The sequence below is a fragment of the Sceloporus occidentalis genome, unplaced genomic scaffold (assembly GCF_023333645.1).
Source record: "Sceloporus occidentalis isolate IW3139 unplaced genomic scaffold, rSceOcc1.0.p SCAF_7, whole genome shotgun sequence".
In the NCBI taxonomy this organism is placed as follows: Eukaryota; Metazoa; Chordata; class Lepidosauria; order Squamata; family Phrynosomatidae; genus Sceloporus; species Sceloporus occidentalis.
In genome coordinates this window covers 96,302,669-96,797,822 of record NW_028316987.1, presented here as the reverse complement: position 1 = coordinate 96,797,822, position 495,154 = coordinate 96,302,669, and the positions used below count along the sequence as shown (strand labels likewise).

Sequence of the window (495,154 nt, the reverse complement as noted above, 5' to 3'; positions counted from 1 at the left end):
TTTAATATCCATTCTATTCAATGGTACTTGAGCTTCCATTGATTTTGGTATCTCCATGGGATCCTGGAACCAAACCCCAGCAGACCTCACTGCTGATGTTGTCACCATTTTCGTTGTGGTGCCTTTTGATCTCTTTTCACGTGGTGCATTTTCTTAGCCCCATCTGTTCCTGGTTGTCTCCTCAGCACATCCCACAGCCGCCATTTGCCATATTTCCCCCTTTATCCATCCAGCCTTTAGGGCAAGTAGTTATCCCTGCTGGGATTTTGCACGTTCTTTGGCATAATTTTCTTTGCTTCATCCTTTACATCCTTTGTTTCATGCCCCTAGTTTTACCCTCAATTTATCCATGGTTCATATCAAAATCCATAATTTTGGCTGCCAAACTGCCCTTGACTTATACATGAGGTCGATTTATTGCCAAGTCTATATCATACATTCCAACTCATCTGCTCAGTGTTTTATATATGTACCGTCTTGGATACTTCAACTCTCATGTACAGTTCACCCTAAACAGTGTGTACCTGTGTTTCTTGTTTTCCATAGTGGTAGAATTCAAAGACATAGTTGTGTTAGTACAAGTAATCTGTGTGCAAAGGGAACTTGTACCACCCTTGAAACTAACTGAAAGAAGTTGGCAGCATAAGCTTTCATAGGCATGGATTGCATCCACACTGCAGAGATAATCCAGTTTGACTCCACTTTAACTGCCCTGGCTCAATGCTATGGAATTATGTCTCCAAACAATTCCCAGGTTTCCCTAGCACTGAACCAGGGCATTAAAGCAGTCTCAAACTGGATAATTTCTGCAGTGTGTTTTGGACCTTAGCCTGAAAAATGGTACTAAAAAGATCCCTTTGCATGCTGTGTTTGTTGTGTATCTTTCCTAGAAAAGGCCTGGATAAAAACAGTTTTTTTCTTAAACCATTTATTTCCAGAAATGTATTATGGAATAGTTTCTTTGGGAAATGTATAGGAAAAGGTGTTTACAGCCCTAAAATCATTTGTACATAAGTATCAGATCATGACAATTCCTATTCAGGGCTTCCTTTCGGTTCATTGCATGCCAGTAAGTGCTTTCTATCTGCTTGACGCCGTGGAGAGCAAAATAATGGAGGCAAAATAGTCTCCTGTTTTACTAATGCTGATCTCTTCCACTGTTGGATTTAGGCAATTTTAATTTCGATTTTGTCTGCTGCCCAGACTGGCAAAACCAAGGAGGTTCCTTATAGCTCAGGGGTTTCTTACAGTTTAGGGCCTTGTAGCCCCATTTTGTTTTAAAAGAAAAACATTTTTAAGTTCACTTTGTAATTTTATTCTGAATAAAAGTATACTTTTAATATATCAGACATAATAGTTTTATGCCAAAGGGTTATCAGCTATTCCTCCTAATTTGGTGTCATCCGCAAATCTGATAAGCAGGCCTTCCATTCTTCTATTCATACGGGGAAATACGGTCCTTCAAATAGCCTGGATCCAAGCTGTATAGGGTTTTACAGGTCAAAACCAGCATTTTGAATTGTGTCTAGTAGCATATGGAGAGATGAGACTTTCATTAGTAATTGAAAAAAGATTTCTATCATAAATCATAGAATCCTAGAGTCAGAAGTGATCCCAAGGCATCCAGTCCAACCCCCTTCTTCTGCCATGCAGGAACTCTCAATCAATGCATCCCCAAAGACAGATGACCATCCAGCTTCCGTTTAAAGACCTCCAAAGAGGGAGACTCCATCACTCTCTATTGAGGGAGTGTCTTCCACTGTGGAACAGCCCTTACTGTCAAGAAGTTCCTCCTAATGTTGAGGTGGAATTTCTTTTCCTGTACCTTGCCTCCATTGCCCTGTCTTGTTCTCAGGAGCAGCAGAAAACAAGCTTGCTCCCTCCTCAATATGACATCCTTTCAAATGTTTAAACAGGTTTATCATATCACCCCTTAACTGTCTCTTCTCCAGGCTAAACATACCCAGCTCCCCGAGTCATTCCTCATAGAGCATGGGTTCCAGACCCTTCACCATTTCCCAGCAGAGAGGGTCCTGTCCTCCTGTAATCTGGGTTTAGCTCCTCCTATTTGCTCCTGTAGGCAGGGACAATAAACAAAAGGCTGGCCCCTATATATTGAGGAGCTAGCCCCCCTGAGCCCCAGTCTTGTTCCTGCCTAAGCTCCTAGCAGGATGTTCTCTTGGAGCCAGCGAAGTTTTTCCTTTCCTCGAAAGTGGTTTGAGATTTTCTTGGCCTTCCCTTCTTCTCCTCTCTCCTGCCTTCCCCCCCTTCCTTGGTGGTGGCTATGGCAGAGGACCCTGAGAGCATGGGTGAAGGGCCATCCTTAACCCAGGCTTCCCTAGCTCAGGGTCTGCCAGCTCAACAGAGGGAGCTGGCTTCAGAGGGAGACCCATTGGGAGGTGTTTGCTGTTGCTCTGCAGCTTCTTTACTACAGCCTTGGAAGCATGAAGAAGACTTAAAATGGCAAGGGCTCCCAGGATTGGAGAAAGGTCTTGGCTTTGCCAATGACTCTCCCTCTCCTCCAAAGAGATGGTGAGGGGTTTCCCCTCCATGTCTCTGTTTCTCCACATCACCTCTGCCCAGCCTGTTTAAGGCCAGGGATCAGTGAGGAAACTGGCCAGAAGTCATGGAAAGTTCCCTCCTCAGCATCTCTGCCCAGCCAGAGTTCAGAGGACAGGCCAGCCAAAAGCCATGGCAAAGGATTTCTCTGCATCACCTCTGCCCAGCCTGAAATGGCCAAGGTCAGAGAGGCAAGCCAGCCAGAAGACACAGGAGAAGGGTGAGTACCAGGAGCCCTCTCTCTCTAGCCACCAAAGAACCTTGGCCAGATCTAATGCCCTCGCTCAGAGCAAGCATTGCCATGAGGCTTCTGCCATGGCCATTGCAGGCACTATGCCTTGCATAAGGTTTGGGACTGTGCCAGGAGGGCAGATGGGGGCATTAACCCTTGGTCTCCCCCTTCCTTCCCATCTCTGGCCCCAATGGCACCCAAGACCCTAACAGGTGTGGGGAATCCTTTTGCAGACTGGGTAAGACATGGTGGTGTTGCCAGGGCTCCTTCACATTCCTTTTGAAGTCTTATAATGAGATGGTGTGTAAAGGAGGCAGAGGATTCCTCCTCTATATGTACAGCCGTATGGCTGTAAAGGAAGTAGACTTGGCCCAGCAGGAGCTGAAGCTTCCAACTCTAAAATGGTCTTTTTAGGCTACCACAGAGCATCCCACAAAAAAGCACAATATGGCTTCATGTCCACCCCAGAGAGAGCATGGCCTCTGCCACCCACTTCTAAACAGAGGCTGGAGGGCCATCTATCGGGAATGCTTTGATTGAGAATTCCTGCATGGCAGAATGGGGTTGGACTGGATGGCCCTTGGGATCTCTTCCAACCCAGGGATTCTTTGAGATAGCACATGGATACAAATCCTCCTGTGTTCCCTCCTCAAAAAGTACAACAACAAAAAAGGGGGAAACCAATTGTGGATATCATGGGTGGAGAGTTCCCTTCACCCCCAATTGTGTTTGGCTGCCCCAAACCATGGCACTCTTGAGAGAAAAGCTTGAGCGCTTGGCCTCTCCTTTCCATCTGAGATTATCCTTTCTCAGGACGCAGACTTACCTCAGGTAAATGTAGAGCCATGGCCCACAGCAGCCCCTCTGCCCTTCCCAGCTACCTATGCAAGTGGGAGGGAGTTGAGGACCAAGCCAGCTTCTATCATGCAGCCAGGTTACTATAGAGCAGGGGTAGGCAACATTTTTGAGCCGGGGGCCGGGTTGCTGTCCCTCAGACAACTGGGGGGCCGAAGCCAAAAAAAATAAATAATTAAATAATTTTTTTTAAAAAAATTAAATATATAAATAAACCAGGACAAATGTAGGACAAAATTTTCAAATGGAAGACACTTTTTTTTAAAAAATGGAGGACACGCGAAAAAATGTGCTGATTTTTTAAAAAATGTTAATATAAATGCATGTTTCTGAGGCTTCTATAGACAATTGCCCCCCTTGCCCCTGCGCGCGAGAGGCCAAAGGCCCGGCGGCAATCGGTGGCAGGACCGGGCTGGGGCCGGTCCCAAGGCCTTGCCGGGCCGCATCCGGCCCGCGGGCCGCAGGTTGCCTACCCCTGCTATAGAGCCTGCCTGAAATTAAAAGGGCTAAGCTGTAAACCCCAGCCTGAAGTTGGGGCTGTTTTAAACATAAATAAAACAAAATGCCCTGTGAGTATCAGGGCTACACTACAGGCCATAGGCAGCTATCTACCCATGATTAGCAATGGTCTTCAGTCACTGCTAACTTAAGAGCAGTTTCCTCAGTGCTTGGAATAAGCCACTGCCCAGGCAGCCTCCTTTGATGGGGCAAATAAAGGAGGGGAGAGCCCCCACATCAACAGGGCTGTGGGCTCAGATTTACAAGAGATACTGGTTAACCTTTCTGGTGTTCATTTTATTACTGTTAGCCCATGAGGTTTTAGCTGTGCTGTTTCTGCTTGCCCCCCTCTCCTTTTTCCAGGCCAGAGACGATGCCTAGAAACTAATTCTTCAAGGGAGGGGCTAGCCATAAAAGCCACATGATGACTTTTCTTGCCTCCTCATGGGCCTCCATCACTGTCTCCATTAGGTCCAGAGCCTTTTTTGCCTTAGGTGGAACAGCCAAAGACATAGGATGAGCACATGGTTCTACCTCCTTTGTGCAAACTGTTATCAGCCATAGCACTTCTCATTAAGAGCATAAGCTTTAACAATACAGATTCATTTAAATGCTAATAAACAGGGTGACTCAAGCAAGGAGAAGGTCTCTGGTCACTCAGCAGACCTCTAATGCTTACATGCATTGAGGATCTTTGGTAAAAACATCTCATATGAGGTGATAGATATATTGGATTAAGGTGACCAACCAAACTCCATTTTAGTGGCAAAAGGATTATGTTCCTGTTATAAAACACAGTGAACCTCAGTCAGCTAGCCTCAAAAGAGGTGGCTCCCCTTGCCTTCCCTTCTTTGTTGGAGAGATGTCTGTTAAAGGGAAGAAACTAAACAAACAAACAAACAACAACAACACAGTTTCTTCCATGAGATGGTTCTCACTAATACAGGGGGTTAAGAAAAATTCTTATCAAAAACAGACAGACTCCTCTCCATGGGGGGAGAAACTCCCCTTCCTCCATGAGTGTTTTAAAACAATATAATCAAGTTTCTCTACTAAGGGGTTGCTTCAAATCCCATTCAGACATCCTACAGAGCCCTGAGGGGTCTGCCACAAAAATCACAATTACCTCTTACCTTGTCTAGATTGTTAAATTTTAAGTAAGAATGCCTGCTGATGGGCTTGCCATTCAACTGCTGCCTGGCCTGGGAAGCCTATTGTAACAGGATCTATCATACATATGATGAATTGGGCTCAAGGCCATGAAGGTTCATGCTGCTAATCTCTTTTCTTTGGTGGTCTCAGGGTGCTACAAGATTCCTTTGCATATTGTTGGGCATACTTTGACTGTGATTTCCTGCATGGCAGGGGGTTGGACTTGATGGCCCTTGTGGTCTCATCCAACTCCATGATTCTATGATTTTATGGTTATAAGGTTAGCTGCTGTGTGGGTGAGTGTCTTATCCCTGATTGGGTTTTCATGGCATGGTCTGGTCCAAACAACACCATTGTTTACTACCTTTTGGGGCTGGAAAAACAGACTTCCTAGTGCCTATGCCTTGTTTTCTGCTAGCAAAAATGCTCAGATTTAATATACCATACAGCTCCACATAGAGACTTACACCAGCCACCTATATGCCCACAGCTTATATATATATATATATATATATATATATATATATATTCCAAAAAACAAACAAAACAAAAATACAACACAGCAAACTATGATTTTACTATTTTCTATAGGAGACTCCGTTTTACTATGCGATTATATTTTATGTGCCTTGAGCTTCCATGGATTTGGTATCCATGCAAAGTCCTAAATCCAACTAGAGGGCCCACTATACTATTTTAAATTTAGGTTTGTGTTCCTTTGAGAAAATTCTCTCCTCAAAATTAGATACCAGAGGGCTATCCTTGCCAAACCCCCTGTTCCCATTTCATGACTCCTTAATCAGCAGTTCATTTAGCCGCGAGACCCCTCAGCCTTCATACAGGTTGATGATAGTCTGCTACATGGAGTTGGGGTGATTTTTGAAGTCTCTAGACAAGTTCATCCTCAAAAGAAATCAGACTTAATTCTGACCACATGCCCTGTTAACACAGAGTGCATCTATGCTTCTGCATGGACTCACCAATGTCTGTGAGATAAAGGTTAATCCAGTGTCTTCTTTGCCTAACCATGGGATTAGTCTTATTTTACACAGGTTCACAGATGTTCCAGTAAAGAACTGCACATTGTTTTGAAATTTTAATTGGAGGTCAGACATTAACATTCCTCTTTCAGAGTGGTAAGTCTTAATTACTACAAATGAAATCACCTTAATATCACCTTCATTGCTATAACCAGTTGACAAGGTGATCAGTGATAGGCTGGAAGCTGCCATAGGTCCAGATTAGATCAGGTTCTATTCTGATTGATCACATAATCCACTGCTTAGGCAAGTTCTCATCAACTGCTTCAGGTTTTCAGTGGCTGACCTGCTATAGTCCATCCAAGATGACATTAAGAAGGGCTTGACCCAACATGGTTATAAGGCAGGTGTCTGCCATCACGTCGTTTCTGCTCCATACGAGAGCAGCTAGAATGGCAGCCATCCTCACATTAAGAGGCTGTTGAGGGAAGTTTTCCAACAGGGCCTGCCCACCAGACATCATTTTCCATCTTGGGATGTGAACACGGTCTTAAAGGCGCTGACGGTTGGGCCGATCCAGTCCCTTCGGGAGGCCTCCCTCAAACACCTCTCCCTCAAGGCCATCTTCCTCATGGCCATTACCTCCGCCAGATGGGTGTCAGAGCTGGGGCCCTGTCGGTACGTAAAGACTTGTGTATTTTTAGGCCTGTCTCAGTGTGCCTTCGTCCAGACCCTACCTTTGTGCCTAGGGTCAACTCAGCCTTTCAGGTGTCACAGGACATTCTCCTGCCTTCATTCTGCCCCGATCCTAAGAAGGACTTGGGAAAGACCTGGCACACATTGGATGTGTGCAGAGCCCTCAAAATCTCCATCAAGAGGACTTCAACCTTAAGGTCATCTGAGATGTTGTTAGTTTCCTTTCTTCCAGGCTCTTTGGAGTGCAAGGTACCAGTCTCGACTCTGACTAGGTGAATCAGGTCTTCTATTCAAAAGAGCTACTGAACTCTTGATCTCACTCCACCCGAGGGGGTGACGGTGCACTCAACCAGGAGTGCATCTACCTCTGCGGCCTTGACCACTAGCGCCTCCCTGTCAGATATTTGCAGGGTGGCCACAGGGAAGTCGCCTTCGACCTTCATAAGACATTACAAACTGGACGTGTCTCAGTCCGCAGAGGCGTCATTTGAAAGGAGGTTCCTCCAACAGATTGTGTCGGGGGCCACAGTCTCCTAGCAGCACCTCCCTCCCATTTCGAGAGGGCTTTTGTAAATCCCAGATTACAGGAGGACAGGACCCTCTCTGCTGGGAAAAGGAACTTTGGGTACTTACCGTGACACGTTCATTTCCTGCAAAGAAGGGTCCTGGCATCCTGCCCACCCGGGTGCTGCCTGCGGCCTCCGACCCTGCCTGCCTGTTGGTGGACCTGCCTTGTTCTTCTTCTTGATGCTGGATTGGTTTTTCTGAGTTCTTGTTTGTTCTTGGACTAGTTTTTTTTCTAAGGTGTTCTAGTTAACCCTTAGCTGATGTTACTAAAGTTCAGTTCCTTGAGTACCTTACTAGTTGCTTGGCTTGTTATTGACTGAGGCTCAGGGGGGCTAGCTCCTCCCTATATAGGGGCCGGCCTTTTGTTTATTGTCCCTGCCTACAGGAGCGAATAGGAGGAGCTAAACCCAGATTACAGGATGCCAGGACCCTTCTCTGCAGGAAATGAACGTGTCACGGTAAGTACCCAACGTTCCTTTTTGGTTGCACCCCTTTGGACACACTCCAGCTTTTCAACATCCTTTTTGAATTTTCGGTCCCAGAACTGGACACAGGATTATTCCAGGTGGAGCCTGACCAAAGCAGACTAGAGCGGCACTATTACTTCCCTTGATATATTTCTATAGATGCAGCCTAGAATCACTTTGGCCTTTTTAGCTGCTGCATCGCACCATTGACTCATGTTCAACTTGTGGTCTACTAGGACTCCTAGATCTCTTTCACATGTAGAAGTCTCTCATTCAGCCGGGTGTCCCTCATAATCCTATATCTGTGTATTTAATTTTTTTCTACCCAAGTATAGTACCTTACATTTCTCTGTATTAGCTACTCCCCCTAATTTGGTGTCACCTGCAAATTTGATAAGTATGTCTTCTATTTTATCCAAGTCATTGATAAAGATGTTGAATAGTACTGGCCCCAGGACAGAGCCCCACTGGACACCCCACCGGTCACTTCTCTCCAGGATGAAGAAGAGGAGCCACTGCTGAGCACCCTTTGGGTCAGCCAGTTACAAATCCATCTAACTGTCGCATTTTACAAGCTTGTTTGCAAGAATATTGTGGGGGACATTGTCAAAGGCCTTACTGAAATCATGACATGTTACATCCAGAGCATTCCCTTCATCTACCAAGCTGGTATTTTATCAAAAAAAGAGATAAGATTGGTCTGGTGTGACTTGTTTTTGAGAAACCCATGTTAACTTTTTGCAATTGGTTGTGTAGTCACACACTACAAAAGAAACTCAGGTTTGCTACAGCAGGTATCCACTCCAAAGGGGCCAAGAGACAATCCCAACGTCTGATTAAACTGTTTGATATCACCCCCCCCCCAAAAAAAAACCACTTTGTTTCTAGAAAACATAAATTTCATTTTTAGATCTTCAATTAAAAAGGGTGTGTGTGTCATAAGTTCACATCTAAAATACATCAAGAAAACCATCATGTGAGGGGAAGTTTTAATGGGTTGGATACTAAATCCTGTTAAAAGCTCTAACACCAAAGCATCTATTCCATAATGAATCATTTTTAAAAGCCTACTGTCCCCCTTTCCCCCCTTTTGTTTTTGTTTGTGTTGCACTTTTGTTACAAAAAGACGCCGGGAAAGAATTTTGTGTTTATTTTGTTAAAAAATTATTTTTTAAAAAAAAGCTGGATTGCATCTTCATGAAATAAAAGGGCTTTTCAAAAGGAGAGTAGTGTCACGGGAGGAGAACGAATAAATATATTTGCAAAAGGCAGGGGAGAAAAAGCAAGATTCGGGTGTGTTTGTTGGGAGCAGGGTTTGAGATCAGGAGAATCAGGGAAGGTGCTTGCGGCCGAAACGGTCTGGAGACCAGGAAAGGAAGGAGGCGCTGCGGGGAAAGAGGAGGACGCCAATGGCTCAAAAATGCCCCATGGAGTGTGTGGGAGCAACACAAATGGGATGCCCAGGGAAGGAGAGGAAGCATTCCTACTTGTACATGGTGCGAGAAAGACGCCATTATTAACCAGGGTCCATCCAAGGGTGGCCATTCCACAGTTAACAAAGTATATCCTGCCCAAACTTGAAATTCATTCCATCCAAAACGGCTGGAAACCATGATCGTTTCATATATACCTAAGGTGAGAAGGTGGAATTGGAGTAATATGGCTTGAGAGCCTTTAAAACATACGCTTTCCAACAATCCCCTCCGAGAGAGAGAGAGAAACATTCTTTTGTGAAATTGGAAAATTCACAGTGTCCATCCCAAGTCGCCGAAAAACCGATATAGTTTTTGGTCCAGTTTTGCCCGAGGCCACGATGTCTGAACTGACAGCAACCTGGTCCTACATATTTAGTACATGATGACCAGCCAACCGCCTTTGCATTCAAGTTATGACTTTCTCCCCGCCATCTGCATGCACACATTTCCAGACGTCTTTTTAGCGGCTGTCCACCATGTCAGAGGGAATTAGGGCGCTGGACCTGGAGGGGCACACAAGGGATCAGTTTTAATGGAGACGGAACCAACAGCAAAGGCTCCCCGCTTCTGCATCCCGTTGCGTACTACGAGACGGTGTCCCCACCCAAGGGTGGCAGGAGTCGCTGGGTGGGGGGCTCAGCGCTGTGAGTCCTGAGGTGGTCCTTGAGGGACTCCTTGTAGCGGAAGCTGCGCCCGCACTCGGCGCACTGGTAGGGCCGCTCACCCGTGTGGATCCTCTGGTGCTTCAGCAGGTTCTGCTTCCGGATGAAGCGCTTCCCGCAGACGGGACACTGGAAGGGCCTCTCGCCGGTGTGGAGCCGCTGGTGGTTCTGGAGGTGCTCCTTGCGGCTGTAGCACTTGCCGCACTCCTCGCACTTGTAGGGCCGCTCGCCCCGGTGGGTCATCTGGTGCCGCACGAGCCCCGAGTGGCAATTGAAGCTCTTCCGGCACTCGGCGCACTCGTACGGGCGCTCCTGGCCGTGGTGGCTCCGCTGGTGGACCTTCAGGCTCTTCTTCACCCCGAACATCTTCCCGCACTCATTGCAGCCGTGGGGCCGGTCAGCAGGGCCTTGCGGGGTGAAGATACTCTGGAGCTCACTCTCTAGCTCGAGGGGTTTGGCTGGTCTGCTCCGGGACGGGCTCAGGGGCTGCAGGACGGGGCCGCACTGGCCGGCGTAGGCGTCCATAGCTGCTCCGGCTGCCGGAGGGGGTTCCCCCGGGAACATCGACTCCCTGGGCCTCGCTGGTTCTTCCGGACACGGACGCGACTGCTCCGCTTTGACCACCATCGTGCCGCCAGCTGGAAGTACAAACCAAGTTCAGTTAGCCTTGGGAAAAAGAAGCTTGAGGAGAAATTGGGGAGGAAAGAAAAAAGGATGGAAGGAGAAGAGGGAAAAGAGGAAAGAAGGTTTAAGTATGTGTGCAAAGGTATAGAGAAAGTGAAAGAGGGTACAGAGGAAATGAATGAAGAGGAGAGGTGGGAAGAAGTAAGAGGGTTGTAAGAAGGTAAGAGAGAAACCAAAAGGAAGGAATGAATGGAAGTGAGGGAGAAAAGAAAGTGAAAGGCAGAGGATGAAAAGGAAAGGTAGAGAAGGAGAAACAGGACTAAGGTAGGGGAAAGAAAGGAATGATAGCGAGAGAAAAGAAGCGGGGGAAGAAAAGATATTAAAGGAAAGGGTTGAGAAAAGAGTAAAAATGGAAGGGAGGAGAGGAGAACAAGATAATTGTAAAATATATATTAAGCTTATAGTGAAAAAGGGTCTTTGGGGGACGACGACACATAATCAAATAGAGTTGATTTCTGAGGGTTGATTTAAATCAAATCTACTCTAATGTAAAACTGATTTAAATCAAATCCACCTTGTACCCGCACCAAACTTATCAACCCCAGGATTCCATAGCACTGAGCCATGGAAGTTAAAGCGGTGTCAGACTGCATTATTTCTGCAGTGCAGAGGTAGGCAAGGTTTACTTGACCTGCTTGTTTCATTTCAGGCGTGCGCATTGTTAGGTTTGGGATGAAAAGTTTGCAGGAGCATGTTGTGTTCCTCCTCTTTGTGGTGGGATAAGAACCGATCCCTACTCTTTCCATGGCATTCCTTTGCCTTTAGTGTGACATATTCCATGAAAGAAGATCTGTGGTCACTCACTGTTGCCGGGGGCCGTGAGGATGTCCCTCTCAGCCGGATCCCAATGCTCTCGGACGCAGGGCTCCTCTTCTTGCTTAATCCAGGACAGAAAGTCATGCGCAGACATCAGAGCTTCGGTACCTACACGAAGATAGAAAAAAGACATCCAACAACATTAGATGCAGAACCCAACATGGACCCTGAAAAGTACCTATTCCAATGGCCCCTCTCCATTCACTGGGTTAGGGACAAAGGAAATGTGGGAAAAACGTAAATTAAAAACCACTATTCTTTTTACCTAAGAGAACACCTTTATAGTCCCTATACAGTTCCTATACTACTACTACTACTGCTACTACTAATACACTCATCCCTCCACATTTGCAGCTTTGATTATTCACGGATCTGATTAATATCTCCTCTCTAGGAATATCTAAGTTCTTCAGTGCAACTTTATGGTCAACTTTAACTAAATGTTGCACTGAAAGACCTAGAGATTATTCTAGAGAGGACACTCCACTAGGCCTTTGTAGCTCCTCCAGCGCAACTCTATGGTCAATGTCTGGCAGAGGACCACAGAGTTCCACTGAATGACCTAAAGCTTGCTAGAGAGGTGTCCTCTCAAGTAAAACTGTTGTGAGCCGCCTTGGGCCCCAACTTGGGAGAAAGGCGGGGTTAAAAATAAAATTAATAAAATAATTAAAAATAAAATAAAAACATAGTGTTTTGTTATTTGTGTTTTTTCCACATTCATGGGGGTCCTATCCCCCTAACCTCAGCGAATGCGGAAGGAGGAGTGTATTATTATTATTATTATTATTATTATTATTATTATTGCACAGAATGCAGGAAGGATAGTCTTTTGTGTTTTTGGGGGCTCCGTGGCCATGTTCTGGAAGAGTTTTTCCTGACGTTTCGCCAGCATCTGTGGCTTCGGCATCTTCAGAGAAGGCTGGCATGGAAGAGAGTGGGGCACTGTATATATTCGACTATAAGTCGACCTCATATATAAGTCAAGGGCAGGTTTTGGGGCCATAATCATTTATTTTATTTATGGTATTTATACCCTGCCCTTCAGCCCTAAAGGCTATCAGAGAGGCTTAATTAATAATTATGGATTTTGATGTAACCCATGGATAAGTCGAGGGTAAAACTTAGGGGCAGGTAATGAAGGATGTAAAGGGTGAAGCCATGGAAAATAATACTTATAAGATTCCAGCAGTCCCATACTAAAAGCGGGATGGATGAGAGAACAGAAGGGGGTCAGTGCTTCCAGGGCAGATTCAACTCTTGCCTTTCACCAAATAGATATACAGTGGGCCCTTGTTATACACTGGTATTTGGCTCCAGGATCCCCATGGATAACAAAGTCCATGGATGCTCAAGTCCCATTAAATATAATGACATAGAAAAATGGTGTCCCTTGAAGTAAATGGAAAATCAAGGTTTGCTATTTGGAATTTATACTTTTTAAGAATATTTTCAAGCCGTGGATGCTTGAATCCATGGATAAGAAATCGGTGGATAAGGAAGACCAATTGTGTGTACATGTATGTATATATATCTATGTATCTATATATCTATATATGCATATGATGAAAGGCAAGAGTTTAATCTGCCTATATATAGTGAAAGGCAAGACTCTCTCTCTCTCTCTCTCTCTCTCTCTATGGCCCAGTTCAAAAAGGGGCTGAAGACCTTCTTATTTAAACAAGCATTCCCAGATGCAAGCCCCGATTAACCCCTCCCTCCCCTCTACGTCAGCAGTGGTACGCTGGCTGGAATGTTTTTATTGTATTTTATCGTGTTATGTATATGATAACTGAACTGTGTGTGTTTTATGAATGCTGTACACCGCCCTGGTTTTATAGAAGGGCGGTATATAAATAATATATATATATATATATATATATATATATATATATATTTGTATTATTACCTTGATTTTGCAATGGCCATTGGCCAAAAGCAATAAAGTATGTATGAATATATATGGAGAAAGGCAAGGGTTTAATCTACCTATATATAGTGAAAGGCAAAAGTGTATACACACACACACGGGTCCCACAGTATATATAAATATACCCCACTCTCCTCCATGCCAGCGTTCTCTGAAGATGCCAAAGCCACAGATGCTGGCGAAACATCAGGAACACACTCTTCCAGAGCACAAAAGACTAGAACATGAAAACCCCACAGAAAGCTATGGATGCCAGCTGTGAAAGCCTTTGCCGTCACAATGCAGTTCTAGACAGATGCTACAACAAAGTGCCTTTTGAGACCAGACTCAGGTGGAGGATATTGTTCACTGCTTGTTATTTTGTCCATTGTACAGTGACCCTAGAAAGAGATCTTTAACACCTTGCTGACAAACAAAAGTGGGAGCTCTACTGCTGATTCGGTCCCATTCCTTTTGAGTGACACTAATGGCTATGTAACGCACAGAGTGGCTCTTTTTGCCACGGCTGCAAAAGGGATTAGGAAGAGAGAGTTAAACAAAATTGCCATAAATTGCCAAGGAGACGCCAAGTATTAATTAGATTTCATGATTATATTGCACATGTTTACTAATATCCAGGAAAGGTGTCTCTTCTTCCTTTCGTCCTTTTTAACAGTTAACTATTTCAACTGCACACTAAAGGCTGGGACATTTTTTGTCCTTTGTATTCGGTGCCTTTTGTTTTAAATGTTTTATACTTTTGATAAAGCTCTTTTTGCCATGGCCTTTGGCTACTACAATAAACATTAACTTGACTTGCAAAACTGTTGGGTTACAGAACAGATCCCTCCCTGCAATCCAACCCGGTGATCACCTGCACAGGGATCTGGTGGGATCCCCCTTTCCTCTGGGAAATGTCCTCCACCCGGAAAGGGCTCCTCTTGCTTGATGCGGGTCAAGATGTCCGTTGTGGACATGATGGGTTCTGCGATGGGGAGAGAAGATGACAGTGAGGAATTATAGTGATCTGATATTGCTCATAGTCTTACATACAAGTCTTCCAGTTTTTGGAAATGATTTTGGGGCAGAGAATATGTTTTTGTTAATAAATGTGTTATTAAATAGTACGAATTATATGATCCATAATTCGTAATCTACTTCTTTCTTTTTTGCACCCTTTTTCCCTCCCACAAAATGACACACAAAGCGAATGCCTTCCATTTAAATTAGAAATGTAATATAAAATTAACAATTCTATTTAAACTAACAATTTAAATTAACTCAATTAAATTAAATGGAGATATTAAGAAACCAAATAGAGAATAAGAAGGAAGTTTTGTTTGTTTTTGAGGGAGGGAGGGAGGTGAGGGAATGGGGTTGTTGTTCTATGTTCTTACATATTCATATGCATGTTTGTGTCTATGTCAACATATGTCCATATCTATTTTGAATAAAAACCTATTAAAATAAACAGGCAAAGGACTCTTCTGTCCCTGCAACTGAACAAAGCGGTTCATATTCCAGTCCTTGTTTGGGGAAAACTCTGAGGATCTGTCGGCGAAAAGGGCACTTTACAGTCAGCCACAAGAGACTGGCGTTGCTTGGTTTTGGCATGGACCAGGTTTCCAAAGCCCACCTCCTCACCTGGGCAAGGAGCCATCCTTCTTAAAGCCTATCATCTCACCTGGACAGGGATCTGCGGTGATCTCTCGCTCTTTGGCGGTGGTCTGTTGTTGCTCCGGAACACAGGGATCCACTCCCCGTTCGACCCTGGAATGCGACTCTGGCTTGGAAACGCTGACATCTGCTCCTGAGAAAGGAAGGAAGGAAGGAAGGAAGGAAGGAAGGAAGGAAGGAAGGAAGGAAGGAAAAGAGAGAAAATGAAGACTCAGGGTGCATCCACACTGCAGACCCTTGGTATCCACTGGGGTTTGGTTCCAGGACCCACCATGGATACCAAAATCTATGGATGCTCAAGTCCCATTATATACAATTTACTACTACTGCTGCTGCTGCTGCTGCTGCTGCTGCTACTACTACAGTGAGTCCTTGGTATCTATGGGGTCTGGTTCCAGAACCCTATGGATACCAAAATTTGTGGATGTGCAAGTCCCATTATATACAATGGAGGAGGAGGAGGAGGAGGAGGAGGAGGACAGTAGGTCCTTGGTATCTATGGGGTCTGGTTCCAGACCCATATGGATACCAAATCTGTGGATGCTCAAGTCCCATTATATACAATGGATGATGCTGATGGTGATGATTATTATTATTATACAGTGGGTCCTTGGTATCTATGGGGTCTGGTTAAAAAAAACCCATGGATACCAAAATCTGTGGATGCCCAAGTCCCGCTGCTCTAGGCAGCGCTTGTTTCATCTACTAATCTTTGCAGTTCAATCTCACTTTTGTAATCTAATTAATCCAAATAATAAAACGAGAATAGCATGGTCCCAGGGCCACTACGTAAGACATGCCAACAATGACCTGCTATCTTCAGTTCCAACTCCATGCAGACACAGAGCTTAGATATAAAATTACTATCCGGAGCTCTTGCCCGATATAAATACTCCATTTTATTTGGCTATACAGGTTTATGCTCAGTAGAACAAAGAGCTGTGATTTCTAAGGCTGCATCTACACTGCAGAATTGATGCAGTTTGATGCCACTTTAACTGCCATGGCTCAATAATGCTGTGGAATCCTAGGATTTGTAGTTTCCTGAAATATTAAGCCTTTTCTCCCTCTGGTGCCACGATAAACTAAAAATCCCAGGATTCCATGGCAGTTAAAGTGGTGTGAATCTGTAATAATTCTGCAGTGTGGCGGCAGCCTAAGGCCCCAATTTAAATCCTGTTTCTGCCATAAACTCCCCAGCGATCCTCATTGCTAGTCCAGCTTCATTTAAAGAGGAGAATGAGTAATACTCGCCTACCTTATAGGCTTGCAGTAATGGTTGCAAATACTATACCCCTGAAAGCCTTCAAAAGCTTCCAAAAGCCTATAGCAAAACAAGCTGATGGCGGTGTTATTATACCTAGGCTTAGCAGGGACTCGTAGTTCTCCTTGACAAGGTTGTTATACAGGTCTTTCTGCCACTCGGCCAAGTTCTTCCATTCCTCGGCAGAGAAATACACAGCGATGTCGACAAATGTCACTGGCATCTGGAAACGGAAAAGCAATGAGACAGAATCAAAGGGAAAGTTGCGCCCTATGAAGCCCTCTGCAATTTGGGTCCAGGCTGACCAAGGGATCTGGTCCTCCAGGTGAGTCTGCCAGGGATTTGAGACCGTTATGAACGACAACAACAACAATCACAACAACAACAACCTTCGAAGGAGGCTGTTCTCCAAGCAGCAATCGTGAATACAGAACAATTACCTAGATTTAATCAACCATAACTACCATGAGCCCTTGTTATCTGCTGGGTCTGGTTCCAGGACCTTCCATGGATACCAAAATCTACAGATGCTCAAATCCTATTAGATACAATGGGGTATTATTATTATTATTATTATTATTATTATTATTACACTGGGCCTTTGGTATCTGCTGGTTCCAGGACCCTTCTATGGATACCAAAATCCATGGCTGCTCAAGACCCATTAAATACAATGTATCATCATCATCATCATCATCATCATCATCATCATCATCAGTTAATACACTGGGCCCTTGGCATCTGCTGGGGTTTGGTTCCAAGACCATTCTCTGGATACCAAAATCCATGGATTCTCAAGTCCCATTAGATACAATGGGATATTATCATCATTATCATTATCATTATTATTACTACTGTGGGTCAATGGTATCCACTGGGGTTTGGTTCCAGGACCCCGCATGGATGGCAAAATCCGTGAATGCTCAAGTCCCATTAAATACAACGGAGTAGTAAAATGGTGTCCCTTATATAAAATGGCAAAATCAAGGTCTGCTTTCTGGAATGTATATATGTTTAGAGTATTTTCCAGCCACGGAGGGTTCAATCTGTGGATAAAGAACCCTTGGACGCAGAGGGCCAGCTGCACTATTCTTGGCTTAAAATGTATTTGGCTTTTAACTCAGCTTTGTTGTTCCATACTTGGAGGAAGCTGGGATATGAATTAAGTAAATGTAAATGATTTAAAAAATGGAAACAGTAAAGAAAAACACTTAACAAATACCAAACAATAAATACGACTAGATATCATTCGTCTTGGAGCGTTGAGGTCTGGATTTTGCTGCATATTTCCAGGATGCTTCCCTTTCATTTTAAGGAGGGCGATTCAGTTTTTGGCAAACCCGCATTCACAGATGGCTTGTCCAGTGTTAAAATGTCCAACTGTAAGTCCAAGTGGGTTGTTGTTGGTTGTATCGGATGTGATGCTGGGTTAACAAAGTCGATAAATGGAACCCACTTATTTATGAACCCTTCCTGGCCCTTTTCTCCTGTGCAACAGTTTATTGTGTAAGAAAGCTTTTCTAGGAGCCCTAGGTCCCAAACTCTTTCCCACCAAAGGTCCAAATTAACCACACCAGTTTTCCAGCCTTTGGCCATTTCCAAACAGATGGCCGTTATAAGAAAGTCCTGAGTTGGTACCTAAATACATAGAAAGTAAGAGCACACCTGGGCAGAAGGTAATAGTTTGGTTCATGATTAAAGAAATTTGCTGTGGAACAGAATGCCTGAATGAATGAATGAATGAATGACCCTCAAGCCACAGATGCAGGAATGATCCCTTCGCATCACAGCCATGGCAGCATTTGGAGGAGACATTTCTCACCATTTTGGCTAGTTAACTCAGATCTGTTATTCCATATCGGGAAAAAGCTGGCATATGAATTAAATACGGTTGGCCCTTTGTATCCATGGATTTTTTCAATCCACAGATTCAAATGTGAACGGTTTGAAAATATTCCAAAAAATAATAATAGAAAATCCGGTAAGCCAACTTTGATTTTGCTATTTTATATAAGGGACACCATTATATGCATTACAGTCAGCCCTCCTTATCCACGGATCGTTTTTATCCACGGATTCAAGCATCTGCGGTTTGAAATTGTTTTAAATATATATCATTTTGACATTTTATATATTTTCTATGCCATTGTATTGAATGAGACTTGAGCATCTATGGATTTTTTTATCAAAAGGGGGTCCTGGAACCAAGCCCCAGCAGATAACAAGGGTCCACTGTAGTAATGATAGATAATAATACCCCATTGTATCTAATGGGGCATGAGCATCCATGGATTTTGGTATCCACTGTATATTTAATAGGACTTGAGCACCCATGGATTTTGGTATGCCTTGGGGGGGGGGTGTCCAGGGAGACCAAGGGACCCATGTAAATCCAATATCTGGAAGAGGACGGGTCCCCGTCATCCTGCGTCCTCCTCCTCCTCCTCCCCCAAACCCCAAATTACCTTAGGGATTTCTCCCTTGGTGCCGGGGGGCAGTCGCAGGACCCAGAAGTTCCGGTTCTTGAGCAGGTTCTCCATGTTCTCCAGCCTCCTCTGGAGCAGACCGTACTCCTGGATGAGGGTCCCCAGCACGGCCCACTTGCTCTCCAGCTGGTTCCCGAACTCCATGGCGGTCTTCTCGCAGTCCAGCAGCTTCTTCTCGGCGTTCCCGGAGCGCCCTTCCAGGCTGAGCAGCCGTGCGGCCAGCAGGTCGATCTTCCTCTCCACGGCTTGGACGGTGGCCACCACGCTCCAGAGGGAGGCCTCCGCCGAGTGCAGCTGGGCCTCCCTCATGTGGGTCAGTTCAGGGACCAGCGGGGGCTGGAGGGGCATCAGGTGCTGCGCTTCCACGTTCCATTCCTGGATCTGGAGGCGGAGGAAGAGAGCCGTCACGCAACCGGAGCCTTTTCCCAAGCGGCCAAAGCGCCACCATTTCAACTGCAAAATTCTGCAGAATTATAACAATCTGCAGAGCTGCAAAATTTTGCAGAACCATAACATTCTGCAAAGTCAGAAAAATCATTGTGGGCTCTCCGCTGCAAAAATGTAAAGCAATGTATACGAACTCTTTGAATTAAATTAGCATAGATCATAAAATGGTCAAACTTATCTCACGCATCTTCAGAATGGCAGGAAAGTGCTGTTATTGCATTTCATGGATATTTGCCACTTTGATCGCTTGGAGAAGTGAGATATTTATTATTATTATTATTATTATTATTATATGCAGCTTAATATGTGTATTTTATGTAAAGATTGTGCTTTAACTATGTGCAATCCTGCTGCCTCATACACATCTGCTTTTGTTGACACTGTTGTAGTTGTTGCTGTGTGCTTTCAAGTCATGTCCGACTGAAGAGGAGTCAGACTTAAGTCAACTTCTGCCTAAGGTGAACCTATCATGGGATTTGCTTGGAAAGATTTCTCCAGAGGGGGTTTGTCATGGCCTTCCTCTGAGGCTGAGAGAGTGTGACTTGCCCAAGGCCACCCAATGGGTTTGCATGGGGGAGCAGGGATTCAAACCCTGGTTTTCCAGCATCCTGGTCCAATGCTCCAACCGCTCTGCTACCTTGGTTCTCTTAATCTCTCCCCAAACTAGGAATCCCAGGCACCCCTAACATGGAGCCATGGCTGTTAAAGCGAGGTCAACCCGCATTCTTCCTGCAGTGCAGAAGCAGCCAGCCAAGGCCAGCCATCCCACTGAACTCCAGGGCAGCAGCCAGGGCCCTTAAAAGCAGTGTCCAGCCGCCTTCTTTCTCCCTGCGGGGCAGAGCCAGCCCCGATCCAAGGGCCTCCTCCGCCAGGACTAGCCTCTGGGGCAGAAGCAGAGCAGCGCTTCCCTGCTGGCCCCAGAACCCCCCCCCCCCTCTTTGGGCACAGCTCTGCAGGGGGCAAAAAGGGGCGAAATCGCAGAGTCTTCTTACCCAATTGCCTCTGCTTTTGCAAAAACAGCCCAAAGAGCCATTGGCATTTTGTGCCTCCTCCTCCTCCTCCATTGCCCCCCCGCCTCCCTTGAAAGGGCCTTTCCGACCGATGCCCCCCAAGGAAACCCAGGGGAGCCCCCCGTCCCCATCTGGGGCCCCAGAGAGGCCTTTGGATGTGGGGGGGGGAGGGCCTGCCAGGATCAGGGCCTAATCCTCCAAAACAACCCTCTCCTGGGGGGGGGGGAGAGGCAAGGCCAGAGATCTGTGGGCCCAGTGGAAGGGTTCCCTCCCTCCCCAGGGCCCCCCTCTCCATTGGGGGGGCCTTCCAAAACTCCCTCTCCTTTTTGGGGGGGTCTCAGAGAGAAGGACCCTTGGAGGGCATCTGGGGGGCTGGGAAAGTAGACCCTCCCAAAGGAGGAAACCACTGTCCCCCCCCATTCCCATCCTAACCCAAAAAAGGGGGCCACCCCCCCTTAAGAGGCAGAGAGAGAGCCCTTGCTTGGCCCCAAAGGGGTTTCAAGGGGGGGCACTCTCAGCCCCATTGCAGACCCCCCTCTTTTCCTTGGGGAGCCCCCCCAATCCCTGGCCCTCCTCACCTGAGCTGGGCCCCACTCCGCCATGGCCCCCCAAAACAGGCCAGAAGAGCCCCGAGGAAGGCGAGGAAGGCTAAGGCTAAGGCTGGCAGCAGCAGCAGCAGCAAGGGTTACATGGGAGGAAGCCCAGATGGCGACAGTGTAGCAGCGCCTGCGAGCCAGTTGGGTCCCAGCAGAAGGAAGGAGCCACACACGAAGAAGACGCTTAGCAACAGCGCCACCTGCTGCCACACAGCGGCACTACAGAGAAAGAACTCGCTTTAGCACCGGCCCTGGCTCAAGGCTATGGAATTCTGGGAGTTGGAGTTTGTTGTGGGCCCGGAGTCACTGCCCTCAGAAGGGTTGGGGTGCTCCAAAAGGGTTTTTTTTTTTGTGGTGCCTCCTCCTTGCTCATGGGGAGAGTTGACACGTGTTCTGGGACATGTGGAGAAGGGCCAGACACGGATGTCTAAGGGCTGTGTGGGGATGGTGGTGGGTTCCACCTTCCTTGGAGAAACCTTAGGGACAGGTTTATATTTTGGATGAGAGCCCCCCCCCCCCCCCATTCTTGCATTCTTTGCAAGTCCAAATAAAGGCACTTTTCCACCTCAGTCTTTGGGGGAGGACAATAACATCCAAAATCCACCAGACAGGGATGCCTTTATGGGGACAACTAAAATGCACAAAATACACCATGCAAGCATTCTGAAGCCCCACTGGTTTCCTCTTCGTCAGGCAAAGGCCTTGAAAACCATACAGGATGGGGGGAAATAACAATTTCTTTCTTCATTCTGCATAGTTTTTGATAGGTTTGCCAGATGACAAAGGGCCATGGATCTTCCAAAAGTGTCCCCCTTTTGTGGATTTTGGGTGTTATTGTATTTTGCTATTCACTGGAGCTTTTAAAGCTTGTGACATGTATTCTGTGCATTTTGGTAGCTCCAATCTAGGCGTCCCTATTTGGTGGGTTTGGGGGAATTGTCACACTTTGCTATAAGGCCAACACAGCTACCCCTGGATATGTTTTATGTATTGCATTTATACTCTATTTTTCCTCTCCTGGGATCCTTTCCATCCGCTGGAAGATCTTGACCGCCGACAGGAGACTGGACATCATGGCAAGGCCTGAGCTGGGTTTTATTTGGCTGACCCTCAGAGAAAATGAAATAATCCTCATTCTATCCCGCCTCTCCAATAGGATCGACAAGATTGCTTCTGGTCTCAAAAGCTTTTGCTTTTGCAGTTTGAAAAACCCTGGGTTTCCTTTCCTGGGGCGGTCGGTGCGCCAGAGAGACCTGAGGCCCCAAAGATGCTCCCATTTTACAGATGGAAACAGCAAGGCCAAGGACAGAGACCCAAAGCTGGGCCTGAAGTCCAGGGCAAGACTAGGCCTGCTGCATCTCCAAGGCAGAATTAAGGCAGGCTGCAGCCACACTGCAGAAATAAGCCAGTTTGGCACTGCTTTTCAGTATCCTGGCTCAAGGCTATGGAATTCTGGGAGTTGGAGTTTGTTGTGGGTCCAGAGCAAAGCTTAAGGAAGGAAGACCCCACAACAAACTCCAACTCCCAGAATTCCATAGCCTTGAGCCAGGAAACTGAAAAGCAGTGCCAAACCAGGTTAACCTTTAGCTGGCATGGCTCCATCCTATGGAATCCTGGGATTTGTTGTTTTCTGGGGTACTTTAGCCTCCGCTGTCAGGGAGGCCCTGGTGCCACTGCAAACTACAAATCCCAGACTCAGGTTGGGGAGGAGTAACTTAATTCCCACGTTCCTCTACTTCCTGCTTTCAAGGTTTCAGTTCATCCCAGGCAAGAAAGGGTTAAGCCCTGGCTTTGGTTCTGAAAATGAGGCTGATGAGGCGGAAGTGGGCGGGGAAAGGGCTCCTATTGGTCGCAGCCCACATCCGGCTGCTCTTTCCTGCAGAGACTGAGGATTGCGAGGCGGCGCCACCTGCCGGCCGGAGGGGCATTGCACCCAGCAGTTCCAATGGCCTCAAGGCCAGGATTGGCAGCATTTTGGGGGGCAGTTACTTTTTAAATTACAATCTACATTTTCCATCCTCATGGACCTCACTATTTGGCTGAGTCATAAAAATAAAATAACAATAAAAACACAACGACAGGGAGCTGTCTCAGTTTCTTTATGGGCTCCATTAACCAAGTATACAAATGGAAGTCATTAAAGATGAACGTACAAGGCCATTTATTGCCTTCTCTGCCAAAGATTGCTGGTGCCTCCTAAAAAACTAAAAATCCCACAGAATGTTTCAGAGCCACCTCTGAGTCTTCCTTGCCTAGGAAAAACCTCGTTAAATCATAACCAGGGCAGTTAATTTGGGGTCAAACTGGATTGGTCACAGGCGGTCAGACTTCTTCTCCTGTCCCCTTCTCTGTTGGAGTTCCCCAGGGCTCTGTTCTGGGTCCCCTTCTGTTTTCTCTCTACACACTGTCCTTAGGAAAACTCATTAGCTCTTTTGGTTTTTCCTACCATCTGTATGCCGATGACACCCAGCTGTATCTTTCCGCCCCTGACCTTTCTCCAAGGCTTGATAAGCAAGTTTCGTCTTGCCTCACAGCTGTCTTGCAGTGGATGCGCCATCGGCGTTTGAAGCTCAACATGTCCAAGACGGAGCTTCTTGTCTTTCCTCCTAAGTCCACCCTTCAACACTCCTTTTCTGTCTCTGTGGACAACATTTCTATTCAACCAGTCCAGCAAGCCCTTAGTCTTGGTTTTATCTTTGACTCTTCTCTGTCGTGTATCCCTCAGATCCAGACCACAGCCAAGGCTTGTCGATTGCCAAAATCCGACCATATCTCTCCGCCTCTTCTGCCAAGATCCTGGTCCATGCCCTAGTGATCTCACGACTGGATTCCTGTAACGTCCTCCTGGCTGGGCTTCCTCTCTCTCACCTCCGTCCTTTAATCTCTGTCCAGCATTCAGCTGCACGCATTATCACTTCCACCCACCGCTCTGACCATATCTCTCCTGTGTTGGCATCCCTTCACTGGCTCCCACTCCCTTTCCTGCTTTCAGTACAAGCTCCTGCTGTCGACGTTTAAAGCCCTCCATGGGCTGGCCCCTCCTTACTTATCAGACCTTATTTCTCCTCACCTTCCCACTTGGGCCCTCCGTTCTGGTAGTCAGGGTCGGCTGTCCCAGCCCAGGATTTCCTCTGCCCCATCTTGGATTCCCCCCTTTTCACTCACTGCCCCTCACTCCTGGAACCTTCTTCCCCCGCGAGACACAAGGGCCCTGATCACTTCTTTAACCAGCTTCAAAACGGAGTTGAAGACCATCCTGTTCAGAGAAGGCTTCCCAGGCATTGCATAATTGTCACTTGCTATTTGATGTTCTTTTGTTGCCTGTTTTATTGAATCATTTCCTATATTGCTATGTATTTTATATGTATTATCCTACTAGAGAGGCCCCTTCCCCACCGTCTTTCCCTTCTCCTTTTGTGTCGTGTCTTTTTAGATTGTAAGCCTGAGGCAGGGAACTGTCCAATTAAAAAGTTTGTATGTACAGCGCTGTGTAAATTTACAGCGCTTTATAAATAAAGGTTTAATAATAATAATAATAATAATAATAATAATAATAATAATAATAATAATAATAATAATAATAAATTCACATTCGAGACTCATATTTGCCTCGCGCGATTACAGCGGCAGATCGCCAGGGGGCGCGCGAGGCTCTTTTCCAGCCCAGCGTGGTCCCTCTTTGCGCATGCGCTGCTGCCGGTAGCTACCAGCCCAGCACCCTCCACTTTTGCGCATGCGCTGCTGGTGCTGGCAAACTGCGGGAATCCTCGCCGCTTCTGGGCTTCTATGTCCTGCAGCGCCATCTGCTGTCCGACGAGTCTCGCTGCAGTGCCTCCTAGTGTCTATGGGTTTTAAAGGGGTCTTCTTAGGCAAGGAAGACTTCAGAGGTGGTTTTGCCACTTCCTTCCTCTGAAATGTCTCGCCTGCAGCACTTAGCATTCCCTTGGCAGCCCTCTGAAGCATTCCGGGGCATTTGTAGTTTTTTTAGGAGGCACCTGCACTCTTTGGCAAAGAAGGCAATAATGGCCTTGTAGAACTACAAATCCCAGGATTCCATACCAAGGAGCCGTGGCAGTTAAAGCAGTATGAAAACTGTATTAAATCTGCAGTGTAGATGCAGCCTAGGCATCACAAGTCTCTTTCCAGGGGATGATGGGAGCTGTAGTCCTGCTTGAGAAGTGTTGCTTTTGCAATAATAATAATAATAATATTCATGTAAAAAACAGAGGAGGAATCAGAAAGCAAGAACTAATAAAGTCAGCAAGGCTTTGGGAAAGTTCTTTTTGGACTGTCGCTCCCAGAATCCCCTAGCCAACTAGTTAGGGGATTCTGGGAGTGACAGTCCAAAAAGGCACATTTTCCTCATGCTCTGGGAAAAGGATGATTAGTTCTTCTATGTCCTTTCAAGGCGCCTGGGAGTCCTATGGCGACCCAATGAATTTCACAGGGTTTGCTCATTTCTTTCTTTATTGCATTTATAGCCCACCTTTCTTCCAAACCTGTGTCTTCTTGAGCAAGGAATAGACTCAAGTTTGCCAGTTCCTCCTGAAATAGAGCCTGGTCTTTGTTGATGGTCTCCCATCCGAGGACTAACCAGGGCTGACCTCACTTAGCTTCCAAGGCCAGGCAGGCTCCAATAAGGCCTTTTGGGGTGTTTATGCAGGTTATGATAGGCAGTGTGTGTAATGGTTTGAGCGTTGGACTGTGACTCTGGAAAACCTTGCCCAACAATGCACCTTGAGTTGTGCATTGTCATTTGCTTGGTGCAAGGGTTGCGCAGGGCCATGGCTGCGTAGTCCAGCATCCACCATCAACCCTGACCTGGGAAGCCAGCCCTGGTGTGTTGAATTTGCTTCTTCATTGGTCACTTTGTCCAAGCGTTCTGCTCCTTTTCAGTCTTAAAATGGATGTAAATACATTCAGATTTTTATTTTTGTTTAGATCCTGGAGGCAATAAAAGAATTTAACAAACAACAAGCACACCTGGGGCCAGCATCCAGCGACACATGCAAGCACAGGCCCCTCCTTCTCTATACATCACACACATCTTGGCTGGGGCTAGGGTCACAGGACCCCCACAAACATGGAAAACACCACAAACAAAAAACTACTCTTTCTTAACCTAAGAGAACATCTATCTCTCTAAGAATCTCTAGGTCCTCCATCTTAACTCTATGGCCAACCTTTGGCAAAAGGTGGGTTTCTTGCATAACGTGTGAAAAAGCCTTTTAATTGATGTACAGTTCCAGCATGGCTTCCATCCGTCTATGGAAACGTGGTGCAATCAATTTTAGGCTGCATCAATAGAAGTATAGTCTCTAGATCAAGGGAAGTAATAGGGCCACTGTATTCTGCTTTGGTCAGGTCTCACTTGGAATAACCCTGTGTCCAGTTCTGGGCAAAACAATTCAAAAAGGACCAGGGACGTAGCCAAGGGGGGGGTTCTTGGGGTCCGGACCCCCCCTTCCATTAGAAAAATGAATGGTGCGTGCTGCTGCGCCGCCGCACCCAAGCCCCATTATAATGGTGGCACTTAGTCTGGATTCCCCCCCCCCTTCCTAAAATCCTGGCTACGTCCCTGAAAGGACATTGAGAAACTGGAGCCATGTGTCCAGAGGAGAGCAACTAAAATGGTGAAGGGTCTGGAAACCATGAAGCCCTATGAGGAGAGACTTAGGGAGATGGGGATGTTTAGCCTGGAGAAGAGAAGATTAAGAGGTGATATGAGAGCCCTGTTTAAATACTTGAAGGGATGCCATATTGAGGAGAGAACAAGCTTGTTTTCTGCTGCTCCAGAGAATAAGACACAATGGAGCAATGGATGCAAGCTCCAGGAAAAGAGATTCCAGCTCAACTTTAGGAGGAACTTCATGATAATGAGATGTTTAATAGTGGAAATCACTCCCTCGGAGAGTGGTGAGGTCTCCTTGTTTGGAGGCTGCTTTTAAGCAGAGGCTGGATGGCCATCTGTCAATGGGGATGCTTTGTTTGAGAGTTCCTGCATGGCAGAAGGAGGTTGGACTGCATGGTCTTTCTTGGGGTCTCTTCCAACTCTATGATTCTAGGTCTTCAGCCTCCTTTTCCTACTACCTGTTCCTGGTTATGCTCCCAGATGGGGATAAACAGCTTCAGAACAACCAGCCTCTGAACACTCAGCTGCAACTCAAGCATCTCTCCTCCTCCTGTAACCCAATGGGAGAGGCGGGGAAATACAAATAAAATTTATTATTATTATTATTATTATTATTATTTAAATTTCAGCCAACTGCCTCTCACATTAAAGTAGTTTCTCCTCCTCAGTGGTTCCTAGAAAACAAACCTGTGGTGGCAAACAAAGGGAACTGGATCAGGGCCTTTGACAAAGTTCTTGCAAACAAGCTTGTAAAATGTGGGCTAGACAAGGCAACTGTTGCATGGACAGCAATGGCTCCTTTTCCTCCTGGAGAGAAGTGACCAGTGGGGTGTCCAGTGGGGCTCTGTCCTGGGGCCAGTGTTATTCAATAACGTTATCAATGACTTGTAGGACAGAATTGGGAGCATACTTATCAAATTTGAGGAAGACACCAAACTAGGGGGAGTAGCTAATACCCCAGAGGACAGGATCAAGATTCAAAATGCCCTGAATAGACTAGAAAGCTGGGCCAAAGCTAACAAAATGAATTCCAACACAGAGATATGTAAGGTACTGCATTTCGGTAGAATAAATGAAATGCATAGATATAGGATTATGGGGACACCTGGCTGAATGAGAGACTTCTTCGTGTGAAAGGGATCTGGGAGTCCAAGTGGACCACAAGTTGAACATGAGTCAACAGTGTGATGCATCAGCTAACAAGGTCAATGCAATGTTAGGCTGCATCAATAGAAGTATAGTGTCTAGATCAAGGGAAGTAATAGTGCCACTCTATTCTGCTTTGGTCAGGCCCCACCTGGAATAATATTGTGTCCAGTTCTGGGCCCCACAATTCAAAAAGGAGGTTGAGAAACTGGAGCCATGTGTCCAAAGGAGGGCAACTAAAATGGTGAAGGGTCTGGAAACCATGAAGCCCTATGAGGAGAGACTTAGGGAGCTGGGGATGTTTAGCCTGGAGAAAAGAAGGTTAAGAGGCGATATGAAAGTCCTGTTTAAATATTTGAAGGGGTGTCATATTGAGGAGGGAACAAGCTTGTTTTCTGCTGCTCCAGAGAACAGGACCCAATGGAACAATGGATGCAAGCTCCAGGAAAAGATTCCACCTCAACATTAGGAGGAACTTCCTGAGAGTAAGGGCTGTTCAACAGTGGAACACACTCCTTCCTTGGAGTGTAGTGGAGTCTCCCTCCTTGGAGGTCTTCAAACGGAGGCTGGATGGCCATCTGTCGGGGATGCTTTGATTTGGATTTCCTGCATGGCAGAATGGGGTTGGACTGGATGGCCCTTGCGGTCCCTTCCAACTCTACAATTCTATGATCTTTTGAGAAGCTGTGATTTAAGAAATAACTTGGGTTGTTTGCACAAAGCATCCTCTACAGGAAGAAAACACTGCAATACTGAAGTGATTTTACAATCCATCCTATCTACATTTGAGTCTGTCTTGCTAGGAGTTACAACATTGATGGCTCAATCTGTTTTTCACTTGAATACGTAACATACACCAGCTTTTCCCGACTGTTCCCTTTAAGTGTGTTCTTATTGTCTGGAGTGATGGATGTTGTTCCATTTGGGCTGGGAAAGGCAACTAACTAGGCACCAACACAGCCCCCTTCCCCTCATGCAGCTCAGCCAAAGTGCAGAGAGAATAACCATTTTAAAAATAAAGAACATTCAAAGTGCAGAGACGATAAAATAACGAAACCAAGAACTGTGTGTCGGATGAAAAACGAGACTTTCTGAAGCCAAGTCTCTGGAGCTAGAGGAACGCTAGATGTTAGCTTTCCAACTGACAGCAATGAGGGCCAAAAGTCTCACCCCACACGCAAAAGCTGGACTATTGGTTTTTCCTGAAATGAGAAGAAAAACACACAGGACAGTGTTTTCTGCATTACTGCGGCCCCTCTGCATTCGCTGGGGTTAGGGGTGAAGGACCCTCATGAACTGTAAATAAAGAAAGCACTCTTCTTTTGGCCTAAGTGACTGGCTCTGTAGGAATCGCCAGGTCCTCTGGTGCAACTCTATGGTCAACATCTGCCAGAAGTTGACCACAGAATAACACTGGAGAACCTGCAATGCCTAGAGAAGTGTTTTCTCTAGGACCTTCCAGGTTCTCCATCAGCACAACTCTATGGTCGACTTCTGGCAGAACTGCGCTGAAGGACTAAGATTCTGTTCTAAATACACCAAAACCAACCCCCTTCAAGTCACTTCATAAGGACTGCAGCAAAGTGCCCCTTCTAACATGGCTATTTTTGCGTTGGCAGTGGGGCAAAGGGGTGGGCAGGGATGTGTCCAGCCATTTTTCCTGTATGTAGACGTAATAATACTGGAGCTCCTAGAGGTCTCTGAAGATGCCATTGGGGGTCCAGCTATGGAGAAACAGCTGGACGCATCCCCACTCACCTCTCTGGAAATAGTTTTTAAAACATCCCTGCTGTGCCCAAAGCTATCTGTGCCTCTCTGGTTTTACAAAGATGCATCCCGCTCCAAGGCCCTCCTTAGTCTTGGTGGGCATGCGCTCCATTCATGGGAGTGTTTGCCAAACCTGCAGCTGAACTCTCCATTGGCCTGGAATTCCAAACCCATTTTGGAATGGCCCTTGTGGTCTCTTCCAACTCTATGATTCTATGATTCTATCCTGTGGTTCTATGATTTTACTTTCTATGGTCTTTCCCGCCTGGTTCACCCTGGACTAAGAAAGCAAGAAGGCAAAGAAGGTGAAGTTTGAAGTAGTGGCGGAGAGGAGAGGAGAAGAGAAGAGAAGAAAGAGGAGGCAAAACCACCAAGGAACTCAGGCCAGGGCAGCCACCAAGGTTGAACATCTAGAAGCTTTATTTGAACCCTTTACAACAGGTAAGAAGAATCACAACATCAAATCCGGAAACGCTGCTAACGGAGACAGCCAAACTATTACAAGTCAAAGGGCGGGAGAAGGAGGTCACAAAGGCCGAAGCAAATGTGGGAAGGACCAGCCCTGCTGAACGATGGCGCCGCCGCCAGGGCCCTCGGCTCCCGCCTGGGCAGCTCCCCTCGCCCGCCCGCCTCGCCTGTCTCCCATGCATCCGTGCCCCCCAAAATAAAACCTCCCTCCCTCCCAACCCCACTGCTAAAACAAGACCACCACTGGCACTGGGCTAACGGGGGCTGTGTCCGCACTGCAGGAATAATCTGGTTTGATACCACTTTAACTGCTGTGGCTCAGTGAGAGAGACTGGTCTTCAGCAATAGCAAGTACATTTCTATACCACTTACTGGTGCACTTAAACGGTTTACAATGTGTTTAAGCCAATTGCCCCCAACAAGATGGGGACTAATTTTAGTGACTTCAGAAGGATGCAAGGCTGAGTTGACCCAGATCCCCTGGCTGGAATTGAACTGGCAACCTTGCGGTTTGTGAGTGAGCGGCTACACTACAGACATTTAACCTATGCAGCGTATTCAGCTGTCAAATAGCCTCTGGCAGGTCATTCTACAATCCGGGTGAAGATGAAGAAAACACCCTCTGGACGACTGTTGCTGACCACCATGTCTCAATGCTATGGAATTCTGGGAGTAGTGTGTAGTGAACGGCCACTCCCAGAATTCCATAGCGCTGAGCCCTGGCAGTCAAAATGGTGCCAAACTAGATTGTTTCTGCAGTGTAGATGCAGCCAGGGGAAACACCGGCAGAATTCAACACTGCTGGACGGCTGCGGCTGCCCCATGTGGCATTCCCTTCAGAGAGCCCCGTGGTACCATAGATGTCTATGGGAAACCCTACAGCCACAACCACCAATTTCACAGAAAAAAGAGCCCTTTTCGGCACCCGTCAGGCAAGGGACACACCTCACATGAACACCAGTTTAACAAACCCAGTGAAGAAACAACCCAGGCAAATGCTTGAAAGCATCAGGCCCATCTGCTCCAGGTTTCTTGCCCACAGCCAGCTTTCCTCCAGAGCTGTCGGACTACCATTCCCTGAATCCCCCAAGGTTCAGCCATCCTCTCAACCTACTGCACAACACTCCTTTTCATAGCAATCATGGAGAAGAGCCTTCAGATAAGTGCAAGGAAGCTTTTTGAGGGACCACTGTACTGCTTAGTCCCCGTTCCCCGACCTCTTATTAAGAGGCAAAATGGGTCACACTGTCACACGCTCCAAAATGCCTGTAGGGAATATGCCAACGGATAGCTTTCCTCTGGGAAGTCCACCCTCCATGAGGAGGAGGAAGAAAAGCCTTTGGGTAGGGGTTGCCTATTTTGTTCTTGGAGGGGATGACAAGCCATTTCAGGTCTTTTTCTTCCTGCTGCAAGAAAAATCCTCCAAAACAGATTATTCAGAGTTTGGGATTTATTCTGTGCAAAATTGGCACTTTTTTTTGCACAAGAAACAGCACTTTCTCTGCATAAAATAATCATCTTCAAGGATGCGTGACTATCCTGTTTCAAGGAAGTATATTATTTTCTGTGCTGGAAATGCTGCAGTTGGGGACTTATTTTGCACAAAACTGCAAGTGCTTTTGGTGTGAATTTTGTGCAGAGTAAGTTCTGAACTGAAAAGATCCTCCTCATCCCAGGATTCTCTTCATCAGAGTGTCTTGACACTCAAGAAATATTTTCTAGCTGTTCTTTGACTATTTTGGAATATTCCTTCCATCCTCATCGTGGGGCCTCTCCCTTCCCAATGCCAGCTGAGCATGTAAACTACCGTGCCTGGTCCTGCCGCCGTCCCAAATAAAACAGGGGAAATGCTACCCAGTGAGGAGACAAAAGAGCAATGGGAGGCACGGTTCGGGACACAAAGTCCCAGCACAGCATTGCAGTCTAACAGCCCAGCACTCAAAACCTTTCACATCACAACAAGGGAACATTCAAGTGCAAGCCTGGCCAAGTTCCTCCTTGGGGTCTCTTGGAAGTTGCTGGCGCACCAAGAGGGTTGTTTGGGTGGTTTAACCCATCAAGCCAGCCCCAAAGGAAGAAAAGAAGGCATGGCTTCCCCAATCCTTTCTGCCTGGCACACTGCCATGCCCAAATGACAACATCTGGGAACTGTCCACTTTATCCAGACAAATCCAAGGTGCTATTTGAGAGGGACTTAGTAACGCCATGACACAACCTGAAGTCAAGCTAAGAAAACCATACTCAAAATCTTAAGTATGAAGGAGATAATTTGATAGCAGCGGCCACAATGCTTTGCGGATGAGCAGTTTCTCCCTTCTTCTGGAGAAGAGTTGAGAAAAAAGTCAGTTTGGTGAGACTTTTTAAAATGAATTCTGTTTAAGGGATGAAGCGGTGGCCCCTGAGGGTTATAGATGGCCGAGCGCCACAACAGCACTGACAGTGTCCATCCGTCCACCTCAAAAGGTTTCTCAGCTTGGACAAAAAAATGCTTGGAGGTTTAATTTATTTCTTGCAGGGTCACGCAAAGGGTGGAAATGAATGTGCCCATGCTGCCTTTAGAATGAAAATAAAAAGAGGCTGGTTTGAGAAATGGGGAAGGGGTAAGACACAGCTGGTCAAGCTACCTAACAAAACTTGCAGAGCTGAGCCCACCCTGCAAGTGAAAAGTATGCTGCAATTAAAGAAAAAAAGCCATACATCTCTCTTTTGCTTGCATCCATCCATCAGGAAAACCAAGGATTTTTATCCTGGGGAGGAGAGTCCAGAAGGTAGCCCAGGCTCCTTGGCAAGTGTGAGCATAACAACCAGAGGTCCACATAGCTTCTGACCCAAGGGACCTTTTATCTGCTTCTCTGCAGGAGATAAGCCCTTCTTATTGTGCGTACCACTGATATGTGATGCCTGGGCATCCAAGCCCCTTGGCCTCCATCCCCATGTTTGCTCCCAAGAGTACAGCCAGCAAACATGCCACACAAGATAGCTGACCCCTGAAGTGCCATCTAAAAGACAACCATCCCTTGCATACGACCGTACCATCGGGCCTTTCCTCACTCAGCAAATCTCAAACTTACGAGGTCTTATGATGAAGACATCAGAAAAGGCGTTCCCCGGGTGCACAGATGTTTCTCCCCACAGCTAACCATTTCCAATGTCCTCTGGGCTCCTGGGAATGGAGGGGAACTCAACTTGCTGCCCAAGCAAAACGGCTGCCTTGGAGGATCTGGAACATGATCAACATAGAATCATAGAGCTGGAAGAGACCACAAGGGCCATGATCTGGGGCATGCTGGGAAATGTGGGTTTTGTTTTGTTTTTGGAAAGCCAGCATCCTGCTATCACTTTGTTGCTGAGGAATCCCTGGGGGGTTTCCAGTGAGCAGACTAAGTCATAGCTAAAAGGATCCTACAAGGCAACCATCACCCCTCTCTCTGCTGGAGTCTCACCCCAATCCTCCTCCATTCTCAGACCTACCACCATCAATCTTTCCATGGTCCATGAACACCACCACCATTGAAGCTGGGTTGCCTGATTTCAATGCCCAGCACCAAAGACCTTTTCTCCTATCCATGTTCTAGAGAACACTGATCCACAGACAGAACACCAGTCTACACTTTACGTAAAGCAAGTCATCTCCAGATCCCTTCACTTGTGATGGAAACACTATGGCTGCCTCTGCCAGGCCCAGTTATGCCTATATTTGCCATAGTGGAACACATCAGTTCTCCATCTTGTGCACAGCACAGCTAACCTGTAAGTTGGACAACACAAGACCCACAAGGAAGGCTTGTTAGGCCACGCTGAATTGCTGTTTGTGATTCTCCTCAAGAATGGTATTCCAGGGGACCCTTCTTGGGGGGAAAATCCATCTCTCTATGTACAATATGTACATAATTATTTATGGGAAGGAGCAGAATCCTACCAGGACCTTTCCTTAAACGAATGGGCAAATGTTTTAGTCAGTTTCTATGCTCCCGCACAACTGCATATGGTCATAGAGATACTTGCTGGAGAACTTTGCAGTAGACCATGGCCACAGAATTAAGACCTGTCTCCCGATCCCAAACTTGCCACCCAAAATTATCATATTTACAAGCCTCTATGGCATTAAGCTCTACAGGTCTAGAGTTAAGGTCCAAACCAGGTTTTCAAACACTGCCTTGGGACCCTTTGTGGCTATTTTTGGGGCGTGGGGCGTGGGATGTTCTACTGTACCTAAAAAAATAGCAGCAAAACACAGACACACAAGCCCTCTTTGCCACCTCTGCCGTCATCCTTCCTCACAAAGGAGGAGGAGGAGGCAAGCCCTGGGCTCTGAACCCTTTCCCAGAATTGCAGTACTTACAAGTCACTTTGAAATCTAAAATTGCACTGTTAAAAAATCCTCATCAGAAACCATGAAGGTGGGGGGCTACAAACCCCCTTTCACCAACAAGTTACTCAGGAGCTCTACAGCTAAAACACAGGCACGACACGCATCGGTGAGTGCATGGCACAGAAGGGAGTGCGCACGCACAGCAGATCCTCCAGTCCAAACTGGGTGCAAAGAGAAGGAAAAACACCAGCGCCATTTCCAGAAATGGATGGCTCGTCAGCGGGAGCAGCAGAAAACAGCCCCACGATAATTTGGTTGAGGAGCAAAGGAGAAGGAATCAACAACTCTTTCCCCAAGACGCTTCAACCTTTTTGTTGGTTTGCTATCACAGAAGATAAAGTGCAAACATTATTTGACTTTCCACTGAGAGACTCTAACAAAGCCATCAGTCTGCAGCCCGCAATGGCGAGAACAGAAACTTTCAGCAAAGGAGAGTCCAATTCTCTCCAGGTTCTCTTTCCCAACTTAGGGACAGAGGGAAACAAGGGCATCAGAAGTATGCCCAGAGAGTGGGGCTTTGTGCCAATTATCTGAGCTCCAAGCTCTCCCTGCTTCCAATTCACCTTCCTGGTAAAAGAAGCCAAGGGTCTCCAACCTCTTTTGACTCAGCTGGAATCCAGGTTTTGTTCATGCCCTAAATTTTCAAGAGGCCTTTGGCCTTCTTGCATTATTGCTTTCAGGGAGGGACATGTCTCCCCTCCCCCCCGCACCCCATTTAAAAGGGGACACCTGAACAAAGATTTCTCCCCCACCCCATCCTTGGTCTCAGCGGGTGAAGTCAGCGGAGCAGAAGATCTAAGCTGGTGTTTTAAAATTTGGCAAGAGTCTAGGAAGGATCCTGTCACGGGGCAATGATAAGACATCAAAGAGGTGGGACCATGCAAGAGGAGGGGTGCAGATGGGAGGTCTGGCCTTAGGAGACGGAGTTTCCCTTCGTAGGAGGCTGGGCTTCATCAGTGCTGGCTAACATGGACCTTTCCAAGCTGAAGATGGCAGTGTTGTTGCTCACAGGTTTCTCTCCAGGCCACAAGCACAGGAGGACACTGACCCCGGTGCCATCTAACAACAGCCATAAGCCAATAGGGAGATTCCCTGGAATCTGCACGCAAAAGCGTAAGTGCTGGTGCGTAACTTCGGTGCATCCCTGCAAGGATCACGCAGAAGAATGCCTTGCTGGCCAAACATTTGTCTTAACCCACGATGGTGCACCCTCTGTCCCCAAATCCATCCATCACAAGTTGGGACATGCCACCAAATGGCCTCCTGAGAATAAGAAAAAGTGTCATGACAGGAGGAAGAGGAGAAACAGGACATGATGGTTGCTGGAGACACCAAAAGCTGCATGGCACATGGTGGAACAAGATGGAACTGAGGTTCGGAGGACGGAAGAGTCAAGGGAAGAGACAGAGGGAGATTGGGCAGCCTCTGTAGCTCTCAAGCCAGGCTGATGGTCAGTGTTCACAACACCAAGATGTGGGAGCAGGCTCAAATGGAGATGCAGGGAAAGCGGGCGAGGGGAACATATAGATATCTATCTATATATCGCTTTCCCTTTGCAGGTGCCAAATCCGCAATGGTCTCCTTACAGCTTTATACTGTTCTAAGGTGGCAAAGGTGGCGAAGATGTGCTCATGAGATTCAGAAGACCATTTTGATGCAAAAAAACTTCTTACAGTTTAAAAAGCCATTTTATTAGAAATCATGCAACCTTTAATATATATATTTATAATATATAAAATAAAATAAAATAAAAAAACCAACCACAAGTGCAATATGTCTTTGTGTGTGAATGGAGACCCCTGGATTTTGCTCGGCTGCGGGGCTCTCGCTCTGCCCTGCCCTCTGCGCCCTGCAGTTTGGGTTCCCAGGTTTTAAATGAGAATTCCTCACAACTCTCACAATGCATGATTTTAAAAGTTTTATTTACATTTCCATCTTAGTGTCATTTTTTTAATCTTTATTTTTGCAATGTGAAACAAAGGAGCTCAAACTCTCCCAGCCCCCTCCCTTAAGAAGGAAAAGAAGCGAAGGGCAAGGGGTGTCTGTGTGTTTCACCCTCCAAGGAAAAGCACTCCCCCTCCTTGAGACATTTAGGCCAGCTAACCAACTCCATCCAGACGCTGCCTCTTCACACCTTCACACACTTTCCAATGACCCTCCTGGTCTCTCTGGGTTTGGGGGACGCAGCTGCTAAGTTGCAACCTTATGCTCCCCGCTCCCACAAACTAGATTGCTTCTCTGCCATGAATAAGCTTACTTCTTAAAACACCACATCCCAGTTCTACTTCTCTTACAAAATTCACATGCTCGAGCCAAACCCACAGATACATGGATTAAAATAAATGCCTCCATGCCTCCTCAGCCACCCCACAGCTGACTCTACAGGAGCAAATGACAAGAGCCTGGGGTGGGTTTGGGGGGGAAGAGGAATGAGCGCTCCATGGGAAATCCTATAGGATGCCTGCAACAGAGCCTTCTTTCCAAAAACCACAAACCTCAGAGCTCCTTTGGCAACCAAAAGACTCTGCCTGGCTGCAGCTAGAGGTGACCCTTCCCAAAAAACCATTCCCTCCCCAATACACAACCGTAGATATTCTTAAAATTGACATGGCTTAATGTACCTTTGCTCCATCATTTCAAAAGAAATTTTTTAACACACGCACAAAAATAACCACCACACACAAAAAAGGAGGAAGAATAAAATTAAAAAGAACACAGTTAAAATGGCTGGATATGTTGATAAGATGCCAGCAGCAGTGGTTAATGGTTCTTTTAATTCTCCTATGGCAAAGGGGGGAAACGGGGGGCAGCAAGGGGCGTGGGAGGGAAGCGTGAGCCTGCGATGTAGCGACAGCAATCAGCAATACATTGTTTTTTAAAATCACGATGAAAGGAGAAGGGAAATAAAAATGGAGAGGAGGTTAAAGGAGTTAAAAGAGTTCCAAAAGAGCATGAAGTTATGTGTCAGAATAATACAGACCAGCATTAAAGAGGAGGCAGCAGGAAATGCTGCAGCAGAAATTCAACAGGATTGAGGGGGTGAGCAGGGAAGAAGATGCCAAAGCTGACCCCCCGCTACTGCCACCAGGCTCCACCATGGGCACAGCAAAACAGACCTCCTCATACAGCTAGACAAGAAAAAACCTTCTCTGTGGCCAGGGGTGGGTGGTGGGTGGGCTGGAACATTCAAATTTCATACTTCAATCTCACGCTGCCCACCAATATAAAGAAAAAGCGAGGAGAAATGTGGGCTGTGGAGGCCATTTGTGTGCCCAACCAGAGAGGAGATGCCCATGTCAGCTGGTCTGCTCTCCATCAGCACCGTCTCAGAGCTCCAGCTGCAGGCTGTGAAGACCGAGGGAGGGCTGGGGGGGGGGCAGGAGGAAGGTCACTCGGCCCCCTTTTTAGGGGCCAAAGCTGGGCTCCAGTCTACGGGAGACAAGCTTTGCGTGTAGGGCAGGAGATGAGTGGGGAGCAAAGGGACAGTCACAAGCCTTGCTGAGACAGAGTGGTGGAGGTCTCATCTTCCGAGAGGGGAGCCTGCCACGGTGGCAGTAGCAGTGGCGGCGGCGGAGGTGGCAAAGACGAGGAGGCGACAGAACCCAGGCTCTCGCTGACAGAGGTGCTACGCCGAGGGGAGGTGCCACCGGAAAAGACGGGGGGGTTGTTGTTGGAGACTACGGTGCTGTCCACTCCGTGGTCCGTGCGGGCCTTGGCCTTCTCACGGAACTTCAGCTTGTGGGACTCAATCTGCAGCGACACACAGGGGGGGAAGGGGAAGATGGGGAGCAGGGGGCAAGGGGAGAGAACAAAGGGACGGAAGGCGATACCAGAATGTCATCGTTAGATGCCTGGAAAATAAAAGGCAATTGGCTTCATTAACAAAATTAGCAGGACATAACCAAAACAAACAAAGAAACATCTAGAATTATCAAATAAAAAAAAGAGGGAGAGGAGAAATGTGACTCTCTAGCAGCTCATCTAACAAGTTCCTAACACGGACACTGCCCCCCTCCCACCTTAAGGTGACCCTCTAGAGAGACACCAGTGTGCCCCCTGCCCATGCTTCCCCCAACTGCCTCTGTCATTGGGAACATTCCTTTGCATAAGCTAGCAGAGTGGAGACAGTCTTGGGCTCCCTTCCCTCCCCCTAAAACCACACACACTCCCTGGTGGGAGAGCAAAGGTGCCCGGTGGGAGAGCAAAGGTGCCAGCACTTACTTGTTTCTTGTATGTGAGTGTCGAAGCACTGAATTTCCCTTTGGTCACCACTGCCCTGAACGGGCGCGGCTGGCCCTACGCCATTCTCCTGCATGGCCCCGCTGCCAGGCGGGGGGGCGGTCACAGCTCCGTTCTGTGGGGCTGCCTCCTCACCCCCCTCAGTCTATAATGAAACAATGGGGTGGGGGAGGACAATGAGGCGTCAATACAAGGATGGGAATGGGATGGAATGGGATGGAGACAGGCTAGCAAAGAGACTTGGCGACTCCTAAGCGCATGCCCTCAGAGCCATCCAGACACACGGACACAGTGACAGGGAGGAGGCTGTTTCCTGAGATAAGCTGGTTTATCTGCACCCCAAAGCCGCCTCCCCACACCAAGCCCTTCCTTGCTAGCCTTCTGCATCACTGCTGGTGCTGCCACTTCCTCACTCCAATGAATGGAGGATGCCTTTGCTCAAGCCTGTCTCCTGTCAAGACCCTGGCCTTTGTTTTCAACCCTCCTCTCCTCACCCAGCCTACCTTGTGCCCAGACCAAACCACCTCCAAGGCAGTCAAGCCCATCTTCTCCTGCGTCTTGATCCTCCCCAGCCTTTTTCTCACATCCCACACTGCCTGCCCAAGGCTGCCTGACTAAACTGCACAAGTGCTCCCTGCATGACCACATGGGGAAACACAAGTGTATTGAAGAATGTTAAAGAAGGGGTGCACTGTGTGTGCCAAGATCCCTTTGCAAATGACACCATCCATATCCAGCATCCTCCACAACACACAGCAAAGAGCTCTCCTCTCCAGTCACACATTATGCGGGAGCCTGCCAGGGGCCCAGCTTTTAGGCAGCACCAGGATCTATGCTGTGGGAGCTGGAGTTGAGACTACTTTCCTCCTTCCCTTTGTGTTCCCACCTTATTCAAGATCCACATTCTTCAACTACATGCCTTCCTGCAGGGCAGAGGGTCGGACTGGATGACCCTTGTGGTATCTTCCAACTCTATGAATCTAATGCACACCTGCCCAGGAACATGCCTGTGGCTTTGTTCCCTGTGTTCTCCCACCACAGGGCCCCTCAGCCATTTCTTTCTACCAGCCCCAAAAGCCACTGTCTCTTGCACAGCAGGATAAGGAGGGACAAAGAGGGGCGTTCTTCCTCCATCTCAGCTGCCTCAGCTCTAGTCCCTGCCCCTTATGGCTGCTCATGATGCCAGGTGTGCAATGCTGGGATTGGTTGGGGAAGATGGGCAAGGAGAGGAATACACTGCAGGCAGTTCTCAAGATATTATCCCAGTCTCTCAAACTTGTTTTTTTGTGTGTTTTCACACGTTTAACATTTCAAATGTTTTTCTCTGTTATACCTCATCTTGGGGACCCTGGTGGGCTGAGATGCAACTGATGCTCCAAAGAAACAGACAAATGGTTCCACTGATGGAACAGGAATAGGTCTCCAAACTGCTGCTGTCTTCCGTCTCCAGGGGACTCTAATTCCCCAAGGGCTGTATTTATACAGCCCTTAAATTGGGTTGAGAAGGCTGCACCACTCCCCTTCCTTCTTCCCAGCCTGGAGAGTCCCTGAGACCCCGTTCAGAATCCTCCTTCACGTGGCGCCGTGGAAATGAATGTGGAGGTGCCAATGGGTGATGACAGGACTGACAAGTGGCCACACACAGTAAGGTCAGGGGGATCAGGGAGGAGATCCATGCCTGGGCGCTGCCTGACACATACCTTCACTGTGCCCCCGGCTGGGACGTGGCCCACGTTGTCCAGGGAGCCCACCTTTGCCTGGGCCTTCTCCTTAAAGTTCAACTTCTGGTTTTCAATCTTTACATCTCCACCCCCTGGAGCAAAGAAGGAAAATTATTCTTCCAAGGGAGAGGACTCTGTGTTGGTGGGGAATTTGAGACAGATAAAAAGAAGAAAGCTAGTGTTGCATAGTGGTGTGAGCACTAGACAGTAACTGTGGACACCAGGGTTGAATTCCTGTTCAGCCATGGAAATCTACTGGGTGACCTTGGGCTAGTCTCACTCTCTCAGCCTCAGAGGAAAGCAGTAGCAAATCTTCTCTGAATCACAAATCTTGCCAAGAAGAGCCCATGATAGGGTCACTTTAGGGTTGCTGTAAGTTGGAAATGACTTGAAGACATACAAAAGCAACAACAAGGTGGATTTCATCACACTGTACATGATTCAAATGCATATTGTACCGGTGGCTGCACATCATGGAGAACACAGGTATCAATGGCTAAGACTCCAGATGGTTATAAATGGTTATAGGCTTTGGGATGAGAGTGAGTATGCCCCTGAACACCAGTTACTGGGATCAAGAGTGGAGGATGCTACTGTGTTCACATTCTACTTGTGGGCTGCCAACTACAGTGGGCCCTTGCTATCTGCTGAGATTTGGCTCCAGGACCCTCCATGGTTACCAAAACCCATGATGCTCAGGTACCATTAGATACAATGGCACAGTAAAATGGTGTCCCTTATATAAAATGGCAAAATCAAGGTTTGCTTTTTGGAATTAATATATACTATATTTTTAGTATTTTCATGACATGGATGTTGGAATCCATGGATAAAAATATTAGCAGGAACAGACTGCCTGACAAAAGAGCCCTAAGTTTCAAACCAGGGTGGAGAAAGCCGGGGCTACATGCATAAGATTTGGGGGGGTGAGCATGGCAATTTTGCCATGTTTTAGAAGATCTGGGCTGTTTTAGGTCCAGGAAAGGTCATTTACACAACAAGAAGCGATCACAAGCCTCTCCCAGGCCTAAAAGAGCCCAGAAATGGTTTTAAAAAAGGGAGGAGGGGGATTGAAAATGTTCAACTATGGTGTGTTGTGATTAAAAAAAGAAACTGGGGTGTGTGGTGAGGATGGCCCTCCAAGGTTCCTTGAATGAATATGGCTGCCTAGCTCTGACAACTGCCTACCCTTTCTTTCATGAGCAAGGTCTCAACAGCCTCCAGTAAAGCCAGAAGGGACAGGTTGCTCCATGGGAAGGAGTAGCAACTCACCTGAGCTCTCTGTGAACCCCAATCCCTCAGACCTCCATAGTTACTTACTCTCTCCATGACTTACCTGGCTTATGCTTGATATTTGCCTTTGAGCCACACTTTGAGGACACTTTAGAAAGATCAATTTTCTTGCTTAGGATCTGTACCTACAGAACAAAAGGAAGGAGGGGGGAAATTCAGGATCAAGTAATGCCAACACTGCACCAGAAACTCTGTACAACTGTAGAAGTTTTAAAATGCCAGGTTGTTCGTGCCTCCACCATTCCAGCACCCTCTTCCCTCCAGGTTGTTGGTTGACCAAGGTGCTGCCATTCCAGGGGCTGGGGAAAAACAGGGCGGCAGGGTGGATGCTCAAGCAGCCATCGGTCTGGGCTTCTCAAAGTCCCATCCGCATTAAAAAGTTAGGATACTGCATAAAAACAGAGGCAGGAGCGCAGCCAAAGGAGACAGGCAAGTGTCTTAGTGGTGGCATCAGACATTATGCGGAGCACCAGTAAGTGCACAATACATCAATAATAATGGTATCAGTAGTAGTAGTAATAGTACTATCAGCATCATATACTGGTAATTGGTATACTAAACCCATAGGGGCTCTACTTCCAGTCCAGTGAGACAGCTGCCAGTTTTAAATGCTAGAAAATGCTAGGTGGCAGATGCAAGGACATGTGCATGATGGAACCCAAGCCTCTGGCCAGCATACAAAGAAATCTTGGGCTTAAGAGTCCAGAATATATGTGCCCAGAATGTATTACGCACAGTCAAGAAACTCTGCATAATATAGTCCAAAGAAGAGGGGCGAAGGGCAGGGAGGAGGCAAGGACCAGGGTGGACAGAAGGGAAAGAAGGGATGAGGTGGAAGGTGACCCTTTGGGGTTAGGTGGAAATGAAGGGCAGTGGGGTAGATGGGATGGGGGGAAGCTGCATGTCGGAGGCTTGTCCCAGAACCATTTGGGAACCAGCCTTCCCCCAGCATTCCCCATCTGTTCAAGTTTAACCCAGATCCCATGATGACTAGCAGAATAGGCACTGGCCTCTTGAAAGAACCGTGGTTAGGGTTAGGCAATTCTGGCCCTGATTAACACTTTCTAGGAGCCTGGGAGTAAATCATTAATGGCATTACTTGTAGCAATTTCTTGTTTTGAGTAACAAGAGCCAATGGTGTTCTTGCTGGAACATTCTGAGAAGAATGATGTAAGAATTACAAACTTCTCCATAATGAGTAATAGTTACTTGTTGCTGCAAAAATGTCACTTGTAAGGTGCTTTGAAGGTTTAGTTTGGTTTTTAAAATCTGGGATTAATGCCTGAAGATGGGGCTATGTTGCCACCTACTTAACAGCGACTCTTACTCATTTAAAAAACCAAATTAAGGCTAAACAAATATCATATGGCTTCTTTGTGTAACATTTCCAAGCTGTATTTTCTATTCGTAGCAAAGCAATCTTGTTAAATCAGTGCACTGGGGCTTGTAATTATGGAATACAGTAAAACCAGCAAAAAGAGGTCAGGCTCACTACAACCACTGGCAGGGAAAGGCCTCCCTTTACCTCCTCGGTGAGTGCAACCTGCTCTCAGAAGTGGTTGAAGGGATTTAAGGCTTACAACCTACTTTGTGTGTCAACAGTCCCTGCTTCCCCCTAGATCTTCTGGGCATTGAGTCAGAACAGTATTCTGGGGCAGCAAAGGTGGCCATTTCAGATACTAATCCACTGCTGAGCAGAAGCCGACCTTCTCTTGCCTTCAAAACAGCAAACAGAGATGTATGTGGAGTAGTGTAGAGGGATTCTACAAGTAGCTAAGCTCCTGCCACATAGCAGACAAAGGTGCTCTGGTGATAGACATCTTGAAAGCTACAGGACTACCAGAATAAATGTCCTCCGCAGAAAGCGGAATGATTCAGGAGGGCCTACTGCAATGGGCACGCTCCAAACAGGGCCAGGGCCACCCTGGGAGCAAACTACTGTCACCCTAGAAGATAACATGAAATCTTTAAAAAACAAATAAGGTGAAAACTCAAAGGCCAGGCTGGCCGCTGTGGTGGTTTTTACTCACATTGGTACTGCCCTGGCTGGGCTTGGGGGCGGTGGACGGCTGGGAGTGGCTGCCCGTGGCTGGCTTGGGGGCATTTGGAACCTGAAAATGATAAGCACTTTACTCTCGGGAGTACATGGCTGGAGAGCTCGGAACGGAGGACCAAGGAGATGAAAGGAAAGAAGTGACAGTCTGGGAAGGGGAAGGCCGGAGACCGTTCCAAGAGACAGAGAGAGAGAGAGAGAGAGAGAGAGAGAGAGAGAGAGAGAGAGAAGAAAGAGAAAAAGAGAGAGAGAGAGAGAGAGAGAGAGAGAGAGAGAGAGAGAGACCAGAGAGGGCACCATCCCAGTTCTCTGAAGCGCCAGATGGCAGTGGAGAGAACAGGACAGCAAAGTTGGAAAGCAAAGGGACAGTTTTAGCACATAATGCTGGAGCATCACCAAGAATTTATCTCTGCGAGTGGTTGGTTTTGCAATGAGTCTTGCTGCAGTTGCTGAGAGGGTGAAAGGAAGAGAGTCTACAGAGAAACAAGAGAAGTGATTCTATCTACAAGTGTAGAAAGAAGCAGGTAGAAGAAAAGAAGCATTTTATATATTAGAGCCACTCTGACCCCACCCGCAAAGAACCCAAAGGTTTCCGTTATAATTGCCCAATCCTGGAGAAGATCCTCAACCCACCTACATCCTCCAAAGGCACCAGATCATGTCTTGTTTTGGAAGTTAAGCAGGGCCTGCCCTGGCTAGTACTTGGATGAGAGGCTGCCAACAAATGCCAGGTGCTGTAGGCTGTATTTCAGAGCAAGGCGATGGCAAAACCATCTCTGAATAATCTTTGCCTAAGAAAACCCTATGAAATTCATGAGGTCCCCATAAGTTAATAGGCAACTTGAAGGCACATACACACCCACACAAGGTTGTATGGAAGCTCAAGGTTTACAGCTCCCAAAAGCAAGCAAATGATAACAAGCAGGTACCAGAGTGAGATGTAGTTTTGCTTAGAAAGGCACTGGCTACTGGCGAATGTGCCCAACCCATGGATCCCTCCCTCCCTCCCTCCAATCCCACTCCTTCTTCCAAGACAGAAAGAGAATCAACTACAAGTGTCCCAGGGCTGTGCAGCAGCAACCGGAAAAGGCGGACTAAAGCTGCCAGCTCTGAGCAGCCTTCTTCTCCAGGCCCTCCATTCATCATGGCCACTGCTGCCCTTGTCACCTTGCCATCAGTTGCACCAGTGTAGGGCATGAAAAGGATTCTGGCTTTTAACTCCAAAGGAGAGGCTGAGTAGCTCATGGAAGGAGAGAAAATTGCCAGAGGGAATCTGAGCTAACATTCCTTTATTTTTTCAGGGGGAAAAATGCTGCTCCTCAGCTCCTTGTACATCTGAGGAAGTGGACCAAGTCTATGAAAGCTTATGCTACAACTTCTTTTGCTCATTTAGTCTCAAAGGGGTTAAAAGATTTCTCTTCATATCTCAGCCCCCGCACACACACCCCGTGATCTAAGGTGCAACCCACAACTTTATAGTAAAGGGGGCCTAAATCATGCAGGGAGCACATTGCCTGCAGCTGGCCCCATATGAAAAGTCCCCAAACAATCACATTAGGGAAGCTTTTGTTTTGGAAGCAGCTTGAAACTAGCTGGAATATGATTCCTCTCCCAGACAGCCAGGTGGTGTTTCGGCACAGGAACTGCCTTGCTAACACTGATAGAGCCAAGGGCTGAGTGGCTCTGTGTGAAATCCAAAATCATGTACCCCCATGGCAGCCACAAGAGCCATGGCTACAGCTGTCAAGTGAGGCCACATGCTTCCTTTGTGATTGCCAGGTAGAGCAACACTCATTTCCCCAAGGGGCAGATGTGGCCTGGACTCACTATGTCCCCACTGAAGAGATCAGACTGCTGCTGGATTCTTCCTCTGGATCCTGTCCCCTGACCTCTGCTTTCCCTGTTGCTGGTAAGACATCTGGTTTGATAATTGTTTTGCCTTCTGGCTCTGCTTCTGGATTCCCCTTGCCTGGTTTGTCTGCTTGCAGTATGAAGCTGGGACGGTTAAGTACTTGCCACTGAGTTTGCCTACGTGCAAAGAGTAGAGTAACAAATTCTCTCTACCTTTGTTCCCTTGCCTTATAATAAGAAAAAGCAATCTTGCCAAACAGACAAACGTGCCTTTAAAGTTTGTGGTTAAAACATTGGTTGAGTCACTGCACCAATGAATAAACCACACAGCTTTTGGCCTCCGCTCTGTGGTCTCCTCCGAGAAGCGTCACACAGAATATTCAAAGTTATGGGGGATCTCGGCATGTGTGTATGTGGGGCTGCCAAGAACACAGCTACAGGGGAATGGCCTCTTCAAGAACAAGCCACTCTTAGAAAGCAACTAGGAGTCAAAGGCTTCATCCTGTCTTAACCCTTATAAGGAGCATTCTGAGTTTTTTTGGAAATGTATGGGATGGGGGTGGGAGGTACATGCACACACTCCACTACAGTGATTTCTCTGAGACACCCACCCCCCACTCTGGTACCCTCTCTTTGTCATTGTCATCATATCTAGAATGGAGATTTTAGCTGGTATTCCACTGTGAGAAGCGCATACTTGTAGCAATGAGGTGCTAAGCGCACAATTCAGCAGCACACTGCACAGTGGCCTAGCATTCATCTGCTTCCCATGGTGTTAACTTTCTTCCACCACGTTCACCAGGATGCCTCCAGCTTCACTCCCACAAGATCACTTCCACTACTTAGTCTGATTTCAGACTGAAGCAAATCTGATTCAATATGACTTAAAACCACATTCTCTTTTGCTGGGGAAAAGGTCTTCCGGAGGGGATGGAAAGCAGCTAAACTTGTCTCCAATTGCACTGGCATCCAGCCGTTATTGCCGTTATTACTAATTAATTTCATGAAATCACTAAGGAAAATGGTCTGCTACAGATGGCTGGATGTCACTGAGAAGAGATTCAGCCTGGGTCTCAGCTACACCAAGGCAGGCTGCAGCGGGGAACAGAGTTCACATTAATAGATATTGCTTCATATTTCTAAAAAAAAGGTCCCTTACTAAGGAGAGAAGTATGGGTGGAAGCCTTTTTTCCTAGATATACTCTTATTCTATGGGGATTGAATTTTTAATAGAGGAGGAACACTAAGTCACATGCAGCCATGGGCTGAAGTGGCAAGTTCCAAACACAGGTTGCGCCCTTGCTGAACTGTTGTCCAAGGAGCAGCTAAAGACAGCTGTGGTTCTGTTAGGCCAAATGTAATGCCCATTTGTAGCCATCCAATTGTAGATTTGGGCTTTCATCCATCACCAGATGGATGCTCCTCATCATGCAGCCAAGCACAAGGTGAATGGGTTGGATGAACGTCACTGCCAGCAAAAGAAATCTAGACCCTGAAGCCTGACAGAATCCATGGGACTGTAATATATCACAATCCACTGGACCAAATAACCTATATAAAAGTATCACTAAATACTAGCTACTTTAGCCACCTGAAACTCAATGTTGGCTACGAAAAGGAAATCCCAATAAAAGAATTGTGGTGGACTATCCAAAAGAGGCCTAAAGCCAAGAAGGAAAGGGAAGCATTCTGCAAGTAGAGTTTGGAAGAGTTAGTTTTTCTTTTTAAAGCTGTTGACTACTCTGACTGTTTCCAGGAGTGTAGTCCTCCAATAAGTAAGTTTCCCAAGCTCTGGTCTCAACCATGGGGTAGCTGGCAAGGAGGACTCTCTTGGTATACCAATGTTTATCCATTGACAAAAAGCACAAGTAGCTGATTTAGGCATTATAGTTCAGGGGGGCACTGCAGAGTGAACCCACCCCAACAGGTAGGAACCTATCTCAGCCACAAAACCACAAGAAATGCCGCAACTCCCAAATGAGGCAGGGTGAGGTTGTCAGGACAAGGACATGTTCCAGAACCCTTCTTTTCCCTAGCTCAGGTATTCTTCTAGAAGACGATGCTCATGTCTCTCAAATTACAGGTCTCTTTGGAACACCTTGTTCCTGAGAAAGCATCCCTGTTTGCCACAAAGTGCTGCTGAGGCCAACATCATGTTCCATAATCTTCCCCTTTGGCCATTATTGTTTAAAGGTGCCCCAAGTCCAACCGCTCTAACTCTAGTCAAATTCTCCCACTCCTTCTTCTAATTTGGAGGCTGGAGGTCTCTTATGAAATGCTTTAATAATGTATTGGGGGCGGGGGGAGGGGGGCACAGAAACACACGCATCACATATACGCACCCCAGTCAAAACCAGAACAAGAAAAAGGAGTGAGTTAGTAGAAAGACAGCTGTCCAGAGCCCCTCATACTTACATTCCCACCTCCAGGGACATGCTTAATATTGTCCTTAGACCCACACTTGGATTGGACGTGGCTGTAGTTGGCTTTTTTGGAGACTATCTGGACCTGGAGCGTCACAGAGATGGAGAAAACAACACAAGGGAAAAGGGCTGGTTAGAACTCTCTCAAGGGAGCAACACGCATGACACGGCGGATGAACAGACAGGGAGACAAGAGAGCTGGTGTTAGAATTTGAACCCTGCCTCCAGGGAATTACGTGTGAACAAACGCAGACAGGGAAGGGACAGAGAAAGAGAGAGAATGGAGAAAGAGGAAAGCAAATGAACCAACATGGCAGCTAAGCAAACGGTGCTAAGTGGCGAGAGCACTGAGGGAAGCCCCCCAAGTACATTCGACTGTCTAATCTTTATCAATACACCCCTTGCCCTGCCCTTAGTGGAAGATGTGTCTTTTACTGGCTTAAAAGGCAGTAAAGCACAAACTCCCAATGGATTCTGCTGGGATGGATGTTCAGTCTTATTTGGTCAAATGTATTGCTAGAATTGGAGTGACCAACTATTTGCAATTTGCAAAGGAAAACTGCCTGTCTGAAGTGTTTTTAGCAATTTGGGTATCACAGATCTACACCACACGGTCCAGAGCAGATAGTCTTTCTTACAGTTCTCTGTTGAAGTGCCTTATTGGATCAGGTCAAGACCCAGCCTTGTCCAAACTTCCTTTCAGGTACAAGGGGAAAAACAACTAGAAAGGGTTTCAGCCCACTTTTTCTTGCATTATGTACTACCTCCAAAGACACAACAGTGGAGAGGAAATGTTTGACTGCCTCACTTCCACAAGCTTCTTGACTGAGGAGGCTTCTCACATCTTGACAAAGGAGTCTCATTCATTTTATGCTTAGCTTTCTGGGAGAGGTAAGACCCTAAGACCCTGGGCTTACCTCCCACAGCAAGCAAGACCCAAGTAAGGAAGCTCAAATAGAACAAAAAAGGCACATGCTAAAGAAAGGCCTTTACTCCAAGCCCAACATGTTAAGCCTAGCTTTCCTCACTCCCAGGTCTTTCTCTTTTTCCTCTCTGTAGTACTGTCCTGTTTGAGGTTTGGAGGCATTAGTCCTCTAAGCAAGGCCTGATGAGCTGTAACTCCATGTGTTATCTATTTTATTGCTATGCCACCTTTCTCCCAGAGTGGGACCCAAGGCAGCTCACAAAGAAACATTTGTTAAGTTGTCAAGACTCCACAGTGTAGTTGCTTTTACACACATCCATCTAGAACAGTGGTTCCCAACCTGTGGGTTGGGACCCCTTTGGGGGTCGAATGACCCTTTCATGGGGGTCGCCTAAGACCATTGGAAACATCTATTTAATTACAGTTATGAAGTAGCAATGACTGTCATGGGTTTGGGTCACCACAACATGAGGAACTGTATTAAAGGGTCATGGCATTAGGAAGGTTGGGAACCACTGATCTAAAAGTTATACCTCGATGCAAGAGGATAGGTTTGGGGACTGTCCCTCCATGAAATGTTCCTTGTCCTGAGATTTAAAACATTATAGAAACTGAAAATGATTCAAACCAGAACTTCTTTATTTGCTGTGTCTGCATTCCATGCCTTCCCCTTTTCTCTTAATGCTCTAAATGATGTTCCTAAATGCAGAACTGACATTTTAAATCACTGCATTGCTAGAATCTGGGGGACCGAAGGAAAAATCATGGGGGAGCATAATTCTTATTTGGAGGGGCAATGTCTTCATTTTGCACTGCCTCCACCAAGATACACCCCTGGAATGGGGGTCTCCACTGAATGCACAGAGGAGAAGCAGTGTCAGGCATGGTCCTTCTCACCCATCCATGCCTCCAGTGGGTCTGTGAGAACCAGACTCCAGTGCCCAGAGTTGTGAACACATCCAAAATGAAAGGGAAGGGAAGCTCACTGAGGGACTCCCATTTCAGTGGGACAGTGAATCCAACCTGGGTCACAATCCAGGTTTTAAAGGAGCAGCCCATGCTGAACCTGATTTGGGGAGAGCTTCTTTAAAGGCCTGGAATGGATTCATTTGCTCTACTGACATGGAAGCCAGCAGGGAATCATGTCCCTGCTGCCGTGTGCACCTGAAATGGCTTGGAAGGAGATGGAAACTGGGGAATGGGCGGCTGCCCACTTTCTAATCTCACAACCCATTTCATGTGCACATGGCCACAGGAACATGATTCCCTGCTGGCTTTCATGACAGTGGGGCAATGGATCCAGTGCCCCCTGTCTGATGATAAAGTGGGTAGGATTTCACAGTAGTTGGCTCTTTCTCCCTCCATTCATACCAGGGGCAAGGAAAAGATGTACATGCTTGGGAGAAACTAGCATGAGCTAATCAACAAGGCTGCACACAGAAGCCCTCCTGGCCTCTTCTACTAGGACACCCGTCCTCATCCCACTACCCTCTTCTAGCAAATATGTTCCTGAGGTAGCTAGCCACTTGCCCTTTTGAAGCTGGCTGTGCCAAGCCCACATGAAGCAGAGCTGCCAAGCCTTTGGACTGGCAGAGACCAGTTTGTGGAGGAAGGTGGAGGGGGGGGGGGTAGGTCCCATCCTGAGAAGCCACCAAAGTTCAACTTAATTGGGGTCAGCTCTGAGGCCAGGCAGACCGAGGCATTGTCTGTGTTCTGGGCAAACTCAGTCAAGCCCCAGAGCACATTAAGGCTCACAAAAACAGCAGTGTTCAAAGGTCCGGCTTGAACTGACAAAAAGCCAAGACTGCTGATGACCAAGAGGAACGCTCAGCTCCTGGTAGCGCCAATGCAGAGTCACTAACTCCGGCCTGCAATGCCTTCAAGTGTATCTGGACAGTATGAACTCTTCCATGGGCAGGAACTTTGGGGGTTCACATGTGGGAAAATTGCAAGTAAACTGTCAGGTATGGAGAGCTATTTGGACACCACAGAAACAGCAAAAGCAGGAAAATGGGGACCCTCCTGCTAAATGACCAGGAGACCCCACTCCAACAAGCACTTGGCTTTTACAAACTGGAGAGGGTCTAAAGTACAGGAAAGCTCTTCAGTAGAAAATCTTGCTTTCCTGGGTCTAAGAGAAATCAGTCTTTATCAAGGGGTCAGTCTTTGTCTCAGCCCCCCAGAGTTTAGAATAGTTCTTCGGTTGGATTTTATCTCCTCAAATCCCTCAGCTAGTATAGCCAAGGAGCATGCCTGCTTGGGAATTCTTGGAGTTATTGTCCAAAAAAGGACATTTTTCAAGCTCTGCTGGAGAGTGTCCTCAGAGCCAAACATACCAGTGAGGGGGAACCTGTGGTCCTCTTGATGCTGCTAGGCTCCGATTCCCATCAGCATTAGCCAACCTTGCCAGTGGTAAGAGGTGATGGGAATAGCAGTTTGTTGCTTCATGAAGGGTCACAGCTTCCCTGCTCTATACAAAGACCATCATTGCTGGCACACTGAATGCTAGGATCTCAGGGGGAAAGCTTCAAGTCTTTGCCTTTTGTACAGAGGTGTATATAGTCGCAAACCATAACCAACCAAAGAAAAAAAAATCTGCCTGGTCAAAGAGAACACATCCTAGGCATCCATCTTCGAAGGCATATGTCTGTATGCAGACAATAAACAGCCTGGCCATCCTTTCCCTCCATCAGAGTCCAGTTCGCAAAGATTCCATGAACCAGCTTGACCAGACATGGAAGACAAGCAAAAATCTCCCAGGAAAGTTTGGCAGAGCATAAAGAAGTAAACTGTGTTTTGGAGGCCAGGTGAACTGACCCACCTCCCCATTCTGGGTGGGAAACCAGAGACAAGTAACCCTGTGCCCCCCCCCCCGCATCCTCTCTTGTCATTCCGAAACAAAGGAGAATGGGGCAGGGAGAGACCCCACCTCAAGTTGTGTTTAGAGAAAGACATTTTCACCGGCAGCAAAGTGGGACACACAATGGAGAAAAGTGCGTGCAAAAAGGAGGGAGAGGAGGGACTGTGCCAACGTGGACAGAGTTAAAAGAGAAGGGAGGGTGAGGCAGGATGGAATGGAATGGAAAAAGGGAAAGAGAGCAGAGCAGAAGAGTCGGTCCTTTCCTCTCCCAAGTGATAGAAGTCTGAAACGGAAACTCACTTTCCCATTGGGCTGCTTTTGGGCACCCTCTTTTGAAACAGCTGTTTTAGTGGTAGCCGTTTTAGATACTGCATTGAGTTCAGGCTTTCGGGCAGCCCCGGCTGAATCTGCCTTTTTCTCTACTTTGGCCTAAATGGAGACAAATGGAGGGTGACTTTCACATCATGAGAGGTTTAAAAAGGAGAAAAGGGGGTGGGGGTGGGGAAACAAAAAAGAAAAGCAGCAGCAATGATGGGGAGAGGCGACTGAAGGTCAAAACCACAACCAGGTTGTTCACATGGGCTCCACACAGAAGGGGACCTTGGGGAGATGAGGAGGGTCAGTTGGAGGAGCTCTAGGCAACGTTCAGCCCACTCCCTCTACGCAAAGTGGGGAGACCTCAGCTCAAGCAAAACAGACGGAAAGGCTTCCTGGGTTAGTGTTCATCCTTCCCACACTAAAATCTATGTTGGGTCAGACCAATAGCCCGTCTAGCCTAGCATTATGTTCCCACACTGGACAAAGGGAAGCCCTCAAGTAGAACACAGGAGCAGCCGTACCCTCCCAGTCCAATTCCCTTGGAAACTGGTACAGTCAACCCTCCACAGCTGCAGCTTTGACTTTTGCTGCTTTGATTATTGGCAGACTTGATTAGCATGTTCTCTCTCTGTAAGTTTTCCACCATAATTCTTCTGGAAGTTAACCATAGAATTATGCTGGAGGACTTAGAGATTCCTAGAGGAAACACTTCTCTAGGCATCTGTAGGCCCTCCAGAGTGATTCTATGGACAACTTCCAGCAGATGTTGACCACAGAGTTGTGCCAGAAGACCTAGAGATTCCTAGAGAGGTGTGTTCTCAGGTTAAAAAACAAAACAAAACAGTGCTTTATTTACTTATTTTATTACTTTCATGTGGGTCTCCTGCACTCCTAACTCCAGAAAATGTGAAGGGCCCGCTGTATTTAGAGAAAAGCTGTCTCTGGTACTAGAGGGAGGAAGCAGCCACCAGGACTAGCAGCCATCAATAGTCTTGTTCTCTCCAAAAAGGGAGGTCCAAAATTGTCTTTCAGAGCAACCAACGCATTTGAGTAATGCATGAGGTCCCTGTGGACCAAAACCCATGAGAGCTTATCCTGAAATGTATTAGTTACTATCAAAGGTGCTACAGGATTTCCTTTCCAAAATTAAAAATAGACTAACAAGGGGCTACCGCTTTGAAACCATTTGAAGCCAGGAAATCGTTTACTCTCCTTTCAAAGTTGCCTAAAATGGTGGCCATCAATACTTCCTGTGGTAGCTAGTTCCAGTTTAATTCTACTCTGTGTGAAGAAGTACGACAACATCCAAAATCAGCAAAACAGTGATACCTTTATTGGCCCAACCCTTACCTATTGAGCATTTTGGTTGGCCCAATAAAGGCATCACTTATTTATGGATTTTGGATATTACTATATTTTGCTATATGGCCAACACAGCTACCCCTGAATGTTTACTCTGTGAAGAAGTCCTTCCTTTCGCTGTTATCCCAGCACCTTGCTCTAGGGTTTCCTTAGCAAGGTTCCTTCAGAGGTTTGTCACTATTGCTTTTCTCTAAGGAGTTTATCAGACAAGGGGAATTGGAAGTATAATCCGATGGCAATCTGAAAGTTATTGCATGATAACCCACTACACACAAATTCGGGCAATGGGAAGTCAGTCTGAATGCAACCATGTGGTTTCACATTATTGTGTGATAGACTGCCACACGCAAATTCAAGCAATGGCATGCTATTTTTGGGCAATGGGGAGCCAGTTTGAATGCAATGCGTATTCATGTAATTGCGAGAAACTAGCGACTTTAAGTGAATGCGTTCTGGCCCCACTTTCTTTTCATTCGAATTTAAGAGAAATTCCTCCCATTTGATAAACTTCATAGACTGAAAAAGTAGGACTTGCTCAATGTTGCCCAGAGGGTTTCCATGGCTAAGTAGGATTGGAATCTTTCTCTTCCCTAGTTGCACATTCAAACCACTACACAACAGTGGTTCTCGCCTTCTTTTTCTCTGCCCTGAACCCTCACTGTTCTGCTTCTGCAGACAACTCCAAGGGGCTCTAGTGCAGGGAGAAGGGGCTTACTTTCTCTATTCTGCTGCCTAATTTCATAATAATAATAATAATAATAATAATAATAATCTGTTTTATTTATATACCGCTATTCCAAAGATCATAGCGGTGAACAGCAAGTAAGCTAATTAGCAAGTAAGCTAATTTGCCCCCAACAGTCTGGGTACTCATTTTAGCGACCTCAGAAGGATGCAAGCCTGAGTCGAGCTTGGGCCCTTTTGCTGGTCTTGAACTCGCAACCTCATGCCCTCTCGCCACACCTCCCCTTGCACCTCTTCAAGCTAAAGAGCCCCAAGAACTCTAACCTTTGGAGATGCTCCATTCTCTTGTTCATTCTGGTGGCACTCTGTCCAACTCTACAGTAGCTCAACTTTTTCTAGATGTGGCCAACCAAAATGTCCACAATAAAATATCATAAGCTATGATCAACACTGTAGATTTATATACTGTAAATGCTTTATGCGACTGACAATCCCCCCCCCCCCCCCGGGTCATTATTCCCAGCCAGTGGTTTGGTGTTTTCACAGCACAATGAGACAACCTTTTCAATGAAGTAGCCACCACAAACCTTCCATGTTGCTCCTTTTTCTTCATGATGGCTCCAGGCACTGTTTAATGCTGTCTGGATAAAGTCTCATGATACAGCATACATTAAATGCTGGCCTTGGAGAAGTTGCTTTTATGGTGTAGTAGTAGTAGTAGTAATAATAATAATAATAATAATAATAATAATAATAATAATAATAATAATAATGTATATCCCGCTCTTCAGCCAAAGCTATCAGAGTGGCTTACAGTTTGTTAATTAGACATTTCCTTGCCCTCAGGCTTACAATACAATTCCATTAATGCCTCCCACTGGCCACTCTAGGTTAGAGTGTTTCAAAAAAGTAACTTTTCCAAACTCTGCTTCAGTGTTATGGTGGGAAGTCATTGGGGAACCTGGAAGGGATCTACAAGCACCACTTGGAAATACTGTGGGTTCTTCTCAACTACCTTCTACCCCTCAATTCTAGTTTGGGCCAAATTTGGTAGTTGCTCCCCAGAAATTTCTAAGGTCCAACATCTAAACTGAGGAAGTTCTTTAGATCTCCTACAATGTCAGTCATTCAAGCCGAACTGCAAGTGTCACACTGTCTTCATAATCCCCAACAGCTAATCCATTCTTTCCATAGAATCCTAGACTTGGAAGTGGCCTCATGGGCTACTGAGTCCAAACTTCTGTTCAGTGCAGGATATCCAGCTAAAACATCCCCAGAAGAGAGCTGTCCAGATTTTTTTGGGGGGAATGTCCACAGAAGGAGTCCCCACCACCTCTCTACATAATTGGTTCCCCTGATTAATTTTCTAGCTCATTAAGGTCCTTTTGAATTCTGTTCCTATCTTCCAATGCGCCAGCTACCCCTTCAAGTTTTGCATCATCTGCAAACTTGATACGATCATCTCATTCATTGATAAAAAGATTGAAGATTAATGGCCCTAAGACAGAACCCTAATGCATTCCATAGGAGACAACCTTCCAGTTTGATGCACAGCCATTGATGATGATTCTTTGAACATGCTTTCTAACTAATTATGGATCCATCTGATGGTGTTCCCATCTATTTCATATTTAGACAGTTTGCTAATCAAAATATTATGGGTGACTTTATCAAATGCTTTGCTGAAATCTAGATCGAAGGCATCCACAGAATTCCTAGATTTCTTGCCAAGGTCTCTGCTGATGAATGGAAGCATACAGTCCTATCTTGAGGGGGGAAATGAAGCAAAATAGGCATTGAGCAGTTCTTCCTTTTCATTGTGATCTGTGAGCATTTTACCATCCTTAGCCAACAGTGAGAGGTGATGGGAGTGACTGTATGTCAACAGGTGGAGGATCCCAGCTTCCCCACTCTATACAAAGACCATCATCGTCTGCACACAGAAAGTTAGCATCTCATGGGAAAAGCTGCAACAACATCTGTGGAAGCTGCATGATTTGCACCTCTGATGTAGATGGGGACACAACGAGAGCACTATGTTGGTCCATCCTTCCTTCCATTGCTTTATTTATACAGTGCCTTTTTCCCAAACTAGGACTCCAGTCAGCTCATTTCTGCCCCTAAAACTCAACCACAGTCTTCCTCAACTTGTTGTCTTGGAATACAACTCCCATCATTCCCTATCGACATGGTCAATGGGAGTCATAGCTCAATGTTTCTGGAGAGCACTAGGTCAAGACAAGGCTATCCTACTAGGGGTCCCATGTGAAATGGCTCACATCTGTTACTTAAAAAGGAAACACTCGGATTAAACCAAGCAAGCTGTACAGGTCTTGTGAGCAGGGGCCATTCACATGAAAGAATGATAGTGCTATGATTCCACTTTAACTGCCATGGCTTGGGCCTATGGAATCCTGGGAATTGTAATTTGGTGAGCCATTGGAGATTCCCTACTGAGAATTTGAAATATATCTCCCAAGGAACTGGCAAAACCGCCTCTGCCTCTTCCTTGCCTGAGAAAATCCTACAAAATTCATGAGGTATCTATAAGTCGATGGGCAACCTGAAGGCACACACACACAAACTGCCAATCCCAGGATTCCACAGGACAGAATTATGGCAATTACAGTGGAATCGCAGTGCACTAATTCTGCAGTGTGAAAGGGCCCCAAAAGGGTGTTTTCCAACCCCAAGCAAATGGTTATCTTGAAAGAGAGACATACCCTTCCTCCACCAGGTTGGTGCTTGATGTTATCTGTGGACCCAATCTTTGAACGCACGTTCTTCAGGTCAGGGGCAGAGACGCTGGTGGTTGGCCGTGGGGATTTGGGAGCAGAGCTGGTTTTGGGTGCGGTTTTGAGTGTGGAGGCCTTCTTGGCATCAGTGGTCGCATTTGCCATCCCAGAGGCCTTGGGCACAGCTGGCTTGGCCTTGGGCCGGCCAGTAGCAGCAGCGGTGGCTGTAGCGGCTCCACCAGGAGCAGGGGAAGGAGAGGTGGAGGCCGGGGCGCTTTTCGGGCGGCTTAGGTCAGCTGCAAAAGAGAGGAGGAGGAGGAAGAAGAAGAAGGCAGTGAGAAGGCCCACAGTGGACAATGCAAACAGCACTAAAACTTAAGAGATCCCAAAAGACATCTGAGAAGCGTAGCAAGAAGGGCACTACCTGACGGTGATTTTGTGGTGGTTTTCTTGGCATCGGTAGGCTTTGTATCTGTCTTGATGGCTGCAAAATAGACACAGAGAGAACCAGATGAGTTTTTGCACTGCCTCTCCCATCATCCATTTATTTTGTGCTCACAGTCACTAGGGGATGCAGGCCACCCCAGGTGATACCACTGCTCCCCAAACACCTGCCTTTGAGCAGAAACAAGCAGTGGCATTTTCCGGTATCCCTTTAAAATGCTAGAACTCAGCGGAAGGGATGGCGTAAGTGGGGCAAAGCTCAGTGGAAAGAGAAAAGAAAGGCCCCAAGTTTTTTATAAATAAAATTTAAATTAATTTTAAAATTATTTTTAATATTTCTTTAAAAGCATCACATCTTACCAAAGTTTCACTTTAACCACATGTATAAGCTGTATATATGCAATTGTAATTTTAAAGGTACAATTTTAATTTTGCTAGTTGTTTATGTCACAACTCGTTCAGTGATACATGGGAATTAAAATTTATGAGTAACATTAGTACAAAAATCATTACTAAGGATTTTGCATGGTGTGGTGTGGGAGGAAGGCAATGGCGGGGGAGAGGGCTGGCACAATGAGTTACCACACCGGGTGACCAACCTTAGCAACGCCACTGCTCTTAGTCTTTCCCTTAGGATGTCAAATTCAAGAAATATACCTAAGCAGAGCCTCAGACACCATGAGGTTTCTCCCCATTATTTTAGTGTACTGTTTTTCCCACTCTGGTATTATTTTTATTGTGCCTTCCAGGTTCTTTTAAAGCAGAGGTAGGAATCATGCAGCCCTCCAGATCTTGTTGGACTGCAACTTCCAGCATTCTTCTCTGTTGACTGTGCTGACTAAGTGAGTTATTGTCCAACAATATCTGGAGGGCTACATGATTCCCAACCCTATTTAAAAGACTTGATTGGTTAAAAACTTACCAGTTTTAAAAACAGTTAACATAATTGCATTGAAACCGTACAAAATGACATTAAAATAATACAAAAGTTAAAAACATAAATAAATACAGCACTCAGCCCAATAAGAAGCTTCCTTAGGACTAATTACATATTAAAAGTCTGCTTTTTAAAAGCCAATCAAAGGCTTAAACAGAATATAATTATCAACTTTATTCATACCCTGCTTTTCTCCCTCAGATTAGGACCAGAGATGGAAGATCCGTATCTGAGACGTGGCAAAAGAAGAGCTTTGAAAAGTTATCTTTTTTTGACTACAATTCCAAGAATCCCACACTGGATGGGAGTTGGTTCAGGCAGCTATAGTCCAAAAGAGTAACTTCTCTGAGTTCTGAGACAAAGTATTACAACAGAATTGTCGGTGTTGCCACTGGTTGCCACTAAATCCACAGGAGCAAGGAATAAGAGGGCAGAGACCAAATGCCCTTAAGTGAAATGCCCCCCCCGCCCTTAAACTTCATATTCCTTGCTCCTATGGACTTCAAGCAAGAATACATGTCATTTGCCCAAACAGAAATATGCAGCAATTGAGAGCCAGGGTAAACAAAGCTTTTGCACTGAGAGCTGTTGAAAACAGCTTTTCTGGATGGAATAAAGCAACTTGCTCAGCATCTCTGCACTGGCCAGCCACTGAGACATATTGCGCAGAGTGTAGCTGAATTTGGGGCCCAATAAAAACATGCTATGTTAAAAAAAAACAACCCCTGGTGTGGGTGTGTTTTCTCCTCCATCATTTGTTATGCTCTGGCTTCCCACTGGAATGGACAAGAAGCCCTGGCATAAACACTGCTGATGTTTTAAAAACACTTGTAAAAGCAAGCATATGCTTTCTATGCCTTGTGAGGATCAGAAGGCACTACTGCTTGATTATAATGGCCCTAATTTGTTAGGTCTGGTTTTAGGAATTTGGGAGGTTACGCTTTCAGCATGGCACAGAAGTTGTCCCACCAAAACACAAGACTCTGCCCAGAGATTGGAAAAGTTAACATTTTGGAATGGAGTTCCCAGAATCCCCCATATGTATGGCCAATGGCTGTTATTCTGGAGTTGTACTTCAACAAAAGGAAGGTTTTGAAGCTCTCCTTCTCACTCACTACCTTCAAGGCTCCGTTCAAAAGCATAAAAGAAACAAACCAATTAGAACCCTCAAAGGCACAATGAGCAATAAAACCAATATCCTTCTACCAGTGTAGCTGCGGTCTGGGAATAAAGTGTCCCCTAGGTATCTGTTGGGGTTTGGTTCCAGGACCCCCACCCCATGGACACCAAAATCTGTGGGTGCCCAAGTCCTATGATATACAATGGAGTAGTAAAATGGTGTCCCTCGTAAGCTACTTTGCGTCCCGACCTGGGAGAAAGGTGGAATATAAATGAAGTAAATACATAAATTATATAAAATGGCAAAATCAAGATTTTTTTTTTTGGAATTTTATATATAGTTTTAAAATATTTTCAAGCCATGCATGGTTGAATCCGTGGATCCAGCACCTGTGCCTATGGAAGGCCGGCTGTACTCACTGGAGGGTCTCTTGGGTGGGGAAGTGGCCGTGCTCCGGGGGCTCGACGCACTCTGACTTGACAGCGCTGTTGATGGCCTGGGGCCGGCTGGGCTGCTCTTAGCGTTCGGTCGAGGGGTCGTAGCAGACGGTGGCTTTGAAGGAGAGGTTCTCTTCTCTGGGCTTTTGACCTCTGTCCCCTAATAAAGAGAACGAAAGAAAGATGGACCCATGTCAAAGAGAGAGCCTCACCCTTCCACTTTTAAAAACAACCCTGGGTTGTTCTTGAAGTGTCGCAGAAGGCACTTTCTCCTGCTTAGCATTGTGGGTGGTTTTAGTAGACCAAGTCTGCAAGGAGTCAACACCACAAAGTTTCCAATATTTTCCAAGAAACCAGAACAGTGCAACTTAAAAGCTGTGGCTTTGATATCCCAAATCAAGGAAACCTGGAAAATGTCACTGTAGGGGGTTTGGAATTTCCAAAAGAATTTATCCAGGAGTGAAAAGCTCACTCTCACATTCACCCTAGACACATGCATTTTATAGGCTTAAGGAATGTCTAACATAGTAACTGAACATTTACTAGTTAATCAAGGAGACCTCTAACAAATAATATTAATAATGTACTTTCCTGTGTTGCAATTCCTTTAGCTTTCCATGAAAGGTCACCTCATGAGTCAGAGAAGCAGTTTTCTGTTCCTGAAGGCCTGGGACAGGGTTCCTTTGATCGAACTGGGCAGCGGGGGGACCCCAGTGAATGGCAGCTGTGTTGAAGGTCCACTCTGATCAACTGAAGGGAAGTGAGCTAACCCTTCTTTTGACTTAGGTTTTATTGCTGCATCCATCTTAACATTTCCATGCAATCAACAAAACATAATTTCAGGGCACCTGTGACCTTTTTTCATTTGACAGACCGCCAAGTCTTATTAGCTGGTCTTGGAATGGAATGGATCAGGGCCCTCAAATCATAGAGTACAGGCAGCATGAGAGATAAGACCCTGTCTTTAAGTCTTTTCCAACATATGGCAACCTGAAAGCTTGGGGCTTTCTTGGCAAGATTTGTTTAGAGGGAGCTTGTCTCTGCCTTCCTCTGAGGTTGAGAGAATGTGACTTACCCAAGTCAGCTTTTATCAGCCTAAATGCACCAAATGTGCCCATTCTGGCCACCCAACAGATTCAACCCATCTGGAGAAGAGCAGGGTGGGAAAGGCTGCATTTATGGCACTACAATATCTATATGACAGCCACTTTAAGGTGTTTGAGTGTTGGACTGGGACTCTGGGAGACCAGGGTTCAAATCCTCACCCAGCCATGCCCAGGGAGTAAGCCTGGACAAGTCACACATTCTCTCAGCCTTAGAGGAAAAGAATGATGGCAAGCCTCCTTTGAATAAAGCTTGTCAGGAAAACTCCAGGAGTGGCTTGCCATAAGTCAGAGTTGATATGAAGGGAGAGTCAGATGTTGCTGTGGTCTGAGTATTGAACTAGGACTCTGGGAGACTTGGGTTTCAATCAGCACTCAGCCACAGAAATCCACTCCATGACTCTGGGCAAATCACATTCTCTCACCCCCTGAGGAAGGCCAAGGCAACTGCTCAGGAACAAATCTTGCCAAGAAAACCCTGCAATTGGTCCATTGTAAGGTCAGAAATTACTTGAAAGCATGCTGCTGCAACAACAACAACAAAAACAACCATGCCATGTTGTGTCACCACCAGCCAGATTATGCCTATGTTCATGTTCAGCTTATGCAAGAAATTCTCCTGCTTCAGCCATGAAGCTGTTCCCACTTTGGAACGCAACTACCAGAGAACCATAGCTTTGAGAAAACAGATATTCACTGTTAAGGCACGTGGGCCTAAGGGCCAAAAGGTGTTATTCCCTGCACAAAATATCCTATTTTTAGTTGTTATTATGATGATTTTGGTCCGTTGTTCCTTTAGGCCTGGGAGCGCTCTGTTCCCTCCACTCCCCGCTGCCATCTTCTGCCAAGAGGAAGCTCTTTAATTACAGGCCGAAAGAGAAAATTGTTCGGCAGGCTTCAATGGTATTACTCCGAGACCATCTAGAACAGGAGCAGCGGCTGATCAATCTAGGAACAGCTGACACAGCAGGCCAAGGAGAGAAAGATCCCTTTTCAGGAAGGCTTGGGACTGGGGGCTTCGTTTCAGGAATATTTTAGACTGAGGACAGGGAAGGGCTGATGATTGGACAGGCTTTCTTCCCATCTCTAATGGCTGAAACCCACCACCGATCACTAAGCAGCTCCGTTTAGGAGCGTTGACATATCTAGAGATTCAAAAGCCCTTCTTGGAGCAGACTCAAGAGTGCTTTTGCATTTGCTGCCCGCTTGGTTTACACACGTCCAAAGTCAGTTAGAAAAGGGTTAGAATTTTAATACATGAAGCCCAGTATATGGGACCTGGGAGCCCAGTTGAGGATTCTTATCCCAAAGGTAGTATTTTAAGCACACTAAAAGAAGACGTGGTTTCTGCTTAGGGATGCTCACCATCTCTCGCCTACATTTTTGGCCTTAACATGAAGTAGCACAATCCCTCCTGCCTCATGCAATGGACAGAAGGGAGGCAGAGACCTTTGCTAACTCACAGCCACACTGTCCATTTCAAGTCCAAGAGCCAATATAATTTTCCCACAAAGCAATACAGCCCTCCATATTCCCAGTGCCTCTCAAAATGGCTGGCTCTCCTCCTAGCCAGGTACGGCTGAGTTTTCTTCCCTAGAGATTAGCTGAAGCCTTCCAATCTCTCTCCACTCTTATTTCCCAAGTATATTCTAGCTTGCAACCACTTCTCCTTCAGTTCTAGCTTCTTCAGAAACACCTCTGCCTTTGCTGCCTATGATGCTTGCCACTGCCTGCCAGGTGAGTTATTTGGCACTAATGCTCTCTCCTGTGCCAAGCCCTCCTCAAAGCCTGCCTTTGTTGCAACAGCTATGACCAGATGCTTTAGACATCAGGCCCTCCCGAAACAAAGCTAGCACCTGTAACTGAACATAAGAATTTGGAACTCTTTGTTTTCAGCTACAACTCCCAGAACCCTACAGCCAACATGGCCAGTGGTCAAGCTGGCTGGGAAACTTTAGAAGTTGTAGTCCAAAACAAGAACAACCCTGAGATCTGCTGTATGCATATACTTCCCCTGTCATTCTGGGCTCCATCTTTCTGCATAGTTACCTACAAATGGCTCTAATAAAATCTTACAAACTGGGTAAATGTGACTCTTATCTTCTCTTCAGCTCCTCTTGAGGTTTACAAGTTCTGAACAGGCAGGTCTGGTGATAGAGACCCCTTATTCAGATTCTTGAATGAAATACAAGTGGAGGGAATCACCACCTAGTTCACCAACACCTCCGGCAAAGAAAATTCAAGGAAGCTGAGCTAGAACATTTCTTCTCTGGCAAATGAATTTTCTGAATCAGTGGATATTAATTTTTACTATAAAAAATCAAGACAGGCTTTCATATTTCCAACCCCACACCTACATTCTGAAGTTGTTCTTGTTATTGTTGCTGCCTTCAAGTTGTTTCTGACTTATGGCAACCGTAAAGGGAATGTACTATGCAGCGTTTTTTGGGCAGAAATTGTTTAGAGTGGTTTTGCTTTTGCCTTCCTCTGAGACTAAGAGCAGGTGACTTGCTCAAGGTGGGTTTCCATGGCTGAGCAAGGATTCAAATCCTTGGTCTCCAGGACTGTAGTCTAACACTCAAACCACTATACTCTACTGGCTCTGAGGTGGCCTATTCCTCAAAAAAGGTTGCCTTCCTTGAATGCTTTCCTTGAATGCTCAAAGTACTTCCAGGGGAAGTGATTTGCAGAAACAGCCACAGGGGAAAAAAAAAACTATGGCAATTTTAGCTAGGGAAGTGGGAGATGGCAATGGGCTAAGTATGGTCAAATGAAGAATGGAAAGATGAAATTATTCAAATGACATTATATATATATATATATATATATATATATATATATATATACACACACACACACACACACACACACACACACACATATATTTCCTAGGAGTTGTAAAGCTCTGACATGGAGATTACTGGAGGAATGAGAACCTTTGCAGGACTTTTTTCAGCATGAAAAATTCCACATGGGCTCTAACATGCCCAAAACAGCACTTTTTGTACAGAAAGCATGTTTCCTGTGCAGAAAACATGTTTTTCTGCACAGAACAGAACATTTCTGAACAGAAAACACCTACGTGTGGGTTTTTTAGAACAAAAATTAAGCCTGAGCTATGAATAATTCTCAAAGATGGTACAGTTTTCATGGAGTTTCTCACAGCAGGGAGAAACATGGCAAAATGATTACTTACAAGATCAAAATGCATAGAGACCTAAATCAGTAGCAAAACCCATTTCCAAGGCTGCGCCATCCTTCCCACTGTATGGAGTTGCACAGTCTCATAAAGGAGGCCTTGGAACCTCCCAGCGAAGTCCAACCATCCTCCTTACCTTTGGTTTAGCGTCTTTAGGAGTTAAAGTGGAAGGCCGTGCCGAGCCGGTCGTCGGGCGTTTAGGGGTGGTGGTAGTGGCCGCAGCCGGACCAGCGGTGGGACTGGTGGCTTTTTTGCTTTGGCCTGGTGTGGCAGAAGCCGGCCGCTTGGTGGCGGTGGGGGCAGTGCCAGCAGTGGTGCTCACAGGCTTGGCTTTTGCTGCAGCAGGCTTTACTGCTGGAGTGGAGGCTGGAGTCTTTATGTCACAACGGACACACACCACACATGCAAGCAAAAGAAAAGGACACACACAGACATGTAACAAAAAGAAAAGAAGCGCATTGTAAACAAAATATTTAGCAGCAAAAAAATGAGTGCAAAATAACAAGTCAATTCCAAATGAAAATAAAGATGCTAGAGTTCAGTTCTCTGAGTGTAACAAAAGAAATGGCTATGGTTGCAGGATGAAGGGAGGCCAAATCAGAAGTGAAGTCAAAAGCTTTCATGGCCAGCATCCATAGTTTTTAGTGTGTTATTTTGGGCTATGTGACCGTGTTTAGATGGTTTAGGGCCCAATCTGCTCTGAATGTTGCCTAGAAATTGTCAGCCTTCCTTACAAACGTTGTCTAGTCAGCCTCTGTGCAACAATCTGGATAGTTGTTGTTGGCTTGAGCCAATGATTAAACCTTCATTGGTCAGGCACTCCCTTGTTTTTTCTCCTGTTATCTCCACATTCCTCTCTTAGCAATTTGTGAAACATTTGAAGACTTCTATGGCAACTGGGCATGGGGGAGGGAAGAGAGAAGAACTTTTATCCATTTTGTCCCAAAGAAAGGGGCAGAGCACCATCCGTTGAATTTCTCTAATTCCTCTAATTTCTTGCCCTGTATCCACTAAATTATTTAAGCTTGGAGGTAGTTTGGGCAAGATAACTGAGGGAAAACAGAGTACACTTAGTTGTGCACCAGGGTCATAGAATCACAGTGTTGGAAGGAATTCCAAGGGCTATCCAGTCCAACCCCCCTTCCATGCAGAAATACGCAACTGCTACTACAGTAAACCATCATTCAGAGATGGCCATCCAACCCTGTTGAAAGATCTCCAAAGGAGAGTGCACCACCTTCTAAGACAATCTGTTTCACCGTCTAAGAGCTCCTACAGTCAAGAGGTTCCTCCTATTGTTTAGGTGGAATTTTCCTTTCTGGTAATTTGAACGTATGCTTTCAGGTCCTACCCTCTGGAGCAGCAGAAAACAAGCTCCCTCTCCCTTCTAGATGACATGCCTTCAGTTATTTAAAGATGACTATCATGCTATCTCTCCATGTTCTCTTCACCAATCCAAACATATGCAGCTCCTAAGCCATTCCAGATAGGACATGGCAGTTTCCAGACCATTGGCCACCTTGGTTGCCCTTCTGGGACACTTTCCAGCTTGTCAACATCCTTTTTGAGTCCTAGATAAGCAGCCAAGCGCAGGCCTAGCATGCAGAAGGGCCTGGGTTTGAGGGAATCTCTGTGAGAAGCATCAGGTAGCCAGGGATGGGAAAGGCCTCTCTTTGCTGAAGAGGTTTCCCCAGTCAGAGTAGACAAATACCAGGCGACATGCTCTTGGCATGAGAATAAGTGCCAGGAAAGAGAATGCTGCTTTATAGCCAGCCCCTTGCTCCACCTGGCCTGGCATGGTCTGCTTTGACTGGCAGACATGGCTCTCTAAGGCCCCAAGCAGGAGCAGACTCACCATCCTCACAGTCATATTTGAGGAAGACACAGGAGAGGGCCTTCTTGGTGGAATTCTCTTCCACAAGAAACTGGGCTGAGTCCTCTCTGCTCTCTGTTCCTGGCAGGCAAAGACTTTGCCATTAAGACAGGCCTTTGGTTGTTAACTGCTTGTTGCAAAAGTATCTTTCTATGCTGTATTTTTATCTTCACTACTATGCTTCAAATGCTTTTTGGAACCATTTTAAATCTGTGTTCTTAACAGGGATGCTTATTTGTCTTTTACTTTTATACTATAAATTCTTTCAAGTGTATTTTGTTTTAATCTAAGCTGTAACTTGCCTTGGATCCCCCATGGGGAGAAAGACAGGATATAGGCTGCATCCACACTGCAGACATTAGCAATACACGTTTAATTGCCCTGGTTCAATGCTATGGAATTCTGGGAATTCTAGTTTGTTGTGGCAAAGAAGGCTAAATATCTCACCAAACTATCCCAGCATTCCATAGCACTGAGACATGGCAGTTAAAGCGATGTCTATTTCTGCAGTGCAGATGCAGCTGTGAGTTAAATACAATACAATAAAATAAACAAGGTGTCAGTCTATAGAGGAGACAATTCTGAGGATTCCTCCAGCCGAATGAACCAGTATTACAAACAGATGCAGAACAATACTGTATATGTCAAGAAACTCCCACATATTGTCATCGTTCTCTCACAGGCCAGCATGAAACAGGGTTTAGTGTGAAGCAGTGGCCGTGAGCTCTCTGGAACTAAGCCTGGTACTTGAGGTGTTCCTCTTTGTGTCCATCAGCTCAGAGAACAGAACGTATAGTTGGCTTATGAGGAGAAGGAAGCAGTCAGGCGCAGGCAATGAGACCCAAAACCTGTCCACAGCTGGAAGGGCAGAGGGGGGACCCTCACCTTGGCTTTCTTGTCTGGGCTTGGCGGAAGCTCCTTGCTGGGCGGAGCAGCAATGTCGTTTGCTGTGGCAACCTCGGTGGCCGGCTTCACCTCTTCTGGTTTTGCTGCCCAAAGCAAAAATGAAGGAAAGAGTCTTAGATTTCAAACATCACAACAAGTCTTTTGCAGAGGACGCATGGCAACAAGAGGAGGACAGACAGAAGGCAGGTGGAGCTCAAAGAGCATGATGACAGCAACAGGGAGCAGAGCCCATTTCACCAAGGCAAAGTCTTCCCATCACAGCGGGAGAAAACTTCTACCTGTTAGTTGCAAACACACTTCTGCTCATTTCAAGTGGTGCACCCAGAATGTACACCGCCATCCCTGTCTCCCCCACTTTCAGCCCCTGATGTGCAAATATCAGCCTGTCTTGGTCCCAAGCGAGAAGTTCTGTTCCTACTTTCCATATAAGTAGCAGAGCAAGGGAGAGCTTGGGTGGTGTAGTGGTTGGACTAGGACTCCAGGAGACGAGGGTTAGAATTCTCACTTGGCCATGGAAAATCACTGGGTAACCTTCGGTAACGCTCTCTCAGCCGCAGACAAAGGCAAAGGTAAGCTGTTCTGAACAAATCTTTTGGGGAACCTGCATAATGTGCTAGCTTGACTTTGGAACTAGAACTCTGACTGACCATCTTGCCATGTGAACCCACTGGGGGACCTTGGGCATGTCCCACTCCTCTGAAGAAATCTTGCCAAGAAAACCCTAGGAGAGGGTCACCATAAGTTTGTGTTGACTTCAAGGTGCTTAATGTGGGCGCCAGCATGGTGTGGTGGCTTGAATGCCACACTAAGATCCTGGGAGACAGGATTCAAGTCCCTACTCAGTGGCTGACCCTGGGCAAGCCCTACTCTCTCAGTGTCACAGGAAGGGAATGATAAATGTCCTCTGAATAAATTTTGCCAAGAAAACACTAGGAGAGAGGGAAGGCAGACAAGAATGAGCAGAACATGAAAAGTGTTAAGTGACAACACAATGTGCAATAAGTTGCGTGTAGATCTGCCACGAAGCCATAGCCATGGCAAGGCGAGTAGCCATTTCTGGCAACTGGTATTTCAAAGTCGACTGGACTCAGGAGACTCCATTCTCTGCAAGTCCCGCTGAACAGGCAATAAGTCAGAAAGTATTGCCAAATGCCAAACACATTAAGGGCCCTTTGGGAGCTGTGCACTAATTTTGAACACACTGAAACCCTTAAAGCCTTATTCATTTCTGAGTACTGATTTCAGAATATACTGGAAACATATCTCAAGATGCTCATTAAATGGTTGTTTTATCAAAAAACAAAAACAAACAGTAAAAATGCCCAGTCCTTTCCATAGAAAAGGGAGGCTCTTTTTTAACTAATCAAACAGCCATTCTCTGAGCATCTTGAGATGTCTCTCGACTTTCCTCTGCAGATTCTGCTTCTTTTAAGTTCTAACCTCATAGAATCTTAGGGCTTGTACAGACAGGCCAAAATAAAGCTGCTTCGGGTCACTTTGGAGGTATGCTATTTAAATGATGCACGCGTCCTAAGAGGCCGGAAGCCGCCACTGACCTTGTCCGCAGCCAAAGCATGCTGCTAAGTGGAACCCATATTGGGAAAAGGGCAGGACAAATTAAATCCATAAAAAATAAAATAACTATTCTGGCTCACTTGGAAAGCACCTGTCTGCTTCTTCATGTACAGCAGAAATTTAAGAAATGCAAGAGCCATGCTGTCCAACCCCATTCTGGCATGCAAGAACCCTCAGCTAAAGCCTCTTGAGTGATGCCAATCCAACGTCTACTGAAAAACCTCCAACCTCCAGTCAGTCCATTCCACAACCTCTTAGTCAAGAAGGTCTTCCTCATGTTTAGGTAGAATCTCTTTTCCTGTCATTTGAATCCATTGGTTCATGTCCTAGTCTCTGGAGCAACATAAAACAAGCCGGCTCCATCCTCTACAACATGACAGGTGTCAGGGACTTATGGGAAACTGGGCGAAAGGGTCTCCCCTTCAGCAGTACACAATCTTGGGTATGCAAAGGGCTCATTAAGTCAGAAGAAAGAAATGCAACAGTAAGCAAGTGGGTCTTCATCTAGTGTAAGTATCTCCAAGGCTGCCATGGAAACCTCAGGAACAGCACCAGGATGGCTCCTTTTGAAGGAAGGGGCCCTTTCATGGCCTCCTCCTAACACTGTGGTGTAGCCTGGACTCAGGTAAGTCCAGGCTGGTTGCGGTGCAGAGGAAGGGCTATGGAAGAGCTTGAGAAAAGTTATCTTTTCGGACTAACACTTCCAGACACCCCAAGTCAGCAAAAAGGATGTTGACAAGAGTGTGTCCAGAGGAGGGTGACCAAAATGGTGAAAGGTCTGGAAACCACCAAGCTCTATGATGAGCATCTTAAGGAGCTGAAGATGTTTAGCCTGGGGAAGAGAAGGTTAATAAGTTAAGAGCCATGTTTAATATTTGAAAGGATGTGATATTGAGGATGGAGCAAGCTTGTTTTCTGCTGCTCCAGAGAATAGGAAACAGAGCAATGGATTCAAACTACAGGAAAAGAGATTCCAGCTCAACATTAGGAAGAACTTCCTGACAATTAAGAGCTGTTTGACAGTGGAATGGATTGCCTTCAGAAGTGGTGGAGTCTCCTTTAGATGTTTTTAAACAAAGGCTAGTTGGCCATCTTTTTTTTTTTGGGGGGGGGGGAGGTGATCTGATGGTGTCTTCCTGCACGTCAGAATGGGGTTGAACCAGAGAGCCCTTGGGGTCTCTTCCAACTCTAGGACTCTATGATGCTATGAAAAAGGAGGCACACCATCAGCAGACGAAAAGTAGGGAGGAATAAAGCAATGGTGCATTTGGGAGGGGGAGCAGAACAGCCTCAGCACAGCCCTCAAAATCAAAATGAGTTATTCATGTTTCAGAACTCTCTTTGGCCTCTGGCAGAAGGACGACACAGTTTGGTCTGTCACAAGGGTGGATTTCACACCCCGGAAAAAGAAACTACTCCGAGGCCTAGCTGCCCTAGGCCCCTGGCCAGATTAAATTAACAGCCAGTTCAGCCAGGCTTCGAGGGCTGTCTCTTCCCTCCCTGCCGCCAGCAATGGTCTGTCTCCTATTCAAGTTCAAGGGCGGATGGAGGGACGTGCCGACACAAACTCTCTTCCAGCACACAGAGACCACCTTTGCTGCAGTATCAATCGATGGACATTTCAGCCAGCTCAGCAGCTTCAATGGCACAGCCTGGCAATTGCATGTGAGGCCCAGCATTTATTCTAGTACAGACAAGAGTCTCCTTTGACTGCTATGCAGAATGCAGTGGGGTTATAGCTACAGGGAGGGGGAGAAGAGTGTTCCTCTCCAAACAATTATTTTGCCCCCTCAAATGAAGCATTTTTTCTTCAGTCCCCAATTAGTACCATTACAATAACATAAAATTTTAGTTGAATATACAGAGATACAGTACGTAAAGGGATCTTGCAGCCCTTTTGGTACCGTGTGAAAGAAGTTGTAGCATAATTTTCCTAGGCTTAGGTCTATTTCCTCCAATGTGTGGAGCCAAGTGTCTATTCTGATAGCCCACCCTGTCCAACATCCACTGCCGAGGTGTGACGGATTCTGCGGTGCAGATGCTCCAATCTGTGAATGCACAGATGCCTGAAGTGACCGGGACGTTGCTATGGCAGATGACAGAGCAGCAGCCCAGTCCCCACCCCAACAAGAGCCATTGTGTCATTTAAGGAGGCCACATTATTCCAGTGCAAACTCAGCATGAACCACACTGGGAGGCTGAGCCAGTTCCAGATTAATTATCGATTATCGTTCCTACCAATCCTATTCTCATTTAGGATGGGGTGGGGGAAAGTTCTTCCAAAGGGGGGGAGCCCCCAACAGAGGAAGCCTGTGGGGCCGTCTCCCCTCAGTGCCGCTGGCTGGTACCCCCAGGGGGCAAAGGGAGAGAGTCCAGATGCCACTCCATTCAATTAGCCCCACTTTGCCCACCAGCACACATGGCTCTCCTTCTCCAGCATTTCATTACAAGGCCCTCCTCTTGCAGAGCATTCATCCATGAACATTTGCCTTCCCCGCTTTCAGGGAATACGGGGTGCAAGGGGAGGAAGGAGTGTGCTGCCAAACCTTCCCTGGATTTCTTCATTAATTACTTCTTAAAGACTGACAGAGGAGGCTTTTGCAGGCTGCAGTCCCGCTCTCCAATAGGTGCTTCAAGGACATCTTTTAAAAAATGGGCATCACGCACACACACATGCCAATGTCCCCCTCCTTCCCTGCTCAATCCTGCGATTATCTCAACTGATCTGTTCAGCTGACCCAGGAGAGCCGGGGCTAGATAAACCTGAGACCAGTTAGATTCATAATTCTATTAATGTTCCTGATCTGCCTCCCTGTCCAAGAGAACCAACGCTTGCCAGAGAGGCAGCTGCCTCTGATACTTGTGAAATGCTGTGAGAGGGATTTGTTGTGAGTACAGGGATGGGGAACTGCCTTACTTTTCACAATCGTGCACATCCCTTCCCTGAAGAAGAAGAGCCCTCCCTCCAGTCCATCTGCCTTGGTCCAGGCCTCAGAGGGAGAAAAGAATGCTGGACCTGATCCCCTTCTTCCCCCTCACCGTTCCCTTCTCCTTTTGTGTCTTTTTAGATTGTAAGCCTGAGTGAGGGCAGGGAACCGTCTATTATCCCCTCTGTTGTAAGCTGCCTGGATTTCCAGTCATTGGGCGGAATATAAATAAATCCTATTATTATTATTTTAGTCTATGTGAAACCTAACACAAAACATCCAGAAAGACAGACCATGCTGGGATCAAACTGGGAGAGCCTCCAGAGAGTTCATACAGTCGGCCCACCATATCTACAGGTCCTTTATCCACAAATTCAACCATCCACAGCTTGAAAATATTCAAAACATATAAAAATTCCAATAAGCAAACCTTGATTTTTGCCATTTTATACAAGGAACACCTTTTTACTATACTACTGTATTTAATGGGACTTGAATATCCACATATTTTGGTATCCACAGGAGTCCTGGAACCAAACCCCAGCAGATACCAAGGGCCCACTGCACTAACTTTATCCTTATCCTGGCCTTATCCTAGGGTTTTCTTAACAAGATGAATTCAGAGATTTGCCATTGCTTTCCTCTTAGGCTGAGAGAGTATGTCTTGCCCAAGGTCCCTTGGGTGATTTCCACGGCTAAGCAGGATTTGAACCTTTCCCTCTCAGAGTCCTAGGGTGCATTTCGACACTGGAGAAATGGTGAAGCTTGACACCATTTTAAGTGCTATAGCGCTATCCTACAGAATCCTGGGATTTGTGGTTTTACAAGGTCTTTAGCCAAACACTGTTGGTGCCTCACCAAACTACAAATCCCAGGATTCTGTAGGATGGAGCCATGTCAGTTACACTGGTGTCAAACTACATTATTTCTACAGTGTGGATGCACCCCTAGTCTAGCACTCATCCCACCACACCATGCTGGCTCTCATTTCAAGGAAAAACCCCACTGCAAGTGATAACAACAGGCACAGTGTCAGTAAAAATTTCCACTTTTCTCTGGCACCAGCCTGATCAGTTTAAATGCTTTTTGCCGACATCAGCAATGTAGAGTCTGGGAGCCAGTTTTTTGCCCAGGGTCCCTCTGTGGACCACACCATCTGCCAAAATTGTCGAAAAGTAAACATGGAAAGCCAGAAATGTCCAGAAATCCACTTCTGCTGTATAAGAAATCACATTCATTGCATCCCAGTAATAGCAACTGGACCAGGGAGGCTCAACAAAAAGAAAACAGTCCCTTCTAGGGTCCAAGCCTTCTGACCACATAACCTGAGTGGTCCAGATATACTCTGATCCAATCTGACTACCCTCAGCATTTTTCACCTTTACCTCACGCAATGCTGGTAAGATGAGACCGTGACTGAACTAGTACTTCTCTGACGAACAAAAGGAGATTCCACCTCAACAAGACTTGAGAGGGGGAGTTTGCCATTCCTTCTACCTCAGTTGTCTTGCTGCCTGACGTCTGAGGAAGGTTTCAGACATGATCTCAGCAAGGCAATGAGTTTTTAATTCAATGTCTATAAGCAGTACACAAGCCATTGGTTTCCCCACGCAAATGGCTGCCTTCCTTGCCACTCAAGATGTTTCTGCTATGAAGACCTACAACAGGAGAGGAATTCTGTGCAGTCTGAGCCCTCACCCTTTCAGCACTTTGGAATACTAGTGAGTTATGCACCCAACAGTTTGTTTTATGCTACTCTAGACTCTAGGACCCAGAGCAACGGATGCAAATTACAGGAAAAGAGATTCCACCCAAACCTTAGGGAGACCTTCCAGACAGGAAGAGCTGTTTGACGGTGGAAGACTCTGCCTCGGAGTGCGGTGAAGTCTCCTTCCTTGAAGATTTTTAACTTCCAGCAGTGACCCATCTGCAAAGAGCCCTGCAAAGGAGCAGCTTAGCTGGGCTTAAACCAGTCCCTCCTACTCACTCCATCCACCCTCCAGCTGCCCACAAGAAGAAACACAGGACTCTCTGCCCATTCTCCTAGCGAAACCTTTTGCCTCACCCCTTTGTGCCCCTCTCAAAACTGATACAAAGCTACTCTCCCAAAGGACTCATTCTCAAGCGCGGATCCTCCACCTGCTGCAAAATATGCTGCTCCAGTTCCCTAAGCTGAACCACACCATCCTTCATTGAAATAGCTCCATAATTCTCATAATGGATTTTCTGCCGATGACGTTAATCCTTCAGAGCAAGGGATTAAGCTGGGCAGGAATGGCCATCTTTACTCTCTTTCAAACAGATTCAGGATAGTCAAAAAAGGAGGGGGAGGGTGGCTATTCAGAGAGGAAAGGGAAAGAGGCATCGGGAAAAGTGGTTTGCTTGACCCAAAAGAGTGAACTGCGGCTATGGCTGGGTTGGGGGCTAAAGGCACCACAACTGAGATGCCACTTAAACACAAACATCCTTCAGGGGCACAGTGCCACACAGTTTACACCTAAAGCTGTAATCTTGGCTCTGAATACACAGTGACACACACAAAAACTGTGCCCCTTTTTTGTCTGTCTTGATCTAAATACAGAAAATCTAAGAACCTGATCAAGTAGGAATGTCAGATTAAGCATGATGTGTATGGATGTGAGAGTGTGACAGTGAAAAAAGCAGATAAGAAGAAAATAAACTTATCTGAGAGGTGGTGCTGGAGAAGAACACTGAGGTGGATGGCCAAAAAACCCCAAACAAATGGGTCCTTGAACAGATCCAGCCTGAACTCCAAGATGACAAAACTGAGGCTGTTGAACTTTGGCCACATCGTGAGGAGGTATGACCCCCTAAAAAGGCAATAATGCTAGGAAAGGTGTAGGGAAGTAGAAATAGAGGAAGGCTGCAGACTACATGGATTGACCCTATTAAGGAGGCCATGGGTTATAATTTGCAGAACCTGAGCAGAGCAGTGGAGGTCGGGGGCTTGGAGATGTCTCATCCACAGGGTCACCATGAGCTGAGGTTGACTCAAGGGCAGTTATCAACACACAACAGTCTATAAATCTATAAATCTTGCTTGAGAAACCCACTGGGTGACCCGGGCAAGCCCCACTCTCTCAGCCTCAAAGCAGAGGAATGGCAAACCTCCTCCGAGTAAATCTTGCAAAAAAAAAAAAAAAAAACCCGTAGGATATAGTCACCATAAGTTGAAGCCACGCAACAGCAGCAACATCACACCAAGGATTTGTGTCCTCCTACAGTGTGGGTATTTCAGCTGCCTCTTGCTTTGATTGGAATTTAAAAACCAACGTCAAGGTTGAGAAGACATCCGGATTGTTGTTCTTGGAGTTCACAAAAGCTTGTTCCAAATAAAAACGGTTAGTTCTTTCAGAGCCACACATGTTCTTGTTCCACGAACTGGAGCCTGGTACCAACAACACAGATGTAACGACACACACCTAATTTATGATGGTCTTTGGAACTCAGGGATTTGTGTTAAGTGCCAGAAATGAACAAGGTTCACAGTCTCACCACATTAAAAAATAATAATCCACTTGTAGTTACCACTTTGACACTTTACTTATCTTCAGTAATATTAATTTAGAGTAGTGGTCCCCAAACTGTGCTCTTTAAGGGATTTTGGACTTCAGCTCCCAGAATCCCAGACTACTGACCAACATGACTGAGGCTTCTGGGAGCTGAAGTCCAAAATCTCTTCAAGCGCACCTTGGAGACCACTGATTTAGAGGAAGCCGTCACTTTTTCCTGCTCCCCTTGGGTGGTTTTGTTTGTCCCTGCTGGGAAATGACACAAAAACAATATTTAAGAGGGGCATAAATACCAGGCACTGGATTTCTTGCCCATCTGAGCTTGGAAGTGAAGCAGGGTCAGCCCTGGTTAGTCCTTGGATGGGAGACCACTGTAGGCTGAATTTCAGAGGAAGGCAAAACCACCACTGAGGATTCCTTGCCTAAGAAAACCCTATCAAATTAATGAGGTTGCCATAAGAGAGGCAACTTGAAGGCATGTACACATCCCTTAAAAGGTGCATGTCAGATTAGAGATTTGACTAAGCACCTCTTCCTTTCCCTTCCCTTTTACCTGCTTCTCTCTCGTCAAAGGGCCTTCTGAGAATAAGCTTTCTGCAAACCAAGAAAGCTCAGTCAAGCAACCTCAAGAATTAGCCAACTACTTTCCCATGAGGGCTTTGTTGGATCCAGCCAACCAGAGCAGCACAAAAGAGCCATCTTGTGACTGCAGCACAAAGTGGAGAATCTTGCATTTCAGGGGTGGGAATTCAGCACTGTGAATACCATAATGGCTTAATTTTCCAATGCTGCTCTTGAATAACAAGGGCTGTGTGAATAGTGCTAGAGAGTTCAGAGAGGTTTGCAAACATGATCTCTGATGGAAAGGGTTCAAAAACAATTCCTAACAACTTATCTTTTGTTGAGCTGTCCCTGAATTTACGCCTTGTAATATTACATGTAGCTGAGTTTGGCAGTTATACTTTTAGACTACAGACCCTAGAATTCACCACTGAGCATGGCCAGTAACATTTGCCGACTGCCATACTAGCTTAGTTGTTTTAAATAGGGATCATATAAATTTTCAGAGGTGAGCAGATCAACTGCAAGTTGACCTAACAGCTATACAGAACCTGTTCATCTGGGGCAGCATCTCTCCATACGACTGCTGATGGGGATGAATAAAAGAGACTTTATCTTTCTCACACCTTGGGGTGTGACAGGCCTTACACAATTCTTACACAAAATCATTGTTTTCAAGTTTTTTGTGGGTTTTTCGGGCTATGTGGCCATGTTCTAGCAGAGTTTCTTTCTGATATTTCGCCAGCATCTGTCAGAAAGAAACTCTGCTAGAACATGGCCACATTGCCCAAAAAACCCCACAAAAAAACTCTGGATGCTGGCCATGAAAGCCTCCGACTTTACATTGTTTTCAAGTTTTAAAAAGCATGGTTTGAGAGAAAAACAACATCAACGGCTAAGGACAGGGGCATTTTGTCATACCTATTGTCACATCACACTGCTAGGACTGTGCAAAGTATACCTGTGGAGAGCCAGTGCAGTGGAGGGCGTGCGTGAATACTGGATGAGGACTTTGGGAGAGGAGGGTTCGAATCCCTGCTCAGCCCTGGAAACCTACTGGGTGATCTTGGGCACATCACACACTTTCTTTCTTAGAAAAAACAGGGGCAAAACACTTTGGAATAATAAATCTTGGCAAGATAACTTTAGGAGAAGATTGTCATAAGTCACAGTCGAAGACACATAGGAAAACAAATTATTTGCTGGAGACAGCATGGTATAGTGGTTTGAGTGTTGGACTAGGATACCTGAGTTTGAATCTTCACTCAGCCATGAAAACTGACCGGGTGACCTTAAGGAAGCTATATTCTCCAAGCTTAAGAGGAAGGCAATGGCAAACCACTGAATAACAAAACCTGCCAAGAAAGTCAGAGTCAAATTCAAGGAACATACCAAGTGGAACCTGCAGCAAAATGTTGCCTCTTAAATGGTGTACGCACCTCCTGTCCAAGGTTTCCAGCAGCAATTGCCTCCAATTTCCAGCTCCCCCAAACACTTCCAGTTTACACTCAGTCCTTCTCAAAATGGTATCTGGTGATGCAAGATCACTTGTGGCCACCATCTTGAGAAGAACTTTGGAAACACTGTTGGAGAAGTACAGCTCACTTTGCCTTTTGGAAGGGGGGGAACATTGTCCCTGGGTCCCTGTGCAGTTGCCCACCCCTAGTTTAGACCAACACCTTGTTTCTAACAGTGGTGTGCCAGGCACTGGGGGGAAGCCTGTTCAGAAGTCTTGAAGTAGATGGCCCCTGAACCTGGAGGCTCAGTTCATCTCCAAGAGCTAAAGTCTGTTACCTGCTTTGACTTCTATGGGGGTGTCTCTAATGCAACCTTTCCGCTCCAGATAACAGAAGGGTGAAGGAGCTTCAAACTCAACCTAGCTGAAGGGCACCAAGTTGCAGATGGATGTTCTTATCTCCTCAAGTAGATTTCCTAGACAGTACTTTGAGCTGAAAAGTAATACTACGATCATTACCACCCAAAACAAGAACGAAATAAGAAAGCCTTTCAGTATGTAAAAACCCACTACGCTTCTCCCATGACTTATATTGGGTTGTAAAAAATATAACTGACTCTTTTCCTTTCATCACACCATACATATCCACGCCTCCATCCCACCAACCTCTCCCACCCCACACACTTTGGATTGCATACTACAGTGATTCCCCACCAGCAAACAGCACATTAAAAAGGTTTTCTTGGATGGGAGGAAAGAGGAAAAGAGGAAATCACGACTCAGTTCTTGCTTTTAGGTTAAGACCTGCCTACAGAAACCAAATGTGTACAGCTCCTAATCTGCTCAAAAGCTTAACATTTTCTACGCACAAAGAGGTAATAGAAGGTTATGAACTGCAGCCTGTTTTGGACACCTACACAAAGACATACATGCACACACAAACACACACATAAACACAGCAGGGAGTATAACCCATAGGGAATCTCCCACACCTGAATAAGAAAGTGGATGAAAGAAATTTAGAACACCTTTGAATGGGGCCCATTTGTTACAGAGGTGTGGCAAAATAAAGACTTTTAAACAACCCACCCATTCTGCACAGCAAGTACAAAAAAGGCATTATGCACTCAGAACAGGTCGGCTCTTTGCTCAGGCTCTTTGTTGGGGGAAAGTGATCCTGGGAGGATGGGGACAACTCGTCTGGAAGGACAAGTTGCAAATGGTCAGGAGACGGAGTTCAGAGGAGGACAATCACAGTTCTTGGTGAGAAGATCCATCACTAGCTGGGCTGTACCACTTGGAACACAGGTGAGGGCTCACCCACATACTAGACAGTCCTCCATACAAAACCTCATGGAGATGTAGGGCAGAAGGAGCCCAGCTCCCAGGGACATCCCCTGTTCCTGCATGGAAGGTGCTCCTGCCTGCACTACAAAGTGGTACATCTCAGACAGAAGTGGATCCTTTAGGACACAGGTGGGAATTCTACAGTCTTCCAGAGGTTGTTGCAATGCAACTCCCAGGTGCCCTAACCAGCACAGGCAATGGGGAAGGATGCTGGGTGTCACAGTCCAACAACATCTACAGGACCATACTACAGGACCATACTGCTAAAGAGACAAATGGGGAAAAAAAAACCAGAGCTGAAAAGAGGAGTGTTCATGCTACAGTCAGTCCCCCGTAATCATGGATTCAAGCATCTACAGGTTGAAAATATTAAAAAAATATACAGATTCCCAAAAACAAACCTTGATTCTGCCATTTTATACAAGGGAGACCATTTTACTATGCTACTGTATTTAATGGGACTTGAGCATCCACAGATTTTGGTATCCATGGTGGGGAGGTTCCTTCAACCGAACCCCGGAAGATACCAAGAGCCCCTGTATTACTTTTTGTACCATCCTTTCCCCGGGTGCAGCTGCAGTATGTGTGTATGTGAGAGGTCATTTCTTCCCCAATAAGAATCCTGCCTCCTCTCAGCTAAGTTTCCCCCAAATTTCTAGCATTGCAGTAACTTAAAACTCCAGTTGATCATTTAGAAATGTAATTTAGCCACCCAAATAAAAAATTCAGGCTAAATGACCCAGGGAATGCAAAGAGGCAACAAACAGAAGAGTTCCAGGTGGTAGAAATTTCTAGGTACTAGCAGTTTAGGGACTGGAGGAATAATTCATTTGGGGGCAAATTCATTGGGGGGAGGGGCAAGAAAAATGCCCTCATTTTGCACCCCCAAAGCTACACCCCTGCGCTTCCCACTTTTCATATTGTTTCCTAGGCAACAACTCTGTTGATGCAAAACTTACAACAAATGTATTTTAAGAACACTGATTATCTGGGAAAGGCCATCCTGGACATACCCAGATTTGTCTGACTGAGTGTGTCAGGCCTGGTTAGTCCTTGGATGGAAGACCCCCAGGGAATCCAGGCAGAGCTGGATAAGACTGTTGCCCCCAAACTTGGGCAGGTGGTGCCAGGCAAGTGTTGACAACCCAGGGCTAGGTGGATGCGTAGTACGGCTCAGTAGAAGGCAATATCCTACACTCCTCTGAAAGGAACGTGCTACAGGCCTCCCTGCCTGCTTTTGCGTAAGAATGGCTCCCAGCCTCTGCTTCAGAAAGTCAACCAAATGTAAACCAAATAGATGTAAAGGGAAAAGATACAATTAAATATCTAGGAATAAAAATTACAAAAAATTTACAAAAATTAGAGGATCAGAACTATAAAAAAGAACTAAGAATAGAAATTAAAAGGAAATTAGAAGAATATAAAAATATCAAACTATCATGGTTCAGTAGAATTGCATTAATAAAAATGAAAATTCTGCCTGAGATCAACTTTTTGTTCAGGATGTTGCCAATACAATATCAGATGTTGAAATTAAAAACTGGCAAGTATTCGTGAATAATTATTGTAACGGGAATAAAAAAGTAAGGATTAATAAAAGATATTGGTATAAACCCCAAAAAGAAGGAGGTTTGGGTCTCCCAAATTTAAAACTGTACTATAATGCAAACCAAATAAGATAGATATATTATAGATGGAATCATAGAGAAAGGGGAATTAGATCGGTTAGAGATGGAAACAACAGGAATAGAGGGAAAATTGGAAAATATATTTTTTAAAGAATTTACTATGAAAGAAATGAAGGAAATAGAAAACCCCCTTTTTAAAGAATATACTAGAAATTGGGGGGGGGAAATAAAGAAAAATTAATGCCAGCCATCTCACCATTAACACCAGTTATAATGCTAAAAAAAAATTCCAATAAACTTAAAGGAAGAATTAGGGAAACTGGTAAAAGGTCAAGAAATATATAGGATAAAAGAATGGATGAAGATAATGAGGGAGAAAGGGAAAATAAAGGAGAAATTGCAAGGATCAAAATTAACTTGGTATAATTGAATTCAATTGGTACAATGGACAAAGAATTATGAGAAAAATATTGGAGAGCTTAGAGAATATACAAAATTTGAACATTTGATCAGGCAAAGAGAAAGTATAGAAAGGGGTCACAAGTGAAAGATATAAATTATTATTAAAATATAATGAGAAAGAAGATTATCTTAGGACAACATGGGAGGAGGACTTAGCACAAAAAATAAATGTCCATGAATGGGGGGAAATCTGGAATCAATGCCATTTAAAATTTTATTCTATATGAATAGAGGAGAATTATTATAAAATAATTTGGAAATGGTATTTAACGCCTGTAAGGTTAAGTTATATAAATAAGAATTATTCAAGGTTATGTTGGAGAGGGTGTCAAGAGATAGGCACCTATATGCATATCTGGTGGGGTTATTATTATTATTATTAAACTTTATTTCTAAAGCGCTGTAATTATACACAGCGCTGTACAAAGTCGGTTGTAGAACCGTAAGGAAATTTTGGCAAATCGTATATGAAGAGATAAAAGAAATAACAAAAATTGATTTAGAATTTTGTCCAAAGATAGCTGTATTATCTTTATATGATAAAACTAACTGCGCCCAAGTTATAAAGGATTTAATCACAAATTTATTAACAGCGGCAAAATTAATGATAGCAAAAAAGTGGAAAGACCAGGGAGATTTACAAATACAAGATTGGTATAGAGAGATATGGCAAATAGCAATTAATGATAAGTTAACTAGTGGAATTAAGTTTAGAAGAGGAATAATCAAGACAAATGATTTTGAATCAATATGGAAAACATTTGTACAAAAGGTTTTAGTAAAAGAAGGAGGTGTCTTACCATCAGAGGAAGAGCTACAATTCTGGAGGTAGAGTAATAGGAAGATATGAGGCTCTGGTGATGGGGAAGAGCACTTGGGGGAAGGAAGGGGGAAACGGGGGGAGCGGGGGAACTATGAAAAGTATATGACGAAAAGAAATATGAACTAGATTTAGATAAAGTAGTAAAGAATGGAATATAAAGGGATTTATTATATGTATGAGGGATATTATGTAAAAGTTTTTATATATTATTGTAAGGCGAATTAACCAATATTTTGTTTTATCAATTTATTATAATAACATTTATTAATTTCATTCTACCAATAAATAAATAAATAAAACTTTTTCAATTAAAAGAAAGAAAGAAAGAAAGGAAGGAAGTCAACCAAATGTTTGGAACAGAGGACAGGTGGGCAGAGGAGCTGAAAAGCAGGGAGCCTCCAGGTGACCTTTGGGCAAGGCATTTCTCTCTTTCTCTCTCTATGGGTTGCTCCTCACCTGTTACTAGTTTTCTGCACAGTGAGCCTGAGCCTGACTAGTGCTGCGCAAGCTTCTCCGAGGGTGGCAGCTGTGCAAGACTAGCGGGGACAACCCACCGACAGAAGTGAGATACGTGTCTCTAGCAGCAGGACGTGTGAGACGAGCCATCTTCCAGTTATGAAACAAACAGCCATGGAGTTAGCAAACACTGGAGGCTGCTTCAGACCCCGCCTGTCTTCTGCTTTTGCAGAGGATTCCTCCACCAAGCAGCTCTTCTTTACCTCTAATCTTCTCTGTTCATCTTTACCTCTGGACCTCAGCGGGTGGGGGGGTGTCTTCTCGTCTTCTTGGGAGAGAGTTTTCACCTCTGGTTTGCTCAGACAGTCTCTGCCTCTGGTCTTCAGGGGGCTTAATCTTTACCTCTGGTTTTTGCAGCTAGTCTTTACCTCTGGGCTTCTCAGAAAGTTTTTACCTCTGGTCTTCTGGGGTGATGGTGGCTTGTCTACCTCTGGTCTTCATAAGGAGAGGAAGTTTTTACCTGTGGTCTTCTGTCAGCAGTAGTCCCCATTCCTCCTGTGGAAGTACCAATGGGACCATCTTGCCAACAAGGGATTTCCATTCCAAATCTCTATTGGGTCTTCAGCACTTCTCAATACACACACATAAGGAACGTAAGTAGCAGGGCTACAATCCTTCTAACCTCTGAATCCTTGGATACCCCATGCAACTACAGCCACCTTCTCCAACAGCCATGTTAACTGCAGATGATGGGTGTTGTAATCCAACACAGTTCTCCCCCGAGAGCAATAGGAACAACTGGAGAACATCATGCTGGGGTTAAGAGGGGCCAATGAGAAAATTCATTCCAAACCAGGTTCTTGTTATGTGTCTTCAAGATGATTCTGATTTATGGCGAGCTTCTCCTAGGAGTTTCTTGTGCAGATTTCTTCAGAAAAGGCTTGCCATGGCCTTCCTCTGGGACCGAGAGAGTGTGACTTGCCCAAGGTCATCCAGTGGGTTTCTGTGGTTAAGCAGGCATTTGAACCCTGGTGTCTTGTGTGTGAACCAGAGTAAGGAGGAGTGAACACTGGAGGAACAAACATTAACAATATAAAATATGCAGATGACACCATACTACTAGCAGAAAATAGCAAAGGCTTGGAATAAGACTTTTTTCAGTTTACTGAAGTAAACTGAAGAAAGTCAAGGAAGAAAGTGCAAAGATAGGTTAACAGTTGAACATTTGGAAAAGAACAATAATGACTACTGATGATTTATGTAACTTTAAAGTAGATGATAAAGACACTGAAATTGTTCAAGATATACCTTGGCTCAGTCATTAATCAGAAGGAAGACTTGCAGTCAAGAAATCAGAAGAAGACCTGAAGCTGGAAGGGCAGCTATGAAGGAACTGAATAAAATCCTGAAATATCAAGACATATCATTGAATACCAAAGTTAGGATTGTCCGCATGATTGTATTTTCCATTTCCGTGTATAGTTGTGAAAGCTAGACAGCAAAGAAAGCTGATAGGAAGAAAATCAAGACATTGAAAGGTGGTGTTAGAGAAGAATTCTGCAGATACCATGGATTGCTAAAAAGTTGAACCAATGGGTCCTAGAGTAAATCAAGCCTAAACTCTCCCTAGAAGCCAAGATGACTGAACTGAGACTGTTGTACTTTGGCCATATCATGAGAAGAAAGGACTCCCTAGAAAAGACAACAATGCTAGGAAAGGCAGAAGGCAGTAGGAACAGAGGGAGGCTGCATTCCAGGTGGATGAACTCCGTCAAAGAAGCCATGGCTGACCTAAGTCTGCAAGACATGGCCAGGACTGTTGATGGCAGCAGGGTGGCTTGGAGGGCTCTCATCCATGGGGCTGCAAGATGCTGAAGTGGACTTGATGGTGGCTAACAATACTCAAACCACTACACAATGCTGGTCTTCTTGTCTTTATGCCACACCTTTCTTTTGATTAAGGTAAATATTTCTTGTCTTGTGTTTCCATGCTTTCATGTGACACAAATACAAGAGGAGTGGGCAGCTGCAACACCAGTATGCCTAACACAAATGGGTGTGACACCGCATGCCCCCCTGTGTTATTTCCAGCTGACTTGGGGGCAACGTTTGTGGGAGGCTAGGCGTTGAGGCTTTATGTGGGAGGCTGAGGAACAAAACCACTATGTTTTGTAGTGGTTTTCACTCACCTGGGGAACCCAAATTTGGTGGGGTCTGAGGGGTTTGGGGCCAGAAATCCAAGCCCCTTGGGCCTCAGGAGAATCTCCATCTGAAGCCCCCCTCCCCCCCTCAGACTTCCATTGCCTTCCTTGCCTTTTCCTTTTCTGCCAGTCCCCAACCCCTTTGGCTCACACAATCTTCATGCACAATCCCATTTTCTCTTTTGGACTGTAAGCCTGTAGGAAAGATTGGTCTTGTGAAAATTAAAAAGAAGTGCAAAAGTACAACAGCTCTGAAGCCAGACAGCTGCCACTGTCCACTTAAGCAGACTAAAGGGACCATTCCCCAATGCTCAAAAGGGCCTCCATTTAACATTTTATCTGATTCCTCTGAAATGGGAACACTCTGAACTGAGACGGCTGGGTAAGGAGGTTTTGCTGGGCAAATAGGGATTGTTATTATTTTTTGGGTCCCACGATCTGACAGGGGAGTTGATAGCCATTTGGATGAGAATGAATATATCTCCATGTCTGCCATTCACACACACCCCCTTCATTTATTCATTAAAATATTTCAGAACAAACTATTAGTCTTGCCAACAATAAAGAGCCGATAAATGAGCAGATGTCCGGAGCAGCGTTATGCCTATTTTCATAGGAAGGCCTGAGGGGAGGGGATGGAAAATCTGGGAGGGGTAATGGGTTTTTTCTGTTTATTATTCCAAAGTATCTTCTTTCCTGGAAAAAACTGGAAAATGGAGAACAGAGTATTTTATTTCAGAATGATGAATGATAAATTGTTTAAGAGGATGTGCTCACATACTTACTACCCCAAAATAATTAGTAAAGATGATGTTAGGAAGGAGACTTTATGGGGGGGGGGGGCAGTCTGCAACTCAGACTGACAAAATCAGAGATTCCTTACAGTTAAGTTGATCAGAAAAGACTTCCTGGTAGACTATGGCCCGTTACAGACGGGCCATATAGTACGCACAGAGCGCGTACTAGGGTTAGGAAGGGGGGGTGGTAACCCTAGTGCGTGCTCTGCGCGTACAAAATGGCGGCGACCGTTCCACACAGCTGCCGCCATGATGATGTCACGACTGCGCCGCTTCTATACAGGGTGGCGCGGACGTGACATCGTCGCTCCGCACCAGGGCGCTTAGTGCGCCCTTAGAGCGGAGCAGGAAGGAGCTCCGTTTCGGAGCTCCTTCCTGGTTTGCGCCGCTGGGTGCAGCCTTCACACAGCTGCGCCCAGCGGCGCAAAGGAGAAAGGGGCTACTCCTCCCCGCCACCGTGGGGTGTCCTTGGGGCTTGAAGCCCCAAGGACACCCCTTTCCAGGCTGCGGGGAAGCGGCTTTTTGTCGCTTCCCCGCAGCCCGGAAAGCGGCGGATCGGGGCCTCAGCAGCTGCCGGTCTAGCCGCTGAGGCCCCGATACACCAGGGAAAGGGGCGGGTGCAGACCGCCCCAAACAGGCGGTCTGTAACCCGCCTATGTACACCATCAGATAACGGGGAAATTCCTGATCTTGGTTTCCTTTACCAAGTTCTTTTTAGGGGAATAAATGGCTTATGTTTGCTTGACACTATGCAGAGCCGGTGGAGACTTTACAACACTTTTTTAAAAAGCAAGTTTACTTTGTAATTACATTCTGAATAATGTATCAGAATCAAGCAGGATAATTTTATGTCAAACCCATTTATATATAATGTAGAGAGATCTTGTAGCATCTTTGAGATGAACGAAAGAAAGAAGTTGGCAGCATGAGCTTTCGTAGACAGCTCTTAATGCCCGTCATTACATCTGGGCTTGCCACTTCATTTCCACACAAAGGATTTTGAATTCAAATTGACATTCTCACACACCAAGGGCACATATAGGTCTGTCCCTGGCTTACCACTCCACTGAATGCATCTGAGGAAATAGACTGAAGACTAGGAAAGCTCATGCTGCCAACTTCTTTCTTTCAGTTAGTCTCCAAGTGCTACAAGTTCTCTCTACAGACTGATTCTACAGACTAACACAGCTATATCTTTGAAATCTACCAATTTATATATATTGTGTCATGTACCTAAAGTAAAAAAGCTATTTTGATCTGTGTTGTTGTTGTGTCCTGTTTTTTTAAATAAAGGGATCCTATTATGGCGGTTTCTTGGCAGGTTTTGTTCAGAGAGGGATTTGACTTTGCCTTCCCCTGAGGCTGAGAGAGTGTGACTTACCTAAGGTCAACTAGTGGGTTTCATGGACAAGGTGGGAATCGAACCCTGGCCTCCAGAGTTGTAGTCACACACTCAAGCCACTATGCTACATTGGCTATCTACTTTTGATCCATAACTGGTACTAAATATTGCACTTTTCTTTTAAAATGTCTAAAAATATATATTTTTTAAATTATCCTGTTTTTCCCCCATGGCTTCAAAGTTTCAGGTAATGTTACATTTGTAGTGGGACAATAACACACAGCCATGGCAAAAGGGGTCTGCATCCACCACCGCTGGCACTCCTATTAACTCCGCATCCCCATGACTGCCAACAGCATCCCAGTCTGACTGGCATATTTTAAGACAGTTTGCAAGTGGGAGTCGGGAGTCAGTCACCACTCCATGCCACAGACTGAAATACGTGGAACAGTGGCCCTCGAAACAGAATAGCTCTTGGCCAGCCATGGAGAAAGAACAGCCCTGACTGTCCTCAAGGTTATTGGCAAAGGAAGGGAAACAAAACCATTCACGTAGTGAACTAGAACGCTGGAGCACTAGACAATGTGTTTATTATCCATCCATCGTCCCAAGTGACCAAGGTGGCAAATGCCAGCGCTTGGATCAATTACTTTTGGAGGCTACAACTCCCAGAGGCCCCTCAGTGTGCAGGACCATGGTCATGCTTGTCCAGAGATCTGGGGATATTCTGGGATTCAAAAGAGGAACTTTTTCCCAGCTCAGGAAACTGCAATTCTTGTTGTGGTGCTAAGCCCAAGAAAGAATGACCAAAGCGAGCCCAAGCCTGCGTAAAAGGTAAAAATAAAGGCAATTCCTTGACATGAATGTCTCGTTGTAACTGATGGTAGGGGTCAGTGCTCATCTCTGTTGCTAAGCCAAAGAGCCAGAGTTGTCCAAGGACTATTCTGGAAGTCATGTGGCCAGCATAATTTCACAGGACGCTATTATCTTCCCACCAAAGTGGTACCTATTTATCTACTTACATTTGCATGCTTCTGAACTGCTAGGTTGGCAGAGGTTGGGACTAGTGACAGGAGCTCACCCCATCATGTGGCACATGGGCCTCGAACTGCCAATCTGCCGATCCTCAAAACTGGCATCTTAAACCACTAAGCCATCGCATCCTTGTTCCAAGCCTGCGTATCTCACCACAATGCTAAGAATGTCCTAGTGCTTTAAGAGAGGCTAAGGGACAAGGAATGGAAAGGGTCCACTTGTACAGTGGGTCCTTGTTATCTGCTGGGGTTTGGTTCCAGGACCCCCTGTGGAAACCAAAACCCATGGATGCTCAACTCTCATTAAATAAAATGGCATAGCAAAATTGTGTCCCTTATACAAAATGGAAAATCAAGGTTTGCTATTTGGAATTTATAATTTTTTCTCCAATCCATGGATGCTTGAATCCATGGGGGAAAAATCCGTGGATAAGGAGGGTTGACTGTATTCTCCATTAACTCTAGTCCACCCACAGTGATCCCATAAAATCCCATAAGAGGCTGCCTGTGTGTCTCACTTCCAACTGATGTTCTTCCAAGTTAGGAAGGTGGCCCCTGGAGGCTCTTCCTAAACCCCTAAGATGAGCAGGAGAACAAAGCTCATGACCAGATGTCAACTCGATGGTTCCCTAAAGACCCTCTCATCTCTAGATGCTGCTCCCCCAATCCAAGGCTGTTCCCCCAACTACATCCATAGAGAAAAGGGTTAGAGAGAATTGGAGTGGGGAAGAAGCCAAGGGGGGGAAAGTGAGAAGGAAATCAGTGCAGCATCAATAGGACTTTTTTTAACATCACCCCCTAAAGAGGGTGGCCCTTGCCAATAGCTGGAGATGACATGTAGAATAACTTCAGTGTTAGAGAGAAATATTCACTGGGTGTCACCAGAACAACAAAACCAGGAAGGTCAAATCGATAGTTTGGCAGCCAAAATGTTCCTCCCCGCTGGGCCCTCCCCAACATTGCTTAGGGGAGTCTAGCACATTGAAGGTTATGGGGAGGTTAGCGCAACTGAGCCAGCCCTACTCATGCTCCTTTGTTCTCAGCACAATCCAGGCAGAGCAGATGGCTTCACTTGGAGAAAGCAAGGAGCCTCCGGACAAGGCTTCCCCTCTCTTTGGATAGGCAGGACCAGAGACCTTCCTCCCAAAAGTGCAACTGCTGGGAAGGATCTCTTGACCCCAGAAGGACCACTTTGGGGTTTAAAAAAAAATCTGTAAAAAATTCTGCAATAAGCCAAAACAAAACCTTTTGTTGCGGCTTTCAGCAACTGCTAACTTCCAAAAAGTTTAAAATAATATAGAGACAAAAACACATGTAAAAACATCACTATTGCCCACAATGTTTTTATGTGTAGCTGCTTTACCTTTTGCAAGTGGCCTTAAGTCCCAGATCTAGGGGGGAAATGTGACATAAATAAAACAAAATAAAAATAACCTTATGTGGCTTCGATTTGTGGCACTTTTTGCGTACTATTTAGCTTAGCGAACAGTTACTTCCCTACACTACTGTGGGGGGTGGGTGGGTGGGTGTGTTAACAGCAGCGGCTGTACAGAAATGCATGAGAAATGTCTGCACGGAGTCAGGAGTAGAAATGCAGTTACAAAGATTTTGCCAGGTGAGCACTACTTGCCTTACCAGGGCAAAGGATTTTTTTCATACAGCTCAAGCAAGTGCCTGTACCTGGTACCTTGGACTGTGAAATGTCCATGAAAAACCATGCTGTGTTACGCAATGCTACAGCCCAGTCATTCAAACAAAGTTGGGTCCGATCTAAAATATTTGGGGAAGGCAGAACTGCTACCAATCAAACTTAAAAGCATCAGCCTTTCATTTTGCAGATTTACAGATTTAACTATCCTGATGCAGAGCAAATGCCCGTTGATGGGAGATCCTACCTGCAATTCTTTTTAGTGTGATTCCCTCCTACTTTCTCAACCACGCTGCTGTTTCAAAGGGACACCAATTCCCTCCAAGGAAGAAGGAGGAATAAAACTAAGCAGCTCTGCCGAAGCCAGCTTGGGAGGAAAACAAGATCCACTCCTCTTTTCACACCACAAAAGATTAACTGTGTTCGTCCATTTGCTTTCCCCCCCACCATCCCATCCCATCTCATCTCAGCAGACTGACCTCAAAAGCACTGTGCAAGAGGACCAAACATGGCACTAAGAAATAAAACAAGCTGCTATTGAGAGAAACCGGTTGGCGCGGTGGGGGAGAGGAGAGAAAGCGGGGAGCAACACAACAGCTGACAAGCTGAATGGCTTTTTGCTTCGCCATTGTGAAAGGGAAGGTGCTTTGCGACACCATCCAAAAGGAAAAGGCCGACTCTTTCAGCCTCACCACCAAAGGCCACCAAGCCTCACTAGTCTCTCACAAAGCAGAAAAGGCCAATAAACCGACCCAGTGAAACAGATTTGTAGCAGCAACGTCCAAACTAGTCCAACCCCCCATTGTTTAACACCTTTGTCTGCCACTCTGTGAACCTCTGGAGGTCCTGGCTGCCTTTAATGCTACAACTCGGCAGCTACTTCTACAATCAGTATTTAAAAAAACAGGACACAAGACAAATCTGGCTTGGGTTTTTGGCAAGGCTTGTGTGTCCACTCTCCTGCAAGCCCTCCAGGATGTCCAAGCCTTGCCTTCCTTCCCCGACCCCACCACCGGCACCCCATTGTTCTGTCTATATTCTCTAGCAAGCTGTGTCAGTCCGAAGAGAGACGGGAGGAGCCGCTCGCTGCCCACCCTCCTGCCCATGATCTGTCAAGTTGGTTCCTTCGCTCCCGTCTGCCTGCTGCTCCCCGGGGGAAGGAAATTTAGCAACATACCGTCACGTGGCCTGTCTCCTTGCTGGGAAGATGGAGCGCTCGGTGCATCGCTGACCTCAATTTCTTTTTTCTCCAGCGCAGCAGGAGCCGCTCTGCCCGGTTCCATCTCACAGGCACCAGGGAAACCAGGCTCGTGAATGGCATTGCTCTTCTCGCTCTTCGCCACTGCTGCTGCTGCCAGCTCTTCCTCCCCCCTGCCTGCTTTTCTGTGGCCCCCAATCTCAGGGATCTGCTCCAGCTTGCTGTGGTACTGCCCGGGGCTGGCCAGCTCCCTCTTGGCCGTGCTGCTGCCACCGTTGCCGTCCCACTCTTCTCTCTTCCTGGCAGATGGCTCCTCCATGGGGAGGGACGGGTGCTCCTTCACTGGGAGGCTGGGCAGCTCGGCATTGTTCTGCGCGGCGGCGCCCGGGCTATGGGCAGATGTTTGCTCTTCTGAGACAGTGGCCGACCTTTTCATTGGTGCGCTGGGCTTTCGGGTCATGGGGCTTGCTGAGCTCTGGGGGAGGCTGCCACTAGGCGACACCAGGCTGGCGAGGAGGTCTTCCCGCGCCGTGGGCTCCGGGTATTTGTCTGCCAGATTCAGGGCTTGTGGGACAGACAAATGGGAGCACTCCGACATGGCACGCCTCATTGCCTTCCTTTGGTGCGCCCCTCGGTTAAGGAAGTTGCCCTCCGCCTCCACCGAGCCCAGCTTCTCCTCCGCCTCGACCAAATACCTCTCCTCTTCCGTCTCATGGCCATGGTTGAAAAAGTCGCTTCTGAAGTCATCTTGGGCCAGCTCAACAGTGGTTGTTGGGGGTCCCAGCTTGGGCATGGCAGGGGAGAAGGCAAACCCACACTGGATGTAGCTGTCATTGACAACTCCTATCACGCTATAGGCGGCTGGCCCATCTTTCTTCCCCGGTACCTCCGGGCAACCCAAGCCACTCGGCAAGACGGGGCTGAAATTGGGGTTCCAAATGCTGATCTCGGGGTCTTTTGTGTATTTGTTGGGTTCACTCTCAAGCAAAGACAAACTGGGCTGCTCCTGCCGACATTTTGCCATGTCTGCCGCCTCCCCCCCAACCTTCTTACCTGCTGCCTTCTCCTGATCAGTGATGGCTTCATTTTGTCCCAAGCCGGCAAGTAGTCGTGTGGACTCTGCTGGTCCTGCCTGGAAGCCGGCAAGGTTGAGGTCCCTCAGGCTCCCTTCGGTAGGAGAGAAGGTCTCTGAAAGCAGAGACCAGTTCTCAAGGTGACCCGGGGCTCCCTGGTATTTTTTGCCTTGAGCCTCAATTTCCCTGTTGTCCTTGGGGGTCGCTTTCAGCTCTTTGTCCAGCTTCCCTTCGAAGAAGCAGAGCTTGTCCTCATCTGTGAAGCCGGCGCTTTTCCCCAGACCATCCTTAAGCTGGCTCCCTGAGTTCACATTCAGCCCAATCTCATTGAGCTTGCCCTCTGTCCTCTGCCATTCAAATTCGGTTTTGCCAAACTCCTTTTGTGTCTCCATGCAGTGAAAGGCTTCTGAAAAACTGTCTGTGTTCTTGGCTTTGCACAGCTGGCTGTATTCGGAGAGGGGTGCGGATGGCTGGTTAGAGAGAGACATATCTGCTTGCTTCTTGCTTTCCTCTCCTCCAAGCTGTAACACCACCCAGCAAACAAGCCAGGCTCATAGGCAAATGGATGCAGTGACGACACATCATGCCCCCTCTGCTCATTTTCTTTCTTTCTTTTTTTTTTAAATCCCCCCTGCATCCTCAAAGCTGTAGAGCTCACCCAAATATAGAATATCATTTTAGCTAGACCCTTCAAAAAATTACAGGCACTCAAGACTTCAGTCCTTTCCTGGACATGAAATGGAAATTTCATTTGCAAATGCACTTTGAGGCACCCAGTAAGATGCTCCGTTCGTATCCTTTCACGCAGTGCAATGAAAAAGCCACAGGACGTGATATGAAAAAGGCCATTCAATGGTTCCATTCTCCAAAACAGCAAACAGGTCAGTCCTCAAAGAATATTGCCATTTTCCCTTTATTTAGCAGCAGACAAAAGGAACATTCCAGAAAACTGCTCCAGCACAATACAAAACACCTTGGCAGAAAAGGAAGGCAGACATATTTGATGTTTTGTAATAAAACAATCCATAGGAATGATCTCAATTGTGACAGAGGTTCTACTTACTGGACCACATGGAAGTTGTGCCAGACAGGAGACGTCAAATTCAAATGCACCCGTGGAGAGTTTCTTAAAGCAACCACTCTTCCCCCACCTGCAATCTGTGTCTTAAGCACAGTATAGTACATCACTATTCAAACAGCACAATGTCCCCTTTCCCCAGAGAGGGCAGGGAGTATAGGTCAAACCTGGGATGGAGTCCCTTACATTTCCAGTTAGCAGGCTCAGGCATCAGGGAGATGCATAGGCCCCTCAACTAAAAATCCGGAGGGCCTCTGCTCAGCAGAGGGGGCAACAGTGAAGGTCTAGATCAGTGGTTCCCAACCTTTGGTCTCCAGATGTTTTGGACTTCAGCTCCCATAATTCCTGACTGTTGATCAAGTTGGCTGGGGCTTCTGGGATCTGGAAGGACCAAAAGTTGGGAACCGCTGACCAAGATGGACAAATAGTATGACACTTGTATAGGCATGGACAACTGTGGCACCATCAGTTGTTTCTGGCTTCCAGCTCTTATAATCCTTCATCTCTGACTATGATAGGTAGGTCTGAAGGGCTGTGTAGGCCCCAAAAATTTGGAAGGCCACAATAACCTACTCTTGAGCTGGGACAAGGCAGGATGCTGGTGTCTCCAGCAACACCTCCACGCTTACAACAGGTCCAGCAGCTCTCTACAGTTCAACACTTGCTTCAGCTTGGTAGCTCCAGCAGGTTGTTTTGACGGACTCTGCCCAAAGCATCCTGTCCACATGAAGGGTAAGATACAACACAATCTCATTCAGTGAGGAACTTTTGATTCTTCATACACTGTGGGACTGCAGCTTGAGCAAAAAAACCCTCTGGGTGACCTTGGGTAAGTCACACGCTCTCAGCCTCAGAGGATGGCAATGGCAAACCTCCTCTGAAGAAACTTGCCAGGAAAACCCCATGATAGGCTCACTTTAGGATTGCCATGAGTTGGAAACAACTTAAAGGCACACAATAACAAATAATGTTATGTGTGGGTATCCCAACCACCCCTGACCTTGGAATTAGTGTTGGGCGAAGTAAAACACAAGAGTCAGAGGATTGTGCTGAATGTCAGCATGTTCTAGGTGACATGTGTGGCACAACCATTCACTCTTGCCAAAAGAGATGGGGAAAGGGGAGGGGCATCTCTGTGAAGTGCAACAAAACTGGACTAAGTGGAACCCAACTTTTGGGTGAGGCTAACTCTCCAACAAGGAGAGTTGTTCCAAGTTGGAACTAGGTGAAATTCCAAGCCTTTCAAGATGTCATTTGGCATCAAAACCTGACATACACATCACTGTGAAGTCGAAGGCTTTCGTGGCCGGCATCCATAGTTTTTTGTGGGTTTTTCGGGCTATATGGCCATGTTCTAGCAGAGTTTCTTCCTGACTTTTCACCAGCATCTGTGGCTGGCATCTTCAGAGAATGTCTGCCTGGAAAGGACTTGGCTATATATACTGTATGATCTGGAAAGGCAGGAGTGATTTGCATGTGTATCGTTGGTTGCTGATGGCAGTCCTCAGGGGGTGAGGGTCTGCGCAAGAGGACTAATGTTTGCTTGATTAGTGCTCATTGTCTGCTGGGAAACCCCTGTCCCTGGGAGATTTCTCATTTGCATTTGTCTTTATCTTGCTATCTTTCAGGACTGGTAGCCAAACCTTGTTTACTTTAAGGGATTCCTCTTTCCTGTTGAAATTGTCCAGGTGTTTGTGGATTTCAATGGCTTCCCTGTGCATCCTGACATGGTAGTGGTTGGCATGGTCCAGAATTTCAGTGTCTTCAAACAGTATTTTATGCCCAGGATGGTTTGTGGTATGTTCTGCTATTGCTGATTTTTCTTGCTGGCCCAGTCTGCAGTGTGTCTCATGTTCCTTGATCCTTGTTTGCACACTGCGTTTGGTGATCCCTATGTAGACTTGTCCGCAGCTGCATGGTATGCGGTAAGCTCCTGCGGCTGTGAGAGGGTTTCTCTGGTCCTTGGCTGAGCGAAGCATTTGCTGGATTTTCTTCGTCAGTTTGTAAACCATTTGCAGGTTGTGCTTCCTCACCACTTTGCCTATTCTGTCTGTGACTCCTTTGATGTATGGTAAAAATACCTTCCCTTTGGGTGGCTGCTTGTCTTCACTTCTCTGGGTTTTTCTGGGCTTGACAGTCCTTCTGATGTCTGAGCTGAAATAACCATTAGCCTGTAGAGCCCGGTCCAAGCGCTTCAGTTCATCTTCCATGAAGTAGGGTTTGCAGATGCGTTTTGCTCGGTCTACCAGTGTTTTGATTGTGCCTCTTTTTTGTCCTGGGTGATGGTTGGAGTTCTTGTGCAGGTATCGGTCTGTGTGTGTAGGTTTTCTGTATACTGTGTGACCCAAACGTTGGTTCGGTTTGCGGATGACTAGAACATCCAAGAATGGCAGTGTTCCTTCCTTTTCTTCTTCCATAGTGAATTGGATGTTGGGGTGGGTGTTGTTCAGATGGTTCAGGAATACAGCCAGGTCTTCTTCTCCATGGCTCCAGATGGTGAAAGTGTCATCCACGTATCGGAACCAAGTTGTGGGCTTTTTCGGTGCTGTTTTCAGGGCTTGCTTTTCAAAGTGTTCCATGTAAAAGCTTGCTATCACCGGGCTTAGAGAGCTCCCCATTGCTACTACATGTCTCTGTTCGTAGAATCCATTGTCCCACTGGAAATAGCTTGTGGTGAGGCAATGTTCAAACAGGGCTGTGATGTCTTCTGCAAAAATCTGTCGGATGAGTATCATGGTGTCCATTATGGGGACTTTGGTGAACAGGCAGACCACATCAAAGCTGATTAATATGCCTCCAGGTTTTAGTTCAAGGTTCTTGATTTTTCCTATGAAGTGAGCTGAGTCCTTGATGTAGTGGGGGGTCTGCCCTATATGGGTTTGTAATTGTGTGGCCAGAAACTTGGCCAAGTCATATGTGGGGGATCCAATGGCACTCACTATGGGTCGGAGTGGAATGGAATCCTTGTGGATCTTGGGAAGTCCATAGAGTCTTGGTGGGAGAACCTCAGATTTGCACAAACTTTGTCTAGTGGTTGGCTGAATTGAGCAGTTTTTGATCAGGGTGTTCGTTTTTCTGGTGATTTTGCTGGTTGGGTCTTGTTTCAGCTTTTTGTATGTTGTAGGATCCAGAAGTTCCTTGATTTTTTGTTTGTATTGTTCTGTATCCATGATTACTGTGGCATTGCCTTTGTCTGCTGGGAGGATGATGATTTCTGGATCCGAATTGAGGTCCTTGATGGCTTTTCTTTCTTTTTTGGTTATGTTGCTGGGAGGTGGTTTTGCCTTGGGCAGAATCCTTGCTGTTTCCTCTCTTATTTCTTCTGCTTCCTCCTCTGGGAGATGGTGGAGGGTGGACCAGGGTCAGGGGTTTCCCAGCAGACAATGAGCACTAATCAAGCAGACAATAGTCCTCTTGTGCAGAGACCCTCACACCCTGAGGACTGCCATCAGCAACCAACAATACACATGCAAATCACTCCTGCCTTTCCAGATCTCACAATATATACAGCCAAGTCCTTTCCAGGCAAACATTCTCTGAAGATGCCAGCCACAAATGCTGGCAAAACCTCAGGGACACATCACAGTCCCTCAGTTGATGGGTTCCAACAGTCCCTTGCAGAAGTGGTAGACCTGGGTCCCTAAGCATCTAATTTAACTCAGACTGTCTTGGGGCAACACTTTATAGCAATCTTCATGTGTGGCTAATGGGCCCCCTGGGCTGGGATGCATCCCCCAGCAGAAAGCCACGAAAAGATGAGTCCTCAAGATTATATAGGGCAGACTCAACAGAAACATAACTGTAGAGGCACAGTCTTCCCATTATATCTGCATAGGAAACTGTGCAAGCAAGTTGCTAAAAGGAAAGTCCTCTCCACATTCTGCTCCCAGGTGCCAGTCAACTCTTACATTTCTTATGCAGTAGACCTATCTATTTGTTAACATTTGGTCTTGCTGACCAGGACTCTAAAACCCACCTGCCATGTAAGAGGGGCCATACTCACAACGGGATGCTCAGCAACATAGGCACTGCTGCTTCCTCCAAGAGGGAAGGGATGCTGCCTTTTCGCGACAGTCCAGCAGTGACAAACCTGGCTCCTTAATTTGCCAGGAGTATTTTTAGACTCCTGAACAGCAGCACACCCCCTCAATTTATCCTACTGCATGTAAAAATATACAGCAACCCACCCTTCCCCTATTCAGACATTTGACTCCTTACATTTAAGTACAGGGTGGAAATCATGTCAGAACTGTGAATCAAGCAGCATAAAGTTGTATACTCCTTTACTTCATGACACTCCCCAATTACCGCCCACCCAGATCGGCTGAACACAAAAGAAGTGAGAGCTCTTGCATGTGGTCTTCAATTACATACAGAGACAAGGCTAAAAACTGGTTATCACCCTTGGATGTCAGCCTTGCCCAGCCCCTAGGGACGGCACGGAAGGCAGCAACTATTCTAACTTCTGAAGGGGATATGAAGGATCCAGGCAATGGAAGAGGTGCTGGTTTTGGGGGAGGGATGGGTGGCGGGTGGAGGTAAGGCCGTCCTAGGGTCATGTCCTGCTATCAGAGAAGCAGGGGCACATGAACAACAAACTCAACAAAAGCAGCAGGGCTGAAATAATGGGAGAGTTCATAGGCTAGGAGCTGAAGAGAAACCCAGCAGGAAGCGAGCTAAGAAAGCGCTGGAAAGGATGCCACAAAGGCTTGACAGAAAAGGAGGTGGGAAGGAGAGATGGGCTGGAGGAACCAGAGCCTCCACACCAATTCACACCAATCCTACTGATAGGAAGGGCTCCAGGCTGTGGTGCACAAAAGGGAGCCAAGGAGACCATAGAGGTACTTTTCAGAGGGATGGAGTGGGGATGTATGGAGATTTTCACTCCCAATCTGAACTATGCAGCCAAATATTTGACCTCTAAGTCTAATACAGGCTGAATCTCCCTTATCTGAAATGCTTGAGACTAGAAGTGTTTGGGATTTTGGATTTTTATTTTTTTTATTTTTGGATTGTGGAATATTTGGATATACAAAATGAGATATCTTGGAGATGGGACCCATGTCTAAGCAGGAAATTAATTTGTGTTTCATATACACCTTATACATATAGCCTGAAAGTAAATGTATACAATTTTAAAAATAATTTTGTGCATGAAACAAAGTCTGTGTACACTGAACCATCAGAAAGCAAAGGTGTCACTATCTCAACTGCCCGTGAAAGTTTGGGGTTTTGGACTACAGTCAGCCCTCCACGTTTGTGGCTTTGGCTTTTACAAATTTGATTATTTATGGATTTGAGGATGGAGCAAGCTTGTTTTCCACTTCTTTAGAGATTAGGACACAGAACAATGGATTCAAGCTACAACAAAAGAGTTCCTACATAAACATTAGGAAGAACTTCCTGAGGGTAAGAGTTGTTCAACAGTGGAAGATGCTGCTGCCTTGGAGAATGGAGGAGTCTCCTTCTTTGGAGGTTTTTAAACATTGGATGGATAGCCATCTGTCCCAGGGAGGGCTTGGATTGGGTCTTCTTGCATGTCAGAATGAGGTTTCACTGGATGGCCCTTGGTGTCTCTCATTCTAGGTTGACTAGCATCTTCTCTCCCCCTCACTACCCACAACAAGATACACAGCTGCAGAGCATCTGAATGAACGGAAGAGCACTTCTGTGCACATGCGGAATGCCCTTCTCTCCTCTCTGATGGAGCATCTCAGGACCTTCTGTTTCCCAGTACCTGTCAGCTAACAATTAAAAGGTGGGATGGCCTATCAGCCCTAAATGTTTCAACTGACTCGAGGCTGGGTGGGTGTGATTCTCATTTGATTTAGATTTGAGGAGGGATTTGATTCTTAGCCTGAAAGGCCATAAAACACACACACACACAAAATGGAGGAATTAAAATCAAAATGTTAAAAAATGTTACCACTAATCAAATGCTAAATGCAGCTGCTTCAGTCTAGAAAGCCTACTCTCGCTCTAGGCATCAAATACCAGTCCAGTAATAATTGAGATGTAACCCAATTAAAATTTCTTTTGGGAAAGGAATGATTCCTGGTTCCCTTTCCCAACCATCTTCATTCTCCCCTCCACTTCACATTTTATCTTAGAAAGTGGTGGCAGGCTAGTATGGAAGAGGCACGCAGCTGAGAAGGGCAGCGTTATTTTTCCCCACTCCCTCGGAAAGAGATCAGCAGTAGTACCAAAGCCCAGTTTTGAGTGGACTGGGAAGAAGAAGCGCAAGGCCATAGGAACTCACACAGGCAAGCAAATGCAAGAGAACCTCGCCCTTGGAAACTTTATGTTAGCCTAGGGTAACTTCAGAATTAATGGCAGCACATGCAGAGGTGGAATTATCCCACAAGTAAGGCCCTTCCCACTAATTCGATTCATTGAAAGGTGGAGTAAGCTCTAGATGTTTATTATTCCCTGCTGTGTGCACTTCAAATATGGTGACCCTCTCCTACGGTTTTCTTGGGAGTTATGATTCACAGGAGATTAGCCCTTGCTTTCCTCTGAGGCTGAGAAAGTATGACTTGCCCAAGGTCACTCCAGGGCAGATGACCAAGCTGGGATTCAACCCCAGGTCTCTCAGAGTGCTAGTCCAACACTTAAACCAAAATACCGCAACGGCTCTGATGGTTTTCTTGACAAGATTTATTCTGAGGTGGTTTGCCACTGTTTTTGTCTGAGGCTAAAAGAGTGTGACTTGCCTAAGATCAACCAATGGGTTTCCATGGCCAAGCGGGGATCTGTCTCCTGGAGTCCTAGTCCAAAACTTACACCAGCCCTCCCCTCCCCTCCTCCATTTTGTCTTCAGCCCCATCCACCACTGTGATGTAGCCCCCTCCTCGAGAACTTCTCTTGCCTTACTTTCCTTTGTAAAGCCAAGAAGTCATCTGGTTAAAAAAAGAAAATCTTATGTTAACCAGTTGAAAGGATGATTGCTATAGACCAGTAATGCAGAAGTCAAGTCCTATTCAGTGGGCCTTCCCTATACATAGTGTTTAGGATTACTGCTAAAACAACTGCCTCTCCTGGGCCTAAAATAGCTAGGGAGTGGATATATAGAAAAAATGCTTGCCTCCGAAGAGCTTTAAACAACAACAACAACAACGGGGACGGGGCAGTGGAAGTTGGCCCTCTGAGGTCCCCACCATCCTGAATAAATGCACTTGGGCTTCTAATCTTATCCACATTGTTGAGCAGCCTCCTTGTTAATGAAATGATCAGTTTCCTCCTCCATATATATCTAGGGAGCTTCTCACATGAGGAAAGGAAGCAGAAGTTCAGCTGGATAGTAGTTCCTTTCTACGCGCCTTACCACATGATGGCATAGTACAGTGAGCCCTTCCCTTATGTGGGGGATCTGTTCCACATATGGTTATACTCGTGCCCCATTGGAAACAATGGGGCACGTGCTTGCAGCACACCATGCAGCATTTTCCGAATTGCCACGCAGCTTCAGTGTAAGCTTGAACCCATGTACGGTGCACCCGTGTATAGCATGGGCGCACTGTACTTCAGTTCTCTTTCCACGGGAGACTGTTGTAAAAATGAGTCTTTTTTTTTCTATCTAGCTGAAAAAATCTGTTTGACAAAAGACTCACTTTTACGACCATCTCCTGAGGGAAGAGAACTGAAGCACTACAGTGTCATGCAGTAAGGCACATAGAAAGGCACTACTATTTGGCTGCGCTTCCATACGATAAGCTCCTACATCGTTGTATGGGAGCCAGCATGGTGTAGTGTGCGTGTGTGTGTGTGTGTGAGAGAGAGAGTGCTGGACTAGGTCTCCAGGAGACATTCCCCATTCAGACCCTAGCAGAAGGCCACTATCAGTTGGAACCAACTGGAAAAGCAACAAAGGAATTCCAAGGCAGACTCTACTGGATTCTGCTTGGGTCCAGGGTGCTTGGCACTCAGAAGGTCTGGACCTTCGCCAGAGCAAAATGCTACCTCGGCACACCAGGATCCCAAGCCGCCAGCTCCCACCCACACTAGCCTCGTGTTTCGGGGTGGGGGTTGCTTTACTTCTCAAGCAAGTACTTTTCTTCTGTTCCAAGGCTTTGAAAAGGCTTTCAAAACCAACAGTTTTCTAAGAAAGAGCCCTCCCTTTGCACTTGTTTCTAAGGCAACAGCACCTTCCCAGATGACAAAGTGCTCCCTGACGAACCCAAGAGGCACGTGCAACTGCTAATGAAGTCTCCCCATCGCCAGCCGGAGCCAGAAAGGCCGATCCGGACCACAGGAGACATCTGAGGGCAAGAGCAGAGGAACTCCTACAGGAGATTTCATACTCAAGACCTCTGCCTCATCAACAGACACAGGTGACTGTTTCTAGAAACACGGAACCAATAATTAGGGATTAGAGGGTGGCAATCAAGGTTAGATTTTGGTAGAGATGGGAGAAAGCACAGAAGGCAGTTCACTGGGAAATCTTCGTAGAGCCATAAGCACAGCACATGTTACTAGGCAGCCAGTGTGTTACAGTGATTTGAGTGCTGGACTAGGACTCCAGGAGATTCACTTGGACAAGTCACACTTTCTCAGCCCCAAAGGAAGGCAATAGCAAGTCACCTTGGAAGAAACCATTCTGAGAAAACCCCATGATAGGGTTGCCATAAAGTTAAAGGCACATAGTAACTATGGTCCAAAACTCAGTGCAGAAATAATCTAGTCTGAGATTGCTTGAATTGCCCAGGCTCAGTGCTAGGGAATTCTGGGGACTGTAATTGTGTGAGACATTTAGCTCTCTCTATCAGAGAGCAATGGGGCCACAATAAACTACAATACCTAGGATTCCCTAGCACTGAGCAAAGGCAGTTAAAGTGGTCTCAATCTGGATTATTTCTGCAGTGTGTTTTGGACTTATGTCACTCAAACTCAAAACGGGTTTAGGATTTATTCTGGGGTTTGAAGACATATTCAATGTGATATTTTAATGCTCCATTTATTTATGTTTTTGTATTATACTGCACTTTTTTTGATGACCTATGGTCATGTACAATAAATGATCTATCTATCTATCTATCTATCTATCTATCTATCTATCTATCTATCTATCTGTCTATCTGTCTATCTGTCTATCTGTCTATCTGTCTACCTGTCTATCTATCATCTATCTATCTATCTATCTATCTATCTATCTATCTCAACACAATGAAAAAATCATCAACTTATATGCACTCAGACAGACATATATACACATACACTGCTCTTACATGACCACAAACCAGTCTCTCGTACAAAGACTACTTAGTCTTCTTAGCTTTCACCATGGATGAGACTCAAGATGCTCCCACACCATTCACCACCCCCTGAAAATAATGTTCTGGAAACACTCCCCATGGCTAGAGCACTGCTCTTGAGGCAGGAGAGCTTACAGGAAAGCGAAACATCCTTCTTTCACCCCAAGGATTCTGCATTAAGATTGCCAGAGATGGGGAGGAGGGAGAACCATCTCAGCCGATGGAGGCTCAGGAGGAGGAGGAGGAAGAGGAGGAGGAGGAGACAGACTTCTTATCCTTGACAAGTAGGTTATTCTTGTCTAATGGCCAGAACCCCTATCTCATCTGTTTTTAAAGCACAACCCCCTCCACAGCAACAACAAAAGCAACCGAGAACCACAAATATCAGCCTGCTTGGACCAACGCTGCTTACTGCCCTGCTTGTCCATAGAATCCTCGAGTTGGAAGAGACCACAAAAACTATCCAGTCCAATCCTCTTCTACCATGCAGGAACTCACAATCAAAACAACCCATGTGACAGATGGCCTCCAAAGAAGGAGACTCCACCATCTTCCAAAGGAGTGTGCACCTCTGTCAAACAGCTCTTACCATCAGGAAGTTTCTCCTGAGATTTAGGTGGAATCTCTTTTCCTGCAGTTTGCATCCATCATTCTGTGTCTTAGTTTCTGGAGCAGCAGAAAACAAGCTTGCTCCATCCTCAATGTGACATCCCTTCAACTATTTAAACAGGGCTACATATCATCTCTTAACCATCTCTTCTCCAGGCTAAACATACCCAGCTTCTCCCTAAGACGTTCCTCATAAGGCATGGTTTCTAAACCTTCCACCATTTTAGTTGCCCCCCCCCTTTGAACACACTCTCAATAATAATAATAATAATAATAATAATAATAATAATAATATAGATTATTTATACCTCCCGCCTCTCCCACAGATTGCGCCGGGATTACAACCTTAAAAGACACTTAGTACAATTTACAATAAATACAACAATAAAATACTAACACTGAATTTACCAACAATTTTTTGAATTGTTTTGCCCAGAACTGGACACAATATTCCAGGTGGGGCCTGACCAAAGCAGAATAGAGGGGCACTATTACTTCCCTTGGTCTGGATACTATACTTCTATTGATGCAACCAAGAATTATGTTAGCTTTCTTGGTTGCCACGTCACACTGCTGACTCCTGTTCAGTTTGTGATCTACTTGTTCTTCTCATGCTCACGTTAAACACCCTCCTAACACTTGTGACCATCCTGAACCCCCCGCTCCCAGCCACTGCATCCTTAGGTCCATACAATCTGAAAGACCCTATCTGTCCCCATACAAGCTAGCCCAAGTTTTAGCACCATCTTCACAAGCACATTTGTTGAAGAGATGGGAGACAAGGCCTTCTTGGTGGCTGCTCCCAGGCTATAGGACTCCTTGCCAAAGGAGACTAGGATGTCCCCCTTCCTGCTCCCCTTCTGCCAGCAGGTAAAGACCTTACTATTTGGACAAGTATTTCATGACTAAGTGGGTACATGGAAAGGTCTTCAACCAGCTTCATGTGCAGCTTTATTAATATGATAGCTCATTTAATTACTTTTTGATGTTTTAACAGAGGAGCTAATTTAGATATTTGTAACTTTTTAATTAGTATTTTCAAAAATTTGTGTATCTTCTTTGAATTCATGTGAGCCTTCTTGGGCCCTGAAAAGACAGGACATCCATTAAACAAATAAAATAATAAACATGTAAATAAACAGATTCTTAATGTAACCCTTCACTTTCCCAAAGAATGGAGAGGCTGTTCCTCATCTGGGGCATATTCTTCAGGGGAAGGCACAGTTTTGCTACAGATAGTAAAACAAATTCCAAGCATTAAATGTAGAACTCAGGCAACTGGGCTTCTGCAAAGGACTCCTTTGCAGGTGGGAACCTGTGAAACAAGTGGGCCTCTTGGTGTACAATACACTGTTTGCAACCCAACTACCTGTGCTAGTTGCTCATTTTTAAAATCTTATTTATTTAAAAACTCTAAGTACAAGCAAGAAGAGCAGGCCGAAAAGCCCCAGAGTAACAAAAAACAGGATAAAATCAGTATCACTGTATAAAGACTATACTGCAGTATTAAAATATCATCAGGAATGATCATTTATTTTATCAGAGTGCACTGTTCCAAATGTTTCCATGAGTTGAGGGAGCTTGTTTCTATGTGTTGCTGTGATTATTACTATAGCTAATTAAAAGAAGCCAAATTTCTATAAAGCTGTCTATGTCTCTATTCAGTTGTTTATGCAGTTGAGCCTCTCTTATCTGAAATTCTCGGGACCAGAAGTGTTCTTGATTTTGCAAAACCTGTATTTGCATATAGGTAAAGAATGAGCTATCTTGGAGATAGGACCCAAGCCTAAAAACAAAATTCATTTATGTTTCTTATACACCTTAGACACGTAGCCTGAAGGTAATTTTATACACAGTATTTCTAATAATTTTGTGCAGGAAACAAAGCTTGTGTACACTGAACCATGAGAAAACAAAGGTGTCACTAGGTCAGCTACCGTTAAAGAAGTTTTGGGTCTTGGAGTATTTTGGATTTTAGCATTCTGGATAAAGGGGACTCAACCTGTATGCTAGCTTTTCCAATACAACAAGATCTCAAACCTTAGCAAAGCAATTTCTTCATTAAAGCCTGCCTTTTCTCTTTTGCAGCAGCCTTCAAGGTACACTCACACCCCTTTTTAATACAGAAGATTCCAAGGAGGAAGAAACAGTGTGAAAAAGAAAAGCCCCAGTTCAATGAAATGTACTGTAATTTGCACCCTCATGCAGCAAACACACACACCCTACCTCTCAGGAGGCACATCGGCATGCAGCAGAGAACAGCACTCCCACCAAAATAGAACCACTTTACGGGTTACGCAACCCTCATGAATGATACACAACATCTCACAATCCAAAGCAACAAAACATCCAAGCTAGCATGACTCAAACTTTTAAAATGCAAGAGTCTTCCATGAAAGTTGATGCTACAAACTCTCCAATGAATGGCACCAACTCATCAGATAACCTGTGGGGTGCTGCAGAAATCTTCTGGATGGGGCACGAAAGTCCATGTTAAACAACCAACTGGCAATGTTCTCCATTAAGTAACGTCTCCTGTAACATAGTCTACAGTTGGCCCTCCACATTTGAAGCTTTGACTTTTGTGGATTTGATTATTTGCAGATTTGATTAATAAGTTCTCTCTAGGAAGTCCTCCAGTTCAATTCTGCTGGAAACTGACCATAGAGTTGTGCCAGAGGACTTAGAGGTTACTACTGAAAACACTTTTCTAGGCATCTGTAGGCCCTCCAGCTGATTCTATGGTCAATCTTTGGCAGATACCGACCATAGAGTTGCACCAGAGGACCTGGAGATTACTAGAGAGGTGGTCTCTCAGGTTAAAAAATAGTTGCTTTTTTAATTTGTGGGTTTCCCACTTTCATGAGGGTCCTGTGCCCCCCACCCCAGTGAATGTGGAGGGCCAACTGTACAACTTGGGGGGGGGGGTAATCAAGTCATATATTATAGAGAAAAACATTATCTCCAATATAGCTGAAAAATGGACACAGCAGCCTGATGCATGACAACACAGTTATTTAGGAGATACATATATATATATATGGGATTAAATGTGGCTTAAACCACATTTGTGTTGGTGCCTTTTTATTTGAATACAAGCTGGAACAGACACTTCTGAAGTTATGCAGAATGCACATCCCTTGACTGTGTATCTCATCTAGGGAAGATTGTCTCCTCCCTGCAAGGTTCATCACTTTATTTTCAGAGGGATACTTGGATGTGATTTCTAAAGAACTCCCTCTTCCACACATATCCCACAAGGGCCTCTAAAATACTTCTATATAGCTGCATTCCATGTGGTTGCACCCCACTCTCCATGTGGCTCAACAAGCCTATATGGCCAAAAGGGAAGTCTGATGAGTTCAGGCTTTGGTCTATGATCTTGGGGTTGTGTCTTATTAGCAGAAGACCTGAATGCACCAAGACCTCAGTCTCAGGTAGAGGGAAGACTTCATGAAATGAGGTCTCAAAAAGCTCCCAGTCTGTAACGCCAGTGAGTAGGTGTACCAAATACATAAACAAGGAGAAGCACACAAATAGCAGCGACGGAGTTTGGCTTACAATGTCAGTTCTTCAAAATCTGGCCATTAGCATCGTGAAAACAGGCAAGCAGAATCAAACAGGCTCTTTGGGGGGGAAACAGCCAAGACACAGTCATGCCAGCTACCGTTTGTGCGCCGGTCGCAGGATTAACAGTTAGATGCTCATGCCAACCCAACAACAAGGAGCAAATTCCCACACACAAGCTGTAGTATGCATTATTGCTGGCAGGCCACAGTTGCAAACACACACCTTTCTCTTGCCTTTGCAGGGAGGGACTGTCTGGTTTGGTCGGCCTTCTCCTGCCCGGCTCTTGCGCAGTGACTCTCAGCAAAGGAGGAGGAAGCCCCCGTGACTTGGTGGGTCTCATGTAGCCTTTCATTTGCGGAGGGGCTTTGGCTTTTGCCTCTTTCTTGCCCCCTTTCGCTACTTGGTCACCCTGAAGCAAGGTTGCACTCTCCCCAGCCTCAGGCTTAGAACTTTGTGCCTCCTGCAGCTCAAGCGCCTCCTTCGGGTGACTGGCTTCCTCCTTGCTGGTTGCCTGGGCTGGTGCGGTGATCTTTGGCTTGTTCGCATCGTCAGGCTGCAGATGCTCAGAAAGGTCTCTGGGTTTATCAGCAGAAGCTGCTTCCTCCATGGGGACATCCTCCAGTGTCTTATCTGCCCGTGGCTTACTTCCTAAACCATCCAGACATCCAGAGGCCCTCTCTTCAGCTGCTCCTTTGTTGCTTTCTGCTAAAGTCACCACCTCAGCACTACCACCTACCAGTGCAGCCGTCAGGGCCTCAAGGGTGGCAGCTTCTTTCTTGTTCTCCCAAAGGGATGGCAACTCCACAGAGGGGATGTTGGTTCCTCCTCCAACAAAGCTGCCTCCTTCTGTTCCAGCATCCATCTTTGGTACCCTTTCCACTGGCGGTTTCGTCAAACTAAATCCGGACTCTTGTGTTGCACCCAGGAGTTTCATTCCTCCACCTTCTGCGGAAACAGAGCAGATAGCTGGATCTTTTCCTGATCCGACATCTGGTGTGAGAAGTTGATCAGATGGAGGTCGCTTACTTCTCTTCCTCTTCTCCCTGGTTTCATCACCCGCTTTTATCAAAAGGGAAGCCTCTACCATAGCCTCTGTACCTTCAAGATTTGTCAAATTTACTTGCAGCTCCTGCTGATCCTTCTGGTCACCTTTGTTGGCATCCTTAGGTATTTCAGGAGGAAACGGTTGCCCCTTGCTTAGCTCACCAACCAACCTGCCTTCTAGGAAGGGGCACCCCAATCCTTGAACTGCTTCCTCAGGACTGCCAGATGGAGCAAAGGGTTCAAAAAAGCGTGCTGCATCTTCCTCCCAATGCACCTGATGCCCTGGGGGAAGGCTCTTGATATTTCTGTTTTCATCCACAAACTCTGTTTCTCCCACAGGATATGCCAGTCCAGGCCCTTTGCTTGGTTCTGCCTTTGCTTGAAGAGCAATGGACTGCATGGGGCTGCTTACAGCCTTTTTGTTTTTCCGGTCACTGCCCCGTTTCGTGGGTCTTGAGGTGGGATCCTGCTTATTTGCAACTTCTGAACCACCTGATCTTCCTTCCTTTTTGCTTCTAGGTGAAGAGCATTCTTTCAATTTGGCCTCCCTCTCAGCTTCCAAAACTATACCTGCTTCCTCCTTGGCTCCTAAAACAAAATATTTTTCCAAACAAGGCTCATCTTTTCTGCTTTCCTCCTTTTTTGCCACTACAGGCAGTTCGCCAAAAGACACAACAGGGGCTGGACCAGCAGTGTTTGCCTCCTTTAAGCGATGATCTAATCCTTTGGTCTTGCCTTCCTCAGTTGTAGCCATCTCATGATACACAGTAGCCGGCCTAACCAGCTCTGGCTTTGCCTCCAAAATGCTATGAAATTGGGGGCCTTGCCCTTCACTGTTCAGCTTCTTTGGCACTTCTGCCACCAACTCAGGGTGCAATGTCAGGGGGTCTATTAAGTTCTCCACATCATACTTTTGCTTGCCTTCCTGCCCTTTATCAGTGAAAGGTGCCGCTTTGGTTTTAGACATCAGCTCTGACTCCGAATTGAGCCTTTCCCGATTGGAGGCGGGCAGCTGCTCAGAAGGACTGCTGTCTGTAGCTACGCTCAAGTCCTCAGTCTTCTTTCCTCCATCTTTTTCTGTCTGTTTTGCAGCAGGAAGCTGTGCATGACTGCTTCCTAACTGTTCCAGAAATGGGGCACCCCCAGATATTTGGTCTTTAGCAGCAGAACTGATGTCTTTAGTTATCTCAGAACTCTTGGTGGGCTTGCTCATACCAGACGTTTCCAGGAGGAATGGCTGTTCTGGGGGGCTTTTCTCAGACTTCTTGCTTTTCCCATCACTGCTCCTCTTTTTGGGTTTGCTTTCTGGCAACAGTGATGTAGGGTCTGGGATGATGGGACTCTCTAAAGCATGAAGCCCCTTGCCTGTGTCCAATGAAACAGTTCCCTTTGCCTGGGCAACCGCCTCAAGAAGTGCAGGATGGTCAGCTTCTTTGCCTGGTGCTTCCAAAATAAAGGGGTATGCTGAGAGAGGGAAGTCAACCCTGTCAATAGATCTAGTGGGAGCCTTCGACACCTTTTCCATCCCAGTCGCTGTTGCAATGTTTTGCAGCTTTGCCATATCTCCAGAAGTTTCCAAAGACTGGCTGGCAGTGAAGGGGTCAGTCCCTGCTCTCTTGTGGTCTGTTCTCTCTCTAGCATGTTCAGGACTGCCACCTTCAGTTTGAAGGTGCCCTGAGCTATTCCCCGCTTCCAGGAAAAATTGGGCTCTCCTGCTTTTCCCTTCACTACTTCTTTTCTTAGATTTCTCTACCAGCCCTCCAGAGCCAAGAACTGTTTTATTCTCCACCACATTGGAGAAGCCTGCCTCTATGCTTCTGGCTGCCCATTCAGATTCTTCAGCACTTGGTGCCTTTCTGGAATCGGCCTTGCCCTCCAAAAGGAGCGGTTGATGATTTTTAGTTCTCTTGCTTTTCCCGTCATTGCCCCTCTTTTTGGGCTGGTCATTCCCTAGCTTGGGCAAGGGCCCAGCTGGCTGGTCCAAAGGACAGGAGCAGGCTCCCTTGTTCATATCAGTGAAAGGTGCTTTTGGGCTGTCAATGGGCTGTGCAGGAAGAAGGGGTTTTGCTGGGCTGGACTGAGTTTCCAAGGAAGGGAGAGTTTCTGCTGGACCTAACTCAAGCTTTTCACTTTGGGCTGGACTGCTCTCCTTTGCATTTGCTGACAAAAGCACCTCAGTGGGGCCTGACTCTGGCAGAGGCTCTGAAGCAACAAGGCGTCTGTCCTTGCCTTTATCAGAGGAACCTCCTCCTTTGGTTGACTCAATGGTCTGGGCTTCAGCAAGGGATTTGGCAACTTCTTTGCCAATCCCTTCATTCTTTTCCTCTTTCTTTGGCTTCATGGCCAAGCCTTCCCCACAAGGAGCTGGGGCCACCTTCTGACTTGTAACCTGAGGCATTGCAGACCTGACCTCAACTTCTCTGCTTACCATGGCTCTGGGTTTCAAATCAGAGCAGAGGTCCTTGAGAGGCGGTCTCCCTGACTCCATGCTTTTCACTTCCACAGAGCTGGCCTGCACTGGTGGAGAGGTAGGGCTTCTTTGCTTATTCTGCTGTGCTTGGTGTTTCCGCTCCTCTTCAGAAGATTCCCCCCATTTGCTTTTCAACAGCAACATTAAGCTGTCATCACTCATCACTTCCACTCCGCCGAAGTCTCCTGCTTTTGCATCCAGCCCTAGTTGAGAGGGGCCTTCCATCTGCAGGGTAGGTTTTCCTTTTGCAGGAACAGAGGTGAGGCTCTGAACATCTCCTCTGAGCACTGAAGACGCCTCCTTCCCAAGAATTTCTGTGGAAGCGCTGAAGAATCCCTTCATGCTCTCATGGGGCTCAGGCAGAGGGAGCTCAGCTTTGTGGGGTTCAGGTGCACATGGAGCTTGCAGCCTTTCAGAGTTGCTGTCCATGATCTCTGCCACCCTCACCTGCTGGCTCCTCTTTTGTTTTGGCTTCTTTTTCTTCTTCTTCAATGCTGCCGAAGCTTCCAAGTCCCAGCCCTCCCTCAAAACGGGGACCTCTCCAAACTCAAATGGCTGGCTAGCTGCCTTCCTTGGAGAAGCTTTGCTGCGAGGGGATGTCCCAGCAATATAGCCATACTCTGCCATGGAAAAGGGATCTTCTCCTCCTCGGTCTTGACTCTTCTGAGATGGGAAACCTACAAGAAGTTCTTCCGGGGCATCTGATGCAGTCACTCGGGCAGGTTTTGTTCTGCTGAACCTGTGGTGGTCACTGGATTTGTTAGCTTGTCTTATTTGGGCAGGAGGGAGACCTGGAATACAGGAAGTTTGCTCAAGTACCAGAGCAATTCCTCACCAAGAGTAACTGCATTAAGAGCCCCATGGTCCACAGCAGCATGGACAATTCCATTTATGCCCCCCCACAAGCTACAGCCCTCCCCCCAGAGCACTCTGAAAGACTCCTATTCATTCAAAATGGTGACCATAAGCAACGTTATGGCACTTCCTGTAGCCATTTTGAGAACTAGTCCAATAAAAACAGAGACACTTGTAGGTGCTAAGATGCTTTATGGGGCTGGGCATGTTTTTACATGCTTTGTAGGCTCTCTGTGCAAGTCTGGGGCAAAACCCAACAAAAATAACACCAAAATCTTTCTTTTAAAACAGGGAGTTGGGGGTTTCAAAGGCCACAGAAGGGAGCCACAGGCAGCCTTTTATTCCCTCCTGGCAAAGGCAACCTGAAGAAGCATTAACTCCCACCTTAACTTATCATTTGGGCAGATGGGAAAGGTATTAACCCATTGTATTTTACACTACATCTCTCTCTGCTAGTACCAATATATCACACAATATGGCCAAAAAGTCTGAAGAGTTTTTCTACAAAATATATTCAAGGAACTGCTTTACTGCTCAAAGACAGGAGCCCTTAAAGCTTTTCTAAAATTACTTTCGGGGTCCATTTTGTTTTTTCCCTTAGGAACAATAGGCCAAGTACACAGGGAAGAACTCAAGAAATAGACAACTTTTCTTACAGGAAGTGAAGATGCCAGTGAATAAAGACAGGGCAGAAGGTGGGCACAAGTGGATAGAAAAACCTGATAGGCAGGGACATAATGATAAAAGGGACAACATCTATAGCCGTGGTAATAGGAATCAATGGCTGTGGTTGGACTCAAAATGTTTATTTTTCAATGTACAGACCCCAAAGCCTTCTCTGTCTGCAATTCATCCTCCAGTTCAGCAGCGATAGCAATGTGTGTTTATCAGGGAAGATGGAGGACATACCAGAACTGTTCTCCCACTCAAATGCAAAGCAGTATTCTTAAAGGATCTTCTAAAAAACGATTGCTTTAATGGTCAATAACAAAAATTATACCAATGGCTCTCAGACATAGGAAGGAAAAATAGGATTACATAGCAAAAAGAGAAAGGATTTTAGGGAAGCTTGCCAGTGCCCTCGCTACCAAGGAAATGCTAGCCATCAAATAAGGGATGCCCACTTTGTAACTGGAAAAGGGGAAACAAATAGAAAGAAGGGTGTGGAATGTGGCGACGCAGTTCCTTAAACGAACCACAGAAGATGGAGATTTGCCCCTTCGACAGAGGACGGAGAATCACTTTGCAGCAAGATGGAGTTGGAAAACACACGCTTTGAGATGGAGCTCCTCTCTCCCTTCTCTATCACCCCTTACCTGCAGGTTCCAGGGTTCCTTTTTCTTGAATCAACTCCGCAGGCTGCACTGGGCAAGGCTCAGGCGTTTCCTTGGGCTTGGCTGCTTCAGCGAGAACAGAGGCTGGCTTTTCAGCCAGAGTTTCTTTAGCATCCGCTGGGGACACTCCTGGGGACACAGTTTCTTTTGATGGTACTAGAAACAAAAGGACAAAGAAGTCACAAGGAATTTCTCTGCAGCTTGTCCCAATGGTCAAAATCACAAAGCTAAGACGAGCAAGAGTCTGTTTCTCAGCTGCACCCTGACTCCTGGCTCATAGAAGATCCTAGAAAGACTGCTGACATGGGCCCAGTAAGCAAAGGGACTGTGGTGTCTTTTTCTAGAACCCTGTGTCTTAAATTAAGACTCTAAATATGTCTGTGACAGGGGCAGATAGAAGGTCTCCATAACTTTACCACTAACCTCCCCCCCTCCCATATAAACTGCTAGGGCTTTGCCTTGCCTCTACCATCCCATGAGAGAGGCTGGCTCCAACTGAAAAGGTGGGGACTTTCCTAGCTGCTAGAAGAGGAGAGAAAGAGGCTCCCTGCAGTAACTGAACATCTTCCCCATGGCCTTCCTTACCTGCAGGCTCTAGGAGATGTTCCACAGGTTTAGCTGGCAGTGGCTGCTTCTCCTCCTCTGGCTTCTCAGCAGATGCACTGGGAGCCTTCTTATTTGTCTTGTCAGGTTTATCCAGCCTAGGAAACTGTTCTACAGATTGGCTGAGGGAGGTAGGTGTCTTAACCTCTTCTCTAGGAGATGCCTTGCTCTCTTCTGGTTTCTCTGGATGTTTGGGGTTAGAAGGTGATTTGCTCTCCTCTGGTTTCTCTGGATGTTTGGAGGCAGAAGGTGATTTGCTCTCCTCTGGTTTCTCTGGATGTTTGGAGGCAGAAGGAGACTTGCTCTCCTCCGGTTTCTCTGGATGTTTGGGGGCAGAAGGAGACTTGCTCTCTTCTGATTTCTCTGGATGTTTGGGGTTAGAAGGTGATTTGCTTTCCTCTGGTTTCTCTGGGTATTTGGAGGCAGAAGGAGACTTGCTCTCTTCTGGTTTCTCTGGATGTTTGGGAACAGGAGATTTGGTCTCTTCTGGTTTCTCTGGATGTTTGGGAACAGGAGATTTGGTCTCTTCTGGTTTCTCTGGATGTTTGGGGGCAGAAGGAGACTTGCTGTCTTCTGGTTTCTCTGGATGTTTGGGGGCAGACGGAGCCTTGTTCTCTTCCACTTTCTCTGCCTGTTTGGGAGGAAAAACCTTCACTTCTTCAGTTTTATGGGTAGAAGGTTTATCTGCCACCTCCTGCACCAACTGGGTGGGAGAGACCTCGGTCTCACTGGCATTTTCTATGTGCTGAGCAGCAGCAGGTTTTGGTTCTTCTGCTGAGGGGCTAGGCAGTTTGCTTTCCTTTTTCTCTGCAGACAAGGTGAGAGAGGGCTTACCATCTTCTGCTTTTGGGCCGAGAGGCTGGGTTGCAGCTGCCTTTTCCTCTGCTTGCAGACTGAGGGGAGACTTAACCTCTTCCACCTTTTGACTGGAGGAAGTTTTGCTTGCTTCTTCTTTGTTGGGAGACTGGCTGCTTTCTTCCTTTTCCTTGTGCTGGCCAGGCAAAGGCTTGCTCTCCCCTGGGTTTCCCAATGCAGAAGAACTGCCTGCACCTGGGGATGTTGTGTCCATGGTCTTTACTTTGGGTTCCTTAGTTGCAGCAGCTTCTGGAGAACCTGTTCCAAAAAAGAAGAAAGAGCTGCTTTTTCCCATCTGCAGTATGTTCAGACACTGTCTGACCATTTACAGTTCCCTCTTGCCAAATCAGGTAACACCTAGAATCAGGGATATGTGGCCCACTCAATCCTTGTTGGGCTGCTCCTCAACCACCATCTTTCTGAAAGGAATCAGAATGCCAATGAACAGGCTGGCTAAAGGGAGTTATAGTCCCCAGACTATAACTATTCCTAAGCAGCTTCTGATTGGCAGCTCGACCTCATCCACCCAGATCCCTGGCATGTTGGAATGCTGCACCTGCAAGGACCCCTAGCGCCATCAGCCTACAAGCCTTGGAGCAACAAGGGAAGAGAAGTCTGCAGGATGGAAAGGGATAGAAGAACCGGGGGAGGAGGGACGATGAGAATAAAGGAGGTAAGAAGGAGCATGGGGCAAAGATGAACAAAATATCATCCCAGCACCTCTTACTGACAATGCTGTGTCTTGTGGGTTCCCTCTAGCAGTGTTATTTGGCAACCAAACCACCACTTTACAGCAAGATCTAGAGGCCAAACCCTGAGAGAAATGCTTGAGGGAGATGGGTATGTTGCCCTGAAGGAGGAAAAACTGAGAAGCGTGTTAACTGCCTTCAAATATCTAAAGGCCTCTCATGAGTGAAGAAGTAGCAAGCTTTTTCCAGCTGCTCCAGAGGACACAACCTAAACTAACAGAGTCAAACTGCAGGACAAGATTCTGAGAAACAAGAGGAAAACTGTAAAAACTGTCAGTGATAGAATAAACTACTTCTGGAGATGATGGACTCTAACTCATTGGCGATTTTTAACAGAGGTTGGACGTACATCTGTCAGTGACACTTTAGCTACACATTCTTAACTGGCAGGGGCTTGAACTACATCACCACCAATAACTTCCCAACTCTATAGTTTTCTGACTCTATGGTCTTTAGGAGAACTTGGCTGAGGAAATCTCCAACTCAGATCATGAAGTATGTCTCAGAGCAAGTGGAGGCCCACCTGTTGGAGACTGTTTAGGCAGAAGAGATTTACAGTCAAACGAGGATTCAAAGCCCATCAACTCTTCCACGGCAGGGACAGGACCAGCACCAACTGGAGAAGGAAATGCTGCAGAGATCAATACAAGGAGAAAATTCAGGAGGCCTTGTTCTTCCTACCATTGTTTTAAAAATATTTGGAAATAACATTCTAAGGCAGATGGCCAAAGGACTGCTCTTCGCTCCTGAAGAAGAAGCTGACTGAGGCCTCACTGTCAGTATGACAGCATGCTTATCACACATGCAAACTGCTGCTCAATTACAAACTCATACAAATCATTCCAAGTACCAGGCATGGGGCTTCTATATAAGAAAAAAGAGTCAGGCCTGGATCTCCTGGTCAGTAATTACACAGGTGGGTGAGCACCATACCTCTTGTCCGCCTTCCCCCCAACCTGAGGCTTAGTATGCAGGGACCATGCTGCCAGAAATGCTCAGAAGACAAACCACTTTGGGGCAGGATGTACCCCTTTCTGCTTCACACAGCTATCCTGTTCAGCCATCCAATGAGCATGCCTGTGATAGTGAGGGAGAATGAGTGGAGGCCTATATATCAAAGCCAACTAGGTTTTTTGCTCTCACCTGCCGGCGGAGATGGCTTCACCTCAGGTAGTTTTGGCTGCCCTGTGAAGTCCACTAGTCCTGTGGAGGGGCTTCCCAACATATGCATCTCTGCCACTTCAGGGATCTTGCTGGGAACTAAGAAAGAGGTAAACCATTGACACAGTAGACAAGTTGGGGCCAGCAGCCTGTCCGGGCTTTTGTTTTGCTTTACCTGAAATCTAAACATTATGACTTCCACACAGGATGGTATCAAGAGAAAGAAAAAATGGAATGTAGGAAACAATGATCATTTAAAGTTCTGAGCCTAAGAGGTGTGTGGGTGCACATAGATCCCACCGACCTCTCACTGTCAGTGCTCTCCTACCTGATGTCCTTTTAGGGGAAGGGAAGAGGGACTTTAGCACTTTCACCTATGGATGGGAGCAAGAAGGTACAGGGAGATGGAAGGTGCCTGACTGGATTGGGCAGTCAAACTGTCACTCCACCTCTCTCTCACCTCCAGCTTAAGTTAGGCTGGAGGACAAGGATAGTCCATCCTCTTAGGTGTAAAGCCAGAGATTCTGGAAAGTGTTGGCTGATACTGCTTTCTCCTGCCTCCACCTCTCCCCCCCCCCCCCCAACTATGAGCTTCCACACTTTTAGACCATAGTCTTGTATTGCAGAGCACAGTGTAAAATCCAAGGTCACTTCATACCTGGCAGAAGGGGTTGGGGACAGAGGAGTGTCTGGCTCAGCCCCCATAGCCAGACACAAATGGATGGCGTCTCTCCCTGAGATCCACTGGGGTCTCCTGAGGTCTCCGTGGATGATGCCATCATTCTGCATCTGACTATAAGGACATAACCCAACACTTCTCTGGCTGGGAGGGGGCTGCAGAGTGAATCCTGAGAGGGCTTTGGTCATTCTGGACAGAGCAAGAAAATGCCAATTCCGCAATTACCCAAAAAAGACACATACAGGTGAAATGTTCAATTAAAATGACAGTTTATATCTAATACATCCAATTCAGCTGATTTAAAACTTGGGAACTAGAACCAGGACTATTGTCAGGGAACAGAGTTCAAAGTCTCACTGAGAATTTTTTTTTTTAATTGTCATTTAACTTTGGGCATCCCAGACTCTTTCATGCAGTAGTCTTGGTGAAAAAGGACAGGTTGCTTACCTGTAACTGTAGTTCTTCAAGTGGTCATTTGCGAATCCACACAAATGGGTTATTCTCGCCTGCGCAGCATTTCCGGATCCTACTGGAATCGCTAGGGAAGACTTTTTGGCGGTAGCTCCGCCCACCCTCTATATAGGCAGGAGGTCTTCCCACCCCTTCTCAGTTCCAAAAAGGTTCGCCATAAGAGCAGACAAGAGAGAAGGACACGACAGAGAGGAGGATGGGTGGGGTTTGTGTAGATTCGCAGATGACGACTCGAAGAAGGACAGGTTGCTTACCTGTAACGGTATGTCTTCGAGTGGTCATCTGCGAATACATACAAATGGGTTGTACTGTGCCTGCGCAGTGCTGCTCAGAAACTTCTGGAATCACTGGACAAAGTTAACTTTGCAACTTTTAGTAACTTTTTGGCAGTAGCTCTGTCCATCCCTTATAAAGCCCCTGGTTTCCCGCTCTTTCCCCAGTTCTGCAATTAACACTGTGTGAGCGACATGAGAATGAACCAATGAAGAGCAGGACACTGAGGGGAGGGCGGATGGGATTTGTATGTATTCGCAGATGACCACTCGAAGAAATACCGTTACAGGTAAGCAACCTGTCCTTCTTCTTCGTGGTCTCTGCGAATCATACAAATGGGTTGAGACTGACAAGCTTAGGTCAGTGGCAGAGCGAGTGTCATGAAACCTAAGTATGGTTCAAACAAAACGTGTTTATTATTCACAATAAACCTGTTGAACCCAAAAAAACTGTGTCAGTCATTCTTGGTACCTCAATAAATAACACTCAAACTGTGCAAAACATAAGGCACATAAACAACACAGTAGGTCATGCAAGACCGTGCAAACCATATGAATGTTGTAAATGAACCAATTTTGGCAGAAATATTCATTACAGCCCATGTAAACCAGAACATGTAAACCAATGGAAATGTATCATCAAAACATACATTTCAAGCAAAACAGAAGGAAAAACAGTGCAATCAATGTAAACCTGAAACCAAAACTGCCCTTCCAAAGGCTGCATCTCGTTTGGCCTGGTGTCCAGCCGATAATGTTTACTGAAAGTCAATGGCTGGGACCAAACAGTAGCTTTGCACACATCCTCCAATGGGACCCCAGTCAAGAATGAGGAGGATGTAGCTACCGCTCTAGTCGCATGGGACTGAACCTTAGCCGGGAGAGGTCTGCCCAATAGTTCATAGCAGAGATGGATGGTAACAGCCACCCATTTGAAGAACCTCTGCGCAGACACAGGCAGTCCCTTCTTTGGTTCCGAGTAGCATTGGAAAAGCCTCTCGGAATGGCTTGAACCCGCAGTTCTGTCTAAATAGAAGGCCAAAGCCCTCCAAACGTCCAAGGTGTGGAAACTGCATTTGATCTCAGTGGTCGAGTTCGAGGCTAGGGTTGGTAAGGCAATGTCTTGACACATATGAAAGGCAGACACCACCTTAGGCAGGAAGATAATGTCAGTACGGAGGACAACCTTATCCTTATGGAACCTGAGAAAAGGCTTGTCCCTCCGTAAGGTACAAAGCTCGTCCACACGGCGGGCAGAGGTGATGGCCACAAGGAAAGTAGTCTTCCAAGTCACTAGTCTCAAGTCCGCTGTGGCCATGGGTTCGAAGGGCTTGGATTGCAGAGCAGACAGCACCGCGTCCAAACTCCAAGCCGGTGCCGGTACCGAAACCGGAGGGTGGAGGTTACAGCAACCTCTCAGGAAACTCTTCACAAGAGGGTCCCTGAAAAAGGAAGGCTTGCCATCAAATTCGAAATGAGAGCAGATGGCAGAAAGGTAGCACTTAATGGATATGAGGCACAGCCCTGCATCCAAAAGTGCCATCAGAAACTCCAGCCCCACTGGAGTCATCACTTGAGCTGGAGAAAGGCCTCTCTCAGAGAGAAACGAAAGAAACCTCTTCCATTTAGAAGCATATGACTTCTGGGTAGCCGGTTTGTGGGCAGCCAAGATCACCGTCCGTACCGAGGCAGGTAGCAAGGCTTAAGGATGGAGCCTCCAAGCCACCATCAGCAAGCTGTCGATGTCCGGATAAGGAAAAACTGGGAGGTGATACCCTAAACTGAAACACGCAAGTGAGTGGACAAAAAGCTTAGGGGGGATAAAAATGGTAAGTACACAGCAATTTTATTAAAACAATATGTTGCAATAGAATGCTAAAAAGATGATGAAAAAATTACAAAGCTATCCTGAGCACAAAAAGGCTTGTTCTGGCCTGTGAGCCACACCCTAACAGACACAAGGCTAATATTGCTAATCAGTACTAGGCTTGGGAACTGCAAATCCCATAAAAAGGTCAAGCAAACAAAGTACCAGTGCACTGGCAGATAAATTCCTCTGTGCCTCTCAATATGAAATAAAAAGAGACAGCCCAGTATGCCCATATAGTTGGGAAGTACACAGCAGAGACAAATTAAAAGGAATAACACAGTGCGCCTGTTACGGTTGGGAAATACAAAATAGAGACCAAACGCGTTTCGACTGAACGTCTTCGTCAATGGTCATAAAGAACTAATATAGCAGCCTTGTAAGGTATATCATGTAATATGAAGGGATATCCAGTCGCTGTAGGCAAGTTGTTGGTTCTCTTGGACCTAGTATAATGCCTCGGACTTGGATGCCCCACATGTAATTGCAGGGCCCCAAACCCGACCACCAACACCGAGCGTAGACTCCACTCCCTCGATGTCAGACAGGCGCTAGCTTTCTACCTCGACAGGACTGCGTCCTCTCGTCGTTCCACCAGACTTTTCATCTGCTACTCCAACCCCAACATGGGACTTCCAGTCACACCTCAACATTTCTCCAAATGGGAGACTTCCACAATCCTTGACTCCGCCTGCTCAAATTCGATCCCTTTCTATCAGGGCGGTAGCTGGAGGAGGGGGGCGAGCCACGGCTGCCTCGGCCACCAGGGAGTGATCAGGATTGTGTCCGATCTGTCCATGCGTAGCTTTGCTACCACTCTGGTGATGAGAGGGAACGGAGGGAAGGTGGAGAACTTTTTGTCGGACCACTGGAAGAGGAAGTCGTTCCCTCAGGACCAAGGTGATGGGAGCCTGGAACAGAAGTGGTTGCACTGAGTGTTGAGATGAGAGGCAAAAAGGTCAACGTCCGGTGTTCCCCACAGAGAGAAGAGGTAGCAGGCAACCTGAGGGTTCAGTTGCCACTCGTGACAGAGTCCTGCTCAGTTTGTCTGCAAGCTCATTGTCTTCTCCAGGGAGATGTATGGCTTGCAGAGTGATCTGTTTCCAGATGTAACAGTTCCAGATTTGAAGAGTGAGGTCCAGGAGGGTGGCCGATCTGGTACTGCCCTGCTTGTTGATGTAATACATCACAGTGGTATTGTCTGTGAGGAGGAGGATGACCTGGGGGAATAAAGGGGATGCCCACCAAAACAGTGTGAGCGTTGAGCCACCAGCAGAGAGAGCGGGCGACAAAGGCCGGGTTGAAGACTGAGAGGAGCCATGACTGGAAGGGACGCATGTGGAGGCGGGCCCACGGCGTGATGGATGTCGTGGATGCCATAGGGCCCAGGGCGACCTGAGCTGTTCAGGCAGTGATGTGCCGGGGAAAAAAGGCAGCAAAGAATTGCAGACCTGAGGTTGAGAAACCTGTCGTGAGGTAGGTAGGCTCTGCAGGTCGTGGAGTCCAAGATGGTTCCTATGAAGCGCACCCTTTGAGCGGGATAGAGGGAGGACTTTTCCATGTTGATCCTGAGTCCCAAGAGATAAAGGAGGGAAAGTGCCGTCTGAAGATGGGAGATAAGCATCTGCTTGGACGGGGCCACAAACAACCAATCGTCGGGGTAAGGGAAAACAATGATGTTCTGTTGGCGGAGATATGCGGCCACGACCGCCATGCAGTTTGTGAAAACTCTTGGAGTGGTGGACAGTCCAAAGGGCAGTACATGGTACCAAAAAAAGTCGGGGCCGACTGAAAAGGCAAGAAGGTCCCGGTGGTCTTTCCGAATGCCGATGTGGAAGAAAGCATCCCGGAGATCCAATGTCGCGAACCAGTCTGACTCCTGCAGGAGAGGCAAAATGGAGGTCCGGGACAGGGGGACAGGCTCAATGGCCCCTTTTTGAAGCAAGGAGCGCACTTCGTTGAGAAGGGTTTCTGAGGGGGTGGTGGTGAGAATGATCCCCCTTGGAGGTGAGCATTGAAGCTCCAAGGCATAACCCCAACAGACGATGGAAAGCACCCAGGAGTCGGATGTTATAGAGGCCCAAGCTTGGTGGAAGTGGGCCAAACGATCCCCAAAGGGAGTTAACGGGATGGAGTGTGCTAAGCAATCTCAGAAGCGGCGCTTGCCTTGATCTGAGTCCTTCTTTTGGAGGGGTTGTTTGTACTTTTGTTTTTGTTGGCATTTTCCCTGCTGTTGTTGAGGGAGGGGGGAAACGTTGTCGTTGGTAGTCTGTGGACTGGTTTGATCTACCTTGGTTGGTGGGGTAGGGAGGCCTTTGCCATCCCGAACAGCATTGAGAAAAAGAAGGGCAAGAGGTGGAGGAAGAAGACATACCATATTTGTGGGCTGTGTTCTTCATCTTATTCTTGAAGTCAAGCTTCTCATCAGTATCTTTGTGAAAGAGTCCCGTTGCGTCGAAGGGGAGCTCTTCAATGGCCTGTTTGAGGCGTGAGGTCTGAGGACCTTAGCCAGGCATGGCGTCAGAGGACCAGTGAGCCCGAAAGTTGCTGGGAGGCATAATCAGCGGAGTGTAGGGGTTCCAAAATTTGATGGAAGGCAAGTGCATGGGAAGAGCCTTTTCCTAGAGTTGCTGTTGATAAGCAGCCATGCAGGCTGAATAGTTCTGGATCTTAAGGTCTAGAACTGCAGAGGCATAAGATTTCCGTGCCATAGTGTCCAGTTTGCGACCCTCTTTGTCATTAGGGGTCAAGGTTGTTTTTGGGGCCAAGCAGATCTGAGAGACCTCAACGATTGCTGAATTCGGGCGAGGGTGCTCAAAGAGCCAAATCTCTTCCAAGGGTGTGATGCGGTAGAGATTGTCCAGTTTTTTCGTTGAAGGCTTGGCCATTGACAAGGAGGGCCAAGAACTTTTGGCAATCCTAGACATTGAAGGTAGGAATGCAATGGAGGTCGGGGTTGGGAGTTTGTCCCAAACCCTCTCATCAATGGGATCCAGAACTTGAGAGTCTGAATGTAGGACCTCAATATTCAGGGCCTTGCCCATCCTGACCATCTGCTCCGAGAAGGAAAAGATGTCATCTGAAGGAGAGGGCACGTCGAGGGAGGAGAGCGCCTGAGAAGGCTGGAGAGGAATATATTCCAAGACGGAGTGGTCCGCGGATCCAGCGATGCAGTTCTGGTATGGACAGAAAGGGCCTGTGTGGTTACTGGCACTGGTAACGCAGGACGTACTTGAAGGGAGATGGCCAAGGTCGTCTGAATGGGTCGGACTGGTTCCACTCGGGAGGCAAGGAAGGTCGGGACCGGAGTGGGTGGGTGACGTGGCAGACCTTGGAGGAGGTAGGAGAAGGTTCAATCGGTTGGAAGGTTGGAACAAAGTGGCCCCCATGGACTTCAGAAGGATCCAAAGGCAGGAAATAGGATCCTATAGCTTCATCAAAGAAAGCATCCTGTCTAGAGGGTTTGGCAAAGACAGATGAGCCATCATCATCCTGTTCATCATCGAAGCAGACGACCTCCGATGTTTGTGAAAGCCAGTCCAGAATCACCACTTGGGTGAAAGGAGAAGCCTCTCCTTCACCTTCTGAGTTGGTAGGGTTCGGCCAACTGGAGGAAGGAGCTCGGTTGGGCCCGAGAGTAGGGAAGAGGAGACCGTTGAGGTTCAGGCTCTGGTTGGGTGCATGGTACCAAGCCCAGTTTGGTATCAGCGGGATGGGCGGGCGTGTCGGTACTGGATGGAATCAGAGTCCGGTCCAGGCTTTTTTGTCGGAGTGATGGGATGAGTCCTTGGACTTGTCCCGAGACTTATGTTTCCTCTTCTCTGGTCTGGAGTCCGAGGACTTCATCGCCTTAGGCGGGGATGGGTGGCCAGCTACATCCTGGTTTGAGGACCTCCGCTTGCCCGGTGAACGGAGAGCTTCTAGGGAGGGTTTGCCCTCAGCAGCAGTAGCCTTGGCAGGGACCCTCGGAGGAGACAAAGGGGTTGTGCCCTCGGCTGCAATAGCCTTGATAGGGACCCCTGGAGCCACAGATGGGAGCTTGCCCTTAGCAGCCGAAGCCTGGCAGAGGCTCTGGAGGTGGAAGGAGGCTTCAGGATTTGTGCGTAGCACATGGACCTGAGCCACATCTCCCTGTTCTTCCTGGCCTGTGTCTGTCTTGGGCCAGTATGGTAGTCCCACATTCAGTGCACTTTTTAAAAGAGTGCGTGGACATGCTTGAAAAATGGTCACTGGTCAAAAGAATTGTCAGGAGTCCAAGTTGTTACCATTAATCAGAGTCCAAACCAAGTCCAAGTCACAATCCAAAGAATATTCAGAGACAAGCAAAGTCAGCAACGCAGTAAATGAAAGCGAAAGCTAAGGAGCGATTCCTGAGCAAGGTTCCTATGCTGCTCACACGGTGGACAAAAGGAACTGAGAAAGGGCGGTAAGCCCTCCTGCCTATATAGAGGGTGGGTGGAGCTACCACCAAAAAGTCTTCCCTAGCGATTCCAGTAGGATCCGGAAAGGCTGTGCAAGCACAGAATAACCCATTTGTGTACTTCGCAGAGACCGCGAAGAAGAACTAAGGAAACTATAGATGGCCCTGTGAGATAGCACAAGTGCCAACCATCTCTGATTCTGAAGGACCCCACAGGGGTTCACAGGCATTGCTTCACCCACAACCACCATAGGAACGGGTTAATAGCATGGAGGGTCATATACAAGATGCATGCTCAGCTACAGGCTTCCCACAGGGTATCATGCTACAGCATTTCTGCTTAAATGCTACAGCATTTCTGCTTAAATCATAGGAAATGGAGACCTGTCTCCCACTTCTGCATTTTTACCTGGTGGCTCAAAGAAAGGTGCTCCTTGTCCTGCCATTAAGTGTTGAGATCCCAACCAGAAATCTTCAGGAGACCCCATTCCTTGTCCAGGTGCTACGAGAGACAGTAAGCAGACACACAAGAGATCCTGAGGTGACCATCTCAAAAGGCAGCTCCACAAAATAAGAGCTTGGTTGCTAGATTAAGCCACCCCAGGTGACCAGTTCACCTGAGCTTCCTACGAGGCAACACTTGCCCATTTTTAGAAACTGCTGCTGATCCTCGGGTGGCTCCACTTCACATGCCAATCCCTGGCTCACCTGGACTATGAGCACACAGAGGCCAGCTAGAGGATGGGCAGCATACCAGAGGCATTTTTGAGGAAAGATCCTGCCGGAGAGCCGAGCGCCATCTTGTACCCCATCTCCCACCTCCATTTCTCTTGCCCTGCTGCCTTTCTAACCCTTGGGTGTTGTTGCTTCTGCCAACTGCTTTACTTTGCTTTTTAAAAGCATCTTGCCAATTCCACCCACATCCTGCCCCCACAATGCCCACTCACACCCCATTTTCTAAGGTTCAGCTCCCCCCCCCCCCCTCTGGCCCTGCTCAGGTTCCTGGCAGCAGCAGATCAGCGTGGGGCTCACCTGCTTGGCTCTGGTTCAGCAGCATCTCTGCCCCCGAAGCTCCACCCAGGAAGGCCAGTGGGTCAAAAATGTTTGCAGGAGAATGTGGGGCTCCCAGAGAGTGGGGCTGCTCAGGGACTCCTGCAGCTCCGAAAGGTGCTGGAAGAAACAAGGCAGGTTTGGCACCGTCGGAGGCTACACTTGCCCCATGGTTTCTTCCTACCGTGGGGAATCCAAGCTGTTTGACAGAGGAATGGACTACAGGGCAAGGAACTCTCCTCAGTTGTAAACAGAGGCCAGGTGCCCAACTCTCAGGGATACTTTAGCTGTGGGTTCCTTTTCTGGCTGCAAGGAGCTGGACTAGGTGGCTTTATGAGTTCCTTGCAACTCTGTGATTCTATGCCACAAGTCATTTCAAGATTATGGTGACCCTAAGGCAACCCTATTCTTGGGTTTTCTTGGCAGAATTTGTCCTTGCCTTCTTCTGAGGCTGAGAGAGTGGGACTTGCTGAAGGTCAGCCAGTTAGTTTCCACCGCTGAGTGGAAATTTGGACCCTGGTTTCCCAGTGTCCTAGTCTAATGCTCAAACTACTACACCACATTGACTCTCACCCTTATTGACCTAGAAGACACCCATTTAAAAAAAAAAAAACGTCCAGGGCCTTGAGTCTCTGCTTGGGCTGTATCTTACTGTTGTGATGCCTATGCAAAAGGACATTTCTTTCTCTTGCAGGCTGTTGGCCCCGGTGTGTTCCACTATGGGAAGAAGATGTCAGAAGGGGGAAGGAGCAGGCTAAAGCATCTCCAAAATCCCAATTCAACAGGCTAAATCTGAGGTGGGGAACTGCGGCAAGTCCAGGGGCTCTTTATATGGGACCCTACAGTGGCTGTATACACTACCAAATTTTTTAAAACACTCCTTGAAGTGGCCGGAAGTCCATAAATGGGTATTTATTGATGTTAAATAGCAAAGGCAGAGCTTGCAGCCCATTTAAAAGGTAAGCTGGTGCACCGGAAATCTCCATGAGCAGTGAGGCACCCACTATTTTTGGCCACAAAAAGATTGGTTTAGGGTTTCTAGAGGCATCAAGAGCCACAGAAACATAATATCGGGTGAGAGAGGCACGCAGGACTGAGGCTGTACTTTGACCAATCCTGGACTGAATCATTTTCCAATCCCAAACCCACAGAGAACAAGTGGCTGATGTTAAAGCCTCAAATGTATCTGTGATCCATTTTATTTATTTATTTTCTGGCTGCAGAGAGGAAGGAAGGCAGGCAGGCAGGCTGAGGATATTGAAACTAGTGTGCTAAAGGTTCAAAAGGATGAAGACACAAAGGTGTTTAACTTCCCACCCTACAATATGGAATTGCTTTGCTCAGAAATTAGAACTTTTAGTCAATGTAATGTTTGCTGCCTGAAACAATCCTGCAACACAAGAGAGTTAACAATTTCAAAAATTGGAAGGATGCACAAAACCATGGAACAAGCCCAGCTCTGTGGGGCAACGGAAAGCATGCAGATTCTCAAGATCCACAGAAGTTTAGGGGGAGGAAAAAATGTCTACTGAGAAAGCAGATTATGGTCCCTCAACACTTTCCATAATTAATGTTTCAAAGCAATTGAAGAGGAAGAAAGATGTCAGCCATGCAGAAGATTTCCTTAGTGGCACTTGAAAGCAGGACGAGTTATGCAACGGACAAGCACAACGGAAAACGGTACCAGGGCCTTCTTCGGAAGCTCCAAAGTACTCCCCGAAAGGTGGCACGCTCATCATTTCCTGAGGAAGCAGCAGCAGGTCGGACAGGACATCTTCACGGTTCATCTTGAAAGGCTCTGAAGGACAATCGGCAGGGGTCAAAGGCCTTTCACTCCAAGGGAGGGAATGGGCCAGTGGTCCATCTGTGGCCTCCCAGGCCAGATTGATCCTCCTCCAACACTTTGCACTCCTTGCTCTCTCCAATGCCTTGCAGGACTAACTGGGAGCCAGCCACCACCCTGAGCAGAAGAGGCATAGTGCAGGGAGCAATGGCAAGCGGTTGTGGGAGGAGGCTAAGGTTTGGTGAGCCTGAACTGGGCCACTAGGCCAAGGATAAAGTGGGGTCTAAAAGAAGGTGCATCTCTCCCAATTTTGAGAGGCATTTTAATCTAAGGCGAGGTGGGCAACTGTCGCTGGTTATGGGGCTACACTGGGGCCTGCAGGGACCTTGGAGAGCCTTACTTCTGGCCACACCCACCAAAAAGTTTGAATTTTCTTCTCCCTCCAATGCCCCCCATGGCTAACCTTGTCATGTTTGGGGGCATCCTGGAGTAATCTGAATCCCAGGAGAGGCCTTTGCCCAAAAGGGTGCAATTCCCAGACAATTTCTAATTATTTCCTGGTGGACAAAAGGGCCCAAAAACAAAGTATAGTAGCCCCTCCCAATTCACGGGAGATCCATTCCGGATCCCCTCCCATGAAAATGGCAACTCACAAATATCCAAGTCCCACTGAAAATAATGGGATGCGCCCCATGGCACATGCGCCACATTTTATCCCCCTCCGTTTGCCACCCATGAACAGGTGAGGGAGGCGGACTCCAAGTCTGTGAAAACAGAGGAGTGAGTGTAAAATTGTCCCCCCTGCCCCCTAGCTGGTACTCTGGGATATTCAAGTGAAAAATAGGGGGGGGGGGAGATAGTTGGTCCCTGGGAGCCACAAATATGGCTGCATTTCTCCACCCCTGAAGTAAAGTCCTATTTCAAAATTAACTACCCAGCAGCCAACAGAAGGGCCAAGCCAGACCCTTCAGCTTTATATTGTGCATGCTTCTGTTGCTAACCTTCCCCTGAGAAGGCACAACATTTTTCACAACAAAACATGGCCAGACAGGCAGGGTACTCTATGGTGTTTACAGGAGGAATTTGAAACACAGGCGACAGATTCTCAGCTGAGGCTGAACAGGGGGAATGGCTTCACTTATGTCAAGATCTTGTTCTATGTCTAGAATCCACTAAAGCAGAGGTGGAGAGCTTGTGGCCTTTGAGAAGTCATTTCACTGGAACTCCCATCGTCTCTTACCACCGACTATTCTGGCTAGTGCTGATGGAAGATGTGAGCCAAAAATATCTGGGATGGAGGAAGCCGCCCACCCCTTGCAGAGTCCTCTTCCTTTTCTCACCACAACTTGTGGGCTACAGAATGATTGGGCTGATATTAAAAGGGCAAAGAAGAAGGCTGGACCGTTTCCTCTGTACATTATTTTCCCAACAGAAGGCAGAACATCCAACCATCTCGCATGTCAGTCCTTACAATTCCTAGTCAGACCCAACAGGTGAAACCAATCATTTGGAGGCTTAATAGCCCTTTGTTTTTGCTGCCTACCACCTGGGAACTATGAGGTTTCCAGCAGATCTACTTATGGCAACTCTCTGAACAAAACCAGGCACATTCTTTTTGCAAAGGGAAGCAACTTCCCTCAGGCAGAAGAATTTAGGGCACAATTCAAGGACAACAAGCAGCCAATCATATGCAATGCACTATGTTTTGATGTTGTCACTAAGAGGGGAAAAGGATGGAGGAGTTTGGGATTTTCTGCTTCAAATTCCAAAAAGTATTGGATCAGCTCTAAAATTTAGAAGAGCAGATGCTTAGACTGGGTTGGCTATGCTCCCATCATGCTCCACTGCACTGTGGCACCCCAGTTATACAACACCCGCCCCTTGAAGGCCCAACCGGTGTCAATGTTGCTGTTATTCGTTGTTCAGTAAAGCCTTCAGGGTTTAATTGGTTTCACACAAGCCCTCACATATACACGGTTCAAAACCACTTAAAACCTTTCAACAAGTTTTAATGCATCATTTTAAACCTCCTAAATCGTAGAATAAATATTATTTACTATATCTCTTATTTAAAATGGTTTCTTGTTTGCACTGCTCTAAATTGGTCAGATTATTTTTTTACTGTATACTGCCGTGAGATCTTTAGATACAAGAAATATTGTAATAAAATAGTATTTTTAAAAAACAGCTACTGTCACTGTGGGTAGGGGAAAGGAACAATGACTTCTTCTGTGCAGGTCAATAATGGATCGCTGGGCTTGCTAACATGTAAGAACCGTTGATCCGTATAAAAATGGCTCAGGGAAATTCACTCACTCTTTCTGACGCAGCCCAATTTGACAAGACTTTTGATAGGAAGCAAGAAAATGCTAAACTAATAAATGGCTAATTTCTAGATAAGCTATGTTTTTAAAAAATGTCTCTGCCCAAGAGACAGGTGTATATTTGCAAGCTGGTAATGACGCTCTGCCACTTCTTCACAGTTTACAAACTGGTACCTGTCTACACATCCATCTTTCTAGCTTGTGCCAGGATTCCCATTACATCCTTGACTGGGCAGAGGCAGCTGAGCAACGCGGTGACCTCCTTTGCAGACAAGATGGCTTTTCCAAAATGAGCCTCGGCCCTCCAGCTGGGCAGTATCCAACAGACTGAAGCAACATTTCTAAGCAAAGCCGGGCCAAGATGCCTTCCACATTTAACATCCTTGGTTATAAATGAAGCCATCCAATTACATAGAGAAGGAGCGAAGGTTGTGGAACTGGAGTATAATGGAGACTGTGTGTGTGCGCCATTAGATAACCACACCGGAAGAGGAATTGTGGCAAAGGAAGCCCTTGACAGTTCTCCCTGTTGCCTGGAGAGCCATGCCTACATGCAAAACCAACCTTCCAACTGTCTTCCTCTTCAAGGTCAGCTTTTAAATTGATGGCTGTAACACTGAAAGACGTTTTTTACTTCAGGGCTCTTTTTTACATTATTGAAAAAGTTATTCTGAGATAACAGCCCCTATGTAAGCACACAAGGAGTTTTAACCCCAATTATGTAAGGTAGCCTTCCTGACTCCTGGGTCATTCAAAGCCTTTACGGAAGCAAGGGAAGAATAGTTTCTCTTCTGCTCTTCTATATGCTTAGGAACTGAATGAAAGGAAAGTCAAGAGCATCACTAATCTTGGCAGGTTTTATGGACTCCTGAAACCCTGCCACACCGTAGCTGATGTGCAGGAATAGCCTTCAGTTAGCCTCCCCCCTGCATGGGTACCAGCAAGCCAGAAGGTGTTGCAAGGGATATCCAAGATAATTTCCTCGGTCAATATACAGAAAGGTGCCACAGAAAACAAGCAAACTCTGATTCAAAGCACCTATAAGCTCCAAAGGCCAGTGGTACCCATGCAGGGGAGGGCTAACTGAAGGCTATTCCTGCACATCAGCTACTAACTCCTACCCAAAAAGCCGGGGCAGGGCTTCTGTGCCCTCCAAAAGTTGGTGTGTGCCACCTCCCAGCATCCTTCATCATTGGCTACTCTAACTAGGGCTGCTGGGAGTTACAGTCCAGCAGTGTCTAAGAGGTTTGGGATTCCCACCCGTATGTTAGTGGCCATTAACGCCAACCATTTCCAGCAAATCAACCTATTTCCCTTGTTCTTCAAGAGAAACAAAAGGCTTAAGCCATCTTAAAAAAAAGTCAACACAGACAGAGAATAAATCAGTTCAGCGATGCCCTCATACGCCTGACACTAATCTTTTTGTACTAGTCCTGCAGACTAGCATCCACAAGCTATTGTGAGCCAACTGTGGTGTGAAATTGAATTGTAAAGGGTTGGCAAGTCCAGTCCCTCCTTGCACAGGCAGCCACACAGATAAGATGTAACATGCTTCAGCTCCTTATGGTTGGGGGGGGGGGGGAGGAAGAGAATGACACCCATACCAACTATTTATGCTCTATAACACACCATTATCACTAAGGTGTGGCACACCTCACCTCATCATGCAAATGCTCCTGCATCAATATTGTCCATGACAACTATATGGGCCTGGTTACTTATTAATGGAATCAACCCACTGAGCATGGGTAACTCACAGTGGACCTAAGGAATGGGAGGAAATCACATGCCTCAGCTGAGGAAGATAGCACAATTCAAGAGATATTCCTCTCCTCTTGTGTCTCTTCTGGATCTGATCTGACAAAACCCTCACTTCCTAAACACTCTAAATGCTCACTCGCTAAATCCCCTGAGGTCCCGGCCTAAAACCTACCTTTGGATGGAGGAGGCCCAAGTCTTGAATCATACATTTGGGGATCCTGACATTCCTATAACCAGGCTTAATAGTATGACTTAATAGAAACTCTGGTGAGCTTTCTTGCATGAGAGCTTTTAGAATAAGTATCAAGGAATCAAAGAAAAGCAGTTTTGATGAACTATCCAACATGGTAAACGGATGCAGACTGGAAAGGTAGATGGAATCTTAGTAGTATAAAGTATGCATGGACCTTTAAGTCCCCTGTTCACTGATGGAGACCTCAAGAATTTCCTAAAGTTTCTTAGGCAGGGAATACTCAATAGGTAGGTTGCTACTGTATTTGCCTTCCTCTGAAATAGAGCCAACAGTGCCTGGTATTCCTTGATGGTCATCTTCTAAGTACTAACCACGCCTGACCTTGCTAAGCTTCCAAGATCAGACTGGATCTGGTGCCTTTGTGGCATTTAGGCAATGTAGAAGCTTAACTCCACCTATTATGAGGATTGACAGGGGTGGTAGTTCTAAACTGGTTCCCCACCTATGGAAATGGGGCTTCCGAGGGACAATCAAAAGTGCACCGCACATGTCAGTTCAAGCATGCTGCAGCAATACAAAAAAAAGCAAATGAACTGTCAAGAAGCACTTTGCATGTTTGGAGGATCCTCTGCGGGATTCCTGGCTGGAGCATCTTATTTCTTCTCATGCAACAGATAATTAACCCTTTACCACCTAGTGGACATCAAGGGCAACCGCCATCCACAGCAGAGAAAGATGCTTCATGCAATGGGGATGAAAAGGAAGACACCAAATAACTTAGGGGTCCACATAAGGAGCCTGCCTAAATACCTCAAAGGCACAAGATCCTGTCTGATATTGGAAGCTAAGCAGGTCTACAATAGATCAACCCTGGTTAGTACTTAGATTGGAGACCGCAAATGAGTATCAGGTGCTGTTGGCTCTGTTGCAGAGGAAGGAAATGATCTCTGAGTATTCCTTGCCTAAGAAAACCCTAAGAAATTCATGGTGTCGCCCTAAGTCCACAGGCATATTGATGTCACATACACATATACACCATATAAGGAGGCATATTAACCAGCAAACTAGAGGTAGGTGGGTATGGCTAGGGTTTCCATAATTGTCCACTAAAACCAGGGACAAAATGTAGGACAAATTCTAGACCAAACTGTAGGACAACTGCAGGACAAAACTCAGCCCAAAATGTAGGACATTTAACGTCCTCCATTTTTCTTAAATGTCTTACATTTTGGGCTGAGTTTTGTCCTGCAGTTGTCCTACAGTTTGGTCTAGAATTTGTTCCACACTTTGTCCCTGGTTTTAGTGGACAATTGTGGCAACCCTACGTATGGCAGATATATTCCACACCTTCAATTTCCAAAGGGAAACCCACTACCTGACAAAATGGATACAGACACTGTGTCTGAAAGTGCTTTCACATTTGGAAGGTTCTGTTTCAACAGACTCCTACAACACACTTCCATTCCTAAGAACCTTCCATGTTCGGTCTCTACTCTGTTATCATTTCATGCATTGTCCTATTCTTCAATAAGGTACACGACACGGCAATGATGTCAATTAAAAATTACAGCAACCAAGAGTTCTAGGTTCACTTTTCCATCATAGAATCATAGAATTGGAAGAGACCGCAAGGGCCATCTAGTCCAACCCCCTGCGAAATCCAAATCAAATCATCCCCGACAGATGGCCATCTAGCCTCTGTTTAAAGACCTCCAAGGAAGGAGATTCCACTACACTCCGAGGAAGGAGTGTGTTCCACTGTCGGACAGCCCTTTCTCTCAGAAAGATCTTCCTAATGTTGAGGTGGAATCTCTTTTCTTGTAGCTTGCATCCATTGTTCCAGGTCCTAGTCTCTGGAGCAAGTGAAAACAAGTCAGCTCCCTCTTCCGTATGGCATCCTTTCAAGTATTAAAACAGGGCTATCATATCACCTCTTAGCCTTCTCTTCTCCAGGCTAAACATCCCCAGCTCCTTAAGTCGTTCCTCATAGGACATGGTTTCCAGACCCTTCACCATTTTAGTCGCCCTCTTTTGGACACGTTCCAGTTTTTCAACATCCTTTTTGAATTGTGGCGCCCAGAACTGGACACAAAATTCCAGGTGGGGCCTGACCAAAGCAGAATAGAGTGGAACTATTACTTCTCTTGATCTAGATACGATACTTTTACTGATGCAGCCTAAAATTGCATTGGCCTTTTTAGCTGCCGCATCACATTGTTCACTCATGTTCAGCTTGTGGTCTACTTGGACTCCCAGATCTCTTTCACACGTAGTCTCGTTCAGCCATGTGTCTCCCATCCTATATCTGTGCATTTTATTTTTCCGCCCTAAGTGCAGTACCATGCATTTCTCCCTGTTGAAGTTCATTTTGTTAACTGTGGCCCAACTTTCTAGTTTATTCAGGTCATTTTGAATCTTGATCATGTCCTCTGGAGTGTTAGCTACTCCTCCTAATTTGGTGTCATCTGCAAATTTGATAAACACTAAAGTTGTTTCTCAGCGCAGCTTCTTACCTGTAATATCCATGGGCTTAAAGACTGGCTGTGACTCAAAGTGGTGTCTGTCATCCATCGTCCATGAACTGTTGCGGTCCAGGAACTCCTTGTAGGACATTTGTTCATCCATGATCTTTCCGGTGGACACTGGAAGGTGAAAGGAAAGCAACAGTGCTGTTATTAATAATCAGGCTGGGCTTGTTGTTGTTGTCATATGCTTTCAGGTTGAGTCTGATTCATGGCAACTGTATCCTATCCTAGGGTTTTTGTGACAGGATTTCTACAGAGGAGGATTGCCACCAGTGCTTTCCTCTGAAATTGAGAAAGTGTGACTTGCTCAGGGTGAGCTGGCAGGTTTCCAGGGCTGAGCAGGGATTTGAACCTGGACTCCCAGTAGTCCTAGTCCAGGACTCCAACCACTAGACCACAGGCAGGGATACCACAGTCAAATTAAGCCCTTGGGTGTGATAGTGAAAAGCTTTTGCCTAGATATGCAAGGGAGAAGTGAATCAGTAGTATTCCTAATTCATACTCTTCTGAAATTATTTCATCTTTTTCCCTAGCTCCCTCCTCAAATCTTGAATTCTATCAAATACCCCTAAGATTTTTCAGGCACTCCTTTTACAACATCATGCTTTTCTCCCAGTTTTTTAAGTCTAGCTACTGATCTGTCTTCGAAACCATCCAATTTCTTTTTTGGACATTTTCCTCCACCATTACAAGGTACATCAATATATCGGACTTGGGTCCGAGTTACTTGTGGGAATGCCTCTCCCTACACAATCTGCCCCGCACTCTCAGGATACCATAAGACAGTGGTTCCCAACCTTTGGGTTGGGACCCCTTTGGGGGTTGAATGACCCTTTCATGGGGGTCGCTAAGACCATTGGAAAACACCTATTTAATTACAGTTATGAAGTAGCAACGAAAATAATTTCATGGTTTTGGGTCACCACAACATGAGGAACTATATTAAAGGGTCGCAGCATTAGGAAGGTTGGGAACCAATGCCATAAGACCAGGTTAATGACAACTTCCCACAGAGCGTTCACAGCTACGGCCCTTAAACTGTGGAACACCCTGCCGGAGGAGATCCGTCTCATTACCACCTTCAATGCCTTTAAGAAGGCACTTAAGATGGATCTCTTCTGGTGGGCCTACCCACCGGACCTTATATAGGAGAGCATTAAAATAACTGCCCCACTTCGGACTATGACTGATGAATTATTGGATGATTAGACGATGGTTTAGCTATTTTATTGCATGAATGTTGGTATTTATTATATTTTTATATTGTATTGTATTATTTTTATTGATGTAATCCCACCTCAATCTGCAGGGAAAGGTGAGAAATATAAATAAAAAATATTTCTCCAAGGCTTGAACAGCAAGTCTCGTCTTGCCTTACAGCTGTCTCGCAGTGGATGCGCCATCGGCGGTTGAAGCTCAACATGTCCAAGACGGAGCTTCTTGTCTTTCCTCCTAACCCCAACCTTCAACACTCCTTTTCTGTCTCTGTGGACAACATCTCCATTCAACCAGTCCAGCAAGCCCGCAGTCTTGGCTTTATCTTTGACTCTTCTCTGTCGTGTATCCCTCAGATCCAGACCACAGCCAAGGCTTGTAGATTCTTTTTGTACAATATTGCCAAAATCCGACCATATCTCTCCGCCTCTACTGCCAAGATCCTGGTCCATGCCCTAGTGGTCTCACGACTTGATTACTGTAATGTCCTCCTGGCTGGTCTTCCTTTTTCTCACCTCCGTCCCTTAATCTCTGTCCAGCATTCAGCTGCACGCATTATCACTTCCACCCACCGCTCTGACCACATCTCTCCTGTGTTGGCATCCCTTCACTGGCTCCCTCTCCCTTTCCGCATTCAGTATAAGCTCCTGCTGTCGACATTCAAAGCCCTCCATGGACTGGCCCCTCCTTACTTATCAGACCTCCTTTCTCCTCACCTTCCCACCAGGGCCCTCCGTTCTGGTAGTCAAGGGTTCCTGTCTCAGCCCAGGATTTCCTCTGCCCCATCTCGGATTCGCCCCTTTTCACTTGCTGCCCCTCACTCCTGGAACCTTCTTCCTCCACAAGCAAGAGCCATCACTTCTTTAACCAGCTTCAAAATGGAGCTGAAAACCATCCTGTTCAGAGAAGCCTTCCCAGGCATCGCATAATTGTCGCTTACTATCTGATGTTCTGTTGTTGGCTGTTTATCGATCCATTTCCTGTATTGCTATGTACTGTATATGTATTATCCTACTTGTGAGTATGTATTTTCCCTGGATAATGATTAACCTTCCATTTTGGAGCCAAGCCCTCCCTCCAGTCCATCTGCCTTGGTCCAGGCCTCGGAGGTAGAGAGGAACTGCTGGACCTCTTACCCTTTCCCGTCACCACTCCCTTCTCCTTCTGTGTCATGTCTTTTTAGATTGTAAGCCTGAGGGCAGGGAACCATCTAACTAAAAAGATTGCATGTACAGCGCTGTGTAAATTTACAGCGCTTCATAAATAAAGGTTAATAATAATAATAATAATAAATATTATTAGTAGTAGTAGTAGTAGTAGTAGTAGTATTTTTCTAAATTTAACATCTGAATTTTCTGTCCCAGCATCAAAGATCCCTGTTCTCTCAGAATCTCTGTTGGTTCTTAATGACAAAATAAATACAGTATTCTGAGTTGAAGACTGTGCTTTTCTGCAAAAAAATTAGAAATCCAAGGCAGGCCAAAAATTTGCCAGCAGTTTTAATTACTTTACTCCTCCTCCCTCCATCACCAGAGGCTTCTCTTTAATCCATGCATTTTATTTTATTTTGGTTTTTGACCACAGGCAAGAAGTATTTATTGCCATCGCTCACTTTTAGCCCCTTAAACAGACCCCTACCAACTTGGTCAGACATCCTTTAGTTCTACTAGCCAACAGAAATGTATGGAGTGTCTCTGAGCATATGCAGAATGTGTCTTTCTACTGAGGAATTGAAGCCTGGTGGATGTTGTCACCAAATTCTGAAATTGGGCTTACGGGCCAGAAAAGATGCCCTCCAACATTCTATTTTTAGAAATTAAACATTGCCAGCATCTTGTTCACAATCAGAGCGCATCTCCCTCCTGCCAAATCTAGTATCCTTCAACAATACATTTACACACACGTGCGTGCGTGCACGCACGCACGCATGTACACACAGGGATTTCTAGCAGCCTCCTTCCTGTAGCTGGCTTAGTTGTTCACAGACTTTACACATCAGCCCAGAGGCTGGAGAGGCGGCAGACACTTCAGGGAAGTCAAGGCAGCAGAACAGAGAGAGGGAGGGCAGAGTATTCTTTCCTGAAGGAGAATGGCAGTGAAGACAGGCAGAGGTTGGGCAGGAGGGAGAAAGGGATAAAGCTTTTTAGGGGACGTAGAATAGAGAGCAGAACTGCAATGAACCAACAAGTTAAGAGGAAGTGGTGCCCATTGCAAAGAGACTTGGCTCCTGGCATTGCTATGCTGCTTAGAGACCTGGCTGTCTTACCTCGGTAAACAATTTGGAACTGCAGATGGCCTCAAAACTGTGATGTGTCCTAGGATAAGCTGCTCCTTCAGCTGTAATGCACAACCTCAAGTCACTATGTCACTGATACACCCTAGCCCTGTAACTGGATTTCCCTGCCCCTTGAGAGGGCTCTGTGCTGAAGCTGTTAGCGCTGGCACCTCCACATACGTGACAGGTAGCCCATGGCCACGGAAATAGGTCTCTGTACTCTCCAGCGATAGCTCCGACCAATGACAGAAGGCGGCATGAGCCCTGCTCATCATGTAAATGGGCTTGAGAGAAGCAAACAAAGAGGATTGTGTTTGAGGCCTCCAAGTGGGAAACTGGTATGTAAAACACTCCATGGCTGGCAACAGTTTGCACTGGGCTCTTGCTTCTGCAGCTGCTTGTCTGCCTCAGTAGCAGGAAGTGACCAAAGGCCAAGCACACGATGATGACAACAACAAGCCCAGCCTTTGGGCCAGAATCAGCTGCCTTGTTTTTCCCTGGGCTGCTGCTGGACCTGCATGGGGGGCTGTCTTCCATGGAGGGATTGGCAGAAAGGAAAGACTCCACCACATCTTTAAGGGCCAGAAGATCCCATACATACATACATTCTCATGGTCACTCTGAAAGCAAAATTAGTTTATTAGATGTCTTTACGAGACTGTTGGGGAGGGGAACCCCTGAAACTACCCACTTCCACAAATTCATCAGGACCACATGGCAAATGCAGCAACTTTCTTTACAAACTCTGCCCATGTCCCACTTCTTAGGCGAAGTAAGCATTACTGAGGAAAGCCCTTCTGGACTCCTTAAAAACCCTACTGGGGTTTGGGGCAGGGGTGCTCTTAGTAGTGGTTCCCTTACAGTGCCTGAGTCTTCACCCTCAGAGAGGACCTACCCTTGCTTGCTTACTTCTCAAGAGGCACCTCAAGCAAGTGGTCCCCAAACCACCCTCTTCCCCTTCCTGTAATTGCTCACTGTCACTATGTACCTGGAGGTATCTGAGGAATCTGACAGAGTGGAATCAAACCATGGAAGAGCCCAAAGCTCAAGAAGAAGTCTCCTCTCCAGAGCCTGGGCAACCAAGAGTATACACAGGCAATGCAAAGGAGCCATCGCTTCAGGCACCTAACCCAGGCAAGTAAGTAGCCACTTGGCTGTCAGGGGCAGGCAGCTATAAATCTCCCCGCAGCCAAGGAGAGTCCTCATTGCAGGCAACTGACCTACACCCTGGTGGACTCCATTTTTCTTGAATCCCTGACCCCTTGGACTGGCTTGAAAGTATATGACTTCTCTTTCTACTCCCTTGGCTTAGTTCTTCCTGAGTTCTTGTTTCCCATGAGTAAACTCTGAAAACGTTTGAGCCCTCTACACCAGTACTCCTCTGGTAGGACTACTCAGTCCTACCAGAGCCTGGCCTCCCTTGTACTTGCTCCACAGGACAAGCACACCTTGCTGGGGGGGGGGGAGTTATCCTCAGAGGCTGAGAGGTCACTTCTATGAGCCATCTGGAAGTTTCATCCAAGTGTTAATGCTACTGCATTTGTTCTGCTTCCTGGAGTGTCCATGGCACTGGTCATGGGGTTTCTGGAGAGACCTTTCCTCAAAGTATGGCACTTCCTGCTCCACATCCCGTCCCCTGGCTCTTAGTCCACCCTAGGTTAAGGACCCCTCTGTGCACGCGCACACACACGCACAGAGAGAGAGAGAGAGAGAGAGAGAGAGAGAGAGAGTGCTAGCGCTGCTGTGATTCAAATGCCTTGGCCCGGTCCATGAACTGTGTCCCGTTCTGGTGTAGTTCATAGAATCATAGAATCGTAGAGCTGGAAGAGACCACAAGGGCCATCCAGTCCAACCCCCTGCCATGCAGGAAATCCCAATCAAAGCATGCCCAACAGATGGCCATCCAGCCTGTTGGCAGCTGCCTTGGCACCAAGAAGACCCTTACAGCTTCTCCTTCATCCTTCACGGGCCCAGCACAGAGTCTTTGGAAAGACTCTCCCCTGCCATGGCCATGAAGGGGAACGAAGTAGGCTGCATGAGAGCCAGTGCATTACTGTCCAAAAAACCCAAAAGAAGGAGGCCAGCCAGTCTTGCTCAGTCGCATCATGGCCAAGTAGAGTTCCTGCCCCAAGAGTCCAGGGGATCAAAGTCTGGTTGACTCTGGCTCCAATCTCAATGCTATGCCACCAGGAAACACCTCCACACACACACAGACGCAGGCAGACAGCCCCTTGCACAGAATACTCCATTTGGAAAACTCAATTATCACAGAACACGAACCCTTCATTAGAGGTGTTCTTCATTCTGTGAGGAAGTTTCAATCAGTGTCAGGGAGCGATTAAAACCAGAAGGGCCAATTAACATTTGCTCTAATGCGCTAACAGCTGTGGGCCCAAGAGAGGCCTTGCCTGCCAGCCACTGCGAGGATCTTGTCACTTGCTCCTTTTACCAAATTCAGCATTTTAAGAGGGGAAAGGAGACCTGAGAAGGAAAGGGCTCCCCAGTTTAAGTGCATATCAGAGAATATTTACATTTCTCAAAGAAACAACTGTTTAGCTCTGGTAACTGACAAGTTAAAGATTTACGTGGAAATTGAGAAGTTCTCACTCCCCATGCCCATGACAGGTAAAGTGGGGCCCGTAGACTGCATGAGGTCCCCATTTTTTTGACATCTAAAATACCCCCTACCAATCCCTCACAGCCCCACAGCCCTCCCCCATTTGTTTTAATCACTTTTGGAATATTTGTTGGACATTATGACCTGGAAACAGCACAGAAAGCCCCCCCCCAACAGACAAAAACACCCCTAGCTCCACACACACAGTCCCCACTAGCTGCCCCAAACACCTGTTTTTGTTAGTATCCTTCTGAAGATGATGACTCAAAGTGACATAACCTCACTTCTTGTCGCCAGTTTGGGATGGATTCCAATGAAGACAGGCATTTGGGAACATTGAGGAGAGGGTTGGAGAGGGGGAATCAGCTCCCCTACATAGTGGCTCATCCCTCCAACTTTAAAAATGAGGTTGACAACAGTAATGCCTTAGCCCTTGAAATGTAAGAATCTGCTGCGAGGCAACCAATCACAACGTTCAAACACCTCTTCCCATTAGCACAAACTGTTTGGATGTTTAAAATGTGGTGCTGCTCTCTTCCAGGCTGGATTCAAAGCCAGCACACTATTTGCTTTTCAGCAAGAAAGGCTTTCCTGCTGAACAGAAACCATCCCTCAGTAAGAATCACAGCACCCACTACGATCCAATGACCGCAGGTTCTTATCCTTCACCTTCAGAAAGGCACAGGATGACTTGCAACGTGTAGCTTTCACAGAACAATCACTAAAGAATTAACTGTAATACGTGCATGTGTGTGTAGTTCATGAAAGCCCATCTCGTGGCACTTGTCGAAACACAGCCCACAATTCAGCAAGAGATAGGAGGCATCTACACTGTAGAAATACATAATGCAGTCTGACACCACTTCAACTGCCACAGCTCCATCCTAAGGAATAATGGGCTCTGTAGCTTTGTGAAGAACTAGTATTCTTTGGCAGAGAAGGCTAAAAGACTTTCTAAAACTACAAATCCCAGGCTTCCATAGGATGGAGCTATAGCACTTAAAGTGGTGTCAAACTTTATTATTTCTAACGTAGAAGCAGCCACAGTTAAGTTTCCTTCCAACAGGCTTCCTACCTACTGTTCAGTTTGAGAGCCATGTTCAATACGCTTGTCTTTAGGCAAGCATTAGCCAGTGTCAGGATTTAAGGCTTTCTTGTTCACTGGCTGGGAAAATAAATCATGTGCAGAAAGGAAGATATGATAACCACATGCTAGTGAGATGGACAGGTTGCTTACCTGTAACAGTATTTCTTCGAGTGGTCATCTGCGAATACATACAAATGGGTTTCACTGCGCCTGCACAGTGCTGTTCGTAAACTTCTGGAATCACTGGGCAAAGTTTACTTTGCAACATATAGAAACTTTTTGGCGGTAACTCCGCCCACCCGTTATAAGGCCCCTGCCTTCCCACTCTTTCCCCAGTTCCGCATTTTTCCGCCAAGCAGGCGATGGAAAGAGCCAATAAGAGCAGGACACTGAGGGGATGGACGGGTGGGATTTGTATGTATTCGCAGATGACCACTCGAAGAAATACTGTTACAGGTAAGCAACCTGTCCTTCTTCTTCGTGATCTCTGCGAATCATACAAATGGGTTTAGACTGACAAGCTTAGGTAAGCGGCGGAGGGAGTGTCCTGAGACCAAAGCTATGGTAAACCAAAGACATATTTATTGTAACAATAAACACCTTGAACCATAAAAAGAGTCAGTCTTTTTGTTCATGCACAAACTCAACATAGCAATAACATTGCAAAACCTGAGAAGGGAATAAAAGGTCATGCAAGACCAGTCCCATTGAAATTGTGCAAATCAACATTCAACAGAATGTAAAACAGTGGCATTAAGTACATAAATGCTGAACACAAACCATCAGTAGTGCAATCAATGCAACCCTGAAACTAACACAGCCCTCCCGAAAACTGCTTCTCGGATGGCTCTGGTGTCCAGCCTATAGTGCTTTATAAAAGTCAATGGCTGGGACCAGACAGCAGCCTTGCAGACATCCTCCAAGGGAATACCCGACAGGAATGCAGAGGCTGCTGACACTGCTCTCGTTGAGTGGGACCGAACCCTGCCAGGGAGAGGTTTGCCCAGCAGTTCATAGCAGAGGTGGATGGTACCAGCCACCCATTTGAAGAACCTCTGCACAGACACGGGCAACCCCTTCTTCGGTTCTGAGTAGCATTGGAAAAGTCTCTTGGACCGACTGGAGGCAGCAGTTCTGTCCAGGTAAAACGCCAGCGCTCTCCTGACATCAAGAGAGTGCAGGCTTCGCTCCGCATCCGAAGTCGGATTGGAAGCGAGGGTAGGCAACACAATGTCCTGGCACATGTGGAAAGCAGACACAACCTTAGGCAAAAAAGTAATGTCTGTCCGAAGGACCACCTTGTCCTTGTGAAACCTCAGGAAGGGCTGGTCCCTCCGCAAGGCACAGAGTTCGCCCGCACGGCGGGCAGAGGTGATGGCCACAAGAAAAGCAGTTTTCCAAGTCAGTAGTCTCAAGTCCGCTGTGGCCATCGGTTCAAAGGGCTTGGATTGGAGCGCGGCCAGCACCGCCTCCAAGCTCCAAGCCGGGGCCGGTACCGACACAGGAGGGTGCAGGTTGGCACATCCCTTCAGGAACCCCTTCACCAAGGGGTCCCTAAAGAAGGAAGCCCTACCCTCAAACTGGTACCTGGAACAAATGGCAGAGAGGTAGCACTTGATGGATGTGAGGCACAACCCCTCATCCAACAGCGCCATCAAGAACTCCAGCACCACTGGAGTGGAAACTTGAGCAGGAGACAAGCCCTTTCGATCAAGGAAGAGGCTAAACCTCCTCCACTTCAGGGCATAGGACCGCTGGGTGGATGGCTTCTGCGCAGCCAGGATCACCGTCCTCATCGCGTCCGGCAGTGAGGCTAGGGCTGGATTCTCCAGGCCACCAGCGGCAGGCTCTCGATGTCCGGGTGCAGAATCCGGCCGTCCTGGATTGACAGCAGGTCCGGACAGAAGTCGAGGCGGAGGAAGCATCTCTTGGAGAGGTGGAGAAGGGATGCGAACCAGGACTGTCTCGGCCACCACGGCGTGATCAGGATCACATCCAAACAGTCCGTTGTCATCTTGGACACCACCCTGATGACGAGAGGGAAGGGAGGGAAGGCGTAGAGCAGCTCTCCCGACCAAGGGAAGGCGAACGCGTCTCCGAAGGATCCGTCCGTTCGCCTCCTGGAGCAGAACTGGGGACAGTGGCTGTTCCATTCGGTCGCGAAGAGGTCGACGTGGGGGGTTCCCCACCGATCGAACAGGTCCCTGACCGTCTTCGGATGGAGCCTCCACTCGTGGCACACCGAAGGGGATCTGCTTAGGCGGTCCGCCAACTCGTTGTCCTCTCCTGGAAGGTGAATCGCCTGGAGGAGCACCTGTCTCTGGATGCACCAGTCCCAAATGGGAAGAGTAATCTCGAGCAGAGTCTTGGATCTGGTGCCTCCCTGTTTGTTGATGTAATACATCACGGTGGTGTTGTCCGTCCTCAGGAGGACCACCTTGCCTACGACAGCGAATTCGAATGCCCTCAAAGCCTTCTCGACTGTGAGCATCTCCAAAGCATTGATGTGGAGATGCTTGTCCTGGGCCGACCACTTGTCCTTGACAACCAGGTCGAGCAAGTGGGCGCCCCAGCCCTCCAGGGAAGTATCGGTTGTCAAAGTCAATTGAGGCTGAGGTTGATGGAAGGGCATTCCGATGCAGACGTTGCGGCCGTCCAGCCACCATTTCAGTGAAGCGGCCACCGGTCTCAGTCCCGTGAGCCACTTGGACGGAGGGTCCTCCATCGGAGAGAAGACTGAGAGGAACCCGGACTGCAGTGGTCGGAGGCAAAGCCTTGCCCACGGTGTCACGAACGTCGTTGATGCCATGTGGCCCAGAGCCACTTGGACGTCTCTGGCCCTCACCCTTCTGTGAGAGATGCAAGGCCTCAGCGATGCCACCAACGCCTGGAAACGGTCCGGAGGGAGAAAGGCGGAGCATCTTTCAGAGTCGAGGATGGCTCCGATGAACTTGGCCTGTCTGGTCGGAGTGAAGTGGGACTTCTCTTCGTTGACGACCAGTCCGAGGGAGTCCAAAAGGTGCAAGGCGAATGAGACTGCCTCTCGGAGCTCCTGCTGTAAGTCGGCGGCAAACAGCCAGTCGTCCAGGTACGGGAAGACTCTGTAGCCCTTCTGATGAAGGTATGCCACCACCGGTGCCATGCACTTCGTGAAGACCCTCGGAGCCGTGGCAAGGCCAAAGGGGAGCACGTTGTAGTGGTACACGGTGGAGCCGACGGCGAAGGCGATGAATCTCCCGTGGGACTCCCGAATTCCGATGTAGAAGTAGGCATCCTTCAAGTCGACCGTCACGAACCACAGGCCCTGGTGGAGAAGCGGCAGAATAGAAGCCAAGGTGACCATCCGGAACCGGCGCTATTCAAGGAAAAAGTTCAGCTCCCTCAAGTCCAAGATGGGTCTGATGCCCCCATCCGCCTTCGGTACCGTGAAATACCTGGAGAAAAAGGCCCTGGAGCATTGCTCGGGTGGTAAAGGGGAGATTGCTCCCTTGTCCAGCAAAGTGTGCACTTCGTCGAGAAGGATGTCCAAGGGGTGAGTGGACATGAAGGCTCCGGTTGGGGGGAGCTCTTGGAACTCAAGGGCATAACCCCTACGGACGATGTTGAGGACCCACGAGTCCGTAGTAATGGAGGCCCAGGTGGTGACAAAGGGCCTTAAAATGTCCAAAAAGAAAAAAGAAGGAGAGACGAAGCGCGCTGCAACCCTTCAGGCTCTCTTCTTCCCCTGGTCGGTGTCCTGCCGGCGGGACTTTCGGTACCAGGAAGGAAAGTTGCGACGGCCAGAGGAGGAGGAGGACTGAGAGGGGTACCAGCGTCTCTGGGAGCCCTGCTGCTGAGGTTGCCGGTCTTGTTGGAAGGTCCCCTGTGACTGACCTTGCGGCTGCCACGGGCGCTGCCTCTTTCTGAAGGGCCAGATGGGAGCCGATGACATCCCGTGCTTCTTCGCTGCCGCCTTCATTCTGAACTTGCGATTCAGGCGCTCGTCGGTCTCGGCGTGGAAGAGGCCGCTACCATCCAGGGGCATGTCCTCTATAGCTGACTTGACGTTGGTATTGAGGTCCGAACCCCTCAGCCATGCATGCTGGCGCAGAGCCAACGAAGCCGACATCGCCCGTCCCGCACAGTCAGCCACGTTTCTGGAGGCGGTGATGAGCCAGCTGCCAATCGAATGGGCCTCATCACGGATCTCTACCAGGCGTCGCTGGGTTTCGTCTGGGACGTCCGGGACGAGTGGCGAGATCCCCTCCATGAGGGTCTGAATATACGCCCCTATGCAGGCGTTATAGTTGATGGCCTTGACTGCGAGGGCCGCCGCCGAGTAGGCCGTCTTGGCCAGACCATCAACCTTCTTCGCTTCCCGGTCGACTGGGGAAGTAGCCTGTTTGGGGACGAAGCCCTGCTGAGCCCCCTCTACGATCGCCGAGTTCTGCTTGGTGTGTTCGGCCAACCAAGAGCAACTCAACAGGGAGATCCGGTAGAGGGACTCGATCTTCCTGGACGATCCGACGAGGGAAGCTGGCGCATCCCACGACCTCCGGACAATGGACTCAAGGGAGGGCAGCAGCGGGATGGAGGGAGGCGTGGGCACCCGGCCATGCACCCTACGTTCTACAGGATCCCGAGCCTCCTCCTCGGGGTAGGAGAGCTCAATGTCCAGGGCCCTTGCCATCTTAATGATGTGCTCGTTAAAGGAGCGCACATCATCCGTCGGCGAGGAAGGCTCCGGGTGGTGCATCCGCTGCGGAGACGCCTGGACGGAGGTGTCGTCATCGTCCAAGGGCTCCCCCGACGGCAGCAAGGGCTCCTCCTCGGAGTCGGTGTCCGAGGTAAGCGGGATGTCCGGGACCCTGACTCGAGTTGCTGAACGCGCCGGGATCTGCAGGGCCGGTGGCTCCGTCGGGGAGCGGCGTGGTGCAGAGGCTGAGGCCGTCGCATGGGAAGGAGCAGGCTCGTCATCTTGGGGGGCCACTGGGCGCAGGTTGAGCCGGGTGAACTCCCTGAAGGCAGTCTCCCTCGGCACGACATGTAGTATCTCCCGGATTTGGGGTCAAAAAACATGTCAGTGTCCCTCTCTATCGGTTTGTCGACCTCCGAATGGATGGAAGGCGGAGGTGACAGTCTCCGAGGGAGCTCAGCTGCTTCCGCATCGGTGTGGGCAAAGTCGACCGTCGACGGCAGCGGTGTGTCCAGGAGAGCGGCCGCATGCGAGGCGGAGGAGCCATCAGGGTGCAAAAAGGCTGGTGTTGGAGCCTTCTTCGTCGGGGAGCGTTGCTTGTGGGAAGTTCGAAGTTACCAGGGGCGGGAGACAAAGAATGGTCAAGAGACGGTCCGAGGTCAAAAGTGAAAGTGATTCCGATTGCAAGCTAAAGCGAGCGAAGTTCCCTGAAGCATCTAGCACGTCGGAAAAAAGGAACTGGGGAAAAGAGCGGGAAGGCAGGGGCTTTATAATGGGTGGGCGGAGTTACCGCCAAAAAGTTTCGATATGTTGCAAATTAAACTTTGCCCAGTGATTCCAGAAGTTTCCGAACAGCACTGCGCAGGCGCAGTGAAACCCATTTGTATGATTCGCAGAGACCACAAAGAAGAAGCCCAGATTCCCAGTGATTGGGCGGCATATAAAATAAATCCTATTATTATTATTATTATTATTATTATTATTATTATTGATTTTTAAAATTACTGCTGCCCTAACCATTCTGGCTTTCCCTTTGTGTTGTTGATGATGTTGTTGTGTGCCTTCAATAATTTCCAACTTATGGTGATCCAATCACAGGGTTTTTTGGCCTGATTTGTTCAGAGAGGGTTTCTCTTTGCCCTCCTCTTAGGCTGAGATAATGTGACTTGCCTATGGTCATCCAGTGGGTTTCCATGGCCAAGCTGGGATCCAAACTCTGGTCTTCCAGAGTCATAGTATTATGCTCAAACAGCTACACTTTGCTGGTTCTCTCCAGACATTGCTGGACTCCAACTCCCAGCTGCCTGAAGCAGCATTACCAATAGCGAGAAATACAGAGAGTTGCAGACAAAAGATATATGTAGGGCAGCACGATTCCTACCTCTTACAGCTGGAGTGGGCAGCTGTGGAAGGCTTGTTGGCCACAAAAGATACTCACGAGGCTGCTGTGAGAGCCTTGGTAGCTGAAGGGCAGAGTATGTTGTTGTTGTGTGCAAAAGCTGCAGGGCTAAAATAAGATAAATATCAACTCCAGAGAATAAGACCCGGAGCAATGGAATCAAACTACAGGAAAAGAGTTTCCACCTTCACATTAGGTAGAACTTTCCAACTTGACATTAGGTGGAAAATGCTCCCTCAATGGAGAGTGGTGGAGTCTCCTTCTTTGGAGGCCTTTAAGCAGAGGCTGGATGGCCATCTTTTGGGAGTGCTTTGATTGTGTCTTCCTGCACGGCAAAATTGGGTTGGACTGGATGGTCCTTGGGATCTCTTCCAACTCTAGGATTCTATGAAACAGATAAATTGGAGGCTCGACCCGCTGTGCAAAAAAATTAAGCTTTTTTTTTAAGAACACCTACACAATTTCTTGAAAATCAAGTTGTAATGGAGTTCAACCATACTTACTCCCAGGCAAGGCAAGCAAATAGGACAGCAGCCTTACGATGCCCTAATGCTGTTTATCCGTTGTTTGGTGCTCTCTTCACAGACTAGATCTGTCCAGGGATCAGCAAAGGTTCTGCAATGTCTACGGTTCTGGATTACATTAAGTCCTCTCCCTTTGTCCTGACCCCTTCGCTGCATCTTTCCCAGGGTCCATAGAGTGGACTAGAGCCCTCAGAGGTGGATGGCAAAACCCCTCTGAGCTCAGCTGGAAGCCAGTTTCTTCTCTTGCATGCAAAGGCATCTGCAAGACTCAAGCTGATTACAGAAAACAGCAGGAGGGGGAAATTCCCTGAAGCAGGAGGCATTCTGGGAAGCAGGAGAGGGGGAAACCGTGCAAGTGCAGCAAGGAGAGAAGTGGAAGAGCAACCCTGCTTAAGAGCTGCTAAATATAAAACAGCTTTCTTCAGACGCTGCACAGGCCTCTGGATTGGAAGGTGAATTTATAAACTGTTTGCTGCACTAGAGGAAAAACAGACGGCAGAGATGCCAAACCCTTCCTAGAGCTTCAGCTGCAAACCTAAGCAGAGCTAATGAAGCACGGTCTGTCTTCATCTGAGAAACCCTGGATCAAAGCACTGGAATTGGGGTCATTTTGCCAAAAGTATTGGTCTTCTGAACAAACCTGCTTCTTTTGCAAGCAAGCCCAGGAAAGACTCCCAAATCATGAACCACCACAAGATCAAAAAACCAGATTTTCCAAAAACACCTGGCACTGTGTTGGCTATGAAAAAAACCTCACAAAACAGGGGTATCTTTATCAGGCCAACCAAAAGCCACAAAACACACCATGAAAGCTTTCAAAGCTTCACTCATTTCTTCATCAGACAGAAATGTTGAAAATCAGACAGAAGAAAGGTGATGATGTTAGAGTCACAGGCCTACATTCTGTTTCAGATTGTTACTTCTGTGGTCAGTTAAAACAACATCCCTTCAGACCATTTTAAGTGATGGCTCAAAATATTTTTTTTACCATGATGCTAGAGTTAAGTCAACAAAACAAACTCCCTTCCCCTTTTGTTTTGTTTTCTTAACTGTTCTGTCACAATAATATTTTGCAACTTTATAGTGTGGAGTAGTGTGTGTACATCAAGTGGTTAACAATGCAAGGTAAATCCACGTCATTTCCAGGTGGTCATGCAAAAACATAGAAAAATCAAGGTCATTATCTATATATATATACAAATACAGGTATTTCAAAATAAGTAAAAAAATTACAAAGCTGCAGTACAGAGCGCCCAAAAAGGACAGTCTCCCAGCGCCTAGTTTTGCCCTGCAGGGAAGCCGCAGCCGCCCAACCATGCGGCTTCCCTGTGGAGCAAAAAGAACCCACGAAAAGCAGGTTCTTTTTGCGCCGCGCTTGTGACACCCGAGTGCGGCAATACATGGGGCGTCGCCATTGTTATGGCGTAGTGGCGTAGTAGGGTTAGGGATCGTGCAGTTGCTGCATGGTCCCTTAACCCTACTACGCCGCCAGCACGGCACAAAAGGTGTGTCTGTACCACGCCAAAAATAAAAACATCCAAAATCCAGCACTTCTGGTCCCAGGCGTTTTGGATAAGGCAGACTCAACCTGTATTTTAATTTAATTTTAAATGTTAATCTCTTACATGTTTTTAACTGAACTGTAATCATTTGTAAGCTGCCTTGGGTCCCAATCTTGGAGAAAAGGTGGTGTATAGAGCTTCTTCTTCCTCCTCTTCCTCCCATTGTCCAAAAACACTGCCAGCAAAGGGTCCAACCTTTATACACTGATAACCCAGCTAAGCAAATTCACGATGAGTGGTGGTTGGAAGACACTGCCTCCCAACATTCCCCAAAAATCCACAGATCAACTTCTGAAATTTTTCATTTGTTTCCCTAATCTTGCAGCAACAGAGCATAAAAACTGCTTCCAAACAGAGGGAGACCAAGAATGACAGTATCAACGGGAACAGAAAACATAGTAATGTGGTCGATTTATGATGCCACAGTAAGCACAACAGAAGTCTCCAGATGTTGGGGAAATGGCACAGGCGATGCAATTTTCAGGACTCAACTCCCCCCCCACACACACACACACTGAGGCTAGCTAAAAGTGGGTTTTATTCCCTTGCTTTATCATCTGCTCTGCAGGGTTGAGCATGGCCAAATAAGCCAATTGAGAAAGAAAACAGATAATCCACTGAACAAGAAAGCCATGCTTCTGCAAATCCACATCGCAAGTGCTTTACCAAGCCCTCTGGTGCTGAAGATGAGCTGCATATCATCATCATTTATTTTTCCACAAAGAGCCTGGGGTACCAATGGCGCTATGCCAGACAGCAGGCTTCCACCAAGAACAGTTCATGCACAAGGAATTATGAAATGTGCAGCTTTCTCACAGAGGGGCAACATAATAGCCTCTCCAAATCAGAGATAAATATCCTCTGTATTAATGGTCCTGCCAGAGTGAGCTCCACCTGCCTGCATTCATCAAGAAACCGGGTGGATGAGGCAAGGCTTAGGAAGACTCCATCCCTTGGACAAGTCAAGCCTTGAAAGTGGGATTTGGAAGGTCTCTCAGAACATCAGAAGTTTCCACATTGATGCTCGTCCAAGGCTTGACCCAGATGTCAGGTCAAAGAAAGACTACAAGGAAGAACAGGGTATTTTTCAGAAGTCGAGACCATCAGTCATGTAGAATCTTAGGATCTGTAGTCTGTTGTGGCACCAGACAGAGAAGGCTAAATATCCCACCAAACTACAAATCCCTGAATTCTGTAGCATTGAGTCATGGCAGTTAAATGTGGTGTCATGAGAGCCAGCATGGTTTAGTGATTTGAGTGTTGTGACTCTAGAGCCCAGGGTTCGGATCCCAGCTCAAAAACCCAGGGGGTGACACTGGGTAAGTCACAATCTCTCAGCCCCAGAGGATGGCAATGGCAAACCCTTTCTGAAGAAACTGGCCAAGAAAAACCCATGCGACTTTATGGTTGCCATTAGTCAGAAACAACAACCAGCATTAATTCTACAGGATAGATGCAGCCAAAGCCATGAAGAAGTTAGGTTCCAGGGCTAACCACCAAAACCCCATACGCTATAGAATTCTGACGACCTTCTATTTGGTTTTTATGAATTTAAACAACCCTTTATTTTATTTTATTTGCCTTTTACCCAGGATTGACCCACAGCTGGTTAACACAATTCACAAGTGACTCTGGCCCCTGATGGCTGCTTATTCAGTTAATTATTACAATATTTAATCCCACCCTCCGTCTAAAGATCTCAGGGTGGAGTATGAGAACATCATCTTGATCCATTTGAAGCAAAGTAAACTGACAGGATTTTAAAAGGCTAAAAACATCTTCAAAAATAGAACAAATTAAAAAAAAACCCAAACAGACTAAAACCAGTTAACATAGGCAGGCCTATCCAGATGCTAGTTTAAACCATGAATTTTAAATTGTGAATTTATTGTTTTGATGTATGCTGGTCTTATTTGTTCTTTTAAATTGGTGTTGTATATTTTAATTGGTTTATGTGTTTTAACTGATGTTATGTTTTTGACCAATGTTATGTTATGTGTTCATCTGCTATTGTTCCCTGCCTCAATAGACGGGGAGAACTGGATAATAAAATAATGCTGTTGTTGTTGTTATTTCAAACCATTCATATGTGTGGATTTGTATAAAACCACCTGGGCTCCAGTGCTTAGGTTACCATTTAGAAGACCTGGTGGTAAGAAAAATGGGAAAGTGGCAGGCTATGCTTACTAGAAATACTCAAGAAATCTAGACTCAAGAAATGTTTGACTCAAGAAGTATTTGAAACACAGCAATTTTACAGTTCTCCCAAATGTTTTGATGGAATCTCTTTTCTTGTACTCTCAATCCATCAGTTCCTGTTCTGCTCTCTGGAGCAGCAGAAAACAAGCTCACTTCATCTACGTGTGATCCTTTCAGAGATTTAAAGATGAAGCTCCTAGTCCACATACCCAGCTCCCTAAGCCACTCCTCACTGGGCTTCAGAGCTCTTCTCCGGACACATTCCAGCTTCTTGTTATCCCTCTTGGACTGTGTTCAGAACTGGAAACAGGGTTCCAGGTGAGCAGTCTGAGTCTGGCCAAAGCCAAATACAGTGGCACTAATATCTCCCTTGATTATTATTATTATTATTATTATTATTATTATTATTATTATTATTACTACAGTTTATTTATATAGCGCCATAAGTTTACACAGCGCTTTACATAGTCATGATATGGACACTATGTCCCTGTTATTCAACATCTTTATCAGTGACCTGGATGACAGAATTGGGAGCATACTTATCAAATTTGCAGATGACACCAAATTAGGAGGAATAGCTAATACTCCAGAGGACAGGACCAACATTCAAAATGATCTGAATAGACTAGAAAGCTGGGCCAAAGCTAACAAAATGAAATTCAACACGGAGAAATGTAAGGTATTGCACTTAGGGCTGAAGAATGAAATGCACAGATATAGGATTATGGGATACACCTGGCTGAATGAAAGTACATGTGAAAGGGATCTGGGAGTCCAAGTAGACCACAAATTGAACATGAGTCAACAGTGTGATGCGGCAGCTAAAAAGGCCAATGCAATTTTAGGCTGCATCAATAAAAGTATAGTGTCTAGATCAAGAGAAGTAATAGTGCCACTGTATTCTGCTCTGGTCAGGCCCCACCTGGAATATTGTGTCCAGTTCTGGGCGCCACAATTCAAAAAGGACATTGAGAAACTGGAGCCATGTGTCCAAAGGAGGGTGACTAAAATGGTGAAAGGTCTGGAAACCTTGCCCTATGAGGAACGCCTCAGGGAGCTGGGGATATTTAGCCTGGAGAAAAGAAGGTTAAGCGGTGATATGATAGCCCTGTTTAAATATTTGAAAGGATGTCATATTGAGGAGGGAGCAAGCTTGTTTTCTGCTGCTCCAGAGAACAGGACCCGGAACAATGGATGCAAGCTACAGGAAAAGAGATTCCGCCTCAACATTAGGAAGAACTTCCTGAGAGTAAGGGCTGTTCGACAGTGGAACAAACTCCCTCGGAGTGTAGTGGAGTGTTCCTCCTTGGAGGTCTTTAAGCAGAGGCTAGATGGCCATCTGTTGGGGATGCTTTGATTTGGATTTCCTGCATGGCAGAATGGGGTTGGACTGGATGGCCTGTGCGGTCTCTTCCAACTCTATGATTCTATGATTCTGTGTTGATGCAGCCAAGAATTGCACTGGCTGCTGCATCATACTGTTAATTCATGTTTAGCTTGTGGTCTAGATCATTACTAAGCCAGGTCTCAGCCATCTTATATTTGTGCATTTCATATTTTCTACATGAATCCCTGCTGAAAATCATTTTGTTAGATTTAGCCCAACTCTCCAGTCTGTCAAGGTCATTTTGAATCCTGATCTGATCTCTTAGGTCAGGGATCGGCAACCTCCGGCCCACGGGCCGGATGCCGGCCCCTGCCTCCTGTTGCTGCCGCCGCCGCGGCAGCCGCCCGTCGCGGCTTTTCGCCGCTCTGGGCGCCGCCATTTTGGTCGGCAAAATGGCGGTGAGGTCGCGTGAGACTTCGCCGCCATTTTGGGTGAAAAAATGGCGGCGCCCAGAGCGGCCTCTGGGGCTATGGGCGCCGCCATTTTGCCGCCCAAAATGGCGGCACCCAGAGCGGCAAAAAGCCGCGATGGGCGGCTGCGGCGGCAGTGGCGGCGGGCCTTTAAGAGGCCCGCTGCCGTCTCTGGGGCCCTCCAGCAGGGCTCCGGGGGCGGCAGGGGGCCTCTGGGGGGCCCGCTGCCGTGCCTGGGGCCCTCCAGGAGGGCTCCGGGGGCGGCAGGGGGCCTCTGGGGGACCCTATGCCGTCCCTGGGGCCCTCCAGGAGGGCTCCGAGGGCGGCAGGGGGCCTCTGGGGGGCCCGCTGCCATCCCTGGGGCCCTCCAGGAGGGCTCCGAGGGCGGCAGGGGGCCTCTGGGGGGCCCGCTGCCGTCCCTGGGGCCCTCCAGGAGGGCTCCGAGGGCGGCAGGGGGCCTCTAGGGGACCCTATGCCGTCCCTGGGGCCCTCCAGGAGGGCTCCGAGGGTGGCAGGGGGTCTCTGGGGGGCCCGCTGCCGTCCCTGGGGCCCCCCAGGAGGGCTCCGAGGGCGGCAGGGGGCCTCTGGGAGGCCCGCTGCCATCCGGGGGCCCCCCAGGAGGGCTCCGAGGGCGGCAGGGGGCCTCTGGGAGGCCCGCTGCCGTCCCTGGGGCCCCCCAGGAGGGCTCCAGGGGCGGCAGGGGGCCTCTGGGGGGCCCGCTGCCGTCCCTGGGGCCCCCCAGGAGGGCTCCGGGGGCGGCAGGGGGCCTCTGGGGGGCCCGCTGCCGTCCCTGGGGCCCTCCAGGAGGGCTCCGGGGGCAGCTGGGTGCCTCTGGGGGGCCCGCTGCCATCCCTGGGGCCCTCCAGGAGGGATCCGAGGGCAGCAGGGGGCCTTTGGGGGACCCTTTGCAGTCCCTGGGGCCCTCCAGGAGGGCTCCGATGACGGCAGGGGGCCTCTGGGGGGCCCTTTGCCGTCCCTGGGGCCCTCCAGGAGGGCTCCGACGGCAGCAGGGGGCCTCTGGGGGGCCCTTTGCCGTCCCTGGGGCCCTCCAGGAGGGCTCCGAGGGTGGCAGGGGGTCTCTGGGGGGCCTGCTGCCATCCCTGGGGCCCTCCAGGAGGGCTCCAAGGGCGGCAGTGGGTCTCTGGGGGGCCTGCTGCCATCCCTGGGGCCCTCCAGGAGGGCTCCGAGGGCGGCAGGGGGTCTCTGGGGGACCCTTTGCAGTCCCTGGCGCCCTCCAGGAGGGCTCCGAGGGCGGCAGGGGGCCTCTGGGGGACCCTTTGGAGTCCCTGGGGCCCTCCAGGAGGGCTCCGAGGGTGGCAGGGGGCCTCTGGGGGGCCCTTTGCCATCGCTGGGGCCCTCCAGGAGGGCTCCGACGGCGGCAGGGGGCCTCTGGGAGGCCCGGTGCCATCGCTGGGGCCCTCCAGGGGGCCCTCCAGCGCTGGTGGCCCCCACCAGCTTTTTTGCCGTCTCTGACGGGGCCTGGGGCCCAGTCAGGGGCCAGCAAAGATGGGGAGGCGTGGCCCCTGGAGGGTGGAAGCTCCGCCCCCGGCACGCAGTCCCGCCCTGGAGGGTGGAAGCTCCACCCCCGGCACACGGCCCCGCCCCGGAGGGTGGAAGCTCCACCCCCGGCACACGGCCCCACCCCAGTGTTGAAGCTCCACCCCCGGCTTCGGCCCCCCAGTCGCCTGAGGGACACCAACCCGGCCCCCGGCTCAAAAAGGTTGCCTACCCCTGTCTTAGGTATTAGCTATCTACCCAAAGTTCGTGTCCTCTGTTCCATCATCAAAGTCACTGATAAAGATGTTGAACAACACCAGGCACAGGACAAAACCAGGAGGCACCCCACTAGTCACTGCTCTCCAGAATGAGGAGGAACTACTGGTACACAACTCTTTGGCTTGGCAGCCTCAGAAAGACATGATGACAAAGACAGCTCTGCGTATACGCATGTGTCTTCTTACCCTACAATGCAGTGGTGGGGGTCCTGAAGGTATCAAGGCAAAATAAGCGCAGGCACTAAGTAGGCAGACCTATGACTGTTTTCCTGAGATTTCAGCATTATTTTAGAGTCTCAGGATTGTTCAGTGTTATTATTCCCAAGCAAACGTCAACCATGCACAAGAATTCTCTTGCCAAAATTTCCTCAGGTCACTCAAAAGGCAGCTGTTTTAACTCAGTGCCAAATTGCGAAATCCTGGGGCAAGAACGCTAACAAGGCCAGCAGGAGAGAGTGGCTATTTATCCTGCAGTAAAAGTGGCACGAGACAGAAGGCACACATCCTGCCAGATGCTCTCAACTTGCTTCTTCTATCTCCCAGCTCATTCCTCAAATGTGAAAACTTCCTCAGAAAATGCCATTCCAGGATCAGACAATCCTGCAAACAAGTACACAGCCCTTCTGCTGTATTCCTATGTAGAATATTTGAGCGAACGTCCTGAAGATAAACACAGTGCATGCTGGGCTGGAAAAGATTGGGTGGTCTTGATACAAGCATCCAAACACAGCCAGACTGATTGTCAACCTAGAAGTAAAGCTACCTTTCACAACTGTGGGGAGGAACAACCAAAGGCTGAATCCTCACTGCAGAAACAATCTGGTTTGACACCACTTTAACTGCCATGGTTCAATGCTATGGAATTCTGGTTGTGGCACCAGAGCTCTGCTTTGAGACTGAGTGAAAGTAGTTGTAGCATACGCTTTCATGGACTTGCCCTACTTCCTCAGATGCATGGAGACACAATTCTGTCCTCCATGGTTTTCTGTGGTCTAAGATGTTTCAAATGTGGTTTTGCACAGGTGCAAGGTCTAGATGTGTGTCCCAGAGCAGGGACGTAGCCAAGGGGGGGATCTTGGGGTCCGGACCCCCCCCCTTCCATTACAAAAATTAATGGTGCTGCCGCACCCAAGCCCCATTATAATGGTGGCACTTAGTTTGGACACCCCTTCCTAAAATCCTGGCTACGTCCCTGCCCAGAGATTAAGAAGAGGAAGTAGTAGTAGTAGTAGTAGTAGTAGAAGTCCTTGTGGGACAAGCAAAGGGTCAGATGGGAGAGATCAAAGAATCATAGAGTTGGAAGAGGCCACAAGGGCCATCAGGTCCAAACCCCTTCTGCTATGCAGGAAGACACCATCTAAGCCCTCCCTGAGACAGATGGCCATCCTGCCTCTGTTTAAAGACCCCGAAAGAAGGAGACCCACCACTCTCTGAGGGAGTGTGTTCCACTGTCTAACAGCTCTTACTGTCAAGAAGATCCTCCTAATGTTGTTTCCCGCAGCTTGCATCCATTGCTCCATTGTCTCCTATTCTCTGGAGCAGCAGAAAACAAGCTTGCACCATTTTCAATATGACATCCCTTCAAATACTTAGATAGGGCTATCATATCACCTCTTTTCTTCTCCAGGCTAAATATACCCAGTTCCCTAAGTAGCTCCTCGTGGGGCTTGGGGGTTCCAGACCCTTCGCCATTTTGGTCGCCTTCCTTTGGAGACACTCCAGCTTCTCAACATCCTTCTTGGATTGTGGTTCCCTTGGACACAAGATTATTCCAGGTGGGGCCTGACCAAAGCAGAATACAGTGGCACTATTACATCCCTTGGTCTAGACACTATAGTTCTATTGATGCAGCCTAGAAACTCATTGGCTTTTTCAGCTGCCACATCACACTGTTGACTCATGTCTGACTTGTGGTCTCCTGGGACTCCTAGATCAATTTCATATGTACTGTTGTCAAGCCAGGTGTCCCTAATTCTATATCTGTGTATTTAATTTTTTTATATATATATATATTTTCCCATGTTGAAATTCATTTTGTTGGAAGGATTTGATGAGCAGGAAAAGAACCCACAACAGGGGAAGGAGGGCCATCTGTACTATGCAACAAACTAGTCTTCAGCTGAGGCCATTGTTCTTGTTTCAAAAAGCTTAAGACTGCAGTTGGAAATGTGATGGATTCTCCTCCTTTGGAGATCTTTAAACGGAGGTTGGATGGCCATCCCTCAGGGGTACTTTTAGCTGTGGATTACTGACTGGCATAAAGGTAGACAAGATGATGCCTGCAGTCCCTTCCAGCTCTATAATATGACACTGGAGAGGAACCCTTTGTTCCTCAGCAATGCTGGCCTCAAGATGGTCTTATGCAAAGTGCTGCTGTAGTATTTTGTAGACATCCAGCTCACTCTTTGCTCTTGTGGCCTGTCCCAACAAAATATGACCAGCTGCCCTTAGTGGGAGAGAGGAGAAAATAAAGGGACATTCCTTTTTACTTGTCATCTGCAGAAGAAAAAAAGATAAGTGCCACCCTTTAGTCATCTTTAAGCTGACAAACTCAGATTCTACGTTTGGCTGTATGTCAAAAGACGAAAGAGGGTACAGTGGGGCAGTCAGCAGCATTAGAAAACACCCAGTTCAGCTCTCATCCCAAGGAGGCTTGGGTAGGTAAACTCTTTTGGCTCCGTTCTTCCCATCCACATTATGAGAGGAGGATCTAAATTGTCTTATTGGGTAGCTGCAAGGGCTACCAAGTAAGTGAAATGCTTTCAGTACTTCCAAGAAGGTGATTTTGACAAAATGACTTTGCTGCAAGGTAGGGGATCTCTTCCAACTCTATCCATCTCTGAATGCTCTGTAGGCAAGGAAGGGGATCACATGGTCCTCCAATAGTGTGGGACAAAACCATTCAGAGAAAGACACAAACCCGAGCCTCTGTCTGGTCCATGACAAACAAACTGCTACCATCAGCCCAAATCCTTAAGTCCTTCTCAGGCTTCTTTCCCAGACGCTTCTGCTGGCCCCCCTCTGCAAGCACCTGCGCACTTCTGGCCACAGAAGGACAGAATTGTGTCTACTAAACTGGTGCCATTCAGAAGCAATCGACAGAAAAGAGTTGGCGATTTGAGCACAAAAGCTTTGGCATGCTCTTCACAAATATATGTTTGCTCTGCGCTGAGCGGTGGCAATCATGGAGATGAGTGCTTAAAATAGCAAAACCCCTGCAGCATTACAGTCGGGTTTGTTTAATGCTGAGATTATATCCCATTTCTCAGCCTGCGCGCTCGCTCTCGCACACACACATGCCGCTGACCTAGTTTCATCTTCCCCAGTCCCACCGGCAAAGAGCTGCGAATTCACATGCTGCACAGGAAGCGGTGGCAAGAAATAGATCTCCCCCACAGGTCATGGGTTTGGGCAAGGCCATTAATTCCAGAGTGTGGGCCCAAAGAGATGGAATGAGGGACATCAAAGCAAAAGGGCTTATTTGCATAATATGAGACGGCACTTTGGGATTTAATACTCGTTGTATCAGGAAGCTTCCATTTAAAAGGGACTTGGAATGAGCAACTTGCTGTTTTCCCAGTTGTTAATGCAGACTGGGGAATGGGGATGGAGACGGGGAGAAAAGATGGAACAAGAGGAGAATATTAATCTTCTGCTGGAGGAATGTGTAAAGTCTGCCAGACCACAGACAATAATGTGTAGGTACACAAGGGTGTAACTGCAAAGGGTTTGCTGGCATTCTTCACCTAAAAACACAGTGATACCATTGACTTAAGGTTGGTAGGGTGTCACACTATGAAGGAAGCAGGAGAAATACAATCCTAACATTATCACAGATTATGGAGGTGTGGCATGTTTTATTCCGTGCAACTACCAAAACATCATGTAATATGATGATGAATATTTATTAATATAGGGACGTAAGGTTTACACAGCACTTTACAAAGTGAATGAATGTTCTGTGTGTGCACTGTATGTGTTAAACAAAAGATAGATGATTTTAACAAAGGCATCAAGATTGACCTAACCAGCCAACAATGGTTCAATGAAGCCTCTTTCTGGCTTGAAATAAACACAACCAGGGAGGATGCATAACCAAACCTTCTCAATCACCTGAGGCCCACAACTGCAAAGGCCCTGGCTTGCCTCCCTAAACTTGACAGGACCCAAGAGTCATGAAAGCAAGGCCTATGGACAGTGGGCCCTTGGCTTCCTCAGGGATTTGGTTCCAGGAGACACCCGCTCACCCCATGGATACCAAATTCCATGGATATTCAAGTCCCACTGAATACAGTTGGCCCTCCTTATCCACAGATTTTTATACACGGATTCAAGCATCCACGGCTTGAAAATATTCAAAAAAGGTATATATTTCAAGTATCAAACCTTGATTTTTCGATTTTTTATAAGGGACACTATTTTGCTATGCCAATGTGACTTTAATGGGACTTGAACATACACAGATTTTGTTATTCCTGGAACCAAACCCCAGCAGATAACAAGGGTCCACTGTACAATGGCACAGTGAAATATTGTCCCTTATATAAAATAGCAAAATCAAGGTTTGCTCTTTGGAATTTATATCATTTTGGAATATTTTCAAGACATGGGCGGTTGAATTTGTGGATAAAGAAAAGGTGGATAAGGAGGGCCAACTGTAGCTGCTGCCCAAACAGAGGGCTACAGGAAATCCATAAGCAAGAAGAAACTATTTAAACCTATCAGGAAGGTTGGCTTAGCCATTTCTTCTCCTCAAAGTCCATCATGTTTACTGAAAGCTCTTCGAAATGGCCAGCCATTGCCCCTTTCTACATCCAACATCAAACTCCAGTACATCACCTGAATTGCACAGCAACCTAACCTTTCAAATCACTCCCCATACAGTGATGAAACAGTTAAGGATTTACTTCCCTGTAATTTAGACCCCAAAACAGCTAAGTGTGAATGGATGCTGCAGCCTTTGCTCATCTCCACCATGTCCGGCTCCCATCTCTGGCTCATCCCTCTCTTCCCTTTCTGATCTGTCAAGATTTGGCAGGCAAACTCCGTCAGACAGGGATCTGCTTTTTTCATTACTTTCATCTTCAAAAGCACCACACACCAGGATCGCACTGTATGGTAAAATATGCAATATCTTGTCTCTCACAGGCCCTCCAGAAGAGGTTGGACAGCCTCTCCAAGCCAGGCTTTTCACACTCTGCCACATATATTTTTAGAACACAAAAACAGAAAGCATGGACACTCTCCTTGCAGGCGTCTGCCCCCCCCCCCCGCCTCTTGCCACTTTCCTTCATTGATGTTAACTGGGCATGACATTTCCGAAGTTGTCAGAAGGCATTCGTGGATGGGGCAACCTACATGAAAAGCAGCAGCAGCAGTTGTCTGGAGGGTGTTTTCCAAACCAGGGGATGAGTCTTCAGTTTTGGTGTGTGTGGGTGTGTGTGTGTGTTGTAAGGATGGGGAGAATACAGAGGTGGGCATTTGACCTTGGAACGACAGACCAAAGCTGTGGTTCCTTAAAGAGAAGTGAAGTGGCCAAGGCTCTCTTTGGGTACAGAAAAGCATCCAGGCTGAAATACTATTGCAGACAGACAGGACTCTCACTTGCCCCATCAGCCCTTGCTCTCTGCAGCTGGCAACTCACCAGAGAGCCTGCCTCTGTGCTCAGCTCTTGCTTCTTACTAGGTGAGCCTAGTGCGGGTATCACTCCCCAGTTAACAACCCACACTCTTCCCAAACTGTCAGATTGCTTCCCCCCAGCAGCTGATTGTAGAACTATCCTGTGCAAACCCAGAACGAAGGGATGGAAAAGCTACACAAATTATAATTGTCTCAGTAACCAAGGAGGAGAAACACACAGGGAAAGGGGGGTGCAAATGCCAACGTACTGCCAAGAACCACATTTCTTACAGCTGAGGAAAGCAAGAGGGAAAGGGTACAGCAGCAGCGACAGAGAGGAGGGAACAAAGCCGCAGGCCCATCAAGGGGCTGCCCTCAATAGATCACTCATTTCCCTGGTGCATTATTGATGCAAGGCACGGTGGCTTCACTGGGAACTCGCAACTTCGTGCTTCTCTCCTTTGAAAAAGCGCTTCACCTGCCAACACCTGCCTGCCGGCTTGTTGTTAATAATCACGTTGCTACCCAAGGAGCCAAAGCTAAAGTCAGCCTCTCCCTAGATTTCACCATGGGACTTATGAGCCACCAGCATAACACGGTGCACTCTTTCCCTACCACATTCCCTCACCAAACACTGCATTTTTGAACATTATTTTACAGAAGCTAACACTTTTACTATAGTAATTAAGCAACATCACAAAGAAAGTGCACACACCCTTCTTCCTACAATGCATTCCCCTCCTCTGGGTTAAACTGTACCTTACAAAAGCTGAGCTATTCTGCCACAGCAAGAATTCAGAATGCTATAGTTTTCTGTGGGTTTTTCAGGCTATGTGGCTGTGTTCTGGAAGAGTTTATTCCTGATGTTTCGCCAGCATCTGTTCCAACACATGTTCACACAGCCTGAAAACCTCACAAAAAACGATGGATGCCAGCAATGAAAGCCTTTGACTTCACATTCAGAACTCTTACAGTTGAACACAAGAGAAAAACTAGTCAGCATTAGGAACTGAGTTAATTTATTGAATCTTCCAAGCAGAACAGCCTCAGTACTCCCAGCCATGATTTTAAGAGTGGTACAAAATGCTACGGTTTAGTTAATGTATCTTTATGACAAAAGCGAGGATTGGGCTTCACCAAGTAGGTGCTATTTTAATACATATCATTAAGTACCAATCCCATTCTGGATTTTCAGCAGCATCCATGGATTTGCCTTCCATTTGCGACACAAAAAAAAATTGATGAAATTTTTTTAGCCCAAGACTCAATATAACAAGAGAGACCCCCACACTTCATTGTGCATGGTGTATTTCTGGACTACTGAGTCCCTATCCTGGGAGAAAGGTGGAATGTAAGTAATAATAATAATAATAATAATGCCAAGGGAAGTACCCAGTGGATTGGGCACTGTGCTAGGATGCTGGTAGTACATCCAATTGTCTGGGGCTGAGCCATGCAACTTGCCCAGCTGGTCCATCCAGAGTTTCTCTGGACAACCTAAAACAAAGTGATCATTATTTCCAGGGTTGTACAATTTCAATGAAGTCCTAATGGTTCTGCAATGAAGAGTGATTGCCAGCAAAACAAAAGCCTGTCCTCTTAGTCAATTCAGCTGACATCAAGATAATGTGGTCAAAACCCAGCAGGTAAAAGATCAAAACCCAGCTGTTTTGGGGGATCTCTTCCACCCGAGTGGGAAACCTCTGACAAAGTTTTCTTCCATGGAAGTCCCTGGTCCAGACCAGCAACTGACTGGCAGCAGCGTCTAAGCTCTCAAGGAGGCATACCTCTTTTCCAGACCCGCAAACTGAAATCCTTTAATACGGATATGCCAGGGATGGATTCTGGGATCTTCCACAGCAAAGCACATGCTTTCTCACTAAACCATGCATTTTGTGCCTCTTCGCCTAAATCAAAGAGGCCCTGGGGCAGCCATGAGTTAACTGTTAGAAATGCAATGATCAACCATTCCACCAGGTGACACCTGGATCATCCAACAGCAGGAACCCAAGCGATAGCAACTACAGCACTGATTCCCAAACTTTGGTCCTTCAGGGGTTTTTGGACTTCAACTTCCAGAAGCCCCAGCCAGCTTAACCAAGAGTCAGGAATTTTGAGAGCCAAAGTCCAAAACATCTACAGAACTAAAGTTTAGGAACTACTGAACTACGGCGAGAAGGCCAGCCCTTTGCAGTCCCCAAAACCTAACTACTCTTTGCCAAAAAATGTTACCAATTTAATATCAAAATCTGAAATTACCATAAATAATTCCAAGTCAGTTTACCACAAAATGATCTCCCTAGTGCAACAGACACCAATGCTTAACACTCAAGGTGTTTTATTGTATATAGTATTACTTGTGATATAATACCTGGCCATCAAGGCATCTTCTACCAGCAAAGTGGCATCCTTTCAATGCTGACAGTAATTCCCCCTTTTATCACCAGAGGCCTCCTGCTTTATCAGCAGGTAAGACAGGTGCTTGATCCATCTCTTGCTCAAAGCTTCTTAGAGGCGGAAGATACGGATCAGAGCAGAAGCCGCTGCTGTCCTCCTGGTCAGAAACAGAGGAGTAAGAGCTCCTGACTATCTCCGTCCTCCTTGATTCAGGACCAGGGAAGACAGAACTGGCGTAAGTCTCACTTCTCAGCATGGGGGCAAGACAGCTGCACCAACCACACAGAAGCACTAAAATCTACACAAATGCAAAACCCCTTTGCTGACGATACAAAAGGTGAGTGTGAACTACTGCAAGGTTCAAAGGAATCAGAGGAAAATCTCTTTCAACTGGTGGGGTGGGAACTTTCTGTCCAGAGATTGCCAGCTCCACATTAGCATATCTAACTTTTAGCCCAGAGAGGGTGCTTGATAAAATGAAAGGGTATGACGGGCTGCAAGAAAGAAAGCAAGAATCCTGTTTCACCTTTGGGACTAAGATGCAGCAAAGACATTTCTAGCATAAGCTTTCTTGGACTCCAGTCTGCTTTTTCAGACAGCCTGCAAGATCAGACCTACATTACTCATTCCCCGCTCATGATTTGGAGTATCAGTGAACAACTCTGGGCTTGCCCTCTGAGAAATTTTAAGAATGGAAGAGCATTACAGGACACTGCAAAATTGCAAACTTACCTTCCTCCGTGGATAAATGAAGAGATACCCATTTGAGTAGCCAAAGCAAAATGTATAGTCCTCAGATGTCAAGAGAAGTATATATAAAAACTGGCACCAGACAAGGCGGCTGTATCAACTGGGACAGAAATGTCCCCAAGTCTTAACTGCAAATGAAATATGTATTCTCTATCCAGACACAGCCTAGAACTCTCTCACTCCTTTGACAAAAAGTAACCCTCCAGCAGCCCAATTTAAACCAACCAGAGAGAGAGGAGGGGGTGATGAAGAGGGCTCTTGAAGACAGGATCTTGTGTACCAATTAAAGAATACTTGCCTTTGTATCAAGCACACAAGAACTAGGCCACAAAGCACCTTTGCCCACCCTCTTTCTTCCCATCCCAATGCTTATTAAGGCAGGGCAGGCTTTGGGCAACCATTCCAGACCAATGAACCAAGGCCAAAGGGTTCCTATTTGCTGGCAGGAGGGTGATGCCTGGAGGGAGGCAAAAACCTCCATCTGAGAAAACTGGCAAGTGAGTAACTCCTAAACTTCAAGTGTAAACCAAACTGGAACTGGAGTACCTGGCACAGATGTGTCTCAGGAAAGCAACCAGGGCTACTAAAGGACAAGAGTGCCTCAACAAATGGACCCAATGGGGCTCCCACCAGGATCCAAGGCAGCTAAATCACAGATTTTTAAATAGTTTGTAGGCACATTGTTGAAAGCATTTTTAAATAAAAGCACTTTCTCCTTCAGTTTATAAAGGCTCTGATCAGGTGAGATGGAGCTCAGGACTGGCTCTATTGTTAAGCAAAAGGAGGCCACCTGGAGTCTCTCTTTTGGGGGAAAAAGCCAAATATACAGTTACCCTCCACATTTGCAGCTTGGACTTTTGCAGCTTTGATTATTCACGGATTTGAGTAACATGTTGTCTTTAGAGATCTCTAGGTTTTCCAGCACAACTGCTGCAAGTTGACCATAGGATCACCTTGGAGGACATAAGAGATTCCTAGAGAGAACACTTCTCTAGGCATTTGTAGGTCCTCCAGCACGATTCTATGGTCAGCTTCTAGTGGATGGGACCACAGAGTTGCGCTGGAGGAACTAGAGATTCCTAAAAAGGTAGGTTAGAAAAATAAAGTTTTTATATTTGCAGTTTTTCCATAGGTCCTGTGCTCCTAGCCACAGCCAATGTGGAGGGCTCACTTTACATACAGTAAGTGACAGACAAACAAATCCTCGGTTAGTACCGAGGATGTGGACAGGATCCTCGGAAGCGTTCGGAAGACAACCTGCTCTCTCGATCCCTGTCCTTCGTGGTTAGCAGCCCAGGGGGGACCGGTTGTAACCTCATTGTTACACCGGATAATTAATACATCTTTGAGGGAAGGGCAATTTCCATCTGTTCTTAAATTGGCCGCGGTAAAACCTTTGTTAAAAAAGCCCTCCCTCGACCCCCTGGTGTATAATAATTATCGGCCTGTTTCACTGCTGCCATTCTTAGGGAAGGTGATCGAGAGGGCGGTTGCAATCCAGCTTCAGGGGGTCTTGGATGAAACGGATTATCTGGACCCATTTCAAACTGGCTTTCGGGCAGGTTATGGGGTTGAGACGGCCATGGTCGCCTTGGTCGATGATCTCCGTCTGGGCATCGACAGGGGAAGCGTGTCCCTGTTGGTGCTCTTGGACATCTCAGCGGCTTTCGATACCATAGACCATGGTATCCTTCTGGGACGCCTGGCAGAGGTGGGGATCGGGGGCACTGCGCTCCAGTGGTTCCGGTCCTACCTCTCCGGGAGGTCCCAGATGGTGCAGCTGGGAGACGTGTGCTCCGATGAGAGACCCCTTAAAACTGGGGTCCCTCAAGGGGCCATTCTGTCTCCCATGCTATTTAACATTTACATGAAACCGCTGGGAGAGATCATCCGGAGACATGGGGCGCGGGGTTATCAGTACGCTGATGACACCCAGATCATTTTCTCTATGTCTCCGACTGATGCAGTGACCGAGGATGGCGTCTCTCCTCTCGTGGCCTGTTTGGAGTCAGTAATGGGCTGGATGAGGGAAAACCGACTAAAGCTAAATCCAGAGAAAACGGAGGTACTCGTGATAGGTTCCCCTGGTCCAGGAATGGCGGTGGTTCCACCTGTCCTGAACGGGGTCACGCTCCCTGTGAAGGACTCCGTGCGCAGTCTGGGGGTGCTTCTTGACTCGTCCCTTCACCTGACTGCTCAGGTGAATGCGACGGTCAAGAGCACCTGTTATCAGCTTCGGCTTCTTCGCCAGCTGCGCCCATACCTGACCCAGAGGGACCTTGAAACTGTGGTACATGCCCTGGTAACCTCGAGATTGGATTTCTGCAATGGGCTCTACATGGGACAGCCCTTGTACCTAACCCGGAAGCTTCAACTGGTGCAGAACATGGCTGCAAGGCTGGTCACTGGCACATCCAGGGCCAGCCATATAACACCGGTTTTAAAAAACCTCCATTGGCTGCCCATTTGCTTCCGGGCGCAATACAAGGTGCTGGTAATGACCTATAAAGTCCTAAATGGCTTGGGCCCAGGTTACCTGAAGGACCGCCTCTCCCCATACATTCCGCCTCGCACCCTCAGAACATCTGGGCAGCAACTCCTTAGGGTTCCCGGGGCGAGGTTATCCTCCACTTCCAGGAGGTCTTTCTCCATCGCCGCCCCGGCCCTTTGGAACACGCTGCCCATAGAGCTCCGCTCAGTCACCTCCCTGGCCCAATTCAAGCGGGAGCTGAAGACCCACCTGTTTGGCATCGCATTCCCCGATTAGTCCTTATAAGCCCCCCCCGCCATATGACCGCACAGGCAATGGGTATCTAACCGGGGGCATTTATTGTTGTTTTTATGTAGTTTGTATCTTAATCTTGTATATTGAAACTTTTATGTAATTTTTTTATTGTTGTGAACCGCCCTGATCCTTGGAAGGGCGGTATATAAATAAACCATTTATTTATTATTATTATTATTAAATGTGGATGACTACAGGAGCACAATCTGGGCATCCCAAAAGGGCATCCTGATCTTGCTCCATATTAAGCTTGCTTTGGTATTTTTCCCCTTCCAGAGGTAGCCTCACATAGCCACAATTACTCAGCTGACTTTAGGTACCATGAGGGCTCATTGGCAGATCAGCCTTGGGTACCACATTGCTCTGGACCAGCCCTGGCTAAGCCACACACCACTGAAGGCGGCACACCATCCAACCCAGTCCTATGGAAATATTTATCAGCTCTCGACAGCCATCCTACCGGATGCCAAAAAATTCCTTAACAGGAGAAGCCTTCTCACAAGTAAGGAGAAGTGAAAACTTTAGGACCCAATACTACTACAACTGACATGGCTGCCTCCTATACAACCCTGGGTTTGGTAGTTTGGTAAAGGGCTGTGATATGAAGAAAATCAACTCCTTAGAGATGTGGTGCTGGAGAAGAGTGCTGAGGGTGCTGTGGATGGCCTAAATTAAGACAAACAAATAGGTCCTTGAACATATTTCAAAATTCCTGGAAAACAGGAGAAATCCCAGCAGATTGGAGGAGGGCAAACGTTGTCCCCATCTTCAAAAAGGGGAAAAAAGAGGATCCCAACAATTATCGTCCAGTTAGTCTGACATCGATCCCAGGAAAGATTCTAGAGCAGATCATTAAACAGAGAGTCCTTGAACATCTAGATGGCAAGGCCATAATCACAAAAAGTCAACACGGGTTTCAGAGAAAGAAGTCATGCCAGACAAATCTAATCTCTTTCTTTGATAAAATTACCAGCTTGGTAGTTGAAGGGAATGCTGTGGATATAGTATATCTTGATTTCAGTAAGGCCTTTGACCAAGTTCCCCATGACATTCTTGCAAACAAGCTTGTAAAATGTGGCCTAGAAAAAGTAACTGTTACATGGATTTGTCAGTGGTTGACTGGCCGAACCCAAAGGGTGCTCAACAATGGCTCCTTTTCATCCTGGAGAGAAGTGACCAGTGGGGTCCCAAAGGGCTCTGTCCTGGGCCCAGTGTTATTCAACATCTTTAACATCTTTAACAATGACTTGGAGGACAAAATTGGGGGCATACCTATCAAATTTGCAGATGACACCAAATTAGGAGGAATAGCTAATACTCCAGAGGACAGGATCAAAATTCAAGATGACCTGACTAGACTAGAAAGCTGGGCCAAAGCTAACAAAATGAAATTCAACACGGAGAAATGCAAGGTACTGCACTTAAGGCAGAAAAATGAAATACACAGATATAGGATGGAGGACACCTGGCTGAATGAAACTACATGTGAAAGGGATCTAGGAGTCCAAGTAGACCATAAGTTGAATATGAGTCAACAGTGTGATGCGGCAGCTAACAAGGCCAATGCGATTTTAGGCTGCATCAGTAGAAGTATAGTGTCTAGATCAAGGGAAGTAATAGTGCCATTGTATTCTGCTTTGGTCAGACTGCACCTGGAATATTGTGTCCAGTTCTGGGCACCACAATTTAAAAAGGATGTTGAGAAACTGGAGCGTGTCCAAAGGAGGGCAACTAAAATGGTGAAAGGTCTGGAAACCATGAAGCCCTATGAGGAACGCCTTAGGGAGCTGGGGATGTTTAGCCTGGAGAAAATAAGGTTAAGAGGTGATATGATAGCCCTGTTTAAATATTTGAAGGGATGTCATATTGAGGAGGGAGCAAGCTTGTTTTCTGCTGCTCCAGAGACTAGGACCCGGAGCAATGGATGCAAGCTCCAGGAAAAGAGATTCCACCTCAACATCAGGAGGAATTTCCTGACAGTAAGGGCTGTCCGACAGTGGAACACACTCCTTCCTCGAAGTGTAGTGGAGTCTCCTTCCTTAGAGGTCTTCAAACAGAGGCTGGACGGCCATCTGTCGGGGATACTTTTGATTGTGATTTCCTGCAAGGCAGGGGTTGGACTGGATGGCCCTTGTGGTCTCTTCCAACTCTACAATTCTATGAATCTATATGATTCTATGATTCTAGGTCATGTCTGAACGCTCAGAAGCAGAAAGAGAGGGCGGCTGCATGCTAGTTGGAAGGACTGTATTAAGGTCACAGGTATGCATTTGCAAGACCTGAGCAGTGCAATGGAGGATTGGGGGGGAGGGAACTGGAGATGTCTCCTTCAGAAGGTTGCCATGAGTCAGGGTTGACTCCAAGGCAGTTAAAAGCAACTACAAAAGACTAGAGCTCTCTGGCAGCAGTGCCTAAGTCCCTCTCCCAAACTACTACTCCCAGGGTTCTATAAAATGCAGTGGTGCCCATTTAAGTAATATCAAGCTGTTATAATTGTGTAGCATGCAGGAGATGTGATGCGAGGCTCTAACTTTTCTTCAGAACGCCTCTTTGCAATTCTAGGCAAAGCCTCCCTGGTCACCTTTAAGTGTAACTTTCCAGGCAGCTTGCAAGAAAAGCTATTTTTCAGGCAACAAATTCCAGATGAGATTCTTTTCACCTCCCTGTCCCTCTAAACAGCTGGCTGGTATTCTACCATGCTACAGAGAAAGACATCTCTCCACTATGCTCAGGATAAAAATTCAGCACTGTCAAAGCAAAAACTTTTTAACTGCCAAGGAACCCTCAAAATGCACAAGGGAGCAGTCGGGTGGGTACGATGCGCAACTGAAATGCAGGCAAGCAGAGATGTATGTTTTTTTGGAAATGTGAAGATTAAAGAGTTTTGTTAGGCAAAGGAGAAAAGAAAGTGTGGTGGTGAGCTTTGAAACTTGGACTAGGGTGCTGGAAGGACAGGATCCGAATTCTACTCAGAATTGGAAACCCAATGGGTCACTTTGAATAAGTCACATTCTCTCAGCATTGGAGGAAAGCAGTGGCAAATCTCCTCTGAATCACAAAGGACAGAATAGCTTCTCAATCTGTGTGCTAGACTAGAACTCCGTGAGATTAGGGTTCAAAGCCCCACTCAGCCACAGAAAGCCTCTAGATAACCTTGGGTAAGCCACCCTCTCTCAGCCTCAAGGATGGCAAAACTCCTCTCAAAAAATCTTCCAAGGAACAAGCTTGAGTGCTGGACTAGGACCCCGAGAGCTGTGTGTTTTCATGTCATTTCTGACTTATGTCAACCCTAAGGGGTTTTCTCAGTGGGTTTCCATGGCTGATCAGGGGATTTGAACCCTAGTCTTCAGAAGTCATGCTCAAACCATTATGCCATGGGAGACTAGGGTTCAAATCCCTGCTTCATAATGGAAACCCCCTTGGGTGACCTTGGGCAAATCACACACAACCTCAGTCTTGGAGGAGGCAAATGGCAAAGCGCCTGTGAATCAGTCTTGCGAAGAAAGCCATAGGAGACAGTCGCCAAAAATCCGAGTTGACATAACGGCACACAATGCACAAGCAGACAAACAAGACCTGGGACGTTTCCTGGCAAGAGAGGACAAGAGGAGAACCCTTCCAGACAGTTTCTATTTTCATGAGACGTATGAAGTATTCTGCTCCCAAGGATTTCTCCTGTCACTTCTCCCTAACTCCAGCTGCCTTCCAGCATCAACTGTCCACAGAAGAGGCGGCTGCCCCTCCAGAGCTGTGCTTGGGCACCTGGGGGGCAAGAGGGTCAATTCTGCAGAGGTTCATAGTCCAAGGGCTGGATGCAAAGAGCCTCAGCTTCTGTCTCCCGCAGCCCACCGCCATAACCAACTCTCTCCAAGGAGACATTTCAAAGCATTGCTGCTGAAAGGAACAGACAGAGGCAGTGAAGCAGACCAAGGTTAAAACACCAAGCCCTTCCTGAAACTATGACTCTGCATTCCTCACTAAAACAAAAATAGAAAGGCCTTAACACGGAAGCAGCAGCAACACCAGAAAGCTGATCTCCAGCATCCTGCAGAGAGGACGAGCCTACCATTAATCCAGCTTCTGGGGGAACTGGAAGGAGAAGAGATCCCTTCCTGGAGAGGCCTTCCAGGGAAGCTGAGTGTCAAGGCCACAGAATGGGCAAAACCGCCCAGCTCCCTGTCTAGACCTTTAATTCCTTTTTAGTTATTATTAATGAAAATACTCTTATCCCGCTTTTTTATCTTGAGATCTCAGAGCAGCAATCAGGGGGGGAAAACAGAATCAAATTAATCCATTCCAAATTAAAATCAATAAATAGAATTGTTGGGTGTCAGTTTTATTTCTACTGAATTACCAACACTGCCCCCCTAAAAATCCCAGACATATAGAGGTATCATCATCAGCCTCTATATGACATGCCTCTCAGTACACTGTAAATTGTTATTATTGTTGGGTGCCTTCAAGTTGTTTCCAACTTATGGTGACCTATAATGGGGTTTCTGGGCAAGATTTGTTTAGAGGACTTTTGTCAGTGCTTTCCCATGGGGCTGAGAGCAAATGATGTGACCAAGGTCACTCAGCGGGTTTCATGGCTGAGCTGGGAACTGAACCCTGGTCCCCAGAGTCATAGTCTAACACTCAAACCATGATGCCAAGCTGGCTGTGGACCATTATGAGCGCTCATATGATGTATGGACGGTTTAAGGCCAACAGTTCTTAGATGACCACCAGGCCACCCAGAAGTCTGGCTGCCCAGTCTCATTTTGATCTGCATCAAAAATCCAACACTGCTGGGACCTAGAAACCCCTTATTCTAGCAGGCAGTGCATATGGCCATTGTGGTCAACAGACAAGAGAGTACTGTGCCATGGGGCCTCTGAAGGACTGGTGTGGTTGTGCTGTCTTTCAGACCTGACTGTACAAGCCATGGCACCCAACCAATGGACACCGTGTGATTCAACATTATATAAGCTTACCCCATAGAGAGCTCAGATCTCCAACTGTGAGATGGTGTCACGCTCTTGTGCCCATGTATTCATCCCACACGGCAAGCAACATTTCAACCAGGCTTATGAAAGCACCACCATGGCATTCCTACCCTTACGGCCAGGGCACAGATGTAGAACCTTGCTAACTGGCAGGTATTTGTAATAGGAGGAAGGCTCAGGGCATGGAAGAAACACATGTACCCTACAATTCCTTCTTGGACAGGGAGAAGGAAGAGCCATAGCTGAGAAGTGACAGACAGCTGTAGGGAGCTCACACCAAATAGGCCCTAGATGGCCCCACAATTGTGCAACACAAGCCACACAGGGCACTTGTTACCACCAAGTTTATCTATTCAGAATGATTAAGCTGTTCACTTCAGGAAATCTTGACCTCAAGCTACACCAGCGTGAATGTCTGCATTTAACCCTTTATCCAAAAGACAGGGATGTTCACTTGGAAGTTAGCTGCCTGCCAAACTCCAAAGAAAGGCTGGCCAAAGGCAGGAGCAATAAAAGGAACCTCCCAGACCTGGATGCACCTGTGCATTGTGTGAATGTGTACTATACAGAGCAAGTGTAGGGTTCTGCCTTCCAGTTGGAGGCTGGACTTTTCCTTGACCCAGATGATTGTGGGGGAAACATGTCCTGCCAACATGGAAAGGAGAGAGCCTTCTTGGTGGCTGCTCCCAAGCAGGAGAATGCTCTGCCACAGGAGACTAGGCTAGAAGTCCCCCTCTCTGCTCTCCTTCCAGGAGCAGAGAAAAATCTTTATATTAAAACAAGCATTGGGTGACTCAGTGGCTATGTAGAAAGGCCTTTAATGTGTGTGCATCATTTTTATTGTTCTTGTCATGGTTTTAAATGATTTTATATTGTGCTGATGTTTGAATATTCATTCATGTATCTTGTTTTAATTCATGTTGTATCATACTTAACTGTCATATTTCTGGACTTCTGACACTTTAGACCTGGATGTAAGGGACTTAAGAATAAATAACACAATACAGCAATCTGAACCACATCAGTGTATATGCCAAAAGACACAATGTAGTCTAGAGGGGAGCAGTAAATGGCTAACCTCTCAACAAACTATGACACTAGATGGAGTTGCACACCATGTTTGTGTACGTTCCTTTCATGCCAAGGAAGGATTTGGGGGTGAGGGTATAAGAAACAGAGCAAATCTACGTGAAATTTAGATTGAACAATCAAGGTCAATCTAGCCATCAAGAAAATTTCTGGAAGGAGCTATCAAAAACCAAAACTCCACTCGTGAAGTTGGAACCCACTGGAAGATATGAGAGGATGCAACTAATGCAAACCAAAGATGCTAATTTAGGACGCCACAGAGGCATCCCCTCCAATGGAACCAGGAATCGGCTTCCTATTAAATCCCAGCTGCACAGAGGCTCCCTGCAGCTCACTTGGGGGAGATCAAAGCGTGGGGCTGCTGGTGCCTTTCCTCTCTTCACACCGACAGATGGGCCTCCCCTGGGCTCTTAGCAGAACAAAGCACAAGCTTTAGGTTTATGCCAAAGATGCTCTGGCGGCATGACTTGTGACAACTTTCTCTCTGCTTGCTGTGGATGCCATCTAGCTAGCCAAAATCCAATGGGCCTCCAGATGTTGCTGGACTCCTAATTCCCAACAACCTTCAGCACTAGTTAGGGTTTTTGGGAGCTGTAGTCCAACACCCCATGGAGGCTACATGACTTAATATCCATCCCTGGTGCTCCAAAGAACGGCCAGTGGTCACCTTCCAAGAAGTCAGTACAAATATTTCTCTTGGAGGTGAAGGAGACCTTCTTTTCCATGCGACTCTAGGAGAAATTAGAACATTTAAACCAATTCATTCAATCTGTCATCCCAGGAGCTTGTGGGAGTATATCCTGGTTTCCGCTTATTATTATTTTGTTTTTAATCCTCATGAGCAGCCTGTGAGGCTCCAAAACCAGGGAGATTCAAAGCAGGACATGGATCTGAATTCAGATCCCATCTGCTACACTGGCTGTTGACATGTTAGAGCAGGCCTAACAAAAACCCAGTTGGCTTAAGAGCAGAGGTCTCAGCTCACTGTCGGGTTTAAGATTGTATTTAGAGGCCTCTTTCATTTTGGTGGCTTCTACTGGGCTAGGGCACAGAGCCAAAACTAGCATCAAGGTAAGGTTTATTACCATCAAGCTTTCCTATAAAGTGGAGAGTGGATAATTCTGACAGGTTTGGGGTTCAAATTGGCCCCACCTGTGTAGAACCTGCCACATGCCAAAATCCACTGCCAAATGGTACTGTGGGACTTCTGCACAAAACCAACCCATGTTCTCAGGAATCACAGGGTTTGTTCCTAATGGTTTTTTGCAATTTCACACCAAAATTCAATGGCAAACTGTGAAAACCCAGTTCAAACAAGCCTACCTTAGACATGTTTTAAAGGGTTTTTGCCGGTTTCCCAGTATTTGGCACAATCTTCTTCATGCCAACACACAAATGCTAGCAAGATGATATCCTACACAGACAGAAGCATCTCCCACTTTTCCTGGTGGTAAAGGGCTGCTGGTGGTGGAGGTAAGAAGGGATTCTGGATTTTGTAGTCCAAACCTTTCCAAGCTCTGTTGCTCTTTAGTCCTCCCTCTCTTTGACAGGTGAACAACAATCAGAGTAACTGCACAACTGCCCTGTGTTTGATGCAACTTTTCATGGCTACAACATCCAAGCAATGCATCTGGGGAAGCATGTTCTTTCCTTGGGAGAGGAAAGGAAACCAGACAAGGGGAAGCAAAAGGACATCACGGAGCAAGGAGCACAAACAGCCTCCCTTGCCTTCGGAAGGCTCCAAAATCTCATCTACCCTCCTGCCCATCATCCTCCACATATTGGTAAGCTATTTTGTCACAAGATTGTGCCCAGACAGCTTTTCAGGCTCAGCTAAAAGGCCGCCAGGCCAAAGAACGGAAACAACAGGTATGCTTGTCCTCCTTAACAGTGCTGTGAACAAAGTGATCTAGTTAGGAAGTTCAAAAGAAGGAAGAAGCCAGCCAATTCTTTCAGGTTCCCTGTTTGCAAAAGAAAGGAGGAGCCTAACATGAATTTCAAGCTCCTGGTACCAGGTTTTCCATCTCATGTAAGCATTCAGAAGATGTGAAAATTAAACAGAATGTCAGGATCCCTATTTCTGAACGCCTTCCTCAAGTTTGGCAACTCACAGAGGACAGTACAATCGTGCGTCTTCTTGCAACAGCTGTTCCATGACAAAACAAGTTAGGCTCAAAGACAAGCGAGGTCATTCCTGTCTGGGACAGAGATGCAAATTTATGGTGTCAAAAGACAAGGCTGGATATACAAGTCCTCCATGTTTGCTGGCTATGGAAATGCTGTTCAAGGACCGTCCTAGTCTCAGCATTTGTTAGGAAACAGCCCAACTGCCAGTTCCCTCCCTATGGAGGATTTCAGCACCTCCAGCCTGGCATCCTCAGCCTGACCTCCACCTACTAGTTACGGCTCTGCCTGGACTTCCTAATTTCCACTTTATATGGATACTGCCAATTTCTGATAAGACAGCTGCCCGCCTCACTTATGAAGCAGCCAGAAGAAGCCACCACAGATTACTATCTTTCCAAACAGTGACAAAAGGTGTGGGCTCCTCATTTATCAATCTTCTTAGAAGCACAGGAAGATGATCAGACCTTTGGTTCCTCTAGTCTGGTGATTCTCAACTTTTGGTCCTAGATTAGTCATGACTTGTTTTTGAGAAACCTATGTTGGCTTTTATTGATCATGGCATTCTTTTTTTAGTGTTCACAGTTTGTTTTATGATCTGCTATGGAATCTTTCCTGGTATTGATGTCAGGAGGACTGGGCAATATTTAATTGGGTCCTCTCTTTCCCCGTTTTTTGAAGATTGGGACATTTGCCTTCCTCCATTCTGCTGGGACGTTTCCTGTTCTCCAGGAATTCTCAGTGGTTCTGAGATTACTTCTGCTAGTCTTTTAATACTCTTGGATCATCTGGCCCTGGAGGTTTGAATTAATTTATACTGGTCAGGTACTCCTGCTCCACCTCTTTACCTATTCTGTGCGGTATTTTCCCTACTGCATCATCTGCTCCATGTTCCTCAGGTTGAGCATCCTTTTTCCTTTTGGCAGAAGACTAAGGCAAAGAGAGTGTTGAGTAGTTCTACCTTTCCTCTGTTCCCTGTTAGTGTTTTCAGGAGCACTGATCACTTGCCATCTAGCCTTTATCACCAACTAATGAGGAATTGGCACAAGTATCACAACCAAAAAATTCTGGTGGCATTTATATCTTTATTAATGGTTTAATATGGTTTTTTGCAGTCATGCCAAAATGTTTCCGCCAAGAGAGGGAGACAGCTGAGTGGTTAGCACATAAGTTTATTGGTGATTTATTCAGCAAAGTGGTACAGGATCAGTATACAGGATTGCATACAAAGGAGACAGGAGTTGACTTGTGAAATCTTCCAAAAGCATCTTATAATTATTGCAAGCAGCTATGCAATGAAGCATCTTGGCCCATGTTAAAAATAAGAAACAGGCCTGATGTTTTGAGAAGTGCACTTGAACATATGCAGAAAAGGGCAGATTAGAGAGCTAAGACTGAAGCACTCAAATTTTCTCCATCCAACAAATGTTTTTGAAGTCAACATAACATTTCATTCATAAAAGGAAACCATCCACCCCCCCCCCCCACCCATGATAAAGTGCATGCTACAATCTGCAGTAAGACATCAGTATTGCACAAGCATATTCTGTAAACTCAAAGAAATGGGGAGAAATTAATATATGAAGAAGAAGAAGAACAAACAGAATATTAAACAGAAAGAAAGATTGGGATATGGAATTATGGAGAAAGAAGGAAACTGGAAAGCTTGTCTCTGGCCCAATGAAGAAATGGAATGGCTCATTATTTGGCGGGATAGCCAACCTGGACACCCCAAGAAAGCTGCCCTCTGAAGCCTCAACCTTTACTTCTTTGTGAGCAACACAGCCACTGCAGCTACTTAGTCTGGTCAAACATAGTCTAGCTAAACAAATGGAGCTCCAGCTTTGCAAAGCACTTGGACAAAGTGTCTTTCTTTGACAAAGTCACTGCTGATTCAGAGACCGAGTAGCACAGTATCTCTACCCAAGACGTATTTAATCTGGAAGATTCCTGCTAAGAGAAACAGCTTGGATTTTTTTGGGAAGCTGAATTTGCAGAGATGGCTCAACAGGAGTTCAAACATCTCTCTCCTGTATGAAGGAAAGGAGAAAATGTGCAAGGTCTTCATCTTGGAAGCCCTCTTAGTTGCCTCCTCCAGCCAACAGCCCCCACAAAGAAGCCTAGAGAGTAATGCAAATGTTGTTCAACTTAGAAGCACAAGACCAAAGAATCCGTATAAGAGGGAAGGAGGCTGCTTGTAACCCATAAATGTCTATTTTCATCTCAAGCTTCATTTGCTCCAATTCTAGCACACTTCACTCAAAATGCTACTTTTTGCCAAATGATATCTGAAGGCCGCAGAATCCAAGAGTTGTAACGGTGTAGGCAAGATCTGACTAAGAAGGCCTACCTGTCAGCAACAATGCCAACTTTTTCACTCCTGGGACCTAAATCTTCATGTGATTCCTTAGTATTGTGTGCATCTGTGCCTTCAAGTCACCTGTAAACAGTGTGATTCCATGAATTTCTAGGCAAGAAATACTCAGAAGTGGTTTTGCCAGTTTCTTCTCCAGAAATAAAGCCTACAGCCCCTGAAATCCAATGGCTGTCTCCCATCCAAGTGCTAACCTGGGCTGGTCTGCTTAGCTTCTAAGACCAGACAGGATCTTGTACCTTCAGGGTATTTAAAGACTGAAACTACCAAAGATGCAGAAGCCACACTAGGGCAGCCATCGCTGCTGCCTCTTGCAAGAGAACCCAAAATCCTCCTACCAGCTCCCTCACACATGACAAAAAAAGACTGGTGACCACTTGGTGCTCACACTGAGAAGGCATACTGACCCCTGCCCTCAAATACTACCCCTGAAGCCTCTGTGTTGCGCAGTTCAAGAAACAAAACAGGTACTGTACATTCATTTATCTAAGTCTGGTACAAAAGTGTCCATAAGTGGCTGACTAGACAGATATCAGAAAGCACTCCCCTTCCAAGCAGAAAGATGCCAAAAATGTTTCAGTTATCTAGAATGCTTTTAATATACTGTATCAGGAGACAGGAGGACAGTCAAGATCAGACTTCATTTAACTGATACACACAATGCACTTTGAACTTCGATACCCCTACAGCCCCAAACAGCAAGGCCAGTAGTAAGAAATTTGGGGAGCTGTAGTCCAAAACATTTGCCCGAATACCCTGAAGGCACTAGATCCCACCTGATCTTGGAAGCTAAGTCTGGTTAGTATTTGGATGGGGGGCCAACAAGGAATGTCAGGTGCTGTAGGCTCCATTTCAGATGAAGGAAATAGCAAATCACTTCTGAGTATTCCCTGTCTAAGAACCCCCTGTGAAATCCATGGAGTCCCCTAAAATCAAGAGATGATTAATGACACACAAACAACACATCTGGAGGCAACTGGGCTGGGAAGAGCTGAACTGATTCTGTTAGGTCCAATTCCTATGGTCAGAAGGAGGGGTTAACAGGACGGATCCTACTGCGAGGGGCCTCAGTACATGGACACTTCCTAGGACATAGATAACAACGAGCAGCAACTATTCAGGACACTCAAAAGAAGCTGGCAAAACACCCAGCCTGACACTAATGAGGCTCTGAGTGTCAGGTCAAAGCACCACACTCCCATTTACTTAAACAAACTAATTAAAAGGATGAAAGGCCTCTTCGTTCCAATATGTGTCCCCTTTGTGGGCTGTTTGTTGGAGTAATTCAAAAGCAATGCTATTTGGGAGGCATGCCATTTTACGCAGGGATCATTCCGGGTCTTAAGCTAAACCACATGAGGTTAGACATCTTCTGCAGATTTCAGTTAGCAGTGCAAAAACATTAAACTGGAGAACTGAGGATTACAAATCTCATGACATGCTCAGGCAGCTGCCTCCTCTTCTCAGAAGTCAGTTCCATCATGCTTTGTGCAACAAGGAAGAGATATGCCATGCTTAACCAGCCATTACTGTCAGCAACACATCCAACCTTCCTCAGTATAAAACTATACCCAGCCAGATAATTCTATGGTACTTTGGAGGACCTGATCAATCTTGTCTTAGAGACAATGGAGGAATCTCCTTGCACATGAGGATAGCAAACAGGAAATTGATAGTTTTTTGTGGGGTTTTCGGGCTATTGATAGTTTGCATCCACTGCTTTACGCAACAATCCCCAGAGCAAGCACCTGAGAGCCATTAGAGAGTATAGCTAATTTCTGCTCAGAGAAGTCTAATCTAGTGTCTTCCAGATGTGTGGAATTCTAACTTCCATGCTGGTCAAGCATGAGGATTGAAGGATATGGTCCTACACACCTGGAATGACGAAGGATGCAGATCAGCACATCCGGAGGGCACAAGGTTGGGGGCATGCTTGGGCTACTCAATGCAAACCTGAGGCCTCTATGCATGCTGGATTTCTGTCCAAGACATCCATTGAGCAGACTGGAAAATGCAGTGCAACTGAGGCAAGGGAAGGGCTGAGAACCTTCCCCTGGGAAGTATAATGGGCTCAAGGGCAACAGTGGCAGTCCAATCCAATGAAAAGCTCCCAAATGGGGAATCTCATATGGATTGCGTCCTGGCATGAAATCCTTCCTCGGCCACACTGAGAGACCTTGGATGACATTACTCAATCTTCCATTATGGCAAATGGATCAAGTCAAGAGTCTGAGGTTCAAAGAGATGTAATGGAAATACCTCAGCATTTGAAATGAAAGTATCAACTGCCGGTATTCTTTGAGATTCACCTGCCAACAGTATTCCCTACCTTGCAAAGGAACTGCAGAGAGGAACAGCCCTCTGTATAACAATTCATTATGCACTGGAACTTAAGAGCCTTGCCTTAAAGCAGACCTCTCTCCCTACCAGTTGTTCTGGGTTGTCAACATCCAGATTCGCACAGTCGTTTCACAGCTGGCTCTACTGCTCTCAGGAACCTACATGTCCATTTTTAAGTAGCAGATAAGGCAGCCAGAATATAAATCAGTTATGCTTGCGGGGGAAAGGCATAATCTGCCTGCTAGCCTTACAGTGCAAGAAGTCCAAATTTAGGTTTCGGTACAAATTTGTTACAGCTCCTTCTGTGAACAAGGGCTGATTTATATCGGAAAGGGGACAGCCTCTGAAATTGCAAGTGACAAGCTAAACCTACATATAGATCAGAAGGAGTTCAAAGAGAGCCAGCTCCTTCCCACTCCGGCTGCAGCCTTGTCAGATAATTATTTCATTAGTGATTTTGACATGTCTGATGTCTGGCTCAGCCCTCGCTCCAGCACTCCCTCCTCCTTCCCTGTCAGTCTCTTCATACCTTTTTTTAAAAGGGAAAAAAAATTCTGTTTGATGACAACCAACAAGGAATTTGCATCTGAACGGCATTCTGCTACCACAAAGGTAGACTTCAACACGCATTAAACTTTCATGAAGGCAGAACCTGTCTTCCGGCTCCAGGTTTGATGTGAACAGCACAACATGATCAAGGTTATTGTGCTTGGCTAAGAACAGAAGGGTGACAGCCTCCCTCTGGAAGAATTCCTTGACAACGTTTGCTTGCTTTCGGGCCCAAGACAATGCAAATTTGGAAGTAATTTCTGTTCAAAGGAAGAAACACCTGTTCTGAATCGCGGTGGAGGGTGTGGAGTTAAGAACTAAATTGAGTTCCTTATACGGGAAACACAGCAGGGGTATAAAAAGGGAACGGGTGGGAAAAACCAAGCAGAAAGAAAGGCTGCAGGCAATCTGGGTGAAAACTCTATCTCCATGAAAGTGCGGACGGGATACAGAAGGCAACCAAATGCTGAGTATAAAAGGAGAACAGAAAATTGAGAGATGGGTTTTCTGTTGTGATGGTTTCTTAAAGCAAAAGGATGAATGCCTTAAAATAAAAAGTGAAATCAATAAGGGTGGTTTTGAAAAAGGAAAGAAAAACCCTTCAAACATTTCCAAAGTGTTGTTTCAATCCTGCATACAAAGGAAGGTCTCCACAAGCCCTGCAGAGCAGAGCAGACGGAGGGAGGGAGGAAGAAGAGGAGGAGGAGGAGGAAGCAGAGGAGGGTTGTGGCGGCGGTGGTGGCGGCAGCTGACCGGCCAACAGCAGATCTACCCCTGTTGTGTCTTCAGCCCCACAATCTCCAGGTAGGTTAAGGAAGAGCTCTTTAAAATGCAGAGGGTTTTGCTTTGAGTTTGTTTTGTTTTTAAGTGTAAGGACGGGAAGGGAAGCACACTGGTCTCCTGTCGACAGCAGCCCCAGGGCCTAGATTTCTAGGAAGGAAAAAAAAGATAGAAAAGGGGGAAGATGACGAGAGAGAGGGAAAGGGGCATAAAAGCATTAAGTCATTAGTAAACATGAACATTAATGCAGCAAAGTGCATATCAAGCAACAGACCACCAAGGGCAGCCAGCAGAACAGAGACAAGGGGGAAGCTTGCTTTGACAAGAGAGAGTCAGGCTGGATATTCGGAAAGGAAGCAGTCAGCTGGACAGGCAGAAATGGCCTGCAAATCTGTCTCGGTTCACGTCAGAGTAATGTCAGAGCAAGCAGCCCTCCAAAAATACTGCAGAAGATTGATGCATTTGGATAAGGCTGGGTTCTTTTATTTACGGCTGCAGACCCCTGAGAAGTTTAGCATGCAGGCCTTGAATGCTAAGGTTTGGAGAGGGCCTGAGCATACCATGTTCTCACTGCCATAAACCATACAATGATCTGCAGGGACCTCTTCAGGATAGCTAGAGACACCAGGGGCTTCTGCTACGCAACCAGGATTGAATATGAGAACACATAGTCCCCATTTGCTGATTTCAATGGAAAACATCCCTGTTGGGCCATGCCTCAATTCCACCACCCCAATTTATGTATAAGCAAGCAAGCTGAAAATACAATAACAGCGTGTCTAGAGACCCAGTCGAGAAGCGAAGTCAATGACCTGCGCTTTCCCCAACTCTCAAGGCTTGCACTTACCTCACACACCTAGAGAACTCTCAGTATCCTGTACATTTATAGTTAGCAAACTCACCCACTTACTACAGAAGTTGTATGGGCAGGTGAAAAAAAAGGGCAGGGCTCCTGTACTTCAATGGCTGGACAGTATTTCAGCAGGTGTTGCTTGTTACTTGATGGTGTGACAAGCAATACCTGCCAAAATTCCCTCTTCTGTACAGCCATTACAAGGTACTTGTGCTTCATTTCACCTGGCAACCCTCCATAGAAGAGAACGTGCCAGGAGCTATTTCCTCAATGATCTACAAAACAGCCATAGTCGTGGCAGGAATGGCCCAAATCAGCATAGTTTGAAAACATAGACGCATAGACACACACGAACTACAAGGCACTGGGAAAAGATGCTTCTCCCAACCCAACAAAATGGCAGCCCTTCAGATCTGGAAAATGATACCTCTAAAACCCAGTTGTTGACATCTGAAGGGCTGAAGCCTGGCATGCTCTTTCTAAGTCTCTGAGTGATGGCTACCAGTGCCTCCCGCCTGTTCCTTCAGCAAAGCTGTCTGTCACTAAGACAGCTGAAAGATGCTTCCTCATCTAGGTTCTGAGAGTCTCCAGCTGGGCCCAAACCACACAGTGGTGATGCCACTGTGTGGTTTGGGCCCAGCTGGAGACTCTCAGAACCTAGATGAGGAAGCATCTTTCGGCTGTTATGAAGACCATCTTCTGTGTCTCTTCTACTGTGTCTCTTCTACTGTAGCAGCTACCCAAAGGGACCTCTGGTTGTTTGCTCTGATTTTAACTGTTACTTCAACTTACTAGTAACACCTGACCGCTGAATCACAGCAGGGGACTTGTGAGCCAGACATCTTTCCTTACTCTTTTCACCTACAATCCACCCTTTTTTGGGGCACAAGACCAAAAAAAGGCTGTGTTATTACATAAGCTATGCAGCTGAATGACCCCTTTTCCATCATGGTGGTCTCCAGAAGCCATACTCTTCCTAAGAACAACTGCACAGACCTGTCCTCCCCTTTAGTGGCAACAAAGGAACTGTCACTTCAGACATGACAAACACAACTGCAGAAACAAGTATGAGGTCCATGCTCTTCTCTGAACTGCCTTTGTCCAAAAGTGTCCACCCTCAATGTACCTTGAAGATCCACCAGCAACTCTTTGTCTCAAGAAAAGGTTTTCTCTTCTCATTCACCCCCAGCTTTACTGGTTGTCTTCCTCCATAATCACTCCACCCAGATTTTCAGGACATCATTCACAATAACTCATGCCAAGAAAATGTAGCTCTGTGAGGAAAACCCTTCCGGCTGCTCATATTGGAGCACGGCAACAGCTCTTTTTCTTGGTTACATTTCAGAAGAGACATTTTAAGGAATCTTCTGAACAGTTTCTTTGGGGGGTTTAAAAACTAATTACTTAAAACTTTTATCAACTAGGTCTCATGCTCCATTGCTTTACACAAGCCTCTCCCCCCCCCCCCCCGCCCCAATTTCTCTATCAGTCCATCCTTCTCTTGAAGGACTTGCAAACTCCACAACCTCCATGCCTAAAATCTCTCTTTGGCTGAACATTTCAGCACACAACTCTTAGGTGTGGAATGCAGCACGAAAGAAGAATCCAGGCTCTGCTTGGGAAACACCAACATGGCAAGTCACAGGGTAGTCCCTTTTGTGGTTTTAAAAAGAAATAACCCCATAGCATCTCTCACCAATACAGAGACTCAGGAGCCAGGAATGAGAGCCAGGTAGCCCTGTGAGACCTTCCAGGAGCCATGTGTGTGCTGCCAGAGGCAAAAACAGGGAATTAAGAGCATTTGACTGATTTGTTATAACAGAAAATCTGGCTACTACTGGTCTGGTTTTCAGGCCGTATTCTCCCATATGAGCATCCCTGGGGTTTCAGACCTTCAGGGTCTTGCTCAATGTCTTTCTATTCTCACAGATAAATCTGGTGGAAATATAGGAGACTGCCTTCTTTGCAGCTGCTCCCAGGCTCTCGAATCCCCTTCTTAGAGAGCTACAGATCCCTCCAGAATCAAGATCCATTTGGAGCAAGAGTGCCAACTTCAGCAGGTTCAGGGGCTACTTTTATGCCCCTGTACTCCCTGTAACCTTCATGGACTACTGAAAAACAAACAAAACTCCAAACTGTCTCAAAAATGGAATTTTTAAAATGGTGAAGAGTACTGGGAGGCCTCACAACCTACTAAAAGCGGAAACTTATTACTCTGGGAGCAGCAGTTCATGCTCTTTCTACAGCTAGAAAAGGGCTGCCTGGGGATTTGGGAAGTGCATGTGGCCCTTGAGGGCCTATTCACCCACCCCAGACTTAAAGAGTGTCTAATGCATAAAGCTGTATTCCAACTCTCTTGTTTGTTAGTCTGAAAAACCTTGATCACTCTGTGGTGTCTGTGCGTGTTTGTACAAAGCTATAATATTTCACTTTCTGGGGCTACTACAACACTTAAGGTTTATGTGTGTGTCTTTTTTTAAGAGCTTAAAATCATGAGAACTTTACACTCATGGGTCTATGGAGTCTTGAGTTCCTAAGGAAACACAGCAGCCCAAAGTGGTACCTCAGTATCTACCATAAGCAGCAAGTGCAGAGAATGTCATAAGCAACCACAGACACACATACATACACAGTGAGGACAATGATTCATAGCCTTGCCTCCCCTCACCACTCCCCCAACGCACAAATGAACAATGAAGACAAGCACATCTTGGCAGCAAATGGAAAGAGTATACATGCAGGGCCAGTGTGGGCGGTGCTGCCCACACAGGGGAAAGGGGACAGGCTCTGTGGATAGGCAACATGACATTCAAAAAGTCTTTGGGCAAAAGCAGCAAGACCTCCACCCTTGCATTCACACCCAACTCAGGTTAGTAGTACTTCCAGCCGAAGAAGGGTTGTGTGTGATTCAAACCCCTCCCTTTCTTATTCACACAGAAAAAGTTTTGGGGCATTCAGAGCAAACCTGAAAGTTGGGCCACAGCTAACAAAATGAACTTCAACAGGGAGAAATGTAAGGTATTGCACTTAGGGCGGAAAAATATAATGCACAGATATAAGATGGGAACACATGGCTGAACGAGACTACGTGTGAAAGGGATCTGGGAGTCCAAGTAGACCACAAGTTGAACATGAGTCAACAGTGTGATGCGGCAGCTAAAAAGGCCAATGCAATTTTAGGCTGCATCGATAAAAGTACAGTGTCTAGATCAAGGGAAGTAATAGTGCCACTCTATTTTGCTTTGGTCAGGTCCCACCTGAAATATTGTGTCCAGTTCTGGGCACCACAATTCAAAAAGTACATTGAGAAACTGGAGCGTGTCCAAAGGAGGGCGACTAAAATGGTGAAGGGCCTGGAAACCATGTCCTATGAGGAACGACTTAGGGAGCTGGGGATGTTTAGCCTGGAGAAAAGAAGGTTAAGAGGTGATAAGATAGCCCTGTTTAAGGGATGTCATACTGAGGAGGGAGCTGACTTGTTTTCAGCTGTTCCAGAGACTAGGACCCAGAGCAATGGATGCAAGCTACAGGAAAAGAGATTCCACCTCAACATTAGGAAGAACTTCCTGACAGTAAGGACTGTTCGACAGTGGAACACACTCCCTCAGGGTGTAGTGGAGTCTCCTTCCTTGGAGGTCTTTAAGCAGAGGCTGGATGGCCAGCTGTTGGGGATGCTTTGATTGAGAGTTCCTGCATGGCAGGGGGTTGGACTGGATGGCCCTTGTGGTCTCTTCCAACTCTATGATTCCATGATATAGATCCTCCACCATGCCATGAACAGACTGCAGCAGGCTCCAGTACACTCCTGATTTTGTATCACTATGTTTGTGTGGTCTGCCTGATGCTTAAGCCTGATCGACGGCTCACAGGGAGCCACAATTTGGTGCACTGTCCAGGAGGAGGTTTGAACTGGATGTTTGTTCACTTGATGAAGAATAAAGCAAGCCAGTCCTCTAATGGTGAGAGAAAGACATTGTGCTGCTATCATCTGGTTCACTGCACTAAACTCCAGGCTGTAATGGACTGACACAAGCAGCTTCATATCAGCCGTGAAGCCAACCCTTTCCTAGAAATGGTCCCACTGGATACTTTGACCCCAACCACTGATGGCAGATGCCCAATACCCCTGTTCACAGGTGAGAAGGAGAACAATTTCTGTAAAATCAAGGGGTACATGAAAGACTGGGGAAACCTGGACAGGTTAGAAGGAATAAGAGCTAGCTGCTATAACTTTTCAAATGATGTGAGATCAAGACCTATCAAATTTTCTAGCTGTCAACTTTGGGCATCTAATGGTGAAATGTCAATCAACCAAGATCCTGAGTATGGGAAGGGCACAAAGGTAGAGCTTGTTGCCTCTACTGAACCATTACAACCATCTTTGACAAACCATCTACTGCAGCCTCATTCAACCTGTGTTGGACTACAGCTCCTACCATTTCGTGTCAGAAAGGCCCCTGTCCAACCAAAGGACACCAGATTGAGGGATGTATATACAGCATTTGCCAGGACTGAAGGCAATGAAACCCTGCTCTGAATCAGCAAGAAATTAAGAATATCTGACTCTTAAAAGAACCTTGGTGGACATGCTGGCTCTGAACAGGGGACAAGCAGACCAAGAGAGAAGGAAGTTGGCCCATGTCTGTTCTAAATGCAGGCAGAGAAAGGGCTGACTTAGTTACAGGAATGGAGGAAGCTGCCTTCTACTGAGTCAGACCACCGATACATCCAGCCAGCTCTATCAATACTGACTGTCAGTAGTTCTATGTACTGGTCACCTCCCTGCCTGGAGATGCCAGGGATTGGAGCTAAGACCCTCTGCATCCCAAACAGGTGCCCCATCCTGAAGGTACAATTCTTCCCTCTCCCAGGCTTAGACAAAAGTGAGTCACACTAAGATGTCTTCTGACACAGTCTCTCACCTGCATATCATAGAGGGGATGTGATTAAGGAGTAGACTTGACATAAACCTTTGGAATGGAACATTAGGAGGCAGTTTTCATCCACTTTTAGCCCAATATTTCCAAAACTTCTCAGCTTTAGAGATCCCATGCAAGCAGGCCATTAAGTTCTTCTAACAACTGGTTTCATGTTTACTTTTCTAAGCTGTTCTTTTCTAAGCTTAAATAGAGGGATGGTTGGTTTGTGAAGGACTCCCAACAGGGTGAGGTAGAGGAAGGGAAGCTTCCTTGTTTATGGAACTCAGGTAACCAGAAGTCTTTTACAAAACACCAGAGGCTGGCAACAGGGCAAGGCAAGAGAAAATTCTGTAGTATAAGCGGACCAATCTATGAGGATGGGGGTGTGGTGTGGTATATATCCAAGACAGTTGCTCCTGGACTATCATAATCCAATGTTAAAAACTGTATTTGTTGGTCAATGTCTAGGAAAAAGGACTCAACGGTAATTCCAATGTTTTTCCTCTTATATTTATTGATACATATGCATACACGCATGTAGACACAGTGCAATGGTATGGGAAACCACTATGGAAGAAGCCCCTTCTGTGCCAGGAAGGGACATAGGTGAAAGTAGATATTAAAACCTTACCTTTTCTGGGGCCTTCTACTCCATGGTCACCATTCTCCACCACAGCTGCTGGTCCAGTAGCTGACTTGCCTGGAAGATAGATAAACATAGTTCTTATCAACTAGTGTGAAGGTGTTGTGGGGATTCTGTGTTTTCAGCAACAGGCTGCAGAACCAGTCCTCCTTCATCAGGCATCTCTGCAGTGGGGGGACTGTCCACAAGTTTGGACTGGTAGCTGTCCATCATTACCAGTAGCCAGCAAGGCTTTCTTGACTCCAGCTTTGTAGAGGAAGAGTGCAATGATATATACCCATTAGTCATAAAACATACATATGGGGAAAGGAAGAACAAGAAGCAGAGCACTGTGTACTTGTCACCATTAAAACAGCTTCCACAAAGGCATCCTCTAGCCGGGGTGGGCAACCGCATTACAGTCAATTTACCCCCAGACCCTTCCCAAGGGTTGCACTCCACCCACACACAGAGTAAATCCAAATATTTGTTTTTCTCTACTGTCCCAAACAAAATGGCAACCAGAATCGACTTTGCATCACTTTTTGCCACCATTTTAAGAGGGGCTGAAACAAAAACCAGATCTTGTAGAAGAGGTTATGGGGTGAAAGTGTTTCCACATAATGTCATCTTTTTGAGGCTCTTTCTGTGTGTTTTTCAGGTGAAAATCAAAACAAATGGCATTTTTTAAAAAACTGGCGGGGTTGGGGGTTTGGTATGAAGGCTTTAGAGTCTGCAAAAGTGGGATCCAGGGGCCACATGGGTCCTGCGGGAAGCACTTTCTCCATCTCTGCTCCAGATATTCTGGATCAGAACAACATTTTAAACAACTTGAGGCCGGAGTAAACCCCCAATGGCTGGCATTCTGTGAGGTACTTATGTCATTACGAACTGACTTACAAGCACATAAAAGTAAATTGCAACGATGTGCAACATCTGTATTCTTAGGAGACAAGCAGAGGCATAGCTACTTTTTGGGACAACCGTGTGAGCAGAGCCAGCAGTGTGTTTGTTGCACATTGTATCCCACTGCGCAATGGGGAGCATGGTGCCATGGATCCGACTGCACAATGATTCACTGTGTAAGACATCCTGAGATGTGTTGTGTATCTTGTCAGAGATGAAGCTAAATCCTTGTAAAGTTATGTGTCATAGCCTCTCACACGGCATCGCAGTCATCATTTTTTAAGATTATTTCTAAAAATGAGCTTCAAGACAATATAGAGCTGTGTTCATTTGGAAGATAAAGGTAAAGGGCTCCCCTTTAAGAAGACTGTCTAGCAGTGTCTGACTGTAGGGGTCGGTGCTCATCTTCATGACTGAGCTGAGGGAGCCAGCATTCTCCAAAGATGATTCCATGGTCATGTGGCCACCATGAGAGTTGGTCTCTTCCAACTCTACGATTCTATGATTCTATAACTAAACAATGAGGTGCGCAGAGCACTGTTCCCACCAAAGCGGTACCTATTTATTTACTTGCACTTTTACATGCTTTCGAACTGCTAGGTTGGCAGAAGCTGGGACTAGTGACAAGAGCTCACTCCGTCACACGGTGCTTGGGTCTCCAACTGCTGTCTGAGTTGTCTTAACCGCTGAGCCACTGCATCCCTTTGGAAGAGAAAATGCGTCATTTGGAAAACCTGCCATGAAATCCCATTCAAGCTGATATCCAGGCAAACCCCAGGACAAAAACAAGAGACCAGTTCTGGTCAACCCCTTGAATGATACCAACAGCTGACTGTGTGAAATGTGTGCCTTCCTCATAGAAGCACCTTCTGAGGGAAGGCCTTGCCCAGCTGCTTCAGAGGGTCATTGCAAGAACCAGCTGAGCAAGTGCATCTCTTGAAAGGCACTTAGCTAAGGAAGACACATGCTTCAGGCCATGGGTTGCTGATGGTGCTGGTAATGAAATGCTTTATGATTCAGTTCCAGGGGTTGGCTACTCACAGCATCAACTTGTTGTTTTTTTAAGATAAGCCCACCTATAGGATTTTGGCAAAATGTGAAGGGCACATTCCCACACACCGGTTGCTCTTTAACACAATCTGCAAGCCACTATCCCTGAAGGCATCAAGACACTGGATGTATGAGACAGCAAAATGCGCTCAACACTGGCTCCACTTCAAAGTGCAACACTACCACTTAGTTAGTTCAAAATAGCTAGATCCATAGATTAGACTCATCTCCACACACATAGGTCAGCATAGGCTCTGTAAAGATTCAGTCTACTGTTTCCAAGAGCTGAAGAGGTTTCTTTTCTCCTGCCCATCAGCATCTGGGAATAAGGCTGTATAAATCAAAACAGCTTATCTGCAAACAGAACTAAGGAAGCATCATCAAAAGGCTGCAGGCTCTTCAAAAGGCAGCTCCTGCTGCCCAGACAAGGACGAAATACAAAACAGACTTAAGAAATGCTTCTCAGTGCCATTCCCCCAGATCGGCACACTTTCCCTTCCCTCTGTGAGATTTCCCCTCAAGCAAGTGATGAGTAGTGAGGCTTCCCACACCAAAAGGTTCAGCTCTAGAAACAGATGCTTGGATAAATGGAAATCAGCAAGGACATCACCAGACTCTGTGCCAGATGTGCCCCATCACAGCTGCCCGCTCTCTTCCCTCTTAAAATGGCTACAAAGAGCTGTAGTTTCTATTTCCAAAATCTGCAATGTTGGGGCATATGAGCTCCCTTATCCATACCTCCCCACCTAGCTTCTTTCATTTCTAAACATGTCTTTCTAAACTATTCAAATAACCTCCCCTTTAAAAAAAAAACCCAACTATTTAAGAATCCCAAACAAAGCAAGATGCCGAAAGTCAGTAATCCTGGTCCAGATGATTAGATCCTACTTACATCTGGCTAACGGATCAAAGGATTGTTTTTATATAAACATCCCCCTAAAGCACCATGCCCTAAAACAGATAATCCTAAATGAGGAGGATGGGGCCAATATAGTAAGCCTAATCGCACGCCTCCCATAAAAAAAAACAAGGCGTGTCCTGAATATACTCAGCCACATGATTTCATGTATGAGAACAGGGCCATAAGGCCAGCTTGAGGGGGGTCTGACAGATGGTCCAGAGTCAGCCCAGAGTCCCCTCCACCAGACCACGAGCAAAACTACCCAAGGAAGCAAAAGAACTGAGAGAAAGCACATGCTGAGAAGGACTTGCCTCACCCAGGCCTTGTAGAAAACACCAGTCCTTCTTGTAGCATCTTTGAGACTAACTGAAAGAAAGAAAATGGTAGCTTGAGCTTGCGAAGGCTTGATTTTACTTCCTCAGGTGCATGAAGTGGAGGGTCCAGGTCTCTTTCAGTTAGTCTCAGTGGTGCTACAAGAAGCAGCAGAGCTTTCTTCAAGACCTGGGTGAAACAAGCCCTTCTCAGCACTCTCTTTCTCTCAGTTCCTTTGCTTCCTTGAGTAGCTTTGCTCATGGCCATGTTGGAGGGGACTCTGGACCCTTCACTTCATGCATCTAGGGAAGTAGACTCAAGTCTCAGTCTCTTCCAGAAACCTTATCCAGACTATTTTTAAATTGTACATTTTAAATGTGGATTATTTTAATGTGTGTATATATAATGAATCCTGGTCATTCTACTGAGGCAAAAAGCTGTCTTGCTGGCAACTAGGAGTATTTAGAAGAAGGGTGTTGCTGTTGCCAAAGCTCCAGAAAGGCTATTACAAGCATGTGTGCCAATGACTTTGCAGCCAGAGTAGACACAGGCTTGTTCTTCTTGTTATGCATATTCAACTCAACTCCAACTTGAGGCGACCCTATCAGAGAGTCTTCCCAGCAAGTTTTATTCAGAGAGTGTTTGCCACTGCCTTCTTCTAAGGCTGAAAGTAAGCGACAGGCCCAAAGTCAACAAGTGGCTTCCGTGGCCAATCAGGATTCGAACCCTGGTCTCCTCAACCCCACTTAACCACTGCATCAAATTAGGTCCCCAAAAGATTTCTTCAGAGGAGGTTTGTCATTCTCTCTCTCTGAGGTTGAGGGAGCATGACTTGCCCAAAGGCACTCAATGGGCTTCCAGGGCTGAACATGGATCTGAACCTGCAACTCCTGGAGTCCTAGCCCAGCACTCAAACTAGTATACCATACTACTTTTTGTAGACATGGACAAAGTCTCAATATTCCGTACATTCAGCCTGACACAGCATTTGAATGCTTAAGTTATTCCACTTTTCAATTTTCTTTTTAAACCTGTCCAACTTCCATGGTTGTAGAAGAGGGGTGGAAAATGTGTGGTGCTCCAGACATTGTTGGATTGCCCCTCTCATCAGCCCCAGTTTGTGGGTGACACTGGGGACCAGAGAGGATGCCCAGCCTCTGACAGTACCTGCCGCTTGTCTATCTGGCTTCTGGCCCATCCCAGAGTCAGCAGGACTCACAGAATCATAATATCCTAAAGTTTGAAGAGACTTCAAGAAGGGCCATCCAGTTCAATCCCATTCTGCCATGCAGGAACTCTCAATCAAAGAATCCCCATCCAACCTCTGTTTAAAGACCTCCAAAGAAGGAGACCCCACCAACTGCTCAGAGACTGTTCCAAGCAGAATTAAGCAACTAGGTGTGTGCTGGATATCCAACACGGAATGATCTGCCAGAGGAGATTCAACAGCTGCAGTCTGAATTTAAAAGAGCACTGAAAGCCAGTCTCTTCTGGCAGGCTTATCCATATGGTATTTAAATTGTGAATTTTAAGTGCGGATTGTTTCAAAATGTTTACATCTTATTTGTTCTCTTAAATTGATGTGTGTTTTAACTGATGTCTTTTTAAATGATATTGTTTGTTAATTGTTGTTGTTCTCCGCCTCAATCCATGGAAGCAGATAAGAAATCATCATCATCATCATCATCACCACCACCCAAAAGGCAGCCACAACTATGGTTCTAAAAGGAGAAACAGAAGAGGAGGAAATTGCACTGGGAAGGGAGGGCCCTAAGGTAATGCCAATGAATAAGCAAAGCTTGGAAAAGTTACTTTTTGCCTGTAACTCACAGGGCCCCTCAGCACCTTGCTCATTCTGTCTTTTGAAAATAGTACATACTAGATATGTCCCTGGGAGTTGCTAGTGAGAAGGCCCTATTGTGCATCCCTACCAGTCAAGCCTGTGAAGGGGTTGGGAGTCAGGGAAGGGCCCCAGGCTCATATGGGGAGATGCAGTCTGTCAAAGAGTCTGGACCCAAGCTGCATAATGAGATTAATCTAGTCTGTATTCTTTGCAAAGGGCAGAATGAGCAAAATGTAACAAAAAAATTGCAAGGCACCTGTAGGCAAAGACAAAAGTGTACTAAGGCAACTGACTAGGATTGCAAAATTAGTCTCAAAGGAAGAGGTCTGTTTTTAAAACAGGAAAGACAGGTGCACCATTTACCACCAACTGGTTTTCACAATATGACCTGTGATCGCTATATGCAGCAGCTGAGCCTCTAAAGAAAAAAGCAACAGCCATGACAAATGTTCTCATGGCAAACTGAACAGATTCAAAGGAGCACGTTATAAACTGGGATTATGGAATGACATCCCTCAGAGTCCCTGTGGCCTCCCATTAAGGGACATGATCTATGTGCCCCCACCCCACCCCATATCATACAGAGGTCCAAATGAATTCATGTGCAAGTGTACATGTAACCTAAGCACCACACTCTTTTCCAAATCCTTCTTGGAAAATGCTGTGAAAATGGAACGTGCTTTGCTGAACGCACACATCAGTCTTCATCTCTGCCACAATGATGCTTCTCTTTACCAAACTGTCGCCTTCCACAGCTGGCATGAAATCCAAATGTCAGTCTTAAAAGAAAATAACAAACCACATCGCCACATTTTGGGGGAAGGGGCAGGGAGACATTTTAAGCGTTTATTCTGCCGAGGGGGTGTGGACATGTCTTGCGTTGATAAGCTGCCATTTTACATTCGCCAGGAGAGAAGTGCCAGCACCCTCTGCTGGGCACCAGAATGCTCTAATTACTCAATTAGCCAACTTTGCAAGAGTTTATATAAAACCAGACTATCTGGTAAAGTGACTTTGAAGAAAAGAGAACCTTCCTCTTTGACAGCTGAAGCCACCAAACCCATTTTGTTGTTGATTTCAGGGTAGGGAGGATATTAAGCCTTGACATTTCTTACCCACAGCTTTCCTCTCTCTTCAGGCATGGCTCCCTGTTTTATGAAAAAAGCTGACTCCTCTCAGCATTAAGTGACAAATGCCTTACTGTATCGGGTCAGTCTAGAGTTCAAACCAACCTCTTCGGTTGCCAGACGGACAATTCCCTGGTTGCCCTTACAAAGTTTGAGGTGGCACAAACCTGGGTGCTTCACTCAGGGATCAATCCAAACATTTTGAGATTTTAAAAACGAAAGAGTGAAAGATACAGAAAGCACACAGCAGTTGCTTGAAGGATATAAGGAGACGCAAGGCTTCCTCCACTCCCAAAGCAATCCCTCTGGCATTACATAAAGATGGAATAAGAGGATTAGCAGGAACTTGTCAAATTATGATGTTCAGCCACTTGGTAAAAACCCAACTTGCCAGTTATTATTATCCTCCTGGGGAAAAATGCAATCCAAATTTGGGGGGGGGGGGGGGGGAGTGCTCAAATTGTTCTTGTTTAAGACCAATTTCTGACTGACTCCTGTTTTATTCGAAAGCCTTCCTCCGTCCGGCCTGAGACAGTTCACACAGGTCCACGCAGAACTAGTTGTTAAGCCTGCCTAATCTGGCCAAGAGATTTTAGTCAGCCATTACCCTCCTTTCTCCCAGAGTGTCAGTGATGGAAGAAGCCAGATTCTAAAGAGACATTCCCTGGATTGTCTGCAGGAAAGCCAAAGGCCTCAGGGAGCAAGTATTTTCCCCACAGGGCCATTTCTGCTTCAGCCGCGTGCCAGTCCTCAGCTGCCAGCCCAGAAGGGCCATCCTGGTTTGGGCCTTCAGACCAGGCCCAAAGGTTTGTGAGGAAAGGCAGACCAAATACAGTGCAGCACTTTATAGTGCTCAGTTAGGGAGGGCTGTGAAGATACAGGGCACACCTGGATACCTGCAGCTGCTTTGGATGAGTCAGAGCCTTGGTCCACTAACCCAGCTCCTCAAAGTGGAAGCATGGCGGTACTGAGATGTCAGAAAACATGAGATCTAAGCCCTCAAACAAACTACAGGAAAAGAGATTCCACCTCAACATTAGGAGGAACTTCCTGACAGTAAGGGCTGTTAGACAGTGGAAGATGCTGCTTTGGAGATTTTGGTGGGGTCTCCTTCCTTGCAGGTCTTTAAACAGAGGCTGGATGGCCATCTGTCAATGGGGATGCTTTAACTGAGAGTACCTGCATGGCAGAAGGAGGTTGGACTGGATGGCCCTTGGGTCTCTTCTGACTCTATGAAAACAGGGGCTCTGCTGTCACATTCTTCTGAACTACTCTGTTACTTCCCATACAAAAGCAGAGGTGAAAACATAATCTCCAGGATTGGGCCATTGCAGTATGAAAGCCAATCTGATCCAGTGAACAGAGCACTGGATTGTGACAGTGTAAGGCTGGGCTCCACTGGGACACAAAATGTGCCCTAGCACAACCTTTGGAGCATTGAGCCCTATGTTGTCTATACTGGCTGGCCTGGCCTGCTCTCCAGGGTTTGGGGCATAATTTTTTTTTTTTTTACTAGACATATGTTGAAGTGTCCGAGATCAAACCTGGGAGCTTCCGCATGCAAAGCACATGCTTCCGCACTGGGCTCAGCCCCCTTCCAGAGACACATTGTGTGGCCATCAGTAAAAATTGGCTGGCCACTGGGAGATTATCTCAAGGGCAGAGAAAGGCCACAATCCTGGTGTCGGTTCTGATCAGAGTACACCCTTTGGATCAATAAGATTTACCAACAATAATTTGACTCACCATCCAATCATTCACTGCATGGGTCTACTCTAACTGGGACCAACCAAAAGGACACCATTCAATGACTGCAATTCAAAATGGATCCTGAAAGACAGCCATGTGCCACTCTATTGTTGGTAAAAGGAGATCAGTGGCTGCCCACTTCAGAAGGAAACTTTTTGTACCCTTAAAAACTGTGAAACCTAACTGTATTCCAACCACACCCAAGTCCACAAAGGAGGGATTTTCACATAGATCCACCCAGTCCTAAACTGGTGATTTATGAAGGCATGGACCAGAGGCTACAAAATCCAGCCAAATGGTTACATCCCTGGAAGTAGTTTTCTTATTTAGTAGCTGACCTCATCTTGCCTCAAGTAAGAAAGAGAAGCAGACTCAAGAATATTCATAAAATTTTAGAACCAAAGAGGCTTTGAAGAAATGAGTCCCACCCTTTGCTCATGTGAGGCCGGCCCACACTGGATGTCTTTTACACCCCTTCTCTTTTATTGGAGAGTATCACTTACTGAAATCCATAAAAATGAGAAGAAAAATAATCCAGAGGAGTGTAGTAAACATGCCAAGCCAAAGGCAAGGCAAATGTCTTCCCAGTGTCACCAGATGAACTCATTCTGGGTGAAGATTCCTTCCAAGGTCCAAAACATGGTAATCCTGTGAACCAAATCCTTCATCTGGTAGTCATAAATGACTAAACTGAGGCTGTTATGCTTCAGACATATCATGAGATGATGTGACTTGTTTGAAAAGACCATCATTCTTGGTAAAGCAGAAGGCAGGAAGGAAAAGGCAGGATGGATTCAGTCCAGGAAGTGGGTCTGTCCTGAGTTTGCAAGGTCTGAGCAGGGCTGGGGATGATGGGGGCCCTTGGAGGTCTCACATACATACGTTTGCTGCCTTGACAACAAAAAAATAACAGCAGCAACAACAACAATAGTGCCCATGCTATTCAAAGTGATTCCCCCAGGTAAGAGTATCTCTGAGTTTGCATTGAAAAAGAGGGGAGAAGGTGTCCAGGATCTGACCAGGCAAGCTCCTTGGGAATACAAATGAACCTCTGGCTTCACAATCCTGAAATGAGCTTTTGTGAGTTGTGCTCCAATGCTAGAGAGCACTTGCACCACAACTCAAGCACAACAGAAACCCCAAGAAGGTCAGATGTCATCTCCTAAATGGAACCAATTCAAAACAGCCCAGTTTAATCCCTGTCAGGTCTTAATAAAGCGAAGTGTGATGCAGCAGCTAAAAAGGCCAATGCAATTTTAGGCTGCATCAATAAAAGTATAGTGTCTAGATCAAGAGAAGTAATAGTGCCACTGTATTCTGCTCTGGTCAGGCCCCACCTGGAATATTGTGTCCAATTCTGGGCGCCACAATTCAAAAAGGACATTGAGAAACTGGAGCCAATGTGTCCAAAGGAGGGCGACTAAAATGGTGAAAGGTCTGGAAACCTTGCCCTATGAGGAATGACTCAGGGAGCTGGGGATGTTTAGCCTGGAGAAGAGAAGGTTAAGAGGTGATGTGATAGCCCTGTTTAAATATTTGAAAGGATGTCATATTGAGGAGGGAGCAAGCTTGTTTTCTGCTGCTCCAGAGACTAGGACCCGGAGCAATGGATGCAAGCTAGAGGAAAAGAGATTCCACCTCAACATTAGGAAGAACTTCCTGAGAGTAAGGGCTGTTCGACAGTGGAACAAACTCCCTCGGAGTGTAGTGGAGTCTCCTTCCTTAGAGGTCTTTAAGCAGAGGCTGGATGGCCATCTGTCAGGAATGCTTTGATTTGGATTTCCTGCATGGTAGAATGGGGTTGGACTGGATGGCCCATGCGGTCTCTTCCAACTCTATGATTCCATGAAACCCTAGAAATCTTTTGCATGTCCTGACTGGGCTCAACAGTTCAGTGAATTAATATGTTTATCAGCTCAATGCATCCTTTTTCAAATTCCACATTGGAAGTTTCCTTTTGGACTGCAATACACAGTATCCCCCAGTCAGCATGGTCAATGGCTGGGAGATACTGTGCATTGTAGTGGTATTGTAGTGATGGAAGTGATAGTCCAAAAAGGCTAGCAAAGGGGGGTGGCTTACACCCTGGAGATCCTTGAGAGGGATCAAAGGAAGTGCTTTGTTAAGAAGCCTGCACATTTTCTCTGCCTTGCAGTTCCCATCATCCCCCCCCCCCCCCAATTCTTCAGAGGTTCACTTGTCTGTTTTAATTTTGGGAGCAAGCATGAGGCATTTCTCCCATGGGCCAGACAACGTGTGAGTTTTCAGGTGAGATAAAGTTAGGCCCACTAGAAAGAGACAAGTTACACATCCTGACACATGATGTTAAGTTTACTTTGAAATAAAGGTTATATAAATAAGGATTCTCCCAAACGGAGCCTGGAGAAACCTCGTTGCATAAGAAAGAAAAGGGGAAGCTGCTCCAGACGTCGCAGACGGAAGGCAGGGAGGGGAGCCGGCAGTTACATTACGAATGGGGAAAGAAAAGGAGCAAGTCAAGGAGGTATGACCTGGGGGTTGGTATACTGAATATTTGATAGAATTCAACAGATGTTCAAAAATGCGTATCTGGCATGTCAGGAAATCCCAACAAAGAGAATACTGGACTGATGAGAATCGCACTAATTTGAGACTTATTCCATGCAAAATTAACACATAGAAATTTTGCACAGAAAAGAGCATATTCTGTGCAGTAAGCAGTATTGTCAACACAGAACAATGCTGTTTCTTGTGCAGAAAAATGCTGTTTTCTGAATTTAAAACAACTCATCTGCTAATTTTGCATAGAGTAAGTCCCAAACTGTGACTTTCTTGCAGCAGGAAGAAAATCACTCAAATTACTTGTAGCTTCTCTGAAAAAAAATTAACGAAGAATTAGATCCCTGGTATGAGTTTTGTTTGTTTACGTTAATCAGCTTGTACAGAGTAGAGCAAAGCAACCCACGGTAGCAAGTGCTAAGGTTAATCTTCTTGCAAAGAAACTGGAGGGAAAGGAGCCTCCCTCTCCACTAGCCACAGCTGCATCCACCTTGGGTCCCATTTCTCTGCCCCAAACTGAGTTTTCCCAGGGGTCAACAGACCTTGACAGGACAAATTCTTTCTAGCCCCCACCTCATCTCCATAAAGTTTGGAAGGGAGCAAATGAGAACAAAAAGAAGAGAAGGAGGCATGTGCTGAGCTACTGGAGGGTAGAAAGAGTTCAGCAAAAACACCCAGAATGGAGCAGAGCCGGAAACTAGACTAGCAGGAGTGACAGTCTAGACAAGAGGCAGTGAGAGGAAGATGCCCCAATTGTTTCAGCAGCAGGCAGAAAGACAGAAGTCATGGCAGCAACCAACTGGGTTGCAGGAAGAAGAGAAACAGGAGGAGAAAGCAGAGAAAGAGAGGCACCATCAGCCCTAAAAGTCAACCGAGGGCAGAGAGGACAGAAAGAAAAAGGCTGGTACTTTTACTCCTTCCAAAGGACAGAGCTGTGATTTGAGAAGACAATGTTACATTCAAGCTTGGGGAAGTCACCTTTTTTGCAGTATAGAATACCACAGAGAATGTGTCCATGCTGGTTGGGAGATTCTTTGGGAATTGTAGTCCAAAATAGCAACTTTATCATGCCCCAGTTATAATGGAAGGATCCAGCATGCTCTGACATCCTAAATGCCCTAAAGGTATGACTTGCCCAATCCTTCCATGAAACCAGGATTTGCCAAGTAATTATGCAAAGCCACTAAGCTGGCAACAGACATCACTGTCTACAGTTTGCCTGTGTTACTGCCATCCTGAGATGTGCTAAAACCAAATAGGCTCCCACCCAACTCAAAGACTCCCGGCTTGCACATATAAACTGATGATTTGACAAATCCCAAGAAGGCCGGTTCCCTCCTTGCCTCCCACTGCTCCCACTGTGTAGCATTCACAGTTGTCCACTGGGTGCTGCTGCACATCCATCTCCAAAGCCATCTGCAGAAAAATAGTCCCTGCCCTTCACCTGCACCATCCTCTGCTCCTGGTTTCCTGAGCAGCAGAAGGTACAAGCAAGGGAATGCAAGCAAAGAAGGAGTTTTCCCCCTGGATGCCTGAGAGCGTCCTTCTTTGCTGTCCTAGGGAATAGCAGCATTAATGGCACAATCTGACTCTTGTATGCAGGATGCCCTTCTTTGTTGCCACCTGCTCCTTGGTCACTGAGACATCCATTGAGACACTTACGCTCCACCTGAACGTTGTCAGCGTGGGGTTTGGTTTTCGCTTCCTGGTTCCCAGCCTTGGGGTCGTCGTCATCTAAAAGAGGGACATAGTCCGTTTTGTCAACTTTTTCTCCAATCACATCATCAAACTTCTCCGCCTCCAGGGTGGCGATAAAATCCCGTTTCACTTCCTCCTCAATCTGTGGTGGTGGCTCAGTCAGGGCATCTGCGAGGCTGAGGTTGTGGTCCAAGTCAGCCATGGCTCAGCACCTCTCTGGGCTTAAAAGCTGAGGAAGAAAAAGGAGAACTCTTTAGACAGACAAAGGCAGCGCAGGCAAAGGCAATGCTGGGTAAGTTCTGTTTGCAGGAGTGGGGGGGGGGGGGGAACTGTGGGAGACTCCTCAGGGCTGCATGCCCCACTGCATACAAAAAATGCTCCCAAGCAACCTCTAGGGCTGGGGGGGGCACATTTTCACCCTATTTTTAAGCCCCTGGGCCATTTTAGGGCCAAGGGAGCTCTTTTTAAACAACAGGAAATGAATAGAATTCATTCCCTGTTAACTTCCTGTTTAAAAAAAGACCTCTCCTTGGCCTAAATTGGCCCAGGGCAAGCCAAAAACAATGCCAAAATGCCCTTAACAGGCATCTGGGGACAAGAATTAATCCCTGGGTTTTCTGGGGGGTCACAAGCATCCTGCAGGCTGCAACTTAGCCACCTCTGCAAGCCAAAGGAATATAAAAATCACAGTGATTTCAAACACAAAGCAATGCAGTTATTTCCTAAACAAAGTAAAGTAAATAAAGAACAAGTGCACCCTATTGGCTTCTACAGTCTCCAACACGTTAGGATCAAGCCTTTATCATAACTGCATGAGCAACCCAAAAATAACTTCTTCTGCAGGCAATAGCCCGTTGCAATCCACTACTGGGGCAACAGTGAAATACATGGATTCCTATTTGTCTCTCTGCACACATTAACTAGGACTCTTCACAGGCCAGGATAAGAACTTCCTTTTCCAGCAATAGTCCTCAAATGTTATTTTTGCTTTTACTATTTAAGCTTTATTGCTCTAGTTTAACATTTTGACACAGATTTGGCACATATATGTGACTTGGTGTCAATTTTTAGTGTTTTTATATGTGTTAATTCTTAAATTTAACAAACTGACCAGACTGCAGAGAAATGCTTATGGTAATTATTCAGAACTTTCACAAGTAAGTTTTCACAAAAAAGCATCTTGACAATAAATGGTGAAGACAAACTACACTTTTAGAGGAATGTTGTGCAGGAATACAGCATGGGCACAAGGAGCTAAAATGGCACAGAAAACTTGCCAAGATTGTTTACAGGTATGTGACCCTGCTCTGCGTATGTGTGTGTATTTATTTATTTAATCCAGTTTATTATGGGAATGAATCAACAGACATCATACAGAGCTGGTGCTCTCCTAAAGTGGCAGAAAGCCACTTAAAACATTGAAGATAAGGTGGAGGAGAACTATTCAAACATATTTCCCTCCCAGCTTGAGCAAAACATTCCTCAGGTGGTTTCATCAATTCAGTCTCTTTCAGCAACAAAAACGAAGCCGGGGGGGGGGGGGGGGAGATGAGGCACTACCCATCTGCTGTGGCTTCCCTTATAGAGATTATTCTTTACATAACCAGCGATGTATATCCTTCAATCGCTGTGAGGCTCCTTTATCCTTTCCATAGAGGAGAGCCTGCAGCACGTTTCTGACCTCAGATGACTTCGCTCATGTCAACAACATCTTGCTTTGGGGGGGGGGGAGCCATTGTTGTGTTTACATTGAGAGGAAAACTCACCCCCCCATAGTAACTCAGTGGACCCCCTCTCCTCTCTGTAAGAGTCACTTAAGGCCAGACGATAGCCTTATGATATTTCCCTGCCTCCTCAGGTAGGTGAAAACTCATGTTGTAAAGCACTTTGTCAGACTCGCTCCTTGTTTCCTATTTGCCCCTTTTTGGCACCATTTTGTGCCATGGGATGGGTAAGCTTTCAAGAGATGATCCTAGTCTTGGGTAGGGAAAGCCAAGTGTCCCACATCGGAGTTACCTTGGATATCCCCTGCGCAGGTGGAAGAAGTTAAGCACCACAGAGTCACCGTGGGGCAGGAAAACAGGTCAAAAGTCTCTTCATGTGCACAGCTATTAAAAGGCTGGGATGAAGGAAGGGGCCCTCATGGACACTAATCCCCAACACAACAGACTTGGGCTCTTGAGGCTTTGGGTGCATCTCCAAAGGAACATTCCTGGGATGAGGCTGAAAACAGCCCAGAACACAACCACAAAGTCCCCCAGGATGACTTCTCTAACAAAAAATTTGGCACCAGAGGCAGAAATAATGTGGAAAGAATAGAAATAGGATCCTACACCAGCAAAGAAAGTTAGTTGTTCAACAGGTTCCAACAAACCTTTTATCCAGAAATAAGAATATGCCCATATAAAATTTAAAAACAAGGTACTGCATAAGTAAACAAAACCATTCTGAGCCTTCCAGAGACCACTAGAAAGTTGAAAGCTTCTTCCAAAATGCAGCCGGGGATGACATTTTTCATGAGACTGTTCTTCTGATTTCCATTCTGGCAGCCAAACTTCTGTCTAGAGCAATGATTCCCAAACTTTGGTCCTCCAGACGTTTTGGATTCAGCTCCCAGAATTCCTGACAATTGACCAAGCTAGCTGGGGCTACTGGGAATTGAAGTCCAAAACACCTGGAGGACCAAAATTTGGGAATCGCAGGCCTAGAGCTGTGGTTTTTAATATGCTGTGGCTAGCTGCTAAGGCCGGTTGCTTTCCCTTTTTCTTTCTGTTTTCACACATGGCCAGTCAGGAATTTCGGTGGCACCCGCTGTTCCTCTTGTAATATTATTTTGGAAATAATAATAATATGTGGGCACATGTAGCTACAGCAGGATCAAGCAGAACAGAATCCTAAAGTTTCCCAATTAAAGCTTTATTTCACCAAATACAACTGAGGAAGCGGACTTACATCTAGGCAAGTTCATGCTGCCAACTTCTTTCTTTCAGTTAGTCTCAAAGGGGCTACAAGATCTCTCTACATACTTTATTTTACTATTTACTGCAAAAATGCTGCTACAACCCAATGCTGAAATTTACACATTGTAAATTACTTAGGGAGTGCTTCAGTGCACTGATAAACAGTATGGACATGTACTTGCTATTGCTATTGCTAACCCTGCTAAAAAAAACCTTCCAGCTAGACAGAGGAGGAGGAAAGGGGAGCTCAGCAGATGTAAAAAGACTTTGTAAAAAGATGCTTCGTTTTCAGAGAGTTTGGCCCGTTACAGACGGGCCTTTGCTCTGCCCCCAGTATGTACTAGGGGTTGGCCGAGGACGCAGCGTCCAATTAGGCCTCACCCCTAGTACGTACTGGGGACATCAAAATGGTGGTGCCCTATACACATGGGCGCCACCATTTTGACATGACAGACGCTTAGCGTCCGCACATCGTGGCACAGTTGTGACGCTGCAAGTGCACCATTGTAGCCTTGCGGCGTCACAACTGCGCCACAAGAAGAACCCACTTTTTGCGGGTTCTTTTTGCTGCGCGGGGAAGCCACGCGGTTTGTCCGCTGCGGCTCCCTCGCGCAGCAGTGCCTTTGTTAACTGAGGTATGCTTGCACAGGATGTCTAAAGAATGACTAATAGAAAGGATAAGGATGGGAGAAACCAGACACATTTCTGTTTAGCTGAACAGAGAACGAAGAATTGGAGCTGGGCAATGTGACAAAAAGAGAACACAAAAGGGAGGCATAGCAAATTCTTAAATGTCTTAAAACAGACCTGCACAGCTTGGCAGTAGGTAGGGGCCAAAATTAAAATAGGCTAAATGTCTTTGGGCCACAGATAGGCTTTAATTGAAAATTAATTAATTAATTAATTAATTAATTAATTAATATTAATTCCATCCTCCTCCTCCTCTTGCCAGCCTTCCCCTCAGGAAAAGACAGCAGAGGCACCTTGCCTGTCCTTCTCCTCCTCTGCCCCAACTTCTCCTCAGAAGAGGGCTGAGCTGCAGAGAAGCCTTGAGGGGTGAGTGTTTGCCCTCTTCCTCCTCTGCTGCCCAGCCTTCTCAGGAGAAAGCCAGGCAAAGGAGGAACCTTGCAGAGCAAGCGTTTGCCTGTCCTCTTTTTCCTCTACCACTCATCTTTCTCCTTGGGAGAAGGTCAAGTAATGGAGGAGCCTTGCAGGGCTCACATGTTCTCCTCTTCTACCACCTGGCCCTCTCCTCATGAGAAAGCCAGGCAGCGAGTGGAGCAGCCTTGAGGGGCAAGCGTTTGCCCCTCTTCCTCCTCCCCCCAGCCTTCTGCTTGGGAGGAAGCCAAGAAGTGAAGCCTTGCAGGATGTGTGTTCAGCCGTCCTCCTTCTCCTTAGGAGAAAGCCAGGTGGTGCAGGAACCTTTCAGGGTGAGCATTCACCCTTCGTCCTCCTCCTCTACATGGCACTCTCCTCAAGAGAAGGCCGAGTGGTAGAGGAGCCTTGGAATCGTTCCACATCCTTGTGGGCCACCTGAAATCCTTTGGCGGGCTGCATGCATATGTTGTGCAGGCCTGTCTTAAAGGAAAAATGAGTGCTCTCTCTCTCTCTCTCTCTCCCTCACACACACACACATGAAAGCAGGTCCATGAATTTCCATGGCAAGAATCTGTGTGTGTGTGTGTGTGTTTTAAGGAGTAAATCAGATTGGTCTCAAAGAAGGTTTTAAAGGCAAAAATTGCATATGGTTTGAAGCTGTATCTCTTTAAAACCCTAAGAGGCACCTGCAGGGGGTCTCAAGCAGATTTTAGACCAGACCACACAGGAATGAGAGCTTTAACTCATTCCCTCCTCCTGGGCTGGGCTCCAAAGGAATAATCTTCCTCCCACTGCAGTGCTATTTAATACACAAAGGATGCACCCACTCTGCCCTCCTTTTTCCCAGGGCTAAGAGTGCATTTGCAGGACAGTACTTGCTAGCATGTAGTGCTAGAGAAAAGAGTCAGACCTTGACAATCATCCCATGAACAAAGTAACACTGAGACTTGCACTTTAAAAAATACCCCAAGTCTGAACAGAAAAAGAAGAAAAGTAAAGAAAGGAGGGTGTGAAAAAAAAGGTACAGATGGGCCTTAGGACAGAAGGGTAAAAGCAAATGATAGAAGAATATAGAATGAAGGAAAGAGTGAAGAAAGATGTTTGTAGAAGGTCAAACAAAAGATGATGAATCTGTTATGTTATATGGTATGGCAGGTGTTAAATGAAGATAATGTATTAAAACAGTGGTTCCCAAACTCTGGTCCTGTTTTGGACTTCAGCCCCCTTGGCCAATGGTCTGGAATCGCTGTATTAGAGTGTGATTTTAGAGGATTATGTTTTGTTTGTTGTGTTATGTTTTTATATGTCTAATAAAAAATTATTAAAAATAAACGTCTATTAGAATCCTGCAGCCATGAAGTTCAAATAGCCTTACTGACTGATTTGCTCTGATTTGATTTATATCTCTTCTTCCTCCTGACCAGGAACCCAAGTTAAAACAGGGCAGCTACAACAATATGAGGTGCAAACATTAAAAAGGCACTAATCAATCCAATTAATATATCAATTTTAAACAATTGAACAGTCTATTTGTGGGTTTCTCAGGCTATGTGACCATCTTCTGGAAGAGTTTATTCCTGCTCAGTGGTTGCATGAATAAACTCTTCCAGAACATGGCCACATTGCCTGAAAAACCCACAAAAAACTATAGATGCCGGCTGTGAAAGCCTTTGACTTTTAAGAGTCCTTCCAGCACCAAGGATAAGCCAGACTTTGAAGCTTTCATTGCCAAGGTAGCACAGAACCAGAATCAAATGCAACCATTCCTTGGAAGAGATCGAGCCAAGGACCGTTTGGGGGGGGGGGGGGGATCTAGAGGCACAGTCCTCTCTGGGTCAGCCAGAACAGGCCTGGGGCCCATATGGATTGTAGCCCCTTTTGCATGGAGGCCCCATAACCCCCTTCAGCAAGGGAGAGGGGAAGAGTTGTGCAACCCTTCAGAAGCAGATGGACTGTAACTCCCCATCAACCCTAGCCACCATCACCAACATTGAGGGATACTGAGAATTGCAGTTCGGCAACATCCACACAATTCAACCACCCATTGACCACCCATTGACCCATGAGCCTCCAAACCATACAGCAGGTATCACGCTAAGCCCAACCATACAGGCTTGTCTTCTTCTCTTTTTAGGAGGCAAAGGAGCAAATTGAGGAAGGCCTTTCAAAGAGCAAGGGAGCAATGCACACTTCAGCATGTGTTACACATAAAAACCCTGCTTCTTGGACTTGTCTTCAACTGAGAAGCTCCAGTGTGCTTTACCAGCCAAACATGATGAACCAAGTTAAAATAAATCAAGTAAAATTGGGATTTTTATATATATATATATATATATATATATATATATATATATATATATATGGGAGAATCAGGAACTCCCTTCACAATGCAGTTATTATTAGCCCTGGTATGGAAACACTGGAAGCCTTCCCCAAAGAGGATGTTTCACTCCGTAAGGGTGCATTAATTGCTTTCTGCAGCATCAGCATTGCTAACTGAAGGTGGAAAAGCATGGGCTCATCAATTTTATATTATGCTGCACCTTTTAAGAGACATTTGTGATGGCAAAGGAAAGCAGGCAAGCTGTGCAGCACAAACTGTACCCTGGCAAAAGGCAAAGCTCAAACTGTTTAGGAATGACAAACCTTAGGTACCTGCTGCAAACAAAGCCATTACCTTGACTTCCTTTGTTTGCTATTGTTATCTGCCTTCAAGATGACTTGTGGTGATCCTCTCCTAGGATTTTCTTGGTAAGATTTGCAGTGGGGCCTTGGTATCCACTGGGGTTTGCTTCCAAGATCCTCAGGGATGCCAAAATCTGTTGACACTCAATTAAATACAGTCCCATTAAATATAATGGCATATATAAAATGGCAACTTCAAGGTTTACTTTTTGAAACTTTGCCAGTTGCTTTCTCTGAAATACATCCTACAACAATGATTCACAAACTTTAGTCTTCCAAATGTTGTGGACATCAGCTCCCAGAATCCCAGACTATTGGCCAAGATAGCTGAGGCTTCTGGGAGATGAAGTCCAAAGCACCTGAAGGACCAGGGTTTGGGAATCACTGCCCTACAGCATGTGGTCTTCATTTATGGTCCCCCATTAATGAATTAAAATATTTTCAAACTGTGGGTGGCGGAATCCGTGGATAAAGAAATAATGGATATGGAGGGCTGACTTTATTTGGAAGTTTGTCCCCACTGCCTTCCTCTGGGGCTGAAAGACTGTGACTTGCCCAAGGTCTCCCAGTGGGTTTCCATGACTAAGCAGAGATTTGAACCTTGGTCTCCCAGGGTTCAGGCCTGACATTCTAGCCATTATACCACACTGGCTCTAGCCAGGAAATTATTGCAACAGACTTCAGAAGGATGTGTCTAATTTCAATTCAAAATTTCAAAAAGGGGGAATTTAGAACCCAATCTGACAAACTGGTTTCTACCAACTTCCCAACCTCACCAAGAGAAGCATCCTTATCCGCTTCAGTTTGCCTTTCAAGTAGCCCAATTAATCATCCAGCCCTTTCCCAGAGCATTGGCACCAACTGACTGGCGACAAGGGAGCTGCATGAGATTCGGGGTTGTTGAAGGGTGAACCAGAACATTCAGCCAAAGGGAAGCTAAAGGTGAGAAGTTTACGACTGATAAAATTATCTGAGCATCCTGGAAAATATGGCTGTTCCTCCCACTAGCTTTGTGTAGTCGCTAACATGACTAGGAGATAGATAGCATGGTTGAATGAAGTCTGTGGAGAGGCAGAGCAAGAGGAGCGTTCAAGGCCTCACCTCTGATCAAGACTGGAAGATTCCCAGGCGACCAATTACCGGTAACTATTCTTTACAGATTAATTTGTAACAGGCTTTGTCTGCCAGAAAGAAAGAAAAATCTATCTGTGTTTTTTTAAACTCCTCCTGCTTTAACAGAATATTAAATTTGAAAAATGAATTTCTTTTCTTTTTGATTCTCCCAAGAATTCTCTTATTTTGATTCTACTTAACTGTTTGTCCACCCCTGTTCCATCATACAAAGGAAACTGGCACTTCTTGGGTGATGTTTGTTCTGCTGATCATCTACTGTATTGTTATCAAATTTAAGAAAAGATCTGTGCATGTTTAAGTTCATAGTTTCCTTTCAAAATAACACACACACACACACACACAAAATGAGCTTCTGGTGACATGGGATTTAAAAAGTAAATGTACCAGGCCTAAATACCCTGAAGGCACCACATTCTGTCTGATCCTGGAAGCTCAGCAGGGCCAGGCCTGGTTAGCACCTGGATGGGGGACCATTAATGAATACCACATGCTGTAGGCCAGTGATTCCCAAAAGTGGTCCTCCGGGTGCTTTGGACTTCATCTTGCAGAAGCCTCAGCCATCTGGGATTCTGGGAGCTGAAGTTCACAATATCTGGAAGACCAAAGTTTGGGAATCACTGCTGTAGGCTGTATTTCAGAGAAAGCAACTAGCAAATCTATCTCTGAATATTCCACATAGCATAAAGGACTCCTCCCCATCACCTGAGTTTTTAAAAAGTCTACCTTAATTAATGTCCACCAACTGGTGAAATTGCTAAATAAGTGTGAAATACGTTCATTTCTCTTTTCACACATTCCATGCTGGGGAAGCCTTTGATCAAGTTCTGGTTTAACCTGTTGGTGTCAAACTGGATTCCATTCTGTCTTGATGCAAAAACATCCCTAAACAACATCTCTTGATGCCATGGACATTACGCAAGGGACTGCCACGCCAAACCTCTCCCTCGCCTGCACATCTTCTGTAACTGGCAAAAACATAATGCCTTCTCACCTCTTTGCAATTTAGCTCTTCACACTGTGGCCAAAAAAAAGCCGGGAAGATACAGAGCCTAAGGAATAGCATACAGCGTTGACATGGAGCTTTTTAGGGGGTGTTAAGTATGGCAGCATCCACACTGGAGAAATAACCCGGTTTGGCACCGCTTTAACTCTTTTTTGGCTCAAGGCTATGGAATTCTGGGAGTTGGAGTTTGTTGTGGAGCCTTCGTTCCTTAAGCTCTGCTCCGCTCTGGGCCCACAACAAACTCCAACTTCCAGAATTCCATAGCCTTGAGCCAGAAAGAGTTAAAGCACTGCCAGACCAGGTTATGTCTCCAGTTTGGCTGCATCCTTTGAAAGAAGGAAAAAAGAGGAAAGGGACGTACAATGGAGATGGGTTAGGTAGGTGTTGTTACGCCTTGATATAATCTGACCACACAAACCATTAAACAGTAAGAACTTCTGACTATTGATGGGGAAGACAGTACAGTCAGCCCTCTGTGTCCACAGATTTTTTATCCATGGCTTCAAGAATCCACGGTTTGAAAATATTTTAAAAATATATAAATTCCAAAAAGCAAGCCTCGATTTGGCTATTTTATACAAAGGACACTATTCTATTGTGCCACTGTATGTAATGGGACATGAGTATCCATGGATTTTGGTATCCACGGGGGGGCCTAGAACCAAACCAGACCAAGGGCCCACTGTATTTATCTTTCTATCCTTGGCATATAAATCTTTCAGCAACAGCAAGAATAGGCAGGGTGATACTGAAACATTTCTGAAGAGTTTTAGCAGTATAATGCAAAGGTGCCCTTTCACTGACACATTAACATGACAACTGTAAAAAGAAGAGAGGGAAGGAGAAAGGGGGAAATGAAAGGGTACATTTTATATGACTTGGAATTAAAAGGAAACTCACTCAAGGGTGGGGTAAAAAGTTGCAGCTGGTGCCAGGAATTGCCAGAAGATAGTTCAGGACAACAGATATCTTTGGGCCCAAACAGACAGGCCAAAATAAAACTGCTTCAGGTCACTTTGGAGGTATGCTCTTGAGATAATACATGTGTCCTAAGAGGCTGGAAGTGATGCCAAAGGACTGGAGGGTAGCTTTGATGCAAATTCTGGTCTCTTAAGATGCATGTGTCACTTAAATAGCATACCACCAAAGTGACCCGAGGCAGCTTTATTTTGGCCTGTCTGTCTGGGCCCTTTGACAACTTTTTAAAAAAACAACAGAGTGCTACAGCAATAAATTCCCACAAACGTCCAATAAACTTCAGGCACATTTGCCCTGTCTGAAGGAGCCCTCTTTTTCAACATGGAGGTGCTTAGCAATTGCAGGTGATGAATCCCCGCTGACAGCCCGATCCTTTGGGCAGTAAAAATGAAAAGGTGCAGGTAGCAGGCTCTGCGGTGAATCCTTTTATGGCTATCAAAAGGAAGGAGACCCTGCCTCTCCTGACCCCACTGTGCCTGGAGACAGAATTAGAGACTTGCTGACAGGCCCGCTGGCCAAATAAAGGACAACCCACCCATAGTACAAAGGCCACCATTTGCAACCAGCTCCAACCCAAGTGGCGGCACTCAGCTCTCAAGGAGAGAGCGGCCGGCCAACCTGCAACAGCTAATCCACCTTGACAGGCTTTGGCTGCTAAAAGGCTCCTGCTCCACAACACAGGTACTAGTCCACCCACCAAAGAGGGTCCCTGAGGTTAAGAGCGCTCAGCGAAAAAGAGGCCTGCTTAGTGCCCTTGTTTACAACCGGCTTATGTGCAAACAGAATCCCTTTGTCTAAGGAAGCAAGTCCTCCAGCTGTGGTATTAGGCATGTTTGGCCTTTGGGAGTGAATCCCCAAGAGGAGGGCAGGCTGCTCATTCAGCAGAAAGAATGGGACGGCAGAACAGAAGGGTGCCACACGCTCAGTAACCATGGTTCCGAAAAGCTGCATGGACTCAAAGAGTCATAGTTTTGGAAGGGAACCCAAGGGCCAGCTGGTCCAACCCCCCCCCCTCTGCCATGCAAGAACTCACAATCAAAGCATCCCCCACAGATAGCCAGCCAGCCTCTCTCTAAAGACCTCCAAAGAAAGAGACTCCCCCAAACTCTGAGGGAACATGTTCCACTGTCAACAGCCCTTACTGTCAGGAAGTTCTAATGTTGAGGTGGAATCTCTTTTCCTGTAGTTTGAATCCATTGCTCCATTCTGTCCTATTCTCTAGAGCAGCAGAAAACAAGCTAGCTCCATCCTCAATATGACATCCCTTCAAATATTGAAACAGAGCTATCATATCACCTCTTAACCGTCTCTTCCAGAGGCTAAACATAACTAGCTCACTAAGTCTCTCCTCATAAGGTATGGTTTCCAGATCTTTCACCATTTTGTTGGCCCGCCTCTGGACACAGTGCCAGCTTCTCAACATCCTTTTTGAACTGTGGAGCCCAGAACTGGACACAGAGTTATTCCAAGTGGGGCCTAACCAAAGCAGAATACAGTGGCACTATATTACTATTGATGCAGCCAAGAATCGCATTGGCCTTTTTAGCTGCCACATCACACAGTTCACTCATGTTCAACTTGTGGTCTACTAGGACTCCTAGATCATTTTCACATGGAGTTTTGTCAAGTCAAGTGTCCCCATTTTTTCTGCTTAAGTGCAGTCCAAATCTTCTCCTGATTTCTTGATTGCAATTTCCATTCTGATCAATGACTATTCTAAGATTTGGGAAGCCCTCTTTAAGACTGAAAGTAAAAGTTTGTGGGGAACACTTGCAGAAGTCTCACTGTTAGGGGAATGAATCAGAGTTCCAGGGTTCAAGGGTAGGACTTCCATCCCCTGTATAATTCGTTATAATAGCCTACAAAGCCAGAACTGTGCAAGGGGAAATATGCAACACATTTTGCTCTGTTCAAGATGCGTGTGTCAGAAATCAATTACTCTTAATGGGAAAATTAAGAGTTCTAATTCTGAGAACCTACCATTGATAACTTTTTGCAGCTTTTAAATGTTTTAACGAATGTGTGAACCTCTCCAAAACCTGGCATGTAGCCATCCTTAAGACAGACCAGCAATTCCATGCAAAACAACCCAACCCCCTCATCCCTGTGGCTCATTGTTTTAGAAATATGTTTTTCATTGACTGCAGCTGTAATGTAGTCCATTGGGATAAACTTTCAACATAGTTACAACTGGAAACACTATTGTTCCCTCCAGCCCCCATGGCTCAGAATGGTTTCCTCTGCTTCAGAGGCCTGGGAAGTTACCACTTCCACTTCCTACCATTAGTTTGATTAATGATCTTGACATATCTTGATTCAGAGATTTTAAAGAAATCCACACACACACCCAGCAAACGGTGTTGGTAGTACAGTGTGAATTGTTCACATAAAGCAACACATCTCCCCTCCCAGATTTCAGATGGTGCACTTTGCTGCCAGAACGCAAGGAGTAGACCGGCCAAAAAGGTCTTAAAGTGCAGGCTGTCCCAAACAGATTTTAACATCAATTTGGGAAGTTGTTATAAGTACTGTGAACTATTACAGTGTTAATGAAAGTACCTTTCCCTGCTCCAGCACTGGCTCCTTAAGCTACATTACACTGGAGATGAACTTCCTAATCAACATAGGACCAAAAAAAATGCAAATCTGTCAAGCCATGAGCTCAACTACATTTTTCCTGTTGGAGTCTGAAACACCATCTGCATGAGATCTTCATGACACAAAGCAGATGCAAGAAACAGAGCTTGAGAATTTACTGCAGCCTGACATCTTTTTCCAAAGTCTTGTCTTCCAGTGGGTGATGGGTGGGGGAGGCTTCTAGCATCTAGAAATGTCATGTCAGCAATTCAAAACTACAATTTTAATCCTCTCAATGCAAGGCTGGGGTTAAAAAGGAACACATGACGTTGGTACAAAAGAACCTGGGGAGAAAACCAAGGTTCTTGCTACATAGGGTCAAGTCAGATAGGTAATACAAGTTGAAAGGAGATGGACTTTTGACTTGCTTCAGCAGAAAGCAGGGAAGCATTACATTGCACTGGAGGAGTGTGGATGAGCTGTTCTCATCCACACTCCTTCAACTCTCTTCCAGATGCCTACTAGCCAGCCATGGCAGAAAAAGCCCCAAAACTGTGAATCATAGAAACATAAAATCTTAGAGTTGGAAGAGACCCCAAGCAGGGCCATCCAGTCCAACCCACGTCTGCCCTGCGGGAATACAGACTCTCTGGAAGTATAATCCAATGGCAATCCAAACGCAATCATGGGATTTAACCTTATTGTGTGATAGACTACCACACGCAATTCTGGGCATTGGGAAGTCAGTCCGAACGCAATCATGGGGTTTCATGTTATTGCATGAGAGGTGATCACATGCAATTTGGCGCAATGGCAAGCTATTTTGGGGCAATGGGAAGTCAGTTCGAACGCAATTCCAATTCACATAAATTCGCTGAGCTAGCGAATTCACATGCATGCGTTCAGGCCCCACTTTCTTTTCATTCAAAATTGAGAGAAATTCCTCCCATGTGATAAACTCCTCTGTCATAGATGGCCATCCAGCCTCTGTTTAAAAACCTCCAAAGGAGAAGATTTCACCACCCTCCAAGGAAGTGTATTCCATTCACAAACAGCTCTTACTGTCAGGAAGTTCTTCCTAATGTTGAGGCGGAATTTCTTTTCCTGTAGCTTGAATCCATTGCTCTCGGACCTGATCTCTGGAGCAGCAAAAAACAAGATTGCTCCATCCTCACTATGACATCCCTTCAAGTATAAGGGGTGCGATGATAACCATGTTTAAATCTTTTAAAAGATGTCATAGTGAGGATGGAGCAAGCTTGTCGGCTGCTCCAGAGATGAAGACACGGAACAATGGATGAGACTGCATTCTTTTCCACCTCTGTGTTTCTATAAGTCTTGGTCCAATCTCCCCAACTGGGGCTCGAATGAGGAGGATTCAGGAAGGGTGTTGTTTGGAGAACGTAGTCCCCTAAATCTTAGGTTTCTGCCCCCCCGCCGCTGCCCGCTACAATTTTCTCATGAAATATAAACAGTCAAAGCTCTATAAATCCCCATAGTTTGGTGAAGGTTTCACTGGCTGAAGGAACCAGCAGCTTTAAGTTTGTTTGCGTCCTGCACAGAAATTTGAATCACAACAAAACCTGCATTCAAAGAAACTCAAGTTCGCTGCTCCCTTTTCAATCCCAGTGAGGAGGCCTTCTCCAAGAAACTGAGGAAATGAAGAGTATCAAAGCGAGATTTTCCCTCTTGTTTAAAAAAAGAAAGAAAAGAACACCCTTGTAGTTAATAAAGCACTTTCATTCTGTTCTCTAGCTAGGCTGTTAATTCAGTGACCAAAAAGGAACGGCCAGCAGCTGTTCTTGTCAGCTGCTTTCCTTTAATAGTACCCGCATCGAAAAGGAAAGCTGCTTCCATTGAACTAAAAGCAAAGCCAGGGAATAGCGTATTAGCCAAAAGCCAGGCCCGTAATGGGACTAGAGTTTTTATCATCCTTCAGGGGACCCAGATTAAACTCCTGCCTCCCTCATCCCCCATCCCCTGATGGAGCAGAAAACCAGAATGTATGCTTCACACTTGCAAGCATTTATGTGGAGGACTCTGCATTCTCCTGAGGGTAAACCAGACAAAATTTAGGGGACCTCTAACACCTACCAACTGTCTGTTTGTCTGTCTGTCTATCTCACACACATACAGAGAGGGGAGGGGGGGCAGAGTGCTTTCTTGCAAATGACCATGGTCAACTTGGACAACCTTGCAAAGCAGAGCAAGAAGAGTCCCATCTCTCTCTCTCTCTCACACACACACACACACACACTTTAAAGAGGATTACTTGCAAGGAGAGCAACCTGGAATCTGCTCCTGTGTGTACATAACAAGGGCAACCACAAGGCAAGGTGTCCTCACTTGCTCACCACACCTACTCTTCCTTTTGTGCGTTCTTCAGAATGCCAAGTGCCTAAACTGGGACCAAGAAGTATTTCTTCACAGAAGATGCAGTTTCCAGAATTTGTTGCCATAAGATACAGGGACTTGCAGCTGCTGGTTTAGATCACTTTAAAGGAAGACTGAGTAATTTCACAGGAAAGGAATCTTGTGTGTCACGCCCCAGAGAGAGTTAACAAACTTTGGATGAATTTAAGGACGCAACTAGAAGGCTGCTGCCTCCTTTTCTAACTGTGGGCTTGGCACAGAGCACAAGCCAGTGGATTCAAATTATGAAAAAAGAGATTCCACCTAAATGTTAGGAAGAACTTCTTTACAGTAAGAAAATGGAAAAGACTGATTCTTCCACTTCCAACATATGGTTGGCCAAGGCAGGGTTGCCAGGACAGAATGCGGTGAGGGGCTGTACTTCAGTGGTAGAGCATGTAACTGGTATTCAAAAGAAAGCAGGTATGCATCTCCTCCTGGAGAACCCATGCTGTCCATCAATATGGACAATACTAAGCTAAATGGACTGATACACACAGAGGCAGTTTCCTGCAATCATAGAATTGTAGAGTTGAAAGGGACCCCAAGGGCCACCCAGTCCAACCCCCCCTTCTGCCATGCAGGAAATCACAACCAAAACACCCCCAACAGACAGCCATCCAGCCTCTCCTTAAAGACCTCCAAAGAAGGAGCCTCCTAATGTTGAGCTGGAATCTCTTTTCCTGGAGCTTGCATCCATTGTTCTGGTTCAATGAGAGACCCTTCATGCCGACCCAGTGTGTTTCTGCTTCAAGTTCTCGGACTCAAGTGAGCCGTAACTTCAAAATGCAAGACACAAAAAGGTTGACTAGGCAAGGCCTCAGTTCCTGCCACAACCTGTCTGACTCTCTGGCCCTACTATGGAATCCAAAAGGAATCCAGAAAAGAGCATGAGGAAAGGAGTATGCCAGCCATGACCCTTGCCTTCATCTTCTAGGAAGTGACAGCGCTGGTGAAAGCCTCTTGTGTGCATGGAGGATCTCCATGAGAGCCAAAAGCTGGATCATCCAGGATACTGACTCACATAGAAACCTTCCACACATAGAAGTTCTCCTCACAAGACCTATCGCTCTGTCACAATAAGCACCCATCCTTCCTTGCATGTTGTGTTTGACTTCTTTTTAAATGTCTTAATAGGGCTTTTCCAGTGCTAAAGAACCCAGAGTCCTAGCTGGGAGAAGAGAAGACTGAGAGGTGACATGACAGCCATTGTTAAATATCTAAAGGGATGTCATACAGAAGATGGTGCAAGCTTGTTTTCTGATGCTCCACAAATCAGAGCACAAGCCAGTGGATTCAAATTACCAGAAAAGAGATTCCACCTAAACATTAGGAAGAACGTCTTTACTGTAAGAATTGTTGAACACTAGAAAAGACTGACTCTTCTACTTCCAAAAACAAACAGCTGATGTTCTTCAGAGGTAAAAAGCGTCTCTGATCTAGGATAGAAAAACAAAACAGTAAAGCTGCCTTTCCTTAAAAAAAACCCATTTTATTATATTTTACCATTTTTTTAAAGCTACCTTTTTCTTTCGGTTACTTGCCCTAAGCCTGAGGCCCCATACAGACAGGCCCAAATAAAACTGCTTCGGGTCACTTTGGAGATGGGCTGTTTAAATGATGCATGTGTCCTAAGAGTCCGGAAGCCACACCAAAGCCACGCAGGGTTGCCATCAGTGTTGCCAACAAGCCTCGAAGATAATTCCCGAAAATGTTTGTCCAAAACCCGCTGAATCCCCCCAGATCACACGGAATATTCAGTCACAATTCCCGGAAAATTCCCATAATGTTAAAATGGCAGATAATTGAATAAAAATAATTGTAACTTATTTCAACTCTCAAAATCACCATTGAACCAAACAAAGAATCTTTCAGTCCTTTTAAGATATTTATTTTGACATGAAGGGGCTTCAGGAAGCTTTGTGCCAAATAGAAATGTGTTCGGATGCAACCGCACTGCAGAAATAAATCCAGTTTGACACCCTTTTAATTGCCATGGCTCAGTGCTAGGGAATCCTGGGAATTCTAGTTTTCAGAGACATTTAACCTTCTCTCTCAGCAAACTCTGGTGTGACAACAAATTACAATTCCCAGGATTTCATAGCACTGGGCCATGGCAGTAAAAACGGTATGAAACTGGATTGTCTCTGGAGTCTGGAGTGAAGATGCAGCCTGAGTTGGGTCCAAGACACACTGCAGAAATAATCCAGTTTGAGACTGCTTTAACTGCCCTGGCTCAGTGCTAGGGAACCCTGGGAAGTGTAGTTTTGTGAGACATTGAGCCTTCTTTATCAAAAAGAGCTCTGGTGCCACAACAAACTACAATTCCCAGGATTCCCTAGCACTGAGCCAGAAGAGTTAAAGCGGTCACAAACTGGATTATTTCTGCAGTGTTTTGGACCTTCGTTATTAAAAATGCTCAAGGTCCAATCCATACTGCAGAAATAATCCAGTTTGAGACCACTTTAACTGCCCTGGCTCAGTGCTAGGGAACCCTGGGAATTGTAGTTTTGTGAGAAAGAGCTCTGGTGCCACAATGAACTACAGTTCCCATGCATCTGAGGAAATATGCTTAAGTCTAGGAAAGCTCATGCTGCCAACTTTTTTTTCAGTGAGACTCAAAGGTGCTACAAGATCTCTCTATCATCATCACCATTATTATTATCATTATTAAATCCAAATGCAGCTGAAGAAGTGGACTTAAACTGGCAACACTGATATGCTGTAGACTCATTCTCTGGGGCTGGGATCTGGAAGCGTGGAGGCAATTCCCTTGTCAAACCAGGGAATCCTGGGAATTGTAGTTTGTTGTGACATGTTGAGACACTGCTTTTACCGGCAGCCAGGGCTCCATGCATGAAATTCTGGGCTTAGTATTTGTTGTGCCCAGAATCCCATCATCGCAGGGAGCCTTGCAGTTAGAAGCAGTGCCAAACTGGATTATTTCTGCAGTATGGATGGCAATGGAAAAGAGAACGAAAAAGAGATCCACAAAACAAAATTCTTGGAAGACAGGGCAGCAGGGGTGCCAACTGACCAGGTGCTCTGCCCATGCTCAGAGGCATATTTAATCACTAACACACACACACACACACACTCTCAGGGACATCACATTCACATGATCACACAGCAGCCATTTTGCTTTCCCCTGGAGCCTGAATGCCTGGGGGGGGGGGGGCAATCACTGTCCTCTCTCTGATTGGCTGAAAACTGTTAGTGTGATTCCTCCAAACAGTTGGTTGGTTGGTTGGTTTGCTCTTGCTCCATCCTCGCTCTCTCAGAGGGAGTCATTGAGAGAGAGAGAGAGAGAGAGAGAGAGAGAGAGAGAGAGTTTTCTCCAGCCCTCTCTCTGATTGGCTGAAAACTGTTACACTCCAAAGGGTTGGTTGCTCTGCAGCAGTCTCAGACTGGAGCTGAAATGGGCCAAAGTCGCGGAAAAGGCACTGAAATAGAGCCAGGCACGAAAATCACACGAAAAGCTCTGAAAAGGCCCCGTTTTCGCGTGAAAGTCGCGAAATTGGCAACACTGGTTGCCATATCCTGTCTGGGGGCAGGACTTTCCCAGTTTGGGGTGGGTCCGCATGGTCCCGCCCCGGTTTGCCCTTTGTCCCGGGTCCCTCGCCCCCCCCCTCCCGGCGACGGAGCCCAGGCAGGGAAAGGAGCCTTGCCTCAGCGAGGCCCCTTTCCCCTTCCTGGGCTCCTCTGCCGGGGACGGAGGTGGCCAGGTGGGGGCAGGGAGCCTCACCTCAGCGAGGTCCCGTTCCCCTGCCTGGGCTCCTCCGCCGGAGGCGGCCAGGTGGGGGCAAGGAGCCTTTCCTCTTCTTTCTCCTCCTCCTCTTCTTCTGCCTCCTCTCCTCCTCCTCCTCCTCCTCCCCTTCTTCTTCATCTTCTTCCTCCTCCTCTTCTCCACTTCTTCTCCTCCTCCTCCTCCTCTTCTTCCCCTCTTCCTCCCCTTCTTCTTCCTCTCTACTTCCTCTTCTTCCTCCTCCTCCTTTTCCCCTCTTCCTCCTCCTCCTCTTCTTCTTCTCCTCTACCTCCTCCTCTGCTTCTTCCACCTCTTCTTCTGGTGTTTGGCCAGAAAGGGAAGTATATTTCTGCCATCTGTCTAGGAATAATGCCAAATGTCCTCCATTTTGATCATGCCTAAGAAACATGCATTTATATTAACGTTTTTTTAAAAATCATCATTTTTGTTTGCTTGTCCTCCATTTTTAAAAAAAAAATGTGTCCTACATTTGAAAATTCTGTCCTACATTTGTCCCGGTTTGGAGGTCCTGACTTATGGCAACCCTAAAGCCATGATTCAGTCCTAAGGACTGGAGCACAGCTTTGATGCTGCTTCCGCACCCTTAGGAGGCATGCATCAATTAAACAGCATACCTCCAAAGTGACCCGAAGCAGCTTTATTTTGGCAGTCTGTATGGGGCCTGAGTTAACCATGGAAGCATTTCTTGATTGTTAGGGCAGAATTCTTTTCTGACACAATATCCATCCTCATGAGACACTGGATTCCTCAGCCAAAAGTACAGAAACACTCTCAAGGCTAACACCACAGGGCTGGAGGGAGAGAGCGGGAATGCCATGGTACATTTACCCAGACTAGAGTTTCTTAGGTGAAACTGCGCGTGCATACTGTCTCTGGTGCCTAATGTGCATTTATTTACCCTTTAAAAAATAAACATGTACAGCATTTGAAGTAAGACTCAAAGGTTTTAATAAATACCCACAATTGTACATGCCACCTAAGTAAAAGCAGAATTGGCACCAATTGGGCCTCGAAGGAAGAGGAAGGCATTCCATAACTGGGGTTCCACAGCTGAGAAGGTCCTGCTCACACGTTCTCACACAGTGCATCGCCCTCATTTAAAGAAAGTCCTTTGCCCAAGGACACCTAGAGCTCATACAGCCCAATGCAGACAATAGCCAAATTTCTACTTAGTCTATACCACAAAGGAGATTCCCCCCTTCTTTCCCACATTTTTTTCTAACACCCCCAACTGGATAACACATTCAATAACACAGAGGCAGAATTTCAAAATTTACGGTGCTGGGGCTGGGCTCACAAAAGCTGAGCACTTCCAAGGGATAACAAAGTCTGAGCTCGCCCTCCCCTGCTGTCCAAGGAGAGACAGGAGCCCAAGGCAATGGCATCCTCTAGCCCTGGCCAAAATATCTCACTCCAAGTACCAGAGGCAAACGGTACGGTCCAGGGAAGGCAAAGAGCCAAGCTCCCAAGACAGAAAGCCAACACTCCAACCCTCAGGATCAAGGAGAAGAGCCCCTGGGAGCAAAGGGCAGGTCTCGAGCAAGGACTTTATAGGGTCTAGTAAAGTGCCACTGGCTGTCCAGGTTGCCTGACCTAATGCCAAGTAGGAGGATGAAGGGGGCTTGTGATGTTCTTTAGGCGCGTCTCTGGCCATCCCACAGCAGCCCTGAAATGCCTTTTGGCCAGCGGCCACCTCTTCAGTATTGAGACAGTCCCACTGGAAGCCCCAAATGAAGATCGGCAAATGTCACAGGAACACCTAGGCAAAAAACTAGGACAGGGCGGGAGGCCCACTTGCAGAAAAGATTATCTGACAGGTCTCCCCCCGCCCCCCCAGCCTCTTTTCTACACAAGCCAGTAGTGCTAATGAGACACCTCTTTTCTGCCTGAGTTTCATTTTTAATTCCTTCTTTAGAGAAGGACAGGCAAGGAAGAGGCCAAGAAGAGGCTCTGAACAGTCACATGATCTTGATTCTTAAAAGAGGATTCAAGAAGGATGAGCTAAATCCAAGCCTGTGGGTGGCCAAATGCCCTAAGACAGGGGGATGACCACAAAACCCTCCCTGCTCCCAAAGGGCATCAGCTGCATTAAGGGCAGGAGAGGCATCGGCCATGGCAAACAAAACAAAACAGGCAGAGCAACAAAGAGACAGCTGCCAGGTAGCAAAGCTGAAGTGCCAGGATAGTGGGTCAGGGCTGTGTACAAAGACGTCCACTCCAAAGCAAAAGGGTACACATTGGTCACACATCTGGTTACCTTGGATTCAGGTATGCCTCACTCAACCACATCAATGTGTTCCTGGTTTCTTTAACAGAAAATATGGTACCAGAGGCAGAAGTAACATGGAAAGAACAGGGGATGGTTCCTGCCACATATAAAAGAGGAACACTATATGTTTCTGCATGCTTTGTGTTCAAAACTAGCAATATACACATGTCAAATGAAACACCCTGGTCAGGTAAGTCTTGCAGAAGTCAACAAAAACAAGCTGAAACTTCTAGAGACCATGTGAAGGTTACCTCTAAAATACATCCAGAGATTATATTTTCTTTCACCAACCTCCATATTTCCATTTGGGTGGCCAAACTGACAGATCTCTGCTTTTTTAGCATGCCAGGAGTAAGCATGCTGTTTACTGATATTCCCATCCTCAGCTGTCCTAGCTTTGCTTTCAGCCTTTTGCATAGAGAAATGTTAATACACCACACAGTGGCATCTGGTATCTAACAGCTACTCTCTTCCTCCTCTCTGCCACCTTCCTGACCATGTTTTTGAAAGCGGGAAACTAAAGGAGACTTGGAAAGAATCTAAAATTACAGAATAAAATACGACTGTTAGGTGGAGATGCTGCAGTTCCCATTGGGGTGAAGGATCTCCCAGCACAGATTATTCTTTTACTTTTCTTGTACAGTGACCACTTCCTCAAGAAAGAGCAACGAACTACTGATCAGATTTTTAAAAGTTACTTTTCCGCACTACAACCACAAGCCATCATAGCCAGTGGCTACTTCCCAATTAGTTCAAGTTTGTCCAGTGTCCGTGCTGAGCAACTTCCATTGAAATATCCTTGTGTTTGACTGGTTGAAAGAAGGGGACACAGACTAAGTGAGCACTGAACATTCCCACTGATTCTTTTTTTAAAAAGACTCATTCAGCTGCTAGCAGCAGAGCTCCGCAATACAGGTCAACTCACACTTCATAAAGACTAGATATGTCTTGGAAATCAGAGGCTGGAATATCAGTATGCAAAGGGATCTTGCAGCACCTTTGAGACTAACTGTGTAGAAGAAGTTGTAGCATAAGCTTTTGTAGACTTGATGTTGCATCGGAGGAAGTAGTAAACCAAGTCTTATGCCACAACTTTTTCTACACAGTCTCAAAGGTTCTGCAAGATGCCTTTGCACATAGATATGTCTTGGGTTTTGCACACAAGCCAGCTTTAGGCACAAGATTACCTTGAAAACTGTTGGTTTCACTTTTTAAATTAAGTTTCTAGTTGCTAAGGCTCAAGGTGCTTTCACCAACATGCTGTAGGGATGGCTGAGTAAGACTTCCAACAAGGACAAAGGTACCAATGTCCTGCTTGGTGTCTTGCTTTTCCTTTAAGGAGTAAAGAAAAATAAATTCTACTTAATGAAGAAAACACCACAAAACACAAAATTCCATTTTCACTTGCTGCAGAATTCTACACAACACTTTTTACAAGTAGTGAATTTGACTATACAGCATCTCTTGAAGAAATTCTTAAAGAAAATGAAGTTTTATAGAGTAATAACATACATGACACTTTACAGAGTAACAGAAAAAATGAGAGAAACAATGAGAGATTTAGTGTCCATCTTTTTTGATTGACACATTATGTTTAATTTCTCTGTGATGTGCAAGAAAAGCAAGGCAATCCAGTCCTTCAACCAGGAGATCTATTCTTCTGAGATTCCCATGGACTATGACAGTTTTATGATTGAGTATTCCTGCATGGCAGGGGGTTGAACTAGATGGCCTTTGTGGTCTCTTCTGGCTCTACGATTCTATGATTCCAGCAAGGAATATTTTCTAGAGGCACCACAGGAGATTTGTCGTTCCTGCTGGGGCAACTAGGCTGCTATTCTTTGCTCTGAACACATGCATTCAAATGTCCCTACAGTCTCTCTATCACTGTCACCGATCTGACAAATTTCTGATACTTTGCAAGTCTAGTACTGAAACACTAAATTAAGAAAAAAGCAAGTGAGCTACTTAACACAGGATGTAGATTATAGGGGCTTTAAACTGAACAGATCTGAAATGGCAGACATTCTGAAGGCAATTCAGGGTGCGCAGAAACACACACAAGTAGAAGGGAAAGGAAGTAGCTTATTCCATTGGAAAAGCTTCCCCCAGAAGACTTCTATCTGGGACAAGTCAGCACTTCAAAGGTTGTACACAACAACTGCATCTTTTCCCACTGCTATGATGACCCTAGTTGTCCCACAATGCTCCTGACAAAGTCTCAGGCACAATCTCCAGCGCCCTCCATTTTTCCTGCCCCAGTTGGAATGGTTCCACACCAAGTGGTCCAGGAAACTTACGTAGCATCTAGTGGATAAGGAAAATGTTACTTACAAGCAAGCAAGCAAGCAAGCAAGCAAGCAAACAAGCAAACAAGCAAGGAAGGAAGGAAGGAAGCTTTACAACCGCTGAGTCTTTTTAGGCCATATATAATTATTGAGGGAGAGCAAGGTGGGCTTGTAATTTGTGGGCCGATTCCCAGGGGTGGGAACAGCCTGTACATACTGAAATGTGCAGCAGGGTACCCAGAGTGAAAAGCAGTTCTTACCTTAAGCAGATAATCCCTTAGTATGTCCTGGATCTCTGAAACAGCTTATCTGCAGAATAAAAATAAATAAATAAAAGTATTTGTTGATCAGTAACTTGCTCTTATTTTACAGCATGCACACACAATAATTTGTTCCTCAGAGCAGCCAAGAAACCCACACCCCTTTATCTTGTGTATTACTCCACGGTCTTGCAATTCCGTGCCCATGTGGCCTCCTTCCCCTGCCTCCCCACCCCTGCAACCAGGAGTCAAGAGAGTCATTAGGATCCTAATCCAGATCTAGAGGCTTCTTACGCACTACTCAGTATAAACTTCAATTAAGGTAATAGCCTACATAGCATCCCATTAAGGAAGGCCAAGGCAATGAGAGGCACCACACTTGGAAACTGCAAGGAATTCTTCATCACGTACAATCAGCACAAGGCTGTTTTCTGGCATTAATGCTGGAGTATGCCAGTGTTAATCACTTGCACAGTTATTCTTAATCAAGTAAACAATGATGTAACCAGAGAATGTCCACACTTCAAGATACCTCAGCATAATACAGGGCAACCAGCTGTCTGTGTAGCAGATAAACAGAAAGAACAGGTATAACCACCATTAATATAGCAGCAGACAAAAAGGAAGCTGGGACTTAACACCTCCTCTTGCTGCTGGGTCAACAGTTAGTTTATATCTGTATTTGTGAACTTCCAGTAAAAAGTGTCACACTTTTAGTGGATCCCATCTTGGCTAATCATTCCAACAGTCCTGCCTATCCTATGGAAACGGCTGAAGGTTACAAACAGAGACATCTGAAAGCCACACTGATTTTGATATGAGAAAGCCCTAACAAACAGTAAAGGTGGAGGAAACCACCTCAGACAAGAAGACAACAGGCAAGGCACCGTTTTCTGATCTCTCTTCTCCCACCCAGAAATGTCTTGGAAACCAGGTGTCAGCATTTGTCAAATCCTGCTTTTAAAACGGAAGGGGAACTCAAAGATGAGCAGTACTGTCAAAAAGAACAGAGCCGAGTAGTGAGGATTTTATCACCTCCGCCGGGTATTTTGCCAACTTTGCTGTCTGGAACAACACAAGAACATCCATGAATGATGCCGCCAGAGACAGCCGCACCCAACCCACAGGTGTGAAGTCCCCTGTCAGAATTATGTAACTCATGTGGAACACCAAGTTCCAGCCAGGTAACTATCACCTGACAAGGCAGAGGGGGATTTATAGTCAGCACAGAACATTAACACCAGGAAAGTGGACCAAAGAAGCAGGGAGTGTTGGTCAAGCAGGCAGGAGGATGGGACTTAAGCCACAGAAGGCAAGTGTATACATTACGTAACATATGACTGCAAACACTACTGCTGCGTGGATACCAGCATGTCCTACAACAGTGTGGACACAATCCATATTTTGAGTGATACCCACCTACAAAGACTGGCAAACCCTAGCCAACACGGTCCCTAGACAAGTGTCATAGAAGCACAGAATTGGAAGAGAGCCAGCCAGTCCAACCCCTGGCATGCAGAAATACACAAGTATGGGTGCCTGCTGGCCACAGTGTTGTGAGACACATCAATACATGGACAAACAGTTGTGTTTACTGCTGAACAGCTACAGTCGTCCTAAATTAAGGCTCAAGGATCTTATATTCCATGGCAAACAGGGGTCAGAAAAATACAGATGAAGTCCAATGAACTAAGGACTCTGGGAATTGCCCAGTGCGCACTGGAGCTGAGTTTTGCGTTCTCATTAACTCAGGATTTCAGCAGACCAAAAGGTCAGCTGGGGATATCCCTGGTGACATGACAATACGAGGCAAACAAATGTCTGGGACCAAAGAGGAGAGGGTCATCCCACTGCTCTTAAGAGATACTGGCTAGAAAGACGGAAATCGATGAATATTGGCATTTTCGGATAACGTAGTAACTACAGATGGGAAGTGTTATCTTAGGATCTCCTTTCCTTGGATCAAAATCAGCCATCAACATAATTTGCAGTGAACTAGGTGTTACTTTACTGGACAGGACTCCAGACAGTCCCCTAAAATCTTGTGAGATGAGAATTTCGTAGCAACACCACTTCCACCACCTCAGCTACTCCCTGGGACCAAGGGCCAAAAAAGGCAGCTGATTTTAAGCTATTACTCCAGGGCTGGACTCACTCAGTTAATGTTACAATTCACAAGAAGCTAACTGCTACCTTATGCGCTACACACAGATGTTGGTATTACAGACCTCAATGTGCAGCAGACACAGTCAGAACCTAAGCTACATACATGCCAGGGATGAACAACTGAGAGCCTCTGAACCAAACCCTGCATTATGTGGCACATTCTCACCCCACCATCCTGACCACCTTAGATAAGCAAAATTCCACAACTCACTGAAGCAGGATGGGTTGAGAGCCTGAAGCTGCCACTCCAGAAGAACTGTGCAAATGTATGCAACTTAAAACACACTACTGTAATGGCATATTTAGAAATGTCAAGTAATTTCAGACTAGACTGAGGAAGCTTGTCATTTTGCTTTCTAGGAAATTCAACTTTTTAGCAGGGCATTATCAAACTGTATCTGAATTGCACTAGTTTGGTACTACAGACATCCATGCAAAACACTTCTCTCCATCCAGAAAACAAGCACACTGAGAGAAGGCTTATGCAGAACTCTTCTCCTTGACATGTTCATCTTTTGAAGGAACAATTTTGCGATGGAGATACATTGGACAGCAAAAGACCCCCCCCCTTCTGCCTTCATCTATGCAGCCCAGTGGTGGTTTAGCCTTTTGAAAAATCTAGGCCGGGTCTGCAGACCACAGCATGGGTGGCACTCTCTGGCTCTGAAACAGATGACCCTTTTCTTCTTGCCCTCACTGACTCCTTTCCACACTGATGGGCACACACACCATTCGGAGCATCTGTGGGCACACTCTCAGCCCACACGGGACCCCATGCTGCGTCTCTCCCCATTTCCCACACCTCTGTGTTGGCTTTCAGACACGCATTTTGTCTGGCCCTACCGATTTTCTTATCGATAAACCCCAGGGAGCCTAGGAATGCAGTTTGGAGACCAATGACTTAGAAAACAGAGCAGAAATGTCCAGGGCTTTGGGAAGGCATCGTTCAGCTATGGCCTCATGCTCTCCCAGCCCCTCATTGCACTCACAACTATAATCAATACATGCCAGCAGAAAATGCTAGATTTGTGCAGACTCACTTACTATGCCCCTTTTAACTCAGCCTAAAACCACACTGCCCGGGGGCAAGATGCAGGGTTCTGTTGACAGAAGGTGATCCCAATTTTACAGGGTAATTTTAGCATTCCCTGCCTCCTAACCTCCCTTTCCCCTCATCCTCTCTTCCTCCCCCACCCAGTAAAGCTTTCACGACTGGAAATTTCCTATCAAGCTTGTTCTACTTTCAAGAGGGAAAAGGTTGCACTATTATTATCAGCACTGGGCTTATTAAATTTGACAGCCAACTGGAAGCAAACTTTTTTCAAAAAGCGGGGAGCAAATGACAGAACAGGGAGAACACGCTGCAAATGCGAGCAGGAGCCATTTCCAATGTTGACTTCAGAGCCCAATTCTGCTTCCGTCAGCAAAGCTAAAAGGACACAGACACAGACCGCATACCCCAACTGGATCTGGAACTGCTCCATCTCAGCCAAATAATGCACAGTATTAGAGGGCAGGCTACAGGAAAGACACAAGGGGATGCAGGAAAACCACTGTGCCTGCCACCTTGCAGAATGTCAGAAATTAAGTGGAGTGGGGCCTAGTTAGCTCCTGGATGGAGGACTGGCCAGGAGGAAATATGAGGGATCTCCATAGAGATGGATCTGGCTTGAAACCTTAGAAAACCATGGCTGCCAGTCAGGGTTTAAAATCCAGATACTGGACTAAGATGGACCTGTGATCTAATTCTAAGGCACCTTCCCATAGTCTTAATATCCACCTTCATGGAAAGAAATCTCTGCTTCTTTCTACTAAACCCCAGCCAGGTCACAGAGGTTACAATCTTCAAACCAGGGTGGGCAAAGGCTGGCCATAGACTCATGTGGCCCGGGGGTGTGGAGTGCCATATGTGGCCCCAAGGCAGTTTTTGTGGATCCTCCCCCCCCCCCCCACGCACTCTCCAGGAGTCAATTTTAAAAAACCACATTTGCCCTAAAATGCCCCTTAGCGTCTTGCGGGGCATTTTACCGTATGGCCATTTTAATCAAAGGAGATTCCTTTTTTAAAAACAGAAAGTGACTGTCCAAGTCATCAACTACTGGGGGAAAAGGCCTCTCCTGGACCTAAAGTTTCCAAAGGTGGGAACAAAACATGATGGAAATCCCCCAGGCCACCAGAGTGCATTTCGGGACAAACATTTATTATTATTGTTTAATAGAGAGTGTGGCCCTCCAAGATATGAAGGGACAAACTAAGCTTGGTATTTACATGCTTTCCATTGTTGACTGTTAATATGGAATGGTGGTCAACACTGATTTGGCCAAGGACACATCCAACATCAGGAAGATTTGGATCCGGCTCACCAACTTCCCAGCCAGAATGCAACTGGACTTCCATTTTGGCAGTCAGAGTTTGTCTCTGGCTACTACGCTAACATCTGCATTCAACAGCCATTTGGGGAGTGGGTTGGTAAATGAGGTTGAAAGCAAAGATACACTACAGTCCCCCACACTGTGCCTTTACTCTCTGGGAGTTTGCTAGGTAGCCTTCTTATCTTTAGAAGAGACTTTGCTGTCTTGTTTTAGATCCAAGGAACACGTCTACTTCCCTAGTAGTAATCCTACCTTGTCAAAAGATGGAAGCCAATACAGTTCACCTCTTGGTTAAAAACTATCCTCTCCCTGGGCTCTCTGCCAGAATCCTGACTTGCCACAGTCTTAAATCAAGCATTGAAGCTGGAGACAGGGCAGGCTCACTTTCTACAGAGACATGGCAGCCAAGTTTTAGACACATCCCTGATTCTGCTCAAGTTACTGCCCCAAAGGGCAAGATAAATCTTTTTTAAAAAATCACCAGGGTTTTGTTTTAAAAGATACAATTATAGCAATGGTCCTTTGGTTTAAAAAAACAAACCCAAACCTCTGAGTTTAGTACAAAAACTTTAAAGCTTACACACAATATATTAAAAGTAGATCACTAGGAAGAAAGATCCATCAGTGATACCTTTATTGGCCAACCGAAATGCACATGAAAGAAAGATGTATAGGTCCTGATACTCATTTAAAGATATAGAGAGGAAAAATAAGGTCACCTTGAAAAATACAAAAAGCTGGCCCACTGAATAACAATGCTGAGCAAGACAGAAAGAAAGAAAGAGTAGAATCATAGAATCATAGAGTTAGAAGAGACCCCAAGGGTCCTGCAGGCCCCTTCCCCACCGCCATTCCCTTCTCCTTTTGTGTCGTGTCTTTTTAACCGTCTAATTACAAATAGCCACTCTGACAGCCTTTAGGGCTGAAGGATGGGGTAGAAGAACTCGAATAAAAATAATTTTAAAAACAAAACCATTCTGCCATGCAGGAACACAGAATCAAAGCCCTCCAGCCTCAGTTTGAAAACAGCCTCCAAAGAAGGAGACTCCACCGCCCCCACAAGTAACCTGGAAGTGACATCCTGATCACCTCCTGTTTTGTCAGACGTCTCTCTTGGGCTTAAAATGAACTCAGGGACCTTAGAAATATGGCAAAAATCCCTCTTGCACAAGCTCCGGTGGGCATTTTGGAGGGGAAAGGGTCTTGTTTTGTTTTTATACAGAGGAGAGTGCATCTCTCCCAGGTCTCTTGGGGACTAATGCAACCCTCTCCCCTCGGACAGTTGACCACTTAGGAGGATTTGAAGGTTGTACTAAACATAGAATACACATAATAAAAGACAACTTGTCATGCATAAATCTACCTATAAATATACAAACAGCTATTCTTATTCTACCTCATCACATTTTATTTTAAAGACCTAACTAAGATCAACACAATATCTTAAAAATCACCATTAAGTCTTTATAAATTCTCGAATCCAGCCTACTTTCTTATCTAATCTATCCCATTGTGTTTTCCTCCTTGAGCCTTTCCTTCCTTCTCTTTCTTCCATTCCCTCTACTCCCTCTCCCATTCCTTTCTCCTCTCCGCCATTCTTGCCCATTCTTCTAGAAAAAGAGATTTCTTCCAAAGGCCCAAATGAAACTTTGGAAGCCAAAATCTATAAAGACTTTGGCTGCAGCTGTTTTATTCTTTTTTAAAAAGTAAGACTTGGCTGTTTCCCTCCCGGCACAAACGCCTGCAAGTACTCACCCCTCATACAGTTTAACAGCCAATGTTCATCCCTCCAGTCCAGGAAAGGAGAGACCCATCCAACTTGGCTTGGCATCCTGAATGAACCCTTATCCGCTGCCCTCTGGGGCACATCTTCTGCCTTATCCGCATCAAGTTCCCCACAGACCCAGGGAGGGAGAGCAGGATCCCATGTCACATTGTTTACCAACACAGGAGGGTGGCGTGCTTTTGGAGGGGAGGGTTGTTTGTGGCTCCTTCAACCTTTTGCTGAACCGGGAACGCTTATCCAACAAAAATCAGGCTCTGACACAGGCCAGCTACAAACTGCAGAATACACAGCCTGAGAGACGGCCAAGGGAGGCATTTATATCCCTTCCCCCTCCCCGCCAAAGCCCCTGTCAGCAGAAAGGGAGTCGGAGCGCATGGTCCAAGGGCCAGGCACCAAGACTGCACCATTATCATCACCGACTCCAGTCCCTCTTGACACACACTCCAAGAATCTCCCTTTTGCTGCTAATTTGGTAAAATTAAACAACCGTGTGTGTTGCTAGAAACAAGGCTGAAGAGGTAAATCATGGCCTCAGTTTATAAGGGCTTCTGCTGCCAGGTTGGGTGTGCAATGGCCAGGAATGACTTCAGGAAATATTTGAGAAGAGGCTGGAAAAGAGACGCTCATTGCTTACATCTGAGGTTCTCAGGAAGTCAGGTTTTTGACTTAAAAAAACCTCATGAAGTCATGCTTTTATAAACACACACACACACACACACACACACACACACACACTGAATAGAGGTTAATTCCTTACTCCCAGTCCCCTATCTGTACAAAAGACAGCAGCCTGATCCTTCTGCTGGACAAGGACATGAGGCTCATATGAGCGCCAAATCCCGCTTTTGAAGACCCCCCCTTTGTATAGTGAGAGCGGAGGGCTTGTTCATCACCCATCACTGTCACCTGGGGGTCCTCCTGCAGTTATGTCCATTTTCCAAAGATACATTCTCCATAAATGTCATCCTGCATTTATTGCGCATTTTCCAAAAATGGGGAAAAGAAATGCATAGACTGGAAAGAGTTGGAAGGAGGGAGTTCTCAAATAATGGTAATGTGCAACAAGGGACCTCTAAAAGCTGGATTCAGGGTTGAAGAACATGTAAGTTCTTTTTATTTAAAGAGTTATTTGGCAATAAACCAATTGTGCTTCTTTCAATTGGAGGGGATACTTTTATTATTTATGTGATTTTAAATGCTCTTATGGTGTTTAAAGTTAGTCTTGCTTTATTAAGATAGGTTTACTAACTTTCCCCCCCATCCTCGTTCTTCAGCTGCACTTTGCTTTGATCTAAGTTATGAGCAGCCTTGGTTCCCATGTTGGGACAAAGGCAGGAGAAGACCTGGGGATGAGGAAGTAAGTTCAGCCTCCAAGGGAAAACCAGAGGAGTAAAGAACAGTGTGAGAGACAGTGTGATGTAATGGTTTGAACATAGGTCTATGATTCGAGACCACAGGTCAAGTGCCCGCTCAGTCATGGAAACCCACTGGATGACCTCGGGCAAGTCACACTTTCTCAGCCTCAGAGGATGACAAAAGCAAACGCTCCCTGAACATATCTTGCCAAGAAAACTTCATGATAGGCCAGGGTCACCTTGTGTCACCATAAAGTCAGAAACATCTTGAAGGTACACAACAACAGTAAAGAACCAAGTACTGTACAGAAATCAGTTCTTGAATTTATTTTATTTACTTATTTATTTTATTTTTATCTTGCTTTTCTCCCAAAGTGGGACCCAAGGTGGCTAACAACAGATATAAAACATATGGCTCTCATAACAAGAACACGGTTTTGCACAGCTTCTCTAGCTGTGGGAAACACATGTTTTTAAGGTGGTAGAGAGGTCCCAGATCTACTGGTCTCTTCTCCAATGTCTCTGGCCATTACAGGAAGGCAGTCTTTGAACACATTGAGACAAAATCTGGAGGAATCTGGGGCATGGATAGGGCATCCTGACTCTCTGTTTGGCTCAATACAACCACAAGCATTGGCTTGAAGGCACACAACAAGAGCAATTGCATAAAGCTACAACCACCAGAATTCTTCTTTGCATGGGACAGCTTGAAAAATCAACTCTTTCAGAGATGGACAGTCTTTCCATCCCTTTAGGTCTACACTGCAAAGTTCAATTCCACACATTTTAAGCTTCCTGACCACCAGCTTGCAAGGCTAAGATGACAGCTGCACAGCTGAGGGGCCAGAGAAAATCCCTGGGACACCCCGATAGGATTGGCAAAAGACTTTTGTCCAAAAGCATGGAGAACCATTGCCAGTCAATATAGACAATGCTGAGCCTGATGGGCCAAGCGTCTAATTCATTGCAAAGCAACCTTTGACATCGTATGCACAGGGCTAAGGAGCTTTGCTCACAATAAGGGTCATGAATCACGTTCAAAGTGAGACATTTCCCTTGTTTGTAAAGCCAAGGACACGAACTCTGCAGCACAATGTAAGAAACATTCTTGGACATACTTGCAGCAGAAAAGGGATTTCCTAGGCTCCAACTGAGCTCTCTGGGCAGGTGCAGCTTCCGCCACTCATTCCTTGGTGTCAGCAAAGTAAATTACTGTAGCAAAATGCAATCCTGAGCAGGCATAGTGCTCCCAATTTCAACTTGGTTTAATTCTCAAACAATCATGGTTGAGATTAGAGTGAAAGTCACAAATGTTCACAGACCATTTTTCAAGCATCATCTACTATAGATAACATTGGACAAACAACCCACAGGGAAAGGATATACTTCAGACACATCATGAGAAGGCACGTCTCATTGGAAAAACCAATAATGCTAGAAAAGGTGGAGGGATGTAGAAAGAGAGGAATGCTAGATGGATGGACTCTATTAAGGAGATCATGAGTATGAGTTTACAGGAGCTAAGCAAATAGGGAAGGACAGGGAGTCTTGGAGATGTCTCATCCACAGGGTTGCCATTGTTCAAGAGGGCCTTCAGGGTGGTTAACAACAAAAACTCCCACTAGAAGATGACCAAACTGAGGCTGTCGTACTCTGGGCATATCATGAGACTAATCGACTGCTCAGAAAGATGCTAATGCCTGGTAAAGAAGATAGCAGTACAAAAAAGAAGGAAAATACACTATAGTTGGATTGACTCCATTAAAGAAGCCACAAGTTGGTTAAGTTTGCCAGATCTGGGCAGGGCAGCTGATGACCAGGATCTTGTATCTAAGGCATAGGATTGCTGGAAGTCAATGAGGACAAACAACAACTACAACCACAACCACAACAACAACAACAAAACACTGCTGCTACTTCTTCTTCTTCTTCTTCTTCTTCTTCTTCTTCTTCTTAAGCCACAATATGGAATGTGAATCAGTTGATTCCCACCTTGTGTCCCAGAGGAGCTCTCCTCCTGCTTCCTAGTTTGCACACAGACATCACTGCCTCCACTGTGTCCCTTTTATCACTCAGTCTCTCCTCCAAAGAGGTGTCCTCAGGCCATAATGGCCTCATATCTCTTAGGTGCCTTCTGGACCCTTCTCTGCATCTCACTAGTCTCTTTCATCAGAGCCTTTTCTTCCTTCCCTCAACCTGACCATCATTCTGACCAAAAGGATCCGGGAAGCTGGAGCAGTGTTTCAAAGATTCTCTCCCGGCTCCATTTTGCGTGTGATGCGTTGCTCTTTAGTAGTCAAGAATTAGGGGAAGCCATCTTCCTAAGTCCCTCAATCTGAGGCTCAGCTGTCCCTGCTGATCTCTTCTTTATCACTCAGATCAGAAGCTTGAGATAAAGGAGAAGAACTAGCCTCTCCGGCACAAACCTGCTTGAGAACTCATCTCTGTACCAGAGGCCTGGCAACAAGCAGCCCAGCCCTCAGAGGCTTGGGTTAAATAAAGCAAGCGGCTGCTTTGATATGAGCCATTTATTTACAGAAAGCTCTCTCCAAAAAGACCCACCTGACACCTTTGACACTGCTCAGTTCTTTCTGGCAGGCTGAAACTTTATTCCTTCAAGCATTGCAGTTTGTTTCATACAGGCACATGGCTTTATCTCTAAGCAGTTTACAAATAGGTAACAAAACCACTAAAGCAAAATACAGAACTACTTGAGAAACTAGTGTCTCTCTTTCGTTATCAGAGCCCTTTGTAAAGTTTTGACCATAAGTTTGAAGTGAAACAATTGGTTGTTTTCATAACCATTTGTTAAGACAGGCATTCAAAACAGAATGCTTTCAAAGAAAGGCCTGGGGTTCTAGATTGTTTTAATTGTATTTTAAGCATTTTTATCTTTTTAAAGTATTTTATATTTTAGCATTGAATTTCTATTAATTATTGTAGTAATCTAATCCTATTTTAATGTACTATGTTTGTATGTTTTTAACTGTATGGTGTGTTTTTTAATGTTGTAAGCCACCCTGAGTCCCAGTCCTGGGAGAAGGGCAGGAAATAATAATAATAATAATGAAGGAGATGTCTTCATTAACAGAAAATTTGGTACGAGAGGCAGGAATAATATGGGGGGAAATCCTACAGCTCAAAAGAGAAAGTTGAATATCTTTCAGCAAACTTTTTCTCCAAAACTAACAATACGCACATGTGAAATGAAACATTAAGACAGGCTTCTATGCCCTTCTCTTTTCTCTCTGTTTTCCTGTTCACACAGAAATCTCAGTAAGGGACTCTTGTAGGCAGGATCAGCTGGAGCAGAATCCCATTGTTTCTCAGCTCAAGCGTTGTTTATGGCATGATTTACTGGTTTTGTTTTCCTTTTCTCAGATCTTGTTATGGAAATGAGTGCATCATTTCTGCTTGAGAGTATGGAGAAATAGTGGAGATAAAATAATTTTGCTATCTTTGTCTAATGTTGATGGTATCTTGGGAAATAATTTATTAGGATCTGTTTGGCCTGCTCCTCACATTGGCTAAACCAACAAGCTTCCTTATAGTTCAGGGTCTTGTAGCTCCATTTGTGACAAAAAATAACATTTTAAAAACTAAGTTGTGTCTTCCTGCATGGCAACATGGGGTTGAATTGGGTGGCCCTTGCGGTCTCTTCCAAACCCATGACTCTATGAAGTTCAGTCTGTAATTCTGAATAAAATGTACTTTGAATATATCAAGCCTAATTTGACAAAAAATATACAGTGGGTCCTTCTTATCCGCTGGGGTTTGGTTCCAGGTTCCTCCATGGATAACAAAATTACAGTGTGCCTGCGCCATACGTGGATGCACCATAAGTGGCTTTAACCTTACGCAGAAGTTTAGCCGCCGTAAGGAGAACAGCGTGCGCACCGGTGGCGCCCACACCATACCAGATGCGGGAACGCTCCCCCATTGAAACTAATGGGGTTTGAACTTACGTGTTTTTCCCCATATGTGGAGGGGAGGCAGAACCGATCCTCGCGTATGGGGAGGGCCCACTGTAATGGATGCTCAAATCCCATTAAATATAATGGCATAGCAAAATGGTGTCCCTCATATAAAATGGAAAATCAAGGTTTGCTATTTGGAATTTATATTTTTTTTAATATTTTCAACCTATGGATGCTTGAATCCATGGATAAAAGATCTTTGGATAAGGAGGCCCAACTGTATATTGTATATGGTACTATATCAAACACTATTTTATGTCAGGCTAAGTAATGTAAAATGCATTTTATGTTCCTAAAAGTAGCAAAGTGACTTTCAATCTGTAAAGGGTGTTAATATTGTATTTTTGAGGACCAGGCATGACCCTGTACCATGGAAACACTGACAGCAACTGTCAGAAATAAAGAAATCAAAGCCAAAAGCCATACACACACACACCTTTAGGTCAGAGGAGGAGAAAGTGTACCTCAGGTCTCTGGAGCAGAAATAAAATACAGTACTAGGCACTTAATGATTTTCTGGTGCTAGTCACTATGTTCTCTTCTGTTTCTAATCAGCAACAATGGAAATCCAGTGGGCCCTCCACATTTACTGGGGCTAGGAGCGCAAGACCCTTGTGAAAGTGGAAACACTGCAAATAAAAAACCACTCTGGTTTTAACTTTTGTGTTCTCTTGAGGAACCTCTAGGTCCTCCAGTGTGAGATCTGGCAGATGTTGACCATACAGTCATGCTAGAATAATAATAATAAATAAAATAAAAAATTTATTTATATACCGCCCTTCTTAGAATCAGGACGGTGTACAACAAATATATAACAATACAACAATGCAACTATACAAAATTAGTTAAAACAATTCAATAAAGATAATAAAATTCAAATTCATGCCGGCAAAACAGTGCTGACCAAAGGGGGGGGGGGGGAGGAAAGTATTCTGGGGCAGAGATCAGGGGTAAGCCTGCTCGAATAAGTAGGTTTTTAGCCCCTTCTTAAATTGGGCTAGGGAGGTGGCTGAGCGGAGCTCGAAGGGCAGCGAGTTCCAGAGGTTGGGGGCCGAGATGGAGAAGGCCCTCCTAGAAGTGGAAATATATTTCCCCTCTGGAACTCTTAACAATTGCTGCCCTGATGATCTGAGTGTGCGGGACGGATTGTACGGAGAGAGGCAGTCCTCCAGATACCCTGGGCCCAAGCCATTTAGGGCTTTATAGGTAATAACCAACACCTTGTATTGCACCCGGAAGCGAATAGGCAGCCAATGTAGGTCATTAAGGACAGGTGTTATATGACTGGCCTTGGCAGTGCCAGTGACCAGTCGGGCTGCCATATTCTGCACAAGTTGCAGCTTCCGGGTATGGTACAAGGGTTGCCCCATGTAGAGCGCATTGCAGAAATCCAAACGAGAGTTTACCAGGGCATGTACAACAGTTTCAAGGTTCCTCCGGTCAAGGTAGGGTCGCAGCTGGCGTATCAGCCGAAGCTGATAACAGGTGCTCCTGACTGTCGCGTCCACCTGAGATGTAAGGTGGAGTGACAAGTCCAGGAGCATCCCCAGAAGACCTAGACATTCTTAGAGAAAACATATTAATCAAATCCTTGAATAGTCAAATCTGCAAAAATCAAAGCCACAAATGTGGAGGGATCAGTACTGTGTCTTACTCCAACAGCCAGTATGGTACAACTGTACTAGACATGAAAGACCAAAGCTGCATCCACACTGTAGAAATAATCCAGTTTGACACCACTTTAACTGTCATGGCTCAATGCCATGGAATTCTGGGAACCATAGTACTGTGAGCTTAAAAGTTTAATCTCCTTGTCAGAGAGCTCTGTGCCACAACCAGCTACAGTCCTGCAGGCAACTCAATGCTCTCAGAAGGCCAGTCCGCTCAGCCTCATCCACCTCAAAGGTTTGTTTCAAAAATAAGGGTACTGAAGAGAGATCTATTCAAGCTGCCTGGAATTCATCTGGGGGTGGCCGTGACACAAATCACAGTAAATAAAAGCTGAATGGGTGTTTTTTTTAACAGTGCTGTTAAGAATCTGAGACTGGATAAGAAACAGAAATAAGAGTTTGGTACATCGAAACAGGGAGCCTTTGACAAAACCAACGTGAGCAAATCCCCACAAACAGGCTTCATTTTCAGAAGGCAGTGAAGTTTCAGGGTTATGTCAGTTGCTTCAGATATTCTAATTTATTAAGATATGTGCAAATATAATTCTACACAGAGTATATTTAAAATGTTGCTGTCCTTGAGCAAGCAGGGATCACCAGCATTGAGGCCATGCTTTTGAGGATGCAGCTGCGCTAGGAAGAACACGTTTCTAGGATGAAGGACCATCGCCTCCCAAAAATAGTATTCTACAGTGAACTCGCTACGGGTCAAGAGCGTAAGAGGGGCACCCCAAAGAAGAGATACAAAGACTATGAGGAACGACTGAGGGAGCTGGGGATGTTTAGCCTGGAGAAGAGAAGATTAAGAGGTGATATGATAGCCCTGTTTACATACTTGAAGGGATGTCATACTGAGGAGAGAGCAGGCTTGTTTTCTGCTGCTCCAGAGAACAAGACCCGGAACAATGGATGCAAGCTCCAGGAAAAGAGATTCCACCTGAACATTAGGAGGAACTTCCTGACAGTAAGGGCTGTTCGACAGTGGAATGCACTTCCTCGGAAGGTGATAGAGTCTCCTTCCTTGGAGGTCTTTAAACAGAGGCTGGATGGCCATCTGTCGGGGATGCTTTGATTTGGATTTCCTGCATGGCAGAATGGGGTTGGACTGGATGGTCCTTGTGGTCCCTTCCAACTCTGTGATTCTATGATTCTATGAATGGTGCGCCCTGGCCTTGCATCGGGAGGCATGGAGACGCACTATCCACGATGCTGCAGACTTTTTTGAAAGCTCACGCCGAACGAGTCTCGAAGAGAAACGACAACACAGAAAGAACCACAACCCGGAAACATCACGCAAGGAGACTTTCTGCTGTGCTTTCAGCAACTGGACTTGTTTATCTCCAATCGGCCTTTTTAGTCATCAACGCACTTGTAGAAAGCGCGGGATCATGAGTCCTTCCTGAATCTTCATTCGCAAAGAAAAGCCAGAGAGAGATATTTAAAATGTACAACTGAAGACAGACACAAACACACACACAGGCAAACAGCTGAAGCAGGGCAGGAGATGGGTAAATTCAGTTAAATTGAGCAATTTAATGCCAGATGGACGCTAGGAGGTAAAAAGTTCAAATGAAGAAGAAAGAACAAGTTACGAAGACTTCTCTGCTGGCTAATGGTGAAGTGAACTGAAAAGTAAAAAAGGAAACTGAGAACAATACAGTAAAATAATGTAGACAATGAAGACATTGAAATAGTTCAAGATTTTCTACACCTCGGCTCAGTCATTAATCAGAAAAGAGACTGTAGCCAAGAAATCAGAAGAAGACTAGGAAGGGCAGCTATGAAGGAACTAAACAAGATTCTGAAGAGAAAAGAGATATAATTGAATATTAAAGTCAGGATTGTCTGTGCCATCATACCTCCAATTGCCATGTATAGTTGTGGAAGCTGGACAGTGAAGAAAGCTGATAAGAAAACAATCAGCTCATCTCAAATGTGATGCTGGAGAAGAGTTTTACAGACACTGTGGACTCATAAAAAGACAAGTCAATGGGTCTAGAGCAAACCAAGCCTGAACTATCCCTCTAATCCAAGCTGACTCAATTGAGACTGTTGTATTTTGGTCATATCATAAGAAGACAGGACTCACTAGAAAAAAACAATAAAAGGCGGAAGGAAAAGAGGAAGACCACATTGCAGATGGATGGACTCAGTCAAGGAAGCCACGGTTGCTCTGAAGCTGCAAGACCTGAGCAGGGTGGTTCATGGCAGGATGACTTGGTGGTCTCATATTCATATGGTTGCCATAAGTAGAGGTTAACTTGATGGCAATTAACAACAAACTTGAAGTATCTGAGAAATTCAGACCCCTGAAGTTGCCAGTGCTTTAAAGAAAAATCAGACATAATACATCACATGCCAGGACCCTGAGCTACTCTCTTCTGCAGGATGATCTAAAGGCCAGGGATGCCAGAACAGTTTGTAACAACTCAACACTGGCAGGCAGGTTGTTATTTTGCCTATTTGCAGGAAGAGAGTAAATTAGTTTCCCCATCCATTATCATTGAAACATCCTTAAATAAGACTCTCACAAGCATAATGTGCACTTAGACATCCCCTCCATATATTCAGTGGAGCTTATTCCCAAGTAAGTGCATACAGGATAGATTGCAGGCAGCCTTTCTTATTCCTGGGAGGGCTCAATGCTTATTGCTGTCTTCATATTGCTCAAGGCTTGATCATTTAGTACACTCCTGACAGGTAATTCTGAGGAGGCTCAACTACAGAGGAGCCTTGTGGTCCAATCCTGCTAGATCATAGAATCAGAGTTGGAAAAGGCCACAAGGGCCATCCAGTCCAACCCCTTTCTGCCATGCAGGAAATCTCAATCAAAGCATCTCCGACAGATGGCCATCCAGCCTCTGTTTAAAAACCCCAAAGGAGAGTCCATCATTCTCCGAAGCAGCGTCTTCCGCTGTCAAACAGCTCTTAGTTTCAGGAAGTTCCTCCTAATGTTGAGCTGGAATCTTTTTTCCTGCAGTTTGCATCCATTACTCCATGTCCTGTTCTCTAGAGCAGCAGAAAACAAGCTTGCTCCCTCCTCAATGACATCCCTTCAAGTATTTAAATAGGGCTACATATCATCTCTTAACCTTCTCTTCTCCCGGCTAAACAGCCCCAGCTCCCTAAGTCGTTCCTCATAGGGCATGGTTTCCAGACCCTTAACCATTTTATTCGCCCTCCTTTGGACACACTCCAGTGTCCCAACATCCTTTTTGAATTGTGGTGGCCAGAACCGACACAGTATTAATCGTTTCAGGAAGGGGGGGATCAGGCTTGGGTGGTCTTAATCTCCCCCCCCCCACCCCCCATGAGCCTCCTGTTCTTGAGTTCAATGCTAAAAGCCACCCCTCCACCTCCAGAAGAAATCTAAAACTCGACTCAGGCTTGCATCCTTCCGAGGTCGCTAAAATGAGTACCCAGACTGTTGGGGGCAAATTAGCTTACTTGCTAATTAGCTTACTTGCTGTTCACCGCTATGATCTTTGGAATAGCGGTATATAAATAAAACAAATTATATAAATATATAAATAAAACAAATTATTAAAGAAGCTTGAAAGCAGCAATTCCTGAACCAAAGAAGGAAGATGCTCCCTGTTACCTTTGCCTGCTTGAATTTCAATCTTCACATTTTGCTGGTCCTTCAGTTTCTCAACCAAAGTAACTAGACTCTGGAAATCGTCGAGATTGGCTCTTGAAGTGCCAAAGGAAACAAAGAGCTGTCACTCCCAGAACAGGAGGTTACAGCCTAATCTTGTAACCTAATGCTCTCCGTTTGTTAGAGGTCACTAAAGACCTGGAGAAGAACGGGCTCATTAGATTACTGCCCAAGGCAAAGAAGAGGAAGAACTTCCATCTTAAATAACCAGCTGTTCTACCCAGAACAAAACTTATTGTTTAACTCAGTGGTTCTCAGAATGTGGGGCAGGACCCAGGTTGGGGGGAACAATAGTTGTTCACAGGGGCATGAGAACTGGAGACTCTGATTTCAGCCCTCCTCCTCCTCCCAAGATTTTTCTGTCCAGAAGGAGAAAAGAAAGGCAAGGAGGATGTATGGAGCCTCTGCCTAAAGCGAGAGGAGGAAAGCGATTTCCTTATAAAAAGTTAAAATATGAATATACATGGATGTGTGAATGAAAATACACACACTAAACAAATAAAACATTTTTATTCATACACTACACTGAGCGGGGGGCATGACATCCACATGTAGAAGTAAAGAGGGCCACAAGGGTAAAAAGTTTGAGACCTTAACCTGGGATCCCAAGAACTACTTGAATGCTATGCAAAAGGACAATTTGACATCTGGGACAAGAAAGGCCACTGCCTGGGGAGAAGACCTGCTTGGTCCAGTCAGGAATCACCCTCCAGCATCTGAAGAGGAAGAGACTGAAAAGCTCCAAATCAGGGGTATGCTAACTGTTGCTGTGTTACTCACCATCAAATCAGCTTCAACTCATGGAAACCCTCCTAATGAGAGACCTCCAAGAGTCACAGACATGAACAAACTCCTTGAGTCAATCCACCTGTTATTGGGCTGCCTTCCACTATGCCAAGTATTTGCCAAGCATTCTGACATGTCATGAAGAGAGGCAATGTTAAGCCAAGGACTTACAAGGTCCCTACCCCACATTTATGATCCAGAACCTCAAAGGAATGCTCTAGTCTAGCACCAGAAGTCCCATGGGGGTTAATATCTTTTTCTCCATTGAATTACCATGCAGAAGGTGATTTCCAGAGCAATCTGCAGCTGAGGTGTGTATCTGTGTACATGCGCATCTTCAAACCCCTCAATTTATGGCTACGCCATGGATTTCACAGATTTTCTTAGGCAAGGAATAGCCAGAGGTGTTTTGCCAGTTCCTGAGAAGAATTAATCCTTCATTCCACATAGGATGCGGCCCTCCTATATCACCTCCCCAACACAGCAATTAGGCTCAAAAGAGGAAAACGTCCATCATATCAAGGACAGGGGGCAGGTTCTGAGTTTAATTTGCCATGCAGTCGTATTTGAGCTTAATTTATAGAAGCAAGGAAGACTGGGAAATGGGGATAATTAACGGAAGGCCAATTGGTTAACTTTGGGACTGGAAATCTCAGAGAGAATCAGAAAATTAATTGAAGGTGACCCACTGATTTGGCCTTGGCTGGGTTGTGGGTCAGCGCTCTGTCAAATTTTATCAAAGGGCCTGAAGAGACAGGCCAAAATAAAGCTGCTTCGGGTCACTTTGGAGGTATGCTGTTTAAATGCTGTATGCATCCTAAGAGGCTGGAAGCCACGCCAAAGCCCTGCTCCAGTCCTAAGGACTGGAGCACAGCTTTGGTGCAGCTTCTGGCCTCTTAAGGTGTCTGTCATTTAAACAGCATACCTACAAAGTGACCTGAAGCAGTTTTCTTTTGGCTGTCTGTTTGGGCCCAAAATCCCAAGATGAGAGAAAGGTGGGATACAAGTAACTAAATGAATGAGTCTAGTTTGGTGCAAACTGTGCCCTTTGAGCTTAGGGAAAATACTATCCTACCACCTTATTATTATTATTATTATTATTATTATTATTATTATTATCATTAACCTTTATTTAGGTTACTGCCCCCTCCGCCTCCTCGCCGGACACCACTGCCAGAGCCGCGCTTCTGCCGGGCGGCCTCCTCCCGGGGTGTCGGAGGTGCGCATCTGCGCACCGCCCCGAAGGGCCGCCCACGGACTGGAAGGGCACCGCTGTGGGACTCCGCAGCGCTACCACCGCGCAGCTGCGCAACTGCGCAGCTCTTACTGGGCTTAGGGAGGTTGTGGGTTAGCCTTAGAGCAGAGGATGCCTGAGGTGGCTAACCTCTGCTCTCTGAATTGCTGGAGAAAGGTGGGGGGAAGTTATGGATGTGGAGGATGCATGGGCTGGGGAGGAAGGGGATAACATTGCTACGAGCGGAGCTCCTATTGAGGTTGTGTGGGGCAGGGGGAGGTATGGCGGTGGGAGAAGGGACTTGCGTTCCAGGGGAAGGCGAGATCGATGCGTCATATCCATCTCTCCTTCCGGTCCCCCTCCCAACCTAAGGGACCTGAGGGTCACTCCAACCGTGCCACAAACCCTGTCGCTGCTCCTGTGCAACGCCAGATCGATCAACAACAAGTCCCACATCCTCCACGATCTGCTGGAGGACCAAAGTTGCGATCTGGCTTGCATTACCGAGACCTGGCTTGGGCCTGAAGAGGACGCTGTGTGGGCTCAGGCCCTGCCTGCTGGGTTCTTGGTGAAGGACCAGCCCAGGTTAGGTGGGCGGGGGGGGGTGTGGCCTTGATACATAGGAACACTGTGTCCCTCACCAGGAACCACATCCGTCAGACGTCCTACATCGAGTGTATTTACCTGACCCTAAAAGCGAAGGACAGTCTAGGGATTCTGTTGGTGTATCGGCCACCCCGTGCACTAACGGACTCCCTTAACGAGCTGACACAGCTGGTCGCTGAACTGATGTTGGAGACGCACAGGCTACTTGTCCTGGGCGACTTCAACATCTCCCTCACGGCCAGCTATGTTCCACCCGGTGCAGCTCGCGAATTCATGGATACCATGGCGGCCATGGGCCTGTCCCAGCTGATTTTGGGTCCTACGCATTGTGCGGGTAATACTCTTGATCTGTTCGGATGCGGAAAATCCGTGGGCGGAAATAACTAATATTTCCCCCCTGCCATGGACGGATCACTTCCTGGTTGAGGCAAAAATCAAGGTCTCTACCCAGATCCCTCCCGGGGGTGGTGGACCTATTAGGATGGTCCACCCTCGAAGGCTGATGGAACCCAAAAGGTTCCAGGAAGCCCTAGAGGGATACATGGTTGGAAGTGACGGCGACTCTGTTGATGCCCTGACTGGTATCTGGAATACCGGTCTCTCGAGGGCTATACACAGCATCGCTCCCAAGCGCCCTCTCAGACCCGCTTCCAAACGTAAGCCCTGGTATACGGAAGATCTCCGGGCAAGGAAGCGGGAACTGCGACGACTAGAGTACCATTGGCGGAAACACCTTCGCTTAGACGACAAGACTCTCCTAGACCAACTGTTAGTGGACTACGGAGAGGCGATACGAGCAGCTAAGAATTCGTTCTATGGTGCTCGTGTCGCGTCCGCGGAGTCGCGTCCAGCAGAGTTGTTCAGGGTAGTCAGGGAGCTAACTCAGCTCCCTCCTGCCCCGAACCAGATCCTTGAACCTTCTAAGGCCTGCTGTGACCAATTTAATAACTTCTTCGCGGATAAAACTTCTCGGATAAGCGAAGGTCTTAACGCTGACATTCAAGCAGAACCTAGGGTAGAGGCATCCAGAGCCTCCGTGGACTTTGTTAAACTGGATCGGTTTGAGTTGGTAAGTACCGATGATGTGGACAAGATCCTCGGAAGTGTTCGGAAAACGACCTGCTCTCTCGATCCCTGTCCCTCGTGGCTAGCGGCCCGGGGGGACCAGCTGTGACTTTATTGTTACGCCGGATTATTAATACATCCTTGAGGGAAGGGCAATTTCCATCTGATCTTAAATTGGCCATTGTAAAACCTTTATTAAAAAAGCCCTCCCTCGACCCCCTGGTACATAATAATTATCGGCCAGTTTCACTGCTGACATTTTTGGGGAAGGTGATCGAGAGGGCGGTTGCAATCCAGCTTCAGGCAGTCTTGGATGAAACGGATTATCTGGACCCATTTCAAACTGGCTTTCGGGCGGGTTACGGGGTTGAGACGGCCATGGTCGCCTTGGTCGATGACCTCCGTCTGGGCATCGACAGGGGAAGCGTGTCCCTGTTGGTGCTCTTGGACATCTCAGCGGCTTTCGATACCATAGACCATGGTATCCTTCTGGGGCGCCTGGCAGAGGTGGGAATCGGGGGCACTGCGCTCCAGTGGTTCCGGTCCTACCTCTCTGGGAGGTCCCAGATGGTGCAGCTGGGAGACGTGTGCTCCGATGAGAGGGCCCTTAAAACTGGGGTCCCTCAAGGAGCCATTTTGTCTCCCATGCTATTTAACATTTACATGAAACCGCTGGGAGAGATCATCCGGAGACATGGGGCGCGGGGTTATCAGTACGCTGATGACACCCAAATAATCTTCTCTATGTCTCCGACTGATGCAGTGACTGAGGATGGCGTCTCTCCTCTCGTGGCCTGTCTGGAGTCAGTAATGGGCTGGATGAGGGAAAACCGACTCAAGCTGAATCCAGAGAAAACGGAGGTACTTGTGATAGGTTCCCCTGGTCCAGGAATGGCGGTGGTTCCACCTGTCCTGAACGGGGTCACGCTCCCTGTGAAGGACTCCGTGCGCAGTCTGGGGGTGCTTCTTGACTCGTCCCTTCACCTGACTGCTCAGGTGAATGCGACGGTCAAGAACACCTGTCATCAGCTTCGGCTTATTCGCCAGCTGCGTCCATACCTGGCCCAGAGGGACCTTGAAACTGTGGTACATGCTCTGGTAACCTCGAGACTGGATTTCTGCAACGCACTCTACATGGGGCAACCCTTATACCAAACACGGAAGCTACAAATGGTACAAAACATGGCAGCCAGGCTGGTCACTGGTACCTCCAGGGCCAGCCACATTACACCAGTGTTAAAAGATCTGCATTGGCTGCCGATTCGCTTCCGGGCGCAATATAAGGTGTTGGTGATGACCTATAAAGCCCTAAATGGCTTGGGCCCAGGATACCTGAAGGACCGCCTGTCCCCATACATTCCGTCCCGCACCCTCAGAACATCTGGGCAGCAACTACTTAGGGCCCCCGGGGCTAGGCTTGTCTCCACCACTAGGAAGACATTTTCCATCGCCGCCCCGGCCCTCTGGAATACGCTGCCCATAGAGCTCCGCTCGGCCACCTCCCTGGCCCAATTCAGGAGGAAGTTAAAGACCTTCCTTTTTAGAGCTGCATTCCCCGATTAAAGTCCAATGGGCCTCCCTCCTCTTCACTGGCAAGGGGATTGGCTAACTCGGGGCTTTTCTGTTTTTATTGAATTTGTATTGTACTGATGCTTTTATTGTATTGTTTTAATGTGTTGTTAACCGCCCTGATCTGTTGGAAGGGCGGTATATAAATAAAAATTTTATTTATTATTTATTATTATTTATAAAGCGCTGTAAATTTACACAGCGCTGTACATACAATCTTTCTTGTATTCGTTCACAGACATTGCAAATTAACTGTAAACAAAGAGGAATCACTAATTTAGGATGCTCTAGTGCCAGAATGCAAGTTAAAATATGTATTCCATTATGGGAACCTGGGGATCAGAAATTAATTGTCTTGCTTTGCTTCTCTGAAATTTAAATAAATCCCAGTAGCTTCTGAATGCATAAGTGTAGAGATATCAGCCAGCTGATTAAAATGTTGTGCAGCTTGCGTCCGATAGGCCTATGGAAAGGTCTCAATTTGGCCCATTCCAAAGATCCAAGTCGGTTCTACTGACCTCTTATGCCCATAATTAAGTGTAGCTGTATTTGCTCATTGAACTCAATAAAAAAAGTCCATAAAGCTGATACCCCCCAAGCATTCAAGGAACCAGAGCAGGCTCTGGATTTTCACTGAGGAAGCAGAGAAGAAGGAAATATCTTCTCCCCAGATGGTGTGGGAACCAAGATTAAGTTGGAGATATTCAACTTCATCTTGCTTCCCACACCATCTGGGGAGAAGGTATTTCCTTCCTCCTCCTTTCCTGCTTCCTCAGTGCTGAGTTCAGCCTGCACTCAGGATCCCAGCTCTAAGACAGGCCTTAATCCTGCCTGCTGTGTTCTCTGTGGTTAGTCAGCTCAGCAGAGTTTTGTTTTAACAAAGAGCTGGAGCTCTGCACATCTCTCAGATTGGTCACTGAGATGAGATCACCCTTAACGGCCAACGGCATCAAAAAGCTTTTTGTCAGAGGAGTTGTTCCAGCCACAGCAGCAATGCCCCCCCCCCTTTCTCTTGGGAAGCAGACTCCATTTTCTAACCTTAGAAGGCACCAAGAAGGGAGGGAGGGAGGGTGAAGAACCAGCCCTGCCCCAAAAAAGATGATGCTCTCAAGGAGTTCATCCCTCACTCACCCTAGGCAGTATTGCTAAAAACAACAGCAAAGTATATTCAATAAAGGCCTCAGAAAGTTACTTTTCAGAAGTCATTCATTCTGTTGCTTGTTACAGTGGGCCCTTGGCATCTGCTGGAATTTGGTTCCAGGACCCTATGGATACCAAAATCCATGGGTGCTCAAGTCCCATTATATTCAATGATGTACATAAAATGGCAAAATCAAGGTTCGCTTTTTGGATTTTTTTTAAAAAAGTGTTTTCAAGCCATGGATGGTTGAATCCACAGAAGCAGAATGTGTGGCTACAAAGGGATAAGTGTACAGTGTTTAAGGGATAAAGGTTGCATATAACATAAATTAAAAAGTGTCTATTGCTTTATACTTTTTTTAAAGAAAAAGGTTGGATTGATGGGAGAAGGGCATAAAACGGAAAACTTTAAGTTAAAAACCTCTTTAAATTATTTTAAAAGTAGCTCTGAAAGTAACTAGAAACTGTTATTCATTACGCCATTAAAGCAATTTCATTCTTAGTTGTTTCACTGCTTTTAAAATGTAATTTTGTTACACTCTTGTTAGACAAAAAAGTAGTTGTAGCTAGCAATGTTACTTGTAACTCCTAACCTCCCAACTCTGACTTGATAGCTCACTTGACAAAAGGTTGTCCTGTTCAATGCAGACTTTATCAAGGCAGTCCATTGTTGTTGTTGTGGTGCGCCTTCATGTCAAGATGGCCCTACAGCAAACCTGTCATGGAGATTTCTTGACAAGATCTGTCCAGACAGGGTTCGCCATTGCCTTCCTCTGAGGCTGAGAGAGTGGGTCTTGTACAAGGTCACCCATTGGGTTCCCATGGCTAAGCAAGGCTCCAAGCCACAGACCCCTAGAGTCCCAGTCCAGTGCTCAAACCACCATTCTGGCTCTCTACCAAGTTAGAGAGCTTAGATTCACTTAAATTCAAATCATGGCCCTTGTGGTCTCTTCCAGCTCTATGATTCTATGATAAATCTGACAGTGGCTGTTTAGGGCTCCTTGCAAGCAGCTTTTCACAGCCCAGAATGCAGATGCAGGTACTCTGATCATTCTGCTATGGCTATTCCCCCCAAAAGCTGAGGAGAAAGAAAGGTTCAGCCCCTGTGAGGTGCTCCTGGAAAGCTCAGGTAAACTAAGAAAGAACGCAATTCCCCAAACTAGTAACTGGGCTGGTAAAACATGGTGGTTAATAATTTAAGTGTACCTTGGCCAGTGTCAAACTAGAAACTAACAGAATGAAATGAAACTTAACAGAGACACATGCAAGATTCTACATTTAGGCCACAAAAATCAAATGCATAGTTTTAGGATGGGCTGTGTGTGTGTTTGGCTTAGCAGCAGTACATGGGATTACTATGGATCGTAAACTGAACATAACTCAGTAGTATGATGCTACAGTAAAGAAGGCAAATAATATTTTAACCTGAATTAACAGAACTGTAGTTTCCAAGTCAAAGGAAGTAATAGTCCAACTATTTGCTGTGCTGGTCAGACTTCATCTATAGCACTGTGTTCAGTTCTGGGTGCTTCATTTTGAGGAGGATATAGACACGTTGCAGCAGGTTCAGAAGGGCAATAAGGATGATATGAAGTATGGAGAAGAGAACATATAAGGAGAGGTTGAGGGAACTGGACACCGTTCAGCCAGGTGAAGAGAGAACTGAGGGATGACATGACTGCACTCTTTAACGATCTAAATGGATGACAGAAGAGGAGAGTGCTCTGCTGCCCCAGAGGGTAGGATCAGGCTTAATGGCTTTAAGTTACAGGAGGGTAAATATCGATTGAGCATTAGAAGCAACCTCTTGACAATGAGAGGAGTTGGTAATAGAACTGATTCCCTAGCGAGACAGTGGAGTCTCCTTCTCTGGACATTTTCAAAAAGAGACTGGGCAGCTACTTGGTGGAGATGCTCTACCTCAAGGATCCCCAAACTCTGGCCCTCCAGGTTTTGGGACTTCAGCTCCCAGAAGCCTCAGCAATCTTGGCCAATGGTCAGGGATTCTGGGAGCTGAAGTCCAAAACACCTGGAAGACTAGAGTTTGGGAATTTCTGTTCTAATTGGATTGCCTTACCCTGATCGGGGGAGGAGGGATTGGACTTGAAGTCCTAGTATTCTACGGGTTCTGCGTGCACAACAGAGCTCCCCGGCCTTCCTTTCACAGTGAAGCCCCCTTTTGAATATCAGTAACTCTACAGACCAAGAAGAACTATTGCAAAAAGCTAGGGGAAGACTGTCAAGCCTTTCCTTCCCCACAGGCAAATAAAATGAAATATGTGAAAGCGTTGCCTATCTGCACACAGTGCTCAAGGGGCTAGGGCACTGATGGTGAACCTTTTACAGGCTGAGTGCCCAAACTGCAACCCAGACCCCACTTATTTATTGCAAAGTGCCACATCCCTCTGGCTTTCTAGTAAGAAACTCTGGCAAACTCTGTGCTAGGGCACCATCATGTATGCCCACAGAGAGGGCTCTGAGTGCCACCTCTGGCATGCATGCCATAGTTTCGCCATCACTGGGCTAGTGCCATGTCGCTGGCTGCTCCCTTCTGCGGAAGGCTGGCCTGGCCCCCTCCCTGCTTTCCTTACACCGGAAGGCAAAAACATTCTTACCAAAGGTAGCTTTGAATGCTTAAGCAGGGAAGGTTTTTAATATAGATGAATGTTTTCTCTCTTTTTAACTTTTGTATGATTTTAATCAGTTTTATAGTATTTTAGCGTGGTGGTTTTAAATTGGTTTTAATCTTTTTGTAATCACTGTTAATGTGTTGTTATGAAAGCCACCTTGGGTCCCAGCCTGGGAGAAAGGCAGCATACAAATAAAGTAGGTAAGTAAGTAAGTAAGTAAATGTCCAATGAACAAGAAAATACTACACAATGTCACAACCAGATTGTTATTCTAGAATCACAGAATCATAGAATAATAGAGTTGGAAGAGACCGCAAGGGCCATCCAGTCCAACCCCCTGCCATGCAGGAAATCCAGATCAAAGCATTCCCGACAGATGGCCATCCAGCCTCCATTTGAAGACCTCCAAGGAGGGAGACTCCACTACACTCCTAGGAAGTGTGTTCCACTGTCAGACAGCCCTTACTGTCAGGAAGTTCCTCCTGATGTTGAGGTGGAATCTCTTTTCCTGGAGCTTGCATCCATTTCTCCGGGTCCTAGTCTCTGGAGCAGCAGAAAACAAGCTTGCTCCCTCCTCAATATGACATCCCTTCAAATATTTAAACAGAGGTATCATATCACTTCTTAACCTTCTTTTCTCCAGGCTAAACATACCCAGCTCCCTAAGGCGTTCCTCATAGGGCATGGTTTCAAAGGCCTTACTGAAATCAAGATATACGATATCCACAGCATTCCCTTCATCTACCAAGCTGGTCAGTTTATCAAAGAAAGAGATCAGATTTGTCTGGCATGACTTCTTTCTCTGAAACCCGTGTTGACTTTTTGTGATTATGGCATTGCCTTCTAGATATTCACAGACTCTCTGTTTAATGATCTGCTCTAGAATCTTTCCTGGGATCGATGTCAGACTAACTGGACAATAATTGTTGGGATCGTCTTTTTTTCCCTTTTTGAAGATGGGGACAACGTTTGCCCTCCTCCAGTCTGCTGAGATTTCTCCTGTTTTCCAGGAGTTTTCAAATATGATTGCCAATGGCTCCGATATTACATTTGCCAGTTCTTTTAGTACCCTTGGATGCAGTTCATCTGGTCCTGGAGACTTAGGCCTGTTACAGACTGCCAAAATAAAGCTGCTTCGGGTCTCTTTGGAGGTATGCTGTTTAAATGATGCATGCATCCTAAGAATCCGGAAGCTGCACCAAAAGCTGCACTCCAGTGCTTGGGAATGGAGTGTGGCTTTGGCGTGACCACCGGACTCTTAAGACCCATGCATCATTTAAATAGCATACTTCCAAAGAGACCCGAAGCAGCTTTATTTTGGCAGTCTGTAACAGACCACAAATTCATTTAGATTAGCAAGGTATTCCTCTACTATCTCTTTACTTATTCTGTGCTGAAATGCCCCTGTTCTGTCCTCTGCTCCATTATCCTCAGGTTGAGCACCCTTTGCCTTTTCTGAGAAGACTGAGGCAAAGAAGGTGTTGAGTAATTCTGCCTTTTCTCTGTCTTCTGTTAGCATTTTGCCATCTTCTCCACACAGTGGCCCTACCGTTTCCTTCTTCTTCCTCTTGCTGCGGACATATCAAAAAAAGCCCTTTTTGTTGTCTTTAACCTCTCTAGCAATCCTGAGTTCATTCTGTGCTTTAGCTTTTCTGACTTTACCCTACAAATGCCTGCTATTTCTTTGAATTCCTTTTTCGTGATTTCCCCCTTTTTCCATTTCTTATACATGTTCCGTTTCAAACTTAGCTCAGTTGAAAGTTCCTTAGTCATCCATCCTGGTTTCTTGAGACTCCTCCCGTTTTTCTTTCTCACTGGAATTGTTTGAAAATGTGTCTTCAGTATCTCTCTTTTGAGAAACTCCCATCCGTCCTGAACTCCCTTCCCTTTTAGTATTTCTGACCAGCGATCACCCTCAATACTTCTCTAAGTTTACTGAAATCCGCTCTCCTAAAATCTAGAATGCGTGTTTGACTATGCCTGGTTTCTCCCTCCTATAACAAACTCCAGGAGAACATGGTCACTTCCACCTAAGGATCCCACCCCTTGCACTACAACCCCCAGATGTTCCAGTGGAGCAAGAGGACCTCTGACTTACGAACATCTACCCATTCCTTACATAGAAATTTTTCCACGAAGGATTTTTTAAAACCAGTAGGTTGCATGTGTTTAACTACAACTTCACACTCAGAAGCTTTTCCATAAAGTGATTATCTCCAGAGCACTTACAAATGTAAGACAATACCAATCTAAGATTCTTATTACATGATGCTTAGATTCTGTTATCACTAACTGTCAGCAGCCCTGTCAGGCAGAAAGGAAATATTATATTTATCTATAAATTATAAATATTTTAACCAAGTGAGAAATAATATCTTGTGTTGCATGCCTGGGCATGCAGTCCACAGGCAGGGCTGATATATTTTCCTGCAAGAAAACATCTCTGTTGAGTTAGCTGGACACACAAGAGTGGCCATTAGTGCAACAGAACATCTAAGAAACACAAATACAGTTGTCCTTTTCTATCCATAGATTCTTTATTCGCAAATTCAACAATCCACAGCTTGAAAATATTGTGTGTATGTAAGTTTATGTGTGTGTGTGTATTCATTCCAAAAAGCAAGCTTTGCTTTTGTCATTTTATATAAGAGACAGCATTTTACTATGTCATTGTATTTAATAGGAGCTTGATCACCCATGGATTTTATTTGTTTATTTGTTTGTTTGTTTATGTCCCGCTCTTTTCCCAGGACTGGGACTCAGAGCGGCTTCACAGCATTAAAAAACAGTACAATTAAAAACATTTTTAAAAATAAAATAAATAACGTACATTAAAAAGAATTATTGGATTTAAAGGATTTTGTTATACAGAGGGGTCCTGGAACCTAACCCCAGTGCAGGGGGTCGGCAACCCCCGGCCCGCGGGCCACATCCGGTCCGCAGAGGTGGCAGGACCGGCCCCAGGCCGGTCCTGCCGCCGCCTCCTGAGCCTCTGCGGGCTCCTCCCAGGGCCCGTGCGGCCCCAGGCCTCTCCTTCTGAGGCCCCCTCAGAGCCAGGAGCCACCCGTGCGGGTGTCCCCCACCTCCTTCCCGGCCTCTGAGGGCCGTGAGGCCCTTCAGAAGCCGGGAAGGAGCCAGCGAGGATGCCCGTGCGGTTGTCCCCCGCCTCCTTCCCGTCCTCTGAGGCCCCTCAGAAGCCGGGAAGGAGCCGGCGAGGACGCCTGCGCGGGTGTCCCCCGCCTCCTTCCCGGCCTCTGAGGGCCGCGAGGCCCCTCAGAAGCCAGGAAGGAGCCCTTGGTGTTCTCTGTGCAAAATCCCCTCTCAGCACCTTGTGCCTTTCTGGGTTGAGACAGTGTGCATGCTTTCCGCCTTTTATTTTGAATTGCATTTTAGTAGTTTCCGTGCTTGGAACTATTATTATTGTTGTTGTTGTTGTTGTTGTTATTATTATTATTATTTACTTGCCCTTGGTGTTCTCTGTGCAAAATCCCCTCTCAGCACCTTGTGCCTTTCTTGGTTAAGACAGTGTGCATGCTTTCTTCCTTTTTTAAAAAATTGCTTTGTAGTAGTTTTCATGCTTGGAACTATTATTATTATTATCATCATCATCATCACCACTCCGGGGGCGGAGCATGCGGCCCCGCCCCTGGAGGGTGGAAGCTCCATCCCCAGCACAGAGCCCCGCCCCTGGAGGGTGGAAGCTCCACCCCCCAGCTTCAGCCCCCCCAGTTGTCTGAGGGACAGCAACCCGGCCCCCCCGGCTCAAAAAGGTTGCCTACCCCTGCCCCAGTGGATCCCAAGGCCCACTGTCCTGTATTGCTTCTACTTCAAATATGAGGGATTACAATAGGAAATCCAGATCCCTAGCCATACATCTTTTTAGAACTACAGTCATCCCTCCATAACTGCAGCTTTGATATTTGCGGATTTGATTATTCACGGATTTCATTAATATGTTCTCTCTAGGACTGTCTAGATCCTCCAGTACAACTCTGTGGTCAACTTTAACTAAAAGTTGCACTGAAAGACCATTTGCAGCTACTCCAGTGCCATTCTATGGTCAGTGTACGTTGACCACAGAGTTGCACTGGAGGACCTAGAGATTCCTAGAGAGGTGTCCTCTCAGGTAAAAACAGTGTTTTTGTTATTTGCCGTTTTTCCATAGTCATGGGGGTCCTGTTCCCCTAACCCTAGCGAAACTGTATTCAGAAATTCCAGAAGCATGTACCAAGGAGAAATTCCACAAGCATGGGGAGCACAGCTTTCTCTGCCAAAGGTCTCAGGTTCAGCCCATGGGAGCAGCCCAGGATTAGACAAGAGACGGATCCTCTGCTTGAGACCTGCGGTGGTAATGGCTAGTTGGAGTAGACCAAACTGCATGAGAGAGACCAGCATTGCAACACAGCCTCAGGCAGCTTCACACACTGCACTCTTTCCAGTGATGGAAAGCCACTTCTCCCAAGATAGTCTGCAGAATTTCCCCTTGAGAATGACCAGCCACCGGCAGATGTGCTGCTTTATCACATGCACACTCAAGATGCAGAATTATGATAGCTATGTAACTAAATCAGGGCTATTTGGAAGCAAGCGTAAGCATAAAAAGGGAAATCCCAAGTTTGCAGAAGTAGAAAATAAAATCCTCAGGAATGAAAAACCTATCTTTCCCACACAGAAAAATTTCCCCAGAAGCCCAGTGAGAATAACAAGGGCCCACAGAATGGTTCCAAGCATTTCGAGAAAATCTTGTTTTTTAAGCTCTGTGCAAAACACATACTATTTCCCACATACACAGACATATACCGTACTTCACAGAGAGAACAGAAATGCTAGATCCATAGGCCTGTACTTATTTTACGTGGCAAATCCAATCCCACCCTGCAGATAAAATATATTGAGACTGAATAATTACATGAGGCTGATCAGATGAAGTTGGGACTACAAATCCCATCAGCTCCCAGATTAAAACACATGAACTTTAAAAAGTAGAACTTGCTTGCTGCCTTGACAAGTGCCCTTTATCTCAAAGAAATAACCCCAAGAAGGCAACTTCTGTCGCTGTACAGAATTTAGTGACCCTCCTGTTCTCTACTGATTCAGCTGATCTTTGTTGTGTTGCAGACTAAATCTCAGCCACTCTATTAGTACCAAGCTGCCTTTCAAGGGAGCCAGTAGGGCTTACAGGAAAACTGTAAATGCTGAGAAGGCCCTAGTAGTGCAAGAACAAATCCCTGGCAAAAGCGTAGCTCCTTGTGGCCTCCACACTGGGGGAAAATGCAGAGTGTAAGACTGAGCTCATCTTGTTATTACTGAAACTTCACCATTAGTTTTTCAGTATAAAACCAGGAGAATAGAAGCTGTAGACAAAAAAAGCTCTTTGATTGGCAGAACTAATTGGACAGAGCAGCTGCCACATTCGTCACACCTGTGATATTTGACACAACCAGCCAAAAATACCAGTCTCTAAGGTATAAAACGGAAGGATATTGTTGTGAAGCCATCTGTTCTCCCTACTGACACACTACAGAGATTAACAATGGGAAGTTGCTTTCACATGTATTTAGGAGTTTCTCGTCTTCAAGAGCTGGTTCACCATCCTTACCAAAGGAATATGATTTCAGAGTTCAGAAGTTGCTAATTTGGCAGAAAGTTCTTCTCATCTTGGAATGCTTATTTTCTCATCCCTCCAGTATTCTCCTCATCAGAGTTTCTTGACACATGGGACACCAATTTTTTGTCTCTCATCTAGATATTTTTGAAGATTCTTTGCATCCTACTTACTGTAACCTAATAGTTCAAGGGGAGGGGAATGTGCAGCCCTCCAGATCTCATTGGTCCTCCATCACTGACTACATAGCTGTGCCCCATTCCTGGAATAAGACCTTCCCAGTCTGGTGTCCTTAACTCCCATCAGCTGCAGCAGCCATAACCAATGGCAAGGAATCCCAGAAGCCCAGAGTGGGAAGTGGCCACAGAAGCCATAGAGTCCAAGCCCCTGCTCAATGCGTGAGCTCTAGTTAGAGCATTCCCAGCAGGTAGTTGTCCAGCCTCTTTCTGAAGAAATCCACAGAAGACCCCATCACCTTCCTAGGAATTTGTTCCATTGCCAAGCCACTCTTACCATCAAGAAGTTCCTTCTAATGTTCTATCTATCAAAATCTACCCTCTTGTAACTTCAAACTATTAGCCCTGGTCCTTCTTTCTAGGGCAGCAGAGAACAGGCCTGACCCTCCTCTCTGTGGCAGCCCTTGAGATATTTAAAGAGGGCGATCACATCACCCCTCAGTCTTCTCTTCAGTTCTCTTCACAATCCTGTGACCAGCTCAGGAAAAGCTGACCTCATAGAAATTTTATTCTCTCTCTGACTGTAGACAAATAATAAGCAAACAGTATTCCCACATCCTGACTTAAAGTCCTCAACCATTCCTCTTATATGATCACTTATGCTGGAGAAAGAGGCAAAATCACCCACCCACTCTTCTGTTGCAAGGTTTTTCACAATGTTATCAGTTACCTGAATGTTCCAGTCGCCTTTTGAACATACTCCCAAGCTACAGAGACAAATGTTGTGGAGTTCTCAGTGAAAATAAGATTCTTTTTTAACCCCAGTGAGGGACAGGACATGGCTATGCTTCTACATACTTGGAAACTTTTAGGATTGCATCTAAGTAAGGGGTGGCAATTGCACTGGGAATGGTGGCCATTTTACCCCGCAGCACCCATCCCGCAGGCCACACCAGCAAATTTCAGCACTCCCCAAATGATGTGATTTCCAGCTGCCATTTGGGCTGATTTTCAGCCTATTTTCTTGGTGTTTTGGGGAGGCTTGGGGGGCTTTGCAGGGGTGGGAGTGGGGAACTGATGTCTTTTTAGACAGTTCTGGCCTGTCTGGGGACAAAAAAGTGCCCAAAAATCAGGCCCCGCCATTTAATTTTTTTTCTTTTTAAATGTAATGTTTTCCTTTTCTTTTGGCAGAGAGGTCTTCTAGAGAGGGTTCCGCATGCGGCCTGTGTGCCACTTTGCCCACCCCCTGATTTACTAGTAAAAACAGTGAATACATCTAACGTAACATGTTTCATCCTTGACATTTTAAATAAATATTCTATTTGCAGACAATCTGGGGCTCTTCTGGGCCATGCCTTCTTGCCCAGTCAGGAAAAAAAGAATCTCATTTTCAATGAGTCCTGAAATTAAGGAAAGGACTGGGTCTCATTTCATCAAGTGCCAGTCATTTGCTTCTTCTTCCAAGTGGGTCTAATGAAAACAAGTCAGTCTCCTCCTCCTCCTCCTCCAAAATTCAAGGAGGCCTTGGGGAAGGCAAGGGAGCACTATCTTCCAGCAAACAAATCCTCAGAGCCCCTTCTCATTCACCACTTCCAAGTTGCTGGCAGAGGCACAGCCATGTTGTGCACAGTAACCTGCTTCTCACCTCTGGGATTTCCTGTAGACTGTTCACGTGACTTAATATAACCATATCCAGAGGAATGAGTGAGAAGAAATGTCTGAGAACAAGTGACACTAGGAAAGTCAACACACAGCAGTTTGTCATTCAAAACCAGACCTTTTTTTTAACCTAAGTCAGCTGCCTCTTCCCCAGCAAGAGCCAATATCAAATGCAGAGGGTGATGTAAGAATTCCAGCAATGGACAACTGTTGGACAGTGTGCCCACATACAGCAAGTTCGAGCATAATCCCCTTGTCGACAGAGACAGACTGTGGGCATCTAGTGTGTCAAATAGGAATGCCCAATTTCCTGCCAGGGAAGGGCTACCAGGATGGCATCCAGTCAGTGCTTGCAGTTCCTCTTCTGGCAGCCTCCAGCGTAAGATTTGTGGTGCCAATTCATTAAGCCTTTGTGAAGTAAGGCAGACGTTTAGGAGAAAACTGCTCCTCCCCTCTGTGTCCTCTGCAGCTTCCCCAAGACTAAGCCCAAGGATCTCCTATCTGCTTCATTTTAAAATACTCTGTACTGCCTCAACAACTAACAAACACGAGATGGCAGCCTATCTATATCACATTTTTGAAAGCAAGCACAAAGAAGAGAAAAATTACTCACATCCCAGCAACGCAATCTGCAGCCACACCACGAAAAGCCTGTTGGAAGAAAACAGGTGTGTGAGTTGTGCAGGGTGAAGAAACACATTGCACCAATGTGCTCCAGTATCCTCTCTCAAGACTAATAGAGAAATGTGTGCTTGAGTACTTCGGCAAGGTCCCTAGCGGACCCAAAGGAGGCGCTCACCCAGAATTGTGGTTGCTGAATTCAAAGCCTACTTGCAGGCCAGGCTTCTTTAAAAATTACCAGATCCAAAGAGCAGCACAAGGGAAGGTCTTACCGTCCTGTATAGCTATGGTCTCTAATGCAAATCCTCCTGCAATCCCTTCCCAAGGGACTATACTTTTGGGGTAGGGCCGTCTGAGTAAAACTCACAGACCACCCCCATGTTCAGTCTGTAGAATTGCCAGTTTAAGAGCACTCAGGCCAGCAAATCTGGACAAAGACACATCTGTCTAAGGCGTCCACCACCACTGCAAACAAATGGGGCAGATGGACCAATGACTCACTGGACACAACAGAAGGCGGCCTCACATGTTTACACATCTGCATGTAGGATCTTTCTCCAGCACTTCTGTAAACACATGCTTGGTTAGCATTTTATTTTACATTTAGGCTGATATGGGAGGGGGTAATTAATCTGCTAGCGGGTGTGGCTCTAAGTAGATTTTAATGAGCATTTAATACATCTGTGAGCTTTTTACTCATATATCAATCAACAATCCTTCCACAGAGCCACCAAAATTAGGTCAGTATTTTAAATCTGGTTAGGTTCATTATGAATGCAGGGCTTCAGAACAAAAGGGAACAGGTAAGAACCAAAGAAGTCACAAAAAATGATTTCTGTGGTTCTTTTTCACTGTAGGAGGAGGTGCTTGACAAAGGATAGAACAGTGTTTCCCAAACCTTGACCTTATAGATCACTGGTCCCCAAACTGTGCCTTTTAAGAGATTTTGGATTTCATTTCCCAGAAGCCTTGGCCACGTTGGCCAATAGTCTGGGATTCTGGGAGCTGAAGTCCACAATCTCTTAAAGAGCACAGTTTGGGGACTTCTGTTCTAGATGTTTTGGACTTCAGCCCCTAGAATTCTTAACTTCAGGCCAAGCTGGCTCAGGCTTCTGGGAGCTGAAGTCCAAAACACTGGAGGAACAAAGTTTGGGAACCACTGGATAGAAATCCTCCGAATAACCCTGTAAATCAGGCCTGATGGAGATGTGGCAGCTTGCACCCCAACACAGAGCAGCAGCAGCAGCAGCAGCTCAAGCAAGATGGATGGGCAGGAAGGTGAGCTTGGACTTTCCAAGCTGAAAACCAGCAAGCTTATCCATCCCTCCATAGGGTTAAACTGGGCTTCCGTTCTCTTATCATCTCAGAGGAACTCCCTCTTTGCTTCAGGATTTAGGCTTCAGCTGTGCACAAGCTGTCATTGTAAAAGCTTACAAAAGAAGGTTAACCAACGACATTCCACATTGCTGGCGCAAAAAAACAACAACAACCCTACACATTCTTTCTAAATAGAGGAAGACTGGAAATCTGTGGAGCAATGACATAATGCCAGACCGTGGGTCAGTTTTAATTGAGACACCAATGCCAAGCGTTCTGTTGACATGGCACAATTCAACAGGGCAATGCACACGTGAATGGGCTCATTTGTTGGCGTTTTACTTTCAAAGCCACCCAGAGACTTCATTGGGCGCATATGCCAGCCCCACAGCCCCTATCTATGAGAAGAGGAATCCACACAAATGGTGGAGAAGAGCTTACTAAGTGAACCTTTGCTTGGAGGTCACAGTAAAGCTATTGTAGGTTCATCTTCAAGCAGCAAATTCCCGAGTTTTAAATTAAGTTGGAGGGGAAAGCAAGTAAGCCAGCATTTACGAATGCTCTTAGGGCAGATATCAAATCTGGCAAATCCTGTCATTCATCAATTACACCAATGGAAGCTATTAAGAGGGTCACCCTGGGACACGGCATGTAATCCCCCAGGCCTGACACATGACCCTGCTGCTGCGCCTGCTTCCAAAGAGCAACAAACCTGCCCCCTTTACACAAGGGGATGAGTGGAAATCCAGCCATTTGTCCCTGACAAGCTGGAACTAAAAGCCATTCAGAGAGGCAATCTGCTGTACAAACTGGGCTTTCTCAAAAAACAAAAAAGAAGTGAGCCTTTAAACAAGCCAACTCATCACTCCAGATCTCTTTAAGCTTGCTTCTCTGTTCAGCTTTTCTTAGTACAGTAGTGTAAAACCAGCCCTGCTAGGTGAGACCAAACTCTACCTAGTCCTGCATGCTGTTTCCAACAAGGGAGAGCTAGATTTTGGGGGGAGGCGGGGGTTTACAAAAGGCAACACCCTGTTTCTCTGTCACCATCATCTGCTGCTCAAGAGGTACACTGTCTCCACACACTGACCTTCCTGTCTTTAAACAGAGGCTGGATGGCCATCTGCCAATGGGGATGCTTTGATTGTGAGTTCCTGCATGGCAGAAGGGGGTTGGACTGTATGGCCCCTGGGGTCTCTTCCAACTCTAGGTGCCTATGATCCTTTTCCTTTAGCAATTTACCTCTCTTAATCATAGAACTCAGAACTGGGGCAGGGGAGCTTGAGCCCCCCCCCCCCAAGACCAGGTTATGGAGGGCTGTACCACCTCCTGCAATATGATCAGGACCACCAAGACTTCTGTGTGGTTGATCCCCTCAAAAACAATCAAAGGTGTCCAAGTTTATAGCCATCTTTGCATCCACTTAATAGGGTCTTGTATATTTGCCCCGTATTAATTTTATGTCTTAAACAATTTTACAATATTTTATTCATTATTTTGTATTGTTTCATGGCAGTTTACTGCTCTACTAGCCCCTTCCAACTCTAAGATTATTCACTGTATTTTGTGTTTTGTAAAAATATACATACGCGTGTGTGCGTGCGTGTGTGTGTGTTGTGTGCCTTCAAGTCATTTCTGACTTATGGCAACCCTGAGGCAAACCTATTATGGAGTTTTCTTGGCAAGACTTACTCAGAATTGATCATGGCCTGCCAGCCCTGAGCCACCAGCCTTACCTTAAAAACAGATCCAGAATCTCTCCTCCCTTGACAAAACCCTTCTGCAGCTGGACATGAAAATAGACAATGTGTGACAAAAGCATCTCCATGAAAAGCTTGGATGTCTTGGCAAAAACAGTAATTAGGATCCCTTACTTATCCTTCTGAAAATATGTTGTTGCTTGCCTTCAAGTCATTTCCGACTTACAGCGACCCTGAGGTGAACTTATCATGGAGTTTTCTTGGCAAGATTTGTTCAGAGGAGGTTTGCTTTGCTTTCTCCTGAGGCTGAGAGTGTGTGACTTGCCCAAGGTTACCCAGTGGGATTCATGGCCAAGCTGGGATTTGAATCCTGATCTCCAGAGTCATAGTCCAACACCCCACTATGCCACACTGGCTTTTGAAACCTCTCCATTTGTAAGATGTTTTAATATGAAAGAGTTGTTGCAAGAAACAGAACTGTTTAAGGCGGTTTGTGAATCAGTCTTGCACACGAATCCCAGAAGTTCAGCATCCAACACAAGGACACTCCTCCGCCTGTCTTCCAACACATCCCTGTCTGTCATTTATAGGCAAGAAGGAAAAACAAGATGCAGAGCACATTGCAAAACATTTTGTCATAAGCAACAAGGAAACGCAATGAAAAATAAGCAACTTCAAAAGCTATATGGGCAATAAAACATCACTCTCTCTCTCTCTCTCTCTCTCTCTCTCTCTCTCTCTCTCCTGGCATTGCATTTTTGGACACAAAGTTCAAGAAATTACATCTCAACATGAAAAGGATAGCCTTTCCTCCTATATATTATCCCTTAGATTTTTTTAAAAACTTCTCTATCCTATATAGCTGGAGCAAGCAACACAAAATCTTAAGTACAAGAATATCAATGCAAAGATTATTCTACATAATAAAGCTATCATTCAAACAATAAAGAACTCCTTTAAAAATCTTTAAATTAATCCAATGGTCAGTCCTCCATCTTGGAGCAGCTTCAAGCACAGAAACAACCTAAATTTAGCTAGAAGAGTTTTGTTGCAGCATGAGGCACAGCCAATCCATTCCGCCGCACAAACAGTGGTTTATCTCTCCTAGACAATACAAAAACTGTCTTGGAAACATGACCTAATCGTACACAGAAAACCAAGTCTGCTCTTCCACCCACTAAGGTCCCATTCTAGTCAAAGAACGCATCGTATTAGAACAACCGCTCCTCAGAAAGGGAAAAGTGGGCCAAGAATACCATTAAAACACTCTTCCAAAAAGAATTCCTCGCAAAGATCAAAATCAGGCAGCTGCAGAGAACTCAATCTGAAACGGGAAAGCTCCAGAGATGGGAACAACCCCTCTGGCGAGAAACGCCCAACTCAGCAGGATCCAGCTACAGCATTCCCCACATGAAGGCAGCAGTTGCCATCTTGGCCACGTGAGTCAGCCCCAGCTGACTGCTTAGCCAGGCCTGTGCATTCAAGCAGCATAGTACCACTTTGTTCACACGTGTAGTAAACAAAGACAATCCGAAAGCCACTGCTAAGCCTTGGAAAGCCAGCAGTAGCTATGTCCTAAAAGAGGGCAAAACTCACATCAATTGCTCCATGTCCTATTCTCTGGAGCAGCAGAAAACAAGCAGAGAGTATCATTGTGTTGGAAGAAACCCCAAGGGCCATCCAGTCCAACCCCCTTCTGCCATGCAGGAACACACCATCAAAACCCTTCCTGTGGTAGATGGACACCCAGCCTCTGTTTAAAAACAACCTCCAAAGAAGGAGCTTGCATCCAATGTTCTGGGTCCTGTTCTCTGAAGCAGCAGAAAACAAGCTTGCTCCCTCCTCAATATGACATCCCTTCAAATATTTAAACAGGGCTATCATATCACCTCTTAATCTTCTCTTCTCCAGGCTAAACATACCCTGCTCCCTCAGTCACTCCTCATTGGGCTTCATGGTTTCTAGGTCCTTCAACATTTTGATCACCGTCCTTTGGACAGGCTCCAGCTTCTCAGCATCCTTCTTGAATTGTGTTGCCCAGAACGGGACACAGTATTATTATAGGTGAGGCCTGACCAAAGCAGAATAGAGTAGCACTATTGCTTTCTTTGATCTAGACATTATACTTCTATTGATACAGCCTAGAATCACATTGGCTTTTTTAGCTGCTTCATCACACTGCTGACATAATTTTATTTTATTTCCAAAACAGGAGTCCAAGAATTATATTAGATCCATGTTCAAGATGACCATAAGCAAGCTTCACAAACAATCCTCCATGATGAGTTCACAGGCAAACAACCCTCCTATATCAGGAGGAAGGCAGGATGTAAGTAAGTAAGTAAATAATAATAATAATAATAATAATAATAATAATCTGTTTGCAAATTAAGAGTAAATTGAGGGAGAACAACCCTCCATGAAAGGGCAACTCATGAGAAAATCACGAGAAAGTCATCCAGCCTTTTAAGAATTTGATGCTGACGCTTAAAAATCTGAACTTAGCATTTCAATCCTGGACTGGCCAGTACCTGAAGTATTTATCTAGTCCAGAGGTCAGCCAAGTGTCGACCATGAGCTGCATGTGGCCAGCAGAGTCATTTTGTGGCTCCCTGGGAATAACAACAACAACAACAACAACGATGATGATGGTATTATATTTAGGAATAAAACAAATTGAATAAATTGTTAAAGATAAATGCAGCCTGGGGCCACGGAAGGCCTTTTCCCCAAATTTCTGGGGGAAGATCATTTTAGGTGGAGGGCAACCCTTCTTCTAAAATGCAAAGAGAAAGTGGATTCCAGTCAATTCCTATTACTAAAAGAGGCCCTCATGGACCTAAAATGATCCCCAAAACATGACAGAAATGTCCCCTAGAGGGTGCTTGGTGCCAAAAATGTTTGTTTTCTTGTCAGGGGATATGATTGGGGGGTGCAGACCTCAAAGTTTTCCTCAGGGGCTAATGCAGCACTATAGCTTCCCACAGTTGCCCACCTCTGACTTAACTAGGAATAGGAAGGGCAGCCATGAAAGAACTAGAGAAGACCCTAAAAAGTAAAGATATGCAACTGAGTATTAAAGTTAGAATCATGCAGTCCATTGTGTTCCCCATCACTATGTATGGACGTGAGAGCTGTACAGTGAAGAAAGCAGGTAAAAAGAAAATCTATTCATTTGAGATGTGGGGCTGGAGATACCATGGATAGCCAAAGCATCAAACAAATGGGTCCTTGAGGAGATCAAGCTGGAAATCTCTCTGGAAGCCAAGATGATGAAACTGAGGCTGTTGTACTTTGGGCACATCATGAGAAGGAATGAATCACTAGAAAAGACAATAATGTTAGGAAAGGCAGAAGGCAGTAGAAAGAGAGGAAGGCCACACGCCAGATGGACAGACTCAGTTAGGGAGTTCATGGGCCCAAATCTACAAGACCTAAGCAGAGCAGTATTGGGTGCTAAGATCATTGGGAGCAGGCCTGTTTTACTTGCATGCCCTAACCAACCTCCCTGCCAAATGACTTTGACCAGCAAAGCCAGAGTCTCCTGCTCCTTGCCCTTTGCTCAGAAAGGAGCCCCTTTGCTCATCTCAAGCTGTTTGAACAAAGACCAGCACCAGGACCATGCCAGTGGTGCTTCTAACTTCATAGGCTTAAGCAGGAGCTCAGTAATTCCTATGTAGATGGCCCATATAGATTTATGAGGAAGAGCAGGGCAAAAGTGGAAATCAATAATTATTGCCTCCTTACAAAAAAGGGAAATTTCAATTAAATGTTAGGACGAGCTTCTTAGTGGTAAGAGCTGTTTAATATTTGAACAAACTACTGCAGAAGGTAAAATCATATAATTGTAGAGCTGGAAGAGACCACAAGGGCCAACCAGTCCAGCCATATATTGAACTCTCCTTTGTCAGAGATTTTAAAAATAGGCTGGTGGGACAGCACTAAATGATGCTTCAGCTGTGGATTCCTCCCCTGGCTTGGGGCTGGCTTAGAGGACTACAAAGGTCCCTTCCAATCCCCCTGTTCTGTGATCCTAATAATAATGCCCTTCCCAAACCTATTAACCTGGCACCCATTTTATAGTCTTTCAGGCCCAGGTTTTGCTTCAGAAGCAAAAACCTGGAGAGGAAGTAGTAGAGGCTTCAATATTCAGAAGCACCAGATCCCATCTGACCTTGGAAATCCCACAATGTCAGGTGAGGCTGGTACTTTGATGGGAGACTGCCAAGAAATACCAGGTGCTGCAGACTGTGTTTCAGAGGAACACAATGGCAAACTATCTCTCAGCTTTCTTTGGATAAAAAAACCAAAAACAAACTGAAATTCATGGGCTTGCCATAAGTCACCAGGTGACTTGAAGGCAGACACATGCATATCAAATAAACATTCTATTTTACCAGTCCGCTAGGCATTGTGCCCTTTCGCTTGCTTCGCTAAATTTAGTCACTTTCCTTTTGTTTTTATATGCTGCTTTAATATTTGGTTGTCATACACCTTGAAGACCAACCAGTCTCTGAAGTCAAAGTACCATTTTCAAAAAGACAGTGCATCACTGCATTAAGATCACGCAGATGACTGCACCTGAGCCGCCCCTTTCTTGCCACCTACTCCATGTGGACTTCAACACCAGTCTGTAATTAAATTAAAAGAATTCATAAGATTTCAGGGTTGCAACGCCCAGCAGAATGCAGCACCCAACACCCAAATGCATTTGGATCCAGGGCGTCGCTCCATTACCACCATCACCAGCATTATGCAAAATGCACTCAAGCGGGGGGGGGGACCTGAACAAGGTTTTTGTTTTTTTAAGGTATTTGCATTGCTGCCAAGGGCCAAGAATGAAGATCTCCCACTCAGGCAGAATTTGCTATTCATTTTGCTGACCTTTTCTGCCCACAGACATATTCTATTCCAGTAGCAAAACTCATGGAATCCTAAAAGCAATTCTCCATGATGGAGAAAATGCTTGCCTCTATGAGCTCTTAAAGTCACACAGGCTGAAGTCTCCACATCTCCGTTCATTCATTCACAGATGTTTCTGTACTTATCCATCAACATCCTTGTGGGAACAAAATGCACCCAAACAATCATCAGCATCAGCATCAGGATTATTATATTTATTTCCCCCAAAAATTTGGACTCAGAGCAGCTTACAATTTAAAGTAGTACAATTAAAAAGATACAAAAGTGAGCATTAAACTAAATTAAAATATCATGAAGAACGGGACTCAGCAGTGAGCCATGAGTCTCCCTGATTCAAATGTCACTCAGGCATGAACTTAACTCAGCGTGAGGCCTGAGCAGAGCTGAAGATCAGTGGGAATCAACCTCTCTGACTCCATTTATTATCCATAAAGCAGGGGTGGGCCAGTCCCCAAAGTTGTTTTACAGCCCCTAAACCACACACCCCTCCCTTTGCCCATGACCTCCCTGGATCAGCCTTCTCCCTCTCCAAAATAAGAATTTCCTAGCAAAAAATGGTGAACTGCTGCTCCAGGAAACCTTACTTAAGGAGTGACTAATCCACTTTTGAATACGCTGCACCCTATTTCACATTTTAAAAACTCATGCATTTTTCAAAACTTAAAACTGAACTTCTAGCTTGTTGCTATAGTTGCATTTTTGACACTCTGCAGAGAACTGAGAGGGTCCAAAGGGCAGAAAATTGGCCATACCCGCTTCTGGATTCTGGGAGCTGCAGTCCAAAATGGTAAGCCTGGCTTTTGTTGCTGTTGTATGCCTTCAAGTCCTTTCCAACTTATGGTGACCCTATGACGAACCTATCATAGGGTTTTCTTGGCAGGATTTGTTCAGAGGAGGTTTGCCATTGCCTTCACCTGAGGCTGAGAGAGTGTGACTTGCCCAAGGTCACCCAGTGGGTTACATGGCCAAGCAGGGATTCAAACTCAAAGCTATAGACCATAAGTCCAGCACCAGAGAATAAAAATGTGCAGCCTCCAAAGTATTCCTGGACTGCAACTCCCAATATTTTGTATGCTGCTGCCTATGGCTGATGGAATCGCAGTCCAACAATGTCTGGAGATGCATTGTGTTCCTCATCTTTGACAGAAGCCCTCAGTTGCATTTTAAGAGGTTCAGGCCGCAACCAAGAGTCACCTCTCCATCTGCTGTTTGTGAGAAACAGACCAAAGCATGAAGGAAAGGAGTGTTATTATTTTCTCTCTGATACACTGCATCATAAACAAAGGATAAATTTTACTGGAGAGGTTAATATGCTCAATAATGACCTTTTCCTTGGCACTAAAGGGTCTGTTTCCATTCCAGAATCTTGTTAGCTGAGTAAGTAACACTCGTTATTTTAGATTCAATACTCAAGGAAACTGGATTTTAATAGTTTTTACTGTTTAGTAATTTTCCTGTGGATTTTTATTATTTGGGATATTTGTCCCAAACCACAAAATAGTTTTAAATAGCTATAATATTGATTTTTACAGCTTCCTACAACTTGCTGGGTATTGCAGTCCAACATAGTTAGAAGCCACCAGTTTAAGGAAGATTGCCTTTGGGCTGACAATAAACTAAACTGAATAAATGCTTCATTTATGTAACTTCACTCATGCAGCCCGAAATTTGAGCCAGCTTTCTGAGGGAAACCTATGCCAAATGTGTTGGGTATGCAAATCTCAAGGGCAAGATGTTAGGTAAAATTTGTCTAGGTGAATGGAGCAGGAGAGCAATGAAGTAAATTGGCAACTGAAAAGATGAGCCTTCTGATAAATTAAGGGACAAAACAATCCAGTTGGCTATTCAGAGAATGAAGCAAAAATACAAGATTCTGAACAATTAAAAAGCAAGTACAGTAGAGTGACAATTAACACCAAAAAGAAATGACTAGAATTGCTGGTATGAATGTTCCTCGACACTGAAATGAAAAGAGTGTTCATACTTGTTGTTGCTGTAGTTGGGTGCCTTCAAGTTGGTTCTGACTTATGGCAACCCTAAGGTGAACCTATCATGGGGTCTTCTTGGCAAGTTTCTTCAGAAGGGGGATTGCCTTTGTATTCTCTGAGGTTGAGAGAGTGTGATCTGGAAAAGGTGACCCAGTGGGTTTAAACAGCCAAGCCAGGATTTGAACTCTGGTCTCCAGAGTTGTGGTCCAACGTTCAAACCATTACACCATGCTGGCTCTTCACATTCATACTTGTTGTGTCATGCTATTCAGCCAGTGTGCTCTAGTGATTTGAGTGCAGGAGTAAGACTTTTGGAGACCTATTGAAGCCTACTGAGGCCTGTTACAGACTGCCAAAATAAAGCTGCTTCGGGTCTCTTTGGAGGTATGCTGTTTAAATGATGCATGCATCCGAAGAATCCGGAAGCTGCACCAAAGCTGCACTCCGGTGCTTAGGAATGGAGTGTGGCTTTGGCGCGACCTCCGGACTCTTAGGACCCATGCATCATTTAAATAGCATACTTCCAAAGAGACCCGAAGCAGCTTTATTTTGGCAGTCTGTAACAGGCCTGAGTGACTCTTTGGGAAAGCCATACTCTTTCGCCTCTGGGAAAGGCAATGACAAATCTCTTCTGAGTAAATCTTAAAAGCCAATCTAGCTAGTGGTTTGAATGCTGGACTTGGACTCTGGGAATACTGGACTAGGACAAATATCCTCTGAAAAATCCTGCCAAAAACATCCTAAGATCCAGTCCCCTTAGGTCTGAGCCATCTTGAAGGCGCATAGCTGCAAAAAAAGACTTTCTGTTCACCCTTTTTTCCAAACTGTGCCCAACCTTGACAGCCCCGAGAATCAAGAAATCCTGATGAGCTCCCCTCCTTGCTAGGGAAATACTCCTCCACTTTATCTTCTGCTTTATGAGGGGCATCTCCTGGCCTTTGGCAAAGCATTGCCTCCCCTCCTCCTCCTCCGTGGCAGCCAGGAATGCTTTGAGTAGCAAGAACAGATGCAGGGCGCCCTTCGGAGTGAGAGACCTTTAAGTAGCGTAATCCACATAACCTACGGCCAAACTGTTCCATTAAAAGCAAACCAAAAAGTCCCCAAGCATTTTTATAGACTCCACTGCTCCATACATAATCCCTGTACCTCTACGAATCCTCCCAGTGGCCACCCCTGCATCAAATCCCAGGCTTACCTCCTAAAAGCCTGCAAGTCACCCCACTCACCCATAAACCTCACAAATGCACTACGGGATCTTCTTCGCCTCCACAGCCCAGGCTGGCAATCAAAGCGAGGAGCCACAACAGAGAGAAAAGGCTTCTCTTGCCAATGAATATGACTGAGCACAACCTCACCCTCCGCTGCAGGACACCAGTGGCCTTGCAGAGGGCCAGGGCTGTCCCAAGTCATTCACCACGGTCTCTTTGCAAGCCATGACCTACAGGCCCCAAGGCTTGTAGAATTATTTTGGGCTCCTGTGGCAGGAAAACTCATAAGCACTTTCCCACAAGAGTAATGGGGAAGTAAATATCAATGAGTTGTCCCACCACGATGCCCCAAAATCAGCTGCACCAGGCAGCTTCCTCAGTCTGTCTAATGAGAGGGCCAGCTCTCAGAGAGCTACAAAATTAATGGAAGGAGCCCAAAATCATTTTTTAATTTATTTAAATACTGGTACCACACTGCTGAACTGTAATGGTTTCCAATGTAGCTAACCAAGTTCACCTACAAAATAAAGACTAGCATCAAATAAAATTTCAATTCACAATTCAGTGTCCAAGCTCTTAAAAGGAGCATCATAACAAGTTCAACTCTTACCATTAAAGTAGCATCCTCCCTTCGTTTCTGAAAGCCAGCACACAGGCCCTGCGCTGCAATTGCCAATGCTGGACTTGAGCCTGGGAGACTGAAATCCTAATCCCTAGTATTCACCCACAAAGCTTCCTGGGTAACATTGGGCTGGTCACTGTCCCTCTCAGGGTTGTGAGAAGGGTGGGAGAGAGACAGCCATACACTCTCCTGGGCTCCCGGTGGGAAAGAAGGCAAGTACATTTTTAAAAGAAGATGGCAGCCTTGGAGAGTGTACCCAAGAAATTCCTTTCGTTCCTTCTCAGCTTGCAAAGTCAAGGCCTGTGCTCAACGACGAACACAGGAGTAATGCAAGAAAAAGGCTATCTCAATACCTTCCTTGGCAGTGATTTTACCCTTTAATCTGTGATTCTCCATTAAAAGACATGGGAATGGAGAATACAGTCAGACCTAAACCCACAGATTTTGCATCCACTGATTTTCTCCACAGATTCAACTATCCACAGCCTGAAAATATTCTTTAAAAAATTGCAAAAAGCAAAGTTTGGTTTCACCATTTTATATAGAGGATATCATTTTACTATACCATTGTACTGTATGTAATAGGATTTGAGCACCCAAGGATTTGGGCATCCAGATTTGAGTATCCACAAGGGTCCTGGAACCAAACCCCAGCGGACATCAAGGGTCAGCTGTATTAACTCTAGGGCCTGCCCACAAACTTGCCACTATCTTCCCTGTCCCCAACCATGCTGAGAAGCAAGCCCCCCTTCCTTTATTTTGCAGTATCATAGTACTTCCACACTTTCCATTCACTAGCCCTCCCTACTCTTCATTTAGGAGCCAGCATTATAGCCTGTTGTTGTGTGCTTTCAAGTCATTTCCAACTTATGGCAACTTTATCATGGGGTTTTCTTGGCAAGATTTGTTCAGAGGCGGCTTGTCATTGCCTTCCTATGAGGCTGAGAGTCCAAGGTCTCCCAGGGTTTCATGGCTGAACTGTGAATCAAACCCTCCAGAGATATAGTCCAACACTGCAAAGGATGACTACCAAATAGAAATTCCAACAGTCAACCAAGGCAAGAGCATCTGTCTATCTGCCCACATTGTTGCTGCTGTTATGTGCCTTCAAGTCAACTCCAACTTATAATGACCCTCTCATAGGATTTTTGGCAAGATTTATTCAGAGGTGGTTTATTATTGCCTTCCTCTGAGGCTGGGAGAGTGTGACTTACCCAAGGTCACCCAGTGGGTTTCTACGGCTGAGCCGTGATTCAAACTCTGGTCTCTTGGGAATCTTGGTCCAGCTCCCAAGCCACTACACCAGACTGGTTCTTCTCTTACTGGAGATCCACATTTGAGATTCAGAGGCTGGCCAACAGGAGTGTGTAAGAGCAAACCATGATGGATGCTAGTAAGGAGTGAGACAAACATTTCAGTGTTCACCAGTACAGCTGCAAACAGACAACCTCTCCGAGATTCAAGGATGTCATTTTTCTTTCTTGAACTCCTTACAAGACAATGCTACACTGGAGAAATAAAGAAGTTTGACACCACTTTAACTGCCATGACTCAATGCTAGGGAATCCTGGGATTTGTAGTTTGGTGAGGTAGTTAGTCTGGTTTGTCTGAAGTTCTGGCGGCCCACCAAACTACAGATTCCACAGCATTTGGCCACATGGCAGCTAATACAGTGTCAAACTGCTTTATTTCTATAGTGTGCCAGCAGTTCTAATCATAATAATGGAGTGTTTTAGGATATATGGTAAAAAGCAAAAATTACACTTTTCTTTCCCCATTCACCTGCTGAAATCTGTACAAAAATAACCTGGAGCATCCCTTTTCCACCACCTTCCCAGGTACAGATGGTGGGAACGCAGGAGAAGAGCTTCTCAGCAGGTGCTCCCACGCTTTGGAACTCCCTCCCTATGGAAGCCAGGATGACTCCTTCTCAGTTGTCTTTTAAGCAGCAAGACCTTTCTTTTCCAGCAAACCTTCGGGAACTGGTTTTTAATAAGAGAAGGGCTTACTACTATGCTGTTTTTAATCGTGGTTTTAAAATAAAAAAATTAAACGGTTTTAATTGTGCTGTGGTTTAATACTGTTTCAATCTCAATTTTCTATGTTTTCACTGTATGTGTTGTTGTTATTATTATTCTGCTTTATTTATAAAGGGCTGTAAATTTATTGTCATGTTTTGTCTTCTATGAGCCACCCTGAGACCCAGTCTGGGAGAAAGGCAGGATATAAAGTGACAGACGGACTGATCATAAGCAAAGGCAACAACTCAGTAGTGAACATGAAGGTTATTTCAGAAACCGAGTAATGCTAAAAACTTACCCTAGTAACTACCCTATGACAGCACACTTACACATCAAGATATCCAGACAATGACTGGCCAAAGGAGCATGTAGAGAAAGACCAGCCTCAGCCTCCTTACAAATCCAAGTTCAGAATTCCTTCTCAGCCTCCCAAGTTTGAAATCATGCTATGAATTATTGAGTGCTGGCTTTTGATGAAGTCTATAAAAGTCAAACTCGATGCATCAACCTACTCTAAGCAGCTGTTAGATCTGCTTTAATGCAAAAAAGAACTGATCCAACTGAGCCTGATTAAATGTGCCTTGACAGAGCCACTCACTGCCCAATTGCTGGATTCACTTAAATCCAAAGAGCTGACATATTCCTATCAGGGTTTTAAGATTTTACTGGATGTGAAGGGTAACTCTGAGCTGGGTTTTTCCATTATTACCAACCCTTTGACACTTGGAACGCAGCTCAAAAGCAGAACACATGCACTTATTTCACAGTGGCTTCTCTCATTCGGTTGGATGGTGCCAAACTGGGGGGCTTGGGTTTCCAGAGAGATCTGGGCCCAAGGCCATCTGCCTTCCTGAAGGAAAAAAGGTAACCACCAAAATAACCACAGTATTTGAGACCTAAACATTAACTGTAGTTCTGGTCTGTGAAATTAAAACGGTCAGCATTCACCCCAGTGCCAAAACCATTATCAAACCCATCTGCTTGAACCAGAGATTGGAGAATGGTGGCAACAGCTAGTGAGGTACATATGGATGACTGAGACTTTGATTCAAGATCCAGCAAAACCACCAGCTGCTGGGTTTGCCTTGGCTGAAGACCCACAACCTTCAGTTGTGATTTCCTGAATCGAGGAGAAGGGCTGCGCCCAGAGGCTGCATTTTGCCTATACTTGGTATATAACTGCATCACTGCATTGTGTGCTTTTTCTACAAATTTATATATCAATGAACATAAAAAGAACAAGCAGTGTACAAAAATAAACACGAGGCACTCTAAAACAATTTCAAAATTGGTAAAACCAATAAAAACAGCTGGATTTTGTCAGTTACTCGTTTTCTTACAATAACAACTCTAAGGTTCTGAATAGATATGTCAACTTTATTTGTTGTTTCATACTTTAGTTTTCACTGTTTTACATTCTGTGGCTGCTCATAAGGACGTTTTATTGCATTAAACCGGGGTGCATTGATGTCATTGTATTTTATTTTGTGTTATGCCTAAAAACTTTGGTTATAGGATGACTCATATACTGAGTGTATGACACAGCTGAGTTAGTCTGGAAAATCAGTCTACAAAGTGATCTTATAGCACCTTTGAGACTAACAAAGAAAGAAGCTGGTAGCATGAATTTCACAGACTTGACTCTACCTCCTCAGAATATCTGAGATATTAACAGCCATAGAAAGCTAAAACAATTAATTCAAAACTCCAGTCCAGTCGCCATCATCACCCTAAATCTTACTTTTAGTGGATTCAGTAGTGTCCAGATTTAGGCTAGGCAGATTCAAACAAGGGCAGAATGTGGAAAGTAAGACTTTTTGCACTAGAGGTCCCAAAACCACTCAGCAGCAAAGCCAGTAACTCCCTGGCAGCAGGACACTGGGAACTGCAAAGAAAAAGTCTCCTTTCCCAAATGAGAAACAAGAGTTGCTTCTTCAATACGCAGCGCTGGGCATCTCAGAGGCAATCCAGTTCTACCCTGTTTCCCACAGGACTTTTGTCAGGGCATTTCATACATCCTTCATAGAAATGACTAGCATGCCCAAGGGGCAATGAATAGAAACACCTCATGCCACACCAGAGAGCCAAACTGGGGCTGAATTTGCGCTGCAGAAATAACACAGTTTGGCACAGCTTTAACTGTCATGCCTATGGAATCCTGGGTTTTGTAGTGGCGCCTGAGCTTTCAGACAGAGAAGGCTAAATATCTCACAAAACTACAAAACCAGAATCCCATAGCACTGAGCCATAACATTTAATATGGTGACAAACTGCATTATTTCTACATTGCAGATGCAGCCTGGGTCACAGATGACTCTGTTAAAGTAACTCATTTTAAGTTAATCTTAGAATAGGCAATCCAGGATGTGTCCTTTAGACTTCTGCACTTGGGATTCTTAAAAGTTATGAACTTAAATTATTTTCATCTACAAGCTTTAAAAACCCAAAGGATGGCAATTCTGGAATATGTGCACTCTCTGCTTCTAATTCTGGTACCAATTCTGATCTGAGCTCCAAAATATTTAGCCTCTGGCTGTGCTTTCCAAGGGATTTTACAAAGATTTTCCTCTTGCAGAGCTTTCCACTTGCTTTCTTTGTCCCAACTGGACTTAAGAGCTGTTTTTATAATCAGGCTTTGTCCCCAACTGCCAATATTCAAGTACAAAATAATATACAGAAAGGGTGGGTCTGCAGACTGGACCAAGATGCTTTCTCATTTCAAGTCACACTACAAATGAAATCACTGACTTGGTTTGCAGAACAATATTCAGTTTTACAAATGCAGAGATGAATGTGTGCAACTTGCTATTCTCCAGTTGAAGAAGTGGGCTGAAATCCACATAAACTCACACCAAAATCAGATTAATCTTAAAACTGCTTAAAATTGCTTCTCAACTTTTCCTTTTTCAAGAAGTGGTCAGGCTCGCTCCATCACAATATTATGCCACCTGACTTTTGGCTCTTAAAATTAGGGGTGCTTGCTTTGGCTGTTTTTCACTATTTTTAATGTTGTGTGGGTTTTGGACTATTTTCAAAGAAAAGTTTGTTCTCGACTGTTTGCTGCAAGGAGCTGGAAGGGACCCTGAGAACTATCTACTGTAGTCCAAACTCTGTCCATACAACTCAGCTAAAGCAATCCTGAGATGGCCATCCAACCTGTCTTGAAAAACCTCCAAAGGAGCTGGATCCACCAGCCTCCAAGGAAGCCTGTCCCACTGTCCATCAGTAAAGAAGTTTCTCCTAATGATTAGGGGGAATCTCCTTTCTGGTGATTTCAATGTATAGTTTCTGGTTCTGCCCTCTGGAGCAGCAGAAAACAAGTTTGCTCCAGCTTCTACAAGACATCTGGCAGGGGCTTGGCCCTTGTGGTCTCTTCCAACTCATCATTTTATGATTCTATGATCCTTTCAGAAAACTAAAGGCCACTTTCATATCACTTCTCCATCTTCTATCCAGCCTTGGTTTCTAGACTTGTTTACCATCTTGGTCGTCCTCCTCCGGACACGTTCCAACTTTTCCAGATAACATGTGAATGTTCATACTCCCTGTACCTCACCTTGGCAGGCCTGGCAAATTGGTGCAATAAACAAACACCTTTTAAAAAATCCTTTCCCCAAAAAGTGGCATAGGAGTCAATCTAATCTTATGCAGGGGCAATCTGCTGAAATAAATAGGATTTATTCCCAAATCCACTGTTTTCAATTAGTCTACTTTAAATGGGAATAAAGAGAAATCTAGCCCTAAATCAGCCAAATCAAGACAAACCCAGAATGGACAAGAGAAGCCCATCAGCTTTCTCCCGAATTGCCTGAACACTCAATGTACCATTCAAAAGGAAGCACAGATTTTAAGTAACAGGTTCTGTCATGGCTCCAGAGCATCTTTGATGCTCTTGAGACATATATTTAGTTGAGATTATATAGGCTTTTCTGTGTATCAGTTTGGGAGGGGAAATAAAGATCTACAGCTTTAAGAAAGACCAGGATTGTGGGAAATCCCAGGGTCTTATGCTGTCTCTCTCTGGTTAGTCTCAGTGTGTAGTAAGATTTCAGCCAAGTCAGACCTGGAGAGAGTATTTTCCTTTGACAAAAAGATAAGTCCACAAAAGAAGAAAGATAGTCCTCAGAAGAAGTAAGATAGAATCCACCAAGAAGAGAGCAAGGTATTTAGGAAGGACTACTGAAAAAGAAGAAATCAGTTTTGTGTTATTTGTGTTTATAACCAGTAAAGCTTTTGAAACTTTAGAAATTTGTGGACAAGTCTTTTGTTCTGGCTGTGTTCCCGAGAGCCAGAGGCCTTACTACACCCAAAGTCCATAGCATTGCTCTTGGGACAAAACAGGTTCTACACAACTTTTTTTAATGATATAGTACAATTATCAAGGTGTTAATTAGTTTTAGAACACAACTGTCAGAAGTGTCATTTTCTTGGTTTTAGTAGAGAAAATGCCCACCTGACATTCAGGGGCACCAGCCAGGTAAAATGAATAGTAGGAATTGATCTGTTTAGAGAGAGTAATCGGACCCCCACCTGAGAGAAAGAATTGGGTCCTGCTCCGCTGCCAAGGGAGACAGCACCGGAGCAAGGGCAGCACTGCCCAGTCTGACCCAAACTTAATTATGGTTGTTTCCATCTGAAGGCACCTATCTGCTCCAAGCGCAGCAGACCACAAGGATCCATCAAAGGCTCAAATGCACATTAGACCTTACGCAGCTAATTAACCACAAAGATCAGGAAGCTGTTGCCAATACCCTCCTTTACTGCGTTGGGCTGCTGGCTGCTGCCATTTCTACATCCAAAGTTCAGACTAGACACTGGGGCAATGCAAAAACACAAGTCAGAAGAGGAGGCAGCATCCATATATCACTAGTTGAATTGCACTAGATCCAGTATGTCAAATAAACAACAATGGGTAATAAAAAGGAGGACGGAAGCCCAAGAGGGTAGCATGCCAAGATATAACCAAAAGGAAAAAGGCAACAAATGGGCATTAACAAGCCATAATGGCCAAGGCAGGTATTTATCACTTTTTATAGAATCTTTCCAGCTGCCAGTGCAAGGTTTACAAGTGGGGTAAGGCAAAGGAATTATATGAAGGTAAATCAGAATACCGTCAGGGAGATAGAGCAGCAGCACATTTCTTGGAGGAATACTATGGCCTTATATACAGTTGATGTGTGCCTTCAGGTTGTTTCTGACTTATGGCAACCTAAGCCAAACCATAAACTGGAAATGACTTGAAGGCACACAACAACAAGGCAAACTTATCATGGCATATTCTAGGCCAGATTTGTTCAGAGGGGTTTGCCCTTGCCTTTCTTTGAGGCTGAGAGAGTATGACATGAACAAGGTCACCCAGTGGGTCCCCATGGCTGAGCAGAGGGGAATTCAAAGCCTGGTTTCAAGAGTCACACTCCCATGCTCAACCCACTCCACAACATTAGCTATCAGGGCCTCATATACACAATGGTTTTTGACAATAACAGGGGCTTCTATACCTGCCAAGGATGTAAAAGAATGAAACTGTGTTTTTGAAAACCCACTCTCTCACTCAGGCCATCTTCTTTGAGACAATAACTAACAGCAACATGTGGAGGTAGACGGAGGTATTGCACTTAGGGCGAAAAAATGAAATGCACAGATATAGGATTAAGGGGGACACCTGGCTTAAGGAGACAACATGTGAAAGGGATCTAGGAGTCCAAGTAGACCACAAGTTGAACATGAGCCAACAATGCGATGCAGCCGCTGACAAGGCCAATGTGATTTTAGGCTGCATCAATAGAAGTATAGTGTCTAGATCAAGGGAAGTAATAGTGCCACTATATTCTGCTCTGGTCAGGCCCCACCTGAAATATTGTGTCCAGTTCTGGGCACCACAATTTAAAAAGGATGTGGAGAAACTGGAGCCATGTGTCCAAAGGAGGGCAACTAAAATGGTGAAAGGTCTGGAAACCTTGCCCTATGAGGAACGACTCAGGGAGCTGGGGATGTTTAGCCTGGAGAAGAGAAGGTTGAGAGGTGATATGAGAGCCCTGTTTAAATACTTGAAGGGATATAATATTGAGGAGGGAGCAAGCTTGTTTTCTGCTGCTCCAGCGACTAGGATCCGGAGCAATGGATGCAAGCTGCAGGAAAAGAGATTCCACCTCAAAATTAGGAGGAACTTCCTGAGAGTAAGGGCTGTTCAACAGTGGAACACACTCCTTCCTTGGAGTGTAGTGGAGTCTCCCTCCTTGGAGGTCTTCAAACGGAGGCTGGATGGCCATCTGTCAGGGATGCTTTGATTTGGATTTCCTGCATGGCAGAATGGGGTTGGACTGGATGGCCCTTGTGGTCTCTTCCAACTCTGTGATTCTATGATTCTTGCTCTCTTTATGTCAGCAGGTGAACACTCTCCTATCCCCCCTCCCAGTTTTTTATGGAGTGACTGTGAGAGGCTTTTTAATGGTGTGCTGTTTGATTGCCTTTTTATTTTCTGACTTTCAATGAATTTTAAACGATGCTAACTCAATGGATTGCTGAAATTATGTTTAAAATAACTCATAGATACAGAGATAGAGATACACACATACACACAGTATCTACTGTTTATAATAATTTGTAAGCTGTCTTGAGTTCCACTATTGGGGAAAACACTGGATATAAAGGAATAAAATAACAACAATGATCCTACATCTACTGATAAACCTACATCGATGCTGGGCATTCCCCAGTAACTGATATACAGACACATACTGCCCCTCAGGGATGTGGAGCTGGGAGTCAAAAGCAATTCTGAGTGGAGTTGGTAGAAACGTTCCAAGTCCAGCTTCAAATTAAAAACTGATAATATTATGACAATATATGGTAAATGACAGTCAGCATGGTATAGTTTTTTGAGCAATGGACTGCAACTCTGGAGATCAGGATTCAAACCCCCCACGCGAGCATAAAACCCCTGGGGGGCCTTGGGCAAGTCACACTCTCTCAGCCTCAAAGGATGGCAATGGCAAACCCCCTCTAAGAAATCTGCCAAGAAAACCTTGTAATAGGTACATGTTAGGGTTCCCAAAAGTCAAAAGTGTCTTGGAGACACACAACAAGAACAATATGGTAAATACATTCTCTTAGATTTACTATATGTAGTATTTATGGTAAAGCATTTTAATGTAATTATAAAAAGTTTATAAATAGATCAGCTTACGCATTATGTTCTGTTAGGCTTAATTTTATATATTCTTTAGTTTTATGGTATACCCAACCTTCCTGTTTTCCTTGCTCTTTTACTTCTTTTTAATTGCTTTAAATTGCTTATGTTATTATTAATAATAATAATAATAATAATGATAATAATAATAATAAAATTTATTTATATACCGCTATTCCAAATTCCAAATGTGATCACAGCAGTGTACAGCTAAAAGTGATACAAGATAGCAACAACAGGTATCAGCAACAACATATTAAAAACATCTCAATACAGCAATAAAACTTATAAACATACAAACAGTTAAAAACACATGAAACAAAACTAGCTGGGTAACAATTGCATGTCGGGGGGAGAACAGCATAACATCAGAACACATGGAGGAAGGCTTGTCGGAAGAGAAAGGCCTTTAGTTTCTTCCTGAAAAGATCAAGGGAGGTGAGGGAGCGGAGCTCCTCGGGAAGGGAGTTCCAGATCTGCGGGGCTGAGATGGAAAATGCCCTTTGTGAAGACGAGGGATATTTTGTCTTGGGAACCCTCAACAATTGCTTCCCGACCAATCTCAGAGCGCAGGGCAGATTATATGGGGAGAGGCGGCCCTCCAAGTACCCCGGGCCCAAGCCATTTAGGGCTTTATAGGTAATAACCAACACCTTGTATTGCACCCAGAAGCGAATAGGCACCCAATGTAGATCTTGCAATATAGGTGTTATATGGCTAGTCCTGAAACAACCAGTGACCAACCTTGCTGCCATATTCTGTACTAATTGAAGCTTCCGAGTATGGTACAAGGGTTGCCCCATGTAGAGCGCATTACAGAAATCCAACCGAGAGGTTACCAGAGCATGTACCACCGTTTCGAGGTCCCCCCGGCCCAAGTAGGGTCACAGCTGGCGTATCAGCCAAAGCTGGTAACAGGTGCTCTTGACCGTCACATCCACCTGAGATGTAAGGTGGAGCGACGAGTCCAGAAGCACCCCCAGACTCTGAACAGAGTCCTTCAAGGGAAGCGTGACCCCGTTCAGGACAGGAGGACAAACCTCCTTTCCCGGGCCAGGAGAACCTATCACAAGTACTTCCGTTTTCTCTGGATTCAGACTGAGTCTGTTTTCCCTCCTCCAGCCCATTACCAACTCCAAGCAGGCATTTAGAGGAGAGATGCCCTCCCTAGTCACTGCATCAGTCGGAGACACAGAGAAGCATATCATTATATCATTCTTTGAAGGTTGCTTGCATTCACTATACTTCTCCCACTGATCTTCAGATGCAGAGAAGGAAATAAATGTTTAATTAATCAATCAATAAGCTGATAAACAAAGTAGATTACTGCCTCTTCCTAGGTGGTAATTTATGTGGCCCTATCTGTTTCAAGGCACACTTGAGGTATCAATATTTTGTTACTAGATCACTAGCTACCTGAAAAGGCCATTACTTGCATTAAACAAACTGCATTTTAAAATGTTGTCACATACTGTAAGTCCTTGGAATGAGTTGCTGTTGCGGTGTACCTTCAAGTCATTTATGACTTATGGTGACCCCAAGGCAATCATATCAAAGGGTTTCTTTGGCAAGATTTTTTCAGAAGGGGTTTGCCACTGCCTTCCAGAGGCTGAGAGTGTGTGCCTTGCCCAAAGTCACCCAGTGGGTTTCATGGCTGAGTGAGGATTTGAACCCTGGTCTCCCAAAGTTCTAGTCCAACCATCAGACCATACATAGGCTTGAGAAGGGGGAGGCCACATAGATCTTAGCCAAGATTATTCAAAGGAAAGTAAAGCCTTCCATCATTCCAAACCAGCAGGAACTGTCTTAAGAATAAGACATAAAGGAATCTAGCAGAACCTTCAGGATGAAAAAGGGAGAAGAAATTTCTAGCATAAGTTTTTGTATCCTAATAAGAGACAAATACTTTGCAAGAACTAATTTGTTGTTATTTGCCCTAAGTCTCTATACTGGGAGAAAGGCAGGATATAAATAAATATAATACAGTCAGCCCTCTGTATTCATGGATTCTTTATCCCCAGATTCAAGCATCCATGGCTTGAAAATATGTTCAAAATATGTAAATTTCAAAAAGCCAACTCTGATTTTGTCATTTTATAAATGGGACACTATTTTAATATGCCACTGTATTTAATGGGATTTAAGCATCCATGAACTTTGGTATGTATCCACTGGGAGTCCTGGAACCAAACCCCTGCAGACACCAAGGGCCCACTGTAGTCATCATCATCATCATCATCATCATCATCATCATCAGCTGAGCAGCGCAAGTCAATTTTTCTAACAAACAACTTTCCACAGTCCCTAAAAAAAGCCACCCCTCATTATGTCATGTGGGGAGGGAATGGAGAGGAGGAAGAGAAAGGAATGGACTTGAAAACAAGGCAAGTGAGGAGACAACTGGAGGGGAGCTTTAGACCGCATGCAGGAGAAGGCAAGTTTCAAGGGACAGGACCACAAATGTTAAGCCTGGGTGGTGTCTGAGAATCCAAAAGGCCAGCCAGCCTGTTCCCAGGCCTGAGTCACCAGCCCCTGAACTACCAAGTCACTTGGGCCTACCGCTGTTCCAGGGAGAGGAACGCAGCTACTCTTCTGGAGCTTGAAGAAACTCTCTCATGAAAAGTGAGTGTGGCAATGACAAAGAAGAGAGGCAGGCCTGGTATGCACTTGAGGCACGAAGAAGGGGTGGGCGGTTGCTCAGCAGAGGCCCCTTCCTTACCCAGGAACAGCAGGGCCCTCTGTCTAAACTTACCCGAGGCAGCGTCGCATTCATACCACACTCATTTAATACTTAAAATATGACAACTGTTCCTTCTAAATCGGGGCACCCGGCTTGGAAGTGAGGCCTAATTTATATAAATAGCTTGCCTTTCAGATCTCTTGTGCCGATGACTGAGCAGAGTTACCGTCCAGGCCAGCCGCAGCACTCTCTGCTTGCTGCTGCATCCACGCAGCTCGCCACACCCATCCCCTCAAGCCGCGGTTCTGCGATCGCTTATCCTGGCTCCTGCTGCTGCTGCATTACTGAATTACAGCACAAAATATCCCCTGATGCAATGCTGGAACCATCCCTGTAAAAGCTGGAAAGGTGACCAGCCAGTCACAGCTGCAGAAAAAGCAATGTAACCAGGAATGTCGGGTTGGAGGGGGCGAGACCCAATATTGATCAGAAGTCACCGTTTGTACAAGAATAAGTGCAAGAGGGCATTACAGAGATCTGTCAGGAGAACTGGAATCACCTGGAAGGAAAAAGAAACCCCAGAACCTTTATAGCAGTACAATATATTCAACTTCCTTGAGAAGAGCTGCCCCTCTTTCCCAAAAGTTCCCACTTCCGCATCAATGAGACAGCAGAGAGCTTCCTAAAATGCTGCCATCCTAATTTAGACAAGATGTTCCTCTATCCGCCCCTTTCTGCCTAATTTCCTGTCACTGCCATCATCAGCACCCCATTATTACCGCTCACTCCATCTTTCTGCTCTCTGAAGGCTGATAATTAACAAGCCAAATACAGCCACACACTCCTCCCTGACAGTCTTGCTTCCTGTAGTTTTGCAAAATGACACCACAATATTGAGCATATGCATATACACACAGACGCAGTCCAGAAAGTCACAAGAGACATGCCAGATGAACCCTGACATTCGGAGGTATAGGGAGAAAAAGGAAGGAAGCAGAGGTCAGGATTGTATGGGAAGGGCCAGGATGGAGTTCTGAAAACATGCTACAGAAAGTGAGTTAGCATGCTTTGGATGAGGAAGACACACAGAGAGAAAAGCCTGGAAGAGTCAAATGCTCTATTTCTAGAGATGGTAGAATAATACTAAGCACCTATTTAACGAAGTCACCCGATACACACACTATACACACCTCACAGATTTGCATTCAGAAAAATGATGACTGGAGAGATTTATTACCCAATATGTGTGCCATTGTAAGGTAATGCTTTGAGCACTGGACTACGATTTTGGAGTTTGAATTGGAATTTAGGCTTGAATCCCTGCTCCGCCATGGAAACACACTCTCTCAGCCTCAGCAGATGGCAAAGGTAACCCCCCCATGACAGGTTTGCCTTCCGGTCACAATAATGACTTGAAGGCACAGCACAACAGCAGCAATGGAGTCTCAAAAGTAGCAGAGAAGCAGCATTGCAGATCCTGGCCTCCAGGACTGATGCCTGGAATAAGGAAAGTGGACAAGCAAAGGCTCTACTAGGGGCTTCCAAAGTGCTTCTTGGAGAAAGCTGCAAGGAAGCACCCTCCCTTCCTTCCTTCCTTCCTTGCTTTCCCTGCTCTTTTGCTTCTTCCGGATGAGGAAAAGAGAGGCATGAGGCACAGGCTGCCCCCCTTCCCGCCCCAGTCCAAGGCAGAGCCCCCCCTCCCTCAGAGAGCCCTTCCGTCCAGCAAAGCCCCTGTCCCTCCACCCGCCCTGGTGCCCTCCCTTGCCCACTGGGCCGACATGGCAGTGGCTGGCTAAAACAAGAGAGCAGTGGTCCCCAATTGGACTCCAGTTCCAAGATGGCTGAGGCTTCTGGGAGCTGAGTTTGGGGACCCCTGGAATAGAGAGTGCCCCCAGGAGGGCAGCCCCTTTCCTGGCCTGCTGTTTCAAGCCCACTCCCAAATGTCTCTCTCTCTCTCTCTGTCATACCCACTCCAGCTTGGAAAAGCCAGAGGCTTGGCTCCTCTTCCCCAGAACAGCCTGGAGTCCCTAGACTGGGAGGAAGGGCAGCTCGACATCAGCCAATAGAATACTGCCCCCATCCATGGCAGAAAGGCCCCCCAATGCCTCACTAAGGGGCAGGCAAGGCGCTGGCACATCCGCCCCTCCAGACCCCCCTCCTTCCCACCCAGGGCCCCCCAAAAGAAGCGGGGTGCCCCACTTCCAGGCCCCAAAGCTGCTCCTTTTCCTCCTGGGCCTGGATTTAGGATGCCCTTCCCAGACCCCTGCTGCAAATCCTGCCTCTGTGAGGGGAGCCCAACCTGGCCTCCTCCTGCTCCTCGGTCCCCCCAAAAGGAGGAGCCCGACGAAGGCCTTCCTGCCCCAGAGAGAGGCCCCAAACCCAGGCCTTTCTCACGGCCATCTCTGACTCTGGGGGACTCTTCTGCAGGGTCTTCTTCACTGGGGCTGAGAGGGCAAGAAAGCTGGTCTCCTCCAGACGGGGAGCCCCCAAAGCCCTCTCCTGGCGGTTGCTGCTGTGCGCCTCCAAGTCATTTCCTCTGAGGCTGAGAGAGTGTGACTGGACCAAGGCTGCCAAGGTACCCCTTTTGACCCTCAAGAGGACCCCAAGGGACCCCTCAAACAGACACCCAGAAACCCTTCCCTGGCCCCCAATTAGCCCTCATTGCCTCCTAAAAAGACACCCCAAGGGCCCCTTGAACCCTCCCTCCCCAGCCCCGCCTAAAGGAAGCCCCCCTTACTCCTTCCTTTCTGGGGGCCACTAAGGAGCCCCCCCAAAACTGACATCGATTTCCTATGGTCCTCATCATCATCATCATCATCATCTTACTTACTTATAGCATAAATAGGGGCCCAGGCGGCGAACAGGCGAAAGGTAAGAAAATGAAGTTAAGAAGAATAACAACAACAACAACGACAATAATAATAGAAACCGCACCATTTTAAAAGCAAGACATTGTTAAATCTCAATGAAGCCGAAGCGCTGAGGAAGAAGCAGCTCCTACTTAGTTCGCAAAGGCAAGGCTTTCCAAAAGAGAGGCAAAGCCTGGAACCCTTTGAAGAGTTCTGCTCACAACCGAAAGCTCTGGGCCTGGAAGGAAGCGCCGAGGGGGAAAGGGGCCCCTCGAAGGACTCAGCCCTTTCCCTCGGGAGCCTCCCAAAGAGGCCCCTCCTCAAGCGGTGAACAACATCCCTTCTCCTCAGGGCAGGAGAAGCAGCGCCCCGAAAAAGGGGCTCCCCGAAGGGGCCTTCGCTCACCGGGTCCGAGGGGAGCCGGGGAGCCTCCGCCCGGCGACACTCTCTTCTGCCGCCTTCCTCTGCGCTTCACTCGGCCGCGAAGGAGCGCAGCAGCAGCAGCAGCAGGAGGAGGAGGAGGAGCCGCCGCCTCTCAGGCCGCGCCCGAGCCAACCGAACCCACTCGTTGACGGAGCTCCGAAAACAACCAATCGCCGCCGGAGCCTGCCTCGCCTTAGCCAATGGCGAAGGCGGGAGGAAAGAGGCGGAGTCTGGGAGGGCAAGGCGGCAAGGCGGTAGCAAGTTCGGTTGGCGCTCGGGAGCTGAGGGGGCGGGACCTCGGGAGGGGGCGGGACGTGCCTCGTGAGAGCGCGCGAGGGGCGGTGCCACATCCACATGAGGGCGTGGCTAAGGGCGTGGCTTCCTTGCGGGCGGGGTTTTCTTGGCAGCTTTTTGTGTGGCGATGGGCGGGGCCTTGTCAACCTCCCCTCCTCCCTCTGAGGCTGAGAGAGTGTGACGCTGCCCAAGGTCACCCATTGGCATGCTTCCTTTCTTCATTGTTCAGCAACTATTCTTAATATTGTCAACATTTTAATTCCATTTTTAATGGAACAGCGCTTTGTAAATTGGCCGCTTTGAGTCCGGATCTTGGGAGGAAGAAATGAAATTATGAATACTAATACTAATAGTAATACTAATAGACTGGAAGCTGCTTTGAGTCCCTGCTTCGGGGGAAAGGCAGGATATGAACAAACATCATGATTCAATGTATTATTATTATTATTGAATATATTAAATACAGTAATACAGTATTATTATTATTATTATATTAATAATATATATTATTAATTGATATATGATTTAATATATTAAATCATATATTAAAATATTATTATATTAATAATATATATTATACTATTAAGAAATAATATGCAGTTTAATGTATTAAATTATTTATTGTGTTATTTAATATAATAATAATAATAATAATAATAATAATAATAATTGGAAGGCTGTTCTCCAGAGTCTGACTCAGGCCACTAAACCACGCTGTCTCCCCAAAACACTTCCTCAGAAGCGGACTGCTATTGCTTTCCTCTGGGGCTGAGAGAGTGTGACTTCCCAAGGCCAACAATGAAGCTTCCCCCCCCCCCCCCCACTTGTTCACTATGAGCCAGAAATAATCCACTTTGAGGCTGTTGAACTGCCTAGGCTCAATGCCAAGGAATTCTGGGAAACGTAGTTTTGTGAAACACTGAGCCTTCCCTGTCAGAGAGCTCTGGGGCCACAATAAACTACAATTCCCAGGATTCCCTGGCACTGAGCAAAGGCAGTTAGAGCGGTCTCAAACTGGGTTGTTATTTCTGCTGTGTTCTTTGGACCTGTGTCATATTGTTAATACAGTGGGTCCTTGTTATACGCGGGGGATCCATTCCGGACCCCCCGCGTATAACAAAATCCGCGTATGCTCAAGTCTCATTTGTCCCAATGGCAGCGCGCGTGCACACGCGCCGCCATTGGCACAAAAGTTCCTTCTCCCTCCCCTCCCTCGCTTCCCTCCTCCCTTCCCTCCCTGCCTCCCTCCCTTCCCTTCCCCTTACTTACCTTTTTCTCTCGTCGCAGCGGCTTGGCCTCCGCTGCCGCTGCTGCAGGGGAAGCCGGGTGGCGGCGGCGGCGGCGGCCAAGCCTCGGCTTCCTTGCCGCCGCCGTGAAAGGGCGCGATGGCGGTGCTGGAGGCCTCTTGGCCCCCAACAGCACCGCCACCAGGCCTTTCCTGCGGTGGCGGCGAGGAAGTAGGGCTGCCGTGCCGGAGGCCTTCAAGGCCTCCCGCGCCGGCATCCGGCCTCCTCCAGGCCTCTGCCGCTGTGGAAGGGCCGGATACCGGTGCTGGAGGCCAAGAGGCCCCAGCACCGACACCCGCCCCTTCCCTGGCCGCGGAGGCCTGGAGGAGTCCGGGTGCTGGCACTGGAGGCCTTGAAGGCCTCCCGCGCTGCTGCCCTCCGCACCTACTCTTCTCCACCTCCGCACCTTTTTTTTTGGAAGAGGAGGCACGGAGGGCAGCAGCCAATAATGCGAATCAATTTGGATCATAGAATCCTAGAGTTGGAAGAGACCCCAAAAGGGCCCTGATCCAGTCCAACCCAATTCTTCTGCCATGCAGGAACTCTCAATCAAAGCATTCCCACTGACAGATGGCCATCCAACCCCACTTTAAAAACCTCCAAGGAAGGAGGCTCCATCATATTGGCAGACTCCATACACCATATTGGCAAAATGTCAGGAATATAGTCTTCCAGGACAGGGCCACTTAGCCCAAAAAACCCACAAAGAACTATGGATTCCAGCCGTCAAAGCCTTCAACTTCAAATTAGTTTACAGATTGGAAACTGCTTCGGGAGTGCTGAGTTCAGTGATAAGCAGTATAGAAACGCACATGCTATGGCTTATTGCAACCCCGCAGGTCATCATTGGGTCCCGAACCTCTTTTTGGCGGACGGAAGCCCCCTTGGAGTCTATGCATGAGGCGCAGAGAGCGCCTGGGCTGGAATCGGAGGCTGGCAGTGGACTCCGGGCGCATAGCCTTGAGTCACCCTTTATAAATACAGCAACAGCTGATTAAATAAGGAGCAGATCGAGGGTGCGTGGCCCGGCCTATGGGATATTCTCTGTCCTTTAGCTGTTCTGCTGTTCAGCTGATTCCTATCTGGAGATTAAAGGATTTGCCTCTCCATTAAAACTATTCTTCTTCTCCTCCTCCATGCACCAAGCTGCGGAGACAAAGAGGCGCATGTGTGCAAGGGTTTGGTTTGCATACGCTCCAATTGCTTGTTTCACTTGTGCCCAGAAACCAATAGGCACACTGGAGTTGCCTCCTTCTCACAATACAGATCTACCAAGAATTGAGGGCATGCTTATTAAATACCCCAGAGGACAGGATCAAAATTCAAAGATTAGAAAGCTGGGCCAAAACTAACAAAATTAACTTTAACAGGGAGAAATGTAATGTCCTACATTTAGGGCGGAAAAATGAAATGCACAGATATAGGATGGGGGACACCTGGCTGAATGAGAGACTTCTACGCATGAAAGGGATCTGGGAGTCCAGGTAGACCATAAGTTGAACATGAGTCAACAGTGCGATACGGCAGCTAACAAGGCCAATGTGATTCTAGGCTGCATCAATAGAAGTATAGTGTCTAGATCAAGGGAAGTAACAGTGCCTCTGCCTGTCCAATTAATTGTCATTAATACTCTTTTCTTCCTCGTTTTAAGCTCTGAAACTGGCCATTCAGCCCTCAGCAATTTGCATGATGGTTTTCTAAAGGGATATATAGAATCATAGAGCTGAAAGAGATGCCACGCGGGAAGATGCCATCAAAGCCCTCACGACAGAAGGACATCCAGCCTCTGCTTAAAGACCTCCAAAGAAGGAGACTCAGCCATTCTCCAAGGGAACATCTTCCCCCGTCTAACAGCAATCATCCTCAGGAAATCCATCCTAATGTTGAGGAGCAATCTCTTTTCCTGTAATTTGAATCCACTGCTCTGTGTCCTAGTCTCTCAAGCAATAAAAAACCCAAGTTGGCTCCACGGCCAATATGATGTCCCTTCAAGGATGATAAAAGACATATTGCGGCCCACAAGGCAATTTCCTTGCTTTGCAATTAAGGGATTTTATAGGCACAAACGCAGGTTAGCAACAGAACCAGGTGAACACAAATGCAGAAAGTCAGCTGTGAGCAGATCTAAATCCAAATCCCCATCGCTGCCCCCAAACTCCCACAAACCTTCCTCTTTTGACTTCAGCCCCTTCTCATCAATATGGGATTAATACTAGCCTACTTTGCAGGGGTATTGTAGGGACAGCTTGAGCAGCATGTTCCATCTCAGTGCTAAGCGTTGCTTTGTACCTCCCTGTCACACTATTTTCTTTGCACAAACACAGTGATTCACAAGGCATGGCAAGAGGATGGACTTGAGCCCCGTGTCCTTCTTCTGGGGAAACGTGAAACTCCCAATGACCTTGTTGCAGATGGTCAGTGTGGCAAAGCGGAGGGAAAATGGAGACCACCAAAACCATCAGGGGATCAACATTAGCAGACGGGTTATTAATTTCGCCTACTTGCAAGAGGAAGGGCAAGTTATTTTCCCCATCCATTATGATTCAAATATCCTTAAATACAAAGAAGCTTACAAGCACAATGCATACATAGGCAGGTCAAAGAAGTAAAATGCAAAGGCAGGCTTGTTACTGAATGTCAACAAAAATAGTGACCACAGAAGACCTACATACATTCAATCTAGGCAATGAAGAGATTTAAACTGTAAGAATGTTCCCATACCTTAGATCAAACATTGATCCTAATGGAGACAGCAGTCAGGAAATCAGAAAACTGGGAATGGGAAGGGCAGCTACGATGGACCTAGGCAAGTTCCTAAAGAGTAAAGATATACAACTGAGTGCAAAAGTTAGAATTGTACAAGCCATTTTATTTCCCCATCGCCATGGATGGATGCGAGAGCTGGACAGTGAGGAAAGTGGATAGGAAGAAAATGAACTCATTTGGGATGTGGGGCTGAGGATCTCATGGATGGCCAAAAGGACAAACCAATGGGTCCTAGAGCAGATCAATCCTGAAACCTCCCTGGAAGCCAGGATGACTAAACTGAAGCCACATATTGAGAAGGAAGGACTCAATGGAAAAGACCATAATGCTAGGAAAGGTGGATGGAAGCAGAAAGAGAAGAAGACCCCATGCAGGATGGACAGATGGATGCTGTCCAAGCTCCCTGTCAGGCAGAGGCAAGCCAGCATCATCCCTGGGGACAGAAGTGGTTGGAGAGGAGATGAATGAGGTTAACCGATCGGAAAGCAGAGACCGTTTCCAGGAATATTGTTGGCATCTGCTGCAATGGAGCAAAAATAGATGCAACAGACCGACAGAGCATATTTATTGCTGAAGGAAAAGGAAAGAGAGCAAAGGCAGGGGCAGCCCAAGGCAGTGGAAGTGTGTTGCAGAAAAAGATAGTGGAGCTGACGGCCTCCTCCTTGCTTTTTCCCTTCTTGTCTACAAACTTTGTTGGGATTTATAGTAAAACTGATAGTTTATATATTAAGCACAGCAGCAGCATGTGATCCAATAGTATATATAGCTGAGCTTCTGGTAATTAAACAGGAAACATTGGTAAAGTAAAAACGAGACTTAAGTTTATTGTTACAGAGAATTCATCTAGGTCCAGTCTAGAAAAGTAAGTAATCTGTAGGGGGAAAAACTATACTTAATAGAAAAGAAAAATGCAAGTATGCCTGCAAATATGAAGAAAACATCCCCTGAAGGATAGCTTTGTGGCTGTGTCCATCTTGGACCAAGGCAGCAAGAAGAGAGACAGAGAGTCATAAAACTCCTAGCCTTTAGTAGGGAATGGGAAAAGATAGGAAGTGACACACAGTCACACTGAGCCAGGAGCCTAGAGATAAGCACTGATGCAAGATCTCAGCTCCAATTCCCTTTCACACCACAAATTAAAGCACTTTGATTCCACTTTAACTGTCATGGTTTGATCCTCCTATGGAATCCCAGAGAGCTCTAGTTGTCATTCTCTGCCCCATGAAACTATGAATTCCATAGGATAATGCCAGGGCAGTTCAACATGGGACCAAATATGATAATTTTGCTGTGTGCATGAGACCCATTGTGACAGGGTCCATATCCTGAGTTAAGAAGCAGTCCACTTGGGCAGCTGGCTCCTTCCACATCCTTCCTCAGATGGATCTCTCCAAAGTGTCCAGCAGAAGGTCAGCTTTCACAGTCCTTCTGCTCCAAAATCCGTCTATCTGGAAATCCTAGGACTCAACATTGGCAGCGGGAGGCAGCTTTTGGATGCAAAGCATGGGATCTGAATCAAAGCCCATCCTGCCCTGGGGTCTAAATATGGGACCCCCATTTGTCCAGGGCTGGTTCTCCCCCCTGCAGTGCTTCTCCGGCATCTCAGGGCAGAAAAAGAGTCTTTTCCACCTTGGCAGACACCTTTTCCATACAACCAGAGAAAAGACTATACACATGGGCATCACCAGATGGCCAACACAAAAACCAAATAGATTGTATAATAGGAAGCAAAAGATGCAGAAGTTCCATTCAGTTGCCGACTGTGATACAGACCAGAAACTACCTAAAAATAAGAGTGAAGCTGAAAAAGAAACCAGAACCAGTCATCATACCAAAATATGATCTGAACAATATTGCAGCAGTATTAACTGACAACGTAAGAAATAAGATTTGGGCTATTAAGCATAATCGACCAAGAATCAGAAAAACTAGTCAGAAGCCAAGGACAAAACCAAGGAAGAATGCAGACAGACACTTTCATGGTGATGGGGAAATAAAATGGCTTGTATGATTTTAAATTTAGTGCTTGGTTGTATATCTTTCCTGTTTAGGATCATTTCTAGCACTTTCATTCCTGCCTTTCCCGTTTTTAATCTTCTGTTATTACAGTCCCTGTCCCAATCAATGTTTGATCCCAGGTGTGAGAACTCTTATTATTTCTATGTCCTCATTGTCTAGACTGAATTTGTATAGACCCTCCATAGGTCATTATTTTTGTTTTCTTAACGTTCAACAGTACGTCTGCAGCAAATAGTGCTTTGGAAAGTTGCTTTCCAAAGTCCAAAATAACATCTTCTAAGTTCTGATTGCATACACACAGAGTTCCAATTTGATTCATGTCCATTCAGAAACACACACACTTAAAGAGATCAGGATATGCTTTCAAAGTGAGAGTAAAAAAAGTGCACATTTTGTGTCGTACATTTGGCGCAGAAACGATCCAGATGTGATGAAACCCCTCAGCTTTGCCCTGTAGGGCTGGGAAGAGCACCGGTAAATCTGGGTTGGAGGCAAAGAGCAGCCAAGGTATTGGTGGGCATCTTCCTCCTCCTCTTCCATGCTGGAGTCTACTTTTGGTGTGGCTGCATCCTGGCCAATGCCCCAGCCTTAATCTAGACGCACGTGTCACGTTTCCAGGAGAGCTTTACTAAAAAGAGTAATCTCGCTTGAGCCAGATTTCAGTCTGGAGATCTGGAACAGCAGCCACACATCTTGCATGATCAGCTGAGCAGGACCAAGAAATGCGGGGGGCTTCCGTAGATCCACGCAGGCTCACACACAAGGGCTGCCGTGCCACCTTTACTAGTTTAAAGCACCTACAGACCATCAAAGACACCATGCAACATACCATGGAGGATGTTTCTCTAGATAGTTCAAGATATTTGCAAGGCTTACCTGACCTGGTTGTTGCCATTCATGCGTGCAACGTGTCGAGATGCTCTTTTTGGTGGTGCTGGGGCCCATTGCTAATCTTTCCACTCTATTTCTGCCTCTCATACCAACATTTTTCTGTTCAAAAGATAACGTCCAGAACACATCAACTTAGCTAACTCAGATATAGCTGTATTAAGAAAACCATGTTATCTTCCACAAGCTGTGGATAGGGCTGAGTCTATCCCTAGCAGCACTTTTCTCCATGACACAAACTCTCAGTCTAGTGGAAGTTATTTTTTTTCTGAATCACAAAAAATGCATCCCAGGGGCAGCCCACCTGTGGCAGGGAAGGAGGCTGACATTTTAAATGCTTTCAACTGAGGACCACCTATCAGAATGAATTATTCTGTATTTCCAGTATGGAAAGCCGCCCAGATCAGGCGTAGCTAATTTAACGGAAGCTTGTGCGGCCCTCGTCCGATACAGAGGCCAGCACCTAAAGGTGGAGGGGCAGATGGTTAGCTGCAGATGGCACCAGACAGATGGTCAAAGCCATCCTGGGGCGCCTAGGAGGTTTTGAGTCTGGAGGGGAGCAACTGCCACATTGCAAAGCAGTTGGGTCCTTGGGTCTCTAGCAGAAACCATGCTTGCATTCAAAGTCACCTTGAGGACTCACTATGGCCAACTCAGTCATCAAATTCAGCAGGCCTCTTCTTGCTGTTATTTTTGCACAAATGACACTAAATGTGGCAGTACCTTTACTGCTTTTTCAGCAATTCACACCCATAGCCATCTTGATCCCTCGGGACTGGCAGATTCCCACCAGATTTGCAATGCTTTGACTGCATATATATTAAGAACAGGAGTTTCCCCCCTTCCAAAAGGGCTGCACAATTGAGATAGGATTCATGCAGGCCTGCAGGTATTGTTGGACTGCAACTCCCATCAGGCCTGCTCAGCAATTAATCAGGAGGCCTTGCGTAACACACAAAGCAGCCCAGGCCTGATGGGAGACAGAAACTATAGAAGAGGTATCCAGAGCTTCCATGGACTCTATTAAACTGGATCACTTTGAGTTTGTACATACCGATGAAGTGGACAGGCTTCTTGGAAGTGTTAGGAAGATGACATGCTCTCTCGATCCCTGTCCTTCTTGGCTGACCGTCCAGGGTGGTGATGCTGTAACATTACTGTTACATTACTGTTACAACGTATAATCAATGCATCATTCAGGGAGGGAAAATTTCCATCAAGTCTAAAACTAGCAACAGTTAAACCGTTGCTTAAAAAACCCTCCTTGGACCCCCTGGTAAGGAATAACTACAGACCGGTCTCATTGTTGCCATTTCTAGGTAAGGTGATCAAGAGAGTGGTCGCCGTCCAACTCCAAGCAGTCTTGGATGAAACCGATTATCTTGACCCATTTCAAACTGGCTTCAGAGCGGGATTTGGAGTTGAGACTGCCATGGTCGCCTTAGTCGATGATCTCCGTCTGGGCATCGACAGGGGAAGTGTGACCCTGTTGGTGCTTTTGGACATCTCAGCGGCTTTCGATACCATTGACCATGGTATCCTTCTGGAACGCCTGAGAGAGCTGGGCATCGGGGGCACTGCGCTCCAGTGATTCTGTTCCTACCTCTTGGGAAGATTCCAGATGGTGCAGTTGGGGGACACTTGCTCCTCTAAGAGGGAACTGACATCTGGTGTCCCTCAGGGAGCTATTTTGTCCCCCACTTTGTTTAACATTTACATGAAACCGCTGGGAGAGATCATCCGGAGACACGGGGCACGGTGTTATCAGTATGCTGATGACACCCAAATATGCTTCTCTGTGTCCCCGACTGATGCAGTGACTAAGGATGGCGTCTCTCCTCTGAATGCATCAAGATCAGCCCTTATCCGAGAGATTTTATCTGCAAAGAAGTTGTTAAAATCGTCACAGCTGGCCTTAGTTGGTTCTAAAATAGGGTTCAGAGTGGGAGGAAGCTGGGTCAGCTCCCTAACCATCCTGAACAACTCTGCTGGACGTGACTCTGCAGACGCAATACGCGCAGCATAGAAGGAGTTCTTTGCTGCACTTATTGCCACTCCATAAGACTTCAAAAGAGCCTCATGGAGTATATATATATATATATATATATATATATATATATATAATGAATGTTACGTTTAGACTAGGGTCCCATCTCCAAGGTATCTTTGCATTACATCTATGCAAATATTCCAACCCCCCCCCCCCCCCCAAAATCAGAGACACTTTGGGTCTCAGCCATTTTGGACAAGGGATACTTAGTCTTTACTTGGCAGATAAATCTCTTTTTAGAGAATAACTAAAGCATACCACTGATTTAAAATGTGGTCTACAAACCCTCCTGAATGCATGTGAAGATTATTCTATGGGAGATTTTGAAACATGGCCACAGCTGGCCAGTGTCTGTGTGCATGTACAAAAATGTTTTATCGGGTCTGACTAAATAATTCAGATTTTACGCAAACAGAACAATGGCTTGGTATTCTCCACCATGTGCTTTCATGTAGCCACTCTGAACCCCAGTGGACTGGTATTGATCCATTACCCTTCACTGCAGAAACCAGAGGGCTCCTTTTACTTGATATCACTTCCCTTCCTGAAGCCAACTCTGCGCTAACTCTTGTGGGGCAATGAGACAGACAAGGGCTACCATCGAGACATTTTGTCATGAGTCTGACCCTGTTGTCTATGTCACACTCCTTGACATAGAAGCAGAGATACCTTTTCACAGTTACCACGTTACTTCCACCAACCTTTGTGTATTCCTGCATGACAGAATGGGGTTGACTGGATAGCTCTGGTGGTCTCTTCCAACCCTGTGATTCTAAATACACTGGGGATTAAAAATTAATGGCACACTTTAATGTGGTGTATATTCTGCCTAGGCACAACGTGCAAGGTTTTCAAGATATATGGTTTCCTTACCTGAGGGTCTTCATTTTGCTAGAACCAGCCTAGAAGCCACTGCTCAAATGTAAAAGAAAAAAATGACAGGGAGATTGGGAATGAGGCTATTTATTCCCCCAAGACAACAAGATGGTGTCAGAGGCCCCTTTGTCTTAATCTCAATTCAAACAATGCCTTCCCTCACCCTGAAAATATTTACCATATACTAAAAGCACATCCCCCCCCCCCCCCCGGTCTCAAATGAAATGGACATTTGCACAAATTAAAAGGACAAACAGCAACTTGAATGAACAATGCATATTTCATAATACCAAGAAATGCATGGAAGGGAGATGGTATTATAAGGATTCCAAAGATCCCTCCCTTTGAGATCTTCTCAGGAAGAAGCCTGCCCTTGAGTCACCAAGTCATCTAGTGCTCTGCTGAATCCTGTAAGAGTGAAAGCCAGGACCCTCCCAATGGGGATTTACTGCGGAATCATCTTCTGCGGATGGCACACCTTCCTCAGACTGCATGAGGAGGGACTGTTTGCAAGTAAATACTGATCACTGGCACAAAAGGCTATAATAAATAACAAGGGTGACACTTCCTATCTGGTACAGACACTTGATGCAGATGTCAAAAACAGATGGAACATTTAGTCCAAGATACAAACATTTGTGCAAATATCCAATCCACCTCATTAAGAGGCAGCTGCTGATTCCCTATTATGGTATTTTGTGGGGGACTCAGCTGTGTTACTGACACACAAATCTTAAGGATGATTAAAACTTACAAGGCTACGGAGCTAAAAACTTTCCCTCTCTGCATCAGCAAATGCTTACATGTAAACCACTTTTAATACTGACACACACACAAACACTAAACCATGGTTTATCACTGGGTTCATTGTCCCCCCCCCACATTGTTTCCTATGGGCCTGGAGAACAAAAGTTTGTGGGCATTTAGTTTCACTTTCCCCCAATCTCAGCTTGTTACTGTGTACAAACCAAGGATCCCAGTTTCTTAAATGTGTTGGCCAGCTTTGGAAAAAGCCAAGTTCAGTCCAAGGATGACACAGCTTAATTTATGGGTCTGTGATCAACCACACACAAGAAGCCTAGTTTAGGTGAAAGTGAAACTAAACATTACCAAAGAGGCCAAGGGTAGAGAGACGGTCTGACCCCAGGTATTTCTACAGACGTATCCCAGCTTGCACAACTTCGTGCTCAATTAGGGCTGAGAAACCATACCACTCTTCTGATGTAGAACTATACCTCCCAGCAGCCCTAGTCAATGCAGCCAAAGTGAACAACACTGGAAGTTATAGTCCCATAACTCCGGAGGGTCACACTATTCCCACCACTGTGTTACCCTATGCCTGTGTTTCACACAAGAAAACAGCCACATGCTTAAGAGCTGCAGCTTCTATAGCAAAGTCCCTGGCTGGGTTCTGAACTACTGCAGCCATTATGAGGCAAAATAGACTGATACCAAATAGCTGTTCTAAGTAACTAACATTAGCCCTACATTTTAATTCCTCCTCCTAAATGTCCTTGGCATCTACAGCTCAAGTGGAAACAAAGGCAGTGTAATGAGCCCCGCCAAGAGGAACCATCTTCTTCACATCCTTCATCTACAACAGTTCAAAATTGAGGTCTCTCTTTAAATATGTTAGTAAACCTAAGACTGTGAGTGATGGGGGCAGGTGTGATGGGGGGGGGGAGGCAAGCCATGATTGTGCCAAGTCTGGTTTAACTTCTCAGGCATGCTGCAATCTTACTTTCCAAATGGACACACAGGGGCTGTGTGCACACATCTGTGTGATTTTCATCAGAATGCCTGCAAGCTACTCTTGGCACTAGGTTGCTCCACGCAGGACCAGCCATGCGGCTTCATCTGAAGAAAACTACTCCTACCTATTGAGGAACCCCCACGTTCCTCTTTTACAAACCAAATCAGGTGAATATGTCACCAAGATTAGATTCAATACTGCAAACCCAAAGACTTAAGTTACAGAACATGATGACACAGCTTCCTGTTTGATAGCTGATAACAAGCTTTTTGTGACCAAGCATTTAAGCTGAGAGAAAAACTTCTTTCACCCCCCCCCCCACACACACACACACTTACTCAGCTGTGAATTTCTCACTCATAAAATCAAGGGGAGAAGGGGAGCAGCTCAGAGGACAGGCTCCAAAGGCCCACATCCTGACTCACTCGTTGCCCTTCAAACTGAACTGGACCATGACACCAGCCAGGTAATTCAGCCATAGATAACAGCTTCACTTGACTTCACTGTACTAACATTTCTTTAAAAAGGCATCATTTAAAAATCCACAATAAAATCTAACTAATGCTCCATTCTCCTGTTCACATATAGATCTCATTCACACAGATTGTCTTAAGAGGCACAAGGTAAGATCCCGGATTCACAACAGCAGGCAGATTCTTAGGGTCCAAGACTGCAATGAGGCCATACAAGTGTCCCACTTTGTCTTTTGGGATGTGATTCGGCCAACAGTTATTTAGTCCTGCGAGAAAAGCAGCTAAAGGAATGGAGCAGCTCTGACATCCCACCAGGCAGGCAAGTAAGTGGAATCTGGCTGCCCTGGTTGGTGGAGCTTTCATAGCTTCTTCAGGCGACTGTAGTGTTCCCTTTTGCTCTTCTCACCTGCCCAGGTTCTGCTCTTGATGCGGAATTTGCGCAAGTCTTCCTTGAAGTCTTCATGGTGCATGGGCCGGTAGCCCTGAGGCTCACAGTAGCTCTGTAACAGAAGATTGTTTTTGTAATTGACGATATCCACAAAAACTCATGAACCCCTGGTGATACACTGACTGCCTTTATGCAAACAAACTTCCCACAAATCAGAGCTGCTATCTACGTTAGCCTCCGTTTCTGTAAAACTTACACTTTCGATATAGATTTGGCACCTCTTCTAGGAAATGAGACCTTTAATGCACATGTGCATCTCTGTTTCAAACTTGTGAGCCACCTTGAACTAGAGTTTTGTGAGAGCTGGGACAGTTCCTGGTTCCCTGACCAAGTATAGAGATTGTGGATTAAGCATTCAGTTATCAAACTCTCACTGAACATGGTGGCTTTGGACCAGTTACTCTCCTCCCATCACAGCCTGTTCTGAGGATAGAATTAGGAGTCAGAAAGCCCCCAGGTGATACTTTGAGCTCTAAAGGGAAGGCAGAACATGTAGGCAAGAAAGCGGCATAAACAGCAGGAATGCAAAATCAATAGATGTGACAATTACCTTGCATTTTAGAAAGAAGTCCTTATAGCCCCCTTTCAGAACATAGAGTTCAGGGTAGTGCAAACTAGGGTACTCATTACCCAGTCGGTCCCTCTCCCTAACAAACCGACACCTGCAGTGAAAGAGGAGAGAGTTAAAAATGTAACTCTCAGCAAGTTATCGGTAGACGGATTTATTATTATTACTTCTAACAGGAAAAGAAGCACACACTGTATCACACTGCCCAGAATATCTACACATGCAGAAAATGCAGTTTCCTGATCTATGAAAAAGTGTGAAGTGAACCATAGAAGAACTCACATGCGAGGGGCCCGCTCTGATGAGAACTCGCAGTGGAAAACTATGATAATTCGCTTGTTGCCTGAGGACACCATGGGCTTCTTCAACAGAAAGTTCTCCACATCTTCTTCCATGTGAAGGTTTACAGCACCCTGGGAAGGAAGATTCAGCAGCAGAGGGGTCGATCATAGGATTACAGAATTGGGAGGGGCCACAAGGGCCATCTGGTCAGGGGTTCCAGTACTTGCAAGGACAAACTCATAAGGTGGTGCTGGGGGACTCCTGTTCAACAGCTTGGCCTCTGGACTGTTTTCTTCCCCATGAGGCTCAACATAAACTCAAAACTGCTAGGAGAGGCTAGCCTGAGTGGCAGAATTCAATGCCATTAATATGCTGATGACACCCAACTACATCTCACTTCCATCTAGGTCCAATGAAACTGTTTCAAAACAAAACCAGTCTTTTGACAGTAATGCAATAGATGCCAATAACAGATAAACTTAATCCAGGCAAGGCAGAGGTGCTTCTGGTCAGTCAAAGGGCAGATCAGAGAACAAGGATTCAACCTGTGCTTGATGGGCCTACATTCTCTCTGAAATCTCAGACTCATAGCTTGGGTGTAGTCCTGAGCCTGGCTGCTCATTTTGATGGTGGGTGTTAGTGCACTTGCACAGTTAAAACTAGCAGCCAACTTAGGTGACCTTTCTTTGATAAAACTTCAAAAAATCCTAACTTCACAGTAGTGCTAAAGGACAAAAGCAACATGAATTGCAAGCAACACCTCCAAGCATTAAGCCAAATGCCTTGCTTTTAGATTCACCCTTGCAATTGAGAAATCATTTCTGGTACTTCCCAATTTATCTAGGATGCGAAGAACTAGTGCTGGCCCTTTGGCTTACCTTAATATGACCTCCTTCATACTCATAGGGATATCTGCAGTCAATGATCACACATTCCTTGATGACCCCTGAAAACTTTCCATTCAGCACTGCCACAATCTGGAGAGAAGAAGTCAAACATTACACCTTACGCACACACTGCCCAGTTACACAAACTTCTTTTGTTTCAATGGGAAAACAAGCTGAGCAGCTAGTGAGGATGGGCTGATAAATCCTCATCAGACCATAAGTGATCTTTTCCTACCCAAAAAACCATGAGCCCAGGGGAGAGAAAACCATTTTGCCATCCATGTGACGCCAATGAATACTGGAACATACAATTGCTTACCATTTCTGGGTCAATGTACTTCAGGTCTTGATGTTTCCCACTGACCGTGTGGAAAAGATAACCCTAAACAGTGGAAAGAGACCCCTTGTTCAAAGTGAGGGAAACTGAAGCATCACAGAATGCAGAAGAGGGCAGGGTAGGAGTCCTTCACCAAGATCCTCTATGACCACTGGCAGAGTGTGAATCTCCGCCAGCAATCGAAATGGGAAGACTATGGACAATATCCAGCCGCAATTTTGTGGTTGAGGGTGGAAGAGCCACTGTCCTCCTGGAACTCAAGAGGGCATCACCTCTTCCTGGTTGCAGAAGAGTAGCCATCCCATCCTGCCAGCCTGTCTAGCTATGGGAACGTGCCCAGGAACCATCAAGTAGTGTTGCACAATTACTATACCTTATACCCTCTGCATCAGCCTAAAAACTACATATGCTGGCTGGCATTATGGGAAGGTACACCAGAGTTTGTCGCAATATGGTTACAGTTCTTGTCCCCATTGAAATGTACAGTTGGCCCTCGCTTTACGCGGGGGATCCGTTCCAGACCCCCCCGTAAAGCAAAAAGCGCATAGGCTCAAGCCCCATTGGATAAAATGGGGTTTGGGCTCACTGGGCAGCTGTGTGTGTGCGCTGCCACCACACCATTATTTCTATTGCCAGGCAGCTTCAGCATAAGGTGAAAGCCACCTATAATGAGCCTGTGTATGGCGTGGGCTCACGGTATAATCCAACAGAAAGGTAAGAGGGAATAAAATCAATATTACCTTGGAAAAGTCTCCAATTAGATCCCTTGGGTCACTATCCAAAAGACTCTCTATCTCTCCTGAAGATGACGATGATGACAACTGTGTTCCACCCAGGACCAGACTCTGTACAAAGTGGAAAATAGAGGTGAGAGGTTAAAATTCATTTCATGATGTATTAACACGTGCACACAAGCATTTACTGCAAGTTCCAATCTGCAAGGGTGATGCTGACCACCCAGAAGGACTGAGAGGTCTTCAAATATTAAGGGGAACCAGAAATCAACACAGAGCATTCCTCTAAAGCTAGCTGCTTTAAAAGGAAAGGAACTGTGAAGCTCTCAGATTGCATTTGGTCCTTAGGTACCAACCTTCAGGTCAACAGAAGGTGCGCCGCAGACATTTCTCCTCCTCTTACTGAAACCTGGCGAAGTGTCTTCTTGGGACCTCTCCATCCTTTTCAGGGCCATCTTGGTCATGTTGTATGGTTTACTCTCCATGCCCACCGACCAGCATCGTTTGTTCTGGACAAAAGCCAAAACAGCATTATATTAGAGCCTGGCAGACAAAGGCACCAAACTAAACTCTTGACTTGCAAGCTGTCATTTTTACAGCAAATTTGAAAATATTGCAAGAACAGTCACTGCCACTGTAGGGGAGCAAGAATACTGCATTGAGTCCTTGGGAAAGATCAAGTCCCAAGTTAAAAAAAAAAACAAGGCATGGAGAGAGTTGCACAAATAATTTGGGTTATGAAGTCACACCACAGCAATAGAAAAGTCACTCAACTTGCACCTTGCAAAGACACTCTAGTCAAGAAATCCAGGCTCTTAGGATGCAGGTGAGCAACAGTCAAACAGGCCTCAGCAATTTATGTGTTGCACACCAATTCTCTACACCTGAACAGTCAGGTGAATATGAGCAACAAGCCATTTCTTCTCCTAAATACCACGACAACTGACACTAGAAGTGGACTCTAAACTTCTGGTGAAAGGTTTTGTTTTGAATGTAATCTCCAAGTTCCAGAATATTAAGACTGTCAACTTACATGGGCATCCTCCACATTTTTCATAACTAAAGGGGCTGTCCAAAGGCTTGCCACATCAGAGGTCCTCTCTTCATTGTTCTACAGGAAAGAATTCTCAAGATCAGTTATGGCATAGGAAACCCCCCACTGTCAGCAACTTACATTATTCTGAACTGATTACGCATTTTCTTTAAAAGGCACAGTAACTGACTGAGGTGTGGTAGCCACTCAAGAAGTCTTGGAACCCTGGATTAAGAGTTAGTGCTTAACTCTTGTGCTGCTGACAGACATGAGGAGGAAGTAATGTTTTCATCACTCTCTAGCAGAAGTGGCAAAGTTGCTTCTCTGCCACCATCTCATCTGCGCAGCTGTCTCAAGGAATGAAGAACAACTCTGTATGGGCTCAGGCTGAAACTACATTAAATAATGCCATTCTCAGTAGAGAACACCTTCCAAGACTTGCTGCTGCTGCAGTTTGCACAATTTTTTTTTACAGCCTGACAATCAAGGCAGAGCTCCTGGAAACATGTAGTAGATTACATCTAACTAGATCCAGGTGGTCACAATAGCAACAGCCCCAAGCACCCTGAAAATGGTGCTCAAGATCCCAATGGCTCTCCTGAATACTTGCAGATCTCCCTGATTTTGGCAAAGGAGGTGGTGAAAGACAAGCATCTGGCACTTCACATCAACACTGATTATTTGGTTTTTATTCAAAAGGTGGCTTGAAAAGGGTCAAAGATTTTTTTTTATTTTTCTGTGTGATTTAATCAGCTTATCAATACAAAAAAAAGTGCTTTATGACAATTATTATTTCTAAGGCCACTGGTTAAGGTAATTTGTGCTTTCTGTATGTCTACTTCTGCTGCAAGAAATTAATACAATTACCTTGCTAGAAATATGCTTTCTTCCTTCTTACTTAGTAATGATTACTTACACTGACATCCTGACCATCCATTATCTCTAAGAATCCATCATCATTCTCTTCCTCCTCCGTTTCGGAGATCTTTCGAGAACGCCGTCTGAGAAAAGCTGGGTTGCAGATTCCAACATCATTTCCAGTAGCTTCATCACTAGGAAACTAAAGAAAGGATATTTTAATGGTCACATTCAGCCCACCATTTCCCCCAGCCCCGAACAACTGCTTCACTTCCAACACAAACAATTCTCCTATAATCAGAACGTGATACTTAATAGAACGGGTGATCAAATTACTGCACAATGGATTTTCTATAACTGCCAGATGCTCATTGTTAGCAAACTGGCTGATTAATGAATGAAGATACATTTCTGTCTTTTCTTTTGATTTCTAAGTTTCTAGCACAGTGTTCCTTTGCTGTCTGGAAACAACTCTGAGCACACAAGCAGTGCTAAAAGGAAAATGGACCAATTTGAGTTTTTATCTTTTCAGTTAGTCTCATTAAAAGCAAGGGAGAAAGTAGAGAGGCCTGGCCTGGAAAGACAAAGAGCCCTCCTTCCGACCACCATCTTGAGGGGGAGAGAGGCCTGGCCTGGAAAGACAAAGAGCCCTCCTTCCAACCACCATCTTGAGGGGGAGAGAGGCCTGGCCTGGAAAGACAAAGAGCCCTCCTTCCAACCACCATCTTGAGGGGGAGAGAGGCAGGCCAGCAACAACAGGCCTCGCCTGGAAGACAACATTCTTTTTAAATTAATATCATTTATTTATTTTTAAAATATTTTAATTGTACTTTGTATTTGTCATTGCAATTTTTTACTTGTACACCGCTATGATCAAAGCGGAATAGCGGTCTATAAATAAAACTTCTTCTTCTTCTATATCTTAACTCCTACTGAAACCAATGGAAGCCACTTTGCACAGTCTACCCAGAGCAGAGCCTTGACTCTTCTGGGCACAAAATGTCCTCTCTGCCTTTACCAATGAAGCATTGTTGCTAAACCCACAGTCTGTCACTACTTCAGATCTCTGAGATTTTTACCTACAATTTTTGTAACCAAAGTGACTCTCCTACAAAACATGATGACTACAGGGCCCCCAACTCTGTGCAAAGTGATTAACCCAGAAATCCTCCCTCTGTGTGCAATAGTGCCACAACCAGACCATCACTACAAAGCATTTTGACCTGCTATAACACGGGCCTCTATCCCTTGAATACATACCACAAATGCTGAGTCAGATTTCCGCCTCAGCTCTGAAGCATCTTTTTCATCTTCAATGGAAGAGGCACGCAGACAGCTACGAGAAACGGGTTGTGTTGGCTTCTTGAATTCAAAGGGTTCCTCAAGAAAAAGGAACAAGACAGGCTGTTACTACATTCTTAAGAATCCAAAGGGATGAAGGTGAAAATACTTTTAAGCCAACAATCTTCAGTCTAGAGTGCAAATTCAAAGAAAATCTGTTCCTGACTGGCTCATTTGTTACACTACTCCCTAATCTTCTGTTAAGTTACAACCCTGTTCATCACCAACCTTTCTAATCAAGCTTCCCATAACAAAGCAAGTTCAACCCTGCACAACTACAGCACAAATGTGTTGTAGGGAAGGTGGAGGTAATCGCCACTGACAAGCATCTCCAGTGGAAAATGTAAACAGAGCTTGGGATTTGTATCTGTTAATCAGGAGCACCACCAATTATTTATCCCCCACTTGGACAAACTCCATTAAATTTCAACTCAGAAGCTAAAGAAAGAAGTAGCAAAATGGTTGAGACAGACCAGTGTGATTCAACACTGAAGCTGAAATTACTCCTCTGACACCGAACAACAGTAATTAACTGGAGAACCAATTCCTAATAATGTTTTAGGCATTCAGTTAGTATTGCATGACAGGAGACAGACACTTAGGCTGTGACATACTACTTACAGAAGCCGCTAAAGAATTTTATTACAGTCCTAACTAACCCTATCACACATCAAGAATTCACTTCTCTCTACATATAGTGAGGGTTCTTTTACATTTTAGATTATACAGCTGTTCCTGTGCTTTTCCTTTTCATTGTACTGCATTTTTATTTTTCTAGTTTTTCATAATCTGCCCAGAGAACTATTGTTATTGGGCAGAGTAGAAATAGAAGAAGAATAACGCTATTTCACCAAGCCATGACTAGTACTTAGGGTGTGATCACAGCCACCTCCCTGCTCAGGTATCCAAAAATGAACTCACGTTCTCCTTGTTCTCTTCAGGGCCACATGCCTGGAAGATGTCACAGTTCAGGAAATCTAGGTGGGTCCTCTTCAGAGCAGGGCTACATCCCAGGAGGCTGTGCTGCAAAGTGAGGAAAAGCAAAGCCACAGTCAGGTTTCTGTTTCTTTGTTTTCTCTCAATGAGACACTGGAAACAGCATAAAAATTATAGCTACTAGTTACACAAATATTCATAAATCAGCCTTGTGAACTGCAAACTGAACTGATATTCAAAACAAAGTAGAAGACAGTAGCGTCCGACACATTCCAACACATTAAAAGGAAAAACAACATTTCTCACTACATTTCACTCCTCCTAATAGCAAACCAAGGAGATGACTTTTTAAAGAAAGTGAACCCCACAGTATTTAGGTTGATAAGAACTGAATACATACAGCAGCCAGTGCATAAAGTGGCTGTGGGACCTGAGCAGCCATCCAGATATTACTGGACTTCAGCTCCTAGCATTTCTCATCGCTGGCTGTGCTCACTAGAATTGCATGGCACTATAGTGCAGCAATACTGGGAAGGCCACACCATTTCTACCGCAATGTAAAATGTCAGCTGGAAAATGTCACGGAAAAGAGATGGGAAGTGAGTAGTCTGGAGGAGGCATGACTTGCTGGAGCAGGGATACACTGCAATATTTTGCTGCAGGCCCAAATATTTGTCCACCCTAGTTAGTCACACATTTAATGTCCTATGGCCGTGGTTTACATTCCTGCAGAGGGCTCTGTAAAACGTTCAGATCCATTGGTGCCAATATCAACAATTTCCAGTGCCTAAGCTGTAATATACAAACTTTTTGAAGACTTATACATTACTGTGTAACAGAAACCCAGAAAGAATCATTTAGCATTGTGAACAAAGGGTCTCTTTCCCAAGGTTTACTTACCGGGAGAGAATGCATTCTTCGCATGGGCATCCGAAAACTAGGAGAACACAGGTACGCATTAAACTAAATTCAGACTGAATTTCAATATTCAAAATAAAATTATATTGACAGGCAACACAAAGCAAACTCAGGGCAGTGATGTCTGTTGATGGAGTCAACTTCACCCAATGCCCCTCCCCTCATTAAAAAAATTAGCACATGAAAATCACAGGATAGATCACAAAATGTGCAACAACACCCCCAGCTTCAAAACATGAGTTTCCAAGCACACCAATTACTATTTTCATTGAAACGCTTCTTCAAATAGCAACAGGAAGCGATGTGACATCATTTCTCACCACCATTTTTGGAAGCATTCAGATGAAGGTAGAGCAGCTTGTCGTTCCTGTTAGGGGCAGGGAAACTGAGCCCTGTGCAGTTGCCCACCCCAGACTAGATAATACCTGGGACCCTTCAGATTGTACAGCTGTATGATTTTATGAATATTGATATCAGGCACAACTTGGAGGAGTACATGTGTCCTTCTGCCAGATAGCTTGGTATGTACTCCCAGAACTGGTTCTGGAAGTCTGGTAGTGGGGAGGACTGTGGGAGAAAAGGGGAGCCATGCAGTTCTGGAAGGTCCAATAGCATAGTCTTGGGTTTGGCTCTCAGGCTTTTCACAAAATCTCAGATTGCCCAGATGGTTAAGATCGAAATCAGCTCCAATATCCATCCAGTTAAGTTGAGATAAAGTTAATTCATATGTAGAGCCAGCCAGGTTACACAGCATGTCTTTGAATGTTGACTTCTAGGCATCAGCTGCCTGCACCACAGAGCTACTGTATTACAGTCTTTTATAATCGACGCTTTCTCTCCCAAGGAGACACACAGAAGAATGATAGCAAAATTATTCTACCAAACAGGAACATTTCCAAAGCCCATCTAAAGGTTGAGAGAGGGGGCAGGACGTTACCTAGCAGTGGGCAAAGTGTAGCATTTGGGCCCCAAGTGTGGCCCCCAAACCTCCTCCCAAAGCTTTCAGGCCCCCTAAAAATAAAACTGTGTATTTTTAAGGGTGATTTTTAACTTGAAACTCTACTCCCCAAAGACTCAAAATCACTGAAAACACCAGAGTTTTGTTCCCCAATGTAACATAAAAACCTGTCAAAACTGGAAAAAAACAAAACCAAAAGTGACATGACTCACTTCTTGTTTCAATTTTGGCTGTTTTTAATCCAGTTTTGAAGGGTGCTTAAAGGTATTTAAGATACACGAGGGGTTTGAAGGAACAAAATTGCTAAAGCTTGACAAAGGCCCCATACAGACTGTCAAAATAAAGCTGCTTCGGGACACTTTGGAGGTATGCTCTTTAAATGTTGCATGTGTCCGAAGAGTCTGGAAGCTGCACCAAAGCTGTGCTCCAGTCCTTAGGACTAGATCGTGGTTTTGGTGTGACTTCTGGATTCTTAGGACGCATGCAACATTCAAACAGCATACCTCCAAAGTGTCCCGAAGCAGCTTTATTTTAGCCTGTCTGTATGGGGCCAAGGAATCACCTGGAAGTGCTGAGATTTTAGAGCAGTGATTCAGCCCACTGAAAGCTTTTAACCGAGCCATTCAATTAGCTAGAAGTGTCCAGAGTGCAAGTATCCACTGGTCAACAAATACAAACACTCAAGGTTTCATAAGCATGAGTCTTTCATTTCTTCAAAGACAAAAGTTTCAGCACATAAGAAGGTAATCTTCTTACCCCACTATAGAGTTGATGCCAAAACCATTCTTCCCATTTTTAAAGTTAGCATCCTATGTTAGCAAATATCGTTTGATTTTACTAGTGTATGCACACTATCATCAGTATATCACATTCCTACAACAATGGACAAAAGTTGATTTCAAGAACTCATTATCTAGGCCTAAAAAGGGAAGGCAACAGCCTGGCAATGGTATGAGAGAGCTCTTAAAATTGCCTTTGCAATTGTTCTTGCTCTTGAAGCCCAGAATGGTAGATGATAACTGATTATAACCTTCCAAAAAGGATGCATCCGCATAATCCTGATGTCAGGGAAGCACAGGCTATTGCGTGACTGTAAGCACCTCCTAGAGGAACCTGCAGCCTCCACAAACAAGTCACAAGAGTACCTTTAGGAATACTTTCATGAATTCAATGTACTGTGACCCTGAAATACACTGATAGCATGAACAGTCTCACCACCAGACCTCCCAAAGTCATTTTTGGTCTGATGTGAAATGAGCTTCTCAACCTGGTCCCACTAGGACACCTCATACAACACAAAGGTAGCTCATGTTCTACCTACGTTTCATCTTCAAGGTCTTTCATGCCAAGCAGGATGGGAGAATCCATACAGCATCCTGCAAATGAGAAACTATATTACAGATACAGCAGGTGACAAATTAACAGCACGCAAGCATATTAGTTCACAACTATCTCCATAAGGTAGCTGAGGAACTAAGTTGGCCCATGAAAACACAATGACTATTCCTATTAACAGCCAACCTATGAACAGCCAGGTTGGTCACCGGATCCTCGCGATTTGACCACATCACACCTATTCTGAAAGCTCTACACTGGCTTCCAATTAGCTTCTGGGCGCAATACAAGGTGTTGGTTATTACCTTTAAAGCCCTACATGGCTTGGACCTGAGTTACTTACGGGAACGCATCTCCCTATACAATCCACGCCACTCTCTTAGAACAAATGGGAAGAAATTGTTAGAGGTACCAGCATCTAAATATGTTTCTACTTCCCCAAAAGCATTTAGTATAGCTGCCCCCAGACTATGGAACGGACTCCCAAAGGAGATCCGCCTTGCTAGATCCCTGGAAACCTTCAGGAAGGCGGTTAAGAGAGAGGTTTTTTGACCTGCATACCCACCTGACCTGCTATGAATTACAGACTGTTCTGTATGGAACGAGAGCATCTGACCCCATGATTGTTGATTTTATGTTTTTAACTGTGGTTTTAACTTGTGTGGTAATAATATTGTAATGTTTTAATTGTATTTTTTAAACTCTGTTGTGATTCCACCTCGATCCTATTGGGAGAGGCGGGAAGATATAAATAAACTCTATTGTTGTTGTTGTTGTTATTTAATTGCAGCTAATGTATAGTTTGACAGGTTTCTGTGCTCTGCCCCAATTTAATCAATCCATACTTTGCCTCAACTGGACAAACCTTGAAGCTGGCTTTCCAACCATAGTTTAAAAAATTACACTTTGATCAAACTAGAAGGTATTGAAGTGCAAGTTTACACTCCTCCATACTTTGTATGTTACACTGAAGCAATCCATTGAGCCCCTGACTAAGTTGACATTTGGACTAAGGAGTTTTCAGTTTAAATCTACAGTGTACTCATGATTAACATAGGTCCAAAACACACTGCAGAAATAACCCAGTTTGAAACCGTTTCGACTGCTCTGGCTCAATGCTAGGGAAACTGTAGCTCTGTGAGACATTGAGCCTTCTCTGCCTGAGAGCTTTGGTGCCATAATAAACTACAACTCCCAGAATTCCCTAGCACTGAACCTGAGCAGTTAAAGCAGTCTCAAACTGGATTATTTCTGCAGTGTGTTTTGGACTAGAGACAAAAAGCAAAAACAAATCCCTTTACATAGAATCATAGACTTGGAAGAGATCCCAAGGGCCATCTAGCCCAACCCCAATCTGCCATGCAGGAACTCTCAATCAAAGCATCCCCCGACAGACCTGTAACCCAAAATTTGTGTAAGGATACAAACCTGAATCTGTAGACTCAGAAGAGGAGGTCCTTTGAAGGTTGACATTCTTTGCTTCCGACATTTGCATGCAATTTTCGGTTGAGCTGTAAAGATTCAGGACCGTTACTGTCATTTCACAGAGAACAGCAAAGGGTTTCTGTTGCAGCCAAATCCAGCATGGCACAGGTTAAATGATCTGGACACGCAGTTACATGACCACCAACCCTTTACCTGCCCCCAGTCCTTACCTGGCAGCTGGAGCATTTTGGGAGAGGAGACACACACACAAACACACCCCTGTAATAACTTCTGAACTTTGGAGAAGGAAGAGGTGAGGAAAGTGAAGGAGTCAGGAGTGACAGAATCACAAAGGTTGCCTTTAAGGGTTTAAAGCAGAGGGAGCTTTGTATGTTTACATGAATGGTCATAGAAATGGGGAAGAAGAGGGGAAACACAGAGTGAACAGAAAATCTATAAAGAAGACAAGATAAGCATAGTCTCTTGGCCATGAGGAAATAGAAACGGAACTAGAATGAATGAAGTACAGTTAGAAAACGACAACGATACGAAACAAGATGGAGCGGTTTGAGTGTGAACTTGGCATTAGGATTTAAGCCTAAGAGTAACAAAATGGATCTCAATATTACAAAGAATTTGGGGTTATGGATAGTCTAGATTTAAAGAATATGGAAGAACTGAAAAGATTCAAAATAAAGGGGAAGAAGTGGTTTTAGGTTTAATGTTTTAATGTCATCGTATGTATTGTGTTTGTTTATGAATGAGTGAATGTTCATTTATGTTTGTTTTAATGATAAACATTTCTTAATTAAAAAAAGCCGAGGGAGATTTTCGGATGAGAAACGGAGCGAGAAGCTCCCAGAGAAAACCCCTCTCCAGCCGTCTGTGGGTCCTCCAGCGTGGCTTGACCTATGGCCAGCGTCTGGGGATGTTGGCCATAGAGTTGCGCCGGAGGACTCACAGATGCCTAGAGAGGAGGCTCCTGGAGAGGCTCTCCTTCCGGTAGAAGAACACTCTCTTTGTATTTGTGGCTTTTCCACATTCGCAGGGGCCCTTCTTCGCCCCTAAACCCAGCGAATGGGGAGGGGACACGAGACAGAAAAAGTGCAGTTCTCTATACAGTTATATGTCTGTGTGTGTGGATCTCAGCTTCGTTTCTATACCGCTCCATACTGCCCACACAGTCCCTGTGAGCTAATTGCATATTAGAGACAGATCATCATTTTACATGCATTGCTTCCATGTCCCTTCAAAATCCTCTATCTAGCATACATTCAATATATCATGATTATGTACAAAATGTATGCATAAAACCAATATGTACAAAAATGTAATATGAAACTGTGTGTGTATCTATCTGTCTATCTGTGTACACACCAACAACACACACACACTCTCACACACACAACTGTTTTATGTATCGCTTTAGTGCACCTTCAAGCCATTCCTCATATAGGCCTGTTACAGACTGCCAAAATAAAGCTGCTTCGGGTCTCTTTGGAGGTATGCTGTTTAAATGATGCATGCATCCGAAGAATCCGGAAGCTGCACCAAAGCTGCACTCCGGTGCTTAGGAATGGAGTGTGGCTTTGGCGCGACCTCCGGACTCTTAGGACTCATGCATCATTTAAATAGCATACTTCCAAAGAGACCCGAAGCAGCTTTATTTTGGCAGAATGTAACAGGCCATAGACAGATAGACAGACAGCGATGTACTCATTCTCTAGAAGCGTCTCCGTGAAGCCCATACATCTACAGCAACGCAGCCTACAACTGTGTGTCTCTCCATATCTCTCTGCACACTCGCCACACACACGGATATGACGCATGGAGTTGTTTCGTTGCGCACTGCAGCCATTCTGAGGCCGAGAGACTGTGACTTCCCAGAATTCCAGAGCCGCGGGGACAGCCCTTCTTTGGCGCCTCACCGGAGTCCGCGTGCCTCGGGGCTCCTCCTCCGGGGAGGCGGCTGTTCGCTGAGGAGAAGGAGGCGCCGCCGGTGGGGCTGAGAGGAGGCCCGCCGAGGCTGGGGCCCGGCCGGATCCATCGCTCCCCTCAGAGGAGGAAGAAGAAGAAGAAGAAGAAGGGCCCTCCTCGGCCGCCGTCGTCGCCCCACAAACAGCCAGCTCTCCCTTCGGAGGCAAACGGAACAAGGAACCGCGCGCGCGCGCGCAGACGGACACACGCGGCGGCCACCAATCAGCGCCCTTTTCTGCCCCCGAGACCCGCCCCCTCGCGGGAGAGGCCCTCGTCCTCCCGCCAAAAGCGGCGCCCGCCAATAGGAGGAAGCCATCCCAACCCGGTCCCGCCTCATCCTCTCAGACATTATAGGCGTCCAGCTTAACCAATGGGGAATAAGGGATTTTTCCAAGCGACCAATCAAACGCCCGCAGTCGTCATTTTTCCCGCCCCGTTCTGTGAGGAACGCCTAAACTTCAAGCGCAGCACTTGCTGGAGGAGGAGGAGGAGGAGGAGAAAGGGAGGGCGAATCAGAACGCGGCTTGTGAGGCTTTAGGGCGGGTTTAGAATGGAGCAGAGGAAGATAGAGTTAAGAAAGAGTAGAGTGGGTGGGTTCTCACCCGCTTGCGAATCGCGGGTTCGCTTTCGGGCTCAATAATAATAATAATAATAATAATAATAATAATAATAAATTTAGATTAATTAATTAATTAATTAAATGAATTACCTGCCTTGAATCCTTCTGTGGGATATAAATCCTCGTTTTAAATATATAAATACATAAATATATACATTTATTTAAATAAATACATAGACATCTAAATCTACAGCGCTATATCAATAACAACAATAACAATGTATACACATAAATAAATACGTATTAATAAGTTAAGTCATGAATAATTGTTGCTGATTTGCTTACTGAGTTACTTCTGTCATTTACTAACATTCGTCAAGGCTTCTCCTGGTTTGTGATTTGTCCGTATCAATAAAGGCTAATATTGCATTAACATGGAGAGAGCGAGAGCCAGGGTTCCTGGAGCCAAGCTCCAGCAGAGACCCATGATAATAATAATCTCCCATTGTATGTATTTAATGGGACCTGAGCATCCATGGGCTTGGTATCAACCAGGGCCCTGGAGCTATTCCCATTTGGGGAACCAATGGCGACTCCTGACGAACGAACGGCTTCCAAAACAGACACAGCAAAGCGGATTTCTTCTGCAAAGCGCCAGAAACATCCATTAAGGTCTGGCTTATTATTGCATTATAAGAAAGCTGTGAAGGGAGCCTAAGACCTTTCGGAGACGGTTTGCGTTTTCTGCCTTCATGGCCAAGAACGCAGCTGAATCTGTGCTCTCTTTCTCCTTTTGTCCTTGTAAATTGATGCCTGTCTTAACCTAAGGCCTTCCCTCAATAGCGAAACCCTGTTCAGAAACAGGATTTAATCTAGATTTAAAACCCCACAAATACAGGAAGTTTCTCACACGACGTTAATGGCAAAAATGAAGGTAAAATGGAGAGAAAGGGAAGTTCCAAAAGTAAAACGCTGCCGTTTGCGTCCCTTTTGCCTTCGGTTTATTTTGGCGTTATTTCACGTCGTGTGGAAACACCCCGCATTTGCCTGGTTTTTCTAATTTCTAATTTAAATCCCTCTAGCCTGAGAAGGTCCCTAATGTCTTTTAACTGATGATGTTGTTAATTGTTGTCCCCCCCAAATCCATGGGGAGAGACTGATCAGAAATGCAGATATACTCGACTATAAGTCAAGAAATTTATGCCCCCAAACCGACCCTAAAACCTTGTCTAGACTTATATAAGGGTCCATACACCAGAAGTAGGCAGAAAGGTCCTAAAGCAAGCCAGCCTGATGCCCCAGTCTCCATTGGACCCCCATTCCTTCCCCTCCAGTCCGTTTTACAAGACCTGGCTTCTTATTGGAAAATCTCCCCATTTAGATCCACTTGCTTCCTTTCTCAATCCGATGATGTTCAAACCTCTCCTCCAGGACCTGGGAATCGGTTTGGAAAGGTCCAGAGAAGGAGGAGGAGGGACGGAAGGGGTCTTTCCCCCTTTGCATCCTTCCTTCTAGCCCCCTACATTTTGCCCTCGACTTATCCATGGCTCACATCAAAACCCAGGACTTCGACCCTGAACCCTTCCCTTGACAGTAGATACAATATACATAATATAGTTTTGAAACGCTTGTGTTGTTGTGTGCCTTCAGGTTGTTTCTGACTTCTGCCAAGTGTAAGGTGAACCTATTCTGGGGTTTTCTTGTCAAGATTTGTTCAGAGGTTTTGCCATCACCTTCCCTTGAGGCTGAGAGAGTGTGACTTGTCGAAGGTCACCCAGTGGGTTTCATGGCCAAGTTGGGAATCGAACCCTGGCCTCCAGAGTCATAATCCACGCTCAAACCGCTCTGCAATGCTGGCTCCTTTGTATCACTACAACGCTAGACGTTTTGGACCAAAAGCAGAATTTAATGGGGAGCCCGGCCGACTTCTCCCACCCCACTTTGAGACAGGGATGTGTGTCTGTTGTGTGCTGTGTTCCCTTAGCTGTTGCACAGGTCTTTTCGACAGCAGCTTCGTTTTATCTCAAGGTCCGGCTTGGCATACTCGACGTTCGGTTTGCAATCCCTGCTTCCTTTGGAGGAGCAGTTCCTTATCTCCACGTGAAAATGACCCTCTGCGGGAAAAGAGACAAGAATGCGGAAACATAACTGATTAGCAATTGACAAATCCTTGCCTTGAGGCGCCCAGATAATTTGAACAAGGGCTGTAATGGGAACAGCCATCCCCTTCCAGGGGCAAACAAGTTGGGCATTGCCTCCAAAAATGTGAATTGTATCCCCACTCATTAAGGCTGATGCCACACTGCAGAATAAATGCAGTTTCACACTGCTTTAACTGCCATGGCTCCATCCGATGGAATCCTGGGATTTGTACTTTGTTGCGGCCCCGACCCCGACCCCTCTGACAGAGAAGGCCAAATACCTAATCAATGCCTTAATTTTGCCCCCCGCCACCTTTAAGCTACATACAGCCAGCCCTCCATATCCATGGATTTTTTTTATCCACGGATTCAGGCATCAATTGTTTAAAACATTTTTAAAATATATAAATTCCAAAAAGCAAAGCTTGATTTGGCCATTTTATATAAAGGACACCATTTTAGTTGAGCATCCATGGATTTGAGCATCCGTGGGGGTCCTAGAAGCAAACCCCAGCAGATACTAAGAGCCCAGTGCAATAATAATAATAACAATAATCATACCCCATTATATATCATGGGATTTGAGCTTCCAAGGATTTTCGTATCCATGAGGCGTCCTGGAAGCAAACCCCAGCAGATGCCAAGGGCCTAGTGTAACGATAATAATAATAATAATTCCCCATTGTATATAATGGAGTTGAGCATCCAGGATTTTGGTATCCACAGCAGGTCCTAGAACAGGATCCCCTGTAATAATACTAATACTACTGATAATAATACCACATTGTATAGAATGGGGCTTGAGCATCCATGGAATTTGATATCAATAAGGGGTCCTGGAACCAAACCCCCACAGATACCAAGGGCCCCTTATATGCTTGTTGCTGCTGTATGCCTTCAAGGAGTTTCCAGTTTATGGCAACCCTATAACAGGGTTTTCTGGGGCTGAGAGAGTGTGTCTTGCCGAAGGCCAGCCAGTGGGCTTCCATGGCCGAGTGGCTATTTGAAGCCTGGTCTCCAGAGTCCTCCGCTCAGACCGCTTCTCTGCCAGCAGAAAAACTACCAGTATGGGAGAGCCATCCAATTTTTCCAATATTAGGAAAATGTCTAATTAACAAACTCTAAGCCGCTCTGATAGCCTTGACTGAAGAACGGTGTATAAATAAATAAGTATTAATAATAATAATAATAATAATAATAATAATAATAATAATATTATGCCTGGTTTTGTGGAGAGGTCAACCTAAAACGTCTTCTACTGTCCATTCCAACTGGGGAGTTTATCCCATCAATATCCTGGAAAAATCACGTGATTACGTGAAACAATTTCATATGACGAAACCCACCATTAAAGTGGTCACAAAGAAGCATTAATGCACATCTTTTTACTTTCAGGATTTCAGCCATTACGCATTTCCGATATCACTTTATTTGCACAATTGTGTGTGATAATCATTAGCGCAATTACAAAGCCGTTTTCGCTTTTTTTTGCGGGATGCTTTAAATGCGCTTTAATCTCTCTTTAATGCCAAAATTAGCCCCAGTGCGATAAACTCCTGGCTCAAGGTTGGCATCCTTCAGAGAGAATAAGCCTGGAGAAGAGAAGGTTAAGAGGTGATATGATAGCCCTGTTTAATTTGAAGGGATGTCATATTGAGGAGGGAGCAAGCTTGTTTTCTGCTGCTCCAGAGAATAAGCCTGAAACAATGGATGCAAGCTCCAGGAAAAGAGATTCCAGCTCCACATTAGGAGGAACTTCCTGATGTTAAGACAGTGGAGGACGCTGCCTTGGAGTGTAATGGAATCTCCTTCTTTGGAGGTCTTTAAACAGAGGCTGGATGGCCATCAGTCAGGGATGCTTTGATTGTGAGTTCCTGCACGGCAGAAGAATGGGGTTGGACTGGATGGCCCTTGGGTCTCTTGCAACTCTTATGATTCTATGATTCTAAAAGGGCAGACTTACTAAACTTAAGATGGACTGTTACGCAGGACTGCCCAGGCTTTGCCACGCAGGTGCCAGGACTTGTACATGGCATGTACCGAAGAAAACGGAAACACACTTTGCACCGGAGGCATTCAGCTGCATAAAACAGAAAAGAAACACTTCAGCACAGACCCCAGTGGTGCCTCTTCCATTAAATGTGCTGGTTATTATTAGGAGCTTCACCAGTTATGGGTTCATATCCACCTTAAAGTGTTGTTCATGACCTATAAAGCCCTATACATCTTAGGCCCAGACTATCTGAAAGCCCTTATCTCCTCATTTGAGACTGCTCAAGTCTCCAGGGGCAAGGAAGGAAGGAAGGAAGGAAGGAAGGAAGGAAGGAAGGAAGGATCTGAGTTACCATTTATCTTTATTGGTTTGGAAAACACTGGCCTTACAGATGTTTTTGGCTGCTATTCCCAGCAACCCCATCTAACATACTTGATGGGAATGGCACAAACAGGAAAGATGTATACTTTTTAGCTCCTGCAATTTTCTGGCGTTTTTACAATTGTCAGCTGCTGTATTCGGTCTCTAAACAACTTTATTTCTAAGACAGGAGCAACTATATCCCTCTGGAAGTTGTTGGATTGCTAATCCCAGCAGCCCTAGATGGCATAATCAAACATGGCAAACGCTGGGAATTGAAGTCCAATATCAGGAAAGTCACACTTAGCTGTCTTTGAGAAATATAGAAATATATGTTTTGTTGTGTGTTTTCAGTTAGTTTTCCAATTTATGGCGAGCGTATATTGACTCTATGGCGACCTGGCTTTCTTGCGAAGATTTATTTATAGGGCATTTTGCCTTTGCCTTCCTCTGAAGCTGAGACAGTGTGAATTGCTCAAGGTCACCCAATGGGTTTCCATGGCCAAGGCCGGATTCGAACCCTGTTCTCCAGAGTCGTAGTGCAGCGCTCAAGCCGTCACACCACGCAGGCTCAGCTTAGTTGGCCCAAGAAAAATATTATGCTATACAGTACTAGTATTTTTGGTTTTATCTTTTCTTTATAGTCAGCAGTTGCCTTTGAGAAAATAATGATCTAAGAACGAGAAAAAGCAAACAAAAAATAAAACCAAGTAAAAGAGTACCAAACGTGTGCTAGTTTCCCAGTACTCCAGACGTTCTCTCAAGCAAGATGCAGCATATAACTGTTGGGAAAGGGTAAAGAAATGGGAAATCAATGGACTATTTATGCCCGCCTCTCCTTAGACTGTAAGCTCCTGGGGTAAAGACCTTGCTTTTTGTCAGTTTACTCTGTGAACCACCATAAAATCCATTGACTGTGTGCATGTCTTGCTGCTGCTATGTGCCTCTGAATTAACTCTGACTTATGGTGACACTATTCTAGGGTTCTCTGGCAAGTTTTGTTCAGAGTGAGTTTGCTGTGACCTTCCTCTAAGGCTGAGAGAATTCCCAAAGCCATCCTAAATTTTCATGGCTTTGGGGGATTTGAACCCTGGTCTCCCAAAGTCCTAGTCCAACACCATGCCGGCTCTCAGAAAGTCTTATTCTGCAGCGGTTTGCCATTGCTGGAAACCTTCCTCTGAGGCTGAGAGCGGGGTCATTCAAAGGGTTTCCATACCTGAGGATTTGATCCCTGGTCTCCCAGAGTCTTAGTCCAACGATTAACCCATTACACCAGATGGGCTCTTGCACATACCTTGATAAAATAAAATTCCCAGGACTTACCAGCCAAACCGCAGAACAGAAGGAACAGCCCAGTGCAAAGGATTTTACTCATGGCAATGTTTTCTTCTCATTAGGAAGAAAGGAAGGTGTGGAGCTGTCCTTACAATGGCTTCTCCCAAGCTCCTTTCTGAACGGCTTAGGGGTGTTTATGGACGTCCAGCAAGCAGGATATGAAGGAGGAACCATCCGGCCACTTTTACTAAAAGAAGCAAAACAAAAAAGCAACTGAACTGTTCCTACTCCCTTTACTAGAACAGCGGGTTCCCCTAACAGCCTCCTCCATGCCCCAGACCTAAAAGAAAACAAGGTGGTGGGTGGAAGGCTACAATGTTCTCATTCTTCAAAAGGAATAGTAATCCATCCTGTCCTAAGCTAAGGCCAAGTCAGATTCTTTAATACAGAGGACTCGGGGGTTGATGACCCCCCAGGACCTGCCAAGAGTCGCACCAGCTTTCCAAGAAGGAAGAAATACCCACCAGCCCTCCACACAAACCAGGTTTTCTGCAGAAACACAGGCTGTATTGTAGAGCATGCCTCTCCACAGAATGGCCATTCTCCTGTTTTGGAAAGATTCTTCTGCAGAGTGTAATGCGTTGGTGGCGCAATGGTTAAATGTTTCCTCAGAGGGGAAAGAGCAAAAAGACCGGGTGGCCAAACTTGATTATAACCAACACTGTTTTCCTGTAGCATGAAAGAAGAGCCGGGCCTACAGAGGAGAATTTATAACAAAATCTTGTAATTTCATATTCTCTCTTCTGTTTTCTGCTTTTAAGTTTGCCTGGCTTTAAGAACTTGCAGCAGATATTGGCCCAAAGAAAACTGAGGAACATGGAGGCCAAATCGCACCTCACTTGATCCACTCATTTGTACCTCCTCCATTTGGGAAATCCTGCACCTTTGCAACAAGCTGAGTGTTTTAAAGCATGCAGTGCCTTGGGCTCAAGTGCCAGCACCGTCAAGCTTTCAAGAGTCACTCACTCCCCTCTTGGCTATTTTGGGACCATTAGCAGATTTAAGCTCACCCTCTGCCCTGCTGCACAAAATGGCATGCTAATTTGCAGCCGTTTTTGTACACAGATAACTCTGTATCGCCTAGGCACAGACTCTCTGGCAGAAACCAAGAGAAACTGCAAGCATGATGTCTCTGGAAGGACATGCAGTTTGTCTTGTTTGATCCAAGACACTCACTTTTAAATTTGGGGATTATTTTGGCTGAGCACAAATACTTTTTGCAAATATTCATCAGTGGAATCAAAACTTGGGCAACTGTTTCCCTCAAGTATTTTCTATCTATCTAGAAACAGGATTAATTGCAAATAGACTGAAAGGAGCTCATCTTCCCATGTCCCACTCCCTCGTGACAAGGAGCAAGGACAGAACGAGTGTGCAAAGCATATGGCCAGCAATTACTCTTCTGAGATGGTCTCCAAGTCTGGTAAAATGCATTGCCTGCTTCCAGGCTCAAGTGAGTATTTTCAGTTCTAACACAATGGCTGTTCTTCAGCTTAAAAGACAAGTGAAAACCACCATCTTTGGACTGCTGGAACTTCACAACCTTCATGCAGAGCACTTGTACAGCAGACTTTCAAATGTCCAAAGAGCTTCACATACACACCATCCCTACTTTGTAAGAAATCTGTAAGGAAAGTCAGGGTATTGTGCTCTCCTATTGTGAGTGGTATGCCTGAAGCCACAAGCTTAAGTCTGAGGAAGAGGCAAGGCTTAAGCCAAGGACATCCTGATTCATAGCCACTCCATCACAATTGCACTGTAATCCAGTACAGTGGTTCCTCCACATTTGCTGGGGTTCGGGATGAAGGACCCCCATGAATGTGGAAAAACCCCAAATTAAAAAAACACTGTTTTTTTTTCCTAAGAGAACACCTCTCTAGTGCACCTCTGTGGTCAACATCTGCCAGATGTTGATCATAGAATCATGCTGGAAGACCTACAAATGCCTAGAGAAGTGTTTTCTCTAGGAAGTTGTAGGTTCTCCAGCACAACTCTGTGGTCAACCTCTGGCAGAGTTGTGCTGGAGGACCTAGCGATTCCTAGAGAGAACATAATGATCAAATCTGCAAATTATAAAATCCGCCAATGTGGAGGGCCAACTGTATACCCTTATCATGCCTTGGCCCAGGCTCTCCTTCCACCCCAAAGGTGCCTGTCCTGGCCTTGGATGGAGCAGAAAAGGCAGGCGTAGCTCCACCATGCCTAGGCCTCAGCCACTGGCGAGAGGCTTTCCCTCCATTGCCATTGTCCTGGCCTCCAAAGGAGAGAAGAGCATCCGGCGTCTGCTGGGCTTAATCCCCTGCCCCACTGCCATTCCCTTTTCCTGATGTTTCATGTCCTATTTAAATTGTAAGCCTGAGGAGAGCAAACTGTCAAAAGATTTGTAAGCCGTCCAGGGAGGCTCTTTGGCTGAAGCGCAGTGTATAAGTATTCTAAAGAAATAATAAACAAAGCTCTTCCGTTGCCTTGTGAGCCACATTTCCTTTTATGTTCATTGTTTTGCATATCTCAGTTTCTGAAATGCAGTATTATGGAGATGGAGACTCCCCAAAATGACCCACACACTAGTAGAAGGTGAAACATAGCCTATTCTCATGTGCTCAGCAAAGAAATATTAAGTTGGAACATCAGCATCATCAGCAAGAGTAATCATCCACTGTAAAGCATTTAATTTTCAAACAGTCTTGTGTCAAAAGTGTAGCTACTCCTGGAACTGAACTGCAGATCAATACTTTGAAGAGAGTCCATGTGATTTTAACACATCTGTGGAATAAATTGGTTGTGAAAGAAAAGTAGCGTTCCAATAATATCCAGCTTTGGCGACACTTCTGAGCAACACAGGTCTCCTGGCACTTGTTTTAAAAATAACCGCTTAAGCAATATTGCTCAGCACACAAAGAGGTCTTAAGACTTCATGAGGAGTCGGCATCACTCAAAAGAGTGAGACTTACTTCTGAGTAGACATGTCTAGGCCTGCACCTACCTTTTTTACTAATTATCTTTTTTGTTTTTCAAGTGATCAAAATAAGTTAACACACTACCAAAACAACCAAGGGAAAAAAATAACCTCTGCAGTGAAACAAAAAGTAAGTAATTGTTAAGAGTGGCACATACACTGGCCTATTTTTCTGTTCATTCACCTCGCATTCTGCAAAGACAGTAGTTTCAGTAGGGAAGACTGAGCCTGCGTGAAAACAGATCATCTGGCGGATCAAGCTCCAGAGCTTTTGCCTGCTGTCTCCCCCATAAATTAGCTGAAGGGGAGGAATCCCAGATCAAGGCTGGATTAATCACTTCCACAAAAGTTGGGGCCCTCAGGTTCCATTCTTACGCAGTCCAGCACACTAATACAAGCCTTTCATAACCTTGCCTCAGAGAACAAATACAGCTTTTTTTGTCACAGATAAATTTAAAGGAGGAAAGCTGCTGGTGGCACTGAGGTCCCTTGAGAGACTTTTCGGGTCTGTATTGCAAGACTCAGATGTTAAATAAGTTACCGGATAAAACAGACTGGGGCACAACTTCTAATAAAACGCCTGGAATGCAATGTTTAGGACAGCTGGCAAGACACTTGAGAGTCCTGTAAAGGAGTTCACACGATGCACGGTTTTCATTTTATGCTGGCTAGAGGTTGTAATAAAAACCCTGCAATTCTCTTCTCAAGTGGCTTAATGAATGAAACGGGACAAATGACTAATGGAGAAGCTCATCACCAAACGTTAAGTATTTAAGAAAACGTAGCTGCTTGTGATGGCCCCAGTTAACTGCTGAAACTGGACAGGGGAACACACTTTCTTTTAAAATATTACATGGAAAGAATGTTGTAACAAAGAACATTATTGTAAAACCACACAGAAATTAACACTCTCGTCCACAATAAGCTGGTTTGAATTTTCAGGTAAATGTTAAAAGTAGATCCAAGTGTTTCCTTTATCGTTTCAAGTTGTACCCAAGATGAATAGGAGTCACAAAAAGATACCTCTGCCTCCTTAGGCTTTGTATCCATGGATTTCAAGTGACCCAAAACAATGTTTTTCCCTTTTGGCAGACAATATAAAGAATACTATATCAGGATGTGAAAGTTTACTGGAACCAACATTTGCACTATGTTAGTTATTATTAGCTCAGGCTTGGATTCCTCTAGTTGTGTTATGGACACAAAACACAGCCTCAAAAATCCAAAGCTTGATTCTGAGGCCTGAGAACCTCATGTGACCGGATAATCCAGCTTCTGAACACTGCCACAGTCCATAGGTGAGCCTCCAAAATGCTGCCATGAGTAGTCCTCCAAATGCACATTTGCTGGAGAGCACCCAATTCCAAAGGCCAGTTCCACATGTCCTACCTTGAACGGATCATTTTCGGGCTCCAGAAAGGGCCACATTCACGTTTCAGAGCTTAATTCTGTGATGCCTTGTCTAGAATGGGCAGTTTTTCAATGAGTGCCTTGTGATTCATGTTGATGCTGGCAATGAGCCCACCCTCATTGCCAACTGCACCCGTGTAACTGATTTCTTCTCCTGCCAGGGTTGTCATTTGGCCACCTAGTGCTTTCAGCACTGCATTGCCAGCACAGATGTCCCACTTCTTTATGTAAGTGACGTGAATGTAGATGTCAGCTTGTTCCTGATCCGCCTCTGGCACATTGAGGAGAGAAAGGACTTTGTATCCTAAAGGGGAAATCATCCAGAGCTTAATGTTTGTTGTACATCCACAAATATATTTTAGACTGCTGCTGAATGCAACATATTAAAAAGCATGCTTACATGCATGCAAAGATCTCTAAACTCACTTAACATTTGGATTTCGGGACATAATTCAGAACCTTAATGGAAATTTAAACAGCATGCTCTCATTTACAGCTTTGCTTATGTAACTGTGCAAACCCAACTATGGTTGCCCTCTTCAATGGATAGAGATTGCAATGCCTCACTTCACATGGCAACTGCGTAAGTGCAGAAATGCACAGCTAACTTTATCTGAGACTCTCTGCCTACAAAAGCAAGTACAAACAAAACTTGTTGATTCAGGATATTTGCTCAGAAAAGTTGCTTCCTTAGCACAAGATCTTTCTGTTTGGAAGTGAAATGTTATCCTGAACTACTCCAGGAACTGAGGTGTGGTCTGTGGGGGACATAGTTGTGTTGTAATAAACGTAGTGGTGTTTTGGACTCTTCCAGTCCTATGATCCTTTGATCACCCATTTAAAAAAGCCTCTGCTATCAACCATGTCAAAAATAGGAAGATTAAAATCTATTCCAACATGTAGATGTTTCATACTGGATATGTTGGTTTTTATGGTTTCACTGGTAACACTGTTGACGGTCCTTACTTTTTAGGCTGCTGTGTACCTCTTATGTCAACAATACAGTTCATCAACAGTATGTAAAGAGAAATAAGAATTAAAAAATCCTTATTGGGTTTATTTATGAGGCACACCTGAGAAAGTACCATTTTACGCACTTTTAGCTCTGCCAACCACAAGTAGTATCTTGTGGATATTCTTTGTATTTGTAACCCAACAATTTGCTAGCCACTAAGAATTTTCTCCCACTAAGCATTTAAAACCTTAGTTGGGTTCAGCTTAAATTTACAGCTGCTTCTGGATTTCTTTGCCATGCAACACTTTGAGGTATTCTGTCCAAAATTATTAATCTTTACAAATTCTACTGATCAATGGAAGTCTAAAGCTTCCCAAGCCAAACAAGGTTGCAATCCTAAACATGCTTGCCTGGGAGTAAGACCCACAGAACTGAATGAAGCTTACCTCTGAGTATGCAAAGGGTTGCATGCTCAGCCCTTCCTTTTTCTCTATCCCTTAAATCTAAACAGATCATACCCTCCTTGTCCTCTCATAAATCAGGGCACTTATGAAGCCAGCCCATACTCTGCACAACATTCAACAAAAAATGCCTTTTGCTAAGTATAAACAAGCCCACTTCCACTTCAGTAACTCTTCTGTGCTTGTTTTATATCTATTTTATCTATCGATGTATGCATTTTAGTGGACTGTATTCCCACCTCTATCCATCTGGGAGAGGCAGGAAAATATAAATAAACTATTATTATATTATTATTAATAATCATTCATCCCCCTCCTCTGCTACATCTAGGCTGAAAAAGTCAAGATAACAAACCTGACCCGCCAGCTTTAATGATCACACTCTTATTTCCAAACGTTTGCCAAGCAACTTGCTTCACTTTCCCTTCATGGGACCGGGATACAATGATGGTGGGAGTCTGATCATTGTAGGAAGACCGGGGTTTCACATTGGATCCTCCGCGCACCATTGCCCAGGCTGCAAAACAGAGGTGGCTTGTTAATGGCTACAGCTTCCCAAGAAGCTCGGCACTGGCAACAGATTCAGAATCTATGGGGCTATCCAATCTTATTAGGCAAGGCCTTATCACTTCAGGAATTCTGCAGATTCTTCCAAGAGTTATGCCTGGCCAAGGGCTCACCTGCACCTCTTTCATCTTGCCTGTTCCACCTCCTCCTCTGTCACTGCCTGCAAGTGGACTGGAGAGGTCCTGCGTCAACTCAAGGACACATCTGTTTGTTACTGGAGTAACTCTATTAAACACAAATAGCCCATACAAACTGAATCCTTTTGTTATGTTACAGATCCTGCAATGGAATAAAGAGTGAATCAGCCTCACTACCCTAAACTGGCTTTGGACCATCTCCTTGTTTTATTTCAGCTGATCCTGCCTATAACAGGCAAGAGAAGTATCAGCTGCCTCCAGAAGCCCTTACTGAGCATGTGTAAATAGCAAAACAGAGAAGAGGATACAGTAGATAGACCTGCCTCACCGACTACTCAAAAAATCATAGATCTGTAAGTCTGGCCATCAAGAGGGAAACTATATGAGGAGCAGAGGCTGGTTTTGCAAGTGTTACCTGACCTGTGTTTTTCATTTCACATGTTCCTGTTATTAGATTTGGATTTTAAAAAAAACCACTCCTTTCCTTGTTGCTTCTCCCTGTTACCAAATTTTCTGTTATGGAAACCATGTCCATGAACACAGCTGTTTTGTTAACAGAGGTATCCCTGTACTTACTTCTAAGTCCGGTGGAAGTTAATAGGACTGATTTCTGAGGAGAGACGTACAGGGCAGCAGTGTCATTGCTGCGTTTGCTTTGCCTACTCTGTGTTGACTCAGGCAGGACTGTGGTTGCAGATTTGGAAGAGATTACCCTTCCACAATAACCTATGCAGACATCACTTCCAGTTCTGCCATGAACAAACCCCAGGATTCAAAATCATGATGCTTTTCTTTCTCCAGAGACAAAATGTTACAAAATCAGAGCAACTATTCAAGGCATTACAAACTGAAATAAAATATGTCCCATACCTGTATATCCAGAAAATGGCTTGTGTATTACACCTATGACTGGCTCACCATTCACAGCTGCACACACCATTGTAGTGACATATTGACGGAGATCCTCTGAAGGGTAAGTAAGAAAGAACTTTAGATCCAGGTAAGATGAACCACATCACTCACACAAACTTAAATCTCTCAAGAGTCTACCACCTGGAAATTAATCTTATAGATCTTCAAGATGGCCCCATTTCACAATACTATACAAAAAATAAGATTTACTAATATCTCCACAAAAATATACTCAATTCAGCCTTCAAATTTTTATTCACAATATTTGCACAAAAGACAACCTCTGACCCAGTTAGTCTGAATTTATTATTTTAACCCCTTCCTGGAAGTAACTTTCAGATTTGAAATTAAAATTATTTCCCCTTTACGCTATATTGTTTGAAAAACCACACTAATAAAATATTCAATGGACTCCTGCATTTCATTGTTCAGAAAGTTGGCCTCACATGTAATGTCACTCAACAGTTTACTGGGATGTAAAAAACTCCCTCCTCTGCTTTTTGTCTTTCAGTTAATGACAGTATCTTTTGCAGAAACAACTGTGTTCTCAATATAATGACAAACTTTGGTGCATGTTAAAATGGAACTAACTGAAGCAGGTGCAAAGAATGAGAATGTGAGAGCAATATTTTCTTTCAGGGCCCAATGCAGAACATGGTTGTTATATCTTAACCAAGTGTAAGCCAAGGATCCCGTTAGTCTACTTCTGTGGCACAACTAGGCCAGCATGCAGGGAGGGAAATGCAATACTAGCGAAGGAAGTAAAACATTGGATAAACACGTAGTGCAAAAATTTTGCCTGTCTCTCACTGCCACTGATACACAGCTCAGGGAACCCAGGATCATGGCCTAAATCTCAGTTTATAGAACAGTTTAGTTGTTACACAACTGTTGGAAGGCAAGAATTAAATTAAATTAAACCAGTCATGAGAAGGAGCAGTTCTTCTGAAGCATCACAATATCCAGAAGAGGGATGCTACAGAGAAGTAGCAAGCCAACATTAATTCAGTGTTGTTACCTGTATATTCTTGGGTTGCATCTAATGGATCAATCCACACCGTAACGCTGTCTGCTGGTACAAAATTAGGCTGAATTTGTCTCTTTATATCTTCAGGAATAGTGCGATCCCAAGAAATTATCTCCTGGTCATCTGCATCAACATGCTCTTCAGAATTTATCTAATGGTAAAAACAGAGATATAACTTATTTCAATCAGTGTGTAATGACATATTCTTAGAACTTAAATAAACTTAGAACTTGAGAATCTTATATTCCCCAAATGATGAAGGTATTATTAAGAACAGAACATTTAATTCCTTAATACACTGAAGGTAGGAAATTTCTGGTTGTTATTGTTTTCCAGGTTTTGGAAGCTAAGCCAAGTAAACATGGCATCCCCAGGTCCCCAGGCTGACTTCCCTCAATATGGCACTTTTACTTGAGGAAATCAAAAAGACAGCTTTTAGACCTGAGAAGGGGAACTAAAAAAATTGCTTCAGTTTCTGACACTGCTGCCTAAATGTCAAACCACTTGCTAAACTGCACCAGACGACCATGAAACATCCTGTTCAAGCAAAGAACTCTTAACGTTTTTAAATGCCACCTGCGTGGCACTATGCATCGCAATCTTACATTTTCCATGGTCAGCTGCAACGGCAAACAAGCCGGAGGGCTTCTTTTTATAGTCAGACCTAATGTTCTACTTGGTTAATCGGGGCATGTTTTACAGGGTTGATTCTGTCTCTCGCAAAAGAAAGAACAAGGAAATGGAAGGGCCTTTGTGTGTGGAAGGTGGCGAAACGCTAACGGGGCAGAATTACTCAACACCTTCTTTGCCTTGGTCTTCTCCCAAAAGAAGGAGAGTGCTCAGTCTGGGGAAATGGAGCCTAGGAGTTAAGGGGATTCTAAATGAATTCAAGTCTCTAGGGCCAGAGGAACTATATCCAAGGGAATTAAAAGAATTGGCAGAAGTAATCCAAGAACCTCTGGCAATAATCTTTAAAAATTATTGGAAAACAGGAGAAGTCCCAGCAGATTGGAGGAGGACAATCTGAGAGGGAGTTGGCCAGGCAAGTCCAGTTCCATCAGGACTAGCCTGGAAGAAGGAAGAGCCCTCCCTCCAATCCTTCTGCCTTGGTCCAGGCCTTAGAGGGAGAGAAGAACCACTGGACCTCATCCCCATTCCCTCCATCATTCCCTTCTCCTTTTGTTTCGTGTCTTTTAGATTGTAAGCCTGAGGGCAGGGAACTGTCTCATTAAAAATAATATTGTAAGCCGCCCTGAGAGCCATTCGGGCTGAAGGACGGGATATCAATACCTAAATAAATAAATAAATCCCCATCTTCCAAAAGGGAGAAAAGAAGAGCCAAACAATAACAACCCAGTCAGCCAGACATCGACACCAGGAGAGATCCAGAACAGACGATGAAACTGAGAGTGTGAGCATTTAGAAAGGAATGCCGCGATACCTAAAAGCCAGAATGGGTTTCTGAGAAACGAGGCATGTCAGAATAATCCTATAGAATCTTATCTCTTTTTTCTGATACAGTCACAAACTCAGTAGATGGAGGGAATGCTGTAACTGATTTTAGGAAGGCCTTTGGCAAGGTCCCCTGTGGAATCCTTGCCAAAGAGCTAATAAAATGCAGACTCTGCAATGAGACTCTTGGATGCATTTGTAATTGGCCAACTGACCAAACCCCAAGAAGAACAAAAGATGGGGAGGGGGAAACAAAAACGATCAAAGGTCTGGAAAACAAGCTTTATCAGGAATGTCTAAGAGAGTTGAGCATGGTTAGCTTGAAGAAGAGAAGACAGAGTGACATGATAGATCTATCTTGAAATATATCAAGGGATGCCATACGGAGGATGGAGCAAGCTTGTTTTCTGCTGCTCCAGAGACTAGAACACAAACCAATGGATCCAAATTACAAAAAAAGAGATCCCACCTCAACATTAGGAGAATTTTTTTCAGTGACTGGAATGGATTGCCTCAGAAGGTGATGCCTCTCCTCCTTTGGAGATCTTTAAATATGGGTTGTTTGATTTATTTGCTCACAGCTGTGTTAGTCTTCTTTCCTGTTGAAACCCTTACAGTAAATAAAGTTTGGCTACCAGTCCTGAAGAACACCAAAACCAGGACTCAGCAAATGCAAATGAGAAGCCACTCAGGGCCAGAGGCTTTCCCAGCAAACAATGATCACCAATTAGCAGACACTAATCCTCTTTTGCAATCTTCCCACCCTGAGGAGACCATCAAGAACAGAACAACACACAGATTAGCATGGGACTCACTCCTCCCTACCCAGGGTCACACCGGATGCATGTACCACTCTCTTCCAGGCCAGCCTTCTCTGAAGGTGCCAAAGCCACAGATGCCAGCAAAACGTCAGGAAAAAACTCTTCTAGAACATGGCAACAGAGCCTCAAAACCCCACAAAAAACTATGGATGCCGGCCATGAAAGCCTCTGGCTTCACATCACAGAAATAATGCCTCTTCTTGACACCAATTTAACCCACTTTGGCTCCATGTTTTGGCATTCTGGGATTTGTAGCTTTGCAAGCCCTCTCTGTCAGAGCACTCTGGAGCCACAGAAGATACAGACCCCAGCATTGCATAGAATGGAGCCACAGCAGTTAATGCAAGGTCAAACTGAATTAACTCTGCAGGGCAGCCGCAGCCAGGTTGATATCTTTCAGGGGGGCTTGAGCTGCGGTACTTTTATGCAGCCGAACTAGAACCATAGAGTCATAAAAGAAAGAGACCCCAAGGGCCATCCAATCCAACCCCAATCTGCCATGCAGGAAAACCCCATCCAAGCCCTCCCTGGGACAGACCCAGCCTCTGCTTAAAGGCCTCCAAAGAAGGAGACTCTGATGGAACGTTTTCCACCATTGAGCATCTCTTACTGTCAGGAAGGTCCTCCTAATAGTAAGGTGGAATCTCTTTTCCTGGAGCTTGCATCGATTGTTCTGTGTCCTTTTTATTCTCTGGAGCAGCAGAAAACAAGCTTGCTCCCTCCTCAATATGACATCCCTTTAAATACTTGAACAGGGCTCTCATATCACCTCTTAACCAACTCTTCTCCAGACTAAACATTCCCAGCTCCCTCATCAAAGGAATCTTTGATATGATCCTCAAATGCTTAACAATTAACCAGGGCTGTCATGTTATTGTTATGATCATGAAGGTTTATTTATAAAGCGCTGTCAGTTTGCATCTCTTCACCTTCCCTTCCCCCGGCTGAACATCCCCAGCTCCCTCAGTCTCTCCTCAGAGGGCTTCATGGGTTCCAAGCCCTTCACCGTTTTGGTCCTCTGAGCACATTCCCTATGGGCAAGTCTTTCCCCGTTTCTCTTTATGGGCCTGTACTCTCCTCCACCTCTTCCCTCTGGGCAAGGGCACTGCTCCCTCCACATCCGCTGGGGTCAATGTGGGAAAGCTGCAAGATTCTCTAGCAATCCCTAGGTCCTCCAATGCAACTCTGTGGCCAGCCTCTGCCAGATCTTGACCACAGAGTTGCACTGGAGGAGCTATAAAGGCCTAGCGGAGTGTCCTCTCTAGGCATCTCTAGGTCCTCCAATGTAACTCTGTGGCCAGCCTCTGCCAGATCTTGACCACAGAGTTGCACTGGAGGAGCTATAAAGGCCTAGCGGAGTGTCCTCTCTAGGCATCTCTAGGTCCTCCAATGCAACTCTGTGGCCAACCTCTGCCCGATCTTGACCATAGAGTTGCACTGGAGGAGCTATAAAGGCCTAGCGGAGTGTCATCTCTAGGCATCTCTAGGTCCTCCAATGCAACTCTGTGGCCAGCCTCTGCCAGATCTTGACCACAGAGTTGCACTGGAGGAGCTATAAAGGCCTAGCGGAGTGTCCTCTCTAGGCATCTCTAGGTCCTCCAATGCAACTCTGTGGCCAACCTCTGCCCGATCTTGACCATAGAGTTGCACTGGAGGAGCTATAAAGGCCTAGCGGAGTGTCCTCTCTAGGCATCTCTAGGTCCTCCAATGCAACTCTGTGGCCAGCCTCTGCCAGGCACTGACCATAGAGATTCGCCGGAGGAGCTCCCAAGGCCTAGCGGAGCGTCCTCTCTAGGCATCTCCAGCCGCCCTTCGGCGCCACTTTCGGTTCCAGTGACCCCAGAGTTTCCCCGGAGGCCCGGAGATCCCCTGCCAGCCCTGACCCCGCGGCTCCTGACCTGGACTGCGGGGAAGGCGGCCCTGAGGAGGCGGACCATCTGCCTGTTGGAGCGGAGGTCTCCGCTGGTGAGCAGCTCGTCGGCGCCCTCGCGGGTCTTGCCCTTGGCCTTTTCGTGGAGCGCGCCCTCCTCGCGCACCCGCCGCACCTCCGCCCCGCCGCGCCCCGCCGCCGCCACCGACGCCGCCAGCAGCTCCCGAAGGTCCACCAGCGACGACGACGACGCCTCCGGAGCGCCTCCGGCCCCGAAGCGCCCGGCCAGGAAGCCCGAGTAGAGGTGGTAGAGCAGGCCCAGGCCCAGCAGGCCCAGCACGGCCGCCCCCAGAGGAGAGAGGCGGATCCCCATCGGAGCCATGGCTTCTGCCCTCCTTCCTCAGCGCCGCCGCAGCCGCCGGAGCAGGAAGAGGCCCATCGCCCCTTCAGAACGGACGCCTCCGCCGCACCGGAAGCCGCCCCAGACCACTTCCGGGTCACTCGACGAAGACGGGGAACCCTGTCAGCAGTTAGGAGGACTGCGCCTGCGCACTAAACAACGCCGGGCTTAGAGCTAGGAAAAGAGAAGAGGCGCGCACCCGACTCCTCCGCGGAGTGATGACGGGTTCGCTCTGCCTCCAGGAGGAGGAGGAGGGGGCTTCACTCCACAGTAGCTCCGCCTCCTCCTCCTACGGCGAGCATGCGCAGAAGCAGCGGGGAAGCCCACTGACAGTCCCAGTTTGCCCTCTCTTTCCCAAAATGGTGGCCCTTCCCGCAAAAGGAGTGAATGAGGGATAGAGAGGCACTTAAGCCACTGGGGGTTTGTTTAGTTTTATTTCATTTTGCTTGAAAACCAAGGCAGATAAAACAGTTTTGCTTTACATCCAATTTTTTGTTATGTTTTTATACACCTTTTTTGTGTATGTATATATGTGTGTGTGTGTGTATATATATATCTATGTATATGTATATAGATATATATAGTTTTTTGAGTTACTATTTGTCTTGGTCCCATATTACATTTAATCTTTCCCATTTCTTTTTAAATTTCCCATCTGTTTTTGTTTTGGTTCCCCCCCATTTATAAACAATTTGTCCATTATCTGAGTGATGTATTGATTTATTGTATGTAATCTAGACGTAACTGCTGTTTTATGGTGTGTGTGTATATATATATATATATATATATATATGAAATGATATAATATTTATATTATACAACACAAATATTTATATTATATAAAAGTATAATACAAATAAAATTATTGTTGTTGTTGTTATTGTTGTTGTTGTTGTTGTTGTTATCATTATTGCCAATGGAGAGCTTGTCCTGGGAAAGCTCCCTTCCTGCGCGCCTCTATGGCTGCGCTCTGGCGCCACCTGGTGGCCAAAGGGAGGCTGCAGGCCTGGCCCTGCAGGGCTCTAGCCTCCTCACAGCTGAGCCTGGTTTTGGTTTGCTGCTTCTCCTTCTCCTTGTTCTTCTGTAATGGCTGCTAGGAAGTGGCACTTTTGGACTGGCCCCGAAACCCAGTGCCTTCTGGGGATTTTGGGCAGAAACAGGGACATAGACATAATCATGGGCTCCTCTCCCCACCCAACCAAGGCAATATATGCCAAAATTGCCAGGAGGCTGGAAAGGCAGGGCTTCAGCCGGACTCAGGTGCAGGTCTCTGCCAAAGTGAAGGTCCTGCGCAATGCCTTCTATAAGGCCATGCGGGCTTACAATGGTGACCCTCCCAGACGCGCCCAGCCTCACTATTTTAGGGAGATGTACCAGCTCTGGGAGAAGGCCGGGCGCCCGCACCGGGAGACATGGGCCGCAGCCGGTAAGTTCAGCCATAACATACCAGTATATCCTCAACTATAAGTCGAGAGCAGGTTTTGGGGGCTACAATGGTGTATTTTGATATGACCCATGTATAAGTCGAGGGTAAAATTTAGGGGCATGTGCCAAAGGATCTATAGGATGAAGCAAAGGAAGATGATGCCAAAGGACTTAGTAAAACTTCAGCAGGCATAACTGTTTGTGATCCACTAAAGGCTGGATGGATACGAAAATAGAGAAGGACTGGTGCTTCTGGGACAGATTATACTTTTGCCTTTCAGCAAGGGATGGTTCCCTTTTTATAAGAGTTAAAGTGTTATACATAATTGATTATTTTAAAACCAGAATTTTAACCAGAAATCAGCAGGGAGACCAAGGAGTCGGTTGGAAAGGAAACATAGTTTATTTATAGTTTTTTGTGGGTTTTTCGATGCCAGCTGCAGATGTTGGCAAAATGTCAGGAAGAAACTGTTCTAGAACATGGCCACAGAGCCTGAAAACCTCCCCACAAAAAACTATGGATGCCGGCCATGAAAGCCTTCGACTTCATATAGTTCATTTAGCTGCAGCATTGTTCCCAGAGGAAACTCATATTCCAAACTCTGGGACCACGATTCTAAAATGAACCAAGTTTTTATAGTGTTTTGAACAAAGGAAACTACAAATCACATTTTCATTGGCCGCACTGAGTTAAAACATGTACACCTCTGTGTCTTCGTTGGATATCCTAGCATATGTCTCTATCCCACGTCAGTCAATCTTTCCTCAGTTCATGTCAGTACTATAATTTTCAACTCCTGAACATAAGTAAAATTCTGAATTTGAACCACTCTGCCACAAAAGTACAGTACTTACATTGGCCCTTGGAGAAGTCGACTCAGGTTTCTTGGGTCAATTTTTTAAATAACATTTCTAGACTTATACATGACTATATACAGTAAATTTACATCAGCACACTTAAGAAAAATGCATGTTGCTCGATCACGTTCTGTTCTAATTTCTTGTGACGCCATGATTATTGAGTTTTATGCTCCTCTTCTCTTACCCTGCAGCAAGGCAAGGCAGACGCCAAAGGGCTGTGGAGCTGGAGGATGATCCGAGGGCAGGCGCACACCTCCCTCCCAACGCACAGCCCAGAGGTAGGAGGGTTTGTAATAAGTCAGATCTAATCACTGTAGTGACAGTGTTTATAAATGTAGTGATGGTGTTTATAGTTTCTATAAATCATAGCCAATTACTATAGTGGTAGTTGGGTTTTCCATGGCTAGAGTATTTGTATCTGTTATGCCTGATTCATCAATTGTGTCAATGCAGGAATGCCAATGCAATATAAATAATACTATTCAATATAAGTATCTACTTTCTGTAAGTAAAATCATAGAATCATAGAATCGTAGAGTTGGAGGCAACACCAAGAAGGGCCCTGATCCAGTCCAACCCCCTTTTTCTGCCATGCAGGAACTCTCAATCAAAGCATCCCCACTGACAGATGGCCATCCAGCCTCTGCTTAAAGACCTCCAAAGAAGGAGACGCCACCAAAATCTCCAAGGGAGCAAAGTGTTCCACTGTCAAACAGCCCTTACTCTCAGGAAGTTCCTCCTAATGTTGAGGTGGAATCTCTTTTCCTGTAGTTTGCATCCATTGCTCCGGATCCTAATCTCTGGAGCAGCAGAAAACAAGCTTGCTCCCTTCTCAATATGGCATCCCTTCAGATATTTAAACAGGGCTATCATCATATCACCTCTTAACCTTCTCCTCTCCAGGCTAAACATCCCCAGCTCCCTAAGTCGTTCCTCGTAGGGCATGGTTTCCAGACCTTTCACCATTTTAGTTACTCTCCTTTGGACACGCTCCAGTTTCTCAATGTCCTTTTTTAATTGTGGGGCTCAGAACTGGACACAATATTCCAGGTGGGGCCTGACCAAAGCATAATAGAGTGGCACTATTACTTCCCATGAGACATTATATTTCTATTGATGCAGCCTAGAATCGCATTGGCCTTTTATCTGCCGCATTGCATTCTTGACTCATGTTCAATTTATGGTCTACTTGGACTCCTAGATCCCTTTCACATGGAGTCTCATTCAGCCAGGTGTCCCCCATAATCCCAAATCTGTGCATTTCATTTTTCCGCCCCGAGTGCAGTACCTTACATTTCTCCGTGTTGAATTTCATTTTGCTTTGGCCCAGTTTTCCAGTCCATTCAGGTCATTTTGAATCTTGATCCTGTCCTCTGGGGTATTAGCTACTCCCCCTAGTTTGGTGTCTTCTGCAAATTTGATAAATGCTCCCAATTCTGTCACCCAAGTCATTGATAAAGATCCTGAATAGCACTGGCCCCAGGACAGAGCCCCACTGGACACCTCACTGGTCACTTCTCTCCAGGATGAAAAGAAGCCATTGCTGACTATCCTTTGGGTTCGGCCAGTCAACCAATGACAAATCCATGTAACAGTTACCTTGTCTAGCTCACATTTCACTAGCTTGTTTGCAAGAATGTCATGGGAAACCTTGTCAAAAGCCTTACTGAAATCAAGATATACTATATCAACATGTAAAGTACATGTAATCAAGTCAATATATGTTGAAAAAGTCTATAGTCCCATTAATGAGTAGTTGTACCAAATATCTGATGTACTGGGTAGGTCAGTGGTATATGTCTAGATCAAGAGAAGTAATAGTGCCACTGTATTCTGTTCTGGTCAGGCCCCACCTGGAATATTGTGTCCTGTTCTGGGCACCACAATTCAAAAAGGACATTGAGAAACTGGAGCGTGTCCAAAGGAGGGCGACTAAAATGGTGAAGGGTCTGGAAACCATGTCCTATGAGGAACGACTCAGGGAGCTGGGTATGTTTAGCCTGGAGAAGAGAAGATTAAGAGGTGATATGATAGCCCTGTTTAAATATTTGAAAGGATGTCATATTGAGGAGGGAGCAAGCTTGTTTTCTGCTGCTCCAGAGAACAGGACCCGGAACAATGGATGCAAGCTTCAAGAAAAGAGATTCCAGCTCAACATTAGGAAGAACTTCCTGACAGTAAGGGCTGTTCGACAGAACTGTAGAACAAACTCCTTCCTTGGAGTGTAGTGGAGTCTCCTTCCTTGGAGGTCTTTAAGCAGAGGCTAGATGGCCGTCTGCTGGGGATGCTTTGATTTGGATTTCCTGCATGGCAGAATGGGGTTGGACTGGATCAGGGCCCATGCGTTCTCTTCCAACTCTATGATTCTATGATTCTATGTGTGAGTTGCAAAATTGCTGAAAATATACAAAAGGTTTTTTAACCTCTGTTTCCCCATCGTCTTTCTTTGCAGCAGTGTTCGCTGGTGCAGAGAGGCTGGCACCACCGCCTGTCGCTGTGGAGCCCAGATTGGGAATAGAGCACAACAGTAAGTGTCACTTTATGGCAAATAGAGGGAACCACAGCAATGCATGACTGTAAATGGACGTTGCTGACCTCTCTCTCAATTACAGGACAAGTGGTGGCCATCCAAGAGCAGCTGTCACAAGTGCTGGAGCATCTGAGGCAAGGTAAAGCGCTGCTGTTGATGGGGTCTCCAGAGGGGAGTGTTGCTTATCAGTTAGGGACATAAATGCTATCTAATGTTCATTTCCCCCTTTAGTGACAGATCAGCTGGGCACTGTAGAGAAGAGGCTGGCACAACTGGAGGCCACCGTTGACTGCCACACAATATGGATCGACCGTTTCGTAGCCTCCACATCCCCCCCTCATTGAGAGGGCTGTTTTTTTAATGCATTTATGTTAATTATGCCATTTCAGTTCATTGATGTAAATAGCTAAAATAGTGTGTTTGTATGCATGCGCGCACGTGTGTCTGTGTGCATGGTGTTTGATGAGCATTGTCGCCCATTTTTATTTTGTGTTTCCCCCAGTGTGTTGTGTTTTAACAGACGCTGGGTTTTTTGTTTTGGGGGGGAAAGTCCCAATGTCTTCTGTCATTTTTGCATGTGGCTTTTGTATAGCGTTGTAAATATTTTTTCCCCAAAAGTTATTTTATAATACAATCTAAATTACAAGTAATATTTCCTCTAAACCTGTGAATTGCTTCCTTTGTAAATGGGTGGGGAGGGGGAGGTAGTGAATTAGAAGTATAAGGGGAAGGGCAGACCAAATGCAGAAAGCAGAAGAAAGAAGAGGAAGAAGAGGAATTCCTGGAGAGAAATGAAGACCAGCACATCCAGAGAATCGTAGAATCTGAGAGTTGGAAAGGACCCAAGGGCCATCCAGTCCAGCCCAATTCTGCCATGCAGGAACTCTCAATCAAAGCCCTCCCTGTGAAAGATGGCTGTCCAGCCTCTGTTTAAAGACCTCCAAGGAGGGGGACCCCACCACTCTCTAATGGAGTGTGTTCCACTGTCAAACAGCCCTTACTGTCAGGAAGTTCCTCCTAATGTTGAGATGGAATCTCTTTTCCTGCAGCTTGCATCCATTGCTCCGGGTTCTAGTCTCTGGAGCAGCAGAAAACAAGCTTGCTCCATCCTCAATATGGCATTCCTTCAAATATTTAAACAAGGCTATCATATCACCTCTTAACCTTCTTTTCTCCAGGCTCCTTAAGTCATTTCTCATAGGGCTTCATGGTTTCCAGACCCTTCACCATTTCCGTCATCCTCCTCTGGACACTCTCCAGCTTGCCAATGTCCTTTTTGAATTGTGGTGCCCAAAACTAGACACAGAATTATTCCAGGTGGAGCCTGACCAAGGCAGAATGGAGTGGCACAATGACCTCCCTTGATCTAGATACTGTACTTCTATTGATGCAGCCTAGAATTGCATTGGCTTTTTTAGCTGCTGCATCACACTGTTGACTCATGTTCAACTTGTGGTCTACCAGGACTCCTACATCCCTTTCACACATGTAAACAGCTTCATTAATGTTCTGCTTCATGGTGAACAGTGTCTAAGCGGTTTACAACTGTAAGCTAATTGCCCCCAACAATCTGGGGACTTATTTTAGCCACCTCAAGCCTGAGTCAAGCTTGAGCCCTTTCACTGGTATTGAACTCACAGCCTTTTGGTTTTGAGTGAGTGGCTGCAGTACAGGCTTTTTACCACTGCGCCACCAGAGCTCCTATAAGTCTCATTCAGCCAGGTGTCTCCATCCTATATCTGTGCATTTCATTTTTCCGCCCTAAGTGCAGTACCATACATTTCTCCGTGTTGAATTTCATTTTGTTAGCTTTGGCCCCGCTTTCTAGTCTATTCAGGTCATTTTGAATTTTGATCCTGGCCTCTGGAGTATTAGCTATTCCTCCTACTTTGGTGTCATCTGCAAATTTGATGAGTATGCCCCCAATTCTGTCCTCCAAGTCATTGATAAAGATAACACTGGCCCCAGGACAGAGCCCCACTGGACACCCCACTGGTCACCTCTCCAGGATGAAGAAGAAGAGCCATGGCTGAGTACCCTTTGGGCTCGGCCGGACAACCAATTTACAAATCCATTTAACAGTTGCATTGTCTAGCCCACATTTTGCAAGCTTATTTGCAATTATCTTTCATTACTTCTTCATATCTCTTGGCAAGAAAGAAAGAAAGAAAGAAAGAAAATCTCAACGTATAGAATAACACGAGAGGATAAGCGAGGACATTTACAGAATTCTTGATGACTACTACCCACTAAGTTGAAACAAGTTGTACATGCTGTGTTACCAAAAAAAAATCTGCATGTGTTATTGCAGTACTGTTTTGACAAATAAACATGTTTTATTTCAACTTTCCAACTTGGTTGATGCATTCAGTAGTGCAGAAACAAAGCACCAGAACAATTCACATTTCCATATAGTGGGAAATGGCATACAGAGAGGGACCTTACACAAATGCAGCACAGAACTAGCATCTACCAGGCAATGTCCACATTAATGGATGCTGCACATATGCAACAAGACAAGGGGAACTAAGGGGCTGTACAGACAGACCATTCAGGGGTGGCTCTATGCTCCGCTCTGGGCCCCACAACAAACTCCAAGTCCCATAATTCCATAGCCTTGAGCCAGGGCAGTTAAAGCAGTGCCAAACTGGGTTATTTCTCCAATGTGGTTGCAGCCCTAGTTTTCTTTATGTTCAACAGTAAGCCTGCCTTTGCACTTTCTTCCTTGGTCTTGCTTAGTAGTTGTTCCAGGTCTCTGATGTTTTCAGCTAGGAGTATGGTGTCGTCTGCATATCTCTTCCTCCTGTTTTCACACTTCCTTCTGCTCTGTCCAAACCTGCTTTCCTTACAATATGTTCAGCATATAAGTTGAATAGGTCAGGTGATAAGATGCAGCTACTACCTGTCAATCAACCTTATCAGCCTAAGAGAGAGAGAGAGAAAGAGAGAGCCATCCCCACCTTCTCAATGACAAAGCTCAGGACAAGAAAAAGCATACCACCAGTGGGATGGCGAAAAACCATTAAGGCCAAAGTGGGAATGGTGGGTCTCCTGGCTGAAAGGATGGTTTGAACAGCATCATCATCATACCTTTTGGCAACTAACTTTTCCCACTCAGCCTCCAGGACAAAGTTATTTTTCCTCCTCTTTTTAAGCCAGCAGTAGTAATGCTTTTCTTTTCTTTCTTTCCTTTTTGGTCTTTGGTCTCAATCGACACCTCATCGAAAGCAGCACCAGTTACTTTGGATCAAAAACGGCATGTGGCCCGATTAGCTTTGGATTTATTGTCAGCATTCCCATTTTTTAGCCCAATTTGCTGCCTAGCAGCAACATCAGTTGCCATGGCTTGTGAGGCGAACTGCAGAGAATCCAAACGGGCATCTGCCATAAATGCCAATGCATTGGTCAGTTTATTAATTCCCTGGTGGAGCTTAGTCTCTTCCATAGAAACAAGGGAAAGCAAGACCTTGGCCCAACAAATAGATGCCTTGGCAAATAATGATGCCACAGAAACAACACAAATAGCCAGAGATGGTACCTCATGAGACCTGGGCAAAAAATTATCCAGTTTCTTAACTTCTGGACATTGAAGTGCCTTATCTCCATCTTTCAGAAACAGAGAACATGAGACTAAACCAACCACAGGGGCATTGATAAGGGGCAGCTTTAATTTTGCCATCAGGTGATAGCAAACAGAAATGCCTTGCAAAGGCTGGACCATGCCGCCCTGGGATGAGTCCATTTTCCTTTAATAATGCCAGTAGAAACCTTAAAGAAGATACCACAGAATGGTCCTGCTTAGCCTTTGTCCTGATTTCTGGGACCCCTTCCATTGCAGGATCCTTACTAAACAGCATTCAAACCCAAAACCTTTTTCGCAGGACTGAGATTCAAACAAATGGGGAGAAACATATTTAAGCAGAGCCTCCCTGATCTGGGGATAGCTCTCCCTTGTCAGATGACTCTAGAGAAACAGAAGATGCCACATCGACAACAGAAGTGATAGAAAAGACATCTGTAGCCTTTCTTTTCACTTTCTAAGGGTCAGAAAGCACTGAAGAAGCAGATCTTCCTGAGAGGAGGAGGAAGACTCAGGGAGGGAACATTATCTGGATTATGATTGTGATCTTTATTTATTTATAAAGCGCTGTAAGTTCACACAGCGCTGTACATAGAACAGAACAGAACAGAACAGATGGACCTGCCAGTGGTGTACATTCTAGAAAATAGAATAGAATACAGCAATGTAGTGCACCACTGGCAGGTCCATTTTATTTTATGTACAGCACTGTGTAAACTTACAGCACTTTATAATAATAATAATAATAATAATAATAATAATAATAATAATAATGATAATAAACCAGAAAATGTTTTAATCACTTCCGGCCACTAAAGGTTCATAAGTGTTGGAGAACTGTGTTTTACTAGGCTTCCAAATGTTTTTGCGCCTTTTCTTGTGGCGCACAACTCGGCCGCCAGCTTGGACTGACAGAGCCACTGCTGCTTGATCCTACCCCAGATCCACTAGATCCCTCAGCCTGCCCTTTAATAGCCAAAGGAAGGAGGGAAGCAGGAGTGTTTGCCTCATGGGTGAGCATGGCAACACTTGAAGGTGTGCCAGTCAGTTCCTTCACACGCCATGCTGCCCATTAGGTACAAACAAAAACAATGGCTTCATGGCCCACTACATATATTATTAATACAAGAGTTCTTGCTAAGGCTTATATAACAAAAGGACTCTTATCATAGAGTTGTGAACCATGGAAACCTGACTTTTGTTAAGCAGATTATTGCTTTCACACATCCAACACCAACTGACTGCTGGAAAGACCTGGATCACCTTATGCAGTGCTTTGAAAATCTAGGGCAAGAATCATGATTTGCATCTTCCTGGATCCTATTACATTCCACTTCACTCCCACAACTATGTAAATATACTATATATCGGAGCATTTATCATCACTCTGTGCTACATCTAAAGAAGTGGGTTTATATCCATGAAAGCTCATTCTAAAATAAAAATCAGTTAGTTTTAGAGGTCCTACTTCATTCTGCTCTTAATCTTCTATCGCCCTCCCCTAACAAATTTTCTGCGTTTCCTCCTGCCTCTTTGGATGAACTCTCTTCACTTCTGAACTCTTCCAAACCTGCAACCTGTTCTCTTGACCCAGTTCCTACTCGTCTTCTAATCTCTATAGCTCCCTCCTTTCTGCCCTCGCTTCTCCATATCTTCAATCTCTCTCTCTCTACAGGCTCCTTCCCTTCGGACTTCAAACATGCTCTCATTTCCCCAATTCTGAAAAAACCTTCTCTTGATCCCTCCTCTCTGTCTAGCTATCGTCCGATTTCTCTTCTTCCCTTTCTTTCTAAGGTTTTGGAACGGGTTGTTTATTCTCGCTGTCTTGAGTTTCTTGAAGCCAACTCCATCCTCGATCCCTTTCAGTCTGGTTTCTGCCCAAGGCATTCCACAGAGACAGCTCTCACTAAGATCTCCAATGACCTTTTACAGGCCAAGGCTAATGGCCTTTACTCTGTTCTCATCCTTCTTGATCTGTCTGCAGCCTTTGACACTGTTGATCACTGCCTTCTAGTTGACATACTCTCTGACCTTGGGTTCTCAGACTCTGTTCTCGACTGGTTTCGATCTTATTTGTCTGGTAGATCTTTTGCAGTGGTTGCAGGCGGTCAGACTTCATCTCCTGTTCCCTTCTCTGTTGGAGTTCCCCAGGGCTCTGTTCTGGGTCCCCTTCTGTTTTCTCTCTACACCAGGGGTAGGCAACCTGCGGCCCGCGGGCCGGATGCGGCCCGGCGAGGCCTTGGGACCGGCCCCAGCCTGGTCCTGCCGCCGATTGCCGCCGGGCCTTTGGCCTCTCGCGCGCAGGGGCAAGGGGGGCAATTGTCTATAGACGCCTCAGAAACATGCATTTATATTAACATTTTTTAAAAAATCAGCAAATTTTTTTGCTTGTCCTCCACTTTTTTTTAAAAAAAGTGTCCACCATTTGAAAATGTTGTCCTACATTTGTCCCAGTTTATTTATTTATTTAAATTCTTTTAAAATTATTTAATTATTTATTTTTTTGGCTTCGGCCCCCCAGGTGTCTGAGGGACAGCAACCCAGCCCCCGGCTCAATAAGGTTGCCTACCCCTGCTCTACACACTGTCCTTAGGAAAACTCATTAGCTCTTTTGGCTTTTCCTACCATCTGTATGCCGATGACACCCAGCTGTATCTTTCCGCCCCTGACCTTTCTCCAAGGCTTGATAAGCAAGTCTCGTCTTGTCTCACAGCTGTCTCGCAGTGGATGCGCCATCGGCGTTTGAAGCTCAACATGTCCGAGACGGAGCTTCTTGTCTTTCCTCCTAAGTCCGCCCTTCAACACTCCTTTTCTGTCTCTGTGGACAACATTTCTATTCAACCAGTCCAGCAAGCCCACAGTCTTGGTTTTATCTTTGACTCTTCTCTGTCATGTATCCCTCAGATCCAGACCACAGCCAAGGCTTGTAGATTGCCAAAATCCGACCATATCTCTCCGCCTCTTCTGCCAAGATCCTGGTCCATGCCCTAGTGATCTCACGACTGGATTATTGTAACATCCTCCTGGCTGGGCTTCCTCTTTCTCACCTCCGTCCTTTAATCTCTATCCAGCATTCAGCTGCACGCATTATCACTTCCACCCACCGCTCTGACTACATCTCTCCTGTGTTTGCATCCCTTCACTGGCTCCCACTCCCTTTCCGCATTCAGTACAAGCTCCTGCTGTCAACGTTTAAAGCCCTCCATGGGCTGCTCCTCCTTACTTATCAGACCTTCTTTCTCCTCACCTTCCCACCAGGGCCCTCCGTTCTGGTAGTCAGGGTCGGCTGTCCCAGCCCAGGATTTCCTCTGCCCCATCTCGGATTCGCCTGTTTTCCCTCGCTACCCCTCACTCCTGGAACCTTCTTCCCCAGCGAACAAGAGCCATCACTTCCTTAACCAGCTTCAAAACGGAGTTGAAGACCATCCTGTTCAGAGAAGCTTTCCCAGGCATTGCATAATTGTCACTTACTATTTGATGTTCTTTTGGTGCCTGTTTTATCGAGCCATTTCCTGTATTGCTATGTACTTTATATGTATTATCCTACTAGAGAGGCAGGCTAGCTCCAGCAGGCCTCCCTGGAAGAAGATTAACCATCCATTATGAAGCCAAGCCCTCCCTCCAGTCCATCTGCCTTGGTCCAGGCCTCGGAGGTAGAGAAGAACTGCTGGACCTCCTCCCCTTCCCCTCCACCACTTGCTTCTCCTTTTGCGTCGTGTCTTTTTAGATTGTAAGCCTGAGGGCAGGGAACCGTCCAGTTAGAAAGATTGTATGTACAGCGCTGTGTAAATTTACAGTGCTTTATAAATAAAAGTTTTTTAAAATTCCTTTTTTCCTCTCTCCCTTCTCCTCCTTCCTTTTCATGACACTAACATGGTTACTTCTTTGAAAACATATAATCCTAATTCAAAGATATAGCTGTGTTAGTCTGTAGAATCAAAGATTTTGTAGCACCTTTGAGACTAACTGAAAGAAATTGGCAGCATGGGCTTTCATAGACTTCAGTCTATGAGAAGTAGAGTTCAGTCTAGGAACGCTCATGCTGGCAATTTCCTTCTTTCAGTTGGTCTCAAAGGTGCTGCAAGATCTCTCCACACATAATCCTGAGGTTCAGAAGCTTGTGTTGAAAGTGACTATTTGTAAAGAAGGAAGCCCATGGAGAGCTGCAAACACACTTGCACACATCAATATCTTACAATTAGGCTTAAAAGTGCTGCCACATTTATTTTTATTTCTTGCCTTCTCTTTTAAGACTAGCACAGCTACTACCTTGAAAACTACAGCTGTGTGTCATTTCAGACTTGGGGTGCAGAAACGTGATTCTTAGGTGCATTTAATACATCCAAAATGTCTAATAATATATATTATATGGCAAGAATATAACACTATACACATACCAAGGGAAAGTGTGCACCTGGCCCTTGTGACACTTTAGACACCACCACGGGAAAGCCCTGGGCAGAGGAAACCTATAGGAATCCTCTTATCAGCCAAGTCAGGTCACATGGAACTAATTCCTATAAGAACTTTCCAATTAGGCTCACTCAGGATCTACAAACAAGGGACTCTGGGTTCCTTGTGTGTGTATGTGTGTTACCTTCAGGTCCTCTATTGACTTATGACGGCCCAGTTAATTCCACAGGGTTTTCTTAAGCAGGGAATACTTGGAAGTGCTTTGCCTTTGCTTTCCTTTGAAATACAGCCTGCCACACCTTGAATTTGATGGGAGTCTCCCATCCATGTACTAACCAGGACTGAGCCTACTTAGTTTCCAAGATCAAAGGTTTCCCTTTGGTCCATCGCACTGCTAGTGTGCAAAGATAAAGAGAACTATTGCAATGATCAATGCAGAGAGATAGAAGACAACAACAAAAAGGGAATAACAAGAGACCTCTTCCACAATGTCCAGGAACTCAAAGAGAAGTTCAAACCAAGGGCTGGGATGCAAAACCTATTGACTACTATATCTATGCACAGAGTTCCTGCGCCTATACACAACACAACACAGAATATAGCATTCATCCAATGGAGTTGAAAAGTAATTTGACAAAGACAGACTGATACTCAGAAAAAAAAAATTCCTCTGGAATAAACTAGAAAATAGCACAACACAACCAGTTTAGTGAACGGCTAGTGCTAATACTGTATAGTTGGTCCTGCTAGTAACTTCTGCATCAATTCCCCTCTGACCTGACTGTCTCCAGTATCATTCCTAAATACAGGTACTGTATATATACCTGAAAATGTTGACAACACTTCATGCATCTGAGGAAATAGCTTCTAGTCCATAAAGGCTCATGCTATAGCAAATGTGTTAGTTTTTAAAGAGTCCCGAGACTCTTTTATATTTTTCTTCTCTGCATGGCATTTGTGGTACAGGTATTAAGGTTTCCAGGTTTCAACAGGTAAAGAACAGTATGGGTAAATTTTACCAATAAAGACAGGACAAAAAAGGAGTTTTACAATGTTAAGATTTAACTGGAAAAATGTTTATTTGTTTTTTCAAGAAATGTATAACATTTATTCATTGTAAAGTTATCTGTTTTCCTAGACAGACATTGGAAATCAGTAGTTTAAGTGGCTCACAGTAAAAAAAAGTTCCCAAAGAATTTTATGATTCTCCAAAGAACTGAAGCATGCATACCTTCATTATTCAGATATTAAGTGTTTTAGAAGCCTCTAAACATTGCTTGGCCTAAATTCGCTTTCACAACAATGCTTCAGTACCAGCAGTGAGGAAGGCAGAAAGACTTGCCCAATTCTGTAGATGGGAGCAAATCCCGCAGCAGGTCATCTCTATGCACCGCCTATCCGAACGGATCTTGACTTAGCAGCAACCCTACAGCTAAGAAGATTGCCAATGCAAATTCTTAGTAAACAAAAAGGATTTATATATCTTAATGCGCACACACACAACCTCACTGTTCAGAGCAATTAGTAAACCCTTGGTTCTTCCACAAGGAGTTGTGCTTATTAGTACAGGTAATAAAAAAAATTAATTGATTCAATTCTGCATTTTTGTTTCTTTGTGCAAGTTCTTAACAGCATAAACCTACGCATGTTTTTACTCTAAGTCAAGTCCTACAAAGTTTGATGGGACTTAAACTCAATTATTACTGATTGACAGTACAAGCCTACGGACTAGAAATGTAAACAGGCCTCCTTAAGAAATATAATTCCTCCCACACACACACACACACACTTTAAAAAGGGGAATAAGGCATATAGGTGACAGAGGTTGCATAGTTTGCACAGGTTCATATTGAAATAGTGCTTGGCAGAGAATAGAGCCATCTGTGGCATCCACATTAAAATAATCTCTCTCTCTCTTTTCTTTTTAAGGTCACTTCTGGCTATTCACGGCCCGATTTAGACGGGCCTTTGTGGCGCCCCCGTCATGTGCTAGGGGTTCACAGAGGTCACACCGTCCATATGGGCCCTAGCACGTGATGGGGGCCTTCTACACACGAGTGCCGCCATGTTGAGGCGACGGACGCTTAGCGTCCACACATCCTGGTGCCTTTGTGACGCCGCAAGTGCACCATTGGCGCATTGTGGCGTCACAAAGGTGCCACAAGAAGAACCTGCTTTTGCGGGTTCTTTTTGTTCCACGACGGAGCTGCGCGGTTTGTCCGCTGCGGCTCCCTCGCGGAGCAAGCCAGAGCGGCGGGAGACTGCCCTTTTTGGGCATCTGTATCCCGCCAGAGACACTCTGCTCCTCAGTCCTACCCAACCACTTCATGATATTAAATCATCCCAATACTAAAGTGCCACAGAAATACCTTGGCATATCCTATTGGACAAATGTGCACAGAAATCTCAAGCGAAGTGCTTCAGTACAATTATTTCCCCATCATTCCCAATTCTAATTTTGTACAGATTTGTTCAGAATAACAACATGAAGCTTCAACATGAAGTCTCAAGAGCAGATTCAGAGAAATGTGTGCTTTGCACCACAAGCTGACATACAAACATCGTATACTGGGGTCTCTGTGGCACTGGATCGTCAGGAGAGGTCCAGCATACTTTTGGAAAAGGATGGTGTTCGGAGTTCAGTGCAAGTCGGCCGACTCCAGACCTGCAGACCCTCCTGTACAGAAACTGCAAAATGCATTATCACAACACAGGTCAAGTGTGGTCATCTGAATACTACTTAAATGTTTCCACATAGTCTATTTCTTCACCTTAAGCTGGTTGGATAAAATGGGTTTATTTTTATTGGCAACAGACTCAGCGTGCCATTATACCCTACACTTGTAGTCAAGCCCCTGGGATCACAACACAAAGGGGTAAGTGCTATAGTGACTTTGTCACAGATTGACTTCTGTTCCACTTCAGGAGACAGGATAAGGCTTTGGCCAGTGAGTGCAAACAACAAAAATCCCAGTTCTACATACATGGGAAGTCTACATTTCTGCAGCTGGCAAACTCCTGCCTCCAACCCGCCCCAATTAAAAATGCATAAAAGATAAATGTTCTCTGGAGCAGCGGTTCTGGCCCCAAACAGGGCCCCCAATTGCCCCCAACACAGAAAAAAGTGGCCCCAGAAATGGGCCTCCAGCCACTTCTGGTTTCCGTCAATCCACCCCCGACCCCCCACCCAAACGGATGGGCCTTGGGCAGCCCTTGGTCTTCAGTGCAAAAAAATCTGACTCCAGGGCTATTGGATGTGTAAAATAATGTGTATTTTTTGGCACGACCAAAATGGCAGTTAGGGAAGAGATTACGAGAGGAAAGAAGGAAACAAAGAATAGTAGTTACAAACAGTTTAAGGCACTGCGTTTCCTCCTATCTCTCCCTCACTCTGTAACCCGTGAAGACTGCATTAGAGGTATTATTTCCTGTAGCATACAGACCCATTTATTTTGCCTTCATACAAGGGCAAACAAGTTTATCAGGTTTTAAGCACACAGCGACCTATCAATTGTTTGACAAGGGTTGATAAACACACAAGCGTTTACGCCTCTGGCGTGCCACGTTCCGGAAAAATCTCACTTGTTCCCAGGCTACGTAGCCCACAAGTTTCCCCATCTGAAACCTGACATTGAATGAACAGGTAATTTTGAAGAGCAAACTAGATTCTGTATTACTCCAGAGAGTAAGATTTACTTCCAGGTTGGAGTGCCAGGTTGTCAAGACAGCTTTCACAATTAAGTTTCAAATAGCTGGCCTACTTTGTGCTTTAAAAGCAGCTGGCTCTGGAAGGCCTTAATGCAGCTCCTCTTTACATAACAGTCTATAGCTATGGATTGTGTGAGAGCAAAGGTAGCGTAGCGGTTTGAGCCTTGGACTACGACTCTGGAGATCAGGGTTCGAATCCCTGCTTGGCCATGGAAACCCATCAGGTGACCGTGGGGAAATCATACTCTCTTGGTCCCAGCCCTTAGGCTTATCTTAGGCCAGGGAAACTACTTGAAGGCACACATCAACAATATATTGTGCCCAGTGAATGAAATTGGCCCTCCACATTTGTGGCTTTGACTTTTGCGGATTTGATTATTTGCGGGTTTGATTAATATGCTCTCTCTAGGAATCTTTAGGTCCTCCAGTGCAACTCTGCCAGAAGTTGACCATAGAGTTATGCTGGAGAACTTAGAAGTTCCTAAAGAAAACACTTCTCTAGGCATTTGTAGGCCCTCCAGCATGATTTGATCTGGATTTCCTGCATGGCAGGGGGTTGGACTGGATGGCCCTTGCGGTCTCTTCCAACTCTATGATTCTATGATTCTATGATCACCTTCTGGCAGATGTTGACCGTAGCGTTGCGCTGGAGGACCTGGGAATCCCTAGAGAGGTGTTCTCTTGGATAAGAATTATATGCTTTTATTTGTGGTTTTCCCACATTGACGGGGGTCCTTCACCCTGAACCCCAGCAAACATGGAAGGACCATTGTAAATACAACTTAATAAAATACATACACAAACACTTAGATTGCTTAAGCTTTGTTTCCTTTTTCATACCAAGAGGCAAGTTACATAGGTCCCTAAACTACTTTCAAAAGAACCTACAAATGTGTTGTCTGCAATTGGATGTTTTTCTCCCATAGTCTCTCCCAAACGAGGAAGGACAGAATTGTCTATTTAGCCTTGTATAATTTAAGAACCCAAACACAGCAACTGAAGACTAGGGCTGCATCTGCACTGCAGAAACAATCCAGTTTGACACTACTTTAACTGCCATGGCTCAGTGGTAAGGAATTCTGCAATTTGTAGTCTGATGTGGCACCAGAGCTCTCTGACAGAGAAGGCTAAATGTTATTATTATTATTATTATTATTATTATTATTAACTTTTATTTATGAAGCGCTGTAAATTTACACAGCGCTGTACATACAATCTTTTAGTTAGACGATTCCCTGCCCTGGGGCTTACAATCTATAAAGACATGACACAGAAGGAGAAGGGAGTGGTGGAGGGAAAGGGTCAGAGGTCCAGCAGTTCCTCTCTACCTCCGAGGCCTGGACCAAGGCAGATGGACTGGAGGGAGGGGGAGGCTTCATAATGGATGGTTAATCATCCATTATGAATAATGAATTATATTATATGAATTAATAATTAATAATTAATTAATTAATAATTAATGAATAATTATATGAATTAATGAATAATGAATAATCCATTATGAATAATTATGAATAATGGTCTCACAAAACTACAAATCCCAGGATCCCACAGCACTGAGACATGGCAGTTCAAGTGGTGTCAAACTGGAATATTTCTGAAGTGCGGATGCAGACCTGGACATCATTCATACTTTCTGCATCTGTTTGAATTCTGTCAAACGCATGTTACTACACAATCACAGGAGTATAGTCTCAGTTCAAGGCCCCGACTTAAAATGCAGAAAGTTAATTGCCACTTTCTGCTACAAACGAACAACCAGCCAATCTTAGATAATAACTGATTGGAGAAATTATACCCTCTTAGGATATCCCCCCCCCCCTAAGAATATACCACATTTTCAAAGAAAAGAAATCCTTTTGGCCTTCAGGAAAATCTGTATTCTATCCTCTTAGACGTAAAATGCGTTAAAATGTGCCACTCGCAAAACCATTTACTGCACCACTGATTTTAAAGAGAGCAACATGTGCAAGATTATCATAAAAACAATGTTGAGACACAGACAAAGAACGGGATCCATCCCTAATTGCAGCATTTAATACTGAGCCGTATTACCCCAGAGTTTTTTGCCACTATAGAAAGCTGGATTTCTCATTATTTCTGTGAATTATAAAACTGGAAAGAGGACTATCCCACTGGAACGCTTAACCTACTTCCAGCCTGATTGTTTCTGCTCCTGTTCCAACAGTCAAAAATGTGACGGTTGTTACCGTCTGCACACAAACTGCTCTTGCTTAAATAAAAGCAAGATGTATGTATATATAGGAGAAGCAAGCTCAAGCCTATAAATTCTGTTCCCCGAAGCCAAGAAATTGTCTTTCCACACAACCAAACCCTTCAGTTCAGCATCCTAAGGGCCACACATCTTCCTTTACCCACCTGAAACATTATGCTAGCTGTATATTGTGTGTCCAATTTAATTACTACAGAATTAGAATCTGTACTCTGGCTGAACATAATTTTGTTTCCATTTACCTCCTTCCCGCAACGTTATAGTAATCTGGTTCTACGAGACTATTACTTTCAGACTACTATACCATTAATATTAATGAATCATCATATCCTAGAGTTCGAAGAGACGGCAAGGGCCCTGATCCAGTCCACCCCCATTTTGCCATGCACGAACTCTCAATCAAAGCATCCCCATGGACAGATGGCCATCCAGCCTCTGCTTAAAGGCCTCCAAGGAAGGAGACTCCACCAAAATCTCTCAGGGAGTTTGTTCCACTGTCAAACAGCCCTTACTCTCAGGAAGTTCCCCCTAATGTTGAGGTGGAATCTCTTTTCCTGGAGCTCGCATCCATTGCTCCATTGTGTTCTAGTCTGTGGAGCAGCAGAAAACAAGCTGGCTCCCTCCTCACTATGACATCCCTTCAAATACTTAAACAGGGCTATTGTATCACCTCTTAACCGTCTCTTCCCCAGGTTAAACATCCCCAGCTCCCCAAGTCATTCCTCATAGGGCTTTATGGTTTCCAGACCCTTCACCATTTTGGTTGCCCTCCTTTGGACACACTCCAGTTTCTCAACATCCTTTTTGAAATTTGGTGCCCAGAACTGGACGCAGGATTATTCCAGGTGAAGCCTGACCAAAGCAGAATAGAGTGGCACCACTACTTCCCTTGATCTAGACATTATATTTTTATTGATGCAGCCTAAAATTGCATTGGCCTTTTTAGCTGCCGCATCACACTGTTGACTCATGTTCAACTTGTGGTCTACTTGGACTCCTAGATTCCCTTTCACATGTAGTTTCAGGTATCTCCCATCCTAAATGCATAGATATAGGATGGGAGACACCTGGTTTAAGGTTGTTTGTTTTCAAATTAACAAATTAGATTAGCATAAAAGGCACTTTCTAACCAGCAAATCCCCAAATCTGATATTCAATTTCATAATAATGCACTGTAGTTTAAAAAAAATTAGTAAGAAAATAAACCCCTTTAGATGTTATCTTACATGAAGTTAAGATATACTACTCGAAAGACAAAGACAGCTGTGTTAGTCAGTAGGCAAAGAGATCTAGAGACTGAGGGCCAAAATACACTGCAGACATAATCCACTTTGAGACCACTTTATCTGCCCTGTATCAATGCTAGGGAATCCTGGGGACTGTACTTTTGTGAGACATTTAGCCTCTCTGTGAGAGATCTCTGGCGCCACAATAAACTACAATTCCCAGGATCCCCTAGCATTAACCCAGGGCAGGTAAAGCGGTCTCAAAGTGGATTATTTCTGCAGTGTGTTTTAGACCTAGGTCTGCTTCTACTTCTGATGCAGAAGACCTAGTCTATGGACTTTATCACATGGCGACAACTGGAAGGATAAACAGTGATTATTCCATGAACATTGCGCATTTATGATTAAGATTTTCACACGATGTCATGCATAAAGCGCCATTATCCCGGGAATATGCTGTGAAAATTGCACAATTGTGATAAAGGTTTTCACATGACGTTGCGATGAAAAGTGATTAAAGTGCTATTATCATGGGCATAACCAGGCAATAAACAGCAACAAATCATTCACGGGAAAACCCTGCAAATGATATGTTGCTGTTTATTATCTGGTTGTTCCTGGCACTTTAATCACACTATGGTTTTAATTGCGATCGCGTGGTTTTCATGGGATAAACACCTTTTAAACTACCAATCCCCCCCCCCATGTGATAAAGCCCTATGAAAGCTTATGCTGCCTACATCTTTCTCTCAGTCTCAAAGGTGCTAAAAGGTCCCTTTCAATACTCAAGAGACAGTACTTTTGGACAGAGACTAGGCCAGCCTCTCTCAGCCTTTTTATCTCGGAGGAACCCTTGAAATAATGTTCAGGTCTCAGATAATCTCTGCATAAAAAGGTATTATATCTACAGCTCCAAAACTGTTGATCCCCCCCCCCCAAATCAGAATCCCTTGTGGATAACTTGCGGAACTTGGTTGTCATTAGAACAGCCTAAGGACAACTTGTGGGACTCTAGGGTTGCAGGGAACCTTGATTGAGAAACCCTGGACTAGAACCATAGAGTTGGAAAAGGCCTCAAGGGCCACCCGGTCCAAGGCCCTTCTGCCACGCAGGAAGACGCCAATTGCTACCCTATTTCTCAAACTTCCACACTTGGTTTTTGTCTCCCGCGTGACATGTCCTCATTTGAACATCAGCTCGACCCTCGGGGGTACGGTAAGCGCTAAGGCACTTTGCTGAATGGGGATGATAAATGGTCCCATCGTCTCTAAAATGCCATTTAATGGTTTCTGGGATGGGAATGCCATCTTTGGGGCAATTTCTCATGCCTACAAAATCCTTTTGCTCAGGCACCTCGGCGCAGAGCTCGGTCACAGAGTTAAACCTGATCTCTTGATGTGACGTGTACTCGAAGAACTGGTTCCCTCCTTGGCCGTGGCACCCAAAGAGACTCACATGGGCCCCCGTCGGGTTGTGTTCGGGCGAATTGTAGTCTAGGCACTCCGAGGAGATGCCCATGCTGTGGATTGCGCCGTGCCAGCCTGGCCGATCCTCAGGAACGTGCAAATGGGGAAAGATGTTTTTCAAATACCAGTCAAAGTTCTTGCACTTCAAGTGCTTCCTGAGGAGTTTTCTCTCCGAGAGATCTCCATAGTTCTCTTTGCGCGCGGGAGGGTTCCTGTTGTAGAAGTGCTCTTTGTACTCATCCATCCACACTTCCGCCGCCCGCGCCGTGTTCTGGAGGAAGTTGGGCCTGGCGTACGGAGCCCGCTTAGGAAACACGTGCCCCACGTGCGAACAAGGATGGATTTCCAGTATGCCTCCGCACTGCCAGACCCTGAAGGAGAGCTCCAGGTTCTCCCCTCCCCAGACATCCATCCCCATGTCATAGGTACCAAGGTACTCAAAGTACTTTTTACTGACGGCGAACAGGCCGCCAGCCATGGTCGGGGACCTTATGGGGTCAGTTTTAGACTTCCGCCTTTGACGCTCGTAGTCGGGTACCGAGTGCCACTGGAACGTCAGCCGCCAATCAAACCCGCCAATCATGGGCTCTCCCGACTGCATGTAGAACTCGAAGGTATTCCAGTCGATGGTGTCGATGACGGGGCAAATGACCACGCTCTCGTTCTCGGCCACTCTCTGGAGAAGCGGCTCCAGCCACCCGGGGACACACTCACAATGGCAGTCCAGGAAGGTGAGGACGTCGCCCGTGGCGAAGGTGGCGCCGATTAGCCGGGCTCGGACCAAGCCTTCCCGCTTGTTGGTCCGGATCAAGCGGACCCTGCGCAGGCCGCTGACGTACTTCTCGAGCTCGTTCTTCAGGTAGGCCTTGTCGCTGAGGTCGTCCACCAGGATGATCTCCTTGAGGAGGACGGCCGGTGAGGTCTCCAGCACGCTGTGGATGGTCCGGAGCAGCGTGGACCAGGCCTCGTTGTAGAAAGCGATGACCACGGAGGTGGTGGGCAGCCGGCGGTAGTCGTAGGCCTTGGCCTTGCACTCGGCCATGCGCCCGTCCTGGATGTGGCGGTGCAAGGAGATCCTGTCACTCAGGTGGATGTTGATGGCGTAGCGCTCCACCATCTCCTCCTCCAGCTTCTTCTCCTCGGGGCTGAGCTGCAAGTGGGCCGCCTTGCCCCATTCCCCCAAGGCCCGGGGGTCCGGGGGCGCCTTGCGGTAGACCGGACGGGCCAGCTCCCCCTCCTCCTCCTCCTCGGACCCCTCCGGAAAGCGCCTCTGCCCTCTACCTCCTCGCGTGGCCCCATCTGCCCCGAAGCCCCCCACGGAAGAGGGCACCTGGAGGCCGGAGAGGGCCAGGGAGGCCAGGAAGAAGGCGGCCCCCAGGGCCAGGAGCCCCAGCAACAGGCAGCCCCCGCTGCGGCCCACCCAGGGGCCCTTCCTGGCCAGGCGGACCCTCATGGCGGAAGGGGGCCACAGGGCGGCCCACTCCCCACTTTCCTCCTCTCCCTCCTCCTCCTCAGTCTGAGGGGAAAATGAGGCCACTCTCTTCCCCTTCTGCCCCTTCAAGGCGGGGAAAAGAGTTCTAGGTGCCGAGGGAAGGCTGGTGGAGGCTGGAAGGAGGATAAATATGAAGAATATAGATATGAACGAAGATGTCGTCGTCGTCGTCGTCGTCGTCGTCGTGAGGGGAACTGAGGGCGCCTTCCTTCGTCCTTCGTCCTTCTTCTCCTCCTCCTCAGTTTCTGTTTCGACCCAAAGTCCCCTCACGCGCCGCCTCCGTCTGCCTTCCTTCCTTCCTTCGGCGTTAAATAAAGTTGTCCTGGAAGAAAAAGGAAGGCGAGAGGCGGAGAGGGAGGCGAGGGCTTCTTCTTCCCGCCCCTTCGGTGGGCCGCCCCCGAAGCCCCGCGGAGCCTCAGACCAAGGAGCCGCCGCCGCCTCCTCTTCCTCCTCCGGCCTCAGAGCCTCACAGAACCGCCATGAAGGGCGGGAAAAAGGAATGGAAGGGAAAGGCTGGGAGAGAAGGAGAAAAATAATGGTCTTCTGAGGGAGAGGAAGGCGGAGGGACGCCGCCGTGGAAGTTTGCTTTTGGTTTTATTGGGGTTGAGCTCATGAGGGAACGAAAGGGCGGCTGAGGAGAAAAGGGCGGTCTGAGGGAAGAGGGAAGGAAGGCTGAGGGAAGGGCACCTCAGAGGAAGTACCTGAGAGGGAAGGAAATCTATGAGGGTTTGTTTTGTGAGGGAGGAGAAGAGCATCTGAGGGAAGGAAGGCTGAGGGAAGAGCACCTCAGAAGAAGTACCTGAGAGGGAAGGAAATCTATGAGGGTTTGTTTTGTGAGGGAGGAGAAGAGCATCTGAGGGAAGGGCACCTCAGAGGAAGTACCTGAGAGGGAAGGAAATCTTTGTGAGGGAGAAGAAGAGCATTTGAGGGAAGAGGGAAGGAAGGCTGAGGGAAGGGCACCTCGAATGAAGCATTTGAGAGGAAAAGGGTACTGAAGGAGATTCAGGGGATTGTCTTATAGGTATCTGAGAATGGGAAAGTTAATTGTATTAGGATTAATCTTATTGGGGTTGAATTTATGAGGGAGGAGAAGGGCGGCTGAGGGAAGGGGACTTGGAGTGAGGCATTGAGAGACAAAGTCTGAAGGAGGTTCAGGGAATTTTATTAGAGTTGAACTTATGAGGGAAGAGAGGGGCAGCTGAGGGGAAAGGAAAGGGCGGCTGAGGGAAGGGAATGTGAGAGAAGGACATTTATTTGGTTAAATTTATGGGGGGAAGAGGGAAGGAGGGCTGAGGGAAGCAGTATCTGAGAGCAGGGGAAAGCAAAAGATAATTGTATTAGGGTTAAATCTATGAGGCGGAGAAGGGCGGCTGAGGGGGGGGAAGGCGGGCTGAGAGAGAGGGATGGCCGAGGGAAGGGAACCTTAACCAAGTGAGGTATTTGAGAAATAAAAAGCTAGTAGAGAAGTAATTTTATTAGGATTCATTTTATTAGGGTTGAATTTATGAGGGAGGGGAAGAGCAGCTGAAAGGGGGAAAGCAGGCTGAGGGGAAAGAAGAGGGAAGGATAGCTGAGGGAAGGGGACCTCTTTGACAGAGGTATCAGAGAGAGAGAAAGCGAAAGATTATTTTATTATGGTTAGTTTTATTAGGATTCAATTTATGAGGGAGGAGGAAGACAGCTGAGGGGAAGGAGGGCTGAGGGAATAGGGCCTCAAAGGAGGCATTTGAGAGAAAAGGGGTAGTGGAGGATGTACAGGGGGTTGGATGAGGATTAGTTTTATTAGGATTAAATTTATAAGGAGGCATAGTAGCAAAAGAGGGGAGAAAACAGACTGAAGGAGTTTATCACGCTGGGGCCAATTTTGGCATTAAAGAGAGATTAAAGTGCATTTAAAGCATCCCACAAATAAAGTGAAAATGATGAGTAATTGCGTGAATGATTATCACATGCAATCGCGCAAGTATAGCGATATGGGAAATGCTGAAATCCCGAAAGTAAAAGATGCACGTTAATGGTTCTTTGTGACCACTTTCATGGGGAGGTTTTGTGTGAAAAGGAAGAGCGTGGGTGACCCGAGGGAGGGAGGGGGTCTGCAGAGATCAGAGTTCAGCATCGCTGGACCTCCTTCTCTGTGAAGTATGTCTTCCTATTGAGTGAAGGCAGGCCATTAAGCAAGCAAAACAAAACAAAAAATCTGCTAAGATTGGAGGACAAATTCACTGGGCCACAATGGGGAAATCGATTAGCAAGCTGAAGCCCAAGGCTGAAACCTGAAGAAATACTTTAAGGAGAAGGAGGTCCAGCAATGTCGAATTCCGATCCCTGCAGACCTCCTCCCTACCTAAGGTCACATAGTATGTATATTATCTATACCCCACTCTCTTCCATGCCAGCCTTCTCTGAAGATGCCAGCCACAGATGCTGGCAAAACATCAGGAATAACTCTTCTAGAACATGGCCACAGAGCCCAAAAAACTTATCAAACAGGAGCCTTTCCCCACAAAATGCAGCAGGTGGAGCTGTCTCCATGATGTTAGATTCAAAAGAGCCATGCTTTTTCATCATGGACCTTAGACTTGCAAGAATGACTAACGTCTAAATGTCTGAGGTTCAGAACACTTTTGGGAAGAAAAGGCATTCTAGAAATGGCATAGTTATTAAAGCAGCAGCATCTTATCCTTTCTTTTCAGTTGCCACATTTGCATGATTTGGAAGATCTTACATCAAAGGTGAGCAACATACAGCTGATGTATGAACTCCTGGCTCCATCTTGGTTTTTTGGATTGTGTTTTGTTTTGTTTGCCAAATGAGTGAATTTTCGCTCTTGAAAGTCTCCAGGAGTGACAATTCACCTTTTCAGTTGGTTGGAAGGGTTTCCCTATACTGTTTAACATAAAAAATGCCTGCTTTTCAGAACCAGATGTGGATTTAATGACCATTTCTGGGTGTTTGTTTTGAGAGTTTATGAAGCCCCCGGGGCAGAAAACTGGGCTGTTGACCAAGTACAAATTGCTCATGCCTGCCTTAGCTATTATATTATTTTCAGTGGTGTATCAAAATAATATTTCACATGGCAGAGATTAGAAAAATAAGCTTAATATGTGTTAGTGCCAGACTCTCTAGAGTTTAGCTTTGTATCGAGCACTGACAGAATATTTGCTGTAAGATTAATTGTATTGGTAGCAAATGATGCAACAGGCAAGATGCATCCCAGTCCTTTTGCTGGGCTGAGTTCCAGTATCCCTTCAAAACCAATGCTAGAACAGGACCCCTAAGCTAATACTACAGTAGAATTGATTTATGGGTCCAGTTCTAGCATTGGTTTTGAATTTCTACCCAGACTGTCCCTGGGCTGACAAACCAGTTCCTCATAGGTAGCCAAATGGGGAGCCCTTTTGCTGATGGGGAAAAAGGACTCCCCAGGGTTGTATAGTTCAAAAGGAAAGAAACCCCAAATAAGTTTTTCCTCGAGTTGTACTTTTGGGCTATGCTTTTATCATTCACCAGCCAGCATGGACACACTCCATATACTCTCTGAGGGATTTGAAGAGCCATAGTCCAAAAAACAACTTCCAAACTTTGCTATGGCTCACGACCACAAGACAAATGTGCTTCTGAGATCCCAGTTGCTGTGAGCAGCCACGGGACAAGAATGCTCCTTTCCTTGTGCTGCTGAGCCTTAAAAATGCATTTGGTTGTAAAAACTGACCCTGAGGAGGTATTCTTGTATTCACTTTTCTCTACCATTTCTCTGCTCAGACCTTCAGCCTCCCTCCATTGGGTTCAGTTTTGAAATATGTAGGAAGAGAGGGAGAATGACGTGTGTCATTGCAAATACATCTTCTTTGTCCTGCAGAGCCTCCAGATTACATGACAAGCCTATATTTCAGGATGTATTCCGTCAGGTTGTAAACTGCACCCTTTTACCTCTGGTTTACTCTTTTATTATCCCTGTGGTGAGAAGAAGAAGAAATAAAAGACAGTTATAAACACAGTGAGGAGTAATTCAATGACTTATATAAGAGTTCAAACCAAGGAGAGGATAACACACCTGTAGGAAGAAAGTCGTGTCCAAAGGAGGGCAACTAAAATGGTGAAGGGTCTGGAAACCATGAAGCCCTATGAGGAATGCCTCAGGGAGCTGGGGATGTTTAGCCTGGAGAAAAGAAGGTTAAGAGGTGATATGATAGCCCTGTTTAAATATTTGAAGGGATGTCATGTTGAGGAGGGAGCAAGCTTGTTTTCTGCTGCTCCAGAGAACAGGACCCAATGGAACAATGGATGCAAGCTACAGGAAAAGAGATTCCACCTCAACATTAGGAGGACCTTCCTGAGAGTAAGGGCTGTCCGACAGTGGAACACACTCCCTCGGAGGGTGATAGAGTCTCCTTCCTTGGAGGTCTTTAAACGGAGGCTGGATGGCCATCTGTCGGGGATGCTTTGATTTGGATTTCCTGCATGGCAGGGGGTTGGACTGGATGGCCCTTCCTGGGGTCTCTTCCAACTCTACAATTCTATGATTCTACTAAAATGGTCTAAAAATGGGATGGGAATCGAAAGATGGTTTCTAAGTTTTGGACGAGTACGTTACACATGAAACAAAGTCAGCCCTCCATAGCCACAGATTCTTTGTCCACAGATTCAAGCATCCACGGCTAGAAAATATTCCAAAAAGATATATTCCAATATGCAAACCTTGATTTGTTTTTGTCATTATATATAAGGGACGCCATTTTAAATGCCCTTGTTTTTAATGGAACTTGAGCATCCACAGATTTTGTTATCCACGGGGGGGGGGGGGGGGGGTCCTGGAACCAAACCCCCAGCGGATACCAAGGGCCCACTGTAGAAATATTATGGGGGAAATGTAAATGTCATTATTTGAGGCTTCCCCTTCTAAGCCAATGGGATGCTGCAATGCTGTATCTGTTCAATGGGTTGAGAGGGGTCAGTGCCTTGAACATAGCTGAGCCTACACTTAAGCGGATGTGAATGGTGTCACGGCCTGAGGCTTGGACTAAGGCGTCTGGGAGACCTGGGTTTGAATCTCTGCTCAGCCATGGAAACCCAGTTTGGGCAAGTCACACTCTCCGGATCTTAGAGGAAGTCAATGGGACCCTACCTATGAATAAATTCTGCCAAAGAAAACCCAGCATGGTAGTGGTTTGGATTTTGGCCTATGACTCTGGGAAACTAGGGTTAAATCCCTACTCAACCGTGGAAACTGGGTGACCTTTGGCAAGTCTCTCTCTCTCAGCCTCAGCAGGAAGGTTATGGCAAATCTCTGAAGAAATTTGGCTGATAAATGGCTAGGAGAGGGTTGCCAGGAGTCAATGATGATGATGATGATGATGATATACCCTGCCTCTCCAATGAAATTGAGGCGGCTTGAAGACCCAGAGCAACAAGAAATGTATAGAATTATATGGAGAATTTCAGTCATCAAAAGGGATCAGTTATTTAAAAAAATATTTATGGTATTAAAATATTGTATCTTTAATTGGATTTAAGCAAATTGTTTAATCTCAATCTGTTTAGATAAAACAGTGGGGCAAAATAGGTTTGGTGTGCTCAACTCTAATGTCAGTTTCCTTCCTCCCAAGGCAGAATCAAATTAAGGCAAGGATTACGGCATCGACTGCAATAATTTACAATGCTCCCAAGAGAACATCGGGTTTCAGAGTAAACAAATTAAGAGACTGTAATGTTTTGTGAACAGCCAGCATAATTCTAGTGGTTTGAGCATTAGACTCTCACTCTGGAGACCAGTATTCAAATCCCCCCTTGGCCATGTAAGCCACTGGGTGACCTTGGGCAAGTCACACTCTCTCAGCCTCACAGGAAGGCAATGGCAAACTTCCTTGGAACAAATGTCAAGAAAAGGATTGCCTTAGGGTCGCCATAACTTGGAAATGATTTGGAAGGCGGACAACATTTTCTGATATAAAGTACTTAGCAGACGTTTACTCATCTTACAGCCTTTTCCAGAAAGAAGAAATACAAACCAATTGCTTTGGTCACTTGGAATAATTTTGTGTCCCGTTCTGGGCACCACAATTCAAAAAGGATGCTGAGATGCTTGCACTGTGTCCAGAGGAGGGCCAACAAAATGGTGAAGGGTCTGGAAACCATGAGTCCCTATGAGGAGAGACTTAAAGAGCTGGGGATGTTTAGCCTGGAGAAGAGAAGGTTAAGGGGTGATATGATAGCCCTGTTTAAATATTTGAAGGGATGCTATATTGAGGAGAGAACAAGCTTGTTTTCTGCTGCTCCAGAGAACAGGAGACAATGGAGCAATGGATGCAAGCTCCAGGAAAAGAGATTCCAGCTCAACATTAGGAAGAAATTTCTGATAGAAAGACCTGTTTGATAGTGGAATACACTCCTTCCTCGGAGGGTGATGGAATCTCCTTCCTTGGAGGTCTTTAAGCAGAAGCTGGATGGCCATCTGTCAATGGGGATGCTTTGATGGAGAGTTCCTGCATGGCAGAAGAAGGGGATTGGGCTGGATGGCTCTTCTTGGGGCCTCTTCCAACTCTGCGATTCTATGATTCTTGAACTCGGTGCCAAAAATGCCAGTCTAAAATGGAGCCATTTAGATACCAATTTAGTAATCTTTATATTAATATAGATAAACATGATTAACAGATTGTACAACTGTGAATGCCAACTTCCTAGTCATGTAGTGAAAAACCAGACAAATATGACAGCCACCTAACACTCAGAGAAGCCACATGAACTGACTTCTGGCAGACCTTGAAAACATTGCAGCCTGTTATCAGGGTCTCACAGACACAACTGTGATGGCGCTTCCTGGAAACTGGCACAACGGTGAGAGTGACTGTGGGACTATCTTGTCCAGTCTTTATAAAAATGACTTGTTTTTGGGTTGTAGCTTCTCCTAAAAGTCCTCACCCAGCAGGGCTATTGGACCTGTTACCTGGGGGATTCTGGGAGGTGCAGTCCAAAGAAAGCAATGCTTCCACATTATTTATTTCTAATGCATGTTGGTGATGAGTAGTCTTGTATTCACGCTGGAGAAATAACCCAGTGTGGCACTGCTTTGACTGCCCTGGCTCAAGGCTATGGGCCCCACAACAAACTCCAACTCCCAGAATTCCATAATTTTGAGCCAGGGCAATCAAAGCAGTGCCAAACTGGGATATTTCTCCAGTGTGGATGCAGCCTAGAAGTAGTATTTTTGGCAAAAGAGGGGTATCTTGCCTATGCAATGCATCACCACTGAAAAATTACTTTATACAGTAGTGTCCCCACCAAGTTATGCTCATTGATAGCAATATAGCAATAGCAAGTACATTTCTATACCACGCTTATCCGCACTCTTAAGCACTCCCTGAGCGGTTTACAATGTGTGTAAGCAAATTGCCCCCAACCATCAGGAGAATCATTTAAGCGAGTTCAGAAGGATGCAAGCCCGAGTCGACCCTGAGCCCTTGTCTGGAATTGAACTCACAACCTTATGGTTTGTGAGTGAGTGGCTGCAGAAAAGGCATTTAACCACTGTGACACCAGGATGCTCATGGTTTTTCCCCACAGCCAATTTGGGCCTATGCCAACACAGATTTATTTTTGTGCTGTTTTCTCGACCCATGGCGACTCTGCGGATGAGACATCTCCAAGACCCTCTGTCCTCCATTGCTCTGCTCAGGTCCTGCACGCTCATGATCCTTTTTAATAGAGTCCATCCATCTCACATGCGGCCTTCCTCCCTTTCTACTTGCCTCTACCTTTCCTAGCATTACTGTTTTTTCCCAGTGATTAATGTCTTCCCATGATGTGTCCAACCAGAGTTTGGTCATCTTGGCTTCTAGGGCGATTTCTGGCTTGATCTGCTCCATTTGTTTGTCTTTTTGGCCATCCGTGGGATCACACTCTTCTCCAGGACCACATTTTGAATGAGCTGGTTTTCCTCCTATCTTCTTAACTGTCCATGGCAATAACAGGGAATAATAGGGAACACAATGGCTTGTATGATTCTAACTTTTGTTCTCAGTTGTGTATCTTTGCATTGTAGGATCTTCTTTCGTTCTTTCATAGCCATCCTTCCCATTCTTCATCTTCTTCTGATTTCCTGGCTGCAGTCCCCATTTCTATCAATGTTTGATCCTAGGTATGGGAATTCTTTTACTGTTTCCACTTCTTTGTTGTCTAATTCGGATTTGTGTAGGCTTGGTCTCTGCGTCATGGTGCATGTCTGGGTCTTTTCTCTCTCATCCAGACAGGAGCGCTTATGCAAAGTTAGTTGGCTCATCCTTTATGCTCCTCTCATTACCTATAATGTATTAAAAAGTAGGTAAGGGAGCTCTAAGCCACCTAGATCACCGTCTTTCCCAACATCACCAATTGGGCAACTGTTTGCCGAAAGGCAAGGGTCGGATGAGAAGGTCAACTGCGGATCCATGGCCTCTCTCAATAACAATAATAATAACTTGGGCCACTGAGGCGACCAGAGACTCCTGGGAACAGGATGCGAGGAGAGAACATTTTTGACAGTTTTCTCACATCTGCTGCTGGAGGACAACCAGGGATGACCCTTGGAGGGAGGCCTCTTGGGATGCCATGAGGGAAAACAAACAGCCTTTTAAGCATGTGTTCCTCCCTTCTGGCTCCCTTTTCCCAGGGAATGGGCCAAGGCCATGCGCAAAGGCATGGGAACAGCTTCAGTAATCATTTTGTGTCTGGCCATTGTCCCTGAGCTTTGTAGCAAGGAGACACAGTCCACAGCCTGTTTCAGGGCCAAAGCACGCTGCGGAAATAATAACCCAGTTTGAGACCGCTTTAACTGCCCTGGCTCAGTGCTAGGGAATCCTGGGAATTGTAGTTTCTTGTGGCACCAGAGCTCTCTGACTAAAAAGGCTGAATGTCTCACAAAACTACAAATCTCAGAATTGGAGCAGCATTGAGCCAGGGCAGTTAAAGCGGTCTCAAACTGGGTTATTATTTCCGCAGCATGTTTTGGACCAAAGTCATCTAAACAACAACACAACATTGATTTGAAACCAGTTTGAGCTTATTAGATACACACCAAAACACCAAAATATAGGTGTGCTTCGAGATATATATATATATATCTATATGATGGATAGATAGATATTACACACAAACACGTATATATGGGTGTGCATCTTTATATATATATATGTATTATATCTATATATATTTATATTATATATAGATATATAATAAAATAGAGAGATATATAGATGTAGATATATAGATATAGACATAATATCTATGTGATAAATGGACATGCATCTTTAAAAAGAAATCAATGTCTACATTATATATATATATATATATATATACTATATATATATATATAAAATGTAGATATAGATTTATTTTTTAAAGACACGCATCCATATCTATCTCCTTATCACATAGATATTATATCTATCTGGGTGTGCGTCTTTATAATTGAATATAATGTACAGATATGTAAAGATATACTATAAAGACCAGTGGTGCCCAAACTGTGCCCTTTAAGAACTTTTAGACTTCAACTCCCAGAAGCCTCAGCCTGCCCTGTTGGAGCTGACGTCCAAAATGCCCTTAAAGAGCAGAGTTTGGGCACACCACTGATACAGACAGAGATAAATATGGGTGTGCGCCTTTAAAAAGAAAGGAAGGAAGTCGCAATGCTTGCTGGGGGTCGTAGTTTTCTTGGCAGGCGGGCCGCAGGGGCGTAAGTGCGTCAGGCGCGGGAGGGGGCGGGGCCGGGAGGGGCTTAGTGCGGCTGCGCAGAGCGTTGGCCCGGCAGAAGCCGGCTGGGCGCCTGAGGAGAAGGTCGTGGTTTGCGTGGCTCCGTCGAGGGAGAGCGGAGGCTGAGGTGAGGAAGGGCCGCCGTGGCGCCTGCGGAAGTGGCGGCTCATTGCCATGGCTTTCTTGAGGGGCGGCTTCCCATAAAGCACCCCTGAGACCCCCATAACCATTGCTTGGCTGCAATCCCACGGACTGCAACTCCCAGCATCCCCTGCCTGCCTAGAATTCCCCTCCCCAGAGGCTCCTTATCGCCCCCTTCCTTCTCTGTTCTTTAACCACAGCAGCTCGGGGAGGACTACAGCTGCCAGAAGCCCCCAACTTTGCCCTGGAGCACAAATCCCATCATCCCTGGATTATTCCCAATCTATCCACTAGTAAAGAGCTCTGAAGGCAGAAGTGCTTTGATTCCTACTCTCAGTCATGGAGGGCTTGGGGGACTACATCCCCCAGAATCCCCCACCTGCCATGGACTACAGCTCCCATCATCCCTGGCCATCATCCTCTAATCCAATGGCAGTTCCCCCAACTGCCATTGGATTAGAGCTCTAAAGGCAGAGGGGCTTTATCTCCTTTTTCCTCCTTAATCTGTCTCTCATATATATAGGTGTGTGTTGATATATGTGTGTGTGATTGATATATATATATATATATATATGGGTGGGTGTCTTTATATATATATATATATATATATGTATTATATTTATATCTATATAGCTATTTATATATAGATATAACATATTGGATAGATATAATATCTATGTGATAAATAGATATGGATATGTGTCTTTAAAATTTATATCTACATTATATATATATATATTATTATTAAGCATTATTTATATAGTGCTGTAAATTTACACAGCGCTGTGCATACAATTGAAAAAGATAAAATAAATCTTATGGCGTACACTCTTATATATAAAATGGCTGTGTATTTATATATATATAATATATATATATATATATATATATATATATATATTGTTTATCTATATTGTGTATAGATATGTAATAATATACAAAGGTATATTATTACATATACAAATATACAAAGGTATATGGACCTGATACAGAGCTTGGGGAAGTTACTTTGGTGGGAGATTGCACCTTCCATAATCCCCCACTTGACCAGAGTTGTCCTTTGGTTCATGGTTCTGATGGCCAAGGTGCTTTTAACCTGCCCTTCCTCCTTATTCCCCAAAGAAGCTATCAATTCAGAGCCCGGGAATCTTATTTTGGAGGGACTACATCCTCCAGAATCCCCCAGCTACTATGGACTACAACTCCCAGCATCTTCCAGTCTTGGGAGTAGTACTCTTTAGTGGCTGGGAATTCTTGCAGTTTCCAGCCGCTGCTGCCATCCCCAATTCTCAACATCAACTTGGTTTTTAAATAGTGGCTTAGTAAAGAGGGTGATTCTGAGGGCCATGGTCCCAAAAAGTAACTTTTCCAAGACCAGGTGAGGTTCAGGGTTGGCCTCTTTCTCTAGACGCTGCCATTTGGGAGGATGGGATTTAAAACCGGTTTGAGCTTATTATATATATAGATAAGATGCACATATATATATAGGTGTGCATCGAGATACAGTGGACCCTTGTTATCCGCTGGGGTTTGGTTCCCAGATCCCCCGTGTATAACAAAATCCGTGTATGCTCAAGTCCCATTAAATATAATGACAGAGCAAAATGGTGTCCCTTATAAAAAATGGAACATCAAGGTAAATGTATACTTTTTTGGAACATTTTCAAACCGTGTCTGCTTGAATCCGTGTATAAAAAGTCCGTGTATAAGAAGGGCCGACTGTATTATAATAGATAGATATTATGTATGTGTGTGTTTGTATCTTTATATATATGTGTGTGTATTATATCTATAGCTATATATCTATTTATCTATATTATGTATAGCTATAACATACATAGATATAGAGGCATAGGTATAATATATAGATATTATATATATAATGTAGATATAGATTTCTTTTTAAAAGATGCACATCCATATCTGTCACGGAGGTGCAGCTCAGTATCTGCGTTCTATGTACTAACTGTGTTTTAACCATGTTGTAACCCTCCTTGAGCCGGGAAGAGAGGTGGGTAGAAATAAAATTATAGTTATAATGATTTAAGAGAAAGGGGTTGTAGCTGTAACAGAACAAAAGAAAACCCCATTTGATGGCTTAGCCTTGGCATCCATTTTTGACACTGAAGCAAGACTCAGGTTTTAATGGATGTGTCACTTTGTGATTCCAACTTGAGAAGCAGGACTTTGAAGTTAAAAAGGCATCTAACGACATAAGAATGTCTAAAAACAGTGGTTCTCAGACTGAGGCAGGATCCCTGGGGTCCCAAGAATTGCTTAAAGGCCGGGTGACCAAACTGCAAAGGAGAACAAGGCACCACAAAATGTAGGACATACAGCCACAGACCAGCACAAATGTAGGACATGGCCTAATAAGAGCTGAAAACACACTCGTATAAGTGTAAATGCATGCTCCATACTCAAAATGGAGGATGTTTTGAAATGCCTCTTGGGCACAAGGTTGAAGTGGAGGGCGTGTCCTGGAAAAGGAGGACATCCGGTCACCCCCTTCTCTTCCTCAGCTTCCCAAATCTTTTCTGTCTTGGGATTGGGGAGGAAAAAGGGCAAGAAGGGTGGGTTTTGTGAGTTTTTCGGGGCTCTGTTCTAGAAGAGTTTGGTTCTGACGTTTTCAGAGATGAAGATACCAGCCACAGATGCTGGCAAAGCGTCAGAAGCAAACTCTTCTAGAACATGGCCACAGAGCCCCAAAAAACCCACACAAAACTGGATGCTGGCCATGAAAGCTTCACTCAAAAAGGGTGCTTGAATCCTTTGCCTGAAGGAAGAGGAAGAGGGCTATTTCCTTATAAAATGTTAAAGCACATAGATGTGTGAATGAAAATACGCACCCTAAACGAACAAAATACTTTTGCTCTTACGCTACGTCGAGTGGGGGAAGCGTGACTTCTAGGTGTAGATGTAAAGGGTAGAAAGTTTGAGAATCATTTCTTTAAAGCTTTAATATTTAAGGATCTTTTCTGCTCTGCTGTCTGTCATTAAGGAATATACAGTCCTCTTTTAAAACGGATTTTCTGGGGCAGATGGGAAACTGTCCGGCAAAAAAGAGAAAGGGAGAAGGGATCTTGTGAAGGACAGGGGGGAGTTAAGGTCATTTGTGCAGTATGTGCCCAAAGAGGAGACTGACCACGTGGGTTTGGACTCACAGAAGATTGCACCATCCTAGAGCCGGCGTGTGGGGAGTGACGCACTTGGAGGCACAGGCACATCCGGGGCTGAAGGCCAGGCAGCAAGAGTGCCTTGCGGAAATGCTGCTGAAGCAACAGACCCAGGGGAGGAGGATTGACAGGAACGATGAGGATGTTTCCTTAATGGGGAAAACCCAGGCATTGCAACAGTTCCCAACATTAATGTTGTCAGACTTCTGCACCTCTCATGGCTCACCTTTTTTCTTTACTTATTTAAAGCCAGAGGCACAGTGTTTTGCAATTCTTCAGAGGAGAAATGTAATATTCCTGCATCAGTTACTATTATGAGTCCTCTTAAGGCTAACAGTCCAAGTAAGTGGGGGTTCTTACTCCTCATTGCCTCCTTACTCAGACCATGGGTGGCTCCTGGTTAAATACAGTCAGCCCTCCACAATTGCGGCTTTGACTTTTGCAGATTTGATTATTCACAGATTTGATTAATATGTTCTCTCTAGGAATCTCTAGGTCTTCCAGCATGACTCTGTGGTCAATGTTCACCAGAAGTCACACTGGAGGACCTAGAGATTCCCAGAGAATGCATTTCTAGGTCCTCCAGTGCTGTTCTGTGGACAACTTCTGGCAGATCTTGACCTTAGCCAGTTTTCTAATTTCACAGGAGTTCTGTGCCTCTCTCCCCAGCAAATGTGGAAGGCCCACTGTATTTCTCTTCTGTTTGGAACAAGAAGATACTCTGAGGCGAAAGATGCAGCGGCTCTCCTTTCCCCCCTCAGACAGAGCCATGAATCAGGCAGCCCCTTTTGACATTGGCAGATCCGCAGTGTTCACAGGAGAAACTTAATTAAATATATATTTTTCCAACATGTTAATCTTTTTCTCATGGCAAGTTACCTCTCTGCCAGGCTAGAAATGACTGAAAATAGGGCTATCTGTTCCTTAAAGCAAACCTCAAGAGATGTTTCGCATGTTAGTCTCCCATGTGCAGCTTAATTTCTTTGTTGGAAACAGTGTGTGACCACCAGGAGAGGGTTGCTTGAAATGCTTGCGCCGTGTTACTTGCTTTCAGGTTGGCTTCATGAGAGGCCGCCAAGATATCCTGCTCTTAACACTTTGGCTGAGGTTTGCAAATCCAGGGCCATGGGTCTCTTGATAGAGGCCATAAACCTTTAACGTGGTCTTTTCCTACTGCCTTCCACCTTATCACTGGAGTTAATCAGACAAGGGAAATTGGAAGTATAATCCAATGGCAATCCGAATGCAATCATGGGATTTAACGTTACTGCGTGATAGACTACCACACGCAATTTCGGGCAATGGCAAGTCAGTCCGAGCTCAATCATGGGGTTTCACGTTATTGCAATTTCGGGCAATGGGAAGCTATTTTGGGGCAATGGGAAGTCAGTTCGAACACAGTTCAAATTCATGTAAATTCACTGAACTAGCGAATTCACGTGAATGCCTTCTGTCCCCACTTTCTTTTCATTTGAAATTGAGAGAAATCCCCCCCCCATGTGATAAACTCCTTTGTCTTTTCTAATGAGTCATAGCACCTTGTAATAAAGCCAAGCATTACAGCCTCATTTTAGTTTCAACTGCGACTCCTGAACTACTGAGAGTTCAGGCTTTATTTGCTCTTCCAACTATTTATTTGTCTCTCTGGCAGCCCACAATATCCAGCAACCTCCTCTCACACCACATTTCAAATGACGTGACCTTCTTTCTGTTAGCTTTCTTCACTGTCCAGCCTTCACAGCCATAGTTAGAAACCAGAAGCACTATTGCATGGCTGAGCCCGACTTAAGTATTCAGTGACACACTTTACACTTGAGAGTCTTTCCTTCATGGCTGCCCTTTCAAGTCTTAGACTTCTGATTTCTTGCCACAGTCTCCATTTTGGTTAGCGGCTGAGCCAAAGTGTAGAAATTTATCATCATCCACTTTAAAGTTATGTAAATCATCTGTATTCATCTTCTTATCTTTTTGTTTTTGTAACACTCTGCTTCACTTTCCTTCTTGATTTTCCTCAATAGTTGTTCCAAGAATTTGTTATTTGTACTGGTACTTTTACCATGCTTTATGTTATTGCTGTGAATATAGATTAGTATAAAACTGCCTTGGGTCACTAAAATGTTAGGACAGTGTCAAGCCATAGGAGATCTCTGACCCTTGGAAATGCCCTGGTGCCTAATGGGGTCAGAACCTGGGAAAGTTCCCGCTTGGTGGCCTTGTCCTGAGTTGGTTTCTCTGTGTCCCTTAGAGAAATCTCTTCTTGACCTTCAGGACAGGAGGAAGGACATTACTGGAAGCTGTCTTTTGTGTTCCTGGTTGTATGTTGTCTCTGTTGTCCAGTTTTGCTGCTTCTGGCTGCAGCTCGCCTAGGCTAGCAAAGGGTCTTTCTCACCCCTGCTAACCTGATTCTTTTTACTTGAGACCTTTCTCTTGCAAAGCTGTGCTGAGCGCTGCGGTCTGTCCCCACTTTCTCTGCCTTTTGAGAAGAATGCCAAAGTCCTGACTTTCTACTGTGATCTGCTTCTTGCCTTTACTCTGCTGGAATGTTCTCTCTCAAACGCAAAGTTTGGTGAAGCAATGTCCCCCCCCCCCCTTCCTTCTCTGGCCCCTTCCTCACCTTGGCCCTGTGTTCATGGCTGATAGACTGTCCAAGCTCCCAGTGCCTTTCCTTGTCTTCCCTGTCAGAAGCTTTTTATTAAAGGTGTTGGGTGCAGAGTCTTGGGATTTTCTGCCTACCCCATGTTTCTTCTCCTTGCACGTCTGTCAGGGGGCCTAGCAGTTTTACCCCGAAGAATCATCTGTGGTGGCATGTCCTGACTGTTCTGGCACCCACAGTTGTATTGGCATGCTGCATTTGTGAACTTTGAAAGCACACAGTTACGTTTGCACACTCTGTTTGGATCACAGTTCTCTAATTTAGAAGGGAGTGTAGTACTGAGGTTGGTATTCTCAGTGTGCTGGAAATTGCAAAGAGCCTTTACTTAACTGAGACTTGGGAGCCCAGAGTGTGTACTCTTTAAAGAGATTAAACTGTAGCTGTGTGACAGGAGCACAGACTGTAGTGTTGGAAAGAAAGTTTGCATTTCTAAGGCATGGCAAGAATCCAGGTCCCCCCCCCCCCCCTAACATATTTTCTTTTTTCATTCCTTGTAGTTAACATGACATCTAATTCAGAAAGCCCACTTGCTGGCTATGAGCCATCAGAGAGCCAAGGCTCAAAATTGATGAGAAAATCCCGGGAGTCCCCATTCGTCCCAGTTGGTAAGTAGGTTTCCTGGTCCTGACCTTGATGCATTTGGCAAGTTGGCCGCCTTTGTGCACCTGCGAAAATACACACTTGTTTTCAGTCTTAAGTAGTGGGTGTGGATGCAATAAAAGTTTAAACTCTACAAACAGGAAATGCTCCTGAAATATTCCTTCCTCATTATAAGCAGCCTGGTATTTAAATGAAAGTCTGGGATCGCTGCCTCTGCTTTCTCCAGGATAAGGCTTTAACTCAGCCTTCCTGAATTTGATGCTTTTCAGATATTTGGACTACCATTTGACTGGGAATCATGGGGCTTGTCATGCAACATGTCCACAGCCTGCCCGGCTGGCAAAGGGTGTGTTAACCTGTGAACTTGTGTTTCTGTGTAACTTGGTTCCCTTCCCCAAAATGATAAGAGAGGCTTAGGCCTGTACATACAGTACGTTGTTCTTTATGCAGGTTGACACTTGAAAGATGGAGTAGAAAGAAGTATAGTTTTTTAAAAAGGGGGTTGTGGTGACATACAGCAGTGACCAGGTTGGTGCTAGGAATGTGATGCTGTTGTCCAGAGGTGGGCAACTGCAGGAGACCCAGGAGCCAATTCCTCGCTGTCCCCTCTGTGGACTTTTCCTTCTACATCTACATGCTGAAATACTTCAAAATGCCTCCATTTTAAAATCTCTGTTCTTCCCAAAATGGCAACCAAAAGGGATCTGGGAGTGATGGGTTTGCATGTCTGGCTCCAGAGTTTGTTGTGGATCTGGGGGGCTTTATCATGGTTACTGGGTAAGAATTGCCCCCCCCCCTTAAACAAATTAAGGGGATAACCGGTTGGGGTTTTTGGAAGATTACAGAGGTCTGGCCTGCAGGCACATTTTCCCCTCTCCTGTTGTTGGACAAAGTGAGAAATGAAACGGGCCCAGTGTGTCTGGCACGCCCTTCTATAACTGGACATTGGTGTGCAGCCAGTGTTTGAACTGGTGAGAAAGCCCACACTCTGCCTGTTGCCAAGATACAGCATAAGTGGAATTGGTTAGTCTTTAACTCGGAATGCAGAGCAAATGTTTGACTGTTGCTCTTAAACTTTGACCACCATTCAAAGGAGCATCTGACTTGTTCTAGGAGATCATTAAGATGGAGGAGCAGCCCCTTGTGCTAAACCACAAGCTGCTTTTAAAACTGGGAGGCAATTGGTTATATACAGGATACCTCAGGCATTTTTAAAAAGCCCCAAAATTCCACTGGGCCAGTCCTCTGTGATTCTAAGCAACTCTTTGGATGTCACCCAATGTTTACAGCTGCATTTAAGAGACAGATGAAGTTGTTACCCTCTGTTTTTACTATTGAGGTATATAAAGTTTATGACCCAGCCCTGTTTCCCTCTTCTAGGCATTGCAGGCTTTGCAGCTGTGGTGGCCTATGGGCTCTACAAGCTGAAGCACCGAGGGGACACCAAAATGTCGGTTCACCTGATCCACATGCGAGTGGCAGCTCAAGGCTTTGTCGTTGGGGCCATGACATGTGGTAGGTACCCAACGGAAAGACTGTCCTTATGCTCAATGCCTGGTGCTGCTGTGGAGCTCACAGCCTTTCCCCTCTTAGTCCACCATCTCAGTGAGAGTTGTTTGGCTTGGAGCACTTTGATTTTTGTAACATAAAATAAGCAGCTGAAGCTCAAGGTCACCTGACAGCAATCTGCTGCATTGCTCTTCACTTCCTTTTTCTTTAGCGTGGAAGTAATGCCATTGGTTTTTTGTGTGCAGCCTCTTCTCCTGTGAAGTGCTACATGGAATCAGTGGCACTCTGTTCCATGGCAAGCTTGGCTAGCCCCCTCCCTGCACTCTTTCCACCAGTCAGCAAAGGCCTGCCTGTGTATCTAGGCCTTGGATGAACTGGCTGTGGTGGAAGTTTTTTGTTTTGGGTGTGCTGTATTTTTATCATGATGATGATCTTTTAAACATTCTCGGCATGATAGTTCATTTAATTTAGCCATTGTTTTAGTTGAATATGGTTTTCATAGAATCAGCATTGGAAGAGACCACAAGGGCCATCCAGTCCAACCCCATTCTGTCATGCAGGAACCAAAGCACCTCGACAGATGCCCATCCAGCCTCTGTTTAAAGACCTCCAAAGAAGGAGATTCTGCTAAAATATCCGAGAGAGCATCTTCCACTGTTGAACAGCCCTTACTGTCAAGAAGCTCCTCCTAATGTTGAGCTGGAATTTCTTTTCCTGTAGCTTGCATCCATTGTTCTTTGGAGCAGCAGAAAACAAGCTTGCTCCTTCCTCAATATGACATCCTTTCAAATATTTAAACAGGGCTATCATATCACCCCTTAACCTTTTCTTCTCCAGGCCAAACTTCCCGAGCTTCCTAAGTCTTTCCTCCTAAGGTTTTAACTTACACTGTGAGCTCCCTTGAGTCCCATACTGACAGAAAAGTGGGAAATAAATAAGTAGATGGGTGGTGGGTAGTAAATTTCCCATTGCCATACGAATTTTGTTCCAGAAAATTCCCTAATTTGGCTGGGCGCCCCTGATGTTGTTCCTTCCCTGGGAGCCTTTCAGCCTTTCCCCTACGGACCTTTGCTCCAGACAGCTTCCCAGGTAGGTTGTGTTGTGTTTGTAAATATTCTTCATTCTAAGAAATGGAAAGAAGTAGGCAAGGTGCCAAAAGTAGAACAGAGCCAATTGACCGGTTCAGCAGTTTTTGGAGCTAGCCTTGCATTACCTTCCTACTGTCCACTACAAGATTTGCAGCTAAGGCACTAAGAACAAGCCATAGGTAATGCTAAGTTTCTTTCTTTCTTCTTGGTTTCCAGGTGTGCTGTATTCCATGTATCGAGAATACTGGGCCAAGCCCAAGCCCTAGGACAGGGGGCCAGTGGAAGCCTGTGTGTGCCGGTGTTCTTATGTACTCTAGATCTAGACCTCACATGGAAACGATGCTTCAAAGAATACAAGGGTGCAGCGGTTAACTGGGCACATCTCACACATGGTGTCACAAGTGTACGCTGCCAGCATTACCCTAGATTATTTTCCCTCTGTCTTGAGCAAGACCATCAACTGATGTTTTACAGATCAAAATGCCTTTTCACTATTTCACACTTGGGATTGTTCCTGCAAGTTGTGGTTTGAGAGGGCAAGTGAGAAATCGGGAGAGGGTTCCAGGTGCTTCTGAGATTGTTCCTTCAAGAAATGACAAGAAGTTTAGCCTTTCAGTCACTTATTTCTTTAAATCCCCATAGAACAAATGTTGTGGAATGTTAATCTTCACAGTGTGAGCCTTAAAAAGGAGTGGATTAAACTATTTTAAGTCTTTTATTTATTGCACAATATTAAATGTGGAAGTTTTAACTTATTTGACTGAAAATGGCATTGCAGCTGCTTAAATTTTTGTATTGCACAATTCTTTGGGGTGTGTATCCCATTTACAGTAAAGGGCTTATGCGCTGCTTTTTATTTTTTATGGGTGACGGTGGTAGAGGCTTTAGGGTGGGAAACATGTGGCCCTCCAGATAATGAACTGCCATTCCTCTGGGTCCTGGTCAGCATCCTCAGTGGTGAGGGGCAGGAGGAATTGCAGTTTAGGCACATCTCGAGGGTCATGCATTTCCCATCCCTGCTGCAGTTAGAAAATTAGCAGTAAATGAACAGGGCCAAAAATAACTTGTTTTGATTTTTGGAATAAATGGGAATTTAGGAATGTGAATGTCTTTGAAGAATTGTCCTGGGCAATGGGCCATAATGTTTGTTTGCTTTTGGGCAGCCAGCCAAAATATACTCTTTCAACAATTCGGCCCCTTTTCCCCGGATGGGGTGGCCCTCTTGGTGATTTGACCCCACAGCAGTTCAAGGCGGGTTGCTGCCTTTCCAGTTCAGGATTGCTGGGAAGGAAGGAGGGCTGGTCTCTGGGAGCCATGGCTTAGCTCTCAGCTGGATGTTTGGCTGTTTTCTCCGCTGCCTCATGGCGCAGCATGAAGGCCCTGGTGGCCAGCTGATTTGGCCGGTATCCACCCTCTGCACCCATAAATCACGAGGTCTAACCTGTTGGTGTCCTACTGACAAAACTGTGGCTGCCATGGAATTTAAAATCTGTAAAATTCAGGGCTTCCTTTTGGTCATGTTCCTTGGTTTTAATCGTTGTGTTTCATGTGTTGCTAACCAAGTGTGCTGCATCAGTCTAATCCACTGTGGTTTTATTAAAGGACACATACATAAGAACAGTTGTACTCTTGTTGCAACAGTGGTTTGTGGAGTCCATCCTTCTGTGTTTTCTCAGTGTTTAATTCTTAGTCTTGGTAACAGGTGGGCAATAACTTCATTAGAGAACAGAACAGACAGTGCAGATCCATGGGGCTCCAGTGCCTCATTGGCATCTTGACTCGAAGATATTGCTTTGGCTGCAAGGAATATATGGAAATCAAGGTCTGCCCCACAAGGCCACTTGTCATTTCTCCAAACTTTTGTTTTTCAGGAGCATACCATATATACTCAACTATAAGTCAAGCTCATGTATAAGTCGAGGGCAGGTTTTGGGGCCAAAATTATGGATTTTGATATGATCTGTGGATAAGTCAAGGGTAAAACTTAGGGGTATGTTACAAAGGATGTAAAGGATGATGCAAAGGAAAATGATGCCAAAGAACTTAGAAAATTCTGGCAGATGTAACTGCCAGAATGTAACAGATGTTTGTGCTCATCCTAAAGGCTGGATGGATGAGAAAGTAGAGGGGATCCATGCTTCTTTTTGGTGCTCCCAGGATGGACTGAGCCCTTGCCTTTTATTCAGAGAAAGGGGATGGCTCCTTTTTTATATCTATGAGAGTTAAAGTACAGTACTTATATTGACCCTTGAATAATAAATAAATCTACTCTGGTTTTTGGGGGTCAATTTTTTGACTAAAATTTCTAGACTTATACTCTACATGAGTATATACAGTAATTTATGGTGGCTAATACTGGTATTAAACTGCAGTCCAATCACTTGGCATGCCCATCCCTGCTGTAGCCCAAGCGTGGCCCTAGTGCTGCATGTGACCCACGGAGAGGCAGTCTTTTCTCCCCTGGTCTTGCCACCGCATTATCATTATTTATGTTACCTAGAGATCTCAGGGCAGCTCACAATAAAATCAACTTAAAACAATACACAAGTATAAAAGATTTAAAATATGTTATGTAGCTTTTCAATTTCAAAACAGTTTAAAATAAGTTAAAGCAATTATGAAGCTAAAAAAAAACATGTGCAACCTGATGAAATCAATTTGGCCCAAAGACATTAATAAAAGCCAGGTTTGAAACTGTTATTTTATCTAATGGTATTTTTTATTATTATCCATTCTTTTATATATGTATTTTGTTATTATCCTGTAGAATTTACACTATTGGCAGGTTCCATTTTTATCGATTTTTTAACTGAATGTACAGCGCTGTGTAAATCTGCCTGCTAAGAAGACGAGCCCTCCTCCCCACCGCCATCTTGAGGGGGAGAGACTAAGGGTAAAGATGTTATGATGGGGAGGATGTATCTTTCGCAGGCATGCGGCAATAGGGAGATGTTCAAAGTGTCTATGTATTCCTGCATGGCAGAAGGAGGGGCTGGAATGGATATTCAGAAATCAAGACCAAGTTAACAGACCAAACTACCGTTAACCCGCCTTGCAAGCCTACAGAAAGCAATCTGTCCTCCTGGGCTTTCTTATCATAGAATCACAGAGTTGGGAGAGACCCCAAAAAGGGCCCTGATCCAGTCCAACCCCTTTCCTCTGCCATGCAGGAACTCTCCATCTAAGCCTAACCGACAGGTGGCCATCCAGACTCTGCTTAAGGGCCTCCAATGAAGGAGACTCCCCAGAATCTCCAGGGAACTGCTCTCTGGCGCCCTCCTGTGGCTGCATTTGTACACTGCAGCCTCCAGAGGCAGAAAATAGAAAATGAAAACAATTACAATAATTACAATAATCATTTAATATATTAATCGTTTTTTCACATTTTTCGGGGGGAAATTAAATCCTTTTAAATAATAAATGTGTCTCTTTATTAAGCCGCCTTTTGGCAAAAGGGACACCCAGGGCTTGCTCTTACAACCCAGGCCACGACCGCTCGCTTTCCGGTCTGTTAGCCCTATGCGCCACCGCTGGGTGTCGCTAGCGAGGCTTCTCCTGGTCCTCTTATCCTCTCTGCGGTCTGTGACGTCACTGGGGAAAGAGCTTCAGGGCTTGCTCTCGGGCGCCCTCCTCTGGCTGCATTTCAGTCCTACAGCCTCCTCCGCCAGAAAAGAGAAAAGAACAACCACTAAAAATTACATTAAAAATTAAAATTCAAAAATTTAAATAAAGAAGAAAATAAAACATTAATTAAAAAACCTAAAATAAATTAAATAATAAAATAATAGGAAAATAAAATTCGAAAATATTTTTTTAAAAAAATTCAAATAAAATAGGAAATAAAATTAAGAAATCAATTAAAAAATTTAGAAAAATAAAAAATAAAGCAAATAACCTAAAAAACGAAAAAGTTAAAATAAAAGAAATTATTTCATGTTTCTTTATCCTTATTTCCTTGTGCCTCGTGTCATCTTCTTCTCTTTTCAAGCGGTGTCAAACTGCATTAATTCCGCAGTGTGGAAGAAGCATCCAAGGAGAGAAGAGACATTCCCATTCTGGCCTCTAGAGGGAGCCCAAAGTCCCAAAGTAGAATCCAGGTCATTCCTCCTCCTTTGCTGACTTTCCCAAAATGGGTCCAAAAAAGCAGCAACTTGGGTCTTGCTGGTTCTCCTCCAGTTTGTAGGAGTCTCCGGAAGAAAGAGCCATAACTGGTTTGGAGAGACATATACTTTCACATCGTGATCACACTGGCATTTATTTGAGATATGAGCACATTAGGGACTCTTTCGGGAAAGAGGTGAATCCATTCTGAATCTGGGTCCGAACTCCAATGGTCCCAAAAATGTTGGTTTGCTTGTTTGCATCCTTCTTTATTTGACATCCTGCCTTTTTCCCAGTTTGGGACCAAAGAAAACCCAAAGGGGCGGTCAATCTGGTTGAGACTAAACCCTGGACCAGATTCACTGCCCCATTGACATGGGAACGGCCGGTCAATAGCTATTTCTCTTCACTTGCAAGAGACCTTGTCCCTTCCAGAATCCGACTGTTGGTCCCAACTAAAGTCCAGGGAATTTAAAGTCCATTGGCATCTCAACAAGGACCCTCTTTTGCAATCCAATCGGTCTCCATTCCTGTGAGGCCAGAGGCCTCTTTGTAAGGAAAGTCAATGGATTCTTCAAGAAGTGTTCATGTTTTTGTACCAGGAACATTTTGGTAAAACATGCGAATTCAGTCCAAAATTAAGGGGGGGAAACACATTGTTTTACCTTGGTTGGAGGTCCCAGTCCACAGGCCACTCTTCATGGTTCCCTTGTTGCAGCTACAATGCTGTATCTCACAATACAGAAAACACGAAGAGAGAGCTGTGTTGGCCATTTAACAAAGCCAAAGAAAATTCCACCAAAGAGTGATTTATTTATTTAGGTTATTTATACCCCGCTCTTCAGCCCTAAAGGCTCTTAGAGCGGCTTATAATTATTATTATTTTTAATTAGACGGTTCCACCAAACAGTGATACCTTTATTGGCCAACTGAAATGCACAATATACTTGTTGCAAGCTTTTGAAGCTCTGTGGGCTTCTTCGTGAGCTTCGAAAGCTTGCCACAAGTCTGTTGTCCATTTTGGTTGGCCAATAAAGGTATCCCTGATGGGTTTTTGTTGGTCTTTGTTAAACGGCCCACACAGCTACCCCTGAATGTTTAATGATGACAATGTTAGTCACACAACCTTGCGTTTTGTCCAGATGTGGCCGTTCTTGGTTCAGGTGGTATTGGAGGAAGGGACTTTCGTGGAGTAGAAGGGACTTCTCCTTCTGGCCCGAGGGATACTCCAAGGAATAAAAATTAAGCTCCATTAAAGGGAGTGTCCTTCCCCCTTTGTATGGTTTTCCACTCCTTGGCCTGATGAAGAAGCCAGTGGAGCTTTGAAAGCTTGCAACACATACTTTGTTCATTTTGGTTGCTCCAACTATCACTTGTTTTGTGGATTTTGGATGTTGCTGTACTGGTTTTCTAGATGTGGAAGCAAAATGGGAAGGGGATCCATGTATGCCACTCTGAAATTTTGAAAGAAAGAACATGGAGACATAATAAAGAAGCGAAAGGTGTGGGATAGCACTTGCACTCGTCTTTCCCCTGGCATTCCTCACATTTCCACCAGACGGTGCTAAGCTCATGCTAAATGGTCCCAAGATGGGAGTCTGCATTCAGAAATGTGCCAACTGCCAAGTGGCCCTGAGAGATGCTCAGCCAAGAGGATGGCCAGGTCTTCAGAATAGCAGTAAGGGACAGCCAAATACAGTGGGAGGGAGCCCTTGGTATCGCTGGGCTTTGGTTCCAGGAACCCCATGGAGACCAAAACCCATGGAGGCTCATTTCTCATTATATATAATGGGTTGTCGTCGTCATCATCATCATCATCACCATCATCATCATCACACTAGGCCCTTGGTATTTGCTGGGTTCCAGGATCCATGGATGCTCATGTCCCATGATATATAGCGGAGTATTATTATTATTATTATTATTATCACCAGTTATTACACGGGGCCCTCGGTATCTGCGGGTCTTTGGTTCCAGGACCCCCATGGAGACGAAAACCCATGAGGCTCGAGTCTCATGATATACCATGGGGTATTATTATTATTATTGCTCTGGGCCCTTGGTATCTGCTGGGGTTTGGGTCCAGGGCCCCCATGGAGATCAAAATCTATGGATGCTCAAGTCTCATTATATAGAATGGCACATAGTGAAATGGTGACCCTTAAATAAAATGGCAAGTTCAAGGTTTGCTTTTCAGATATATATATATATATATATATATATATATATATATATATATAATTTTATATTTATATAATAGTCAATAATAATAATAATAATAGTATCTGTGGATACCAAGGGCCGACTGTATCAATAAAAAGTATTTTAAAGTTATACTGATCTGAAGAGACTCATTTCACAGAAGAAGAAAAACCCAAAGCTAGACCTGATTAAAGTATCTATTCTGTTCTATTCTATTTGCTATCTATTCTGCAGAGAATGAGCCTGGCCTAGTGGTCTGAGTCTTGGGTTCAGATCCTCCTTCAGCTGTGGAAGCATGCTGGCAAGCCACACTCTCTCAGCCCAAGAGGAAGGCAGTGGCAAACCTCCTCAGAACAAACCTTGCCAAAGAAAACCCAAGGGGAGGGTTGCTATAAGTCGCATTACAAAGGAGAGCCAGCATGGAGTAGGTTTGAGTGTTAGGCTAGGACTCCGGGGGACCAAGGTTCAAATCCCTGTTCAGTCACAGGAAGGAAACCGCTGGTTGACTTTGGGTAAGTCACGCTCTCTCAGCCTCCAAAGAAGACAATGGCCAACTGCCTTGGAATAAATACAACCATGAAAACCCTGTCATAGGTTTGCCATTGGTCAGAGTTGACTTAAAGGCATGTGAAAAGCAATACATCACAATGTATGAATAAACTTGTTTCAATTCCATATTATTTAGCCCTTCTCAAAATCTCTCTCTCTCTCACAAACACACAAAAAAGCATCATATCAGTATGCAAGCTTTTCATAGTCTATGAAAGCTTACGCTACAACTTCTTTCACACAGACTCAGAGGTGCTACAGATCCCTTTGCAGACAGATAATGATAATAATAGTGTTCATCTTGGTTTGCTTTTGAGTTTTGCAAAAAGCACTGGCCATTACGTCTTTTAAACAATACACATTTGAATTATATATATATTTGTGTGTGTTTTTTATTTAGCCTGAATATATATATATATATATATATATATATATATATATATCAAGTATCCAAAGGAAATAGACAGACAGATATTTGTTTCTGTTGTTGTGTGCCTTCAAATTGTTTCTGACTTACGGCAACACATTCCTATCACATTTCTATAGCCGGATAATGAGAATGTAAACTATGTGATATGAATATATATGTGTATGTATATATATGTGTGTGTGTATTTTTACACACACACACACACACACACATATAGATTCACATCACATAGTTCACATTCCTATCAACAGGATATATATATATATATATATATATATATATATATATATATCCCAATAATGGGAATGTGAACTATGTGATCTGAATATGTGCGCGGGTGTATACACACAAACACCCACAGACACATTCACATCACATAGTTCACATTCCCATCAACCGGCTATATATATATATATAGCCTAATAATGGGAACGTGAACCATATGATGCGATGGCCACCAGTGTCCTGTTCCTCAATGAACATTTTCGCTGCAAGCGGCGGAAGGAGGGGAGTAGACGAGGAAGATACTCCTCTTCCTTTCTAAAGGGCCTGGGTTGGCAACTCCAGCATTAGCGTCAAAGTCCGGACCCCCCTTGAGCAGAAAATATTGCCAAGCCCTTTGTATCCTCAGGAACCAAAGAGGAAATGCTGAATTACAGCACAGACTGTGGATTATGGCAAAGCAGCGTTGCCAAAAGGTAATTGGTGAGCCCTTGAGTCCAATGATGTGGTTGAGCCAAACCCTCACCCCCAAAGACTTACTGGTAGTCAAAGCTCAGAAACTTGAAGACCGCAAAGAGTTCAATAGTAAAATATCAGTGTTTAGTTCTTGCTTAGGAAGTTCATGTGAAAGGGATCTAGGAGTCATAGTAGACCATAAGTCAAACATGAGTCAATAGTGCGATGTAACAGCTAAAAAGGCCAATGCAATTCTTGGTTGCATCAACAGAAGTGCAGTATCTAGATCAAGGGAAGTTATAGTACCACTGTATTCTGCTTGCTTTGGTCAGACCTTACCTGGAGTAACACTGTGTCCAGTTCTGGGCATCCCAATTAAAAGAGGGATTTGGCAAATTGGAGCAGGTCCAAAGGAGGGCCACCAAAATGGTGAAGGGTCTGGAAACCATGAAGCCCTCTGAGGAAAGACTCAGGGAGCTGGGGTGATATGAGAGCCCTGTTTAAACACTTGAAGGGATGTCATACTGAGGAGGGAGCAAGCTTGTTTTCTGCTGCTCCAGAGACTAGGACCCGGAGCAATGGATGCAAGCTCCAGGAAAAGAGATTCCACTTAAATCTTAGGAAGAACTTTCTGAGAGTAAGGGCTGTTTGACAGTGGAAAATACTCCCTTGGAGATTTTGGTGGCGTCTCCTTCCTTGGAGGTCTTTAAGCAGAGGCTGGATGGCCATCTGTCAATGGGGATGCTTTGATTGAGAGTTCCTGCATGGCAGAAAGCGGTTGGACTGGGTGGCCCTTGGGGTCTCTTCCAACTCTGTGATTCTACGATGCTAAGCATTTTTTTAAACATGGGCCAGTATTCTGTATTGGCTGCCTAGCTAAAACTAAGGACTTTATCACACAAGGCTAGGAAAGTGGGATTTTAACAAGATAAAAGCATTCTTGGCTAGTACTAATCACATAGCATTGTGTCCGTCCTGTTGCCTTGCATGCCATTCATTGCTAAAGCACACCTTTTCATTGACAGGCAAAACTTGTCATAGAATCATAGAGTTGGAAGAGACCTCAAAAAGGGCCATCCAGTCCAACCCCATTCTTCTGCCATGCAGGAATTCTCAATCAAAGCATCCTCACTGACAGATGACCATCCAGCCTCTGTTTAAAGACCTCCAGGGAAGGAGACGCCACCGTCCTCCATGACATTATCTTCCACTGTTGAACAGCTCTTATTGTTAGGAAGTTCCTCCTAATGTTGAGCTGGAATCTCTTTTCCTGGAGCTTGGATCCGTTGCTCTGCATCCTCGTCTCTGGAGCAGCAGAAAACAAGCCTGCTCCCTCCTCAGTATGACATCCCTTCAGATACTTAAACAAGGCTGTCAATGGACTCTCAGTCTCACTGCTGTTCCATTGCTGTTCCATTGTTCCACAGCCAACCTATCATTTATTTTCTTCACAAGATTCCCTCAGAGGAGACCTTCTTCTGCAGCTGAGAAAGTGTGACTCGCCCAAGGTTACACAGTGGGTTTCCATGGCCATACAGGGATTCGAACCCTGGACTCCCAGAGTCATAGCCCAGCACTCAAACCATGTTAGTTCCTCAAAAGATGTCTTCCGAGAAGGTCTGCCATGGCCTTCCTACTCCAACGTGGCTCTACTGGAAACTTAGCTTCTCTCCTTCAATGGGATTTGAATGGGGAAACTCCTCTTATTTAAATCCACTCCTGGCAAACTGAATGATGGAGCTGCAGACCATCAAATTCAGGAAAACCACCTTTATGTCCCTTGCAGATACCATTGCATTACTTTATTAGTTGCATTGAATGAATCATTAGGTATGTTACTCCCAATGCAAATAATCTATGGATAAGTTTGCAGCAAGGCCAATGGTTACGTGAATTGCCACCTAAAGATGGGGGCGGAAGAAAGGAAAGCAAGAAAAGAAAGGTCAAAGTTTCATCCTAGGAGATAAACAGGTGGAAAGGGGATCTCAACAGCCTCCTAGGGCCGAGCTTTCCTGTTTTCCTCCATCCTGGAGCTTTGGTTGCCGCTTCTTACTCCATTTCTCATCCTGGGAGGAAGATCATCTCGGATTTGTCAAAGGGCTGCAGGATGTTTGCACAACTGGCCAAGTCCTTTGCACTCCTCCTACGCTGAAATTTACTCCAAGGTGTGCAAAGACTTTTCGAGTATTGAAAAGTTTACAGTAAAGAGGCAAAGGAGTTACTCACTTTAATAGCCTTCTATTTCTAAGGCAATTAAATAAAGAGACTTTCCAGGCGGTCAAGAAGTCTTCAGAATTTATCCCAGACTTCCATCCTTAACTCATGACACGGGGCTGAGACGCTTCTTTAGTGGCCCTGGAAGCCATTACGCTCATCCGCACAGGTTTCTATACTCAAGCTATTGTCAGTGATGGGAAAGGAAGAGGCAGGTTTCTATAAGTATAAATAAATATATTTATTAAAATAAATATACATAAGGAGCAGAATTATGGCCCTTTGCATCAGGCAACTGCCTGAGAAGCAGAACTGGAGCCAAAGAAGGGACCTATTGCTGCCCTGGGCCCAGGGCTAGTCAATGTACTCTTGATCAATGACTTGGAGGACAGAATTGGGGTCATGCTCATCAAATTTGCAGGTGACACCAATTAGGAGGAATAGCTAATACTCCAGAGGACAGGATCAAAATTCAAAATGACCTGAATAGACTAGAAAGCTGGGCCAAAGCTAACAAAATGAAATTCAATACAGAGAAATGTAGGATACATTTGGGCAGTAAAATGAAATGTATAGATATAGGATTATGGGGGATGCCTGGCTTGACAAGAGTATATGTGAAAGGGATCTAGGAGTTTTACTAGTGGATCACAGGCTGAACATGAGCCAATAGTGTGACGCAGCAGCTTAAAAAGCCAACACAATGCTAGGCTGTTTCAATAGGAGTATAATGCCTAGATGTGTCCAGTTCTGGGCACACAATTCAAGAAGGATGTGGAGAGTCTGGAACAGGTCCAGAGCAGAGCGAACCCAAACGGTGAAGGGTCTGGAAACCATGAAGCCCTATGAGGAGAGACTAAACACTAATACAGTCAGCCCTTAATATCCACAGATTGTTTATCCATGGATTCAAATATCTGTGAATGGAAAATAGTCCAAAAATTATAAATTCCAAATAGCAAATGTTCATTTTGCCATTTTAAATAGGGGACACCATTTCACTATGCCATTGTATTTAATGATGGTAATAATAATAACAACAACAACAACAACAACAACAACCTCGTTGTCTTCATTTGGACATGAGCATCCACAGATTTTGGTATCCACAGGGAGTTTTGGTACCAAACCCCAGCAGAAACGAAGAGACCACCATATAAATGTAAGTCAATTCTTCTCAGTGATGTTCAGGACAACTTCTTCCTGGATGCGGGGTTGAAATGTAGGACCTGTCCTGGAAAAGGACAGCTGGTGGTCAGCCGGCACGGCACTTGGCTTTCTGTATTTTTCCTCTCTTCTTTGCGCACATTCAGAGATGATGGATGTATTTTGACCAAAACCAAGGAAGACCAACGTTCCCAGGGTTTAAAGAAAGGTGTCTCTCGCTGCCGTTCAGTGGAATGCCATCCATTACAGATGGCAGAGTGTCAGCCCAGAGACTTCCCTTTCCTACCAACTGATAGATTACAAACTGTCCTGATGCTTTGACAGAATGGGAAGATCTGGAGCACAAAACCAGGCAAGTTAAAGCAATGTTCTATTCCCATAGCAGCAGCAAGGTCCCCACGGATTACGCTGGATCTCTGCTTCCCACAGGAATGAGTGGAGATGTGAGTAAACCCAGTGTTGTGAAGTGGTCTGCTCTTTGCCAGGAGGAGAGACTCAGGGAATTGCTGGGGATGTTTAGTCTGGAGAAAAGACAGTTAAGAGGTGATAAGATAGCCCTCTTTTTTAAGTATTTGAAGGGATGTCATATTGAGGAGGGAACAAGCGTGTTTTCTGCCGCTCCCGAGAATAGGACACATAGAATCACAGAAACATAGGGTTGGAGGAGACCCCAAGGGCCATCCATTCCAACCCCTTCTGCCATGCAGGAATCATAGAATCATAGAGTTGGAAGAGACCGCAAGGGCCATCCAGTCCAACCCCATTCTGCCATGCAGGAAATCCAAATCAAAGCATCCCTGACAGATGGCCATCCAGCCTCTGCTTTAAGACCTCCAAGGAAGGAGGCTCCACTACACTCCGAGGAAGGAGTGTGTTCCACTATCGAACAATCCTTACTGTCAGGAAGTTCTTCCTAATGTTGAGGTGGAATCTCTTTTCCTGCAGTTTGCATCCATTGCTCCGGGTCCTAGTCTCTGGAGCAGCAGAAAACAAGCTTGCTCCCTCCTCAATATGACATCCCTTCAAGTGTTTAAACAGGGCTATCATATCACCTCTTAACCTTCTTTTCTCCAGGCTAAACATCCCCAGCTCCCTGAGGCGTTCCTCATAGGGCAAGGTTTCCAGACCTTTCACCATTTTAGTCGCCCTCCTTTGGACACAAGGCTCCAGTTTCTCAATGTCCTTTTTGAATTGTGGTGCCCAGAACTGGACACAATATTCCAGGTGGGGCCTGACCAAAGCAGAATATAGTGGCACTATTACTTCCCTTGATATAGACACTATACTTTTATTGATGCAGCCTAAAATCACATTGGCCTTGTTAGCTGCGGCATCGCACTGTTCACTCATGTTCAACTTGTGGTCTTCTTGGACTCCCAGATCCCTTTCACATGTTGTCTCCTTAAGCCAGGTGTCCCCCATAATCCTATATCTGTGCATTTCATTTTTCTGCCCTAAGTGCAATACTTTACATTTCTCTGTGTTGAATTTCATTTTGTTAGCTTTGGCCCAGCTTTCTAGTCTATTCAGGTCATTTTGAATTTTGATCCTGTCCTCTGGGGTATTAGCTATTCCTCCTAATTTGGTGTTATCTGCAAATTTGATAAGTGTGCTCCCAATTCTGTCATCCAAGTCATTGATAAAGATGTTGAATAACACTGGGCCCAGGACAGAGCCCCACTGGACACCTCACTGGTCACTTCTCTCCAGGATGAAAAGGAGCCATTGTTGAGCACCCTTTGGGTTCGGCCAGTCAACCAATTACAGATCCATTTAACAGTTCCTTTGTCTAGCCCGCATCTTACAAGCTTGTTTGCAAGAATGTCATGGGGAACCCTGTCAAAAGCCTTACTGAAATCAAGATATACTATATCCACAACATTCCCTTCATCTACCAAGCTGGTCATTTTATCAAAGAAAGAGATCAGATTTGTCTGGCATGACTTCTTTCTCTGAAACCCATGTTGACTTTTTGTGATTATGGCATTGCCTTCTAGATATTCACAGACTCTCTGTTTAATGATCTGCTCTAGAATCTTTCCTGGGATCGATGTCAGACTAACTGGACAATAATTGTTGGGATCGTCTTTTTTTCCCTTTTTGAAGATGGGGACAACGTTTGCCCTCCTCCAGTCTGCTGGGACTTCTCCTGTTTTCCAGGAGTTTTCAAAGATTATTGCCAATGGCTCCGATATTACATTTGCCAGTTCTTTTAATACCTTGGATGTAGTTCATCTGGTCCTGGAGACTTACATTCATTGAGATTAACAAGGTATTCCTGTATAGGGTTGCCATAACCCAGTTGCAACCGGGTTTTTCCCGGTTTTGGCTGCACCTGCCTGGTCACGGCATGGGTGCAGCCAAAAACCGGGAAAAGCCTGGTTGCAGAGGGGTTGCTGGGCAACCTTGGGGCCTCGCTGCCCTCCTCCTCCTCCACAACGCATGGCCGCACGGAGGAAAAGGAGGGCAGCGAGGCCTGAGGCGGAGGAGGCTGCAGGGAGGCGGCGCCTCTTGGGCGCAGCCACACCAACCTCCCCGCCTCCCTGCAGTCTCCTCCCTCCTTCCTGGCCTCCGCTGGGGCCAGGAACGAGGCAAGGCCCAGGCGATCGCCGCCGGGCTCCCCGCCTCCTTCCTGGTCCCCGCCGGGGCCAGGAACGAGGCGAGGCCGCGGCGATGGTCTGTGGCTTGCTCGCCTCCTTCCTGGTCCCCGCCGGGGCCAGGAACTAGGCGAGGCCCAGGCGATCGCCGCCGGGCTCCCCGCCTCCTTCCTGGCCTCCGCTGGGGCCAGGAACGAGGCGAGGCCCTGGCGATCGCTGCCGGGCTCCTCGCCTCCTTCCTGGTCCCCGCGGGGGCCAGGAATGAGGCGAGGCTGCGGCGATGGTCGGCGGCCTGCTCGCCTCCTTCCTGGTCTCCGCTGGGGCCAGGAATGAGGCGAGGCCCTGGCGATCGCCGCCAGCTCCTCGCCTCCTTCCTGGTCCCTGCGGGGGCCAGGAACGAGGCGAGGCCCCGATCCTGGCCTCCGATCGCGGCGGGGCCCAGGCGGGGAGGGAAAGCCTCCTTAAGTGGAGGCTTTCCCTCGCCGCTTGGCCTCTGCTCCCCGCCGCGATCGCCAGGAAAATGTAGGACAGAATTTTCAAATGTAGGACACATTTTTGTGTGTTCTACATTTGAAAATTCTGTCCTACATTTCCCCCGGTTTTGAGGTCCGGCGCTATGGCAACCCTAACTATGAAGCCAAGCCCTCCCTCCAGTCCATCTGCCTTGGTCCAGGCCTTGGAGGTAGAGAGGAACTGCTGGACCTCTGACCCTTTCCCTCCACCACTCCCTTCTACTCCTTTTGTCTCGTGTCTTTTTAGATTGGAAGCCCGAGGGCAGGGAATCGTCTAACTAAAAGATTGTATGTACAGCGCTGTGTAAATTTAAAGCGCTTCATAAATAAAAGTTAATAATAATAATAATAATAATAATAATAATAGTATATTATTTTAGTATGTGTTGTGTTTTATTGTCTGGTTTCATCATCATCATCATCATCATCTCAGAGGTCCACCCATATCCTCAATCTCTTCACCTTTTCTCAGAGCTCATGGCTCTTCTGGCTGAGAAATTCTGGGAGTTGTAACTTCCAAAAAGTAATTTGTCAAAGCTCAGAACCATTATAAACTCCAAAACCATTTGGGGTCATAATGGTCATGGCTAACCTCCTTGGAACAAATCTTGCCCTCCAAAACCCTCAAAAGCAAAACCTAGAATAGGATTGCTGAAGGCACATAACAGCAGCAGCAGCAGCAGCAATGCATCCAGTCTCATGCAACACAGTCCCTTTCCTCAGAGCCTTGGTTCAAGGGGACCCTTGGAGGGGGGGCAGGTGTCCTCTTTTCCCAGGAGACGCCCTACATTTCACCCTTCTGCACAGAAGGAATTCCAAAATTCCTCCATTTTGAGCATGGCTAAGAAGCATGGATTTATATTTATACTGGCATTTTTAGCTGTTTTGCAACGTCCTGGATTATTCTCGGATGTCCTCCATTTTGTAGTGCCTTGTCCTCATTTGGCACTTAGAGCATCTAGTCACCTTGGACCCCTGGATCCAGCCATGATTCAAACAGGGCTTTGGTAAGTGGCTCATGGATTGTTAAAAGAGACAAATGAGTGACAAATGCAAGCTAGAAGCCAAAATGACTCAAGCGAGGCTATTTGGACATTTCACTAACCTTGACCAAGGAAGCCCTGACTTTGCAAGACCTGAGCAGGGCTGTTGGTAGACAAGGTGACTTGAGGGTCTTTCATTCATCCTTGTGTGCCTTCAAATTATTTCTGACTTGGAATCGAGGGATGAAGAGGTCTGACTGTACTCTGAAAGAAAGGCCTCGAACAAATGGATTCAAATTACAATACAAGAGATTCCAGGTAAACGTTAGGAAAAAGTTCCTGATGTTAATAGTCGTTCAACCATGGAATAGCCCCCTTTAGAAAGTGGTGGACTCTCCATCATTGGAGGATTCGAAACATCTGTTGGATGGCCATCTCTCAGGGATGCTTTAGCTGTGAATGCCTACATTGCCAGAGGATTAGGCATGATGGCCAAGGAGCAAAGAGCCCTGCGTATTCTGCACAGACTGAACCTGATCTTCAAATGTTGCAAACATGTCCTGAACAACAAATTTGGAAGAACAATTTTGCACACAAAAAAAGCAACCACCCAACAACTTTGGGGAGAGACACCAGTTTGCCGCTTCCTGATCTGGACAGAGAACAAAAACAGGATACTAACTTACCCCAGCGAACAATGAAAATATAATTGGTGCAAATGTAACCGAATTGACATGTCAGATAACAGGCATTCCTTTATTCCCCCCCATTTCCCTCTTTCCTCCATCATCGGTTCGAGACTCATAGATATTCCCCTCTACGTCCGCGGATGGCCCTACGCCCCTCGCCAGCCATAAATTACTCGCAAACAACTCCTGAACGGAGCACTGACCCTGCAGTAACACTTCCACTGAGGAATAGTAACTTCCTGGCGCACCGATTAAGCGTTTCCTGTTTTGAGGTTTTTAAAAATAATTTACTCCTCCGCAGACTATTCTGAGAGAGACAGAATTCCTGGCCTATCTTTGTGCTGAAATATCCTTTTGTTTTCCTTGAGCCATAAGCAAAGCCCACATCGAAACCGGTGGGTCACTCTTGAAACCAAGCCAAGGGATCGGACTCTCAAAGTCCAGCAAGCGGACTGAGGCCATCTGGGTTCATCATGCGCTGAGGTTTTCCATTGCGATTTGTGTATTTGTATATTCCCCGTTGCTTCTGTTTGCCTGAACTTTGGCCAGATTTTAGGACAACGTGAGCTCAGTTGATGGATAGCTTAATAACAATGGAAAGCAACCAACAGTCCCTTGGTTTTTATCCAGCGTCCTATGAGTTGTATTAGTTCTGCAAATAGGAATACTGATCCCCCTCCTCATGTTGCATTTTGGAGAGATCTTCAATGGAGCTTCAAAAGCTTGCAACAAGTATATTGTGCATTTTGGTTGGCCGATAAAGGCATCACTGATGGATTTTTGTTTGTACATAGTTCTTTGTGGGTCTATGTGGCCATGTTCTAGAAGAGTTTATTCCTGATGTTTTGCCTGCACCTGTGGCTTTGGCATCTTCAGGCAAAATGTCAGGAATAAACTCTTCTAGAAAATGGCAACATAGCCTGAAAAACCCACAAAAACTATGGATGCCGGCCATGAAAGCCTTTGACGTCACAATGTTTGGTTGTATTTGTTAAATGGCCAACACAGCTACCCCTGCATGGTTTTGGAGAGATCTGTTAGCATAAGTCTTGTAACAGTTAACAGATTTGCTATGTCTATGGTCTGCATGGGTCATAGGGCCATAGAGTCATAGAGTTGGAAGAGACCCCAAGAAGGTCCATCCAGTCCAACCCAGTTCTTCTGCCACAGAGGAAGACACCATCCAAGGCATTCCTTTGGCAGATGGCCATCCAGCCTCTGTTTGAAAGCCTCCAAAGAAGGAGACTTCACCACTTTCTGAGGGAGCGTCTTCCACTATTACTCTCAGGAAGTTCTTCCTAATATTAAGCTGGAACCTGTTTTCCATTAGCTTCCATCCACTGCTCCATGTTCATGGCGTAGTGGTTTGAGTGCTGGACTATGACTCTGGAGACCAGGGTTCGAATCCCGGCTTGGCCATATAAGCCCACTGGGTGACTTTGGGCAAGTCACACTCTCTCAGCCTCAGAGGATGGCAATGGCAAACCCCCTCCAAAGAAATCTTGCCAAGAAAACCCTATGATAGCTTCACCATAGTTAGTCAGTCAGCCATTTATTGTATTTGATTAAAATAGAGATAGATGATAGATTAGATAGATAGATAGATAGATGATAGATAGATAGATAGATAGATAGATAGATAGATAGATGATAGATAGATAGATAGATAGATAGATAGATAGATAGATAAAATGGATAGAGAGATAGATAGAGTAATAGATAGACAGAGAGACAGTTGATAGTCAGGTCATTGCTGATCATAGAACTGAAGTGGAGAAAAGTTTAATTTTAGCCCACATTTTGTTCTTCTTCCATTAATTCAAACGTCAAGCAAAAATAGCCTTTCCTGTTGCGTTGCATAGAGATTCCTGTTTTTGCCAAGGCCTGCGTCTCATCTGGAGCCCCAAATGCAAGACCCCTTGAAGGCATGACAATGTTATGGATGGGATCGGATGGAAGACTCACTTCCCACTCCTTCCTTCAGGGAAAAGAAAGGAGGCCTTCATGATGTCACTTAGAATTTCCTTTTGACAAGAGAAATAATAGCCACTGTCCTTGTGTTTTTGGATCGGAGGGCTATTTTAGGGGGCGAGGAGACCTGTGGGGTTGCTGCGCATGGGTGGGCCCAGTTTCCATTCATGTCAGTCATGAATGATGGTTAGACCTGGCCCCACGCAAAGGCCGGAATCCCACTGGTGTCTTATGCACATTTTAGGTCCCTCTAGGGATGCGGTGGGACATTTTTGTCTAACGCAAAATGTCCGCATTCAGTTCAAGGGTGCCAAAGTGGAGCTGGGCCTGGGAAAATGGCGGCTGGTCTCTCCCATGTCACTGGATCAGTGGATCTACTGCAGGTTTCAATACTGGCTTTGGAGGATCTGAAGGCCTCTGCTGAGACTTATTCCCTTCCATAGTGGATGGTTAATCTTCTTCCAGGGAAAATACATACTCTCAAGTAGGATAATACATATACAGTACATAGCAATACAGGAAATGGTTCAATAAACAGGCACCACAAGAACATCAAATAGTAAGCGACAATTATGCAATGCCTGGGAAGGCTTCTCTGAACAGGATGGTTTTCAGCTCCGTTTTGAAGCTGGTTAAAGAAGTGATGGCTCTTGTGGGCGAAGAAGGTTCCAGGAGTGAGGGGCAGCGAGTGAAAAGGGGCGAATCCGGGATGGGGCAGAGGAAATCCTGGCCTGGGACAGCAGACCTTGACTACCAGAACGGAGGGCCCTGGTGGGAAGGTGAGGGGAAATAAGGTCTGATAAGTCGGGAGGGGCCTACTTAGACTGTTTTTGTCTTGTCTGGTTTCAGTTTTTCCTTTTGCATCCCTTGTGGGTCCCTTCTTGTTTCTCTGCCATCAGGTTTTTCACAAGGTTATGCTGAGATAGTCCTTCAAATCTTCATTCATAATTGATCTGCTTCAAGGCAAATTAAAAATTGAAGGTAGCCATGCTGGTTCATGAGTAAAAGGAAAATAAAATGATTCTTCCCATATGATTTTTAACCCTTTTGCCCGATGAAGAAGAAGTCAGCTGAGCTTTGAAAGCCTGCAAGGAGTATTTTGTGCATTTTAATAATAATAATAATAATAATAATAATAATAATAATAATACATTTTATTTATAGACCGCTATTCCGCAAGGATCATAGCGGTGTACAGTAAAAAATTGCAATACAATACAAAATACAATGTGACAGTTAAAGGAGGGAGAAGTCTCGTCCTTCAGGCAGTCCCCGATGTTGCTGGGTCTGCCAGATCGCTTTGATCGACCAACAAAGTGATCACTGGTTTATGGGTTTTGGATGTTGTTGTACATTGCTCTGTGGCCAAGACAGTTATGCCTGGATATGGTTTCTGGAGTTAAATGTGTCAACAGGCCAGAGACAAAAGGCTTGAGTATGGTTTTTAATGCCTTCGCTTGATGAAGAAGCCTGTGGAGCTTTGAAAGCTTGCAACATGCATTTTGTGCATTTCAGTTGGTCCTATAAAGGTACCACTGTTTTGTGCATTTTGGATGTTATTGTAAGCTTTCGAGTTATCTAGAGTCCTTCCTCAAGCTAGCTGTTGGTATGGGGAAAATAATCATAATCATAATCATCATCATCATCATCATAATAATAATGGAACAGAAGAAGAAACAGGAAAGGCTCCGAATGAGGCCAGATGTAGCCATGAAAACATCTGGAGAAAACCCTGACGAAGCAGAATGCCCAGAATGCAGAAAGCCCACTGGACTGAGCAGGTTTTAGCCTTGCATTTGCGGTGAGTTGTCCTGCGGCAAAAGCCAGGAACATACATTATTATCTGTTGCTTTCATCAAAATGTTTGCTGGCATCTTCCCTGAGAGAATCTCAGCTGTCTTTTGAGAAGGCAGAAGGCCATGTCAAATTTCTTCCTCTCTTGCTGCAGTTCCTGGCAGAGAAATCTTTTTATCAGGAGAAAAAAGTTGGAATCCTGCCCCGAGGAAACACCGAATCCCGTTATCAGGGCTTTAGGGAAATGTCAGACACGGGAACAAATCCCCCGATAAGTAGCCCGGGAAGACCTTTTGGCAAACCCCAAATAAATTAATGCTGACAGGTCGGGTCCTGCGAGTCGGACTGTTTGCTTGCCTTGGTTTTGCAAAGCCTTTTACTATTCCAGTTCTATTCTTGAAAGCCCCTTTGCTTGTTTTATAATGGGATATATGTTGAATGCCATGATTCAAACTCAGGCCTTGCAAGCATGCCTCAAAGGATGGTTGAGAGTCCCTCGGTGAAGATGCCAGCTATTTTCATAGAAGCAGCAAAACATAATTTATATTCCTGGCTTTCTGTTGCAGGACAATTCACAGTGAATCCAAGGCAAAAACCCTGCTCAGTTCCATCTTTGGATTCCATTTCTCTGAATCCACCAAACAATGTAGTGGTCACTGGGGGACTCTGGGAAATGTAGTCCAAAAAAGTAACTTCCCCAAGCCCTGTCTTCACCAAGGCCTAGATCCCGATAAACCTATTTGTGGGCCACATCACAACTAACTTTTTTTTTTGGTCCCACTTTTATCAATTGCTTTAACAATGTCCCGGTTTCTCTATACTCCTCCCACCTTCCTGCTTCATCCTTTCAGCTTGCTATAATTGCTGCAAACTAATTTCAAATGCTTTAACTCTTTCTGGCTCAAGGCTATGGAATTCTGGGAGTTGGAGTTTGTTGTGGGGCCCAGAGCTCCACTCTGGGCCCCACAACAAACTCCAGCTCCCGGAATTCCATAGCCTTGAGCCAGAAAGAGTTAAAGCGGTGCCAAACCGGATTATCTCTCCAATGTGGATGCAGCCCAGGTGTGCATTGCCTTTTAATACCCCCCCAAAATCCTGCTGCCCTTCCCAGTCAGCTCCAGCAAAAGCAAACCGCTGCAGCCTGCCGTGGATTCTCCATTCTTCCTCATTAATAACTTTTGCCATCTTGCCCACACTCTGACGTTGCTTTCATCTGGGAATGTTGGAGGGGATGGATTTTGCTGGCCACCTAATACCAAGGCAAGCAAAGAACCACCACCTGAATGTACCTCTCTTAATCTGGCATACCTGCCATCAGATGAATGCATCGAAGAATACTACAGTTGGAAGAGACACCAAAAAGTTATCCAGTCCAAGCCCCTTCTGCCATGCAGGAACTCTCAATCCAAGCCCTCCCTGTGACAGATGGCCATCCAGCCCCTTGTTAAAGACCTCCAAAGAAGGAGACTTTACTACTCTCCAAAGCAGCAGCTTCCTCCACTGTCAAACAGCCTTTTCCATCAGGAAGTTCCTCCCAATGGTGAGGTTGTATCTCTTTTCCTACAGCTTTGCACCCATTGCTCCATTGTCTCCTATTCTCTGGAGCAGCAGAAAACAAGCTTGCTCCCTCCTCAATATGACATTCCTTCAAACATTTAAACAGGGCTATCATATCACCTCTTAACCGTCTCTTCTCCAAGCTAAACATCCTCAGCTAGCTAAGTCTCTCTTCATAGGGCTTCATGGTTTCCAGACCTTCACAATTTTAGTCGCCCTCCTTTGGACACATGGCTCCAGTTTCTTGATATCCTTTTTGAATTGTGGTGCCCAGAATTGGCAATGTTCTGACCTAAGCAGAATAGCGTGGCACAATTACTTCCCTCCATCTATGATTGAAAGTTCCTGCATGACAAGGGATTGGACTGCATGGCAGATAAAGTGGCACCATTACTTCCCTTGATCTGGAGACTATACTTGTGATTCTAGGCTGCATCAATAGCATTGGCCTTTTTAGCTGCCTCATTACACCGTTGACTGATGTTCAACTTGTGGTCTACTTGGACTCCCAGATCCCTTTCACCCATAGAAGTTTCCTTAAGCCAGGTGTCCCTCTTCCTATATCTATGCATTTTTCTACTTAAGTGCAGTATCTTACACATTTCTCCATACTGAAATTTATTTTGTTTGTTTTGGCCCACCTTTCTATTGAGGTCATTTTGAATTTTGATCCTGTCCTCTGGGATATTAGCTATTCCTCCTAATTTGGTGTCATCTGCAAATTTGATAAGTATGCCCCCAATTCTGTCCTCCAAGTCATTGATAAAGATGTTGAATAACACTGGGCCCAGGACAGAGCCCCACTGGACACCCCACTGGTCACGTCTCTCCAGGATGAAGATGATTAATTGCTGAGCACCCTTTTGAGTTTGGTCAGTCAACCAGTTACTAATCCACCTAACAGATCTTGTTTGCAAGAATATCATTGTAGAAGAAATTGTGAAATCCCATTCCACATGTCTATTGTGCTGGATGGGGACTTCCATCTCAGTAGTATAGCAAATCCACTCTGAATTTTAGTGTGAACATGGTCACCATCCTCTGTCAAAGTGGGCACAAAGGCAAGAGGCTGAAGAAAGGGTTGGGACAACACTGGAGGATTACAAGCAGAAGACGACATCCAGAGTCCTTGTGTTTGACACAAGCAACATCACATAACACAAACCTCATCTGGAAGGATCTTAACTGCAACCAGGTAACAAAGAACCAAACAAAAGCAACCAGACTTTACATTTTTTAATAATATTTTTAGGATGCAGGTACAAAAACAAAAAAGGATTAATGCATTAACTTTGTTCTTTGTTGTTGCTGTTTTAATCAAGACATAATAAATGCACTGCAATAAAGATGTCTTTACATACACACACAGAATATATATTTCTCTATATAATATTAACATGGAAATATAAAATAAGTTATAAGTGTCCTGGTTCTGTCTTTCCCTCACCCCCATCCCTCGAGTCACAGTTGAAGTTCAGCATGTACAAATGCCATGTACAAAAGCCATGAGGACTGCAATCCAACAAAATAAAAGGGGCAGAGAAGAAGAGGCATGGAGGGAAAGGAAGGCAAGGGAGCACAGAAGGACACAGCTTGGCTCAGGCTCTTCACATCTCAATAATGTTGAGCATATTTATCCCAGGCGAGCGTTGGGAGGGCAGGGAGGTTTTTGTCAACGCAAGGATGGATGCCCACAGGACAAAATGGCGTCATGTTGCATCCCCTGCTTGCAATGAAGGACAGAACAGGTACAGAAATGGCATTGCTGGGGCTTGGAAATTCAACCACAAACACGTACACAAGTGTGTGTTGTGGCAAGTGGTAAACATACTGAGATGCATTAGTCTAGCCTCCAGAGAGCTAGCATTCATTGTGAAAAGCATTTGCCTATTTTCAGGATAACTTGTTCCTATTCAGAGCTTGGGAGAAAAAAAATAAATACATTACATACTGGCTTGGGGATTCTGGGAGCCACGGCCCAAGAAAGTAAATCTTCCCAAGCTCTGTTCCAATTTCGTAATCCTTAACCAGATAAAGTCTCTGATCTTTCTCTCATTCTGACCAAGATTATACAACAAACAGGACTGTTAGTGGTCAAGCCCCAGGGAGGACATTGTCTCTGCTCCTGATTGTAAGGAAGGGGAAGGAGCAGAGAGACAACTCCGAGGAGGAAGATGCAGCCACTCTGAGCTTGGAGCAGGGTAACAGAGCAAATGCACCATTGTTTTCCTTCTCAGGACCAAGACCGGCTGCATCTTCATGGTCCAAATTTAGTCCCAAATAGCCAGGAGCAGCCCTTCCGAAGGCTTGGCAGAGAGGGAGGTTTTTAGACAAAGTACAAAGAGCAAGAGAATGGCCCCCTGTGCCCCATCCAAAAAGAAAAATATAAGCATGTAAGTCACTAACAACATCATGCCTTCTATGAGCGGTTATTACTGTGTGCCTTCAAGCCGTTTCCGACTTTTGGCGACCCTAAGACAACCCTATCACTGGGTTTTCTTGGCAAAATGTGTTGCCCTTGCCTTCCTCAAAGGCCGAGAGAGTGTGACCTGCCCAAGGATACCCAGTGGGTTTCTGTGGCCAGGTGGGGATTCGAACCCTGCTCTGCAGAGTCGCTCGAACCAATGTCCAACGTTTCGCACATTTATTGAGTCATAGATTCTACCTACTGCTTCGTGCCAAAGATTTCAGAGCAGGGTACAATAAATTAAAAGAACCAATGAAAACAAAGAAAAGAAAGTATTAAAAAACAAACTTTGTATGCCTTCAAGTCATTTCCAAATTATGGAGACTGTAAGGTCAACCTACCATGCAGTTTTCCTTGCAAAATTTGTTCAGCGGGGATTTGGCATTGCCTTCCCCGAGGCTGAGAGAGTGTGACTTGCCCAAAGTCACCCAATGGGTTTCATGTCCGAGCTGGGAACTGAACCCTGGCTACATCCACACTGGAGAAATAACCCAATTTGGCACCCCTTTAACTGCCCTGGTTCAAGGCTATGGAATTCTGGGAGTTGGAGTTTGTTGTGGGCCCAGAGTGGAGTGGAGCTCTGCTCTAGGCCCCACAACAAACTCCAACTCCCAGAATTCCATAGCCTTGAGTCAGGATGCTAAAAAGTGGTTCCAAACCAGGTTATTTCTCCAGTGTGGATGTAGCTCTGGTCTCCAGAGTCATAGTCCAGCACTCAAACCACTATGCCATACTGGCTCTATGTATTTAATAAAACAGTGACTGAAATATATCAGTTGGGAAAAGTTTGAAAGGACTGAAAATAAAGCTGTGCAGCCAATACGCCTGCTCTCTGTTGGAAGGGCAGTCTATAGGACTGGAGCTCACAGGCTAAAAACCCTACTTCAGTGTGGTCTCCATGTGGATCTCAGACCCTTCCCTGTGGAACCACCAGATGGAAGGCACCAAGGTGGGAAAAGCTGTAGTAACCTTTTCCAACCTCTGTGTTTGGTCTATTCACCAGTACAAACCCCAGCTCTACCACTCTATGAGACTGGAGTGACAGAATACTAGCAGTGTTCATGATCTTGAAAAAGAATTCAAACATTTTACCAATTCAACCCACAGTTTCCAAAACAGTGAATGTGCGTGTTCTGGGGCACAGATGTGAAAGACTGGAAAAAATGTTTTCCTCTATTTCCACCACTAAAAAAATCCAGAGAAAAATGACCCCCCCCCCAATCTTTTTTCATGGGTGCGATGGGAGAATGTTTTTTCCAGAATTTTTCCAGCTTTTCCCCCTCCCCAAATTTCCATGGCTCTGCTCTAGTGTTGCATTCCCATCTGAGTTCTCCTATCATCTCTCGAGAAAACGCAAGCCATCGGGGCTAATTAATTTCCAATGGCTCAAACAGGTCCATCCCCGACTCTCCACCAAATTACTTTGCAGAAAAATGTGTACCACAAGTATTTAATTTAAACATATCATTAAAAAGACACAACAGGCAGGAAGACTGAATGGTTGGTGACTTCACCACAAAAATGCTTAAGACCCAAGTGCAAGTTTGAAACCCACTCTCATCCAGAGAGTAATCTTTCATCTGAGATTTTGGGTGTATCCACAATGCAGAAATAAAGCCGTTGGATACCACATTAATTGCAATGACTCTATTCTACAGAACCCTTGGATTTGTAGTCTTGCGAGGCACCAGAGCTCCCTGACAAACCAGGCTGAATACCTCACCAAACTACAAATCATAGGATTCAACAGGAAGGAGCTATGACACTTAAGTGGTGTCAAACTGCTTTATTTCTGCAGTGTGGAAGACCTGTTTCGCTCTAGGGAGGATCCCCCTTGGACTCCACAACCAGTTGAAAGCCCCAAGGACAAACACAATGGCAATTTCATATCACTTGACGGAACAATGCTATCTGCTCCCCTCACCCATATCTCTAGACCACCCCCAGCTCCTCTCCTGTGGTTTCTATCCCCACTTTCTTCTTACCAACATGGATCAGAGCAAAGATGGTACCAGGGAAAAGTTAATTGCATATAATCCTGGCCTAAAGATCCTCTTCACACCTGAAAATGGTTACAAGCCAAAAGGTGACCTCACATCTCAACAGGTACGACTTAGGTATATTCACGTGACGTCCCCACACCCAACCCCAAGCCCCCTTTTCCTTCCGTTCCTTTCACTCTGTCAGTTTCCTCTTGGACGGAGGGATGAGGTGGGATGGCAGCTCATTGGGAAGCTCATGGCCCTCCAACTTGACTTTGATGAGATGATTGGCCAGTGCAAACTCTTCGTCGTCCAGCATCCCATCCTTGTCGATGTCGGACAGTTTCCAAATCTTGCCCAGCACCGTGTTGGGCAGCTTGGACCTCACCATCTCCTTCTTGGCGTTGGCCCCAGTTATCTTCCCATCCACGGGGGACAATGTGTAGAAGATCTCGTCGTACATGGGCTTGTCCCTGGCCACCACCCAGTTGGCGTCGTCGATGCCTTCGCCCGCCCCCTCGCCATAGCCATGTCCGAAGGGGCCGTGCAGAGTGCCCTCGAAGGCCCCCCCTTTCACCATCTGGACAGGCCGCTGGGACTCCTCCTGGCGCACCAGCACCATCAGCTGCGCAATATCGTTGGCCAGCATGTCCTCCACCACGTCCAACAGCTTCGTCTTCAGGGGCTGGAACTTGCTAAAGTCTTGGCCTTGCAGCTGCTCCTGAAAAAACAAATAAAAGACAGAGAGGAGAGGAGAGCAGGAGGAGACCTCGGTTAATTTTTTAAATATATATTTTTAAATATTATCATTTAACATGAATAATTTATTGTTGTTGGGTTCATCTGCGCTGATGAAATAAAGCAATCTGAGTTCTCTTTAAGTGCAATGGCTCAATAATGCTGTGGAATCCTGGGGTTTGTAGTTTGCTGTAGCACCAGAGTTCTCTGGCAGAGAAGGTTAAATATCTCAACAAAACTACAAATCCCAGGATTCCATAGCATTATTAAGCCATGGCAGTTAAAGGAGTGTTAATTTTGCAGTATTGATACAGCCATTGTGGGTCTTCAAGTCAACAGAGTCCATCCAGGCTGACTCACATGGGTCAATATCTGTCCTTCAGGTGGCCTGGACCTGGGCTGTATATAGTTTTAAGATAAGCTTTGTTGGTGGCAAATGATGCAGTAGTTGGTCTACAGACGAGGAAAGCATCCCATACCTTTTAGCTCCAGTATCCCTGCATGGCTAGCAACAGAACTAGGCCCCTGAACAACGCTCTCAGTCCTCATGGCTTAATAATGGATTGGGCTGGAGTTTGTCCTACCTCTCACAGAGCAAGGCCACTGAAAGATGGATCCCTGGGGCTATATAGGGCTGAACCAAACAAAGGAAAGCAAGGCAACTGGAAGATGGATTTCTGGGGTTATATTGGGCTGAACCAAAGGAAATGGAACTGCACAGACACCACCCATCTCTCTCCTTACAGATATGTTAACAGTACAAGCAAGTTGCTAACAGGAAGGTTTACTCCCTCAGTCTGTTCCCACCCAACTCTGTATCCTCAAACTGCCTGGCTAAAGCTTCAACTGCCTAACAGGGCCTACCAAACAGAAAAATAACCTTTTGCATGGCCCTGGATAGCTGTTAAGTTTTACCATGATGCTGATAAGGAGCCTGGAATCCACCCACTACAATATTTAACCATCAAGAAATGGCCATAAAAACACTCCAAGAGATGTTGGCTGAACTACCATATCAATCAGCCAGAGTATAATTTGCCACCTGTGCACTTTCTTGTCTGCCCTTAGTGTGTCCTTTTTTGGGGTAGGACACAAGGGGCAATTCTTTAGCCTTTGCACCCCATCCAACCTGATGAAGAAACTTGTATTTTCAAAAATTTGCACAGATGATTGAGTGCCTTTTTGACGTCTACAATATTGTCTTTGCCTTTCACTCAGCACCGCTCCCCCTGCACTTGTACAGCTGCGTTCCAGTGACCCACTATGAGGAGATGAGCTCTCTGACACATAAGAGCCTTTTCGTTGCCTGACGTGGGATAACAGTTTCCCATCTGTTCTGCACAGACGGAGCTGACTAATGTGTTTAAGAAGGCAGTGACTGGAAACAAGCATCTTTGTAGACGTTCGAGCCCCACAAGCCTTGAGTGACTGGTTTGCATTCATGATTTTATAGATAGCTTCTTGGAGACTATAAGAAACTTCTGCTGGCTCAGAGGAGCTGCTAGCCTAAAGCCTAAGTCTATCTCTTGTTTGCAACCAACAGGCAAGGCCATCAAATCTGGTTCTTTACAATATGGTTGACGTATTTTGGCCATATAATGAGACTGCATGGATCACTGGGAAAGACAATAATGCTAGGAAAGGTAGAGGATAGGAGGAGGAAAGAAAGACCACATGCCAGATGGATGGACATGGGCATGGGTTTGCAGGAATGAAGTAGAGAAGTGGAAGATAGGGGTTATAGTTATAGCAATAGCAAGTACATTTCTATACTGCTTGTCAGTGATCTAGCACTCTCTAAGTGGTTTACAATGGGAGTTGAAATGCCAAAAGCTAACTTTTCCAAGCTCCAACCATAACGTCATGTCACATGGGAAGTGTTTGCTAGCCCACTTTTGTCATTTAAGCTACATTGCACATGACATGGCAACTTAAGAATTATGCACTGCTAATTCCCATGGGGTCGGTGCATGAGAGACAATCCTGTTTAATAGCTCTGAATAAGAGATAAGGTACAGCAGGAAGTAATGGCTCCCTTACAAACTGGCCTGGCTTTTAGGATTAAGAGCAAAAGCCCTGCTCTCTATTCTCTCCGTTTATGAGGCCAGGCAGACAATCACAAGAGTCAGGACTTTTTTGGTGGTGGCACCAAGATTATGGAGGTTTCTGCCAGGAATGCATTTACTGCCCTATGAACATCGTTGCCACCAGCTGCAACTGGCTACTGTCCTTCATGTTTTGGCTACAGATCAGACACAGATGTCTATGTGGAGATCACTGTGGGCATCTGAAAAATTATCTACTCCACAAAAGTGTAGCAGGTGTTGATATTTCATCTGCCAGAGGACACTGATGTTTTGGCTACAGCAGACTATTGACATGACTGCTGCTCAGGAATTTAGAAGGCAAGCATCATTTCTCCTCTGATAGCCATAATCAGGAACGAAAAACTACATCCTGTCTTGTGTTGAAACATTCCTGCTGCACAGGAGTGTTTCAGCAAAAGGGGCAGTGGACCTCAGCTTTGCTCCCAAACTAATTCAGTGCAAATGAAAGACAGCATTTCTCGTCCTTGTTCTCCAACTCCTTTCTTTTTTTGGCACTCACTTGCATCTTTTTCAGATTTGGAAAGTCTCCTGGGGAAATCTGATGCTCCCGCTCGATCCGGCCGTAGATCTCCCCCAAATTGTTCACAAGTTCTTTCTTCTTATTGTCTTTGCCGAACACTGAGGGCATCTCTTTCTTCAATGAGCTAATGATGTAGGCATGGACCTAAAAGGAATAGAGAAAGAGAATTTATTATGATGTTAATAACAACAGTAATAATAACTTCTTCAATATATCTTTCAAGACTAGCAATAGGATCTCTGCAACATTGCTTCTAATGTATATCCCTTTATACTGACAACTAACAGATGGGGACAGTAATGGCATCAGGTTGGGGGCTAATTTTTAATCCCAGACTCCTACAAAGGCATTTCAGGCAACATGTAAATAATGTAGTATAATTTATAATTTATTAATTTAATTTGTATTTTATAATTGTTGTTTTTTAGTTGGAATGGGAATCTAAGGGGATTGGGTTGTTTTACTTCATATACATTTTATACTGTTACTGTTACTAATGTATTTTGTGATTGTAACCCATCTCGATCCTCTGGAAGAGGCGGGCTATAAATTATTTGTTGTTTTTCTTGTATATCTTGTGGTTTTGCCCCAGAATTGGCCAGTTTGGGGCATTTGGAGTTGTGGGGGATGGATGTCAATCACCCCAAATTCCATGTTTTTGCATCCCTTCAAGTATTTAAACAGGGCTACTTGAAGGGATGCCATACTGAGGAGGGAGCTGACTTGTTTTCACTTGCTCCAGAGACTAGGACCCGGAGCAATGGATGCAAGCTACAAGAAAAGAGATTCCACCTCAACATTAGGAAGAACTTCCTGACAGTAAGGGCTGTCCGACAGTGGAACACACTCCTTCCTCGGAGTGTAGTGGAGTCTCCTTTCTTGGAAGTCTTTAAGCAGAGGCTGGATGGCCATCTGTCGGGGATGATTTGATTTGGATTTTCTGCATGGCGGTTGGACTAGATCAGTGATGGTGAACCTATGGCACGCGTGCCAGAGGTGGCACTCAGAACCCTCTCTGTGGGCACACATGCTGTCGCCCTAGCACAGAGTTTGTCAGAGTTTCTTACTATAAAGCCAGAGGGACGTGGCACTTTGGAATAAATAAGTGGGGTCTGGGTTGCAGATTGGGCACTCAGTCTGTAAATGGTTCACCATCACTGGACTAGATGGCCCTTGCGGTCTCTTCCAACTTTATTATTCTATGATTCTATGCGATTGTTTGGGTGATATTCCACCATGCTATTCCAAGAGGCATTTGGGAACTGATCTTCTTTTTAACTGATGTACTATTCTTTCATCTAGGCTGTTAAACTAGTATTGATACTGATATCAAAATTGATTGATACCATTGCCCCCGTCCTCCCCTACTCTAGAGGAAGACTCTGTTCTTGCGCTAATTTGCCTGAAATTTTAGAGTTTTCTTATTGCACAGTTTTAAATTTTTTGATGTTCAATCTCTTTTTATGGGTTGATCACTGTTTTTATGATTGGGGAGAGGGTTGAGGTTTTGGGGTTTTAAATTGTAATTTTTAATTGTTTGATGTTTTATTTATACTGTTGGAATCTGCTTTGATTCCTTTGTGAAAAAATGGAATACAAATAATAATAGTAATTATTATTATTAATTCAAAAGGCTGTTTAATATTATTATAATTGGATATTTTTACATGTTTTTAGCTAATGAATCCCCCCATGCCCCTTGTATTTCCTTTTCATTCTATAAACTACCTTGAATCCCATTCTTGAGAAGGCAGGATACAAATAAAGTGATTGATTGAAACTGTGGCCCAGAGCTGTGTGTGATCCCCCAAGTGCATTTCTACAGCCCCCAGTCCACCAGACCTGCCCTCAGCTGAATTTCTGCTCTTGGAGGCATCCAGGAGCCACAATTTAGCTTTGAAAAGATGGCAGGTCCCCTATCTATTTGACGTATCTCCCTTTAATGAACCCATTAGAGTTCTAACAAGAGAGGCCCTTCTCTCTGTCCCACCAAGTTCTCAGGAGGATTTGGTGGGATCAAGGGAGCGGGGCCTCAGTTGCTGCTCCCAGACTTTGGGACTCCTGCCCTTGGGAGGCCAGGATGGCTTCATCTTTGCTCTCCTTCCACCTGCAAGTTAAAACATTTTGTGCTGTCAGTCTTTTAGAAACTGGCTGGGATGGGCGTCTAAATGCTGTGTGGTGCTATTTTTATGGTTTGTGTGCAGTTTACTTTAAAATGTATTTTGATACTTATAAATAGTTTAACTGATTTTAAAATAACTTGTATATTTACCCTTGCTAAGTGAAATTTTTGTACAGTTTTAAATCTGTATTGCTTTGGTTGAGATATTTTTTGTGTTGACTGTATTGTTGTGTAATGTAGTATTCAGTGTATATTTTGTATTATATGTGATGAATGATTGGTAATTGTTGATTTTTATGTGGTTTTACAACCTAATAAAAATTATTTCAAAAATGTTGCTAGCCACTTTGCATCCTAAGACTGGAGAAAAGGCAGGATATAATTGAATAAAATAAATAAATAAATGAATAATTTAGAACACCCACACAAAATATCAGTTGTTCTAAACCTGAAGTTCACTTCCAGCTGCTTTGACTTCATTTTTTCAGGGTTTTTTTGGGGTGGTGGTGGTAATTTTTGATGGTTTAAATAGCTCATGGAAAGTCCCATGTGGCTCCCAGGAGGTCACAGATCCCAAAAACCACCTCTTGCAACCCACCAAGGTTGCCCACCCTGGTGCAGGAAGAAGATCATACTCCCTAAGAAATCAAATCCAGACCATGTTGCTGGAGGGACCCACCTTGGCCAGCCGGGCCCGTTTGATGAGGTCGTTCAGTTTCCGAAGGGCCGCGTTCCGGGGTAGGCTCTGGATATCCCGGAAGAGGTCCTGCTCTTCGGCTTCAAAGAGTTTGCGGTTGTCTGGGATAAGCAACGGGTGGGACCAGAAGGATCCGATGTAGACCCTGATCACCTCTGGCGTGTTGACGATCTTCCCCAGAGACCACATGAGAGCACCGTAAACCCGCATCAGCTGCTGGGTCTCGATTTGGTCAGCTTTGTTAAGGACCACGCGCATCTTGTCCTCGTGGTTCTTCAGGGCTTTGATGACCTCAGAGAATTCGTCAGAGATATCCAGCTTGTGGGCATCGAAGAGGAGAATGATGCGGTCCACCCGCTCTGCAAACCACTCTAAGACAGCAGCAAAGTCATACCCTGGTGGGAAAGACAAGGAGAGCAGTCCATCTGAATGGAGACAATGCCATTCCCCATGTTAACAACAACAACCAATGTCCAAGGTATTTGGTTATGACCTGTAAAGCCTTATACATTTTGCAAGTATAAAAAGTATTGATCTAAGTTATTTAAGCCATGTATTTCTGTGTAAAAAATGGCCCACTGTCCACAGTTATAAATTATATGAAGCACAAAATCCTGTCTTTATGAAATAAGAGCCCACACCCCATAATACAGGATTTTTTGACATCTCTAGTCTATATAAAAAGGAAATCTTTCCAACTTCTGAATAGGGGCCAGGCCTTTGACTTTAACTGGGTACTGTAGAAGGGCTTTTAATTGGGGCATACTTTATTTTGATTAAAATTAGTATGCTAAAATACTTCCTGCCATTTCCAATTGCTAAAAAAAATCTCCCCTAGGCATAAAATGGCCACTGTGGGGCAAAAATATGACCAAAAATGCTCCCCGTGCTGATTGAAGGAACAGAGAGGTATTATGAAGCCAAACATCGATTAACAGCAAAAGCCCTGCTCTCTATTCTGTCCGTTTATGAGGCCAGGCAGACGATCACAGGAGTCAGGACTTTTTTGGTGGTGGCACCAAGATTATGGACGTTTCTGCCAGGGGAGATCTGCCAGGAATGCATTTACTGCCCTATGAACGTCGTTGCCACCAGCTACAACTGGCTACTGTCCTTCACTTTTTGGCTACAAGATGTCTCTTATATGTTTGGAACTTCAGAGGTCTCCATAATTGCAAATTCCACATTTCTTTCAAGCCTTGTACGTTTCTGGGAGTGTTGCCAGGTTTGTCTATGTGGAGGTCACTGTGGGCATCTGAAAAATTATCTACTCCACAAAAGTGTAGCAGGTGTTGATATTTCATCTGCCAGAGGACACTGATGTTTTGGCTATAGCAGACTATTGACATGACTGCTGCTCAGGAATTTAGAAGGCAAGCATCATTTCTCCTCTGATAGCCATAATCAGGAACAAAAAACTACATCCTGTCTTGTGTTGAAACATTCCTGCTGCACAGGAGTGTTCCAGCAAAAGGGGCAGTGGACCTCAGCTTTGCCCCCAAACTAATTCAGTGCAAATGAAAGACAGCATTTCTCGTCCTTGTTCTCCAACTCTTTATTTTTTTGGCACTCACTTGCATCTTTTTCAGATTTGGAAAGTCTCCTGGAAAATCTTCCCAATGGAAGAGTAGTGGGAGGGTGTGGACCTCATGTAGCCTTCTAGAGTCCACCCCGATTTAAAACAAAAGTTGAAACAAGCCACTCATACCCAAATCCTCACACACACCCAATTTCTGATGGCAAATACTTTCCCGTAGTCATCCAATCTTTAGAACACATGTTGAAAACAATCCATTCATTGTAAAAGCCATAGCATTTCCCCGATTCCCAATAGCAAATATGTTCTGGGTGTGTGAGGATTTTGTATTCAGTACCAGCACTTGAGTCGATGAGGATGCCACAGTTGTCTGTCAAGCTCTGGCATGTAGTTATTTGAGTCTGGCAGCTAAATGGCACCTGCCATCCATACTGAAAGAATCTGTCACAGTCAACATTTCATGGTCTCCAGTGCACAACATGGGAAAGAATTTAATAAGCATTGTGCATCCACTTCTGGATTACATTTGAACATTTTATATTCCCTTCAGCTTCCCACTGGGGCATCCCTCCTCTCTATGGGGCTGCATGTTCTGTGCCTTCGTTTTTGACTTCTGGAGACCCCAAGGCAACCTATTATGGGGTTTTCTTGGCAAGATTTGTTCAAGGATGGTTTGCCATTTGACTTGCAAAATTATTACTGTTTTAGGTTACTTTGCTGTAGAGGCTGTGGGAAATGCCCAAATTCAGGGCTAAGAACAGCTTCTTCCTTCTTCAAAATGATAATATGACACAGCAGGGAGCAGCCTAGCTAAAGCAAGCATTCTCTGAACAGTATAGGAAAAATGGCATCCCACAGCAGTGTATGTCCTGGTTTATCAGCCAAGAGAAATGAAATGTGGGCCACGTGGCCAGGGCTAACATTTACACAGGGAAAAGCCACACAGAGCGCATTCCAATATACACATGGCTCAAGGAGCTTTTTACAAAGAGGAGAGTAGGCGCCAGAATGAGAACAACAGAATTATTGAGTTGGAAAGGGCTCACAGGACACTGAATCAGTCCCCATGCTCAGTGCAGGATCTCCAGCTAAAGCATCCCAAGCAGGCAGCTGTCCAACTTCTTTTTGAAGATATCCAAAGAGACCCCATCCATCACCCATCTAGGCCACTGGTCCCTTTGCCAAACCACTCTTACAATTAAGATGTTTCTTCTCATATTCAATTGAAATTTACCCTCCTGCGACCATGAGACCTGGTCCTACCCTCTGAGAATGAATCTGCCCCCCTCCTCTCTATGTTAGTCCTTGAAACAATGAAAGAATGTGATCATGTCACCCCCCCCCTCCCGTCTTCCCTTTACTAGACTGAACATGCCCAACTCCCTCAACCTTTCCTCATATGTTTACAAGATGTCTCTTATATGTTTGGAACTTCAGAGGTCTCCATAATCACAAATCCCACATTTCTTTCAAGCCTTGTACGTTTCTGGGAGTGTTGCCAGGTTTACAAAACAGCAGTAATAGACAAGTTGAGTCAAACTGTATGACATACAAGGATGACAATCAGAAACCAGAGATAAACACGTTTGTGTTCTACCTAAATACTGAATGCAAGTAAAAAGTGATTCAAAACAAACAGTGCAAAACCCAATAAGGACAGCTTTACTTTTCTACCATCCCTCTTGAATCATCCGGTATTTTCTTCCAGCATGATTCTATGGTATGCTTCAGGCAGACGTTGACCACAGAGTTGCGCTGGAGGACCTAAAATGCCTAGGGAGTGTTCTCTCTAGGAATCTCTTGGCCTTCCAACACAATGCTATGGTCAACTTCCATGGGAAGTCATTCATTTCAATACGGTTTTCTATTATCCACAGTTTCACACTTCCATAGCTAGTCCAGGAATGTATCCCCTGCAGATATGGGGGTTGTACTGTACTACACAGAACCTCCTAGCCATCTTTGCCAAGAGCTGACGGGAACTGCAGTCCAAAAACGCCCTGCTGAAGAACACCCACCAAAGCTTTAAAGGCCATCAATGCACCCCAACTTGCTCTCAGTACATTGAAAGGTAAAGCTATATCATTTTAACCAAGCACAGGCTCTCGTATTTTTGAAATGCTTTCCCAAGTCTGAAAAAATATGAAGGAAAGTTGTAGCCTTGCCCTAAGTGTGGCACAGAGACTGAAAAAGTTACTTTTCCAAATTACAATGCTCAGAGCCAGCACAGCCACTGGAGGATCAAACGCCATATGCCTTGTGGAAGACGTACTGCACTCTGAGTTGGGCATCGTCTGCAAATCAATAACCCTTTGGAAGTTTATTGTAATTCCATATTTCCTGTGCTTGCCTATTTAGTGTTTTAGCACACCCTGGGGATGGATTTTACAATGCAGTCAAAGAATCAAAGGTGACATTGACAGAATTTTGACATCTCACATGGGACTAGTAGATTGGGCAGATGTCCATGGTTTTTTATTTTTCTATCCAAGTTTTCATTCCGGCTTAAACCTGACAGAATATTTTACTGGCACAATCAAATTACTGAGGGGAAAGTGTTCTATAAAACACTATTTTCTAATTGTTTTCCCGGACTTACACTTCTACATTTATCTTCACTGTGATTCCTATCTGAGGGTCATGTGGGTGTGGGTGCACCTATAGAGAACATTAAAAAAACAGGAAGTGATTCTGTGAGCCAGAGCATAATAATGTCATTAAATGTACCACAAATAAAGCCACAATGGTGAATGGAGCCAAGCCAAATTGACACAGCAAACAGGGTGTGGTTATGACTAATGCTGGATTGTGATGGTTGTGCTGAGCATAATTGAAGTGCTGTGTAATTTTTGGAAGGATAAATCAATTCATTGAGCTGCAAGGATCCCCAAGAATAATATAGTCCAACTCCTTGCCATGCAGGAATCCACTGTTAAAAACATCCAGAGAAGTGGATGTTTGACGCTTAAAATCATTTAACCACTTTCTGAAGTACTGTATTCCACTGTCAAAATAGTTCTAACAAAAAGTTCTTCCTAATGTTTAAAAAAGTGTGTTTAACGTACTTAATGTTCTATTTGTTTAATATAAGTTTTATCGCCTTGAATCCCATTTTGGGAGAAATGATTCCCATTTCATTTGTTATTGTTTCTTTTTTTAATTGCATAAAGGTATTTTTAATTTTTTTAAAAAATTATAAAACCAAAATCTGGCACCAGGAAATAGGCTCATTCTCTCTTCAACATGACAACTCCTCAGATATCTAAAGACAGCCAGGGAAACTCACTGAGTGAACCTAGGCAAGTCACACTCTCTCAGTCTTTGAAGAAAGCAATGGCAAGCCTCTTCTGAAGAAATCTGGCCAAAGGAACCCTAGGAGAGGGTGACCGTAAGTCTGAGCTGGCTTGAAGGCACATAGCAACAATAGCAAGCACCTGGCACTTTACCTCGGCTAATTCTTTGCTTCTCCCCCGACAGGATCCCAGGAGTATCAATCACACTGATGCTCTCAAGTACTGGGTTTGGCAGCTGAGCACAGACAAATCTAAGAAAATGGAAGAGAATCAGGAACATTTCACCATAACGAATGAAGCAGAAAGATAACACAGATAATGTTCAGACTGGGAATGAATCAGGCCCAGCTAGGTCTTTTCGGATGATTCCAATGTAAATTTTAACCAGGAACAGTTGGCAAAAATTCAGAGCTTTAAAATTATTTAACTGATACCCCATTCTTTCCCCCCAGAACTGGAGTCTTGAAGGCATCTCACAAGAAAAATAAAGCGGACAGATAAAAAGCAGGTGCAGGTTAACAATATGCAGAAGGACCTTAAAAGCATAATTAAGCTTCCTATAGGATTAAAACACTCTTAAATGAAAAGGCAGTTTAAGAACACATTTCAAAAGAGCACTGTACCAAGCTGTTAAAAGCCCTTCTTTCACAGGAATTGCTAACTCAGGGCAGCCATAGCTTCCTTGATAGAATCAATCTGTAATACAACTTTCCCCTTCTCCTGCTGCCTTCCATTTTGCTGAGCATTATTCCCAATTAGCCATCTTCTCTCATGATGTGTCCAGAGGGCGATGGACTCATTTAGGCTTCTAGGGAGAGTTCAGGTTTGAAATCACCCTTTCTCTCATTTGTTCTCTTGCCTGGCCTGATCCCAGTCTCCCTGTTTGTCTTCTCCTTCTATAGTGATCCTTGGGGTCCCTTCCAATTTTACAATCAAAGTAATGTATGGTCAAAGGCAAAAAGAGCAAACACAGCTTCCATATTCATGTTAATTTCAAAGAAAGAGATGAAGCAGAACACACACAGAGTGCTACAATTTACATGCACATTCATCTGGCAGTCCAGAGATACTGAATCATCCCAGTATTTGGGGACTATGGGAGTTACAGTCCTCCAGAGGACACCAGCCTGAGGAAGTGATGGTGCTCTTTCAGTCTATTATAGTGAAACACTTATTGGTGAGGTTTGAGCCAAGCATACAGGTGAGCTGACTGTATGCCCTCCAGCCCTCCAACATTTCACAGATGAAAAGCAGGACAAGTGCAGCCAAGCAACATCAGAGTGTGGTTCAGATGGCAAACGTTATTTACGAGGAACGAGTTAGGGGATGATGAAGCAGTTTGCTTTTGCCTGAGCTGGCTGGGAAGGACAAGATTCTGCCCCTTCTCCCTCCTTCCTGAGTTAACTGAGTGCAAAAGACTTTTGCATGCTTAATTCAGTCTGCAGCAACTGAAGCAAGCTGAGGACAAAAGGATAAAGTAGGAGAAAGAGAGAGAAGCAGGGACATTTTAAAGGCAGCTGAAAAAGTGAGACGACAAAGCACTGTCTTTGCCAAACTGGGAGAGTTGGAGGGCAGGTTCAATCCCTCTTCAAGGAACTCCAGAGGTGGCTGTGAATACAGATGGCAGAGTGGTTGACTCATCAAGGGCAAAGAAAGGAAGAGTGATGACAAATGTTTGGAGCAGCATTATAATAAAAAATAATAAAAAATAAAAATTTTATTTGTATACCGCCCTTCCCATGATCAGGGCGGTGAACAACAAGACAAAACAATTATGTTGTTGATTTTGACCAAAGGCCTTTGTCCCACCCCTTCTATTATACCCTGCCTGGCAGGTAGGAACATGAACATTCAGTAACATTTCTTTAGGGTGATTTCTTTATAGAAAAATTAGCTCTTTGGTTAGTATTTGTTTTCATACTGGTGAGAACTGCACTTGGAAAATACCCCAGGGGCCACCTAGGCCAAACCACTGCCATGCAGGAATCCACAGCATCCTCAGTAGCCATCCAACTTCTGTTTAGAAACCACCAATGTAGCAGAGTCTATCACAGATCTTAACTGTCAGGAAGTTATTTCTAATGTTAAGATCTCTTTTCTTGTAACTTGAATGTATTTGATGCTTCTCTCATCTCTAGAAAACAATCTCACTCTGTCTTCTATAAGACAGTCCTTCAGATATTTAAACATGGCTATCATAAACTCTCTATTTTCTATTCTTCAGGCCAAACAAAACCCAGCTCCCTCTGCTATTCCTCACAAAGTTTGACCTCCAGATTTTTCCTGAGGAATTAGAAGGCAATATGGACTTGTATGAACTCGATGAAGACTTACTGTTGAAACTGACTGTTTAACCTGCGAATTTATAATAATCCTATCAATGAGATTTTGCATGCATGCTGGCTTTTTTATACTTGACTTGTGGGCTGAGCAGAGTAAATCCGTCGCAGCAGCAGACGGAATGAGAAGCTGGGCAGGTGAGTTGCAAAGGTGATTAGTTGTTGCTGCGTTTAATGCTGGCCTGCTGTGACCTTCTCAAAGTTAACTTTTTGAGCAGAACTTTTACTTCCAGCCTTTCAGGCAATTTCTCTGCCTTAGCTCAAATAAGAGTTGTTCTTGTTTTGGGTTAGCAGATATATTGTACAGATTATAAGAGAGATACATTAATATAGGCCAGACATCTGTTGGTGCTTTACTCATATTGCCTGCAGAAAATAGCGAAGACTTGGAAGGTCTACTGATGAAAGTTAAGAAAGTGAAAAATAAAGCTACAGATGAATATTATCAAAGAATAATGACCACAAGAGATTTAGGTAAATTTAAAGTGCTTGAGGAAGGCACTGAAATGGTTAAAGATTTTCTACACTTGGCTCAGGCATCAAAATAGGGAATGTAGTCAAGAAATCAGAAGAAGGCCAAGACATGGAAGGACAGCTATGAAGGAACTAGATGAAATCCTCAAGTGTGAAGATGCATCATTAAATAGCAAACATCAGAATCATCCGTACCACAATTTTCCTAATTTTTATGTAAGGATGTGAAGCTGGACAGTGAAGAAACTGGCAAGAAAAAAAACCCAGCTGATTTGAACAGTGTTGCTGATGGAGAACTTGGCAGATTGCATGGAGTAGAAAAAAAATACTTTTTGAAGAAGTCAGGCTGAGGAAGACATCTGCTTCGTCAGCTAAGGTACGGCTGTACCTGATCCCAGAAGCAGCTCCGTATACTAACCTGTTTAAGAAGGCATTACCAAAGGCATTGAGCTTCCTGAAGGGCCGTTTGGGATCCACAACCAGAGCGTTCCCAGGGATGATGCCTTCCACATCCCCCTGCATCACAGCAATGAAGGAGTCAGTTGTAGGCTCTGGTCCAATCCTCATTCCTGGAAAGTCTTGTTCAAGCAGGTACCTGCAAACACAAAGAAAGAGTAAGAAGAATCCGGGCATCACTCAGTGGAATGGGAGAGAGAGACTGAATGGCAAGAGCTACCAGTCTTTCGACACACAAATTTAAAAATGTATAACAACAGATTAAAAACCAGCAAGGCAATACAGTACATATTTTGTGTGTGTGTGTGTGTGTGTGTGTGTGTTGTGAGCCATCAAATCATTTCTAACTTAATCTGGGTTTTTAGTGCATATCGGTATCGAAGCAACTGTGAAGACAGCCAACATGGGTAAGAGCTGTGGGGTGACAGATGCCCCGGAAAGGTCAAGAGATTTCTCTAGAGATACTCCCTCAGAGAACTCCATACAAATATTAACAGGATGTTGCTGTTCAGAAAAATAACTTCTGATAGCCTGATAGAATCAAAGAAGGCACTCTCACTTTTATAATTAACAGCTATAATTTAAAATTGTTAATTAAGGACAGGCACTTTACAAAGAGATAAATGATGAGCCAATCTGTTATGCAGGTTGACACAACTTCTGTAGGACCGACAGGTGCTGTGTTTAAAATCCAATTTTCATGATTTGGCGAACGTCACAAAGCATAAAGGAACTCTGTCTACAGTGCCTTTCACACCACAAATTATAGTTCATCCTATGGAATCCTAGGATTAGGAGTCTGGTGAGGCACTAGAGCTCTGTCAGAGGATTCCACGTTCTTCTTCAAACTACAAATCCCAGGATTCCATAGGTTGAGACATGGCAGTTAGAATAGGAATGCCACAACTGTGGGATAGTGACTTAAGCATCAGTGAACATATGCCAGTAATGACACTAATCCTGGCACTATGCTACTTTAGTTGTTGCTGTTGTTACTGTGTGTGTGTCTTCTGGTCATTTCCAAATTATGGTAAGTCTAAGGCAAACCTACCTTGTGGTTTTCTGGGCAAGATTGTTCAGAGTGGTTTGCCCTTGCCTTCTTCTTTGGCTGAGCAAGCATAATTTGTCCAAGATCATTCTGTGAGTTCCCACTGCTGTGCAGGGATTCAAACCCAGGTCCCTTGGAGTCCAACACTTAAACCATGCTGGCTCTACCTGACTCCTAGTCCATTGAAATTTTGAGAAACATGTCTCCTTTCCACATTGAGGACATTTAGGATTGATTTCCAGCCTTTCCACCTGGGCTGTGTTTTGGGGGAGGGGGATATCTCAGTGCCTTTGCATAGTTGAAGGTTGTGCACCAGCTCTGCCCACTCCTAGAATATCACATCTGGCCACAATGACCCATGCCTTAGTTACATCCCAACTGGGCTATTGTAACACACTCTATGGGGCCAGCATGGTGTAATGGTTTGAGTGTTCTTCCTTAAGAAGAAGAGCCCTCCCTCCATGGCATCTGTCTCCATCCGGCCTGGGAGGGAGTGAAAAGACAGGCCCAACGCCATCAGTCCTACCCTTAAGAAGCAGAACCCTCCCTCTGGTCCATCTGCCTTGGTCCAGGCCTCAGAGGGAGAGAAGAACTGCTGGACCTGATCCTTCCTCCTCCCCCCCCCCCCCCCAAATTCCCTTCTCCTTTTGTGTCGTGTCTTTTTAGATTGTAAGCCTGAAGGCAGGGAAGCGTCTAATTAAAAATAATATATTTTTTAATTTTTTTATTTAATAAAATCTGTATTAATAACTTCAAAAACACATATACAATTGAAAAGCATTCTTTACAGCATACAAGTACCATATACACCCCCCTCCCCTTTAACTTCCTAGATACTATGTACTCTACCATTGTTTTAGCTCAATTAACTTTTAACTAACTCTTAGCACTCTTATACATTCTCAAGCGTAGGATACAAAAACCCTTGTTAGACTGAAAGTTATTTTAACCATCATAATATATACATCAAATGTAAGGACATTATATATACCAACATATACCAATAACAATTTCCTTTCTCTATATTTACTTCACCTATTTTTTCTAACCTTTCCATCTTTCTCCTCCATCCTGTAAATAATTTGACCATGGGAGCCATTCCCTATAGAAGTCATCCAACGTGTTTTTCTCCAACAGCGTTGAGAGTTTATCCATTTCCTATATTTCTGCTATTTTCAGTTTCCAGTCCTCCTCTGTTAGCCTTCAGGGCTGAAGAGCAGGGTATAAATACCATAATAAATAAAATAAAATAAAGTGACTCTGGAGACCATGGTTCATCTCCCAGCTTGGGCATGAAACATGCTCTCAGCCTCAGGGGTAGGCAACAGCAAACCTCCTCTGAACAAATCTTGCTAAGAAAACCCTGTGATAGGTTCGTCTTGGGGTTGCCGTAAGTCGGAAAAGATTTGGAGGCACACAATAACAACAACACACTCTATGTGGGGTTGCCTTTGAAAATTGTTTAGAGCCTTCTGTTGGTCCAAGGAACTCCAGTCAGACTGTGAAGTGGGGCTGGCTGCAGGGAGCAGACAACTCCCTTGCTGCAACAGCTCTACTGGATGCCTGTCCATTTCTGGACACAATTCAAAGTGCTGGTTATGACCTGTACAGCTCTGTCTAGCTGATCTGAAGGACTGCCTTGTCCCATATAAGCTTGCTCATGTTTTGAAATACTCTGCAGAGGCACTTCTCTGTCACACCACCCTCATAGGTACATTTGCTGGAAAAAGAGGAGAAGACCTTCTGGGTGGCTGCTCCCAGGCTCTGAAACTCACTTTTCAGCAAAGGGAGACGGACGTCCTCCTTGCTATCTATCGGCTGCAGGCTGAGGTTTTTAATTGTTTTATATTTTTTTTAGCATTTTGGGAAGGACTCCAACAAAGACAGAGGTATTTGAAAGGAGTGCAACCCATGGGAGGGTTAAAGGGGATTGACCCCTGTGAAGTTGCCCATCCCTGGTTTATGGCTAGGCTTGCCATAATGAAAACTGGAGAGAGCTCCTATTCATTTAATAGTTGTATAGAAGGGGGAATGTCAGCAGATGTTGCTTGTCATGCAACCAGGTAACAAGCAACACCTGCCTAAACTCCCTCTTCTATTAAAGGTACAGGAGCCCTCTCCAGCTTTCAGTCTGACAGCTCTATTTACAGCTATGAATATGTTACTGGTTTATACCATTCTGGTTCAACAGCCATTCTCTCTCTGGAGGTAAATTATCATGGCTCCCACCTCCAAGAAAGTAATTTGTTCACCTTCTGGAAACAACAAGGCTCAATGCATCCTATGCAGTTGACAGCTTGTACCATTGTTTATTTTATGGGTTATGGATTGACGCCAGAGCTATTCTAAGCAGCGGCTGCAGTATACAGTGCATTAGTCAATGACAATCGACTGTGCGCTGTCCCCCATCTGACTGATCTGCCCTACGCAAGCAAAGGTAGCTCTGTTGAATACGCAGTTAGGATCCTGTTCATTGTGTCCAAAGCCAATGCACTAAAAGCTTTTTAAAAACAAAGAAATGGTGTATCAAACTTCACAATGAATACAATCTGAAAGACTCTGAAGATGTCTCTGCAGGTGCCAGGCACAGATGCAGGTGAAACATCAGGAATAAATTCTTCCAGAACACAGCCACATGGCCTGAAAAACCCACAAAAAACTAATTTGAAAGACTCCTGGGGTATATCCACACCTCTTAGTTAGAGTGCTTTGATACTACTTCAGCTGCCATGGCTCTCATCCCGTGGAAGCTTGGAATACGTGGTTTCCTGAGGTTCTTACGAATTTTCTCTTTAGAGCTCTAGTCCACCCCTCACTCCCTGGAACCACAGCAAACTATCAGGGAATTCTATGAACTAAACTACAAATCCCAGGATTCCATAGGATGAAGCCACAGTCATTAAAGTGAGGTGGAATGGCTATGCAGTGGGCCTTCCACATTCACTGGGGTTAGGACGCTGGACCTCCATGAAAGTGGAAATACCACAAATACTTTTCTTTTTTAACTGAAGAGAACACTTCTCTAGGTCCCCCAGTGCAACTCTATGGGCAACATCTGCTGGACATTGACCATAGAACTGTGGTGGAAGACCTACAAATAACCAGAGAAGTGTTGCCTCTGGGAATCTCTGTCTTCTGGCAAATGTTGGCCATAGAGTCATAATGGTGGACCTACAGATTCCTAGAGAGAACATCCCTACCTGGCTCAGGGGGACCTTGAAACAGTAGTACATGCACTGGTAACCTCTCGTCTAGATTTCTGTAATGTGCTCTACATGGGGCTACCTTTGTACCAAGTTCGGAAGCTCCAACTGATTCAGAATGCTGCAGCCAGACTGATCACCAGGACACCGAATCAGAGCACATTACACCAGTGTCGAAATCTCTACATTGGCTGCTGATTAGCTTCCGAGCGCAATACAAAGTGTTGGTTATTACCTATAAAGCCCTACATGGCCTGGGCTCAAGTTACTTAAGGGAACGCCTCTCCCTACATAATCTGCCCCGCACTCTCAGGACATCTGGCACAAAAATATTGGAACACCCCAAAACCAGGTTGAAAACTACCTCTTGTAGAACATTTTCTGTGATGGCCCCTAGACTTTGGAAGAATTTACCAGATGAGGTCCGTCTTATCACTTCCTTGGAAGCTGTCAAAAAGGCACTGAAGACGGATCTCTTCCAGTGGGCCTATCCAACGGATCTCCTCTAATCTGATTTGTACATCTGAATATATGACTCAATCCTTATGACTGCGCAACACTGAAATAACTTTCTCCTTTTCCCTTTTATCTCTGATTGATGTTTTTGAATTATGTATTTTATAATGTTTTTACTGCTGTAATCCTGCTTCGATCCGAAGGGAAAAGCGGGAAATATAAATAAAATTATTATTATTATTATTATTATTATTATTATTATTAAAATGCACAAATAATTAAAGCTGCAAAAGTCAAAGCTGAAAATGTGGAAGACTGACTAATTGTGTAGATACACCCCAGAGGTATGAGGAGGAAGACAGTGCAGGTAGAAGAGAAATGCAAACACCAGCTCACTTTAGAGATGACCCCTCAGCTGTCAAAGAGAAATGTCTTTTGGGCATGCCATCAAAGAAAGTAAAAGATGAATTCCCTGGAACCAGACGGTCAGTCTGCTAGTCTTGCTTCACTGATCAACCTTCAACACAGTTGGCCTCCCTTCTTTGCTGTTTCATACAGAAAAAAAGCTTCTGTGGAATTTGAAAAAGGGTTGGGTATTCTTTGGATGATAGTTCCCATGGCTGGGGGATTCTGGGAACTATCATTCCAAAAACCCCAACCCTTTTACATCCCCCCCCCCCAAAAAAAAAAGTATTCCTCCACCAAATATTGACTGCTTGAGACATGGACAATTTCATTTAACCTCTCACCTTGATCTCAACTAGATCCCTTAAGCCGTGGATGCCCCTGGCAGCCCATTAATTACATTTGTAAAACTTCTGCCAGGTCTCCCACACTGCGCCCGTTCTCACCCACATCCCTGGCTCAGCAGACAGAGAGCTCTCATTAAAACACAGGGATGGAGCCCCGACTCTCTTTAATTGCATCTCTCAAGTCCAATTGCAGTCTGGAGGATTTGCTTCCCCCCAAAGAAGATTCCACTATGTCTCGGCTATTGTGTTCCCGTGTAAATAGAGAAGACAGGAATGAAACAGCAGGAGACACACAGACAATGCATTTTTAAAGTCAGCCCTGGATAAAGTGGGGTTGTGTTTTTTTTAACCGAAGAAAAAAGACTACTTTAACAAATTGGACAGTTGCTAATCTCTGGTGACGGCGAGAACTCTGGTAATCATTTATGCAGGGAAGGTTAAGTCTGGGAGGCTCAATGAAATAACACAGGAAGGGATGCCAAAGGCCATCAAATCAATCTGCCCTGCCATCCAGGAATCAATAGCTGGCGACCCTAGCCTTGGAAGGAAAGATGAGGCAAGTACAGCTCCACCATGCCTAGGTCCAGAAGAAGATGAAGGCCTTCCTTCCATTTTAACTGCTACCACCATGGTCTTGGAGGGAGAGAAGGAGAGGCAGGCACAGCTCCATCATGCCTAGGCCCAGAGGAAATGGAAAGCCCCTCCATTCCAACTGCCACCACTCTGGCCTTGGAAGGAGAGACAAACCAGCAGTATCTGCTGGACTTGAATCCTTTCCCCAATGCTATTCCCTTCTCCTTTTGCATCATGTATTTTTAGACTGTAAGCCTGAGGGTACACAACTGTCCAGTTAACAATCCGTAAACCACTCTGGGAGCCTTTGTTGCTGAAGGGAAAGGTTTCTCCTTTGACAAGGTTGTCAAGTCATGTCCGACTGTGTGTGGCCATTACTAAGCCAAGGGAGCTTGCATTGTCAAAGATGACTCCGCAGTCATGTCTGCACAGGACGCTGTTACCTTCCCACTGAATTGGTAGCTATTCATCTATTTGCACTTTTGTATGCTTTTGATCTGCTAGGTTGGCAGAAGCTGGGACCAGTGATGGGAGCCTCCCTCTGCCATGTGGCGGTTGGATCTTGAACTGCCGAGCTTGCGATCATCAGAGTCAGCATCTTAACCCCTGAGCCACCGCATCCATCCCTGGCTGGAGAGTGGCTTATCAATATTCTAAATAAATAACAGCTAGAACACTCCTGAGAGGTGGGCATCATATGCCACAATAAAAGAGGAGCAGTTCATGTTTCAGCAAACATTTTCTTCAAAATTAACATGCACAATTGAAAGGAAGCACCCAGTTCTTCCGTATAAGTAAAGAAAAACAGGTTTGAATCTTCTAGAGACCACTTGAAGGCTTCTCCCAAGATGCATCCAGGGATGATTTTTTTCTTTCACCAGCCTCCACTTGTCTTATAATTTTCATTTTGGTGGCCAAACTTCTAGATCTCTGCTCTTGTAACATGCTAGAGATGAGGCAAGCTTCTCTGCGCTCCCCTTTTCTCTCTGCTTTGCCGTTCATGCATGCTCACCGAGTGATTCTAGGGGCAGCTGCTGTTTACCTTCCCTGTTGTAGGCAGGTACACAAGGCACTGTAGGATGTGCTAGAGGAGAATCCCATTCTTTCCCATCTCTTTGTTGTTGTTGTTGTTGTTGTGTGCCTTCAAGCCATTTCTGACTTCTGACAACCCTAAGGTGAACCTATCATGGGGTTTTCTTGTAAGTTTCTGAAGAGAGGGTTTGCCAATGCCATCCTCTGAAACTGAGAGTATGACTTGCCCTAACTTTATTGTATTGTTTACTGCAGAAATGCTGTTGCAGTCTGACACCAAATGCCTCTGCTTCTCCAGTTAACCACTGCTGATGCTGCTAAAAACATCCAACTAGGCAGAGGACAAGGAAAAAAGGGGTGCTGCACAGGTGTTAAAAGGCAATGCAAAATGGAGCTTCACTGTCAGAGGCTTTGTTAACTGGGATAAGTCCATATCCTTTGGTGGGGGATTATTTTAAGATGAAGACCAGGAAACATGGGTTTACTCACACCACTTCTCACCTGGTTTTACACATAATGCTCCCTACCTCAAAGTCCTCCATTAAAAAAATTCCTTTCCCAGAACAAAGTCTAGTGTATAAGGACTTGCGCTTTCATTTAAAAGCCTGCTTTATCATTCTGTACTTGGCTCTTAGGTCGGAGGGTTAGGTTTCAGCAAAGCAGAAGCAGGTAGAAAGGCCTGGATTGTTCAAGGTCACTTATCCCCAGTGATAAGGTGCTGCCAGTTTGATTACCACCCTTCCTCAGTTATGCTTATCCACGTGTTTTTCCTCCCTTGGGGTTTGTTTCTAAGCTCTAGAAGAAAGGCAATGAAGCCCACTCTCCCAAATCTTATGGTGCTTTGGAGTTTCTTTTTTTTAAAAAAAACAACAACACTATTCTGGTTCCTTGAAGTTAAGCTCAGTGGTTTTACTACAGCTTTAACGAAGAAAGGAAATTTTACTACAGCTTTAATGAAGAAAGAGCTTAAAGTACCCTGTAAGCCTCCCTCAGCTCCCCTTATTTATTTTCCCAGGCCAGAGTTCGCTTTTATAGAGGTGTTGTAGTGAAACTGTTCCAAGAGAAAGCCACTGGTATCAACACAGGATCAAACTTAAGGACTTTATCTTATGTGTCAAGAGAAAGACAAGTTTGGATGATGTGCCCAAACATTATGTTAGTCTTTGAAGAACACTAGCCAGATACACCTCCATGGCACCTGGGCCAAACAGCCACTGAAGTTAACCTCTCTCTTCTTCCCTCCTCACCCCTTTCCCTTTGTATGCTGCTGCATCTTAGTTTAACTACAAGCCTGAATTAATTTTGGTTGAATTCATTTTAGAAGCTGTCCTGGGAGTTTTTTGGCTAGAGCTTAAATGGTTCATGTAAGCAAGTCATATATAATTTACATGATTTGATGTACAAACTACTTATTAAAATATATTATTATATAACATGTTGTATTAATAGTACTATATTTATTCTTACCCCTGCATGTTGTAGTGGTTTAAGCATTGGACTATGACTCTGGAGATTGGATTTCAATTTTCTGCTGAGCTATGGAAACCCACTGGGTGACCTTAGGCAAGTCACACTCTCTCAGCCCCAGAAAAACCCATGGTAGGGTCCACATATGGCTTTATTGGTCACAGTCAGCACTTTGAGTTGTGCCTGGAACAGACCAGCAGCCAGTGGAACTGTCAAAGACAAGGGAGCTGTGCATTTCTTGTAGCCAACCCCAGTTAATAATTTAGCGGCAGTTCTTTGGACCAGCTGAAATTTCCAAACACTCTTCAAAGGCAGCCCTACATAGGAATGCATTACAACAATTCAAATAGAATTTAAACAAATCACCTTATAGCCTCCACTGATCCAATGGCCTCCTGATGTGGGGAACAACAGCTCCCATAATCCATTCTGGCCAAGAACAGTGAGAGCTATTGTCCAATATGTCTGCAGAAGGTTGTTATGATATACAAATGGCCTCCACCATTTGATCCAAATGAGCATATTTACTATACTACCATCATTATATTCCCCATGAAACCATGGGTATACTGCATTCTTATGCCTCTTATGGGGCACTGCATCCTGTTCAATTATGCCTATAGCCAGCAAGTAGGGAAAGGTCACAATAGGGTTACAACGTTCCTATAGGACACAGAAATTAGAGACAGTACACTCTCCTAGAGCAATGATTCTCAACCTCTGGACCTTCAGATGCGGTGAACATCAACTCCCAAAATCCCTGATTTATTAACCATGTTGGCTGGGACTTCTGGGACATGAAGTTCAAAACATCTGATGCCCAAGGGTTGAGAAGCTCAACTTTATAGAGTACACTCCCCAGTTTGCAGAAAGCATTACATCCTGTTTACATGTCTTCTATGGCTGAGATAGATTGGTCTGTAGCAGTATGTTGCCATGTGCCTTCAAGACATTTCCAACTGACAGTGATGCTAAGGCAACCCTATCTTGGGGCTCTTTCTGGGGCTGAGAGTGTGTGACTTGCCCATGGTCACCCAGTGGGTTTCCATGGCCAAACAGGGAACCAAACCCTGATCTCCTAAGGAGAAATCAGGGAGTAAGTAAGTAAGTAAGTAAGTAAAATTTTATTTATATACCGCCTTTCTCAGACCAAGGCGGTTTCCAATATTCCACATAACAATATAAAATCACAAAAACATAGCATTAAAACCTTATATAATAAAAACAATAAAAACCACCACTCATGCCAGCCTAACATGCTGACGAAGGGGGCGAGGAGAGAATACTTCAGGGGTCAGAGAGTCAGGGGTAAGCCTGCTCAAATAAGAATGTTTTTAACCCCTTCCTAAACTGAGTAAGGGAGGAGGCCGAGCGGAGCTCAAAGGGCAGCGCGTTCCAGAGGCTGGGGGCTGAGATGCAGAAGGCCCTCCTAGTAGTAGCAACTAATCTAGCCTTTGGAACCCTTAGCAATTGCTGCCCGGTTGATCTGAGTGTGCGGGGCGGATTGTACGGAGAGAGGCGGTCCTCTAAGTACCCTGGGCCCAAGCCATTTAGGGCTTTATAGGTAACAGCCAACACCTTGTATTGCGCCCGGAAGCGAATAGGCAGCCAGTGTAGGTCTTTAAGGACCAGTGTTATATGACTGGCCCTGGATGTACCAGTGACCAGTCGTGCTGCCATATTCTGCACTAATTGCAGCTTCCAGGTATGATACAAGGGTTGCCCCATGTAGAGCGCATTGCAGAAATCCAAATGAGAGGTTACCAGAGCATTTACTACAGTTTCAAGGTCCCTCCGGCCCAGATAGGGACGCAGTTGGCGTATCAGCCGAAGCTGATAACAGGTGCTCCTGACTGTCGCACTCACCTGAGATGTAAGGTGAAGCGACGAGTCAAGGAGCACCCCCAAGCTGCGTATCGAGTCCTTCACAGGAAGCGTGATCCCGTTTAGGACAGGTGGAATCACCGCCATTCCTGGACCAGGGGAACCTATCACGAGTACTTCCGTTTTCTCTGGATTCAGGCTGAGTCTGTTTTCCCTCATCCAGCCCATTACCGACTCCAGACAGGTCACGAGAGGAGAGATGCCATCCCCGGTCACTGCATCAGTTGGAGACATAGAGAAAACTATTTGGGTGTCATCAGCGTACTGATAACCCCGCGCCCCATGTTTCCGGATGATCTCTCCCAGCGGTTTCATGTAAATGTTAAAAAGCATGGGAGACAGAATGGCTCCTTGAGGGACCCCAGATGTAAGGGCCCTCTTGTCGGAGCACACGTCCCCCAGCTGCACCATCTGGAACCTCCCAGAGAGGTAGGATCGGAACCACTGGAGCGCAGTGCCCCCGATTCCCAACTCTCCCAGGCGCTCCAAAAGGATACCATGGTCTATGGTATCGAAAGCCGCTGAGATGTCCAAGAGCACTAACAGGGACACGCTACCCCTGTCCATGCCCAGACGGAGATCATCGACCAAGGTGACCATAGCAGTCTCAACCCCGTAACCTGCCTGAAAGCCGGTTTGAAATGGGTCTAGATAATCCGTTTCGTCCAGGGAGGGAGATGACTAAGTACAGCCCAGCACTAAATTCAGTTTAGCAACCATGAGAATTCTGCAGTCCAACCCTAACAGAGGTTTAATTCTTCTGCAGTGAAATATGAGCCCTCTTGGAGTACAATTCTATAGAAGAATGGAATACAGAACAAGGGCATGCCTCAGTTAACAAAGTCTGACAAGAGGGCTCACTTAAAAAAGTCTTGCTACGCTGCCGAGTTCCTCTATTTCCTCCTCCATCTAACTGGCAGAGTTTTAGTAGCATCAGCATTGGGAGGATGGTAAAGGTGGTTTGGAAAAACACAGACATTCACTGTCAGATTCCTGCAGGAAACAATGCAATAAAGCCTGGACTGGGACAGAATTAAATCCTGGGGCCAGGTGTGCCTGTCTGTGACCAGCAAGTTAAGAGAAGCCTTCTTCAGCGGGTCAAAAAAGCACGGGTCTATAACTCTGGCCACCTCAGAATGATTCAGGACAAAACAGAACTGAAACCGGTTCTGGAAAGGTTTCAAGGTAACAGCAAAATACTTCAAGGCACACTACAGAATTTCTAAGCACCGAGTTGAAGACATTTGAAGCCTCCCGACTGCTTGATCTTCTTCAGAGCATCCTGCAATTATGAATGTTTTGTCATTCTAACATCCAACCAGCCGCCCATCATTTTCTCAGAATATGCGCACTCAGGGTTCCACACTTTTCTCTCACAGAAAAACAAACAACCCTCTATTATGTGGCCCTCAGACTACCTTGATCAGCACCAGTCAATTTTGGCTATTCATCTTTTTCTCAGGATGCCTAAATCTTTTACAAGCCCTTTAAGATCTGCAACAAGTGCTGGACTCAAAGTGTTTTACTGGCATTCTCGGTCTGTCAACTCATGTCAATTTCATGCCCATCAAGGGCCCACATACTTTCTCAGAGGCTCAATGATCTCACACATTCTTCCCACAAGATGGGAGATGCCACGCCAAGCCCACAAAAGAAGGCTCTCTCCAGAATCACTGTGACTTATTATTCTCTAGTACTGCTGAGGCCAGCATTTTGATAACCCTTTCATTCTACCATGGATTAATTCACGGATTTCGCATGTCTACATCTCACCACAGAGGTATTTAAGGGCGTCCGCCTCACCAGAGAGAATTGCCTGTGAACTCGCAGTTTTGGAAAACAATCAATTATGGGAAAGAGCATTTGGAAGAGTAAGAAAAAAGGGTGTGGCCACACTGCAGCATTAAAGCAGTTTGGCTCCATTTTAACTGTCATGATTCTATGCTATAACATCCTGGGATGTGTTGATGTGGTGAGGCCCCAGAGCTCTCTGACAGGCTAGGCTGAATTGCTCACCAAACTACAAATCCCAGGATCCGGTAGCATAAAGTCATGGCAGTTAAAGGGGTCTCAAACTGCTTTAATTCCTCAATGTGGATACACTGAGACTTCTACCATCACAATTACAAACGAGAGGAACAGCTATAATAGTCTATTCTGTCTTGAAACAGACACATAGGATAATATCACACTACACTGTTATAGCACTATCATTCCACTTTAACTGCTACACCTGCTGCCTGTGGAATCCTGGGATTTGTAGTTTACGAAGGGGCATTTAGGATTTTCATTAAACTACAAACCCCTGAATTCCACAAGAGGCAGCCATAGCAGTTAATGTGAAATAAGAAAGCCAGTGCGGCATAGTGGCTTGAGTCTTGGACTGTGACTCTGGAGAGCAGGGTTCGAATCCTAGCTCAACCATGGAAACCCACTGGGTAAACTTAGGCAAGTCACACTCTCTCAGCCTCTAAGGAAGGCAATGCCAAACGTCCTCTGAACACATCTTGCCAAGAAAATCCCATGATAGGTTCACCTTAGAGTCGCCATAAGCTAGGAACGACTTGAAGGCACACAATGATGACAATAGCACTGTAACAGCATAGTGTGATACTGACATACTAGTAGATACTCAAGCTCTCACAGAGTCACCTGTTCCTACCAGTGTTGGTCCTACCATCCTTTCCATCTAAGGAATGTGAAGAACCAGCAGACGTTACCTGATGAAGGTGGTCTTCCCTGTGGAATACTGCCCCACCAGAAGGACCATTGGCTTGTTGTCAAAGTCCGCATCTTCCAAAGCCGGGGAATGAAACTCATGGAACTTGTAATACTCTTCCAGCGGCAAAAGCTTGGTTTTGTACAGCTTTTTGAGGCCTCCGCTCACAGTCTGAAAGACCTCTGGGTCTTTCCGCCGCTTGTCATCGTGGCCCAGCCAGCTGAACATGTTGCCAACCCTGAAGAACCCTCACAGATCGGCCCTTTTTAGCCTTCTTGCCTGGCTGAGGATGGATGGATGGGAGAGGCAGTTCCTTCAGCTCAAGGGCAACTTCTCCTGTGGAAACTTCTTCCAGAGCTCAATGGGTTGGTGCCTATTCCCTTGCCTTCCGGGAAAACACCGCTGCTGCTGCTGCTGCTGCTGCCTTACTTGCTCCCTTCCTTGTCCTGTAATGAGAAAAGTTATGAACAAATAAATACTTTAAATCAATAAAATAGCAAAAATAATAATTACTATGATCACAGTTTATTTATACAGTGCCATCCGTGCCATCCGTGACACTTTACAAACAGATGCAGAAAACGTTTATGTACTATTCAATAATCTAAGATACAGTATTAAAATACAATTTAAACCTACAGAGAGAGAGAGAGAGACATAGTGCAAAATAGAACAAAGTAGGCAGTACAGGTCCAAAACGCACTGCAGAAATAATCCAGTTTGAAACCGCTTTAGCAGTCCTGGCTCAGGGCTAGGGAATCCTGGGAACTGTAGTTTTGTGAGGCATTTTGCCTTCTCTGTCGGAGCGCTCCAGTGTCTTGATAAACTACAATTCCCAGGATTCCCTAGCATTCAGCCGAGGGCAGCTAAAGCGGTCTGGAACTGGATTATTTCTGCAGTGTGTTTTGCACCATAATCCAAATGCCAAACATATTAAAGATACCAATCAAATACACTAAAGACATAAAATGTGTTTATAGAGATAAAACATGTATTTAAACAAATCTTTGCAAAGAACTGCAACACAAAACACTCATGTTCTGTTCAATAAGACAATATACTGAAATACAACGAAATCCCCAACAAACACAACGCAAAATGGAACAAACAACAATAATAATAATAATAATTATTATTATTATTATTTGCATCCCACTCTTTCACAACATGAAAAAACAATTTTTAAAAACCATAGGAAAACGGTGCATGAAAAGGAATTAAATTATTACAAGGTAAAAACAGATGACCCTCAAAAGAGCAAAATGCAAACATGTTGTACTATTTTTCATTTTGTACAAAAACAGGTGACTCTGGAAAGGGGCAAAAAGGAGCCAAAGCAGCGACAAACGTCTCAGCGTCCATTCCCATTTCGAGGAGGGTTAGGACTGGGACTCGCTTTCTCGCCTCCTTCCTGAGGGTCATGGCGATGACTACCACGGCCATCCCGCTACTTGCATTCTGAGCCACAGCATCCTGGCTCCTTTCGGGAGCAGAGGCGCCGGAACAGCCATTACCTCCTTTCACGAACGAAGAGTGCCAGGCGCTTCCTTCGGAGGCAAGGCAAGGCAAGGCAAGGCAAGGCAAGGCTCCTTCGGCCCCAAAGGCTCGGCCCAGGCTCGAAGGGCGAGGAGGACCCACGAAGCTCCTCCGCCCCGAGCGACGCTTCTCCGGAGCCGCTGCAAGGAAAGACCGAGGATGAATCACCTCAGGCGGCGAAGGAAGAGGAGGCGGAGCCGCACCATCACCGCCCTCCCGCCTCCGACTGCCACAGCTGCGGCCTTTAAAGGCCAGCCCTCACCGGAAGTGCGCCAGGGGAACGGAAATGGGCGGCGGACTCCTGGCGACGCCACTCGCCAGCAACAAACATGGCCGCCGCGAGCCGCTTCCGCGCACCTCTCTCTCTGACTGGCAGGAGGTGAGTGCTGCGCATGCGCAGATCGCTCTGACAGAAATTAAGGCGGTCAGTTTGGGAAGCGGGAGGAGAGCGACCCCTGGAGGGCAAGAGTGAGAATGGCGCCCACAATAATAATAATAATAATAATAATAATAATAATAATAATAATAATAATAATAATAATAATAATAATAATGTTTAGCCCACCTCTCCCTACCGATCGAGGCGGGATACAATAAAAGAAATAGAAATACATAGCACAATATAATAACCAATACATAACCCAACATGATAAACAATTAGACAATCTCCACCCCTCCACCAACCACAAAATAATAACAATCAAATACAAATTACAAAGTTAAAATAATTAAATAATTTTAAAACAGTTAAAAACATTATCATTACCATTATTATTTTATTATTATTATATTATTAAAATAATAATTAAAATAATAATTATTAAATTACTATTGTTAAAATTAATAATAATAATAATAATAATAATAATAATAATAATGATTTTATTTTTATCCTGCCTCTCCCATAGAATCGAGGCGGGTTACAACAGTAAAATTACATACATCAAAATACATCATACGTACATAAACAAATACTGTACATTAACCCCTTTATCCCACTTCCTTAAAACTAACCCACATAATTACAAATAACAATATTATAAAATACAGTTTAATATCATTTAAAATAGCCATGCCTAGAGCCAGACATCTTGGGGCATTTATAGGGCAATCAGTGGGAATAATTTTAATGAAAACATGCAGGGAGAGCTGCGTTGGCCGTTTAACAAATACAAGCAGGAATAACCCAGTATGAGACCCTTTAACTGCCCTGGCTCAGTGCTGGGGAATCCTGGGAATTGTAGTTTGTTGTGGCACCAGAGCTCTCTGACAGAGAAGGCTAAATGCCTCACAAAACTACAGCTCCCAGGATTCCCTAGCACTGAGCCATGGCTGTTAAAGTGATCTCAAACTGGATTATTTCTGCAGTGTGTTTTGGACCTTTGGTGCACTCCCTTAGCCATATTATGTTTGCAGTATGGTCCCTGCTTCCTCTTCCTTTCCTGAACCCTGCTTCCTCCTCTGGGATTTCTCCCTCCATCTTTGATTGTTGCGGTGGCACTCTCATGTCTTTGTTATGCTCTTGTTGCTGTTGTGTGCCTTCAATGGCCTGTCCGACTCTACATAATAATAATAATGATACCAAATGCATCTGGAGTAGAGTAGAAGCTGATGGGTGCCAACTTCTTTCCTTCCTTTAGTCTCAAAGGTTCAACTAGCTCTCTCTACAAATGAAGGCTGAGAGAGTGTGACTTGCCCAAGGCCATAAAATAAATGAATAAATAAATAAATAAATAAGGCAATCCAGTGGCTTCCTTGGGATTTGAACCCTAGTCTCCCAGAGTCCTGGTCCAGCAGTGGTTTTCCCAAACCTTGGGTCCTCCAAAGGCTTTGGACTACATCTCCCAGGATCCCTGCCTATTGCCCATACTGGCTGAGGCTTCTGGGAGTTGAAGTCCAAAAAACCCACTTAGTAGGGAACCACTACCTCACCATGCTTGTCATGCAAAGATATATATATATATATACATATTCCCCATTAAAAACAACTGCATGGGGCGACCAGGACCCCTACTTTCCCCCTGGCGACCCCCCTCCTTGAGGGGGACAAGAGAAACAAAATGGCGCCCCGCCCTGTGTCTCTTTTCTAAGGCACTCAGTTAGACAGCCCCGAGGCGGGGTCCTGGCGTGACTTTGGGCCTGTGCGCATGCGCAGCAAGGAGACGCCAAGGAGAAGAGGAAGGAAGGAACGCAGTCGCTCTTTCGCCTGAGGCTCGTCCCGCAGCTCTTCCGCCGCCATTATGTTCCGCCTGATGGCCAGCCAGGCCAAGAAGCACCCCAGCGTGAGTCTCTGGGGCCCAGCTCGGCCCCTCCTCGTCGGGCTGAGAGAGTGCCACCCGCCCAAGGTCATAGAGTTGGAAGAGACCCAAGAAGGGCCATGCAGTCCAACCCCTTTATTCTGCCATGCAGGAACTCTCATTCAAAGCACCCCATTGACAGATGGCCATCCAGCCTCTGCTTCAAGACCTCCAGAGAAGGAGACTCTCAGGAAGGTCCTCCTGATGTTGAGCTGGAATCTCTTTTCCTGCAGCTTGCATCCATTGTTCCGGTTTCTGTTCTCTGGAGCAGCAGAAAACAAGCTTGCTCCCTCCTCAATATTATATCCCTTCAAGTATTTAAAGAGGGCTCTCATATCACCTCTTAACCTTCTCTTCTCCAGGCTAAACATCCCCAGCAATTCCCTAAGTCCTTCCTCGTAGAGCTTCATGGTTTCCAGGCCCTTCACCATCTTAGTCGCCCTCCTTTGGACACATGGCTCCAGTTTCCCAGTCGCCCATGGGTTCATGGGGATTCGAACTCAGCTCTCTCTTAGAGTCATAGGCAGCATCCGCACTCCAGAAATAACCCACTTTGACCCTGCTTCAGTAGCCGTGGCTCAAGGGTATGCATTGACTGGGAGTTCCTGCACGGCAGAATGGGGTTGGACTGGATGGCCCTTCTTGGGGTCTCTTCCAACTCTATGGGATTCTGGGATTTGGGAGTTTCTTGTGGCTGAGTCGCTCACAAAGCCCAGAATCCCCTGGCACTGCTGCCTAGATTGAGACCGCTTTGGCTGCCTTGGCTCAGAGCTAGAGAGTCCTGGGAACGGTAGCTCATTGCAGATGGTAAATGTCTCACAGAACTGCAATTCCCAGGATTCACTAGAACTATCGAGCCAGGGCAGTTAAAAGGGAGCAAGCCTGTTTTCTGCTGCTCCAGAGAATAGGACACAGAACCAAGCCTTATGAGGAAGGACTTACTGGGGAGCTGGGGTTCTTTAGCCTGGAGAAGAGAAGGTTAAGGGGTGATATGATGATAGCCCTGTTTAAATATTTGAAGGGATGCTATGTTGAGGAGGGAGCAAGCTTGTTTTCTGCTGCTCCAGAGAACAGGACCCACTGCAGCGATGGATGCAAGCTCCAGGAAAAGAGATTCCAGCTCAACATTAGGAGGAAGCTCCTGAGAGTAAGGACTGTTCAACAATGGAACATGTTCGCTGAGAGATTTTGGTGGAGTCTCCCTCCTTGGAGGCCTTTAAACAGAGGCAGGATGGCCATCTGTCAGGGATGCTTTGAGGGAGAGTTCCTGCATGGCAGGATGGCCCTTGGGTCTCTTCCAACTTCTGTGATTCTATGACCTCCATGAAAGTGGAAACATCACAAATAAAAAACCACTTTTTTCAACCTGAGTGAAACCTCTCTAGGCATCTCTAGGTCCTCCAGAGCAGCTCTGTGGTCAACGTCTGCTAAAGGTTGACCATGAAATTGCACTGGAGGACCTACTGATGCCTAGAGAAGTGTTCTTTCTAGGTCCTCCGGTGTGACTTTTGGCAGAGGTTGACCATAGAGTTGCACTGGAGGACCTAGAGAGTCCTAGAGAGAATATATTAATGAAATCAGTGAATGATCAGATCTGCAAAAGTCAAAGCCACAAACGTGGAGGCCCTGTTGTACATCCAAAGAGACATTCCTGATGGTGGAATATCCTTTCATTTCCCCCTACAGTTGATTCCCCTCTTCATATTTATCGGAGCTGGAGGAACTGGGGCAGCCCTGTACATCATGCGCCTGGCTCTTCGCAACCCCGATGTCTGGCAAGTACCTCTGCTTTTGAGTTCTGCTACTTAAACAGTACCTCCTGAGTAAAACATGGCTGATATCTCATCCTTTTCTCAGTCTGATGCTCTGGGTATTATAAAGAGTACCAATGTTTAAAGACCATTGGCTGTAAAAAAGCAGACTGTTTAAAAGGAGTTAATTTAGCCAGTGGGAAACAGAACGGAAGAGACTGAAAATGAAAAAGGGCAGGTATTCCATAGGTTAACCATTGCCTATGATGAGAGTGAAAGTCAGCATGATTTATTGATTAAAATACCTATGGCCCAACCAGTATGGGATTTCAAGGGGACATAACAGATAAAATCAATTTAAATAGTTTAAAACAATTTAAAAATTTAAATGATGAAAATAACTAAAATATATATTAATTAGGGCTTCTAAGGTATTGGGTAAATATTAAATTCAGTACCAACTTACAAAATGGCTGTATGCTAAAGAAACTGCAACCTTACGTGGCACTGAGGCCATAATCATTTTGCTGGTGAGAACATTGGGAAGCCTTCCTGCTCTGTGTATCTGTAGTGATTGCTGTATACTTGTTTTTTCCACACTTTTCTACACAGCTGGGACAAGAAGAATAACCCAGAGCCTTGGAACAAACTGGGACCCAACGACCAGTACAAGGTAATGTGCAAAATATCCCAATAAGACTTCTGATGCTGATTATCCTGGAAGACCATGTCAGCTGTCAAAATGATAAGCATTGACCTGGGAATGTACCTCTTCCTTCCAATGAGGCTGGTGTTGGTGCTAGCGGTTGTGTGTTTTACTTTTATATAGCCCACCTTTTTTCCAGTCCAGAACTCAAGGCAGTTTACTAAGGTTAAAACAGATACAGCTTTAAAACTCACATCGTACAAAAATTAAATGTGTAGTTAAGTTAATATAATTAAAAGCCATGTAAAACATTACCATTAGAAAGAAAACAACAGATAAACAGTACGACACACTCTTAGAAAGTCCTTTCCTCCTTGAGCAGTCAAGCCAGGTCAGTCACCAGTCTAAGCCTCTCTAAGAAGGAAACTGCAGACAGAGCAGCCACCAAGAAGGCCCTGTCTACTGTGTTCCCACCAGATGCGCCTGTGAGGATGGTGGCACTGCAAGAAGGGCCGCGTCGGAAGATCTCAAAACATGGACCTGTGCATTGGAAAAATACGCTCCTCTAGGTAACCAGGACCTGACCTGTACAGGGCTTTGTATGTCATAGCCAGCGGAGCAGTTGCAACAAGGGAGTTGTGTGTGTCTCTTGTAGCCAGCCCCAGTTAACATTCCTAGGTTGTATTCTAAGACGCAGCCATGTTGGCATGTATTACCATAAAACAATGCAAAGGAATCCTATAGCATCATTTAGACATAACTTGCATTTGATGAAGTAAACTTGAATCTAGGGAAGCTTATGCTGTGGGAAATATTTGGAGGGGGGTTGAGGGCTTCAGGAGCTACACTTTGGAGCCCCAGGGTTTGCATGTGGCCTGTGGGCCACAGTTTGCCTAGTCTTGCTTTGGTACTATCTGGTCTTCAGAATTACTAACGGTAGAGCATTCAGAAAGCAAAATGTTTTGGTCTCATTACCAAAATTGGCTGATGTTTTTGTTGTATTACCATAGGTTCAGAATAGTTTTAGTTTTGGTAGTACTCAACTACTTTGGATTTCATACACATCTATACAGTGCAGTCCCTGTCTTTAAACTAACATGGTTTAGGTTCAGTGACTTCCCTTTTATGAGAGCATAATGCAGCCAATGTGGTAGAACACACTGGTGTGTAATTTTTGTCAAGAATCCTTGAAAACTGGTGTGTGTGTGTGTGTGCTGAAAGTGAGCAGGCGAGGGACTCTGCCAAAAATGATCAGGGATCTTTTCTTTATATTCAAGCAATTGTAAAAAAATTCCAACAGAGGAGGAATCTGTTTTATGAAAACAAAATGGAAGAATACCAGTTGAGAACCTTTGGGCAAATGTCATGCAATGTGTCTGTAAAAATATTTTCTTCTATCTCAGGCTTTTTTTGTTTAAGGAACCGATTTCTGCATGAACCAGGTTTTGCTTATGAGTTGAAGTCTACGCCGGCTTGTAGTATTTAAAGCGTTTGTGCTTGCCTGCCAAAGGGAGGAGAATGTTCCATTTCTACCATATTTGGCTTTGTCTAAAAGCTTTGTTGCTAGAAAAGCTCTCCAGCATGTAAACTCTAGGAACACCAGCAGTGGGTGATGTAGATGAAGCCAGATGTCTTTGCATTGCGTTCTGTATAAACTCATAAAACCTTGCAACGTAAACATTAGAAATTCAACAAGGTAACTTAGCAGTCTGGAAAATAAAGCTTGCTGCCATCTCTTCGGTGTGAGTTCATAGAATCATAAGAGTTGGAAGAGACCACAAGGGCCATCCCGTTCAACCCCAAACTGCCATGCAGGAACGGGGGTTTAGCTGAATCCTATCAAAGAGATGATCTTATTCCCAGCCAGTTAGTCCTCAGAAGCATCTGTGTCATAAGTGGCAGCTGGCAAGAAGCATTCTGGAGGTGTTCGGGTGTGAAGGGAAAAAGGGGATAATGCCTCTTTAAGACGGCTGCTGTTGCATGTTGTATCAGCATGCTTATTGTATGTATAAGTAGAAATTTTAATCAAGCAGCCACCCCCAAAAAACTGGATCGTCTTAACAGTGCATCAGTATAGGTTCTGTACCTTAACTCTTGTCACAAAAGGAACCATCCCCTTCTCTGAGTCCCTTCTCTTGGGCTGGACTAATCCTTTGTGTCCTTTTGCCCCTCTACTCAGAGAAGGGGCTGGTTCCTTTTTCGATGAGTGTTAATACTGTACCTTAATTTTTACCAAAAAAGGAGCCATGCCCTTCTCTGAATCAAGGGGTGAAAGGCCTGTTTGAATGTAGGTGTGCTTGGGGGGGATGAAGCCTGGTGCTTTCTCCTCTGTAGACTGACCCTCGACCTGTCCAAGGGTCATATCAAAATCTGTCATTTTGGCCCCAAAACCTGCCCTCAACTTCTACATAAGTGTACAGTTTGTGCTGGTCTATGACCGTAAATAAAGATGGACTGAACAGTTGGCCCTCCACATTTGCAGCTTTGACTTTTGCAGATTTGAATAGTAAGTTTTCTCTAGGAATGATGGCACATGTGGCAGAGGTGACACTCGGAGCCCTCTCTGTGGGAACGTGTGCCGTTGCCCCAGCACAGAGTTCATCACTAGAAAGCCAGAGGGACCTGGCACTCTGTGATAAATAAGTGGGTTTTGGGTTGCAGTTTGGGCACTCAGTCTCTAAAAGATTTGGTCCTCTGGTGCAACTCTGCCAGAAGTTGACCATAGAGTTGTGCTGGAGAACCTAGAAGTTCATGGAGAAAACACTTTTCTAGGCATTTGTATGTCCTCCAGGATTATTCTATGATCAACTTCTGGCAGATGTTGACTATAGAGTTGCACTGGAGGACCTGGAGATTCCTAGAGAGGTATTCTCTTAGGTTAAAAGAATAGGTTTTTATTTATTTTTTTAGGTTTTCCACATTCATGGCGGGGGGGGGGGTGTCCTTCACCCCTAAACCCAGCAAATGTAGAGGGACCACTGTATACAGTAATATAGAAGTAAAAATACAAATCTGGCATCCTGTTAGTAAATCACACAATGGCATAAGCCAATCAAATCACAACTCGTGTTTTAGGATTGCATCCTGATTCTTAGCTGCCTTGGAAGAGTGTTCAGAAACTTCAGCTGGTCCAAAGGGCTGCAGCCTGATAAACGGGGTTTGTCTGCAAGGAGCGCACAGCTGCTTTGTTGCAACAGCTCCATTGGCGGCTGGACTCTTTCTGGATGCAACTCAGAGTGCAGTTCCTGACATGCCAAGCCCTTTACAACACAGGTCCAGGATACCCAGAGGGCCGTATGCTCCTGTATGGGACTGGCTGCGTTTTGAGGTCTTCTGGGGAGGCCCCACTTTTTTGTTTCAGCAGACCTTATTGCCCCGAAGGAGGGCACCTTTCAGAGTGGGCTGTACTGTTTTTCTAGTCTGTTTTTAACTTTTGTATGATGTGAATTTTTTAGCTGTATCTTTTAAAACTTTTGGAAGCTGTCTTGAGTCCTGGGCTGGGAAAAGAGCAGGATAGAAATAAAAATCATAATCAATCATCTGTTTCCACTAGCCGTTAGCAGTATTGGAAGAATGAAAGCTGTTTGTTAAACTTGATCACCGGTTTCCCTAGAAATGCTTCTGATCAGCTTCTGTTCAGTATACAACCAATTACGTTGTCGATCTGTACAACAGTTGTGGTCTACAACATGGAGGGCTGCTGTGACCCTTAAGATGTTTTTGGATTGTGATGTCCATAAGCCTTTACCATTGGCTGTGTTGCCTAGAGCTGATGGGGGTTGCAGTCCAACAATATTTGGAAGGACACAGTTTAAATAAATTGTCCTGAGGTTTCCTAAGTATTGGATGTCAGTCCAGTGATGCATGCTGGGGTCTGTTGAAATGAGGAGACTTTAAAAAACCTAAGTGCTATCTTCTGAGCCTTCTCCAAATGCTGTGATTCATGATTTGTTTTCTTGCTTGACTCTCTGACCTGAACAAACATTGAGTCTTCTTTCAGGCTCTGATACGACATGCATCTATCCATTGGAATTGGGTCGTGTTTCTGCATGTAATCCATGCTTTACTTTTCCTCTTGTGCAAGAGTAACCTTTATTCAAAGTATCGCCTTTCCCCCTTTCTCAGTTCTTTGCCGTTAGCACGGACTACAAGAAGCTGAAAAAGGAAGGTCCAGACTTCTAAAGAGTAAACATTTTTCTCCCTTCACAAGCTGCACAAAATGAAGGTCTTCCAGAAGCCATCCATCCGCACAACTCATACGCTTAACCATCCAGGAAATAACTTCGGTTGCACATTGCACTTCAATCATGATTTTGGGGGAAAACAAAGCTTGTTTGGGACTTAATAAAGACCGATGCTTGAACTCTTAACACTGTTTTGCTGCATGTGTGTGAAACGAGTATTTCCTGATAAAAGCAGCTGCGTGAAATGTTATGACAGCCAGGATGATTTACAGTAATAGCTGTGGCCCATTGCATACAATACAAATAGAAAACAAATCTGTACAACATAAATATAGATTGAAAGGCAGCTGTAACTGCATATGTAATCCGTCATGTTTTCTTTTCTTTTTAAGTACAAGGCTGCAGGGCATCTTAAAAAGAAATTGTTACTGGCTGCTATCCACTTTCCCATTCAGAGGGTTCACAAGTACAGCTGGCCCTCCACATTTGCGGATTTGATTATTTGTGATTTTGATTAATATGTTCTCCCGAGGAATCTCTAATTTCTCCAGTAGAAATTGAGCAGAGAGTTGTGCTACAGAACCTAGAGGTTCCTAGAGAAAACCCTTCTCTAGGGATTTGAATGTCCTCCAGCCTGAGTCTATGATCAACTTCTGACAGATACTGACCATAGAGTTGCACTGGAAGACCTAGAGAGGTGTTCTTTTATTTGTGGCTTTTCCACATTCATGTTGGTCCTTCACTCCTAACCCCAGTGAATGTGGAAGGACCACTGTAAAAGCTTCTCCAGTACAAACAGTCCTGAAATTCAGATTGTGCTGAAAGTGATTTTTTACATCCTTCAATATCATGTTTGTTCTTCATAAGACTTTGCTCAAAGACCTCTGGTCATCCTTCTGTGGATATGTTCCCACTTGGCAGCATCTGTCTTAAATTGTGGCATCCTGACACAGTATTCCAGGTGAGGCCTGACAAAAGCAGAATAGGCTGGCACTAGGCAAAGAGAAAGAATGGCACATTTTCCAGATATTTTGGAATGTTGCTATCATTGACCCTAACTTCTGTCGGAGCTGATGGAAGCACCTGAAGTACAAAACAAACAGCTTCGTTTATATACTGCTTCATACAGTTTACAAGCTAATTGGCTGCCTGTGTTATTGTTGCCGCAAGTCAGAGACAACTTGAAAGCACACAACAAGGAGCTGTGTTTAGGCGTTATCACTAATCGCAGATCCTATTGCAGTTACAGTCGGCCTTCCACATTTGCAGATTTGACTATTTACTGATTAATATGATCTCTCTAGGAATCTCTAGGTCCTCCAGCATGACTCTGTTGTCAGCTTCTGCCAAAAATCATGCTGGAGGACCTAGAGATTACTAGAGGACACTTCTCTAGGTATTTGTAGGTCCTCCAACACAATTTCATGGTCACCTTCTGGCAGATCTTGACCACAGAATTGCCCTGGAGGACCTGGAGATTCCTACAAAAGTGTTATCTCAGATAAAAAAAAACCTTTTGTGTTTCTTTATTTGTGGTTTTTCCACTTTCACTGGGTAACCCCAGCGAATCTAGAGGGTCCGCTATAAATGGTTCTTCGGATGCTGTTCAAGGTAAACCAGGAACCCCCTTTGAACACTGGCTTTCTACTCAAAAGAGCATTTGGTGATGGGAAAGTAGGCCAGCCCATTTACCAGCTCAATGAGAGCGCAATGCTTGTTGTGTGGCATGGATGGTTGGTATGTCAACAGTGTCTTGGGATTAACAGGTAATAGTGTTACCTACAAGAGACTTCTTAGGTTAAGCTGTTTTTATTAAGCCGCTTGCTCAACAAAGTCTCTTGGCCTATTTATGATACTCTTGTCCCTTTCCAGGCATTTTCTTATCACCGTAACTTGTTTCAAAAAGGATGAGCAAGTGGGCAGCATTTTTCTTGAATTAAAAGCATTGGGACCGGGTGCTAAGAAGTCAGGGAGGGATGGAGAGGATGAAGCTGGGGCCGATGTGCGATTTCTATGCTGCGCACGTCCGTTCTGGGGAGATTAGGCCATCTGGGTCAAGTGGCAGGCGCTGGCTATTATTAGCCAGCTTATTATTGTTTTTTGTAATACTTAAGTATTATTTTGCAACAAGTGGGCCGGGAATAGCCCTCAGACAAATCTTTTAAACCTGTGCAGCCATCATTGAGATCGACTAATTTAAAAATGTTTATTGCTGATAAACATTTTAAAATCTTCCCTAGTTTACAAACTGTGAACAAAAAGTTCATTGTTACGAATACAGCAATATTCTCCCCATTCCCAGAAGAAACAAATATCTCAAATACATCTGCTTTCATATTTGAACATTTACATCTATGTAATAGATCTAATACCATTATTCCAACTATAAACTGCCTTTGTAATAGATCTATAGCTCAATAATAGTTTGTTCAAACTATCAATTTCATATTTTAAATGTTCTCATTAGTTTTGTACCATTATCACATTATTACATCATTCTTCCACTAATGTACCTCCTCTAGTTTTAGTCTTAAAACATCAATCCCCCTCTTTAGAAAGCATAGGGATTTTTTTTGTATCCGATTAACACTTGCAAATGCAGTTGGCCCTGCAGACTTAATGGGGGTTTGGTCCTGGGTCCCCCAAAACGGATGTGAAAAAATGTCAATAATCATGACCCAAGATATTAAAGGGCAGCTATGTGAACATGTGCGCATCAGTGTGTCTGCGTCACTGCCATTTAATAATATGGGGAGTGACAATCTGCAAATGGTTGAATTTGCAGGTCCAAAACCTACCGATCCAAAGGGCCAACTATACCTCCATTTACTGCCCAATATTGTTAAATGTCATTTTATCCCTGCATCATCTATGTCCATCAAAACATTCAAAGAGTAGAGATGTGTTGCACAATGAAGTCTAGTTACACAGCCAGGTTTTTAGAGCTTGCTGCAAGTGTTATATTTTAAAAACAAGCTTCTCTTACCTAGGTCTCCCAGTACGAACCAGTTTGAGGAATACTTGCCTTGCAGAAGTCTGGCTTTAAAAAAAGCCACAGTTGCTCTTGTTCAGAGCAAAGAATATGAGGAAGCTATGGGTCTTCTGAGCCCACTGCTGGGTAAGGGGAAAGCAACAAACCATGTTACGCACCCTTCACCAGCTAAGTGTTTAAAAACCTATCTGGGGATTTTACTCAATGCATGAGGTGGAACCTCCCACCGCAAAAAGGACAGCTCAAGAGAGCAATTTCCCATCCATTTCCCCCTCTCTAGAGAAGAGCTGCTGGAGGGAGAGGGCTGGCAAGCAATGGCCTTCTGGCAGAAAGGTCCATTCACAACTATTGCCAACATCAAAACTTGGCAGGCTACAGCAAGACAGAGAGAGATCCATTCTTACACAGAAGGTGTGCAAAATGAAATACTGGTCCAACTCTTTTAAGCAGATGGGATAGGTAGGGAGGGGACAGATTACTGGCAAGAGACAGAATCCTTCTGGGCAAAGTATCAGTCCACTGAAGCCTTTACGCCAGGAGTGGGCAAATGCGTGGCCCGGGGTCAAATACAGCACCCAGAGGTCAATGTTTTTGCAAAATACTCCCCATTACCCTCAAGGGGTGGAGGGGAATATTTTTGCTGTGTTCCTTTGGGGAGTGGGCTTGGAACTTTTAGGCCTAGGAGAGGCCTTTTGTAAAAATAAGATGTGAATGGGAAGTGGTTTCTGGGGGCATATAAAACGGATTTGGGGGTGGGGAGTGCAGTAGGGGTGCAACCCCCACAATTTGTCTAGGGAGCTAATATGGCCCCATATCCTCCCACTCCAGCCTTACACCATGGTTGGATCAACACTGATTAGGCATAGATAGCACACAAGATAATACACTCATTCCCATTCATTCTCTCTCTCCATCTCTCTCTCTTACACACACACAAAAGACACACCCACACACTCCAAATCAAGCTAAGCCCTAAACCCAGCTGGAATGGCCCTTCCGCTAAGGTTAGTACAGCATCTTGAGAACAATATACAAAAAAACACACTAGGACTAGTGCCACTGACTTTTGTTACACCTGGGTTGAAGAGGGAGCCTGTGCCAGCCAAAGATTAGGGACACCGAAGCCACTTTCATTTTGGCTGAATGGCAAAGCCAAGGCCAGGGAGCTCATGTAGCAACTGAGCTGGAAAAGCAGGGAGGAAGAGGTGCAGCAGAGGCAGCATCCAACAAGACCAGCTATCCCCCAAATATCCGTTAACACTGTGTGAATCTTGCCAGGGGGAACTAGCAAAGAAGCAGAAGCACCTAGCAGTATTTGCTCAAAAGGAGATATACTTGAAAGAAAGGAGGGAGGATGAGTGGAATCCCTGAAGGCAGCCTCCTCCAACCTGGCCTGCTCCAGAGGCATCAGAACTAGGGGTGCAGCTATTGAATCAAAGAATCATAGAGTTGGAAGAGACCACAAGGGCCAGCCAGCCCAACCCCCTGCCATGTAGGAACTCACCCCATAAGAATTTGGCTGCCAATGGTTTCCCATCAATCCCCAGTGTTTAGCATTAAAGAGAATAAGACCCTGAAAGTCCTTGGCATCATAGTTTTCTGTGGGTTTTTTGGGCTATGTGGCCATGTTCTAGAACAGGGGTAGGCAACCTTTTTGAGCCGGGGGCCGGGTTGGTGTCACTCAGGCAACTGGGGGGCCGAAGCCGGGGGTGGAGCTTCAACCCTCCGGGGCAGGGCCACGTGCGGGGGGTGGAGCTTCTACCCTACGGGGTGGGGCCGTGTGCCAGGGGCGGAGCTTCCACCCTCCGGGGGCCAGGCCTCCCCACCTTTGCTGGCCCCTGACGGGGCCCCAGGCCCCATCACAGACCGGCAAAAAAGCTGGTGGGGGCCACCAGCAGTGGAGGGCCCCCTGGAGGGCCCCAGCGACAGCACCGGGCCTCCCAGAGGCCCCCTGCCGTCCCTCGGAGCCCTCCTGGAGGGCCCCAGGGATGGCAAAGGGCCCCCCAGAGGCCCCCTGCCGCCCTGGGAGCCCTACTAGAGGGCCCCAGGGATGGCAAAGGGCCCCCAGAGGCCCCCTGCTACCCTCGGAGCCCTCCTGGAGGGCCCCAGGGACGGCAAAGGGTCCCCCAGAGGCCCCCTGCCGCCCTCGGAGCCCTCCTGGAGGGCCCCAGGGACGGCAAAGGGCCCCCCAGAGGCCCCCTGCCGCCCTCGGAGCCCTCCTGGAGGGCCCCAGGGACGGCAAAGGGCCCCCCAGAGGCCCCCTGCCGCCCTCGGAGCCCTCCTGGAGGGCCCCAGGGACGGCAGCAGGCCCCCTGCCGCCCTCGGAGCCCTCCTGGAGGGCCCCAGGGACGGCAAAGGGCCCCCCAGAGGCCCCCTGCCGCCCTCGGAGCCCTCCTGGAGGGCCCCAGGGACGGCAAAGGGCCCCCCAGAGGCCCCCTGCCGCCCTCGGAGCCCTCCTGGAGGGCCCCAGGGACGGCAGCAGGCCCCCTGCCGCCCTCGGAGCCCTCCTGGAGGGCCCCAACCACGGCAGCGGGCCTCCCAGAGGCCCACTGCCGCCTTCGGAGCCCTGCTGGAGGGCCCCAGAGACGGTAGCGGGCCTCTCAAAGGCCCGCCGCCGCTGCCGCCGCCGCCGCCCATCGCGGCTTTTCGCCACTCTGGGCGCCGCCATTTTGGGTGAAAAAATGGCGGCGCCCATAGCCCCAGAGGCCGCTCTGGGCGCCGCCATTTTTTCACCTAAAATGGCCGCGAGGTCGCGCGAGACTTCGCCGCCATTTTGCCGCCCAAAATGGCGGTGCCCATCGCAGCGAAACGCCGCGATGGCCGGCGGCGGCAACGCGAGGCAGGGGCAGGCCGCCAGGCCTCCGCGGGCCGCATCCGGCCCGTGGGCCGGAGGTTGCCGACCCCTGTTCTGGAAGATTTTCTTCCTGACGTTTCGCCACAAACCTACAAAAAACTATGGGTGCTGGCCATGAAAGCCTTTGACTCCACATCCTTTGCATCAGTTTGCCATGTCCAGGCCCTCATGGTCCCTTCACCTAAAGGACTAAGCTGTATTTCAAAATGCTTAAATTACTGCAATGCTAGAAACTTGGGGACTGAAAGAAAAATTCAGAGGCAGTATTCTTATGTAGGATGAGGGGGAATGCTGTCATTTTGCCTCCCTGCAGTTTAGCTTCTGATCAAGCCTACAACTCCCAGAACTGATGGCTTGCAGGCCAGCATATCTGGAGCATGTCAAGCTGGGGCAGAACTGTCCTGAGGGCGTCCAGCGATTGTCACGGGAGAAGTCTGACACACATCAGCACCAAGAATCAACAAAAATGGGTGTAAAAAATGGAGCAAGCTGGCCTGTTCTACCAAACCAAGATGCCCATACCAACAGAACTCAGGTAAACAAGCATCCTTCCTTCCCTGCCAAGACAAGTCTCTTTTTTATGATCACAGACTACAGGCAGCATTTGGTTTTCTACGAACTTGAGGAAGAAAAAGAGCCTAGATCACAGCTGTGGGAAAGGAAAGAAGCAGAGCTTGGAAACTTTACGTTTTGGAACAACAACTCCCAGAATCCTCCAGCCAGCAGCAGTCACCGAAAAAACTTTGCAGTTAAAGGTCCAGAAAGAGGGTCTCTCAGACAGACAGACATAATATATATTAATAAGGACATCTACATAAGAGAAAGGAATATAAAGTTTGTTCCTCCTTAACTGCAGCAAAAGGAAATTAATTCCACAGCAGATGAACATTCTTGCTGAAGGGCTGGAGGACTTAAGCACCATGTTTTCTTGGGGGGGGGGGGGGATAAACCCAAGAGGCATCATCCTCTTTTGGGATTCTTCACAAGCAAAGCAAGGGCCAGTTAAGTGATGAACTGGATTGTCTGGGTGTTATTCTGCCACAACCAGCCTGATAAGAACACAATCAGAAGCCGGCAACAAGCAGAAACAGACTGGTTCTTACACATCTTGCCACAACGCTTGGAACTATGCAACCAACTCAGGAGCAACAACCATAGTTTGTGACGTAATGCTGCAGAGTGGCCGCTGCAGAAACCCCAGCTGTGGAAAGGAGAACAAGGACACTAGACCAATGACCGGCACCCCTCCAAAATAAACTCATCATGTGCCATGCCTGCAGGCACTGCTGGGAGCTTTGCACACGGCTGAAGCTCAGTGAATCATTCCAGAGGAGAAAGATACCAGAAGACGTCTCAACTGAAGTCCTGATCTACCCAGCAATTTAACACCTTCAGACCTTTTTATTTTCAGTTGTCTTGACATAAAAGCTACAGTAGCGCTAGAGTCTTCTAAATAGCACCCCCACCTGCAACACCATGAACAGCTCTCCAGTAACAAAATGCTGGAGGGATAGCAACTTTTTTGTTTTGTTTTAAAGCTTAATATTAAATATTAAATACTCTCATTTCCTAGGCTATACATTACTTTGTCGAGAAAGACAAAAACTTCTGTGAAATGGCCCCTGTGCATCCTCTCTCTGAGCTGCCTCCTCATGCCATCTCCTATAGATACAAAGGAGGAATGGGCTCTTTGATGGATCACACGCATGCAGAGAGTCTCTTCAAGCACAGGGGAGGTTTGCAGCAAGAAAGAGAGCAGGAAACCGGCCCCTTTCCTTGTTTGTTTGCTTTGCCAGATGCCCAAATTTCTCCCATGTCCATTAAATCTCAAGGTGATACCTGAAAAGTCAACTCATTTGCCAAAAGAGGAGCTTGGAGCTAGAGGCACTTCCGCTCAGTGGACACCGCTGGCAATCCACCCACCCACCCCCCAAACTCGCCCAGTTCTCCTGAGAGAAGAGAAGCCAAGAATGGCTGCTGCCAACTTTACTGAGTTTCTTTTCTTTCTTTTTAAAAAAAAAAACACGTTAAAGAGTCTTCTCTTGATTTTAGTAAAGAAGTCACTCTAAAAGCACTTGGGAAGCTTGTACTAAAGTCTTCTGTGGTCCTCAGAGAAGTGAGTCATCAGTACATCCTCCTTCAAGTCCGTAGCGGAATTCCTGCAAATTGGAGACTCCATAGAAATGGACGAAGGCGGCAGCCACTACAAGCACATGGAAGATCTGGTGCGACTGGAACTGTGCAAATGGGAGAAGAGCATTAAAGGCAAGGAAACTGTAATGGTTTGGTGAGCTACGATCAGAAGAAACTTACTGCTTTCTAAGATACAAAGGAATCCTCCATTACCTTTGAGACTACCTGAGAGAACGTTTGTAGCATAAGGTTCTGTAGTCCATTTCATCCATGATGAAGTACCAAATCTATGGAAGCATACGCTACAACCTTCTTTTTCTCTGTTAGCATCAAAGGTACTACAAGATTCCTTGGTATGTTAAAAAGCAGGAATTTCTTCTGATTGTAGCTGACCAGACTATTATAATTTTATATAAGGGACACCATTTTACTACCCCATTGTATGTCATGGGACTTGAGCATTCACAAATTTTGGTATCCACGGGGGTGCTGGAACCAAACCCCAGCAGATTAACAAAGGCCCACTGTTACTAAATAATAATATGTTGGTGTGTGGGCCATGCTCTTTGGGAGTCCTGGCTGTGTCTTTATGATACATGGCAGAAGGCAGATGGATCTGCTTTAGGTCTTACCAGGAAACTAAACCAGTCAAGTGTACCTACTAAAACTAACTTCTGACCAAAGCTTGGAAACATTACTTTTTTTAATGACACCAGTCATGCTGGCTGGGGAATTCTGGGACCCTTTGTCCAATCAGGAACTTTTCCCAAGCTGTCTTTGTGACATGATCTCTGAACAGAGTAAGTCCTAAATGTTAAGCCATGGCAGTTCCTAATACTCCATGCTGCCTCAAACACAAACAAACATGATTCACTGGGCATCCTTCCAGTGGTTCCAGCAACCAGAGAGGATGGCAGTACTTCCCTCAAAGCCCATACTTACCCAGATGTCAAATTTGCCAGGAAAGAAGCGCTCAGGAATGCGGGCCGCATACAGTCCTGCTCCTGTTATGTACATCACAGCCATGAGGAAAAACCAGCCCATCTGGCCGACAGTTGTGGCTTTTACGAACCCTTCTGCTATGGTGAAATGCATGGTGGGCACCACTCCACTCAGGCCCAGTCCAAGAAACACCCCTAAAGAAGAAACAGAGAGATCTCAGCTGGTGTTCCGAAGCCAAGCACCTGGAAGTGGCAAGGTTTTCGGATGAAGGGAACATGATGATGATGATTTATTTATAACCCGCCCAATCACAGGGAATCAGGGCATCTCAAATGATACATTTCAAAAAGTGGGGTTGGCATTATGAAACCCTTCCAGGAACATTAAAGAGAAACATGAGATCCAGGAGGCCATAACTCAGTAACCAACCTGTTAAAATCACGATTATTCCCCCCCCCCCCCAAAAAAAAAAATCTAGTATCTTAAACCTGGCTGTGCATAGCCTTTTTAGGCTGAAATCTGAGGATTTCTAAGAATCTGAAATCATGAGCACCTGGGTGGCTTTGGAGACCAAAGTGGTTTTAGGGATCAAAGTACACTTCAGACTTATTTCCTTCCAGGAATAATTAAGCACAAGATTAAGTCTCCATGCACAACTCTGAAAAGCCACAAACAACTTAAAATTTGGTTATGTTTCCAAGTTCCCAACAGGCCTAGTTGGGCACACCGATAAACTCTTCTACCCTCCCATTTCAGGGGAAGGGAAAGTGCAACTGATAGGATCCATGTGGCCGAGATCCTCCTTTTGCAACCCCTGAAGCCTTGCCAGTCTCACAATATTCAAATTTAAAAATAAATCAGCTCAATTTTCTTCCCTCAAGTGTGAGAAAACATGTAAACCTCCCAATCCTCCCACTCCAAATACTTCTCTTTTCATTACAGCATTTCTCAAAATGGCAATCAGAAGAGATTGTGGGGGAAGTGCAGCGCCCAGTCTCTGTACAGTTTCCCATCTTTGCCCTGCTTTGAAGATCTCAAGTTATACACTTTCTGCCATCTCATTTACAGTAACACTTCTGCCAGAGAAGCTAAAGCCTTTAGTGTCTGGAAGATGTTTACCAAATGAATCGCAGCCTCTGTTTACATTGTGAACTCCTGGTCAGGAAGGTCATGCTTTTTTAATTCCTCAGAAAGCTCTCCTACCTGCTCTTGTTTGCCTGTGCTTAGGGGTTGCAAAACGGTCCCACTGAGCAACAATGATCGCTGAGATACCCAGCACACACACAATGGAGAGGTAGATAAGTCGAGGCTGAGGAGAGCAGTAGAAGGAATAATATAGCCAGGGTACGAAGCTTCCCATGATCAGCAGGGCTATTCCAGAATAATCCAACCTAGAAGCATACATCAGAAAAAGAAGAAAAAGAGAGCACTCAGACCAAAGTGAGAGGCATATTACACATTCTGAACTGGTGGTTGTGTTTGTGTATGCTTTTTATGAGAAGCCAGGTCATTTGGAAGGGATTTTTTTTATAGGAAGAGTGGTGACTGTAACAACAGCTGCATTTAAGGAAGTGTTTAAACATGCAAAGCCAGGAAAGAAGATTATACACCTGTTATAATATGTTAAATTCAGGTTCACATTTGTCTTAGAGCTCATTAGCAGACATATTGGCAGCATAGTGTTAAATCCAGCTTTCCATTTCCCTTTCAAAGAATGCTTTCTCTCCCCTTAAAAGCACACTTCAGTCTCATCTAGGCAAAAAAAGTTTCAATAACACTGCAGCAAATATTTGAGCTGAAAGACCATAAGCATGGAGGTGGGGTGTGTGAACAGGGCAAGAATACCTTTGAAAGCTTCCCATTTGTACCCGTTTCAGCCTCATATTCATTGGGAGTGTTTGTGTGTGTTATGTGCATTCATATTCACTTAAGGCTACCCTATTCTAGCATTTCACAGCAATATTTGTCACAAAAAGGCTTGCCAATGACTTTGGAAGACCTGAGCAGGCCTGCCAGCGACTGGACCTCTTGAAGGCTTCTCACGCAAAAGGTCACTATAATCAAAGCCATCTAGATAGCAATAAATAACAATGTTAATGTTACATGCTTTTTAAACAGTTTTCTACTAGTACTATTTTTAATTATTGACTGCAAGGAATCCCAGATGCTGTAGGATCTATTTCAGAGGAAGGAACTGGCAAAACCACCTCTGGGTATTTCTTGCCTAAGAAAACTCTGAAAATTCACGGGGGCACTATAACTCTAGAGGTGATCTGAAAACACGTAAGCAGAGACACAATTGCATGCCCTCCAGTTGGCCCTGACCTAGGGTTTTCTTGACAAGGTTTATAACAAAGAGGTTTGCCATGGCATTCATCTGAGAGTAAGTGTGATGGGCTCAAGATCACCCAGTGAGTTTCCATTGCTGAAAGAGGATTAAAACTGGTCTCCCAGGGTTCTTGGGAGAATTATCCAAGACTCAGAATGCTACACCATGTTGCTTCCCCAAGGATTTTCTTGACAAGATTTATTCTGAAGAGGTTTGCCACCAGTGCCTTCCTTTGAAACTGCCTGATATCACTCAGTGGGCTTCTGTGGCAGAATGGGGATTCGAAACTTGGTCTCCTGAAGTCCTAGTCAAACGCTACTTCTCATTAACTAGATAAACCTTTTTAAAAATCACTATTGCCCAAAACACTACCTGCATTTCAATGAGAACAAAATGGAAAATGCCACAACACATGAAGTTGTTGGAAACCACCAAACTGTAGTCTGAAAACATTTGCCAGATACAGAAATTCATAGTTAAAATGAGTTCTGTTTAATCATGTCCTGTGAATGGCTTCATGGCCTAGGGGACTTCTGAGTACCGACAAGCATGATATGGAAGCAATGAGCACTGGGTTAGAAAGCTGTATCATGCCAAATCTTTTCTATTATGTGATACTAAGAAACAAGAGATCAACTGAGAAAAATGATCTTTGGAGCAAGACTTGTGCCTTGTCAAACTTGGTTTATACAAACAAAAACTTACTTGGAAAATGTCCGAGAGACTTTTTCTGAATGACAATAGACTGTATGGAAAAGCCAGGAAAAGCTGAGACACAGCACCGCTCCTAGGAAAAACATCCCAAACACCACTTTTTCCTGCAGGGGGGCCATGAAGTACATATTCGGCCTAAGCATGGTCAGGATCCCCAGGCAAAGAAATAACACAAAACCTGTAACAAGAATACAACAGGATTCAAAGAGAGAGTTAGCCTGTTCAAGTGTTAAAAGGATGTAAGGGAATCCAATAGCACCTCTCATGCTGATTATTATTACAGTGGAGCCTCGGGTTACGAAAATAATCCGTTCCGCGGCCGCTTTCGTAACCCGAACGGCTTTCGCAAGCCGAATCCCCATAGCCGCTAATGGGGAAAAGCCACGATTTGGTGTAAAATCGCGGCAAAAAGCACCAAAAGTTTTTTCGGGACCCGAAAAAACGTTCGTAACCCGGATCAATAATTTCCAATTGGATTTTTTCGGGTCCCGAAAAATTCGTAACCCGGGTATTTCGTATCCCGAGGTTCCACTGTATTATTATTATTATTATTATTATTATTATTATTATTATTATTCTAACATAAGCTTTTGGGACTCCAGTCCAAACCCTCCAATGAAGAGAGGGACCTCAGCCTATTTATTGTAGGTCAGGGAGTCTGGCACTGTCACTCAACCCCTCAAGAAGTATAGGCCCCTAATCTTGAGCCCCTCTTTCCCTGCCAGTCCTTCCAACTTCACAATAGGTAGCAAAAAGTACAAATGAAAATTATTTGAGTAACACAAAGGTTTGGCGCTACAGTGAATTCACCAATGTAGGGGAGAAGTAGGTGCTCTCAGTCAACTCATTCCACAAGCTAAGCTGTCTATTTGAGTAAAAAAAGGCTCTCATAGGAGAAATTGCAACACCAAGAACTACTGCTCAGTTCCTCTATTGATCTGCTGAACTGGTATTTCAAACAACTCTAAATGGCTGAACAAATCGACTTCTCACCTGACAGAATGCTGTGTGCCACGCTGGCCAGATCCTCTTTGCTTACATGGATTCAGGGAAGTGTTTTGGAAATAACTTAGTTATTTCTTACAATTCTGTCCCTTTACCCCATAGGCCTCCACCCCAAAGTACCGTTCTCTCAAGGTCTTTTGTATGTCCTTGGAAATTTTTTTACCACTTTCCACATCTGGACATACCAGACTTCGAGGCTGACATTTAAACATTCACATCCTCATGGGACTTTTTAAAATTTCAGAATATGGAGAACATTTTGCAACAAAGCTCCTAAGCCTGCCAGCCTGAAGCTCTCTTGGAAAGGAAGACAGTCTCTCAGTCTTCCCCATTGGAAAGGTCAACCCACTCTGTCTGGGTCACTGGAAGAGCCACAGGGCCATCGTCCCAGGACTTTTTTTAAAAATCAAATTAATTTTAACATGAACAACCTAATTTACAATCAAAGCAATATGCATTTGGAAAATGAAAAGACAGAAATTTAAAAAAGGGAAATAACTAATACACAATAGCACTCAAACTCCCCATCCTGACTGTAACATGAAAAGTGGGCCTCTCCTCATGCAGGGGATCTGTTCCGGATCCCTCTGCGTAAGGGAAAATCTGCCTATGCTCGAGCCACATAGGAAATAATGGGGCGTGTGCATGTGGCGGCACAGTGCGCACGCGTCATTGTTGTTCTCCCCGTGTGGCTTCCGTGTAAGCTGGAAGCCGCATAAAATGCATTTGCGTGTGGCACAGGCGCACTGTGTGTGTGTGTGTGCGTGCACACGTGTAATTCTATCATTACAGATCCAACTAAATATGGTAATCTTACTGAAATTACTAAAAGCCATAACCACATTACATTGTTAGATTTTTTTATTGTTCAAATAATCCATGAATGGTTTCCGATCTTTCCAAAAGTCTTCAACTGGCTTATCTTTTAGAACCCGTGTTAATTTGGCCATTTGGGCTGACTCAGTGACCTTAACAATCTGTTCTTCCTGCTGTTGTCATATATCAAAGAAGTAATCCATAATTACTTTCCAGTTCTTAATCCATAATACCCAACAAAAACTTTTTGTAACACTACAAAATCTACTTTTAATTTTTCCTTTTTGGGATTAACATATAAATCTTAGGACGTTCTGATTAACAGATACTCTGACATCATCTAACCTGCCATCCTGACGCCCCTCTCTGCAAAGTTCAGCCATAAATACCCACAAGCTATCCTTGTTATAATCCAAAATTATTTTGGAGCGGCTTAGGTTGCATCCACACTGATGAAATAATCCAGTTTGGCACCACTTTAACTGCCATGGCTCAATGCCATGAAATTCTGGGAACTGTAGTCTGTTTTGGCACCAGAGCTTTGCAAGAAACTACAAAATTCCATAGCCTTGTGGTATCAATCCAGATTAGTTCTGCAGTGTAGAAGCATCCTCGGTTTTGAGTGGGTAAAACCCATTAAGTTTACAAAATAATTATTCCTTGTGGAAATAAAAACTGCTAGGAAGGTTTTTTTCTCTTTTCAGAAATAGGGATCAAATCAGCCTCTTATGTTTTGGGGTTCTCTTTGGGGATGCTGCTATAGGAATTATTATGATGGACAGCCCATACATCAAAATTTACCACTGCACCACTGACCTAGGTCTTCAGCAAACCTGAAGGACATTCTTTGGTAGAAAAACCAAGGAGTAAGACAGCACCAAGGTGACTGATGCCGCGTGAGCAAAGGATCTTTATCCCCTATGGGCGATCCTACAATATACACCAGTGACCCAATCTCAAATTGCACATATTTCCCACTCCTGCCTTAGGAGGACTAATTCAGCAATATTGCTTCAGGGATGGCACCATCTGAATCCATTTTAATCAGGCTTCTGGCTGAGATACAGGGCTGAGACTGCTTCTGATGCCTTAGGAGAGGGCTTACACGAGGGACTGGATGGGGAAAGCACAGCCCACTGGGCTCTCCTGTGTGTCTTGACAGCTTTTGATATCACCAGCTCTGTGTGTCCTTCTGGACTGCCTGGCTGGCCACTGGGATGACTCTACTGCAGGGGCTGAGATCCATCTGCTGGGACTCAGCAACAGTTATCCATCTCTTACTCATGCTGTGTCTTGACTACTGCAACATTGTTAGGATGGGCCTACATGTGTGCCCACAGTACAGGGCTAGGTGGAAGGATGCTCTGACACAGTATAAAGCAGCCTTCCTGGTTTTCTACAAGGGTATGAGCTACGAAATCTCTCTGTGCTCTTGTATTTTGCTTTAAACCTACTGTATGACAAGATCTCTTTTCTTAGCAAGGAGTTTTCTTGATACTAAAGCTGTGAATAAGACATCTTTGGATATTTAAACCTCCAAAGGGCTTGGGGCCTTTCTACTTGAGGGAGCATTTAAGCTTTTAAAATTATTTTAACTTGTTAATTATGTTGAACATGGGTCCAGGTTACCTACAGGATCACCTTCTCCCATACAACCTGCCCTGGACACTCAGGTCCTCTGGGAAATGTTTGTGCCAATCGGCCAGGACTAAACGGGCAATGGTTTCCCAGGGGACTTTTTCATCTGCTGCCCCCAGACTGTGGAATGACCTGAGGGAGGAGATATGACAGCTGGAAATGCTAACGGCTTTTAAAACAGCACTGGAGGCATAGCTCTTCCGGCAGGCCTATCCAGGCAATTTTAAAGCATGGCTTTTTAATTGGTGTATTGTAACAAATGTATTATATGAGTGTATTTTAATGGTTTTATAGTACTTTATTTTAACTGTTGGTTTGATGTGTTTTTTAATTGTGTTTTGTATTATAATATGTTGTACCCTGCTTCAAGCCTTGAGGAGAGTCAGGAAAGAAAGAAAAAATGTTGTTGTTGTTATTAACATATTTTAGCTAATTTTTATTCTATTAATTTATCCTATTTGTGTTGATTTTACTAGTCTGCCACCCTGAGATCTCTTGGTATTGGATGGGAGAGAACTTTTAAAATAAAATAACCAATCTGATATGTATCACTTCATCAGCTGCAGAACGACCAGAACAGGCATGAAAACTACCCATAAGCAGTGCTGGTCTTAGCTCTGAACCCTTGCATGGTCCCAAGTCAGTTTGAAGTCTGAAGTGCAATGATATGACTTACTCCTCTACAGTGGAGGCCAGGTCAGGTAACACTGATACTAGCTTAATTCTTTAGGCCACAGAAGGCCCTATGCAGTTCCATTTTCTGGCCAGCTAGGTGGGAATGGGATAGCACACTTTTCCACAACTGCTGCCCTCTGGCTGTGTTGGATTACAGCTCCCACAATGCCAGAGACAGGTCACAGAAGTCTAGCCAGTCCCCTAAGTAAAATATTTATGCTCCACCTGTCGACCTTGACAAAGTGTACAACCTTAGTAACCAATACAATAAAAATCTAGGAGGAAAAAAGCTGAGAGAACAGAGCAGATGGGAGTACTTCAAAAACAAAGCCAACAAAGGAGTGGGAGAAACTCAATCCAGAATACAAGCTCTTCAAATCTTAACAGTATTTCTGCCTGTCAAAATAATAGGGATCAAATAAGACTCCCGGGAGGAAGTTCTGTAGTCAGGATCTTGTTAATTCAATAAGAGCTCCTCCATTTAGCTTTTAGCCAAATCATCCACTAAGGGGACCAAGTCTGTTTCAGCCCAAAACTGAACCAAAACTGAAAAGGATCCAAATAATCTTCTTAGTAGATTTTGCAAAGAAGAGCTGGCACACTTAAGGAGATTAAACTGTAGCTATTTCATGTTGTCATTAATGTATGCACAAGGCAACACAGCTGAAGCTGTGAAGTCACGGGGCCCTATAACTCACACAAGACAACATTTGTTTTATTTTATTGATTCTTCGACGTCAACGTGACAGTACTTCAGTCAAAATAGTATAAGGTTTCTGAAATAAAGCTACATCAATACTGAGGGGAAGGAAGTAAAATATTAAGAACCCATCAATAATACTTTCACAATCCATCAAAAGGATGTTCTGAAAAAGCAAGTGGTGGGGACCAAAAGATTATCTCAAGCAGCCATTTTAAAGCATTAAACCACCACTGAAAAACACAAGGTTCACCCAGTTTGTATTTACGCATCTTCAAAATAAAGTTTTGAGGTACACAAAGATGTCAGTTCTCTGCACCAAGACAAGACAAAAAACATTTTTATGTTTTCTAAAAATGTGTTTTTAGAATTCCAGGACAGCTCACTGAAAGCAATGAACTCGGATAAAATAATACTAACATAGGGGAAAACCTGATTATTTTATTTAACAGCTCCCCTCCACACTGACAACATGGCTCACAGGCAAAAGTGGGCAAAGAGTGGCGCACCATGTATTCTCAGCCATTTGATCTGGGAACAAATTCTGAACATAAGCCAACTCATTTTTAATAGAGTTACCCATTAACTTTCAAAGTGGGTGAGATCTCCAGCCTCTTGCAGTTTCCACATCCACTTCCTAACTCACTTCTTTGTTGTTGTTGTTGTTGTTGTTGTTGTGTGCCTTCAAGTCATTTCTGACTTATGGTAACCCTAAGGTGAACCTATCATGGAATTTTCCTGGCATGATTTCTCCAGAGGAGGTTTGTCTTTGCCCTGTTCTGAGGCTGAGAGAATGTAACATGTCCAAGGCCACCCTGTGGGTTTCCGTGGATGAATCGGGATTCAGACCCTGGTCTCCAGTGTCGTAGTCCAATACTCAAACCACTACACCACTCTGACTCTCAACTTGCCTCTAACTGTGGCCAATTCTGGTATTCTGAGGGAAAGAAAAATTCATTGGTGAAAATAAAAACTCTTCTGATTCGTGCAGAAACCAGAGGCTGACTTACCTAGTAAGTGCGTCCAGATGTTTCCTGTCTCTGTGTGTATACGGAAGATACTCTTGAAGCAGGCTCTGAATGACGGCATGGGAGGGCGATGTCCGTGAAGCAGGTAATCATTATCTTTCAGCCAGTCAGGGAGAACGTCGTAGGGGATGACCCTCCAGCGTCCTTCCCACACCTGCAATACACCAAAACAGGCAGGTGGCTATGGTCTGATAGCTCTTGGGAACTGGGAGAATGAACTATCCTTCCAAGGCTAAAGTGGCTTCACAAAACTGAAGTTTCCAACAACAAAGCCAAGCTCTTTCTCACCCAGTACAGATAACACTTAGACAGCATTAATTAGCCCAAGCTGTGACACTGGATGGTTCTACATCTCAGACAGCCCATGTTCCAGCAAAAGCTGAGCCACAATCGTCTGTGATGCTCCTTGGTACAGATTCTTCCACAACCTGACACCTTGCCACAGTCTGTGCCTTAGTGACCATCACATCCTGTAAGAAGTGGTCAGCATCTTGGGCGGGGATCATGACATAGCAGCGGATGCTTTAACTCCTCTTACACTCTCTTCTAATAAGTAGGAAGAAGTGAAATCTGAAATCTCAGACACATCTGGCCCTATCAAATTGGATGGATGTGCAAAGAAAATCAGGGAACTTCCTCTTTCAAATCCAGAAGCTTCCCCATCTCTTTAAAAGTTGCAAGAGCGCTGGCCAGAGCGCTGGCCTTCTTCTGTCAACTCCCAACATGAAACTGCTATTTTATTTCTGAAGAACTACTTGATTGGCTCATGCTCTAGATCTGATGACATGTCCAAACTCAAGTGATTCTACATGCTACTTGAAAGGAAAGAAGAGAAGGTGTTTCCCTCACAGTGTGCCCAGAAACCCTTCTAGCTTCTAAATATGAAAGAACAAAAGCCCCATAGTACCAACAGTAGTTTAACCTGCAAAGGCAGTTTACCTTATAGACAAACTCTTCCATTTTCTCCATTGCGTGATGAGCCTGCAGAGGGAGGGTCAGCACTCGCACTTCCTCTTCCTCTTCCTCCTGAGGGGCTGGGCATGGCTGGTCTGGAGCCTAGAAAGAAAGATGTCTTCAGTAAGGAGGACACAAGGGAAGTGCAGGAACATCGGGAGAAGTGGTTGCAAATGCATGGTGTACTGATACCTGAACATTAAATACATCCTTGAAGCTGGAGCATCAGACTCATGGAAGCGAGGTGAAGAGCAGATGCTGGTGACAGAGATACACCCCGCCCTTCCATGTTTAAGCTCCAGATGCCTCATGCAGAGGGCAGAGAACAGTTCCAGGAATTTGCTTCAGTTGGCTAGCTTTGCACAGAGATGCAAGAAAGAGCTGGAAGCAGGGCACAGAGTGCCTGGCAAACAGGCTAAAGGAAACAGACGCACCAGGAGAAAACGCCACCATCACACGACTCTGGGGAACTCCCTCAGGGAGAGCCTCTGCAGGCAGCATAGCAGTTGAACTCTACCAGAGAAGTAATCCCCAGATTTACTTGAATGCAGAAAAGGGATTAAAGCAAAGGCTTTTGCTTCTTACAACTAAGAGGGCAACCAAAATTGGCAACTCCGTTTCTCTTCCTGGCTGGAGCCCAAGTAAAACTGTCAGCCAAAGCAGAAAAGAAAAAACGGATTCTTCTTTGCACTGTTCGTTTCCCACAACAGTGGCTTCAGCACAGAATGGTTGCTCACCACCCTCAAAACTCTGTCCTGCAACATTTTCAGTATGATGAGAAAGGAAGAGTGATCTTCAGTTGCAAGGAGGAGTGATACAACTAGGAGAAAAACATATTCCAAGTGGCATTACTTCAAGGACAATTCTGGGCACCCAGAACAAACTGGTAGTATTACAAAGATTATCTGAAGACTATCATAGCACTGCTTGAAAAGCATTTTTGAAATCAGTATATTTAATTGCTAGAAAATGTCACTGGGTTTTACAATACATAGCTCCATTGTTCAGAGTCCAAAAACAATATTGCTGTGTTAATGGACTTTGATTAGGTTTAAATATATATTCATTTAAATTCACAGGGCATCTTAGGATCAGTCATTTCTAGACTGATCATCCAAGGCTGTTTGGAAAACTAAAAATAAAGCCTTATAAGTATCTTTTAGCATTAAAAGACATAAAAGAATCCACTCCTTGCCTGGAACCCAGGAAAAGCTAGCAGCCTGCCAAGGCAGAAAGGAAAAAGTTAATTTTTCTGCATTTGATGAAACTACAACTGATGAAGCAGACTCAGCCCATGAATGCTCTTGCTAGAAATTTCTCCTTCTCATTTTGTCTCAAAGGAGCTACTGGATTCCTTTATCTCTTTTTATGGAAAATTAAAAAATGTATACCAATGTATACTGGAGAATATAAATGTAATCATTTACAGTCTATGTTCAAAATTATTTTTAAGAAGAATTTTAAAATAATAAAACTTTCCTGAGATATGATACCCCACGCTATAGAGAATGTCAGCACTACTAAACAGGGGTCAGACCTACAAGATTGTACCAGGCCCCATTCTCCAAGGCAAGATTACTGCCACAAAGCTGTTAATAGGATTTTGCATTATATTTCTGGTTTCTTTGCAAGGACACAGCAAGAAACTTCAACACCTAGACTAAACATTGGGGAATTTAGTTAGAATGAGTTTGGGAAGTATTTTTTCCCTACATCCATATTCAGATGCATCTTCTTGCAACAAGCAGGCCTTGTTCAGACCCTGCTGTTTTTGTAGGGATGAATGCACATTACCCTTCGAAGGTAATCCAAGCCTTTATGACTTCAAAAGGTATTACCGTGACTTAGCTTTTTAATGCACAAGTCTTTACGTTAACAGGTCTCAACAACCATGCTGGTAGGAAAATGCTTACAATGGCTGAACTGGTCGTCGGCTGTTCTCCTTTCTCCTCCAAGAGAGGACCAAGTTCAGCCAGCTCCACATCTTCCCTCTCTCTGACATTACTTGAAGGTCCATTTGCTTGGCTGGTGACTGAGGCTTTACGGGACGACATTTGGCAGCACAGACCTCAGAACCTCTCTTTTGTGAATGCAGACGAAAGGCAGACTCCACCAGCACGCTTACCGGCTTGCTAGGAAAAAGAACATGTTATTTTGCAGGACTATATCTTTCTCAACACACACACTGGTTTTTCTTTCCAGGCAAGCATAGCAACCTATCAGACATAATGAAACCTCAGCTGATTAACTGTAGGCATTTCAGTAGGTTAAATGTGCACAGCAGTAAGACTAGCTCAGAAGAAAAGAAAATCATCAAGGCTTTGCCTCAATCAGGTTATCAATGCAATGATGACTGAAACATTACCCAACAATTGTTTTGCAAATAACTGCTGTGCTAATTGGTTATACTTTTTGCATTTCTGCATTGAATTGTCTTGTTACAGCAGCTTCACTGACTATTCATCTGTCTGCCAACAAACAAGTCAACGTGTTGTTTTTAAAGCCCTATACAAGGCCTTGTTCAGAGATAACACCAAGTATGGGATCATGATTTAGAAACGGAATTATCTGGGGCCTCTAAGTTCTATTTATGGAACTCAACCCCATTGAAATCAATTTCTGCCTCAACAATCTTTTTTTAAAGCAATGCACCATTGGCATTGCTGTATTGCACAGATGGACAAAAAATGTAAGTCCAAAATGTTGACAAAGTTGCAGAGAAAATGGCACCTTGAAATGTAAGCGGCTAGAAAGCACAGAAGCAAAGGAGTTCTGGAATTAAGTAATAGATTTTATCTCATGCATGATAAACCACAGCAGTGTGCCTCAGGAAAAACTTTTATTGCTTCCAATTTGGGGGTGAGAAAATAAACAAGTATCTCATAAAGAGCTGATTGGAATGCTTTTGGCAACCAATAGAACAACACATTGGATGTTGGCACAGAATCTATTATCAAGAGCCTCGCTTAATAGTATCTGGTCTTAGCTTTCTCTTTGCAGACTGCATCTGCACTGCTTCAGCTGCCATGGCTCAATGCTACAGAATTCTGGGATTCAAAGCTTTGTGAGATATTTAACCATCTCTGTCAGAGGGCTCTGCCACAACAAACTACAACTCCCAGGATTCCATAAATATTGGGCATAAAATCTGTGTTCATAAAGGTTTATGGTGTAATCTATTTGTGAGGTTTTAAGATGTCACAAAACTTTGTTGTTGTTTTTCTGGGTTAAGTGTGCACATGCCACTGCAGCCCCCATCTTGAATGATGTATTCCCTATGAGAGAAGAAGGAACACTCCTTCTAATATGACACCAGACACCTACAGTCTTTGCAAAGAGTTAAGCATTTTCCAACAAAATGTTTTTAATGGGACACTTTAAACAACTAGATCAAAACATTGTTTAATCAATGAGGCCTTTTTTTTAAACTAAAAATTAGGGAAATTATCACAGAGTAGCAAACAAACTAATTTGCCTTCCCAAATGATTAAATCATATAGAAACAGAATATTAAGGTGCCCCAAGGTGGGCCTTACAAAGGAAGGAATCATGCCAAAACTACAAGAGCAGCTCTGTTAGATTAACATTGTCTGCAAATACAGAGTGTATTGCAAAAAAGATTTCAGAGAGCTACAGGTTCAAAACCATTCTCAAACAGGGTATAAGGAAATCAAAATAAACCCTTGCAAAGTCTGAACAATAAGACTGTATTTTATTCTTAATTTAAGGCTATTCAAGATATGACTCATGGAAGGTGGAGCAGGAGAGGAAAGATGAGTGTTCTGTATTCTGAGGGGGGAAAAGAGAAGGCAGCAGATGCCAGCTGGTCAGACAGAAAGCCACAGAAATAAGGATGTGGATCAAAAGCGTCTCTTAGAATCTGTGCATGGAAGGATGGAGTTGCTTAATCCCACCAAAGGCAGACTACCAGGTTTTCCCCAAAAGCTACTGTGGGGATTTTGCACCATGGCATGTCATGTTAGGGAGCTGCAGTTGTGTGTGTGTGTGTGTAGGGAAATACTGCTGATGTCAAACACTCTCCTCTCCCAAAATGCAAATGGAAAGTTCACTGGCACAAGCAGCATAACAGAATTGCTGAGATTAAATTCTGTTGCATTTCAAAAGAGGATTTAGATATATTTATACTCTACCTCTGACATGAGACCTCCAAGGGATCAGATCATAGGTTGAATTTAATATGCAATAATTGTATACACATATACACACACCCAATCTCTAGGAGGCAGCTCTACCAGATGGTTTGTCTCTAAGGAGCAGGGGAGCATCTCAGCTGTGCAGCTTGGTACTGTGCAACTCTCCGGCTCTTCCTGGTAGAAGAGGGGACTAATGGGGCCAGGGCAGTGATGTAACCACTGCTTCCGCTTTTATTCTAACTGCTGAAGCTCCTAAACCAGAAGGTACTGATAAGCCGTTGCTAACTACTGCTGGGGTCTTTGGTGAAATCACAAGATGACAATACTGAGATTTCAAATTGTGCAAATTTATCCATTTGGCAATTCAGATAGGCAGGCAAACCCTCCACAGATGAAATGCACTCTACCTTCAGGAGACGATTATGCTGATTTCAAAGAAACACTAGAAGGAACCAGAAGTCAAAAGGTCTGATTTATAATCCAAGCTGTGCCAACTGTTTACTGAACTGCTCAGCTTCAAAGACACATAACTTCACTAGTCTGAGGGGGCAAAGTTTTCATATGGCTGAGGAGACCACAAGTTGTATAGAGACAAAAATGAGAAATGTACGGCTGGCAGGGAGAAGACTTAGTACCTTTGAGTTGCTGGGAAAGAGGCACCTTGCCGCCCACTGGCTCACAGCACCAGCCAGCTTGCCATTCCAGCTCTGCAAAGCCTAGGAGCAGAATTTCCAAGGATTAGAAGGAAACACGTTTTGTTCTCAAGGTACAGGAAAAGCTTGCTAGAGATTTCCCCAGTTGTGTTTAAGTGCTGCTCTGTTGCAGGACACTCTAATATCCCTCTTAATATTTCTCTGGGGCCCAAATAATTATCTCACAAAACATTTAAGTAACCTGCAAAAATGATCCTATTTTGATTTTTCTCATTTGCAGCTCACCTTTTGCTTCAAGAGTATTGTTAGCTTTAGATATAATCCCCCAGCCCCCTAAAAAAGGGATGAGTAAACAACTTGTGTCTCAAGTGTGTATGAACCCAAAGAACTAGTGAGCTAATGCAATGGGATCAAGAGCACTCTTATCACACTGGCACAGATTTGTTTTAAACTGAGCTCCATCCCACAAAATATTTGGCAGTGCCCCAAAGACAGCGTGCTCATCTTTATTAATTTCCACCTCCGGCGCACAATTGCTATAGAGCCCAGGCTGAATTTCAAGGGAAACTCTGCTGGCACAAGGCCTAACAGCTCTCATTAGTACTCACTCCACATTGACAGGACAGGGGAAGCGTGGCCTGGAATCCTCAGCAGTGGTTTTCGAACTCACAACAACTCTTTGCAAAACAAACAAACAAACAACCAAACAAACATACTGACATAGTAGGGCATCCCTGTTTCACACTGAGAATAGCCAGCTCTGTTGGTTTTCACTGCATGAGCAGAGATTGCACTGTAGAAACCTCAAAGAGAAGGGAACTGGGCATTGCACAGGAAAATGAAGGCAAGTTGCATTTCTAGGAAGTTTTACTCTTCATTACCAATTTCCTCAGGCCAGAGCTCCCCAGAACACTTTCGAAAGGGCAAGATAAGCGAGAGAGAACACCTTTGTTCCTATAATGGCAATATGTGCAGCAAAGAAAGCCTTCTTACCTGCATGTATTGCAGCTGCAAATCTGAATCCAGATGAATAATTTAGGGGAGTGAGGGGTCTAACTCAGGCACTCTCCCCACCTTAATCCAATACTAGAGCGCTCAGCAGTTCACTATGGATGCTTTTAATGATCATTTCACAGATGAAATCTCTCAGATAAGAGCCGATGTAGATGCCATCGTTATTGCAACATTGACAATGGGATATCTGCAATTCCATGAGTAGAGTTACCCTGGATCAGTTTCAGTTGGTGAGCACCACAGCTGTGAACAAGCTTCTAGGGTCAAGTAAGAAAGCCAACTTGTCCTCTTGATCCTTGTCCTTTTTGGCTGGTCTTCCAGGGAGGAGACCAGCAGTTACTGGTAGATCTCAGCTGCAATGTATTATTAATGTATCTCTCAGGGAGGGAAGTTTTCCATTTTGTTTAGAAGAAGCGGTGGTACACCACATCTTTAAAAGCCCTTCTTAGACCATATGGACTTAAAGAACAACATACCAGTATCCAAACTCCCTTTTCTGGGCAAAGGGATGGAGGGGCCAGTTGCTTCCAAAATCCAAGGGATCTGAATAATACAAGCTACCTAGACCCATTTTAGATCAGCTTCAGAGACCACTATAGTCGCATTAACAGTTTTCCTCAACACTGACAGACACCTTGGGAATTCTCAGAGTATTTAATACCAACAACTATGGTATCCTTCTGGAACGCTTGGGAAATTTGGGAATCAGAGACACTATGCTCCAGTGATTCCAGTCCTATTCCTCAGGTAAATTCCAGATGGTGGCGCTTGGATACACCTGCCCCTCAAAAGAGAGCAACTATATGGCATACCACAAGATGCCATTCTATCCCCAATGATGTTCAAAATCTACATGGAACTGCTGAGAGAGATCATCCCAGAGACATGAGGCAGGGTGCTACCACTATGCTGGTGACACAAAAATATATTTCTCCACGCCTTCAAAAATGGCTTCAGCTAAAGATAGTGTGTCTCCTCAGAATAAATGCTTGGAGGAGATAATGGGCTGGATGGGAAAAGCAAACTGATCATGAATCCAGATAAAACGGAGATGCTTTCTGTCAAGGGTCCTAACCTGGGTTTGGAGGTGTGTCAACTAGTCCTGGATGGAGTCACACTGCCCCTGAAAGAATGTATTCACTGCTTGGGAGTGCTGCTTCTGGATCTGCCACTCCAAATGACAGCCCAGATAGATGTGGAGACTACCAGCTTTGGCTGTTCCACCAGCTGTTCCTCTTTCGAAAGCTGGAAGACCTAAAGATGGTAGTGCATGCACTGATAACCTCAAGGGTGGACTTTTGCAATGTGTTGTACATTGGCCTAACTTTGTACCCAGTTTGGAAACTTCAGCTAGTACAAAACATGGCAGCCAGATTGCTTACTGATACACAGAACCATAGAGTTGGAAGACACCACAAGGGCCATCAAATCCAACTTCCTGCCACCTAAGAATGATCATATTACACTAATATTAAAATCACTCCACTTGCTCCCAATTAGTTTCTGGGCAAGGTACAAAGTCTTGGTTATTACCTTTAATGCCCTGTATGATTTGGGTCTGGGTGACCTATGGGATTGCCTCTTCCTGTATAATCCGCCACATACGCTCAAGTCTTCTAGGGGACATTTGCTTCAACTGGCCAGGACTAGACTGGAAACTGTCACCCAGCGGACGTTTTCTTCAGCTGCCCCTAGACTGTGGAATGACCCGTCGGACGAGATTGGACAGCTGAAGATGCTGTCTGAATTTAAAACAGAATTAAAGGCCAGCCTCTTCATGCAGGCCTAGCCAGATTATTTTTAAATTATGGATTTAAATCATGAATTTTAAACTATGGAGGTATCATTTTAATACGTACAAGCCTCATATTCTTTTAAATGGATGTTATGTGTTTTTAACTGAAGTTTTGTGTTGCATTTCAATCTGGCTCTGGTTCTTCCTGGCCTTTTCCTCTAAACTTGCAGGGTCTATCATGCTCCATTTTCGTCTAAGTGGCGCTGGTAAGGGGCAGGGACGGGGCTTTGGATTTCACTGACCGGCAGCTGCATCTTTAGCCATTCCAGCAGGTGCAAAGCTGAGCCTACTATGCTACCCCCTCCAACTTGGGGCCAGAGAGGAGACAAAGAAGTTTGCTTTGGCTCTCAAAACAGAGCTAAAACAAACATAAGGCTTACTTTCATGTTCAGGATTGAGACACCTGTCTTTCTGTAGCACCAGCATAGAGACAGAAGCCTCTGGATAGGAAGGCTAGGAGCCTCACAAAGGACAGAAGCAAGGCTATCAAAACATGGTCCCAAAAACCTCTGTAGACCTCTCAATCTGTGACATATTCAGGCAAACTTAGAGCCCTTTTCAGGTGTTATTCATCTGATTCCAAAACACACTGCAGAAACAATCCAGTTTGAGACCACTTTAACTGCCCTGGCTCAACGCTAGGGAATTCTGGGAACTGTAGTTTTGTGAGACATTTAGCCTTCTCTGTCAGACAGCTCTGGTGCCACAATAAACTACAATTCCCAGAATTCCCTAGCACTGAGCCAGGGCAGTTAAAGCAGTCTCAAACTGGATTATTTTTGCAGTGTGTTTAGGAACTAAGCAAAAAGAGAAACACACTAGCCCTGCCCCGTGTTGTATGTTGTATGTTCCCATTGCCTCATCCAAGTGGAAGAAGACTTTCTGCAAAATGAAGTGCGGGTCGGTGACGCTGTGCAAAACACAAATATGTACCTCCTATTGCTCTGAGGTTCTTGAAAAAGCAGAATACAGAACAGGACACAAATATCCATCTCAAGAGCTGACAAGCAGAGCTTCCTTTTGTGCTTGGAAGGTGGAAGCCAAGAAATACTCAGGCTGAATACTCAAACTAAACCAAATATTCAAAGGCAAGACATCCACTCTGCAAATGATGAAAACCTGGCAAGCTAGGAGGAAGTGAGTTGCAGGGCCATTTGCAGAACTTATTTCATGGAATCAGAAGGCCTACTGCTTTGTTGTTGTTGTTGTTGTTGTGTGCCTTCAAGTCATATGACCCTATTATGGGGTTTTCTTGGCAAGTTTCTTCAGAGGGAGTTTACCATTGCCATCCTCTAAGGCAAGTACTTTAAGCTGGCACATTTCTCCAGTGAGTGGCCACCGTTGGGCAACCTTAGGAGACAAGCTTACAGGACGCCAAACTGCCCCACATCAGCAATTATGGTACAGTCGGCCCTTCTTATATACGCATTTCTTATCCACAGACTCAAGCTCCACAGTTTGAAAATGTTCCAAAACAGTATAAATTTCAAATATCAAACCTTGATTTTCCATTTTTTATAAGGGACACCATTTTTCTATGTCATTATATTTAATGGGACTTGAGCATCCATGGATTTTGTTATTCACGGGGGATCTTGGGACCAAACCCCAACGGAGAACAAAGGTCCACTGTAATTCATACCAGAGGTGGCCAACTTGCAGCCCCCCCCCCCCCAATGCTCTTGGACTGTAACTTCCCCCAGCCCAAGCCAATGCAGAGGCACAATGGGAACTGGAGTCCAACACTATCTGTCACCCCACAGTTTGCCCCTCTTTGACTGCGACTCTCAGCTGGCATGGAAGTGGGTTGGACACACACACACACAACACACACAGTGTGACCCTGGGTTGAAACCCTTACAGTTAGCAAAGTTTGGCTACCAGTCCTGAAAAAAGCAAAATCAAGGCTCAGCAAATGCAAATGAAAGCCTCCCAGAGTCAGGGGTTTCCCCAGCAAACAATGGCTCTCTAATGAAGCAGAGGCAATTCCTCTTTGCATAGCCTCCCGCCCAGAGGCCTTGCCATTCAACAACAGAACAACACACAGGTTAACAAGGAGATCACTCCTCCCAGCCCAGGACCACAGCGTCTGTGTGTGTGCATGTGTGTCTGTGTGCCCAGCTGTCTTCCATGCCAGCATTCCCTGGAGATGCCAGATGCCACAGATGCTGGCGAAACATCAGGAATAACTCTTCTAGAACGTGGCCACAGAGCCTGAAAAACCCAGACAAGACTATGGATGCCGGCCATGAAGGCCTTCGACTTCACGTTATAATGGCTCCCTCTTGGACTGCAGCTCCCTTAACCTCCTCAGCCAGAAACCAGCCAAACCTGATGGATGATGGGAACAAAAGGCAGGCTGGAATTTCCTCCTCTTGACCTAGTTTGTCATACTGAAGATGGAGCAAGCTTGTTTTCTGCTGCTCCAGAGAACAGGACGCAATGGCTTCAAACTCCGGGAAAAGAGATTCCGCTTAAACCTTTGGAGGCATCTCCTGAGAGTAGAACCGGAGCCTCCTCCTTCGGAGGTTTCTAAGCAGAGGCTGCATGGCTTTGAGGGTGGGTTCCTGAAGGGAAGAAGGGCCCCTTGGCGTCTCTTCCGTCCTTTGGATCCATCCTCCCAAGAGAGCCAGCCAGCGCTGAGGGAGGAGGGCAAGGGAAGCCTAACAGGAGCTGGAGAGCTGCACTTTGGCTCCCATGCCTGGTCCGCATAGCACCAAAACACTGCAGGAATAACCCAGTTAGAGACCACTTCATCATCATCAAGCTTCCTTTAGGAAGCGCTGCAGATGTACGCAGCGCTCTACCAAAAGCCAACCAGACCGAAGCAGACGGAGAGCAATCTAAGGCTAAGAAGAGAAGGTCAAAGAACGGACCAGAAGGCGATCAGGCAGAACGGAGCAAAAGGGAGCAAGCTCAAAGCATCGAGCATCAGAGACAGCCACCAGGGAACTGCCCTGGCGCAGCGCTGGGGCCCCAATAAACTACAACTCCCAGGGTCCCCTGCCGCTGAGTCAGGGCAGCTTAAAGCGCTCTCAAACCGGGCTATTATTCCTGCAGTGTGGATGGGGCGCCTCCTTGAAGCGCGGAGGCGCCCAATGCCTCTCCGTCTGAGGGCGGCTTTAAAAGCTTGCGCTAGAAAACTACAACTCCCAGCGAGCGGCGGGGCGGGGCTGCGGACCTTAAAGCGGGGACAAACCGCGTTATCCCCGCAGTGCGGATCCACCCCTCGCCGGCCCTTTTGCGGCCTAAGGGGGAAAGAGGCCCGCGGAGTGGGCCCCGGAGGCCTCGGGGAGCGGCTCGGGCACCTACCGGAGCGTCCCTGGCAGCTACATCCCGCGGAGAGAGAGCCAAGCGCCGCCGCTGCCTCAGACGGAACAGCCGCCTCCAGCGGAAGTCTCCCTCAGAAGCGGAGGAGGGGAAGGAAGGAAGGAAGGACAGAAGCGCCGCTTCCGGCCGAGTACGTCACGTGACGCGGCCTGACGCATTCGCGCTCTGGGGAAAGGGGGCGTGGCCGGGGCTGAGGAGGGCGTTCCCGGCCCCGAGGGATCCTGGGAGTTGAAGTCCCTCCCCTCCTTTAAGTGGAATGAGACTAGAGACCCTTTCCATAGGGTTTCCTTGGCCAGATTTCCCCCCAAATGTATTAAATGTCTAATTAAAAATAATACTAATAATAATAATTGTAAGCTGCTCTGAGAGCCTTTGTGGCTGAACACTCTAAATAAATAAACAAGTAAATAAATAAACAAATGTTCATTGCTCCTTGGGCTACAATCATCATGTAAATCTAAAGGCAGGCTTCTACAGATGCTCTAAGTAAATCTACATCTCTACATGCGCTCTGTGCAAAACTAAAGGCAGAGCTCTCCTCCATGGGTTATTATAGGTCAATGTAGATTTCTATGTCTGCTATATATGTAAATCTACATATATATATCTACATACATCTCTACATGATGTGCTATACGTAAATCTAAATATTTATTAGACGTACATATACTATATGTAAATCTAAATGCAGGTATCTTCATGTACTATATGTGAATCTAAACTGCAATTTCTACATATGCTCTATGCAAATATAGATGTCTATATATGTGTGTGTGTCGATTTCTACATCTGCTATATATAAATCTAAATGTACATTTCTACATATACTATATCATAGATTTCTACATCTGCCGTACATACATCTCAATGCAATAAATTCCTTTCATTTATTACGGCAAATAGCCAGCATAAATTCTAGATTTAGATTTCTACATCTTCTAGGTGTAAACCTACATTTCGACTCCTACATGTCCTGTATCATGTACAGTGTAGATACCCACATGCACTATATCATGTGACTCTAAATGGCAGTTTTTGCATTACTATTTGTCAAGGTCCTTTCTGCGCCCCAGAAAGGGCGACACAGCTGCAGCATCGTGGCTATATGGCGCTCCTTCGGGGCTGCATCATCGTATGGACGCAGCAGCGTCGGAGTGACGTCGTGCGGCGTCATGGCGCCCTGGGGGCGGAGCTAGGGATGCATCATGTAGGCGCTACAGCCTGACTCCGCCCCCAGTCAGGCCAAAGCGCTGGTCTGCGCAGGGCTTGAGTTTAATGGTGGCATTAAAACTGTTCTCCATCACAACACTATGGTCAGCTTCTGGCACAGTTGCGCTGGAGGACCTAGAGATTCCTAGAGAGGACATATCAATCAAAAGCGCAAATAACCGAAGCCGCAAGGCAAAGCCGCGAATGTGGAGGGAGGGCCGAATGTAGTTCCCTGAGGAAGCATCTCAACACCACAGTTCAAAAGGGACATTGAGAAACTGGACTAGTGTGTCCAAAGGAGAGCGATTAAAAGGGTGAAGGCTCTGGAAACCATGGAGTCCTATGGCTGGGGAACGACTGAGGGAGGGGGGGATGGTTAGCCTGGAGAAGAGAAGGTTAAGGGGTGCTATGATGATAGCTATGTTTAAATATTTGGAGGGAAGACATGTTGAGGAGGGAGCAAGCTTGTTTTCTGCTGCTCAGAGAACGGGATCCAGAGCAATGGATGCAAGCTCCAGGAAAAGAGATTCCACCTCAACATTAGGGGGAACTTCCTGAGAGTAAGGGCTGTTTGACAGTGGAACAAACTCCCTGAGAGATTTTGGTGGCGTCTCCTTCCGTGGAGGTCTTTAAGCAGAGGCTGGATGGCCATCTGTCAATGGGGATGCTTTGAATGAGAGTTCCTGCATGGCAGAAAGCGCTTGCACTGGGTGGCCCTTGGGGTCTCTTCAGGAAGAAACCCGGAAAATCGCCTCCGCGCGTCGCTCTATAAACGCCTAAGGAGAAAGAGTCTATGGTCTCCGTCGCGCAGGACGTGACGTCATCAGACGGCGCTGCTCCTCCTGCGTGGATTCCTAGAGAGGCCGCTATACATGCGGAGGAAGCCGGTCGAGGTCAAGGCTTGCTGGAGAGGTGATGGACTGGGAGCTACTGGTGAAGGGGGATTTAACTGCCCTGGACCAGTGCTGGGGAATCATGGGAATTGCAGTTTATTGTGGCAGAAGGCTCAATGCCTCACAGAACTACAGCTCCCAGAATTCCCCAGCATTGAGCCAGGGCAGTTAAAGCGGACTCAAACTGGGTTATTTCTACAGTGTGGATGCCGACAGTGGAACGCACTCCTTCCTCGGAGTGTAGTGGAATCTCCCTCCTTGGAGGCTGTCTTTAAGCAGGGGCGGGAGGGCCATCTGTCCCTGGGGATGCTTTGATGGCAGAAGAAGAAGGGGCTTGGGCTGGGTCAGGGCCCTTTGGGGGTCTCTTCCAACTCTGTGAGCTATATAGGCATGTTTTACATCAGCAACACAACTCTATTCAATTTACTCTTTGCCTTGTGGACGCACACTGCAGTACTATTATTTTTACTATTACTAACATGCTTTTATAGAGCGTTGTAAAGTCCGCAGAGCGCTTTCCATAGAAAGGGTCAAACAAAATATAGGAGAAAAGAAGAAAGAATAACAAGCTGCCAAGCGGCGGACGCTCCAAAACAACAACAGCAACATTACATCCCTAAAATATCTCTAGAACGTGAAGCCCAAGGCTTTCATATCTCTAAAACAGGATTCACTAGTATACAATAAAGACAAAAGTAAGCAGCATGTTAAATAATCCAGTTTGAGACCGCTTTAACTGCCCTGGCTCAGTGCTGGGGAATCCTGGGAATTGTAGTTTATTCTGGCAACAGAGCTCTCCCAGAATTCCCTAGCATTGAGCCAGGGCTGTTAAAGCGGTCTCAAACTGGGTCATTTCTGCAGTGTGTTTTGGTACTTTGTGATGTATATTAAAAAATCATCTGGATAATTTTGAGACCGCTTTAACTGCCCTGGCTCAATGCTGTGGAATCCTGGGATTTGCAGCTTGCTGTGGCACCAGAGATCTCTGACAGAGGAAGGCAAATGTCTCACGAAACTACAAATCCCAGGATCCCGTAGCATTGAGCCAGGGCAGTTAAAGCGGTGTCAGACTGGATCATTTCTGCCATGCAGATGCAACCAGAGAGCTCTGGTGCCCTACCAAACTTCAGATCCCAGGATTCCTTAGGATGGTACCATGGCTGTTAAAGTGGTGTCAAACTGCTTTTTTCTACATTGTGGATTCAGCCTTTAATGGCCATTGACAACAGTAGCAACAACAGCAATGAATTTGATGGCTGTCACCTCACAGGAGGTCATAACCACAATGGAGGACAATGCTCCTGAAAATGTAGAACATCTGAGAAAAATGGAGGACATAACAACACTCATATAAATCTAAATGTATTTCATATGGTTTATTTACAGCTATGTTTGTTGTTGCTGTGTACCTTCAAGTTGCTTCCGATTGATGGTGACCCTCAGGAGAACCTGAGAACCAGCGAGGTGTAATGGTTTGAGTGTTGGACTGTGACCCTGGAGACCAGGGTTTGAATCCCAGCTTGGCCATGAAACCCACTGGGTGACTTTGGGTGAGCCTCAAGGGAAGGCCATGGCAAACCCTCTCTGAACACATCTTGCCAAGAAAACCCTATGATAGGTTCCCTTTGGGGTCACCATAAGTCTGAAATGACATTGAGGCACGCAGCAACAACAATGACAAAAGGCAAACCTATCATCAGGTTGTTTTTTGGGGTGGAGAGTTTAGAAGGGTTTTGCCATTACCATCCTCAGAGGCAGAGAGAGTGTGACTTGCCCAAAGTCACCAAGTGAGTTTACATGGTTGAGCCAGGATTCGAACTCTGGATCACAGTCCAATGCTCAAACCATTACACCACACTGGTTCTCTACAGCCATACTGCATACACTGTGTTTTATTATGTACACAACCATATTTTTCTGATGAACTTATCTTCATTAAAATGTCATGTCGACTTGTAATATAGTTCTATAAGTATGGACTCTGAGCAAGACAAAGGCTTAAAATAGTACTTTACCAGCAACAAACCCTTGACCGAATCTACATTTAAATCATTCCTTTCATTTTTCTATTGAGCTGAACTTAAGGAAAAACACCTTTCAACATTGGCATTCTGCTTCTCAGTGATGCTCAGAATGGGGGCATTGGAATTCCTCCTGGACGGGAGGTTGAAATGTAGGACATGTCCTGGGAAGGGAGGATGTCTGGTCACCCTGGCCCTGTTTGTCTTTCTCTTCCTTTTCTGCTGTCTTTTGGGGAGAGGCTTTTAAAACAATATTGTAAAAATACACAGAACATTATAAGTCCTTGTTATAGTAATCTTTCCTTTGTTGTTTCTGTATTGCAGAATGAGATGCACCAAATGAGAAAGGGACAAGCCTGAGGCCAGCTCTAGGGAGGTCATAGCAAATGTGAGTGTAAATGAACAATTTTTCCATCTGTGGCTCAGCCTATTAACTGTTACATTAGAGCACCTTCGGTTACCTGAGTGGATCTGGCCACCCCAGGAATTCCAGTTTGCTAGATTTTAGTTTAATTTTTTAAAATGTACTGTTGCATTATTGTATATACTCATGTGCAGTGGGCTGTTCTTATCTGCAGCCTTGCCATCCGCGGATTTCCGCCTTTGTGGATAGAATCATAGGGTTGGAAGAGACCCCAAGGGCCACCCAGTCCAACCCCATTCTGCCGTGCAGGAACTCATAATCAAAGAATCCCATGGGACAGATGGCTATGTAGCCTCTGTTTAAAAACCTCCAAGGAAGGAGACTCCACCACAATCTCCAAGGAAGGAGTGTGTTTCACTGTCAAACAGCCCTTCCTGTCAGGCAGTTCCTCCTAATGTTGAGCTGGAACCTCTTTTCCCGCAGTTCGCATCCATTGATCCATTGGGTCCAATTCTCTGGAGCAACAGAAAACAAGCTTGCTCCCTCCTCAATATGACATCCCTTCAAATATTTAAACAAGGCTTTCATATCACCTCTTAACCTTCTCTTCTCCAGGCTAAACATCCCCAGCTCCCTAAGTCATTCCTCATAGGGCTTTATGGTTTCCAGGCCCTTCACCATTTTGGTCACTGTCCTCTGGACACACTCCAGTTTCTCAACATCCTGTTTGAATTGTAGTACCCAGAACTGGACACTGGATTATTCCAGGTGAGGCCTGACCAAAGCAGAATAGACTGGCACTATTACTTCCCTTGATATAGAAAAATAATAGTGCCACTGTATTCTGCTTTGGACAGGATGGCAAGCCCCATTGTCTCAAATGCCAGTGGCTGTTGCACATTACACTGCAATAGAAACAACGGGACTTGAGGTCCTGCATTTTTTGTTATCTGCGGTGGGGGTGGTGGGTGGGTTCCAGAAATGATCCTCTACGGATACAAAGGGATGACTATATTACTGTATGTACCCATGTAGAAATTTTAGTCAAAAAATTGACCCAAAAAAACTTTACTTATCCATGGGTCAATGTAAGTTCTGTACTTCAACTCTAATTTAAAAAAGGAACCATCCCCTGGTGAAAGGTAAGAGCGGGATCTGTCCTGGAAGCACTGACCCCCCTCTACTTTCTCATCCATCCAGCCTGTTATGCCTGCTGGGATTTTAATTTTGTAAGTTCTTTCACATTGCTTTCTTTTGTGTCCTTTGTTCCATGCCCTTAATTCAAAATCCATAATTTTGGCCCCAAAACCTACCTGCGGCTTATACATGATTATACATATGGTCAAGTATATATGGTATGTTGCTACAGAAGCTCCCATCCCCAGCACTTGTGCATGTAAGGAACCCTGGTGGCACAGTGGTTAAATGCTTGTACTGCAGCAACTCACAACCACAGTTATGTAAGCGCAAACTGGGACCTGCCCTGGAAAACAGCCTTGGTATCTTAGGGGAATAGTTATTAGCTCAATTAAGGCTGGCTTACTTCAGCCTGGGAATCTATCTCTATGTCTACGGAGGTGCAGAGACAACAAGGACCACAGAGGCAGACTCTCAATGAATTGTATTTTATTTAGGGGGAAAACATTTGCACAGTACAATTATAAACTCAAGCACACAGGAAATGAGAAAGAAAAGGTTAGGATGGAAAAGATTTTAGGCTTTCTAACGGTGATACTTTACCTAACCAAAATTGCTCCTCTTGATGATGTTTCTGGTTGTGAGTTCGATCCAAGGCCACTCCAGGGTCCACTCAGCCTTGCATCCTTCTTTAGGTTGCAAAAATGAGTCCCCATCTTGTTGGGAGCAGTTAGCTTACACATTGTAAATCACTTAAGGAGTGCTTAGTTCACTGATAAGCAGAATAGGAATGTACTTGCTATTGCTATATGCTTGGAGCAAAAAGCAGCAGACTGTTCATAAACTGCTAACGAGGTTTGGGCTCAGTTAGCACTTGGATGGGATAATAGCAGGATGCAAGACTAGAATTACATCTACACTGCAAAATTAATGCATTTTGACTCTGCTTTAACTGACACGGCTCAATGCTATGGACTTCTGAGATTAGTAGTTTTGTGAGATATTTAACTGCCTTTATCACAACAAACTACAAATCCAGGATTCTGTAGGATATAGCCTTGTGATGTCAAGCTGCCATATCTCCAGGTAGGGCTAGGCAAGAACCCCTTCTGAAACATTGGAGCTTCCTCGTGCTGCTACTCCATAGCAGTGGGCTGGTTCAGTGGTCCTCAACCTTTGGTGCTCAGGATGCCTTGGACTTGATCTCCCCGAATCCCTTCTCATTAACTGTGTTTGCTTGAGCTTCTGAGAACTGAAGCCTGAAGCATCGGGAAAACCGAGGGTTGAGAACCACTGGGTTAGAAGGACTAAGGATCTAATTCAGTAGGAGGTAACTTCTTATGCTCCTCGTGGTAAATGCCTTCATGGTTCCTGTTAACTTAGAGTGTCTTTACATTTCTGTTCAGCTTCTGAATGCCATTGTAAGAGTGTGGTACTCAGAATTGTTCCAAAATTGGTCTTGCTCCTGTTATGCAGGGCTGTACTTTTCCTTCCTTAGGCTAGGACAGTGATGGCAAACCTATGGCACATGTGCCATAGGTGGCACTCAGAGCCCTCTCTGTGGGCACACATGCTGTTGCCCTAGCACAGAGTTTGCCAGAGTTTCTTACTAGAAAGCCAGAGGGACGTGGCACTTTGCAATAAATAACTGGGGTCTGGGTTGCAGTTTGGGCACTTGGTCTGTAAAAGGTTCACCGTCACTGGGCTAGGAGAGAGTAGGCTGGCCCAGTACCATCAGGTTAGCCTGAAGAAGAAGAGCCCTCCCTCCGGTCCATCTGCCTTGGTCCAGGCCTCAGAGGGAGAGAAGAATGCTGGACCTGATCCCCTCCCCCCCTCACCATTCCCTTCTCCTTTTGTTTCATGTCTTTTAGATTGTAAGCCTGAGGGCAGGGAACTGTCTGATTAGAAATAGTAATTGTAAGCCGCCCTGAGAGCCATTACGGCTGAAGGGCGGGATATAAATAAATAAATAAATAAATAGGAGATAAGCATTTATGTCCCCAATAATCTATCTATATCCCCTCCCATCTCCATTCTCTGCAGATCTTGGGCAATGAGTTGACATCAGTCCATTCTGCCAGCATTTCTTCAGCTTCTTCACCCTTCGCCACAGAATGGCCGCCAAACTGATACATCGCTGGTATCGGCTGTACAGGGTCTCGTCTTCCTTGTGTGTCCAAACCAATTCTGTGTTTGCAAGAAGCCAGTTGGTGAGAGTGTCATCCCAGCCCCCATTTGCCTTAGTGACCCCTTGTAGCCACTCAGCCCAGACGGATAAACTCTCAGTCCAGGAGCAGCCGTACGGGACGCCCTCTGAGCACAGCCAGGTGGACCACATCATATACAAGACATCCACTGCTGAGGAACTCTTGCATTTAGTGGACCTTTACCCTGTAAACGCAAACCAGGCTGCGCGGATCATCACTCGTCTCTCCCGTATAGTTGCAGAGAAAAAACTGGACCCTGGGGGTTTCCTGGAGGATGCCCGCTTTGAACAGCTGCTTCAGACCGTTAATGCAGAAGTAAGTCCCATATCACTTGCTTGAGAATAGTGCTTGAAATTCTATACCATCAGACAGTTGTAATGATGGAACTCTGGCTTTGTAACCACTTCTGCCAATGCTACTTCCCCAAACCTATTCTTAAGCCAGGTGTCACATAACTGAAGCCTTTCTGAGGTGCTGCAGTTTGGAGCACTGGGGAATGACAATTACAGCACCTTCCCAGTCATGGGGCTCATGGAGACATTCAGCTGGAGGGACCCCTCAGGGTTCTGCTGCAATTACTCTTCTAAATGCACCCCATTAGTGAGGGAGCACTGCAGTCATCATTCCCTGGTGCCCTCTTCTGAAGCGCCTTGGAAAGTCTTGACTGGGAAGCTGCCTGGCTTAAAAACCTATGTTTTGGGGCTCATGTTCTGTCACTAATGACAGGCTTGTTCTCCGTAGCCCCAGAGGATAGGATCAGGTCTAATGGTTTTAAGTTACAAAATGATAGATTTCAGTTGAACATTAGAAGGAACTTGACAGTAAGAATGTTTTGGCAGTGAAACTAATTGCCTAGAGAGGTGGTGGGGTCTCTTCTGACCATCTAAAAGAGGCCAGATTGCTGGAAATGCTTTAGCTGAAGATCCTGCATTGAACTGGAAGTTGACTGCTTTGTGATTCTAGAAGCTTTTATTTCAAAGCCAGAGTTGAATGTTTCTAGCAACTTGGCCACCACAGCCCTGGCTCTCCCCCCACCCCCACCATGTCTGTCCTGAGGTGCTCTTCTTTTATGCTCAGGTGTCTCAGGTGTGGAATGCCGCCTTGACCAACCTCCTGAAGAGCCTTTATCTGCTGGGGCTGAAGCGGAATCAGCGAGAACTGCTTTCGGTGGAGCAGGAGGTACGCTGGCGTCTGAGGCGCCTGACCTTCCGGCACTTGGCCTCCCTGGCTGAGCAAGTGGTTGCCAACACCCCGAGGGGAGAGCAGAGTGAGCTACTGAGTGACCTGGTGAAGCAGCTGGAGCTGCGTTGGACGGAGATCGAGGACACCAGGACTGTGGTGGCACTGATGGCCAAAATTGGGGCCCTTTCTCCCATTCTTATGGAGCGTCTGGAGGATAAGGTATGTATGCCTGGGGAGTGAGAGAGGAAAACATGGGCCACATGCTGTTATGTTTCTGATCTGTATTCAGGGTGCTGGTAATGACATTTAAAAGCTCTAAGCAGCTTGGGACCCCGATTCTAATAGAAGTATTTACCCTTAGATACAGCTGTGTTTTTTGTATATTTGGGGGGGATCTCTTTCTGTTTAGGCAAAAAGGCTTTTAAAATGCACATTTAAAAAAAAAAGTTGGGGTGGGGGGGCTTCTGGGGATTGATGGTGGGCTTTAAAGGCAGCAAAAGTAGTGTCCAGGGAACGCATTACCCATATTTCCGTTAATTGAATTAATAATTATTTTTGTCTATTTAAATTATTTCAATTGTTTCTTTTTTGGGAATTTTAACAAAAGTAAAATAATTTTTATTAAAATTTACTTACAGCATACAAAACGAAGAAAGAAAGAGAAACAAGAAACAGTAACATAGAACACATTTGTTTTAAATTTTAAATTATTATATGATTAATTTACATATAAGTTGTACATCATAGCATATTTTAATTAATATCTTTAATTAAAACAATCAATCCATCATAAACATTTTGACACCGATAAATGAGTAAATAAAGGAGAGCTGCAGGAGCTGTAAATATCCTTTCCCTTCCTGCCATGGTTTCTTGCTTTTCGCCCTTGGGGAATGCTAGAGTTTTCCAGCTATATGATGACATGTTATGGGATATTAGTTGATCTTTGGGTGCTAGGAAGACAGGGACCCCCCCCCCCCCCCAAATTCATGCCTCTGCAGCTGTGTCAAATTCGGTCTCCACCTTTTTCCATGGTGGGATTGCCCCAAACAGTTGCCACTGTAGCTCATGGGCCTCAGAGCCCTTGGTGGACTCTGAGGATAGTTTTGTTACAGACACTTGCACACACTCCATGCCTCGGGAGAAAGCAAAACTCAGAGAAGTGATGCGTGACAAACAATAAAATCAAATCCCCAAAGCAACCATACAAGTGGGAACAAAGTCACTTTTAAGAGTGTAAGGGCAGGGTGGACAACAGTGTAGAGGGCCAGGGGCCAGTTCCCCACCAACCCAGGCCCTTCCCATGCGCTGCACCCCACACAGCAAGCACAAATACTCGGATTTTCTTTTGCAGTCCCTCTCAAATTGGTGTCAGGAAGTCACTCCATGTTACTTCTTATAGCCATTTTGAGAGAGACTGCGGAAGAAAACATGCTTGGGAGTGGTACGTGATTCTGAGGTGCTTGTGGTGGATTGTGGGCCTTGGAGGTCTTTGTAGCCACATTCAGTCTCTGGTCTGCAAATATGCAGGAGTAGTGGTTTTACTTTTACAGTGGGGCCTGTGACAAACTGGTAAATGACACTTGCCATAGGCAAAAGCCAAATCCAAGAGACTTGGTCCCATCTCCAAGATTTTGGGTATCTTCAGATTTTGGAATATTTGCATATACGTAATGAGATATCTTAGAGATGGGACCCAAGTCTAAACATGAAATTAATTTATGTTTCATATATACATTATGCACATAGCCTGAAGATAATTTTATATAATTTTTAAAATAGTTTTGTACATGAAACAAAATTGCGTACATTGGATCATCAGAAAGCAAAGGCGCCACTAGCTCAGCCACCCATGTGGACAGTTTTGAATTTTGGCTTACAGGTTGTAAACCAAATTAGTTTACAGATTGTAAACTGTTTGGGAAGTGCTAGCTCACTGATAAGCAGTATAGAAATGTACTTGCTATTGCTATTTTGGAGTATTCCAGGTTTCTGGATAAGGGCTACTCAACCTGTAGTAGAAGTAATAAAAATAGCTAAATATATTAAAAGGGGTTATTGTTCTTAATGTGACTCATCTGGCTCTTTTGGAGGAAAAATGTGCTTTTGATGTCACTCCTTTCCTGTGGCTGTTGCATGTGTGTTTGACATCAAAGGTGTTTGCTTGCAGGGCCTGGAGATGGCTGAGCAGTTCAGCCCAGAGGATACACGGAAAATCGCCATGGCCTTGGCGCATCAGAACCGCCGTTCCATCCCTCTGCTGAGGGCCATGTCTTACCATTTGGTCCAGAAGCACTTTGTCCTGAGCCCTGGAGTTCTCCTGGACTTGGCTTTTGCCTATGGTGAGTGGCACTGACCAGTCAGTTCTCAGGCCCCCATTATGCTGTGTCTACCCGTTTGTTCTGAATGTGGGCTCTAGCAGCAATCACAAAGGGCCTGCTACTTAGCTATCTTCTGTTTGGTGTCTATTGCCATCTTGTTTCGTGTCCTGAGTAGAGGAGGCAGGGAACAGAAGCAGTGCCTTCTTTTCCTGCCATGTAACGGGGCTTGAAAGAGCAGTGAATATGGGGTGAAAGAGATTTAATGGGATGACAAGCCATGAAAGTGTGATCGAGGAAGTGTGATGGCTCAAGGGAAGGCATAGAGAAGTTCTTCATCAGGTACAAGCATGGATAGATGAACATGGGTCAAGTAGGAAAGGTGAAGAAAGGACAGAATATCAAACTGTAGAAGTAGAAGGGGCCCCATGGACCATCTCATCCAACCCACTTCAGAAACCGCCAGCTAGAGCATCCCTGACTTCTAGTAGATGAGAGTTTATTCCGCTGTCAAGCATTTCTTACCATCTGAAAGTTCTTATGGTGTTATTTGGAATCTCTGTTGTTTTAAACTGGATCCATTTGTTTGGGTTCCAAGCTTTGCAAAAAATACAGTTGCTTCACATCTCACATCACATATTTGAAGATGGGTATTCTGTCATCTTTCATTTTCCTCTTATCCAGGCTAAACACTTAAGTCACTGTGTGAGTGAGAGGCTCTTTAGTACAAATAAGACTAATTTTTGGACTATAACTCCCATAACCTTCCAGTCCATGCCACCCATGACGAGATTCATGGGAGCTGTAGTCAAAAAGATAGTTCTTATGTGTTCCGGATCTAGGCCCTAGAACCCTGGGATGAAACTCTATGGGGCATATTCATGAAGGATACAGAGCAATGGATTCAAGCTACAGGAAAAGAGATTCCAACTAAATATTAGGAAGATCTTCCTGGTGTGGTAAGAGCTGTTAGACAGTGGAAGTCGCTGCTGCATTGGAGGCTGGTGGAGTTTCCCTCTTTGGAGGTTTTTAAACAGGCTGGATGGCCATTTGTCAGGGGTGCTTTGCCTGTGTCTTCCTGCATGGACCGGTTGGCCCTTGGGGCCCCTTCCAGCTCTGTGATTCTAAGAAACTACAGAAAAAGTGGATAGAAGGGCACTTGCTTACTGTCAGTAATGTACATCCCTTGGAGAATTTTATTTTCTTCAAGCAGTTTTTTAAATTTTCTTAGTGCTTTGGTTTAAGGCAGCACATTGTCCATCACCCTCTCTGAAATAAGTAAGGGCAGGGCAGATGGCAAGCCCCACCTGGATTGAGGGCTTATTTTGGCTTTCAAAGGAGCACTTTCTCCTTCTAGGTCTTCTAATTATTCATTTTATGTAGTGAATGAGGGACTTTGTGTATAGTACAAAGGAGATTAGTGTTTGCCTTCTTTCCGATGTTAGCCTTTATTTCAGAACAAGGAAATGTGACTTTTTTGGACTGCAATTCCCAGAACTCCCATTAGCCATGCTGTCTGGGATATTCTTCTCCCTTCTGCCCTTTCCCACCATGTCCTCCTGTTCTGTCCTCAATTTCCTTCTCTTAGTAATTAGCTGTTTCTCTTTGCCCTCCGAAGGGAAGCTGAATTTCCACCAGACGCAGGTGTTCCAGAAGATCGCATCTGACCTCCAGCCCCGCATGCCTGAATTGGCGCCAGCGGATGTGGTGCGCTGTGTCAAGTCCTTTGCTTACCTCAAGTGGCTCAACCTGCCCCTCTTTGAGGCTGTGGCCCAGGTGAGCAGCCAGGAGGTGGGAAGTTGCAAAGGAGCCCTCAGTGGCTGGCTTCGCACTGCAGAAATAATCTGATTTGACATCACTTTAACTGTCATGGCTCAGTGGTATGGAATTCTAGGCATTGTAGTTTGCTGGGGCACCAGAGCTTTGCAAACAACAAAGTACAATGCCCAGAGTTCCATAACATTGAGCCATAGCAGTTAAAGTGATGTCAAAGTGGATTATTTCTGCAGTGCAGAGGCAGCCTATGATTGCTTGCAAGTCCACAAATTCTGTGCAAGGTGACTCCTGTGTGTCTGGGAAGAGGGGTTAGAAGGGAGGCAATTTGATGGGTGGAAGATAGTCTGGGACCTACATGGACTGCCCCAAATGTCACCCTCCCCTCCAAGAAGTGGCTGAAGTTTGCTTCTAGCTTTTGGAAACTGGTGTTTCATCAGTTAAAACCATGTAGGGGGGCTGTAAGAAGTTGATTGTTGCTCCAGGAGCCATCTTGGGCCCCACCCCAGGAGTTAACTGGGTATAAATTAATACATTTTGAGAAAGGCCATTTATCATGTGGGGGAACTAGGAAGAATGGAAGTCCAAATGTCTGGACTAGGAATCAAGGAATGCATGATGCAAACTGCTGCTCTAGATGATATTGAACTGCAATACTTAGCAACCCTTGGAGACCTAGTGAGTGGTGAGGAATGCTGGGAGTTGCAGTCCAGGAACATATGGAGAGACAAAAAATTTCCACCCATGTGTTATAGTGTAAATGTGTCTGGGGGGCGGGTGTGGTTAGCCTCTTTTTAATATATAATGCATCAGTTAATCAGTTCATTTGGGGTCTTTTTTGCCATCTTATGCTTTCCATTCTCTTGACTACCTTGAACATAAAAATGAGACAGAACGGTTTGTAGGAAAGAAACTAATTGCTTCCTCTTTCGTGTTCCCTCTTTTCTCAGTATGTCATTGACAATGCTGACAAAGTCAGCCCTGTCCACCTGAGCAACATCATCCTTGCTTTTGCACGCTTGAACTTTCATCCCAGCAACAGGGAGGCCTTCTATACTGTGGTAATTTACTTGTCCTGCCGGGGATGCTGCTGTTGTGCTGTGGGTTAAATTGGGCTTGAATGTTTACTCCAGGGTGCAAAGCTGAAAGAGGAACAAGGATCACAGACTCAGGGTTAGAATGGAAACAGTTTATAGATATACAGTGTGCAGTACACTGTGGAGGGTAGTGAATTATCATTGTCAGACCAGCTGGCAAATGAGGATATAAAGATAGTCCACCTTTCTCCCAGGCAACTTCTGAAATAATTTAAAAAGAGGTTTGAGTAAATAACACAATAAGCCATGCACATTAAAATATAAGTTAACTTAAATTATTTAAACGGCCAGTTAAATTAAATTAGTTAAAATTTTAATATTAATAATCAGTAAAAATATAGAAAAGCCCAGCCCATTCTTGACTGCAGCTGGCTTTCAGCAACCAACTGCCTCTTACAGCAACCAACTTTATAATAGTTTAATTTTTATTTAACATTAGAATATGATGTTAAGCTGTTTTGATAAGGAGAATTCATTTTTCTTCCTAACCGCCACTGTGTCCTTTCCCCCCCTCTAGGTCCACAAGGGGCTGGACAGCTGCCTGGATGACTTAGATCCCTACCTTCTCTTGGACCTGGTGTGGTCACTCTGTGTGCTGCAGCAAGCGAAGGATGCCCATCTGGAAAAAGTGCTGGTGCCAGCGTTTCACTCTCACTTCTTAGGTAGGACCGGATGGTGTAAGAAGGTTCTTGTTGGTGCATGTTCCAACAAACGGGGCAGTATGTGTGTACATGTATGTGGTGCTGTCTGGATTTTGCATGATGTTCCAGTCAGCAGTGTAGCAGCTGTCTCTTGGACTAGCTTCAGTTTTGGAGTCTCCTCCAAGGGCAACCCTACACTGCTGAAGCTGATCCTTAGCACTCTGAGCATGACAGCTGTCTAAGGTACACAGTAAAATATTACAAAAGTGACAACACTTTAAAATTCTGAGGATAAACATTGACCAATCCAACATGGTCCATGTTACAATTTTGTTTCTTTTGTTACCTCCAAAAAGGTATTGCCTATATTTTTTGTCACAGATGAGAAAGGAGGAGCTTGTAGGAAGGTTAATAAGTGAACTTGCTTAAAAACAGAAACATATACATGTCGTCACATGCTTCATTCAGTGTGAGACCTTATAACGTTGTCATGGTATGCAATAGCATATAATGTGTGTGTATATGTGCCTTCAAGTCACCTTTTGATTTTTGGGGACCCCATGGATTTCCTAGGGTTTTCTTACACAAGAAATACACAGAGGTGGTTTTTCCAGTTCCTTCCTACAGCACCTGGTATTCCTTGGCAGTCTTTCTGGCCTTGGGGAAGGTTCTTCTTTTTGGACTGTCAGTCCCAGCTATGGTGGCTGGGGGATTCTGGGAGTGATAGTCCAAAAAGGCACTTTTTCTTATGCTTTGGGAGTTGCAGCCTGCCGCATTTGGGGAAGAGGGACCAAGGTCAGAGCTTGACCGTGTACATGCCTTTAGGTCACCTGTTGACTTTTGCAACCCCATGGTATATGTTTACATTTGATGTGTACATTTGGCGCTGAAAAGGAAATCATAAGAAAAGTAGAGGCTGGTGAAAGGGAAAAAACCCATATTTTTGCCAGTTCCTCATCCCTCTGAAATAGAGTCTACAGCACTTGCTATTCAGTCTCCCATACAAGTATTAACCAGGACTGACCTTTCTTAGCTTCCAAGATGAGATAGGATCTGGTGTCTTTGGCAATATGGGGCAATAATTTCCTACATTGTGACTTTGACCCTTATGGTCGGGGTCCTTCATCTTTCAGTCATGAGCTGGAATTAGAAAATCAGCCATTAGGTGGCACTATCTCCTAAGAGGAAACAACTGGCAGAGAGCTCCTATGGCTGGAGGGGGGGGGCGGGGAATGTGGTCCCTGGTCGCCACTTTCATGGCTCCTAAATTCCCCCAAAGGTCTCATCCTGAACACCATGTATAGATACCCCATGTGAGAAGATAAAAATCAGGTTTTCATCTGAAAACCATGTGGACAGCTCCTAAAAAGTGCCAAACACCCCAGCCCCATACAGAAATCCCCCAGAATCCCCAAATACCTCTATTTTCCTAGAGGCCCATTGCAAAATGACAACAGGAAGTAATACAACATCACTTTTGGTCACCATTTTGGGAAGCATTCAGTGGAAGCTGGAAGTTTCTGGATGCCCTAGTTCTACACAGGGTGAGAGTTGCCCAAGGGAGAGCTGGTTGGGTACAAGGGCAAGGTATATTTGGTCTAGAATAACTGGTGTATGTCTTTTCTAGCAGCCTGGAAGTCTAGCTTTTAAGCAGGCACTTCCAGAATCCTACCCTATTGACTTTCTTGGGAGGCAAAGGGCTCAGCTTAATCATCTAATGAAAGAAAGAAATCCTGCAGGAAATTGTGGTCATAGAACTGAAATGGCCTCCAGTGGCTTTCTAGTTCAGTGATGGTGAACCTTTTACAGACCGAGTGCCCAAACTGCAACCCAGACCCCACTTATTTATTGCAAAGTGCCACATCCCTCTGGCTTTCTAGTAAGAAACTCTGGCAAACTGTGCTAGGGCGACAGCATGTGTGCCCACAGAGAGGGCTCTGTGCCACTGTTCTAGTTCAACCCCCTGCCATGGCGGAATCTACAACTAAAGCGTCCCTGAGAGCTGGGCAGCCAACCCTTTTTAAAAAACTTCCAAAGCAGCAGAAGAGATCCCTTGATGTTTAAAATGCCTATCATGTCACCTCTCCTATTCTCCCGGTTAAACACACCCAACTCCCTAAGCTATTTCTCAAAAGATTGGCTTCCATACCTTTAACCCTCTTGGTCATCCTACCCCTGGACATGTTAAATGGCAAAATAGAGGTTTGCATTCTGGAAGTTATATTTTTAAAAAATTATTTTCAAGCTGTAGATGGTTGAATCTGTGGATAAAGACTTTGTGAATAAGGAGGACTGACTATACTAGTAGTTCTGTTGATGTAGCATATTATTGCCTTGCCTTTTGACCTGGGTAAGCCTACAGAGGGAGAAGTAGAAATGCTTTGGGTGTAGGATTACAGTCTTGTGGTTCATTTTAATTAGTATTGGAGATACAGGAAGGAGATGCAATACCATATTTTTTCCTATTTGTTCTTTGGATCTCCTTTTGGATTGTAGTATGTTTCCTTCCCAAAATCCCTTCTCCCTGCCCCCTTGCAGGCAACCAGTCCCCAAAGGGCCAGAACTACCAGCTCAAACTGCTTCACGTCAATGCCACGGCCCAGCTGGAGCATGCCTACTACAAAGGGCCCTTCTTGCCCCCAGAGGCCCAGCGTGTCAAGGAGCTGCAGGGGGACCGGAAGGCCACTCCCTTGCAGAGCAGCCTCAGAGAAGTGCTGAAAGAAGTGGCTGGAGAGGAGGGGAAAGTGCGCTTTGAGGTGGACACCGCCTGGGGATGGCAGCTGGGTGAGTCCCTTGGTTGAGTTGCACATGGAATTTGACTGTGGGTTTGGCTTTTCTGCTTCATGCGGCAGCTGCTGGTTTTCTTGTTGTTGTCACTTGCTCTCTTGTCAACTTTGAATAATCACTATCCTATCAAATGAGAGACCTCCTAGATCTCTGATCATCAACTCCTGCACTCAGGTCTTGCAAATTCAGGGCAGCAGTCATAGCTTTCTCGGTTGAATCTATCCACCTGTAGCACAGTCTTCCTCTTCCCCTACTGCCTTCAACTCTACCAAGTGTTGTTGTTGTTGTTTTATTAGTTTATGTTATATCCCACCAATAATGGGACTCAATGCCAACTAACAACATTTTAAACAATACAGGTTTAAAATACTATGAAAGTTTATATGAAAGTATAAAACATACAAATAAACAACCATATATTAAAACAATTAAAAAAGTTAAAATGCATTAAAACAATAAAAATAAAAAACCTGCACTTTGAACTATGTCCAGAAACAGGCTGCCCACCAGTGGAGCTTTTGCAGCTGGGGAGTTGTGTGCTCCCTGCCACCAGCCCCAGTTAGCAATCTGCTGTAGACCTTTAAGTTAGCTGAATTTTTTGAACCCTTTCCGAAGGCTGCCCCACATGGAGCACAATACAGTAATCCAAACAGGATGTTACCAAAGCATGTACCACCATGGTCAGATCTGACTTAATTTTATACATAATATATATTTTTTTTAATATAATTTTGCGCAAGAAACAAAATTTGTGTACGCTGAACCATCAGAAAGCAAGGTGTCACTATTTCAGCTATCCATCTGGACAATTTTGGGTTTTGGAATATTTTGGATTTTGGAATTGCAGATAAGGGAGATTCAACCAGTATTTAATTTTTGTTCATGATGCAACAGACAAACTTCACACCTAGGGTGACATCTTGTTTGTGACATATAGAGGTGTGAGTCCACCTTGTGTCCACATTATGTCTTTTCTCTTCCACCTTCCCCAGTGACCAAAGGCCCCTCTGCCATTCTGTGGAGGATGGAGGGGTTCAGAGAGGTGACTGGCTATGTTCCCATAGTCAGGCACATACTGATGACGTCGTCCATTTAGACTTCCAGAGGAGCCCAGTGGTTCTTGGCAGAAGATGTCCTCCATCTGCATCTCATTGCATCTGCAGTCTCACTTCTCCACTCACCATCAGCAACAGAATAGTCATGGGAGTGAGTCCTAGGGATGGTGATGGGGGAGGCATGGCTGAGTCCCAAATTTTAAAGTCCTACTGGAAGCTCAGCTGTGTAGGCTAGTAAATCTACAGTGCTATATAAATGAAGTTTAATAATAATAGGCTTTTCTCTCACCAGACTTGACCAGTCTCAGACTGCTGCCTTAGTGGCTGGCCTATTTACAGGAGGTAAACTCACCTGCCAGGAAAGGATATTTGTGTCAAGTTGTAGCACCTGGCTCTGCCTCCTTTGGGAGACCCGCAGACTCAGGAGGATCTCTTCTTGGACTTTTGCAGGTGCTGAGATGGTGCTTAACTGTGACAACCAGCCTTTGCCTGTGGCAGATTTTGTTTCTCCTCCTCCTCTGCCCCAGTCTGGGGGGCCAAAGCCTCTCCTTTCGGAAGTCAGAAGGTGAGTTTCCCTGGCTGAGAGGTTAGGCTGAGTAACATTGGGATTGGTGGGTGGGTGAATATCCACCTTTGCTGATAGGAAGTAGGCAGGGTGAAGCAGACCTTGGGGAAGTACTTTTTTGGGCTACAGCTCCCAGAATATCCTGTCAGCATGGCTCTTGGCTGTTGGCAAAGGCTGATAGGCCTTAGTCGCAGTTGGACAATGTTTGGCTCTGTTTGATTCCCACATTTACTTTAGTAAAATATACTGCTTGGAGTTGGGGTGGGGGGCAAATATTTTTTGAACTACAATTCCCAGAATCCAAAAAACTTTTCCCAGCTATGGAGAGAGAGCAGATTTTAACTTCCAAGCCCTTCAGAGAAGAGGGAATTTCAGCAGGGGTTGCTTGTTACCTGGTTGCATAGTATTTTTCCTGCTAATTTTTTTGGCCATAGGGTGGGTTTGGAAGAATGAACCTGGGGCCACACTTTGCCCACCCAAGGTAGGATTTAATTCCCTCACTGCGACTGAAGAGATGCAGCTAAGATGCGAACCTACCCACTCCCACCCTGTTCTGTTTCAGGCTCGCCTTCCTTACCTGGGAGTTCCCAAACTTCAGCAACCGGAGCAAAGACCTGCTGGGGAGGTTCGCCATGGCCCGGCGGCACATCCGAGCTGGTGGTTTTTTGGTTGTTGACGTGAGTCCGTGTCTATAATGTAGAGAGAGGAAATAGTTTATAATTTATGTATTTATTTATGAGAGCATTTATACCCTACCCTTCAGCCAAAAAGGCTCCTGGAGCAGCTTACAAATCTGATGGTTCTTTTCCTTCCAGGTTGCACCATAAAAAGACAGGACACACAAGGAAAAGGGAATGGCAGTGGGGCAGGGGACTAAGTCCAGGAGATACTGGATGCTTCTGGTTTCCTTGAGATATGGTTGCAGGGCCTCTCACCAGCTACTGGGATCCAGGCACACTGAAGCTGTACCTGCCTGCAGTGGCAATTGGTATTACAGCCTGGCATCCTGAACTGTTCCCAGGTTTTTAAGGGGCTCTTATTCACTGCCAGTGTGGTGTAGTGGTTTGGGTGTTGGACTAGGACTGTGGAGCGCAGCCATGGTAAGTAAACAAAGTTTGACTACCAGTTCTGCAAAATAGCAAAAGTATCACACAGCAAATGCAAATGAGAAACCCCTCAGGTTCAGGGGCTTTCCCAGCAGATAATGATCACCAGTTAGCAGACACTAATCCTCCTTTGCATATCCTCCCACCCTGAGGCCCATCCATCAACAACAGAACAATACACAGATTAACATGGGAATCACTCCTCCCTACCCATGGTCATACAGTATATATGTACCCACTCTCTTCCATTCCAGTATTCTCTGTGCATACCAGCCGCAGATGCTGGTGTAACGGCGGGAAGAAACTCTTCTAGAACATGGCCAGACAGCCCAAAAAACCATAAAAAACTCTTCTGAATTCATCTTGCCAAGAAAATCATAGGGTGGGGTTGCTAGAAGTTAGAGTTGACTTGAAGAGAAGAGAGTCTGGTGTAATGGTTTCAGTGTTAGACTGAGTCTCAGGAAGCCCCAGCCCTGGGAACCTATCTTTGGGGTAGTCACATTCTCTCAGCCTCGCAGGAGGGCCATAGCAAGCCCCCTCTGAAGACATCTTTCCAAGAAAACCCTACCAGGAAGGGTTGGCGTAAGCCTAGAGTTGTCTTCAAGCTACAAAATAACAGAAACTGGTTTCCTGGTGGTCTTCCATCCAAGTATCAGCCTTGTCTAAGTTTGCCTAGCTCCTAAAATGAGATGAGATCAGTGTCTTCAGGGTGATGTGGTTGGTGCCTCCTGTTCTCAGCCTTCACCAGGGAAGGCTGGCACATTCTGCTTTCCTCTACAGGGCAAGTGAAGGGGAAGGAGCATGTTGTTCCTTGAAGCTCCTGTCCATTCCAGCTCTCAGGCATCCAGCTGCCTGCCCCAAGGATTGCAAGGCCAGGCAGGGAAGGCTGCAGTTGAAGAGGGCCTTTATTATTTAAACTCCTTGGGAACAATTATAGTTCTGCAGTCTTCAGTGCCCAGCTCCCTTCTCAACCTGCTTGCAAGAAAGGAAGGGAATGTCTGTCAGAGATGGCCCAGTTCTACCTACCTCCGTTTGGTGCCTTAGCCATCTGTAAGTTGAACAGTCTTCCCCACAACAGCATCTGTCTGTCTTTCGCCATCTTGGAGTGTGTCCACACAACAAAACAGTTTTAATCCCACTTTAATTAACATGTCTCCATCCTATTGAAACCCAGGATTTATACTTTATTTGTTTTAATTTTTATTTGGAGTGTTAATACCCTGCACTTCAGCCACAAAGGTTCTCAGAGCTTTACCAGAGAGATACTTGGAACTCTTGACTTAAGAGCTGTAGTTGCCAAAGAATTCCAAGTCCCTCACCATGGAAAATTAGTGCCATGACTAGAGTCTCCCAGAATCTGGGAGGTGTAGTCCAAAAGGTAATATTTCCAATCTCTGGAAAGAGGGATATCCATTCAACAGGCTCCTTTGAGTTAGTTGGGCTAATACATTTATGATGGCAAAAGCCTTCAGGGATTTCTTCCCGACACATATTTAACATTTGCAGTATGAGAAGAACATCCTGAAGGTAAGAGCTGTTTGGCGGAGGAAATTGCTCCTGCCTCGGAGAGCCTCTTAAGGAGGTTTTTAAACAGAGGCTGGATGGCCATCTATCAGGAAGGCTTTGGTTGTGTATTCCTGCATGGCAGGGGATTGGACTGGATGACCCATGAGGTCTCTTCCAACTCTGTGATTCTACTCCTTGCTGGTGGTGGTGAAGGAGGAGGGAGGAAGGAAGGAAGGAAGGAAGGAAGGAAGGAAGGAAGGAAGGAAGGAGGTCCAGTGGACTCGAATGCATCTTGAAATAAAAAATTAAAGACCTCATGCTCCTACCTCCCTTAATGCTCTTCTTCCGCTGCTGCAGAAGCCAAGCTTTTTCCCACTCCTCCACTTTGGAGGGTTGCTGGGAGCAGCTGCCTGCTTTTAAGTGCCACTCTTCTCTGCTCCAGAAACAGGGGCAGATGCTCTTTTGAAAATGGGATGATGGCTTCTGGCTGGGAGCCTTACTTTGGTGCAGGGAGATAGGCCAACTCTTGTATGCTGAATGAATGGGCAATCGTGCCTGTGTGTGAATATGGAGAGTTGGAATATGCATAAGAAAGTTACAATTTGGGACTGTCGTGCTCAGAATTCCCCAATTTGCAACATGGCAGTCCCAAACTGTAACGTTTTCAATTGCCCTAGGGGTTTGTGTATTGTTGTGTGCCTCCAAGTCAGTTCCAACTTATGGTGACCCTCCACTAAGTTTTCTCAGGAAGACTTGTTCAGAGGAGATTTTGCCTTTTGCCTTTCTCCAGCTGAGAGTTTGTGCCTTGCCCAAGGTCACCCAGTGGGTTTCCATGGCTGAGCGAGAGGATTTGAACCTTGGTCTCCAGAGTTGTTGTCTCAGCATTCCAACCACCATTCTGGCTCTCCAAAGTGCGTGTATAATATAATTTTAAAAGTCTTGGAACAATTAGAAGAGGCCCAACCCTTTGTTCTTGTGTGCTTCCAAGTCATTTTTGATTATTTGCAGTTTTGATTAATATGTTCTCTTTAGGAATCTCTAGGTCCTCCAGCACAACTCTACCACAAGTTGACCACAGAGTTGTGCTGGAGAAGAAGTTCCTAGATAAAACACTTCTCTAGGCATTTGTAGGTCCTCCAGCATGATTCTAAGATCAACCTCTGGCTGATGTTGACCACAGAGTTGCACTGAAGTACCTGGAGATTCCTAGAGAGGTGTTCTCTTAGGTAAAAATAATTGTGTGTTTTTTATTTGTGGTTTTCTACACCCCTTCACCCCTAACCCCAGCGAATGTGGAGGGACCACTGTAGATCGGTAACAATTGCTGCCATTCTGCTCCCACCAACGACCCATTTTCCTGTGCTCAGTTCTGGGTCCAAGCCAGTTTCTGCCTAAAACCACTTGTTTTCCAGCCAAGCAACTCTGCTCTTGTTATCAAATCCCATCCCTGAATTTCTAGTTTACTTTGGTGCCTTTTCCCATGGCCATAGATTCCCTTGAGCAGATTATGCTGGTCTGGGTTTTTCATTCTTCCAGGTGCTGGCCAGTCGCTTGTTTGTACAAAGTCAGGCACAGGGCATTGAAAGTCGCCAGAGTGGAAGCGGGCATCCATTGTCCCTGGCCAACCATCTGGACAGAATCAGGGTCCCATCTTCTCTTCTGCTCCAGTCTAACCCTGGAGCTGTTGCTGGCTGACTCTGAGTTGTGCTAAGCCTGTTGATCTCTCTTGGTTCAAAGCCAAGCTTTCCTAAATTAGAAGCATCCTGGCCTCTGCCTGTTCAAACATGCTGCCATCTTAGCTTGGAATGAGTGACAGTCCCACCGCTGGATCTGAGCAAACCCCTTCAACTTAGAAAAGCTTTTTCTTTGTCTCCTGCATTACCACCTCCTTTGGGGCAGCTGATGGTACTTCAGTCCCACATTGAGCTTTTATGGATTATTCATGAATCAACCTGTATTTGAAGGAGGGTAAAGGAGTACAGTTGGTCTGCCACATTTGCGGCTTTGACTTTTTCAGACTTGATTATTTGCTGTTTTGATTCATATGTTCTCTCTAGGAATCTCTCATTCCTCCAGCGCAACTCTACCAGAAGTTGACCATAGAGTTGTGCTGGAGAACCAAGAAGTTCCTACACCTCTAGGAATTTGTACGTCCTCCAGCATGATTCCACAATCAGTGCCTGGCAGATGTTGACCATAAAGTTGCACTGGAGGACCTGGAGATGCCTAGAGAGGTGTTCACTTCAGTAAAAATAATATTCTTTTTTATTTGTGTTTTTTCCACATTCATGGGGATCCTTCAGCCCTAGTCACAACAAATATGGAGGGACCACTGTATAGTGGTTTGAGTGCTGGACTGTGACTGGAGACCAAGGTTCAATTCCTAGCTTGGCCATGAAACCCACTGGGAGACTTTGGGCAAGTTACATATGCTCAGCCTTAGCCACAAACCCCCCTCTGAAGAACCTGCCAAGAAAACCCCATGGTAGGTTCACCTTAGGGTTGCCATAAGTCCGAAATGACATGAAGGCACACAACAACAGAAAGGATTATTAGTATTATTATTGTACGTATATTCTGTACAGTGTCTGCAACAGGGTGGGAAACTGGAAATCAGGGTCCAATTTCCCCCATGTCCCACTCAGTGTCTGCACACCCTGCAAGCCCCCAAACCTGCATTTTCCTCTATAGTCACTCTCAAAATGGCCACAGGATACCTGTCCCAAATACCTGCCACCATTCTGAGAAGGACTGCAAAGGAAAATGCAGATATTTGGGTGGGGGATAGTTTAGCATGTTCAGAGTTCAGAGCTTTCTGCATAGTTTGAGGACTAGTTAAAACTGGGACAATTATTTGCAATTGGGGGGCTTTGGGCAGAACTGATGGAGGGCTGTTCAGGGCCCAAAGAAGCTGCATTTTGCCCATCCATGGCTTGCAAGTGGATTTGTTGTTTCACTGCAAGTTCCTAGTCTTCACTGATAGGAACAAAAACCAAGGAAGCCTTGGAACTGATGGCCTCTTGGGTTTTAGTTTCTGAAATTCTTCTAGCCCCAATCCTGCTCTGCAACATCCAAGCAGAATTTCTTTTCCTCCTAGGCATCTTCCTTCCTAGCCCTCAGCCTAGCAAGGCTGTGATTTGCCTCCTTCGTCAAGCCCTGACCTATTTTCTCCTCTTTTTCTTCCCCGTCGCAGGTTCCCTATTATGAATGGTTTGACTTGAAGTCGGAGTGGCAGAAGGCGTCCTATCTCAGGGACAAGATGAACAAAGCAATAGCCGAAGAGATGGCAAAATAGGGACGCACACAGACACACACAGCCCTGAGCAACTGGAGAAGGGATTCTGCCCAGCTTCCCTGCCTCCTGCATTCATTCTGGGGAGCATCTCTGAGCATGCAAGGCATCTTTCTTGCTGTGTATATAAATGTGTATTTCAATAAATGTACAGTCCACCTTGCCTTCCTTTTTTGCTTCCAGCCAGCAGCTACAGAGAAGGAAAAGTGTCTCCATTTGTAAGGCCAGTAGCTGCTGGAAAGTTAATTTAAGAGGCTGGGAAGGGCCATTTTATTTTACAGTATTTTAGCTCTGCCTTGAGAGCCATGATAAGCATCGGACTACAACTCCGAAGACCAGGGTTCGAATTCCAGCTCAGCCATGTAAACTCGCTGGGTGACCTTGGGCAAGTCACACTCTCTCTGCCTCAGAGGATGGTAATGGCAAGCCCCATCTGAAGAAACTGGCTAAGAAAACATAATAGGTTCAACTTAGGGTAGCCATAAGTCAGAAATGACTTGAAGGCACTCGGCAATAACAACAACCTCTCTCTTTCTGCCAGTGTGGGACCCAAGGTGGATTACAATTCCAAATTGCTAAGGCTGGATAGTCCAAAAGTTACCTTCTGCTTGCTTTTTTTTTTAAGGCCTATGGTAGTGACATTTAGAGAGGATATCCCAGCCCTCTGAGGCTTTTGGAAGAATGGTGTGCTGTTTGAGGGGTGACATTATTTTTAGGAGTGGTCCTGAGGGTGGGGTGGGGGTGATGCAGGGCCTTGATGTGTCCCAGGGGTCACATTGTGCCCACCCTGATATACCCATCGTCTGCAAAATAAACTCCTGCAACTTCAACCACCCTGATATGCCCATCATTCACAAGCTAAACTCCTGCAGCTTTTCTGTGTGGGGGGAATAAAGGCTGCGCTTGGAGAGTTCTGGGCGCCTGGAGGTATTTTAGAATGTGTGTGTTTGTGCAGATATAAAGGGGAGAGCTTATGTAACCCTATGCGCTGGCTTAATGTGTCACACTTGGAGCAGCCTAGGGGGCTGTTCTGTTCTGTTCAGCAGGGGAGCATCAGGGTCCTCCGTCCTCCTTGCCTCCCTCATGGCCTCTGTTTGGCTGGACTCTTCCTCTGCCCTCAGGGTCGAGGCAGTGACAGCATGGATGTTATGTTCCATCATGCATGTAGGACCAGGTGTTGCTTGGCATTAATGCAACTGGAGAGAAACCTCTCTGGAGAAAGAATCCATTCACCTCTAACCAGGTGGGTCTCTGCAGCGCTAGAACATCAGATGCTCAGAGGTCGCATTTGCATGAAGGCAAAACAGCAGTGTGGTGCAGTGGGTTGAACGCTGGACTAGGTCCCTTGGCTACCTGTCAGGGATGTTTTGATTGTGAGTTCCTGCATGGCAGGCTGGGGTTGGACTCAATGAGTCTTGAGGTCTCTTCCAGCTCTATGATTCTGATTCTTGGAGAACTAGGTTCAAGTTCCAGCTTAGCCATAGAAGCCCACTGAGTGAGTCAAGGTTGTTGCGTTATAGTCAGCCTTCCGTATCCCTGGATTCTGCATCCATGGATTCCAGCATCCACCTTTTTCATGCTATTTTATACAAGGGACACCGTTATACTACACCATTTTATACAATGGGACTTGAGCGTGGATTTTGGTATCCCATGGTGGGTTGTGGTGGTCCAGGAACTGAACTCCAGTGGATACCAAGGGCCCATTGCGCTTTGCAAATCAATGAGAAGCCGCAGCAGGGAGCAGCCTAATTCATATGAACCTGGAAGACAAGCAACACCGGATTAGACCCGAGTGTCAGATACAATCAACAGAGAGCTAGCAACTGACCTCATTTGCAAAAGCTGGAAGGAGCAAGAGGGAGGGAAAAAGTCCGCCACACGGAGTAAGGCAAACTTGGACATTGAGGCACCCACACCTTGGATGCCCAGCTGCATCAATGCCTTCTGGTTTGCAAGAGGTGCTCAGCTCAGCACATTAATTAAAACTACAACGACAAAACCTGCAATTTGGCCCTAGACATAATAAGCCTTTGGGAAGGGGACAAGATTTAATAAGCATCTCTATTCAAGATTGTAACACTTTGATATCATTACACTGAGACTAAAACCTCATCTCCATATAAACAGGAATATCTTAGGCACAAGTTGAGTCTCTCTGATCTGGAATTGCAAAATCCGCACTATTCCAACATCCATAATTGTCCACATGGGTGGCTGAGACAGCGACAGCTTCGCTTTTTAATGTTTCAGTGTAGGCAAACTTTGTTTCATGCACAAAAATATTAAAAATATTAAGTATAAAATTGCCTTCCAGCTATGGCTATAAGGTGGATGTGAAGCGTACACAAATTTCAGGTTTAGACCTAGGTCCCATCTCCAAGATATCTCCTTATCTATATGCAGATATTCCAAAATCTGAAAAACTCCGAAATCCAAAACACTTTTGGTCCAAGAGGGACTCAGCCTGAATTGGCTTGCTTGAGGTTGATTGTTTAAATATTCAAATTGTATCACACCTTTCTTCTGACATGGGAACTAAAATGGCTTATAACATAAATTAAAATAAAGTACATTAATATATTAAACAACAACAACAATAATGAATGAAAGTACATGTGAAAGGGATCTAGGAGTCCAAGTAGACCTTCGGCCTCTGGGGGAGAGAGAAGGCTGGCCCAGTTCCATCAGGGGCTAGCCTGAAGAAAGAGGCTCCTCCCTCCCCAACTGTCATCGTTCGGCCTCTGAGGGGGAGAGAAGGCTGGCCCAGTACCATCAGGGGCTAGCCTGAAGAAAGAGGCTCCTCCCTTCCCAACTGTCATCGTTCGGCCTCTGAGGGAGAGAGAAGGCTGGCCCAGTACCATCAGGGGCTAGTCTGAAGAAAGAGGCTCCTCCCTCCCCAACTGTCATCGTTCGGCCTCTGGGGGAGAGAGAAGGCTGGCCCAGTACCATCAGGGGCTAGCCTGAAGAAAGAGGCTCCTCCCTCCCCAACTGTCATCGTTCGGCCTCTGAGGGGGAGAGAAGGCTGGCCCAGTACCATCAGGGGCTAGCCTGAAGAAAGAGGCTCCTCCCTCCCTAACTGTCATCGTTCGGCCTCTGAGGGAGAGAGAAGGCTGGCCCAGTACCATCAGGGGCTAGCCTGAAGAAAGAGGCTCCTCCCTCCCCAACTGTCATCGTTCGGCCTCTGAGGGGGAGAGAAGGCTGGCCCAGTACCATCAGGGGCTAGCCTGAAGAAAGAGGCTCCTCCCTCCCCAACTGTCATCGTTCGGCCTCTGAGGGAGAGAGAAGGCTGGCCCAGTACCATCAGGGGCTAGCCTGAAGAAAGAGGCTCCTCCCTCCCCAACTGTCATCGTTCGGCCTCTGAGGGGGAGAGAAGGCTGGCCCAGTACCATCAGGGGCTAGCCTGAAGAAATAGGCTCCTCCCTCCATAACTGTCATCGTTCGGCCTCTGAGGGGGAGAGAAGGCTGGCCCAGTTCCATCAGGGGCTAGTCTGAAGAAAGAGGCTCCTCCCTCCCCAACTGTCATCGTTCGGCCTCTGAGGGGGAGAGAAGGCTAGCCCAGTACCATCAGGGGCTAGCCTGAAGAAAGAGGCTCCTCCCTCCCCAACTGTCATCGTTCGGCCTCTGAGGGGGAGAGAAGGCTGGCCCAGTACCATCAGGGGCTAGCCTGAAGAAAGAGGCTCCTCCCTCCCCAACTGTCATCGTTCGGCCTCTGAGGGGGAGAGAAGGCTGGCCCAGTACCATCAGGGGCTAGCCTGAAGAAAGAGGCTCCTCCCTCCCTAACTGTCATCGTTCGGCCTCTGAGGGAGAGAGAAGGCTGGCCCAGTACCATCAGGGGCTAGCCTGAAGAAAGAGGCTCCTCCCTCCCCAACTGTCATCGTTCGGCCTCTGAGGGGGAGAGAAGGCTGGCCCAGTACCATCAGGGGCTAGCCTGAAGAAAGAGGCTCCTCCCTCCCCAACTGTCATCGTTCGGCCTCTGAGGGGGAGAGAAGGCTGGCCCAGTACCATCAGGGGCTAGCCTGAAGAAAGAGGCTCCTCCCTTCCCAACTGTCATCGTTCGGCCTCTGAGGGGGAGAGAAGGCTGGCCCAGTACCATCAGGGGCTAGCCTGAAGAAAGAGGCTCCTCCCTTCCCAACTGTCATCGTTCGGCCTCTGAGGGGGAGAGAAGGCTGGCCCAGTACCATCAGGGGCTAGCCTGAAGAAAGAGGCTCCTCCCTCCCCAACTGTCATCGTTCGGCCTCTGAGGGGGAGAGAAGGCTGGCCCAGTTCCATCAGGGGCTAGTCTGAAGAAAGAGGCTCCTCCCTTCCCAACTGTCATCGTTCGGCCTCTGAGGGGGAGAGAAGGCTGGCCCAGTTCCATCAGGGGCTAGTCTGAAGAAAGAGGCTCCTCCCTTCCCAACTGTCATCGTTCGGCCTCTGAGGGGGAGAGAAGGCTGGCCCAGTACCATCAGGGGCTAGCCTGAAGAAAGAGGCTCCTCCCTTCCCAACTGTCATCGTTCGGCCTCTGAGGGGGAGAGAAGGCTGGCCCAGTACCATCAGGGGCTAGCCTGAAGAAAGAGGCTCCTCCCTCCCCAACTGTCATAGTTCGGCCTCTGAGGGGGAGAGAAGGCTGGCCCAGTACCATCAGGGGCTAGCCTGAAGAAAGAGGCTCCTCCCTCCATAACTGTCATCGTTCGGCCTCTGAGGGAGAGAGAAGGCTGGCCCAGTTCCATCAGGGGCTAGTCTGAAGAAAGAGGCTCCTCCCTTCCCAACTGTCATCGTTCGGCCTCTGAGGGGGAGAGAAGGCTAGCCCAGTACCATCAGGGGCTAGCCTGAAGAAAGAGGCTCCTCCCTCCCCAACTGTCATCGTTCGGCCTCTGAGGGAGAGAGAAGGCTGGCCCAGTACCATCAGGGGCTAGTCTGAAGAAAGAGGCTCCTCCCTCCCCAACTGTCATCGTTCGGCCTCTGAGGGGGAGAGAAGGCTGGCCCAGTACCATCAGGGGCTAGCCTGAAGAAAGAGGCTCCTCCCTCCATAACTGTCATCGTTCGGTCTCTGAGGGGGAGAGAAGGCTGGCCCATTCCATCAGGGGCTAGTCTGAAGAAAGAGGCTCCTCCCTCCCCAACTGTCATCGTTCGGCCTCTGAGGGGGAGAGAAGGCTGGCCCAGTTCCATCAGGGGCTAGTCTGAAGAATAAGAGCCCTCCCTCCGGTCCATCTGCCTTGGTCCAGGCCTCAGAGGGAGAGAAGAATGCTGGACCTGATTCCCTCCCTCCCTCACCATTCCCTTCTCCTTTTGTGTCGTGTCTTTTAGATTGTAAGCCTGTGGGCAGGGAACTGTCTGTTATCCCCTCTATTGTAAACCACTCGGATTCCCAGTGATTGGGCGGTATATAAATAAAACCTATTATTATTATTATTATTATTATTAGTTGAACATGAGTCAACAGTGCGATGCGGCAACTAAGAAGGCCAATACGATTTTAGGCTGCATCAATAAAAGTATAGTGTCTAGATCAAGAGAAGTAATAGTGCCACTCTATTCTGCTCTGGTCAGGCCCCACCTGGAATATTGTGTCCAGTTCTGGGCACCACAATTCAAAAAGTACATTGAGAAACTGGAGCCATGTGTCCAAAGGAGGGTGACTAAAATGGTGAAAGGTCTGGAAACCATGCCCTATGAGGAATGCCTCAGGGAGCTGGGTATGTTTAGCCTGGAGAAGAGAAAGTTAAGAGGTGATATGATAGCCCTGTTTAAATATTTGAAAGGATGTCATATTGAGGAGGGAGCAAGCTTGTTTTCTGCTGCTCCAGAGAACAGGACCCGGAACAATGGATGCAAGCTACAGGAAAAGAGATTCCAGCTCAACATTAGGAAGAACTTCCTGAGAGTAAGGGCTGTTCGACAGTGGAACACACTCCTTCCTCGGAGTGTAGTGGAGTCTCCCTCCTTGGAGGTCTTTAAGCAGAGGCTGGATGGCCATCTGTCAGGGATGCTTTGATTTGGATTTCCTGCATGGCAGAATGGGGTTGGACTGGATGGCCCTAGTGGTCTCTTCCAACTCTATGATTCTATGATTCTATGATAATAGAAATAATACACCAAATATACATCAAAGAAAAAATATGTATGTGTTTGTGTGCATCTGCTGATGACTTTTGGCAACCTCATGAATTGTATAGTGTTTTCTTTGTTGTAATTTGCTTCAAATCAACTTTGACTTATGGCCGTCCTATGAATGAGAGATCTCCAAGTTGCCCTGTTCTCCACAGCCCTTCTCAGGTCTTGCAAACCCAAGACCATGGCTTTCTTCAGTGAATCAATCCATTTGCAATGTCATCTCCATCTTTTCCTTCTGCCTTCCACCATCATTATCATCTTCTACAATGAGTCACATAATCCCATTAAGGTTTCTTTAGCCAAGGAATACTCAGAGGTGGTTTTGCCAATTCTTTCCTCTGAAACGCAGCCCAAAGTGCCTGGTATTCCTTGGTGGTCTCCCATCCAAGTACTAACCAGGGCTTAGCTTCCCAGATTAGGTGGGATCTGGTGTTTTCAGAATATTTAGGCTGACAAATGCATACAATGCAGAAAGAATATTTTGAACGCCGAAGAAACAAAAGATCTGTATTTAAAAAATAATGAAAATTCCCCTTGTCAAAGCAAAGCACTATATGATGAGTAGAATGGGCTCTTGGTATCTGCTAAGGTTTGGTTCCAGGACCCTCCATGGATGCCAAAAATCTATGGATGTTCGAGTCCCATTAAATACAATGGCATAGTAAAATGGTGTCCCTTATATAAAATGGCAACATCAAGGTTTGCTTTTTGTAATTATATATAATTAAAATATTTTCAAGCTGTGGATGGTTGAATCCGCATGAGTAAAGAATCTGTAGATACAGAGGGCTGACTGTACATTAAAAGCATAGAAGGAAAATCTGAGAACATCTCACATTAGGAGGAACTTGCTGAGAGAAAGGGCTGTTTGACAGTGGAACACACTCTTTCCTTGGAGATTGAGGTGGCGTCTCCTTGTTTGGAGGTCTTCAAACAGAGGCTGGATGGCCATCTGTCAATGGGGATGCTTTGATTGTGATTTCCTGCATGGCAGAATGGAGTTGGACTGGATAGCCCCCGAGGCCTCTTCCAACTCTATGATTCTATGGTTACAGAATGGGACACTGAAAAAATATATACTAAT

The 495,154-nt window shown here is 45.5% G+C and overlaps 11 protein-coding genes and 1 non-coding gene across 41 annotated transcripts; 5 read left to right on the top strand and 7 right to left on the bottom strand.

Annotated features, from left to right (window-relative positions):
• Positions 1–8,927: 8,927 nt before the first annotated feature.
• LOC149310188 (zinc finger protein 398-like) lies at positions 8,928–21,165 on the bottom strand. The gene is made up of 7 exons (XM_089533918.1): positions 21,012–21,165; positions 18,956–19,357; positions 16,587–16,713; positions 15,234–15,359; positions 14,424–14,534; positions 11,632–11,751; positions 8,928–10,781 (listed from the first exon to the last, which is right to left on the bottom strand). Exons 1-7 carry the CDS (start codon positions 21,033–21,035, stop codon positions 10,066–10,068), a joined length of 1,626 nt encoding a protein of 541 aa, XP_089390044.1. The 5' UTR covers positions 21,036–21,165; the 3' UTR covers positions 8,928–10,065.
• Positions 21,166–29,972: 8,807 nt separating this feature from the next.
• On the bottom strand, positions 29,973–281,803 carry MAP4 (microtubule associated protein 4). 23 transcript variants are annotated; one of them, XM_089533868.1, is made up of 26 exons: positions 281,728–281,803; positions 254,821–254,858; positions 220,754–220,802; positions 204,059–204,200; positions 197,288–197,552; positions 185,209–185,277; positions 131,871–131,999; positions 124,981–125,094; positions 123,279–123,416; positions 122,656–122,748; positions 114,520–114,636; positions 113,900–114,007; positions 111,755–112,885; positions 111,152–111,325; positions 105,689–109,771; positions 66,877–66,980; positions 64,255–64,491; positions 59,799–59,976; positions 57,303–57,362; positions 56,867–57,174; positions 52,080–52,208; positions 47,987–48,079; positions 43,698–43,778; positions 41,711–41,792; positions 40,354–40,466; positions 29,973–38,164 (listed from the first exon to the last, which is right to left on the bottom strand). In XM_089533868.1, the coding sequence occupies exons 5-26, from the start codon at positions 197,523–197,525 to the stop codon at positions 37,901–37,903; spliced, it is 8,043 nt and encodes a 2,680-aa protein (XP_089389994.1). In that variant the 5' UTR covers positions 197,526–197,552; positions 204,059–204,200; positions 220,754–220,802; positions 254,821–254,858; positions 281,728–281,803; the 3' UTR covers positions 29,973–37,900. The 23 variants fall into 23 exon arrangements, with proteins under 23 accessions (XP_089389994.1, XP_089389992.1, XP_089389999.1 ...); XM_089533876.1 differs by lacking the exon at positions 204,059–204,200 and adding an exon at positions 38,636–38,798 and having other exon boundaries at positions 38,076–38,164; XM_089533866.1 differs by lacking the exon at positions 204,059–204,200.
• Positions 281,804–292,012: 10,209 nt separating this feature from the next.
• Positions 292,013–308,349, bottom strand: CDC25A (cell division cycle 25A). Of its 3 annotated transcripts, none has more exons than XM_089533862.1 (15): positions 308,139–308,349; positions 306,214–306,296; positions 304,772–304,826; positions 302,475–302,511; positions 301,560–301,661; positions 300,558–300,677; positions 299,356–299,499; positions 298,440–298,517; positions 297,763–297,915; positions 297,413–297,517; positions 296,655–296,717; positions 296,327–296,425; positions 295,449–295,579; positions 295,149–295,260; positions 292,013–294,650 (listed from the first exon to the last, which is right to left on the bottom strand). In XM_089533862.1, the coding sequence occupies exons 1-15, from the start codon at positions 308,255–308,257 to the stop codon at positions 294,510–294,512; spliced, it is 1,542 nt and encodes a 513-aa protein (XP_089389988.1). In that variant the 5' UTR covers positions 308,258–308,349; the 3' UTR covers positions 292,013–294,509. The 3 variants fall into 3 exon arrangements, with proteins under 3 accessions (XP_089389988.1, XP_089389989.1, XP_089389991.1); XM_089533863.1 differs by having other exon boundaries at positions 300,558–300,659; XM_089533865.1 differs by lacking the exon at positions 296,655–296,717.
• Positions 308,350–317,036: 8,687 nt separating this feature from the next.
• Positions 317,037–327,649, bottom strand: LOC149310185 (Golgi-resident adenosine 3',5'-bisphosphate 3'-phosphatase-like). The gene is made up of 5 exons (XM_089533861.1): positions 327,172–327,649; positions 322,992–323,151; positions 321,932–322,027; positions 320,713–320,874; positions 317,037–319,245 (listed from the first exon to the last, which is right to left on the bottom strand). Exons 1-5 carry the CDS (start codon positions 327,523–327,525, stop codon positions 318,974–318,976), a joined length of 1,044 nt encoding a protein of 347 aa, XP_089389987.1. The 5' UTR covers positions 327,526–327,649; the 3' UTR covers positions 317,037–318,973.
• Positions 327,650–328,592: 943 nt separating this feature from the next.
• On the top strand, positions 328,593–332,964 carry LOC149310184 (uncharacterized). Its single transcript, XM_089531483.1, has 5 exons — positions 328,593–328,969; positions 330,021–330,107; positions 332,282–332,356; positions 332,442–332,498; positions 332,591–332,964. Exons 1-5 carry the CDS (start codon positions 328,630–328,632, stop codon positions 332,701–332,703), a joined length of 672 nt encoding a protein of 223 aa, XP_089387609.1. The 5' UTR covers positions 328,593–328,629; the 3' UTR covers positions 332,704–332,964.
• An 8,442-nt stretch (positions 332,965–341,406) lies between these two features.
• LOC149310183 (polypeptide N-acetylgalactosaminyltransferase 4-like) lies at positions 341,407–351,052 on the bottom strand. Its single transcript, XM_089533860.1, has one exon. It carries the CDS (start codon positions 350,436–350,438, stop codon positions 348,651–348,653), a length of 1,788 nt encoding a protein of 595 aa, XP_089389986.1. The 5' UTR covers positions 350,439–351,052; the 3' UTR covers positions 341,407–348,650.
• Positions 351,053–360,243: 9,191 nt separating this feature from the next.
• On the top strand, positions 360,244–371,008 carry LOC149310182 (HIG1 domain family member 1A, mitochondrial-like). The gene is made up of 4 exons (XM_089533859.1): positions 360,244–360,330; positions 366,671–366,778; positions 368,154–368,288; positions 369,587–371,008. Exons 2-4 carry the CDS (start codon positions 366,676–366,678, stop codon positions 369,634–369,636), a joined length of 288 nt encoding a protein of 95 aa, XP_089389985.1. The 5' UTR covers positions 360,244–360,330; positions 366,671–366,675; the 3' UTR covers positions 369,637–371,008.
• Positions 371,009–392,040: 21,032 nt separating this feature from the next.
• LOC149310181 (EH domain-containing protein 3) lies at positions 392,041–424,261 on the bottom strand. The gene is made up of 7 exons (XM_089533858.1): positions 424,196–424,261; positions 422,683–423,127; positions 409,510–409,686; positions 406,432–406,529; positions 401,431–401,843; positions 398,609–398,773; positions 392,041–395,984 (listed from the first exon to the last, which is right to left on the bottom strand). The coding sequence occupies exons 2-7, from the start codon at positions 422,907–422,909 to the stop codon at positions 395,457–395,459; spliced, it is 1,608 nt and encodes a 535-aa protein (XP_089389984.1). The 5' UTR covers positions 422,910–423,127; positions 424,196–424,261; the 3' UTR covers positions 392,041–395,456.
• Positions 424,262–426,365: 2,104 nt separating this feature from the next.
• Positions 426,366–433,281, top strand: COXFA4 (cytochrome c oxidase associated subunit FA4). Its single transcript, XM_089533857.1, has 4 exons — positions 426,366–426,499; positions 428,201–428,289; positions 428,878–428,938; positions 433,037–433,281. The coding sequence occupies exons 1-4, from the start codon at positions 426,458–426,460 to the stop codon at positions 433,091–433,093; spliced, it is 249 nt and encodes an 82-aa protein (XP_089389983.1). The 5' UTR covers positions 426,366–426,457; the 3' UTR covers positions 433,094–433,281.
• Positions 433,282–438,981: 5,700 nt separating this feature from the next.
• Positions 438,982–462,914, bottom strand: LOC149310179 (adiponectin receptor protein 1). 4 transcript variants are annotated; one of them, XM_089533852.1, is made up of 9 exons: positions 462,804–462,914; positions 456,665–456,745; positions 453,789–454,007; positions 451,861–451,977; positions 450,904–451,075; positions 445,051–445,237; positions 443,220–443,407; positions 442,017–442,210; positions 438,982–441,178 (listed from the first exon to the last, which is right to left on the bottom strand). In XM_089533852.1, exons 3-9 carry the CDS (start codon positions 453,927–453,929, stop codon positions 441,050–441,052), a joined length of 1,128 nt encoding a protein of 375 aa, XP_089389978.1. In that variant the 5' UTR covers positions 453,930–454,007; positions 456,665–456,745; positions 462,804–462,914; the 3' UTR covers positions 438,982–441,049. The 4 variants fall into 4 exon arrangements, with proteins under 4 accessions (XP_089389978.1, XP_089389979.1, XP_089389980.1 ...); XM_089533853.1 differs by having other exon boundaries at positions 453,789–454,003; XM_089533854.1 differs by lacking the exon at positions 456,665–456,745.
• A 1,919-nt stretch (positions 462,915–464,833) lies between these two features.
• Positions 464,834–488,132, top strand: FASTKD4 (FASTK mitochondrial RNA regulator 4). Of its 3 annotated transcripts, XM_089533849.1 has the most exons (12): positions 464,834–464,942; positions 467,269–467,332; positions 470,489–470,967; positions 471,730–472,053; positions 474,005–474,176; positions 475,771–475,928; positions 476,876–476,986; positions 477,540–477,684; positions 480,202–480,447; positions 481,956–482,070; positions 482,633–482,747; positions 487,876–488,132. In XM_089533849.1, the coding sequence occupies exons 3-12, from the start codon at positions 470,560–470,562 to the stop codon at positions 487,975–487,977; spliced, it is 1,896 nt and encodes a 631-aa protein (XP_089389975.1). In that variant the 5' UTR covers positions 464,834–464,942; positions 467,269–467,332; positions 470,489–470,559; the 3' UTR covers positions 487,978–488,132. The 3 variants fall into 3 exon arrangements, with proteins under 3 accessions (XP_089389975.1, XP_089389977.1, XP_089389976.1); XM_089533851.1 differs by lacking the exon at positions 482,633–482,747; XM_089533850.1 differs by lacking the exon at positions 467,269–467,332 and having other exon boundaries at positions 464,876–464,942.
• LOC149310178 (small nucleolar RNA SNORA5) lies at positions 472,831–472,955 on the top strand. The gene has a single exon (XR_016282039.1). It is a non-coding gene; the product is annotated as a small nucleolar RNA SNORA5 (small nucleolar RNA).
• Positions 488,133–495,154: the final 7,022 nt, after the last annotated feature.

Excerpts from the sequence above, each read along its gene's own strand:
- LOC149310188 (XM_089533918.1), bottom strand. The coding sequence starts at position 21,035 with ATGGCGGAGTGGGGCCCAGCTCAG. Across the intron at positions 11,752-14,423 it reads CCCACCAGATCCCTGTGCAG|GTACCGAAGCTCTGATGTCT; the intron begins GTGATCACCGGG and ends ATCTTCGTGTAG. Across the intron at positions 10,782-11,631 it reads CCTCACGGCCCCCGGCAACA|CTGGCGGCACGATGGTGGTC; the intron begins GTGAGTGACCAC and ends TTGTACTTCCAG.
- MAP4 (XM_089533868.1), bottom strand. The coding sequence starts at position 197,525 with ATGGCTGACTTGGACCACAACCTCAGCCTCGCAGATGCCCTGACTGAG. Across the intron at positions 185,278-197,287 it reads TGACAACGTTCAGGTGGAGC|GCAAGTCAGCTACTGGACCA; the intron begins GTAAGTGTCTCA and ends TCTATCTTCCAG. Across the intron at positions 111,326-111,754 it reads ACATCTCCTAGAGCCTGCAG|TACCATCAAAAGAAACTGTG; the intron begins GTAAGGAAGGCC and ends TTTTGTTTCTAG.
- CDC25A (XM_089533862.1), bottom strand. The coding sequence starts at position 308,257 with ATGGATCCGGCCGGGCCCCAGCCTCGGCGGGCCTCCTCTCAGCCCCAC. Across the intron at positions 306,297-308,138 it reads CCCGAGGCACGCGGACTCCG|CTCAACCGAAAATTGCATGC; the intron begins GTGAGGCGCCAA and ends GAATCTTTACAG. Across the intron at positions 296,718-297,412 it reads TAATTGGAGACTTTTCCAAG|GGTTATCTTTTCCACACGGT; the intron begins GTAATATTGATT and ends TCCACTGTTTAG.
- LOC149310185 (XM_089533861.1), bottom strand. The coding sequence starts at position 327,525 with ATGGCTCCGATGGGGATCCGCCTCTCTCCTCTGGGGGCGGCCGTGCTG. Across the intron at positions 323,152-327,171 it reads CCGCCTTCCCCGCAGTCCAG|ATAAATTCTGAAGAGCATGT; the intron begins GTCAGGAGCCGC and ends TTTTACCATTAG. Across the intron at positions 319,246-320,712 it reads CATTAAAGCTGGCGGGTCAG|GATACAAAGTCCTTTCTCTC; the intron begins GTTTGTTATCTT and ends TTTCCCCTTTAG.
- LOC149310184 (XM_089531483.1), top strand. The coding sequence starts at position 328,630 with ATGGCTGCTAGGAAGTGGCACTTTTGGACTGGCCCCGAAACCCAGTGC. Across the intron at positions 328,970-330,020 it reads GGAGACATGGGCCGCAGCCG|CAAGGCAAGGCAGACGCCAA; the intron begins GTAAGTTCAGCC and ends CTTACCCTGCAG. Across the intron at positions 330,108-332,281 it reads TCCCAACGCACAGCCCAGAG|CAGTGTTCGCTGGTGCAGAG; the intron begins GTAGGAGGGTTT and ends CTTTCTTTGCAG.
- LOC149310183 (XM_089533860.1), bottom strand. The coding sequence starts at position 350,438 with ATGAGGGTCCGCCTGGCCAGGAAGGGCCCCTGGGTGGGCCGCAGCGGG.
- LOC149310182 (XM_089533859.1), top strand. The coding sequence starts at position 366,676 with ATGACATCTAATTCAGAAAGCCCACTTGCTGGCTATGAGCCATCAGAG. Across the intron at positions 366,779-368,153 it reads GTCCCCATTCGTCCCAGTTG|GCATTGCAGGCTTTGCAGCT; the intron begins GTAAGTAGGTTT and ends TCCCTCTTCTAG. Across the intron at positions 368,289-369,586 it reads CGTTGGGGCCATGACATGTG|GTGTGCTGTATTCCATGTAT; the intron begins GTAGGTACCCAA and ends CTTGGTTTCCAG.
- LOC149310181 (XM_089533858.1), bottom strand. The coding sequence starts at position 422,909 with ATGTTCAGCTGGCTGGGCCACGATGACAAGCGGCGGAAAGACCCAGAG. Across the intron at positions 406,530-409,509 it reads GGTAATGCCTTCTTAAACAG|ATTTGTCTGTGCTCAGCTGC; the intron begins GTTAGTATACGG and ends CCATTTTCTTAG. Across the intron at positions 395,985-398,608 it reads CAAATCTGAAAAAGATGCAA|GAGCAGCTGCAAGGCCAAGA; the intron begins GTGAGTGCCAAA and ends TTGTTTTTTCAG.
- COXFA4 (XM_089533857.1), top strand. The coding sequence starts at position 426,458 with ATGTTCCGCCTGATGGCCAGCCAGGCCAAGAAGCACCCCAGC. Across the intron at positions 426,500-428,200 it reads AGGCCAAGAAGCACCCCAGC|TTGATTCCCCTCTTCATATT; the intron begins GTGAGTCTCTGG and ends TTCCCCCTACAG. Across the intron at positions 428,290-428,877 it reads CTTCGCAACCCCGATGTCTG|CTGGGACAAGAAGAATAACC; the intron begins GCAAGTACCTCT and ends TTTTCTACACAG.
- LOC149310179 (XM_089533852.1), bottom strand. The coding sequence starts at position 453,929 with ATGTCGTCCCGTAAAGCCTCAGTCACCAGCCAAGCAAATGGACCTTCA. Across the intron at positions 451,978-453,788 it reads CGACGACCAGTTCAGCCATT|GCTCCAGACCAGCCATGCCC; the intron begins GTAAGCATTTTC and ends CTTTCTTTCTAG. Across the intron at positions 445,238-450,903 it reads CATCTGGACGCACTTACTAG|GTTTTGTGTTATTTCTTTGC; the intron begins GTAAGTCAGCCT and ends TTCTTGTTACAG.
- FASTKD4 (XM_089533849.1), top strand. The coding sequence starts at position 470,560 with ATGGCCGCCAAACTGATACATCGCTGGTATCGGCTGTACAGGGTCTCG. Across the intron at positions 470,968-471,729 it reads TTCAGACCGTTAATGCAGAA|GTGTCTCAGGTGTGGAATGC; the intron begins GTAAGTCCCATA and ends TTTTATGCTCAG. Across the intron at positions 482,748-487,875 it reads GTGGTTTTTTGGTTGTTGAC|GTTCCCTATTATGAATGGTT; the intron begins GTGAGTCCGTGT and ends TCCCCGTCGCAG.